The 520,276-nt window shown below is 31.7% G+C and overlaps 6 protein-coding genes across 11 annotated transcripts; 4 read left to right on the top strand and 2 right to left on the bottom strand.

Moving 5' to 3' along the window:
• Positions 1-7,020: 7,020 nt before the first annotated feature.
• Positions 7,021-52,321, top strand: LOC118190489 (CB1 cannabinoid receptor-interacting protein 1-like). The gene is made up of 4 exons (XM_035361205.2): positions 7,021-7,194; positions 32,578-32,675; positions 44,708-44,852; positions 51,460-52,321. Exons 1-4 carry the CDS (start codon positions 7,117-7,119, stop codon positions 51,622-51,624), a joined length of 486 nt encoding a protein of 161 aa, XP_035217096.1. The 5' UTR covers positions 7,021-7,116; the 3' UTR covers positions 51,625-52,321.
• A 17,631-nt stretch (positions 52,322-69,952) lies between these two features.
• LOC118185886 (uncharacterized) lies at positions 69,953-182,625 on the top strand. 2 transcript variants are annotated; one of them, XM_085811647.1, is made up of 19 exons: positions 69,953-70,108; positions 75,621-75,746; positions 80,016-80,107; positions 87,292-87,381; positions 93,643-93,767; positions 94,121-94,231; positions 105,803-105,887; positions 113,437-113,504; positions 115,074-115,130; positions 115,925-116,061; positions 120,002-120,128; positions 131,744-131,860; positions 131,945-132,043; positions 133,947-134,085; positions 136,558-136,649; positions 147,347-150,580; positions 168,029-168,090; positions 173,625-173,677; positions 182,464-182,625. In XM_085811647.1, the coding sequence occupies exons 2-19, from the start codon at positions 75,697-75,699 to the stop codon at positions 182,544-182,546; spliced, it is 4,821 nt and encodes a 1,606-aa protein (XP_085667773.1). In that variant the 5' UTR covers positions 69,953-70,108; positions 75,621-75,696; the 3' UTR covers positions 182,547-182,625. The 2 variants fall into 2 exon arrangements, with proteins under 2 accessions (XP_085667773.1, XP_085667772.1); XM_085811646.1 differs by having other exon boundaries at positions 133,938-134,085.
• Positions 182,626-190,790: 8,165 nt separating this feature from the next.
• On the bottom strand, positions 190,791-314,678 carry PolQ (DNA polymerase theta). Its single transcript, XM_085810254.1, has 26 exons — positions 314,579-314,678; positions 305,956-306,166; positions 305,472-305,523; positions 294,752-294,998; positions 285,887-286,164; positions 284,183-284,339; positions 278,430-278,526; positions 270,769-271,130; positions 263,298-263,453; positions 262,854-263,066; positions 258,981-259,123; positions 258,711-258,903; positions 252,462-252,613; positions 250,147-250,459; positions 248,171-248,414; positions 238,428-240,847; positions 225,604-225,729; positions 221,581-221,856; positions 220,908-221,060; positions 210,721-210,902; positions 208,894-209,109; positions 204,158-204,428; positions 203,254-203,438; positions 201,386-201,497; positions 201,043-201,303; positions 190,791-199,489 (listed from the first exon to the last, which is right to left on the bottom strand). The coding sequence occupies exons 2-26, from the start codon at positions 306,162-306,164 to the stop codon at positions 199,254-199,256; spliced, it is 7,254 nt and encodes a 2,417-aa protein (XP_085666380.1). The 5' UTR covers positions 306,165-306,166; positions 314,579-314,678; the 3' UTR covers positions 190,791-199,253.
• A 17,651-nt stretch (positions 314,679-332,329) lies between these two features.
• Csl4 (exosome component 1 Csl4) lies at positions 332,330-333,011 on the top strand. The gene has a single exon (XM_035355814.2). It carries the CDS (start codon positions 332,359-332,361, stop codon positions 332,983-332,985), a length of 627 nt encoding a protein of 208 aa, XP_035211705.1. The 5' UTR covers positions 332,330-332,358; the 3' UTR covers positions 332,986-333,011.
• A 16,469-nt stretch (positions 333,012-349,480) lies between these two features.
• Positions 349,481-498,954, bottom strand: LOC118185884 (NPC intracellular cholesterol transporter 1-like). 4 transcript variants are annotated; one of them, XM_085811643.1, is made up of 25 exons: positions 498,654-498,953; positions 488,169-488,221; positions 473,043-473,196; positions 468,601-468,764; positions 466,730-467,240; positions 453,157-453,439; positions 451,761-451,869; positions 450,387-450,592; positions 448,119-448,310; positions 441,675-441,735; positions 430,738-430,866; positions 430,371-430,553; positions 420,760-420,874; positions 404,482-404,609; positions 402,522-402,659; positions 396,731-396,820; positions 394,686-394,876; positions 391,088-391,206; positions 383,221-383,341; positions 376,453-376,505; positions 376,219-376,369; positions 372,928-373,159; positions 357,678-357,791; positions 356,610-356,772; positions 349,481-351,422 (listed from the first exon to the last, which is right to left on the bottom strand). In XM_085811643.1, the coding sequence occupies exons 2-25, from the start codon at positions 488,211-488,213 to the stop codon at positions 351,322-351,324; spliced, it is 3,753 nt and encodes a 1,250-aa protein (XP_085667769.1). In that variant the 5' UTR covers positions 488,214-488,221; positions 498,654-498,953; the 3' UTR covers positions 349,481-351,321. The 4 variants fall into 4 exon arrangements, with proteins under 4 accessions (XP_085667769.1, XP_035211697.2, XP_035211698.2 ...); XM_035355806.2 differs by having other exon boundaries at positions 488,169-488,218; XM_035355807.2 differs by lacking the exon at positions 498,654-498,953 and adding an exon at positions 488,812-488,857.
• Positions 498,955-499,109: 155 nt separating this feature from the next.
• Positions 499,110-517,519, top strand: LOC118185885 (TAF6-like RNA polymerase II p300/CBP-associated factor-associated factor 65 kDa subunit 6L). 2 transcript variants are annotated; one of them, XM_085811645.1, is made up of 2 exons: positions 499,110-499,381; positions 513,862-517,519. In XM_085811645.1, the coding sequence occupies exon 2, from the start codon at positions 513,863-513,865 to the stop codon at positions 515,777-515,779; it is 1,917 nt and encodes a 638-aa protein (XP_085667771.1). In that variant the 5' UTR covers positions 499,110-499,381; position 513,862; the 3' UTR covers positions 515,780-517,519. The 2 variants fall into 2 exon arrangements, with proteins under 2 accessions (XP_085667771.1, XP_035211702.1); XM_035355811.2 differs by lacking the exon at positions 499,110-499,381 and adding an exon at positions 499,538-500,680.
• Positions 517,520-520,276: the final 2,757 nt, after the last annotated feature.

Raw genomic sequence — 520,276 nt, 5'->3', positions numbered from 1 at the left:
TTCTAAGTGAAGTTACTAGCAAAACCCGAATACTCATTAAAAATCATGTAACTTGCCAATCGGGAGTAACATGAAAGATGCGGCGCCAATAATTGAATTGCTGCTACGGTACGCTGTTTTTAAACTTAGATGGTCGTTCCTTAATTAAATAGCCCACCAGCGGCCGAGCGGTAAAGACTGGTAATTCGGTCCGAGGTTCGAATCCCGCGAACGGGCTGGCTGCAGGGGCGTTTTCGTGGTTTTCCCCATGTGTAACGTGTATACGAGCCAGTTTCCCTTAGAAAGTCCTCCACGAAGGAATCCCTCCCTTTGGGTAGATAACCCTCGTGTGCTTTGCAATAATTAAATAATCCAATCCAATCCAATCCAATCCTTAATTAAATGTAATTGATTTCTAACTTCTACTAGAGCTGACGGTTAGAATTGAAGTGTAAATAAATAATATCATGTGCAATATTTGCAATTTATAAGAAGGATTTATTAATAACCGTAATAATTATTTATTATATTACTAATGATTAGGATTCAGTTCTTGACAATTACATTCTAAATTAGAATTTTAAGAATATAATGAAAATACGCTACGCACAAAGATACATTTTAAGATAAAAAAATGAGTTGATTTTTTTATGTTTTAAAACTTCTTGAATTCATTTAATAAACATCGTATCCTCGTTGTTAATTGAATCCAGAATGTTGGGTGTCGTTTATATAATTATTCTTACTTGTCCACAGAATCTGCTGACTTATCCAGCCATTAAGTAGCTGCAGATCATTTCTACGCAACCATCGAACTTACATTAATTCAGTCTCTAGAGGGTTGTATGTTTATATCATAATTTGACTTTTATAAAATCTTATGTTTCTATAAAAATATACTGTGCTTTAAAAATATGTATCAGCCGCTCTTTCAGCCACTTCAAAAGCAACAGTTTGTTTTTAGAAATAAATTATGCAGTTACTGTCATAAAATTCAAATAAACATCAAACAAAAATTCTCAATTTTAGACAATTCGATTTAAACGAAGTAAAGCAGCAGACGATAAAACGCCGAAGGTAAAAATTTACTCATACAAAAATTTACTCTTATTTTTTTTTTAAAGATATAGAGAAATTTAAAAAAATAGTTAAAAATTTGAATAATATCATCTATAATTTAAAAAAATAGCTTTAAATATAGTATTAATAAATATTTATTACGCATCATTGAGGGAAAAAAATGTCATATAATTAATTCTCCGTAAAATTTTACTTGAAATTTAAGGTTAAAAATAGCTGGGGCAATTCAGTGTAACAAAAATCCATAGACCACATTTGGCGTTATTATCGCTCAAAAAAAGATGCCAAATTTCAAAACTCGAAAATATGTAAATTCGTGTATATCTTAGAAAATTTTGAATAAAAAAGCCTAATTTTTTGCAGATATGCTTAAAAATACACCTACTTTAAGATGATGGTAAAAATTTTATAGGTTATAATTCAAAATTTTTTTCGAAAAATTTATAAAAATTATTTTAAAATAGAAATTTTAAAAATAAAACACAAAAAATGGGTAAATTTTATTTGGAATGAACCTAAATTTCGAAATGTGAGAGAAAAAATCAAAAAAGTTTAATAAAAAAAGAGATATTAATAAATATTTGCCAAATTCAATTAACATTGAGGAGCTAAAATTTTGAGAGCTAATATTTTAAAAACTACTCGTACGATTTTTACAAAACTTGGTATTCTGGCATAATTTGAGTCGTAGAATCGAAATATGGAAAAAAATTGGTATTTTATTTCAGAAAAAGTCCAATTTTGTGTCAAAATACCTATGTTAGAATAGTGCTATATATAAATCTAATATATATCCTAAGTCGCGCTTTCGAGACATGAAAAACGCAGGTTGAATTTTGTCAATCGGCGCAGTAGAACGGGAGATATAGCATTGTCCCATTTTTTTTTTTTTTTTTTTTTTTTTTTTTTTGAGCAGTGTACATATTCTTTGCTTAAGAGTAACCAAACTATACAGCAACAATGGTTTAGGTATAGCCAATCACGAAGCTAGGTTGGTGACGACACTGAGATTGTTAAGTGTAGTTTAGCTGGAGGTGTTTTGATGAAATTTTGTGAAAAAAATTCATCTTTTAATATTTTAATTAACAAACGAAACTGTTTTTAAAATCATTGCTGTTGTTACAAATGCTTTTGATTCTTTTTGTTTGATTAATTATAGTGTAGCAATGATATTCCTGGAGATATTAGATTTCCAATTAATTATTTTAACCGTTTTGAAGCTGAAAGGTCTTACTAGATTTTATTTAAATTCATTACTTAGCACATTTTAGGCTTAGCAACCGTATTTTGCTGGTAAAAAGTTCGAATATATTTTTTCACTTCAAAACTTTCCTTTCTGTAATGTTACAGATTTAAGGACTAATTCTTTTTATATTTTAGATCAAATTTTCATTTATTATTTTTTTCATATGTTGGATTGCTCCTGTTTACATGCATTTTAGACTCAGTTCAATTAAACGGAAAACTATTTTTATTAGATTTTTAAGCTTTAAACAAATTAGCTTTTTTCTGAATCGATAAAGCAATTCAGAAACAGGCTAATTTGTTTACTTCTTTCGTTGCCCCTACCCACTGAACAAGATGTAGCGAAAGATGTAAATATCTTATTTCATTTTTGGTTTGGCATGTTCTTTCCCTGCCCCTTTTTTCTTACAGTTTACCATTATCTTCTTTTCCCCCCCCACCTGTTTGTATTCTGAATTGAATATGGGATGAATTTTAAAGGTATTATTTACTTTAATTTATTTGACAGGATTTCCACTACATTTTGCTGATTTTAGCGCACAACTGGTTTTTAGCTGCATTTTACGTTGTATTTATTCATATACAGTCAAAAGTCGTTAATTCGGACACCCATAATCCGGAATGATCTATAATCCGAACCCCAAAGCTAAAAACTTTCTGCGCATGCGCCGCGTTGGCACATGCGCACAGGCGTTTAACGCGTGCGCGTAAGACCTTGACTATTGCGCATATGCGTGTGGGCAAGGGCAGAATACGTTTTCGCCTGCGCGTTTAATATACAGCGGACGGTGTAAGCTAAAATTATCTAATTATCTATTTCAATTAATGTTAATGATTGCGTTGTTCCTTAATCTTCGAATTGGATCCGGCTTATTATTTTTTGCAGACTGTAAGAGCAATTTTATAAAAGTAAACTTGAACTTTCGATTATGTCAAATAAAATTTCCGATGCTGGAACTTCCAAAGGATCTACAAAACGAAAGTATGTTTCGATGTCCAACAAACAAAAAGTGGAATTGCTGCAAAAAAATGGATAAAGACATGAAGAATGTGACAGAGAGGTTAGTGAAAACGAAAAAATTTCGATTGACAAGTTAGTCGGTATTCTCGGCACAGCAATTAACGGGACTTGAACAGCGGAACTTTGTAACTGAACAAGAAATTATGTCTGTTTATAGAATTAAAGAGAAAGTATTATCACATAAAATGAAGCAACTTAAACAACTTACATTGAAAGAAATGTTTAATAAAGTAAACAAATAAATATTAAGCTTTTTTTTGTAAATTTTGATACCCTTTAGATCATAATTGTTCTTTATTTCATAAATTACGGTTTCATATTTTTAATTTTAGAATTTCTGCATGCCATCTTACGAGATTTAAACTGATGATCTATAATCCGGAAAAATCGATAATCCGGAATCGCCGAAGTCCCGACGAGTCCGGATTAACGACTTTTGACTGTATATTGTTACGAAATGTACAGGCGCGGTAAGATAACTTCCCCACAAAACAGTTTTAAGGTTGCACCATTTGGCGAGAAATCGCCCATTTGGTGACAAAATTGGTGGTATATCATGGACGGTTGGAGAACCTTCTGAAACGAATTCTTACCGGTTTACCCCAGAATGTTCTCGAATACAAGCCGAAAGCTATATAAACCCTGCTGGCCCGCAGTCAGTTAGTGTGTGCCTCGAGAGCGCGAGTATCGAGTTGGTGTCTCGTCTAGCGAGTCAATCCCTGCGGCGTCGATCGAGTTGACAGCCGCGCAGCGAGTGCTGAGTGGGTCGTCGAGTGCACCGAAAGAGTCGTGCAGTGTATCGCGGTTAGTGCATTCTAGAGAGCGTGTTGGGCTCCGGGAACGACTGAACCGAAGAGTCAGGAGCTGTGCTCTTCGATTGCATCGCGAGTTTTAGCGTGGAGAGTCTCGAGAGTACGTGGAGTTCCGACAACGACCAAGCAGAATCGGAAGCTGTACTTTTGTGCTTTGCAGTGAAGCTGTTTCTACCGTGATAGCCTGATAACCGGAAGGCTGTGTCGCTGATCCTGTCAGTGTGTTTATAGTAGTTCATCGACGAATGTAAAACGTGTTTTGGAACTGTTCGGACAATACTGGAAAGTAAAGTGTGTTTCCAAACTTCATCAAGTGTCGTCGTTATTCACACAACTGGTGTCAGAAGTGGGATTTGAGGGTGAATGCCAATGACAAGACCAATGGAAGATCTATTAAGACAGCTCGTGACTGCCTTTACTGAATTCCAAGAAAAGATGGAAGTCGGATATGCTGAGATAAAATCCGGATATGAGGAAATAAAAGCTGGATATAAAGAGAAAAAAGCTGGATATAAAGAGATGACAGCTGAGATCAAAGCCGGACTAGAGGAGAAGAAAGACCGACGAGAAGAGATAAATGGCGGCCAAGAAAATGTGCGAGAGCAACTCCAACAGCTGAAAGTGGAGCTTACAGAAGAAACTGGAGGCATAAAAGACGGTGTAGAAAGGAGAGAAGTGGCATCTGAAGAATCAAAGAATGAGGAATTGAAGGAAGTAGCTAATGAACTATCCGAGAAAGATCAAGGAATGAAGGATGAAACAGCTAACGTGATTAAAGAAAAAGAACGAAAACATGAAGAAATAAAAGACGGGAAAGAAGATTTTGATTCTCAAGCGCCTGCAGTCGAAGAAAGTGAAAATGCGATTGTTAAGTTCGTCGAAACTGATAGTGAAGTTATGAAGTTGCAGTTCGCGAGTATTGAACCATCTGAAAATGCATGTGATGTAGAGATGACAGAAGTTGATGTGCAGCTTAAGCAGTGTGCTCCAGTATTGCAAGAAAATTCACCTACTTTGCAAACTATGTGTGCGTCTCACATTGCAGGTTTTACAGACAAGGACTTGAGCTTGATTTTAGACCAGGATACTTGCGTTTGTAAAGTATCGGGTTTCGTTCATGACTCTGATGCAGAATTTGGAGCTGGTTCTCAGGAAACGGAGGAAAATGTGCGTGTACCAGCTGCTGAAAATGCCGAGGTGAACTGTACACACGATGTGAACAAACTTCAGAGTGGTGAACAAATAGTTTCAGATCTTTCTGTGGATGAAAAGTCTCAAAGAACTGAATCTTCATACTGTGATATGCAAAACATAAATATATCTGAGAACTGCAGTGGAAAAAGTATTTGACCCGGGTATATTTTAATAGAAAGACAGAGACTGAAATTCATTCAGAACTTTAATTTGTATTATTTGAAATTGTGATGTGTTTAATTTGTGTATATAACTTGTACATAGTGTAAATATTTGCTTCTCATTTTTAGGGATACCCATAATTCTTGCGCATGAGTTTTCTTACCTAGTTTCTGTGTAAAGTTTGTATGTAATGTAAATGTTTGTTTTTTTAGTTATGTTATCTGTATGTTTTTAAAACGTTTGGATTGTATCGAATTTGGCTGCTGACCAGGGATTGTACTGCCCGGGACGTGCAGTCCTTGGGAGGGGACAGTGTTACGAAATGCACAGGCGTGGTAAATTGGCTTCCCCACAAAGTAGTTTTAGGGTTGCCATAAAATGGCAAGGAAAGGCAGGGTTGCCACATTTGGCGATATTTGGCTACAAAACTGGCGATATACCATGGATGGTTGGAGAACCTTCAGGAACAAATTCTTACCGGTTTAGCCCAGAATGTTCTCGAACACAAGCCGAAAGCTATAGTACAACCCTGCTGGCCCGCAGCTTCAGATATGTATTTAGAGTAAGACAAATAAGAAACGAATAAAGAAACTTAATTTTTAATTATGCACCTATTTATTTGAATTTTATTTAAACGAATGCATTTAAAAAATATTACATATAAAATTACACATTTAAAAAGTCCTTTCTTTCAACTTTGGAGTATTTGCGGCAAAAGTAAAGCATAGAATTGTTTATTTATTTGTATGAATACACGATTAAATCCTGATTTTCTAAAAGAAAAGAAAAAGAACATTTTCATTCAAGGTTTGTCGCTTATTGGTTGCACTGCATTATTACCGTATGTTATTCTGCATATTTCTATTCTGAAACTGGAAATTAAAAAAAAAAAAAAATCATGCAAGCATTAATACTAAGTGCATAATACTGCTTAAATATTTAATAATTTTTTTTTTAAACGTACAAAGTTTTTGTCTTAATGATAAGAACTCATTATTTTTCTATCAGTCATGTTTATAGTCCAAATATGCTCTGGGTGAAATATAGGCTATGATACATTATCTTCTTTTGATATTAAAGTAAAAAAAAATAAATACTTGAATAAAGAAGATAAATAAAAAAAGAAAATAAGAAGAAGAAAGTAAACAAATATTGATTAATTAGCAACAAGCTGAATTTTATATGATTTTAAAAAGAACAAAAAACCATCTGAATAATTAGAATTTTGTTGTAATTTGATATCTTGACAAGACTCTAGTCTGCAAATCTTCGTTTCTTCTTTCGCATAAAATAATTATTAACATACTTTTAGAATAAATTAATGGATCAAGTGAACCCACTAATATAAAATGAACTAGACTGTTTTCAACATGAAGTCCGTACCTGTGACACAGAGGAAAACAACTTCTAGTGTGACGTCATAAAGAATATCAATTCTGGATATGACAAAAGAATGATAATAGCTTCTGATAGTTCGATTTGTTAAGCAAATCTCCAAAGTCACGTGACTCTTTTATCATTTCCAGATCCTCCTCTTTGTCTAAATTAGGCTGATCCATCCTTAATATGTTTTACTGTAAATAAACTTAAAAAAAGTTTCAACTATTGCTTTACCCTAAAATTATGAGTCAAAAACAAAAGAAATTTTCTCTGACATTTGTGCTTAAAAGAGGAGATGGAAATGCCCTCATTTTTTACAAGGTATGTTAGTATTAATTTATAAATTCTGTTACCGATGTTACGCAGAAATTAAAATTCTGCATAAATCCCGCATTAAAATTATCACTATTCTATTATCATGATTAAAATCATCACTTATTCTTACCAACCGGGATAAAATTATGTTTGTTGTTAATTTATTTGTTTTAATTTTTTCGATGATTTAAAGTAGCACAAAAGATAATGCAGTATGTATTATTTTTAAAACTACTTATATTATCAGTTCTAGCATTATATCTGAATAAAAATAATTTGATTTTAATTGAGAAGAAATAAGTCATTAATTTTGTTTTATGCAAAAGTGCAAGTATTTTCTTTGCTTAATTATTTCTCTTGTTGCATATACTTAAAAAAAGGGGGGCTGCTCTTAAGTTTTAAAACCAACTTAATAAAAATTCATTCAAATTTAAGTTCCACTTAATCTTAGCCACGAAGTCCGAGATGTTTTATACTAGTTAAAATAAAAACCGGCTATAATGTTGAGGGTATTTAAATAAATTATTGTACTCTTTGAATTTCTGATTATGTCCCAGGACTCCAAGAAAAGTTACCATCTATTTTTCTTTTTAATTCAAAGGGGCAGTTTGCCCAGAGGTTTCGTTTATGTATTTTACGTGGATTCACTTTTTGAGTTGATTCACTTTTCAAAATGTTGCCAAAAAATATTAGAGCCTGTATCATATTCAATGAAATTAAATAATGAAGAATCTGCATAAATGTATGTATATTTCTCGCACTGCGATAAAACAACGGTAGTATGGACATCTGGAGGCCCTAATTTGGAATTTGTTTTATTGTCGATTTCATATTTTGTAACACTTTAACGAATTTTTGATTAACAAACTCAACGATTTCAAAGCGAACAATGCCAACACTGTACGAAAAAAAAAAAAAAAAAAAAAAATATCTCTAGCGCGCAAGATTGCGTATCGGAAATTCTAAAGATATGCTTATTTTAAAATTACTTTGCGATATTGCTGTTGAATTGAATTTTATGGTTTAAGTGAGAAGAACATATTTAATAAATAAAGGTAACATACAAATATATATATATATATATTTGTTTCAAAAGAATAAATTGAGTTTAATTTAAAAAATTAAATTTAAATACATATTTAATTAAATAAATTTAAATTCTAAACAAATACGTATAAAAGTAAAAAAGTAGAAAAGCAAATTTAAATTCTAAAAAAAGGAAAAAAGCCAAAATAATTAAAAATATGCAAACATGTAAAAGATTTAATTCTCGAACTAATCTACAATATCATTTAAATTCAGAAGCATAAGCAAATCAAGTGTAAAATCTACCCATGAAAATAAATCTACTAATTTAATAAATTAAAATTAAATTAAACAATCTAAAAAAATGCATATGTGAATGATCTAGAGCAGGCAGGAGACAGACTATAATACATTATCTTCTTTGCAAGGGGAAGTTGCCTCCAAACCTAACTCTCCAATCATTCAATTCGTGTTTCGTCATTCATGCAGGCAAGGGTAAAAGTCAAAACCAAAAGTAATTCCAATAAAGTGGTACCCTTAGAAATTAACATTTAAGAATTAAAGTTCAAAAAGGAAAATACTAATTAAGTCTTTTGAGAAACAAGCAAGTAAAGTCAAGAATTAAACTTTTTCTTAAAAAATTAAATTTTTTAAAAATTAATTTTTTATAAAATAATAAAAATTAGAAACCAATGTATTTTAGAAATCCTTGTCTACAGAAACTTCCCCTACACGAATATGCATATCAATAAAAAGAAACTATAAAAGAACTATACATAATCCATATAAACTAATAAGAAACAAAAAGTAATAAAAAGAACTAATTCACAATTTTTTAAATAAATATATATTTAAAAATATAATTTCATATTTAGAAAATACTTAGATACTAAATAAAAATTTTTTTTAAAAATACTTAAAGCAAGTAAATAATAAGTTTTAATTCTAACTTACCTGCTACTGACTAACTACCAAGGCTACTGACTTTATCATCATTAAATTCGTATATCACGTGACAGTCTACTTCCCTATGATTATTAAGATACAGATACTTTCGCCTCAGACGAGAACACAAAAATTTTAGGGACTAGTATATAGTATATATTATTTTCTATTTTTACTGTACGATACTGTGTCAAATCTACAACATATGCCATTGCGAAAATATGTGCCTAAGTTATGCCTGACGATATATAATTGCTATTATTGCTTATTCAACGAAAACTTCATTCGTGGCCGATTGGCGCCACCCCTGATCAACTTCTTCACTACTGAAGACTTTGCACTTTTACTACTGAAGACTTTGCACAGGATTTTTTCAATTGTATGGAATTTAACGAACTTTTACAGGTCCTTAGGGGCATAATAAACATGTAGTGGTAAAGGCCTTCGAGTGGAACACCACTTAACAAATGATGATCTCCGATGTAAGTAAAATTAAATAGGGCATTAAAGGTGCTTACAATTTACATTTTTTGTTTTACAAAATTACGAGTAAAAGCAAATACAAAACACCTCCTGTTCCACGAAATATTCCTCGAGGCCTATAGATGTAAATAACTCACAATACAAGGGGATACAATTCAACAATAAAAACATAATATCTAGGTCTGGAGAGAACAAAGGACTTCAAAATTGCATCAAAAACGTTAGATTTTATTTTAGATGCAGATAATAGAAATTTTGCTTTCCATGTATTGCAGAGTGTAAGAAATTTATGACATTCATAACTATGCGTTTTTTTTATGTAAGTAACTTCTTTGGTTAATTGCTGCTTTCGTTAAATATAGTAAAAGAAAAGGAGACTTTTTGAATTTTAAAACAAACTTAAATAAAAATTAATAACACTTGCTGCAAATATTGTAAAGAGTTTGTGGAACAAGGATTTTTTTTTAATGATTAGCGTATTCTCTATGGAGCAAACCATTTATAATTAATTAAGCATTTTTATACCTTAAGATAAATAAAAAATCTAATTCAACGTCAATTGGCAACAAAGTCATCGCGGACACGATTTTATCAAAACTGAAAATGACCTGCTGAACATTTTATTCAAAGAACAAAAAATGTTTCTATTGCTAATTTTGTCTGCATTTACAAAGTAATAAGAATTAGGTATTTTATACTGAGGTTAGGTCATGCGAATATGGCAAATCTCATGAGGCGAGGAATGCCTTCGTGGAGAGCTTTCTAAAAGGAACTCTCTAGCCTTCATGTTACATGTGATGAAAAAATTAATCGAACCCAGATCGAACTATCAGCACTCAGTGATCTCAACCACTGATGGGGGTTCATTTCATATTTAATTACACAAATGCATTATGCATGCAGTTCAGTACAAGGCTTAAGTTATCTCGATCTCTATTACTAAATAATGAAGAATCGGGTTTGTATGTATGTGTATGTAAATGTATGTTCCTCGCATTATGGAAAAACATCGGCATCTAGCCCCACCAAACTTGTTGTTATTACCAATCTCCCTTGCCTGATAAAGATCAGCACAACCCACAGCATTCATGGTGGCAAGGAGTCAAATGCGCCTGTCTTTGGCAAGGGCCTTGTACATCATATAGATGACAGCCCGGTTTCAGGTTGGTTCCGCTCACAATTTTGAGAGAGCGCACACCGGTGAGGACGGGTCCGCGCGTCTCCCGCTCCTCTCCTTCTAATACCAAGCTCTAGAGATGACTTTCGTCTTGTCGCATATTTAGAGCGCTCTTATTCAACATAGACACTGTACATTTACAAACATCTATGCCTTCTCTAGGAATTCGAGCCTAAGCCTTTCGGTACGGCAGTCAACATCGCTAATCACTATTCCGGTTGAGAGGTTCCACCAAATTTTGAACTTATATAAACTTCCACCCAAACATGTCTGCCCTCGAATTTTTTTCTATTGATATATTTCCGAAGCTTTTTGTGTCAGTAAAAGGTTTTTGTTTTTCCTGAGACTTGTTTAACAAAATTTGCAAGGAAATATTTGAAATCAAGTCACATTAGGGAAAATAACCCGCTGGCAGGCAATTAACGCATACCTCGCACACTACTTACAAACGCTAAGAAAATACGAAATCCTTTGCATTTGGAAAAAACATCTATTTTCTGAGCAAAGTATTTTACACTGTGACTTTCAACGAAACTCGATTTAAATACGATTCGAGAATTTCTGCTTGTCTGTAAATGCAGATTTCGTTGCTTTATATTTTATGCTATTTTTAATATGCGAACGAAGGGTTACAAAAATTGATGTACCACATCTGCGCTATTAATAACTCGAAAAATGGGAAGGCAGATTAAAATTGAAGACATGCAAGAAACTTCTCCAGTAATGACGAAACGGAATAGGTATGCGAGAGGTTTCTCAAGAACTCAGTAAGTCAGAATATTTCTTAGACCTTCTAAGAAAGCAGGTTCTCTTGTGCGTAGGTACAGAGAAATGGAAGCCTCCAGTGATTATAAGTCAGATTGCATTTTGTATCGTTTTATCACGAGATGTCAAACTAATATTTGTGAAGACTGTAAAAATGTGAAACAAAAACTTGTTGCGAGTTGCATTTCAACGAAAAGTTCACATGAAGTGAGATGTACTATCTCGAACAAGAATAAGCTTTTTTTTTTTTTTTCTTTTTTCTTTTTTTGTGGATCCCACTCGTTTGACAGTAACATCAGATCTAGTCTCTGATATCGAAGAGCAAGCCCATGAAATTCATCGTGGCAAGGAGTCAAGATAGCACCTGTCGTTGGCTAGAGCTTTGACTTTACTCAGTTCCGCCCCAGGTCCGAGAGTCTAATACTCTTCTTCCCCTGCCAGAGGACTTTCGGATAACCGCATGTGTCTCCCATGCCGCACAGACACTATACATTCACCAACATCCATGCTTTCTCCGGGATTCGAACGTGGCCCTCCGGCAGTCAGCGTCCCTAACCGCTATCCCGCCTGGGCTGCAGAATAAGTAAACTTTTATGTTTAATGAAAAGAGCATTTAACATGAGTCAAATATAATTTCTTTTGAGTAGAAATTGAATGATAAAAGGCGAATTGGTTTGATCAGTCGGTTTTCGTTGTATCAATCGTTTTCTTTCTCTAATATCGGAATGATTACTGCTCGACTGAAGTATTCACTTGAAGTTTTGCGAAAGAAGAAGTGAAATTTTCAGCTCTGTGTAAATATGAGAGTGTTTTGGTTCATCCGACATTGGTAATTTGCTTTCGTGCGATAAGTCTATCAGTGCACAGCGATACTAGAGAATTTATCAACTGCATTTACATTCTTGAGTTGCTCAACTTTTCACAGGAAGACTCATTCTTCCAGCAAGATATTCCCAATTTAAAAACTGCGTGACCTAACATTACTCTTTGGCTTCGCAGAAATGGAATTCAAATCCTGGAAGAAACAATGTTCACATCTTGGACTGAAAGTATTCGTTGACCTTATTGTACTTTATTCAAAATGCGTAAAGTGATTCTAATATTATAGCTATGGATAAATATGGAACAGCTCAAAATTAACCATCTCATCGTGCTCAGAGCTTTATTTTCTAATTCATTCATGTTGATAGAAACAGCAACTTACAAAACAAAAATTACACACACACACACACACACACACACACAAAAAAAAAAAAAAAGAGTTTCAGATAATTTTGCTTGAACCTGAAAATCAGCTGAATTGATAAACATTTAACGTTGTTGATAAGTTAGACAAATTTGATAACACATTTTTTAAAAAAAATGTGCGGGAAACTGGTGATAAAATGTTCTCAGAATAATTCTTAACTCATTAGTTATTACTCAGGCACATGATTCACGGCTAGAATGAAAACGCTGATATCGTTATCAGAATTTGGAAGTACTTTGAACAAAAAACGCTCCATATATTGATTACCAGTGCAAGCAGACGGAGTATATGCTTGTTTACCAGTAAACTAATTACCAGTTCGTAACCATTATATTTACGGTTGCCACCTCTCAGTGAGTGTAGCTTTAGGAGACAGTTAAATTAGTAATTAGAAAGTATGAAACTAAATCATATGTTTCTCAAAATTTGTTTTTTAGCTAAAACTGTTAATTATTATAATAAATTATTAATATATTTTCATTCAATATTAATATCACTAACATATATGATTATTATACGTCATCAAATAAATTAATTATTATATTTACATAGTTATGCAAATAATATAATAATGTATATAATGTTATGTGAATATAAAAGAATGAATTTACCTTTGGTTTTACTTGCTTGATATGTAAGCTATAGCATAGCTAATATCATCTATTGAATTATAGGTCATTATTAAAACTATTAGACATGTCAGAGCCTAGAGAAACGTTGCATTGGATTTTCTACATTGGAGCGTCGTAAATTGTATTGAATTGGGCCTTATCCTAGATTACAAACAAATTAAAGGCAATAACTTATAGGGTATTGCCTTGAATTTGTTTGTAATCTAGGATAAGGCCCAATTTAACAATTTTACACTTTGTAAATGCTACGTTACACTTGAACGTGAAGAATCTTAAGAACTAGTAAGCGAATAATCGCTCGAGTTCGTGCAACAAGAAACAACAAGATAGAAGGGTAAATAATCCTTTATTATTCAGATAAAATTTAACAGAACTCTGTCTTGGAGTGTACAACAAAAGCCGACACTTGGGCTTGAACTTAAGAGGCTAAGAAGTAAACTAAAATTAATCTAAAATAAAAGGATATAGCCGAAGCTATCAAGATTCTAACCGACTTAGCCCCTTAACGCTAATTGACTGCGAAGCTATCAAAGGGCCTGAGTACGGCCGAGCGTAATAACAGCTTTGCGGGAAAGTACTCAAAAAAAGCAGACGCGCGGTAATCAGAAACTCTACTTCTCTCTCACTCAGCAAGTAGAACTTCGGGGTTAAATAAAGCTCTTCCTCATTATGTATTCAGACGTCATTCTAAAACTACGTTCTGGCCGGAAGTAGTAAGTTGAAGTTAAAAATTTGACAGGAAAGGATTTTAACTCAAAATTTAACTGTTAATAAAATTAGCATAATCCTTACAAACTTTCCGTTCCAAATTTTATCTTTTTAGTTTAAGTCCTGTTGTTGTACTTATTATAAATGTATTTGAATCTCCTTTTAGGAACTAAAATAATTTTTGCATTATTTTTGCCCTGTATAATTTCAATTTTATTGAAAGTCTTCTTTATGATTATTGTATGTATTTCTGGCTTCTAGGTAAGTATGAAAAAGTTCAAAATATTTTTACATAAATTGCTGCCTTTTTACATAATATTGCAGTTGCTCAACGATTTCAAAGCGAGCAATGGCAATACTGTACGGAAGAAGACAACTTTATTTCCATCGCGAGAAATTGTGAAGCGGAAATTCTAAAGATATGCTGTTTTTAAATATTTTGTGATATTGCTGTTGAATTGAATTTTAGGTGGTTTAAGTGCTGAGAACATGATATTTAATAAATAAAGGTAACACACGAAACGTTTTAAAAACCCCCTTCTGGGAGTAACATAAAATCTGAAAGCATGCAGATTTTCTTTCTTTTTTATTTTTAAATTTCTTAAAACTTCTGAAGCACTCGGGGATATACCATGTTACTTGCCATTAGGACTTTATGAGTTTGGCCACTGGTATTTTATCCTAGGTTTGATTTATAAGAGAATGAACTGACGGTGTATGTTCATTTCCGGTTTTTATTTTAGGAAATTTAATCTTTAACCCTTGAACTCTAACTAATCTTTAACCCTTGAACTTTTACAAAAGTTCTTATTAAATAAGCCTCGAAGACTTACCAGCCCTAGTTTCCTCATTATAAGTTGTTTATCCATTGATAACATGCCCTATTAATGACATCGCTTTATTATTTTTTATTTTATTTAATTACTCATTATTTGTCATTTGAATTATTATTAGTCCAAAGGGGCAATTTGCCCAGAAGGACTATTAATTTTGTTTTTGCATTTTGCGTCGATTCACGATAAGCGTTATTTCACTTTTCAAATTGTTGCCACCAAATATTATCGCCCTGTATTGTATTTAAAGAAATTAAATAATGAAGAATTTGCCTGAATGTAGGTATGTTTATCGCATTATGATAAAACGACGATACCTAGAGCCATCAAAATTTGAATGACGTAATCCTCCTACGCATATGGGCATGTCGAAGCCCTAATTTGAATTTGAAACTTTTTTTATTATTGATTTCATATTTTGTAACACTTCAACGAATTTTTGATTAAAAAACTAAATGATTTCAAGCGAGCAACAGCAACATTGTACGGGGAAAAAAAAAAAAAAAAAATCTCCAGCGCGTGAGACTCTGTATCGGAAATTCTAAAGATATGCTCATTTTAAAACTATTTTGCGATATTGCTGTTGAACTGGATCTTATGGTTTAAGTGCGAAGAACGTGATATTTTATAAATAAAGGTAACACACAAAACGTTAAAAAAAAATGCCCCTTTGAACGTAGTTTTAAAATTTCAAGCCTTTCAGATTTAGTCTCTGAAGGACTATTGTTTTCATTTTGCGATTTTGCGTTGAAAACTTTAAAAGGCTGTATCACTTTTCAAATCGTTGCCACCAAATACTGTCGCCCTGTATTATATTTGAAGAAATTAAATAACAAAGAACCTGCATAAATATATATATATATATATATGTTTCTCGCATTGTGATAAAACTACGGTACGTAGAGCCATCCAGTTTTGAATCCTATTGCGAATATGGGTATCTGAAAGCCCAAAATCGAAATTTGTTTTATTTTCAATTTCCTATTTTGTAAAACTTTAACGAATTTTTGATTAACAAACTCAATGATTTCAAAGCGAGCAGTTCAAAGCGAGACACTCTACGAGGGGGGAATAATAAGAAGAAAGATGCAAGAAGTGCAAAGAACAAGATATTTAATAAATAAATATAACACAAAAAATGTTAAAAAAACGTCTTTATGGACGTAATTTAAAATCTGAAACCTTTCAGATTTTTTGTTTGTTTGTTAATATTTTTTTGTGTGTTTTGGATTATTCCAATATGTATTTGAACAGCGTACTCTTGGTACTAATTTCGGATATGATTTTTTCGCATTGAATTTTTGACACTCACGTTTTCGTCTCTCTCTTGGATTTTTTTTGGGGGTAATTTTCGGCTGGTTCCGTTTGTGCAACGTTCTTTCTTTCTTATTTCACTTCTTTTGTTTTACCTTTGTTCCAGACCGCCTCCTTTTTTTTAAAAAAATTTTTTTTTTATTCATCTTTAGTAATAGCCTAACATAGGACTCCGCTGCTTTTAATTTTGGGAATTAAACCCTGAGTGATGTTGATAAAACTTGAGTAAGGATAGTTAAGAGGAAGTTTAGGAGGAAACTAAGAATCTCCAAACCAAATGTAACAAATTGGAATTAAAAAAAAAGTAGGGAAAGGTATCCTTTGCCTTATTAAATTGTGGTTGTTAGAAATTTATTTATTTTTAGAATTCACTTCTTCTGATAATTATAATTTATACCTAAAAAGATTATTTTATTTGCGGCCTCAGTTTTTTAAAGCATCATTAAAATCATTTATGATTTTATTAGGCTTAACCCAATCCAGTCTAATACAATTTTGATGCAAAATAAGGAAATTTAAGAATAAAATTAAGATTTTATCTCGAGATAAGAAAAAACATCCTTTATTTTCCAGCGATCATAAAAATTCAGTAATAATTCTATTCCTTCTCTCAATTACAAAATTGTAAGTACTTTATATAAAGTTTTTGGGATTTCTTTATTTTTATTTACTCAGTTAATTTATGTTTAGTACTTTTTTTTTCTTGTCATTCTTCATTTCTGTTTTCCTGAAAGAATGTTAAGTTTTAGTTCCCTCGCATTCAATTGAGGTAGAAAGAGGTAGTATTTAAATATCCTCCTGCTTATGGCGTTCTTCGATAATTCTTCTGATAATTCACGCATTCAAGCATGATTTCAAGAGCAGTCATGATGAATCAGATCAGAGTAGTCGTGAAAAGGGAAAATGAAAGTTAAACAATAAACTCAGAAAAACTCAGTCAGTAATGAGCAAAATCCATACGGCCTACTGTTACTGCGTCTGGCAGTCCAAACTTGGTAAAACCAGTCATTCTGGGGTAACCTTGGTAATGTGGTTCAATATGTATTGGTTAAACGATACGAACCTTGGAATTTCGCAACAGAAAGGATTAAACTGAAGTATGAAAAAAAAATAATAATAAATAAATGGGAAAGCCCTTCATTACCTGCCATTGGTTGCCAATGGAAGATGAAATTGTAAGTACTTTATATAAAGTTTTTGGGATTTCTTTATTTTTATTTACTCAGTTAATTTATGTTTAGTACTTTTTTTTTTTCTTGTCATTCTTCCTTTCTGTTTTCCTGAAAGAATGTTAAGTTTTAGTTCCCTCGCATTCAATTGAGGTAGAAAGAGGTAGTATTTAAAGGAAGGTTTTAGATTGTTCAGATAGAGCGTGTTCCGCTTGCTGCTAATTAAATTTCTAAGGTAGCAGTCTTGTGCGGCTTTGTTTTATTCTTGCAAATAGCGCTTGTCACGCCGGTATTGGTTTGAGTTAACTTGCACGGCTAATCCTTCCCGTCTAGCATTTGGACTAATTTTAGATTTAGTAAATTTTAATTTGAATTCATTACTTTCGAGTTACACCATGAATGCTGGTTGGTGGTTTTGTGAGCACAAGAAGGACCTTCTGTTAAACTATTGAGTTCTTTTAACTATTGGTTTTTTTTAACACACTTCTTACGTTGTCTATTTTCTTCCTGAACATAGTGATTAGATCCATATAGAATCTCGACTTAGTCTATGCTTCCCAAGCATGTGAGACTCTACAAAGTTTAGTATTCTTGTAAATTTTTTCACTTGCTATACAATTATCAGCTGAGTCCTTAAAGACTCCATTTCAAATTTAACTTCTGGGGTAACCTTGGTAATGTGGTTCAATATGTATTGGTTAAACGATACGAACCTTGGAATTTCGCACCAGAAAGGATTAAACTGAAGCATGAAAAAATAAATAAATAAATAAATGCGAAAGTCCTTCATTACCTGCCATTGGTTGCCAATGGAAGATGACTGATAGTCAGCAGAAGAGTGTCATTGCTGATCAGTGAATGGTGAACAGCGAGTTCCCGCTCAGACGTCGCTTCAAATAGACGTTACTTCTCTCTTCTTGATTGATGGCTTGCCTACATGAGTGAAGTTTGCACTTTTTAACGCTCTGACTGGTTTTACCAAGTTTGGACTGCCAGACGCAGTAACAGTAGGCCGTATGAATTTTGCTCATTACTGACTGAGTTTTTTTTTTTTTTTTTTTTTTTTTTTTTTTTTTTTTTTTTGAGTTTATTGTTTAACTTTCATTTTTCATTTTCCCTTTTCACGACTACTCTGATCTAATTCATTATGACTGCTCTTGAAATCATGCTTGAATGCGTGAATTATCAGAAGAATTATTGAAAAACGCCGTAACCAGGAGGATATTTTAGACGAGCAAGACGATAACAACTTGCAGGATTTCCTGGCTATGAGGGAATTTTTCCTGCTCAGGAAAGCCTCTACAGTTCCTCTCCCGCGGAGTAATTCACCTGAGAATGTCGCTACAACAACTCCTGAGAGGGACAGGACTATCTCCATCTACGAAATCCCATCAGATTTAATTATCTGATAGCCAACTCGCTCCTCTTGCAAATTACGAAGAAGAATCTTCTCTTTTACCATATGACTCACCGTCGAAGTTGGAAAATCCAGGAAAAAAGGCAAAGTCTTCGCTCAAAAGACCGTCTGCTAAGAATCCCTCTTCCAGTGCGGCACGTGGTTTGGATAGCCACGCATATGAAGCTGATCCAGATCAAGTACTGTCCAATCAGTACTCATTCTAGGCAACCAAACAAGAAGTTCCTTCAAACTCGAGCGAGAACGACATGCAATAGCTGAGAAGTTCTAAGCTTCCACCCATCGTTATTAAGGACGCGGAGCTTACCTGGAAAAAATTAACTGATTTACTAGAAGACTCTAAACTTACGAACTTCCGTGCTAAACTTAAGCCTGATGCGGAATACGAAATTAAAGTTTTTAACGCCGATACTCATCGCAAAATTATGACTCTGCTTGAGGCTAAGAAAAAATACCATTTCACTCGTACCTCCTTCCTGACGAGAAAAATCCCAAAGTGGTTATTAGAAGTCTTCCTTCTTGCACAAAGATAGGAGATATTGCTGAAAAGCTTCTGGACCTAGGTTTCCGAGTCCTAAAAGTGGATCAATTTGCCAGACGATCCGTATCGGATGTCACCAAGCTTCCGCTCTTTCTTGTAACCCTCAGGTAAACAGAAAAGGCTCGTTCCATTCAAAACCTGGATTATCTAATGTAGATGAAAATCAGTGTTGAAACTTACAGAGGTCGGCGCGGTCCCACACAGTGCTTCCGTTGCCAGTCCTTCCCTCAGGCTCAAACTACATGCCGTCATCCGCCTCGCTGTGTTAAATGTGGTATGAATCATGAATCTCGAAACTGCGATAAGCCCCAGCATGAGCCTCCCAGGTGCGCCAACTGTCAGGGCCCACATACGGCCAGTTATCGTGGTTGTGAATTTTTCCTAAAACAGTCAGGAATCAACCGTCGTACTTCCCGGACTTATGCGCATCGTGTGGTCATTAATGCCAGCGCTGATCCATATCATAGACAGGAATCTGCTATTGTAAGAAAGATATCCGAAGCCAAGGAAGTTCTGGGAGCCCTCACCTCTCTCGTATCAATGCTCAAGGATTTGGGGATACAAAACTTAACGAAACATCTTAAATGTAATAATGAAAAATCTATCCCAACTGCCAACACAACCTGACATCATGGATAAACATCCTTCAAGGCTTTCTACGGGCACGATTCTCCTTTGGAACGCAAGTAACCTTACCACAAAATTTGCTGAATTTCACAACTTTGTGATCAATCACGATGTTGACTTAGCATTGGTTACTGAAACGCATGCCAAGCCACAACACAGCCTAAGAATGGCGAATTTCAATTCTTACAGGTGTGGCAGACTTCGTCATCGGGGAGGTGGCGTAGTTATATATATATAAGACGTTCTTTGAACTCCTGCCTAATAAGCACGGACAATTCAAAAGATTATGAGGAGTTAAAATATGTGTTACTCTCCCTAGGTATGGAAAAATTATTTTTTGTGCATTCTATAACCCACCTGATAATCGTTTAACGGACTCTGATTTAAACAATTTACTTTGCCACCAGCATCCTACTTTTATTGGTGGAGATTTCAATAGCAATCATGTGGAAGAGGGCTGTCGGATATTCTAAAGGCAACGGTAAAATCATTCATGATTACATTCTTAACAACCCCGTTTATCAGTATATTCTTGACAGCATCACTTACAGGTCGAACGTTCTAAATCGCAGGCACGACATCTTGGACATTTTCGCAAGTTCAGAGAAATGCAACATAAGCAGCTTGATGTGATCCAAGATCTATCATCGGATCACGTGCCCAGTGATCACCCAATTAGGAGTAAGCATCCCCAAGGACTCTCCTGTAAAGAAAACCACGAATTGGAACCTTTTCTGGAATCTCGCCTTTGCCTCTTCCTCCAACATCTCCCATCTCAGTACTAATGAAGACATCAATGAAGCAATTAATAGCCTTACTAGCAATCTTCACAAATTTCTTGAAAATTCTACTACCACATCTAACACGGATCGCTATCATGGTCAACTTTCCCTGCACATCAGGAATGTTATTAAGGAACGCAACAGGCTCAGAAAAAATTTTAATCGCACCTGGAATGCTAATGTGAAGACCAAAATCAATCAACTTAATCGCAAAATTAAACATCTCATTAGCGAACATAGATCAAATCTCTGGCAGAAGAAGATCGACCAACTCAATTTAGAATATGGTTCATTTTGGTGTTACGTTCTATGCTGAAAAAGAGCAGGCCCCACTCCCAACCGATCAACAGCGAGCATTCCACTGCCTAGACTGACGACGAGAAAGCTAAAGTTTCTGCTGATTTTCTCCAAGATCAATTTAGACCAAATAATTTCCCCACAAATTCTACATCTGATAAAAAAATTACGAAATTTGTCAACGAATGGATCTCCTCTCCCTCCCCCCAAAATATCATGAAATTTATTTCTCCTGCTGAAATTAAGTACATTATCAAGCACTCTCCTTCCCGTAAAGCTCCAGGTCTAGATGGCATCACCAATCAAATGCTTAAGCATCTTCCTCATAAGTACATCACTACATTATGCAACATTTTCAATGCCTGTATTTGGAACTGCTACTTTCTCATTCCATGGAAGCAAGCATCTATTTTCATGATTCTTAAACCTCTCAAGTTTCCGGATTCTCCTACTAGCTATCGTCCCATCAGTCTCCTTTCTACCTTGGCAAAACTTCTAGAAAGAATTATCTATCATAGACTTCAATAGTACTTGCATGCCAGCAGTGACGTCCAATACGGCTTCTGTAAGGGACTTTCAACTACGAAGTAGTTAACCAGAATTGATGAATTTTTGAATTGGGTGCCTCCTTGTACAACAAACTCAGAGTTGCGGTCCTCATACTTGATGTGGCCAAAGCATTTGACCGCGTCTGCCATGAGGGTCTCATCTACAAACTTATTAGAATGAACTACCTCGTGAGCTGATCCTGATGCTCAACTCCTTCCTGGATAACATGACTTAACGGCACGGCAACTCCTATTCTTCTCCCAAGGTTATCTCAGCGGGAATTTCACAAGGAAGTATTTTAGGAGCGATTTTGTATATTATCTACGCTAACGACATCCGTCTACAATATGCTTCTTGCTTGTTATGCCGATGATACGGCGATTCACGCGAAATCTAGGCTCCCTAATCATGCCATTTCACGGATTTAGAACAAGATCCCCACCATTGAAGACTGGTGTCGGAAGTGGAAGATTAGCGTAAATCCAGCCAAACCCGAAGTGCTTCTTATCAGGAAATTCAAAAAATTCAATACCATTACCTCCGGGATCACTCTCTTCAATACTGACATCCTGTTGGTGCGCACGGCCAAATATTTGGGTGTTACACTAAATTCTAACTTCACATGGTCAAACTATATCAGGAACATTAAAGGAAAAACACTACAAATCCTATTTTTTACTACGCTTCTCCCGCCTGGGCCCATGCCACAGCTAATGACATCAAACATCTTCAAGTTATTCAAAATAAATTTCTACGCGTCATTACTGGAGCCCCGTACTTTGCCAAAAACAATTTTCTGCACAGCGGCTTAAAATATGAATACGTTCAAAATTACCTTAACAAACTGAACGACGGATTTTTCAGCAAATCTGCAGCCTGCCGTATATCGAATTTTCCGGAGCACCTTAATTATGAGATTCTTATGGACGATCTTCTTATCAGGCCTTTTGCAACTCACCAGACCAGAAAATTTCAGCACCATTAGATGACGCCAGCTCTACCGTCTGCTTATCAGTACTTATCAGATGTTGCTTTCCACAGAGGATAATGTTGCCTTTTTTCTTCTATTTAAAGACCTTTTCTTCAAGAAAACTTCACTCAGGCTCTCCAATTTCGTCATGCCCTTCCCGGAAATATTTTAGGAGCTGAAAAGAGCTAACTTTTAGCTGAATGCCAGCCTAATTACCAGCATCCAAGTCCAAGATGAACAGCAGTGACGGATTGCTTATCATTACTCGTCAACACTGCACAAACACGGATACGCGATTTATCATTATCCTGGTCTTCTGCAGCTTTATTTATGAAAAAAGCGTCTTTATTGGCGATTTACACTTCCTGGGGGTGTTTTAGATCTATAAAAATCTCTCGGTTAATGATCCCAATTCCAATAATTTTTTAACATTTAGTTTTTTTAAAGGCTTGTTTCTTAGCTGCGTCATTTAGTTGAAGATATAGTCTTGTTTTCTAACATATGGCCTTTTTCTTTAGGCATATACTATATAGATTTCTTATCATTTTCGTTTTTGCATCTGAAGAAGAAGATTGTGTTTGACGTTCGAAACTGTAATACTGAAAGTTTATTCAAGCTGCTCCATCGGCTGCTGTAAATTATTGACTATTTTAGCCCTTTTTTTTATTTTTCAAAAGTGTTACGTGTGATATGGATAGTCTATTCTTTGGCTCCTTCACCCTTTGTTGCTGGAAGGGAATTGTTCTTCCCAAATACTGTTGCATAAGTTGAGGAGAAATCGTATAGGAGGATATTTCAATTTGTCCAATCTTGCAGAAGACGAATGGAGTTGACAAAACTACGAGCTAACTCCAATACTCTGAATAGGATGTTGTAAAAGCCTTTGAAGAATTATGAATGTCTAATTGGTTTACTTTGGCTTCATTTTCCCATGATTTTCTCATATGTAAAGTAAATATAAGCTATTTTTCCATAAAAATCCTCCATGAAAGCATCCTTTCTTTTCTACAAAGAGCTCTTATGTGGTCTGATGAAATTTAAACAGTCTAGCTTTAAACTACAAGGTAGGTGGGCATCTGTATATTCGAACTAGATATTCTTTCTTCTTTCCGTTGAATGATTATCTTTCTCTGTTTTGATATTTCATTGTTTTAAACTGTAAGATTTCTTATAATTTAGAAGATAACTTATGAAATGCTTGAATTTAGTGATTAGATATTTAAAAATTCCCAGGGAAAAAAATCCAAACTATTATTGAAGTCAAAATAAAGTTTTCTTGAGATATTAATAAGCTTAATAATATATTTTTCATTATGAACATCCTTGTCCTTAAGCTAAAATAGAAATCTGCAATAACATAAAAGTTTAAAAATTAAATGAAAATCCTTTTGGTATGTTTCATTCTAAACAGCAGCGAGATGGTACTGCTGCATATAATATAGACCACAATTATTTTACTATTTTGTAAATACTCGGTCCGTGCAATTGAAATATCTCATTGCAGGTTTCCGTACAAGTGTTTGTAATCTGAAAACACAGCTTACGAGCCAAAAGCACTGGTCTATTGAAGTCATGTTATCAGGTTCAATGTTCCGTCTTACCTTCTTCGGGAACATGCAAGGACCTGACTCGGAACAGAGAGCTTACTAAAGCTATGTTCAAAACTGTGGGAAGTAGACAGGATACGCAAGAAGGGTATACAAAACCCTTTATTTTTCTCTATTTACAATAACTTCCGTACTTCGGAATGCACAGACCCACTACTTGGGGTCTAAACGTAAAAATATAAAAGATAAAACTAAACTCTAATTTAACTTTAAAATGATAAACGTGGAAGATTGGCCTTATATTAACAGGAAGCCGTATGTAGTACAGAGAACTGTGAACACTAAAATACGTTTAAAAATTATCAAGAGGATTAAAAACCTCTGGCCTGGAAGGCAACCAGCAACTGAGTAAAACTTCTAAGGTAAGCGGCCTGCTTCGACTCACTGCTTCCTCTCTCTCGCTTGGCAAAAAGCCACAACTTAAATACTTGGCGTTCGCCAGACAAACTTTGATAAATACATTAACGCTTATAATTCTGGCCGGAAGTAGAAAATAAGAAGTGATAGTAAAGATTTAAAATAAAATAAACGTTAGTAAAACTTAAGATCCTTACATACTTCCCGCCAGAGTTAATTAGTTTGAAACTGAGGTCTAAAACGACCTTGTTGAAAACTTTTAGCTCTAGAATCTAACGCGAGGCCAATCTTTTACAAACATTTTTCGCTAGAAACTAGAAATTTAAAAGAAAGAAATTTGTTTTTACAATAGCAGCTCCCAGGACACACAATTTTTTTCATCTGTACTGCATTTAAACAGGAGCTTTTATTCAAATCTGGTTCCTTCCAGAGATCTGGAAGGAAAACTAGTTTAATGAAATGTTATACAATGAAATGGCAAGTAACATGTATAATTATATTTCTCTTAACATTCTTATTTCATTCATAACTATTTTAGTTATCTCTCCCCGTTCCCTCTGACATGTGTTGTAAAAGAACACCAAACACGAATGTGTTTATGTCTATGTGTTCAACACTTCCTCCTACAATCAAAACACTAACGTGTTAAAATTCAACATACCAAGACCTCGTAACACACCCTAATTTCAACTCTAAACCCTGAGGTACTATTCTGAAAGTGGCTAACTCTGAAGTGTAGCGTCAGAGAGCCTAACTACATCATTCAACCTTTAACACATATTCACCATGATTTAGTCTTTTTACAGTCACACGAATAAAAAAAAAAAAATTAACATTACTTTCACTTTTACCATATCACGGTATTTCTTAACATTTAAAATAACAGTTCACATTGTATATAAGAACATATTAACATGCCGTTAATTTTATACATTTGAAAACATACATTAGTAGTACATTGTTAACTTCTTTTCAAAGCAAGTGCCAATTCTTTCTACATTGAAATAATACATTTCAAAAAGTCTTTCAGACTAAAACTTCTTTCTTGCCAGAATGTTTTAAATAATATTTATACAATAACTTTTTACAATATTTAAGTCTTTACACAACGCTATTATACATCAACTTTAGTTTTACGCGCGAGTAATTGAAAAACATTATACCAAAATCGGTAACAACTCATTTCTCGCCCTTTTGGCGATAAAGGTAGACCTCGCATGAGGTAAAACTTCTTGAAATCTGCCACTTGCAGTAAGAATGAAAGATTAACTTAAGTTTGCAAAGTAACATAAAATTTTACTTATCTTTGTGATATTCGGACATTCTTTTCTGGGCCCAGTCCTCAAAGGTAGTGCAGATTGTTGTTTGATTTATCCTCCTTCTTGTACGGACTCGCCCTTCAGTGCCTTCCTCTAGATGCTTTCTTTTTTCTCCAGTTCGGTCACCCTTGAATACCTTCTTTTTCGCTTCTGCCTGTGGTCTTGATCGTTTGATGGCAGCTGGTCTTGGCGGAACCGGGAAACTTCTTTATTGTTCCTGCTTGGACCTCGTTGCTGGCCGTTCAAATTTTCCTTGTAACTTTTCCTCCGTCGCTGGTGGCCCTTCCGCAGTTCGGCGACATTTGCTGCGGAGAGTCCTGTCGGATGAGTAGATCTTCCGTTTTAGAGCCGGGTTATAGTTGCCGTCATTTCTCCTGGTTCTCTTTGCATACGTCGTCCTTTTCCCTTCTTCATTCTGGGGGTGATCGTGAGCTCTCTTTTCTGGACGGTGGAACGGCTTCTTTTTCTTGCTATCTTCAATTTTTCCGCGGGGAAACTTTCTTTTCACTTGCTCCTGCCTCTTAATGGCTTGCCCTTGTACTTGTTTGCCCTTGTTTTTCCACCTCTGGAGCTTGTGCCTGCGGTGTCTGCCGTGCCGGATCCTGCAAAAGATCTTTAAAAATTTTCATTTTATTACGATCATAGTAGGGTTTGATTTGATCAATGTTTGCGGAGCAGGTTTCACCATTTCTACCTTTTAACACTACTACAGCGTGAGTTATTTTTTCTATGACATATGGTCCTTCAAATCGTGGAAAAAATTTGGCAGTTTTATCTTCTGGTGCTGAAGAAAGTGAATGCTTAATTTTTAAAACTTCATCCCCTACTTTATAAGTTACTCCCCGTCGTTTCAAGTCATAATATAATTTTTGTTTTCTCTGTGCTACTTCAGTATTCTTCTTTGCTTCCTTAATTAGTTTTTCTATATCACCCATTTTAAATTCTGGGGCTCTTTGTTGCACATAAAATAATTTATCTAACGGCGTTATAATCTTTCTGCCTAAAAATAACTCAGCAGGAGTTTTGCCCGTTGTATCATGTTTTGCGGTCCTAAGGGCGAAAGCAAATTCATTGACATAGTTATCCCAGCTTTTATGAAAATTTTTAACATAACTACGGATAATTTTCTCTATATTTCTATTGACCCGTTCCGCTATATTTGATTGCGGCCGATACGGGACCATTTTTAAATGACGTATGCCCAGTTTTTGGCACATGTCTTCAAATACATTACTTACAAATTGAGGACCATTATCCGATATAACTTTTAGGGGCGCCCCGTATTTTAAAATATATCTATTTAAAATAGAATCAGTAACTAATTTCGCGGAGGCTCGTTTTAAGGGAACAATTTCGGTCCACTTACTAAAATGATCAACCATAACAAGGAGATAGCGACTTTTATTTAACTGACTTTTTGGGAAAGGGCCCAATAAATCGATGCCAATTATTTCATTTGGAAATTCGGATTTAATACTATTTAGAAACCCGGCCGGGCGGAAATTAATATAATTAACTGCTTGACATGTTGGGCAGGACTGGACATACGCCCTTGTTAACTTTTGCAGTTCAGGAAAATAGACTGCCTCGCGTACGCGTTGGATAGTTTTTCGAATACCAGCATGAGAAGCTAAAGGGCTGTCATGGAGCTCCTGCAGGATATTTAATCTAAGACTAGCTGGGATAACAGGTCGAAATTCGTTGTTGGAATTCGTAGTTTTTGTATAGAATAATAGACCATCTATTAGTTCGTAATGGGCCGCCCTATTTCTTATCGCCACAATATCTTGGTGGCTAAAATTTTCACGATCCTTTAAATACTCATAAATGCTTCCAAACTCAGGATCCTTACCCAGTTCGGTTATTACAGTTTCTCGGGAATTTATTGTACAGGCTGTGAGCATTGCCACCTTTACGGTATTACCTTCTTCATCTATTTTAATTCGTGATAGGGCATCTGCTACGATATTTTCCTTTCCGAGGGTATGCTTGATTACCAGATTATATTCTTGTAGCTTGAGTGCCCATCTTATTAACCTTGGGGATAAGTTTTTCCCTGAGTACAATCTAGTTACCGCCGCATGATCAGAGTACACTGTTATTGGCGCCTTTCCGAAATAGACTCGGAACTTTTGCTCTGCTAACAGAACTGCAAGAGCCTCTCTCTCGGTCGCGGAATAGTTTCTTTGTGTTTGATTTAAAGTTCGGCTAAAAAATGCCACGGGCTGCTGATTTTGCGAAAGTACCGCTCCTACCGCATAATCCGAAGCATCCGCTGAAATTTCTAAATTCTCATCCTTTTCAGGAAATTTCAACACAGGGGCTTGCGTTAATGCTTGTTTTAATTTTTCGAAAGCACTATTGGCTTCGGCCGTCCACGAGAATCTTGCCTTTTTCCTTTTTAATTTTAACAATGGTTCAGCAATAGCTGCAAAATTTTTTATAAAGGACCTATAATATGAACAAAGTCCTAGAAAAGAAGAGAGCTTCTTCGCCGTGTTTGGAGTCGGATACTTTTGTACAGCGATTATTTTTGATTCGTCTGTCTCTATTCCTTTCTGAGATATTTTGTAACCTAAATATTTTAATTCAGGGGCTGAAAATTTGCACTTTTCGACATTAACTTTTAGACCGGCCTCATTTAATAAAGAAAACACCTGTCTTAAATCCTGTACATGTTGGTCGAGATTATCACTAGTAATAATGATATCGTCTAAATAGATAAATGTGGACTTTCCAAGAACAGGTCTTAACACAATGTCCATACATCGCTGAAATGTTGCCGGCGCCCCTGAAAGGCCAAACGGCATACGCAAAAATGCATAAGTTCCAGACTTGGTTATAAAAGCAGTCTTAGGCACGTCCTCAGGCCTAACCCCTATTTGAAAATAACCAGTCGTCAAGTCTAAAGTCGTCATATATTTGGTGGATGTTATGTTCCTTAGAATCTCTTCAATAATAGGTAACGGATATACCGGATATTTAGTTATGGAGTTTAATTTACCGTAATCAATTGCGAATCTCCACCTTTTTGGATGTGTCAAAGGATAGTCATTATTTTTCTTACATAAAACCACCGGGCTAGCATAACTACTTGAGATGGGCGTTATGATCTTTTTATGTAGCATATCGGTGATATGCCATTCTATAATTTTTTCCTTATTCTTATCATACCGGTATGCTTTGTGGCGAACTGGCATTGAATCTCCGGTGTCAATACTATGGTTAGTAACCTGAGTAAATCCTGGAATATCACTAAATAACGAAGCAAATTCACTTACCACTTGTCGGATTCTTCCTTGCTCGTCATCAGGCAGGTGGTCAAGATTTAACATCGGCGGTTCAGCCTTTTCTGCACGAACTGGTTTCATTGTCAGCTTAAGGGACGCTTCATTAAAATCCAGCGTTGCTTGTGCCTCTGAAAGAAAATCTATTCCTAAGATTATATGTGCTTGCAGATTCTTTACTATAAAAAACATCACCTTTACTTGTTCGTCCTTGATACGCACATACAGCGGTACTTTACTTATACACTTACATTTTTCTCCTTGCGCCGCTAACACTGTCGTATGATCCGAATTATATATGCGGTATTTCCGAAAATACTTCCTAAAAAAATCTTCTGCCACACAAGAACACTGCGCGCCTGTATCCAGGATTGCGGTGGCTGGGATATTATTCACCAACACTTCAATCTTCGGAAGAGTCAAATTTTTCACCATTACTGTATTTAACTTGAAGGAAGAGGGGTTTTCGTGGCCTTCGGATTTCCGCACCCTCTCGTCAGCAGAAATCCGTTTTAGTTTAAATTATTTTTCATTTCCGTGCTTTCCTTTTTTTTCCACTGGCCTTGAGACTTTTTTCCTGGATTGCTATTGAACTGTCGACGTTCGCCGGCTGTTTTTGAATGCTCGGGTTTCCTTGCCCACTGATTCGCTTTGCTTCCGTAGCCGTGTGCTTGAGTTTGCTGTAGTCTTGGCGCACCAAATTGGTTTCGCTGTTGATATTGGCGTCTTCTTTCGACGTCCGCCGTTCTTCTACTTTCAAACTGGATTGCTAGCTCAAATAACTTTTCCAGTGTAGTCGGATTTCTTAATTCAATAAAGTCTTGCACTTGGGACAGTAACCTCGGCAAAATCACTTGAATTATCTCATGATCCGGACGGTTTCCATACAAGAGTTTGAAGACGTGAATTTTTCTTAAAATAAAGCTCGAGAGGTTTTCGATTCTTTGTTGATATATACTAAAAAGTTCCGTTTCTAATTTCGCACGATCCCTTACAACAGGGAAGGCTTTTACTAGGGCAGTCTTGAAATTCTCGTAAGTATAGGTGGGACTTCCTGCTTGACCCAAGAGACTTCTGCCTATACATTTGAACCAGTTAAGCGCTTGGCCCCTCAAAGCGCTGGTAGCTAAGGTAACTTTTTGTAAGTCGTGCACGGGGTAGAGCATGAAGTGGTCATCCAATTTTTCCAAAAAACTGGTTACCGGTGAGTTTCCATTAAATGTTGCTTCTGGTTTCATCGAAGCGCGCATGGTCTGGACGATGTAACCAAATCCTTCCAGGGCGGCAGCTGGCATTTCTGGATTCTGAGCCGCTTCTGCAGGCAGCACAGGTTCTTCTTGAAACTCGGCCATGGTTATTCTTCTACGTTGGGCGCCACTATCAGGTTCAATGTTCCGTCTTACCTTCCGTGCAATTGAAATATCTCATTGCAGGTTTCCGTACAAGTGTTTGTAATCTGAAAACACAGCTTACGAGCCAAAAGCACTGGTCTATTGAAGTCATGTTATCAGGTTCAATGTTCCGTCTTACCTTCTTCGGGAACATGCAAGGACCTGACTCGGAACAGAGAGCTTACTAAAGCTATGTTCAAAACTGTGGGAAGTAGACAGGATACGCAAGAAGGGTATACAAAACCCTTTATTTTTCTCTATTTACAATAACTTCCGTACTTCGGAATGCACAGACCCACTACTTGGGGTCTAAACGTAAAAATATAAAAGATAAAACTAAACTCTAATTTAACTTTAAAATGATAAACGTGGAAGATTGGCCTTATATTAACAGGAAGCCGTATGTAGTACAGAGAACTGTGAACACTAAAATACGTTTAAAAATTATCAAGAGGATTAAAAACCTCTGGCCTGGAAGGCAACCAGCAACTGAGTAAAACTTCTAAGGTAAGCGGCCTGCTTCGACTCACTGCTTCCTCTCTCTCGCTTGGCAAAAAGCCACAACTTAAATACTTGGCGTTCGCCAGACAAACTTTGCATAAATACATTAACGCTTATAATTCTGGCCGGAAGTAGAAAATAAGAAGTGATAGTAAAGATTTAAAATAAAATAAACGTTAGTAAAACTTAAGATCCTTACAATGTGTTCTAAGGCATAACGTTATTGTAAAGGATACCAAGGCCATCAGCAGGTTTAACGCTCTTCAAAAGAGGCTCGTTAAAGTGAACCATACACATTACACAAACACGAATGCACATTGTGAACTGAATTTTGGTTCACAATGTGTTCACAATTGAAACATTGTGAACACATTGTGAACACGAACACATTGTGAACTGAAATTTGGATGTTCCGTTGGGTTTTTAGCGCAAAAGATTAAGGTCACATTCTCAGCCACCGACCGACCGACATTAGATTTACATGAGCTTCTGAAGGATACTGTGGAAACAAATTCACAACAAAGCATTCATGTTGCTGCAGAGAAGCTTGATTATATACTAAAACACCGTTATTATTGGTGCCAGTTAGGAAAGCACATCATCTCGAAGCGTGTAGTTTACTTTGTCTAAGGAATAAACGGAACGGGAAGAAGTTTACGCTAGAATTTTACATACAGTGGAAGATAAATAAGCACAATAACCATTAACGATAAACAACCAGGTAAAATATGAAAAAGGAGCGCAGCATCAACCCGTACATTTCCTCCATTCACAGAATGTATTCCTGCTTTTATGATGTTTTGCTGCTGGAGTGATTCACCTGTTCTTCTCTCTTTGGTCTAAACTATCATGGCGGATTCTTATAACGTTACATTTGCATGACATGTAACATCAGTATGTTCTCAGAAGTCCAAATCTAGTTAACAGATATAATGCTCTTATGTTGCTTGATAGTATTCTGTTATACGTATATTGATATCGTATCGACTTTGCAAATTCTCAGTGAATTGCAGTAAAAATTCTTCATCTGCCATACTCTTATGACAATTATCCTGTCTTTCGTAGTCTGAACGCCTTTTCAACCCCCCAAAATTTCGTTTATAACATGGAGGTCTAGTCTGCAATTGATAATTCTTCGCATCACAGACACCTGATTTATTTAGACCTTTGATTGTATAGTTGACACAGAGGTGACAGAAGTGTACATACGTCGAGGAAGACTATTTTTATTAACCAAATATTGATGATTTCATTTACCTAGCATTTCAAATTGCGACATTAGGATGTCATGTTGACAAATGCCTTTCTGACACTTTTTTCGCACCAATCCAATATTAAGTATGGAATGTTAAGTACTGACATTTCCAACATAAAAATACTTTTCTTGTTACAAATTAAGAGAGTGATTAAAATAATGCTTATTCATTTGTTTTTCCGTTTCAGCAAGACGGACAAAGATTTGACTGCAGTTCTACAATTAAAATGAAAGTACAGACTCCTTACAAATTCGTATTAACATTTCGACCTCCTCTGAAGATTAAGTAAGTATACAGAGTTAAAAGTTTCATCCACTTTCTAAAATTCTCTGGCTGAGTTAAGTGCTGTGCTACCCTGATAATTTTAAATAAGCATTGTAGGAAATAATCCTTCAGTTTCTAATCCAAAATGAAAACATATATTGAGAGTAAAAAGTTGCATTCTAATTCCACTGAATAATCTTACGATCCAGAAACAAACGTAGTTATGTCCTGTCTTAACTTAAAAATCCCATGGTACAACTGATAAGAATAAACGTGTAAACGCAAGTAAAATATTTTCTAGCATCTCAGCTTGAAATTCCTAAAAATAACGGAGCTACCGCTACTTGCGGCTTCAGAATATAACAGGAATTCAATTAATCATGAGTCAACTATTAAAGACTAAGCTAATACGCTTCCTCATGAATAACAGATGAAGTTTTACTTATTAAAAATTAGTATAGCACTTCAATAGGTTAAATCTGCATTGCAGAACTCCGATTACCAAAGCTTTCTACTTGAGATTAGATTCTTACTCATTATTTAAAATCCCTTGATTTGCATTTTCTGGAGTAAATGAAACAGCAGAAGTACAGGAAAGGTTTAACATAAATAACATGTTAATTAAAATAAATCTTAAAAACCAACTTATGCTTAACATACTGAGAAGACGGCCTTTTATAAATTAAAATGAATGCTTTACGAGAGTCATACAGCATTTTTTTTTCTGGGCTATTTTCAGTTTTGTCTACTATGATTACAACCCTTCATTATTATAAATATTGCACACTCTTTCTTAGTCGCATTTCAAGATAACAGCAATGTTTAGTGCCGATTTCTGATAGTTGCATGTTATGTTCTTTGGTCTGCTTTCCTGGTTTCACGATTAGCTGTGCATTGCAGTTTCTTACTTAACTTCCAGTAGAGCTGTAGCGCTTCTATATTGAAAAAATTAAGCTTGTAACACAGATCATCATAATAACCCACAAAGCAAATTCTAAAGCAGTAATCACTTAACGAAAGGCTCTCCAGCAAAGCAGTCACAGATCTAAACTGATTGCAAGTTCTAAAGTAACCGATATTTATCCACAAATGTCCAAGGGAAAATGAAAGTACTTCTGGAAGCTTCGAGAAAAGTAGTTTTTCAAGACTTTGGAAACGCGTTTTCCAGAAACTTCCCAAACACCACCATGTTGACAACAAAATGCAATATATCGCCAAAAGGAGGACTTTTGTCCATACATCTAGCCCTGTTTAACAGTTTTCACAATTCAAGCGTCATCTATTTAGAATTAAAAGTTCAGCAACATAGTACATGAAAAACACTTGCAAATAATGAGCGCTCACAAATTCAGTTAAATAAAATTACGCAGGAGAATTATTGCCTAAAGTGTAATAAATAAGTTGTAAAGGCATAAAGTTATTTTGAAGCAGGAGACGTGAAAAGGAGCCGTGCCTTCGCCGGGACTCGAAGCCTGCACCTCTCGAATACGCATCGAGTGTGCTGCCAATTAATTACACCAAGAAGGCATGCGGAAAGGAGGGAGAATATAACTTATATACTCTTCCATTTAAAGGACGGCTCGGGATTATGGGAACCAATCGCCAAATCCTGTGGTGACAAAGTATGGTCCACTACCTTTTAGTTCTGGCCAAGAATTGAATTCTGAACCTCTCGATATGCGCCGAGTGTGCTACCGTTACACCACGAACGCATGCTGGAAGGAGGAAGAAAATTCTTTATATACTCCTCATTTTTAAAGGGTGACTAAGGATTAGAGGACCTAGTCGCCTAAGTCCTGCTAGTGAAGAATTATTGTCCTACACTTTTCAAATCGGACGCCAGTTTTAGAATCATTAAGTTATTTGAAGGAGACGTGAAAAATTAGTAATGCTCTAGTGGGGACTCGAACCCTGGAGCTCTTGAATACGCGTCAAGTATGCTTCTAATTACACCACGAAGGCATGCAGAAAGAGGGAACAAAATCCCTTATAAAGTAAATAAAAACAGTAAACAACACCGCAAAATATACAATCTAAATTACTAAGAAAAGCACATAAATATTTACGAAAATTCGTGTATCTAAATTTAATCAATCTGTTATTTTTTTTATTTTTTTTTTATTTTTTTTTTTTTTTTCAGCAGCATTCTGCAGTCAGTCTTTCTTTTGTTTTCATTTGATTTTCTAAGAACTTTGTAGGAATATTCTTTTGTGTCGCGTTCTCAAAAAGTGATGTACAAGCCGACCTTGAAATAATAACAATAATAATAGCCCAGCAAAAATGTACTTGGGGCCACATGCAAAGTTTAATATTTAACCTATATTACTTTTGCTTCTGGAAAATTTACAATCCAAAACTATTTATCAGTAAAGAAATACTGACATAACATTTTAATTGGGACACTGAACAAATTGCAATTATATCTACGGGCATGATAGCCATTCCGAAAAGTGTATTCATCTTAAATTTTTGTTCTTTTACTTTTCGAATGCTCGCTAGGAGAAATGTTGCTTGCAAGTTAAAAAAAGAGACATCTGCTTTCAGAAATAGATGTTATAAATAAAAAAATGTTCATGAAACTTCTCTTAGATAGATAGAACTTATTTAAATAAACACTTTTTTACTTAGCGTTCATAAGTACAGCTTTATACACTCCATTATCATTGCAGGTATGTTTAATGGCAAGTGAAAATAAAATCTATTAGTCTATATTCTGTATATATATAGTTCAGAAAATACACTGAAATTGAGTTGGCGCTTTTTGTTATGTTGAAACTTACCCCCAAAGAGATCTGACAAAATGGATAATGTGCCGCATAATTTTTACTATTTAATAACGTTGTTCAGACAGGATTCTATGTCTCCGCTTAGAGATTTGAATTTTGCTCGATTTCATCTCGGATGCTATCTTTGAATGTTGGATCTTTCAGTAATCCCATGAATTCCACAGCCTTACATCTTTTGCTTTAAGATCGTCCTTCATCCTTCTGTTTTGGTTTTATTTTCTAACAATATTGTTGTCCTTAAATATCCTAACAACTGCACCAGAAAAGAAAATTATTTTCCCCCTCCAAACCGTAATCTCGCTAGAATGTTCTTTCGGAGCTTACATTAGCTTTGCCTTACTCACTCTTCTTCTACCTTCCATCTGTTAAATTCATATTTCTTTCATTTTTTAATCTGTTAATTTAAGTATTAGAAACCATTGTGAAAGCACCTTTATATATCTATGCTTACATTTTTGGGTTCGTGCTTGAGATAGTTCATTATCCCTTTTCACTCAATTTTTAATTTAAGTACTGGTTCTCGCAACATTAAAAGCACATGTTAAATGAAACGCACAATAAAATTAAAAAATCGAATTTTAATCCCTGCCATTTCGTCTTCAGAATTTGATGTCACCAACTGCATTTTGTATTGATAAGAAATAATCCTCATTCATTTGCAAAGACATGCCATTCTATTTATTCAATATTCTTTGTGATTTTTATCTTGTTTATAAACTTTACCACTAATAAACCATTTTGAGACATTACGATTTAAAAAAATTCCAAACATAGATTATTTTTGAACTTTTAAGGAAATAAAATGTAAATATTTGACTTTTTACTTCCTTGTACGAAGTAAAAAGGAAGTATTGTAATCGCGAAAAGTTTCTGGCAACATATTTCAACGAAAATATCCATTTTGACCGCTTTCGAATGTAATTTAACGATGTATTTGCGTGATATCTGTACGTAAGGACAGAATAATAGACTCTTTTCCTCCAAAAAAATTATAAAACTGCTTAAAATGAATTCTGAAGATAATTTTTCGTGGTGTCTGTACGAATATATGTACGTATGTACGTACGTATCTCGCATAACTCAAAAACGAGTAGCCTCAAAACGATGAAATTTTGTATATAGGACTTCTATAACATGTAGATGTGTACCTAGCATTTTGGTTGCAATCGGCCGCGCCAAACGTATATAAATATATTTATATATATATATCCACTCTGTTACCCGGCTCAGTGATCTCAGTTTTACTCGTATATGTTTGTAAATTGTACATTTTTTGCTTTAAAAATGATTGAATTATGTTGTTTTTATCTTCCGGTTGAGGTTTTTATGCCCTTAGTAAATCTGTATTCAATATTTTTAGAATTATCAACAATTTTAAAATTGTTTAAGTGCCGCTAAGCCTAATAATTTTTCTGATGGCAGCCATTGCTTGTTTACATTTGAAACAGCATCGTAGTGGATTTGTTGCCAATCTAGAGAAACGTAGCTTCGCAACAACAAAGATAACGCCTTCATTTATTATTGCGAATTAAATCATGCTTAATCCTTTCTGGAATTTTTTCGAGGAAATAAGTGTTTAAGATTTATTTCGTAATTTTTAATACAGATATTTTGAGTTTTTATGCATTTTTGCCTTGTCGCGAAGTGAGAATTGAATTTATTGAATGAGAAATACTCAATCGTCCGTGAAAAACTGGTTCTTTTTTGTTTTGTTTGCTTAATTTCTTTTATACATCGTTCTAGCTTTATTATAGTATTAGAATAGAACATGTGGCAACGATTAGATAATTCTTTAAATGATGTAAATTTTGTGCATTCTGAGTTATAATATGAACGAAATATAATACTGTTAAGTGAACCTAGCGCCAGAGTGTCGCTATGATAAACAAATACTAGAGTAAATTTTAAAGAATGCATTTATTCTATTGTGGTTTATGATCTGTCGGCGAAGTAGGTTTAATTCAATCCAATAAGTTTAAACGAAATGCAAGAAAAAATTCGTATAATTTAATATTCCGTACAAGGAAATCATGAGGTGTACACATCAGATTTTTTATTTTCAGTTGTACTGCGATGAATCGACTTCCATTCCTCCCTTGCAATGGCTAGATACTTGATCCTTAAACATTCTTCGGCAATACCAAATAACTTCGATTATTTAGCCATTTCCCTAACCAAGAATGCTGTCCAGGATACAATTCGAAACAGGATCCAATGACGTGGAAATCGGGTTCCTCTAACTGCCATACCGAACAGGAAAGCTTGAACCAAATTTTCACATTCGACAATTTAAATTTTCGTTAGAGTTATCATATCATAAATAAATAAAGTCATATCAGAACTTGAATAAACGTACACATATTATAACATAAATAGAATGTTTCTTTTGCACGACTGAGTGAGTTCTCTCTCTGTGTATACACCCCCGTTTTATTATATATATGTAATAATTTTGATATGTAGTCGTGATAGCAGAGCAGCAAGAATGGACGAATATGTTGATACCAAACCAAGTTCAGCTAATTACCATCTTTATTTTCAAGTACATTAGAATAATTCTTCGTAGACAATATACTTTTTGAACATAAGCAATTACAATAATTTCTCATATACACAGATTAAACGGGCGATATCGTTTTAGATGGACAAGCAAAGCAGCGTGGATGTTGGCGTGGTGGAAGCTAAGGAAAGGGAAATGACGTAGTTTATTTGTGAGCGGTATTTATACTAAGTACATACAGAAAGTACTCTAAGCTATGATTGGTTAATTTTAGGTTGTTGTATAATCATGGAAGGATCTCGAATTAGGGAGGACAGATGTATTTAGGGGGAGAGCATCAAATCTAGAATCGTTAATTTTGAGGTAGCCAATTATTTTTAAAGCAGCATTCGTATTTTGTTATATCTTATATATATACAGAGAAGAAGCTGACTCATACACATGTATATATACTCATTATATATATACCCATTATATATATATATATATATATATATATATAATTTATTTCCTAAACCGTATTGATTAATTGATTATATTACTCTAAATCATTTAACTGATAGGGATATGATAATTTATTCCTAAACCTGAGAAGGCGGTATAAGTTGGATGACTGTCAGTTGAAAGATTTGTATATAGTGTAATTACTCAATTGTATATATTGTAAAAAGCTAATTGTCTTCAGACATATACTGTTACTAAAAAAATGGGCCTATTTCCTGCCTTTAGACTGTCTACTAGCTCTTGGATAGCGAAAATGCCTTTTTCCTTTCTTAAATTCTTAATCATTGCGACACGACAATTAGCCAGAAATTAATTAATTTCCATTCACTAGTATTTTTAAAAAAATCTTAACAGACGGTCTCTCTCAGATAAGAACTCCACAAAATACATCCCTCAAGAATTCCAAGTCCCACCCACTACCATAAATTTCTTCACCCAAGTCTTGCCGACTGATATAATTCAAAGCCCCTACTGCCGCTAAGAATTTTCGGACACCCTACACTTCTGAGTCAGACACGAAGAGAACACACTGCCAACTCCCCCACTAGAAAGAATGTAAGTTACTTAATACCTTTCTGGCCTTTATATCTTCATGTACATTCACTGATCTTATTTATATTATTTTCTATTTTATTTTTATATTATTTTTATATTATTTTTATGTTCTCTTTGATTTGTTTTTGCAAAGTTTGCATTATTTATCTTTTTTATAATCTTCTATGTTTATTTCAACTTTACTTTGATTTCGATTTCATAATGACAATTTCCAATGTTTAATTTCTACAAATAATATAGTACTCAAATACATAAAGATGATAGTGTCGGGGACGATTACTCGAGTTTTACAAGATTTCTCTACAGTAATTGATTTTTACTCCAAATTGAATTGACTAAAATGCTTCATGAGAATCAGTTCTTTGAGTAACAACTATTCGCGGAAATATTTGGCCTGACTAGAATTGCCGGTTTGGCTTTAATTTATAACTCGAGTAAAGACGAAACACTTTCATATTTACGTATTTCTATCAATTATTGATCATTGAACGGGAGTTGGTTTGTTCCCCTTGAAAAGTCAACTAATTTCCGATCAATAACAATAATTACATGTTTTAATTTTTACTTTTACAATTGTAATATTATTCTTCGTGATGATTTAACTCCAGTCCCCGTTAAAACATTATTAACATTTTGCTTTCAAATTACTTCAAAACATCTTTCAAAATATAACTTACCAGTATGGATGCACACTTTTAAAATAATTCTACTTTAATTAAACTTAGGAGATAATATAATCAATTAATCAATACGGTTTAGGAAATAAATTATTATTAACTAACTTTGCAGCAATTGCGCAAGTAATAATAACTTGTATTCGCACTAAATGGATTTAAGTTCATACAACATTTTATATATATATATATATATATATACTCATTATATATATATATATACACACACATATATATACACTACACATATATATATGTAATGTTTCCAAACAAATGTGTAGATGAAAACAGTGGAACTTTTAACAGCTTAGCTACTGCGTAGATGACAGAGAATACCGTAGTGGGTTGAAGGTGGCAGAGTGGAAAGCATGGTGACGCAATTTAGCACAACGTATCTTGAAAAATCACAATCTTTATTTTTTATGCATATCAAATCATCCTTTTTCAGGCAAGATGTTTCCTAATTATATTTGAATACAGTAAGTTGCATTTTGAAGAACGACGTCGTTTTACGCAAGTAAGCGGCAGCAGCATACATAAAAAGCATCTTGCCGGCAGGAGAGTTTATGCGGAAAAGGGTAGAGTTAGAGTACTTTCAGAGGAAGAAGGCTGGGAGTGGGAAAGTTTCAGTTCAGAGTTTTGGTTTACAATTAACTTGATTGGACAAGAGGCATCTGCATTAAAACGTTACGTAAGATAGAAAAAATCTGGAATCTGTGAGAAGAGATGAATTTAGGGGCAGATCACCAAATTTAGAATGTTAATTTTGAGATCGCCAATTATTTTTTGAAACAGCTATCATATTTTGTTATATCTTACATATATATACTGGACTATATATATATATATATATATATATATATATATATATATAATTTATTTCCTAAACAATATTGATTAATTGATTATATTATCTCCTAAGTTTAATTAAAGTAGAATTATTTTAAAAGAGTGAATCCATACTGGTAAGTTATGTTTTGAAAGATGTTTTGAAGTAATTTGAAAGCAAAATGTTAATAATGTTTTAACGGGGACTGGAGTTAATTCATCATGAAGAATAAAATTTCAATTGTAAAAGGAAAAATTAAAAACATGTAATCATTGTCATTGATCGGAAATTAGTTGACTTTTCAAGGGGAACAAACCAACTCCCGTTCAATGAACAATAATTGATAAAAATACGTAAATACGAAGGTTTTTCGTCTTTACTCGAGTTATAAGTTAAAGCCAAAGCGGCAATTCTAGTCAGGTCAATATTTCCGCGAATAGAAGGGATTATGAACCAACATATATATATATATTGGATGGTCATGAAAAACTTCCCCGATATATGAACCCCTAGCGGCATCCGAACCAATCGAAGTGAAGATTGAAGGAATACGCTCGAGATTATGATGATTTAAAAAAAAAAAAAAAAGGAGCTCTCACGGTCACTGTCACACTGGAAACATTCCGAAATTCTCGTATGGCAGCATGGCAGCACCAACTTTTTTCCTGCTCAAATTAATCAGCGCATTGAAAATCCTAAATAGCATTGAAACGATACACATATGATAAAAATTGTCAGCGTAAAACATTTGCATAGAAGAGCATTGTATAGGACCATTGACAACGCAAGGCAAGAGAGCGAAAGAACTTCAATAACTAGGGTTACAAGTTTCCAATATACTTACTTTTGCAGACGATAATGCATTGCATGCGGGAGGTTGTTGGCAAAAATGACGAATGTAACAAAGCAGGACAAATCTGTATAACTTATATGTGTATGTTAACTTGTATGTTTTACGGTATTTTTCAATTCTGACAAATCTCATGGATTTGATGCGCGCATCTTAGATTTCAGATAACCTGAAAACTGGAAATCCATTGGAGTGAGAGGCCACGAAATTGAAGGGTTACGGGAGATGACTCTACCTTGAAACACTGTACGCGTTTGAAAACTTGTAATTCCAATAACAGTTTTTTCCCCTCTCTTATGTTGTCGTTGTCTTTTACAATGCTTTCTCCAAATCTTTTACGCTAGCAATTGTCGTCAAACGTATATCATTCTAATGGCATTTAATGTTATTCAGCGCGTTGATAAATTTGCGCACGAAAAAAAGTAGGTGTTGCCATTCGAAAATTTCGAATTTTTTTCACTGTAACTGAAAACGTCAGAGTTCGATTGTTTTACATCATCACAATCTCAAGGGCAAACCGTCAAATAACAATATCTGAAATTTCATTTCGAGTGTTTAGGACGGATAGGCCTCTAAGAGTTCATATATCGGGAAGTTTTTTCATGACCACCGTGCATATATATGCATATATATATATTCTTTTGCTGATTTCGTTTCGGTTTTTACCAAGGAGGTTAGAATAGAAGGAGGGAGGGTTTGCAGTTTCCTCCTCTATCGGGGAATGAAACTCCACCGAACAAGCGGCGTCCATGTTTGTAACTTCAAAACATTGCATTACGGCAGTGAAACGTACGTGTTTTTAAGCTGTTCCGTGCATGCATTTTACAGTAAAAATATGTTAAATTTATAATGAAACGCTCCGCTATTAATAGTTTTTTTTTTTTTTTTTTTGTTTTGTTTTTGTTTTAAAGTTATTAAGATGATATCCGTAATTTACTACGTACAGAAAATCATTAAGAAATAGTTCAAAATCTAAATGCATGGGCATAACATTAAAGCCTTTAAAAATGATGTTTCTGCATATTTCAAGAATTTGTTTAGGTTTCATTAGTAACCTGTCGGGTGTACATTCCAATTTTTTCTTTAAGAAGTGATATTTCTCATTTATTTACAATATTATCCTAATTTATTAAAAAATTATTTTAACCTGAAATTAATAGCAAATAATTATCTAAAACATAGTCATAGGTTGCATTTTTTTTTTTTTTTTTAAATGAAAGTTTTAAATAGATTCTTTTCATGACCAACAACTTATAACAACAAGAAAATAAATATTAACAAAATAAAACAGATTTATGTGAATTCAATGATTTCAGTTTATGCGCGTGAATTGAGTAATAAAGAAAAGCATTGCTTTATTTAACACCTTTACAATTCCTAAAAATAGTAACAATTGATTTCTTACTTTTCATGAAAATTATAAAACGAATTGCCTAAAACGTTCAAATTATACAGTTTAAATCCTGGCATATACTATCATTGTATATTAGGGGACGAAGATACCAGCTATAAACAGAAACATTAAAATGTATTTAACATATTTTGATTATTCTTAAGTTTTTCACATCTGAAAAGAAAACAACATGACATTGTGATTTTTTTAACATATTTATCAAATTATATAAAAAAAGAAAATCAATACTTACGAGTGAAACGTAATCCCAGGAATCTTTTTCGAAAATGGATTTGTGCATCCATATGAAACACAAGCTGACATGCTTCAAAATGAAAAGAAAATATATATATATATATATATATATATATTGCAATTGCAGACTTCCTTGCACAAGTCACAGCGATAACAGTAACATGGCCGCCAAGTTTCACCGTTTGAGTTGAACCTTCCCTCCTTCTATTCTAACCTCCTTGGTTTTTACCTAATTCGAGAGAATAGATTATTGTTTCTGTTCACCTTTCTTTGGCGAGTGGCAATACTATTACTAAAAGTTTTATTCTGCTTAATAAAATAATGTATTTACTAAGTAATGTAGCTACCAAATTTTTTTTTTTTTTTTTTTTCATTACAATGTCTATTTGTAAATCTATTTGAATGTTTCTGATGCTGCTAACTATGCTATGCAATTCTTTAAAAGATTTTGAATTTACAAGCACAGCAAATAAGACTATCGAGACTTTGATTAACTAACTTGCGATTTTACTCGTGCAATAATACGGTATTGGGTTTCTTGGTAGACAACCCGAGAAGGTTATAATGCCCTAATTCATTATAGAAAAAAAAAATACGCAATTTAACCAGGAATAAAATGTTTCGCATATATACATAATAATGAAAAAAAATTAACATTTCTTGGTATACAACCCAAGAAGGTTATAATAATTCATGATGAAAAAAAAGTATTTAACCAGGAATAAAATGTTTCATATATGTACATAATAATGACAAAAAAAATTTGGCAGAAAATGGTAAAGAAAGGAATGGTTTGCAATAAAGGCAGCCGAATTTCAATTTATTTTCTTTCGTCTTTCTTTTACATTTTATGACATGGAAAAGAAAGTCGCTTAGAATAGAAAACGAAGACGATTAGTCCACACTTCCTATCTCTTTTAATGTGATTTTGCTCAATTCTGAGACCTTTAAGTAATTATTTTCACAAAATAAATTAAAACATTTTCTAATTAATAGATACGAGTTTTATTTAATAAATGATTTCAAGTAAAACATGTTAAAAAAATTTTTAAATGCATTGCGCTTCGTGCATGCATCCAGTTACGCCACAAAGGTATGCGGAAAGGAGGGTGAAAATGCCTTATATACTTCTTTTGAAGGGCGACTGGGAATGAGGGGACCCATTCGCCAAATCCTAGTGGTGACATATTATTTTCCACCACCTTTTAGTTCGGACGCCGCTTGTAGGGTTTTTTGGGATTTTTTTCGATGTCTGGAAACTGAATAAATCGGAAATGCCCTCGCCTGGATTCGAACTTCGGACTTCCCGATAAAGCTTCGAGCGTGTTACCAGTTACACCATGAACGCATGCAGAAAGAAGGGAGAAAATACTTTACAAATTATATTTAGATAGTTCAGTTTAATTAAAATTTAAAAGCATAAATTTTAAAATTGTAACTTGTGTAAATCATTACGTTCAATCACAAAATAAAAATATAAGGTGTAATTTCAAAAGAATTAATAAAGTTATAAATTTAGTATCCTGTTTAATTAAGACGTTTTGTGAATAATCATACTTTCAAAAAAAAAAAAAAAAAAAGGGGGGGGGTTGTTCTCATTCAGACTTTTTATTTGGTCACGTGGGAAATTTCTTAAGCTGGTTCTATTCTACTTCATTTAAAGCCTTCACTTCTAAAAAATTCTTTATTTAATGTTATTTATTCTAGAACTGCGATTTTAAGAGGCGAAGAACTGACGGTTGTTGAAGAAGAAGTGACTGCAGACTTTTCTAAATACAGTTTGAACTGGATCAGTGACAATATTCCAGTCACGAAAAAGAATAGTCGATCCAATTTCCCTTTAATTTTAGAGGTACGTACCTTGAAACGCATTAATTCTGTATCATAATTTCTTACTAATCACTCCTATTAATATGCCGGATTCATATGTCCACTCCTCTTTCTGTAATCATATGGTGATCTATTGCAGAAGTTCTTCTATAAGGGGGGCTAAAAAGTAGAACAAACTTTAAGAGGCTGTAGAAAACGTCGAAACAGAATTTGTTGCTTTTCATAAACTGCTTGATCGAGAATGAAATACAAAGGCGCTAAAGGGCGTTTGCTTGCTAGCTGGTTTAGTTCTGGAAGCATAGATGCAATGAAGCTTCAACTTCTGAGTAGGGAGAACACAATGCAAATACTGAAAGAAGCATACACTTACGAGCTCTAAAAGGACTGTAGAAATATTATCTTCAAGTCTTGTGATGGAAACAAAAGTCAGAAGAAGGGTGTATAAGACCCTTTTATTCAAACACAAAAGATCCTCACAGACGGCCTCACTTGAGCTTACATGAGTCAACACTTATGGCTTAATTTAAACAAGTAACTGTAATAACTAACCTAACCGCTCGCAAGATAATTTAATCGCGCAGGAAGGCTCTGGTTTGTCGAAAACCGGCGAGACAAGGTTAATGGTTAGAAGCACTCAATGCCAGAAAATCAAATCCATGTTTAGTCACATTAATAACGTGGCTTCAAGTAGGCAGAACACGCTCTGAAATCAGCTTGTGAAACCTTCTTTTAAACAGCACTACTTTTCCCTCAGTCTGAATAAACGCGCGTTATCTTATTCACATTCTGGTATGAAAAGCGTGAGTGAAAAAGAAAGGGACAGAAAAGTTATTTAACTCAAAATTAACTATTTGTCAAACATGGTTAATATTTATATTTTAATTAATTAATTTAAAATGATATTATATTTGAAAATAGAAGAATAGAACTGTATTTAATTCAGTTCTCATAAAAATAATGGTTAGAGATTTTTTTCCTATTGTACAATGTTTACATATTCCACATTAATTACAAGTTGCTGTGGATAAAAACATCCCCAGATACTATGACATCATCTGCTATCATTGCATTGTCCTACGCAGTTTTTAACCCAAAGGGCGTTAGCCCAAAAGATCTATGTTCGTTTTGGCATTTTGCGTTAAAAACTTTAAATGTCCGTTTCACTTTTCAAGTTCTTGCCACCAAATATTATCTCCCTGTGTTATATTTTAAAAAATTAAATAATGAAGAATCCGCATAAATGTATGTGTGTTCCTAGCATTGTGATAAAACAAATGTACTTAGAGCCATCAAATTTTGAATAACGTAATCCTCCACCGAATACGGGCATCAGGAAGCCGGAATTTGGATTTTGTTTTATTATCTATTTCATATTTTGCAACATTTTAACAAACTTTTAATTAACAGTCTCAACGATTTCAAAGCGAGCAATGACAACGCTGTACGGGGAAAAAAAAAAAAAAAAAAAAAAAAAAAAAATTATCTCCAGATTGCGAGACGGCGTATCGAAAATTCTAAAAATATACTCATTTTAAAATTATTTTGGATATTGCTGTAGAATTGAATTTTATGGTTTAAGTGATATCTAATAAATAAATGTAACATACAAAACGTTAAAAAAACTTTCAGTTTTTTCTTAAATATTATTATTATTATTATTATTATTTTGTTTCTACACTTCCCATAGACAGTTTGGTTCTACACTGACAGGCTGTGACTGATGAACTGAAATTCTTTTTATATTGAGTTTTAATTTTATTTCAAAGATTTAAGAAGTAATACATGCCTACAAAACTAGAAAGTATGGCATGTCATTCAGATTAAACTCACGTAATATATTCGGTTACAGTTTTTTATTTTTATCATACAATGTTTATACATCCCAGATTACGTTCAACTGAATTAAATACTGTTGTTGATAAAAAACTACTTCCAAATACTTTGACATCATTTGCGTTTGTCTTTTCCGTAAATTGTTTTTCCTAGGCTGGTATTTGTGGTCGCAATTTTTCTATCGTTTCACAATAAACTTACTTAACTTTTTTTAGATAAATGCCCAGTTAATTAGTTCCTCCGGTTAATCGGAAGTTGATTCTACATCCACCCAGCTGAGTATGTTAGGATAGTACAGTTAACGAAAGTGTTTTTCGGCAATCAAAGAGAATACAGTGGAAAAATGAGAGAAAAGAAATAAGCGTTTGTAATGCTAAACGAGCTGTTTAGTAATTATTTTATCTGAAAATCATGAAGATTGATTACAAAATTAAAAAGAAATAGGATCATCATGAAGAAATATGTAGAAAAATTAGCAACGTGAAAGGAAAAAGATTAATTTGTGCAGGTAAAACGCATTTAAACACTCCCGAGATTGCAAAGAGATTTTATAGAAGCAAAAATTATATTTATTTACGTAATTCAAAGAGAATTAACGAAGGAAAAGACGAAATACCAGAAAGCAAATTGTACTGTAACTGTGTTTAGAAGTTCGTTCATGATAAAGTTGTCATCGTTCATAACATTGGCAAACACATTCTAACGTTCTTTAACCTACATCTCTGCATTTCTCTCCTCTGAAGTGTAAGTACCTGACCTATTAGACCCTCGAGATACAGATGAACCGGTATACCTCGAAGACACTTTCGGACCTTTAAAAAAAATTGTTGAGGAAATGATAATATACACATCTGTATTAATATGTTATTTTGCGCTTTATATAATGAAAAATGGAACAATAAAAACTTTGTTTAATAATTCTAATTAATATGTTCTGCTCTTTTATTCAGCTTTGTTCGGCTTTCCGCAAACAGTATGTGTGAATGTGTGTGTGGACATAGCTTATAAATAAATTCTAGGGGTTAACATGCATATTACTCGTATACACGTAACGAATTTCGTTAGGATCGACATTTTGAACTAAACTGTATTTTACTAACTTACTTATTCAGTGTCATTATTATTTATTTCATTTATTTATTTTTTAAAAATTTTATTTGTTTGTTTATTTATTATTTTAGTTGTGTGTGAGCCATTTGTTTTCTAGGGTTAAACAAGGCCAACATCCAGAGATAATTAAGTCAAAAAATCAAGCTTGTAGGCGTTTTTGTGGTTAAAAATTTCTTTTAGGAATTTGTGTCCGAAACTAAGATGCGGATAGTAATACTTTTACTCAATCATACAAGTAATAACGTTCAATGACTAAGCAAACAATACTGCTATAACAATACTGCTATACAAATGACTGTATGAATAAATATCTCTGGAATAGTTTGCCACAAGTAGAAATCTTAAAGAAGTGTATGATAATTTTGGTCAGGTGCCTTCTTTCTAATAATACACGAAATTAAAATTTTTACGTGGGATTATATTTTAATAGAATAATTAATCACATTCTGCAAAGAATATTCAAGTTAATGAATTATTCCTCTATTTATTAAATATTTTGCAAGAAAGAAATAGGCTTGTACTGTTCAAAATTGCTTCTGAAACAATTATCAGAGTTGACTTAAAACACTTTCATTTCAAATAAAACCATCGCTTTTATTTATTGTATAAACACTGGCCTCAGGTATATAGGAACAGACGAGACACTTGCCCCAGGTCTCCAAATTCTTCTACAATATTTAAAATATGTCAGATTTACATTTTTCAATCTTAAATTTTACAAAATTAGAAACAGGGCAGAAAAATTAATCAATCTTAAGCTTCTGTCTCTGTTCCTCTAGTTCCAAATTCTTAGGAGATAGCTTTTATATGCTTAATCAGTTAACCTAATATAGATTTTCAGAGAAAATTATACGACTCTACCTTATTTCAAGTTGTCAAATCAGTAGAACTGTACAGTGAGCCTCACCACTTATCGTTCCATTTGATCTTTTAACTAAAGTTAACAAAATTTAAATTATAGGTTTAAAATAAAATATTTTTATTTGCACATCAGCCTAATGGTTACACTAAACTTATAAGTAAAGGTATAAAAATGAGGGAAATATAGAACAACCAAGTTAAAATGTGAAATACAAATTAACACTTTGTAAAGTAAGCTTTAGCTTAGGCCTAAGTATTTGCGAAGAAAATCCGGCTTGCTGAACCTAAAGCCGGTAATTCAATTCATACATAAAGGAGGCATGAAAATAGTAAGAGATCAGTTTGACTTCCAAAAGTCAAGTCCTGTCACAGTCTCCTGATATGTATAGTGGTTAGCGGTGCGTGCGGACTCTATATCATTTGGGCTCGTAGTATCCCGAAGTAAGTACGTAAGTATATAGTAACTAAGGAGCTCTTAGAATACTGACAAGCCGAAAGTCCTCGCTAGTAGTTTGGAGGTAGAGGAACATATACAATCAACGATTAAATTCTCATGTCCCATCCATTTCTTTCTGCCCAGCCACAAACTCCAGAACTCTGCGCTTATGTACATGAGCTAAGTTGCATTCTAATGCAAGTTGATGAAAGAAGTTACAGTACACCCAAAATAACAAAATAACTGGATCAATTTTCAGAAAATCTTATAAAATATGATCTTGTTAAAAATTTATGAGCTTATATTTTAGTCAGCACGTAATAAATTGAGACCATGAAATCAAAACGACCTTTTTCTGTTTGTTGTACATAAATAATTTTAAATAAGAAATATTGAACCGTTATGTTTTTCGTGAAATACTTTCTGTAACTGGGCATCAATGAATATTTGCTGTATTGTGTAAAGTACAGGAGGAGTGCTCTTTCTCAAAAGGCTTTGCCTCAGCCATTTTTAAAAATCTGTTGCTAGAAATTGAATTTCGAATTGTATCATTTAAATAACTGGGATTCGAAATTCATGTTTCTTGTATTATTCAAGTTTAATGCCATAAAAGTCATTTTTATATTAGTGTTCGAAATAATAATATATATAACATTCATTAGTAACTTTTGTGAACAGTCACCCAAAATTTTAATCTGATTAATTTTGATAGCATAAAAATGAATTTATTCATAAATGGAAGAAAAACGCCGATGTAATACGTAAAATTAAGTATAAAAAGTGTTTAGCCTGGCTTCTTAAACTACATAATATCCATACAAGTTTAAAGCTATATTTTTGGCAAATTTTATAAACATGTTTTTTGATGCGAGTAATTAGACTACTATTTTTTTAGATTTTTATGATAGCTAAGTCATTCATCCACACAAAACTTAAGTTCCGCGTATTTTTATGAAAGGTATCACATCACCAAAATTGTCGTACAGCGAATTCCCGATTTATTAGGGTAATGCCCATAGTAAACTTAAAATCAAACTTAGTCCGGGGGAAGAAAAAAAAAACACAAAAACCTCAGAAAGGAGGATAAAATGAATAACCCAAATTATAATTAACGGAAAGATACTATTAGCAATTTGCCTATATTTTCAAATACATTTAACTGAAGAATAAGTTCATTTAAATCAGTACTTAAAACAAAAAGAACACGCTGTAAATGACGGAAGAATAAACATCATAAAAAAGGAAGAAATAAAACTGACAACGACATTAAAGAACACTATCTGCCAACAGTTGGGCAATTTTTCCATCATTCCACAATAAATAAACTTAACTCTCCTTAGCCCGAAAGGGCTGATAATTTCGAAACACGATTTTTTATTGATTCACTTTAAATGCCGTCTAGCGTGAATGTGTTATTTCACTTTTCATTCGAATCTGCGAGCCCACCAGCGTCCGAGCGATAAAGTCCCTGAACATTAATAGTTCGGTCCGAGGTTCGAATTCCACGAACGGGCTGGCTGCATGGTCGTTTTCGTGGTTTTGCCCACGTGTAACGTGTATACGAGCCAGTTGCCCTTGGAAAGTTCTCCACGAAGGCATCTCTCCGCTCAGGCAGATAGCCCTTGACGCTTTGCCATAATCACACACACACATTCGAATCTGATGCCGTTCGTCAAAATATAAGATATTTTGCCTTTCAAGATTAATCTATCTATTATTACAAATTAAGTTATTTTAAAAGCATTTGATGCATTTTTAAGAATACTATGTTTTTATTTGTAACCTGATTGATTTTAATAAAAATGCTTTTCATTCATGACATATATAATTAAAAGCATTAAATATTTTTATGTAATGACGTTATGTATTTTTTGATTATTCAGATACGCAGAAGATATGTAATGTTCCCTTGTTAGTTTGAATTAATATTCATTTAATATCCTATAAAATATCGTGCTATACCGCCTGGATCACTTTTACTGATAATCTTTATTTATAAAGCATATTGAAATTATGATAATGCATACTAAATTTTTTGGGTGACCTTTTTTTTTTTTTTTTTTTTTTTTTTTTTTTTTTTTTTTTTTCCAATGAGGCTGGTTAATAGCAAGCAACTGAGTTAATTTAGCGCCCTGTAAATCGTGAGTTGACTGCAGTCTGAAAACCTGTCTTAATCGATTCATATCTTAGAAGGGAAGCTATAAGTTTACGTTCGATTTTTTCCAATAATATTTAGTCGGCGATTATTTTTGAAATATTTGTGCAACATAATTAATTATACTTGTTTAAAATGCTATGCAAAATTTTTTCCTAAAAATTCATTGCTAATGATTTATATCCGTGCGTTACAAAACCCATGATAACAAGAACACTCTTTATCCTCTTGTAGCTAGAAGACAATGGCATTTTGGAACTATCCCTGCAGTTCAAGTTTTACGGAGCTGAAGATACAAGCCACTCTGCATGGGGTAAATGTCTTCACCAGATAGAATATGACTGTTGCTATAAAGAAGAAAATTCTTTCGTTGAAATAATCAAAGAGAGTTACAGATGAAATTTACTTTAAAAGTAGACTTAATGTACAAATGAATACAAGATGAATTCAAGAAGTGAATATTTATATAGGTTGCTTGTTGCTTTCTCAAAGAAACCTCTTTTGAATTTTCTTATAAAATATCTCTTCAGGTTCATTTTCGCATTAATGGCGAATTTCGATACAAGGATAGAATCAGTTTATAAAAAACATGGTTTTTGCTTTCATTAAAAGAATAGCTGCAGTTCTTAGTGATATTTCAAAACTTACGGAAGTTACATAGAATATTTTATTGCAAAATAAATTCAGTTACTTCGGAAAATAAGAAAAAGACCTAAGATTACATTTGTAATAAAATAAGATAATTAAATTCCTTGGCTGAAATGAAAAAAGATATGGGTCTTTAATTATTCTATCTCAAATTCTTCAATCTTCCTAATGGAGTCAGCTTAGCTTACTTTACGGCGTTATCTTTTTAAAAACCTCAATAATTATTCAATGCATGGATTTGGTAAAAGAAAAGTGTAATACATGTTAGATATAAAGCATCTTTTTATGTATAAGACAACAAAAACCAAGCAATTTTCTTCAGAAATATACTACTATAAGTGTCAACGTTGCCTATGGACCATCATTAAATTTAAAATGTTGTTCTTGACACCTATAACAATTTTCTTATTCTTCAGGTAAATATTATCAATAAAACGTTTATTCAGTACGTCGTTCTTTTTCTTCCTTCTTTAGTGGAACCACTAAAGAAATATATTTCTTACGGTCAGAAAATTTTTGCTGCAATCTAAATAAGCTGATGATGAATATATATTTTAGCTGGAAATATCAAACTGGCGCATCAATCCTTCTACAGAAAACTGTTTAGGACGTGTTTTTGTAAGTAACAGAAAAAATACGTATTTAGTTATGATATCATGTGTCATCGAATTATTCGAGGGCAATAAAGAAGAAAAAAACTGCACTTCTCAAATTTGAACCAGCATAAGCACAGTCTATATAGTCTGGAAAATAAAAATAATATACCTAACAATAATGAAAATAAACTTTTGAAAAAGGGACAAAAGGTTAATCCATAATTAATTTCGTATTCTTATTATTAAATGAAAAGATTTTTATCAGCTGAAAAATAAAATTGTACACTGAGGGGGGGGGAAAGGACAGTTCCCCCGTTTACAAGGCCCAATTGTAGAAATTCAACTTGAGTTTTCCATGTCTGGAAAGTGCCAACGACTTCATATAACAGTATATATCTCGTTGGAAAGTGCGACTTAGGATATGTATTAGATTTGTATAAAGCATTGCTCTAATGTAGGTATTTTGACACAAAAATCGGACTTTTTCTGAAAAATCATGCCATTCTTTTTTTTCCATATTTCAATTCTACGACTCAAATTATGCCAAACTGCCAAGTTTTGTAAAAATTCCGCTAGTAGTTTTTTTAAAAAAAATTAGCTCTCAAAATTTTAGCTCCTCAATGTTAATTGAATTCGGTATATATTTATTAATCTGTCTTTCTTTTATTTAATTTATTTGATTCTTCCTTTCACATTTCGAAATTTAGGTTCATTCCAAATAAAATTCGCTCATTATTTACGATTTACTTTTTAAATTTGTATTTTTAAATAATTTTTATAAAATTTTCGAAAGAAATTGAATATTATAATCTATAAGATTTTTACCATCATCTTAAAGTAGATGTATTTCTAAGCATACCTGCAAAAAATTAGAGTTTTTTATTTAAAATTTCCGAAGATATATACGAGTTTATACATTGGCTGGTTTTGAAATTTGGCGTATTTGTTGAAAACAATAATAATATAAAAATGTATTTTCGGGACTTTGTTAAAATATTTGAAAGTAGGTGTGATGGGAATTTTTTTCGCTCATGCACAATGTAAAAAGGGTAAGAAAAATATGTTGCCATATATTAAGAAGTTCGCCAAGTGAATTATTCTTGGCACAAATCGAAAAGATGCTCCAAGATTAATTTTTTAATTTCTCCGTAAGTTTCGCAACAAATTTTACAAAATTTAATATTTAGGCATAATTTGAGTCTAGAATCCAAATATGAAAAAAATTATGGCATGTCATTTCAGGAAAAGTCCGATTTTGTGCCAAAATATTTATATTCGAATAATGCTATATATAAATCTATACATATCCTAAGTCGCCTTTCGAGACATGAAAAACGCAACTTGAAATTCATCGATCGTCTCAGTAAAACGAAAGATATAGAACTATTTTTTTTTTCGCAGTGTATGTCTAAAATAAGGTTACAAAAAATGGCACTGGAAAACAATGCACCTTATTTTGCATTTACTTTGTTTCGAAATGTGACCAACCTGCGAGAGGTAAAATTTCCTTATGACAACTATAATTCTTGTCTGTAGCGCTGACTGTGAAAGCTGAAGGTCTGTCTAGTTATAGAAGAGGATATGACAGAGGATCATCAAAACAGTTTTTCCTAAACCTGTATTAGCTTGGCTGTGGCTATGGGTACATTGGTTGCGGTGTTATTACAGATCATCTGACCATAGGTATGAAAGGAGTATTTAATTAAAAAGAACTGCTGTAATTGCAGTGTAGAGTCAATTTCCGTGGTAAGAATATTGTTTATTTTTACGTATTTAAGTCTGGCGTGATATTTTTATTTGATTTTTAGTGAAGGGAAAAAATATTTAATTTATTTGTACTGAACTCGGAATATAACAGAACTGCAAATTCTTCGTTCCCTTTGTAAATATTCAAAGGGTTATGTGAAAATAAATTTTTAAAATCTAGCTAAAATAGATTCTAATATCGTCACGTTATTCAGATGTTAAACTTTTAATATACAATGAATCTCCTTACCGAAGGTGCTTCCTTAAACAGACTACTTTTAAAATTTACCAGCATTTTTGATAGTATAAACAAACGCCTTTACTGCAAATCGCATCTCTAAGGTGACCACTTCTGCAGAAGATCAAATCATATTGAAGTTGGATAGTCATCCTACAGTTTAATATACACTACCCGACATTGAAAATACAACACCAAGAAGGAGTGACCAGAAAGTAATGAAACCCAGCAAAGAGAGAGAGATAGCAACGAACAATATGTGATCTTTATTTCGAAATGATATATGCATAATACAGAGCAAGAACAGAGTCGGCTCAGTGGGCTGTAGGACCACCTTGGACGGCAACACCTCTAGGTACAGAGTCAATGAGACTACGGATAGTGTTCGGAGGAATGACACTCTATTCTATGTCAGCCATTTGCCACAGTTTGTCTTCTGAACGCGGCAATGGCAGAGTCTACAAATGGCGTCCCAAAAATGTGCTATTGGTGAGAGATTAAAAGAGAGTGGTGGCCAGGGAACCATCCGTACACCTTGCAGAGCACGTTGCCTGATGCAAGCAGTATGTGGTCGGGCGTTATCCTGCTGATAAAGGGGACTGGGCACTCCTTGAATGCAGGGGAATATCACCGGGTACAGCATATCATCCACGTATCGTTGGGCCGTCATAGTGCCCTGAATACAAACTAGAGGTGACCTAAATTCGTACACAATTGCGCCCCAAACCATGATACCGTATTATCGTGCGGTTGGGCGTTCCATAGTTGCTGTCGGACTGGGCCTGTCTCCACATCGACCCCACACTCGTACGCGGCGACTGTCGTTGGAGAAACAGAAGTGTAACTCATCTGAGAACACGACCTTTTGGTATTCTGTCGTCCGCATCGCCAACGCCACCTAGAGTACAATACTCTAGGTGGCGTTGACATCGCTCGAGCCCAGCACCATTGCAGACGTTGGCGTCTGTGGTCTCAGGTCAATGGCAGTCTTCTTAGCGGACGCCACGAGTGCGGGCCACTAGCCACCAATCGACGGCACATGGCTCTGCTCGATACGAGAACGCCCAGGGTGTCTTGAACATGTTGCAGAATGGAGGTAGAAGTGGCTTGAGGGTGCATCATCGCTTGTCGGTGGATGCATCGATCCACGCGTGCTGATGTCACTCGCTGCACCGACACCCCTCGAACTTGCCACATTTCCTTTTTTCAACCATCGTCGCCATAGCCGGTGCACTGTGTATGCGTCCAGGTGTGTGACAGCTGAGATTTGCCTTAAGGACCAACTTTTCCTTTTCATTCCGATCAACGTGCCCCTCGTAAAATCATCTATCTGCTGGAACTTCCTCCTTTGACGATAGCATGGTATTCTCTGCAAGTACATGCGTCCCCGAGACAAGAATAAATTTTCTACGATGATTTCCCTAGCAAAAATAACGGCACTAAAATTCAATATTCTAAACGTTCTTTCCCTTATATCTTCTTCAACATGCGTTGGAGAGCTGCACACTCTACAACAGTGCACACTCTACAACTCGATGACGAGCGTCTACCCTGAAATTTACATAATTTTTGGGTCACTCCTTCTTGGTGTTGCATTTTCAATCTCGGGTACTGTATTTCACAGTATGAATCTTTCTCGTAATCGTTACGAGTATTCATTTCATAAAGATGTAAAGCTTAAGAAAACATATTAATTACGATTTTTGGGTAACGTAATGCTCATCATATAAAAAATACGGAACAGTTCTTTGTATTCAATAATTACAAAGGTTGGAAAAGGGAAATTAAATGAACTTAATAATTCATCATGGTTAGTCAATTTTCAGTTTAAAAGTTATCCTTCATACTTCCTTGTACGAAGCAAAGGAAGTATTGTAATCACGAAAAATTCCGGGTACCATATTTCAACAGAAATATCCATTTTGACCGCTATCGAATGCAATTTAACAATGCTTTTGCGTGACTTCTGTATTTAAGAACAAAATAAGGGACTCTTTTTTCCCCAAACGAATTATAAAACTGATTTGAAATGGATTCAGAAGAGATTTTTCAATGGATTTTGAAATGGATTCAGAAGAGATTCAGAAGAGAGATACGTACGCACGTACGTCTGTACGTACGTGCGTACGTATGTGCGTACGTATATATGTATGCATAACGCAAAAAACAAAAGCCTTAGAACGTTGAAATTTTGTATGTGGGACTGCTATAACATGTAGATATGCACATCTATTTTTGGTTGCAATTGGCCGCACCAAAGGTGTATAAATATGTGTATATAGATATGTAAGAAAAATAAAGAATCTTATTAAATTAGCAACGTAAATTTCAATTCTCTATTCTAAAAATAGTAACCCCTCTCTGCATTGCGTCATTTCGAGAAAAATCTATGTCATATGACTCTTACGTAATTCTGGTGATGTAAATTGAACTAAAACTCAAGCAGCCAATAATAATTTTACAGCAATATTAACTATCCAATCCAAATGCTTTGAGAACCAAAACTAACTCAGTCTGACTTGAGATTTTGGAACAGGCACATTTAATGTGATGACTTGTGTGTAGCCGTAACAATTTGCTGAAAATGAAACTGAAGATTTACTCTGTATTTGCCTCCAATTTCCTAGTCATTATGGATCAAAACTTCTACGACATCAAAATTCCTGCTCCTGAATATATTACAATGAGTCTGAGTTTGAATTTATTACATATATCCACTCTGTTACTCGGCTCAGTGAGCTTAGTTTCTTTATTCTTATATGTTTTTAAATTATGTATTTTTTGCTTTAAAAAGGATTGAATTATGTGTTTCTTATTTTCCGGTTAAGATTTTTATGCCTTTAGTTAGCCTGCATGTTACAGTTGTGAAATTATCAACAATTTAAAAGTTGTTTAAGTGCGGCTAAGCCTAATTTTTGGTTACAATAGCAGCCATATTTGTTTGCATTTGAAACTTAGCAGAGTAGTGGATTTATTGCCAATCTAGACAAAATAAGCTTCGCAACAACAAAGATATCGACTTGTTTTATTATTGCGAATTAAATTATGCTTAATTCATTCTGTAATTATCACTTAAGTTAAACTATTTCATATATTGACTCAGCATAGCATACAAATTAAGTCAGTTTCCACGCCTTTAGTGTCATTTTGCCGAGTGAAACCAAAAGTAAACTTTCAGTTTTGTGCACCGAAAGATCTGCCTTCTTGCCCGCTGATCGAATTGCTGGTTTTTATGTAAAAACTAATGTTAATTGTAAAAAATAAATAAATAAATAAATAAAATTGTTTTAACTATATTTGGTGTTTTATGTAGCATTAATAATGAGGTTGAAACATATAAACATAACAAAATGTATAGCCTAAATTTGATCAAATGAATTAGTGACTGAATAGTGATATTTCGCCTCATCTTTGGTTCAAGCAGGCTACACAAGGTGATTGTATAGAGTTCTCTGTCTACCACGAAGTTTAATGTAAAGAGGACCCCATGAAACCATCTTTCCGAAAGACGACAACCACTGAGTGCATTGCTGTAATAAATAATCTAATACTAATAATATTTTCTGCTGCCCCTCAATAGAAGGAGAGAAACTTATACTGAAAACATTCTGTAAAATAAGAGATTTTACTTATAAATAGGTACGCTATTGTATGAAAAGTGGAGATAGTATGCTAAGGACAAAAATATAGAAATATATGAGATAAAGTTCGAAGGTCTGGAACTTTAGAAGATCTTAACCTGCATAATATGCGTCTCGCAATGTGTTACTTAGCAGGAAAACTCAGCAGGGAAAAATTAGGCGACAGATGCCCATTGTCGGTATGCAGTTAAGAAATTGTCGATATGCAATTAAGAATTATACTTATTTTCCGAAATCCAGAACTCTCAACATTATTCCAAAACATGTATCCTGCAATTAATATGGTTACCTACTGATTATTATTTTTATATTCAGCAGCTAAAATAATATCCTGGCTTTTCAAAACACTCTGTATTTTATCATTCGGAATAGCAATTTGCGCGGCCGTAATTGTATCAGGAATTAATGCTTCGATTTCAATAAATTTATCTGAACTTGGATTTCAATAAGTTTATCCTTAATTTTCTTTTAACTACATCATATAATTTTTCGGTTACTTTTGGTGAAACAAAAGAATAAACTGATAATCTTTCGTTTCTTATAGGCTTCAATTTTGAGTATAGCTAAAAGTTTGGTACACCAAAAATGTTCAGATCCACTATTTAATAAAATACGCGCAATTTTTGAAATGTTTAACTGATTTATTGAATTGGCGATAATTGGCGAGCATTGTCAACAACAATATACTGATTTTTGATACTGTTGGAATTACACTGCATAATGACCGCATTGTTTTCTGACTCACTTACAATTGCATCAACTGGGCTTTGCTTTTCAGCTTTATTTGGATCATTTTCATTGCACAACAAATAATTATGTAATTTACTATTACAATACTTACATTCGAATTTTAATCTACACATACGACTTAAATGGATTCTAGAAAAGCATTTAAAGCACCTATTTCTAGCTTTCAATTTATTTTTCCTATCTTCTGCTGTTCTAAATTCACAAAACTCGTCATCTGGGCTACAAAGTACACAACTTTTTTAATAGTAGTAGCATAACTTCCGGTTGGCCTCACATGATCAACGTATTTTTTATTATAATTAGATTTTCTAAAATTATTTCTAGCTTCGTTATTAAAAGTCTCTGTTTTAATTTTAGGTGAATCACGTTTTGTTCGAACTAAATACGTTCTTTCCCTACACTGAATTTCACCCTTTAAAAACGTAAGTACGTCTTGGAAATTAAACTCACTCTGCCATGTTCTATTAAACTGCAAGACAAGCTCTTTCGGCCTTCTGTCGAAAATTATAGGCATTAACAAATTACCAAATTTATCAATTTTTATACCTAAACATTTTAAGTTTCTAATTTGTATTTCAATTTTATTGAAAAAATTTCTGAAACTAACTATGTCTTGCGAATTATGAACAGCAGGAATTTTCAATAAATTATTCATATGAGTTTGGATTAAGGTATTATAGTAGTATCAAACCTAATTGTGAGTATATTAAGCGCTACCTCGTAATTTCTTTCCGTAATCGCTAACCCAGCAATCGAACTCGCAGCTTGACCACCTATATAATTATAATTACTCGAGAACGTATCTTGGAAAATTGACTCTCCTCACTAAATTTCATCAATTCAGTCTTCGGTAACTTGAACTTCCTTTTTTCGTAAACTATTTTTCCAAATGATTTAATGAATCATCATGCCAAACAGTTGTCATTAGTCATGATTTCCGGTCAATATGAGCCAAGAATGTCAGTACAGATATTTTCAGGCATAGTTCAAGAAGTGATTATTTACAGCTTTTATTGTTATACGTCCCCGTCATTTAGCGCTGTGTTAAAGAACGTAGTCTCTTTGTAAAAAAATGAAGGTTGTGATCGCGTTTTACGATTGTATTTTATTCACGAGTTGAGAGAGCATCAAATTAATGGTGAATATACGAGTATATCAAGAGTCAATATATCCATTTTCACGTAAAGAACTCAAGAATGAAAAGTTGCAGTTGAAACACAGTAAAAGTTAATGAAGAAACTGTTTACAATATGTACATTATTCAAACACGAAATTCGCATGTAATATAAAATTCCCCATAGGGCCAAGATTAGTTTTATCAAAAGCAAATATTATAATTGTTTATTACTGCTATGCGGCCAAGAACAGATCATTTTCAAGCGTCACACTCAAACCAAACTAAAAGAGTTATTACATTCTTTTCTGCCGCTGGTCACGTGACATAGTTGGCGACAGACTATAAGTAATAAAAGAAAAATTGACTCCGTCGAACTGAAAAAGAAATAATTTCAACAAACTCCCCTCCCCCGATGAAAAACAGGTTCATCACAAATTTATCTAACCATTAACCATTACAATATTACTACAACAATAAGAAACAAATAAAATTACTTAAATATCCAGGTAACATTATATCAATAATTTCTTAATAACATGATAAAATTTTTCTGAAACTATAAAAAAAAAAAAAAAAAAAAAAACCATTTAAATGAACATTTCTCAAGATCAACGCAAATCATTAAACCAAGGAAAATAATAAAATGAAGAAATGAAAACATTACGAAAAAGAATACTTTTTTTAATCATCAGTTTATCAGTCATTCAGTCTATTTTTGATAAATTACTGATTATTACAATTATTGATATCATCAATTTCAAAATTGTAAAATAGATGCACTGGACGTTTGGTTACCGAATTACCAGTTTTCACTTCACACAATCTGATCATTCCATCTCTGCCAATAAAATTTTTGGTTATTCTTCTTAATTTCCACCAGCTTCTAGGTAAGTTTTCATCATGAACAAGCACTATATCATTTATTTTGAATACAGATGGTTTCTTCTGCCCGGGATAATGAGCAGGTCTCAAGCACGGGAGATATTTTTTTTTTTTTTTTTCGTCTGTTCCAAAAGTGATTTATTAGATTTTCTCTTGTACGGAAAAGTTTTAATATTGCTTCTTTAGACCTGGTAAATTTAAGTCATTCTTCCCTATAGCTGGCAAACTCGAGAGTCGTTTACCAATCAACAGGTGGGCTGGAGTAAGTGCGGAGAGCTCTTCAAGATCAGAAAAGACATATATTAAAGGGCGCGAGGTTTATCATCACTTCTATTTTAAGTAAAAGCGTTTCTAATTCACTTTTGTCAAAGATGATTTCCAATGTTCTTTCTTAAACTAGTTTTTACACTGCGAACTAAACGTTCATAAAAACTGCCCTACCAGGCAGTACGTTCCACAATGTATTTCCATGCGAAGCATAAAATTAACTTCAGGGTTGTTAATCACTTTCCACATTTGCTTTAATTCAAGTTCGGCTCTTTTAAATGTTCTAGCGTTGTCCGAGTACACAGTGGAACACAAACCTCTTCGGGATACGAACCTGCGAAACTCGAGTAAACGTTCTTGAGTGCTCATGCCTTTTACGAGCTCCAGGTGAATACCTCTTGTATTGGCGCAAGTAAACAATAAAATGTAGTATTTGTTGTCATTTTCTTTTGCATACAAGGGACTTGCGAAGGCCTCCAAATTGCAAAAGGTGGAGATTCATTAACTCTATCCGCTGGAAGAGATGCAGTGACTTGTTGTCCAGGACGTACATTATATTTTTTGTATATTATGCATTTACTCAGGATTGATTTGACATATTGTTTTCTTCTTAAGAGCCACAGTTTTTCAGGTATATGTACTAGAATATTAGATACCCTCGCATGATAAACCTGTTCATGAGCGTCTCGTACTACTAATTCACTTAATTTACGTTTGAAGGGATTATACTATTGGATGTTTGTTGTTAGATAGTAGGTTTGACTTTTGTAACCGACCTCGTACCAAAAGTATACCTTCATCTGATAATATGGGATTTAATTCGAACAATTTTGAATTTTTTAGAATATGTTTGTTTTCTCTTAGGGACTCTATAACTTCAGCGAAACTTTATTCTTGCTTTAACCAAAAGGTTTCAGATTTACTTATTTCTTCTGCTGAAATTTTCAAAAAATTTCTATTTTCCTTTTTTACTTTTAAATTTGACATAAATCTGAAAATCCGGGCAGTCACACGATAAAGATTTTTCAAGTAACTAAATTTTGTCAAATTCAAAAGTGGAACTTTATCAGTTTTGTCCGTTTTGATCACACAAGCTAGGATAGCTTCCGATTTTCGAGATTCTTCTGATACATCATATAATTTTGGTGCTAATAATTTAGGTTTTAGCCATTGACTTTCAGGTAACGAAAGAAATGCAGGGCCATGCCACCAGTTCGGAGAATTTATCAGTTCTTTTGCCGAACAACCTTTTGTTATTATGTCTGCGGGGTTTAGTTTTCCTTCGCAATGTCTCCATGAACAAGGATCTGAAATTTCGTGTATTTCTGAAATTCTATTAGCAATGAAAGGTTTCTATCTTTTAGCTGTACTTTTAATCCAATGTAGAACTATTTCCGAATCTGACCATAAAATGACATTTGAAATATGTAGAATATTTTTCAGGTAGTTGGCAACCCTAGCACCTACCAATGCTCCCATCAGTTCAAGGCGGGGAAGCGTTAACTTCTTTAATGGTGCAACACGTGATTTTGCCAAAACAAACGCAGTTTCAAATTTATCTTTATCAGTTCTATATCTCAAGTATCCAACTGAGCCATATGCATTCGGATTAGCATCACTAAGAATGTGTAATTGAACAGTATCCCTGACCAAATTTGGTACATGAAATTAATATCTGGGAATTTTCAACTTTCAATTTTACAACAATTTTCAATTTCTAGTTCCTTAATTTCGGAGAGCCATATTTTCCAGTTATTTTTTTGTTCTCCAGAAAAGACCTTATCCCAAGCTACCCCTTGAATCTATACCTGTTACAATAAAAATTTAATTCGAATTACAAAGGGAGCGATAAATCCAGACGGATATTTTAATACATTACGTTTGGTACAGTCAGTGTTTATAGAGGATAGTAAGGGTGTTAATTCTAGACCTAAGACATCTTCATCATTGTTCCATATTAAACCTAGTACCTTTAAGGATGTACTCGTATATGGAGTGTCACTTTTCCTCAAGCCATTTCTGCTTAAGCTCTAAGGAATTGTTTTCGAATTTTCTTAGATTTAGACCTCCTTCAGCAAGAATTTTAACAGATTCATTTGATAGATTAAGAGCTTCTTCAACAGTTGCCGCTCCGGAAAATAGGTCTATAAGGCATATCTCCCGCCTTCCTATCGTGCCTTCTTGGTGTAGTGGTCAGCCCACTGAGCTGGTATTTCAGAGGTCCGTGGTTCGATTCCCGGCGAAGGCACTTGCTAATTTTTCATCTCTCTTGTTCTAAAAATACCTAATGTCTCTACAGTGGCTCCCGGATTAAAAGTGTGTTGGGATGTTCCACACCCAGGATTTGGCGATACCCTAAAAACCCCTATCGCCCTTTAAAGAAAGGGGAGTATATAAGGTATTTCTCCCGCCATCTTAGCGTGCCTTTGTGGTGTAGTGGTTCTACACGCTGGGCCGGTATACCAGAGGTCCGTGGTTCGATCCTCGGCAAAGGCGATTGCTAATTTTTTATCTTGCCTGCTTCCAAAAAATCCTAATGTCTCTACAGGTCTTCCTACATAAAGATTTGCATTAAGCATTTCAAAAGTTTTAAAGTTAGAATTCTTGTACTTATCAATGTGATGTTTTATTGCACAGATAAGGATGAAAGGACTACAAGTTACACCAAAGGTTGCTCTTGTCATTTTGTAAAAAATTACACTGTCTTTACTATCGAGCTTTTTAAAATGAAGGAATCTGAAACAATCTATGTCTTCTTCTGCGATTGATATTTGAAGGAATGCCTTTTCGATATCTGCCGAAAAGGCGATCCTATTTTCGCGGAATTTCAAAATAAGATCCAAAAGATTTGGATTTAGATTTGGCCCTGGGTGAAGACAGTCATTAAGGGAAAGGGCATCATTTGATTTTGGAGAAACATCGTAAACGATGCGTACCTTTGTTGTTGTTTTGTCGTCTCTTATTAAAGGATAGTGAGGCATATAATAAGAACTAAGTGTGGAGCTGTTTTCAGGGCATACCTCTACAATGCCTAAATGTGCTTATTCCCTGAGAATATTATTGTATTCTTCAAATAACATGTCGTTACACTTAAATTTATTTTCTAAACCAGCGAATCTTCTTTTTGCCATTTCAAAATTGTTTTTTAATAAATCGAGAGTTTTGTTCCATAGTAATTTTGCCTCATAACGATCATTTTCGAATTTTAAATTATTTTGAAAGTCATTTATAATTTCTAAATCAGTAGAATTCTTTTCGTTATTATCAACAATACCGATGACTTCCAAATCCCTAAATTTCTTCAGTTCATTATTTTCACTCTTAACTAAATACAGTACAATAATTTATTTTTCTATTTTTTGATTCTGTCTGTCCCTGAATAGTATGTCCGAAAATAGTTTCTGCAATGTATAAATGTTTTCCAATTTTTCCTACAATACCTATTTGAATTTGCCATAAAAAGTCCGATCCTAGTAAAATAGTTATTTCTCGTTCTTGCCTTGTATCAGCAGGATTAAACCCTCTCATTTTCAAGCGTTGAATCAAACTTTTGTCTGAAATTTTGACTGTAGCGCCAGTTATTTTTTCAGCTACCAAGGCTTTAATATTTATGGAATTGCTTGATTGCGAAACATTTTTCAATTCAACAGAAACTACGTCAAATGAGGATTCTTGTGATGAAACTACGTCAAATGATGATTCGTTCCGCCAAACGAATATACTAATAAATTTTCTTTTCTAATGGGCTTTAATTTCAGTTTTCGTTCTAAAACTGAATTTAAAGTTTAGAATGTTCTAAAACTAATTTTTTTAACAAAGGTTTTTCTGAACTACTATCACACAAAACCCTTGTATGGATTCTGTTTTCACCACCAGAGACACATACAATACAAGTTTGGAGTAAATAGTTTTATTTTTCTGTTCGGAAACGCAAGATACTAAGGTTGTGAATTTATTCTGTGTTAATATTTTCAGGACATTCATGTTTTCTGATTTATTACAGAACAGTTCCTTTTGAAATTTATTACCACATTTCGAACATGGGTTTAATTTATTTTTACAGTTAGAAGACAGGTGTGATTTTAAGAAACGCTTGTAACAGCATCCTCCCTTCTTTAATTTAAAACTTTCTCCTGCTCTGTATACCTTTTACAGCTCAAGCTTGTATGATCTGAAGAGTCACAAAATACGCAAAATATTTTATACAAGTGTTCAAGGCAGCAGCCGAAGAAACACTTTTCTCAGAAGAAAAATTCTGATTATATTTTTGTTTGGAATTATAATTACTGAAAGTGTCATCTATTTTATTACTAAAAGAATTATTTACTAATAATGTGGCATCACGAGCACGAAAATCTTCTCTTATAAATTCCAATAGGTCATTGACTTTATACTTATTTTTTTTTGTATTCTTATAAAACTCTAGAACCATATTTTCTGGTAACAGTTTTAACAGTATGGGCAAAAGTAGACGCCCGTATGAACCTGATGTTACACCCATTCACATGAGATTTCTAATATGTATTTCACATTTATCATACAGATTTCTAAGCCCCCTTATATTATTTGATCATTTTACTGGCTCTAAATTCAAAATTTTATTTATATAACAATTTATGATTGTATCTGCACACAATAGTTGTAGAATTGTCAACATTTTAAAAATGCAGGAGGCTAAGCCTAATAGTTTTACCATAGCAACCATATTTGATTACATTTGAAACTTAGCAGACTAGGGAATGAAGTGAGTTTCTGCATCTTCAGTGTCTTTTTACCGAGTGGGACCAAAAATAAACTTTCAGTTTTGTGCACCGAAGAATCTGAATGAGAAATATATCTCTAACGAAATTCGAGGAGATGAGTTTAAACGAAATGCAGGAAAAATGCGTATAATATAATATTCTGTACAAGGATGTCATGGGATGTACACGTCAGATTTTTTAATATACCATCTGGGAGCTGCTTAATTCCATACCACGTCAAATCATCCATCGTGAACACAAATGAAGTAAAGCATTGGCGATCTGCGTATGGTTTGCACCTGTTTTTCTTATAGCTCAAGCATCAGCCTGATAACCATAGATAATTAATAATTTACCACATAGAAAGAAAAATAAGCGGTAAAGATAGTTTGTTTTTTAATAATAGAGTAAAAAATAGTTCAACATTTAAAAAATAAATTTCTGTAAAACCAATATTGAACAAATAGTACTTTATTTGATTAGCCCCGAGAAACGATTTTCTGAAGATTGGGAGAAAATAAATTTAGAAATTAGTAATTAATTAAATATGATACTCAAAACTAATTGTCCGAAGAACGCAGAAATGGAGAATCCCCTCCCATTTTTGTATCTGTCCTTAACAACAGTAGATATAAATTCATTCATCATTTTGCAAATCCTTACACAACCATCATAGACTGTGACGATAGGCGAGCTTTCAACTTAACAGCTGATTATTCCAAAGAACCAAGCGTTATGATGCATGATGAGGAAACGTTGGAAGAAGAAGCGAAAAGATAAGTTAATAGTAACTGGCAATCGATTGTTTCAAGTATCAAAGATGATAATTCAATATCTAAAATTAACAAAACGGTTTTTTATTCAGATATTTTTCTCTGAGAGATTTTCTCCAGCCGATAAAAACTTTCTCCCATTTGATTTTTTAAAGAATGACTAAACTATATAAACGTTCCAAATTTCGTTTCAAATCACTATGTGCTGTTGAAGAATACAGTACTACAACGTATTACTCCAATATGGATTATATCTTAACGATAATCTTCCCCGTGAAAAGTTTCAATTGTTACCCCTACCTCCTTTCACTTCAAATTACAAGATTTCCAGGAACTCTTCTAAAAACCAAAAGAAAATAATTTCGCAATGCTCTATCCAAGATTGGATAAAAGAAGTTATCAAAAAAGAAAAAAAAACTAGTCGGGTAAAGAAAAAAGCACATTGGAAAAGGTTATACACTTTTCCAATGTACCGTTTCTTTCACCGAACCCATTTTCTCCACCTCCTCCATAACAGATGGGACGTAAGATGAAAAGAGGAAGAAATAGGAGGAGGTATATTTCTTTCTGCTATGCCATCATTTGAATCACTCGTATAGATGTAGAGTGAAATCTCCAGGACACAAAAATTTGATATTCCCCCTTTTATACAGAGCGTGACGTCAGATTATCATTCTGGTAGATGATGAAAAAAAAAGAGAAAAATTCCAATATAAAAGACTTTATACAAGTATTATAAAGTTATTCAAGATTGGCTTGAAGAAGTTATAAAAAAAGGGTCTGGAAGGGAAAGAGTGCATACAGGGAAAAACAGAGATTTATCTTCCTTTTTCCTAAATGCACCCGTTTCCTGCCAGACCTCCTCACCCCCCTCTTATTAGAAAGCATAAGAGGATTGCTGTTAAAAAATTAAAAACTAATTAAAATTAAATTGAAAAATTAATGACGAATCGTCATGGATTCTTCTTCTTCCTCGTCTTCCGATAACTTTACCATTTTAGATCTAGAAGGGTTCCAGTCATATAAACAAAACAATGGCGAATACACTTATATTTTGAAAGAACTCGGCTATGCCACTAAAGACTTCTTCACTGTTAGATTCATGATTTTTGGGCCCCCCTCCTCAACCATTTCAGGAACTCAGTCCCAAAGAACAAAAGACCAATACGTGGCTGAAAAGAAATTGTCATGGTCTTCGATGGTATGAGGGCAGTATCCTATATAATCATTTAGTAGCTATTTTAAAATATTTAACAGACAATATCCCCACCATCTATGTCGTGGGATATGAAAAAGCTAAATATTTTGCTAAATTATTAGATGCGAAACGCGTGACGGAAATTTATGTGCAAAGCGGTATCATATGGAGGTATCGCGGGAAATGTGCCAAGCACCGACAGTTACGGAAAGGTTCGAAATTATAGATGGCACATTTTAGAATAAGATTTTTAACATTAAAAAAATCCACCAATACTCTTACATCACCACAGTGCGGTATAGTGATGAAGAGGAATAGAATGCCAGTCTTCGGATGATAATGAGGAAGAGCCTACCAAGAAGCTCAACAAGCTTTTGATAAGGCCTAGGACCAATTAGCTACAGATCCTCCCTTGGATCACTTCGACATGTATATAAAAGCAATGGACAATTTATCATCTTTCAAACCAGATTAATACTCGGATAAACATACACCAGAGCGATATGTTTTAAAGATTCCTCCAGTTCTAGTTCTTCTTGTTCCAACCAATCCATTGAATGTTGGGATGAGGAATGTCCGACTTCCATCGAATTCACTGAATGTTGGGATGAACCTTCAAAAGTGTCCATCGAAAACACTGAATGTTGGGATGAAAAGTGTCCGACTTCCATCCAACCCACTGAATGTTGGGATAAACCTTCAAAAAAGTTCTTCGAACCCACTGAATGTTGCGATGGTCCAACTTCCATTGAACCCACTGAATGTTGCGATGGTCCGACTACCATTGAACCCACTGAATGTTGTGATGACGAACGTTTAAAAGAGTGATGTGATGAACCTGCAAAAGAGTCCACTGTATGTTGTGATGACGAACTTTCATCAAAGGAGTGCTGAGACGAACCGGATAAACCTTCAAAGAAATTTATTTTCAAATCTTGGAAAGAAAATTTTCCTTACCCGACCAAATTTTTTCCCTTTCCCAACTCATGCTGGAGATAAATTCATAGAGCATTGCATGGACTCTTCTCAAACCCATCTGAATATCATTTAATGGGGCAAATGGATTGTTGCATGAACTCTTCAATACCATATCTAAACTCGATAGAGCCTCCTTTGCAAATGGGGCCCACCAGCGGCCGAGCGGTAAAGTCGCCGAACACTGGTAGTTCGGTCCGAGGTTCGAATCCCGCGAACGGGCTGGCTGCATGGGTGTTTCATGGTTTTCCCCATGTGTAACGTGTATACGAGCCAGTTTCCCTCAGAAAGTCCTCCACGAAGGCATCCCTCCCCTTAGACAGATAGCCCTCGTGTGCTTTGCCATAATTAAATACACCAACACCAACACCTTTGCAAATGGATCATAATATGGGACCTTATCAAACTTTCCATGTATGGGACAATTTTATGAACCTGGATCGTTTAACAGACGAAAATCTTAATATTGATGAAGATTTATGCGTGAAAAATTGTTTAGAAAAATTTACTACACATGAAAATGAATTGTTATGGGACTGTATTTCAGAACTAATATCAGAAGTGTCATAATTTTTTTTTATACTTTGTAAATTGTATAATAATAATAATTAAAGAAAGTTATGCATAACCAATCTTGAAAAATAATCTGGTTACGCTCAAAGATTTTTTTTTTTAATTGCTTTCCAAATTCCTTTTCCAACTTCACTTAATGTGTTTCCAGTTGAAAGAGAAGGTATTTATTTCTCTTTTTTCCCCCAAGATTCACGTAATGTTTTTCGCAATTAAAAGAGAGGTAATATAGAGAGTCCATTTCACTTTTGCAAAATTCATGTCAAAAGAGAAGGTGTTATAGAGAATTGATTTCGCTTTTCTAAGATTCGCGTATCAAATTAAAAGAGAAGGTATTATAGAAAATTTATTTCCCTTTTGCAAGCTTCGTTTAATGTAAGAGGTATTATAATTATGGTAAGAGGTTTTATAAAGAGTCCCTTTCGGTTTTCGAAGATTATTTTAACATTTTCCTAATTCAGAAAACCCTTGCGCAAACTTGGACTAATAGGGTTTTAATTAACTCAAAAGAAAAATGTCTTTGGCATAATTGGTTTCCGGTCAAAATGGCAAAAGAGTCAAGATTCCATTTAAAAGTTTTAACGTCACTGATAATTTCGATTGCTTTGCCCGATATGTACTTCAACTTTTCTCACCGCGAAAATTAAATGTTGTTTTGTTTTGATGGCTGCGTTTGTGGTTTGTAACGGATCGGAGATGTTAAATTCATGATGGTGTATTTTAAACTGAGTTTCTATCTGGTATGTCTGTCTTCTATGAAAACTCTTCTGCAGTACATTTAATGCAGAGTATAATGTTGTTTTAAATTTTTGTTATCTTCAAGAATTCACTTCGAAAGACAATATGCAAATTTTGTTTTGTTAGTTTACTAGTTTGAAGTCCTGTTACGAAAAAAATTCGTTGAATATCAGAACATATGTTTTATCGTTCAGCTATATATGTTATATTCATTTAACAGAGGACATTAATTATTGTGTATGTATGCAAATAATGTGTATTATTTTAAAAGAATTTCAGCTCTGTTCACAAATCAAAAGAGAAGTATTTTATGGAAAATAAGGTATTTTGTTTTTAAAAAAGAAGTCTGCAGCTGGTGGATATTGTTCAGTAAAATTATAGTTAAATGTAAAGCATGTAAATTTTCTTGTACTGAAACATGTGTATGCATACTGAGTTTACTATTATTATGTCAATTCATGCATGCACATATCATACAGAATTATGTCAACTCATGCATATGTTATTATTATTCAAAAATATGCCAAAAGTCACAGCAGTTCTACCAGATGTTGAGAGAGGGTGTGCAAATAATATTTAAAGGAACCCAAATACTTTCATATGTGCTTGCACTTAAGTGTTGAGTTCTTTGTATCAAAACAAAAAATGGAGCTAATCTTTGGAATATGGTAACAGGTAGTTTGGTGACATTTTGGTATGGCGATAAAGGTTACTAGCTAGGAGTTTAGCAATAATCTGAGAAGAACACAGTTCGAATCACAGATTATTTTGTCTCACAGAAATTAGAGATCATGAGACATATAATGTGACATTTTCCGGAAAATCCCAATCGGGATTTTAGCTAATAAGCACTTAGAAACAATTTCGCTGCTAAAGTGCAGAATCGCCCACTTATTTGTTTGGCGCTTTTTACAAGAGTAAGAAGAATTGGATTTTTGTCAATTTTCTTTGACGTTTAAAGTGAAAATAGTTCGAGTGTACATGAATAAAGTCAAGAGCATGCGCAGTGCCGTTTTTGTGCAATTCTGGGATTTTTTTCAAGTGAAAATAGGTCGATGTGTACATGGATACTGTGTATATGCAATTCTTAAAAACGCAGCAAGCAGTGGGCGATTCCACACCTTCTCCCAATTTCGCACCTAATCTTCATAATGATTAAGCACTTTTGTTCCATAAAAGTTCTAGCATAAGCGTAATTTCGCTAGCAGATTGTTGGAAAAAATGTTGAGTAAAAAAAAAAAAAAAAAAAGCCTCTACTTCTTGGAAACAAAATGGCGTAAAAAAAAAAAAAAAAAAAAAAAAAAAACTAGTAGGTTGCTGTAGCAGGGTTGGCCGCCAAAGTTTCTCCAAAAAATCACCAAGTTACCATAATTTGAAGATTCACCAAAAATGGTATTTGTTAATCTGGCCTTTCTCCAAGTTTTATTTTTAAAAAAAATTTAAGATACTTATATATTCGTGCAACCATCTTGGCACATTTTGGTAGTATATTTAACAAATGAAAAACAACGATGACTTATGACTGCAGACTTACTTATTGTATGCATGCAGATTATTACATAGATATTCTATGTTTTAATTAAGTACACATTCTGAAAATCAATCAATAAACATGTTTAAAGCATTCCTCCCCCTTCTGCTGTGGTGGACATTTTATGACAATCACTTTAAAAGCAAATTCAAATTGATTATTCAGTTTAGCAATTTTATGGCAAAGTACCATATTTTTGGACAAAAAAATGATTGCAGTTTTTTCCATTACAGGCAAATCCCACACATGCCTATTTTAAAATTTAACTGCAGACAAAAAAAAAATATTGCAATTTATTTATAAAAAAACCCATTAGAATTTGAAATATAATTTAGGGAATGCCAAAATGGCAATGTTATATATTAAAACTGAAGAATTATTCTAGGCATGGCTGCCACAATTTAGTACATTCTTAAAATTAGTGATTTCTACTAAAGGGGCTGTGCTAATATGTAAGTACCAATTTAAATAAATTATGATAAAAAATCTAAATAATTTTTGGTACTATTCCGTTTTGAGGACCGTAAAAAAATTGCAGTGAAAATTTATGTGCAAAAGCATCAAATCTGGCAAACCCGCTCATTTAACACAGCGCCAAATCTAATGTACATGCTGATTTCAGATTGTGTAAGTTTATATAGTTCTATATTTCTTAAGACGCCATTAAAATACTAGTGTAATTTTTAAATCCTTTTTTAATATTCTATGGATTTAACAATTTAGGAACTGCCCATGGTAAAAAGTCTGCAATAGAATTTTGGGTAAAGTGCAGAATTACTCACTGCTTGACGTGTTTTTAAGAATTGCACATACTCGGCGCGGCGTGGTGCGCAATGAATTAGAAGTTGATCTGTCAGCACTATCCTTATCTTCAGGGCAAATGTTTTTATTTTATTTGTCTTATAATTCCTTACTAAATGTAGTATTTCATCTCGATGTACTCTGATATGATTTAAATCAAATTCCTCGTCATTATAATTTGCTTCCGATAGTGAGGAAAGTGACACAGAGGATATTGAAAACGAAAAAATTTCGATTGACAAATTAGTCGGTATTCTCGACACAGCAATTACAGTGGAAGTTTGTAACTGAACAAGAAATTATGTCCTTTTATAGAATTAAAGAGAAAGTATTATCACATAAAACGAAGCAACTTAAACAACTTACATTGAAAGAAATGTTTAATAAAGTAAACAAATAAATATTAAGCCTTTTTTTTTTGTAAATTTTGATACCCTCTGCGATTTTTTTAAGTGAAAATAGGTTGATGGGTACATGGATACCGAGTTTCTGCAATTCTTTGTGTTGTTATTTTCGCTTTGTGTAGCAGCGACTTTTGGCCCAAAAATTGCCTCTACGCAAGCCAAAATAACAATTCAAAGAATTGCGCAAACTCGGCATCCATGTACCACCAAAAATTGCGAATTTTCGCCAATGGTTACCCATAAATATACTTTTACCAATATATTTTCTAAAAATAAAAATTTTACTAAGCAACTTTAAAATGTTGTTTATAGTAATCTCCTTAAATTAATGTTTTCACGGACTATGTTGCTGTTGAATGAAAAAGAAATATTACCAATATTAAGAAATGATTTTACTAACTTTCAAAACACTTTTTAAGTGGACCTTTCCTTTCTAATTCTACATCGAAATCTTTTATTTTCTGACTCACTTTACTTTTATGTAAAATTTTTCTAATGCAACCATATGATTAAAATTTGAATTTTATGATTTTAGCTATGTTTCAAAATTTGAGATTCATCAAAATAATTTTAATCCTTAAAATATGTCATAATTTCTGTCTTCCTTTGTACTATAATATTTTTGTGGTATAAAAATGTATTTGCAGGTGCCCTTTTTCAAAAATTGGTGATTCTTGGCTGTATATGGATACCAACTTTGTGCAATTCGTTGACCTTGTTATTTTGGCCTACTGTAGCAGCGATTTTTGTGGAAAAATCGCTGCTACAGTAGCGATATATATTTACTAATATGCTACAGTAGTTTTGTGCTGCACAAAGACAAAATAACAAGTCAAAGAATTGCACAAACTCTGTATCCATGTCCACATCGCCCTGTTTTCACTTAAAAAGTCAGAGAATTGCACAAACTTGGAATTGTGCACTCCCTTTATCCATACACATCGACCTATTTTCACTTAGAAAAACATCAGAGAATTGCACAAACTTGGCATTGCACACTCTCTTCACTTTATCCATGTACACATCGATCAATTTTCACTTAAAAAGTCAAAGGAGCACCCAATTCTACACTAGAGCCAAACAAAAAATAACATAATCTCAATAAACTACATTTTATATCAAACAATAAAATAACATAAAAAAGAAAATTCATCTTATGTATCTAAGCACTACACAAAACAAATATCCACTTACCTTATTTAGAAATTTCTGAGTCTTTCTGTTTGTGACTCATAAAATTCCTTAACAGCGTCCAAAAACTTCCTAAAATTATCTGAACTAAAGTCCGTATATCGGCATTGCAGCATAAATTCACAAAAATAAGAGTAAAACATATCCTCCATAGTGCAGGTATCCTCCGACGTTCAACCATATGCATTTTCTTCCTACAAACAGGACACTCGTATAATGGCTACTAAGTAAACCTTCATTTACACACCAGTCAATTAATGCACTTTTCCCCTTTCATTCCAAATTGTACCAAAACTTCAAATTAATCTTACCACATTCAGCCATTCTACTGTCTAAACCGCAAAACAAGCAATAAACTTTCTAACCAACACACGCCACAAGCCATTAAAAATCTTTTCCCTATCATTCAAAATTTATGAAAATCACGCAACCGATTACGTCATAATAGGGTTTCCATAACATTCAACTACTCAAGTTACCATAAATGAAACAACTTTGCGATAATATAAGGGCCACCCTCCAATCTACTCTAACATTTATGTGCCCTTACAAATATGCTAGCCAGCGAAACCAGCTGTCATTCCCAGGTTCAATTCCTGTAGAAAGCATGGTTTTTGTAAATGTACAGTACCTTAGTTGCATAGGGATACTTAATTCGAGGTGAAAGTTCCCATAAGAGTTTGATGGTATAGGAAGAAAGACATGAGACCATTAAATTCCATCTCCTAGGATGCACTTGATTGAATATGGAATGGAGCTAAGCAAAGTTGTATGTCATTAATTTGTTCAAGGCCTTGGCCAATGACAAATACTTTTTTCCTTTGTCGATGATTATTCATAAGCTTTTTCTGTATGCTTGGGCAGGAAGATTAGCAATAACAAAATATGCATAGCTAAATAGAATTCTAATTATTTTTTAGTGAAATATGTTAGAAATCTTATTAAATTTAATTTTTAATTATTCAAAATTTTGTTTCCTTAAATTTCAGCTTGCTCAGGTCGTAACTAGAAGTTTTTATATGCAGGTCATGAAATTCAAAGGTGAATTATTTTATTGAGCAAGATAGTCTCAATAATAATTACTAATAATTAAATATTACTACTCTCACTAATTTAGCTGTAACAATGCTTTTATCAAATTTTGGTACTATTTTATTGTGCTTTATCGTACTAGATATATATATGGCAAACTTTTAGCTTTTGTGTGCCAATAAAAATTTTGCTTCAGTCATCCTACCAAAAAAGAGAAAAACAAAATGCATAGGACCTTGAAATATTTTTAAGGTGGAAATGCTATACAAGGATAAATTTATAAATTTCTAATTTATTTTTAAAATTTGTAGATAGATAGGAAAAATAGATTTTTTTTTTTTTTTTTCCAGAAATGGTCGTAATTTTCAGAGTTTGTGGCCACAAAAAGTTTGACTCTACTTTTAATTTTATATTGCAGCCAAATATGTTTAATTTTAGAACAAAATTAATTAAAACACTTTTAAATATGAAGTAAGTATTCATTTTTGAAACTAAATTTTGAAGTAAATATTAATTTAAATTTTGAAAATAACTCTGTAATCTGTATTCTTTTAGAATTTTTTCCCTGAGAAACTACATATTTAATCTAGTCCTATATTCATGCTGATTGATATATCACCTTAAACTCAAAATGACTGATAGTATTCAAATTTCTATAAGGATGAGACCATTGATTTCCAGGTAATTATTAATATAATCTTTCATATCCTTATTTTGGTTTATGTACCAGACAATTTTGAATGTATTGTATTTAGTCTTTTTTTTTTAATGCATGTAATTTAAACATGAAAGCAGCTAAACAAAGTTTGAAACTAGTCCTGCACAATTTATGCAACTTACACCAATTCTTATTGCTCTAATAGGTTCAATATTTGTTCTTTGGCATGTTATTTTAGTTCTTGTTGATTTATTATTAATCAACATTTTAATCTTTATCAATAAATTTATCAGTTTAAAGGTAATATAGGTGAATGGTAAATTTAAAATAAATACAATTAGCCACTTTGAGTAATTTAATGTGATAAAAATGTTACTGCCAGAGTACGTTTCCTGAATGAAACTGGAATTTTCTAAGTTTTATATTAAACATTGATCTTTGAATTATTAAAATAATATTTTTAGGTGATTTATTTATACAGTCAAAAGTCATTAATCCGGACACCCATAATCCGGAATGATCTATAATCCGGACCTCAAAGCCACAAACTTTCTGCGCGATGCATGCGCAGAAAGTTTGTGGCTTTACGCATGCACGTAAGACCTTTACGGCTGCGAATATGCATGTGCGCATGCGCATAATACGTTTACGCATGTGCGTTTAATGTATAAGGGACGGTATAAGCTAAGGTAAAATTGTCTAATTCAGTTAATGTTGCAGATTGCGTTGTTTCTTAATCTTCGAATTGGATCTGGCTTATTATTTTTTGCAGACTGTTAGAGCAATTTTATAAAAGTAAGCTTGAACTTTCGATTATGTCAAATAGAATTTCCAATATATATTTACTAATATGTAAAGGATCTACAAAGTGAAAGTATGTTTAGAAGTCCATTAAACAAAAAGTGGAATTGCTGCAAGAAATGGATAAAGGCATATCCTTTGTTTCTCTAACCATTCTGAAATATGTTTATCAATTTCAAGTTTTTTTTTTTGGTAAATTTTGATACCCTTTAGATCATAATTGTTCTTTATTTCATAAATTACGGTTTCATATTTTTAATTTTATAATTTCTGCATGCCATCTTACCAGATTTAAACTGATGATCTATAATCCGGAAAAATCGATAATCTGGAATCGCCGAAGTCCCGGCGAGTCCAGATTAACGACTTTTGACTGTACAATACACTACAAAGTCCGTAATCCGGACTCCTCGAGACTTCCGGATTAAGGGTTTTTCCGGATTATAGATCATCAATTTAAATCTGGTAAGATGGCATGCAGAAATTATAGAATTAAAAATATGAAACCATAATTTATGAAATAAAGAGCAATTATGATTTAAAGGGTATCAAAATTTAAAAAAAAAAACTTAATATTTATTTGTTTACTTTATTAAACATTTCTTTCAATGTAAGTTGTGTAAGTTCTTCATTTTTTTGGTGCTAAACGTGCATTCGTAAACATTAAACGCACATGTGTAACATTAAATGTGCATGCATAAAGCATACAAAAACAACAACAACAACAAAAAAAAAAAGTTTGTGGCTTTGAGGTCCGGATAATGGATGTCTGGATTACAGACTTTGTACTGTACTACATTTAAGATGCAATTACATTTACAATTAACTGAATTCTGGAAAAAATTTTGAATGATTTAATCTTTAAAAGTTCACAAAATCTTATATAATTACAGTTATTGCAAATATCTTTATACATTTCATTCAAATATATGAAAGAGATGTCAAGCAACCATTTCCTAATTATTGGTGATTTTGTGGAAGGATACTAATTCTCTTTGAAAAGTCAGCCCTTTTCCATGAGATCAACAACAATTAAATTTTCTTTTAACTTTGTGGGGGGTTACTTTGTGCTTTTATTAATAATTCAAATAGAATTTAATACTTCTGCTAAATTTTATTTTCCAAAGAATAGTAATAAGTATCCTGTAATAATAGTTTCTAGTCTTCATTTCCTAGGTGATAATCAAAAGTAATAATAATTGATAAATGTATCGGCCTGAACCAACAAAGACTTAAATTAATCTCAGAAAATCAATCAAAGTAATCTATATCTTTATCAAGCTGACCCCTAGGGGTATTAGTAAATAGTGCAAACAATTGCAAAATTATAGCATCAAATATATCTAGATGATTGTTAAACACTTAAAAAATTAAAGAATATAATTGAGAAATTTGGCTTTATTGAAAATTCTTCAGCTGCTTGAAAAAGACCAAGTAATTTTTAAAAAGTTTTTATATATAAAAATATAATTTTTATCAGTTTTATTGAATTATTTTTATTTCAATTTTAAAATGTTATGTTCTGGTACGTGTATTTCCTGTAACAGGATTGCTCACCTTTCATGATCTAATTTTGATTTAATTATTATCTCTTGATTAATTAATTGAATTTGCAGCATACTGTATGACTTTAATAATATATATAATCTTAATCTGAATTTTCTCAATTCATATATATATATGTAATGATTTTGAATGTGCTGTCGAAACTCTTAATAGCTTTTAATATCAATTATGGTTGTGGTTAAGGCATAAAGATGAAGATAAGGGCTTGGATTTCTTTAAATTACTAATCTTTATTCTCACACATATCCACTTAATTTGGCAGACACTTATTCAATCATAATTAAATATGATAAATTTCTATATGCATTGATTTTTTAATCCTAAGACATATGCATTTGAGAAGCAAAGTGGCATGAGGGTGACTGAGCAGTTAGGGAAGGGAAGAATAATGACACAATTAACTCCCCAGCGGTATTTATACTAAATCTGAGGTATAAGTAGAACTAGTCTATGATTGTTTAATTCGACACTGTTTCATAACTTAGAAGATTCTCAAATTTGGGAAAACAGATGAATTTAGGCGGAGTTAATTTTCTAGAATCTAGAATGTTAATTTTGAAGTCGCCAATTATTTTTAAAGCAGCTGTCGTATTTTCTTATATCTTACAGATATATGTATATATGAATATATACAGTGGTACGTCAATGTAAGTCATTAATCTGTTCCAGATCTTTGGAGGTACACAAAACAATCTTTTTCAGTAAGAAATAAAAATAATTAATCCATTCTTATAAAAAGAGTCCTATCATTATTATTATAACCTTGTTTAATACCAAAATACAAATGCTGTGGGTGAAATATATACTATACTTAAATGAAGCATTGCACATGACCGAGAGGACCGTAATCCGGACTCGTCAGGACTTCGACGATTCCGGATTTAAGGGTTTTTCTGGATTATAGATCATCAATTTAAATCTGGTAAGATGGCATGCAGAAATTATAAAATTAAAAATATAAAACCATAATTTATGAAATAAAGAGCAATTATGATGTAAAGGGTATCAAAATTTACAAAAAAAAAAAAAAAAGCTTAATATTTATTTGTTTACCTTATTAAACATTTATTTCAATGTAAGTTGTTTAAATTGGTTCGTTTTCTGCGCTAAATGCACATGCGTAAACATTAAACGTGCATGCGTAACATTTGTGCATGCGTAAAGCATACAAAAGAAAAAACAAGTTTGTGGCTTTGAGATCCAGAGTATAGATCATTCCGGATAATGGATATTCGGATTACAGACTTTGTACCGTACTGTACATAAATGTTTTCCTACTATTCTGATCAAAAACAAGTTTTCAATGTGCTCTAAAATTTCTAAACTGTTTTTTAATTGCCCCCTTTGCAGTGTTAAATGATTTAATGCCATCTTTGTTTATCATAAACATCATCATACGTGGCATATAGTATGCTAAATCCTGGACATGCATACCATCTTCATACTTTTCAACAATTTCTTTTTTCTCCTCCATAGTGATTCCTAACAATTTTCTTCATTACTCGACTCTTCTCATTAACTTTCCTAAAACTCATTATTAGTGAATTTACAAAAAATAATGTGGGAAAACACAAAATCCAGTGAAAATTTATAGCCAGTTTGTTTACTGAATACTAGCAACTGTTGGACAGTCGTAGCATTGTCTCAAAGGAAGTAAACAAACATTGTGTGGGCAGTCATAATTCATCAAATTTGAATCATGTTCTGGACAAAAATGTTCATGTCCAAATTGGACATATAGCAAGTTGAATATATTCCAAAGTCGATGATTACTGCGGTACCACTATATATGCACATATATATATAATGCTACATGATTATTTAAAATGGCTATCAGTTGGACAGTTAGTTTATCTGCTGTCTGTGACAAGAGTATCTATTATTTGAATATGTTTAATGATATATAAATGAACGTTCCTTTTTAGGGAGCTGGAAAAGAAAGCTACAGTTCACTGGAGCTCTAAGAATTCTACAAGCATTTATCAAATAGCATGTCCTTCAGTAATATTTAATTATGGTAAGAAAAAATTTAAAACAGTAAACATTTCAGGTATAATTTTAAAATTGATTTTTATTCTATAATACATTACACAGAAAAGATCATTTAAATATCTTAATTTTCTGAGCAGCATGACAGTTGAGAGTCCCCCTCCCACTTGATATATATTACCTCATATTTTAGAATATTTTGCTTTCTTATTTATTTCATTATGTAGATATCATCCTAATTAATGAAAAGTTTGGGAATAAAGAGTCTACTTGTTAAAGCTATTTGTAACTCTACAAATCTACTTGTTAAAGCATGTTTAAATACAATTGTTCAAAAGTAGATCCGAAAAGCCATTCCACATAGTGCATTAAAAGACTATTTGAATAAATTTTTTTATGGAAATTTAAATATAGCTTGATTAAAATAGTGAGTTTCTGTTATTTTTTAATTTTATGTTTCATGAAAGTGTGGTTCCTTGACTTTCAATAACTTTTATGCAGTTATTTAGATTTTAATTGCATGCTAAAAAGTTTTTTTATTCTACTGAAACCTGCAAATATTATAAAACTCTATACTTAAAATTCACTTAGATTCTTAGTTTATTTTAATAATTGTGGGCAAATGGAAACCAACTAAGCAGAGAAAACCTTTTTAATTAACAACAGTAATTTTATTGAGCATTTACACATATCAACAGAACATCAACCTGTACGTTACATCAAGAGATGTATATGTAATGATTTTTAAAAATGCGTAGATGAAAACACTGGAACTTTTAACAGTTTACGATGTTGTGTAGATGACCGAGAGGACCGTAGTGGCTTGAAGGTGGCTGAGTGGAAAAGCATGATTACGCAATTTAGCACAACGTATCTTGAAAAATCACAATCTTTATTTTTTATGCATATCAAATCATCCTTTTTCAGACAAGATGTTTCCTAATTATATTTGAATACAGTAAGCTGCATTTTGAAGTACGACGTTTTAAGCAAGTAAGCAGCACCAGCATACATAAAAAGCATCTTGCTGGCAGGAGAGCTTATGCTTTCCTGCCGGCAGTTATAGTACCGTAATTTCCGGAAGAAACGCTGCGATGTTTACGTGTTTAAAACTTAAATTTTCAGCGGGTGCGGCATTTAGGTGCACTAAAAATAAAATATTTCCTACGATGGTCATTGTACATAGTTTGGATGGCCTTGTCATTGTACATAGACTGGTGCTATTCCCACACAAAAGACCACTCAGTTGCTTTTTGCGAACGTTATTTTGTTTACATTCTTTCCCTTGAACCGACCTACATGCCTTATTCACCCTAAACGAGATCTCAGAACAATAACATTCTTTCCCCTTTCAAATCAACATTCTCATCAGTTTGAATAGTCTCTCTTCTCTGCTATTCGATGAATCTTCCAGGGCCCATCCTATCCCCACCCCTGCCTTTTCTGCAATTTTTTTCAAAGGCGGACACGACTCCACCTGCCTCGCAATAACGAACTCTGACATATTTCCCCTTCAGCATGAATGGATTTTTCTTGGCATTCTGCCAAATACAGATCCCATCAGTTTAGGTACAAGTACTTGTTGGATAGTTTTTAAGTAAGAAGGGAGCGGAAAATTTTTGAAAATGTCTCTAAACGGCACAGAAGCTATACATTTCTTACCTTTAATTTATTTTTGAGTTATGGTTTTATTTCATGCATTTTTCTTAACTGGTATGTCATATATCAGGACTTAGGTTGAGTTTTTGCATCTATACGGCCCACGACGATGTCACGCGCAATTTAATCTATTGCGGCGTTTCTGTGTAATTTAAATTTTTTTCCTGCCATTTTTCTCGAGTGCGGCGTTTACGCTGATGCGGCCTTTCTTACGGAAATTACTTTCAGAGGAAGAAGGTTGGAAGTGGAAAAGTTTCAGTTCAGAGTTTTGGTTTACAATTAATTTGATTGGATAAGAGGCATTTGCATTAAAACGTTATGTAAGATAGAAAAATCTGGAACCCGTGAGAAGAGATGAATTTAGGGGCAGATCACCAAATTTAGAATGTTAATTTTGAGGTTGCCAATTATTTTTTTTAAAACAGCTATCATATTTTGTTATATCTTACATACATATCAACAAAACAAAGCTGTTGCTGCAAAAAATCTACATTATAATAAACATATTAAATTACATAGTATTTATTGAGTTCGTTCATGTTTCTGAATATCTTCCCACCTTGCAATTTTCTGAAATTGCAACATAGTCTCTTTTCACATCAGAGATTCAGTCGATAAGGAACTTTTACTTGTTTTCCGACTCTAGTAGTTATAAATCTACCTAGCACAGGGGATTCTGTAAGAGGCTCAACTTTCCTTGATGTATTAGTCTGACGATCCAGACTTGTTTGTAGTCGGAAGGATCTTCTAGGATTTGCATCTTGATATGGATTTGACGACACTTTCTGAGATAACTGAGGGACGAGCTACTTCTAAAGAATATAGGTTTTGAACGAGTCTTATTTTTCCACCGCAGAAATTGTAAGAAGTTTCTGTACCTGGCAGACAAGCTGATTTGTAGGATGGGTTTTTTAATATCGGCAGTAACACCAATTGCATGTTGCCGGAATTGCATCAAAAGTTTTGGAAGAAATTCTGTTAAATTCAGCCTCTTTCCAAGGCAAGCATTCAAGGAATTCCCTTTCTCATCTTTTAACGGTGCATCGAATACAGGTCCAACTTTTGTAGTCAGATTGGAATCCTTAATTCCTGCTTGATGATATAGATAGTGACCAGTTTTACTAATATTTGGAGATATTTTGATTATAACTTCCTCGTGCCAGCTATTAATAATACCATCATATTCTTCAAAATATCCCATCTTCTGAAGTCTTCATTTGCTGGCAAAAAGTCTCTTTTCCACTTTATTAATTCCAAGAATCCGATGACTATCTTTCCAAGGTAAACATACTTCATATCTATAGCTTTTGATTACTTTGAGGTTTTCTAAACAAAATTTGATGGTTTCAGAATCTAAATTCTCCTTGGTCTTCATTTCTGCTGGAACTTATATGCCAACTGTATCTAAATTCCATAGTTCTGTGAGATCTAAATAGCAAAGTCAGACAATATCAAGCAAGGTGTGTGATTTTGTACCGGGCCTTGTAGGGACAACCCAGTTTTTTTTCAATAGCAATAAGGTTTTTATCAATTGGAATGATATTACCCATTATCAACTGTCCAGAATAATTGGCTCCTATTAATTTGGAATATCTCTATCAGAATTATTGCTTTTATGTTTTTGAAGTGAGGAACATATATATTTGAATTTAACTCTAGGAATACAGTACAAAGTCTGTAATCCGGACGTCCATTATCCGGAATGATCTATAATCCGAACCTCAAAGCCACAAACTTTATGCATGCGTGTAGAGAATGTGCATACATTACACATGCGTGTACAGAATGAGCATGCATTACGTATGCGCGCGTTGAAATAAATGTTTAATAAAATAAACAAATAAATATTAAGCTTTTCTTTTGTAAAATTTGATACCCTTTAGATCATAATTGCTCTTTATTTCATAAATTATGGTTTCATATTTTAAATTGTATAATTTCTGCATGCCATCTTACCAGATTTAAATTGATGATCTATAATCCGGAAAAAACCCTAATCCGGAATCGCCAAAGTTCCGATGAGTCCGGATTACGGACTTTGTACTGTATATCCACAAATTTTGTCTTTATCTAAAACCCATAATTCATATTTGAATACATTTTCCATATTTTGTATCTCGATATAAAAAAAAAAACAAAAAAACATGGACCTGAAATTCAGTTTCAGCTCCTCCAAACAGATCGTGGCTCAAAGTATCTTGATCTAATGGGACTAAATCTGGCCTCTTTATTATGTCCTTTTGTAAGATCTTTGTGACCCACTATCAAACGGTATTTGTACAAGTTCCATTTTTCCATTATGAACAATCATCACCATTATTGTTTGTAAAAGAGTTGTTTGCATTTTTTGGTTAGACAATAAAGTTTCACATGTTTTGTTAGCTAATTTAGGTTGTTCTTTTTTGGATCTTCTAGAGCCTTTTAGTTCTCTGCTCATCCCCGTTACATGACATTTGTTACAAAGTAGATATTTCATAGATTTTTTGGCACCATGCCCAATTTTTAAGCAGTTTAAACAAGCCTTTTACTTCCTCAGTAAATTTTTCTTATCTTCCAATGAAAGATTGTGTAGCTTAATGCACTCATAGGAATTATGTGTTTCCTTATCACACCAGACACAAGAATGAAATTGTTTCTTCTGTGAATCTCCAGCATAAATACAAGGTGCTGTGGCTGGAACTGACTGAACTATCTGGAGTAGAAAAACTTGTATGCACCAATTGAAGATGCTCTTCACTTTCAACTTCAATCTGGAGAAAATGCAATACATTTTCCAAATTTTCAGTGTGTGTGTGACACTTTCTTTACGTTGACAAGATTGCTTCCATGCTCTCAGGATTTCTTCTGGTAATGAAGACTCTGCAAGGGGATATATAATTGTGTAAATCTCACTTTTTAACTCCCAACATTCCCAAAGCTCTTAGCTGCATCTATAACTTATCATATAAGCTGGATAAAGTTATACTTCCTTTTTTGCCAGCTTGAGCAAAAACCAACTTTAATAGTTCAAAACATAGATTTCTACCAGTAATTTGTTGCATGCAGATCTGGATTTTAGCTGTTTGATAGCTTATTTATAATTCACACCTGAGGGAAGATAACTATCTATGATCTCTTTTGCTGAAGATCCAACAACAGTAGTAATAAGATACTGAAATTTATCATCATCATCTGTATTTGTATGTTCATTGATCTTCTTAAACCGTCCACAAAATCCTAACCAATTTTGGTTCTTCCCATTGAATTTTTGAAGCTCCAACGTTGGTAATTTAAAATTCTTCCTTGTAGAATTTTCTAAAGCTCCAGGTGTAACTATAAGAATGCAATTTGCCATTTTATTTTCTACTTTTGTCTTTAAACTAATAGATTTATCACAACATGTTTCATTTGTGCCAAAAATCAGCCAAATGTTCGCTTTCGTTTTCCTCTTTCAACAAAAGTTCAAAAATTTCTGATTGAACTTCATCTAATCAGTTGAATTTACCTTCTAATTGCAAGCTTAATACTTGGAGTTGATCAATCTCCACATTAGCCTTTAGAAATTCCAATTCCACTTCTAAAGCATTGGTGGCAATCGTAAATGATTGCCTTGCACATTTATATTTCCGCAATAAGACTTCCATCATTTTTAAATAAATATGTTCAAGTACATAATCAAATAAACTATAAAAATTATTTCATAAATTCCAGTATGAAATCGATGTTTCGTTTTTAAAATAGCCATTCCTTCCTGTTACAGATGTCACTTAAAAATCATTTAGATTCTTAGTTTATTTTAATAACTGTGGACGAATGGAAACAAACTTCGCACCAAAAACCTTTTTAATTAACAGCAGTAACTATATTTAGCATTTACACATATCAACCAAGCATCAACCTAGACGTTACATCAAGAGACGTTACATCAAGACAAGTATGTATCAGCAAAACAAAGCTGTTGCCACAAAAAATCTACATTATAGTAAACATATTAAATTACATTGTATTCTTTGAGTTCTTTCACATTCCTGAACAGTATACTTCTTATATTCTTACTATTGCTTTTTATTTTAGGAAATAAAAGCAGAATCATTAAGCTGTACACACTACAAATGTTATGCAAAAGGGCAATTTTTATGAGTCTCCAGCCGTATTCTTTATGAATGTCACTCAGTATACCCAACAAATAGTCATCACTTTTGTTAGCGGATGACAAGGAAGCATTTGCAGTGTGGTACTCTACATATTGTGTATAATAGCTTCAAAAATAACCCAGAATGATTCAATTCTTTGAATGTTTGTACCACCTGCAGGCTTGACAGAGTTCTTTTTTGGGTACAGTTTGGAGATATAATTGCAAAACAATAGACTGCCTAATATATCAACGTCAATTATTTTACTTAACAGTAGCAGTATTTATATATATGTGTGTACATATATAATAATTATTTTTAATGATTTATCATCCCTTAATATTTTTAGGTGCTTTGTGATTATCTGTACTCCACTGAAAAATCACAAATTTATTGCTGACTTTCTAGAGGAAAAAGGTCTTTCTACATCATGGTACCCCTTGATGAGATAAAAATTTTTTCCCAAACTAATGTGCCAAAGGCAAGACCCATTTTCAGAATAGTGGCACACTAAGAATTCCTTAAAAGAGCAATTAATCAATAAAATTAAAAGAACAAGAAATGTTTGTAATAAAGCATTTATCTGTTTTAGAAATCTTGAAATCTTTCATTAATTTTTTTGAGCTCTTGTTCTCCTCATGTACATAGCAATCTGTTTTTCCTTAAAAAAAAAAAAAAAAAAAAAAAAAAAAAAAAAAGAGAGAGAGAGAGAGAGAGAATTACACAACCTTTGCAATGTGTACTAGCCAAAGCAACTGTGCGCTAAGCATTTCCACATAAATGCATTTTGGTGATATTATGAATTGTCACATAACCATTTTGGGCCCACTTTGCCTTATGAATACTTTTTTGTGATCATTTGGTGAGATTACAGATTATCAGGCAATATGCAATTTTTCAGTTCTTCAGCTTTCTGTATCAGTTTGAAACACCATGCTCTTAGAGTAATATTTATTATGAACAATGTACTGTTGGTATAAATTTCTGTTATAATGCAAACATTTTGCTTTTTCTCAGAGTTTAATATTTCTTTTTAAAAATACCATCCACTTTTTTAAGTGTGCTCCTTGCATACATATTTCTATCATTTTCTTCACATTTATGAATAAGAAAAATTAAATTTATGTAACGTTTTTAGTTATTCCATTTCGTTTTCTGTTTTAGATTTTTAATTGCTGTTTCATAAACAAAAAATATGTTTAATTTAAATATGAAAGTAGATCTGAAATTTATCTATTATTTGCAGCAAGAGTGTTTTACTCTTTTTTTAAAGTATTTTAGTATTATTAAGTAATTTGAAATAAAATATCAAAGCACAATGCGCTGTCTCAACAAATCCTAATGACCATTTTACACATAAAATAGTTTTGTTCTTTCCATCACTTCTTGTTTTTTCATACATGTTTAATACAGTTTTCATTATGTATTTTTATTTTTTTAGATCATGTATTTGATGGCAATGAAAATAATGAAACAGTTTATTCAGAATTTTGTTCTCCTATCGTCAGAAGCGTTCTTAATGGTATTAACGGTAAGTTATATTTTAAAATACAAAGCTTTAAAGTAGATTTTTCCTTTGTACTTTTATATTTCATCTTCTATTAAATTATTGCAGTTCATTAAAAGCTGGTTATTACAGTCATATTTTTGTACTACATATAATTTGCATTTCTAATTGCTGCAGTAAATCATGTAATGATATACAATTTTACACAATACCATTCTTTCTCCTCGATATTACTATCTCTAGTTTATACTCTGAAGATAACATTTAAGTCCATTTTTAAAATATAAATTAAAATGTATTTCATTTGTATCTAGAATTTATAATGTAAGATGCAGGCACACATTTTTAATTTACTGTCATAAATTTATGTAGTAATGCCTTTTGTTTTAGCTCTTTTCATTCTTCAATTAGTAACTTAATAACATCATAACATTTAAATATTTCGATGCCAATACCTTGTGTATCCCTGAAATCTTACATTTTTGTTTTATTTGATTCAATTTCTTTGCTGTCCACTTAATTAAGGAAAAATTTAATTCAAGATTTATTGTGGATTGAAGACAAATAGTACTATTAATATTTGCAAAAACTTTTTAGCTGATTTCAGTACATGAAATTTTTTTAACTATTTTGAAATTTAACAGTATTTTAAATTATTTCAAAATAGATATATTCAGGTGTATTTTTTTAATATTATGTAAGCTATCTTGCTAGAATAAGAACCAGAGCAATGAAAGTATAAGTGGTAGAATATTGAATAGTTTTGGCAGTTTAAACACTTGAGGTTTATGTTTTGAGCATCTGTCTATTTAGCTCTTCTTGAACCACTATAGTAATGCCAATGAAGGTTGAGTAATAGAACAAAATATATACTGTTTTCCAAAAAATAAGGAAAAATCACAAAAATAGCAATAACCCGTTAAAAAATAAGCCAATCTGTATAAAATCTGAATATGTTGTCAAATAAGAATTGCCAAGTAAAACTCAACCAATTTGTAACATTGACCTCCATGCATCATCAGCCCAAACAACTGCAGTGGATAGCTGTTAGGAGGCTAGAGGCAGGGCAAAGTCAGACAGAGGTGGTCAGATGGCTAAATGTGAGTTCTGTGGTTCATAGACCTATGGCAACAATTTCTAACCACAGATTTGGTATCCAGGAGGTTCAGTCAAGTACGGCCAACCGCTACGACAACTACTGATAACCAATATTTGTTGTTATGTGCACAAAGGAACTGAACCTCAACTCAGATCTTACCTTGCTGCAGCCACTGGAAGGTTTGTGTCAACATTAACTGTGTGTAGAAAGCTTCACGAAGGAGGTCTGTACATGAGGCGACCAGCCATTTGCATGCCACTCAAATCACATCATAGAAGGGAACATTTGAGGTGGGCACGTCAGCATGTCCACTGGACAGCTGATCAATGGAGGGCTGTTCTCTTAATAGATAAGTCCAGGTTTATCCTTCAAAGCGATAATAGGCATTGTTTGCTTTGGATAGAACCCATTATCATCTATCAAACATCTGGAAAAGAGATGCAGAGGAAGCAGTGGTATCTCTTTGGGTGGATGCACAAACCTCCATGTTTTTCCAAGTGGAACTGTGAATGCTCAGGCCTGTAGAGATGACATCCTTGATGCTTAAGTGCATCCTTCTGTTGGGCAATTGGTGATAATTTGAAGCTACAGGACGACAATGATAGACTGCACAGGGCTCATATAGTGGATAATAATCTTCAGCAGCAAACAATTCAGCGCATGGAGTGATCAGCTCAATTCCTGCACCTGAGTCCTATTGAAACTGTTTAAGATGCTCTAAGAAGACGTATAACTTGCACTCAATCCTCCTCTTCAGACCCCTGCTTTGCAAGAGCAATGGCTCTCACTTCCTACGGAACTGTTAGACTGCATAATTGACAGCATCATATATCACTCCATGTGTTGTATTGTTTCTAGGGAAGATCATACTTCATATTGAAGATAATTTTCCTGTACCAAACTAACAAATCTGATTTGTTCATTTTATACATATGCTAATTTCTATAACATTATAATTGTCTGGTAATTTCTTTTCATGTTATTTTATATCTTACTAGGCATTGTATACTGTGGGTCAGTTTCATTAAATTCTACATGTAACGTTTTGAGTAAATGTCATTATTGTGATTTTTCTTTAATTAATGATAACCAGTATATTTAGAATTCTTTATAATTTTTAATGACTGATCAATCATTTAAAATTTAAGCATTCTTTTTTGATATTTTCAAAATTTTATGTCAGAATAGGTTTATTTATGTGTTTGTTTTGTTACCTGAATTTTTTTTTAATGCTGTTTCTGTTGATGAAGTTTCATATTAGCTTCATTTTATAATGAATGCAAGTAGCATGAATAATTGTTCGACTAAGAAAAGGGGGGGACAGTTCAATATTTCTCATTCTACTTTGCCGTTTGACAAAATTCAACTTCTTTTTTTTTTAATGCTTCTAAAGTGCGACTTATGATACGTATTAGATTTACATATAGCCTTGTTTTAACATGCCCATTTTGACACAAAATTGGATTTTTCTTTAAAAATTACATGCCAATTTTTTCTCATTGATTCTAAGCCTCAAAATATGCCAAATTTTGTGAAAATTGCAGTAGTTTTTTTTTTTTTTTAAATTAGCAAGTCAAAATTTTAAACCGACAATGTTAACTGAATTTCACATATATTTAATAATACCAACATTTTAAGTTAAACTTACTTAATTTCTTCTTTCATAATTCAGAATTTAAGTTCAAATCAAATAAAATTCATGCATTTTTCTGATTTATTTTTAAAATTTGTATTTTAAAATAAATTTTATAATTTTTTTAAAAACAGTTTGAAATTATAACCTCTAAAATGTTTTTCATCATCTTAAGTAGATGTATTTCTAGGTATATCTGCAAAAAAATTTTTTTATTCAAAATTTCCAAAAATATATGTTAGTTTACATATTGGTGCATTTTGAAATTTAGTATATTTGTTATAAGCAACAGTAACATCAAAGGCGGTTTACTATTTTATTACAATCTTTTAATGAATGCAGAAATTACTTTGAACCCTAAATTTCTAAATAAATTGTTACTGATAATTATTCATATGGAATTTCTTTATTCTTATTTTTTATGTAACTAAATTTATACATCATAGAGTTATTGAATACTTCTGAATATGTTGAACAATATGCCAAAAGTATTATATATAAAACATGCTGCTTTCTCCAATAGAAATGCTTAACAGTGGCAAAATTTACTAGAATACAAGATTTTTATCTTCTTTTCTGTGTGTAGCAAAGGCAACAAGTAAAAATGATTCCAAAGATGTTTTATCTCCAAAGCTATTTCATGACATAAACTGCATAGTAAATTTCTTATACAAACTCTAATTTACATTTGAAAAGGCCACTAATATTATCATCAAAGACCTTTTGTTTCAAAGCAAACTATATTTTTATGTAAACATATAATTTAGAATAAAAACAAAGTCGAATTGTTATTTGTCAGGATCTGAATTCCAGTCATTAGTAATACAGTAAATGATGTTTATTATTACATTTGTTTTAACATTCTAATTATTTTTGTTACATTTTCTTTTACATTAGAATTTATTAAAATTATTGTAAAATAATTTTAAAAATTTGTCCTTTGTGGACATGGTGCTAATTTTATATCAGTCAAAGTTTTAACACCTGCAGTTCTACTCTTTCCATCAAAAAGTGCAAATTAAGTGAGTTAACTAATGAATAACAATTGAAGTTCAGAAAGAAAAAAATAAAATTAAACCATTTGCTTCCTCTCTGTCATATTCCTCCCAACTTGTTTACTTAGTTCAGAAATTATGCATAAATAAAGTTGATTGGTTATTTAAATATCACAAAGCACATGGAAGCTATCTGCCTAAGGGAAGGAATACTTTTGTGGCGACTTTTTCTAAGGAGAAGTAGCTTGTATTCACACTACTACATGGGAAAAATCATGAAATACATGCAACCAGTAGTTTGCCTGAGTTGAACTAAGTGGTTAACCACCGGACATAAGTGGTTAACCACCAGACTGAAGTCTTTAACCACCGGACCACTTAAATTAGGCCTCCCACCAAGCTCATCAGTTCTTTAACTTTTAGATTGAGTTGTGATTTGCATCTTTAAAATCAATTTCAGAAATGAAATAATGCTTTATTCAGTTTTAAGCCAAGTATATTAATACATTTTCTGAATGTTGTTCATCTTGCCAATAAAATATGGAGAAAGGTATCATGGTATAAAATTTTTTCTTGATGCCTGGCTTTGTTATTGGAGTTCAAAGAAAAGGATGGTATACCTTTAGAAAACTTCCAACATATATCATTGTGAATTTCTTTCAAGCTGAAGACTTCATGGATTCAGGTTGAGAAGTTATAATGAATGAAATCCCATCAGATGAAACTATTCTGAAGCCTGTAAAAGGCAGTTTCATCTTAGGAGAAAATAAGGATCTAGGTGACAAAGATAATAATGAAGAACATGTTCCAAAAGTAAAAGAGGCATTGAAGTGAGTTAGGACTTAAGTTCTTAGAATATGTAGAAAGTGTAGAAAAACATAGCTTCTGAAATTGGAAATAAAGAACATGTTTATTTAAAATGTTTGTAGAAATCAACAGCATGTAACAAACTATCTTAGTGTTAATTAATACTATGTAAAATTGATTTTCTTTACTAAATTGTTAATATACTTTGAGTATATATTATTTTTTTAGATATAAATCTTTGTCACTATCATACTGAATTCAGTATGATAGTGACAAAGAACACTTTGCCGCTTTGGTTATAATGTACCATCAGGCTCCTTTCAGATGGTGGTATGAATGTCATAAGTGGTTTAAACTGAGCTTCATATCTAGGTAACTAGACCTTACTACATCACAAAAAAGGGATATTGGCACAAAGTTTGAAGTTTGAAACTTTATGTCGACTTGGTATGTGAGTAAAAAATTAGGGTGAATGTGCAAAGCTTATTAAGCAGAAAAGCAATAGATGCATCCACACATGTGCAAATTTAGTTTCTCTAATTGGCTATGGCTTAGACTCTGTCTCACAGTGTGGATAGAAATCCTGCATTTTATGCTTAAAATTTTATGACTATGGGATATTTATTATGTCTCAAATTTATGACTGTGCCTCTGTGATATTTATACCACTGTATGTACGAAGCCTAAGTGTAGTGATAGAAATATGCAAGTTTGTGAAGATTTACTATAAGTGACTGCATTTTATTTGTTCGCTGCTGATATAAAGTTTGTCTAGATTGGGATTTCTTAAACTTTTTTCAGTCGCAACCCCTTTTTATCACAGATGTTTTCGTGACCCCCAGAACCCCATAATATTTACAAAAATTTTGTGGGGCCCCATAAGTATTGTGCAAATCCAACACACGCATGAGTAAAACTCTGGATTTTTTCACTTATACTGTAATATACTATTGCAGGTTTAGTTTTAACTTTAATTTCAAAATGTAGAACAATGTGAAAATTTTAAAAAAGTAACATACAAAATGACAGCGTCACGTGCAAAGCAAGGAAAATAAACATTTATATTGTAAAAAAAATGAGTCGAATTATTTTCGTTTTTTTGTTGTCTGTATTGTTTTATCTTTATCTATCTTCAGATATATTGTGTAGAAATATTTGGAAATTGTAAAATTATTATAAGAAGTTAAAGAAATACCAAAAGTGCTAAAATTTTTCGCGACCTACAGTTTAAGAAACCCTGGTCTAGATTGATAAACTCATACAAAATCCTTTCATATTAAATAATAAATTTAAATCTCAACACAGACTCTTTAGATATTCAATGGGTTATGCATAACATTTCATTATCTTTTTCTGTAGGATAATAATAGGAAGTTAATGAAATGTTTTTGAGTTGCATGATATGCACATACAGGGAAACTTCTTTGATTCTGCCTTAAAAAGTTTTATAAAGAAATACATATAGCATTCTTTTTATAATTTAAAATTATTGTTGTTTACAAATTATATATAAAAGAATGGTCTATTAAAATTAATTGAGTTAAGAGAACTAATAAAATTATTGACATCTCAACAAATATTTTAAAAAACTTATTTTTTATTCAGGCATAATGGGGGGGGGTACTATGATAGATTTAATGGTTTATTAAGCTTGAAAAATGATTAGGACATGTTTTGAAATTTGAATATTTACAACCATTAGTTAAAAGTAATTTGAAATAGAGTTATATGTGTATAAACTTTGCATTTAGGTACTATTTTTGCATATGGCCAGACAGCTTCTGGGAAAACATTTACTATGATGGGAAAAGATGATGGAGAAACACTTGGAATTGTACACTTTGCAATTTTTGATATTTTTAATGACATAAAGAAGGTAAATTTATATTTATTTTATGTTCTTAAGAATAAATTAGTTATATATTTTTAAATATTTTAACATTTAAGTAACATAAATAGTATTTAATTTTTATTCTTAAAAAATAAAAATATTTTGTTAATGCTTTACCCATTTAAATCATTTTAAAAGTTTTATTGTTGAGAATTAATGCATCATAACTTCAAAAACAATTTCCCCTAAAATTTTACTATATATATATATTTATTTATTTAATGTTTTTTTAAGCCATTTAAGATTTTTTAGTTTTTGTTATCAGAAAATGTTTAGTTATGATGTAGTTAGTTTACTGTGAATTTTTCAAAAAACTTTTTTTTACCAAAAATTTCTAGAATTTGGAGAGAGAATTCCTTTTGAGGATTTCATACATGGAAGTTTATAATGAAATAGTTTCAGATTTATTGTCTGAAAGCAGTGACAATTTAAAGCTTCAAGATAATGAAGTGAGTTTTTAAAAATGAATAGTTTTATTGCTTTTGCATTGTTCTCTTATTTTAAAAATTCCTTACCTAAGATATATGTATATTTAGAATTAAAAAAAAACTGTAGTATTTATGTAATGTAGATTTTTAGTTAGAAGGCTGAATGCATTTTAAGAGAGAGTGAGCAGTTATCCTTATTCAAAAACAAACTGTTCTGAATGGGTATAAAAGTTCATGCTCCTGAAAATGACAACTGTTTAGCTCTATTTATTTAGTAAAACAAGTAAAAAGGGGTAAAATACATATACAAGATAAGGAATTTAAACTCTGTCTGGAAACTGAGACTTCAAATGAAAATCCATACTTAAGGTTCATATATAAATACAATTTTTGTTTATTTTAAAATTTAGGGTTTATATCATAGGTTCTCAACCTTATTTTGCCCACCACCTGCTTTAAGAATAATTTTTTCCCTAAAGCCCCTAGTTTTATTACTTTTGAATCTGAAACAGCTATTGCCATGACTGAAATGTGTAATATTATATACTATAGTAGTAAGATAGGATATGAACCTATCCTTATCCTGAGTTTAAAGAAGACTGTTTCAATGAGAACAATTAACAATTTACTTAATTATACTAAAAAGTATTTTTATTAACATCCAAAAGACATTTATTAACATTCAAAAGAATTTATTACGTATCTAATGAAAAGGTTGAATTTGATGCATTTAAAGGTGTTTGTTAATAGCAGGTTATATTTTACTTAAAAACAACTGTAATTCGCTGCATTCAGTAACATGGAGCCAATTTCTCTTTTTAGTTACCAACATACATAAATCCACATTCAGCTAAATAGGAAGATCGGAATGCTATCAGAAATCATTGAATAGTCGTCCATAATACTGCATACAGTTGCAAAATCGGCTTCTGCAGCCAAAATTCTTGGTAGCCATTCTTGAATTTAATTTTTTATTATTCATTTTTCGTCAGTTAGTTCTATTAGTTCTTCTTCTAACTGGGATGATCCTGCATTGTTGGGATTTGAAAAAGGATCCAAAACCCAGTCTGGTACATCCATGTTCAGAATGTCCTGGAATCGTTCCTTGAAATCACTGTGGAGGTTTTCCAAGTATTGACAGTGAACAAGCAAGGGGTCGTGCTTGAATGATACCGCTGATACATTTCGGAAGTTATTGAATTCGCATCTGCCAATATTTCTTTTGTATAATAACAGTTTTGACATGACAGCATCAATGCTACTTTTTTTGTCTTAATCAAGTTGTTGCCTTGAAGTTGGAGATTGACATCATTAAACAATTTATGCAGGTCCTATCAAGTATGCAATATCATTGTTTGATGAGATGAAGTTGTCGTGCAGCTCTGTGTCTTTGTTTCCTAGGAACTCTATCACAGACCCAAACAGATTGTAAAATCGAGTCGAACAAGTACCTTTTGACAGCCAGCGCACCTCTTTGTGAAGCAGCAATTGGTTGAAATCTTCATCATTTGCAATGCAAAGCTGACTAAATAATCTGTCATTCAATGTGTTACTTCTGATTTTATTACCTGCTCTGATAACATATTGCAGTGATATATAGAGGCATTCACAAAGATTTTTCACAACCAAATGCTGACAATGAATTATGCAATGCACAGCAAGCAAGTCAAGAACTTTATTTTTTAAGCACACTATGAAGCCTTTGTGACGCCCTGTCATAGTTAGTACGCCATCCATAGCAACTGACAATATTATTAAAAGGAATTTCTTTTTCATCACAAAACTTTTCCAGTGTATTTAATATGGTTTCTCCTTTTGTATCTGTTTTCAAATTGTTAGCAAACAATAGTTCTTGATATATTTTTTCATCTTTGATAAACCTCACATATGACAATAACAATGCTTCATTGGTTGGTAAAGTGGACTCATCCAGCTGAATTGAAAATTGACATGTCTGCAGATGATTACACAATAATTCTTCAGTGTTTTCAGCCATCTCATCAATTCGTCTTTGCACAAAACTATAGCTCAAAGGGATTTTTCAGATAATACCTGTAGTTAGTTTATGGAGCACAGTAGTTATTACTTCTTTTACTGCTGGTAAAATTAAATCTTCTCAAATAGTATGTGGTTTGGCTGTTTTAGCTATCAACAATGAGATATTGTATGAAGCTTGAAGTCCGTTGTTGTCTTGCTTAGAAGCTGATGAAAAAAGTTTTGACATAGTTGGCTGAATTTCGCACTTCTTTTTCACATCTTGAAAATAGGTCAGGTCTTTGTATTTCTTATTCAGGTGTATTTTATTAAAATGATATTGAAGCCTAGAAGGCTTTATTGCTTCATTTAAAAATGCTTTTTGACAAATAAGGAACACTGGCGATGATGGATTCATCGGATTTTTGATAAATTCATATTTAATGTAATCTGCACTATACTGTCCTCTCTTCTTTTTTTTGCTTTCAACATAGCTTTTACTTTACCAAAAAAAAAAAAAAAAAAAAGAGGTTGAACTAAAACAATCACATACGCAAGGCAGCTAGAATACTGTCTGTTTTTCATTATTTTTGTTCTTGCATCTACAGGTTTTATATGTCACTTTCTTATTTATACTTATATATTGTGCAACTACTTAATATAAGTTTTGTGTTTAAATAAGAGGATGTGTATCCAATTAATTCACAGTAGTATTGAATGTTAGACATATCCAAGTTAAGAGTTATTTATAATAAAATATATATACTGTGAGAAGAAACATAACATTCAGAGTGTGTTGACAATTAACTGTCTCAAGCTGGTAAAACAAGTGCGTGCCAAAAGACGGTTGTTATCAATTAACTATTTCCATTACTCCAAAATACGTGACAAACAGCACAAGTTCTCAATTAACTATTTCCTTTTCTCATGGGAAAAAACAGTGTTAAGCACTGTGCGAGAGATCCGCTTAGGGAGACACAAAAGAAAGTCTTTGATTACGCTAAAAGATGCATGGAGAACTGTGATGAATGTGCTGTGAATAGAGCACAAAGATTGCATCTGCAGAAGCGAATGGTCTGCTTCAGTTTTATTCAATGCTCTAATGCTAATTTTAGCATAATTCATCTTTTGTGTAACCAAGAATTAGTTTGTTAAATTTTCATTAAAAATCAAAAAGACAACCTGTCTGTTTATTCTCCCATCTTGGGAAAACTTGGTGACGTTACAATACTAGAGAGGTATCTCTCAACAGTAAACAGATCAACTTTTAAAACCCCAATTATTCTTTTTTATTTTCATTAGCATTACTGCTGCCATCAATTGTGCGGGATAATGCTAATGAAAATAGAATGAACAATGATTGCCTTTATATAGGTTGGAGACGTATAATGAGCATCGACAGGAATAAGATAAACAAACTCGTTTATAACACTCGGCACACAAGTAAAGCACAGGGGCAAGGGCAATGCGGGAGCAGAGTGTCGTTTAGCACAGATAATACTGTCAATTCCTGCAGGATTGCAAAAATCACGTTATTTAACAGAAACTTGTTATAACTGAAGTGCTACAATCATATTTTTTTTTTCCTATTTTTTATTAACAGGCTTTTGTTAACTTTACCTATGTTTGAGTATAAAGGAACCCATCAAACACAATGTTAAACTAAGTATAATTCTTTATTGTTACAAAAAAGTAATTGTTTCTGCCCTTCTTTTGCTACAACCTTCACTAGCTACAAAAATGTTATCAAATTATTCCAAGTTTGCAAGCTCCTCCAACATGATTTCCATTTTTGGAGGATAACAAAAAGAAAAAAAAAATTGACCTTTAGTTCACTTTTCCTACTCTCTAGATTAAATTACATATGTTTTTTATATAATTTTTTTTGGGGGGGATAGGGTAGGAAAGTTGAACTAGTGTCCCAGCATTAAAGTTTAGTTAGTACATGATTAGCATGTTTTTGTCTTTTTAGACAATATTTTTTTTAATCTGCCCATGCCCCTCCATGCAATCTCCATGCCCCCTAATTTTCTCTGGGTCTTCTACTGCCCCTCTAGAAGTCTCAAACACCCACAGGGGGGCGCTATTACTTATGTTGAGAATCTAGTGTTTATATGGTACTTTTCTTTATCTGCTGGCAAATCTGACAACCATATCTCATTATGTTTTGGTGATCATTTTTATTCTCAAAATTCTCTTTTTGAGTTTCACATTGTTTAGTCTAACCATGTGGCTCTTTGAATTATCATTCACTTGAAAAGATTCGATAGAATATTTCCAGCAATGTGGAGCTCTCCCAAGTAATCAAAAATGGTAAAATCTCCATGATATGAATCTATAAAAAGGATTAGGTGCTAATGTAATAGCTGCCAAGAAAATGTCCACATTAGGAAAGGTAACTGGTTTGAGACATCTCATATCTCATTTGCATGCACACTCATTTAGAACTGACCTCAGTTCATTTAAACACAATACTGTAGTTGATTGGAACAACTATTTACTCAAAATTTTACAGATATGGTTGCCAGATATGCAAACAGATAAAGGAAAAGTACCATTTAAACTATCCAAAAGAGGGCAGACTGAATAATAGTTGAATAATCACTGAATAATAGTTGAATAATCAGGAATGTAGGATATTATGGAAATACTGGAGATCAGATATTAAAATTAAATATTGAACAAAAATCATTTACATACTTGGTACATTAGAAGACAGACATAGTCACTGTACATTGAAACCAGTATGTATTTTTTTAAAAATTATACCCATATTTGTAAAATTAATATATTGGAAAATATAAAGATTTGTTCATTATTATAATAAGTGTGGAATAGAGAAGCAATGTGATGGGATGGATAAGAAAGAAAGCAATAAAATGTACTCAGTAAAGTCAACAAGTTACTTTGCAAAAAACCAAGTTATTAATGCTATTTGTTTCATTGTTACTCGGTTATATTAGGTGACATTCACATTGAAGTAACAAGTCTTCACACTTGAGTGTCTTGGTTTATATTATTTACATTCGGGCTTAGTTGTTGATTATATCTTATTTCTCCAGATCTATCTCCAATGTCATTTCTTTAAACAGCATTATTTTTATTGTCATTTAGAAGTGTTACTATATCATTATCAGTCAGCTGATATTCTCCACTTTTATGCATTTTCTCAAGAAAGCAAACTGTCATTATATTTCTAAATCATATTAGTTAATTATTACTTCTGTTATTATTATTTAATTTGTACTTTAAGTTCAGAAAAAGTAACTTCCTTTTTGACATCATAATGATTTGTTCGATTTCATTCTCTGAGTCAAAAATCTAATAAATCACATACTTTTCAGAATTTATGTTCACTGACCCAAGTTCCTGCCTAATATGCTGTATATTACTTAGGCATTAGTATATCTTAAATAAAGCAAGAATATGGCAATAATAATAAGATTAATGTTAGTAACAGTCTAGAATTATAACTACTGATAAGAATTAGAATCTTTGTGGGAAGAAAATGAAATGCTATATACCGTATTTACGCGAATCTAATGCACATCATTTTTGGCCAAATGTAGTATTCAAAATTGGGGTGTGCATTAGATTCGATGGCGCATTAGATTCGAGTGCAAAGTTCGCCGATAAAGTCAACCAAATTTCTCGACTACATTTACCGTTACATTTATCGTTGACACATTATTGCATAGAGGATACAAACCGCAGAGTACATAGTCACGAAATGGAGGACAAACAGAGAAGAATGTCATATGACGCTACTTTCAAACATAAAGTAATTCTTTATGCTGGAAAAAATGGCAATAGAAAGGCAGGGAGAGAGTTCAACGTAGCTGAGAGCAATGTTCGCTTGTGGCGGCAACAGAAATTGGTACTGTTTGCAACTAAAGCTAGTAGAAAGAAATTCACTGGCCCTCGCAAAGGCAGACACCCTAAAATTGAAGAAAAAGTTTTGGAATTTGTACGTGAAAGGAGGAAGAATGGACAATCTGTGACTAGTGACACCATAAGAAATAAAGCAAAAGAGGAGGCTGAAGTTCTTGGAATACCGAAACAAGAGTTTGGATGGGTGGATCGGTTTATGAAGCGGATGGGTTTATCTCTAAGATGCCGTACAACAATATGCCAAAAGCTTCCTGCAGATTTTGAGGGAAAACTACTAACATTTCAGCGGTATGTCATCACACTTCGGAAGGAAAAGAATTTTTCAATGGAGCAAATTGGCAACGCTGACGAGACGGCAATTTGGTTTGATATGCCTCGTAACTACACATGGAGAAGGGGACTAAGGAAGTTATCATCAAAACTTCGGGATGTGAAAAACAACGTGTAACAGTGATGCTGGCAATAACAGCAGACAGGTGCAAACTTCCCCCTTTCTTAATCTTCAAACAGAAAACATGCCCTAAAACCCCTAAGAATGAAAAGCTGTTTCCAGATGATGTTCTGATTCGAAACCAAGAGAAGGGGTGGATGACGGAATCATTAATGCTTTATTGGCTCCGAAATGTATGGAAACGCCATCCCGGTGGGCTCTCTAATCCACCATCAATGCTTTGTCTAAGGAAGTTATCATCAAAACTTCGGGATGTGAAAAACAACGTGTAACAGTGATGCTGGCAATAACAGCAGACAGGTGCAAACTTCCCCCTTTCTTAATCTTCAAGCAGAAAACATGCCCTAAAACCCCTAAGAATGAAAAGCTGTTCCCAGATGATGTTCTGATTCGAAACCAAGAGAAGGGGTGGATGACGGAATCATTAATGCTTTATTGGCTCCGAAATGTATGGAAACGCCGTCCCGGTGGGCTCTCTAATCCACCATCAATGCTTTGTCTAAGGAAGTTATCATCAAAACTTCGGGATGTGAAAAACAACGTGTAACAGTGATGCTGGCAATAACAGCAGACAGGTGCAAACTTCCCCCTTTCTTAATCTTCAAACACAAAACAGGCCCTAAAACCCCTATGAAAAGCTGTTCCCAGATGATGTTCTGATTCGAAACCAAGAGAAGGGGTGGATGACGGAATCATTAATGCTTTATTGGCTCCGAAATGTATGGAAACGCTGTCCCGGTGGGCTCTCTAATCCACCATCAATTCTTTGTCTGGACACATTTCGTGGTCATCTCACCGACGACGTAAAAAAGAAGATGCACAGCCTAGGCAGTGATCTTGTTATCATTCCTGGAGGGATGACGTCTGTGTTACAACCCTTGGATGTTAGTATAAATGAACCTTTTAAGGGGTACGTTCAGGCGGAGTACGAAAAATGGTTTTGTGAGCCAAACTGTGTATTGACCCCGACAGGAAAAATTAAGCGTGCAGCACCGCACATTGTTCCACACTGGGTTTCTGCTGCCTGGAAAAGCATCGAAGTGCCAATGATTGTGAAATCTTTCAAGAAATGCTGCATTTCAAATTCATTGAAGGGCAGTGACGATGACGTGCTCTGGAACGCCGACGATGACGATGATGAGGAAAGAAGAAATGAATCTGCTTCTGACGAAGAGAGCTGCAAGGATTCCAGTGATGAAAACATTAGTGAATAAAGATGTTTACTATTAATCACTGATTGTAGAAACTGTTAGCTAGATAGAAATGTTACGATTTATTTCATGTTCATATTTTACGATAGGTACCGTATATACGGTAGTGCTAATTAACAATGATTGTTTCACATGACAATAGCCCACTAATAGGTTAATTCTATGTTCTGCTACTTTATGTATAAATCCATTGTTGTATAAAATATGGTATCTAAATTTAAGTAAAATTATCATACCATTAATTAATAGTTTATATAAAAATCCATTGTTGTATTAAATAAGATTCAATAAATTCCTCATATCATTGATGCACATTACATTTGCCGACAAACAATTTTTTTATTATTTAAAGTTTTAAAATGGGGATGCGCATTAGATTCGCATAAATACGGTAATTGAAAATTGGCTATTAGGCTCGAGAATCTTCAGAGAAATTTTATACAGTGTAAATGGTATTTTGATTTACCTCTGCTTGGATTGGAAATTGAAACCCAAATCAACTGACATATGTCCTAAATAAGCTCCGATACAATAAATCATAACATTAAAACTGTAACTGATGTTAATTCAAGATAACTTTATTAGATACATTCTGAGAAAGTTACTATACTATTTCTTATTGATAAAAATTTGAGATTGTGACCTTAAAAAAACCTATTCCAAATCTGAAGTTCTAAATGAAAATTTGCTGTGTCCCCTAGAGGTATGTTTTCTATGTATTTTTCAGTCTAGGATAGTTCTGAAATTGCACATTAAGAATCATCAAATTCACTTGTGAAAAACTGCAAGCTAGTATATAGTGTGGTCTTTTTTAATTAGTGTAAATTTTGGTGGCTTTGTAAGGTTTTTATTACTGTACATAGTGCCAATAAAGCATAAGATAACAACACAATCATAGTAAGTTCATTTCAGTTTAACACTCTGGAGTGGCATGTCTGCTTTATCTGGTCATGAGATTTTTTATCACTTGGTATATATTAGCTTATAATTTAAGATATTTTGCTTTCTTACTTTCTTTAATAATGTTAATGTCATCTTAATGAATGTAAGTTTATGAAAATAGAAACTAAAATAATTTTACAAATTTAGTTAATATATGCTGTTTAAATATAGGTCTTTATGACAGATTGAAAAACCCGGGCCATTCAGTGGTTTAATGTAACTTCTATTAAATCTTGAGACCCATTAGCAGCTGAGTGTTGACTAAGGCACTCAACATTAGTTCAGTCCAGTGTTTGACTCCTGGTGAACAGGCTGGCTGCGTGGAAATTTTCGTGGTTTTCTTCATGTGTTATGTGTATACAGATAGGCCCTTAGGCAGATAGCTCTAGAGTGTTTTGCAGTAATCAAATAAACCAAAAGTTTAAATTTTGAAAATGATGATATAAGTTCCAGTTTTTCCTTACATTTTGAAAAAATGATTAATATTTGGGACTGCATGATATGAAGTATTTTCAAAGTTACAGAACCCAGGCATTAAAAAAAAAAAAAAAAAAAAACCTGCAGTACAATGACTTTGAAAACAGATAAGCAATAGCTATGTAATGTGAAAAATTATGAAAAGTGATTTAAGTTCTTTATATGGTACATACATAAATGGTATGATCTAATGAAATAAAGAATGATCTGTTTGTTTAAACTTCTACCAGAATGATTGGCAGCAGCTCCGCCAACTTTTTATTTTTGGCAGGATTTTATAATAATCAAAATACATGAGCTTTGTCTGAAATGCATTCCCCCTCCCCGAAATCTTATATAATTTTAAATGTAGGCTTTTGATATTCAGATTGATAACAAATAATATAACTGTTTTTATAATTTTGGTGCAGAAATTTTCCCCATTCATTTAGCTTTTTTAATGTGAATTCCATTTTTTATATGCCAAACTATCTGATATATTACCATATCTGGAATTTGGCATTTCCCAAGCTTTCTGGTTAGTTGAGCTTTTACAGTACTAACCAGTTAAAACTTCAGTTTATTCATACAATTGTTCTTTCACATTTCACAAAATGGAAGACATTCCTTCAAAAATAATGTAATTAATTAACTAATAAAAGTGAGTTAAAGAAGAGCATAAAACATTGCTTTTATTGAAGCTGATTTAGTGCTTAATTTTAGAATTACTTTGAATTACAATCTGTCATTGATTTAACTTGAAGAGATGTTCTTTTATGTAAGGACATTTAAGTTTGAATTATTTACATTAAGGAAAATCTCTATAAGAAATTTGAGAGGGGAGTACTTCCCACCAGAGTTGGATTTTCGTCCTACTTAATTTGGTGTCTTTTTTTATATTCTGTACTTAGGGGATTCTCGAATTAGTCTCATTTCTGTCAGTCTATTTTGATGTAATAAATTTTAAGTCTGTAGTTTTACTTCTCTGTTTTCATTCAAACTTTGAATTTCGCATTTGTTTAAGAATCTAATAAGTCACTAACTCACTAATAGACATAATATAGGTGTGTCATATTCATTTGAAAAGCTAGATAGAAGATAAAATTTGTTAAAATATGAATCCGGTCTTTTCTTTAGTTTGCAGATTTATTTTGAGTTTTCAGGGGGAAAAAATGTATCTTATTTAAAATAATGTAAACCTAAATAACAAGCTAAAACAAAATAATATGTACTTTTTATATGCAGAAAAATTCCATGAAATTTATAAACTAACATTTGAACTTGTAAAAACGTGGGGAAAAGTCAATCATCAAAAAAAAAAAAAAAAAAAAAAAAAAATGGAAGACTGATCTAAGGTTGGGAGAGAGTTAAAACAACATAAAACATATTTGAAGCCACATCTTATGCACTGAAAATTTTTATACATGCAGATATAAATTTTTTGTAATGCTATACGTATTTTTTGTACATCTTGAAATATCCTGGGGCTTTAAAGATATATAAACTTTCATTTTTCACACACACACACTATATATATATATGTGTGTGTGTGATAGATTTTGTAGTAGAACACAGGTGGTTGTATCCACAATGAACAGCTAGAATTTTGATGTCATAGGATGCTGAAACGCGATCCACAATGAATAAAATATTTGGCTGTCAACGTATATTTAATCCAAATTTTATTTCAGAAACATGTTGTGGCCACAGACAAGTTGGCACATTTATTGTGCCTATTCCAAAAAGGTTACATTTTCGATAGATTTGCAGTAAAAAAGATGGAACAGACAGACAGCTATCCAGCTAAGCCAAAGAGGTGAAAGGGTGAAATCTTAATTCAGACTGAGTTAGTTTCGGTTTTCAATGCATTTTGATTAGATGGTTAATATTGCTGTAAAATTACTATTGGCTGTTTGAGTTTTTAGTTTCATTATCATCATCAGAATTATGTAAGAGTCATATGACATAGATTTTTCTCAAAATGACATAATGTAAATAGAAGTTACTATTTTTAGAATACAGAAGAGAATTAATTTTCTCTGCTAATTTAATTTTTTACATATTCTTTATTTTTCTTACACACACACACATATATAGTAATTAAATTATAATCTTCTAAAGTATTACAAAAGTGCAAAAAAAAGTTTGAAAACCAATAACAATAAATTTAGAATTTAAGCAAAATTGAAGAAATCAATGGCAAATGGCCAAATTGTTAGAACAGTCAGATTGAACTATTTTTGCCTTAATCAGATGGATGGAGAAAAATAATAAAATTCCCCATTTCACTTAATTAGCAGGGCAGATGAACATGTCTGATACTATGCAGTATTCAAACCATGAATGCAAATTTCAAACAATTGCATAGAACCATTTTCTACATCAATCTGAACATTCGGGGGGGGGGAAGGAAAGGAAAGTTTCTTCAAAATGTAGACATATTTCCCTCATCATTTAGTATTTTTCAAATACATGTATGGAGTTTATTGATACTCCACATTGTGAAGAATTGTTTTGGTTGTTCATTTTGATGTAGTATTTTGATTTTTTTTATTTACATACTTTGTTATTTTTGCATCATTTCGGAGGTTACTGATACTCCACATTTTAATATATTAAAAACATATCATTGTAGTTAATCTTTTTCTTGTGTATATATATTTCTAGTTTGGGAACCTTATTGTTTGTGGTTTGTCAGAACATATTGTTGAAAATGCTGATCAGATTCTGTCTTTGATGCAGAGAGGTGGAAGTAAGCCATAGATTAAGGATTATGTTGAGATTTTCTTTGTATATAAAATTTGTTATTATTTAGCTTTATGATGTGATTTTATTCCTTTTTCATTCTTTCTTGGTCACTGAATTAAAATTTTGCTTTCTTTTTATTATTTTGTACTTGTCTTTAATGAAATAAAGTAATTAAAATAGAGAAAGTTAGAAAAGCCCTACAAATGCCTAAAAATTACTTTAAAAAAATCTGATGTTCTTCCTGGGAAATGATTTTGTAGTTTATATAGCTATTTTACGTAACTAATAAGAATGCAGTTGCCATGAAAAAATATCAGTTTAAATTTTAATACAGTCAAAAGTCTTTAATCCGGATTCGTCAGGACTTCTGCGATTCCGAATTAGCGGTTTTCCTGGATTATAGATCATCAATTTAAATCTGGTAAGATGGCATGCAGAAATTATAAAATTAAAAATATGAAACCATAATTTATTAAATAAAGAGCAATTATGATCTAAAGGGTATCAAAATTTACAAAAAAAAGAAAAGCTTAATATTTATTTGTTTACTTTATTAAACATTTCTTTCAATGCGCGCATGCATAACGCATACATTACGCATAGTCAAAATTAGAAAATTGCAACCAGAAAACTATTTGCTGTGTATTCGTGATATTTATAATGATGAGGAATTTGATTTAAATCATATCAAAGACGGAGTACGTTGAAATGGAATACTACATTTAGTAAGGAATTATAAGCCGAATAAAATAAAAACATCTGCCCTGAAGATAAGGATAGTGCTGACAGATCAACTTGCAGTTCATTGCGCGCCGCGACTCCCCCCCCAGGGGTCGGCAACCTTTTGAGTCAAAAGAGTCAAAAATTACAATTTACAAAATTTCAAAGTTTTTAAAGAGCCACCGAAACAAATTAGACAATATAATGCCTCACGGTATTCATGGGGGGTTTCAGATCCCCATATGTGCATATTATGACGATTAACAATGCCAGAAAGATGAAAGGATGCTTCATCGGAGAACATTATGTGCTTTAGAAATTCAGCATAATCTTCTATCCTTCTTAGCATATCTGTTGCAAAGGCCATCCTCCTAGGCCAGGGGTCGGCAACCTTTTGAGTCGAAGAGTCAAAAATTACAATTTACAAAATTTCAATGTTTTTAAAGAGCCACCAAATTTTTTCTTGCCAACAATAAATAGTACTCGCATAAAAAAGTTTTTTGATAAACAAAAGCTAATCTATTTATTCATAAGAAAAAAATATCTATTTATTCATAAGAAAAATATCTATTTATTCATATATAAATAGTGTTTTTCACAACAAATTAGATAATATATATATGGCATTATTAGATATTTGCTTATTATTTAAGTAAAAAATTAAAACAATTAAACATTTACTTGCAGCACTAACTTGTACTTCAATAAAAAAAACAATTGAGCAAACAAATTCAATGGGAGCATTGGCTTTGCATGGTTTTAGAAAGTTTGGATAAATTTGGCTCATAACTGGTTGTTTTAAGTTTCAAACACGACTCTAAATTTTTATTTGTTAGTTGGCTTCTTACTGTACTTTTATTTATATTCATGCAAGAGAATGCTTGCTCGCACGAATATGCCGATCTGAAGATAGTCAGCACTCCAAATGCCAACTTCTTCACCTCACTGTAGGAATCTGGAAGACTATTTCATTCGTCGAATATAAGTGCCTCAACTCGCGGCATTTCTTTTAAAGCTGTCCACTTTTGTTGTATTACATACATTCATTTCTGGACCTCCAACTCTTCCAACTTGCTTTTCAACTCTGTAAATTTTCCACCCCACAAAGCTTTACATTTTAAATGGATCAGTTGCATTTCTAGAGATTCAGTATCAATTCCAAATGGCTCAGTGTGGATTTCATTACTCTTTATGTTCAGAGGGTTTACTATGAATGCTAGAGTGGTTTTGTTGGTTTTGAATTGCTCAAATCTGTCAGCAAATTCATCTTTAATTTTTTTGTAACTGTGCTAAAGTAATTCGTGTCAACAGTTGCAATGGTTTTTATCATGATATTGCTTTAGAAATTGAAAATGAAGTAACCGCTCTGAATATCTTCTGCAAAAAGAATTAATTTTTCTTCTAAACAAACCACTTCTTCTAAAATATAGGTTAGGCTTCCCTTTCCTTGCAGTTTTAGATTCAGCTCATTTAATATCGCTGTGACATACACCATAAAGTAAAATTTTTGCAACCATTTGTCATTCTCTAATTTAGGGTGATTAATGTCTTTTTCATTTAGGAATGTATTTATTTCATTCAAGCACAAAGCAGAATGTTTCAACACAACTGCACAAAGCAGAATGTTACAACATTTGGAAAGCCATCGCACTTTATTGTGAAGAAGGAGGTCAAAATACTGTCTCCATTTTGTTTAAGAATTCTTTAAATTGACGACGGTACAGGGCTTTTGAAAAGATGCTGATAACAATCTAGATTACCAAATTCATAACCTCAACTATTTTGGCCGGAAATGTTTGGGCACAAAGCACTTCTTGGTGTATTATGCAGTGAAACATAAGAATTTCGTTGTTTATTTTGCTCTGAAAAATCGTTGTTGCGTCTTTATTTTTTCCTGTCATACTTCTGGCTCCATCAGTTGCTATTGAAACGATTTTATTTAAATCGATCTTATTGTTTTCAAGGCATTTTTGCACGACATTCGCTATATTGTTATGTTGCTTTATTTTGTCTTGAGAGCGGTATCAATCCTATAAGTTCTTTTGGATATCATGAAGACACATACCTGACAAAAAGGGCAACTTGTGCCGTGTCTTTTATGTTGCAAGACTCATCTATAGCAAGTGATAAAGCAGAAGAAAGTTGAATATCTTCCACCTGCAAATATGTTACATTTGGAGATATTTTAGCTTTTCTATCTTGTACTGTTTTTAGCGGATAGTGGCAAATCTTTGATTTCTTTCAAGATTTCTGGTTTGTTTTTGAAATCACAAAACAGTTCTTCAGATTCATGTATGAAGCAATCTTTGAAATACTCACCATCTGTGAATGGCTTGCTTTTTTTTGCAATTTCTAATGATACCACGAAGCTTGCCAGATTAACATTACTTGTACATTGCGTCGTTACTTAACATGGAACTTGATTGCTGTTTTTATTTTGGGATCTCATCGACAGCTTTTTTTGTTCATCGCCAGCTGGATATTTACTAGCAAACTGAGTATGTTTTTTAGTGTAGTGTCTCTCTAAATTTGATTTCTTATTGTGTGTGAGTTTTTCGAAACCAATGAGATAAGTTGCAAGGCATATGAAATTGCATATGAAAGCGAACGACTGCGTCCATCCCGATTGAATTCTCAATGCGCTTCTTCAGTTCTTCTCTGTTTTTTTTTTTTGATAAAATAAATAATTGAGTATGGAAATAAAGAGCTGCAGCTTCACATCCAAAGAGCCGCATATGGCTCGCGAGCCGCAGGTTGCCGACCCCTGTTCTAGTCTATTGCTGTTTTGTTGGCAATAACTTTTCGCTGGCAAGGTGTTCTTTTATTCATTTAACAGACATTAATTATCTTGACATGCTGTAGATGAGCCAGAGTGAAGTGATAAATGTGATTCTACAGTACTCGAACTGATGTTTTTCCCAAAATGCAAGGAAAAAATAGAGCAATAACACAAAATTTACACTCTTGTTCATAAAAACAAAATGGGGCATATTGAGAATCAATCAAGGTTACATCAAGCAAAAGTACATATATTATATTATGAGTGCATTGTGATGGCACGCTTATCCGTAACTGGTGTAAATCATGCTGCTTGATGACAGTTTTACGGTTGATGTGCTAATACATAAGCAGGTCTGTGGAGTTGGTAGGGAAAAGGACTGACTCTGACTCCTGGAATTTTAGACTCCTACTCCGACTCCCTCACATATATGTAAACATATACACATGGGTTACAGCTTATTTCTTTAGTATAAAAGAAGTAATAGATGCTACAGGAAAAAAAATTGATGGCATAGCAAATTATTTATATTAATTAGCATTTATTATGAAATGGAAAAACTGACATTAATTATTTCTAAGAAACAGTATAGCTGCAGCAAGACCTTCTTTGTTGGAGTGCCATAGATCTGATTTGATAAACTTGAGTAGATAAGAGTCTGATATGATAAGATCTGATAAGAGTCTTTCCACACTAACTTGAGTAGGAGAAAGAGCTGTTACTGTTAGGGCTACTTCTTTTAACTTTTCAGGATAGAATTTTACAACTTTTAAAAGAGGTGTCTTGCACAATCATATTTCTCTATTTCTTCATATTAAGGCCATGTAAAATCTTGTTTGTATCTTTTCATTTTTATATATAAAGGGTCTTGGTTCTTCATTTTTATTCGCTTTGCCTTAGCCTTTTCAATATTATCCAAAAATATTTCTCAAAATCTAATTCATCTTTGGAAGAGGATTATAGAGACTCAATTGCAATGTCTGCAGTTTGACTGTCCTAATTCGAATTTTCCAATTGTTCTGAAAACAATTTCATTCTTAATGAAAGTTCATAGATGGCTTTTTTTGCCTTTTTAATTTGTTCGTCATCCAAGAAAATTTAGTGTTTTGTATCTACATGTATTGAGGCCAGCAAGATCTCATTGTCTTGCAAACTAGTTTCTCTTTTCTTCATTGAAGAAAGGATTCCTTCTGCAATAAACCCTCCATTTCAGAAAGAACAAACATTGCATTCTTCCATTCTCGCCTCCTGTCAATTCTTCAGATTGCAGCTTTTTTTGTGGCTATATATGATGTAGAAAGAAGAGTTTCCAATTCTGCAAGATCATTCCACAGTCTTTCTGTTGGTGAAATATTGAGGTTATCTATATCTTTTAAAAAAGTTGTTAATTCTAACATCCTCTTTATCATCAAATATGTACTTTCTTATCACATTGCTTTATCAATAATTGCTCCTTTTCCTGCTCGCTGCTTAAGAATGGCATCAGTTTTGGGAGTTCATGCTGCTATTGCTGCTTACCTAAATTTACCAGTGAGATTTGTAACTAAATGAAGTAACTAAATGAATCAGTTTAATCACTAATGACAAATATCACATCCATCCACCTCCCTTTTATTTATTTATTAATATATGAATAAAATAGAAAATAACTATTTATTAATGTATATAGTTCATAAATAAAAATAATAACTCAGCTTGTCATTAATTTTTTTCAATTCATTTTAATTTCATTTCAAATTCAAACTGTCCAACAAAAAACTGGAGGCGGAGTTGACCTGTTTTTTAGTGACTCCAGCTCTGACTCCTTTTACCCCAAAATCTGCTCGACTCTGACTCCACAGCCCTGTACATAAGTACTTTGCTATTTAACTATTATGTTTTCAAACTTTCACTGAGATATCTATCTTCTGGGCATTTTGTAATGAACTTCACTATGTTAATAGTGCACAATAAAGAGACTATTAATGCGGTGTCTGAAAATTATATGTGCAACACATTAAAATATTTGCTGTTTAAAGCCTACGACTATAGAGACTTAGCTTAGAATATTTCAGTTCTTCTGTAAATTCATAATGCTATGTTCATTCTGGTATTTTCATATTAAAGCAGCCAATGCATTGGCCTTTGGCAACATTTAAGAATCAGCATTTTTTTAAAATTAAGTTTACCAATTTAGGTAACTAGATGCAGTTGCCATTTTAATAAGGAAAAACTCCTACCCTTGTTTGATTTTTAATTTATGTTGTAAAATGGGCTTATTTTATAACTGTTTCTTTATTGTTTTGTATATACTACAGATGATGATGGGATTTCGTTACCTTTCTTCTAGTAACATACTCCTAAGGAAATTTTCAACTTAAGTTTAATATTAGTAATTCTTTAAAATTTTTAAATAGTTTCCTTTTGATTTGATCTTTAGTTCTGAAATAAGATTTTTTTTTTTAAATTGCAATTTGTTAAAAATATTTTATTGTGTATGCAATATATATATGATATACGAGGGTTGGGACAAAAGTCATGGCAACTATTTTTTTCTTGTAGATATGTGAACAGATCACAAAACGTATATGTTTTGTGTGGAAGTTCTGCAGGCATAGTGTGTATGCAGAACAACAGATGGCTCTGTGGTAGCGAGGGCTCTGAAATAAGTCAGTTGGTGAGTGCCGTGCGAAGTGGAAGTAACCCATGTTGAGCAGCACGCTTACGTCAAAATAGCCGTTCTCCGAGGAAGAAATGCGATGGAATGTCACAGTGAATTAGTACAAGCCCTTGGAAATAATGCCCTACCATATCATACAGTAGCACGGTGGGTAGGAAAGTTTCAGCAAGGACGTGTGTCAACCAGTGATGACCAACGTTCGGGAAGACCGGTGAGTGTGCGGACTGACTTGGCACGTGCTGTTATCAATCACCTCATGGATGAAGACAGATGATGGACATTACTGGAGTTAGAGAGGGCAAGTAGCATCAAGAAACGCACCGCCACAGGATATTGCGTAATGAGTTAGCGTCAGAATCCTTCCCCAGTCAAATTAATGGTGATCGTCGCGTATGACGTCAGGGGTGTCATTGTTTGCCACTTTGTTTCTCATGGCAGAACAGTGACCACACAGTACTACAGGGACTTACTGGTGTGACATGTACGACGTGGCATTCAGGATAAACATCCAGATCTTGTGGACAGTGCAATAATTCTGTACGACAATGCAAGACCACATAAAGCAGCTACTCCGACATTGGAGATGGGAAGAATTGGAGCACCCACCGTACTCTCCTGACCTTTTGCCCTGTGACTTTGATCTCATTCCCAAGATTAAGGAACCAATACGTGGTAGGCGGTTTGCAACACAAGAGGACATTGCTAATGCTATGCGCCAGCAGATGACCCGATTCACACATGGTGTGGCAAATGCTGAGGCTGATGGTATTCAGCGCCTCCCACATCATTGGCAGCGTGTGGTGACAGTAGCAGGGGACTACATTGAAGGTCTTTAGGGCCAGGTTTGTCATGTCAACTTTATGTGTATTGTGTTATTCTTTTGCACGGTGAAGGCTGTCTTGCCCTGTATACTAACGTAATAAATTCGTGTGTTATGATATTTCAGTGCTATTCATTGTCCACACATGTAGTTAAGACCTTGTCCTTTTGTCTGTATATGCCACATTTTCCAACCGGACTGGTATCTTCAAGAAAAAAAATAGTTGCTATGACTTTTGCCCCAACCTACGTATATATATATATAATCACTTTAGCTCATAGGCTATAGCTGAAAGAATTTACTTTTTAATTTTATTTCAAATTTTGCAACTCAATGCGCAAAATTCTTGACCTCACAGGTCCTTTTTAGTTTACTTAGTATGCCATTCTTATATTATATATATATATGTGTATGTATAAGTGTATTGCAAAATATATAATCTAGTGATGCACTGATTATTAACTTTTCTGCATGCATTATTTTTGTACCAATCTTTGTTATAAGTTTTTAGACTAATCTCTTGTTAAGCTTTATTACATTTTACTTTAGCAATTGCACATTTTATCACCCTTTAGAAAACAGAAGAACTGGTACAACATGTATGAATCAGAAAAGTTCTCGGTCGCATTCGATCTTTCGCATAGTAATATTTTTTTCTCTTAGCTGCACTTGAATTTCAGTTATATTATTTCACTTCATTCTGCTTCTGTTTATTTCATTTATGTTGCATTTCGTTATTTTATTTATTTATTATTTTTACTGTATTTATAGTATTTTTTTTTTCTTTTACGAAGATTCTTTGCATGTCTGAAATTTAGTTCCAATCCTCCCCTACAAATTCTTAAAATTAAGTAATATTGATTGAGATTTGTTTGAGAAAGAATGTTTTTTCTAATACATTATTTGGACATAATAAAATAATTATTAATAATAAGTAGTTTAAAAGGCTCACAATGTAGCCTCATATAAGAAATTAATTTGCATTTGCTTGCATAATTTCGATATTCAAAAATGCACTTTTTTATGTCAATTTTTATGTTTATTCCACAGTATATCTACTTAAATAAAGTGAAATATTATTCATAGAATGAAAAAAGTGAGGATCTTTCAGGAATATTAATAACAAAAATAATCATTTTTAAATACATACTTACTCATTTTCTAAATTACAGTATTTGTATTTTAATGGGAGTCATAGCTTGTATTGTAGGGGGTGAGTTTTATTTTTTATTTCAAATTTTATGATTTGAATGATATTTTTAATATTAATTTTCTTACATTTAAAAATCACATTATTGCTGTAAAACTTAAAACTGAGTCAGAGATAAGATATTGTTATTTAACATACTTTTTTGTATAAAAAATTGTAATGGTTCTATTTATTCATGAACTTAAGTAAGCTTTTTAAAACTTAAAAAAAATTCATGCATGTATCCATGAAAACTTATTTTATGAAATTCTTATGACCTGCAAAAATTGTAATCTGTAATCTACTTCAATCTCTAATAACTAAAAATTTCTGATAGCAATATTTTATATGTCAATGCTGTTTTACTTTATTTTAAATTTTTAATAAGAAAATTACTAAGCAAAATGGATAATTTTTTTGATATGGTAAGACATCTTGCATATGCAAAACATAATCTCAAAAGACAAGTAGCTATTACAAAGAGATTTGAGTTTCCAGTTATGAAGGCAAATGAAAAACAGATTTCAAAAAATAATTTCTATGTTAATAAAAAACTGTGAATTTCTGCATTTTATCCTGTATTTCTGAAGAGATGAATTAATTAGCAGTTGCAGTCAATGTATTTTTAACTCTTTGTGGATGACAATAAATTTAATTTCAAGAACTTGTCAGACCACAGTGGTTGGTCTTTCCAGAAATAACCTATATAATAAATATTAAAATAACATATCTGTTTTTGATTGAGTTATGCACAACATACAAGCAGAAAGAGTTAAATATTTACTCTTGCAGGTAAATTTATTTTTTTTCCTCTCATGACTAAATATTCTACTCATTACTAAATATTAAAATATTCTCATTTACTAAATATTTGGATTTTTCATGAATTTTGAATTGAAAATTTCTGCCTTGAATCATAAAGTTAAGAACAAATACTTTTGCTGGTAATTTATTGATTTATCATTATACTTTATTTATTTTTGTTACTGTTATAATATTGTACAAAATCTGATATTTTATTAGGTTATTGAGAGCAGACCAAGAAATATTAAAAATGCACCTGTGAATGTGTCACAATTAGTAAGTGCAATAACTAATATTTTATTTCCTTTTGGTTAATTACTACTTTTGAAGCAATGTATTTATTTAATATTATGAAATAAGTATGAATAATAGTAAATTCCATAGTGACGAATTAGGTATCAAGTATTACATGCATGTTTGTTTAAAATAGGAGTAGTTGATATTGGTGATATCCAATGAGCAAAAATTGTGTCTTTTAAAAAGCAAGCAAGTGAAAGTTTTTGTGCTTTTCGTTTTCTTGGAAAAAGTATTTTGTCCAGTTAATAAATGAGGTAATTTTATTACTACATAGCTTTGTTTACTATCTGTAATAGGATATTTTCACTCACATATTTCTAAAGAGGAAAACGAAAAACTGCTATGGTGAGCTATTTTTCATTTATCTTTCTAGATAATGTATTTAAAAAGAATGTCCTGCTATCTCTTTCCTTTTAGATTCTTTTAAAATTATTTTTATTTATTTATTTATTTTTTAATCTTTGTTCTCGAGTTTGCAGTATGGAAATGCATGTTTGTATATTGATAGAAATAAAATTTAACTGATATGAAACTTAATTCTTAAAAAAATAATTCAAGAAATGGGATTAGTTTAATTAAAATATTTTTATAATGCAAGCTATGTTACCCATTCAGATGAAAGTAATAGGAATCATCGTTTATATTTTTGTTCTCTTAGGAACCAAGTAAATTCTTTGTAAATTTGAAATTTTCTTTAGTTGAAAATAATATTAAGAATTACTTTCTTGTTCTTTTAAAAGCCAAATATATTCCTTATTTTATTAATTTTTCAGGATTTAGTAGATCTTGCTGGATCTGAAAGAGCATGTCATACTAAAGCTACCGGTAAAAGATTTAGAGAAAGTATAAATATCAATGTGTCTTTGTTGATGTTAAGTCATGTTATCAACCAATTAAATGAAAATGAAAGGTAAGCAGTATCTTTTAAACTTAATGAATGGGAAATTGAATATGATTTAATTTTACCTAACACATAATATTTAAAATTTTGAAAATTCTTTATTTTGAAGAGTGCATCTACAATTAATTTTGAATCATACTAGAGTTATTCTGAAAGAAAAAACATAGAAATTTAAGAAAATAATGCTACTTATGAATATTGTTTTAAAACTGTTCAGTAGACTTTGAAATGTAAATTACTATATGATGAGCTCTTTGCTGCTTGCTTATATTTGTAAGATGATCTAAGGTATTACTTTCTGTTTCTTATGCCCATGTTGTTGCCTTACGAAAGTTATATACTGAACAGTGAACAACTCTGTTTTCATTTTATGGCCAGTAAAATTTCCTGATGTTTAATATTTAATTAAGAAAACTAGTTAGGACTTTTTGTTTGATTTTAATCATATAATTAATTCAGAAACTAAACTGGTCTCATATTTTTTTAATCAAAAAATGTGATGTGTACACCACATGACTTCCGTGTACGGAATATTAAATTATATGCATTTCATTTAAACTTATTTGATTGAATTAAATCTACTTCGTCAAGAGCACATAAACCACAATAGAGTAAATACACTCTTTAAAATTCACTATATTTGTTTACCATAACGACACTCTGGCACTAGGTTCACTTAACATCATTATATTTCGTACATATTATAACTCAGAATGCAAAAAATTTATATCATTTGAAGAATTATCTAATCGTTGCCACATGTTCTATTCAAATACTATAATAAATCTAAAACGATGTATAAAAGAAATTAAGCAAACAAAACAAAAAAGAAACAGCTTTTCACAGATGATTCACTATTTCTCATTCAATTAATTCAGTTCTTATTCCCGCAAAGGCAAAAATACATAAAAATTCAAAATATCTATATTAAAAATTACGAAGTAAATCTTAAACATTTATTTTCTCGAATAAATTCCGGAATAGATTAAGCATGATTTAATTCACAGTAATAAAAGAAGGCATTATCTTTGTTGTTGTGAAACTTAGTTTCTCTAGATTGGCAACAAATCTACTATTCTGTTGTTTCAAATGTAAACAAATATGTCTGCCATGTTATTTAAAAATTAGGCTTAACTGCACTTAATACAGCTTTTAAATTGTTGATAATTGTACAAATATCGCTTGCAGATTTACTAAAGGCACAAAAACCTTAACCAGAAGATAAGAGCAACATATATCAATCATTTTTAAAGCAAAAAATGCACATTTTTCAAACATATAAGAGTAAAGAAACTGAGATCACTGAGCCGGGTAACAGAGTGGATATATGTACATTTGGTACTGCCGATTCCAACCAAAGTATGAGGTGCACATCTACATGTTATAGCAGTCCTATATACAAAATTTCAATGTTCTGAGGCTACTCGTTTTTGAGTTATGCAAGATACATACATACGTACAGACGCCATGAAAAATTCTCTTCGGAATTCATTTTGAAACAGTTTTATAATTTTTTTTTGGAGGAAAAGAGTCTTTTATTCTGTCCTTACGTACAGATGTCATCACGCAAAAACATCATTAAATTGCATTTGATAACGGTCAAAATGGATATTTTTGTTGAAATATAGTGCCTGAAAATTTTCGAGATTTTGATACATCCTTTTTACTTTGTATAATTAAGTAAAAATGGGTACTATTTAGGAAGTTTTTGTCAAAACTAAGCAATTCTTTGCGGACTAATTTTAGAAAGAAAGGAAAGTGCAAATATATTAGTTTTAAACCAACATTTGTATCAGAATGTAATGAATTAAGACAGAAATACTGTCAAATAAATGATCATGTTTTTAAGCTTTTTTTTTTTTTTTTTTTTCAGACCTTGAAGTTGCAAAATAGTTTTTCAATATATAAATAAGTAACAAAGTTTTGCAGTATTCGCATTACAGCAATAAGTATTGTATTTTTCATTTTTCAACATTGTCAGCATTGTCTTTGTCATTTTTCAACATTGTATGTTCCGATTAATAGAAACTTGAATCGGCATCACTAACTGAGATAACATTTCATTGCTTTTTTTAATGCTATTCTTCATGACTATTTATTTTTAGGAAAATAATGGTTATGTTATTTTAAAAGTCAGTGTTGTTCTTTTAAGGGTTATTACTATCAAAGTATAGTAGCAATGAAACTATGGTACTCTTCTTTTATCTGTTCAGGAACAGATTCAGAAATGTATGTGTATAAACATGTATTTATAAATGTAGGTGCTCATGTATGCATCCGTATATTCTGTACATATACAAGGTGCGGCAAAATGATAGGTACTATTTGGGATGTCAATAAAAACCAAAGTAAAGCAAATTTTTTTAAAAATTTCTTTTTTAAATCTACATTTCATGCCATTTAGGAACATTATTTTTTAAAAAGGATATCTTTTAAATGACGGCCATTATTGTCGAAGCACTCTTGTAGGTTCTCACAGAAGCGCGTTATTACCCGATGGCTCATTTCTTTGGGAACTGTGGCAATTTCTTGTCTTATGGCTGCCTTTAATTCTTCCAAAGTCCGCGGATGATGTGTAAAAACTCTCGATTTGAGGTAACCCCAAAGAAAAAAGTCGCAAGGCGACAAATCAGGCGAACGCAGCGGCCAGCCGAGATCACCCCGTAAAGACACCACTTTGTTTGGAAACATTTCTTGAAGAAGATATTAAGTGAACGACGCGTGGTTTGCGATGTAGCACCATCCTGCTGGAACCAAAGATGTTCTCTGTGATTATCGTTCAACTTGTTAACTTTTGGATGCAAGAAATTGTTAAGCATATCAAAATATCAATCTCCGTTGACTGTTACCGTTATTCCATCTTCTTCGAAAAAGTAAGGACCCCACACACCGAACTCAGATATTGCACATCAGACGGTAACCTTTGGACTGTGAAGTAGTCACTCATGAAGTTCCTGTAGTTTATTTGCCAACCAATAACTGAAATTTTGCTTATTTACGTACCCGATAGGTGAAAGTGAGCTTCATCGCTAGACATGTATACAGCGCCTCGGGGAACGTTTTGAAGAATATCCTGGCATGAATTTGTACGAGTTTCAAAATCTCTTTCACTTAGTTAAAATATAAAGCCAATAAGATAAAGTTCATTGGAGATATATTTCTGAATATCATGGTTTGGCCGAACGTCAGTAATTATCAGATAGCATTAGACAGCGGATGCTCTTAATAAATGGAAGACCTCAATATGCTTAGAAAGGTAATTTGTTTTAATCCTGAAATTCCCATAACCCTTTGGCCTACACCATGTCTTCGGTCGCGTGCCCTTTGCCATTCGACTGTTCAACCGTGTATCCGAACTGGCGCAAAATGTATACTTTTCATGACATATATATTTCAGTGTAATGAAAGGAATTATGAAATAGTAAGCAATGTTTAGGTACAAATAGTAATTTTAAGACTAAGGTGTAATCATAATCAATTGATCAGTTGACAAAAATAATTGCATTGTGGGTACGAGAGTTTGGCATGATGGGTATAAGAGTTTTTTAATTGTTTATACGAAATTATATTTGAACAATTGCATACTTTTGACTACCTAACGCGACCGCATGCACGGTGTTGCCGGTTTTACAAACCGAGCAACCACTATTTGAACTCCTGCCTAGCTTTTTGCCGCACCCTGTATATGTGTATGTATATACAAACATGCATGCATATACACGTGCTTACATATATACATTTCTGAATCCGATCCGGATAACAGAAGAGTACCGAAATTATTTATGATCTTCATTTGTAACTTAGCAAATAAATGTCATATTTATTAAAAAATATTGTGTCATTTGCTGCTTGTTTAGAAATAAAAAACAGAAAAACATATATTAAGCAATCTTAAGCCAATAAATTTGTGATATTTATATGTGATTTTTATATGCGTGTTATTTTTTAGCTATATAAGCTATCGGGATTCCAAGCTAACAAGAATATTGCAAAACTCATTAGGTGGAAATTCTAAAACTGCAATTATATGTACAGTTACTCCTGCTTCTCTGGAAGAAACACTTTCAACCTTAAAAGTATGTTATCTTATGAGCTGTAAGTTAAAACAATTATGAAAATCTCTTAGTAACGTTATGAGTTCACAGAATATGTTATAACAGATAATTGTAATAAAATAAATAATCCAGCTTTTGTCTCAAATATTTCTTCATAATGGGTTTATGCATAAAAAAGATATCTAAAAAATGAGCAGAAACTTTTACATATAATTAGCTATCTTGAACTACATGACAGAGATTTTACTTTTTACCATTTAAAAAAAAAATTGATATTTTGTGTTTTTTTGGTTTTGTTCTTAAGTTTTAAAAAGAAAATTTAGAAAAAAATAATATTTATAAACAAGATAGATGGTACTAATATAATGAAAAAGGTATTGAAATGAAATATTAAAACAAAAATGAAATTCATTTTATATATTAGAATTCATTTAGTTGTACACTAATATATATATAAAAAAATTTTGGACTATTAAAACTGAGCAAAAGTGCCCAATTTTAAAAACTGAGATTTTGCTAAATGAAAATAAAATTAAATTGAAATTATATTATAATTAAGCAAAATCCCTCCCCCCCCCAAATTCGAAATTTATTTAACTTTAGTATCATTTGAAGAATGTGTAAATATGTCTAATATTTTATTTTTATTTACTTAAGACAAATTTTAAAAGATTATTTTACAATCTATATTTTTATCATTTCTCCCTTTATTTCAAATTATAAGTAAAATTAAGTGCTGTAGAAACAGTCCTATTCTAAAAATATTTTCTGCATATTCATTGTTATTAACATGGTTTTCAAATTGTTTTATGATTTTTGAATACACATTAAAAACTGGAAAACTGAAAACACAATATATCTGATGTTTTTTCAGACTACTCTATGTATTTTCAGAATTGTATAAGTGAACTGGTATTTTTCAGAATTATACAGGTGCTTTAAATTTTCTTAACAACTTTAAGAATTATTTCAGTTTCTTTCCAAATTTAAATTAAAGATTAAGCAATGAATTTTACTAAAAAATTAAGCATTTATTTTATAAAGAAGTACTTTTATGATATATTGTAAGGGGTGATCAGAAAATTGCCCACAAGAAAAATGCTCACAGGAAAAAAGCCCACAGAGAAGTATGGCCTCATAGAAAAAAGCTCACATGGAAAAATGCTCACTTAGAAATATGCTCGCACATAAAAAAGCTCACATAGATATATGCTTACATGGAAATAAGCCCACTGATAAATAAAATATGTAGAAATATCCTTAGATTAATAATAAATCAGTAATTAATTGCTTTGGACATCGTACACCTACTTGAATTGTTCAAAGCAAAATTATTTAAATTATATGATATATATATGTAATTAAGACACAATAACACACTGAATAAATACTAATTCAGAAGTCAAACAACAAAAATCAGCATTATATTTTCACAGGACTAGTTTCGATGGTTTTACCGAACCACCATCCTCAGCTGCAAAACTGCAAATGAACAAGATAGGAAATAATGATTAGATAAGATAAGAAAGTCTGGACAGGAATAAGAAAGTGGCACCATCTGTTACATAATTTCTTTAAAGGCCGAAGGCAAAGATGGATTGGAATTAGGATCGTTAACTAGAACAGAAAGATTTTTTTAAATGTGAAATGCTTCTAGAAAATCCAATTCTCCAATGGAAGATGTTTTTTGAATAATTTTGGCAGCAGAAAAATTGAAAGTGTGATTTTCGGACCAACAATGTTAAGCAACAGAAGACTTCTGTGTTTCCTTTTTTCTAACATATGCTTCATGTTCCTTGATGTGAAATTTTAAGGCTCTCTTAGTTTGGCCAATGGAAAATGGGCCGATATAGAGTTTAAAATAGATTCAAAATAGTCTCTATTTTCTTTAACCTGATGCTGTCGCCATATGAACTCTTCTAAATAAGATTCTAAATGATGTCTCACTGTCCCCCTATGTGTTCCTATTGTTCCTCCATTTAGCACTGCTCCACATTCTCTCAAATGTTTGTGTATGAACTCCTGTATCAGGATCAATAAAATTGTATTTATGACTAACTTCAGCATGTAAGAATCCTTCTTTTTCTATTCCATTTGTTTGGTAACCTTTCCAACTGTCAGAATAAATTGTGCTACCATCTGCAATGTTTTCAATAATTTTATTAAAAAGGGTAGAACCAGTTCTATTAGGAACAGTGACAACAAATGAATCTTTTGTTTCTCTATATATACCACCAAACACCGACTGTTCGGGTAATACTCGACCACAATTATTTTTACGCTTAGTAAACAAACTTTCATCAATTTCCACAATGCAATCTTTTCCACCTACCTTCTTGTTTGGTTTATTCTCCATATCCAAGACACATAATTCACACATGTAATTGTTCCAATCTATAACAGTTTTATCCGATAAATCAAGTTGCTTTTCACAAAATTTAATCAGTTTCAACTCGCCACACCAGCAGCATATGAATCTCAAAGCTGAACAAAATAGAATTCTGCTTCCTTCAAATCAGTTGTCTTTTCTAAGTCCACTTGCTAATCACACTGTCTTAAATTACATTTCCAAAACGTACGTTTACCAAAATAAAGTTTCATATCATGCGAATTGGTACATTTTTTTTTTTTTTTCTTGTAAAATATTTCGCTCCTGAAAAAATAAAATTGCATCTTCTTCTATGTTCGGCAAATCCCAAAGACGCATTTTCCTAGCACTAAAAAATGGCGTCAAAAATCAGCAAACAACAAGGCAAAAAGGAATCCAAAAGATAACTGCGTGCAAACAACAAGGCAAAAAGGAATCCAAAAGATAACTGCGTGCAAACAACAGGATTGCTCTTTATTGGCACATCAGCGCAACTTCTGCTGCGGTGGCATTAATACGTAAGTGCGGTGGCCTTAATACATATTAAATAATTTTATGTTAATACATAAAATTATTTAAATTATATTATATATATATATATATGTTATATAATGATGTATATATATATATATACCAAAACCTCTATGATATATGTATCAAAAACTGTATAACTAATGTGTAGATTCAGTTGCTATGTAAGATTCACAAATGGATCGTTTTGAATTAGGAAAAGGAGAGAAAGATAGAAGAAAAATGAAACAAGAATATACAGTAAGAAATTATTACAGTTTTAATTGTTAAAAAATAAAATAATAGTAAATATAAGTTACACATTTTATAATATAAACATTTAGAAGAATAAGCAATCATAAATAATTATTTTATTTAAATTACATAAAATACCTTATTATATATAAATCATAAATATATATTTCAAAAAGTTATAAATACATAAATGTGCTGAATATTAGCTAATATATGTAAATATCTAATTTTATCATCAATTTCATCATAGTTTTTTTATATGATTCATGATTACCAATTGTTAAGTTTCCATATTTTTATTTATTTATTTTTTTAACTTCACTACGCCCTGCATTTACAATAGCTAATAATAAACGCTGACAGGCTAAATCTTTTTTCAGTCTGTGAAATAAAAACCACATACTGGGATGGCTACAATTAAATAATGAATTTAGCACATTATGAAAGCTTTCGTAACTATTTGTGGTTTTAGGATATTTTTCGAAAGCTGCTTCATAATGATTCCTCTCTTCGATTGGAAACTGTGGTCTTCTAGACCTTTTTTGGCTCCAAACTTAAATAACTTCATTCAAGCATCAGTTTCTATAGATACACATCAAAAGTATGCAAAAACAGAGTAAAAAAAACAAAAATTAGCTATTGGCAGTTACAGGAATAAAAATGTCGTACAGAGGCAGGGGTATAAGGTATTATAGTACATGCAAAATTTCACTATAGTTTTCATTCTTTTATATACTGCCTCTGAAAACTTTTATGTGAGCATTTGTCCCATAATTTTTTCAAATGATCAAATAATTTTTCTTTTACAAATTAACAGGGTTCCTACATCCTTAAGAGTCCTTAAAAGTCCTTAAGTTTTTTGGAATCGATTTTTGGTCCTTAAAAGTCCTTAATTTCAGCCAAAATCGGCAGAAGGTCCTTAATTTTTAATAATCTGAAATTTCTATTTGTTTTTACGACAATATATTCACTGACAAATATGGTTATTTTTTTAATGGATGAATGGTTTCATGAGTTATAATTTGTTCCTATTTGTAATATAACTGGTGGGATACTCGAGTTTCTAAGGAAGAAGTGAAACATAAGCATTTCGAAATTATTTCATTCTTTGTAATGAAGAGCTCTCGAACAACTTTCTGCTTTTGGGGATGTAAACTCTTTTATTAAATGGTTTTAAATTTGGCGACTTATCAACATTTTGGCGATTTTAAGATCGGTTTCTATGGAAAATGTTTAATTCCGAAATCTGGGAAACTTTTGGCGACTTTTTTAGAACATTCTAACACTGATAAATTTTATTAAAAATTAATGGTAATGTATTAGAATTATATTTAAGAAATAACATTAAAATAAAGCATTTTTATTTTTCACTGTCATATTATAAAGTTCAATTTTGGCCACATATCATACAATGTTTTGTATCTGAAAGCACAATTTACGAAACAGTTTTTAGCAAAAGCTGAATAGCTATGTAATTAATTAAAAACGTCTTTTTAATTTTTTCATGGTAAGAGTTTTTCCCATTTCTCAGAATGTTCAAAATTCTCAGAATATTCAGAATTCTCAGAATATGCATCAGTTTTCTCTTTCTCTACTTTTCACTGGACACAAGCATGGAAAATATCAAAAATGCTTCTAATCTTATCATATGGACAGGAAAAAAAAAGTATATAAAGGAATTTTTTTATTAGTAAAGAAATTGAAAACTAACAATTCAAAAGATTCATCTAATATGTCTTAATGCATCATACACAGAGCTGGCAATAGGCATTTTGCCACCTGATGCAGTCTCTATGGATCCTAAATTCTGCTGCCTGGTGCCTTACTAAATTTTGCTTCCAATGCCTGCTCTAAATTCTAAAAGTTTTGCCATCTCTAGATTTTGTTGTTCGGTGCGTCACTAAATTCTAAAAATTTTGCCACACCAGCTCTGTGATCGGACCTTACCATATGTTCATATTTCTTCTGAATGTTCGTTTTTACTAAAGAAATAAAATTAACAGCTTTTTCCATACATTCTAAATGCATTTTGTCTTTTAGAATAACAGAAATCTTTAAATAAATCCCAAAATACTAAAGTGAAAAGGAAACGTGTTGAAGAAACGAACTAAATATGTAAAGAGAGAGAAAACTATTCTTCAGAGATATGTAGTTATTATTATATAAATTACCCAGTTGTTAACAGTTTCAGCTTTTACTATAATTTCCCATTTCTATTTCCTCACCAGAATGCAAATCACTGAGGTTTTTGGAGTGTAAAGACAAGAGTGTGTTTCTGATCTCCACTTGTTCCCTGTATTAGTTCCTATCAGGTTTGATAATTTCCATTACCACTGCTGACATTTGAGTTTATTATGACGATAGAGTTATTGAACCAGATTAAATTGAAATTAAATTGGCCACTTGTCTTTACACGCTAGTCCATATTTTTAGTTTGAATTTGACTCTTCTTGTTTAATTACACCACGAGCTGTAATTGGTTTTGTTAGCATCAGAACCTGCCTTTATGTTCTAAGTTCTTTTTAAACAAGAAGCATATTTAAACCTTTTATTTATAGTTACTTTCAGACATAGCTATAATTTGTTTCACGTCTGTCGGGGGTGGACTATTTAGCTTTTACTAGATCAAGTAAACCCTCATAGGTATTACACTGTGGAGAGGTTGGCAGTTAGGAGATAGAACAGGCAGAAACTAATGAGAACATTTGTTTTGTGCATTGAGACAAATTTCTAATTGTTAGAAAAGATGCTTAAGGAGAAGAAAATCGATATAAATTAGCCCAAATTGTCTGGGCAGGCCTTAATTAAAAAGACACATAATTATTTTGTTTTGTTGCTACAAAACATAAATGTTTAATAAGTAATTATCCTAGTATTGTTTAAAAATCAATGTTGTAAATTGCATGTGACTAATTGCGTGTAAATTTTAAACTGTGAAATTTTATTAGATTGTGATATTAATAGGTTTTTTTAACAAATATGATTAAAAAACAAATTTAATTTGATAGTGTCCATATAAATCCATATGACAAGGTTATCTAATACCTAATTTAATTACTTATAGCTAAGTGCTTAACCCTTAAAAATTATCTCTGCATATTAAAGCAAGTTATTGCCTTTCATTAACCTTTACAGTGGTCACAAGGTAAAACACAAAAAATATAAAAATTCGTATAAAACTTATTCTTCGCATCTAGTGAAATTTAAAAATGATGCAAAACAACTTATCACCTCTAGTGCTTTAGTGGCTTAATAGAACCTTAAAATATATTAACTGAGTTACAACCCCTGGATTTCTACACGAAGCTACAACACTAACTGAGTCAGACAGAGCTCAGCTAACTTTCAAAACTTACTTAACTGTGCCTACATCAGGCCTTTCAGGTTTGTTCTGATCAGCAGGTCTCTCTCTAGGCAAGCAGGAGTTGTGACAACAGCCAGTCTTTTGTTATGAATCATGCTGATTATGATTTTAATGTTCATTTTAACCTATGCTGCTTGACATAAAATCTACTTGCTATTTACTAAACCTCTAGACTGAGCAAGCATGTGACAAAATGAGACATTAAAATTAAAAAAGCTAACTGTTAGTAAAACGTAACTAAAATGTCACTTATCTTCTTTCAAATATATCCAGTTATTATAAGTGTAAAATATTTAATGCTACTTTATAAATTTATTTTATCTCAAACGTATTAATAATTATGTTAAGCTATGTTTAATAATAATGTTTCCTACTTACAGATGAATTTATTCAGTTCCCATTTGCTGATAGGTCCTTAATGTTTTACATTAATGGTCCTTAAAAGTTCTTAATTTCTGTGTGCAGAAATGTGTACGAACCCTGAATTAAGTATGTGTACGATGTTTAAATTGATTAATTATTGATTGATTAATATAAGGATATTTCTACGTATTTTATTTATCAGTGGGCTTATTTCCATGTGAGTATATATATTCATGTGAGGTTTTTTCTGTGTGAGCATATTTTTAAGTGAGCATTTTTCAATGTGAGCTTTTTTTTATTTGGGCGTATTTCTGTGTGGGCTTTTTTCTGTGAGCATTTATACCTGTGAGAATTTTTCCTGTGGGCTTTTTTGCTGTAGGTTTTTTCCTAGAATCATTGTAAGGATGGATAACAGGTTGGTTACATGGATGTTTTGTCATTTGATTCAAGTCAAAGTTTGAATTTTGCATTATATGGTGAAAATATCTAAGAAACTATTGAAAGTGACATGTCAAAAGTATCCTAAATGTGCTACCCAGATGGTATAGTAGTTAGTGTTGCTGACTGCCATGCTGTAGGCCAGGGTTGAAATCCCGGAGAAGGCATGGATGTTTGTAAATGAATAGTGTCCAAGTGGCATGGTGCATGATGGCACTCTAAACATATAGTGATCCGAAAGTCCTCTCGAGAGTTGATGGTAGGGGAAGAGGGGTGGGAGATCCTCGGCCCTGCCCACCCGGGGTGCTCTTCATGAAAATTGGGGGCAGAACTGAACTAAGTTGCACTGTCACCTATAAGGTGCTCAAGGCGTAAACTTGTGCTTCATGCCATGATGAATTTCAGGGGCTTGGGCTGACTATAGATCATACAAGTGAGCATTAGTCAACAACAATCCTAAATGTTGATAATATGTATAATGATCTGGTAAAACTGCAGTGAATGATATTGACAGCTATGTACACTGTGCAAAGAGAAAATGGGACAGTTCTATATCTCCAGTTCTACTGGGCCAATTGACGAAATTCAAATTACGTTTCAATATCTTGAAAGCGCGACTTAGGATATATATTAGATTTATATATGTAACTATGTTCTAATATAGGTATTTTGACACAAAATCGGAGTTTTTCTGAAATGACATGCCAATTTTTTTTCTAATTTCTGAAATGGCATGCCAATTTTCGATTCTACGACACAAATTATGCTTATATATTAAATTTTTTAACTTTTTGTGAGAAATTTAAAAATTTATCTTGATGAATTTTTTTAGTTTGCGCCAAGAATAATTCACTTTGCAAACTTCTTAATTTATAACAACCTATTTTCCTTTATTTTTCTTCAGTGTCCACAAGTGGAAAAAAGTCATCGTTCATACTTTCAAATAATTGTTAGTGCGTAAACCGCATTTTCGTTATTATCGCTTATAATAAATACGCCAAATTTAAAAATGTGCCAAAATGTAAATCGACATATATATTAGGAAATTTTGAATAAAAAAACTCTAATTTTTTCAGGTATGCTTAGAAATACATCTACTTTAAGATGATGGAAAACGTTTATAGGTTATAGTTCAAAATGTCTTTTGAAACATTTATAAAATTTATTTAAAAATACAAATTTGAAAAATAAATCATAAAAAATTGGCGAATTTTATTTGGAATAAAACTAAATTTCAAAATGTTAAAGGAAGAATCGAATAAGTTTAATCAAAAAAGAGATATGAATAAATATATATCAAATTCAATTAACGTTGAGGAGCTAAAATTTTGAGAGCTAATTTTTTAAAAACTACTCATGTGATTTTTACAAAACTTGGCAGTTTGGCATAATTTGAGTCATAGAATCAAAATATGGAAAAATGTTGGCATGTCATTTGAGAAACAGTCCGATTTTGTGTCAAAATACCTAAATTAAAACAGTGCTATATGTAAATCTAATACATATGCTAAGTCGCTCTTTCAAACCAGGAAAAACACAAAATGAATTTCGTCAATTGGCCCAGTAGAATGGCGGGAGATACAGAACTGTCCCTTTTTGCCACACTGTACATGGTAGTTAAGCAACCAGGGTGTGTGTTTGCTAACAAAAGTAGAAGTTATAAAAGAAGTGGGTACGATGTATGTGTACGATGTTTAAATTGATTAATTATTGATTGATTAATATAAGGATATTTCTATGATTTATATTTTATACAATTACGGGATATTTTTCAACTATGCACCTGCCACGCTTTTTGGGGTCTGTGAAAGAGAAGCTAGACAGATACCGAGATCCATAGGGGAACTAGGTGTGTGTGTGTGCCTATGTGTGTAAACAAGAATAACTATAAAAACACATATGTTGAAACACATAGGTAGAAACTTTTTTTTAAGCAACTGTTTTTAATATGCAAATAGCTTAGCTTGAGGAATATGGAATTTTAGAACTTGGCTAACTTAATAGCAATTTTTAGAGGAATATCACCAAATGATTAATTTATAATTAGTTAATTTGAAACATTTAAGATATGAAAATTTGTTACAGAAAAGACATTTCTTGGTATATTGCATACTGATTAATAAAAATTTTAAACTAATGTATTTTCAAAATTTTTCAAGCAAAACATTTACATGTGCAATAAAGAATAGATTAATATAATTATTGTTTGTAATGTTTAGTTCCATGATTAACTTAGAGTGTAAGTGCCTTATTTAAACTAAATCTGAAATATGTATATTAAAGGCACAATATTTCTTTGATTCATTGAAATACATACTGTAAATAAAGAGTACACAAAAACAGTGCTTAACAATAGTCGAGTGGATAAGATCAACGTACACTGGTAAGTAGAACTGGGTCCGAGTCTCTTGATTGGCTGCATGAGTGGTAATTAAAATTATTAGTTTGTATTATATTTTTTTAAAGAATGAAGTAATTTTAATTTTTTGCATGATATATTTTGAAGTTAATATAAATGAGTTTTTTGTAAGAAGTTTTATTTAATCCTTTAATATGTTTATAACATCATGACTATTCTAGTGTCTTTAAGAGGACAGACTGTCCATTTTCTTGAAAACAAAAACAAGAAAAGACTAGGGTTCCTTTACTAACTTTCAAAAAGATTGCTGAATTTGGCATCTGAAAAAAATATTTTGTAAATTTTTCTGAAATGATAAAAGTCACAGCAGGAACGAAATACTTTGTTCTTGCACAAAGAAATACTGTAGATAAGAATTCCCCATGTGAAACAAATTTAACATTAGATTTATTGCAGATATTGAAAACAAGGGTGAATAAAACTTTATAAAATAAAAACTTGTTACTTTATGATTATATCCAGATCCCTACTGAAAAGCTAAAAGATGTATGGCAACCCAGATATGCGCATAGCATCCCCCCCCTCCAGATACCTTTACACTTCTCCAGACATTTTTACCAGTGTGACTGCATGTTAGGCTCCCTCCTGTGGGAATTTCAGTGTTTTAGCACAGCAGTGGTCCACATACTGCAGTTTTCATTGCTTTTGGCAAAATCTTGGACTTAGCTTTCTGTATACATAGACTATATTGTGGCCTGCTTAACCTCTTCATCGTACGTAACGCGTCTAGCGCATTCAAGTGAAACTTCCGGGGCGGCCGTAATGCGCCTCAAGCGTTCTTCTACATTTTAAACCTTTTAAACGTTTAAAATGCTTTCTAAATGTTTACTTGTTTGAGTTTTTATTTTTGTTTGTTTTAATACCTCCTAGAAAGTAGCACTAATCAGGCATTCTATTTCTAATTGAATTTGCCCCGGGTTTTATGAATATTCGTGCCATTTTACATAAGATACAAGACAGTGAGAGATGGCTTCGATGTCTTCTCAGCAGAAAAAGAGAAAAATGAGGTTGTGAGTTTGAAAGACGAGAAGGATATATGTTTGATGAGTACAGTCCATAATAACTTGATGATTGATGTTGGAACACCGAAAAGAACTGTAAAAAAACCAATAATTATAAAAGATTACAACAACAAAATGGGAGGAGGGGACCGCCTGGATCAGATGTTATCAAATTATCCTGCTGTTAGAAATAAGCAGAGATTTTATTATTTTTCCATTATGCTTTATTTCCTTATGGTTTTATTTAATATTGATTGAACTATTTCATCCACTATGAAAGTCATGTATGGAAAGTTATGATGTACAGAGAAAACGACAGTACACGCTACGAAAAACAGACGGCTTTTAGGGGGAATTTTTGCGGACAGGGGAGGACGGCGAAAGGATTAATGACACTATGTACCTCTTTTTTTCCTTCTCAGTTTGGGATTTTGATGCTAGTTTTGTGGGAGTCTCTCTCTCTCTCTCTCTCTCTCTCTCTTTTTTTTTTAATGAAGAAAATAGTAAAAAAGATTGCTTTGCATATGGGAAAAACAACAGAGCAAAAGGAAGTGTACTTTTCTTGCATGGTAAAAGAAGACAGTAAAAAATTGGCAATGCTGGATACATCATTCCAATAAATGTAAAGATATCCAGACATATATTTCTCCTAAAAGTCGCTAATGAATTCGTGAATGCTGTCCAAATTTACAAATGAGTTTCAAATTTTTTGGTGGGGATGTGGATAATCAGAAAGTACCAACAATTTTATGCAGAAAAGGTTTTTAATTAAAAGCTTTTTAACTGAGTTTGGTTGCAGTACTTTTAATATTATCTGTTGTTAGGATTTAGAACCCCATTTTTCCTCATTTGTTATTATTTAAACAAATTTTAAAATGTAATTTTTTTATTAAATTTGTTTATTTATTTAAATTTCAGTTTGCATCTCGTGCAAAATGTGTAAAAAATAACCCCAAGGTCAATGAAATTTTAAATGAACAAGCACTAATGAAAGCCTATGAAAATAAAATAAAAAAACTGACAGAAGAATTGGAGGTATGATGCATTTTAAAAAAGGTTGTAAAATTCATTTAAACTTCTGATAAACTGCCTAAACATTATGATTTCTTTTATTTATAGGCTATTAAAGAAGCGAATAAAACTGAAGCAGAAGAAACTTCTCATAGTCAAGATGTGAAAAATATTCCTTTTTCATTATTTGCTTCTAACATAGACAATGTAAGATTCAAAATAATGATATCTATTGAAATATATAATGCAAAATTAAATAAAAAATATTTTATAATTCAATCCATATTGCATTCTTACTTGCAATTGTTGCTGCTATAAGGGTGCAATTAGATTAGGTTTTTAACTAGTTTTTACTCTGTATTTATTTACATATACGAAGGCCCATGCACACACATAGTAAGGCAATTAATTAATAAGAATGAATTAAAAAAAAATTGCAGATTTACTTGAATTTCAGTCATCTTATATCAGTGCAAAAGTGCCATAATCAGGAAACTTTAAGGGGTTTATTTTTGGTATGAGGTGAAGACAGCATGTAATAGTCTCTGGATGTCATGTCTCTGGATTCCTTCACTTTTGGGAGGTTTTTCTCAGAGAGGAAATTAAGTTTAGAAAAGAGAAAATTAGTCACAAAGGGCCAAATCTGGAGAATAAGGGGTAGGATGGAGCAAATACATTTGTTTTTGAGCATAAAATTGCTGTGTATGCACTGACCAATATAAAGATGCATTGTCATCAAGTATACAATTTTTGAATGATTTTCCTCTGATTGATATTAAATGCAGCATTTAAAAAATTACTTCTCAGCTCAGTGGCAAATGCTGCGTTTTAAATGTTAGAAGTTATAACTGATACAAGTAAAAATTTTTGGATGTTTTATATTTCTAAATGTCGAATATTTCTAAAATATGCATAGAAGGAAACACACAAAAGATCAATATTAAAGAGCATTCACCATAAAACAAAATATTTTCAACTGATGACAAATCAAAGAAGCTCAATTAATCTCTTCTGAGTTAATAACATGAATGTTGCCAAATATTGAAAACTAAATTAATATTTTATAAAAAAATATTATCAAAAACATAAGAAAGTTTCCAAATTACTGTGTGCGTGAGCTAAGAAGCAGAGTTAAAAGCCATCCATAATAAGACAAGTTTGAAGTGTTTTCTGGATTTAGATTAACCTTTTTCTCAGTAGAATGAAAAGATAAACATTGCAAATTTTAAGTCATGTACCTTGTAAACTTCTCCATTTTACATCATTTTCTATCTGATAAAAAGTATCAATGAATTTGTAAGATGTCTGTATAAAATAAATCATGAAATGTCTCTATAATTTTGTAAAATGATGTTTCATATATTCAAGCAATTTGTTGTTTGATTTGTAATTGTGATTAAAAGCTTGATGTCTATATAATATAATTTCAATGTATAAAATTAAGATTATAAATTATTAAAAATCATGCGAAATTAATATGCAGTTTATAAGAATATTTTGCAGTATATTTATTAACATGCATAAGAATGTGCATTAAAATTGAAAAAAATTCAATAAAACAACAAAAATAATATAATAAAATAAGGTCTTAAAAATTTGTTATAATACAATTAAAAAATGCAATCAAATAAAGTATAAATTTAATTTTGTCTATTTAATAAATAATTTTTATCTATTTAATAAATCATCAGGATATAATCTTCTCCAACATGATCCAAAACAAAAATACTGTATAAAATTTAAACAACATAAAATAAAAAATTTTAAAATTAGAAACGAGATAAACAATTGGTCAAATTAGAAGCAAAAAGCTAAATAAATATTTGTTAAAGCTACTATAAAGCTGTTACAATTTAAAAGGAATTAAATTTTAAAAGTTGATTGACTTTGAAAAGTTTATATATATAATATAGATATAGATATAAAATAAAAATGTTAAAAAAATGTTATTCATGTTTTGTTATTCCTGTTCTATTTATGGTATTTGTTATAATAAGGATTAGTTTTTAAGACTGATATAGTTTTATATAGAAGTTATAGATCATTAATGCACAGAGAAATAAATTGCACATTCTTTGAATAACTCAAAAACCTATGCTAGTTATTTCAGAAAACTCAACGCCGAATGACTTGGGGTGGATCTTCAAACATAGACAGCTCAGAAACGGCATGTAAAATTTCTCATGATTGGTTAAAATATATAGAAATACTGGCAATGGAAGAAATAAAGAATAATTTACTCTCAAAAGGTATTTTTTCAATTATAACATTTCAAAATTTTATTTTAGTTATACAAGTGGTATTATTCATGAGTTACATCTTATTTTTACAGACACAAAAACAGTATTTAGTACAATAAATAGTTAATACAATATATTAACTATTTATTGCACTAAATTACTTTGTCAGTGTACCATATTTTGAAATTTTTGCAAGAAAATATGTGCATGTTATCTATAAATTTAAGACTCATTACAGTTGATGTGAAAAACATAAAATATGACCTTTAAAAGCATCTCATTACTTCCACATACAAATTTTCATTTTATTTCTCTTTTGATAGAAAATAATGCATTAGTTTATTCAAGAAAGGATTTTAGCACATTATTTTAAATCATAAATTAGCTCTCATATTAATCATTAATAATTTATAATTTCTTTAACACTGATATTCATACAATGAAAAATTAAAACTAAGAAAGTATAATGTGCATTTTCAAATTTTACAATTAAAAGCGAATCTCTGTTTTAATAATTTCTATTGTTTTAATTTAATATTTCACATTAATGATCATGTCTGTACAGTGTCAACAGTAAAAATCTAGTCATTGCTTGGTGATAAACCAAATTTTAATATAGTTAAGGAATATTTTGCTGATAGAGATATCAAAAACACCACTTTAGAAATACTAATTTTTAGATTCACTGAAATGAAATATTATCATATTTCTTTGATTTGAAGATTATTTGAATAACTGGCTGATTTATTAACAACAACATGTTTCCAATTTATGTTAGTAGTTTAGAAAAATCTATTCCTTTAGAATATTTAGTATTTCAAAAAAATTTGCAATTTTAAACCATATTTCATTTTTAAAGACACTCGTAACGTTGCACCATAAAATTGAAAAAATAAAGAATTAAAATTAAGAGTTGTGTCTAGAATTTGTAAGTGATTGCTGGAAGTCTTTAAAGCATTTTTTTATTGGGTTTTAATGAAAGTTTCCCACCACTGCAAATATCATCAATGTAAACAGTTCGTGTTGGTATGCTTAATCATATTTTGTTCAATGATTTGTGGCATTTGAAAGAAAGAAACCTGCTTTAGAATACTGTGTTGCGAAATTTGTAAAAATTAGTTATCATTAAGTACAAGGTGTCTGAAATTGAACTATCTCACTACCAGATTAGAACCATTGTTTACTTCCAGTTCTTTTGCAAAAACTCAGCTACAGAATGTCAGCAAATCATGTGTGTACAGCTTTAAGTACTAATGTTGTATCATATGACACTATGAAGGTTTGGTATCGAAAGTTTAAAAACAAGGACTATGACATTCAAGAATCAGATCGCTCTGGTCAGCCTACTGATGTTAATGAGACCCGCCCACAAGAACTTGTGGAAGATCAATATGCAACCACTTGAGAGCTTGTTAAGGAGTTGGACATTAGTGCCATGTCCATTAGTCATGCTATATATGGCATAAACTTGATGTGCAAGTTTAATTGCTAGGTGCCGCATAGCTGACTCAAGCAGATAAGGAGAGATGAGTTCTGTGCTAATCTGCTCGAATATCAGTGCAAGGCTAAAATTCTGGATCATTCCACCACCTGTGATGAAACGTGAAAACCCCTTTTTGGCTGTGTTATTGAAGTAAATACATACTTCAATAACACAGCCAAAAAGGGGGTTGGTCTGTGGCTGGTGAGCCTGCAGGCAGCTTCACAAAGTGCAATTTGACAATAAAAAAGATCATGCTTTGTATCCGATGGGATTGCCATGGTATTATCCACAAAGAGTATCTAGAAAAAGGTAAAACCCTTGACAACAACGTGTACAGCGAGATGCTAGTCCATGTTGACACTGCTTATAAAGGAAAAAACTTCGAACTGAGTTCCATTGCAAAAAGGTAATGTTCCATCATGGTAATGTAAGGCCACATGTATCTGCATTCACCAGCTGGACTCTGCACGGACTCGAATGGGATCTTTTGCTATAACTACCATACGCTCCTTCGGACTTCTACCTTTTTTCACATCTAAAGCTATATTTTGCTGGTGCTTCCATTCTGCACACGACATCCGAAATGAAGTTGATTTGTTTTTAGACGGCCACCAAATTTCTGGGCCGAAGACTTTGAAAAACTACCAAAATGTTGGCAGAAAATCATAGATTTGGGTGGTAATTACTACCTACACTAAAGGTACACCTTTCATGTTTTTATTTTCTAACTTTATTAAGAACGATTTTTGGTGGTAAACTTTCGTTACAAACAGATAAATTCGACTGAAGAAAGTTTTATGAGACATCTTCATTTGCTACAGTAAAAGGGGTTGGTCTGTGGCTGGTGAGCACGATTTTGTGATATGTATATATAAAATAAAATACATTTATAAAATTGTGTTTGCAAGATTATGATTATTACAGCTGATAAAATATTTAAATGAATTCTCTGCATGCATTTAAACTTATGTGAAAATTAAGATTATATCCTTTCATAGGTCAAGACACATTTTTCTGTATGAACCCTTTTCCTGATGTCAAGTCTTCTCTAGTTCCTAAAACACTGATACATGCCTCAACTCAAACAAATGTAAGCTTGAAACGTTCAGATATTTATTTTTAATATGTGCATATGTGTGTGTGTGTATGTATATATATAACAAATACTTGAATATGTTTTTTAAATATATAATTGAAGAATTATTGAAAGTTGTAACTTATGATAGGGTTGAGAAAGAAATAATACTGATTAGTGATCATTAATGTGTAAATGCTTTATAACAAAATGTATTGTTAAATTATTTTTGTACTGAAATAAGACATGGAAGATAGAAGCATTTCAAAAGGATCTACATATTGCTTATGTGAGATCTTTTTTATATTGTCATGAGCAAGTGTTATTCATCAAGGGCATTATTAATGTTACAGGCTTATGATTTTCATTTAATTTTTATTTCCTTGTATGAAGTACCGGAAGTATTGTAATCACGGAAAATTCTGGGTACCATATTTCAACGAAAATATCCATTTTAATCACAATGGATCGAATGCAGTTTAATGATGTTTTTGTGTGACATCTGTACATAAGCACAGAGTAAAGGATTCTTTTTCCCCAAACGAATTATAAAACTGATTTAAAATGGATTCAGAAGAGATTTTTTTCATGGTGTCTGTATATACCTACGTATGTATCTCGCATAAGTCAAAAATGAGTAGTGTCAGAATGTTGAAATTTTGTATATGGGACTGCTATAACATGTAGTAGTGCACTTTTTTTTTTTTTGATTGCAATCGGCCGCACCAAAAGTATATAAATATATATACCCACTCTGTTACTTGGCTCAGTGTTTTGATTCTTATATATTGGTAAATTATGCATTTTTTGCTTTAACCCTTTGATGCGCGCAATATTATTTTTATAATTTTTTTAAATAAAAACTCTAGAAATTGAATATTATGATCCTAGAGACAAATAATATATGAATTAAAAAAATCTACTCTTGCCCATTGTTCTGTGGGTGGTGGTCGCACTGTGAAACCACCGCGCTTCTAGGACTTTTAAACTTACTGATGTAGTAGGAAAAAAAAAACTTACCATTTTCCGCTCGTGTTACCAATAAATGACGAAATTTACGGATTTAAAAAAAAAATGTATGTAAGAATTGCATTATATATAATTTTTTTTTACATTATTTTACAAAGTAAATCGTCAGAAAAAAATTAAAAAATAAACATTTATGTAATTTTTCTATAGCAGTAAAAATATAAGTACCTACATAATAAGGACATTTGGATAAATGGATTAAAAAAACTCAATAAAATAAGGATAAAAAGAATTACTACATGTCATACTTTTTTTTTTTTTTTTCAAAGAACAAATATTTTTTGTGACACTGTTCAAAGCATGTTTTGTCTCTTTGGTACATGCATAGACCCACATTGCACGTTTTGCACATACATCTTATTCTATGAGGTTTCTTCCTTGTGCTATAAAATGTACACTGCCTGGATTTAAATTTCACTGGTATATGCCCAGCGTTATTTAGTTTCTTTTCATCTGGTTCATGAAATTTGTGTTTTTTTTTTTTTATGTTAATGGGGGGGGGGCTTGGTCTTTTTGGCTTTGTATGGATCGTTCGTTTCCCATTCATACTTATTTTATTCGTATTTCATCCCAAAATATTCAGAAAATATTTTTAATATAAATCAAACTTTTACACAATTTCTATTTTTAATTATATCAAAGTATATTTACATTAAATTTAAACCATAGGAAATGATTTATAAAATCACAATACTAGCTTGGGGAGCAAGTCTGTTGATGTCAGAGAAAAGTATTTGAAAAAGAAAGACCTTTTTACTGAGCAGGTGCATGTATTGTGTAGTAATAAAATAACTCTGTGGTTTCAAAGCCCTTTATCTATATCTGGGTAAAAATAAACATTCCTATTTGAAAAGCAAGTGAACGCCATTGAGAAGCAAACTCCAGTGGTTTCAAGGCGCGACCACCGAGCCTCTAGAGGATTGTGAGCATTGTGACACAATGCTCTAGTGGCGTAGTGGTCGCGCCCTGAAACCACATAGAAAATGCCATACATATAGAGGGTTTTTTTAATATATGCAGTTTAATTACTGCAATTTTTTATTGTTTATGATAGAAATCATGATGTGCGATGACTAACTTTTGAAAATTAAAGTTGCTTATATTAATAAAAGGAAGTTATTTTGTCTCATCGAAAACGAATTTTAAAAGGCATCTGATCTGAAGTATTAATACCTAAAACATATTTGATTCTACAGTCGTTTTGTGCTATTTAGATGTAAAATATCAATAATCAATTCATTTTCACTCAAAAATTTCGGAAAAAAGAGGAAAAAAAAATTCGGAAAATGGCGCAACCACCGCTCGTCAAAGGGTTAAAAATGATTGAATTATGTTGCTATTATCCACCGGTTAAGATTTTTATGCCTTTAGTTAATCTGCATGCAATATTTGTAGAATTGCTAACAATTCAAAAGTTTAAGTTTGGTTAAGCCTTTTTTTTTTACCATAGCAGCCATATTTATTTACATTTGAAACTTAGCAGAATAGTGAATTAATTCTTTCTGCACCTTCAGTGTCTTTTTGCTGAGTTGGACCAAAAGGAAACTTTTAGTTTTGTGCATTGAAAAATCTACCTTCTTCCCTGCTGGCTGAATTGTTTGTTTTTACATAACTGTAATTTTAACTGTAAAAATTGTTTTAACTGTATTTGGTGTTTTATGTTTTCGTATATCTTTAAATTTTTAATGAAAATATTTTGTGCCGTGAAGTGAGAGCTAAATTAATTGAATGAGAAATATATCTCTAATGAAATTCGAAGAAATAAGTATTTTGTATTAGCAGCAAATATTGTTGCCAATCTGTCTCAGACAGAGGAGAATGTTTACAAGTAGCACATGGGCATTAGATAAGTGGCGCTGAATCGTCTGTGAAAAACTCTTTCTTTTTTATTTGTTTAATTTCTTTTATACATCGTTTTAAATTTATTATAGTATTTGAATAAAACATGTGGCAATGATTAGATAATTCTTCAGATGATATAATTTTTGTGCATTCTGAGTTATAAAATGAGTCAGTTGTTACACTGTTAACTGAACCTAGCGCCAGAGTGTCTCTATGGTAAATAAATATAGTGAATTTTTTTCATTTATTCGATTTGGGTTTATGTGCTGTCAATGAAGTAGATGTAATTCAATTCAATAAGTTTAACTGAAATGCAGGAAAAAATGCATATAATTTAATATTCCATACAAGGGAGTCATGGGGTGTACACATCAGCTTTTTCTCTTTCTTTCTTCCAGTTTTTAGAGGTTGGATTTAAAATATCATGCAGTAATACTTTTCATTAACTCCTTATTATGCACATATAATTTCTAACTTCTATCAAAAGAAAGATCTTTATCTTTTTAATGCAAGATTGATTGAAAAATGTCTTAGAATAACAGTGATTGTTTAACTTACACATGAATCACATAAAGGAAAGTCAAATTAGAAGAATTTCAATGAGGTTTCAAAGTAACCTATCTGATGATGGGTTTTCGTATCATATTCCTTTCAGTTCATTTTCACTTACGACCAACACTATTCAGTGAAAGAGCAAATGCAGATAAAATAAATAAATAAATAAAATTTTATAATTTTCAATTTTTAAAAAACATTTGTTATGAATTTCTACCATGTAATTTTTCACAAATGCTTTTAAAATTTTAAATTAGTATTTTAGCGTAAATGCTTCAATATATGTGATAATTTGATATAAATGGGTTGTATGCTATTATATGAAAGCATTTCCACAAATTTTCATTCTTTTTACTATTGCATAAATAGAATAAGCTTTTTCTTACTAAATTTCACCTTTAGAACATGCAGTTTATTTTCTGATATTAGCTCTTATTTAAAAGTTGCAGCAGAATTCATGTTACAACCTCCAAATAATATTTTGCTTGTATTTTGAAGATTTGCCGTATTTAAAAAAAAAGTGAAATGTCATTTTTCTTTGCTAGATATCACCTCTTGAACACAAATATGCATTTTATTTTATAAAACTGAATCTTATTTAGAACTTACAACAAAATTTTAAAATCATCATTTCTCTTACTAAAGCAATTCTTTTATGCAAATAAACACAGTAGAGAATAACAAAATAGTATTGAATATTTAGACAAAACACTATGTTTAAAACTTTGAAAATGGTTGTGCTTTTTAGTTTGTCATTTGTAGCTAACTTGTGCCTCGTCATTCTTAATGCCAGGACAGAAATCAACTAACATTGTTGCACTTGTTTTTGTATCTTCCTTCCATTGTTGCAATATCTAATGAAAGTGCTTCTCGGTGACATTAAACAGTTGCCAGTAAAGAAATTCAAATTTGTTTTCAGTGGTGCCCAGAGGCAGAGGGTTGGGAACCCCTGCTTTAAGGTGTATGTTCTTTGCATCAGCTTGAACCAATTCAATAAAGCTAAAAAATATGAGACACCTGAAAATATGGTGAGAATTCAATGAAGTTATAAAGCTATCAAATTTAGTGAAACAGTTTGAGAATTGTAAAAAACCTGCAGCTTATGGGCTAAAATGCAAATCAGTTGTAGCAACAATTTGTTTTTATATAAATATATATAAAGTAATTTATCAGCAATCAGTAAGCTAAATAAAGCATAAATAATTAAATGATTTTACTTCAAAGTATAGCTTGAAATTTGGTGAAGCAGTGCTTACCTATTAGAGCAAAAACCTTGCCATGGTTTTGTGATTTTATAGAGAAGAAAGTTATTGTGCTATCATAGCAGGTATTTGCAATTAATGGCCCCCTCTCAACTGTTTTGCTAGCCAGTTTTCTTGTGCTGCAAGGGAAAGTATTCTGAAGCAATGGACTTCTTCCCTGCGGTGTTACCGTTACTCGTCAAAAAGCAGTAAAACCTAAAAGAGATTATTCTGAGATGCTGGAATGGCAGGATGCATTTTTGCAACTGAGAGACTTTTCTTCTGTAAAGCTATCTTCAGGGTTCGTACAGTCCTTAAGAGTCCTTAAATTTTTTGGAATCGATTTTTGGTCCTTAAAAGTCCTTAATTTTGACCAAAATTACTACAAGGTCCTTAATTTTAATCATCTGAAATTTCTGCCTGTTTTTACGACTGCCATTTTGAGTGTGAATTAGCATTTTGGAGGAATATTTTTGGCGATTCACTGACGTATATGGTTATCTTTTGAATGTGTTCATGGGTTATAATTTATTCTAATATAAATGATGAGACACTCGAATTTCTAAACAAGAAGTGAAACATAAGCACTTCGAAATTCATTTTTTGTAATAAAGAGCTCTTAAACAATTTTCGCTTTTGGGAATGTGAATTCTTTTGTTTAACGGTACTAAATTTGGTGACTTGTCAATATTTTGGCGATTTTAAGATCAGTTTCTATAGAAAATTTTTAATTCTGAAATCTGAGAATGTTTTGACGATTTTTTTAAAACATCGTATCATTGATAAATTTCATTAAAATAATAATATTGGAGTTATATTTAAAAAATAACATTAAAATAAAATGTTTTTATTTTTCGCTGTCGTATTATAAAGTTTCATTTTGGAAACTTATTATACAATATTTTGAATGTGAAAAATAAACAAGGTGTAATGCTATAAAGCACAATTTATAAAACAGCTCTTAGCAAAAGCAAAATTAGCTATGTAATTAATTAAAAAATATTTTCTTTTTAATTTTTTCATAGTAAGTGTTTTTCCATGTAATTGACTCAGAATATTCAAAATTCTCAGAATATGCATAAGTTTTCTCTATAAAATTATTTTTACACATTTTCCCTCCTTTTTTTTTCCAAAATATTTCTGGCTTTTCGCTGTTGCAGAATTGGTTGGGATAATTTTTCTTTAGTATTTTTGACATTGCAGCTTGGAAAATTTAGAAGGATTTGAAGGCAAGATTTATAGACCGACAATTCTAGAAGATTCGAGAAATATGTGACAAAATGAAAAATGTCTCCATGGTATCAATGCGTAATGGATGTATTTTATAGAAAGTTTGCGATGAATTTCTTACTTTTTGGAGAATGTCTGGAAGAACAATGAAGACATAATATTTGAATGTTTTACTCCTGATACTAGAATCTTTTTCTTAACATGTTTATCTTCCCTTTATATTTCTATTTTTCACTAGACACAAGCATGGAAAATATCAAAAATGCTTCTAATCTTATCACTTGGTCAGGCATTATAGGAAGGGATTTTTTTATTAATAAAGAAATTGAAAACTTAGTATTTAAAAGATCCATCTAATGTATCTTAATGCATCATACACAGAACTGGCACTAGGCGTTTTCCCATCTGATGCAATCTCTGTGGATCCTAAAATCGACTGCATAGTGTCTTTCTAAATTCTGCTTCCAATGCCTGTCTAAATTCTAAAAGTTTTGCCATTTCTAGATTTTGTTGTTTGGTGTGTTACTAAATTCTAAAAATTCTGCCACACCAGCTCTGTAACTGGCCTTTACCATATATATTTTATATTTCTTCTGAATTCCATATTACAAACGAAATTAAATTAGTCACTTTTTCTATACATTCTTAATGCGTTTAGTGGTTTTTAGAAAAACAGAAATCCTTAATTAAACCCAAAAATTCTAAAATGAAAAGGAAAGATGCTGAAGAAAGAAACTGAATATATAAAGAAAATTTTTCTTCAAAGATATCTGAAGTTATTATGATATTATTATGTAAATTACCCATTTGTTTATGATTTCAGCCTTTACTATAATTTTCTATTTCTGTTTCCTCATATGATACAGTTACAGTGTAGAGTCATTAGGTTAATTGGAAGCAGAAGAGATGAAAAATATGCAACCGCCTTCGCCGGGAATCGAACCACGGACCTCTGGAATACCAGTCCAGCGTGCTACCGTTAAACCATGAAGGCATGCTAGGGAAGTGGGAGAAAAACCTTATATACTCCCCTTTTTAAAGGGCGTCTAGGGTTTTAGGGGACCTAGTCGCCAAATCCTGGGTGCGGAGAATCATCATCCACAACCCTTTTAGTTTGGGCGTCACTTGTAGAGACATTAGGATTTTTTGGAAGCAAGACAGATGAAAAAATATGCAACCGCTTTCACCGGGAATTGAACCACAGACCTCTGGAATACCGGCCCAGCATGCTACCGTTACACCACGAAGGCACGCTAGGGAAGTCGGAGAAATACTTATAACAGAGGTAGATTAAATTAAAATTAAATTGTGGTATAATCTTTGACCACTAGTCCACATTTTTAGTTTGAATTTGACTGTTCTTGTTTAATTACGTCACCGTGAGATGTAATTGACTTTGTTAGCATCAGAACATGCCTTTATGTTTGTTCTAAGTTCTTTTTAAATAAGAGGCTTATTTAAACCTTTGTCTGATATTGCAATTACTTTCAGACATAGTGATAATTTGCTTCATGTCTATTGGGGGTTTTGGACTATTTAACTTTTACCAGATCAAGTAGACCCTCATAGGTGCGTTGTGGAGAGGTTGACAAGTTAGGAGATAAAGCACGCAGAAACTAGCAAGAGTATTGGTTTGCGTATTGAGACAAATCTCTAATTATTGTTAGAAAAGATGCTTAAAGGGAAGGACTTCGATATAAACTAGCCGAAATGTATGGGAAGGATTCAAATTAAAAATTAGGTCTCATTCTAGACAAGCAGCAATGGTGATCACATTCAGTCTTTTGGGGTTATGAATGAAGATGATTATGATCTTACTTCTCATTTTAACCTATGCCGTTTGACATAAAATCTACCTGCTATTAGACCTGCGGTTCTCAACCTTTTGACTAACGTGTACCATCTAAAGAAAAATTGAAAACCTTTAGTACTACCACTACAAAATACTACAGTCAAAAGTCTTTAATCCGGACTCGTTGGGCGATTCCGGATTATCGATTTTTCCGGATTATAGATCATCAGTTTAAATCTGGTAAGATGGCATGCAGAAATTATAAAATTAAAAATATGAAACTATAATTTATAAAATAATGAGCAATTATGATCTAAAGAGTATCAAAATTTACAAAAAAAGAAGCTTAATATTTATTTGTTTACTTTATTAAAACATTTCTTTCAACGTGCGCCTGCGTAAAGCATACATTACGCATAGCCGAAATTAGAAAATTGCAACCAGAAAACTATTTGATTTGTATTCGTGATATTTATAATGACGAGGAATTTGATTTAAATCAAAGACGGAGTACATCGAGATGAAATACTGCATTTAGTAAGGATTTATAAGCCGAATAAAATAAAAACATCTGCCCTGAAGATAACGATAGTGCTGACAGATCAACTTCCAGTTCATTGCGCGCTGCGATGCCCCCTCCCCCAGCGCAGAGCAGCGTGAAATTGATAAACAGATTTCGGAACGGTTAGATAAACAAAGGATATGCCTTTATCCATTTTTTGTAGCAATTCCACTTTTTGTTTGATGGACATCGAAACATACTTTCGTTTTGTAGATCCTTTGGGAGCTCCAGCATCAGAAATTCTATTTGACATAATCGAAAGTTCAAGCTTACTTTTATAACATTGTTCTAACAGTCTGCAAAAAATAATAAGCCGAATCCAATTCGAAGATTAAGGAACAATGCAATCTGCAACATTAACTGAATTAGATAATTTTAGCTTAGCTTATATCGTCCGTTATACATTAAACGCGCATGCATAAACATATTCTGGGCTTGCGCAGACGCATATGCGCAGTCGTAAAATCTTGCGCGCACACGTAAACGCCTATGCGCATGCATCAACGAGGTGCATGCGCACAAAGATTTTAGCTTTGAGTTCCAGATTATGGTTGTCCGAATTAATGACTTTTGACTGTACTACCACAACAACTCTTGAACAAAGCTCAGATCGCATAAATTTTCAAGTGTTAGAGAAAAAACTCAATCAGGATGTTGGGGTTTTAGTTTTTGAAACAAATAGTTAAAAATACTTTGCCTCTTTGTGTACCACCTATTTTTTCTTGTGTACCAGCACTTGAGAACCTCTGTTCTAGACTGACCAAGTATGTGACAAAATGAGACATAAAAAAAAAATCAACATAAAGCTAACTATTAGTAATACATAAATGTCACTTATCTTCTTTCAAATATGTCCAACCTATTATAAGTGTAAATTGTTTAATGCTACTTGATAAACTACATGAAGTTTATTTTATTCTCAAACTTATTAATAATCATGTTAATTAATTCATGTTTAGTAATAATGCATACTATTTAGGGATCTTTTTTATTTTTAGGATGGTATTACAAAAGTTAAATTCAAACATAAAATAATATTTTTAATTGAATTTATTCAGTTCCCATTTGCTCATAGGTTTTTAATATTCTTCATTAATGGTCCTTAAAAGTCCTTAAAAGTACTTAATTTCTGTGTGCAGAAATGTGTACAAACCCTGATCTTGTGACATTATCCTTTGGACATTAGTTCTGAGTTTTTTTTAACATGGAATTTAATTCGTTCTTTTAAAAAAAAAATCGGGAAAGACAACCTGTTTCGTCTTCCATCCCAGAAGTATGATTACATTGCAGCATGATGATGTATAACTGAATAAAAATGTTCACGTATATATCTTACATTTTAATTAGGTATTTATCCCAGAAAAATCCATCAATAAATACTCTTATAAGTGGGTTGTTTACCTTTTGTTCTGGTGGAAGTTTCTTGCTGATTACTTTTTTTTTTCTTTTAGAAAATTTGTGATAAACTGCTATATTCCTGCTATACTGCAATTTCATCCATTCCTGATAAATTTTGCAAACATTTTAAAATTGTTAAATCGTTAAAAAATACCATAATTTTGCAAAGCTTTTTTAAATCAAATTCAAAGATTTTTTTTGATAAAAATAAAATAAAATATAAATCTAAAAAAAAAAAAAAAAAAAAAAAAACTTTGAAAAATTAAAATTTGATCTGGAGACAAAAAATATCATCATTTGTCTATTTAGAGTACTGCAAAATCAACACACATGAAAGTAATGGCGTTGCTTATTAAAACTAAGGAACTGCTATGCGCATTGTTATCAAAGCTGGCATATTTTGAAAAATTTGACAATTTTCCCTTAGTTGTTGTGCTAATATGTAAATACTAATGAAGCACTGATGATATGGTTTTGATAAAACAGTGAAGTTATTTGCATCAATTAGAATATAATTTCAGTCAATAAACATGAACAATATACAAAAAATTGAGAACGGTTCTATTTATTTAGATGCACACAATGTTAAAATGTTAAAAAATTTAATGACAAAATCAGTCTAAATTGATTGCTGGAAACACATACATATTTCTATTTTTGCAACTCTCAGAAATTTGAAAATCAGCTAAATTCAGTCAGAGAAAGCTAAACTATGATGGTCAAACATTTCATATTTATAATTTTTCTACATTATCTATAAGAATTTAACAGCTTATTTTAACTGATACAGTTTTTTGTAATGTGCAGAATCAAATGTATTTTTTTAAAATCAGTCTGGAGTTAAGTTTGGTAGACCTTCCTTGTAAGCTTTCACTTAGTATGGATAAAAATTTATACCCTTTGCTTTCTTCAAAATATAGTTTAAATCATGTATTTTGCTGAGAAATGGCTGCCTATGCACACAGATTAAATTGCCAGATTTAAATTTTTTTCAAATCTCTATTTTTGTACATTTATTGTTGAAATATAATATAAAACAAATGTTTTTTCTACACTATTTTAGGTCTATGAAACAGATGTTCTTTTGGAAAATGTAGTTTTTCCAAATGCAGTATCATCCAATAGCACTGATGATAAAGTGATAAATATTGTTCCATTTTCTTCATGTCATGCTACTCTTGGTGCATATGATGACATTTCAAATGTTAGCCTATTATATGAAGATCAGGTGAAATCTAAATTTTATTTACAGAACCAAAAGAAAATGTTAACATTTATTGAGTCTAAGATAAAGCAAAATAAAACTTTAAAGATCATTCAATGTGAAAATATTATTAAATATGTGCAGAAAGTTTTGCAATTGTTTAGTACAAAGCAAAATTATGACAAAAATGCTATTTTAGAAACTGATTCATTCCATAAAGAGTTTTGGTTCTTTATTATATTTTTAAAAAGTTTGTTTCCTGAATTACTTAATAATTCTATATCATTCTTTCACGAATACATTCCTGAATTCTTAGAGAACAATATTCCAGAGCTACTATTAAACAATTTCAGTGTAAGTAGAATAGACATTTTGAAAGAATTAAAGTATTTAAATTCAAACTTTTATTTTAGAAAAATATTAGATAAGAAATTTGCAAAAGCAAATCAGTCTAAAATTCAGGACAAATTGGAAAGAATAATTAGCCATTCATGTGACGATGATCTCAAAATTAGTGATTCTTTCACCAATTTGAGTTTAATGTCATCCACAAATAATCAGGCAATTTCTACTGTAGTCAATTCTTTTGATTTAAATAAATGCTTAGGTATAGAAGATTTATTTGAGTGTCAGTCTTGCGTCACAAATGATGAGGTCATGAAAAAACTTCAAGAACAAATTCAGCTTCAACAGGATACTATATCACATTTGATGTACCAATGTGACATAAAAAATAAACAGATATCCATATTGAAAGAAAAAGAACAAATAAAAGATCAAATTATTTTATCTTTACAAAATGAAATTGCATTAAGAAATGATAAAAATAAAGAAATCTGTAAATTAAATTTGAATGAAACTGTTACAGATGAGCTTAAGGAAAATTTTTTTCACACTGATAAATTAAATATAAATGATGGTGCCATACTTCAACCAATAGTTAAAAAAGAATCATGTTCTCTTTTACATCAGTGCTGTAGATGTGAACATAATTATTTCGTGTGTAAAATGAAATGCTGTGTTGAAAACAATCATTCTAAAACAAAGTTTGATGCTGTAGAGTTAAAACTGGATAAAATGTATACAGTTAATAATGCTAGCCAAAATATTATTGTACCAAAAAGGGATTTTTCATCTGTCTGTGATCCAGTGTTAATAAGAACACCTGAAACTAATGATATTATTTTAAAAGACATTCAGAATGAAATATGTTCACCTTCCAAAAGATGCATTGCAAAGAAATTTGTTTCAGATGCAATAAGTTCCCAAGAAGAGAATTTGCCATTTCAGACTGCTGATTTTGACTTTCCTAAAATAAATAAACATTTTAGAAAGCTCATCATAGTAAATAATGATGATGATAGCAATGATGTTATTTCTTTAAGGAATGAAATGTCCCATTTAAGAAAAATGTTTTTCAGACTGATAGAAAAAAACACACAGAATGCAGTATTTATGAATAAGGAAAATTCAGGCTTAGGGCATGCAAAAAATATATCATTTTATAATGATAATATTAGTGACTTTACTGTGTTACAAGAAGTGTTTCTAAGAGTTGACTGTTTCCTTAAAAATCTTCAAAAATCTGCTTCTGTAAATAAAGGTTTAAAACAAGCAGCTGAAGAGGTTATATCGTTAAAAATTGAACTCTTAGACCTGCAGAAGAAACTACAAGAAAAAGATACTCTACTTTTCAGTGCCAATAAAAAGCTTCTGGATCTAAAAAGAAGTATAATACTCTTGAAGTATACTTGTCAGTCATCAAAATCTGGCAAATCAAAAATATTAAATCGTGGAAAATATGCAAAGGATATTTCCTTGAAGGCTAGACATTTGAATCCTGTACGAACTATTGATCGATTACATAAAATGGTTTCTGAACTATTTTCTTTTTTTGAAAAACAAGTTTTATCTTTGTCAATTATTTCTACAGAATTGGAAGAAACTGAGGCAAGACTTTTATGTTCATTAAAAGATCTAACATTAGATACTATATTAAATGAAGAAAGTTTCTCAGATTCAACAAGTTCCTCAATAAATGACAAGAAAGTACTTGAGGTGGATACTGTTGGTTTAGTCTCTTCTAAAGATTCTGAAACTGAAAAAAGGAATCTTGCAAGTATGATTTCAAATATAAAGTCAAATATAGTGAAAGTGAGCAAAGCATCTAGCCACATAGGAAAACTGTTTGAATGTATCAAGTCTTCTTACAGAAATAAAATTGAAAGTCTGGAATTAATGCATGAAGATGATAAACTCAAATGGAATACTAAAATTATGGAAAAAATAGAAGAACTAGAAGAAAAATATGAGCAAGAAATTACTGATCAAGAGAATGAATTATTTGGTATAATGAACACAAAACTCAATAATATGAAACAAAAATTTGCCCTTGCTGAAAAAGAGAAGGAGCAGCAATTTAAAGAGCAGATGGATAAGATACAAAAAGAGTACTCTGAGCAAATATTAGCACTTAAAGAAGAGCACTGCAAAAATATATCTGATTTAGAGAAGAAACTGTATAAAGAAGTGGAAGATAAAAAAGAGATGCAAGATAAATTACATAAAATTCAGAAAAGCGAAATAATGGTTTTAAAATTGTCCAACAAATTAAAAGATTTTAAAAAAGAGGAGGAAAACATAAAGAAATTAAATAATTATTTTAAACAAAAAATAAAATTGCAGTTGGTCGAGATTGAAAAGCTAAAAACACAACTCAATGAATGTCATAAAAAATATTTTAGCCATGATGCAAATTCTCTGTCATCATCAGAAAATGAAAACAACAGCAAGGGTCAGTTTAATAAGTTACAAACTTCTGAACCGGAGGGTATTCAGCCTGCTGTTTCTACAGGCAACTTATGTTTTGAAACAGATAATTTAACGAAAAAGCTCAAGTATGAATTAGATCAGAAAAGAGCTAAAATAATGTCTTTAGAAACTAATAATGCAAGTATGGTAAAAGAAATCATGATGTTAAAAAATAGAATGAAAAACATGCAGCAACATCAATGTGGTTGTTCTCAAAACCTCAAAGGATTGGAAATTCCAGTTCCACCCAAAGAAGGATATTACGCTGAGAAGGAAAAACATGTAAGTATTTAAAACATTCATTATTTTTTGTATAGGTCAAGTATTTTTATTTTTTAATTATTTACTATCGTTATTTATTCCGAAACTTTCTTTTATAACACACTGCAGTAATTATGTTTCTATGTAAACTGATCGACTGTTACTAGATGACACATTATGTGGTTTTAAGAATAATTTATATTCTGTAATTATACAGATGGAACAAATGACCATTTGTTACATATTATTCATATGTTTAATGATCATTGATGTTATAATAATAGTAATAGTTATGTTTGCTATAATTAAAGTTATATAAAAGTGAATCTGAAGTAACTTAAGTAAGTGTGAGCTATATCGAGTACACCTCTGTAGGGTAATAAGTTATAATATATGATCATTATACTGGAAGAGAAGGAATTCACTTAACTAATTAAATCATTTGTCATCTTCATGACATAACAACTTTTATATTTAACAAAATCAAATTTCAAGAATGCATGCATCCGCACATGAGCACCAGCGGAACCCATTCTAACTTATATACAGATACGTTTACATTTACATACATACAGTGCCTTTTCACTTTTAGATATATGAAATAATGCAGTCACAGAAACAGTTATGGAGTAAACAATTAAAATGTCCAGTTATGGTTAAACCACTTCAAGTGCAATAAATTTATATAAAAAGCTTACTCTTAAATAATATGAACTATTTTGTTTAAAAACTACTTTGCTGTTACAATTTTTTTCCTGTGTAGCTCTAAAATGGCAAAGATTTGATAATATAAGGATGCTTGATATGCTAGTTCAGTTTTGTTCACATATTTTGGCTTTAGACATGAAAAGATGCAAAATTAATTATGTAGGAATAGTTTATATAAATTGCTCCCCCTTTTTTTTGCTTGGAAATATTAGTTTTTCAACATAATTCTGACCAATATCAATGCATTTCTTCAAAAGATGGATTCACTGTTCAACAGTTACAGGTATTCATTAGAGTCTTGGAAATCAGCATCTAGTATAATATTAGCTGATAAGTTATTCATTAGTTCTTTTTTTCTGAAAATTAAGAGTTAAAAACTATAAGAAATAAGATACTGTAAGGAACAAACATTAAACGATAAGGAACAAAGATGTTTAAATTACTTTCTATTTCATTAATTCTTAGAAAATCCATAAACAAGGGTTTGACGTAAATGCTACAAAATAAAAAAAAAAAAAATATTGAAAGATAAAATTCAATTAAAACTCTTTTAATATTCTAATTGACATCATATTTATGCTTGTAAATGCAATTTGTGTTTAATGAAATAAGGTTATTTTGTTCTTGCATATATATCTGCTGTGAATTAAGTAATATGTACATAAAATATAATGTAAAATTGTAAAAATAGCTATTTAGTCATTAATGTATACGTAATATTTTTGTAAAAAGTAATATAAACTTCATAATATGCTATTACACTGACTTTCAAAAGTTAAGCATACAGTGTAAATTCGTAATTTTAAAAAGCATAGTTGAATTTGAGTGGTTGAACATCACTACAAATGCAGATGTGTAGTTGGTAATACACAAAAATTTCATGTATTACAGCCAATCACAATTAACTGCTTGAAGGTATGCTAATTAAATAGTCATCAAAGAGGACAGAATTCTGAAGGTTTTGAGGAGACTCATTTAAATGCTAATGTGAAGTGTTTACCATATATTCCAGCATACAATGTGCACTTTTAATACAAAAAATAAGATGAAAATTTACAGGTGCATATTATATGTGGGATATAAAAGTGATAAATAAAAAATAAAGGAAAAATCAGTGTACAAAATTTAGATTTTTACATGTACCTAAATAATAATAGCATATTATGAATATAATAATAGCATATTATGAATATAATAATAGCATATTATGAATATAATAATAGCATATTATGACAGCAGTGTAATAGCATATTATGAAGATGTTTATTTAAAAGAAATGACATACGTTATGAACTAAAATTTTCGCTATAACATGAAAAGTTCATTATGCTCATCTTCCGTTATATCTTCAGCACAACATTGAATTCTGTTTTATTTTCACCATCATTGTTATTCTGATCCATAAATAAATAATCATCATCCATTCCACTTTTACCAATGCGAACATTCTTGCTGTAGCACGATTTGAATTTTCTTAGCAATCTGAATGAATTTGCATTTGGAACCAATATTGCATTGTTTCGTTGGAAGGAGCCATATCTCTACATATAATAAAAGAAAGAGTCTGTCTGTGTGTGTGTCTTTTGTTCGCGCTGCGCGTAAGCTAATTGAACCACGGCTACGAAATTTGGTGCATAGGTGCATCTGGACAAGAGCCAGTGCACCTCGAAGCGATTTTTCCGAAATTCGAATTCGAATTTTTTTAATTATATGTTTTGTGACAAAATCGTGTTATTTTGAGACATAATGGGCTATAGAAAAGCGAGATTTTACTCTACACACTCCATTTTCACATCGTTGTGAAACGTAGGATCTTAGCTACTTTACGAACTTAAAATAAATTTTGTGTTTCAATAAATCAATTAAATACGAATTTATTTAACAAAGGGAGCTTAACACCTTTTCAAAGGGATATTTTCTAAAAAAGTTTATTTTTAAAAATGTACAGTTTATTTTTCTTTGATTTTTGGACACGTTAAACTTTCATCCTTGTGACTGCTTTTACAAAAAAAATTTTGGAAAAACGATATTTTGTATTTAAAAAAAAATTTTTGGAAAAATGATAATATTTTGTATTTAAAAAAAATAATTTAAATGAAGCTTCCGAGTACACTTCTCACATGTTTAAAAATGTGATTTTGGCAACAATTTTCCTGTCTTATTGTTGTTGATAGATTTTTGAGGAAATCGCATCATATTGAATAGTTTCATTCTTTTAGAAATATGGGTTTGGCAACAATTTTTCATCGTATTTCTTATGTCACTGTTTTTAAGAGATTGGCATATTTAATTGTCATCTATATATATAATACTTTTTTTTTTGAAAAAATTGTTCTGTAGAGTAAAATTCTGCGCTAAATTTTTTGTTTTTTTTTAGTTGCTTTCATGTTATTTTTTGCATATTTCACTGTTTGTAAGATATTGAAAAGTTTTGCATGATTTTTTTCCTTCAACAGAAAGTTGGTTAATTTTTTTTATTAGGATAATTAATATTTGTATTAAGGGATATAGCTTATTTCATTGTATTTTTTTTCTCTTGAAAATATAAGATAAAATATCATTAATTATACTTTGCTTTTCAGATTTTTTTTTTTTAATTCTTTTATGTTATTTATTGCTCATTTCACTGTTTTTAAGATATTGAAAAGTTTTGAGTGATTTTGTTTTAGGAAACAAAGTTCTTAACCTCCTTTATACCATTTGAGTTCTTAAGATTTTGCAAAGGGATGTTGGTTAATTTATTTATTAGGATAATTAATATTTGTATTAAAGGATATTGCTTATTTCATTGTAATTTTGTTATATGTAATAACTTTTTTTTTTATGAAATTGGTCTGCAGAGTAAAATTCTACGCAGTTTTTAAATTTATTGTTTGGTGTTCCCTTCAGACATTTTCCCAGTACATTTAAAAGCCAGACGAAGGCTGGCAGTGAAGCTGCTAGTTTACTACTAAAAGGAATGCTAGATCAATTGTATTTCAACTAAAGCAAATGCAATTTACTAAAGCCTTCAAAGTTCACTTCGAAATCATGGTTTCAAATGACTGCAGATAGAAAAAAATGTTATACCTTATTTCGCTAATTCATTCGCGTCAGAAGAGCATTCTTACCCTAAATTCTATCTCCCTTTTTTGAAACACTAGAATGGCATTCTTGTGCACGCCTGCATTGAATTGTACCCATCCTCTTTGCAGAAGTATTTACTACCTCAAGCATCCTCCCACGTACATATTTTCTCCCTAATCACTTATCAATTTAATATACTATTGTTCGAATGTGTGGCAATAATCTGAGTGAATGACTTCAGTAGATAAGAGCATTGCACATATATCTCTTAGGTTTCTTCGTAAAAAATACGGTATGCATTATAACGCAAATTAACTTGAAAATGAATAAATGTAGTTTAAAATTATGGTGCACGTTATATGTCAGAATATATGATATAAATTTGAATGTTAAAATTTGATGATATTCCTTTTTCTATGACAGAAAGAAGATTAATGTCAGATAATGAACACTCAAATCTGACACACTGAAACGTGACAGTCTATCTATATGTCTGTTTTCTTTAGCATTAATCTTTGAGCAATTTTTTGAATGTGGAAACAATTCTAAACAGGTTGAACAATTTTCCAGAGACATCAGATCTACCAAGGCTTACCTACCAACACTTTTAAAGATTGCAATGCTGCTATAATAGCCTAGCGGAATTAATGAGCAACCTCCACAACTATTACATGTGTAGTTGCAGCATAACTTGGTGAGACAATATTTGCTAGTACTACACACCAAAGGCTTCACGTGAAGGGACTGTACATCAGAGTACCATGTGTTTGTGTCTCACTAGCAATCCAATCCAGAGAAAAAAGTATTGTTATCAATATCCCAATTAGACTTCATCAGATCAAAACAATATCCTATTCACAGATATGTCCAGATCTGCCCTGGAATCAGATGGTAGCGTGTAAGGATCTGAAGAGAATAAGGCACACAAAATCAGGCCCAGAACATCATTAAACATTATGCATTTAGAGGTGGAAGCATCATGGTGTAGACTGGAATTTCAATGGAATATTGCACCCAGCTGCACGGTATCTGAATGAAGTCTTAATTCCTATTGTGAGACTCTATGGTACAGAAGTTGTCTTGATTTTCCCCTGTGGAGGATAATCAAGTCAGCATCATTAATTAGTACTGGAGAGTGAGGACATTTTTCATATATAGGGACTACCATTTTCCATCTACAGCAATTCCATTAAAACTTATGATACCCTTGGATAGGCTGACTATGCACATGTACCTCCTCCAGCCAGTGTCACAGGGTTGGAAATAGCCGTAATGGGCGAATGTGAGCATACCCACAGATAATTTCCAATTCATTTCTGACTTCATAATTTTTTTTAAAATGTTTGTTTGGCTCATACTTATTGTTCTATTCATAAATAATAATAAAAAGAAGCATTTTACAAGAAATTTAAAGGCGAAAAGAAAGTTTTGTGCCGATAATAACACATCTATAGCCATTGGATAGTGTTGAATGAAATGATAGTTAAGCGCGTAAATCCATCTGCATGCAAACCCATACATGATGCATGCTTGTATAGATTGGCAATTGTTGTGTGTAAATTTGAAAATATGCCATTAAAATTGCAGAAGTACTGAAAATTATTTAACACTTGTTGTACTTTAATAGAAAATATCCTCATCTAAAAACTTGTTAAAAATCTGTTTTTATTTGAAAATATTAATAATTTTTTTAAATATTAATATTTTTCAAAATAATATGAAAAAATTAAAAGAGAAAATTATACAGTCTGTGACAAGTGTATAGGTCAATTTCAGTTTTAGAACTACATGGCAAAGGGATAAAATATCTAAAAGACTGACTTTACACTTGGAAGGGCTAGTTACACTTGGAAGAGGCAATTCGTTAAATATGTATGGAAGATTCTTGATCTAAGTAATATGTACTTAATTCTGAATTTATGCTTGTTATAAATACTACTATCATTTCAAATTTAAGGTAAATTTAAGCTTAGCAGTTTATAAAACGCTGCTAATATTTTCTCAAGATTGCATAGCTTGCTTGCTTATTTATTTTCTTGGTGAATTTCATTTATGATTACAGAGGGTGTTAACTCATTTTTGTAACGATTTTGCAAAGATATATGTATAAACAAACCTTAGAATTTTATTTTCTAATTTGTCAATCTGATAGCCCTTTTGTTGAACTATCATATGACATCTTGATTTAAAGATAGATAAAGATAAAGATAAAAGTTTAAAAATAGAGATAAAAGTCCTTTAAGAAAAGGACTTTTAATATCAAGGTTGATTTTATTTCACTCCTCCTCCCCCCCAAGTCCTGCTATGCTGCCTCAACGTAGCGGAGGGGGGTGTCACTGGGCGAACGGGCGAAATACGCCGGGAGCATAGCTCCTCGTAGGGCCAGCCTAGGTGTGAAGGCCTTTCCAACATGCCCAGCTAAAGCATAGCAGGTGAATATCCTTTAGGGGATTACCGTCTCGGTGATCGGGTGTCACAATCATGGAGCCCCAGTGATCTCTCCTCCTTTCTGCCTCCTCTCCTCTTAACTGCAACTTTTCCCGTTTTTCCTTCTCCTATGTGGTTTCCTCTTCCGAGGTTTTGGCTCGTCATAAGAAACTGGAACAGCCTTGTCCCTTGTTCTTCGAATGACAAGAAAACTGCCCACATGTTTGCCGTGCGTGGAAACCAGTGTCACTGGAAAGGAGGGTCCTGGTAGTTGAGGGGCGAGGTACTGTCCCCAACACACTGCTTTGGCCTCTTCTTCAGTTAAACGGGAGGCACTTTGTCGTCCTCACGGGTGTCAATCGGCTGATCTATAGTCCTTGTGTCAGTGGCTTGGGGACAAGCTCTCGGGAGTACCTGCTTTTGGGAAAGCAGACTGTGGGACTTCAGATTGCGTATAGGTCCAGCTACCCCTGGCGTAGGAATCTGCGTCTCCTTGTTGGGCTCCATGGTGGGTGGGGTGGTCGGACCCGAATCTTTCTCCATTTAAATATGAATGCTATGATACCTTCCTGCTCCAACAATGTACCCGATACTCCGACTGTGACTAAAAGACTAAGAAGCGACATAGAAGGCACTGCATCAGATGTACTTTGTCCACGTTTCTAAATTATAACCAGCTCTGAAGAATTAAAAAAAAAATTCCACCCTTTCTAATAAACAAACATCTTTTGTCTTCTGTAGGAGAACTGAAAAATATTAAGAGACTTCGATCTAGAGACCTTTTGATAGAAACTGTGTCTGGAATGAAGTCTAATACTCTTTTGAAACTAACTAAATTAGGACAAGCAAACATTGTAGTTAAGCCACATAACACTCTAAATTCGTCCTGAGGAGTAATCTCTGAAATAGACTTACTGTCAGTAACTGAAAAGGAATTTGTTAAAGAGTTGGCAGATCAAAACGTGTGTGGTGCTCATAGGATCAAAATAAGGAAAGGAGGTCAACTCATTCCCACTAAACATGTCATACTTACTTTTAAGTCTCCTAACCTGCCTAAAAACATTAAAGCTGGATACCTAAACTGTTCAGTCAGGCCATATATACCGAATCCAATGCGTTGCTTTCAATGTCAGCACTTTGGACATGGAAAGACGTCTTGTCGCGGTAGCCTCACATGCGCTCAATGTTCCATTGTAGGCCATGCTAGTGAAGGCTGTTCTGCTGCCCCCTTGTGTATAAACTAAAGGCGAGCATCCAGCTTTTTCAAGATCATGCTCGAAATGGCAGACAGAAAAACAAATTCAAAACATTAAAGTTGCACAAAAGATATCATTTGCAGAATCCAAAAGACTTGTTCTCTCTAACCAGCCAAGACCTAATAAATCTTATGCATCCGCAACAAAATCATTCAGATCAATATCAACGCAAACCACAATAACCGCACAGAAAAAAGAACTAGCAACGACAGAAGATCCTAGAAACCAAAAATCAGGGAAAAAACCTGATGTTGAAAGTAGTACGCCGGTGACTGCACCCAAAGGAAAACAGGATGTCCAACAGAACAAACATAGAGATGGTATCAAAGAGAAAAATAAGCAAAAACCCAGGACCCCCAGTCAAAGTTCCATCGCAAGCATGAGTTCAGGACGCTTAGACGACTCAGACTAAATGGACGTTGAAGAAGGGTTATCCCTTCCGAAACACCTTTTGCGTCGAAAGTCAAAACACCAACACCGCCAAAACAAACATCCATAATGGGTACCTTTATTTCGTGGAATTGCCGGGGTTTTCATCAAAACTTGGATAACATCAAGGATTTAATAAACATGCATCAACCTGCCTGCCTTGCGCTTCAGGAGACCTTGTGAAAACCAAACAGACATGCCAAGATACGGAGATATGCAACAGTAAGAAAGGACAACCCATCTGGGGATCGTGCCTGTGGTGGTGTGGGCCTTATCACCTCCCACATTCACCCATACATTGCTCTCCCTTTGACGACTTCCCTTAAAGCTGTGGCAGTTCAGATTAATTTACACTTTTCAATCTGTATGCACCATTTACTTACCCCCACATGAGCATATTGATCAGCAAGAGTTGGACAGAATAATAGAGCAGCTCCCAGAACCTTTATTGCTTTTAGGTGACTTCAATGCCCATAGTACATTATAGGGAAGTAGGGACACTAATTCAAGGGGCCGGCAGATCGAACAATTCATCGGAAGATCACTCTATTCGTCTCCTTAATAATGGAGAATACACTTATTTTCATCAGTCGACTAGAGCATTTCATGCAATTGATCTGGTTTTTTGTTCTCCATCTCTACCACCTTTCTGCTCTTTCAGTGTAGGGGAGAATTTCTACAATAGTGACCACTTCCCAGCCATTGTAAATATTACAGGGAAATCAAAGATCTCAAGACAACCACGCTTACTTTACGATAAAGCTGATTGGGATCTTTTTGAATCGTGTGCTGTGCTGACTAAAGAAATGGTCAACGATGTGGACATTAATACAGCAGTAAAAATGATCTCTGATACTGTTGTACAAGCATCTGAACTCTGTATTACAAAGTTCCCTAAACCCTGGTGGAACAATGATTATCATAAAACTTCATGAGAGCAAAAGAAAGCTTGGTATATTTTTCGCCGATATCCAACACTGGAAAATCTTCTTGCCTTTAAAAAAGCTAAGGCAAATCCAAGAAAAGTGAGGCGGCAAAGGCAGAGAAAATCATAGGCAGCCTACGTGTCCACTATTACCTCCTCGATGTTTAGCAAACAGGTTTGGGAAAGAGTCCGCAAAGCCTCTGGACTTTATAATGATTATTACTTTTCTGTTCTAGAAAAAGATGGAAAGTTGATAAGCACTAGAGAAGAAGTAGCTGATGCTTTAGGTCACGGATGGGCAAACGTTTTCGATCGCGGGCCAAAAATCTAAAAAATAAAGTTTGGCGGGCCAAGATGAATTTTTCTAAAATTTTAAAAACAATATACAAGTATTACAATTTAATATATTAATGAGATGAATGAAATTGCGATTTCATTTTTAAAAGTTCTTTATATTGAGGTTCAAAGTGAGATGTACTGATTCTAAGGAACGAGGCTAAATGCTCATCTGTCAGTCTACTTCTGAAATAATTCTTTCTAAGGTTCATAGTTGAAAACACTTGTTCGCTTATATAAGATGAAGCAAACATAGCACTGATTTTCTGAGCATGAGATATTAAATTTGGGAAACTTACTTTTGATAATGATTTGTAAAACTCTAACTTTGGCATATTTAGAAACAATTGCTTGAGATGATTGTTAGATTGCAACTCAGTTAATTCAAGCTGCAAATCTGACCTCACTGCTTCACAATTTACGTTGAATGGCATGGTAAAAATATCCAATTCTGCTTGAATGGCACTGAAATCTTGAAATCTGCGTTCGAACTCAAAATGCAGTTTTTTCAAGCTATCTTCATAATTCTTAAGGTTCTCTTCATTTACTGAGGATATTGAATTTAACCTCGGGAAATGAGATAAGCCGTTCTTACCTAGCTGCTCAGCAAACATATTAAGTTTTAGTTTAAAAGCTTTGAGATGTGACCAAATATCGTCGATAAATTGATTTTTCCCTTGCATCTTGACATTCAAGTTGTTCATATGACAAAGAAGATCTGTGAAAAATGCAAAGTCTGAAAGCCATTTTGTATCTTCTAACATTTCGCACTTCGCAGAACACTGTTTCTCATGGAAGAACGACGCAATGTCGTCTTTCAGCTGCCAAACCCGCTCGAAAACACATCCTGCACTAAGCCACCTTACTTTGGTGTAATACAGTACATCAGAGTATTCAGATTGCACTGACTGAAGAAAATCTCGAAATTGCCTGTGAGTAAGCCCACGAGATCGAATAGTATTTACAAGCTTCACGACTGTATCAAGCACGGGTTTCATATTCAATGCAGATTTACACAGAGCATCTTGATGTATAACACAGTGTAGAAAAACAACATTGTTCCCGGATAGTTCTGATTAAAGAGTCCAAGAAATCCAGAATTTTTTCCTATCATATTTGGTGCTCCATCGGTCGTAATATTACATATACAGTCAAAAGTCGTTAATTCGGACACCCATAATCCGGAATGATCTATAACCCGGACCTCAAAGATAAAAACTTTCTGCGCATGCGCCGCGTTGACACATACGCATAGGCGTTTACGCGTGCGCGTAAGACCTCTTACGACTGCGCATTTGCGTGTGCGCAAGCGCAGAATACGTTTTCGCGTGCGCATTTTATGTATAACGGACGGTATAAGCTAAAATTATTTAATTATCTATTTCAGTTAATGTTGATGATTGCGTTGTTCCTTAATTTTCGAATTGGATCCGGCTTATTATTTTTTGCACAGTGTAAGAGCAATACTATAAAAGTAAACTTGAACTTTCGATTATGTCAAATAGAATTTCCGATTCTGGAGCTTCCAAAGGATCGTACAAAACGAAAGTATGTTTCGATGTCCATCAAACAAAAAGTGGAATTGCGGCAAAAAATGGATAAAGACATGAAGAATGTGACAGAGAGGTTAGTGAAAACGAAAAAATTTCGATTGACAAGTTAGTCGGTATTCTCGGCACAGCAATTAACGGGACTTGAACAGCGGAACTTTGTAACTGAGCAAAAAATTATGTCTGTTTATAGAATTAAAGAGAAAGTATTATCACATAAAACGAAGCAACTTAAACAACTTACATTGAAAGAAATGTTTAATAAAGTAAACAAATAAATATTAAGCTTTTTTTTGTAAATTTTGATACCCTTTAGATCATAATTGTTCTTTATCTCATAAATTACGGTTTCATATTTTTAATTTTAGAATTTCTGCATGCCATCTTACGCGATTTAAACTGATGATCTATAATCCGGAAAAATCGATAATCCGAAGTCCCGACGAGTCCGGATTAACGACTTTTGACTGTATTTGTTATAGGCACTTTCAAAATTTAAAGCCCTTCCTGAAATTCACGAAAAATATCATATCCCGTTGTAGTTCCCTTTAAAGAACGCATGCACGCCAGTTCCTCAATAATTTCAAAGTTCTCATCAACACCTCTTATAAATAATACTAATTGAGCAGTATCATTTATATCAGTGCTTTCATCCACAGCTATGGAACAAAATTTAAACTGGCCAATCTTTGACTCTAATTGTGATGCCAAATTTTTATCGATGGCTTCCATTCTAGAAGTCACCGTTTTTCGAGATAAGCTTACAGTCTCAAAATTATTTTTCTTGTCTGGACATAAAACATCACAAACTTGGAGCATGCATTGTTTAACGAACTCCCCATCACTGAGAGCTTTATTATTTTTAGCAATATTGTATGCTACAATGTAACTTGCATGTGTAGCTGCTTCTTGAATACTGTTTACCTTCTTGAATTTTTTTTTTTTTTTTTTTTCCATATTCGGACATTGATTCGTAATTGGAATTCTTATGCTTATGTGAAATGACGGGAAATGTTATATCCTTTGAAGACTGCTACAGCTTCATTGCAGATAAGACACACTGGTTTATCTTTTACAACTGAAAAAAAATATTTCCATGTCCATTCATCATTAAAAGCGCGGCACTCTGAATCAACTTTACGTTTTTTAGTAGCCATTTTGGGGTTGAAATATTTTACGAATAACCCAAACAAGCACTAGCTACGCTATACTTTTAATAATTTCACCACTATTCACAATGACGCTATATGTCCACAATCTTTCAACACGCAATCAATAATATTAGAACTCGCGCCAAAAGAAAAAGCCGCTAGATGGAGCTTAAAAAAAATGCGCAGTCTGCCACATGTGAGGTCTAATTCACCCATATTGAATTCCCATATGTCTGCTCCACAAGAAAAAGATAACGCTTGTTGGCGCCAATCTACAGCTATAACTAACAAATAACTTCCACTTTTAACACTTTACCGATTGAAAACTGCCTGTGTTTGCTATTTCCTTCGATTTATGTTTTGTAGAACAAAAATAGAGAATGTAAACAGATTACCTGCTCTCTGAAAAAAAGGAAGAAAAAATATAATATTTAAACAAAGTAGAAAAGGAGATGGATATATAATATATGAATATTTCTTTTAATTTGCCTCTGACCGGAAAATTAAAATTATATCTGCGGGCCGGAGTTTGCCCACCCCTACTTTAGGTGATACATTTGCTGTATCTGGCAGTAGCAATTACTCGAGTTTCTGCCCACAAAGATGCGCTTGGAAAGGATTCAAATCGACTTTTCCCATCCTAATGCAGAATCTTCTAATAAAGATCTCACCATGTTTGAATTAAGAAATGTAAAATCTCGCAGTGATAGGACTTGCGCTGGTCTGATGGCATAAGTTATTTGATGATAAAGCACCTGCCTATGAATCTCTAGAGGTCCTTCTTGCTCTTTATAATAAGATATGGAGGGAACAAATTTTTCCTACTGCCTGGTGCAGGGCCTTTGTTATTTCTATAGTAAAACCCGGCAAGGATCCGAAAAATCCTTTAAATTATCACCCCATCGCGTTCACTAGCTGCCTTTGCAAGATTATGGAAAAAATGGTAAATCACCGTCTCACCTACTATCTGGAGACTATGATCTTCACTTGATAATGCCCTGTTTTTAGAAACTGCAGTACGCAATGCATTTGTGAAAGCAAATCATGTGGTTTCAATCTTCTTTGACATGGAAAAGGCGTACGATAGAACTTGGCGGAATGGAACTCTTCATGACCTTTACAGCACTGGATTGCGAGGTAATCTACCCATCTTTATTCAAAACTTTTTGAAGGACCGCACTTTCTAAGTCAAGATTGGTTCGTTGCTTTCTCAAGTGTTTGTACAACAAGAGGGTGTACCACAAGGTTCAGTGCTCAGTGTCACTCTTTTCAGCCTGAAAATTAATTCAATTTTAAGAGAACTTCCTCCCACAGTGCATGGCTCCTTGTATGTTGATGATCTGATGATCTATTGTCAAGGTCAAGATATGAGATACATTGAGAGACAACTACAAATTGCTCTAAATAGAATCATAAAAAGGTCCAACAACAATGGTTTTAAATTTTCTAGCCAGAACACAGTCTGCGTGCACTTCTGTCGCAAAAGAAATCTACATCTTGATCCAGAGCTGCATCTTGACGGCTCTTTGATCCGCGTTGAGCCAGAAGCAAAATTCTTAGGAGTTATCTTTGACAGAAAGCTTACTTTCCTTCCGCATATCTTAAACCTAAAGAAAAAATGGGCTAAAGCTCTCAACATACTGAAAGTCCTGTCCAATACCTCATGGGGAGCAGAACGTTGTTCTATGCTCCGCATTTATAGAGCTTTAATCCATTCCAAACTTGACTATGGCTGTGTTATCTACAGATCAGCAAGACCTTTTATGCTCCTGAAATTGGATCCAGTCCACCTTCAAGCGCTACGGATTTGCTGTGGAGCCTTCAGAACATCTCCAGTCAAAAGTTTATATGTCATCTGTTTTGAACCATCTTTGGAATTCAAACACAAGCAGTTGTCCATTGATCTTCATTATAAAGTAATGTCACAGGCCTAACATCCTGTCCGACTCATGACATCTAATCAGTACTGGCGTCTTTATCATGCCCGTCCTTCACGTATCCCACCTTTTGATCTTCGCATTCACTCGCTGATTGAAGAATTCAACCTAAATGATCTGCATCCCCAAAGCTTTGACCTTTTCGGTATTGCTCCCTGGCGAGAAGTGAACATTCACCTAGTTAACATTTTTGGAGAACTAAAGAAGAGCAGTACCAATGATATCCAATACCAACAAATTTTCCTAGAGCATAGAAGCAGTTATTCTAATTACAAAGCAATTTTTACTGATGGTTCAAAGAATCATGATCACGTCGAGGCAGCTTTCTTTGTGATAAAGAAATAAAGAGTAGTAAACTTCATAAGGCTGCATCTGTCTTTACTGTGGAAACTTTTGCCATTTTGAATTCCTTAATCTTTATCTCTAGGCAGAATAGCAGAACGTTCATCATCTATTCTGACTCTCTGAGTGCTCTTGAATCATTGAATACAAATACCAGCCACCCTTTGGTCTTAGAAATTTTAAAGGTACACCTCCGTCTGAGAAATGCAGGTTATTATATTGCGTACTGCTGGGTGCCTGGACACGCTGGCATCAAAGGCAATGAACTCGCCTATATTCATCACATCATGGTATTTTATTATGTGTGCTGATATTACCTCAGAAAATGATGTCCCTTTTACAGACATACGGAATTACATTAGAACAAAGTTCTTGTTCAGGTGGCAAGAATTCTGGGAATGCCAAATTCTGAACAAATTAAGGCAGGTAAAACCGAATTTGGAGTACTGGAAGTCGAGAGGGAATCGGAAGGAGGATGTACTACTGACTCGTTTACGAATTGGTCATTGCAGACTGACACATCAGTACCTCTTGAAAGGAGATAATGAGCCTATTTGTGGCACTTGCAACGTTCCCGTTTCAGTCAATCACATTTTAACCTGCTGTCCTGCTTTTAGTCAGAAACGTGAATTTTATTTTAACTCTATGAATGTTAACTTAACACATCTCATTGGAAGAAACCCTCACATCAACCTCATAAGTTTTTTAAAAGACATCTGCTTTTACCATATGATTTGCTAGAGCATTTCTCAGTCATTTCTGCCTGGACATTTTAAAGTCATTTCTCCATGCCTTCATCAGCATTTCAGGCTCATTTCATCAATTCACTTAATACAGTGTGTTTATGCATCTTGAATTTTACTCACCATTTGTCTGGCGCATAATAACCCTCGAGGTTTTCTGCCATTTAAAAAACCAACCAACCAATCACTCCTCCTTCACAATCTTCCAGTCCATCCAATGTTTTGGAATCCCCCTTATAAAGAATTTATTTTAAAAGTCCAAAAGCGCAGTAATCCATAGGAGACACATCAGAAGACTTGGGAGAGAGGCATTTAAAGGGAATAAGTTCAATTTCGGTTTCATTTCTCATTTTTTCTAAAAATAGAGAAGTAGATTTAGAGGAATTGCTTGGAGCCTTATCCTGATGGAACTTAATACTGTAAAGATTGTTTGGATAAAGAGATGGAATTACTTTTTTTAAAAAATAAGTGTTAAAATATATTTCTGATAGTAATCCAAATTAATTTTGACATTTTTTTCTACTTTCCTTATTTTAAGTTTTCCATTATAAGATAATTCAGTCATAACCATAAAACCTTTAGGAAAAAACTTTCCTTGTTTCCTCTGAACCAACATATTAAGTCTTTTTCCTCTTTTTTGGTAATAAATTAATCTTTTTCTATTGCAATCAGAGAAGTATATCCAAGCCTCATCAATTGCAACTACAATCAAAAGTCGTTAATCCGGACTCGTCGGGACTTCGCCGATTCCGGATTATCGATTTTTCCGGATTATAGATCATCAGTTTAAATCTCGTAAGATGGCATGCAGAAATTCTAAAATTAAAAATATGAAACCGTAATTTATGAAATAAAAAACAATTATGATCTAAAGGGTATCAAAATTTTCAAAAAGAAAAAGCTTAATATTTATTTGTTTACTTTATTAAACATTTCTTTCAATGTAAGTTGTTTAAGTTTTGCTTCGTTTCATGTGATAATACTTTCTCTTTAATTCTATTAAACAGACATAATTTCTTGTTCAGTTACAAAGTTCCGCTGTTCAAGTCCTATAATTGCTGTGTCGAGAATACCGACTAATTTGTCAATCGAAATTTTTTCATTTTCAATAACCTCTGTCACTTTCTTCGCTATCGGAAGCGAATTATAATGATGAGGAACTTGTTTTAAATCATATCAAAGACGGAGCACATCCAGATGAAATACTACATTTGGTAAGGAATTATAAGCCAAATAAAATAAAAACATCTGCCCTGAAGATAAGGATAGTGCTGACAGATCAACTTCCAATTCATTACGCGCCCGCCGCGGCGTTCCCCCCGCTGAGCAGCGTGAAATTGATAAACAGATTTCGGATTTCAAAACATACTTTCGCTTTAGATCCTTTACATATTAACAAATATATATCGGAAATTCTATTTGATATAATCGAAAGTTTAAGCTTACTTTTATAAAATTGCTCTTACAGTCTGCAAAAAATAATAAGCCGGATCCAATTCGAAAATTAAGGAACAACGCAATCATCTACATTAACTGAAATAGATAATTAGATAATTTTAGCTTATACGTCCATTATACATAAAACGCGCACGCGAAAACGTATTCTGCACTTGCGCACACTCATATGCGCAGTCGTAAAAGGTCTTACGCGCACGCGTAAACGCCTATGCGCATGTGTCAACGCGGCGCATGCGCAGAAAGTTTTTAGTTTTGAGGTCCGGATTATAGATCATTCCGAATTATGGGTGTCCGAATTAACGACTTTTGACTGTATATATTTCCATTTTTCACCTGCCAAATAATTTTATACAGCAATCTGCACACAATCTTATGCTGAGAAACATGTTTCGGCATTAGGCGATGAACATCGTATTCTTTTGTTTTGATTAGCTTTAAATCAGATTTTATAATTTTGTTCACAGTTCCTACAGAGGTAGTTAAAGATTTTGCAATAGCTCTTTGGGGGTCTGGATTTTCCTTTAAAACATGAGATGCGACTTGAGACTTAATAAATAAGGGCTGTACGTACCTTTGTTAAGTATGCATTTTTTGCCTTTTTCTCAGTCAGATGTAAACATTTCTTTCCTTTCATATTAATTTTGTCACTTATTTTACGTGTAGAAATATAAAAACCATGCTTTTCACATCTTTCTTTAATAATTGAATAAGACTATTTCTCTTCAGATAACATAAAAATATAGCTTTCGATCCATTGTTTATTTTTCAGCAACATTTTAAAGAAAATAATATTTTTAATGTTGCAGACGATAAATAAATCTTATTTCAGTTTGATGCCTGCCATGTTTGTATTTTAAAATTAATATTTAAATTCACGGAGAAAATCGTTACAAAAATGTGTGAACACCCTCTGTATTGTATTATTCTGTGTGTTAATTAAGTCCATCAACTGAAAATACAGAATTAGTTTCATCTATTCAATTAATTGTTTATTAACTCTATTAACATTTGTTTTCCGTATTTCCTGTGCTATAACTTCACTTAGTTGGCAACATTATGAATTAAAAATATTTAGTGTTTTAAACAAATTTTAGTAATATATTAAGTTCCTTGTATTAATCAAAAATTTAATTTATTTCAGGGGACAGGAATGAATAAAAAGTTTGACAAGCAAAAGGAAGTCCCATTACCTGCTGAACTGCGGTAATCTTTTTATAGTACTTTCGTATCATTGAATTAGCCTGGCCATTCAATTGATTCAAGTTGTGTAATGTACTTAAAATTTTCTTCAACAAACTATTTGTGATTTGTCTGTTATACGTTTAAGAGAGACCAAATACACAAAATTCTGCTTCATTATGTACAACTGTATAATAGGAATATAATGCCATGTCATATATGCCACTGCATTTCCTGTTTATATAAATAAAATCTGAGAGTAGCAAAGACAGCACACATAATAAAATACCATGATGTGAGAATATTAATATCACACAGGGTACAAACAAAATTAGTTGATGGTAAGTTATGGCAAGTTTTTCAAATGTTAGAATGGTTTTCATGTGTGTCACTGAAATAGTCCTTAACACGGGAATGATTTTGCTTGTGGTCATATTATTGAGAAGTTTAAGGGGGGGAAAGGGGAGCAGCACTGTCAAATATGGCCAAGGAACTTAGTATCATTGTAATATCATATTATGTTCAGTTCACATACAGATATAAAGGTGTTAATTACCATTGGTAGTCATTTATTAAAAATTCAATCATGAATAAGTATAATTTTTTACTACTGTGGATCTATTAGAAGGCCATACTCAGACAGGCATGGTATGACTATAAAGGAGTATAGGTTGGATAGTTTCTCTGTTTCTTGCGAGCAAAGTGACTTTATAAAGGTGGCTTGTTTGCTTGATGACCAGTATAGTGTGCCCTAATAATACTTGCTGATTGATATTATTCATAATTATTCTAAGAACAATAAGCATTTGACAGCATAATAGAGAAGTTAGATATGTTTTATGATGGAAATAGATTTACTTGCACTTGGGATTTGGCATCATCTAATCAAGAGGCTAAAAAACATAGTATTTTACTAAACAGTGATAGTTTGACCTGTATTAGATTCTCGGCAGAGAGGCTATCTGCATGGGTGTGTTTATGGTTTGCTCAAAGAGTAAGTTGAGCTAGTTTCCATTCGAAAATTCTTCCCTTGAATATATAGCTCTTGCATAATCAAATCAATCATGCTTTGCCATAATCAAATGAACCAAACCAGAACCAAAAATTACTGAAAGGAATAATATGGAAGGTATTTTTTTTAAATCTATAGCTTCTATTGTCTTGGGTAAAAGGCCAAATACTTGAGGGAAGTGATGCAACAGGTGACTGGTACTATAATGTTGTTATTCTTACCCACAGCCATTTGTTACATTGGTTTTATTAATCCCAGGATCATGCTTATGAATGATACAGTTGCTTCTTATTGGTTAAAGCTGTCAATAGGCTCTTAGAAAGTGAAGAGTTAAGTGAATTTTTATTGCTTTAAATGTTCCCTTGATCTAAATTTCATAAGCAGATGAGGCACTTCTTCACAGCTTATCAAAAGCCAACTGACAAAGTTAGCATTGGTGGAGTAATGAGTAGCATCAGTTCCAGCATTTTTCAAGCAAAGTATAGACAGATGGTGTAGTTAAGTCATCAGCATTAACATTCTGTATTGAAAAAGCATATCAGGATAATGTCTTTAGAGAGTTATATGTTTATCATGATAGCTGGTCCTATGTAGTCATTCATATATATTGTTTCTTAAGTTTAGTATTTCACAAGACCAAGTTTTTCCATATTTAGCCCAGAGACGCAAGCAAGAAGTTTTTCCATATTTAGCTTGTATCTCTGAGCTGCTACCTGTGAAAATATAGCTAGTTCTTATATCTTGCTTGTATATTAATCATTTTTAATACTGAAACTTTCATTTTTTAACTGCTTACAAAATTTGATTATACAGTCAGGGTTCGTAGCGGTCCTTATAAGTCCTTATATTTAAAAATAAAATACAAAGGCCCTTATAGGTGCTTACTTTTTCATTAAAGTCCTTATTTTTTTGTTTTTAGTGCTTATTTTTTCCTTTTAGTGCTTTTTTTTTTTTTAATGAACGCGCTATTTTCCCCGTACCAAAGCCAAAACTAAAACAACTTTTCTTCCTAATATGGAATGTCAAATGGTGAGTCATACTCCCGGAAATAGCTTTTCCCCCTCTCTCTGCATTAACATAACCTTTGGTATGCACGAAGAGTACAGACAGGTGCCCGTCGTTCTGTTTGGTCAAAGAATTGGGAAAGCAGTAGAAAATTCCGCTACATTCGGCATTCTTTTCCTCCCACCCAAATAGTACACACGTTTGAATTTCTATCAAGATCTTAAAAATTTGCATTCTCGTTCTGCTTGGTCAGTTCATATTCGTGTTTATTATGATCGTTATGCTTATATTATGAGCATATGTATGAATGTTTATAATAACATAGTTGCAGTAACTGCTGAAGTATAGTAAAGTTCCAAAAATGGTTGTGTTTTAACACTGATTAGCTTTCTAAGGAATAATATTCGGAATGGCTTAAATAAAGGGAAAGTAATCGAATAGTCAAAATAATTTAATTTTTTTTTGGCCAATATATTATACAGCACGAAGGTTGGGAGGTCTCCCCTTTCTCCGCAAAATCTTGAATATTGAAACTGTTACAGTTCGCTGCAAAACAAGCAACTGACTTTTTTTTTTTTTTTTGTTACTTTCCAATCTGGATTGAATAGGACTAAAAGTTCTGTGGTCTACCAACCCAAGCGAAGAATGATTCTATTCCGGAAATTTAACGCCGTCTGTTGAAAATTAGAATGAAAAACACCCCAGTTATTTAGTTCTTTATTCTCCCAATACCGGCAGTTGTTGATTCCGATTGCGTAATATCACGTAGGGAAGAATTACGGCGCACGTATTGCGCAATAACGTTTGCGATATTTTGCAGAGATAATTAATTTTGATGTTCAGTCCGAGATTTGTTTATGAACACTTACTTACTAACTGAAAGAGTTTTACTGTGCTTGCTAAGCAGAAAATTTTTTAGTTCCGTTGGTTTATTTTTATATGACGCACATATTGAAATGTCAAAAGCATTTATTAGCGGGAAAATCTAAAGAGCGGCTACAGTCTACCCCCCCTCCGCTCCTTCAAGTTACGCTCGACTGTCCGAATATTCGCCAATTCCAAGTATGCGGGTTAGATAAGCTTTTACTGTTAAAGATGGCTGCATGAAACAAATTTCTGTCTTCTGATTTCAGAAATGTTCTTCTTTTTTACTTAAATTACATTGCTTGAAATTTCTGTTAAGAGAAAACTGATATACATTGAAAATTTAGAAAATGTTCAGAATTTAGATTTAAATTATTTAAATATCAATATGAGTGGATGTATTTATTATTAGGTTCCAAACAAATACAATAAATATGCCTTATTATTATTTATTTTCTCTATTTTGAACTGAAATTTCATCATTAAATCTTGTAATATAGTTTAGTTCTTCATAGTTTTTTTTTTTTTTTTTTTTTTTTTTTTTTTTCTCTCATTGTAAACTAGTTCTGTAAATTGAACTATTATTTAAAATTAAAAAAAAAAGTAATTATTTTCCATGGTTGAGGTAATGCTTATTCTCTCTTAATAAGTACTTCATTTCTCATATTTTAAATTACAATTCTAATTTTTAAGGTTATGCAGTTGTGTATGATGTAATTAGACAGGTGCTCATTTTTTTTCTTAAAATGTGCTTGAAAAGTGCTTATAGGTGCTTATTTTTTTAACTAAAATGTGGCCATGAACCCTGACAGTACAAAAGCCGAAATCCAGCATCGTTGGGACTTTGGCAGTTCCAGATTTCGTAAATTTTTGATTTTAGATCATCACTTTTGGAAATTTTCAGATTTTAGATCCTCAGTTTAAACCTAGTAAGATGATATGTAGACATGGCAACACTGAGTCTTCACTTCAGATAGTCTAATGCTAATCATCGAACAGGTCTGGTGCAGCTGCAACTTGCAGGAAAATTTACAACACATCTGCTTCCCTTTGTTTGTGTATTCTCCATTACTAGATTTTATAAGGGGGAGATTTTTTTTAGTCTAAAGGGGCAGTTGGCCCAGAAGAACTATTAATTTCATTTTGGCATTTTGATTTGATTCACTACAAGCATTGTTTCACTTTTCAAATTGTTACCACCAAATATTATCGCCCTGTATTATATTTAAAGAAATTAAGTAATGAAGAATGTGCATAAATGTGTGTATGTTTCTTGCATTGTGATAAAACAACGGTATCTAGAGCTATTAAATTTTAAATAACATAATCCTCCTGCAAATATGGACATCTGGAAGCTCAAATTTGAAATTTGTTTTATTATCAATTTCATATATACTTTAAAAAAAAACTTTAAAAAAATTTTTATTAACAAAGTCAAGGATTTCAAAGTGAGCAATGGCAACATTGTGCAGAAAAAAAACATTTTTATCACCAGCCCATGAGACTGTGTATCAGAAATTCTAAAGATATGCTCATTTTAAAATTATTTTGCTATATTGCTCTTGAACTGAATTTTATAGCTTAAGTGCAAAGAACATGATACAGTCAAAAGTCGTTAATCCGGACTCGTCGGGACTTCGGCTATTCCGGATTATAGATCATCAGTTTAAATCTCGTAAAATGGCATGCAGAAATTCTAAAATTAAAAATATGAAACCGTAATTTATGAAATAAAGAACAATTATGATTTAAAGGGTATCAAAATTTACAGAAAAAAAAGCTTAATATTTATTTGTTTACTTTATTAAACATTTCTTTCAATGTAAGTTGTTTCGTTTTATGTGATAATACTTTCTCTTTAATTCTATAAACTGTCATAATTTCTTGTTCAGTTACAAAGTTCCGCTGTTCAAGTCCCGTAATTGCAGTGCCGAGAATACCGACTAACTTGTCAATCGAAATTTTTTCGTTTTCACTAACCTCCCTGTCACCTTCTTCATATCCATTTTTTGCAGCAATTCCTCTTTTTGTTTGATGGACATCGGAACATACTTTCGTTTTGTAGATCCTTTGGGAGCTCCAGCAGCGGAAATTCTTTTTGACATAATCGAAAGTTCAAGTTTACTTTTATAAAATTGCTCTTACAGTCTGAAAAAAGTAATAAGCCGGATCCAGTTCGAAGATTTAAGGAGCAACGCAATCATCAACATTAACTGAAATAGATAATTAGATAATTTTAGCTTATACCGTCCGTTATACATCAAACGCGCAAGCGAAAACGTATTCTGCACTTGCGCACACGCATATGCGCAGTCGTAAAGGTCTTACGCGCACACGTAAACGCCTATGCGCATGTGTCAACGCGGCGCATGCGCAGAAAGTTTTTAGCTTTGAGGTCCGGATTATAGATCATTCCGGATTATGGGTGTCCGAATTAACGACTTTTGACTGTATTTAATAAACAAAGGTAACACAAAATGTTAAAAAAACGCCCCCTTGGATGTAATTTAAAATCTGAAACCTTTCAGATTTTTTATTTTTCATTTTATTTTATTTAATTATTTATTGATTGGTAGTACAGAGGTCCGGATGTTGGACATTTGGATTTCTTACTTTGTACTGCATTTTGTTTTTGAATATATATATATTTAATATGTTATCATTCCTTTTCCCATAGGCACTTTTCTTCAGGAGATAATAACCAATGTAAAAAGCAGAAAACTGAATGTGGTAAGCACAGGATGCATTTTTTAAGCATACAATGTTTTAAAAAATTTACTTTTTTAAAAAAATCTTCACCTATATACAGTTTTAATGATTTTAGTTAGAATCATTAGTAGTAAAGTTAATTCATTTCAAATTATTTTTAATAGACTGGGATTGATAATTTTAATTAATTTTATTATAAAATATGTGTTTTTATTTTTAAATACATTTTAAGAATATATAGATTTTAAATCAGTAAAAATTCTTTAAACTGCTTCAAAAACAATAAAAAAAAAAAAAAAAAAAAAAAAAAAGTGTAGATCCAGAAACTACATATGAGTGCCATTTGCTGTATGAAAATTCACTTCCTGCCACTGAACATGCATGTATTAGACTCATTTTTTGTTTTCTTAAGAAATTCTTTTTCTTTAATTATAGAATTTTCACTCTTTGTACTGATTGAAAGATATAAAATAAATAAATAAATAAAAATAGGTTTTATGAAAATAGTTTTCAGTAGCTGCTTTAATGCAAGATTTGTAGAAAAATATAACATAGATTAAACACATGTTTGCAGAATGTTTTGAATGCTTACATGTGGGAAAATGTCGATTCTGTAAGTGATCAAGCATATTCATACATTTTAAGTAAAAATATTTTCAACTATAATAGCAGATGACAAATCTCAGTTTTCAGCATCAAGGAAGGAATAGAATTTGCAGTGCCTGCTCTGATGGAAAAATCCTCAGCTTTCCATATTCTGTTTTCTTGTATGTATAATGTAAATATGAATCATTTTTCTTTAGAAAGTCCTTCATGAAGACATTCTTTCTTTTTTGACTTAATATAAATAATTAACAAATCAGTCTCCTGTGTCTTCCACTACACCAACAAGTTGGTGCATACTATCTTCATGCATTGCACTCCTGATTCTAGAAAATAAAAATTGATAGTAGGAACTTTATTTATGTTATATATTTATCATGATTTCTACTTTTGCAATATTTTCAGTTTTAAGTTTTGTCAGCTATGGTATGATAGGTTTAATTTAATTTTAATATGATAGGTTTAATATTTGGTTATAATTTTATTACTCAAAACATTTTTACCCTAGAAGTTAATATTAATTTTTGTTTGCTTTATGGCATTTTGGCTCATTAAAGATTTTACAGAGATGTAATTCCAAAATCCAGGGAAGCCTGTACCTGCAAATGTGTTTAATTAAAATGAAATAATTTAAGTATAAATATTTCTTTCATTCCATGTCAACACATGACACCTTGAATGCAGGAAATTTTACACAATTTTGTATTTTATTTGGAAAATTTTTTATATGTTTTTTCTTTGTATGTGTGTTATTGCTCATTTATTACTGGGCTAATTTCTTTTTTGTCATTTATTCCCGAACTTTATTATATACAGTCAAAAGTCGTTAATCCGGACTCCTCGGGACTTCGGCGATTCCGGATTATCGATTTTTCCGGATTATAGATCATCAGTTTAAATCTGGTAAGATGGCATGCAGAAATTACAAAATTAAAAATATGAAACCGTAATTTATGAAATAAAGAACAATTATGATCTAAAGGGTATCAAAATTTACAAAAAGAAAAAGCTTAATATTTATTTGTTTACTTTATTAAACATTTCCTTCAATGTAAGTTGCTTCATTTCATGTGATAATACTTTCTCTTTAATTCTATTAAACAGACATAATTTCTTGTTTAGTTGCAAAGTTCCGCTGTTCAAGTCCTATAATTGCTGTGTTGAGAATACCGACTAATTTGTCAATCGAAATGTTTTCGTTTTCAATAACCTCTGGGTCACTTACTTCACTATCGGAAGCGAATTATAATAAAGAGGAACTTGATTTAAATCATATCAAAGACGGAGTACATCGAGATGAAATACTACACTTAGTACGGAATTATAAACCAAATAAAATAAAAACATCTGCCCTGAAGATAAGGATAGTGCTGACAGATTAACTTCCAATCCGCCGCGTGAAATTGATAAACAGATTTCGGATTTCAAAACATACTTTCGCTTCGTAGATACAAATTACATATTAGTAAATATATATCGGAAATTCTATTTGACATAATCTTTCTAATCTATCATAATCTAATAATGACGTTTCTGCCCCCCCCCTCTGCCGCAGAGCAGCGTGAAATTGATAAACAGATTTCGGATTTCAAAACATACTTTCGCTTTGTAGTAAATATATATCGGAAATTCTATTTGACATAATCAAAAGTTCAAGCTTACTTTTATAAAATTGCTCTAACAGTCTGCAAAAAATAATAAGCCGGATCCAATTCGAAGATTAAGGAACAACGCAATCTGCAACATTAACTGAATTAGATAACTTTAGCTTAGCGTATAACTCCGTTACACATTAAACGCGCATGCGCACAAACATATTCGCAGCCGTAAGGTTCTTACGCGCTCTCGTAAACGCCTGTGCATGCGTGAACCCGACGCTTGCGCAGAAAGTTTGTAGCTTTGAGGTCCGGATTATGGGTGTCCGAATAAACGACTTTTGACTGTATATAATTCTGCATATATTTCTTGACTATTCTTGGCCAGATGAGTTCAATCTCAGACAATTAAAAACTTTTCATTCAGTTTTCTAATCTTAGAGAGTTTAAAGATTTTCAGTGATGCTAATTCACTTTTTACCATATTTATTAGCTAAACATGGTTAGAACATTGAGCAGATTAGGGACATTTCTTAGAAATAGGTACCTTTCTTGTGAAACCAAACAAAAATATTCAAGCTTCAGTAAAGAGAAGAATAGTTTTTTTATCTAAAGCGGACTACAGTGCAGAATTAGAAGGAAATAATTAACTTGTCAATAAGCCATACAAACAATCTTCATAAAAATTTTCATATAAAATTTTAAATTGCACACATTGTTTCACAAGAAATTGATTTTGAATAAAGTTTCCTATTTCATCACCCTAACAACAAGACTAATGAACCAATAAAAATACTGTGAGCTGATTGAAAAATACAGTGCTAAATTCACAAAAAATTTTCGTATTTCAGGGCATGGGAAGGTAAAATAAAGTTTTTTTTCACTTTATAATTTGTTATGAAAGCTATTTTTGCAGGGCATAGTTCATTTTATGAAAGATATGTTTCATCAGCTTCTTATCCAAATTTTTCAAAACATACCTTTTAATTCAATGCTTGTCTGCATATAAGGTAAGACACGGCTGTTCTTAAAGATGAAAATTATATAAATAAAATGATCGCTTCTGACAAATTATTTTATCAAAATTTTTTGTGTAGTTACATAAAGTGTACCAGAAAAACACTGTCAACTTCAATAAGCAAAAATTACACTAGACATTACACTAAATAAGCATTTTTATACCTTAACATTATACACCAATTTCCAGATAAAAATGATTTTATAATGCCTATTTTTATGATTTGTTACTACTTTTTATTGCAGAAAATAAGGGCATAAATTGATATGCAGATTTGTAATTTATAATTGTATGATCCATTCTAGTATTTTTACTGTTATTTTAATAGTTCATAGAATATGTTGCAGCTATTTATGGTGCACAAATTCCATGAAAAATACAGGATGTCCTTAAATAATTATCGTGATTATAAAATGTAATTCATGGTTTTGCACAAATAACAAATTATGAATTGAACATCAAATGCATGAACTCTAAAAATTTATAATTATATGAAAAGCCTATAATAAATTTCATATGTGTATCCCTGGTAGCACATGTAAAATATCACTCTACCTTGCCTTCCCTATAGTTAAAAATTTGGACTTCATGACTTAATTAACTTCACACTAGGTGATGCCTTTCTATAACATGCCTGTAACATTTGCTGTACAGTTACTGGTGATTTTGTTGCAAGCCACACAATACATTGTGTCTTTTTCTGCGGGGAAGCCATTTTGACAATGTAGCAGTCCTAGCAACAAAAAATACACAGCTGAAATATTCTATTCAATGGATTCTATTTGATACATATATATATGCAGTAGTACCTTTTGTAAGAGACACCTCTATTTAAAGGACAATTCTGTTGATCCCAGTCCCATTGAAGAGGGACCTTGATATATTTACCTCTTATTAAGAGACACTGAAAAAAAGTTTCAAAAATTAGACAGAGGTAGAGAAATAAATAAAAATTGAGATACTCTTTATTAATCTTTTGAGGTTTCAAAGGCAAGTTTGTCCTCAGTGTTATAAAGGAACAATAAAATCAATAGTTAATTCCTCTCTTTTTAAAAACTGCTTTTCAATAGGGAAAAGCGGAACAATACATTGAGAAAAAGCAAATTGTGGTGCAATCAAAAGGATATTTCACATTCACAAAATTCAAAATCCAGTTATTCTTGCTACAATTCTCAGCAAGAAAGAAAATAGTATTAGCAAGTTGTAAGGCAATTCGAGACAGAGACCAATGAAAAGATAAGGTAAGATGACTGGACCTGCTGCCAAGGCCCACGGGTCTTACAATGTGAATACAGTGAAAACTTCTATCATTCTTACTAGGACTGGGAAGCAAAAGAAGTGTAGTTTTGAACTTCTGCAATCCTTTGATATATGTTATCTAACATGGCTTCAAACAGGAAAATATTAACATTAAAACAAAAAACTGACTTAATTCATCTAGCAGAAACTAAAAAGCTTAGTTTAAGAGATTTCATGCAAAAATTTAGAATGAGTAAAAAACAAGTAAGTCATGTTCTAAAAGATAGAGAAGAAATAAAAATATTGCATTACTAATCCAAATTAACAATCCAAGACTATAAAATTAGAAAAACTGAAGCATGTGAAATTGATATTGTTCAATAAGTTTTCTTTGTAAAAGCAAACACTATTCCTGTAAATGGAGTATTATTGCAAGAAAAGACAAAAGAAGTTTTGGAAAGTCTAGACCTACAGAACTTCAAAGCATCAAATGGCTGATTAGCTGTCTAATCAACCATTTGAGTTAAGACAGCATTACTTTTAGTGATATTTGTGGTGAAGATTATATCCATAGATATGCAACATGTAACAGACTGAATAAAAAAGCTAAATAATATTTGTGAAAGCTATAAAGCTAAAAACATCTATGGTGCAGATGAAACTGTATTATTTTATTGAATTTTGCCTAAGGAAACTATGTTTTAAAGGGAAAAGTGCTCTGGCAGTAAAAGCTATAAGGAAATGTCTTATGTTGTTACTTTGTTGTAACATGAAAGGAGAGTTTGAGCACTCAGTTGTAATAGGAAAGGCCAAAAAAACAATGATTTAAACACATCAATCCAAAAGCTTTATTGATCCATTAGCATCACAATAAAAAGATTTGTATGATGTAAAGCATAATGTCAGAATGGTTGATTGCTCTTGATTAAATAATATCTAGAAAAAATAGGAAGACTGCTGTTTTTTGATAATTTGCCAACCCACCCACCGAATGTAAAACGAAAATCAGTGAAATTGGTGTTTTTACCATCTAACACAACATCGTTATGACAGCCTTTAGACCAAACTATAATTAGAAGCTTTAAGATTCATTACAGAATTTTTTTTTTATGGCATGTTTTTTGTCAAGCTGCTTATTGAGACATTGATCGTTTTGCAAAATGGGACAATATGCCATTCAGTGGATAACAAAGATATCACAAAGTTTTCAGTGCTTTTAAGAAAGCAGGCTTTGAACTTCCTAGTTTATAATGCTCTCAGTGAAAATACTACTGATGAAAATAAATTGTTTGAAATGATCAAAATGAGTAGCAGTGCCCAAATGCAAAAACATTTAGAAATCAAGGAAAACTTGTGTACTGAAGACATCAATGCTGACATAAAATCTTTTATTTCAACTATAGTTGATGATGTGAGCTTAAACAAAAGTAGCTTGAAAAGCAGTAAGGAAGACATAGAAAAGCCAGATGTTATGTGTGACATAAAAAAACTACACAGAAATCAGAAAACTCAGCAATATAAAACAAGTGTGTTGCCACTTGCAATACAGTTCTCTTTCAAATTTAATAAACAAAGTCAGCACTTTAAAAGAATTGTGTTGCCATTGGTGGAATAAAAGTATTTTTATTTTTTGTCATTCAGCAATGCATAAATATTTAACATTCCATTCAAATTTAAAATTATTTATTATAAAATCATTTCAATTATTATTAATATCTAGTTTGACTTGTAAAATTATACTGACTGGATTCATAAAAATCATCTATAGATATAAAGAAGAGTGTCTGTTTCTTTGTGTATGCATAACTGAAACAAATCTAGTTTTATCCTGTTCCGAATGAAATTTTGCGAATGGGACCTTCAAAACAAGAGGAAGATTGCTGGTGGCTAATTGCTACATAGTATTTCGAAAAATCACCTCATGGGGTCCACACTTAGAGCAGTTTACTTACAATACCCATTTTGTATACACACTGTTGTTGTGAGGTTCTGGCTATCAGTAGAAGTCATAAATGCTAAGAAAGGAATTTTTAATTGTTGTTTTTAGGAAAAAAAAAATAACTATTTCTATGCAGTTTCATTTTTTAAATCACAATGCCATTGTTTCTCACTAATACCATTAGATGACACTGTGTTTGCCTACTCTTTTAAACAGTGCAGAGCTTTCCAGAACAGTACAGAACGCTTAAAGCAAAATTTGCTCTCTATAAGGTTTTTGTGAATATTTTGAAAATGGTGAAAAAAAATCAGCCAAAGTAGATGGTGATCCCCCCCAAAAAAAAGACAAAGAAAGAAAGGGGGGAAAAGATATAACCAAAGCAAGTACTAGTTGTGTATTTTTTGCACAGTGCTAAAACCGTTGCCTAGTGCCATGTTAGTACGGCACTGTTTTACAGTTTTATTGAAGCTTGGTAAAATTTTGTATAATTCACCTTGAACCAAAACAAGAAGTGAAAAACTACTGCCACTAACTGAAAAACCACCACAACCCCATCCTCCTGAATAAATGTTTCTCATTCTGCATAAAGCTCGGCCAACACTGGGTACTTGAGCTATTATATTTATTATACTTTATACAGATATTGTAATACACAATGATTTGAAATGACATTAGTGGTTTATGACCTGGTTATTTTGGTATTTTTGAAAGGTGAGCTAAGCCACATGACACAGTCAAAGTGTGTTTCAAGGATGTTAGCTTAACTGAATAAGCCAAGAGCTATCTGCCTAGCAGGAGGGATGCCTTCATGAATGACTTTCTGAGGGAGAATGGTTCATATTCACGTTACACATAAAGAGAGCCATGAAAATAGCCCATTTGCCTGGGTTCAAACTCCCAGCATTCAGCAGACTTAACCACTTAGCTATTGGGGCTGTTTCAAGGAGATGACAAGTATTAGTAAGCTGAGACAGTATACACATATACTGTAATTTACAAAATACAGAATAGAAACTTTTGTGTAATATTTTGAGATTTCAAATAATATTGCTTGTAATTTTATAAGAATGTATGTACACTGTGTGTGTGTGGGGAAGACAGTTCTATTATCTCCTGATTGACGAAATTCAACTTTCATTTCTCATGTCTTGAAAGCACGACTTGGGATACATATTGGATTTATATATAGCATTGTTCTAAAATTTTTTCTGAAATGACATACCAATTTCTTTTTTCATATTTCGATTCTACAACTCATATTATGCCAAACTGCCAAGTTTTGTAAAAATAGCACAAGTAATTTTTAAGAAATTAGCTCTCAAAGTTTTAGATCACTGGTAATTGAATTTGGTATATATTTATTCATATCTCTTTTTTTATTAAACTTATTTGATTCTTCCTTTCCTATTTAAAATTTGCCCATTTTTGATTTATATTTAAAAATAATTTTTATAAATTTTTCGGGAAAAATTTTGTATTATAAACAAATTTTAACATCATCTTAACCTATAAAAATTTTAACACCATCTTAAAGTAAATGAATTTCTAGGCATACCTACAAAAAATTAGTTTTTTATTCAAATTTTCTAAGATATGCATGAATTTACCTTTTGGCATGATTTGAAATTTGGCATATTTGTTGTGAGCAATAATAACGCCAAATGTTAACACACTTTGTTAAAATTATTTGAAAGTATGAACGATGATTTTTTTCTTCTCGTCTACAAAAAAGGAAAGGAAAATAGATTGCTGTAAATTAAGGAGTTCACCATTTTTGGCACAAAGATAACTTTTTTATTTCTCCGTAAATTTCGTACTAAATTTTACAAAATTTAATATGTAGGCAAAATTTGAAATTAGAATCGAAATATGGAAAAAAATTGGCATGTCCAAAACTGATATTTCAGGAAAAGTTCGATTTTTGTGTCAAAATACCCATATTAGAAACAATGCTATATATAATTCCGATACATATCCTAAGTCGCGCTTTCGAGACATGAAAAATGCAGGTTGAATTTAGTCAATCGGCCCAGTAGAATGAGAGATATAGAACTGTCCCCCCTTTTTTTGCGCAGTGTATATATTTACTTACATATATAAGACATTAATACTGCATATTATATTTTATTAAGATAAACATTTAATTATTTATATGCTAAAGAAACATTTGATTAGCTATAAGAAAATTCTTAAAATAGCTATTTAGAAGAATTTTGCAAATGTATAAAGAATCAAATTTTTCCATGTTTATCAATATTGTGGAGTAATATTATAAAGATGGTTATCTTTACAACAAACTTAATTCACAATTTTTACATTTATTAGATTTTATTAAAACTCAGTACAACATGCATGTCTAACATTTAACACTTTGCAAAAGTAAACAAACCTTTTTCTTTTCTTATTGTTTCAGATGCCAAAACCAAGCAGTCTGTTGCAAAAGAAGCAGAAGTCGTTTTGGATGAAATGGGAGAATTACAGTGTAAACAACAGTAATTTCATTACACAGATTTTATGTAGAATATTCTATATTATCAAAAATAATAAAAATGCAATTATTTTATGTATTAAATTATTTTAGATTTCAGTGAAATGCTTCTGCACTAAAATTTTAAGGATGAAAAGCAGTTTAAGAATATTTAAACTTCAAATTAATTTTTATCATGGTGAGAAACATAAAAAGTAACTTTAAATCTCAAATAATTCATTTTTTAGTCAATCTCCCCTCACTACTATTTCACAATGCTTTTTGTATAGTCCTGTTATAGAAGGGGGGGGAAAGATATGAGAGATTCTGAAAGATAAATAATTTAGCAAAAAAAGTTATTTTCTTTTGAATGAATTCATGTAGAAAACCACTAATTTCAAGGACCAAAAAAAAGTTATATTCAATACCATTGTTTCTTTATATTCTAAGAAAAAGTCATTACTTTCTACAGGAGATTGCCATGAAAGGTTTCATTGTACTTGCTTTGGAGTGTGTCAATTACTTTATATTTCACAAAACATTTTATGTACAAAGTATTCTCAAAAAGTAAAAATACAATGTCTCATGCTTACTAAAAAAACTAATTGATGAAATGTCCATCACATGCCTTATGTTTTGCCATGATTGCTATTATTGTCTAAGCATTTGTTAAGTACTGGACAAACTTTTGTAGTCCATGGTCACAGAAGTTTACCACCTGCTGTCGAAACCACATTTTAACCCCAGTTTTGATCTCATCATCATGTTTGTCATCAAGTTTTTTCATGCAAGATGTTTTTCTTCAGGTAAAAGAATAAATGGAAGTTGCTGGGTATGAATTCTAGGCTGTATGGCAGACTTCCCACTTGAAACTTTTGAGTAGTGCTTTCGTTTAAAGCCTTATCTGAAGAATGAGCACTGTCATGAATCAAGCAGACTCCAATTGTCAGCATACTCCAATATGTTTATTTTGAACTGACAATTCAAGCCATCTCAATGTCCTACTCAGACAATAGAAGGCTTTTTCCCCTTGAAATTTAAAATTTTGAAGTTCTTGGCTTTCAGGAAATTTGTATGGTGCCATTGCATTGACTGTTGCTTGGATTCTGGTGCAAGGTTATAAACGAGTAAAAAACCAGTCTTGTCACCAGCAAAAAGAAAAACAACTAACAACATGATTGAGAAATTTTTCAGTTGCTTCTCCATAGTGTATGAGGAAGTTGAGTGGAAAGCTCATCCTTTTTGTAGTCTTCCGTTAACATACTCAGTACCCAGCGTACATATAATTTCCTTTACCCTAAAGTCACAGTCTCATAGAGAGTTGTCATAGACATTTTTGGTATAATTTTATGCAATGCTTTCAATAAAAGATGGCTGTTTGCTTGAACAGCTTCGTCTATTCTTTTAAGAAGAGCATAGATGGCCTTCCTGTTCTGTGTTTGTCATCAACATTGTCTGTACCTCTACAGAAAGCACAATGTACGAGGGCCATCCAGGAAGTAGATTACGTTTCCGTCTGTGTCCGCTAGGGGCGGGGCTAGCGCGGCCATCTTGGGGTCAGAGCGTTGCGCAGCTCAGTCTGCATCTAGCCGTGCTAGTGAGAGGTTCATGCTGTGCTCCGTTCAGATACTGTGATGGTTTGAAATGTCTGCGTTAATTGAAAATCCCGCGAGCTGCGAGGTGCGCTCAGTAATAAGGTTTCTGACTGCAAAAAACTGTAAACGGATAGAAATCTATCGGCAGCTTCGTGAAGTGTATGGGGACAACATTATCACTGAAGGTGGAGTGCGTCAGTGGGTCATAAGATTTCAAAATGGCCGAACCAATGTTCACGATGAAGATCGAAGTGGGAGACCCAGCATAGTGACCGCCGAACTTCTCGGAAAAGTCGATGCTAAAGTCCGTGAAAATCGAAATTTCACAATAACGGAACTTTCTTTGAGTTTTCCACAAATTTCGCGAAGTTTGTTGCACGAAATCATCAGCGAAAAGCTTGGTTACCACAAGTTTTGTGCAAGATGGATTCCAAAAATCTTGACAGAGGACCACAAAAATCAGCGAATGGCTGCAGCGTTGTACTTTTTGGACGCTTACCATAAGGATGGTGACTCTTTACTCGATCGCATCGTTACTGGTGACGAAACATGGGTGAAACATGTGAACTGTGAAACGAAATTGCAATCAATGCGTTTTGATGACGACGCACAGCTGCAAGAAGAGGTAACGAAGTGGTTGAAGGCGCAGGCGGCCGAATTTTTCGACGAAGGAATTTCCAAGCTCGTACATCGCTACGATAAATGCCTTAATTTGTATGGTGACTATGTAGAAAAGTAGTATTTGAGTGTGGCTTTCATCTGTATATAATAAAATTTGTTTCCTATACTTTGTTTATTTTTTTATTCCAAAACGTAATCTACTTTCTGGATAGCCCTCGTATTTGTTAATTCATAATGTTGCTATAGATGGAAATAATTTCTTTGAGAATCTCCTGGATGCTGAACTTTAGCATCAAAAAAAGATATGACAGAATGCACTCTGTTTTGGCAGGATTCTGAATTGATGCAGCCATTTTACACATATGCTATTCAAACAACACTCACATAGAAATAACAAATAAGTAAGAGGAAGAGCAAAAGGTTCAAGGTGTTACAGTCAGTGTCTCAAATGCACTCACCAGAACATTCCCTTTCCTGCTGTTTGTGACGTATCTTTATGAAAACACCTCGTATATTGCAGCTTAAACAGAAAATACGTAAGTTACTAAGACCAGTGATGTTATATTCAAAGATTTATCAACATATTTCTAAAATTCTGAAAAAGTTGTTAAACTAGACAGTTTCTTAATTAGAATTCAAGATTTCATAGTTTGTGGAGACTGTTGATAAATCATGAACAAACATTTTTGCCTTGGAATTCTTTGCTAAAGCAAGATGTCCAATATTCACAATATTGTTAGAACTGTTGATCTAAAATTAATTCTGATCCATATGGGTTTTAAAAATAAAATTTTGTTAAAAATAGCACAAATATATATAAAAATCTTTATTAATTATAAGCAATATATGGAAATAAAATTTTGTAGTTTTTAAGAAATAAATAAAAATACTGCATTTAAAAAGTATAATTTTATATTTAAATACATCATAGGGAAATTCATTATTCAGTTTTATGTTCACAGCAGTTTATTCATTCACAGCATTCAGTTTTATAATCACATTAAAAATACAGTCAAAAGTCGTTAATTTGGACCTCAAAGCTACAAAATTTCTGCGAATGCGTCGCGTTGACGCATGCGTGTAAGACCTTTACGGCTGCGAATATGCGTGTGCGCAAAATACGTTTACAAATGCGCGTTTAATGTATAACGGACAGTATAAGCTAAGCTAAAATTATCTAATTCAGTTAATATTGCAGATTGCGTTGTTCCTTAATCTTCGAATTGGATTCGGCTTATTATTTTTTGCAGACTGTTAGAGCAGTTTTATAAAAGTAAGCTTGAACTTTTGATTATGTCAAATAGAATTTCTGATATATATTTACTAATATGTAAAGGATCTACAAAGCGAAAGTATGTTTCGAAGTCCATTACACAAAAAGTGGAATTGCTGTAAAAAATGGATAAAGGCATATCCTTTGTTTATCTAAACTTTGTCGCGGTGCGCAATGAATTGGAAGTTGATCTGTCAGCACTATCCTTATCTTCAGGGCAGATGTTTTTATTTTATTTGGCTTATAATTCCTTACTAAATGTAATATTTCATCTCGATGTACTCCGTCTTTGATATGATTTAAATCAAATTTCTTGTCATTATAATTCGCTTCCGATAGCGAAGAAAGTCACAGAGGTTATTGAAAACGAAAAAATTTCGATTGACAAATTAGTCGGTATTCTCGACACAGCAATTATAAGACTTGAACAGCGGAACTTTGTAACTGAACAAGAAATTATGTCTGTTTATAGAATTAAAGAGAATGTATTATCACATAAAAAATGAAGCTACTTAAACAACTTACATTGAAAGAAATGTTTAATAAAGTAAACAAATAAATATTAAGCTGCTTTTTTTTTTTTTTTTTTTTTTTTTTTTTTTTTGGTAAATTTTGATACCCTTTAGATCATAATTGTTCTTTATTTCATAAATTACGGTTTCATATTTTTAATTTTATAATTTCTGCATGCCATCTTACCAGATTTAAAGTGATGATCTATAATCCGGAAAAATCGACAATCCGGTCTGACTTTTGACTGTAATAGATTTATATGAATGTTATAGGTACAATATTTTTTAACATATACATATGACATCTCTTTATACAAATTTAGTGCATGATAGTACATTAAGTAAAAGTTAAAGGAATTTTTCAATATTTTAAAAATATGTTAAAAGCTTCTTCCTACACAAAAGTACAGCTTACAGAATAATTCAAAACAAAAAATTGAATTATTGCTTATTTTTTAAAAAAATGTGTTTTTAATGAGAGAGAGGAACGTGTAAATAAATTGCTACAAATATAAAAAGCAAGAATAATCTGGAACTAAGTCAAATCAATTACTAACATTAGAAGGAAAAAGTGTAAAATGCTAAGTTTTACAAAACATAATAAGACAGAAACGATCACAAAATTCTTATAAATGAAATGCAAGTAAAGTAATGAAAATTATTCGGTATTCTATTTTAAATTATTAGCCATAGCTGTACTGTCTTAAAGGTTGTCTATATAAGTAATTCTGCTATTTTGTCAGAAAAACTGATTGCATCTTTACTTGTTTTTTGTAGACTTTGCCTCAGTTTAATTGCTTTTGCTTTATTTATATAACATAGCATCGCTTTAATTGATACCATCGCATATAATTTGATAACATAGCATAACTTTGATTTGTATGAATTGTTAATTTTTTCAATATATTCTTTTAAATTCTACATAGAAAACATCCAAAAATTATTTTGTGCACAAAATCTAAGTAAGATTGCTAACTGGTTATGAATATAGTTGTGGCGATTCAGGTACGAAACCTACACTATTATTTTATCAAAACATTAGTATGAAAGATGTATTATATGTAAATATACATAAAATACATATATGACTCCAAATACAAAATAATTTGAAATCTGAATAACAGTAATTTTAACAATGTCATTTTCTTTTACACTATACATCAAAATAGCTTTGATTTATTTAAATATGTGTCATAAAATTTTTTTAATTATTCTTTAAATGCATCCAATTCATCTTTGTAGAAGAAAATGACTATTTCTTTAGCAGATATATTTAATAAATTTAAAACACATTTATGTAAACTTCTGATACAGTAGAAAATAAATCAAATGTGATTGTTTAGCCATTTTGTGATAAGCATGCAAAATAGGCTGATAAAAATAATGATCTCACTTCACAAACTTATCATGTAACTCTTGATTGCCTAATCTCATGAATAGTATGCACATCAATGATTTTTTTTAATTACAGAATATTTTTAAAATGGTTTAATATATTTTTTGAGCTCCATCAATAGATGATTTAATGATTTTTTGCTCTACAAATATGGCTGATATGGTTCAAAAAACTGTCTTCATACAAAGAATGGTAAATTTACATTGCCTGATTTTTAACACGACATAGTGTTTTGCAGTTGTCAGTATGGTTAAAGAAAACTTAAGGTTTTAAACAGGGTTCATAGCCACATTTTAGTTAAAAAAATAAGCACCTATAAGCACTTTTCAAGCACATTTTAAGAAAAAAAATAAGCACCTGTCTAATTACATCATACACAACTGCATAACCTTAAAAATTAGACTTGTAATGTAAAATATGAGAAATGAAGTACTTATTAAGAGAGAATAAAAATTACCTCAACCATGGAAAATAATTACTTTTTTGTGTTTTTGTTTTTAATTTTAAATAATAGTTCAATTTACAGATCTAGTTTACAATGAGAGAGAAAAAAAACTATGAAGAACTAAACTATATTACAAGATTTAATGATGAAATTTCAGTTCAAAATAGAGAAAATAAATAATAAGGCATATTTATTGTATTTGTTTGGAACCTAATAATAAATAAAATTTATTTTTTCCACTCATATTGATATTTAAATAATTTAAATCTAAATTCTGAACATTTTCTAAATTTTCATTGTATATCAGTTTTCTCTTAACAGATATTGCAAGCAAAGTAATTTAAGTAAAAAAGAGGAACATTTCTGAAATCAGAAGACAGAAATTTGCTTCATGCAGTCATCTTTAACAGTAAAAGCTTAACTAACCCGCATACTTGGAAATTGGCGAATATTCGGACAGTCGAGCATAACTTGAAAGAGCAGGGGGTAGACTGTAGCCGCTCTTTAGATTTTTCCGCTAAATAAATGCTTTTGACATTTCAATGTGTGCATCATATAAAAATAAACCAACGGAACTAAAAAATATTCTGCTTAGCAGGCACAGTAAAACTCTTTTAAGTGTTCATAAACAAATCTCGGACTGAACAACAAATTAATTATCTCTGTAAAATATCGCAAACGTTATTGTGCAATACGTGCGCCGTAATTCTTCCCTACGTGATATTACCCAATCGGAATCAACAACTGCCAGTATTGGGAGAATAAAGAACTAAATAACTGGGGTGTTTTTCATTCTAATTTTCAACAGACGGCGTTAAATTTCCGGAATAGAATCATTCTTCGCTTGGGTTGGTAGACCACAGAACTTTTAGTCCTATTCAATCCAGATTGGAAAGTAACAAAAAAAAAAAAAGTCTGTTGCTTGTTTTGCAGCGAACTGTAACAGTTTCAATATTCAAGATTTTGCGGAGAAAGGGGAGACCTCCCAACCTTCGTGCTGTATAATATATTGGCCAAAAAAAAATTAAATTATTTTGACTATTCGATTACTTTCCCTTTATTTAAGCCATTCCGAATATTATTCCTTAGAAAGCTAATCAGTGTTAAAACACAACCATTTTTGGAACTTTACTATACTTCAGCAGTTACTGCAACTATGTTATTATAAACATTCATACATATGCTCATAATATAAGCATAACGATCATAATAAACACGAATATGAACTGACCAAGCAGAACGAGAATGCAAATTTTTAAGATCTTGATAGAAATTCAAATGTGCGTAGTATTTGGGTGGGAGGAAAAGAATGCCGAATGTAGCGGAATTTTCTACTGCTTTCGCAATTCTTTGACCAATAGAACGACGGGCACCTGTCTGTACTCTTCGTGCACACCAAAGGTTATGTTAATGCAGAGAAAGGGGGAAAAGCTATTTCCGGGAGTATGACCCTCACCACCGGTGGTGACGGTATGACTCACCATCTGACATTCCATATTAGGAAGAAAAGTTGTTTATTTAGTTTCGGGTTTGGTACGGGGGAAAAATAGCGCGTTTATTTAAAAAAAAAAGCACTAAAAGCAAAAAATAAGCACTAAAAACAAAAAAAGGGGGGGCTTTAAAGAAAAATTAAGCACCTATAAGGGCCTTTATATTTTATTTTCAAATATAAGGACTTATGAGGACTGCTACGAACCCTGTTAAAGGTTGAAGGTTATTTCCAAATATACTTAATCACTATTTTTCAAGAAATATGTAGCTGTGAAAAAATGGTAAAGAGAAAAATAATATTCTCAGTTGTTCTGAGAAAGTATAGAATATTTTATACTGTGATGTTTTACTCTGCTTACAAATTATATCTTCTTTATAAAAATCCAAGTTAAATCAGTTTGATTTTTTTAAGTGTAGCTATTCACTAAGTAAATTTAAATAAATAAATAAAAACTAAGCTATGCTAATTGTCAAGTATAATGCCAGAATAATAATAGTATTGTATAATGTACTTTTATGTGCAGAATAAAAACTAATCTTTTAGGATTACATATATCTATTCATTCTTCAGAAATCAAACAAATAACTGTATTCAATTGATATTTGCATACAATAGTTTACTTTGTAAGGGTATCCAAATATGTTAAACATCTTATTTGAAAATGAACTTTGTTACAAGATCAGTACAAATAATGACCTTTTGCATAGAATTAATAACATTTTTTACTTATAATGACTTTAAAAATTCTTTACTTTATAATAATTTCAAAAGCAGAAAATAAAATGTAACTGCATATTTTGCATAATAATAATAAAATAATTAAAATACACTTTTTTATAATTTTTAAATTGAGAAAATGAATTAATAAATGAGATAAAACATAGTTTTATAATCGATTATTACAAGAATTATATAAAAATAATTTAGACATTCCTCACATTCATGGACAACATATACAGTTTTAACAAAATTAAAATTTGTAATCTTATATTAATTAAGTATTCATAAATTATTTAAATTATGAACTAATTGTATTTAGATGTAGTATGCATAATGATACATAAAACATTTTAACATAGTTAGTTACATATGCTATGTTTAATGAAATATAGAAATTAAATTCATTCATTAAATCTGAATGTCTCTATATAAAAATAAATTGAAAAAATTTGAAAGTTATGCAACAGCGTCTATATGTAAGAGTTACTAAGTTTTGATGCAATATAGTTTGTTTGCAAGGTTATATAAGTTTAAATATATGTGCAGTGCAGCACTTTCTGTTTGCTTGTTTGAAACCAAGGTAAAATAAACACACAAAACCTAATGCATGATTACACTACAAACAACATAGTAGCAAAATACATAATAATTATAGAATTTTTTAATTAAATTTATTAATAATATACAATTAATATAAAATAACCATGTGATAGTTTAAAATAATAGATGGCAAACAATAGTTAAGAAGCTTTCGTATTAACAAATGTTACTTAAATATTTAATATGATTAATGCTCATTTAATAAATTATGATGTATAAAGATGACAAGTTACATTTATAGTTAATGATTTAAAAATTACAGAAAATATCAATATTTATGATTTGCACTATGTCTTGTTTTCTGTCTATGGAAATAATAGTTTTTTTGCTACTATACTAAATAAAACATACAACATTGCAGATACAGACAGAAGTGCATTAAATTAAACTTTTCATAGCCTTTATTAAAGTTATTATTAATTAATGATTATAATATTAAATTATTCACCCCTATCTGTCTTTTGATGATAGACATCATGGTATGATATCTGATTTCGATAGTGACAATATTCCACAATATAGTGATATTCTACAGTCATATAATAACATTCTATATAAGATTTGTTGCTATTTTCTAAAGTACAATATCTAAATGTCAAGTATTCTCAAAACTACATTAAAAAAAAAAAAAAAAAAAAAAACAGAAAGCTTTCAGATTTTACATTACACACAAAGGGACCTTTTTTTAACCTTTTGTGTGTTAACTTTATTTATTAAGTGTTCTTTGCTCTTAAACCATAAAATTCAATTCAACAGCAATATCACAAAATAATTTGAAAATGAGCATATCTTTAGAATTTCTGATACACAGTTTCACGCGTTGGAGACAAAAAAGTCCCCCCCCCCCCGTTTTGCCATTGCTCGCTTTGAAATCGTTGAGTTTGTTAATAAAAAATTCGTTAAAGTTTTAAAAATATGAAATCAGCAATAAAACAAATTCCAAATACCAAATTAGGGCTTCCAAATGCCTATATTCAGTGGAAGAATACATTATTCAAAATTTGATGACTCTAAGTACCCTTGTTTTATCACAATGTGAGAAACATACATACATTTATGCAGATTCTTCATTATTTAATTTCTTTAAATGTAACACAGGGCAATAAAATTTGGCGGCAACAATTTGAAAAATGAACCGACATTTAGAGTGTTCAATGCAAAATGCCAAAACGAAATTATAGCTTTTTGGGCTAATATATATGTAATGATTTCAAATGCGTAGATGAAAGCAGTGGAACTCTCAACAGCTTACGATACTGTATATATGACCGAGAAGACCGTAGTGGCTTAAAGGTGGCAGAGTGGAAAGCATGATGACGTAATTTAGCACAACATATCTTGAAAAATCACAATCTTTATTTTTTCTATGCATATCAAATAATCCTTTTTCAGACAAGATATTTCTTAATAATATTTGAATAGAATAACTCCCATTTTGAAGTACGACGTCATTTTAAGCAAGTAAGCGGCAGCAGCATTAATGAAAAGCGTCTTGCCAGCAGGATAGCTATGCGAAAAAAGGGCAAAGTATCATAGAACTTCAGAGGAAGAAGGGTGGGAGTCGGAAAAGTTTCAGTTCACAGTTCTGGTTTACAATTAATTTTATTGGACAATAGGCATCTGCATTAAAACGTTACATAAGATATAAAAGTCTGGAACATGTGAGAAGACATGAATTTAGGGGCAGATTACCAAATTTAGAATGTTAATTTTGAGATCATCAATTATTTTTTTGAAACAGCTATCATATTTTGTTATATCTTACACATATATATATATAAGAACAAAAGAATAAAATAAAATAAAAGAAATAAAAGACCTAACACACACAAAAGAATTTTATTAAAAAACATTTACCAATACCAAAACATCTCAAAAACAACATTATTATCAATTGATGCTAAATTTGAGAAGCTCAGTTAATTTTTTATAAATAAATAATATCTATGTTGTTAAATATTGAAAAACTACATTAGTCTTTTACAAACAAATACCATCACCCCCCTCCTTATTTTTGTCCAAAGACTTAATTTTTATCAGACAGTTATGTTAATATTTTAAGAAAGTACTTTTTCAATTTTACAGAAGATAGATATTTAGTTAAGGAGTGGTGTGAACCCGGCTCTTCGGCGGCGAAGTGAGTTCGTGTGCAAAAATCAGCCAAGAAAGTGTTAGCATCAGTTTTTTGGGATGTGAAAGGAATTTTGTTTATAGATTACCTTCAAACTGGGAAAACAATTAATTCGGATTATTATTGTAACCTTTTGAATCAATTAGACGAAAAAATTCGTGAAAGAAGACCCGGATTACAGAAGAAGAAAATCATTTTCCACCAAGATAATGCACCTGCGCACATAGCTCAAAAAACCATTGCTAAAATAACTGAATTGAAGTACGAATTGTTGCAACATCCAGCCTATTCGCCAGATTTAGCTCCCTCCGACTTCTGGCTCTTCCCACACCTAAAACAATATCTCCAAGGAAAACGATTTTCTTCAAAGAGGTAATAGCTGCTGTGGAGGGATATTTTGCAGAGCTGCCGAAAAACCACTACAGTCACGGGATCCATAAATTAGAAGACCATTGGAATAAGTGTATTGAAGTTGAGGGAAACTACGTTGAAAAATAAAGTCATTTTTACGAATAAAAATTGGTTTCTTCTTTTCCGTTCCGTGAACTTATTGAACAACCTGGTATACTTAACATAGATATTTTGTTTTCCACTGTTTCATATTTTATTTTTTCCCATAGTTACTTTGCATTTCTTTCATAGGCATACTTTATAGCTTCTGGAGCTGTCATAGATTAAGACATTAGATTTAGTGATGAGTCAGTACTACCGAACCGGGTATTTTGTAATGGGTACTGAAAATCGGTACATTCAAGTACCTGTTACTTCAATACCAAAATCGGTACTTTTCAGTATTTGTTACTCTGTAGCGAAATGGGTACTTTTCGGTATTCGTTACTTCTGTACCGAAACGGGTACTTTTTGGTATTCGTTACTTCTGTATCGAAACGGGCACTTTTCGGTATTCGTTACTTTTGTACCGAAACGGATACTTTTCGGTATTCGTTACTTCTGTACCGAAACGGGTGCTTTTCGGTATTCGTTACTTTGTAACGAAAATATGCGCCTCTTCTCGGTATTCGTTACTGGAGGATTGATGAGGGTTCAGCTCACTTCGGTTTTGGTACGAGGACAGTAGTATCTGGTTGTATTTGCGAAATGGTGATATGCGCTCCTTGTGTCCATGAATGGTCTGCTCCTCAGACACTTCCGTAGTTGACATGTTTTCTGACATTCAAAATCTTACTCCGTACAGATAAAATCAAACACGTGGTGACGGGGCAGAGTTCCTTCAGTGCGCAAAATCGTTAGCTGCGTATTTTGGTACTCCAAATCGTTACTAGGGCACTTCGGTACTCCAAATTGTTACTAGGGTACTTTGGTACTCCAAATCGTTACTAGGGTACTTCGGTACTCCAAATCGTTACTACAGTACAGCAAACCGTTACTAGGGTACTACGGTACAGCAAATCGTTACTAGGGTACTACGGTACAGCAAATCATTACTCCAGTATTTCGTTACTTGAAATCGGTTTTCAGTACTTTTCAAAGTAACGGTTGAGTAACGGGTATTTGGTACCGGGTACTTGTCTGTACCCGTTACTCTCATACCGCGTACAAGAATGTACCGAAGTTGCCCATCACTAATTACATTTCTTGCTATTGTTTTATTACCATTTCAGATCTTCAATTGCTCATCTACTTCTCTGACACTTCATATATTAAGAATCCTAAGGTCATTTTCAATTCATTTTGCCCATATACAGTAATTCTCATCAGCTTTTTCTCTCTCAGCGTTACGGCCAGAAAATTCCGTATAGAAAGCTGCCTTCTATATTCATTATAAATGAAAATTTCTCCTAGCTTTTAGTGTATCTGATTTCGGTTTGGATGTATATTGAAAGATAATGAATCAAGGTACAAAATGAGAGAGTCATTTTTTAATTAAAATCAAGACAATACCACTTATTCACGACATTTTGAGGAACTTTGAAATTTTAGGGCTAAACCTGTAATGCTCAGAGGGTTAAACTTATCACATAAACCATATTTTTCTCCTTTTGTTATTCATATTCGCAAATCATTGTATAAATAAGATTTATCTGTCAAAAATTTCACTTCATGTTTGACTTTTCCTTCAGACATGAAAACTTCTATTTTTATTCTACATTTTCAGAACTATGGATAAGCAGTCATTCCGAGCAAAGGTTTTTTTTTTACTACACTTAACCAAATATATGTTTTTAAAAAATTTTGACCAAAACTCTCCAACTGCACAATGACAATGTGCATTCCCCCCATAGGGGGGGTCAATGCATTTGGTTTCATTATCTTTTATATCTTCCTAATAAATCTGATGCCACATGGTTATCATAAATTTTATCACCTCAAACTATCATGTGTGCAGTATTTGTGATAGATGACTTGCTTGTGATACTTATATTAAAAATAAATGGTGCAGACTTGGATAAAATCCTTCTCCCGAAGAAGAAAAAAATTTAATGGAAAGGAACAACTTCAGTCTTCAGGGGATGTACAAAAATTTAATAAATACAACAGCAGCCTTAACAGCGTGGTTGATTTAATTTCAATGTAATATTACAGGTATTCTGAGCTTTATGAAAATAGAATGTTGATCTGGAACTTTTTTATCATTTAAAATGGCATAGAGCAAAAAAGCAATTATGATTAATTTACACGAAAAAAACTTGAAGTATTGAAAGATGTTCAAAAATTTTATCAAATCATACCAGATAACATTTAAAATCTGAAGAAAAATGGTATGATAACTATACAATCCCCATAAATAGAATTTAAAATGCTCTTTGAAGTTTTCCATTACAATATTAAAAAAAAAAAAAAAAAAAAAAAAAAAAAACAGTAAGCATACTGGAATATTTAGGGATGGTGATAATGGTGTTTTAATTTGAGTTGCTGAATTCAGTAGAAAGAAATGCAAGAACTAGGATTTAGGAAAGATGTAATACAGATCATCCATTAATATTTTTATAGCTATCAGATTACTTTGTCTAATTGCTATGCTTTCCCGCTTCTGTGTTGAAAATCAAGTTTTATTTCTACACTGGCTAATGTGAAAAATTTGAAATAAGCTAGTATGCTTGATTGTTTGTTTAATCTACCATATTACTTCTACTGTGCAGTTCTTAGGCACCATAGTATCCTGACAGCATGCTGTTTTACGTACAAAATCATATTTTTTGCAATTATTGCATAAAACAAATAAATACTCGACAAGATTTAATTTTTTTTAAAGTAAACATTTTTTTGGGGGGAGGGGGAACTTAAAAAATTAAAGAAAAGTTATCTTTCTTGTTAAATCACTAATAGCAATGAAACAACATAACTTTTTTATCTAATGAACTTTTAAAATTTCTGCATGTCCATTTAAGATTATGCAAATTTTCATGCCTGATATTAATAAATTAATAATTTATGATACAAAAATATATTAAATATTATCTATCGTAATATGCTATTATCTTTGCTGATTTTTCCATTAATGATATAATCGTAAAATTCACAATTGCTAAAGCTTAAACTTTTTTTTAATTCTTATGAAGCAGAAATAAGCTATTAACATGTTGACCACCATGGGGGTCACCAGGGTCGGCATTCGACTTGCATACAGTACCAGGGGGCCACGGTGACCAGTGATAAAAATACATAATTAAAGTAAATATCAATATTGATAAATTTTTCAATAATATTATTGTTACTATAATGTTTTGAAGAATAATAAATCACAAAAATGGTCTGCAGCGTCTCAAGTGTCATCACTGACCCCCCACCACGAAAAATGCATTAAACACAATTATATAACTCACCTTATCTTCTGTACATAATATTTCTATAATATACATCGCACAATAAACAATTCGTGTTGGTGCCATGGGCAAACCACGTGCCACGTGTTGGTGCCATGGGCAAATATACGTGGCTATCAAACATGTTAAAATAAATAATTTCATTTTATACTATAATAACTTATTAGACTCTTTTATGTCCTTTGTACTCCATACTATTTACGTCCTACAGCTACCAACATTGAAATATGTGAGTTTTCATCTGCATGGTGGCACCACTCAAAATTGATTTAAATTCGCTTTATAATGCATGATTTCGTTTATTCAACAATTTATATTATGATTCTGACATATAATATATTAATTTAATATTCTAACTTTTATGTTCTTTGGCTAATTTCCTTACATTTTTACACTGAGAAAATTCTGAGTAAGGAAGGAAAGCTTCAGTTTATCAAAGTCCTTTTAAACATGGCAAGGAAGGAAAGCTTCAGTTTATCAAAGTCCTTTTAAACATGGCAACAATAAAATTAATAATTAATGTACAAACTATTGTGTAGATAAACTTAGTAATGTACCATATATTTGTAAGATACTTTTGCCCTTTTTACCATGTGCCTTCATGGTGTAATTGGAAGCACAACCAACTAGTAATCAGAAGGTCCAGAGTTCAAATCCCAGCGAGTATGCATATTTTTTAATGTTTTAATTTTTTAAGCTTTTTAATGAGAGACCCACTGCATATTTTTTAAGTCTCCTGCCTCTAAAAAAAAAAATTTTTTTTTTTTTTTTTTAATCGCTCTGTAGTAGTGCAAACTAAAGTGTGTTGGATGCTAATTCATCACCACCAAGATTTAGTGAATAGGTTCAAAACTTCCTTGCCCTTGCATTTTTGTGGTGAAATCAGAAGGTCTACATTTTGAATTCCGATGAAGACACTGCATATTTTTCATTCATCATTTCAAAATTTAATAAAAAAAATTATCCTGAAGGTAATTAGGAATGGGGGAATGAAATTTGCACAATTTAAGCTTCACTAATTTAATAATGAAAATTAAAATGTGCAGATTTTATTTGCACAGTTTAATTTTACTGCTAAAAAACACTTTTATTAGTAAAGGCTAAAAATTAAAAACTGGGAGTATTATACCTATGATATCCTATATATCTTCATAGTCCATATATATACTGATTTATCAGTACTTACGTATTAATGCAACCAGGCCAAAATTCGCATAAATCGCCAAATTTGGTGACTCTACTTATGGCAACCCTACGTGTTATGGGGCGTGTACTACCACAGCAATGTGTTTTCAGTGGAATTAGCCGAGAAAAGAAAGAGACTTTTTTGGTTACTGTACCTAACAGAAGCGCCGTTACCCTCATGGAAAAAATATGCGAAAATATCAAGGAAGGAAGCATCATTTATTCGGATTGCTGGAAAGGATACAATACAAGTGAGTTCGAAAATGCTGGATTTCTGCATGGAACTGTTAATCACAAATATAACTTTGTGGATCCCAACACGGGCGTTCACACAAAACATGTAGAGCGCATGTGGGGCTCAGCCAAATGGCGCGACAAAAAAAAGAGAGGCATCATCTTCACAAGCCCATCATCATCTTCACTCATACCTTATCGAATTTATACGGTGCCAAGCTCAAGCTGTTAATGGTGAAGACGGTTTTCAATCAGTGCTAAAAGCAATATCCAAAAGATTTCCGCCGAAAAAATAATTCTGCAACTTATTCAAATTTGAAACCGGAAGGGTTTAATTGCTATTTTATATTTTAAAACAAAATAATATAAAAAACTGTATTAAAAATTATCTGTAATTAATAAATGTACATTTTCTTTCTATTCATACTTTTTTTACTCAAACTTACAAATCGTGCCAACCTGGTTGCGATAATACGTAAGTACCGATTTATCTTTTTACCATAAGATAGTCATGAATTAATAATCTATAAAAGGATGTATACATTTATATTTTAATCCAAAAATAATATTCCAAAAGTCAAATTTCTATGTGAATATTTATGAATGCAAGTATACACATATACATTTATATACACACAAAAAAATAAAGTAAAAAATTATTAAAAATTCATTAAATTATTCACTAAATTCATTAAAGTATGTACAGGTTTTTTATAAATATTAAAAGCTGAAATAAGAAGAAATTTGTCAGCTTAAAAATTCTGAATAATCTGAAATTTCTTTCATACAGCCCCAAGACAAACCAAGATGAATTTTTACAGGCAGTTTTACAGAAAGCTTTGTAGTTTCTTCCATGGCATTTTTAATTATTTGTACAACTTTTTCTACGTCTTTTTTATTAACTTCATATATTAGCTCATCATGTAACTGTAGAACTAAGCAAGCTCCTACAAATGGTTTCCTGTCTATATTGCAAACTGAATCTGAAACAAAAGGGAAGAAGGGAACAATTATATAAAACAATTTAGAAAACAGTGCACAGATATTAAGATCAAAATAAAAAATGAACATATGTTTAACATTCCAAATAATAAACCTAAAAAACATGTTTGAGCAAAACTTTCTTAAAGAAATAGTTAAATAAACTATCACTAAATAATAACATAAGATTAAAAACACTTGCTCCTGATAACCATATTTTATTGATCATTCTACCAACAGTTATTTCTATGCTTTGCTACCATTGTACTGCTTATGATACCTTTTTAAATATTACAAAATCATCCATTTAAATACATGATAATTGAAAGAAATTGCAAATGAATTCCATAGAAAGAAACCAAATATACTTAAAAAAGTTGGTTGTAGACCTAAGGTTCAGTTTTTAGAAAGGAATTAAATAAAGACAGCTTTCAGATTAAGGCTACATTAAGCATATAACACCTTTAAGTAAAAAAATAAGGCAATATCTTTATAACCCCTCTATATGTTTTAAACAGCAGAATAACATATTTGACTAGTGGACATAATTTTATTCTTATCCCTGAAAAATGTTTTCTTCGTTGTGTAGGTTGGCATGCAGCAAAGATTATGTGGATCATTTACAAAACTTTGTAGAATTTGCAACTAACACATTGCCTTTTATATGCGTATCAAGTTTTCAACTATCTTCTACATTTCATTTTTTTCCTTCATATTCATTAAGATTATTCAGATTCCTTTCATGGACGTAAGATTGGATTTTGTGCAGTGAACACTCTTTTCAATAAAAATTTCTGATCTTTAGTACAGCTTTAGAAAATTTATAGCTGTGACGCACATTTTCGAATAAAAAATTAAGATATTGTTTGGAGATTTTAATTTAATTGAAGATGATTTTCCTTTATATATATGCACATAAATTAACTGCAATACAAAGCTTTACTATCCTTGCTCTCTTGTACCAGTTTAAATTAATTTCAAAAGTATAAGCATGTTGTGTAAATGTAAAAAAAAAAAAAAAACTGATAGTAAAACTTCTTAAGGTAACTTTTCTGCTTTAGATTTATAATATTATCAAATGCAGAATAATTTAATTCAACTATGATGGGGAAACTCTCTTAAAATCTTTTACTCTCTTAAAAACTCTCTTTCAACTGAAGTTTGAACAAAAATTTGAATCACTAGTTACACAGAACATATACTGAACTGAAAACAGTTGATGGTCCATAATTTTTTTAACAAAATGAATGTGTGCATGTGCGTGTTGCATATAATTAGTAAAGGATGATATAAAACATACAAAAGGTCTAAAATCTCATCATCCAGAAGTGGCAATTTATCTAACACGAAAGCACAAATTAAAAGCAATATCGAATAAAAGCTTGGTATTTCAAGTATTTTGGAGTATAACAATGTGCACAAATAAAAAGATTTCATTATCCATATGTTAATTTGTGCATTAGTTAGCTCTGATGATAAAAATAACTATGAAGCAAACATTAAAAACACAGAAATGGTAAGAATAAAAATTAAAATATCAATGTCAGAAACTGACCTTTTGTGCTTAGTGAATAGGGAGTTGATGCTCTAGCAAATACATTATGTAGATCATTTTCAATCTGAACCATCGCTGCTTTTATAATGTCCGCAGCTGAACCTTGAATTGTTGTATTAATAGCTTGACGTTCAGCATGGGCCCTTTCATTCTTTATTTTACTTCTTATCAAAGGCAAATAACGACGTCGATGATTCAGAGTTGTCACATAACCATTTTTTTGGCATTTCTCCACTATTATTTTTAAATAATTGGTAAGGCCTAAAATTAAATGAATCAGATTTAATGTTCAGCAAAAATCTTAATCTAAAATAGAAAAAATTATCATAGTAAAATATTTTACCAGGATATGAATTCTTGAAAGATTCTAAGAATATAAAAGCATAATCTTCTCCAGTTTTTAGTTGATGAGACAAAGCTTTCACACTCATCCCATATACCATACCATAGCAAATCTACATAAATATATACAGGACTATTTAGATTATCTGTGATATGTGAATTAAAAAATATTTATTTCACAGTGCATAAAAAATTCAAATTTTTGAGAATTTGTAGATAACATACTTTCAAAAGAAAAAATTAATTCCCCAAAAACGAGCTGAACAGAATACTAATAATATTATTTAAACTGTAATAAAATAATTCTTCCAACTTCCACATTACTTAACTTAGAATTATGCATATGTGCAGACAAAAAAGAAAAACTGATTTAGAGTTTTCAGTTTGAGAAGAATTTAATTATACATTGTCTAAAATTATCAACAGAATGATACTGAAAAAACACCAGTTTCAAGAATAAAGAAGCAAAAAAGGCACCAAAATTGAGGCATATCTTGAACTGAAATTGAAAATTGAAGTACATGAGTACCATTTTTTCAATGATATTACACAGAATAATAAGTTTCATCTACAGAATGAATGGAATAATAATCCAGAGTAAAACTGATTGCCATTTATTTAAAATTATTAAACAGATCAGTTCTAACAGTTCCTTCTCAATATGGAATTTGAGAATTAAGTTCTAATGCTGAATTTTACATCTAAATTTCAACAATAAACAACATTAGATTGAAGAAAAGCATGCCAGATGAGCATTTAAATTTGGCAAATATCTAATTTAATTCAATACAGTCGAAAGTCGTTAATCCGGACTCATCGGGACTTCGGTGATTCCGGATTATCGATTTTTCTGGATTATAGATAATCAGTTTAAATCTGGTAAGATGGCATGCAGAAATTATAAAATTAAAAATATGAAACCATAATTTATGAAATAAAGAACAATTATGATCTAAAGAGTATCAAAATTTACAAGGGAAAAAAAAAAAAAAAACTTGATATTTATTTGTTTACTTTATTAAACATTTCTTTCAATGTAAGTTGCTTCGTTTTATGTGATAATACTTTCTCTTTAATTCTATAAACAGACATAATTTCTTGTTCAATTACAAAGTTCCGCTGTTCAAGTCCTATAATTGCTGTGTCGAGAATACTGACGAATTTGTCAATCGAAATTTTTTCGGGCTCTAGTGTAAAATTGGGTGCCTCTTCAATTAGCGATAAATTTTTTAACAAATTTTGGCAATGAAACCTCATTTCTGGTTACCATGATAGTTTTAACTTTGTTTTAGCTTTCTGACTTCTTTTAAATGAAAACAGATTGATGTATACATGGACAAATTTAAAGCTGTGAGCAATGCCTAGTTTGTACTATTCTGGGATGTTTTTTTAAGTGAAAACAGATCGATGTGTACATGGACACAGAGTTTGTGCAATTCTTTGACTTTTTATTATGGTTTTGTGTAGTGGCCATTTTGAAATTGTGCCCTCCTGGCGCCAATCTTGGCATCAAAAAAGAATCGCCAAAAACAAGGGGCACCCAATTGTAAACCCTTTTTTCATTTTTAATAACCTTTGTGTCACTTTCTTCGCTATCGGAAGCAAATTGTAATGACGAGGAATTTGATTTTAATCATATCAGAGACGGAGTACATCAAGATGAAAACTACATTTGGTAAGAAATTATAAGCCAAATAAAATAAAAACATCTGCCCTGAAGATAAGGATAGTGCTCACAGATCAACTTCCAGTTCATTGCGCGCCGCGGCGTTCACTGGTAGTAACTAGTCAAAATTACTTATCCAATTATCACCAAATGAATTATTTTTTTTCATAATTACAATTGTATTGGCAGTTAAGAATATTTACCTTTTTAGCTTGCTGTCGCAAGTCCTCAGTAACAGATTTAGAGGGTATTTTTTTCCATTTAGCTGCAATTTGTTTAAATACATCTTCTCCAGAATTTAAAGATTCCAATAAATTTGCATCATTGGATAAATGAGCCAACACTCTGAGCTCAAGCTGAGAATAATCAGCAGATAAAAAAATATTCCCTGTAGAGAAAATAATACAGAAAATAGATCGATTTATTCATAAGCATGTTAACTGAGGGCAAAGTATACTAAAAATAAGCAATAGGTAATCAAGCCTGCCAAACTTCAAAACTAAATCTATAACTATTAAACTAAATACATAAAAATTGCAGATACTGTAAATTTAACAGCTTTAGAAAACTAAATGTAAATTTTAATTTTATATTTTCAATGTTAAATATGAGAATTTTAGAAGTGAAAGAAATATAATATTATAGTTCGTTGTTTTAGAATGGGAACTTTACAATCCTTTTCCTCAGTAAGCAGTGGTAATAACAGCAGTGGCAGATGGCTGAATGCCTTAATTGTTTCTTTCTCCATTTCATTTAGCTTGTTTCCCTTCACGAAAAGGAGACAAAAGAAGACTAACTTGAACTATAATCTCAAATAAGGTGAAGAAAACAAGTCCTGTGTGGTAATACATTACAATCAAAAATGAGAGAAGGTGAAAAGACTTTGAAGTGCCTATTTTGAAGTAACAGAATGTAGAATAGAAATAATTCTATAATCCATGCTTTCTGAAGGTGGGTGTCAAAGACTGAGCATGAAACCGATGTGTGTGTGCAAATTTATATGTAACTTACTGAGTACATGAATTTTAAACTGTTTGAAGGTGGTTAATTAACACAAGTTAAAAATATTATTATTAGAATGAAATAATAATGAAAACTTGAACAGACCTTTACTAGGAATAAAGAGATTTCTCAAGCTGATACTGTATTGTGCTATATCTTCAAGAGTGAATTGACCTTCATCTTCACATGCATCATCATCTAAATAATTAACTTCAGGTACTGCATCATTAACGCTAAAATTTTTTGGCACAAACTGAAGATTTGGGCTATGCATCTGAATTCTTCCTGTTGCAGTATATATAAAACATTTACTGTATAAACGATACATATTGAAATACTGATCATATTTATTTTCCCTCAATAATGGCATCAAAACCTAAAGAAAAACACGAAAACAGATAATTAGGATTTGATATTAAAAAGTAATACAGTACAAAGTCCATGATCAGGACTCATTTGGACTTTGGCGATTCCAGATTTGATTTTTTCAGATATCAGATCATCAGTTTAAATTTAGTGAGATAACATGTATAAAATAAAAATATGAATTAATGAAGCATTTATGATCATTTATGACATGGAAAACAAAACAAAAAGTGGAGAAAGAAAGAGCTCAATATTTGTTGGCTCTTGCTGAACATTTTTTTCAATGTAAGCAAGGCCGGATTTATGTATAAGCTACACAAGCTATAGCTTAGGCCTCCCCCCAAAATTAAAATATAGCATAAATAGTGTCAAAATATATTATAAGACTTATATCTCAAATAGCTTAGGGCCTTATCAAGTCTAAATCTGGCTCTAAATGTAAGTTGTTCGATTTGCTTCATTTTTTGTACTAATACTTTCTCTTTATCAATAGACATAATTTCTTGTTCAATTACTAAGTTTCATTGCTCAAGTTCTTTAATTGCAACATTCAGAATTCCCTCTAAATTGTCAATTGAAATTTTTTCATTTTCTAGAATCTCTCTGTCTCTTTCCTCACTAATGGTAGCACAAATGGTAGTAATTTTCTGCAATTAGAATCATACTACAAATCTCGCCATCCATTAGTTTATTGACTATTGGGGCACTGTCATCACAATGAGAAACTTTTGTTACATTATATTTATTTATTACCACTTCTCCACATATCTTCATTAATTCTGGAATATTGGAAAATTTTGCCTTCTGTTTGCAATATCTAAAAAAAAAAAAAAAAAAAAAAAAAAAAAAAAAAAAAAAACACACACCTTCAAATTTGCGGCTATCATCATACAGTTTAGTTAGCATCTGCTACACACTACTGCAATGTATCATGAAATTGGCGACTAAAGACATGTTGTTCCGCTAAATTTTGTCTTCCTTCTCTCGCATACTGAAGTTAAGCTTGAATTGTATTAGTTTAATTATTTATTATACTTAAGACTATTTCCCTCATAAGCCTAAGGCTTATCTGAGTGCCGAATAAATAAATTCCCACATGTACTCAAAGCTTATCTGCCAGACATATTGCAGTCTGGTATAGAGTCTGCAGATCTGGTGTGGTTGCACCAGCTCTGGTACCGGTCCTGGGCTAAACTATTATCAGTCTTAACTAGCATATCAGCTATTCTAGATTCAAACAGCACTAAATGTAATCTACTAGTCTATAAGTGTCATCTGTAAAGTATTTTTTTTGGGGGGGGCATATGGAAAAAAAATCTATTAAATTTCTCCTTATCAACCCATTCAGTACTTTGCTACGGAGTTAGCCGACTCTGTAACCATTGCCAAAATTTCCAAACATAAAGTCAATGTAAAAGGTTACCATGCTCTTTCATATTCTAATCTTAATATTAAACATTAAAAAAATTTCAGATATTGCTACATGAGTCATTTCTCAAGCTGTAATATGCTGATAGTCTTGCGGGGATGAAAGCAAAAAATAATAAATAATGATACACCATTTCAGTTTGGCAACATCAGTGCCAAACGGAAATTAAGAACTGGGACTCTCCAGAGCACGTTTTACAATGAAAAAATATCAAATGTTCAAGTATAAAGCATTTTTTTAAATAAGAAGCTGCTGGAGGTCCAAAGGCTCTGGATACTGGATATCTAGATTTTGGGTTTTGTATTGCATTTTAATAAGATATGATACTAAAATAGTAAATTAAATAAACTGAAATATGGATAAAATTATTAAGTAAGAATATAATTAGAAAATTTATCAGGTTAGAACTAGGAAATTTGGCTCACTTTTATAAAACTTAGCGTTTTTAATAATATAAAAGAGAAAGAGAAGAAAATTGGGAAACTATATCTAACAACATCAAAAGTTCTTATATTGTGCATTACTGTTGTCCTGTTAAGTAAAAGCAGAAGATGTGGAATATTTTGTTTTGTAGTAATGAAACTCAATATTATGCATATTATCTTATATCTTTCATACATTGTATTATCATACTCCTAAGTGTTGTGTAATTATACTTATGTGCTTTGATGTAATGGTAAAATTCCTAAGGGAAGCATGGAAGATTTTATATGATGAAAAAGATTAAAGACTCAGAAAAATTTAAACCAGTTGCAGTTTTTATATTTAACAGTAAGTTTTATATTTAATACCATGAAATATATTCAAATAAATGAATAAATAAAATGTATAAAAATGACAAAACTAAACAGACATCTTTAAATTCATACATTTAATTATTTTGTATCAGACAATAATATGTTGGGTACAAATAAGAGTCTGAAAGACATTATGTAACTAACATAGATATAGCAATACTAATAGATAAAGCACATTAATCTCTCCAAGCATGTATTTTTAAACCTCTGAGTGCCATGACCGGCTTTATCCTGTCATGACATTTTTAGACATTTGTTATACATTAGCTTATAATTTAAGATATTTTGCTTTCTTACTTTTATTAATAATATAAATGCTATCTTGTATAGGTAAATATACATATTTAGATAGTAAAGGCTTTTAAATACAGGTCTCAATGACAGATGCAGAAACCCAGACCGCTCAGAGGGTTAATTGCAGTAAATGTATGTGGCATTAGCCATAGAGTAGTAAGAAGCACTCTGATATTTATTTAATCGGCAATTTATATTGCTTACAGGTATCATTATTTTGAATTACTGCACATGAAACAGTGAAACCTGGTTTTATTTTCTATTTTTGTTAGTTTTCTTCCTTTTGAGGTTTTGCATTGCTTACAATTGCACCTACTATTTTTAAAAATAAAACAGAATAACTTTTCATAAGTAATTATCACGAGCAAGAGTTTCATTAGTGATAATTTAATAATTTACAAAAATTACTAATAATATTTCACAGATTTTTTCCTCATTCTTATTTAAATAGCAAATGTCGTAAATATAATGCAAGATGTATTAAAAATTTCAAATAGATGTGCACATGGTACAAACTAGTAAATTGAAATAAATAGGTACTTTCTATCTGCTCTCTGGTTTTGACATTCGGTGAAACTGTTCTGTTTTTGATGTATTTTCAAGTGTGCACCATGCATATTAAGTTAGGAAGAAGTAATAGAGTTACTTTCTATCTTACCTCCATGGTACAGACAAGTTAACAGGGAACTCCACGTGCATGTACTGTACATGCCTCTTACTACTGATTGTTGATTTGCAGATTTTATATCACTTATATACTAAACAGGATCTACCACTATAAAAATATAAATATCTGACATACAGTTCTTTCTTTCCTTTTTTTTTTTTCCATAAAATTTCCTTTCTCTTCAAAAATGCTTTTTTTATTATTTACGAACACAATAAGCCTAACAACTATATTCCCAATTCATAAAATGCTAATAAAGATATTTTACAATAATAATAAATCATACATTGTGCAGCAATTATCTGAAATTTTTTTTAAAGCTGAAATTTTTCCTAAAATGATTTTATTTTTTAACTTACATATTTCACATTCAGTATTTGTTAAATTATTAAATTGCATATTATATCTTTTCCATGTTCTGGTAACTTCAACTATGTAGCATAGAAATAGGCCTTAAAAATTGTTTGTGCTGTCACTGATGTTCAGATTCAAAACAATACGTATTGTATAACAATTACTGTAACTGCCAGTGGATTTTTTGTTGCTCTCATGGTTGTTGCTAACTTTCTGGCTGGAATCAGAATTTACTGCACAATCTATTAATATTACTACATCTATGGCAACTAAGGTTCTCAATATATGATATCAAAAGTACTTTGATTTATTACACTAATAATATAAATGTTTATTAAAATAATGAAAGCTGCATTTCAAAATGAAATGTTTTCTTAATAACTTTTCACGATCAAAAGGTATTCAAATAGTATAATGAAGTATATGGCTTTAAATAAATCATATTGTCCAATTGACAAGCAATACTATAACAAACTGGAAGACATGTGAAAAATTTTACATTGCATTAAATATCAACAGTTCTGCAAGAAACTAACATTATCTGTCAGAAGAAATGCAGGATAGATGAAAAAACTAAAAGTAAATTATATCAAACTAACACATGCATCAATTTGACAAAAACTGAACAGCATACAAATATGCATAATAATTTTAAAAATTGTTACTGCCCATTATATACAGGTTATGTTCAAAGTCAATTAATAATGAATTAATGTTAAAAAAATACTGATTAAGAAACCAATTCTGAAATGTTTCCTCCGTATTTATTAATGCAATTCATAAGAATTTTAATATCATCAAAATGGAATTAAAAATTTTGGCATCAGTTACGTATCTTTCAGTTAAAGAGAGAATTTTAGTTATGCCAGTTATCAAAAACTAATCACGCATTACTTTATAATAAATCAAAAGATTTTAGTAATTATATACATACCTGTTGTAAAGAAAAAGAAAGTTTCCTAAAATCTAAAATTGCCTTAGGTAGTGGATGCAAATGCATGATTTTTTCTAGGCAAGCCTTATTGGTCTTCAGCTCTTGAGGTAAATTTTTACTGCTGCTGCGTGTTGTGATCCCAACAGATAAAAATTTCTGTGCAACAGGACTCTCTTGAATTTGATCTGAGTTAAGTTTCAGTTCTTTAAATAAGATCTACACATAAATAATAAATATTCTGATAACTGGTTTTTGAAATTTTATGCAGCTAAAATAATAATAATATAATACATAATTACATAAAAACACAGCAATTAATCAAAATTTACTCTAAGACAATCTAAAAGTAAATGAAATGCTACACAGGAGTTAACAGAGAACTTTGTTTTGACTTGAGTCTCATATTGTTCTCTTGTATAATTTAATGTGATACAGGAGAAGGAAGAAAATCCTTTTTTCACATGAATTTAATTCAAATTAGCATATATCAAATGATGGCTTTTAAAAAACTTTATGTTAAACAAAGGTACAGCCATTAATTTCCAGGACCCATCTAATAACTCTAGAAAATATTTTATGAAATACATCCATGTTTTGAAGTAACCCCTACCTTGCTTGTAACAGCTTGTTTGAAGTAACTGCTTCTGTGCTTGGCTATATATAGGCAGAATAAAATTCTTTTTTCCCAAATGGAATGTAAAATGGATTGAGAAGCAATATTTTGTGATGTACATATGTATTGAGTACACACATATCACTCCTTAACATACACTTTTTTCATCTGCATGTAAATAAGTTTCTGGTCACTAGCATTGAACTCTTAGTGACCCCCCCCCAAAAAAAAACTGTTTAGGGAAATCCTTTTTGGACTGTCCAATAAGTCTCAGTTCTTGCTGCATCATGTGGATAAATATGAATTTGGTTATATAATAACAGATGAATCTTTTGTAGAATTCTCTAGAATAACAATGCTACAAACTGGCCAAAAGTCACTAATGGTGGGGGAACAACCTTTTTCATCTGACACAAGGACATTTTTAGAGGAATAAATGCCCATACCAGAGAAATTAATTGAGTTGACTTTTAATGAGCAGAGGTTGCATGCTTCTATAGTAAAGTTTTTGAAAGACTAGAGAACGATTTTAGATGCTTTCCATTTAGCAACTAATTTAGCTATTGATTATAAAGGAAAGTTTAAATGGCTGGAACTGATCAAATGGCTGCTCAATATACATTAATTTAAATTAATATTTTATGCATTCAAGTATACTGAGATTCCCTTTTTATTTATTAACTGTAATAAAACAACAAAATATTTCATCATTCATAAAATGGCACACAAAACAGTTTTTAAATCAAACCTTAGAGAAAAGAATTTACGTGAATGTTAGTCAAGGTTGTATTCATAAACGATCAAATAATATTCATAATTCTTTTCGTAACTGTTTGTAAAAGTTGCCATTATTTTTAAGCACATAATTAAATAATGTCACTGAACATTACTTACAATAATTTTTTCTAATGCAGCCACACCCAACAAACCTATTTGAAAACATTAGTGGTTGTCTGAAGAAGGTTTTGCTACATTCGTCTTCACTAACTTAATAGTGCACAAGAGATAAAGAATTATGAAAATAATGTGGTGATTACAGTGTGATATTTTTTCAGTCTTTTAAGTCAATAAATAAATTGCAGAGAAAAGGAAATTTTAGAGTACCTAACTAGATTTAAAGTATCATATTATTAAAAAAAATCCACAAAAATAATCCATTCAGAATAAAGCTAAAAAACTTAGTATTATTTTAAAACATAGTGAATGAAATTTACCCTTGACACTTCAACTGAAGACATTATATTAAATTTTCTGCCAGCTGCTTGATAGGCACTTTGTAAAACTGCATTCTGTTTTTGCTTCAGTTCTTTTAAACACATTAAAGCAAGCTTTGAATCAAATCCTAAACCAATGTATTCCATTTTGGAAAGAGCAAATATAGCAGGCATTTCAACACCTACAAATGCAACATGCATCATAAATACAAAATAAGTATTTGAATACCTATTAACAAAAAAAGATTTGTACTTCTAAATGGCAAAGTAAAGTTAATATTATGTAACATCAGGAAAATAAATCATTTTTTGTATGAAAATACATTAATATGGAAAGGACATTTTTGAAAACAATACATAATAAGAAATTACTTTCTTTTTAAACAAAAATGATGACACAATGAATTTCAATTCTAATGCTAGCACTTCTAGTGTATTTTTTATTTTAAATAATACTGTGAAATAAACCCTGAGCAACTCTACTTGTCACTTTAACACATAAACTAAAAAACAATTTTAAAATTACAGATTATTTCAGAGATAAATTATGAACTGCATATAATACAAATTGATAAATGGAACAAATACATAGCCATAACTGAAATTCACTTGTATGCTATCACTTAACATAATATTATACAGTCAAAAGTTGTTAATCCGGACTCGCCGGGACTTCGGCGATTCCAGATTATCGATTTTTCCGGATTAGAGATCAGTTTAAATCTCGTAAGATGGCATGCAGAAATTCTAAAATTAAAAATATGAAACCGTAATTTACGAATTAAAGAACAATTATGATCTAAAGGGTATCAAAATTTACAAAAAAAAAAAAAAAAAAAAGAAAGCTTAATATTTATTTGTTTACTTTATTAAACATTTCTTTCAATGTAAGTTGTTTAAGTTGCTTCATTTTATATGATAATACTTTCTCTTTAATTCTATAAACAGACATAATTTCTTGTTCAGTTACAAACTTCCGCTGTTCAAGTCCCGTTAATTGCTGTGCCGAGAATACCGACTAACTTGTCAATTGAAATTTTTTCGTTTTCACTAACCTCTCTGTCACATTCTTCATGTCTTTTTATATTTTGCAGCAATTCCACTTTTTGTTTGTTGGACATCGAAACATACTTTCGTTTTGTAGATCCTTTGGAAGTTCCAGCATTTGAAATTCTATTTGACATAATCGAAAGTTCAAGTTTACTTTTATAAAATTGCTCTTACAGTCTGCAAAAAATAATCAGCGGGATCCAATTCGAAGATTAAGGAACAACGCAATCATTAACATTAACTGAAATAGATAATAAGATAATTTTAGCTTACACCGTCCGTTATACATTAAACGCGCAGGCGAAAACGTATTTTGCACTTGCGCACACGCAAATGCGCTGTAGCCAAGGTCTTACGCGCACGCGTAAAACGCCTGTGCGCATGTGCCAATATGGCGCATGCGCAGAAAGATTTTAGCTTTGAGGTCCGAATTAACGACTTTTGACTGAATATATAAATTGTTATATTATGTGATACTACATAGACTATCATTTAAGTGAATTTATATTTCCATTATTCTAATGTGAATTTTCTCTCTTTTATTTGACCAAACTGTAATCTAAATATTCTTTCATGCAACTATATTCATTAATGGATAAAACCAACAAACATTGGAGGTTTCATTTCAAAGACTGATCCTTCGCAGCTTAAGTTCATATCTGCATGAATGTTAATTAAGTGAGGCAGCCTAGTTGCATGAGGAATTTGGTACTTTTCTTTACTTTCCTTGCAATATAAATCTTAATCAATTTTCATTAGGAAGCCTTCCTTTAATAATGATTTTGTAGTCTCAATAAAAATATTATAATCAAATGTTTATAGTATATTTTTATCACTGCTGTTACTCATGAAACTCAAAGATTAACCACATGTGTTGGAAAGATGCATTAGATACGATGAGATGTTTTTTTGTTTCAAAATTTCCAATGATGTGCTGTACACGTCATAAAGCAGTTGTCACACAAATATAAAAAATCTGATGTGTACACCACTTTAATATTCCTTGTACGGAATATTAAATTATACGCATTTTTTCTTGCATTTCATTTAAACTTATTCGACTGAATTAAATCTACTTCACTGACAGTGCATACACCACAATAGAATAAATGCACTCTTTAAAATTTACTATATTTGTTTACCATAGCAACACTCTGGCGCTAGGTTCACTTAACTGCATTATATTTCATTCATATTATAACTCAGAATGCATAAAATTTATATTATTTGAAGAATTATCTAATCATTGCCACATGTTCTATTCAAATACTATAATAAATCTAGAACAATGTATAAAAGAAATTAAGCAAACAAAACAAAAAAAAAGAAAGTTTTCCACAGACGATTCAGTATTTCTCATTCAATTAATTCAGTTTTCATTTCACAAAAGCTAAAAACTTTCTGCGCATGCGCCGCGTTGACACATGCGCATAGGCGTTTAAGCGTGCGCGTTTTATGTATAACAGACGGTATAAGCTAAAATTATCTAATTATCTATTTCAGTTAATGTTGATGATTGCGTTGTTCCTTAATCTTCGAATTGGATCCGGCTTATTATTTTTTGCAGACTGTAAGAGCAATTTTATAAAAGTAAACTTGAACTTTCGATTATGTCAAATAGAATTTCAAATGCTGGAACTTCCAAAGGATCTACAAAACGAAAGTATGTTTCGATGTCCAACAAACAAAAAGTGGAATTGCTGCAAAATATAAAAAGACATGAAGAATGTGACAGAGAGGTTAGTGAAAACGAAAAAATTTCAATTGACAAGTTAGTCGGTATTCTCGGCACAGCAATTAACGGGACTTGAACAGCGGAAGTTTGTAACTGAACAAGAAATTATGTCTGTTTATAGAATTAAAAAGAAAGTATTATCACATAAAACGAAGCAACTTAAACAACTTACATTGAAAGAAATACCAATAAGTAAACAAATAAATATTCAGTTTTTTTTTTTTTTGTAAATTTTGATACTCTTTAGATCATAATTGTTCTTTATTTTATAAATTACGGTTTCATATTTTTAATTTTAGAATTTCTGCATGCCATCTTACGAGATTTAAACTGATGATCTATAATCCGGAAAAATCGACAATCCGGAATCGCAAAAGTCCCGACGAATCCGGATTAACGACTTTTGACTGTACATAAGAACAATGCTTTATATAGTTGCTAGCTGCATTTAAAGCAAAATTTATGTTCTCTGTACACCTGAAAAGTGTATAAAAACATTTCCATATGAATGAAGTCAATTCATTCTTTCCAAGCAACAACCGATTCATAAATAACTTTTTTGTTGCCAAACCAGGAAACAAACACTTTGGGCACTTCAGGTTAATATGTATACGCATGATGCCATAATTAAATTTTAATGTAATATAACAATTTTTACTCAATACCAATAAATAAATTCACGTGGCAATAATATACCATGTCAATTATCTTAATCTGAAACAAAAAAAAGTTGCCAAAAGCAGCTATTTATTTAAAATGGTGACATTAAGAAAAAATTTGCGACATACAATGATGTCACATGCATTTGTGTGCTTTCTTCAATGTAAGAACAAAAGCGAGCAATGGCAACACTTTTTGAAATAAGACAGATCTTTATCTCCAGCGTGAAGACTGTTGCCACTTGAAAAAATTAGGATGAAAATTAGAGTTTTTATTTAATATCTCGGCTGAATAAAGTCTTACAAAGATGCGAATGGTTAAAATGGCTTCCCACGAATTTTTGGAGATACAAGGTGTGACACAAAAATAACGAGACTGATCCAATAAATCATTATACTTACAGAATCAGTTCTCCATGACATTATCATTTTCAAAGTAGTTACCTTCAGCATTCACATACTTCTGCACAAGGAAATATTGCTGTTGCTGGTAACAGTTCTGGAACAAGGTTTTTGGAAGACCCTTCAGGAGATTCTCAGTTTCTGCCTGAACCTCTTCAGCTGAGATAAAATAGGTTCCCTTTAAGTAAGATTTAACTTTAAGAAATAAAAAAAAAGGTCGCATAGAGCCAAATCAGGTGACTAAAGAGTATGCCCCATCACCGCAATGTTTTTGCTGGTCAGAAACTGCTTCCAGATAGGGCCGTGTGAGCGGGTGCACTGTCCTGGTGCAACAGCCCATCAATCACTTCACAACTGTGGTGTTTTTTTCCCATTTTTTCATAAAGTCTTTTTAGTATTTCAATGTAGTAGTATTGATTAACAGTCTGACCACTGGGAACCCATTCAATAATCATGATGAACACCCAAGGAGGAACCCAGCACATTCATCATCTTCCACACTGTCCCTTTCCCCTGAAAACTGCTTATGCCATTCAAACACATGTGCATGAGACAAAGTTTTACCTCCATAAGCCTCGGTTAACATTTGAAATGTTTCCTTTGTGGCTGATTTCGTAAGTTTCACAAGAACATTTGATATTTTTGCAGCAGAATGCAGTTGCACGTGTTCACTCAATGATGCAGTGGTCGATTATGCCGAAACTGGCCGCATGCATAGCGGAGATGTGTGGTATGACGTCACCAAAACATTTGTTGTCTACTCCACTCTGTTTTCAAGCTACACAGTCTCGCTTTTTTTTTTTTTTTTTTGTCCGTGTGTGTGTGTCACACCTGGTATCTCTCTCGAAACTGAACTCCACCATGCCGGATGAAATAATGCCACAAACAGACAGACATGCGCAGATTTTAATAATATAGATTACAGCCTCTGAGAAGTTGTTGCTTTATTTTTTACTTCTAATCTTATGAAAAAGTATGTAAGTAAGAACCAATAAAGTATATCAATAAACAAAGTTTTAAAATAAAACAAACTTTTGATTGCTTTGTATTTTATAAGACCCACACTGACAAATGACTATTATACCCAGCTATACACAGTATCCTTTTATATTTAACTAGCTACTACATGGCCAGCCTTAGTCTGGCTTTTAAATGTACTGTAAAAATGCCTAAAGGGAACACCAAATATTAAATTAAAAACCAGTACAGAATTTTACTTTGAGGAACAACTTCATAAAAAACCAATAAAAATTTATCACATATTAAAAAAATTACAATGAAATAAGCAATATCCCTTAATACAAATATTAATTATCCTAATAAATAAATTAACCATCTTCCCGTTGCAAAATCTTAAGAATTCAAATAGTATGAAGGAAGTTAAGAACTTTGTTTCCTAAAAATTAAAATATAATATAAAAAATTGCAATGAAATAAGCAATAAATCTCATATTTTCAAGAAAAAAACAGTCAGCAGTCCAGCATCCAAAGCAATGAATGAAAAACTGTTGCTAAAACCCCATTTCTAAAAGAATGAAACTATCATCAGAAAGCAATAACCAATCAAATTTGTGCTTTGTGGATGACATAATTCAAAATATACAAACCTCTTTGCTATTAGCTATTAAAGAGAGAGGGGGGAAGGAAATTCTTTCTGTTGTGCCTCGCAAGACACATGCATGTCAGAATAAGAAGATTGCAATGTGTGTGTTGCGTGTCCAAAAATTAAAAGAAAATAAGCATTATGAAATAAGCAATATCCCTTAATACAAATATTAATTATACTAATACAAAAATTAACCAACTTCTTGTTGCAAAAAAAGTCATGCTAAACTTTGCAGTATCTTGAAAACAGTAAAATAAATAATAAATATTTTATCTCATATTTTCAACAGTCAGCAGTCTAGTATACAAGCATTGAATGAAAAACTGTTGCCAAAACCACATTTCTAAAAGAATGAAACTATTCAGAATGATGCAATTTCATCAAAAAAGATAAAATAAAATAAAATCTGATTCGAATTTTGAAAAAAAAAATCGCTTCAAGGTGCACTGGTTCTTGTGTAGATGCACCTAAGTACCAAATTTCGTAGCCCTGGGTCTATTAGCTTACGCACAGCAGAAATGAAAGACACACACACAGACAAACTCTTTCTTTTATCATATGTAGAGCTATAGGTGATGCTTCTATTTTTAAAACTGGAAGATTCCCCAGTATTTCTAGATTTGCGGAATTCCCCATCTATAGTGACCAACAAAGAAATGAGCTGGGGAATCATGAATACCAGGATTCCAGATGGTTTCCCCAGTGTAGCTGCAAAATACCAAAAACTGTCCCAATGACACTGTCACAACTCGCAATGTTGTACTACCACATTTGCATGCACTATCCAGGAATGAGGGGTGGGAGCGAGAATTAGTGTTTAATTTTTTTTAATTAACAGAAGTATTAATTTTTATTTTAAGTTACTTCCTTAAATGTTAGGAAAAAAGCATGTTCTTTAGAGGAGATAACTCGAATTCTGTAGATTTAACTCAAAGTAACTCCTGAGTTATCTCCATGGATACAGTTTAACAGGCACTAATCTAATGTATATCCTAAGTTGTGGTGGTGGTATCTCTGAATTAAGTTTTCTTTTGATTTTCTCTGAAATGAGCTTGTTTGTCATTTAAAAGCTCATAATGTAGCGGTCCTTGGATGTCCCACCATAGACACAGCATCTCTTATTCAGGCTCAAGCTTGGTTTAGAGTCAGATTGACTACGCTCACAGTATGCTCTTTTCCTAATGACATCTTTGTAGGTTTGTACTTTTGTTCTCCAGCTGTTATCTGGTGAAAGAAGGGTCTGTTTTCGTACTGAGCAAGCAGAGATCTGCATATGACAATTCGATCATGCAAGTATTTCTTACTTAACTCATGATGCACCTATTTGGAATAATTATAAACCAATCTTAATTTATGAATTTGCTCCAAAATGGTTGTTGCTTTGAAGTAAGCTTTTCTACTATCTCTAATGTTATCAAAAAAGGATTAAGGTATTTCTCCCACCTTCTTAGCATGCCTTCATAGTGTAGTGGTCAGCACACTCGGCACGTATTCGAGAGATCTGTGGTTCAGGTCCTGCCGAGGGCATTTCTCATTTTTCGTCTCTCCTGCTTTCAAAAATACCTAATGTCCCTACAGTGGTGCCCAAGCTAAAAAGTGGTGAACAATGATTCTTCACCACCTGGATTTGGCGACTAGGTCCCCTAATCCCCAGTCATCCTTTAAAAAGGAGAGTATATAAGGTATTTCTCCCGCCTTTGTAGTGTAGTGGTCAACATGCTCAGTGCATATTCGTGAGGTCCGTGGTTCGAGTCCCGGCGAGAGCATTACTCATTTTTCGTTCCTCCTGCTTTCAGAAATATCTAATGTCTCTACATATGGTCTTGACAATTTTGTCATTGATCAAAGACAGCAACCCAGAGGGTAGCTTTTCATTTAGTTCGAAAGCGTCTGCTTTAAATTTTTCGAAGTATCTCCTGCACTTTCTATCTAAAACTGCATCTGTACCAAAAACTTTCACTAAATTTTAACACAATCCTTTTTTGCCTTTCTTCTTTAGTGAAATCTAAACAAATAATTCATACGGTGTTATAAATGAATTTTATTGGCAACCATGTTTAACAATCAAGTCTCACTTAATAATGAAATGAGACACTTTTGTTTCAGTTAATTTAGAAAAGCACATGTGCATAAATGCACTGATAAAGAGAAACAATCATATGGGGTTGTCTCAAATGAATATGTACACATCTAAAATGAAGACATATCCCATAATAATTAGACAAAACTTTCCAATAGACCTCATATTTATAGATCATGAACTCTGATATTTTCTGAAGGTTGCCTACTGTATGGTTGACAACAAGAAATCTTGGTAGACTTTTAATAGGATATGCATTTACATTAGTTTCCCCTTTTTAGATAGAGAGGCATTTTCATTTTCAGCATTTATTGTAGCTTTAGAAGTCATATTTGAAATTAATAAAGAGTCAGAGACAATGGCTCCACCCACCACAGAGTCCAACAAGTAAACATAGATTCCTGTCCTGTGCCAGGGCCAATTAGGTTTATATGCAATCTGAAGCTCAGCAGATAGCTTTTTTGAAAGCAGGAACTCTCTAAAGCTTATCAGCAACTATTCTGACACTAGGGACTAATAATCAGCCAGTTGCCACTAAAGAGGACAGCTAGGTGTCTACTATTTGGTCTGAAGCAGAGCCCAAAGCAGTGTATTGGGAACAGAAACTCATTCCCCCAACTAATATCATCTTCTTTACCAACCATATGGATCGCCACGCACAACGTAAGTGGTTTTCTCTTCACAAAAAACTAGAAATGAAGGATGTAATAGCATCTGACTTTCAGCCCTAACCTCAAAGAAGGAAAACCACAAGGGAGTCCAAAATGGAAAAGGAACAGATAAGAAGAGTTGAAAAGAAAAGGAGAGATCGTGACCTTGTCTTACTCTGAAGGGCTAGAGTACCTTGGGATTGCCAAACCTGTATTCATCGAGTGAACCCATGAAAGGGAGAAATATAAAGAATGTCATTTTGTTTTCTGGGTTAATTTACTCCTCAACAAGCATCTCTCAGGTTGTATTCATATTATTAATTAAATAATACCAATAATTAGGCATCTTGAAAATGCAGAAATGAAACTTAGCAATATAAATGTAAAATTAGGAGGAGAAAAGTTAGATTACCTTAGATTGCCAAAGATTTTATATAAAACTCTATGGATTTTAAAGATGATTAATTGATTGATATGATATGATATAGGACCCTTTTAATCAGAGCGAGAGATGAAGGTAATAGCTTAAAAATTTTACACATGGACAATTTTTTCCCAGGTAAGGAGGGGAAGGCTTGAAAATGATTTATGGCAGACATTCTTAAAATCATATAAAATCAGTTCCAATCTATGACCTATTTATATAATCTATGGTAGCGGTTCTCAACCTTTTGACTAACGTGCCCCACCTAAACAAAAATTGAAAACCTTTAGTACCACCACTATAAAGTACTACTACCACCACCACTCTTGAAGACACCTCAGACTGCATAAATTTATGAGTATTAGAGAAAATCAGGATGTTGAGGTTTTTAATTTTTGAATTTAATAGTTAAAAATACTTTGCTTCTTTGCATACCACCTATTTTTCTCTTTGTACAACCGGTTGTGACCCCCTGATCTATGGGCATTTTTCTCTTTTTATTTATATCTTGCAAATGATCTACATATTTATAAATACGGCTTTAACCACAAGATATATAAAATAGTTCTTGACCTTGTGATTACAGATTTTTTGAGAATGATGTGGTTCAAAGTGCATTTTTATTTACTGACTATTTGTTATCTGTGTATCTGTAAGAATTAAAATGATTAAATATATTTAAGAACAAGCATTTTCTTCTGAAAAAGATATTTCTTTAGTAAGTTTAAAAACACATTTTGTTTTCAAATTTTACATTTCTTGTAATATTAAATAAAATTAGCATAAAATATGGCATACACTAAAAAAATTCAAATACTGATAAGCACAATCTCAAAGAGTAGTAGTAGTAACAGTAATAAAGCAAAATAATAGTTTCATATACATTTAAGTAAACTAAACTTAAATCAGTAAAATAACAGACAATTAGAAATTTCCACCAATTCTTCATTCAAAAAAGTGATCAATATAAAATCACACTTGCTATCTATTGAGGAAAAACTAATTTTAAAAGGTTGATTACATGACTAAGGCTTTAATGAATGAAAATTATACAATAATAATAATAGTAATAAAACATGATGTGCAAATAAAATAAATAAAGCAGTTAAAACCTAAGTGTATGGAAATTACTAGAACAAGCTAACATTGTTATGAGTGCAATACTTGTGGAAATCTTAATACAAGCAGCTATAACATTAACAAGCTTTTTATCAATTTGTTGTTTGACTTCTAAATTAATAAAAGCTTTTTATTAGAGTATATAAAGCAGAAAGCAAAACACTGTAGTCAGTTGTACAGATTATGCAAGAATGAAATCATTGTCTTAACAACAGACATATTTTAGCTCATATATTCTTTTGGTTGTTGGTAATTTTCTCTCTACAATTTGATTTCATATTAAAATTTTTGTATTTTTTGAGAATTACTGTTACACTGTACATAAAACATACATAATTTTCTATTTACCTGTCTAAATTTTTATCAAAATAATCTAATCACATAAAAAAGAAATGCACAGCACCATAACCTCCATAAATGTTTCTATGGCAATATTAAACTATGCTAGAATAAACCACATACCGATGAAAGCTTCATACAGATTTCCATCTTTTAAAACATCTTCAAGTTTATTCATAAGATGAAAAGAAAGATAAGCTTCAACTGAAGCTCTCTGTCTACCAGGTAAGGAATTCCAGTGTTGTAATCCAAGGTTGCCTTTGATTTCTCTAAAACCTGAAAGTTAATTTTTTCATTCAATAAGCATATTCTATTTGACTTCAAGCATACTAAAAAACTGAATTTACAAAGATTATAGATTCCAAAAAATGGCAAAAGATAATCTCAGAAGGGCCATTTGTGCATATGAAAAGATTTCTAACAAAAAAGAAGAGAAACAAAAGTCATGCACCAAATTATTTTTCATAATAGTTTGCAAATTACTACCTATATATCATCAATAATTAATTGATGTTTTATTGCAAATTTTAAGGTTTTTACTTCCTTGTATGAAGTAAAGGAAGTATTGTAATCACGAAAAATTCCAGGTATCATATTTCAATGAAAATGTCCATTTTGACCACTGTCGAATGCAATTTAATGGTATTTTTGCACGACATCTGCACATAAGAACAGAATAAAGGGCTGTTTTTTCCCAAAACAGATTATAAAATTTATTTAAAATGGATTCAGAAGAGATTTGTTATAAATATGCATTTCCCTGAGAAGTGTCATTAAAAACTTAAAAAATGCTTACCCTCTAATAAACACATAGCATCAGGTAAATAATTTTTAATCAAGTCATTTAAGGACTGCTTCCCTAGTCCAGGATCCAATAGCCATGCTGCAACTGAAGGGTCTAAAAATTTTGTATCTTGGTTTGCTTGCAAAGTCAAATTCCATTTTTGCAGTAACATCTTATACTGGGCTTTTATATCATATGCAATAACATATTTTTTAAACAGACTGCAAGAAAACAATTTTCTGAGTTCTTCGGCCTGCTTATTAGACTTACTAGAAAAACTGGCAGTGCCTAAGATAAAAAAAATATAATGAAATAAATAGACAATAATGGCATGACTTATACATTCTTGATTATAAATAACAAATATTCATACAACTTTCACATAAAATATTGGCTTCTATGTGATTTTTAACAAAACATTCTTAATTATAAAGTATGATATTTAAATATTCAGAGCTTTTGCTTGTGCATGCATTTGCATAGTCAGTCATTTTTTTAAATGAATTTAAAACTAAATTATTGCAACAATATGTGAAGTAAAAGAATATCTAAAACACATAATGCAATTTCTAATTATCAATTACAATCCAAGCATTTTCAAAACAGATATTCCACTTTCATTTTTAAAAGATTTGTTTTAAAAATTAAATATTTTCAATTAAAGTAGAAAAAAAAATATAAAGCAGTAAAAGTCCATTTTTTGGCCTTAGCCCAGATTTCCTTATGATACTCATGTATTTATAGGTATGATATAATGAAAACATTTACATATTTTTTAATCTTTAAGGCAAAGGAAATATTAATTGAAGTTAACATGCATGTGCATGCACAGACTGAGACATAGATACAGCTAATCAAGCTTTTAAGCTTTAAAGAAAATAAGACCAAATTATCAATATTACTGCCACAATACTTTAGAGCTTTCCAGTGAAGTATGCAAAGAAAATCTCAAGAACTTATACAGTATTGAATTAAAACAATAATTTTCAGTTGTGACTATCTAGATTGCATAAGCATGAAACTTCAGACAGGAGAGAGAGATATTTTATCATTCAGGTTTGTATCTTCCCTCTTCCTTAAGGAACCAAAGACATCATAGTTATGAATACTCAAAAATAATGATAGTCCATGTAATAGCCAATCAATGTAATATAATCCTGCAGGGAATGCATGAAAGACAAGCCTAATTAGCATCATCCAATCAAAAGTGATCAAACAGTTTTGAATATGCAAATCAAAGCATTACTTCATCTGATGGTGAATCAAGCCCTTTGCGCAAAGTGAGTAATTGAGTGAATTTTTGCAATACACATTTGATTTCAGTGTGTAAAGACTTAAAACAGTTTATGACTCTAAGTACCATTTGGAAGAATCAATGAAATGGAAAATCACTGAGTGTTTAGAAACAGAGCAAACAATGACAGAAGCAGTAAATTGTGTGAATATTTCACAGCAGACAGTCTCTATGCCATAGAAACAATTTCATAACTTTGGAACCATTGTAAGGAGGCCTGGAATAGGTCTACAACTTTTTCTCACAACTGATATCTGGCAATAACTGTCTATCATTACATGAAATCTATTGCTCAGACACTGAGTTCAGAGCTGGCAGCCCCCACTAGAACTCTTGTATCATAGCAAAGAGAAGGCTTTATGAAAAAGGTCTTTAAGCCAAAGGTATATGTTTCTTTATCTTCACAACCAAAGAAGGAACACTTTTATTAGTGCAAAAAACATCAGAACTGAAATGAACACCAATTCTCTACTGATAAGTCGAGGTTTAGTTTAACATCTGATTCTAAATGTGTTTATATCTGGAAGGAATCAGAAATGCGAAATTTTACTTCCAACATCATAAAACATAACCATTTCAGTAGAGCAAGTGTGATGGTATGGGGAACAATAATTGATTGATTGATCCCCATACATTTTCAACAGTGGATCTGTGACTGGGCAGAGATATTAAAATGGTTCTAGAATCTTATGTGACACTTTTCAGAGATGCAATTGGATTTGACTTTTTAATTTATGGATAATAATGCTTGTTCACATTCAGTAAGCTTTGTTGATGATTTCCTTAAGAGCGAAGATAGTGAGCAAATACTGTAGTCAGCAAAATCTCTGGATCTTAACCCTAAAGAGAACTTATAAGACTACCTTGGTAAAGCAGCTGATCAGAGACTTCCACTTGGAGATGTAAATGTTCTGAAACCTGCACTCTGGAGAAGTGAAACTTAATTCCCCAAATTATTGTTAACATTATTGAGAGACTGGAAACACATTGTGAAATGTGTGTACACGTCAGGTCAGATTGCATTCCAAACTGCATTCTTAAGCCTTAATTTTTTCTAAGATATTTTTTTCTTTCTTTCCTGAACACTCCTTGTAACATATTATTATAATTTTTCTAGTTTCAGGCTACAGTTTTACACCATATGCAGTGCTCTTGATTTTTTTCCCATTATATTTATGTGTTGTGATGGTATGTCATAAATTCATAAAATTACAATTTATAGTTTCTGAAAAATCTACAGTTTCATATATGAACCAATAAATTCATGCACGTAAAGATAATTTTGGACATGCATGCATTTTAGTGGTTGTGATCAAAACTATGCCAAAAAAAGAGAAACTTGATTTTTGTTTATGCATCTCCTTTTACAAGGTACTTACACATCAAGGAAGTTTAAAAAATTTTAAAACTTATTTCTGTTAATAATAGTTTTTTTTTAAGAAATTTAATCTCATTGATGACCTCTGGTTAGTTCTGAAAATACACAACTGTGTTTAAAAAAAAAAAAAAGAAGAAGAAGAAGAAGAAGAAGAGAGGAAAGAGAGAAAGAAAAAAGAAATATCAGTAAATTGGAAGATAATTATGGTGAACAGCTAGATAATGGCAAATTTAATTAAAAATATTTCAACTTTAAATAAATACAGTAGAAATTATGAGAACACTCTTTTGCTTTATTTAATTTAGAAATACAGTTCATACTCCATTGTTTCATTTCAGTGAGCTTAAAAGGTGAAAGCAAAAATAATATTTACTCTTATACTACATAATTACTATACTATATATAAATGATTCATCAGATTTCAAAACATTGTACTATTTTCACAGGTATTACATATACAATCATAATGGATACATAAAAGAACTGGAAACTTACCAAGTTTTCTACAAATATTGCAATTGTTTAGTGTGAGGGCCGGATTTTATAATTTTGAAGCTCTTTTCACAAATCAATTATTATTTTATATGTAATAATTTTACAAACAGACTGCTTTAAAATTTGGTGATTCATTTACATTAGCCTCACACTTTATGAGCCTACAAATATAAATAAATTATATAACTAAAATTGAAAGATTTTTGAATAATTTAAACTATCAAATATAAAATCTTATTTAATAAATATACAGCTATAAATTATATTCCACATATTACTCTCATGCTTTTATCAATTTTAGGCTTAAATTTGGTTCAAATTATGCTAATTTTCACTTACAATCATGCTTCCATAATGGACCCTCCCTACTAGCACACATTTCCTGAATCTTTGGAGATTTAAAGTAGAAGGCCAGTGCATTCTCATTTAGTGGATACTTCCTGATAAGGGACAATAGCCTCAGTTCTGTGTCTGCTGATGGCAGGTTGGGAGGTTAGACTGAATGTATCATTTTTGGTTGGTTCTTTGCATTGACACATAAGTGAGAGTTTACAATACTTAAAATTGAAAGAAATACATTATTTCAGAATTTTTTAAACCAGCATCAATAACTGAATAGCAATATGCAGAGTTCTAAAGGCATGTCTAAAAATATACCATTTTAGAACACTATGCTTCACACATACAAACTTCACAAAGAAAATTAAAATAAAGATACAAAAAGTTCTTTTGCTGTTCTTTATACCTGTTATTAAATTAAACAACAAATTTAAATTTAAAAATGCATTACATTTCACTGAAAATTTTTCAAAAATAATGTTTTAAAATATTGAATTTAATGAAAACAGTGTAAATTACATTTCCTTACTTAATTCTGTATTGTCAGAAATGGGTACATAAAATATTGTTTGGCCCCAACATACAGCAAATCCTATAACTTGAACATCAGGCTCTCTAACACAAAAACTGTCATCTGGTGTTACATGATCTTTATCTAAATAAACATAAAAAATTTATAAAACAATATGCATAATTTAATGCTATATCTATAAAAGAATTCAATTAAGGCAAATTCAAAATACTAGTGATTAATTTCTTGCACAAAAATCAAGATGGATAAGAAAAGGAATAAAAAAAGTTTCGTATGAATTAGTTATTGTATATACACATACACAAGGTGTTTCAAAAAAGAGGAATAAATTTTACTCGTCACAAAATTGCTATTTCTTGCGATATGAAAATATGTCATTTGATTAAGGAGAAAAGCATCATGGTCAGTTCTACTTCACAATGCTGAATATGTTGAAGCATTTGCTATATTCTTCTTTCTGAGATCTTCAGATCAGACTTCTTTGAATTTGAATAACACTTCAAAGCATACCAGTTTTTGAACATAAACATTCATACATAGGATCCCTGAAAAGCAAATTTCTTTTTTCATAACACAGGTTATGAAAAATAATATAAGAAATAATTTTGAAAATAAATAAATCTGCTGCTTTTTCCTGCACTCTATATATTAACTCTATAGTGGTATGATTGCTTTAATCTGCTCTTGAAGTCACTCTCTCACTTTTATATTACAAAGTTCTGTTGTTGCATTTTTTGAGGATTTGAAAATTATTATTATGGTAGATAATTATAAAAAATCATAAAACTCAGGTATCTCATTCCACATAATAAATTTCTGATAAAAATTATACTCTAGCCAAAAATTTTAGAAATGATCTTGAAAAACCTAATTTTTATAGCAATATTAAAATGCATATTCTTACAGCTAAGATATAATTTATACAGGGTATTTAAAAAGTCCAGGACTCATTTTGATGTTTAATAACTCATAAAATAATAAAGATAGATTAAAATTAATAACATAAATGGTTAGATAGATTCAAAAAGTTTCATAACCCTTGTCAATGAACTTTCCCGTTTGCCCCCTTCGTCGCACGGAGAATATCAATTCGATATTCAATTTCATGCCAGGTACCAGCAAGCATGTCGGCATCCACAGAGGCTATTGCGGTTGTAATTCTGGCTTTTAGGTCATCAATGTTCGACACACTCCTCCTGTAAACGTTGTCCTTTACAAATCCCCAAAGGAAAAAGTCCAGCAGTGTTATATCAGGTGATCTGGGTGGCCAAGGAATTGGACCTCCTCGCCCAATCCATCTTTCTGTAAAATGGTCATTCAAAGAACTACAAACGATGGTACCCCAATGAGGTGGTGCACCATCTTGTTGCAAAAAGACATGTGGCTGAAGCTCTTCTAGTTGTGAAAATACGAAGTTTTCCAACATGTCTAAGTATACGACTGATGAGACCATCTTTTCTGTAAAAAGGAAAGGCCCTTGCCTTTCCTTTTACACATGGTCGTGCATTAGTCCACACCACACATTAACCTTTGGGGAATCCCTTTGTGCCTCATGGTATTCATGGGGGTTTTCAGATCCCCATATGCGCACATTATGACGATTAACAATGCCAGAAAGATGAAAGGATGCTTCGTTGGAGAACTTTATGTGCTTCAGAAATTCAGCATAATCTTCTATCCTTCTTAGCATATCTGTTGCAAAGACCATCCTCCTACGCCAGGGGTCGGCAACCTTTTGAGTCGGAAGAGTCAAAAATTACAATTTACAAAATTTCAATGTTTTTAAAGAGCGACCAAATTTTTTCTTGCGTACAATAAATAGTACTCGCATAAATAAAGTTTTTTGATAAACAAAAGCTAATCTATTTATTCATAAGAAAAAAATTTCTATTTATTCATAAGAAAAAATATATATATTTATTCATAAGAAAAAAATTATCTATTTATTCATATATAAATAGTGTTTTTCACAACAAATTAGATAATATATATATGGCATTATTAGATAATTGCTTATTATTTAAGTAAAAAATTAAAACAATTAAACATTTACATACAACACTAACTTGTACTTCAATAAAAAACAATTGATCAAACAAATTCAATGGGAGCAATGGCTTTGCATACAATAACGTACATTTGAGCAAACAAATTCAATGGGAGCATTAGCTTTGCATGGTTTTAGAAAGTTTGGATAAATTTGGCTCATAACTGGTTGTTTTAAGTTTCAAACACGACTCTAAATTTTTATTTGTTAGTTGGCTTCTTACTGTACTTTTAATTATATTCATTCAAGAGAACGCTTGCTCGCACCACAAATATTTCGATCCGAAGATAGTCGGCACTCCAAATGCCAACTTCTTCACCTCACTGTAGCAATCTGGAAGACTATTCCATACATCAAATATAAGTGCCTCAACTCACGGCATTTCTTTTAAAGCTGTCCACTTTTGTTGTATTACGTACATTCACTTCTGGACCTCCAACTTTTCCAACTTGCTTTTCAACTCTGTAAATTTTCCACTCCACAAAGCTTTACTTTTAAAATCGATCAATTGCATTTTTAGAGATTCAGTATCAATTCCAAATGACTCAGTGTGGATTTCGTTACTATTTATGTTCAGAGGGTTTACTATGAATGTTAGAGTGGTTTTGTTGGTTTTGAATTACTCAAATCTGTCAGCAAATTCATCTTTAATTTTTTTGTAACTGTGCTGTAGTAATTCGTGTCAACAGTTACAATGGTTTTATCGCGATATTGCTTTAGAAATTGAAAATGAAGTAATTTACCGCTCTGAACTCTGAATATCTTCTGCAAAAAGAAATAATTTTTCTTCAAAACAAACCACTTCTTCTTCTAAAACATAGGCTGGGTTTCCCTTTCCTTGCAGTTTTAGATTCAGCTCATTTAATTTCGCTGTGGCATCCACCATAAAGTAAAATTTTTGCAACCATTTGTCGTTCTCCAATTCAGGGTGATTAATGCCTTTTTCATTTAGGAATGTATTTATTTCATTCAAGCACAAAGCAGAACGTTTCAACACTTTCATATGGAAAGCCATCGCACTTTATTGTGAAGAAGGAGGTCAAAATACTGAGTCTCCATTTCGTTTAAGACTGCTTTGCTCTTGACAAGATGCTGATAACAATCTTGATTACCAAATTCATAACCTCAACTATTTCGGCCGGAAATGTTTGGGCACAAAGCGCTTCTTGGTGTATTATGCAGTGAAACGTAAGAATTTCATAATCTATTTTGCTCTGAAAAATCGTTGTTGCCTCTTTATTTTTTCCTGTCATACTTCTGGCTCCATCAGTTGCTATTGAAACAATTTTTTTTAAATTGATCTTATTGTCTTCAAGGCATTTTTGCATGACATTCGCTATATCTTCCCTTCTATTTTGTCCAGCTCTCAGGACAAAATAGAGATCCGGGAAGACACATACCTGGCAAAAAGGGCAACTTGTGCCATGTCTTTTATGTAGCAAGACTCATCTATAGCAAGTGATAAAGAAGAAAGCTGAATATCTTCCACCTGCAAATATGTTACATTTGAAGACATTTTAGCTTTTCTATCTTGTTAGCGGATAGTGGCAAATCTTTGATTTTTTTAAAGATTTCTGGTTTGTTTTGAAATCACAAAACAGTTCTTCAGATGCACGTATGAAGCAATTTTTGATATACTCATCATCTGTGAATGGTTTGCCTTTTTTTGCAATTTCTAATGATACAGCAAAGCTTGCCAGATTAACATCACTTGTAGATTGCGTCCAGTTACTTAACATGGAACTTGATTGCTGTTTTTGTTTTTGGATCTTGTCGACAGCTTTTTTTTGTTCATTGCTGACTGGATATCTACTAGCAAACTGAGTTATCATCAGTTAAATCTAATAAGATGTGATGCATAAATTATAAAATAAAGAATATGAAGTAGTGTTCCTGAAATAATGAAGCATTTAAGACCTTTAGATAATCAAAATTTACAAAAAAGAAAAATTTGTTTGCTTTATTAAACATTCCTTTCAGTGGAAGTTGTTCTGTTTTTTTTATGTTAATACTTTCTCTTTAATTTTAAAGATAGACAAATTTTTTTATTCAGTTACATACTGCCATTCTTCAACTCCTGTAATACCCAAGTGGAGAATTCTCCATAATAATCAATCACAATTCTTTTGTTCTCAGCAACATTTCTGCTACATTCTTCACTACCGGTAGCGATATCTTTTGGATTTAGAACAGCCAATCCAGCATTGATGTAGATTATCGTTCAGGTACACGTGTATGATTTTATGCCAATGTGGTAGAGCCCCATCTTGCTGCAGAATGAAGCCAGGAACTGCTTCCTCCCATTGGGGGAACAGCCACTCCGATAGTATATGTTGGTAAATTGTCCCATGAATTTAGAATAATATTGCATAGAGATAATTTTGATGTCTTCTGAAATATTTAATTGTGCATTTAAAATACACAGTGAAAACTCATCTGCTTTATTTATAATCTGTGGTGCATGCATAGCATACGATTAAGACATATAGGTGTATTAGTAATGTCACAGAGCTTTTAATGGAATAAAAATCGATGATTAATAGCCTCATGACCTGAACAAATTTTCAGTCAACTTTCATGTATTAATTTTTCTAATATATAAATATTACCTTCTACATCAAAAGATAATAGATGCAACATTTCTGAAACATCTGTAAAGAACTTTTTTATATGCTGCAATTCAGTACATATATGAAGCCTGAAATCAAATAAATTCAGAAAAACTATTATACTGGTACTTGCTGCTTAAGCATTACCACCAAAAACATCACCTATGACTCTTATTATTACAAGCATTCAGTAATCCTAGAAACTGTTATGGATTCTTCTACAAAGATAAGAGTTTTATTTCATTTTCCTTGTTAACGTTCCTCTTCCTTTTATTTATATATATTATGCAGAGAGCTAAAAGCTCATCACTCTTCTTACTTATCAGAGTCCATGTAGAGACAAAGAAAGCTGCAAAGAACAATAATTTGCCTGATGCCAATTTGAACTTGACTGAGAATCAAAAACCCACCAAAAATTTTTAAAAAGCAGATTTCATTACATAAACGGACCAATGGACAGTTCACAGTGAACTGAAAGATATTGGATAACCAACAAGTACTTTGTTAGAAATAAAATAATAATTAAAAACCATAAAAAAATTAAAACAGATTTTGTTACCATAAACACCAATGACTTGTTTGTGTTATTTAAGTGTGTTGAACAGTAAACAAGTATTATACTTTTTAGCACATATAGATGAAATACGTGACCTATCTATTGAAGGGTAAAAATATTCTTATATTTTTCTGCTCTAAAAGCAAATGCATTTATTTATTTCTCAAAGCATAGCATGAAGTCACAAAGAGGATACCATTATTTGAAAATCAATAAATCTATATACTATTAAAAGTTTGAAACTGATGTAATCCTAAATGAGATTTAAAAATAAATAATAACTTACTTTCAGTTAAAAAAAAACTGACTGCCAATATCTGATTCATTCTTATATACAAATAATACAAATGATTTAGAGTAGTTAATTAAAAAATATTAAACTTAAAAAAAATCTGAAAGCTTTCAGATTTGATATTACGCTCAAAGGGGCGATTTTCATTTACACATACATACACGTTTCAAGAGCATTTGGGCTAAAAGTATTTAAAAACAGCATATCTTTAAGTTTCCGATACACAGCCGTGCATGCTGGAGATAAAGATATTTTATTCCTTGCAGTGTTGCCACTGGTTGCTTTGCAATCATTGAGCTTCTTAATCAAAAATTCATTTAATGAATTTTTAAAGTTTAAAAAATATGAAATAAATATTAAAAAAAATTCGAAATTCAAGATTCAGGCTTCCAGGTGCCCATAGTCAGATGGAGGACTATGTTATTCAAAATTTTATGGCTCTAGATATCATTGTTTTATCAAAATACAAAAAACATACATACATTCATGCAAATTCTTTATTATTTAGTTTCTTTAAATATTATACAAGGCAATAATATTTGGTGGCAACAATCTGAAATATGATACAGCCATTCATAGTGATTCAACGCAAAATGCCATTTCAAGACTAATAGCCCTCTGGGCTAATGATTATGAAAATAAAATTCTTATAATTGATTTTGTAAGGTATTTTAGGTTAATTAATCAAGTATTATGCTTTAAATCTTTAACTTCTACTTTCTGTGTTTTTCACCAGAAAGTACATTACCGTATTTTCCAACGTATAACGTGTACCGGTGTATATAATGCACATCTATAATTTCAAGATACATTTTTTTTAGTTTTTAGGTATATTCATCATATAACACATATCCAGTTCTTTATGAAGAAACCTAAAAGATACATATCTTATCTTTTGAGGTCACTTGTTCAAACATTTGTCCTAGCCTTTCGAACAATGGTAAACCGCTCTGACAAGAGATAAGGGGAACAATATGTGTTGGGTTAAATGCTTCAAGGAATAAATATTCTGGCAAAGAGAATAGATTATATTCAATGCAGATGTCCAAAAGAATGCTATTGTAGAGCACTTCCAACCTGAATGAATGCATAGTACTAGGAGTTATAAATTTTGTATTTCTGTAGTCATTTGAAGCCATGATTTTAAAGGGAAAATTAAAGGATTTAGTAAATTGCATTTGCTTTACTTGAAATACAGTTGACCTAGTGCTCCTTTAAGCAGTAAACATGACTCTAGCGAAAAGAAACAAACACAGTGCTGGTTTCAAATGCAAAGCTATTCATTTTGCGAAAGAAAATGGAAATCGTGCTGCAGCAAAGATATTTGGTGTTGGTGAAAGAATGACAGAAGAATGATTATTTATCTATGGATCAAAATAAAAATGATGGTGAAGATGAAACAAAATTCAATGATACACCTGAATATATAACAGAAGACGAACTTTTCATGTTATCTGATAATGAAAATCTTTCATTTCATAAGGTATGTCGTTTCTTTTAAATAAGCAGCATTTTTGTACATGTAAAAATCAAATTTTTTTAAAATTATTTTTAAGCTATCCTCTCCATACCCGGCGTATAACGTGCACCTGATTATTTCGGTCCTATTTTTTGTATTAAAATGCACATTATACACCAAAATATACAATAGGTTCTTGTGTATTTAAGCTGGGGTTTATGAATCTTTTGATTAGAGTTTCTGAGAACTATATCTTGCTGAGAGTATTCTTGACAGCTCAGTTACAATAAAAACCCTACAATTTTTTTAATATCCTAAATTGTATACATGCTCTTTAATCACTCATCATAAAAAGCGTCTTAAGTTTTGTAATAAAAAAATATTTGCCAGAAATACATAATTAAAATGAAAGATAAGCATACTTTTATGTAATTAAAATTAACTAGTATTTGAACATTGAATATGCATAAAAGTAACTTATTTTAAATGCAAAACTATTTGAGTTTAGAATTGAAAAATAGTAGTAACCTCAAAATTGAAGAAGAGAAATAACATTTAATTATTTTTAATTTCCTTAAGTTAAAAAAGATAGTAAACAGGAATAGTGCCTTAAAATTAACACATAGCTAGACAATTTAAAGACCTTTAGGAGATAAAATATAGAGTAAGACTGGGAATTAAATTAACAGATTTCTTTTATACTAAAAATGATTAAAGCAAAGAGAATCTCTTTACTGCGAGATATTTAACATCTTCCCTGAAAAAGAAATAAGAAACTCAGACTGAAATTAGTAACACAACAGCCTTCAGTTTGGCAAAGATTTATGTCAAGATCTCAATCAATTTCAAGGGTAAGCAGGTACAGGCTCCTCTTCATTAGGAGTAAAATAATCTGCATTATTCAGACATACAAACAAGAAAGACTATATTCCTAAAATCTGTGCAGTTGCTGGCTTTTGCCGATAGCATTGATATTGTGGAAATATGAAGGCAGCAATAGTTGAGGCCTTTTTGTGAGTTTGAGCCAGCAGCAAAAAAATATTGTTTTGACCAACAGTGAAGAAGAAACGGTACTATTCCGTTTTGAGGACCGTAAAAAAATTGCAGTGAAAATGTACACGCAAAAGCGCCAAATCTAGCAAATGCACCCATTTAACAGCGCACCAAATCTAGCGTACGCGCCGATTTCAGATTGCATAAGTTTATATAGTTCCATATTTCTTAAGACACTATTGAAATACTAGTTTAATTTTAAAATCCTTTTTGATTTTAAATTCTTTTTTGATATCCTATGGATTTAACAATTTGGGAATTGTCCACGATGAAAAGTCGGCAATAGAATTTTGGGTAAAGTGCAGAATCCCCCACTGCTTGACACGTTTTAAAGAATTGCACACTCAGTATCCATGTGCACATCAACCTATTTTCACTTAAAAAAACACCTTGAATTACACAAAAATGGCACTGCGCACACCTTTGACTTTATCTATGTACACATCGACCATTTTTCACTTAAAAAGTAAAAGAAAATTGACAAAAATCCAATTGTTTTTACCCTGGTAAAAAGCGGCAAACAAATAAGTGAGCGATTCTGCACTTTACCGAGAATATTTTCAAAGTAAAGGCATCATTCATTATGGAAAATTACCTTTGAACAACCAACGAGATGAAATTATGCTTTAGTGATAAGTCGGTAGCGAAATAACGATGCAGGCATCCATTCAGTTATGTCAATATTAAAATTCAGTAATGTTTATATTAAAATGTTTAGCAATGATCTGAAATAGTTATTTACTCTTATGCTTCCATTCAGTCATGTTTAGCCTTTTCCATATAAATTATAATAATAAAAAAGTATTATATGAAATTAACCTTTCATCTAAATTAAAATATCAATCTTAGATAGTTATTTACTATTATACTTCCTTTCTTGTCGCAATTATTTTTGGCAGCATTGGCATCAACAATAGTTTGGCGATTTTTTACGGCCCTTGAAACCGAATAGTACCGAAGAAACTAAGCTCATGAGAGTTACAAACAGAATATTGTCTCCTCAAAAACAAACTATGTTTTTAAAGGGGTCATAAGTTGAACAATTTAAATACTTGGGTACAAATGCAAATAATAATAATGATATAATGAAATCGAGAACCAAATTGACATGTCTAACAGATGCTATTATGGATTACGAAACCAGTTTAAATCAAAATACTTAAGCAGTAAAACTAAAATACAATTGTAAACAACCTTAGTTAGACTTACAGTGTTGTATGGAAGTGAGCGCTGGACAATGAATAAAACAGATGAGGACAAAGTAATGACATTTGAACAAAAGATTTTGAGAAGAATTTTTGGAGCAGTAAGAACAAATGGAAAATGAAGTAGGGAGAATAAGATATAATTTTGAACTATAGCAAAAATTTAGAGAACCAAATATAATAAAAGTTATTAAAGACTCTCAACTAAGATGGCCAGGTCATATACACTACCTACCAATAAGTATCTGAACACCTGTGATAGAAAAGAAATACAAAATTTATTCAAATTGAATAATCAGTAAAGCCTCCATGAATGGCAATTACAGCCTCAATTTTCTTGGGCATGCTTTCTAGAAATCCTTGTATGATGGCTATTGGAATTTTCTTCCACTTGGCTTGGAGAAGACATGCAAGTTCCTTCACCAATATTGGATGGTTGTTGTGCCTTTTAATTCAGCAATCCAACTCATCTTAAAGGTTCTTGATAGTGTTCAGGTCTATGCTTTGGGCAGGTCAGTCCATCCAATTAACACCATTGCCACTATACCAGTTCATGGTGAAACTTGCAACATGATAGCTGATGACGTCATTATGAAAGTAACATGGATCCAACACGTAAAAGCCCCACTGTAGGAAGCACACTGTCATCTAAAATAAAGCAGCAGGTGTCAGTGTTGAGTTTACCATGAATTTGGGCCAAGGGTTCAGTCCATATAAGAAGAAACACACCCAGATCATAATTTCACCTTTGCAGAACTTTAGTGTGGGCACAATGCATTCTGACAGGAGACATTCTCCAGGTAGACACCAGACCCAGACCCTGCCATCCAAACAGTAAAAGGTGAACCTTGAGTCATTGCTCCAGAAAACTCATTTCCATTGATCAATGGTCCATTGTCGGTATGCTTTCCACCCCATTAACCATGAAGCACAGTTGGACTTTGTGATCAAAGGTTTAGAGACAGCAGCATGATCATGGAAACCAAGCAGATGTGCTTTTTTATGGATATTAATCATTGAAACAACACTCGTGGTTGCCTGTTGAAAATCCTGGAGTATATGGGCCATTGGTTGGTGTGGTTCTTCCAAATTTCTCCAGACAATACCTATGAGTCCCCATCTTCCTGTTTCACGGGTCTGCCAACTCAAAGCAGAATCCAAAAATCACCACTTACTTCTGAATCATATAAGCCACTGTTAAATTTGGGTAATTTAGCTCACTAGATATGCTCCTTGAGGATCAGTCATTTTTGGAATATTCAACTACACCTTTTTCAAAATCAGATAACTCTGCATTTTGTGGCATCTTGCATGCCACTAAAGCCAATGTTGTTTCCTACACGATATCATACTTGCCAACCCTAACACTCAAAACTCAGGAGATTTTTTTAAAGAAATCTGGAGATTTTTCACAATGTTAAAAAGACATTTTAAATGAAAAAAAATATAGTTTTTAATAATGAATTAACTTTAAATAGTTACTAGTTCCTAAATGCAAGCAACACAAAAATACCTTACACATAAAAAACATTTTTATTACTTGCATTGTTTAATAAAACAAACAAAAAAAAAGACACTTTAATCAGTTTTCGTACAAATGTTATGATCAGTGGCACATTCGTGCTTAGATAAACTTACAGTAATCGGAAAATGTTTCGTGTGTTGAGAATTGTTTTTTTATTTTGAGAGAAATTTGTATCAGGTTTACACTTTTATTTTGCAGTATTATTTTGAGAACTGCCAGTTGAATTGCTGAATGGTGCCGAAATTACTCTATTTTTCTCAAACCTATTTTTAACAATGGAAGTTGTAACTACATCTCCACTTACTTTAGGTCTTTTATAACTTTCAATTGAGCCTTTTATCTTAAATCTCGAAGTATTTACTTCTTCTTTAAAAAATGCAAGAAGTGGGTTCCATTGATCGAGGATTCTAGATAAGCATTTCTTTAAAGACAGCCAGCCATGTCACATATGTTTCAAAATTTTTCTCATTTCAGTATTATGTAGCTGTTGGAACTGTTTCAATTTTTTCCTTCCTTTTTTAGAACTCCTTTCAAGATAATAATAAATATTAACAATGTGTTCATCCACATTTATTGGTAAAGAAGCTGCACCTTTTTCAGCTGCTAAATTTAAGAGGTGCACATCATAATCTGCAAATTTGAATTTTCCTTTCTTAAGATGCCTGCAACACCAGTCTTCAAGCCTACCATTACTGGTGCAATATCGGCACCAAGTGCTAAGCAATTATCCAGAGGGACTGCATTTTCTTTTAAAGTTTTAATAATTAGCTGTGCTATATTAAAGCTGTCGAATGTCCTTCTAAAGTGGGGACAGAAAGTAAACTGCACTCAATTTCTGAAGACTCTGGATTTATAAAAGAAACAACAATAGGATACAGTTTTGAATCGGTATTTATCGCTTCCATCTGTAGAGAGGCAGAACGAAGCTGTTTTAACTGAAGATATTTCTTTAACAATTGCACCTGTTTTGGTCCTTGCATTTGAGTATTTCTTAGTGATTTCACTATCAGCAAACATTTTTCTAAATAAAGCTGCAGCGTGATCCGATGTATTCAGTGGCAGGTTGTGCTCCAGTAAAGTGGCAAAGAACAGACATTCTGCATTAATAACTTTTTGGTCATTTGTTTCCAAAGAAAAAGTATAATTTTTTTTTTTTTTTTCAAAAGAATTCATGTTGTCCTTGTGTTTTTGTGTACGCACATGATTGAGGACATCCGCCCTTTCACCATGCGAAATCGAAAAATTGCAATGACAGACAGTACACATCGCAAATTTATTACATTTTCTTGAGGAAATAATGGAAGAAAACTAAAACTATTTCCCAAAGGCACATGTACTCACACAACTCAGGACAAGATGAACGAAATAACTAAAGAACATCCAAATAACAGCCTTGAGCTCATTGGCTAATATATGCCAGATGGCACGCTGTGGAGCTCGATGCCCATTGGAGAATGACGTTTCTGGATACGTATGCTCTCACTCACAAAGCAGAAGTTCTCATCTGATTCACAAGGTTTTGTTTTAGATATAATCTAGAGAAAATGCAATTGCTTTCAGAAGTCCAAAATCACCTTTTTTTTTTTTTTTTTTGTTTTTGTTCATATAGCAAAGTATTAAGCCTAGTTCCATAAAAATCATGACAAATTTTAAGAATAAGAAAAAGTCGGGAGAAATATATTGTAATTCGGGTTGGCGGGAGAGCGGTCGAAAATCGGGAGAGTTGGCAACTCTGCGATATTTATGGTGGAGGGCATAACACATATCAGGATAGCAGTTATTGGCATTTGCATAGGTATCCAAATACTTATTATTAGATACTGTATACAGATATGGAGATGAAAACTCTATGGAGAAACAAACATTTTTAATGCCAGAGGCAAAGGAAAAGTTGTTATGGAATGCTCATGTCAATAGGTGGAGGACTGTGGAGTTGGATAGGTCAAGATGGCAGAAGCTGACAGAGACAGCCCTAGCTGGAAACCGGCTGTAGAACATAAGAAGAAGAACAATTTAAAAGTAGACAGAATAATTATAGATATTTAAAAATCATAAAAACAGAGCAGAACTCTTACCTTTCATTTTAGGAGGTCCAATAGTAGATTTTCTATGGGATGTTTTTTCTAAAGCAAATGAAAATGAAAGCTTTTGTATTTTATTTGCCATTTTCTTAAATAAACTGATTTTGCTTTCAAAAATATCAAGTATTTTAATACTCGAAGAATTAATAGAGCTACTACTCTCAAAATTTTGTAAAACTTCAGATGCATTAAATTCGTCATTGTAACTTTTGTTGTTATCATTAATTAAAGCATCACTTATAGAATTTTCGGTTATGTCTTTCATGAAGTTTTGTATGTTCAAATGGGATAAATGCAATGATACAGGTGTTTTTAATTCATAATTTTCATCATTCTTTACCACAGATGTTTTTTGTGGAGGCGAAGGAGATAAGCATTCAGAAGAGAAACTTGAAGAGAAATTATCAGCATTATTAAATAACAAATTTTCATTTATTTCATCTTCATTCACATTATCAGCTTTTCTTTCAGTCAAATCATTTTCAGTAAGTTTAAAAGAATTCTTGCCTGGACTTGAAGATATATGTCTTCCTTTCCCAATATCAACCGGAGAATTTGGGGAATCAGTTCGAGATGATTCCCAGGACTTAAACAACTGTGAATTCACCACATAATTTTCCTCCATGTCAGAAAGCAAACCAGATGTTTCTTTAAATAAATTACTCTCAGTAATATTTTCCTTCCCCAAAAGCAATGCATTATGCTTTTTGATAAAATTAGATACTTTTTCAATACTTGAGTTAAATTCTGAAGTTGTGTCAGCAACTTTTATATTTAATGATTTAAAACTAACTAATGGTGGCGATTTTGCTCTAGAACCATTAATTTTAAGTGCATCATCTTTCTTAGCATCATTTACATAACATTTATCCCCTATTTCTTTATTAGGTGTCCCAGGAATGTTATTAAATAGAAGATCATCATCAAAGATATCACTGCTTCCATCTGCTACTTGTTCAATACATGATTCTGGAGCTTCTTTAAAACTGCAATCTGAAATACTCTTTTTACCCGTGTTAGGTTTTTGTAGATCAAAACTTTCTTCCGATTCAAAAATATCATCACTCATTTCAGCAAGACACCCTCCACTGAATTCTTTCTCACTATCAGAAACTGATTTGTTATAACAAGATTTTGTTTTGATTTCTTCTGTAAAAGAGTTCTCACTAGAATAATGTAGATCTTTTGAAGAAATTTTTGGAGAATTATTTAAAGAAGCTTTGTTATTTGAATTTAAATTAATATTTGTTTTTGAATGGTTTTGTGAATTTAAATAGGAACCATCAGATATGAAATTCATTTGCGATTCAGTTAAACTGGATTTTTTAATACTTTTCTCATTACAGATATCTAAAATACTGGGTGAAGTATCTGAATATTCCCATACAGAATTTTGCTGTTTATCTACATAAGCTGCATTTTCCTTGTCTTGCATAACTAAATTGCTGGATCTACTAGGGTTTATGTTTGAATCTTCATCAGGAAAAATTTCAGAAAGGTAAACAAAATCAGTTTCAGCAGTTTGAGATAAAAAAAGTTCAGAAAATGATGAATCATCTTCTACAGTAGGATCATTTAATGTATTCCCCTCATGAATAGGGAGCTGTGTTAAATCATTTTGTTGTGATAAATCTAATAATTTATCACAAACATTTTGCATCATGATAGAATCAAAATTATTCTTTGTTTCACAGAATGTTTTCAAATTACTAATTTCTGTTTTAGGATTGCAAAGAATATCAATATTTTCCAGATTTACCTTTTCATTTGCAGACACATTATGATTAGATTTGTTAAAATCATCAGTACTTTTGACAATGGAATTTTCTAAATCTTGAATACTAACAATACATCTCTCAATGATATTGACAGTATTCTTTCCAGGCTGAAAGATTTCATTTTTATCCCTGAAAGTAGCACTTAAATTAACAGACTCTTTTTCTGTTTTCTTTCCTTTGGTATTATCTTCAGAATTCACTATTGGTCGGCAGTGTAAAACTGATCTCATTATCTGCAGATTTTCATCACTGTTCTGAAAACTGTTTATTTCAGTATTATCAGATGCTGGAAGAATTACCTTAGAACTTTTGGGAAACTTTGTTTGAATCGGGGTGTTTTGCTGACATAGCTTTGCACTAGTCTTATCATCAGGAGGTATAGTATTTAATGATATATCAGGTTGGTTTGAAATCGAAAGAAGTTCAGAGGATTTTTTATTTAAATTCATGTTTTGTTGGCTTTCCCATGATATATTCTTCACTCCAAGTTCTTGCTTAATGAAATATTGAGCTTCCTCAATTATCATAACTGCAATTTCTTTCTCAGAAACACCATACTTTCCAGTTATTCTGATACGTTTTGCTTCATTGCGATGAACAGCATCTTCATCCAAGCACCCATTAAGTTGCTTTACACTAAAATAAATTTTAAAAAAAATAATTCTACCATTAAAAATCAGCAGTAGATGATAAAATATTTATTGGCATTAAAAAATAGCACAAGAAGATTAAATAGCTTGATGTTTTAGTTACATAAACAGTGTGTTAGATACAAAAATTCAGGGATATATATTCTAAACAACAACAACTAAACTGAAAAGTATACCTATTCTAGCCAGGGAATGGCAAGACTAAAAATGAGCAATTTGCTAAGCAAACCACTCAGAAAACTGCTAATTTTATTCTTATATCTGTTGTTGCTTTTCTTCCGGTTTCTGATGAAGTCCGACAAGGTCCAAAAGACCGTTGATTCTAAGAAAGTCAAGCACAAGGAGGGGACTGGAGTAAATATTCTCCCTTTTTTAGAGAGGCTCAAGCAGCTTGATATGTGCTTGGCAGATGCCTGATGTTCTCAGCACTTGGTGCATGTGGCAAATATTTTAATGCCCTCCTTGAAAGTGAGGCTCATAATATGACTGCTGGTAATACGTGAGAATGCAGTTTGGGAACACCTGCCACATTCAAGGGTTAGACTCAAACCAGACTTGCTGCCCAGGTACCAGAGATAGGTGGGGGCACCAAACACTCCACCATGATTTGTGATGTTTTCAAAGAATATAATTCCAGATAGGTGAGGGTGGAAGAGGAGGGAGTTAAAATGTCACAGCCCTCCTTGGCTAGTTTGCCTGCCATTCCGTTGCCATAAAGATCCACATGAAATGGGAATCCACTGAAAATACCGTATTTATGCGAATCTAATGCGCCATCGAATCTAATGCGCATCCCCATTTTAAAACTTTAAATAATAAAAAAATTGTTTGTCGGCGAATGTAATGCGCATCAACGGTATGAGGAATTTATTGAATCTTATTTTATACAAATATGGATTTGTATAAAAACTATCAATCAATGGTATGATAATTTTATTTAAATTTAGATACCATATTTTATACAACAATGGATTTATACATAAAGTAGCAGAGCATAGAATTAACCTATTAGTGGGCTATTGTTATGTGAAACAATCATTGTTAATTACCACTATCGCATATACGGTTGTAAAATATGAACATGAAATAAATCGTAACATTTCTATAGCTAACAGTTTCTACAAACAGTGATTAATAGTAATCATCTTTATTCACTAATGTTTTCATCACTGGAATCCTCGCAGCTCTCTTCGTCAGACGCAGATTCATTTCTTCTTTCCTCATCGTCATCATCGTTATCCTCGGCGTTCCAGAGCACGTCATCTTCACTGCCATTCAATGAATTTCAAATGCAGCATTTCTTGAAAGATTTCACAATCATTGGATCTTCGATGCTTTTCTAGGCAGCAGAAACCCAGTGTGCAACAATGTGCGGTGCAGTACGCTTAATTTTTCCTATCAGGGTCAATTCACGGTTTGGTTCACAAAACCACTTTTCGTACTCCGACTGAACGTACCCCTTAAAAGGTTTATTTATACTAACGTCCAGTGGTTGTAACACAGACGTCATCCCTCCAGGAATGATTACAAGATCACTGCCTAGGCTGTGCGTCTTCTTTTTTACGTCGTCGGTGAGATAACCACGAAATGGGTCCAGACAAAGCAATAATGGTGGATTGAAGAGCCCACCGGGACGGCGTTCCCATACTTTTCGGAGCCAATCAAGCATTAATGATTCCGTCATCCACTCCTTCTCTTGGTTTCGAATCAGGACATCATCTGGGAACAGATTTTCATTCTTAGGGGTTTTAGGGCTTTTTTTCCGTTTGAAGATTAAGAAAGGGGGAAGTTTGCCCCCGTCTGCTGTTATTGCCAGCATCACTGTTACACGTTTTTCACATCCCGAAATTTTAATGATAATTTCCTTAGTCCCCTTCTCCATAATGGTGTAGTTATGAGGCATATCAAACCAAATTGGCGTCTCGTCAGCGTTGCCAATTTGCCCCATTTAAAAATTCTTTTCCATCCGAAGTGTGATGACATACCGCTGAAATGTTAGTAGTTTTCCCTCAAAATCTGCAGGAAGCTTTTGGCATATTGTTGTATGGCGTCTTAGAGATAAGCCCATCCGCTTCATAAACCGATCCACCCATCCACGGCTAGCCTTAAACTCTTGTTTCGGTATTCCAAGAACTTCAGCCTCCTGTTTTGCTTTATTTCTTACGGTGTCACTAGTCACAGGTTGTTCCATTTTCTTCCTTTCACGTACAAATTCCAAAACTTTTTCTTCAATTTTAGGGTGTCTTCCTTTGCGAGGGCCAGTCAATTTCTTTCTACTAGCTTTAGTTGCAAACAGTGCCAATTTCTGTTGCCGCCACAAGCGAACATTGCTCTCAGCTACGTTGAACTCTTCCCTGCCTTTCTATTGCCATTTTTTTCAGCATAAAGAATTACTTTACGTTTGAAAGTAGCGTCATATGACATTCTCCTCTGTTTGCCCTCCCTTTCGTGACTACGTACTCTGCAGTTTGTATCCTCTATGCAATAATGTGTCAATGATAAATGTAACGGTAAATCTAGTCGAGAAATACAGTAATCCATTGTTACGATTTAAATTTGGTTGACGTCATCGGCGAACTTTGAACTCGAATCTAATGCGCCATCGAACCTAATGCGCACCCCAATTTTGAATATTACATTTGGCCAAAAACGATGCGCATTACATTCGCGTAAATACGGTAAATATCATGATGCTGAGAAATTAGGTGTAGTTTCCTGTAGGACAGATATACTAGTCTTTATCGCCTATGTATCCAATTACTAAGATGCTGAAATGAGCTTCGGCTATCAGATAAGATCCATAGATCTTCAAAATTATTCTCCATTACTATAGCTTTGAGCCCTAAATTGATTGCTGTCAGTTCACTTTTGAAAACTGAAAAGTGATCTGGATTTGTTGACGGAGTGGCATTTGTCCTCAGGGGGTCTCAATATAAATACCGCTACCTGTATATTCAGCAATTTTGCTGCCGTCTGTGAAGATCTTGGTAGCATTTTTGGCGATACTGTGTATTACCTCCAAAGCCAACTGTCTAAGGTGGTCAGTAAAATAATCTTATTTATAGGAGTGGAAAAATTACAGCGAAAGTGAACATTGGAGAGTCCCTGTGAAGGGTTTAAACAACATTGTGAATGAGGCTCAACATTGCAAAATAGTAGGCTCTTGGAATCAACTAGGTCAAAAGGGGTGTTTTTCTTTAGCCTTTGTCGGTTTTTCCATTTGTTTAGGAAATTTCTCTTCCAAGTTCTTATCCATGATTGCCACATTGTGGTAGGAGGGTGTTCCTGGGCAGAATGGGCAAAGTATGTTGGGAGTTCACTCCTGGTAGAGTCACCCTCGACATGAAGGCCATTCCAATTTCCCAGCTAAAATTAGAAGGTTAAGGAGCCAAGACAATCTTCTACCTTTTGGTGTTCCTAGTGTACGGACTAACAGAAGCTGCATATGCCCTCCTCCATATGACTTTGTTGACTCAGAAAGTTGATGCTGCATCGTATGTTGTGCAGATTAATCAGGGACATGCTTGAGGTTTAGGCAGAGAGCCTCATTTGGCAAATAAATTACAGTCTCCAGTCACCTTGAAAATTCTGCAAGGTAAAATTAATGGTTTAACGACTACGGCAACCAGAGTCATTCTTATATCTTCTTTTGCTCATCTTTATAGCCTAGCACTTGCCTACAGAGTGAGAATTAATTCTGAGGATCATGGTTTAATAATCAGACGAAGTAAATTTTTAAAAAGCAAGCTGAGTATATTGTTTCTCGTAAAACCAGTCAAAAGAAGCTAATACTCTTAGATACAGGAATGTAAAAAAAGGTCTTCTTTCATACTTTCAAATCATTTTAACAAAGTGCGTGAACCACATTTGGCATTATTATCACTTATAACAAATATGCAAAATTTCAAAATGTGCCAATATGTAAATTCACATATAGCTTAGGAAATTTTGAATAAAAACTCTAATTTTTTGCAGATATGCTTAGAAATACAACTACTTTAAGATGATGGTAAAAATTTTATAGGTTATAATTCAAAGTTTTTTGGTAAAACTTATATAAAGAATTATATAAAGATAGAATTATAAAAATAAATCATAAAAAATAGGCAAATTTTATTTGGAATGAACCTAAAATTAGAAACGTAAAAGGAAGAATAAAGTTTAATAATAATAATAAAAAAAAGAGATACAGTACAAAGTCCGAGATCAGGATATACAATAACCGTAATGATCTAAAATCCGGACCTCAAAACCATCAACAAGCTCTTTTTTCTTTTTCTTTTTTCTCCATACACTTTATGCATGCGCATTTGATTTTTTTCACCCACAATAAAACACGTGGAGAGTCCCGATTTTTAATTTCACTTTGGCACTAAATAAATATTTCTTTATTGAAGAAAAAATAATTTAGCATAAATATGTGTGATTGATAATTTGACTCCGTAGCTGCATATCTGATTGGCATACATCTTAAACTGAAACATTCTACATAGAAACATCATTGATTTTTACACCTACAAATATTTTATATACCTGACGCCAACCTGGCAAATGATTATTTATTATATTCTGCTTCCATCACTGCATGTTTATCAACACATGACAACTTGAGTAATGACTAATGCAGCGATGACCAAACACTTCTTTCTATATTAGTAATTTAATAGCAAAGCATATGGCAAAATTTTAGTGACAGAGAATGTATCTGTATTATTCTTTCCTCTAAATGGTACGCCCGCCATTCAGCCTATGGATATCAGAATAATACGTGCGCTGAAATGCAAATATAATTTTTAAAAGCCATGTTAAATATCTTGATTAATGGCAAGATTATTCAAGAATTTTGTAAATATTTTTGCATAAAATCTGCTTTGTGGTGCAACGCAAAGATCATGAGAAGATGTGTCTCCAGATGTTGGGCATAATTTATGGCCAGCTACCATATTTCATGGTGAGGATGATGAATATGATAGCTGCGAACGTGAAGGTTTTTGGTGAAGGTAAACGAAAGGTTTTTGGTGAAGGTAAACCAAAGGTGAAATTTTTCTCTTAATGAATTTGGTAAAGAAATGTCTAGAAGCGGTAATAAATTAAGATGATATAATAGATGATTTTCATTGCTATGACAATGCCCCAATCATCAATCAAATAATGGATGGCGAAATCTGTAGTATGTTTCTTAATCCAGAAAAGACCGCTACCAATAATGAAGAAAGTGACAGAGTAGTTACTGAAAATGAAAAAATTTCGATTGACAAGTTAGTCAAAATTCTCAACACAACAATTACAGGACTTGAACAATGGAGCTTTTTAACTGAATAAGAAATTATGTCTGCCTGCAGAATTAAAGAGAAAATATTACCACAAAAAAGAAACTTAAACAACTTACATTGAAAGAAATGTTTAATAAAGTAAACAAATAAATATTAAGCTTTTTGGGGAAAATTTTATTACCCTTTAGATCACAAATGCTTCATTATTTCATAAATTGCAATTTTATATTTTTAATTTTATAATTTCTACATGCCATCTTACTAGCTTTAAACTGATGATCTAATATCCGGAAAAATCCTAAATCCGTAATCGCTGAAGTCCTGAAATCTTGCGATTTTTACAAAACTTGGGAACTTTGGCATAATTTGATTTGTAGAATCACAATATGGAAAAAAAATTGTATGTTATTTCAGAAAAAGTCCAATTTTGTGTCAAAATACCTATGTTAGAACAATGCTATATATAAATCTAATATATATTTTAAGTTTCACTTTTGAGAAATGGAAAACGCAAGTTAAATTTCGACAACGGGTCCAGTAAAACAGGGTGATATAAAACTGTCCCCCCCCCTCCTTTTTTTTTTTTTTTTTTTTTGTGTGTGTGTGTGCAAGGTGTGCTTTAATACAGAGGGCAGTGTTATTTAGAAAAAAGCATGTTTTATATTAGAACTAAAAACTGGGTACTTGCCTTTAGTGGTCTAGGTCACAGAAAAGAACACTAGCATATTTTGGGCTTAAGATATAGTGATTTGTTGTCAAATGTTATAAACATTCATGAAAACAAAATTAATTACTGTTAATGATAAATCAGCCAATTTATTCAATATTGGAACAGCATAGGTTAATTAAAATATATATAATGAAAGAATTTCGTGCAAATTTTTACTTATTATAGCATTTAATGCAATTTATTTAAATAAAATACTTCAACAGAACTTAACATCTTTCAAATAACTATGTTAAGAATTTATTTGAAATAATAACATATATAAATATGCCAAACATTTTATTCATTCTTTAAACTGATGATTCAATTAATTCAATTATTTTTTTAATTAATACAATTTCTTTTATAAATTCACCCCCAAAAAATACATAAACATACCAGAAAATTCAGCCTTTATATACTCATTCTGGTGCCACAATTTAGCAGCTGCTGCTAATAATGCTTCAAATATCAACTGCAGTTTCTGTTGCTGTTGATGGAAGATTGAAAATAGGGTATTTATGTATTATCCCATCGACCGTGTAAGTAGCGCAATTTGGCACCAAATATGGATAATCATTGTCCTTTAGAATTTAGCAGTAACAACTGATGATTGGCGACCACTGCCAAAATGTTCGTCAAGAATCAGTGGGATAATATATAAGTACTGAAAATAGTAAGCATAATGAGTATTTTACAATGAAAAATCACCATACTGACATGATGCAATTATGAAAAGCCAGTTAGATCATTAACCGTTTGTTTCTCACACACGTGCAGATCAGTATTTGTTTCTCACAAAAGTGAACTGGCGATTATTTGTTTCTTGCCAATGAAGAAATGTGCTAAATATACTTTCTTGCCGAGGCCACTAAGGAAGACAACTACCAAACACTGTAAGACAAAATTTTGCCTTGAGTTAACAGTTGTAATTTATGAGGGAGGGGGAAACCATCTCGGAATGCACACGGTTGATTTATAAATGAAATATCACACATAATTATAAACCAAAAATAGTCAACTATCAAAATGCAGTGTTTTTTCTGAAATCTTCAAATATTTTTAGATATAAGGAAAAGATTTCATATTTTTAATGTATCCCATGTAAATTGCAAACTCTCTTCATGCCTACTAGAACTTACATATAACTTAAAGAACTGTTCACTGATATGAGCCTTAAATTTTATCCAAAACTTTAGCTTACCTAATGGTACTCAAAGAAGATGACACAAATAGTGCAAAATGACATTTTATCTGTGACTTAATAGTTTTTGAAGAAAATAAGAAAAATAACTTGAATAACAATAATAGAAGTATTTTATATTAATACCTTTCAAATGATCCAGCATTGCATAGTAATACTGCTATATTGTTTGGGTGAGCACTAGCAAGTAATGATATTGTTTCATAACCACCATTGTAGAGAATCCTTGCTGTTTGGGCATTGAGAGAGGATAACTGAACAAGATTGCAGAGTTCTTGCTGGATACCAAAATGCAGACGCCGTTGGAAATGGGAAAATATAAGTTCTAAAGTGAACCATCCTAGCCGATTGCAAAATACAGTCAGCATTCCTAGAGATGAAAAGTATTGATTAAAAAGTAAAACTAGTTAAAATATTAAATTTATCAAACTTGTTCAGTGTTTATCATTTTTTACATAATGTAATAATACTTTTTTTTTTCCTCTCTGCTTAAAAAATACACCAAATCCCAAATTATACAATATTTCTGTGATTCTTAGACACATTTCTCCTGCACAAACATCACCAAAAAATGGTGTGGAATCTTGCAATTTTCCCCTGCATTTTGTGCATCATACTCAATGGTTTTTTACTGCATTTTGCACATAGTACTTAACAGTTTACTTCAACACATTTCATTCTTTAAAAAAATGTTGCATCAACAGGGTGACTCAGAAGATAACATATTATGAAATAAGAGGATAAAGATGGTTCAGAAAAATCAAATTCTAAATGTGACATACACTTGGATATTGATTAAGATGTAGTTACTGATAGCTTAGAAGAATCAGATTCTGGCATTAAATGATAACTAACATACTGAATAATAAATAACAATTATCATTATTAAGTAACCAAATTCTATTATAAATAGAAGGCTCTGCATACTTATTAATAAATAACAACTAATGTCATTAAGTAAACAAATTCTGTTACATATAGAAGGCTCTGTTGGTATTTTCCCATTATGCAAATTTCACTCGCTTTTTGGCACCTGTGAAAAAAAAGCTAAAAACACACAGATACCCAACGATAGCAGCATCTAGGAGCTAGACCATTTGTCAGTTTGCCCACATACATGTAAATGCATAACAAGTACATAAAGAAAAAGTACACACACACATAAAAATGTATGACAGGTGTATGATATAAAAGTATCACTCTGTTTACAAGTATAATACATTCTATCAAATGCCTTACAACAAAGATGTACATAATTAAGATCTTATTGAACAACACACATTTATATGGTAATGATGATGACAGAAATGATGCTGATACTAATAATAACAAATAGAAGTAATCACAAATATATCTAAATACACACAGTAATAACAATAGTGAGATAGTGTGATAATAACAGTATTCTTACACTATAATAAGCTGCTGTAATAATAAATATTGTGTTCTTTCTTTTAATTAACAAAAGAAGCATAAAACAATCTCAAATAAAACCATTGTGATGCAAATCAAATAAATTAATTATAGATATTACATTTACTGCAGACTGACACTAAATTAAAGCTACCTCGATGTTTTACTTTCTGGAGGACATACTTTTGAACAAAGAATTTAAGCTAATGTTTATTGAAAGATGATAAAGATGGTACTAGAGAATCAGGATTTGATTCTAATATTGGAGAAGAAATTTGATTAGACCCTGGAACAACAGACTGTAATTTGATTTTGTTGTTTACCCATGCCACAGTGAGTAACTAGTATTCAAACTGATAATTATAAATTATTCTTATGAAGAAATTTAATCTTTGTTCATGAACACAGAATGCCATGAGTTGAGTTGTTAATTGGAAAATAATTTGCCAAACTATTTGTTGAATGTATTTAAGCATTTTATTTTACTTATTTGATTTTAGAACTAAAGTCCTCCTTCCAGATGATGGCACAGAAATTTAAAAAAAAAAAAGAAAAGTGTCATATGTTAATGTCATCTTATAATCAACGAAATATAGTACATTTAAAAGATGCATAAAAAAAAGAAAAGAAATTTTCAAGTCACACTTCATTAAAATAAAATTGAGACAGATAGAAGCATAAGAACTAACCAGCAAATGTAGATGTCGTCTGCTGGAGGGACTGCAAAATACCACGTGTGCAATCATATTTTGCTGAAACAACAGACAATGGCACTTCTTGAATGAGATCATTTAAAGCTAATGCTGCATAAAATCTTTGATGGATGGCAAGTAAACGTGCATCTCTGTTTATTTTCCCTTGAATTCCAAGGCCAATAAAATTTTCTTTAACTCCAACTAATTCACCCACTCGCTTGTATTCTTTAGGAAGTTGTTCCCACAAAGACAAAAAATGAAACCAGTTTATAGATCCTATTTGATCACTTAAATATGGAGGAGTGACCTACAACATAGATTGAATAATTTACATTTCTTTATCTGAATTAGTCATGAATAAGTCAGTAATTAGTCATGTCAGTTATCAATATATATATATAATACACTCTTAATAATAATAAAAAAAACCTGAAAGGTTTCTGATTTTAAATTGCATACAAAGGAGCAATTTTTTAACATTTTGTGTGTTACCTTTATTTATTAAATATGATGGTCTTCACACTTGAATCATAAAATTCAGTTCAATAGCAATATTGCAAAATAATTTTAAATTGAGCATATCTTTAGAATTTTCGATACACAGTCTCACACGCTGGAGATAAAATTGTTTTTTCTGTAAAATGTTGCCATTGCTCTCTTTGAAATCTTTCAGTTTGTTAATCAAAAATTCATTAAAGTTTTACAAAATATGAAATCGATAATAAAACAAATTTCAAATTTGGGCTTCCAGATGCCCATATTCACAGTAGGATTACGTCACTAAAAACTGGATGGCTCTAGGTACTGTTGTTTCATTACAGTGTGAGAAACATGCATACATTTGTGAAGTTTCTTCATTATCTAATTTCTTCAAATATAATACAGGGCAATAATATTTGGTGGCAACAGTTTGAAAAGTGAAACGGACATTCATAGTGATTCTATGCAAAATCGCAAAACGAAAACAATAGCCCCTCAGGGACAAAGCCTCTTTGGACTGATAATGTTTCTATTATAAATCATCATCTGCAATTTCAAAACTTAATAACATAATATTGATGTGACGCAGATTATGTGCAAAGAACATTTTTTAAGTAGTTTTCCGCGTTCTTTTTAATATTAATTGACAACAAAATTGCGTAAATAAACTGCAATAGTTTCAACAGCTAATAGTTTTTGTAGCACCTGAACAAAACCATTTACAATTATTGTTAATGCTGCTGAAACTAACAGAGGTTTTCCAGATAATAGATCACATTATAAAATTATGTAATTTGTCTAATACCACCATATAAAAAATGTCACATATGACAATACTGGCCAAATATTAAAAAGCCATTAAATATTTCAGAAAAATAGTAACTCAAATTTTCTTTTAGTATTTCCATGTAGATATATAAAATCCACATTTCATCAAAATATTTTCCTCTAATTAAAATGTTTTGTGTTAAGGTTGTAGAGACATTAGGATTTTTTTTTTTTTTTTTTTTTTAAGCTGGAGAATTGAAAAATATGCAACGCCTCTGCCGGGAATCGAACCGCGGATCTCTGGAATACGTGCAGACCACCACACCCCGAAGGCATGCCAAGAAGGCGGCGGAAGTACCTCATATGGTCACTTTAAAAAGTAAGTAATAACTGAGATATAAATGCTAAATGTGTTTTCATGAATGACTTAATTTAAAGTAAACCATATCCTTGATATATTTTACACATAATTTTCATCCCAAATAAGAGAAAAACTTTAAAAGCTCATAAGTGAAACCTCTTACAATTTTCAACATCTGTTATGTTTTTCACCTGTACAATATATATTTAATGAATTGCAATATTAACATTTCTTTCTTTTATCTTTTCCTCTTCTTTGGACAATTATGTTTAGTTACTGGTCAAGGAATTTTTTTTTTCCTTTCACTGAATGTTCCTGAACAGTGATACATCATATTGAACAGACACAAAATAGTGCCATATAAATAAATACAAATCCAGAACACGACATAATTAGATGATTAATTATTATTTCAAATGACTTAATTTTAAAGGAGTAAATATAAATTAATGCAAAGAAATAAATATAATTTTTTAATAAATTTATGATTAATAAGCACATAAATGATACTAAAAATTTTTCTTTGCTAATTTGAATTTTGCTAAGGAGTAGAAAATGGGGGGGGGGACACTGATTAATATACTTTGGTTCTGTAATTATTACAAAAAACATAAACAGAGAAAAGTTCAATCAAACAAAATGAAATAAATAAATAATAAAATAAAAATAATTATTTAAAAGTTAAGAAAATTGCACATACTTCATATAAGATATGAAGATCATTTTCTAGCACAAAACAACGGCGAGCTAATTGGAGTTCTCTCATGACTCTAAGTGCATCATCAGGAGAGAAGCCAGAAGCTAGAACAGCCAATCCAAGCTGGCTTGGTTTATAGCCTATTATATTTGTGTCTAAAATAATAATACATAAAACTGCAGTTTCAGCCATCAGATTTCAGTTTAACACACAAAAGAATCCATCAATTGAGCAGATTAAAAACATTCTTGTAATTAAACAGTAACTAAAAGTAAAATAGAATTAATATGCTAATTCTATTACACTGGCTGAATTTTTTAATAAAGCATAATTTCAGATTTTGCTCACAAAATTTTTGCCATCATTATCCTATAAAGAAAGCAAGCACAATACTATTATGCCTAAATTAAAAATCCAGACAAGAATAAACAGAGGCTTTTAAAATATTCACAATTTAAATAAATATTTTCATGTCATGGTGAATCCAAAATTTTTAATGAAGTATAATTTTGCTCATCAACAAAAATTTTGCCTCAGTTATCCTATTAAGAAGGCAAGCAGAATGCAGTTATTCTTAAATTAAAAATCAGGACAAGAATAAATAGGAGCTTTTAAGTTTACTATTAAAATATTTACAATTTATGTAAGCATTTTTCATGCTGTGGTGAATCCATAAATTTTATAATCATAATGAAATCAGCAACTATGGAATGCTATTAAAATTTGAACGTTCAAAGTATTGTTATAAAAAAGATTAATTTTTAATAATGTTTATAAAGTTTAATTTATAAATTCTAAGACTTTGTGAAAGGGAAAAAATTAAATTATACTGATGGTTATCATATTAGGCTACACTTTATTCTCTCTTGCCATAAAAAAAAAAAAAAAAAAATTATTGGGAGAATAAATTTAAAAAAATCTAAAATTTTCACATTTAATTAAAATTAAAAAAAATAAATACAGTTTTAAAACATTGAATGTTTCTGTACTTAATTTTTTTAATAAAAAAGATATAATAAACTAGAAAAAAATCAAATTATTAAAGCTATTATTATTTAAGCTACCATCAGCAGCTTTAGTAAAGTAAAAGAAAGGAACATATAGATGATTGCAACCTATATGTTGCTTTATTTAACATTAAGCTCTATTTCTGATGCAAATGATAATGCATAAATATCACAGGCTTAATAGAAATGAGTATATGAATGTAATACATGATGCTAAATGCATCAATATAAGAATTAATAAAACTTGTTACCATAATTTTGTCAAGAATTGAATATTTTTTTTTAAATGACTAGTTCTATTACTTTTATAAATATGCTCTACTATGCTTTGACAAGTAAATGGAAGAGTATCACCAACATTAATGGTATAAAGGTAATTAATTAAAGAAGTGACATTAAATAATCTCATTCATTTTTTGTTAATCATATGTTTTACATTTCCGTTCACTTTTCATGTTCCAAAAAATAAATGCAAGTAATTTAAGGTAAAAAGAAAAAAAAGGAGGAAATGAAGAAAAGAAAATACATAAAATTGGTAAGTTGAATTTATATTCATTAATATAATAGTTAATTTTAATAATATACAATTATTAATACAGTCAAAAGTCGTTAATCCGGACTCGTCGGGACTTCGGCGATTCCGGATTATAGATAATCAGTTTAAATCTGGTAAGATGGCATGCAGAAATTATAAAATTAAAAATATGAAACCGTAATTTATGAAACAAAGAACAATTATTTTCTAAAGGGTATCAAAATTTACAAAAAAAAAAAAAAAAAAAAAAAAAGCTTAATATTTATTTGTTTACTTTATTAAACATTTCTTTCAATGTAAGTTGTTTAAGTTGCTTTGTTTTTTATGTGATAATACATTCTCTTTAATTCTATAAACAGATATAATTTCTTGTTCAGTTAAAAGCTCCGCTGTTCAAGTCCTATAATTGCTGTGTCGAGAATACCGGCTAATTTGTCAATCGAAATTTTTCGTTTTCAATAACCTCTGTCACTTTCTTCGCTATCGGAAGCGAATTATAAAGATGAGGAATTTGATTTAAATCATATCAAAGATGGAGTACATCGAGATGAAATACTACATTTAGTAAGGAATTATAAGCCAAATAAAATAAAAACATCTGCCCTAAAGATAAGGATAGTGCTGACATATCAACTTCCAATTCATTGCGCGCCACGGCGTTAAAGATAAAGAAACGTTAAAGTTTAGATAAACAAAGGCCTTTATCCATTTTTTGCAGCAATTCCACTTTTTGTTTAATGGACTTCGAAACATACTCTCGCTTTGTAGATCCTTTACATATTCGTAAATATATATCACAGAAATTCTATTTGACATAATCGGAAGTTCAAGCTTACTTTTATAAAATTGCTCTAAGTCTGCAAAAAATAATAAGCCGGATCCAATTCGAAGATTAAGGAACAACGCAATCTGCAACATTAACTGAATTAGATAATTTTAGCTTAGCTTATACTGTCCGTTATACATTAAACGTGCATTCATAAACGTATTTTGTGCACACGCATATTCGCAGCCGTAAAGGTCTTACACGCATGCGTCAACGCGACGCATTCGCAGAAAGTTTGTAGCTTTGAGGTCCGAATTATAGATCATTCTGGATTATGGGTGTCTGAATTAACGACTTTTGACTGTATCTACAAACTCCACCTAATAATAGCCTAATTTGTGCTAAAAATATGTCTACCAGACAAAAAGAAAAAAAATCTGATGTGGCTTGCACATGACCTTCTGCTGTTCCATGTTTTAAGTAGCAACAAGCTATAAGTAAAGTATCACTCCTGGTTGATTGTTTGTAAACAAAATCTAATTTGTCATTCCAATAAATAGAAAAGTCTGTAAAACAAAATTTTAGATTCTATTTGATTAGGTATAACTGTCATGCATAAAAACTGATTAAAATTAATTTTATTAACCAGTTGAATAACACAGAATTTAATTGGTTTGTAATCAAAGAAAATTAAGTACTGATAATATTAATTCAGAAGTCAAACAACAAAAATCAGCGTTATATTTACAAAATTTTCACAGGACTAGTTTCGATGGTTTTACCGAACCACCATCTTCAGCTGCAAAACTGCAAATGACCTTTCATAAGTAAAGATGACTCAAGCTACTGAAATTCCCACCTGAAAAATTACTCACAAAAATTTCAAGATGCCCATATTAGAACTTTCATAGCACAAACCACACCTCACCCCTCAAGACTGCTTTGTTTGAATTCATTGCCCCAAAACAACGTAAATAGAAAACATGTACAACAGATGTTTTTTCCTAAGATGGATGTTCTGATGCGTAACAGCATGAGATCACTAAAGGTGCAGTGTTCCCGCTAATGGAACACCCCGTTTTATTAAATGATTCTGCGCATGCTTTTTGTATGAAAAATGTAAAAAAATATATAAAAAATAATATAGAGTACAACCATCAAAATTATATGAAATTTTTTTTTCAAACTTTTTTTTTTTTTTTTTTTTGCATCTCAAAAAAAAATATAGAAAATTACTAGAAAATAAGTGGATTTTAATAACACATCATAAATGAAAATTCTGGGTCTCCTTGTGATATGCTGCCATTGACGATTTAAAAAGAGAAGTCTGAAGTATATTATAAAGGCATTTTTATCCATTTAAGGTTGAATTTAACGGTTTTAGAAGCGATTCAATTTGGGTATTCCATGTAGTGGAACACTTAGCAACAAAGGGTTAAATTAATTCAAAAAAAGATAAATTGGTTTGAAACATCCGTTATATCTTTCTTTATTCCTGGAACCTACTAGAAAAAGTAAACGAAAACAGAGTACACAGAATAAAAAAATACATTTTACTCAAACAACACCAGCCAATACCACGCAGTCATTACTTTCATGGCAAACATCCCCCCTCTTTGAAATAGTATCCTCCTTTGCATACTTTGTCAAGGTGATTGTGGTGTTGCATTCAAAAGCTTTGCAAATAATTTTACGGGTAGCAGCACAAAGCAAATGATAATATTTTGGAAGGGCATATATATACGCCCATGGCAGTTAATGCATCGGCTGAGCAAGGGGTATAATAATGCCTGCGGCAGTTAAGGGGTTAGAACGAGTCTGATTTCCCATCTCCACATAAATTCTGTGAGATAACTTTCCAGATGATGATGTGCCATTTCTCTGTGTTTCTTATTTCCCCATTTGGTGCTACCCCACAGTCTTTCTATTTTTTTGTGGGTGTGTTCCAGTTTCCGAATCCACAAAATTGTATTTAAGGTTCACTTTGAAATTTTCGAAACTTTTCCAGTTTTTCAGTGCAATATGATTTCCATGAGTCGGAATATATTTTTAGTTCCTTTTTCTATATTTTCCTTTATTGCTGCTAATATAATACTCATGGATCGGTTTGGCACCTCCACAGGGAAACATTCATTTGTTTCATGATAAATTCCACCAAAGATCCACTGTTGCAGAAGAATTCGTCCCGCATCGTTTTCGCGCTTCGTGAACGTACATTCATCCACTTCAAACATAATACAAGGTACTCCTATTTTCCCTTGTTGATGTTTAAGCAAAGAATCCACACAAACCTCATGTAGTTATTCCAGTTCACAACAGTTCCATGACTGATTTCCAACTGCTTTTCCCACCATTTAACTAAAGTTAATTCTTCATTCCAATTATAAATAAACCTCACACACTTCAAGAAAATCTCGATGACTCAAACCATGTGCCTTTCCATATACTTCTTTTACTGCAATAAATTGAAAGGTTGCAGGGCTATTGAATTTCGTCTCTGAAATATAATTTATTTTCATGATTATTTTCACAAGTAGCAATTTTAGGTGAAACACCTTTTGCTTGAAAGAATCTGACAGATTCTTCCTATGTCTGGGCAAATCTCAAATTTTCATTGGTTTTTCATCCATTTTTGACATATTAGTTAAAAGACATTAATTTAAGAATTTACTATGCTTTCATGCTACTACATCCTGATTCGTCGGTTCACATCATTTGACTCCAAGTGAGCTCATCAGACGCAAACTACACTACAAAAATCTAATTCTCTCAGCAATTATCTGCATTAATTTCAAGTTAAATCTTAATATTGAATACAAGTTTATTGTATCCATATTAAGATTGCATCCTAATTGACTGAATTACCGTGAATGGCCTTAGGGCATAAAACTGAACTATCTGGTAAAAATTCTATGTAATTGTATGCCAGTATTGAAAGAAATGATCAATCTGATAAGAAATGGTTGTGACTTGTTTTGAAAATGTGGTATAAAAGGTTACCAGCGGGGATATTCTGTTTGGAGTCGGTTGTACCAATTTTGCCGACTTTATCGTCTGAGCCGTCAAAATGGAAAAGTACCAGATGATGATACTAAGAAGTTGGCTAGAAAATTCTGCTTTATGTTGCCTGTTGTTAACCCATTTTGGGACAAACATGTCACATGCACACTGGCCACCAAAATTATCTCACGGCTGGATGTGTCATATATGAATCACTATTTAAACTGACCCTTAAAACGGGTATACCACATATGTAATTTTAGATAGAACGTTTAATTAATATTTTTTGTTGCTGCTAGATGTAGCCCTTCGTCTGTCATGGGGGAATTTATTGAGATGGTCAATACATAACTTCATTCCATTGCAATATTTTTTATGTTTTATATATTGTTTCAGAATGTAAGTGGAGATAATTATTCAAATAAACAGAACTGGCTATTAACTGCATCAGCTGATATAAACATATGGCAGTGTTGTTGGTGATTCTGAATACTTTTCTTTAATTTTTGGTGATATGAGGAAATATGCTTTATTGTTTTAAAGATTTTATTCATTCATCTTTTGGCTAGCGTTGAGGTGAATATTTTGTGCATCATTTAGCAAAACTTCTTTTATACTTCAAATGGCAAGGAAAATATAATGATAAAGTTTTATATTTAATTCTAACAAATACCTGAGTGTTCCTCTCATAATGTGGCAAAAATTGAAACAATTGGATCACAAATTTAATTTACGCAATTTTTTCCCAAAGTTAGGCTTAGAACACAAATTGCCCATCCCTCCAAGACAGTGTATCCTGTCATCTCAAGAGAGCAATTGGATGACTGAGACGCCCATCACGAAAAGGTTAAGAAATGAAAAGTTTGGAAATTTTTAACTGATAACAAAATTAACATTAATGCTAAAAATAACTAGATTAAAATTTGAGAACTGTTTATACTTACCATCTGCCGTTTCTTCTTGCTTAAAAATAAATTCATTTTCTATGAGATCATTTAAGCATTTATTAACAGCATATTCAATATCATTCAGAGAAAATTCTGTAGCATGGTCTTCAACTAAACAAGCACTTAATAAAGTACATGAAGCATACTGTAAAACTTCTTCATATGTTCCAGCTATTCCACTAGCTATCACCTACAAACAGAAGAGAATAAAAAAGTAGCCAAAAAGTTAAACAAAAGTTTCTCAATGGATATAATCAAGAATTTTACCTCAATCAATGCACGTTTCATACTAGAACGGACAGAATTGCAGCCAGGCATCAAAAGACAAGACTTTACTGGTGGCAAATGTGACGTTACTATAGACATTGCCAAATTCTTTTCAGTATTTTTGCACAATAAAATACTTTCTCCTAATATAAAATATTTTGCATCAAACAAAACTACTATAAAATAGATACTAAATAATTAATCATTTCTGAGTGTACAAAGCATGACTCTTAACTCAAGTTTTAACATACATTTAAATGACAAAAATATATGTTTAAAACTATTTGCAAAAATTATCACTTATCACTCAGTGTGTTTTTAAAAAGTGCTCTAAAATATTATACATTTAACAGTCTTGCACAAAACAAGAGAATTTATTTACACATGTTTAGAAATATTAGTACAACATCTGAGAAGAAATTGCCAAATTTTCAGAAAGAACCAAACTCTGGAAACCATGTACATAAGAATTCTTCCTTTTTCAGAGCATCCCCCTTTTTCAGTAGCATCCCCCTTTTTCAGAGTTCTTTTTTTTTTTTTTTTTTTTTTTTAATTTTTTTTATTAAACTTCAAATTCTGGTGGTTTTAGGTGAACTGTGATTATTTCCTACTTTAAAATAATACATTTGTGAGATTTGCTTGCAATAGAGGAAAACTGTGGAAAATTTCAAACCAAAAATTTTTTAGGAAACAAATTTATTTAGAAGAAATTTAATAAAAGTAAAATCAATCAGAGTTTTAATAATAATTGATTACTTTTAATAATAAATATCAATTAATGCATTTACTATTATTTAATGCAAATAATTTTTTATAATAATTAATTATTATTAAAAATTCTGCATTAATTATAATTAAAAATTGGTGGAGGCAATTAATATTGACCCAAGCACATTTGGCATTTTGAAAAACAAATTTGAATTTTTTCAACTGAAAGTTCTTTTATAATCCAGAAATAAGTGATTGTGGTGCACAGACATATACATTTTTCTTCATCCTATTCACAGTATGAATGAGTAGGCACATGCTTTCGACTTAACATCTTCACATTTTTAACTGCTCCTAACACACAGAAATTAAAATATATGAAGAATCATGATATCAGAAGAACTATCTAATGTCTGGTAACTTTAATTCATAACATAATTTCATTGAATGAATGATTCTCATAAAATAATATTTTCCCACTTTAGTTTCTACATTAATCATGAAGATTGTTTTGTGACAATGATTTGGATATTATAAAATAAGTAATATTGTGATCCTAAACAAATATTCTAAATAAATATCAAAGAGAATTTAATAAAATTATTTCAAGCAATTTCCTTTGCACTAATTTAAAAATAATGCTTTAAATTTTCATATCATCAAAATCCCTGATAAAAAGTAAAAATTAATAAATGAGATAAATAATCAAAAACATACATAAAAAGCATTTAGTTCTTTAATTTTTCAGATTCAAATTATGAAAATGTTACAGTTAATCATTAAAATTATGATTACAGAAATAATAACATAAATTGTAATTGGATGTTGAAGCTTTGTATGAAATTTTACAATATGCTGCAATTAAAATAATCAACACATAAACAACCAAAACTTATTTGGGAGTCGAATGCATACCCTTAGTTTCCAGACAGCAATCAGCCACTACTAACCATCACGGTATTAAAATAAATAAATAAATAAATAAAAATAAAAACTTGTATAAAATGCTATATTTCATAGACATCCTGCTTAAATATCAAGTTAGCAAATAAAGTTTTTATTTATTTAGGTTTCTCATGATTTTGAATGATATTACTTATCAAAGAAATTTTTCCCTGTAGATGCATCTTGTATTTAAAGCAAATCATTTTTATAGAAGCTCCTACTTAAGAAGCTATTTGTAGAAAGATGAAAAAATACGAGGCACGTTCAGAAAGTAAGTTTCGTTTCAATTTATCTCCGCTGCAGCTCTGTGATTGCAGTTCTGCACATGCGCAGTAGACGCTCTGTATCAAGGAGAAGAAACGCGCGCCATTTCGAGATCGCTGTCAGTCACGTACGCTTTGTTGTGCTTGTTTACAATGTCGGTGTTGATTGAAAATCCTGCCGCTTGTGAAATCAGATCTGTGATTCATTTTCTGAATGCGAGGAAAGTGAAACCTAGTGAAATTTATCGGCAAATTTGCGATGTTTACGGACCAAAAGCAATGAGTGATTCAATGGTGAGAAGATGGGTCCGAAAGTTCAATGACAGACGTAGTGATGTGCACGATGAAGAACGAAGTGGGCGTCCATCTTTGGTTACAGAAGAACTGATTCACGTGATTGATGACAAGATCCATGAAAACCAAAGTTTTACAATTAGTGCTCTCGCTATGGAATTTCCCAAAATTTCACGATCACTAATGCATGAAATTGTTACCGAAAAACTGAAATTTCGTAAACTTTGCTCACGTTGGGTACTTAAGATTCTTACTGAGCAACACAAAACAAAACGGATGGGTAGTGCACTTCAGTTTTTGACCCGTTATGCTGAAAGCGGCGAAGAATTTCTGACACAGATAGTCACAGGAGATGAAACTTGGGTTTCTTACAACACCCCTGAAAGTAAGCGGCAATCAATGGAATGGAGGCACACTTCATCCCCAGCAAAGGTTAAGCCGAAGCAAATCTTGACACCTCGAAAAATTATGTGCACAGTGTTCTGGGACTGGAAAGGCATTTTACTCATTGATTCCTTACCGCGTGGTCAAACAATCAGAGCAGATGCTTATTGTGAGACACTTCGGAAATTGCGCTGCGCAATACAGAATAAGCGCCGAGGATTGCTGTCAAAAGGTGTTTTTTTCTTCACGACAACACAAAACCACACACTGCAAATGTGACAAAAAACTTCCTACAGGGATTTGGCTGGGCCGTGTTTGACCATCCTCCGTATAGCCCTGACCTCGCTCCTAGCGACTTTCATCTGTTCTTACATCTTAAGTCTTTCCTTGGCGGTCAACACTTCAACAATGATGACGAGCTGAAAGAAACTGTTTCCAACTGGTTGAAGACACAGGCGGCAAATTTCTATGAAGAAGGTATAGAAAAACTTGTGCCACGCTATGACAAATGCCTGCAATATTTCGGCAGTTATGTGGGAAAAGTAGTTTAAGAGTTGTTGAATTTTGTGCAATAAATAACTTTTCTGTAGCTGTATACAATTTACTTTTATTACCAAACGGAACTTACTTTTTGGACATACATTGTACATTAATGCTGCTTCACTGAATGATGTCTTGCAGAACTTTAAAAGTTCTCCAGTTGGATTGGAAAAAGTTTTAACAGTCCTTACATCATTACAATGATTGCATAATTATTCAGTAGCTGCAGTCAATTATGCCACTAGCATCATTGTTCAGCACATTGAAAGAATTGCAATAAATTACATAACTAGCATAGCTGCCATGGATTTCAAAATAATCAAATGCTTTAAATATGTATAAAATAAACTCCACTATTTATTGACTATGTCCTCTTCATTGTGTATATTGGTTGCTACTTCCAAAATATTCAAATGTAAAAGCAAGTGTTCCTATATGGCTCAAATATTATAAAATTTGTATGTTTCAACTTATTCATTCTAATCACCTCTTATATGGCATACAGCTAATATGTAAAATATCAGTGTGATATCAGAGACAGCACACAAGACAATTTAATTGCTGAAAATAAAGCCAGATGAAGTAATTATTGCTTTAAAATATCAAATAGAAAAGGATGAATTATTTGAAATAGTTTAATATGGAATATATGGAAAGTAAAACTGGAAATGAAATTTTAAGACACTATTTTAAATATTTCTTAATTATAATATTTAGCACAGAGTAGCCGAAAAATTACCTTTCTCATCAATTCCTTTTCTTCCAGCTCGGCCAACCATCTGTTTGTAACTAAGTGTATCTATAATTTTTCCACCAAAAAGTGGTGAGCGAATAATAACCCTTCTTGCAGGAAGATTTACTCCAGATGAAAGTGTGGTTGTAGCAACTAAAACTTTTAGTATACCTTGTCTAAATGCTCCTTCAATAATATCTCTTTCATCAAATGTTAATCCTGAAACAAATTGAATACAAACTGTTAAATAAAAATTATGAAAACTACCATGAAATATTAATAATTTTTATTACAGAGTTTTCTAAACTACTAATTTGCTATTTGAACATCAAAAGGAACATGTAATTCATATGTTATTTTGAGCTTAAGTTTAATAGAACAACATGTAAACTGTTCTATATAAAAAATATAATGCAAATGTTCTAATTTAATTAATAGAGAATAAATAACCTGCATGATGGAAGGCAACTCCAAAAGGCACTGTTAAACTTAAAACTTTATCCAATCCAGCTGGAGAACTTTTAAGTTGTTGTAAGACATCATTCAATGCTGCGCCATTAATGTGTTCTCTCAACTTTCCACAAATAGCTTTGTAAGCAGGAGTTTCTATAAAAATGAGTTATTTTTAATGCAAGATGTATCTAGACAAAAAAAAAAATTCTTTGACAAATAATATCATTCAAAATCAAAAAAAGAATTTATCGTACAAAAATAAAAAAATAAAAAATTTTATTACCTAACATGATATAAAAACAGGATGTATAAATTACAGCATTTTATACGCGAGTTTTTAGCCCAAATGGATATTCGCCCGGAAGGGCTATTAGTCTCAAAACGGCATCTTGCGTCAAATCACTTTAAATGCCCAAATCACTTTTCAAATTGTTGTCACCGAATATTATCTCCCTGTATTATATTTAAAGAAAATAAATAAGAAAGAATCTACATGAATGTATGTATGTTTCTTGCATTGTGAAAAAACAGCAGTACTTAAGCATCAAATTTTGAATTACATAGTCTCCCCACCCAAACATGGGCCCTAATTTTTAATTTGTTTTATTGTCTATTTCATATTTTGTAAAATTTTAACAAATTGTTCATTAAAAAATTCAGTAATTTCAAAGTGAGCCGTGGCAACACTGTAAGAAATAAAACTTTTTTAGCTCCAGGCTGTCGATTGGATTGAATTATTCAATTATGGCAAAGCACACGAGGGCTATCTGCCTGAAGGGAGTGATGCCTTCGTGGAAGACTTTCTGAGGGAAACTGGCTCGTATACACGTTACACATGGGGAAAACCACGAAAACGTCCATGCAGCCAGCCCGTTCACGGGATTCGAACGTCGGACCAAACTACCAGTGTTCAGCGTCTTTACCGCTCGGCCGCTGGTGGGCGCTCCAGGGTGTGAGACTGTCTAACAGAAATTCTAAAGATATGCTGTTTTTAAATATGTTTAGTCGAAATGCTCTTGAAGTGTGTATGTGTCTGTAAATGAAAAAAACACCTGTTTGGAAGAAATATAAAATCTGAAAGCTTACAGAATCCCCCCTTGAGTGAAAATGAATTTTATGTATAACTATGTCTCAAAACAAGCACTGTTCTAACGCAGTTATTATTTTTTTTTTTCTTAATTAATTTCAGCAATAAAATGTCATTTGAGGGATTTCTTTCTCTCAAATTATATTTTCATCAATAGAGAATTTCACCTACAGACTTTTAATTGAATAAATAAAAATGCAAAAACATTACAGTAAAAAATACTATTATTTACATATGAGCCCACAACTGATTAGCTGATTATAACAAAGCATTTTCAACAAATTATACCTTTAATTTTAACAAAGAAGAGATCTGAGGCTTTTCAAAAGTAATATTGGTTGCTCTTTAACAACTGAAAAATGTTTTTGCTAAAAATTCTAGATGTATCAATATAAGGTTGAATTCTGTTATTTATTAACAAATTTTCTATATTTATTACCATTAAAGTTTTTGTCTTTGGATGCATCTGTTTCAATAAATTTTATGTATGTGGATTTCAGTCATATCACACAAGAAGAAAAGTATGGAAAATCATGCAAGTCCAGCTGATTCTGAGAGTAATTAGCATGAAACATAAAAATGCTGGAATGCTGCTCATTGAAAAGATAAAGGAACATTTTGGAAGACATTCTGAGTTTACATAGAACTTAAGGTCAATGAAGCCAATTTATTAAAGAATTGTCATCCTCCTCTAAAACAATTTTTTTATTCAAAATAAAATTTCACAGATAAAAAAGCAGGACAAAAAATCCAGATATATCTCAATATAAGGATGGAACAAAAGGACAAAAGAAAATACATAAAATTATATGCATAATATCCTACTGTGCATGAACCTGCTGAAGTGACAAGTTCCTCATTTCTGTGGCTTTCCTCCCTTCAAACACAAACAGCTTCTTTTAACTGATGGACTAATCATCACAGCTTAATAAACAAGATGATGATTTGTACATCTGAATAATTCTATGAAGCAAAACAATCACATGCACTTAAAGACTTTCGGACATGACTCGACACTTAAGATGCCATAAGAATCATCACAGAAAATGAAATTTTCCAATAAACCTTGATTGTTTGTTGAAGAAAATTTGCTTATCTATTTTCATAAGCAAGATGAAAACAATGTATAAACTTCTTAAGTTACTCGTGAGATAGAAGTTATCATTCTTGTCAGGTACAATGATGAAGTCGGTAAGCTACTGAACTCCCTTAACAAAGAGCAGACAATTTATGAGCTTAGAGAATTTTAAGAGCAAAATGAAGAAGCTGGCAGCTCAAACCTGGTAAGCATATGACAATTGCACGCTTGCTAGAGATCTTAACTCAATTGAAAAAAGATTACAGATTTTGGAGAAACTAGATTCTAACAAGGAATGCACTCTAACTACAAAGCAAGCAATAAAAAATTATTAGTTTGCAATTAAGACATTTTGTGTGACAAAAAGAGTCACCAAGTTGACAGATCTATTTATTAAATTTTGTGAAGCCATTGACATCAAAATATCTTTATTTTATGTAGCATTTAAACTTTATACTATTTTGGATTGGTATTTATGAAAACTACATTCTTTATTATAATTCAAAACAAGTGTATTTTTAGCCTTTGGTCTTACTAACTAAAATTCACAGATATTTATACGTTAGATCCTGATTTCCACAAAATATATAGATCTTGATTTCCATAAATCTAACATCCAAATTACACATTATTTATTGGTTCCATGGATTGGATAATGTCAGGCTATTATTATACAATCAGTTTAAGATATCCTTATTCATAAATTCAGTTATCTGTATTTAGAGTAAAAATATTACAAAATTAGAAGACTACTTGAAGTGCATTGGGAATATTCAGTAAATATTGCTGTGCTAGCCCATCACATAAACTTTAATAACACATTTAATGTCGTAACATTTCAATCTAGATTGACAAATTTTCTTTTTTCCACCTTTGGAAGTATTACCCAGAAAAATAACTGAGTAAATTTAGGATGATTAATGTGAAAGAATGTGTAAAGATAGCCTTTAAACTAAAGCATACTAAAGATCAAACCAATTATACAAATTCTTGATTGATTTTAAACTTTCAAAATAATTTGTTTTACAAATGAATGCTACTTTATATCTAAAATAATTTTGACTGCATTAATTAGTTGGATAAATATTGGATGTCTATATTGTAGGGTGCCCGTTGGATTATCATGAAGTTGTTTCATTTATGGTAACCTGAGTCGTTAAATGTTATGGAAATCCTATTATGACATGATCGCAGTGAATTCGACTGATGGGTAACTATTTGTAAGGGCTTATTTTTGCGTTGGATGTCGGTTAGTAAGTATGTTGCATATTTTGTGCTTTACATTATAAAATGGCTGTCAGTGGTAAACTGTGGTAAAGTGGTTCGGTGGTACAGAATGAGAGAGCAAAAGGTTTTCTTATTTATTTATTTATTTATTTATTTTTTTTTTTAAGTGGTAGATGACAAAAGAAAAGAAACTTGTTCAGCATGGATGTAGTTCAGCAGAATATTTTACCTGGAACAATCATCATATCAAACTGCTAGAAGCTGTATGATTGTCTTTTTGATAATGGTTTCATTCACTTCTTAATGAAATCACGCAGTGACATTTAAGGATATGGAAACCGGAGCTCATATCAGCACTATCGAAGTTATGAGGAGTGTAATTAAAAGGGGTTTTTGGAAGAAATGATACCAACAGTCCGGCACTACGGAGGATATTTTTTACTCTTATTTTTGTGAATTTATGTGGTGATGGCAGTATGCATATAGTTCAGATAATTTTAGAAAGTTTTTGGATGCTGTGAAGGAATTATGTGTGCCACAGACTGAAGACACAGAAATTTCTAAATAAGGTAAGTCAATATTTACTTTTTGTAGTTGTATATGAGGTAAAATGTATTTCCTTTTTTATGTTATTTATTGTTTGATTTAAAATGCAGTTTATATTGAGATTATATATGTTTTGTTTTAATTATGTGAGTGAAAATAGATCAATATGTACAAAGTCAAGGCAGTGTGCAATGGCGAGTTTGTACAATTCTCTTATTTTTTTTTAAGTGAAAACAGATAGATGTGTACATGGATATCAAGTTTGTGCAATTTTTTGACTAGTTAGTTTGGTTGCGTGTAGTGGCCATCTTAAAATTGTGCCTTGCTGGTCCAAAAAAGAATCGGCAAATAAGCAAGGGGCACCCAACTGTAAACTTTTACCTTTTGTTTTATGTATATATTATTGCATTATGTTTTGCATGCCATTTTACTGGGGAGGGCATTGGATGTAAATAGGAATGGCACCAAAAAATTGCCAATTTTCGCCAAGGGACCTGAAATATATCTCCTTTGAGCCGGGTAGCGAAAATGCGCGCTTATCGCGGAGGCCGGCAGTGTCTTCCACGAGCGTCTCTCCAGGGCCGGGGGCTTTTTTGCTACTAAGCCTAAATCCATGAAATTTCCAAAGTATCAACGCATTGTTGAATAATGCTCTATAGAGTATTTAAACGGCTTATGCTTTATAGATATTTATATATATATACTTTAATTACCTTATTTCTTGTTTAAATGCATATTTTACACATTTTATTTTAATTATTCACCATTTTAATACTTTTAACATTATACATCTGAAAACTAAATATATTACTTAAAATTCTCTTTTCGTATGAAAAATTTCAAAACAGGGATCTACACACAGTCCTACATTACATTCCTTGAACTCATAATAACTCATTTGCCGTTTTGGAGGATTTTTCCGGGAAGGTGAACAAACGAAGCACCGTCGTCTCATTTTCTTATCAGTCTCTTCTGAACAAAGTTTTGGAAAATGTCTTTCAGTTAATCTTTCAGAATCAATATCAGAATATCAGAATTTCAGAATCAATATCTGAAATATTTTGCATCATTTCTGCTATTTCATGCTCTGTTAAACATTTTCGACGCTTCGACATTGAAACGGTAAAAACAGAAAGAATTCACGTCTAACAAGACCTAATTATTTTCTAAAAACTGAACTGTAAACCGAAATACTCAACGCTTTAGCGCATATAAAACTTCTACTTACAATAAACAACTACTACGTGCGAATAAAGTGCGATTTAAAGAGACGTCATAAATCACGCCATTCAGAAACATTTAGTTTTTCGTTTGTTTATATAATCAAAAACACATGTATGTGAGTCATGCTTCTCTCATTTCGAGTAGAAGGTCTAATGTACATGTATCTGAAACCATATGGGCATACAGTGCCATCTTGTGGCAGAAATTATAGTTTGAAAAACGTTCCAAGGTACTGGCACAAATACGTGACATTTGGTAGAAAACGCAACAATGCTCTGGCACGCCTGCGTGTCGGCCGGTAGATAAGTGTGTTCGTTGCTGGCACATATACGTGACAGTCGGTGCGAAGGGGATACGTTAACCAAATATTGAGGTTTCTAAATTTTAAATAAAGCAGACAAAAAAAAAAAAAAAAAAAAAAATCCATTTTATGTTGAGGCATCTCCATTTGTTTTTTTCAAATACATTACGTTGAAAATTGATTTATATAAGAGAGCTTGAAAGTATTTTCCATAAGGAAGAAAATTAATAAAATTTGCTGATTAAAAGATAGTAAAAGAAAGATAATCTTGTATTCGTTACTTCTATACCTTGAATATTTAATTATTGTTTGAGACACTGGCTTGCAAATTAACATTTACAGTATAACTAAGAAGTACACACATGAGTACTTTGCATTAACAGACAAATTTAATTAAGAATAATTCATGAAGTGGGAATACATAAAGTAATATAAAGTCGTTGATTTGAATTTCACTTCTGAGATGGCATTACCATAACAACAGAATACTACACACAATCATTTTATGTTGAAATGGAAATTTTTAACAACTTATTATTTTACTGAAAGTTAATTTTTATTTTCAAAAGATGCTTTAATTTCAAGATTTTGTAAAGCAGGTGTTGCAGCAGATTTTGTAAAATAAGCTAATGCAATACATGAGTGCAGATTGTATGATTTTCCAATGCAAATATATTAATGTAAATTAAACTTGAACAGAAGCACAACAATGTTTAAAAAGATAATACTGCATTACAGTAGAAAGTCTTTAATCCGGACTCGTCAGGACTTCGGCGATTCCGGATTAAGAGTTTTCCCGAATTATAAATCATCAATTTAAATCTGGTAAGATGGCATGCAGAAATTATAAAATTAAAAATATGAAACTGTAATTTATGAAATAAAGAGCAATTATGATCTAAAAAGTATCAAATTTTACAAAAAAAAAAAAAAAAAAAAAAAAAAAAAAGCTTAATATTTATTTATTTACTTTATTAAACATTTCTTTCAATGCAAGTTGTTTAAGTTGCTTCGTTTTATGTGATAATAGTTTCTCTTTAATTCTTTAAACAGACATAATTTCTTGTTCAGTTACAAAGTTTCACTGTTCAAGTCCTGTAATTGCTGTGCCGAGAATACCGATTAACTTGTCAATCGAAATTTTTTCGTTTTCACTAATCTGTCACTTTCTTCATGCCTTTATCCATTTTTTGCAGAAATTCCACTTTTTGTTTGATGGACATCGAAACATGCTTTTGCTTTGTAGATCCTTTGGCAGCTCCAAAAACAGAAACTCTTTTTGACATAATCGAAAGTTCAAGCTTACTTTTTATAAAATTGCTCTAACAGTCTGCAAAAAATAATAGGCCAGATCCAATTAGAATACGGATCAATAAAGAACAACGCAATCTGCAACATTAACTGAAATAGATAATTAGATAATTTTAGCCTAGCTTATACCGTCCGCTATACATTAAACACGCATGCGTAAAGGTATTATGCATATGCATAAACGCTACGCATGCACAGAAAGTTTGTAGCTTTGAGGTCCGGATTAAAGACTTTGCACTGTACTATTTACTTTGCTCTGCTTAATGCTTTCAACGACAAATATTTTTTACTCATCCTATTTTTTTTCAGAAATCTCTGCTGATGAAGAAAAGAGACCCATGCTCTGATTGCCTTAAAAACTGATGAATTTTATTAAAAATCTTTGCCAAACTAAAAGTGTTTTTTTTTTCCCCTATTTTTTAAATTTTAATATAAGCTTACAGAAAAAATTTTAAAAAATAGTTATAAAATATAAATATTAAAAATAAATTAGAAAGCATTTTCTGCATTTATAGTTTTTAAAAAAAAGTTAAGCATTTAAAAATATTTTAAGATTTATAAAATGCGTGTATGAAACATAATTGATCCTAAGGTTCCTTTTAATTATTTAAATGAAAAATTACAAATTAAGCACGATACTTTTAAGTTTCTTATTTTTAATATATACATATATATATATATAAAATATACTTACTGTGAGATTCATTATCATACTTTCCAATATTAAAGATTTCATGAGCAAGATTAGTAGCAAGTTTTTCACACCAGTTTTTAGTTGGGCAAAATACTAATACACCATGACCAGCTGCTATAGTTTCTACAGCCAAATAAATTGCATGATCAGAATCATTTTGAAAAGAAATAGCTGTATGTTTAAGATTTCGAATAGGCATGTTGGTCTTAGAATCATATAAAATATCCCCAATAGTATACATTTCATGCAGAGGGACAGGTCTGAAATCTGTGTGATATAATTCAGAATTTAGCCACTGAGCAAGCACATTCAAATTTGGGAGGGTGGCACTCATACCCACAATCTGTATGTCAATGCTATTCCTATAAAAAGAAAAAAATAAATTCAATAAATCAAAAAACTGAATTTTTCAAAGGATATATTTAGCAATATAACAGGGTGTAATCAGATATCAAAGAACAAATTTGAAACAAGTATTTACAAGGTAAGAATATTTTCTACACATTTAGATTAAGATTATTTATAAAATAATTTAATTGACTCTCATTAAAAATAATGATAAATAATTTTAGATTTGCTTTGTTAGAACTTTAGTCTTATAACATTACTAGACAGGCTGCCAGTTATCACTGGGCCTAAATTAGCATGACAAGACCTACAAAGGTTTTAAACAACCTTTCAATGAACTAAACATTTAACTAAAGAAGGCATGGCTTGTGTTATAGATAACCACTGTTTATGGCAATACAAATTAAATAAAATTGTCAAACAACTTAAACATTGCTCAGCAATCCAAGACTACACAGCTACAAGCTGGCTCAAATAATCTAACAATGCGTAAATTTAAATCAATCAGCTGCAAGGCAGCAGCTAAAAGATCTGCAAAGTTGGTATACTTACATTTAGCTAAAACTGGTAGAATTCTAACAATATTACTACCAAGAAATCTCTCTCTCTCAAGATCCAAAAACCTCATCTTAAATACACTATAAACTAATTTGTAGTCTGGTGAGGAATATGGAAAGAAGTTAAATATCAAAATCATAACTGGTTAGTTTTTAACATAAGAACCCTTACAACTCTTTTGCAAATATCTCCAACAAAATGAAACAGGAGAAGATATATTTAATTGGTATTAATAATTACATTCATAAAAACAAACTTGATTTGAAAACAACATTTGCACAGATGGTGCACAAGCAATGGTGAGCAAGATGAAGGGATTGTGGCGTGCATTTTGGAAGAAGCTATAAATACAGAATTGTAGGCAATGAAAAAGGTAGCCAAAATATTGCACACTAAAGGAAGGTGGCAGAAATCTAGAGGAAAAATGTTATCAAGACTGCTTGAAATGTGTAGCAAGTTATCACTTTTCTTTCATCAAATAATTTGGGTCAAAATTTCTTGAATTTTTAATAAATCTTATACGGTTAACGAGTATTGCTTATTTAGCAGATATATTTAGTAAGCATAATGAGATAATTTATCTTTACAATGAAGAAACATTTTGGTTTTTAATGTAACAGATAAAATAGCATCGTTCAAATAAAAATCAATATTCTGGATTTTTTCACTATTCCTTTTTGTATTTAAATAATTATTGCTAACAGCCAAATCATTCATACTACTATTTTTTTCATCTCTTTGCTAAACCCTTTATTCTTGTTCATTATATTACTTATGCAAACAGAAATTTATTCTCAAACATTAAGAATTTTATTTTGACACTAAATTAAAACTTTTAATAAAATGGATAGAAGAATTCTAATGCCTATAACAAATACCAATTGCATAAAACTCCTGATTTTCCTACTAGGTAATCAGTACTTAAGGCATGTCTTACTTTACCATTTAAAAAGAATCATTTTTGTTAAATTGTGTTCAACTGAAAGTACAATTTTTTTTTTCATTTAGATGCCATAATTACAAATAATACAATCAATAATGGGCACATTTTTGCAAAGGCCTTATTAATATTAAAATTGAAGCTGAAAATAAAATAAATACTGGAATACGAGGTACTAAATTGCATGATCAGAATCATTTTGAAAAGAAATAGCTGTATGTTTAAGATTTCGAGTAGTCATGTTGGTCTTAGAATCATATAAAATATCCCCAATCATAAAATTCTGGGATACGAGAGTCAGAGGTAGCATACAGCAGTTAAATACAGGAAGAGTGATAATAAAAAATCTCAGAGATCAGAAAAATAAATTAGCAAGTACTAAAAGGGGATCACATGATTTTACAGAATTTTGCTGATTATGCATGTACTTTATTATAAAATTTTTTCTAGAACCTTTTCTTGTACCTGTCCAAGTATACCTACAGAATATTCAATCATTTGGATGACAAATGTTCTCATAAATGAGGTTTACTTGTACTGCATTTTAGGTTAAAGTATCTTTCAATGAATGTCTCAAAGGAAAAAAAAAAAAAAAAAAAAGTAAACTCTGCTTGCATTACATAGCAGCAGCTCATGTAAATCAGAACATACAGCAGACAGTATTCAAGTACAGTAACACCTATTTAGTTGAATTTTACCTTATTTACTCACGTAATAGTTGCACTTTTTTTGCCAATTTTTCATTGTGAAAGTCTTGGTGCGGCTATTATGTGGGGAAATTTAGTACACAATATTGTACACTTTTATCGATTTCTTTTATTTCAAAACGGGTGCTATGAAACGCCTATAGAGGGCGCTGTACCCCTCCTGTTTCTTCAGTGTAGGATTGGAATTTGTACAAATGAGATGTACTTAACTATGAGTAAAAACTCTTGTAAGGGAGTTGCCGGCCCTAATAATTAGTGGCACAATTAATACTATGCTCTATTTCAGTAACCTTGTAAATAAATTATTTCTTGCTGTGTTCAAAATGAGCCTTTCATCGCCTGTTACATACAAACCTGAACCCCCAAAAAGAAACAAAATTGACAATGTTGATAGTTACAACTTTACTGGATTAGCATAATTTCAGAATGGGGCTGCCACTATTACGCTAGGGCAACTATTATGCGAGTAAACACAGTGCTTGACCAAAATGCCGCTTAACAGTACCCATGGATTAAATAATACGAAAATGTAATATTAAGTCTAACATTGGACTATCTCTGAACTAACACTAAACTGAAGTCATTAAATGACTGGTCTAAAACATAAGTCATTTCTGAACTTTTTTGCATTTCATTGTTTCATTCTTTACAGATAAACCAATTTTTAAAAATGAAAGACAATTCATATCATGCATTGAATGTAAAACTAGTGAACTGCAAAATTTCTATTCAGGAGAGATTTTTCTTGCATATTGCCCATTAAATGGATGAATGATATAGCTAAGTATAGCACAGAGAAAAATTACTCAAAAGAGCATTCATTATTTTAAATACATTCTATGACAGCAGAGCTTAAATTGCACCACAGCCCTTTATTTTATGTAAGTGAACCACAATTTTAGCAGATAAATTTTGTTTTAACTTCTTCTGAATGCAAACCTGTCTTTCCCTCGTACTCAAGCCTTAAAGAGGGGTTGAGACTTAAAAAAAAAAAAAAAAAAAATCCCCCAATCATTATCTTCAGCATGTGAAATGAATTTATGAAAAAGGGTAAATTTTTCATTCCTCAAAGTACTAAAATGTACCATGGCCGTGCACATTCCACGTTAGTGATTTCTTACTGCACAGCTCCTGTAGACTTTCTGAATGGTGCAACTAAACGAGGGGGGATCATTGTTGTCCTTGTACAGAGAAGTCTTACATTTATTCTCACGTTGTTACTGAATCGTATTCAGGAAAAATTTCTGCTTGCTGGCTAGAATTATATCAACAGGGCATCGCAATCAGAATGTCTTGAACTCTTCCCTCTTTATTTTAAAAGCTACACTTTTTTGTTAACTTTCCTTCCATATCCTCGTAGCGTTACCAGACTTCTCACTATTCTTCTTAATACAGCTTTTCCTTGGTGTACTGCAAAATATAGTGGTACCCACAATCCCTTGGAATAGTACATTGCACATATAACCAGGGCTTAAACTCAGAGGTAGATCGTCTGAGCTACTGCTTAGCTTCTAAGTGGAATTGTAATTCTAGTCAATGCTCCAAATAAGACAAGGTCCCATGTATTTTTTTTTTCTTTTTTTTTTCCCCCTATTTAACTTGTTGAAAATAGAAATTTGTATTTCTTCTGTTCGCGATTGCGCTGAGCAGAAATGGCGAACTATATAATTGTGCAGATGGTTCCTCCTGATGGAGACGGAGAAAGAGAGATGAACAGAGAGAGAAAGGATAGTCTGTTTTCCAAATTCTGATGGTGCTGAAGTCTGACCTCCGTGCTATGCCTATTTAATGATGTTTGCTGATGTGGCCAGCAGCTGTGATTTTCTCAAGCGTGGTGCAGAAACATGAGGCAAGGAGTACTAATAAGGAACAGCATAGTGGAGATAAGAATCTACATAAACATTCTGGATTATCTTTCTACATCGCCATATACTTGCCTAAATGAATGGACTGTTAAGCAAGATTAAGTCATATTGTACCAATCTAGTACATAGGCATGTGATCCATCATATAATTTCATTAATGTGTCATAGTCTGACACGTATGTTCATCTATGTTGTTAAATCTTAAAGATAGAAAGTCACTGATTAAATTTTGTTAATTTTTCAACTTAGTGCAGTTTATACTTCTGTTGCAGAGAACCTAGGTTTTACACCCACCACTCAGTGTTGCCAGAAATTTTTCAACCAAAGTAGCAAAAGAAGACTTAAAAAGTCGCAAAAAAATTGCAAACAATGTCAGAGATCACGTGATTTTTCGTGATGTCGATTTAGTTACGTATGCTCACATGACCTCTGACATCATCACAAATTTACTGTCTATTGGTAAGTTACAGACTGTATTCGATTCTTAATCTTTTTAATTACATTTCTTAGTTTTAACAAAAATTTTAAAACTATATTGCTCATTTTCAATTATTTAAATGCCCATTTCTCTTTTAATTAATTCTCATTTAAGTCTCTGTTTGTAAATTAATTTGTGTGTATTCATTCTTAAGAGATTCCTCGCGTTTAGACTGTTAGCATTTTTGTACAGTACAAAGTCTGTAATCCGGACGTCCAATATCAAGAATGATCTATAATTCGGACCTCAAAGCCACAAAGTTTATGCATGCGCGTAAAGAATGCGCATACATTACGCATGCGCGCATTGAAAGAAATGTTTAATAAAGTAAACAAATAAATATTAAGCTTTTTTTTTTTGGTAAAATTTGATACCCTTTAGATCATAATTGCTCTTTATTTCATAAATTACGGTTTCATATTTTTAATTGTATAATTTCTGCATGCCATCTTACCAGATTTAAATTGATGATCTATAATCTGGAAAAACCCCTAATCCGGAAACGCCGATGTCTCAACGAGAATGTCCTGACGAGTACGGATATGTCCCGACGAGTACGGATTAAAGACTTTGTACTGTACTAAATTATTTGAGCTGGCAGTTAATTTTTTTTAATTCAGTGAGTTCCCCTCCCTTATTTGTGAACCTTTGAATTGAGGAATGGTTTTCAGTGAGCTATTTGTTATGTGTGGTGGATCTGTTTCAGATTCTGATTACTTAAGAAAGTCTTGTTCTTTCACTGTTAAATTTATTTTTATTATTTAGAAAAATACAGTTGCTTTGATTAAGTCATTTCCATTGCTTAGTTTTTAGCAATATTATAATATTATAATCAGGAGTATGAGTTTCAGTAGTTCTCTGTTTGGCTACCCAATGTATGGCACACAAGCTGCAAGGTCTTTGGTTCGATTCATTATCACCATAGAACTGGAGAATGGGAAACTGACTTACAAACAAAAATTGCACGGGAAACTAGGGAGGGTGGTTAGAGGTCCCGAAGCATTTTTTTTTTTTCTTTCTTTCCACTTTTTTACTTCCCTTACCCCTTTCTTGTTATACCGGCATCAGGCAGCACAGCCTTATAATGGAAAGCCCACATGTAAATCAGGTTCCTAGATGCCAACTTCTATTTAAGCCTAAATAAACTGTTTTTTTTAAATATAAATCATTTTTAATTGATACTTTAGTTTAACATAAAGCATTTTACGATACGTTAAAAAAATCCTCGAAGCATAAGACAATGATGGATGTTGCAAAAATTTCACAAAATCGCAAATGATAAAATTTTAGTAGTACAAGTTTGTCAAATGTCGCAAATTTGCGAAAAATTACACGATCTGGCAACACTGTCACCATTACGCATAAGTCTCAAGGTTTATTAAAGAACCAAATCTTCAAATACAATATAACTATTTAAAATTAGTTTAATAATTTATTAGATTTCTCTTTATCTCTTTATATTTCTCTTAATTTAAGTTTAATTACTTATTTATTTTAATTTTTAGCTATCTTATTTATTTTTTCTTTTGTTTTTCAGTTTTCTATAGGGCTCTGGCACTTCTAATTTTATAAATTAAGCCCTATATGAGAATGATATATACATAAATATACATCTGATCAAAACTGCACAGATGAGTGACAAAATGAAAATATATACTTTTGCTGAAAAATACAGTTCAATTTTAAGTAAAAAAAATGCTTTTCATTTTTAAGTAAGGAAAATACATAATTCCTTTTTTTAAAAAAACCTTAAACCCCATAGCCAAATAGCACAACCAATACTGCAATACCTAATAAAACAAATTAGTTGAATGCTGCAGAAACAGGAGATCAACATCAGCAGGCCAAAAGTGAAACACTTGTTAAATAAGATCAGGATTGGGCAAAATGGATTTAAAAAAAAAAAAAAAAATGGAAAACTTTGAAGTTATTTATGAACATGTCTTTCTTGCTGAAGAATTCATATTCATTAACTAATCTTCATTTTTTCGAAATTCTCACTTGTTTAGTAAATTTTAGGTAACTTAAAAATTTTTTAACTTAGCTGAAGAAAAAATCCAAATTGAAACAAGTCAAATTTAAAGTCCCCAGCCTAGCTCTTGAAAAGACCAGAAACTACTGTAATATACTTAATGAAGTTTAAAGGAACAATGGTTTCTGAAACAGTATATATCTTCTAGATATGATTGTTCCAAATTATTTGGAAACACCATATCCATTTCCAGCTTATCTCTTATTGAATAAATATTCTTGTATGTTTAAATTAATCTTGTGCATTTAAATTAAAGTTATTAATTAATTAACAATTCCATTTTTTGTATGGAGGGGGGAAAATAATCTAAACAGAAAATAAAACATAAGAAAAGTCATTTTGTACCAAGGAAAAAATATTTAATACTGAAAAGTAATAAAACATTTTAAAAGACTTTTCATTTTTATTATTTGAGATACGTGTCCAAAATAGTAACAAATACAGCTTTTAGTTATCACAATATTTAAAAATAAAATCTCGTTATTGCCACAAGTAAAGGATTTAAAATTTTGAAAGAAATTTAAACAAACTGAATATAGTAATTTTTATAAATAACATTTTTACGGCATTAGTTCTATTCTTTCTTGAAGTTTTATTAGTGCCCCAGTGCATTTCTTATAATGGGGTCTTGTAATTTTATATTTAGTCACATACGATCAAGAATATTGCGATAGTTAAAAAAGACTCTTTTTCTTTTTACTTTCCAATGCACTTAAAATCTGCTTTAACTTACTTTTTGCAACTATAAAGCAATTTTGTAAGCAGCAGCTCTAATAAATAACCTCTGCTATGATCACCTAACATGTGGAGTTCATCAATCACTAACACACCTATAAGGAATGGGAAATAAATTAAATGTCTAAAAAGAGTATAATGATAAATATATTATTTAATTAGTCACATTGATTAGAGCAGTCATTTTTAAAGATTGAAAATAATTATTAAAATATTTTGGTTCTTTTAAATTAACATATATTTTCACTCACTAAAAGGAACAGTTATAGTGAAAACTGCATATTATTATTATATTCTGATCTTTTCACATTTATACTGTAATAAGATCTACAATTGAAAAATTCTTAATCTTGTGTTTTTTACTATTATTATTTCTGCTGAAGTGGCCTTTGTGGGCTTTCATTAATATTGAACAAATTCTAAGAAACTTTTAAAATAAAAATCTTTATACAGTACAAAGTCTGTAATCTGGACTCGTCGGGACTTCGGCAATTCCGGATTATAGATCATCAATTTAAACGAACTGGTAAGATGGCATGCAGAAATTATACAATTAAAAATATGAAACCATAATTTATGAAATAAAGAGCAATTATGATCTAGAGGGTATCAAAATTTAGAAAAAAAAAAAGCTTAATATTTATTTGTTTACCTTATTAAACATTTCTTTCAATGTAAGTTGTTTAAGTTGCTTCATTTTTTGTGCTAATACTTTCTCTTTAATTCTATAAATAGACATAATTTCTTATTCAGTTACAAAGTTCCATTGTTCAAGTCCTGTAATTGCTGTGTCGAGAATACTGACTAACTTGTCAATCGAATTTTTTTCACTTTCAATAACATCTGTCACTTTCTTCACTATCAGTTCTGGTATTTTCTGGATCTAGAACCATACTACAGATTTCACCGGCCGTTAATTGATTGATGATTGGGGCATTGTTGTTGCAATGAAAAACTTCTGTTATATCATCTTCATTTATTACCGCTTCTCCACATTTCTTTACAAAATCCAATAACTGGAAAATTTCACCTTTAGTTTGCGACGTCCGAAAACCTTCAAATTCGCGGCTATCATTTCCATTGTCCTCACCATGAAATATGGTAGCTGGCCATAAATTATGTCAAGCACTTTTTGAATGTACATGGAGACACATCCTCCCATGATCTTGCAATGCTCAACACAGCAGATTTTTTGCTAAAAATTTTCAAAAAGTCTTGAATAGTCTTGCCATTGTTCAAGAAAGTTAACATAGATTTTAAAAATGCTATTTTATATTTGCATTTCAGCACGTGCACTATTCCCATATCCATAGGCTGAATGATAGACGTACAATTGGAGGGAAGAATAATACGGATACATTATCTTTTACTAAAACTTTAAGTGAAGTATGCGCCAGACAGTTGTCAACAATCAGGACTATTTTTGAGTCATCAGGTAAGCCAACCGAATTCAAATGTCGCCGAGCCTCAGGTATAAAATGATTTTCAAACTAATCATTCATCAATGATTGTGTCATCCATGCTCTTTTATTTGCGCGATATATAACAGGGAAAATCATTATTTCTTTAAATGTTCGAGGTCGTGCATGATTTCTGATTACGAAAAGTTTGCACTTGCACACTTCTGCAGCATTTGAGTATGCTAAAATTGTTAGTCTCGCTTTGGAATCTTTGACACCAGTTAGATCTGTTTCTGTGACACCAGTTAGATCTGTTTCTGTGACACCAGTTAGATCTGTTTCTGTAGAGGTTGCCAAGGTATTTCGTGGTACATATAGCCAGAAAAGACCAGTTTCATCAGCATTGTAAATTTATTCTGGAGATAACTGTGCACTAGTAATGAGTTCAATGAATTCATCTACAAATTGTTCAGCAGCTTCAGTATCAGCTGAAGCTTTTTAACCTGAAATTTTTAATTGTCTTATACCATGGAGATTTTTAAATTTGGTTAACCAACCTCTTCAATATGTGCACTCAGTGTTTCATTTCTTCATGAAATATTTTGGCTTGAACCATTAGCATCGGACCCGTCAATGGCACGGCCTCGCTGCTACGCTGTCTGACCCATTCAATCATCACTTTGTCATGACCGTCACTTTTAGTATAACGAACCCTTTTTCTGTTATTCATTGCGATTGGGGTGTCAGAATCCACAAAAAATTCAAAAAGTTTCTTTTTCTTTTTGCTTATGTAATATACAGTTGACTTTCTAATGTCATACTCCTCGCATAATTTTCAGACGGATATGCCTTTATCCACTTTTTGCAGCAATTCCACTTTTTGTTTGATGGACGTGCTTTCACTTTGTAGATCCTTTGGCAGCTCCAGAATTGGAAACTCTTTTTGACATAATCAAAAGTTCAAGCTTAATTTTTATAAAATTGCTCTAACAGTCTGCAAAAAATAATAAACCGGATCCAATTAGAAGAACATGCATGCATAAATGCACTACGCACATGCATAAACACATTACACGCATGTGTAAAGCATACTGAAAGAAAATAAGTTTGTGGCTATGAGGTCCGGATTATAGATCATTCTGGATAATGGACGTTAGGATTACGGACTTTGTACTGTATTATGTTGTTCATTTACATTACATACAATAAGAATACTGGAGTGAAATATGTTTTAAACTATGCTGGTGGAAGTATGGTTGAAAATTCGAAGAGTTGGCTCTTCGCATACCCTTCTAGTTTCCTGTTTGGATTAAAGGCCTTTCTTACATTAGTCTGGATATTTTTATGCTTAAAGATGTTTGTATCATAATGTAAAAAATATCTAACTGCTAAGAGAAATAACACAAAATTTAACTAAGCCATGTGAAACAATTTACTGTTCTGAAACAAGCACTTAATGTTGTGTTAGTTATCCTTCCAATAAATACTGAGACTTTTCTATGTCACACATTATATACTATACAGTCAAAAGTCGTTGATCCAGACACCCATAATCCGGAATGATCTATAATCTGGACCTCAAAGCTACAAACTTTCTGCGCATGCGTCAACGCATAATGCATTCATGCATGCGCATAGGCGTGCATAAAACTTTTACGCATGCACATAATACATTTACGCATGTGCGTTTAATGTATAACGGACGGTATTAGCTAAGCTAAAATTATCTATTTCAGTTAATTTTGCAGATTACGTTGTTCCTTAATCTTCGAATTGGATCCGGCTTATTATTTTTTGCAGACTGTTAGAGCAATTTTATAAAGGTAAGCTTGAACTTTCGATTATGTCAAATAGAATTTCCTATGCTGGAGCTGCCAAAGGATCTGCAAAGCGAAAGCATGTTTCGATATCCATTAAACAAAAAGTGGAACTGCTGCAAAAAATGGATAAAGGCATGAAGAAAGTGACAGAGAGGTGATTTGTTTCTCTAACCATTCCGAAATCTGTTTATCAATTTCACGCTGCTCTGCGGAAGAGGGGGAAAACGTTGTGACGCGCAATGAACTGGAAGTTGATCTGTCAGCACTATCCTCATCTTCAGGGCAGATGTTTTTATTTTATTCAGCTTATAATTCCTCACTAAATGTAGTGTTTCATCTCAATGTACTACAATATAATTTAAATCAATTTCTTCATCATTATAAATATCACAAATACACATCGAATAGTTTTCTGGTTGCAATTTTCTAATTTTGATTATGCGTAATCCTTTACGCATGCGCGCGTTGAAAGAAATCTTTAATAAAATAAACAAATAAATATTAAGCTTTTTTTTTGTAAATTTTGATAAACTTTAGATCATAACTGCTCTTTATTTCATAAATTACGGTTTCATATTTTTAATTTTATAATTTCTGTATGCCATCTTACCAGATTTAAACTGATGATCTATAATCCGGAAAAACCGATAATCCGGAATCACCGAAGTCCCGACGAGTCCGGATTAAAGACTTTTGACTGTACATATATATATATTGGGCCATATAAAAAGTCTCACATGGTTTCTTTGGCACATTTTTTAACAAAAATTTTCTTTATTGAATATCAGTTTTAATCAAGTACATAGTGACCATTGTTTTCTATGACCTTTTACCACTTTTCAGATAGCTTCATAATTCCATCAGTGTAGGACTGTGGTTTATCATCGAAAAACTTGGCCAAGTGATTTTCAGCAGTGCTTCGTTCGGCCAATTTTTTACCATCAAAAGAGTTTTAAAGAGACCGAAACAAATGGTAATCAGGTGGTGCAAGGTCTGGGCTATGTGGTGGATGCATTAGAACCTACCAACCAAGTTCCGTTAATTTGTTCTGAATCATCAAAGATGTGGGTGGATGCACATAGTGATAATGGAACACAAGTCCCTTTCTGTTAGCCAATTCTGCTCGCTCATTCTGGATTGCTTTGTTCAAACAGTCAAGTTGTGCACAGTACAGGACCGAATTGATGGTTTGACTAGGTTGCAGCAGCTCATAATGGACAATTTCCTTCCAATCCCGCCAACACTCAGCATATACTTGTTTGGCGAAAATACAGGCTCTGAAGTCATTTATGGAGGGTCACCAGCCTTTGACCATGATCACTTGCGTTTGATATTCTCGTATTTCATCCATTTTTTATTGGTTGTAATGATTCCCTTCAGAAATGGTTCAATTTTGTTGCATTTCACTGATGGTAATTCGGTGAATCAAATTTCTTCACGTTAATTCATGTGACACTCAAACATCGAGCTTCTTTTTGTAGCCTGCTCTTTTCAAATGATTCCAAACTGTCATGTGTTAGATGTTTAGTGCCTCCACTATTTCCTGACAGCTCGTGACCCGGTTTTGTTCTAACAGTTGCAAAATTCCATCAACTTTTTGAGTGACTGGCCGACCAGAGTGAGGTGCATCTTTGACACCAAAATTTCCAGAACGGAATCAAGCAAACCACTCCTGGGTCCTTCGTTCCCTCACAGCATTCTCACTGTATACTTCACAAATTTTTTGGCATGTTTTTGCTGCATTTCTACCTTTATTATAGTAAAAAAGCATTACATAGAGTATTTCTTCAAATATTTTACTCATTTTCAAATCAATATAACTTTTTACACAAGCAACGAATTAAATAACTACCTTCACAAACAATGGAAGCTGAATGTCATCTCTTAAGCACATGTTTGTTTAAGACAGTCGGGTGAGTGTTGCTGGATGTATAGGCATCAACACCATCTGATACATTCTACTGAATTTATATTAGGAGATAATACAATCAATATTTCTTTAGTAAATAAATATATATTAGTATAGATAGATAGTACACAAATAAGGATATATATTAGTATAGATAGATAGATTAATAGTAGATAAACAAATAAATAAATTACAATAAGGTGCTGATGAGTAATTATGAGATAAAACCAGATGTATAAACAAAAAGTTACTGAAAAATCTTAAATTTTGTAAGTTAAAAAATGGTAATTAACACATGCAAGTGAGAACTGAGAATTTGACGAAAAGCATGCAAAATACATCTACAAAGAGTGACCAATACTGATTCTGATTCTAAGCTTTCAAACTTGAGGACAATGTTTTCTGAAACATTATCTCGTAGACCATCCTAATAAAATATGTGTTCTCTCTCTCTCTCTAAAATAAAAAGGATGTAAATAAAAGGAAGGAAATTCGGCCTATTTATCTAACCCTATTAATAATAGAAATTAAGGTAAAATAGTTTTCAATCAAAGTCAATAAAATTAGAAAAATTTCAATGTAGATATGTGGTTGAAAAAGCAGTCTTTAAGCAAATATTTACCTAATTCTTCCAACCTTTTATTTTCTATCAGTCTGTTCACAAGATTGTTTGCTTTCTCTATGGTACAAATAGCGATATCTACTGCTGTGAAACCACCAGGAGGATGATGGGCACCCATATAACCACCAGTTACCAGACCAGCATTTTGAAACATTTCCTACATAAGATTAAGAAACTATAAAAATAACTGCAGCATGAAAAAATAATAATAATAAATGTAGCTTAAAATAAATATTCACAAATGGAAATTGATATCACTCCACATAACCTACAGCCACATTACTGCAGATAACTATTAAATAATTGCATTAAATTTAATTCCTATTTGGCTTACATCTTAGAGACAAAAAACAATTTCACTACATAATAGTTTGTTTACATAATTATCTGGCTTTAATAGTCTTATACCTGAGTTCACCATTTACTAGGTTCATTGCACAATAGTTTGCCTACATCACTATCTGGTTCTAAAAGTCTTATAACTGAGTTCATCACATACCAATTTCACTACATAACAGCCTATAAAGGCACTTCTAGAATACAGAAAAATTTCAGAATGCATATTTTTCTATTCCAACTATAAGATTCAGAGTTATAAGGCATTTTTAAGTTAAAAAATTGTGAAATCTAACTTTTCATACAATTCCTGGGTTCCTACACTTATATTTTAGAAAACCGTATACACATTTGAAAAATAATATTCAAAAAAATATCACCTCAGTACAATAAAAATTGACTTTAATTTTAAAGTTTAATATTTAGGGGCCCTACACAAGAGTGAAATGTTTGCATTTGTAAGTAAATAAAAGTAAAATATCAATTAAAGGGAAAAATCAATATTCATTGATTGAGTAATGAGCATATTTAAGTAGATTTCTACGAAAAGTATTAAACAAAAACAGTCTCCCCGCAAGAAAAAGGTAGATTATTCCCAGAAGATTATAGAATTTATATTCTAGAAGATAACAGTAGGTTTCAACATTAACACATGGCCAATACATAACATTATTCAGATAAAGACAAAAAAAAAAAAAGTTTAATGAATTTTTTGTATTAAACTCATTTTTGTAAAAATGAATTAGACAAATTCCCAATCTATATTTCCACGCATATAAAATCATCTCAGTAGATACTTATCCAATCATAATGAAATCCGATACATTTCTATGATTCAATCAGAATGAAATATGGTAAATTTCTATGTGCATTGGTTTTTAACAAGAAATGACGTAGGCAGTTAAGCAAAGATATAGCAATGCAATGCTGACAGAGCAGCAGGTTAGGGAAGAAAGAATGGCGTAGTTAATTCACCAGCGGTATTTATACCAAGTCTGTTGTAATTGTAGAGACAAGCTATGATTGGTTAATTTGAGATTGTTACATAACAAAGAATGATCTCAAATTTGGGAGAACAGATGAACTTAGGGAAAGAGCACCAAATCTAGAATAATAATTTTGAGGTCGCTAATTATTTTTAAAGCAGCTATCATATTTTGTTATATCTTACATATATATATATACATTGTTCAGAATAAGGCAAAAAATGATCTGTCTCATCTTCATGCCATAAAAGTAAAATCAGGAACTGTTTCATAGTCTTTGTCCACTTTAATTTTAGAAAAAATTATAAGATAAAAAACATAAATTTATACTTAATTGAGTTGGGAAAATGTCACTTATGCAGAATATAAATTAATAACTAACCTGCAAGTGATAGACTTTTTCTCGAACCACAGAAACAAAAGGCAAAATCATTATGGCCTTCTTCTTAGTTTCAAGAACCTTTTTCAGCATCAATATTTCAGCAACCAATGTTTTTCCTGCACTGGTGGGAGCAGAGAAAACTAAGTTATTCCCATTTAACACACTATTCATAGACAGACATTCTGCTTGCCAAGGAAACATGTTTGTAATATTATTGGATAAGTAAGCTAAAACTACAGGCTCAGGAAGATTCCAGCTCGCCAGGTCACAAAAATTTTCTAAAAGAAAAGAATTACAGACTAGAAAATTATAACTTAAGCATTTCAGAAAAAAGAAAAAAAAGTTTTAAGCCTTTTAAAAAGATATTTTTTTTCAAACTTTCTTTCAATCTCAATAGGATTAGAGCAAATTTTCTCTTCTTTTGATTTATCAATCCAAAATTACACATAGGTTATTGCAAACTATGAGGGTTGGTTTATCTGATTATAACAAAGCACTTGAAGGCTATCTGCCTAAGAAAAGAAATGCCTTCACGAAGGACTTTCTAAGGGAAACTGTTTCATATGCATGTTATACGAAGAAAAAACTACAAAATTGCCCATGTAGCCAGCCCTTCACCAGGATTCGAGCCCCCGAACCAAACTACCAGTGTTTAGCAACTTCACTGCTTGGCCACTAGTGGGCTGTGGGAGAGGGAACCATTTTGTGAAACTGCATAAATGAATATTTAAATTCAATTTTGGAATTTATTTTATTTCCCATTTTTTCCTGAATAAATTTGTTTATTTGTGTTTTTTCTTTTATTATGAACTGAAATTCAATATCTAGTTAATCTATTCAAATTTACATTGAGGAAAAAAATTCCTGAATTGACGTTCATTCTTCCAACTATTTGCAACAATGTCTTTGCACATTTAGACACAAACAGTCATAGACACTCATAGACACAAACAGGCTACGACATTTGCATTTTCATGCACATTTAATGATTGGCAGCCCATTAATGGAAAAATATACTATCTTACTATTAATTGTAACTATCATATCACTAATTAATTTAAATACAAATATATACATATTAATTAATAATATTATAGTGCAATATATACATGAAATAATAGCAAGGAAAAGACGGAGCAATGTTGATACGTAATAGCTATAAGGATAGATCGTAGATCCATAGTGCAGAGGAAGAATTCTGATTGCGTAGTATGCTAATGTTTACTTTGTGATATATAAAAAACTTGGCAGTCAAAGCAGTTTTAATTCTATCTTTATTTTCCAGTTGACGTTTGTTGCCACAATTCACTTGGCACTCTAGTCATGCCTATTACATTTTTAATATAATTGCAATAGCAAGCAAGACAGCGAAATTACATTCTAGAAGGATAGAGAGTGAAGCTGAAGTGTGTAGTTATCAGGGCTGTGGAGTTGGTAGGGAAAATGACTGACTCCGACTACTGGAATTTTGAAGACTCCGATTCGACTCCCTCATATATATATACAGTCAAAAGTCGTTAATCCGGACTCGTCGGGACTTTGATTCCGGATTATAGATCATCAGTTTAAATCTGTTAAGATGACATGCAGAAATAATAAAATTAAAAATATGAAACCATAATTTATGAAATAAAGAACAATTATCATCTAAAGGGTATCAAAATTTACAAAAAAAGCTTAATATTTATTTGTTTACTTTATTAAACATTTCTTTCAATGTAAGTTGTTTAAGTTGCTTCGTTTTATATGATAATACTTTCTCTTTAATTCTATAAACAGATATAATTTCTTCTTCAGTTCCGCTGTTGAAGTCCTATAATTGCTGTGTCAAGAATACCGCCTAATTTGTCAATCGAAATTTTTCGTTTTCAATAACCTCTGTGTCACTTTCTTCACTATCGGAAGCGAATTATAATGACGAGGAACTTGATTTAAATCATATCTAAGACGAAGAACATCGAGATGGATTACTACATTTAGTAAGGAATTATAAGCTAAATAAAATAAAAACATCTGCCCTGAAGATAAGGATAGTGCCGACAGATCAACTTCCAATCCATTGCATGCTGCGTCGTTTCCCCCCTCCCCGCCCCCGCAGAGCAGCGTGAAATTGATAAACATATTTCGGAATGATCAGATAATCAAAGGATATGCCTTTATCCATTTTTTGCAGCAATTATACTTTCTGTTTAATGGACTTCAAAACATACTTTCGCTTTGTAGATCCTTTACACATTAGTAAATATATATCAGAAATTCTATTTGACATAATCGAAAGTTCAAGCTTACTTTTATAAAATTGCTCTAACAGTCTGCAAAAAATAATAAGGCATATCCAATTCGAAGATTAAGGAACAACGCAATCTGCAACATTAACTGAATTAGATAATTTTAGCTTAGCTTATACCGTCCATTATACATTAAACGCGCACGCGTAAACGTATTATGTGCATGCGCACACGCATATTCGCAGCTGTAAAGGTCTTACGCGCATGCATCAGCACGCGTGGAATGTTTGTAGCTTTGAGGTCCGGATTATAGATCATTCCGGATTCTGGGTGTCCGAATTAACGACTTTTAACTGTATATGTAAACATATAGATATGGGTTACAGCTAATTTTTTTAATATAAAAGATGTAATAGATGCTACAGAAAAAAAAAGAAAAAAAAAAAAAAGATGACATAGCAAATTATTTATATTAATTAGCATTTATTATGAAATGGAAAAACTGGCATTAGTTATTTCTAAGAAACAGTATAGCTTCGGCAAAACCTTTGTTGGAGAGCCATAGATCCGATTTGATAAACTTCAGAGCTGAGGGAGTCTTTCCACATTAACTTGAGTAGGAGGAAGAGCTATTACTGTTAGGGCTACTTCTTTTAACTTTTCAGGATAGATTTTTATAAGTTCTAAAAGAGGTGTCTTGCAAGCGCAATCATATTTCTCTATTTCTTCAAAAGCCATGTAGAAATCTTCTTTGTATTTTTTCATTTTTATATCTAAAGGCTCCTGGTTCTTTATTTTCATTCACTTTGCCTTAGCCTTTTCAATATTATCCAAAAATATTTCTCAAAATCTAATTCACCTTTGGAAGAGAATGATAGAGACTCAATTGCAATGTCTGAAGTTTGGCTGTCCTGATTTCAGTTTTTCTAATTGTTCTGAGAATAACTTCATTTTTAATGAAAGTTCATAGATGGTTTTCTTTGCCTTTTTAATTTGTTCCTCATCCAAGAAAATTCGGTGTTTCGGATCTACATATATTGAACACAGCAAGATCTCATTGTTTAACTAACAATTAGTTTCTCTTTTCTTCATTGAAGAAATGATTCCTTTTGCAATAAACCCTCCATTTCAAAAAGAACAAACATCATAGTCGGGTTTTTTTTTTTTTTTTTTTTTTTTTTTTTTTTGTGGCTATATACGGTGTAGAAAGAAGCTTTTCCAAATCTGCAAGATCATTCCACAGTCTTTCTGTTAGTGAAACATTAGGATTATCTACATCTTCTAAAAAAGTTCTTAATTCTAAAAACCTCTTTATCTTGATCAATAATTGCTCCTTTTCCTGCTCGCTTCCTAAGAATGGCATCAATTTTGGGAGTTCTTGCTGCTGTTGCTGCTTACTTAAATTTAACAGCGAGATTTGTAACTAAATGAATCAGTTCAATCACTAATGGCACATATCAATTCCAGCCTCCTCCCTTATATTTATTTATTAATACGTCAATAAAATAGAAAATAACTATTCATTAATGTATATAGATAAAAATAATAACTCAGCTTGTCATTAATTTTTTTCAATTCATTTTAATTTCATTTCAAATTCAAACTGTCCAACAAAAATTGGAGTCGGAGTCGACCTGTTTTTAGCGACTCCAGCTCCGACTCCTTTTACCCCAAAATTTGCCCGACTCCAATTCCACAGCCCTGGTAGTTATGCAATATAGAAGCACACGAAGAGAAAAGTTTTGGTTTGAGTTAAAAGATTCAGTTCCCAATTATTATGTCATCAACACTGTGCAGGACGTGCAAAATGGAATGATTTAGAAATTATGCAATCCAGAGAAGTTATTACGATTGAACAAAAAAGATGCTGAAATTTTTTTTAAATTATGTTTAATATCATTTAATTTGTATTACTCTTATAAAAACACACTAATACACATAAAAATGTCTAAACAGTAATCATATCATTATCATAGTTTCTAACAACAGAATTACAAAGAATATCCAATAATTATTTTGATGGAATTGCAAAAAAATAAACTTCTTGCCTTTTTTACTTCGAAAATACTGTCTGCGAATGGCTGAAAAGGTTAAATCAGCAATTCATCTTGATACAGTTTCTATGGCTGAATGGGCTGTGAATGGCTGACTGAAGAATTTGGCTCTTATGAATATGCAGGTACTTATGATTTTTCTCAGTTTCTTTCAGCAAGCTCATAAGAGTTTGGCAATTATACATAATTTAATTATATATATATTCATTAAATCATGTATCATCAAGCCATGATAAAATCTAATAATTTTATTATGATTAAAATTTTTAGCTTAATTTAAAATGGAAGGTAAATAATGAATTAATCTTTCAATATATTTATGTATACCTTGAAGGCACTTCTCTATAAGAAGCAGATATTCATAATTTTGACAAATTTGCTGTTTGCAGATTTTCTGACTCTAAACATAAGGTGACACTGATTTTCAAAAAATAAAGGCTTTCTCCCAAAAGACAGCTTAATAAAGGTACATTTGACTTGAATTATTCATATACTTAATTCATGCAGGATGCTAGCTGCATTGATTGCCTAAAATGAAAAAAATACTGTCAATTCACACTAAAGGAACAAGACTGAATTTGTCACTCTCAGATTTTACAGGTAAAGGTAGAAAGAAGTGGGCTGGCTACTAGAATTCAGGGTTCGTACACATTTCCTTACATGAAAATTAAGGACTTTTAAGGACCATCAAAGAAAAAATTAAGGACCTATCAGCAAACAAACAAACAAAAAAAAAAAAAAAGAATAGAATAAAGCACCTATCCATTTAAGAAACTAACAAAAGTGTGTATTATGCACTATTATTAAATTCAATTTAATACTTAACATAAAACAATTTTGAAAATTAAACTAACTCGCTACAAGTTATGAAGAAGATAACATTAAATTAAGAGCATAATTTCTTGAAAAACTTGTATAAGTGTATTTCACACTAATAACAGCCACAGATATTTTAGAGATTTACATGATTATTATTTAACTTATTTGATATTTATTTAAACACAGTCAACTACTATTATAATTGCAATGTAAGAATATTTTGCAGATTAAAATAACAGATTTGTAAACATACAATTTATTTCTTTGGTTTTTTGAAAGATACTAGAATAATAAACTATGCAATAAAAGATACAAAACATTTATGCTTTTTTAAAATCTGAAATTTTTTCAGATATTTTAACATCTAATTTATTTATGTCTATTTCATTTTCTTTAACTATTCTTCTAAGTTTATTTGCTTTGATAAACAAATCAATGTTCCTGCTCGTCTCAGCTTCATCTGCTAAAAGCGTCTATCGAAGCTGCTGCTGATCTCATTTCTTAATTAATTTCGATATTAAGAATACCTCCAGAAAATTTTATGTAATCAAATTCTGTGCATTGAGAAATGTATGATGAGTCACTTAAATTTTCAATTTCAACTGCTTTATTTACAGAGAAGCCCCTTTCCACAAAGGCCTGTCCATGTGACAAGATAAGAATCATTTTCACTATTTTCCATACTTTAGAATAGTGGAAATCATGAAAATAAGTGAGAAATGTGTCAAGAGAAAGACTTTGAGAATCAAAAGTAGAAAATTCATGTAGATTTCTCTTAACTACTTTGTCTAGAAACTCTCCAAACTGCAGCAGAATTTCATCACAATTATCTTGTAAAACACATTTTTTCCGCGTTAATATGGTTAGAACTATTTTCATTTTGTTCTGGGCTTTTTCTGGACTTTTAGCCATCAACTGTGGGTCTATACAAGATGCATTTCGAATAAGAGAATAATTTATTGGACATTTAGCCATTAAGTGTTGTACCATTGTTAAGACACATTGTTGACCTTCTTGTTTCAATGCAAAACTTGCAGCTTGTGAAATGTCCTTCTTGCGGCATTTATCATTCATTAACTGCTCAGCAATGAATCCCAAATAAACTTTACTTTTATCATTATAACAATTTGGATCATTAAAATTAAATTTATAAAGATTTTCTGCTTTAATTATTTTTGAATATTCTAGTTTCAAAATTTTAAAGTGCTAAAAGCAATCATTTACAAGTTTTAAGATATCTTCAGCAAAAAAGGTAATAAGTGGTTTATCGCTTTGATAATATTCAAGGAAAGGCAATAATATTTTCGAAAGAGAGAGAAAAAAATTTAATTTTATAAGAAATGTTTTATCCTTAGTAGCCTCCTAAATATTTGAGAAGGATTTCAATGAATTTTTTTTAAACTGCCCCATTTCAACTTTTTTAACGTATAGTAGCAAGTCATCTCATATTTCAATGGCTCTTTCAACTGCTGGGACATTTTGCAACCATCGGTAAAAGCAGAATTTCACAGCAGAAAATTTTATTCAAAACATTATTTCTTTATCTATCAGATGTTGGAGCAAAGATAAAAATTCTGCAATAATTGGTTTTATTGTTAAACAAAAATGTATGAATTTTTCTTAAGCATTATATTTTAACACTTAAAAAATGAACTATATAGATAAAAAATTTCTACATCGCGAAATATTCTAGGCAAGCATTTCTGCAGAGATTCCGTTACATCACTAAAATTGCCATAAGAATGCTATATTGGCAACACCATGAACACGTTTTCTCCGTGTAGCAACCATTTCGCTTTCATTGTCATTTTCATTGTCATGTGTATTATGTCATTTTCTTTTAATTTATTAATCTTCCGTTTCTTTTATTTTTTCCTTATCATTTCAGCACTTACTTTTTATTCAGGATTTAGCTTTCATTTTAATTTCTAGTTATAAATAGGTGAAATTAGCTTAATAACAAAAGATAATTTCAATCATTATCACAATGAAATTTTATATCGACCAACTATTTGGATAACTGATGTGATATTAAAATTCAATAACATTCTTCTGAAAGCAGTATTCCTTTTATAAAAATACTTAATAAAATTCTAGTATACGGTGCAGCCTTGGTGCAATTTTGAAAATTATCGCCAACACCAAAATGACCTGTTTAACTACTCATTGTATATGCCCCGTTTACTGCTCATCATAAAGTTGCCAAAAGTAGCCAAATCCCTTATGCAACGGATACCTTGTGCATAGGATTAAACCAAATACTTAATTGTCTATTGAAGCTTCAAAACGTATTTCTGAACTTCACTTTTTTTTTGGCTAGCGTTACCGAATTTGCCCTTGGCGACCTAAAATCGAAATGGAGCCAATAGATTTCCTGCGAAATCGATAGCAGACCCTCTGCAGAAATAAACTCATAATCCCAATATCCCATACATATATGTGCCTAATTTATGGCTTAATTCAAACAAACACAGAAATTAAGGTAAGCAAAACCGTGTAAAAACAAATTGAAATGATAAAACAAAACTTAGCTTTCATGTGAATTTTCAGCGCTGACTCTCCCATTCTAGAAATTTCAATTTGTTTCAGACAAAGACCACATTTAGCTTTATAAGGATTGTCATCCATCAATATCCAGTCTTTGTAGTCAGCTTGATGAAGCCACAGTTTATTGAAAATGCACTTTCCAGGCATCTCATTCCTATTGGCGTCGGAGGGGTTGTGGCCTTCCAAGTTGGAATTGTTCTAATTTTGGCAAATATTTTCAGAATTCCCCCCCTTTTTTTTCTTCGAGCACCTTCATCATCACTTTCGCCTCTTAAAGAACTTCCGGCTTCACGCTTTCATCACAATCTGCATAAATTTATGGATAACACCTGTTTGGAAAGATTGGGTGAATAGCCAATCAGACACCCGATACTTTCGTCCTAGGGTAGCTAATTGTTTTTTTATCGTTTGCAACGCAAATACGCCAACAGATTGGTTAAGATCCATGTAATTTTAATTCCATATTCATGAGAAATCGCACTTCACGCTTATAATGGCAATCATTAGAAATGATAAGAAATGTCAAATGAGCAAAATTAAGGACCGTTTATTCATTTTGACCAAAATTAAGGACTTTTAAGGACAAAAATCATTTTTGAAAAATTTAAGGACTTTTAAGGACCGTATGAACCTTGGAATTTCACCATTGGTCAAACAGGTATAATCCCATCATGCTAACTGTACAGCTTTATCTCAGTTTTGATGGAGAACACCTGAGATCCAAAGTCTCAGGCCTCTCTTGCTCTAAAACCAAACTACTCAAGAGAGCTTTTGTTTTGCAAACATCCATGCTTTCTCTCAGATTTAGACCTGGGCCCAATGATATGGCAGTCAGCATCGCTACCATACTGCTCAGGACAGCTCTCAGATGTTGCTACAAAAGAAGTTATATGGCTTTACAGACATTATTTTGAAGACATAAAAATCAAAATTAAGAGGAAAACAGCCGAAAACATAATGCTACAAATTAGCTAACTTCTTTGGTCCTTGCTATAAAAAACTCAGTTAATGTAATTAATAGATATTTAATTTCCCAAGTCTTAAAAATTTCAAATGTAATTTTCAGTAATAATTATTAGCCTAACTGCAATCTTTGGCTCAGAATTAATTAAAACTAATCAAAAGGTATTTGCGCCTTTGAAAATATTTAGTGAACATTGGCTATAAATGCATTAGTTAATTATTTAGGAAAATTAAAAAAATATCATTTTACTCACCATTATTTTGATTTTCCTTTGCTGTAGAAGTTTTCTTATCAATTAATGATGAATCTGTTACCTGACTATGTTTCTTACTAATGAAAGATGTATCTGTATCAAAATCTGGACTGCAATGAGAAAAGATGTTATATGTTTTAGCTCTCACAGTTTTTACCATTTTAGTTTCCTTGGACTTACTTCTAGACGATGCAAATTCTCTGTCAATTTCATCTTTGAATGATTTATTACGAGTGCAACAGGCATCCTTTAACAAAAAAGACATACTGAATATGAAGAAGTGCTTAAATTTTCAAAAGCTAATTAAAATAGAATATGAATGAAATGGATATTTTCAATGATACAGGTATTGCTAAAGCAAAATATTAGCAATTCTGCTTTATTTCTGATTTTATCTTCTAAGGAAAAAAAAAAAAAAAAATGCTTCTTAGTAAATATTATTGAAATGAAAAATGTATTTCAAAAGTGAAACTAAAAGAAAAAAAGAGGGAGGAAAAAAACAAGTTGTTGCAATTCTATTTCAAAATGACAGAACTGAAGCAATTTCATCCGATTTTTCTTCCTATATGAACTGCTTTTTTAACAGCTAATATCACAAATATATTTATATATTTAATTAAGGAATTTTTATTGAAGTTCAAATTGCATTTACACATCAACCATACAAATACTGCTTTAATTAACCCTTTAACACATTAATAATTCAGTCAGGGCATAGAGTTTATCAATAAGATTTAATACAATTAGACATATAAACAATATCATACTTTATAGTCATAGTAGTAGTCTATTTTTACTTAATTTTAGAATAACTATAATACTGTAACAATTCTTGGTTGCCTATTTCATTCGCACTTGAATTTATTTTATTTTATTTTATTTTTTTATTTTTAATCTTACATTATAAAATAAACTTGTAGAGACATTAGGTATTTTTCAGAAGCGGAAGAATTGAAAAATTATCAAACGTCTTTGCCGGGAATCGAACCGCGGACCTCTGGATACCGGCCCAGTGTGCAGAACCATTATACCACACGAAGGCAGGAGAAATACCTTGCATACTTCCCCTTTTAAAGGATGACTGTTTTTTTTTTCCCAGGGGACCCAATTGCCAAATCCTGAGTGTGGAGAGTCCTCATCCACAACTCTTTTAGTTCCGGCACCACTGTAGAGACATTAGGTTAATTGGAAAATCCAGAGATGAAAAAAGAGCAGACGGCTTCTCTGGGAATCGAACCACGGACCTCTGGAATACCGGCCCAGTGTGCAGAACCACTATACCACGAAGGCACGCTAGAAAGAAGGGAGAAATACCTTATAAACTTATAGTATTAAGATTTTGTATTAAGTTGACTATTTCTAGGTGAATTGTAATTAAAATTGTTTTATATCCCCGTGCAATGCAGCACAAATTTTAATAACATTTTAATAATTCTCTTATTTTAAGAGAAAGCCACACTGGAAAGGAAATACAGGAGCATGCACATTTAACATTTAATAAATAGATATCTTGTAATTTATGTTTAAATTGAATAAATGCAATTGTATATTAGCTGTAATTGTAATTCTAATCTTTTGCTTTCCAGAAACCGAGAAAATAAAAATTACCAGATTGTTCTAACAAATGATTAAAAAGCTTTAAAAAGCCAGAGAAAAACATCTCAGTTTAGCTGTTTACTAAGTTGTTTACTTAGCTGCTGTAATTTTGAGATCGAATTAGCTTTCTCTGCGCTTTGAATTGTGTTCTATTTAACGTTTTAGTAGTTTAAAATATAACTACTGCGTGATATTGTACAAATATCTGTGAAGAAAAATTTCAGCATTTTGTTTTATTTCTTGTGATAAGAATAAATTTTATTAACTTTTCATCAGACTTCTGCATTCAATCTATTACGAACCCGTACGTACGCGTGCAACAATATTATTATTATCGCAGAAAGAGTCAACATATTATTCATTGATATAACTACTTTGCATTCACTTCCACTAATTACAGAAATAAGAACCAATAATTGCATCATGCTTAAACTAGAAAAAGTCACAGGAAGAATGACCTGCGATGCATACAGAAACAAGATAGTTAAAAAAAATGCCTAAATAAGAAAAAATAGTGGCTTGAGAATGTACTTTTCAGTACATTACATATTTAAATGTACTGCATTTAAAATAATGTAAATTAGTAATAACTAAAGAGTGAAAAACAGTTTTAATGTTAAATGCTCTTTCCTCCCTTGATTACAAAATAAAAGTAATAGTTTTTATATAAAATTTCTTTAAAAAGCTGTTTTTTCATTTTAGGTGCTATAAATATAATATAGTCATGATAACTGTAATTTAATAGAGTATGTGCCCTTTTTTTTAGCTGTTTATCAGTTTTCATGCAATTAATACTATTATCTAACTGTTTTTATTTGCTTATTGTTTACTGTATTTCTTTTATACTAATATCATGTTTCATTACTATATATTTCATATAATTTTAATTTGTGAGCACTTAAAGTGATTTTATAGGTTAAAATGTTTTATTACTTCATAATACTTTTAATTTGGGGTGAATAGTTGTTGAAACTGTGAAAATAATTTAAGGATAATTAGAAATGAAGGTTTTTGAAGACTACAGAGTCTTTGCAACAAATTCTGACACCAAAGAGGTAATATTATATTATTGCTCTTTAAATTGGCTATATATTGGAAGTTGTCAAGAAACACATTTTCAAAAAAGCCAAAATTGACTTTTTAGAAAGTTCTGGTGGCATGTTCCCTTTCATCTCCTCTTTAGTTAAGAGTATAAGTATGTTGAAATAATACGCTGTAAATTGAGAGACCCAAGTTAACTGAAAATTAGTTTAGCTTCTTTACAGGTTGACATAGTACTTACTAAGTAATTGGCATTAAAAGTTCATTACTTTTGCTTTGTGCAAAAGAGCACAAAAGTGTAATCTCACATTTCTTCTTGAGCTTTTCTGCGATCTAGTTCAGTTTTCTCAGCCGCCAGTCTGCAAACACTATTTGCTGGTCCTTTCAATTGTTTAAGACTTACAGTTTTGTATATGTCAACATTATGTCAGTAGTCCAAATTACTAACCTCACTGGTCCGAGATAAAACAATGAAATATTTTACCAGTCCTACGAGTAAATTGCATTGAGAAACACTGATCTAGTTTGTTTATCAAAACTGTTATTTTTTTAAACTGCAATTAGATCTAAATCTTCTATTTATCTAGCTTATTTAATCAGATCATTGTGGACCATAAACATACAATAATATAAATACAAATATATATATGAGTAATGATTTAGAAGTTAATTTATACAGACAGTAGCAATCATTGAAGCTGGCTGAACATTTCTTTTATCATTAACAAACACAGCTACAAACAACTTAATACAAAAATCACATCTGTTCCTTAAGAAATACATCAGTATCATTTAGATTTTTGAAGAACATCTGAAGTAGCAGTGGACAGCAAGCAGATTGGAGGTTGATAGGATAGCAGCGAGAGACAGAATGCAACATATCTAAAATGAAATCCCCATGCAGAATAATTTAGTTTCAATTGAGATTTGTTCCCAATGGCTAATTTTTTCCCAAATTTGATGTCATTATAAGCCAAAACAGCACTTTTCCATTTTGCCGGCGCAAGTGATAAAGTCGCCAAAAATGGTACAACCAATGCCAAATGGAATATCCTCTCTGGTAACCTTTTATGCCTAATTTTCAAAACAAGTCGCATCCATTTCTTATTAGATTGATGGTTTCTCTTAATACTGGCATACAGTTACATAAGAATTTTTACCAGATAGTTCAATTTTATGCCCTAAGGCCATTCGCGGTAATTAAGTCAATTAGGATGCAATCACACAGCTCACCTGAAGGCTAAACTGTAGGAAAAGCAAAGGGTTAAATTCATCAATTCTAATGCGAATGCACTAGCAAAGTAAAGCACTGCAGTTTTACATAATTTCTGAGTAAGCTATTCGTACGAAATGAAATAATTCTTGCATTTAAACTTGTATTCTAAATTAAGATTTAACTTCAAATTATTGTAGATAATTACAGAGACAATTAGACTTTTGTAGCGTAGTTTACGTGAAATGAGATCACTTGGGGTCACGTGATATGAAACGGCGAATCAGGATGTTGTACCATGAAAGCATAATAAATTCTTAAATTAATGTCTTTTTACAAAATTTTAAATGATATTAAAATGTTTATGCCTTCAAAATAAAAATTTCTTAGAACTAACATTTGCTAATATTTTTTTATGTGTATACTGTGTGTTGTCGCCAATAAAGTCTGCTTGGCGAGATTTGTGCCGACGAAATGGAAAAGTACCGCCAAAACTTTAAGGAAGTACCTGTATCATTAGTGTCATGCAAGAATTATATGACATGGATTAATTTTGAAATGATGCAGTTTAGAGAAATTCATTACAATTAGTTACTGCTTTTAAAATGCAAGGGGGAGATAATAAAACTAAAATAGACATTTATGGTTTTTGTATGTTCATTTTCATGTCGGTTTTGCATGTCCGAGATCGAGTCATTGACACTTCAACAATTCCAGATTTGGAATTTTTCTGGATATTATGTCATCAGTTTAAATCTAGTAAGATGACATATAGAAATTATAAAATTGAAAATATGAAATAGTGATTTATGAAATAATGAAGCATTTATGACCTTAAAGAAATTGAAATTTAAAAGATAAAGAAATAAACAAAGCTCAGTATTTAATTGTTTGCTTTATTAAAAAGTGGTCACATCAGCTCTGGCCCTGATCCTTGGGTTTTACTGAATAAAAAATCAACTATTTTTATTTCAAACAGCACTTAATGTAATCTTCTGGTGTATGAGCATAATTTAATCAGAGCTGATGAAGACACAATAAAGGCATTCATTGATGCAAACCAGCGAATAACAACTCACGAGATTGCTGATAGATTAAATTTATGGAATTCGACCGTGCATGATAATTCGAAATGCCTAAATTTAACTTCAAAGCTCAACATATGGATTTCTCACATTCTTAAGCTCTTCTTTAGCTTCAACTGGCCTTTCAGAATGCGATGCATCTTCAAGTTCAAAATTTTGAAATTTTGCAAAAGAGTTTTGGCTCTGGTATCCTGTCAATACATCTTTTCTATACACATTAGATAACTTTTTTTTTTTTTTTTTTTCTTGCTTGAACAGTATTTTTACCTTTTTGATAGCAAAAAAATAAAAATTGCCAAAAATGCTGCTTTTCACTTTCCATATGTTAAACGGCACCAAACAAAAACTACTGTGTAGAATCAATGCAACTTTCTCACAAACAAGCCTTCCTATCTCAGCTGTCAAAATATATAATGATTATGCAGCTTCAGTATGAAATTGGCTATGAAAAATTACAATTAAACCTTCTGTTGAAAAAAACCAAATTACTTTCCAAGCAACCCAACATACACACACATATATATATATACGAGGGCCATCCAGGAAGTAGATTACGTTTCCGTCTGTGTTCGCTAGGGGCGGGGCTAGCGCGGCCATCTTGGGGTCAGAGCGTTGCGCAGCTCAGTCTGCATCTAGCCGTGCTAGTGAGAGGTTCGTGCTGTGCTCCGTTCAGATACTGTGACGGTTTGAAATGTCTGCGTTAATTGAAAATCCCGCGAGCTGCGCTCAGTAATAAGGTTTCTGACTGCAAAAAACTGTAAACCGATAGAAATCTATCGGCAGCTTCATGAAGTGTATGGGGACAACATTATCACTGAAGGTGGAGTGCATCAGTGGGTCATAAGATTTCAAAATGGCCGAACCAATGTTCACGACGAAGATCGAAGTGGGAGACCCAGCATAGTGACCGCCGAACTTCTCGAAAAAGTCGATGCTAAAGTCCGTGAAAATCGAAATTTCACAATAACGGAACTTTCTTTGAGTTTTCCACAAATTTCGCGAAGTTTGTTGCACGAAATCATCAGCGAAAAGCTTGGTTACCACAAGTTTTGTGCAAGATGGATTCCAAAAATCTTGACAGAGGACCACAAAAATCAGCGAATGGCTGCAGCGTTGAACTTTTTGGACGCTTACCATAAGGATGGTGACTCTTTACTCGATCGCATCGTTACTGGTGACGAAACATGGGTGAAACATGTGAACTGTGAAACGAAATTGCAATCAATGCAGTGGGGGCACACAAGTTCTCCCCAAAAACCCAAGAAATGCATGCAAACAATGTCGGCAAGGAAGATGATGGCGACTGTTTTTTGGGACAGAAAAGGTGTAATTTTGGTGGACTTCCTGGAAAGAGGCACTACAATAAACTCTCAAAGGTATTGCCAAACTCTCCAAAAACTCAGAAGAGCAATTCAAAACAAGCGCAGAGGAATGTTGAGCTCTAAGATCTTGTTGATTCACGACAACGCCCGGCCCCACACGGCAAATGTCACTCGTAAAGTTCTTGAATCTTTTAAGTGGGAGTTGTTTCCTCATCCGCCGTACAGTCCCGACCTGGCACCGAGCGACTTCCACCTATTCCCAGCAATGAAGAAGTGGCTGGCTATGCAGCGTTTTGATGACGACGCACAGCTGCAAGAAGAGGTAACGAAGTGGTTGAAGGCGCAGGCGGCCGAATTTTTCGACGAAGGAATTTCCAAGCTCGTACATCGCTACGATAAATGCCTTAATTTGTATGGTGACTATGTAGAAAAGTAGTATTTGAGTGTGGCTTTCATCTGTATATAATAAAATTTGTTTCCTATACTTTGTTTATTTTTTTATTCCAAAACGTAATCTACTTTCTGGATAGCCCTCGTATATAATTTCTCCACCTTCCTTCTGGTAGCTTTAAGAAGATATATACTGTACAATTTTCAACTTAGAGAATTTCTTAAAAACAAAAACACTTTTTGATTTTCAATAACATTTTTTTGTATTACATAAATAATTTAACTCTTTCTCACTGATACAGTCCAAAATATGTCCTCCCCAAATATTGTATACAAATTTCAGTTGGAACAGATTTCCTTCCCATCTGACAAGCAGAATACCACAACATTAACGATAAACTATAAGGTATTTTCTCTCTTCTTTCTGCATGCCTTCATGGTGCAATAGCATATTCAGTGCATATTTGAGAGGTACAAGTTTGAATCCCTGCAAGGGCATTGCTTATTTTTCATATTTCTTGCTTAAAAAAAAAAATCCGAATGTTTCTATAGTTGCACCCAAACTAAAAGGTAGTAGATGATCATTCTTCACCATCAGGATTTGGTGATTGAGTCCCCTAATCCCCAGTCACCCTTTAAAAAGAAGAGCATATAAGGTGTTTTCTTCCTACTTTCTGCATGCCTTCATGGTGTAATGGTAGTACACTCGGCGTGTATTCAAGATGTCCACAAGTAAAGGAGAGGGAAGGTGCATTCAAATAAGACAGCTACTACTTCAAAAGAATGATTGACATGTCATTTAAAAAATCCTGAAACCAATGAGCTATGTACTAACGTGATGGGAAAAAGTATCAGGTAGAAGATAGATACAGGCATTCGGGCGACCTGCTTTTGTGTGAATGCACAGGTGATATGGACGACTTCACTGCGAAAGGGTTAAGATATTAAAATATTTTATTTATTCATCAAACATTTATTCCACAGTATTTTATAAGTATTATTTAACAACATAGCTAGCCTTGTAAGATATTTATTTGCAATTTAAAAGAAAAATTGGTGCAATTCTGTTTTAGGGACAATAAAAAATTGCAGCAAAAATATATGTGCAAATGTGCCAAATCTAGCAAACATGCCCATTTAACCGTGCGCTGATCTCAAAGTGCGTAAACTTACACTTCTATATCTGTACGTCGCTAGTGAAATACTAGTTTTGCTACTGAAATACTTTTTTTAATTCTTTTTAGATAATGTTATGGATTTAACAATTTGGGAATTGCCCATTGTCCAAAAGTCTGCAATAGAATTTTTTCAAAGAAAAGACATCATTCATGGTAGAAAATTATGTTCAAACAACCACGAGATGAAATTATGCTTTACCGTTAGTGGCGAAATGACATCGTCGATGAAAATGTTGCAGAGAAAACAACACAAGGAGAAAACTCGTGGTACAAAATATTGGGAGAAAACATCGCAAAGAGAAAACCGCAGTTCTAAAATATCGTGGTAGAAAATAAAGCTGTTCAAAAACTTCACAGTTTAAAAACATCGTCATCAAAAATATTCTGGTAAAAAATAAAGTACCTACAAATCATTGCATGATAATAACATCTCATACCTGCATTTTTCAAATCACATACTGACATATTATGTAACCGACTTTCATCATAGCTAACAAATTGACATAAAAAAAAAAAAATTGACTGCATGCTGTACATAAAAATGTTAATAACACTTTGGAACAAAGGAATGGAAACAAAACAATATGTAATTTTCATTAAAACAATATCAGATTAACTAATATGAAAAAAAAATAATTTGATCATTAACTAGGCAATTTTTAAAGAGATAACTTCATGTAGTTATTTATCTTCCTTTTTCTAAGCATTTTTAGACTGTATTTTTCATGAAAAATTATCAGTTAAACTTTATAAAAAAGTTTCCTTTTTTAATGACCTTTGTTAATTAACTACATAAATTTAAAATTCTATTAAGCATTTTAAGTTGCATTAATTTTCTACTCATTTTCAATATTTAAATGCTTAAGTTTCCTTCTTATTTTTTCAGAAAAAATTTATTAGTTCGTTCAAATATATGAAAAATAGAAGTAAAAGAATCCCTCGTTCCTTATTGCGCTCTATGAACTTTATACGAACATGCATTTACAATTTTTAAAACTTGAAAACACATGTGTGCAATGGATGTTATCATCATGCGATGATCTGTAGGTACTTTATTTTTTACCACGATATTTTTGACGACAATTTTTCAACTGCTTTATTTTTTACCACAATAATTTGTACCACGATGTTTTAGAACCACAATATGAGGGCCATCCAGGAAGTAGATTACGTTTCCGTCTGTGTCCGCTAGGGGCGGGGCTAGCGCGGCCATCTTGGGGTCAGAGCGTTGCGCAGCTCAGTCTGCATCTAGCCGTGCTAGTGAGAGGTTCGTGCTGTGCTCCGTTCAGATACTGTGACGGTTTGAAATGTCTGCATTAATTGAAAATCCCGCGAGCTGCGCTCAGTAATAAGGTTTCTGACTGCAAAAAACTGTAAACCGATAGAAATCTATCGGCAGCTTCATGAAGTGTATGGGGACAACATTATCACTGAAGGTGGAGTGCGTCAGTGGGTCATAAGATTTCAAAATGGCCGAACCAATGTTCACGACGAAGATCGAAGTGGGAGACCCAGCATAGTGACCGCCGAACTTCTCGAAAAAGTCGATGCTAAAGTCCGTGAAAATCGAAATTTCACAATAACGGAACTTTCTTTGAGTTTTCCACAAATTTCGCGAAGTTTGTTGCACGAAATCATCAGCGAAAAGTTTTGATGACGACGCACAGCTGCAAGAAGAGGTAACGAAGTGGTTGAAGGCGCAGGCGGCCGAATTTTTCGACGAAGGAATTTCCAAGCTCGTACATCGCTACGATAAATGCCTTAATTTGTATGGTGACTATGTAGAAAAGTAGTATTTGAGTGTGGCTTTCATCTGTATATAATAAAATTTGTTTCCTATACTTTGTTTATTTTTTTATTCCAAAACGTAATCTACTTTCTGGATAGCCCTCGTATTTTGAACCATGACGTTTTCTTCGCAACATTTTCATCCACAATGTTTTTGCCGCAACATCTTTGGCAGACAGTGAATTTTTTTTAACTCCAACTGAAGACGAATCACAATACAGTCGTAGACTGGAACGGTTTCATGCATGAGGTGTGTGCCACAGCTTTAACTACTCAACCTAAGTTGAAAACTGGCAGATGTGGCAAACTTATTGAAGTAGACGAAAGCCCTTTTCAGTAAAAGAAAGAATAACATTGGACGTGTTCTTCCAAAACATTGGGTTTTCAGTGGAATATGTAGAGAATCAAATGAATGTTTCTTAGTCGCAGTTCCAGATCGATTGGTGAAAACCTTACTGAATGTTATAATGGAAAATATTGCAGAAAGAAGTATTAATTATACTGACTGCTGGAAATCATGAATTGCAAGATGCCAGTTTTGAACATTTTATTGTCAACCACAACTATAATTTTGACGACTCCGAAAGTAGGTGTCATATACAAACAGCAGAGTAGCTGCGGAGCAGTGTTAAACGGTGTAATAAATACCATCAGAGCAATGCTCAACATCGTTTCGATTCTTACTTTTCCAAGTTTATGTACAGATGTTTGCACAAAAAAATGAAATTTTGTCTGCTATGTAGGAAGACATAAAAAATTTTATACCTCCCGTTTAATTTCAGTTATTAATTTTAGCCTTTTTTTATAAAGTAATAAAAACATGTATCATATGAAATTAGGCGTTCATTTTATGTAAAATAATAATCTGAGATAGCCATTTACTAGTATGCTTCCACTAAAAAATATATTATATGAAATAAACTTTTCATCTAAATTAAAACAATAATCTAAGATAGTTATTTGATACTATGCTTCCTTTTCTACATTAGGGTTACCATAAATATTTTTAACAGCATTGGCATTAACAGTAGTTTGGCCATTTTTACGGGCCCTATAATGGAATTGTACTGAAAAATTTCATAAATAAATATGAAATATTTTACATACCTGATCAGACTTTTTGTCCTCAAATGATTTATTAGAATCTTTCAGTTGTAATCTAATAAAAATTTAAATGAAATTAATTTTAATAATAATTCAGTAAATAATTAAATGAATAGTTTTTATACAACATATAAAGCAATGGTTCTCAACCATGGGTGGATTCCAACTCGGGGGGGGGGATTTCATAGTATCAAGAGAAAATGCGATCAGCCTTTTATTTAGCTGTCAAGTATTTAATTTTAATTTATGAATATAAAAAAAAAAAACTACTTTTACTCAAGTTTTGATATTTATCAACATTTTCCACACATTTTGTTGTTTAATTTGTAAAACATGTTAAAAAATCATCTAAATCTAGACATTTATTTTTTGAGTTTTGGAAAGGAAAAGAGAATGATCTTCAACCAAAGGTGAAATGGGCACATGGGGTAAAAGAGTTTGAGAACCCCTGGTATAAAGTAATAATCAAAATTATAATCATGCTCACCTCTGTGAATGTCGAAGATGATTATCATTTCCACGTGGAACATTGGACTCCTGTCCTTTTCTTAACGACACTGTGTTTTTACAAACAACTGGTGAAATTAATGAAAGACCATTAGTTTCACATATGGGGCTTCCACTTATAAAATGCTTGGTTTTTGTACTTTGAGGATTGTGTTTCTTTATTTTCCATTCTTTTGTGAGCTTCTTCATATCTAAGCACATAAAAGCAAAAATGTTAGTAAAATGACATATTTTACTTTGTCATTTTTCTGATTAACATTGCTTTTTATATCAAGTAAATCTGCGGCTAATCTTTGGAATATGGTAACAGGTAGTTTGGCGACATTTTGGTAGGCGATAAAGGTTACTACCTAGGACTTTGGGAATAATGTGAGAAGTACTCAGTTCCGATTACGCATTATTTTGTGTGAGCGAAATGAGAGATCATGAGATATGTCATGTGACATTTATGAACGAATTACAGTTCTTTAATCGGAAAAGGGGGGAAATTTGGAAAAATATCTGCAGTAGTTTATAGCATTTTATATTTAGCTTCATTGCGTGTTGTGTGAAAGATTGTTGATTAATTTTTGGATCCCATGGCGCTATCTAAAGTGAATTCTAAATTTTTATTGCGTTTATCTGATAATCCAAAAGAATTGCTTGAATGGTATATGAGTGTAGGATTAATTGCGGATAAGTATGAATGTCCAACATGTGGGAATGAAATGAGATTGTGTGAAAGGAAGGATATTACAGATAAGTTTGAATGGTGGTGCAAGAAATCTGGTGAAAATGGACATTTTGTGAAACGGAGTACAGTCAAAAGTCGTTAATTCGGACACCCATAATTCGGAATGATCTATAATCCGGACATCAAAACTAAAAACTTCCTGCGCATGCGCCACGTTGACACATGCGCAGAGGCGTTCACGCGTGCGCGTAAGACCTTTTACGACTGCGCATATGAGTGTGCGCAAGTGCAGAATACGTTTTCGCGTGCGCATTTTATGTATAATGGACGTATAAGCTAAAATTATCTAATTATCTATTTCAGTTAATGTTGATGATTGCGTTGTTCCTTAATTTTCGAATTGCATCCGGCTTATTATTTTTTGCAGACTGTAAGAGCAATTTTATAAAAGTAAGCTTAAACTTTCGATTATATCAAATAGAATTTCCGATATATATTTGTTAATATGTAAAGAATCTAAAGCGAAAGTATGTTTTGAAATCCGAAATCTGTTTATCAATTTCACGCTGCTCGGCGGCGGGCGCCTAATGAATTGGAATTTGTTTGTCAGCACTATCCTTATCTTCAGCGCAGATGTTTTTTTTTTTTATTTGGCTTATAATTCCTTACCAAATGTAGTATTTCATCTCGATATGCTCCGTCTTTGATATGATTTAAAACAAGTTCCTCATCATTATAATTCGCTTCCGATAGCGAAGAAAAGTGACAGAGGTTATTGAAAACAAAAAAATTTCGATTGACAAATTAGTCGGTGTTCTTGACACAGCAATTATAGGACTTGAACGGCGGAACTTTGTAACTGAACAAGAAATTATGTCTGTTTAATAGAATTAAAGAGAAAGTATTATCACATGAAACGAAGCAAAACTTAAACAACTTACATTGAAAGAAATGTTTAATAAAGTAAACAAATAAATATTAAGCTTTTTCTTTTTGCAAATTTTGATACCCTTTAGATCATAATTGTTCTTTATTTCATAAATTACGGTTTCATATTTTTTATTTTAGAATTTCTGCATGCCATCTTACGAGATTTAAACTGATGATCTATAATCCGGAAAAATCGACAATCCGGAATCGCCGAAGTCCCGACGAGTCCGAATTAACGACTTTTGACTGTATAAGGAAGAGTACATGGTTTGCTGAAAGTCGTTTGAGTATGGGTGAAATTTTTTAAAATTTCTTATTACTGGGTGAATAGACTGCCAGTTGACTACTGGATTATCGAATCTATAAGAAAAGTTTATTCGCCATCAAGATTCTGAAGAAGATTAGGTAAGTTAGTATTTTTAATCATTTGAGGATATTATTTTTATGCATGTAAGGAATAAATAAATTAATATGGTATTATTGGAAAATTGTTATTAGCAATGAATTAGTTTAAAGTAATTAAGATTGTAAGCTAATTTTTATTAATTTAATGTATGTGCTTATTTATATTTTAAGTAGTGTTTTTTACTTTAATTATATTTTAATTTAATGATTGTGATTTTGTGAGTTATCTGTTTGTAGTATTTTGGAATACGTTTGAGTAGAAGTAAATGTGCATGGAAAGAACTTAAATATTTGACACTAAGTATTTGGAACCATTTTTAATGTTTGCGTTATAAATTTGCAGGTGATGTTTATAACAGATAATTTAGAGGGAAAAGTTTTTGGATATTTTATTTATTTTATACGTGCAAATGTTCATCCTTGGAAAGGGTATATACTTTTTCGCGATCAGGTAATTTCATATATGACCTTTTTACCGAATTTAAAAATTCACAAAATTTTCCTGCATTTTAGTGAAATTTTTCTAATTTATGAGAAAAAAGCAGTGCACATAGATATAGTGAAGAGTGTGAGCAATACCATTTTTGTGCAATTCTGGGATGTTTTTTTAAGTAAAAATAAGTCGACGTGTACATAGTTTAATTATATTTTAATTAAATGATAGTTATTTTGTGAATTATATGTTTGTAGCAATTTCGAATACGTTTCAGTAGAAGTAAACGTGCATGGAAATAATTTAAATATTTGACACTAAGTATTTGCAACCATTTTTAAATGTTTGCGTTATAAATTCGTTGGTGACGTTTATAATAGATAATTTAGAGGGAAAAGGTTTTGGATATTTTATTTACTTTATACGTGGAAATGTTCATAGTAGGAAAGGGTATATACTTTTTCGTGATCAGGTAATTTCATATATGTGATTTTTACCGAGTTTAAAGATTCACAAAATTTTCATGCAAATTTTTCTAATTTGTGAGAAAAAAGCAGTGTACATGGATAAAGTCAAGAGTGTGCGCAATGCCATTTTCGTGCAATTCTGGGATGTTTTTTTAGGTAAAAATAAGTCGATGTGTACATGGTTACTGTGTATGTGCGATTCTGAAAAACACGGCAAGGAGTTTGCAATTCTGCACTTTTTCCCAATTTTGCAGTTAATATTTGTCATGAGCTGTTTTGTTCCATAAAATTTCTAGCATAAGTGTAATTCGGCTAGCAGATTGTTGGAAAAAGTGTTGAGTAAATAAAAAGAAAAGAAACATGTCTTTACTTCGTGAAGACAAAATGGCGCCGAAAAAAAAAAGTAGAAGGTTGCTGTAGCAGAGTTGGTCGCCAAATTTTCGCCAAAAAATCGCCAAGTTACCATAATCCAAAGATTAACCGAATCTGCTTTTGTCATAACAAACTGTAATGGAACTGTGGAGTTCACCCTCTTTTATATTCATTCTGTTAAATTGTACATTGCAGTTTTAACTGTTCTTCATCAGTTGTGATCATGACAAATGTGCAGAGCTCAGGTTGTGCATGATGCTATGTTTGTGTAATTCTTTGGCCCTTTTTTTAGTGAAAAGAGATTGCTGTGTACATGGGGAAACACAGGGAGGAAAACACAAAACTGGGAAATACACGGAGAAAAAGAGTGCAAAAAAATTGCAGACGGGTTTCTTGAAAAAAGGTAAGTGTCTTATTTTTTTAATCAATGTAAAAATAAATAAATAAATGAATGGCACTAGATAGATTGTTAAAATAGATGTTAAGATACCCAAATAAACATTTCTTTCTGGAACTGGCTACAAGTTTGAAACTTTTCAGTAAGCAAGTGGACAGTTAGAAAATACCAAAATATCTGCTGAAATGCTAAATTTAATTAAATCCTTTAACAGTCTTTGATTTAAATGTTATTCAAAGCATTATGGAATTAAAATAAAAAAAGACAACAGAGATTATTCAGTATGTTCCATGGAATATAATTATTGTGCCAAATATTAAAATAATCACAGGCTGACAGCTCCTAAACATCCAGCACGGCATGATTAATGATATGGAATATTACAGCATCCTCCTATAATTTAGTTAAAAAATTAGAATTAACAGGATATTTCTAAATCACTTTTTTGCCTTAACACAATCAGACCTTACAAGGAGCTGTGGAAAAATTACCAACACCTTGGTATCATAGCATATAACTATATAACTTAATTAAGAGAAAACATCACCAGGAAAAAATTTAAAAGACCAAAATAAGGGGAAAAAAGAGAGAGTTAATTGTGCCTCACGAAGTTGGACACTTGGAGTTGCATTTTCTAAATGAAACATCCTTCCACTTCATGGCTTGAAACAGTAAAATTTATAAGGATTTTTCAGTTAAAAACAAACAATAAAAAATAACAGACTTTTTCAAATACGGAGCTTAGAAATCAAAATGTTTCTGAAGTTGAGAGAATTTAAGATGAAATCAAATTACTATTAAGGATCATTAAATATCTTTATGGAATAGTCCTTAATAGTAATATCAAAGAAAACAACAGCTAAAGTGCAGAATCGCCCACTTATTTGTTTGACGTTTTTTACAAGAGTGAGAAGAATTGGATTTTTGTCAATTTTCTTTGACTTTTTAAGTGACAATAGGTTGATGTGTACATGGATAAAGTCAAGAGTGAGCGCAATGCCATTTTTGTGCAATTCTGGGATATTTTTTAAGTGAAAATAGGTCGATGTGTACATGGATACCAAGTATGTGCAATTCTCAAAAACGCACCAAGCAGTGGGCGATTCTGCATTTTCCCCGAAATAACATATAATATTAACTTTTGACCAATTATTATGCTAATTAACCCCTATCTCGATTACAAAATAAAAGCAGTATCTAGTTTTTTTAAACATTTGGAGTCTCACTCTGCTTGGTGAACTAGTGCTTTGTCCAGTAGCGTAACTAGAACTCTTGGGCCCCTATGCAAAAAAATTTGGTTGATCTTTGGATTATGGTAACTTGGCGATTTTTTGGCGAAAATTTGGTGACCAACTCTGCTACAGCAACCCTCTTTTTTTTTTTTTTCCGCCGCCATTTTGTCTTCACGAAGTAAAGACATGTTTCTTTTCTTTTTATTTACTCAACACTTTTTCCAACAATCTACTAGCCGAATTACACTTATGCTAGAAATTTTATGGAACAAAACTGCTTAATCATGACAAATATTAACTGCAAAATTGGGAAAAAGTGCAGAATCGCAAACTCCTTGCCGCGTTTTTTAAAATCGCACATACACAGTAACCATGTACACGTCGACTTATTTTTACTTAAAAAAACATCCCAGAATTGCACAAAAATGGCATTGCGCACACTCTTGACTTTATCCATCTAAACTGCTATTTTCTCATAAATTACAAAAATTTTCACGAAAATGCAGGAAAATTTTGTGAATCTTTCACAACTCGGTAAAAAGCACATATATGAAATTACCTGATCGCGAAAAATTATATACCCTATCCAAGGACGAACATTTCCACGTATAATATAAATAAAATATCCAAAAACTTTTACCTCTAAATTATCTATTATAAACGTCACCAACGAATGCATAACAAAACATTAAAAATGGTTACAAATACTTAGTGTCAAATATTTAAATTATTTCCATGCACGTTTACTTCCACTCAAACGTATACCAAATTCCTACAAACATATAATTCACAAAATAACTATCATTTAATTAAAATATAATTAAACCATGTACGCATCGACTTATTTTTACTTAAAAAAACATCCCAGAATTGCACAAAAATGGCATTGCGCACGCTCTTCACTATATCCACGTACATTGCATTTTTCTCATAAATTAGAAAAATTTAACGAAAATGCATGAAAATTTTGTGAATCTTTAAATTCGGTAAAAAGGACATATGAAATTACCTGATCGCGAAAAAGTATATACCCTTTTCAAGGATGAACATTTGCACGTATAAAATAAATAAAATATCCAAAAACATTTCCCTCTAAATTATCTATTATAAACCTCACCTACCAATTTCTAACGCAAACATTAAAAATGGTTCCAAATACTTAGTGTCAAATACTTAAATTCTTTCCACGCACATTTACTTCTACTCAAACACATCAAACTCTATTTCAATTTTCTTCTATTCCAAAATACTACAAACATATAACTCTCAAAATCACGATCATTAAATTAAAATATAATTAAATTAAGAAACACTACTTAAAATATAAATAAGCACATACATTAAATTAATAAAAAATTAGCTTACAATCCTAATTACTTTAAACTAAATCATTGCTAATAACAATTTTCCATTAATACCAAATTAATTTATTTACTCCTTACATTTAGAACAAAGCATAAAAATAATATCCTCAAATAATTAAAAATACTAACTTACCCAATCTTCTACAGAATCTTGAGTGCATGGCGGATCACAAAATGTCCATTTTCACCAGATTTCTTGCACCGCCATTCAAACTATCTATAATATCCTTCCTTTCACACAATCTCATTTCATACCCACATGTTGGACATTCATACTTATCCGCAATTAAGCAATTCTTTTCAATTACACAGAAATGATTACTTAAGACTTTTTGTGTGTGTGCGAGAGACAGATTTTTCTCTCCTTTCACTGAGATGCATACTGATAATAAATGAATAAGTCTATATAAAAAAAAAAAAGGGAACATGTCGACATATAGCCTTAAGAAAAGGAAGAAAATATATCTACTGATTATTCAATTATAATGTGAATTATACAGAAACAAATTAATATATAAAATAAGTACTTTATAATAAATAGTTACAATTAATTTCCACTTCCTCCGCTTTTTGATTTGGGATTGCAAAAGGAGAAACCTTTCCTGTAGGGGGTCGCCTTTAATAATTTTCAGGTTTGAGACTAAGGAATACAAAGAAACTTTTCCTATTTTCCGCTCACTGCTATCTCTAAACTGGGGTAGGTCATGAAGTTATTATTTCATAGTCGAATGCTGGAATTTCAACTTTTGAAAACACTTGAATTTAGTTGTTTCAGGTGCTTCCAAGGGCCTCCTATCTGCGTCATACAGAGAATTGCATTACTTCACCATATAGGTAAGGGGAGCTTAAAAGCTTAAAAGAAAATGAATTCTATTATCTACATATACTTAAGGATTCTAAAGCTAAAAGTAAATTGGAATCAAATGAAGGCTATTCCTCAACTATATTAATATTAAAAATCGTGCAAAAGAGGTTTAACACAAAATCAAAACATATCAAAATTAAAATAAGAATTTATAGTAGTATAAATTCTAAAAATAAAAATGAAAAGCAAAAGGAAAAAAAAATACAAGGTATAAAATTAATTATTAATCTTCTTTTACTGAAATTCTAATTCCGAACTAATCAAGGTGGTGTGGTGTATTGAGAATACGGCAAAGCACACGAGGGCTATCTGCCTAAGGGAAGGGATGCCTTCGTGGAGGACTTTCTAAGGGAAACTGGCTCGTATACACGTTACACATGGGAAAAACCACAAAAATGCCCTTGCAGCCAGCCCGTTCGCGGGATTCGAACCTCGGACCGAGCTACCAGTATTCAGCGATTTTACCGCTCGGCCGTTAATCAAGGGAAAATGAATTAAAGTTTATATATATATATGTAATGGAATCTGCCTTTTAAGTTTAAACATGTAAATGTAGTTCAGCAGGACATTTAAGGGCCCCCTAAGCATTCGGGCCCCTATGCGACGGCATTTTTTGCATACCTTATTTACGCCATTGGCTTTGTCTTGCATAACAAAAATTTGCATTTTTTGTAAACTGAACAACTATGTTATATGAGAATTATCTTTATCTGTTGATCCAAACATTATTAAAGAAAATATTTGGCTTCCTTCATATAAATAGAGCATACTAAGAAAAGCAAACAGTACTAATAATAGCACAGGAAAATTCAGATTTGTCTCTCAAAATCTGCGAGTAATAAAAATGGCTAAAGTGCAGAATCGCCCACTTCTTTGATTGGAGCTTCTTACAAGAGTAAGAACAATTGGATTTCTGTCCATTTTCTTCGACTTTTTAAGTGAAAATAGGTAAATGTAAAAGGAAATGAAAATAGGCAATTTCATTTAAAATGTCTTTGATTTTTAAGTGAAAAAGGGTTAATGATAAAGACAAGGGAGTGTGCAATGTCATTTTTGTGTAATTCTGGGATGTTTTTTAAGTGAAAATAGGTCGATGTGTACATGGATACCGAGTATGTGCAGTTCTTAAAAACGCGCCAAGCAGTGGGCGATTCTGCACTTTCCCCATAAGAATTTTCAGTTTTTTAAAAAAAGTTACGGTAATTAATCAAAGAAATCAGAAAACTCAATTTACAGTACAATTTTTTATGCTTGTAGAACTTTCATGTCATAATAACACTGTTTGTTGAGCAAAATTAAATCTCTTTGTGCTGTCTAAAATTTGATAACCAGAACCCATTCTTGCTGAAAAATTGTTTCGTGATTTCTCAGATCTTTGAAATAAATGAGATTCTTCCGAAATCTTCCCCAATGGTTATTTCTCAAGGCAATTAGCTTTAATATAACTTTTCTAATAGTTACTTACCTAGATTAAATTAAAGGTACTTCCTTTACAAATGTTTCTCAAATAATGTTTTCAAAAATAGCAGAAATTATTTTAAATCCGTTGCCACTTTAAAGTAAAAATTATATACCACGCCAACACGCAGTAGCCTCCAAGCAAGTTGCCCTGAATGTCGCTGCTAATAAAAGGTGGGGAAAACATTTTCATAATTTGAAGATTTTTCTAATTTAATACTCTTTACTTCATAAGCAAACCGCAAAAGCACGAATATTTTTCCGAATACGTATCCCGATCTGCTACTACGGATAATCCCTTAGGAAGGGCAAAGTATAACGGCTGTCTTCTTAGAGGAAGTACGTCATCGAATGACAAGCATGGACCTTCCTTATAAGAAATAGAACGGGTTTTCTCACTTGTCTGAGGTCCTCTAATATAGGAGCCTTAGTATGAGGCGTTGCCGGCTGTCACCTTGTCACATCCGGAGGAGTAGGGACGACTTGCAGAAATTTAACATTGGTTGCCTATTGCAGCGTGTATAATTAACAAGAAAAAGCTGGTTTTAGCGTCTCATTTCACAAATTAGAATTTCTACATAGTTTTATTTTTGAAATTGAGATTGATTTTTAAAAATTTAGCATATTTATCAATCATAATTAATGTTCCAAATAATTATAAAGCTATTGCATGCTTTCAGGACTGGATATTTTTTTAGCTTTTCCTATGCTGTAAGGAAATTTCTAACTACTTCTTTTAGAAAATAATATTTTAAATCTGAACTAATAGAAAATTTCAAACAAGCAATTTTCTCTTGCAATTTTTATGCTTTTTATTGGTTTAATTAAGTAAAAAAAAAACTAAAATATTAAAAAACGGATTTTTGAAAGTTGTGTTTAAAATTCTAAATTGTGCTGCTTTTTTAAAATTATAGATGAGTATTATAGCACAATTTCTATAAAGGAATTTTATTTCAATCATATTTCATAATACATCATAGTGATAAACTCTTTTGACACCTTAAAAATGTTTATACATTTAATTCTAATATTAAAATTGTATTTAACCGTAATAATTAATATTGCTTGTATTTTATAGTGATTACTTTTTTTAATTTATTTTTAGTTCTGCATAAGATTTTTTTTTTATTTACTGTTAATTTAATTTATTAGCCTAAAGGGCCGGTAGCCTAGAAAGTCTGTTAGTTTCGTAGCGGCATTTTGCGCTCTTTTATTATAAATGTCCGTGTTTCCCTGCAAATTGTTGTTACCAAATATTATCGCCCCGTATTATATGTAAAGAAACTAAATCATGAAGAATCTGCATGAATATAATGTATGTTTCTCGCATTGTGACAAAAATGACAGTATCTAGAGCCATCAAATTTTGAATAATGTAATCCTCCACCCGAACATGGCCATCTGGACGGCCGAATTTCGAATTTGTTTTAATCTATTTCATATTTTGTAAAACTTTAACGAATTTTTAATTACAAACTCAACGAGTTCAGAGCAAGCACTGTACGGAAAATAACAGTTTTATCTCCAGTGCGGAAATTCTAAAGATATGCTGTTTTCAAATGTATGTGGTTTACGGGCGAAGAACATGATATTCACTAAATATAGGTAACACACAAAACTTTAAAAAAAGGTTCCTTTTGGGCGTAATATAAAATATGAGTGCTTCTAGATTTTATTTTATCTTTTTTTTTTTTCCTTCATTACGCTCAGAAAATTTTTCTCCGAATTTTATGAATTATTAAAATAACTAATCCACTTTACTGTTAATAATTTAATGATGATATAATCAAATAAATATGATCGTTTTGTAATGTTATTATAGTTTGGAAAATCACTTCTTGAAAATGTTCATTAAATTAAAAAAAAAAAAAAAATATCAGATCTTGTTTAATTTTACCTTATTTATTTCAAAGCATCACGCACTATCAATCTTATTTAATTTTACTTTATTGTTACACAAAATTAAGTTTATAAATTTTGTGTTTAGAGCTTTTACTATTTTACCAAAGTAAAGATGTTTGTACAAGAATTATGCGTGAAAAAAATGCGCGAAATGCAGTAAAAAGTGCTTTAATGAGATGTATTAAATCCTATTTGGAAAAAAGTGTGGCTTATATAATCTCATCACTATATAACGTATCACATTTAATAATTAAGAGTTATGTGATTCAGTGTTAAAGTAAACCAGATCGTCCCTACTCTTTCTTGCCGACATGTAGGTGACGCGCGCCCCGCCCACTGGGTTTGTCTATCTCTTATAAGGGCCATGATGACAAGTAAATGACCTGGTCTACCATAATTTAGCTGTTTGTCCCTATTTTGGCGTTAAGACTTTTCTCCAGAGAATATCTGTAAATCTTCACCGTCGACACATGGTTATGTGATGGGCGTCAACCAATTAGAATAAGCTACCGCCGTAGACTGTTTTTAGCGACCAATTTTTATGCCAGCAATTGAAGGGTTTGTTTTGGATTTTTTTTCCGCTCATATTCCTCTTTTCGTATCTTTTGATTACGTCTTTTTCGCATCAATTTATAATAGTTTTCTAACTTTTATTGCTATAAAAGACAATGTAGTGAATACGAAAAATTCGGTGGATTATCACGTGAAATGTGTAATAAAATTTCTAGCCTGTTCCCGCAAAAAAAGGTGTACGGTGTTGTATCGCAAAAGTTTTGTACATTTCACTTTATTTTGTGGCACTGAAAATTACAGAAAGAATTTATTTTTTGATCATCAAGAAAAAAATGCACATGAAAAAGGCTTATTAATTTGGCCTGTGCAGAAGATGTGTTGCTTTTTTCTTTCTTAATATAGATATATATATATAAGTATTTATTAGGTACTCAAATTTAGCCAACACTCAAATTTAGTCACATGCAGAACATATATATATATGTATTAGAAGATTCCTAAATAATAATAAATAATTTGATTGAACTTTTTCTAAAATGCGTTACGTTTTTGTGTGATATTTGATTTTTAAGAAATGTAGCATGTTGAATAAATTGATAGTAAAAACCTCAAATGTACTGTATTTTTGAAAAGGTTAATATGAAATTTTATTAAATTGTTTTGTTTATCTAATAAAATCTGGAATTCTTTCCCAATTTCAAAAGAAGGATGTGTGAAGGATTAATGCATGTAACAAATAGATTTTAAGAAAAATTGTCATTAGCATAACATGAGGAGTGTAAAATGGGAAGATCTTTATAATGTAATATAATGCAGTTGATAATCATCTGAAAAAGAGCCCATGAATGGTAAGACTGCTGAACACTGATAGTTAGGTTTATATCCTAACTATATATTTGGACACCTTTTGCTTAGCTTATCTGGTCTGACGATCTGTATAAAATGGTAAATGAAAAACAAAGTATTTGTACCCAATATTAAGTCTGATCTGCAAACAAGATTACTGTGGCTGCGGAAACCGACATGCCAGTGAGATATATGTGTCATGTAGATATTACACAAAATACATCAGCTAGAGTACTCTTATCAAGCAGTATGGGGACAGGTACCATATAACCAAATATGTACATATCAAACATTTGTAATTATGTATTTTAAAGTTATAGGCTTCCAATACAATTAGAATTTATATTTCTGTAATACTTATGAGTCTTCTCTGAAACATACTTATTTTGCTTAAATCTACTTCCAAAGTACTTTATTTTGATACAACCCATGGTTTAGAAAAATTAATGTTTCTGACATTCAAGAGCAGATAAAAGTCATACTTAACTGACAAAAACATATAAAATTAAAGTAAGGCAAAAATAGCAGCTTAACATAAAATCTTGTGTCAGTTTTAAGAAATAACTGACGTAGGTCCCCCTTCTTCAATAAAAATGAAAAAAGGTTTTTATTCCTGGCCTTTTGAAGAACAGATATCAGATAACACTCAAAATTAATAAGAATTATACAAATTCTGTATCATTCTAAGCCTTCTTGATTTATTTTAATCTTGAAATTCATGACCTGACAAATTTTGTGACAACTTTATATTTTTGAGAACCTGGGACCACAGGTGGATTTGTTCGAACAGCATTCCAAGTTCTTCGATTACATGCTCGAAATGACTCTGCATGAAAAATTTACAAATTAAATTAATCAGAAGCTTTAGAAAGTGAAATCTAATGCACTCAGTAAATTTGTTTTTTCTGTGTGAGGAAATCAGCTTTTTCATTACCATCAGTTCTACAATGGAAATGAGCCTGCTTGGCAATTAGTCTGAGTTGAAAGTGTCTTGAAATTTCTAAAGATGTCTGCAAATATAGCTTTGATATATATACAAGTGAAATCTATTTAGCCTATTCTTAGTATCAGTAATATTAGGTGTTTTCAACATTAAATGGGGTACAAAAAGTCCATTATGATATCTTTAGTGATGAGATGTACGAAGTTTGCACGCGTCCTTTGCTCAATTTGTCCTTTGTTCTTTTTGTTTGCTTATTACTTATTCCAGGGAAAAACGTCTTGCATGTTGTTACCGTACTTTAACATACGTTAAATTTTACATTAAAACATGAAATATAAATAAATTATTTTAGGATTTCCATCGAGATGGTTTTAACATGAAAACTGCATAATGGAATTCCTAATAGTGTAAAGGAAGGTATAGTTATTATAAAGACTATTAGTATTAATAGAGGTGAAGCTAAGCAGGCTTTAAGCTTAACGAAAAGTGTTTCCACAATAAGACCTTCTTTGACTCACATGAAGTTTTAGATTTAAAGACAATGCTAAATGGGGAAACCTTTAGCAAAATAGAAAATTTTTGAAAAATCTCTGCTGGTTCTTAAAACCTTACAAATGATCAATTGATGTGAGAAGAAAAGTGAGGGGCAACTTCTGGCACAAATTGTGCACATCATGAAATTTATTTGCTATTTTATGTAATTTCCATGATATTTCTTATTTAATTTTTTTTCATGCACAGTTACTATTTGTTTTCCGTTTAAAACATTTAAAAATTAAACATAATTTGGTATTTTGAATTTTATAAAATAAAGTGTGTGCTCTTTGTTAATATTTTAATAGCTCACCACTAGATATTTTAATCAAAATTTTATCTAGGTTGATAAATTACAATTTAATATATATTGCTCAAAATATCAGATTATGTAGCATAATATGAATATTTTTTAATAATTTTTAAACTCTGTAAATTTTCTTTTTTAATACTATATTTTAAAATATTTTTTGCGCATGGATCATATGGATAATCACAAAATATAACTTGAAGTTCAAAATTTCAAGTGTTTGTTTTCTATGTATAAGTAAGTTGTTTTTATCAATTTAACACTTAATCAGTCATTTCTTAACATATTAAATATAGCATTGGTCCCTAGGAACCAACCTTAAACCAAACAAAATAGAATTGTTATTTAACATGTTAGATATTAGGAAAACATAACATTAATGTAAACCATTGTAAAACAATAAATGATTATTACTAATGATTGTAACTAAATGCACACTTATACTCAGATACCACCCATTTGTCTTAAAGCCGTTTTTGACTCTTATACAACACTGGTATAATAAACTGAATGATGTTAATTTATTAAATCTGCTTGGAGAATAACAGTTATAAACAGAGTCCTTTGTGTGCAGTTATTCTGCTACTAAGAACAATTATTCCAGATGAAAAAAAAAAGTTCCCCAATCAGTTTCAATATAAAGAATAAATTATGATATATCATGTAATGATAACTTCATCCGAAGATTCTGGAGCAGTAGTAAGAAACTTTCTATAAAATGGTCACAAAATTTTCACACTGAGAAAAATTATTACTATCTTCCATAATTAGTATTCATCAGCAGTTGAGTGGATAAGACTAAGAAGCACTAATAGTTTGAACACTGGTGGACAGGCTAGCTGCATGGGATATTTCTCTTGTGCCGCATGAACAGAAGTCATATTCTTTTAAACATATACTTCATGAAAGTCTTCTACCCTTAAGAAGATACTGTTTTCCTGCTTTGCAATAATGAATTAAATAAATTACTACCATTGATACAGAACTTTTAAAAAAAAGAAAGAAAACACTTATACAATCTCTTACCAATTGAAATATTTTTATGCGTGCTCTAATATGCATAATACAGAATTGTGAAAATTCACCACAATTCCACAATCAGAAATGATAGCAAATTATAGGAACATAGGCAGCAGATGTGTAGACTACAATATACAATTTGTTGCTCTTTACAAAATAAAAATTAGAGGCATCCAATGGTGATAGCTGTTGTTGGAATATTTTATTTGTACAGAAAAAGAAAATGCTTTGGATTTCAAGAAAACTTATACAGAATTTCTGCTAGGGATTAATACATGACATCTGAAATCATAAACAAGTGGAATTAAAATTGCAGCTTAAAGACTGTGTGATTTCCTAAAATATAATTACAAACCCTGGAAACTAATGAAGGTGATAAATTACTGCATATTATTCAGAAAAGTCTTGGCAATGAAAGAAAATAATGTACATAGTAACACATACGGCGTAATATAAAGTGTAAAATACCCCACAGATTCATCATGAATAAAAATTACTTGATTGTGCTAATGTTCCAAGACTTTAAAAATTACATCTTTATTTTTACATAACACAATGAAATGAAACAGAATTATTTCGATGGAGAATAATGCATAACCAAGTTTCATGTTAATTTTTTCAATTATTTTTTTTCTTTTGGGAGTTACTGGGTTATTTTATGAGTTATCCCACATCAGCATTTTAATATACAGATTCTCTGAATAATCATTGTATTTTCTATATTTCAGTAGGAGCTTTTGTTAATGTGATTTTTGCCTACGGAAAAATATACAAAAGAGAAATTTCTAAAAGTTTTAAAAGTAGTTTAAATTAAAAAAAAAAAAAAAAAAAGACACATTCTTAAACTATTTTTCTTTATTGAATTTCACGATGTTTAGAGTACGTGAAATAATATGAACCTAGATATCAACAAGCATTTTCAAATACACAAAGAGCCCAGAAATTTCACAGTAAGCAATTTTTATCAATTATTATTTTCACCCTTTATTTAAAAGTAAAGAAAAGTTATTGGGTATCGAGTTAGCCAATTGAGTGGAATATAAAGTTGTATTTGTTTTCGAAATTGAGATTTACATACTTCACTTATCGCTTCTACAGTAAAATAAATATTAAATCATATCAGGGCAACACAAAATAACCAAAACAAAACAAATGAACTACTTCTACCCAAGAAATACGAACAAGTTACCATAACATTAACAACTGCTTTCTTGTATACCAGTTTTGCACAAAAATTGCGTTTGGCAATCGGAAAATGACGCCAAAAGTTCCTGGCGCAACGGTTGTCTCTGATTGGTCGAATTTCTCCAGTTCCCGGCGGGTTTTAGCCGCCCGTGGTTATGTGGGATTAGTAGCACATTGTTAATAAATTTGTTTCTTATTTAATTCTCCGATTCTTTCCTATACAAAGGAAATAATTTGAATATAATACTACCTGCGATTACATTCAAATTATTAACTCAAGCCACGTCGGGAAGTGCTCATCGAAAATAGGTAGATCTCCTGAGACTACAAGTTGGAAGACTGCATTTCTATGGAAGAACACATGCAATGAATGCAAAGTCTATAGAAGTACCGTATAGTAAATACGGTATTATTGAATGGAAGAGTGTTGCTAAAACCTATAGTAAAAAATTAGAAGTTTTTCATAATAAATTACTAAAAATGATTTTGAATGCCCTGTGGTATGTTCTGAACAAACAAATACTTAAGGAAATCAAGATAGATTCCATACATGACGAAATACTTCCTACTTGCCATAATTTTTTCCAGAAAATGCAAAATTCAGAATACCACCGTATAAGAGAACTTTGTAAACCATGACCCAACTATTGAACATACTGTCAAAATGCCAAGAACCATTCACCACAATCCAAAATTGTGAAATGAAAAAATAATTGTTTCTCTAGATTAAATCTTCAAATTGCCCCACAACAGCTCAAAAGACTTTTAGTCGCTTGTGGCGGCACTCGTCCATGGATTCGTCTTTTCGGCGGGATGAGAATTTATTATACTATTACGTATTGTGTTTTTTGTAGATGACGACAAACTATAGGGAGCGACTAAATTTCAACTCGGCAGGAAAATTTGATTGGTCAACGGTACACGTCACATGTGACGTCAAAAGCGGAGTGTTTTAGATTTACCCCACAGGATTACCTGCCATTTTCGGTTGCTTGTTTTCTGAGCTCTGCAGTGATATTTTTTGGCGAGCTAAAAGAATTTTTTGATAAAATATTTTAATTGGTAATTTAGATATTGTTTGCTTGTAATTAAACACGTGATTACAAATTATTGTAAAGTATTTATTTTTGAGACAAACTTTTTGTATTCTATTTATTTTTCATATATTGCCTTTTGAGAACAGATAAATTTAGCTGAAATTTCCTTTGTTGAACAAAGGAAAATGAAAAATGTTTCAGAATAGCAAACCGTGTTAGTTTCAGTCAAACATTAAATATTTTATACCATTTTTTGTGTCAAACATTAAATATTTTAATATCATATGCTACCATTTTTTTGTGTCAAACATTAAATATTTTAATATCATATGCTACCATTTTTTTTGTGTCAAACATTAAATATTTTAATATATGCTACAGTTTTTATTCATTTTTTTAATATTTCTGATGACAAAATAAGTTTTTTATTTTCTATTGTAGTACATAACTTTTTGTTATAACAATGGAATATGAAAAGATAGCAGTATTTGAATGTATGTACTGCTGCAAAAAGTACAAAAAGAAAAAGGTTTTATATGAACACATTCGGGAAGTACATAAAGTACCTGTTGTGGCTGAAGGAAATTTGAAATGTCCTATTAATGCCTGCAATTTTTCATGTAGAACGTTTGAAGAGTTAAGAAATCATGCAAGAGATCAACATGGATACACTCTTAACTCCGTTGAAATGACATTTAATACATATGAAGGTAAGATATTAGAAATTTGCATTTTCTGCGATAAACGTTTTTAATTTGAATTACCCCAAACTGAGTACAAATTACTATTTTTGCAAATTCATTCATCAAGTTGGGGAATAAAATACATCTATTTTTGTGAGTATAATTGATAACAGAATAATTTCCTTAGCATCTTGCTTTTTTCTGTTAGCCTGATAAACCTCCATTATTCTTCAGTAAAAATATTTCAAATAATAATTATTATTAATAATATTAAGATTAAGTAATATTTCTCTTCCTCAACTATTTGAAATATGAAGTAAACATTTTCTAAATAATAAAAACATATATAGAGATGTACTGCTACATAATTATTTATACATGTAATTCAGTGCTTCATTAAAAAAAAAAAGACTATCCTGTTATTACACAAACGGATCTCTTAATGCATATGTATGATGAAGATATCAAAAATAATGTGGACCTAATAAAAAAATTGTTAAAATCTTTATTAAAGTGGCAACCTTCAATCGTAAGTTTAGTATCATAATGATAGACACTTATTTTATTATATGTAAATGAGGCTTAAAATTTATTATATGTTATTTTAAAACTACTTAAAGAAATTTATTCAATGTCTTAAAATTTTAATAACCTATACACATTGTATCAGTTATCAAGAAACAGGCTACAATGTTTTTTTACTTTAGACATAGGCCAGATGAAACTCATGCTATGGAAAATGTCTGATGACAATTTGTCTCTTAAGAATAAATTTCTTGCATTATTATACAACTTTGGGGAATGTTTTAAGTCTAGTTTAGCTGGAACATGAGTACTAGTAACTGTCAAATAGGAAGAAAAATATGCCAATGTACAACTTAAAATAGAGTCGTAACTAGGGTTTTCAGCGCCCAGGGACAACTGAAGGTTTCGCACCCTCTACTGCTTGCCATGGATGGAAAACATTTAATTCTAAAATGTCGTAACATCAGTTTGGTGCCCCTTCGAATCTGCGCCCGGGGACAGATGCCCTCCTCTAGCTACGCCCCTGACTTAAAATTAGGCAACTTTATTTCAGTGTAGATTTTAAATAAAACTATCAGTTTTGAGAGCAATTAGACACAGGTCCCTCTTCTTGAAGAGAAAAAAAATTCTGCTAAAGTGACCAGTATCTATTTACAATCAGTGCCAAAATAAGATTTTGGTTAGTTTTAAATTAGTAATTTTCTTTTAAAGATTAACTAGTTCACAATTATAATGGGCTTTTATATTATATGTAGGCTAATGTTTACCCTTCAAATTTAGATTTCTTACAATGGAAAATTGAGGAAGAACGAAGGGAAAAAATTTCTTACTTTTTGAGAAGTACAATAACTCTTAAAGAAGGTGGGAAAAAGAGTTACTTCCTTTGTAATTGATCTGGATTTTATAATTCTAAAAGTAAAGGTGTAAGAGCTATAAAATCACAAGGTACCTGCAAAATAGAGGGGCACTGTCCATCTACTATTGAAGTTACCAGTAATGGCATTATTAAGATTTTATATTTCCAAACACACGTGGGACACACAGTAGATCTAGAACATTTGCCGTTAACAAAAGATTTGCGAGAAGTGATTGCAGGTAAGTTTCTTTATGAACTTGATTGTGAAATTCAATATAAAACAGACATTATTATACAACATTATCATATAAATGCAATATTTTCAGGTAAGTTAAAAGAAGGCATTCCACCACAGAAAATATTAGATTCCACAAGGAATAGTATTAAAGAAGACATTTACAGGGAGCATTTATTGACAAAAAAAGACATACATAACATTTCTAATTCTTACTGTATTGGTAATGATGAACAATATCATCCAACTGATGCAGTCAGTTTAAGGATCTGGATAGAAAAAAATGAAATGTTTAGATGATAATTCAGTTCTTTTTGTAAAATTCCAAGGAGAAGCAGCAGATCAGCACTTGGAAATTAGTGACTTCTGCATCATCATAATGACAAATGTTCAAAAGCATATGCTTTTAAAGTTTGGATCCGATAGCATATGCATCGATAGCACACATGGGACTAATGCTTACGATTTTCAATTATCGACAGTTTTAGTCATAGACGAGTTTAATTCAGGATTTCCTGCTGCTTTTTGCCTAAGCAATAGAGTAAATTTAGGTTCAATGCAAAAATTTTTTCAGTGTATTAGGGACAAAGTTGACTGCTGTCTGTAAACTGCTTTATGAGTGATGATGCACCAGTATATTATACTGCATGGACATCAGTAATGTGTGATGCCAAATTTAGGATTCTATGCACCTGGCACGTTAAAAAGGCATGGCTGCAAGCAGCAAATTCAATTATCCCCTCAAAGTGAAAGGAAGTTTTGAAATTTTTAAATGTAGTATCTGAATGTCATGATATAAAAGAATTTGAAGCACTGATATCTGATTTCCTCAGCAAACTCTTTGCTGATAGAGATACAGACAAGTTTGCTAATTATTTTGCTTCAAATTATGCAAACAGATGCGAGTTGTGGGCTAAATGTTATAGAAAAAGATGTAACATCACAACTAACAATCATCTTGAAGCACTGCATCAAGTTTTAAATTATTCTTATCTTGATGGATTGAAAAACAAGAGGGTTGATAGGTGCATTGCGAAGCTTATTAATATGGTGCAAGATAAACGGTTCCAGAGATTTATCAAAACAACAAAAGGGCCAAACACATCAAAGATCAACCAAACAAATTTACGACACAACAGAGCAATAAATTTTCCAGCTAATAATATCACAGAAATCAATGAGTTTTCTTGGCATGTGATTTCAGAAAGTGACCCTACTCTTGAATATACTGTTACTCAAATACATACACAATGCATTAATTGTAACATTGTTTGTAAATGGTGCAAAATTTGTAACGATGCATTTGTATGCACATGCACAGATGCCACGATTAAAGGAAGTGTCTGTAAACATATACATGCAATAATTTTAAAGACAAGATTACTTAATAGAGAACAGTCAGCTAAAACTAAAGAATCAAATGATGTAAAACTCTTTCTTGATCTATCAGCACAAAAATTAAAAAAATCAGGAACCAAGCACCATATTATAAATCAACTGAGTATCATATCAAAACTTGTAAAATCAACAACAGTAAATAATATAACTTTGGGAGATATTGAAAACACACTGAATAAAGTGATTACAAAATTAAAGAACGAAAAGCCGAAATTGAAAATGGTGAACTATGAACCTACAAATAAAAAAGCAGGGAAACAAAAGAATTTCTTTTTTACGAGAAAGAAAAGAAAAAGTCCATGCAGTACTGAAAATATTGCAACAACTTCATACAAGAAAGCTGCTATAGATGCCATTGGAAATAATGAAACTCTTATTATTCATGATTCTTTTGATCATATATATTGATATCTCATCATGTAAATATATTGTATGTAAAATAATCTCTAAATAGTTTATAAATTAAAATATGATGAATTAAAAACAGTATATAAATTTAAAATGCTCTTAATCTTGTCACTACTTCATCCTTGCTAGTTACACAAGTAATTTATTAATCAGTTTTTGATCTCATATTCTGTCGCAGTATTTCACTACTAAATTATTAGTGTAAAGTTCTCCAGTTGATGGTACACATACAGTACAGTTAGCAACATCATTTTACAAAACATCGACATATAATGTGTTTATTAGGACGTATCACAACAATATGTGCAAAAGAACTAAAAGTTTCAGCATGAAATATGCAGTTACAGATTCAGTCAAATATAGATAGTAACATCATATACAGATAGAGAACATAATAGGAATAACAATCGCACTTGATTATTACAAAGGAAAATCATAATTCAGTATCTGCTGACAAATCAGAGCATGCTGGTATTTCTTTAAATAAATGATTAAAAATGCCACAAAAATATAATAAGTGCTTTAAAATTCTTAAATTCATATAAGTGTAAATCTTAGTGTTTTTGAAAATGCTACTGTATTTTGTTATCGAGCATTTTTGAATCGCTAGTGATTACAATAACAATTTATGAATAGTGAAAACTTAAATTATTCCAAGAGAATTGATTAATAAATTTCATACAGTAAATAAATCATTGGGCTGCAAAAGTATGCAGATATATGACAACCAATAACAGAAATAAAAATAAAATCTTTAAAAATTTTATAAAGTGGCGAAGCATGCAAGAGCTATTTATTTATCTTGTAAACAATACATTTTCAGTAGAATCAGTACTTTAAAAAATTGATATACTTTGGAAACATGCTCTGCAATGTAGTTGTTTTGTGATGAAACTGTTGATAGTGATGCTTTGATAATGCTTTTGTTGATTTGCTCCACACAGTAAAACTAGAATTTATGTATACATAGCTCTTGCTTTTATGTATGGATGCAAATTATACAGCTTTTAATTTTTCATGAAACTTGCATACATATTAAAGTCAAGCGACTTTTCAGATTATTACAACATTATAAATCTCACACCTTGAGATTACTAAGGCTTATACACAGATTTCAAAGGAAAGAGTTTGTAAAGTTGTATAAGGGCCTTATTATTATTGATATAGACACAAGTATATAGTTTTCATTAATTAACACATTGTTATTGATGAAGATCTCTTTAATGATTCTTACATAAAGCTATTTGGATTTTTTTCCAGAGGAAAAACAAAGTTTCATTTAACCTGCGAGCACACGCACCGATCCGACGAACACTAGAACACGCGCCGGGTATGTCATACCTGAATAAAACGTTTGTAATTAAAAATTTGCCGAATAAAATTAATCGATTTTTAAAAGAAATTAAAATGTAAAACCAAGTTAATACTTCATTTTAGACAAAATATGAAAGAATAAGGAGAGGTAAAATTATTTACTTACAATATTTTGAACATTGTTTACAAAATGAGGTCATATGTTCCATACATATACTCGTACTTTTGCTACAATTTTCACAAATGTATCTAGTCTTTCTATCTTTTTTCTTGGGGCACTCTGTACACCTCTTGTAATTTTAGGTTTTTTGGGGGGTGGTTCATTGTTAACATGTTCATTGGTGGTCAGTGTTTGTCTAGAATCAGGAACTACAGATGCTCGTCGTCGTTCATTTTGAACATTTTCTATTAACTGCATCCCTAAGGCTTTGAGAAAAGTATGCCTGGTATGGTATTCCGTTGGTAGTTCCTTCTTTGATAGTAGAATTATTCTTGCATTAATGGCAGCCACGTTTAACACTGAAAAGAAAATCACCATAGGCCATCGACGTGCTACTCTTGCTGTAGAATACGCAGCTGCCATCTCATCTACAACATCGACTGCTCCTTTTGTCATGTTATATAATGTAATGATTTCAGGCTTTTTAGATTCCCCAGTAGATTCATCGATTTGATCGCCGGAATGCATTGTGGATAACAGGATCACACTCTTATTTTTTTTCGGCACATAAGATACAAGTGTTGCTTCTTTCTGAAAACCGAAAATTGAAGAATATACTTCTCTTTTCTCTGCCAGAAACTCAGGTGGGATTTCTCTCTCATTTTTACGCATTGTACCTACTATCGTAATTTTCTTCTTTAGGAGATCTTGAGATAATTCAAATCCCATATACCAATTATCAACTGTTAAATTTCGACCAGAGTTGTATAAGGGCCTTATTAAACGTTTGACAACTTCGCTTGTACCAAATTCAACTTGAAATGGCCCATCTGGTTGTTTACCAGCATAAATTTCCATACTCCAGGTATAAAATACCCTTGCGTCTACAAGAGCAAATATTTTTATGCCATACTTTGCTGGCTTGTTGGGCATATTTTGTTTGAAGGAACAACGACCTCTGAATGATTCCAACTTCTCATCAATGATCACATACTCTCCTAAAGTATAAGCCTTTTGGCAATTTGTGACAAAATTTCCAAAAAATTCTCTGATCGAAGCTAATTTATCAACGTCTCTTCTACTGGGACGATCTCTAATGTCATCAAAACGGAGGCATCGTAAAAGAAAGAGGAATCGGTTCATTGACATTTATTCTCGAACTATGTCCATTCCCGTTCTGCCTGTTGCCCACAAATCTCTTACGTTCACATGGGATGATTTATAAACTCCACATAAATACAGCAATCCAATTAAAGCTTTGATTTCCAACTCATTTGTTGCTTTCGCATCCCGTTCATGAGTGAAATTTCCACGTACAATCAATATAAATATTTGTATTGTCGACTACATGTTTTAACATATCTTCATCGATAAGCAGTGACCAGGAATCTAAAGGTGTTGAGACGTCTTTAGAATACTTCGTATTTCTAGGGAGTTTAGTTATAATATTTTTGGCTCCAATTCTAACATTAGTCCGGAATTTATTTTTGTTCCATTTTACTCCATTTTTTCCAACATAAAACTCATTGCTACATTGCAAAATTTCCTTTTCTGTTTCTGTATCTGAATCACTACTCTCTATGGATGAATCATGATGACTATTATATTCTTTGTCATCAACATCTTCATCGTCTTCACTAAATGAATCCTCATCAGAAGAAACTGTTTTAAGAATATTTCTCAATCTTTTCATCTCTTCATCGTAAGGAATATACGGCGTCATGCTTACAACTCAAGAAAAACCTATACTTGAAAAAAAAAGCTTGAAAACGAGAAGTGCGAAGTGACTCACTGAGAAACATGAGTACATGCGCGGGTATGAGATGCCCAAACAATGCTGTTCCTAAAAAACCGTTGCACCTGTCACCTTAGGAATTTCCCGCATTTAAGTATGTGGCCTTGAACTCAGCTACACCAAGTTTCGTCCTTTTATGAAAGAATAAGTGATAAATATACAAAAAGAAAAATGCCCATGGGTATGACATACCCATTGCGTGTGCTCGCGGGTTAAGAAAATAAACCATAGAATATTCTTAATTTTATTATAAACTTTCATTACATCACATGAATCTGTAAACACTGAACTACTCGTTTTCAATTTAAATCACAAATGTATTCTTCATATTGATTTATTGACAGTATGAATAATGACCAAAACTTAATATTATCTGTATATAATAAGAAATCATTGATACATAGGGTAAAAATAAGCATGAAGTTAGACTATATTAGCATGCTAATGGATCAACTAATGGCAAAAGACTTAAAAAACTTTACCTAATCATTTGTACAAGATTATTTAATGAACACAAAATGTATAGGAGTTACTCCAACCCTTTTTTGACCGCAGACACATTCTAACATATATTTTGAGATCTTGTACCCTTATGACTCAACATTCAAGCAGATTTCAGGCATGATAGACTTTTAAGTGCTTCTTTGTCATGAAATTATCTTATGATCATTTCATTCAACTACTACAAATCAAGGAAAGGAGAATTAATTACCAGTGTTTTATACTTTTAGCCACTTGATAACGTTACATAATATGGATTAACTCAAAGCAAATTCTACTGATTATAATCAGATAATTGCATATCTCTTCTGAGAATTTAGATTCTTCCGCATTCATTTCTTTGCAGATCTTGCTCTAAATGGATTTCAATACATATTTACCACTAATAATCGCAAATGATAATAAATAACAAATTAATTTTTATTCTAAACATGATTTGGGGTAGTTGCATAGGCGTTTTCGTGTTTTTCCTCATGTGTAATGTGTATATGAGCCCGTTTCCCTTAGAAAGTTCTCCAGGAAGCCATCCTTCCTTGTAGGCAGTTAGCTCTCGAGTGTTTTAATCAAATAAAAACATATTTTTAAACTACAATATCAAATTTTGTATTTTGTCCTTATTTATTTCACTAAATAATTAAAGTCCTCTTTAGTACATACACATATCAGGCGCTATTTTATCTTCATTTACAAAATAAAACAGTTGAAGCAGTTTTAGGACTTTTCTCTCATGGGGAAAAAATATCTGCATTTAATCCATTTGCTTTATGAAAACTGAAGTTTTCATACCAAACGAACTTCTTACAATATAACCTTCCTTACGAACTCTCTTATTTACCATATAAACCATTTCGGATCTTTGCTTTGGTAAATGGTCTAAGGCCTTTTACCAGTATATGGCTGTCATAATCCCTAAGGAAGCATATTAGAAAAACAAAACGGTCAGCTATACGCAGGGTTTAATTTCAAAAATTAGAAGTACCAGAGCCGTATAGAAGACCTTCAGGAAAGAGGAACAAGAATAAATAAGAGAATAAGATGACTAATCAAATCATTAACAATTAAAAAATTAAATAATTCATTATTAAAAAAATTAATGGTTAAAGTAATTAAATAATTAAAATTTAATAGTATGCAAAGTGATAAATTAGAATTTAATAAGCAATTTTTAATATAATTTTATTATTAAAAATAAAGTTTCCAAGACCAGATTTCTACTGAAATTATTGTTCAGTTACATAAAAGAAGTGCTAAAGCCTTCTTATTTAGGGCTCCGGCTAAAATTATGAATTTTTCCTAAAACTAAGAAGTATCGGAGCCAGCCTCCGGTGGGCTCCGACGCAATTTAAGCCCTGGCTATACGGATATCTTGGTAAAGCAAGAGAAGAACCCATCTTTGGTCATGACCAAACATGGCGCATGATGTGTTTTGATTGTAAACCACATGAGAGGCGGAGTTTAAATACGTCAAAATGACGTCACCAAAGCCAACCAATCAAAATTTCCTGCCAAGTTGAAATTTAGTCTCACCCCAAACTACTCGTATATCCCAGATAAGTTTATGGATTTCATTCTATGAAACAGTGTAAAAAATGGCAACACTTCTCACATGAATTGTAAACATCATGGCTAATGAAAGTGTTGCTGTTGTAACACCTGGAGATTGTATATGCATTGCGAATGAAAATTGTACATCGGGTGATGGTACTTATTGTATAGGCGAATATATATTTTCTAGTTTAACTGGATTTGTTGATTACAAAGATGATAAAAACAATAGAATAGTTGAAGTTGATAAGGGTTTTGAAAGAAGCCTCGTTCCTGTTGTAGGATCAGTAGTTACAGCTAAAGTAACTGCAATAAGGCGACGGTTTGCAAAATGTGCTATATATTGCATCGAAGATACGGTCTTAAAAGAACCTTTTCGAGGTGTACTTCGAAAAGAAGACGTGAGATTGAAAGACAAAGATAGAGTAGAAATGTATAAGTGTTATAGGCCTGGTGACGTTATATTGGCTAAAGTTGCATCGATGGGAACTATGCACTCATATAATCTTACAACGGCTGAAGATGAACTGGGAGTAGTTTTAGCAACTAGTGAAGCTGGAGCTGAAATGGTACCTACGAGTTGGTCGGAAATGATGTGTACAAAAACATTCTTGAAAGAACTTCGGAAAGTAGCCAAAGTTGTACCACAGAACTTCACATCAAAGAATTTTAATAAATTGCAAAAGGAATTTGAAATTTCTTAAGAAATAAATTTTATTATAAAATTAAATTGTCCTTTATTTTATATAAACTTTATATTTGATAAAAATCCAAGTGAATGAAATTAATAAAAAATGGTCTGATAAAGGTAAGAAGTTTTTTCCTTTATGTATATTTTCCTTAGAAAGTTCCTTTTTTTCTATATACACTGTTTTAAATTTAGAGATATTTTATGCAATGAAAAATTTTGGAGAATGAAAATTGTACTTTACTCAAAAAATATAGTGAATTCACAGAAATTAAAGATTTCCATATGACGGAAATGAAAAATATTAAATATGTATGGGTATTTATGCATGTGCTTCCAAAAAGCATGTATCTGCCTTTAACAAAATACGTAAATATTTATTATATTATTTATAAATGTATTTGAAATGAAGGATTTATTCATTCATAAAGAACTGTGAAAGTTACTGTGAAGAAATCTAATTATTAAACGTATCTAAATTTATAATGATTATAAATATTATCTAAATATAAAATAATCTTAACATTGAATTGTAAACATAAAATGACATCCTGTTGACAAATACGATATAAAACTATTTAAGCAAGAATTGTTCTGGAAAGCAACCTGTTAAAAGGTATTGTAAAGCAATTTCTATGAGATGTGTATTTAAGAAAGTAATAAAGAAGAGTTTTGTTTTGGAATATGTATTGTTGAAATTAAGGGTAAAAAATCTAATAAGTATAATTAAAAGAATTATTCCCCTTATATTTTATAATAAGTCAGTTACAAGTTTTAAATAATATTTAAAAAATAATCCTTACTTTTAGAAATATTCAGAGAAAGTTAAGTACTATTTAAAGTATTTCGCTATTAAATTAAAAGGTGCTCTAATTTGAAATGGACTGAATAGAGCATTAATTATAAACTGACTTATAGTTTTCGATTTAAAACATGCCTTAGAAGCTAAAAAATCACGTCATATTTGAGAAAGTATTTTAGGAAGAAGCTCTATAAATAGAAAAGAAATAATGCATAATTTTAATAATACAATAAACTTTGATCTTAATTTTTGTAATCCTCAACCGAATCAAATCAAATTACCTTAAATTTTTTTTTCTAATGTAATTAACGAAAACTTGTAAATTAAACCATTCTGAGCAAACTGTTCTGTGAAAAGTATAGCATTTAATTCCCTTTAGAATGAAATGTTGTTTAAAAATGTATTCTTTTCATTTACTTAGGACTCTGAAGTATTGTAGAAAAAGAAAATATATACAATTATATGTATATTTACGACGTAATTACAAAATATTTACATCTGATTGTGTCAAAATCTATTGAACTCAATGGTAAATTACCCAATGTTTTGGTCAACAAAGAAGGGATCGCCAGTGCTTCAAAGCAGGGTATGGGTAAACCGGTTTAGGGCTACTCCATCTAACTTCCTACCTCCATGACAAGAACGGAATGTGTGTCCTTGCGTTTCACTAAATATTAACATCTAATTACAAAGAATTGAAACCAATTTACTTCCGCTACCTTTTTTAACTTGATCAGGTACATAAACTTTTGATATATTATATTAAAGTGATCTCTTATATTATTTACATCTATTATATTAAAGTGATATCTTTCGAGTTGCTGATAATATTAACAATATGTGATATTGATTCCATTAAATAAAACTCATAAATATATATTTTCCATAAGTACAGTACAAAGTCCAATATCCAGAATGATCTAAAATCTGGGCCTCTAGACTACAGGTGATGTTTAAAAAAATTTTTTTTCGTATGATTTGCACATGTGGTTTTGATATTTTGTTTTTTATTGTGATGACAGTGCCCCGTTAAACTAATGAATGGCGATACAGTCAAATACCGAAAACCCGTCAATTCCTGAAATCCGCGTTGCCTCTCAAAATATAAAAATTTAGTTTATAGGTTCTGGAAACCGCTACATGGAGTACAAAATATTGAATAAAAATACTTATTGGATAATGATATAATACCGAATAATAATGAGTCATACTGGAAATACCAAATTATTGACGTCATGATAAGAGTTTTTTTTCTCTCCAATCTGCATCGAGGTAAAAAAGATGATTAACTCAACTCTTCTTTCAAGTTCGCGCCTCACACTGTTGTACTTTCTGAACTTTGTTATTTCACGAGAATTTTTAGTGATGTTGTCTTTTTTGATCCGGATATTTTGTGAATAAAATTAAATATGTTTTTAATTTCAGCGCTACTGCTTGCAATGTTGAAAAACATAAACACGTTACATTGACGGTAATGAAAAAAGTGGAAATTCAGCTAAAGATGGAGGCAGGTGCTACTGTAGCAGAATCGTATGGAATTGTCACATGGACTGTGTATGATATCCGGAACAATAAAGAAAAGCTGTTGAAATTTTACAGCAACAGTGATTCTAATACCAGAATCCGAAATTGGAAATCTTTACATGAGACGAAATTGGCAAACTTTGATGCTGTCATGTACGAGTGGTTCCAGCAGCGGCGGAGTGATGGGGTACCTATTTCAGAACTACGCCCGACAGAAAAGCGGAAGCAGATTCATACTGATTTTAAAATAGAGGCGCCTAATGTAAATGAACAATATAATACAGTACAAAGTCCGTAATCCTAACGTCCATTATCCGGAATGATCTATAATCCGGACTTCAAAGTCACAAACTTATTTTCTTTCGGTATGCTTTACACATGCACGTAATGTGTTTATGCATGTGCGTAGTGCATTTATGCATGCACGTTTAATGTATAACGGACTGTATAAGCTAGGCTAAAATTATCTTTTACTGATTCCAAGACATTTCAGTTAATGTTGCAGATTGCGCTGTTCCTTAGTCTTCTAATTGGATCCGGCTTATTATTTTTTGCAGATTGTTAGAGCAATTTTATAAAAATTAAGCTTGAACTTTCGATTATGTCAAAAAGAGTTTCCAATTCTGGAGCTGCCAAAGGATCTACAAAGCGAAACCATGTTTCGATGTCCATCAAACAAAAAGTGGAATTTCTGCAAAAAATGGATAAAGGCATAACCGTCTCAAAATTATGCAAGGAGTATGGCATTGGGTGACACAAGAAAAAAGAACTTTTTTAATTTTTTGTGGAAGCATCTTAAACAACTTACATTGAAAGAAATGTTTAATAAAATAAATAAATATTAAGCTTTTTTTTGTAAATTTTGATACCCTTTAGATCATAATTGCTCTTTATTTCATAAATTACTGTTTCATATTTTTAATTGTGTAATTTCTGCATGCCATCTTACCAGATTTAAATTGATGATCTATAATCCGGAATCGTTGAAGTCCCGACGAGTCCGGATTACGGACTTTGTAATGTATAATCAGTTTATATATGTTATGTAATAATAATTTAATACATATAATTGATTATTGTATTAATGTGTATAATAATTTAATTAAATGTATCTAATACGCCTTATTTATTTTGCACTTTTAGTCTGAATATTATCTTTTCTGTACTGAAATCGTAAAATCTGCACAACCTCTGGTCCCAAGCGTTGCAGATTTCTGGACTTTATTTGTAGTATAGTTTTAAATTCAGAAAGTACTGCTACCAGTAGTAAAGAATGATACAAGAGATGATACTGAGAAATTAAAAAATTTGATTGACAATTTAGTGCAAATTCTTGGCACAGCAATTATAGGACCTTGAACAATGGAGTTTTGTAACTAAACATGAAATTCTGCCTATCTGTAGAAATAAATTGAAAATATTAGCACAAAAAAATAAAGCAACTTAAAATTGCATTGAAAAATTAATAAAGCAAACAATATTGAGCTTTTTTTTGTAAATTTTGATTCCCTTAAGGGTATAAATGCTTTATTATTTCATAAACCACTGTTTCATATTTTTAGAATTCTACCTGTCAACTTAATAGATTTTACTTACAACATGATCTATTATGCAGAATCAAAGTCCTGACTTGCTATTTGGCAGCATGATGTTTAAGATGACAAGTACAGCATTCTGATTATTTTATATTATGTACCAGTTATCTATATTTCAATCAGTTTGTCTTCTAATAGCAGAAAACTACATTTGTGTACTCTAAGCAATTGATTTCAGAGAGCATATTGTTTTTGAATCAGTAGTTTTACCTTTATACTATACAATTTTTTAAGTAGAGGGAAGCACTACTGCAGAGAAAAAAATATACATGAAGAGAGGAGTGGTGCAGAACATGTAATTGAAGAGTTTTCAAGGTATTTTTTCCCAAACATCTTTTGACGTGAGTTGAGCAAGTTTGGCTCAGCATAGAACTGATATGGGAGATCATCCACCAATCAAGTAACACCCTAGATGTCTACCAACTGTTAAACAGGAAAGCATAGGAAAAATTCTAAGGTCATGCAACAAAATGATGTTATTGAGTTTTAAACAAATCCCTAGACATCTCTCATTGTCCTTGTCAGAAACAGAAATGGTTCAAATAGCTATTACGTTAACTATCGCCGGTTGAACAACGCCATGAAAACAGCTAGACTCTTCCTAGAATTGATGACATTCTGGACGCTCTTTCTGGAAACAAGTGATTTTCAACACTTAATTTAACCACGATGACCGAGAAAAGACAGCATTTACTACTGAACAAGGATGTTGGTAGTTCAAGGCGATGCCATTTGGATTATGCAATGTGCCGGCAACATTCCAACATCTCATGGAGACTGTGCTGAGAGGTCATTCTGTTATTCCAGTATATCAGAAGTTAGTCTGATATATCTGGTTTAGGATCATCATTGTCTTGAAAAGTTTCATAGAGCATTTAGAAAATATTAGGACATGTCATCTCTGAAGATATGTGTACAGATCCAGATAACATATCAGCAGTTAAAAATTGGAAACATCCCCAAAATGTCCATCAGCTGAGAAATTTCATGGGGATTTCCCACCTACTATAGAAGATTTGTGAAGGACTTATCTTCCATTGCACTGATAGAGAGCAAGCAAAAGTTCTTGAGACCAAAAGAATATGTGAAGGCATTTTACAAACACATCTGAAACAATCCTGATGTGTCCTCAGTTCGACAAAGCATTTATTCTTGACATGAATGATAGCAATGAGAGTGTCAGTGCTGTTTTGTCCCAAGAAGTAAAAGGTCAACCGGAAAGGAATTAATATATATACAGGAAACAGTTGCTTGCCATAATTAAAGGCATGGAACATTACCACCATTACACCTATCACAGCAAATTCCACGCCACATAGGTTATGCATCCTTGGCATGGCTCTTAAATTTTAAGAATCCTGAAGTCCAAATAGCCAGATGGATATCTAAATTGCAGGAATAAGCATTAAGATGTCATTATGCATCATTGAAAAGGAACGTCCCACGTAAACACCGATTCTTTGTTTAGAAGACCCTGTTCAGAAAGCTATTGTTATTGTTCCAAGACTGAAACGAAATATGAACCAGTTAGTTCAGTCATACATTAAGTTACAACTTCAATATCATTTGACCCAAACCTATGAAGTGATGAAGTCAGGAAAGACTAGTTGGGAGATAGTCACATTAAACATGTAATTGATTTAATGGAGTCTTCAAATAGGGAACCTACCTGCCAGGACATTTCGATCTATAATCCTTCAACAAATCAGTATTAGGCTCTATGGGACTCGTTCTATATTTGAAACAGCATCTTGTACTGGAAGCTCGAATGGGATGATGTTTTGGTTGGGATGTGTTGGTTGCTCTTCGGATGTCCCTTCATTGCCTGATGAATATATTCAGGATGTCCAGGCATGGTTTGCAGTGGTGCACAGTTTCACACTAGAGTGAGTCATCATTGCATTTTAAGCCTATTACTACAGGCTGGCCATATTACGTTGTTAAAACAATGACACATGTATATAATGTAAATAGTATACTTAGACCATGGTCCTATGTGTATATAAATTTGTAAATTCATGCATTTATTGATTAGTTTGTTATTTTATTAGTCGCACACTACGTATCGAGTTTATTTATCTTCCTTGTTGTACCTTGGGTTGTATATTTTTAAAATGCTGTTTTGTTATGGAATTATCATTTTAGTATTCAGTTATTGATTTTCCTCAGTTGTAAGTATGGCTTTCTCTCCTGAGATAATAACTTCTTGGGAATCGGGCAATGTTACAAATACATGTAAATAACTTTAGTGAAATTGGTAAAAATATATTTACAGGTGCCCCTTTGCGAATTTTGGCGGTACACGTATACCAAGTTAGTGCAGTTCTTTGACTTGTTATTTTGGCCTTGTGTTTCCAAAGTAACAAGTCGAAGAATTGCACAAATTTGTATCCATGTAAACATCGACATATTTTCACTTAAAAAACATCAGAGAATTGCACAAACTCTGCATTGAGCACTTAATTGACTTTGTCCATGTACACATTGATCTATTCACTTAAAAATAGAAGGAGCACCCAATTCTACACTAGAGCCAAACAAAAAATATATAATCTCAATAAAGTGCATTTTAAATCAAACAATGAAATTATCAGGACTTGTATTTCTCCTAATCTGCTTAGCGAACATGATGTGTCCTGACTAGACAGTGAGTTTGACTACAAACTATGTCCTATGGTGTGTAGAAGAGACAAGATGAGAAGGGTTTAATTACCCTTTATTTTCCACGATATTACAGGTGCTCCTGCACTTCGGGATACAAAGACCAACCACTTGTGGTCTGAACGTAAAAATATGTGAATTACTAACTAACTCAAAATAAGAGTTAATTTTGAAAACTGTACACAAATGAATAACACTAAGACTGGCCTTTTAAATTAGTACGCAAACTGCAGAATACTAAAATACGCAAACTGCAGAATATTAAAATACGTCTTTAGCTTTCAAGAGGACTAAAACCTCTGGCCTTAAAGGCGGAAAGCAATTGATTGTAAGCTTGTGTGAAGTATAGTGGCAAGAAGGCTCACTCTCTCCCCATCTAACTCTGCTCATGGCAAAAAGCCACAACTTAAATACTTAAGCATTAGAGAGTACAACTTGCATAAACATATTCACGTGTTTATTCTGGCCGGAAGTGGAAAATAAGAGATGATAGTGAAGTTTTAAAATGAAATAAACGTTAGTAAAACTTAAGATTCTTACAAAATAACACAAGAAAGCACTAGGCACTACTATCGCATATATGCACTACACAAAGGAAATATGAACTTACCTTATTTAGAAATTTCCGTGTCTTCAGTCTGTGGCACACAAAATTCCTTTAGAGCATACAAAAGCTTTCCTCAAATCATGTTCCATTTCTAATGCAACGCTTTCTTTATATGGTGACCATTTAAACCTTTCTTGCGACAAACCCATTCAAAGCCATCTGAATGATCTTTAGGTTCGACCATAGGCATTTCCTTTGTACAAACAGGACACTTATAAAGGCTACTAAGTAAACCTTCATTTACAGACCAGTCAATTAATGCTTTTTTGCCCTTTCATTCCAAATTGTACAGAAACTTCAAATTAATATTACCACATTCAGCAATTTTACAGTGTAAACCACAAAATAAGCAATGTACTTCCTAACCAAGGCACAAACAAGCCCTTACAAATCTTATCTTATCAGTCAGTCACCACAATCACGGAACCAATTGCGTCATAATAGGGTTTCCATAACATTCAACTACTCAAGTTACCATAAGTGAAACAACTTGGCGATAATCCAACGGGCACCCTTAAATATAGGCTAACCATGAAATTATATGTAAATTGTAGAATCTCTTGTATAGTGTAGTATGAAAGGCATCAGAATGAGAAGCATCACCAGAAAAAATAAGGGTAAATCCTACCCTTTATTTTCCACGATATTACAGGTGCTCCTGCACTTCGGGATACAAAGACCAACCACTTGTGGTCTGAACGTAAAAATATGTGAATTACTAACTAACTCAAAATAAGAGTTAATTTTGAAAACTGTACACAAATGAATAACACTAAGACTGGCCTTTTAAATTAGTACGCAAACTGCCTTTTAAATTAGTACGCATTGAGGTAAATGGTTATCTCGCCAAACTAGTGATGGTTTTAGTGACTAAATTTTGTGGCCAAATTTGGCAAGAAATCTCAAAATGTCCCCAAGATTGGTGATCATTTGGGTTGGATCCCTTACTGTGTCCAGCCCTATGTAACTCCAACTATGTAGGGCTTCCAGCAATTTCGAGAAATTGAAGCTACTGGTAATTTCTCTGTCGCATGGGGGAATCCTATAGTTCGAAATCAATAGAATAGTTATCATAAAAACATAAGTTTAATATATTTTACTAACTAATTTTTTTAACTTTTTCATTTGAAAACACATTTATTATATCATCATAGTTTAATATTTTTTGCAATACCTTTTTCAATTGCTGTTATAGATATATTGGTTCAACAGAAGAAAGTAGGTAGGAATTTACATTTTCTGTTTGCTAAATGAACGTTTGCAGGAAGCTGTTGCAACAGGCATTGTTTAGAAAACTATTAATGCAATGTCCAGCTTTTGGATACATACTGTGCAATGGGAGTTTGTAATTTTTTGCAATATTTAAAGAGCATTCACATGGCTTAAATTTTCAAATGCTTCCATCACTCGATGTTTGAAACTTTTTATTTTCACACATAAATTCAGAAGCATCTAAGTTGCTATTATATTTCAAAGCTAAGCCAGCTGCACATTATTTCAGGTGAACTAGTGGCAGAAATTTGGACATATGTTTATTTGAAATCATTTGCGACCTCTTGTAAAGCGCTAAATCTGTCACTCTATCACATGATCTAACATTTCACAAATATTGTTTTTTAGTAATAGTTTCATTAATTGAAAAATCATCAAAAGCCTTATTGTGCTATAATAAAATCATAATGATATTAATTCTATAGTATTTAAAATTTTCCCGCATTCCGAATTTTTTTGCGTGCTGCTCTCAAAGCATCAGCAATTTTTACTATATAGAATTTCATCTGAAGCAACTTCTAAAATATGCCTCCATTGTTCCTATTCTTTTAAAAGTGCTTTTTTTTTAATTGATCTTCTGTAAAATTAAATTTGTTAATTTTTGAGTCTTATGTTTTCCACTGAACGTATTGTTTTTATGATGCAATGAAGTTTCACATCGAGGTACGGCTGAATTAATATGCTGCCAATCTCAAAATCCCCCAGTAGTCCATACATTCTAATTCTGGCTTTTACCAAACAGAATGCATGGAAATAGAACAGTGTGTTATTTCGCTTGGAACATATCAACCAATTTCTTAAGTACCTGCTTTTCATAAAGCATTTGTTTTTATCAAAATGCCAATTTTCTGTATCAGTTTTAACCAATATATCATCTAATTCAGGTCCATGTTGAATAACTATTTCATTGTTACTATTTCTTATGCGCTATGTTGTGGGATAATTAAACTCCATTAATTCTGATGCATTATTCAAAGATTTAATTTATTCCCCACCGTATTATTATCATCACACTATATTTCACTTTCATTGGGTTTGAGTTTTTTTTTTTTTTTTTTTGTCTTCATTATCATTTTTAATTTCATATGAAATATTAGTTCTTGTAGGAGGCAAATTTAATTCAGCTGATATTAGCTTGGATGTTTGACTTCCTCAGATCTTAAAGGTTTAGATATATATATGCTTTTTGTACTGCCAATTGCAATAGAAAAAGGAGGTTCATAATTAGATGTTATAATACTTCCAAACACAAAATTTCAACGTTTCATGGCTAATGAGTTTTGAATTATGCGAGATATGCATGTCAGGATTCATACACATTTCTGCACACAGAAATTAAGTACTTTTAAGGCCCATTAATGAAAAAAATTAAGGACTTATGAGCAAATAGGAACTGAATAAATTCAATTAAAAATATTATCTGTGCCTGAATTTCACTTTTGAAATACCATCCTAAAAATGAAATAGATCCCTAAGTAGTATGCATTATTACTAAACATGAATTAGTTAACATAATTATTAATAAGTTTGAGAATAAAATTAACTTTATACAATTTATCAAGTAGCATTAAATATTTTACTCTTATAATAGTTGGACATATTTGAAAGAAGATAAGTGACATTTACGTTTTACTAACAGCTTTATGTTGATTTTTTTTTATGCCTCATTTTGTCACATACTTGGTCAGTCTACTTGGTTTCATAAATAGCAGGTAGATTTTGTCAAACACCATAAGTTAAAATAAGAAGTAAGATCATAATCAGCATGATTCATAACAAAAACTGAATGTTGTCACCACTGATGCTAATCTAGAGAGAGACCTGCTGATTCGAACAAACCTGAAAGGCCTGATGTATGCATGGTTGGCAAGTGTTGAAAGTCAGTCAGGCTCTTTTTGATGCAGTTAGTGTCGTAGCTTCGTGTAGAGTTTCAGGGGTTGTAACCCAGTTAATATACTTTAAGGTTCCAATAAGCCATTAAAGCACCAGAGGTGATAAGTTGTTTCGTATTATTTTAAGTCTCACTAGATGCAAAGAATATGTTTTACTTGAATTTTTACATTTTTGTGTTTTATCTCGTGACCACAGTGGATTGGATTTTTTTTGGCAAAGTACACGAGGGCTATCTGCCTAAAGGGAGGGATGCCTTCATGGAGGACTTTCTAAGGGAAACTTGCTTGTATACACATCACACATCATGAAAACGCCATGCAGCCAGCTCGTTTGTGGGATTCGAACCTCGGACTGAACTACTAGTGTTCAGCATCTTTACCGCTGGGGGCCTGACCATAGTGAGTATTAATGAAAGCCAATAACTCGCTTTAATATGTACAGAAAATTTTTAAGCATAAACAGTTAGTTATCAATAATTAAATTAGGTAGGTTAATAACCTTAGTCATTATGGATTTACATGGCCACTATTAAATTTTATTATTTTTTAACAATATTTGTTAAAAAAGCCCTATCAAAATCAAAATCTAACACAATTTCACAGTTTAAAATACGTGTAATTTATGACATTGATTCTTAAACGATATTAGGATAATAACACATTAAAAGCTACAAAACATTTATGTTTTGTAGTACTTATGTTGTTGTTATAAAACATAAATGTTGTAACAACTTATGTTGTTAGTTAATAAGTACTTATGTTGTTGTTACAAAACATAAATGTTTTGTAACAACACTCAACAAAATATTTATCCGTCATTTTAATTTGAAGCCTTCCCAGACATTTTGCTAGTTTATATCAATTTCCTTCTCTTTAAGCATCTTTTCTAACAATGAGAGATTTGTCTCAATATGCAAAAACTAATGCTCTTGCTAGTTTCTGCGTGCTTTATCTCCTAACTTGTCAACCTCTCCACAATGTACCTATGAGAGTTTATTTGATCTGCTAAAAGTTAAATAGTCCAAACCCCTCGACAAACGTGAAGCATATTATCGCTATGTCTGAAAGTAACTGCAATATCAGACAAAGGTTTAAATAAGTCTCTTATTTAAAAAGAACTTAAAACATAAAGGCATGTTCTGATGCTAATAAAATCCATTACAACTCACAGTGACGTAATTAAACAAGAACAGTCAAATTCAAACTAAAAATGTGGACTAGTCGTCAATGATTATACAATTTAGTTTTGATTTAACCCTCTAAATGGCAAGGAATTATATTATATCTAGAATATCTTATAATGTAGAATATTTGTGATATCTGTAAGAATATATATATATACGTGCATATTAAAATATGTCAAAGAAATTGAGGCAGTATGTCAAAAGTACACAAATCCAGGTATGCAACACCAGGAAAATTTTTGCATTAAAATCAAAAACATAATTTGTTCTCATAGTAGTTTTGGGAAATTTGTGCTTTCTTAGCGAAAACCCTGGCCGCTCAGAGGGTTAGTTCAGTAACTATCATATGAGGAAATAGAAATGGGAAATTATAGTCTGAAATCATAAATAATTGGGTAATTTATATAATAATAACTGCACATATCTTTGAAGAATAATTTTCTTTATGTATTTAGTTTCTTCAACACGTTTCCTTTTCATTTTAGAATTTTTTGATTTAATTAAGAATTTGTAATTCTAAAAACACTAAATGCATTTAGAATGTACAGAAAAAGCGGCTAATTTTATTTCTTTAGTAATATGAATATTCAGAAGAAATATGAAATATGGTAAGGGCCTATTACACAGCTAGTGTGGTAGAATTTTTAGAATTTAGTGACACACTGAGCAACAAAATCTAGAAATGGCAAAACTTTTAGAATTTAGGCACAGGAAGCAGAATTTAGGATCCTCAGAGTGGTGCATTAACACATCGACTGCCAGTCTCTAGAGATGGGATTGATAGTTATTGCCTTGACATCGAAGTAGATTGTACCCAGAAGCCAACATACTAATTATTGGAAATATGATTTAAAATTATTAATGAAATATGATTATTTTATATCTAAGTATTATTTAAGCATTTCCATATGGAATTTCTTAACTACGCGCCAGCGCGTGATTGGCACTGCACAACAAATTTTTTCCCAAATGCCACATTACGCGCTGGCGCGTGATTTGCAAAAAGTGAATCAAAATAAGTGACAGTATGCATTATTTTTATGTAAATCTCTATTACAAACATATATATTACAAATGAATTTATTACATGATAATTATAATGGTATTATTAATAAACTTACATTTTAGAGTGTTATTTGTGTGTAATCTTAGAACAATCTAGGCAGTATCCGGGAGATCCTTCGCAAACTTTGCACACATATATGGTATCTTTTAGTTTTCCTTCCGAATAACAGCTTTTACACTGCTTTCGCAGTATTTTTCCACCTTTTTTCTCTTCCCGCGTTTTTAGTACATGCTCCGATTCAGATGGATGACACACAGAAGCACGATGAACAGATGGCTGTTTCAATAAGCATCTTATCACGGATAGACGATAGTCATAAAGTGACATATTTCTATTGGAATACTTGTTGTAGATAAAGTGGGAATTGGACATCATTATTTGCAAAATATGCACAAAAATTTTCGTGGGCCACCTAATCGTTTTTCTTTCACAAGGATAATAAGCAAGCATCTGGTCTTGCTTATCAATACCTGCCATAAATTTATTATACTGAATTACAGGTAGTGGTTTTGTTTTAACTTCACCTCTTTTGTTTGTTTTTTCCACCATATCATTTTTATATTCATTGGAAATATAAGTGACGTCTCTCTTATCCTTCCACTTAGCAATCATCACACCATTAGTATATTTTGCTACAGTTTGCCCTTTCTTTAGTTTTTTTTCGTTTACCTCTTTCGGAAATGTCTTCCTGTTGTTTCTAATTGTCCCAGTACAATGAGTTTTTCTATCAGAAAGACATTTTGCCAGATCATAGCTGTTATAATAATTGTCCATAAATACGCTATGCCCTACATCCAACATTCCCTCAAGTAAATTCATTACGACTTTCTGTGCATGTCCTTTTCCACCAGAATCATCCAACATACCTGTATATACCATAAATTTGAGAACCATACCATCAGGGGTTGTGATCATGTACAGCTTGATAACATATTTGTGACGTTTATTTGGTATATACTGTCTAAATATAAGTCGTCCACGCCATAATACCATCGACTCATCTAATCTCTCGTCCTGGGTAATATATTTCAGATACTCGTGCGTTGAACAAATTTACCATACTTCTTATTTTATATAATCGATCCTTTGGAATTTCTGTATTCTGCTCTGGAATTTTTGCGAAGTGCAATGCCCTCAGTAATAATAAAAACCGATTCCTGCTCATGTTTTCAGAAAAAACATGTAAACCAAACAGTGAATCGGTTTTCCAATAATCTTGTATGTGGTTGATTCGTATAGTTCCCATATGTAAGATCAATCCCACAAATGTCAAAAGTTCCTCTTTTGTAGTGTCTTTCCAGGCATTGATTCGTGAATGTTTCTTTTTTTCACGGTGAAAAAGTACTTTATGAGCATAATCATTAGTTTTAGCAGCTACTTCCTCCAAGATACCGTCGGTGAAAAAATGCCGAAAGTAATCTGTAGCATTGTTACCTGAAACAGTTTGGAGCAAACACTCGGATTTTATGAAAGAAAACAGCTTCATGGATGTAGAATCGCTTTCCCAAGTTAAATTTTCCATTATAGCGGAATTATCGCGCTGACATGTTGCACCTTGAACGATTTGTTCATCATCTTCATCTTCAGAATCCGAAATATCATGGGCATCATTGGGAGGAATGAATTCTTCGTCACTGTCACTGTCGTAACTATAATCACTCGGGTACTCGTCCGATAGCTCAGCCAACAAATTTGCAATTTCATCATACGTTAAATTCTTATTATTTTGAACTTTTCTTTTTTGGGGGCGCGAAGGCCCTGCACAATTATCCTCTGTATAACTCATATCACAAGATTATTTTTTCAATCAAAAATTAAATATTAAATTCGAAACCACGGTTTTTTACAGATAGTTTCTAATCATAACTACATGCCAATAGCAGCAGAAATACCCTGAAAGCAATGCCAAATGAACTAGAGAATGAATAATCAGAAGTGGATGATCTTGTATGTGGATCCGCGCCAGCGCGTGCCTGGCTACTGAGACATCACCCCACATCACGCGCTGGTGCGTGATTGGCTTTTCGGCGATAGCACCACGCCACGCGCAAGCGCGTGATAAGCAGTCAATGTGTTAAGACATATTAAATTAATGTTCTAAATTGTAAGCTTTCTTTATTAATAAAAAAAATCCCTTTCGATAATGCCTGCCCATGTGATAAGATTAGAAGCATTTTTGATATTTTCCATGCTTGTGTCTAGTGAAAAGTAGAGAAAATAAAGGGAAGGTAAACATGTTAAGATTCTAGTATCAGAGGTAAAGTATTCAAATATTATGTTTTCATTGTTCTTCCAGACGTTCTCCAAAAAGTAAGAAATTCATTGCAAACTTTCTGTAAAATACATCAATTACATATTGATTGCTGATTTTGCCAAAATTAAGGACTTTTAAGGACCAAAAATCGATTCCAAAAAATCTCAGGACTCTTAAGGACCGTACGAACCCTGATGTACAGATGTCATGAAAAAAATCAATTTTACAATTTGCTTTGGAAAGAAGTCCTTTATTCTATCTGTACATACAGATGTCATGCAAAATACTGTACAAATGAATTTGGGAATGGTCAAAATGGATATTTCCATGGATCCACAACACCCAAAAATTTTCACAATTACAAAACTTCCCTTACTTCATACAAGGAAACATGGAATTTTTCTGCGCAAATATTTCTTTTTGAATTATTAATGATTTAACACCAACACTTATGTTTATATTATGAAAAGTTGTAAGTTTAGAAAGACAAGACCCATATTCAGGAACATATGATGAATTGTGTACTTGGACCAAATAGGTTTATCATCACAATTAAATTAGAAAGTTGCAAGTAATTTTAGACATGGAGATTAAATGGACTTATGGCCTTGTATCATCCATGGTAGTTCTTATGAATTTACTGTAACAGGAAACAGGTTTCGTTTGACTCTACAACTTTATAATTTCATTACAAAGAGAATTTTGATGTTTCCATCACCAGAAAAAGCTACAGTGTTTGCCAACATGCAGCTATAAGATATGATATTGCTATACCTAATAGATTAAGATACTATATCTTCTGTATCTAGTATCTGCTCACTTGTATTTTGAATAGTTTAAACTAAAGAGCCGTACCTTTCCTGTGGTATACCCACTACTGGCTAAATGAATTAGACTGCTGAATACTGGAAATTTTCAGTAAGGTTGGTTCCCACTGAATGGGATTTTCTCCATTCATAATATGAACAGAATCAGTTTTTCTTTGAGTTCTTTCATAAAAATATCATTTTCCTATGAGAGAGATACTACAGCATGCAATCTTTGTTTGTCATATAACAAACCACATAAAGCCAATAAACCTCATTTAACGCTGTTGATAAAAATTAAAAGTCATAATATAACAACTGTTGCTTATGATAAAAGATAATTTGTAGAAAAGTGATATTTAACACAATTACCATGCCTGCCAGTTAACAGGTGAGAATATATTACTCGTCTAAATTATTGTGTCAGAAGTTATGGGCTTTTAATTAAGCATGTACTCCTTTTCTCAGAGACATGAATTAAATTTATTACAGCTTCACATGTATTTCTTTATGGAAATTAGAGAAACAAAGATGAACAAGTGAATTTTAGATTTCAAATTAATTCCATCAGAATTACAAATTTCTAACCTAATTTGCTGTGCTTTTGACAAAAGATTTGAAATGCTGTGGTGAGATTATGCACACCTGCCTCTGGCATCATTTATCAACTAAGAATACATGAATTTTTAAAAAATGTATGTTTAATAATGTCTGTAAGCCATACAATGTCTTATGAATTTTTGCCTGCTCTTTTAAAATGTAGTATTTGCTTAAAAAAAATCTCTGAAAAGCAAAATCATTTGCTCATTGTAGTTTAATACCTTATTCAAAATTGAGACAGAAAGCAATTTAGTCAGTTATACTTTTAATGTTTTTATGCAATAGATGTGAACTATAAAAAGCATTTAGAAAATTATAGATTTAATAGACACTTTCTTTAAAAATGTTGACTAATAGAACATCCAATAAAAGACTTGTTAGACTTTATTAATATATACAGCTCTTATATACAGTGAATATTACAAATAAAATTAAAAATGAAAAGTATTCATATATGATCATAATCACATCAGAAAAATACAGAATTTAAACTTTTTTCTGTAATAGTAAAAAATGGAGCTAATAAATTTTCATAGTATTATTTACTTTACATATTATAGATATATTATATTTTAAACTGCTAAAAATGTATATTAATTCTAGATAAAACAAAAACACCAAAAAATGTAATAAAGGAATATAAATAAACATTTAAAGATCTCAAACATTATGATAAATATGAGAGTTCATAAATAACACAGATCATCTACTTTATATGAGCACTATATTAATCACAGATCTGAAATACATGAACTTGGCTTTGCTCATTTACTTTAACACCGTAAATCTTACAGTTTCAGTAAGGTTGGTTCCCACTGAATGGGATTTTCTCCATTCATAATATGAACAGAATCAGTTTTTCTTTGAGTTCTTTCATAAAAATATCATTTTCCTATGAGAGAGATACTACAGCATGCAATCTTTGTTTGTCATATAACAAACCACATAAAGCCAATAAACCTCATTTAACGCTGTTGATAAAAATTAAAAGTCATAATATAACAACTGTTGCTTATGATAAAAGATAATTTGTAGAAAAGTGATATTTAACACAATTACCATGCCTGCCAGTTAACAGGTGAGAATATATTACTCGTCTAAATTATTGTGTCAGAAGTTATGGGCTTTTAATTAAGCATGTACTCCTTTTCTCAGAGACATGAATTAAATTTATTACAGCTTCACATGTATTTCTTTATGGAAATTAGAGAAACAAAGATGAACAAGTGAATTTTAGATTTCAAATTAATTCCATCAGAATTACAAATTTCTAACCTAATTTGCTGTGCTTTTGACAAAAGGTTTGAAATGCTGTGGTGAGATTATGCACACCTACCTCTGGCATCATTTATCAACTAAGAATACATGAATTTTTAAGAAATGTATGTTTAATAATGTCTGTAAGCCATACAATGTCTTATGAATTTTTGCCTGCTCTTTTAAAATGTAGTATTTGCTTAAAAAAAATCTCTGAAAAGCAAAATCATTTGCTCATTGTAGTTTAATACCTTATTCAAAATTGAGACAGAAAGCAATTTAGTCAGTTATACTTTTAATGTTTTTATGCAATAGATGTGAACTATAAAAAGCATTTAGAAAATTATAGATTTAATAGACACTTTCTTTAAAAATGTTGACTAATAGAACATCCAATAAAAGACTTGTTAGACTTTATTAATATATACAGCTCTTATATACAGTGAATATTACAAATAAAATTAAAAATGAAAAGTATTCATATATGATCATAATCACATCAGAAAAATACAGAATTTAAACTTTTTTCTGTAATAGTAAAAAATGGAGCTAATAAATTTTCATAGTATTATTTACTTTACATATTATAGATATATTATATTTTAAACTGCTAAAAATGTATATTAATTCTAGATAAAACAAAAACACCAAAAAATGTAATAAAGGAATATAAATAAACATTTAAAGATCTCAAACATTATGATAAATATGAGAGTTCATAAATAACACAGATCATCTACTTTATATGAGCACTATATTAATCACAGATCTGAAATACATGAACTTGGCTTTGCTCATTTACTTTAACACCGTAAATCTTACAGTTTTAGTATTATGTTAAAATAGCGACGTCAGGATTTTCATCTTCATCTTTCTTTTTAGGATTATGCTTCTCTTTCAGGACTGTGCTCTTCTTATACTTTCTTGGTGGTCCTACAAAAAGATAAAAGGTTATGCAAAACATTTTAATTAAAATAAAAACTTATTTAAAAATATGGTTGTAGAATGTAAAAATGTAGATCATTATATAACAGTATGAAGCATACAGATTTTCTTGGAAGTTAAATACTTCAATTTAAAACAAAATTACATTTCATGTTTTAAAGTAATTAACACTATCATGCTAGACTAGAATTTCAACATCTATTCCTTGCATTAATTTACAACTTTATTTCAAATCTAATGATGAATTTCAAACATTCAACTCAAGATTGCAAGTATACAAAGTTTTTTGATCATTTTAAAATTCTAAATAAATTACAGATTGTAAACTATATCCATATTGAACAGTAACAATAAAATGCTTTACACATTTGAAAAAATGCATAATTACACATTTGAATCCATTCTGTTCATAAATAAATGCACTGGTGAGAATTTTTTGTAATTCTGTCCAACTATTGTTCAGTAATAAATGCTACTTAAAAACCAGACTTTCATTAACAATTTTAATGTTAATGAAGATGTTACATTAATTACATTACTAAGGAAGATATTACACTGAAATTTTAAACTACAGAACATTTAATGCTCCATTGTATTAAAGCACTAAAATTGTACAGGGAATTAACACATATGTTGAATGCCAGAGTTACGGCTGATATTACGTAGGAATAACTGAAAAATGCAGTCCATGATTTTATAGATATGTACACCAACATGAGTTTTTTTAATACCTATATTTGCTAATTAGGCAGTTTTAAACTGAATGTATTTGTGATATTTAAGAAATCAACATCATAAAATGTATAAACTAAGATAAAAAAAGCAAGGAATGCAAATGGAAGTAAAAATTTAGGACATTAGTCAATATGAAATTTAGTATATTAGCCCATATAAAAGAGTGCTAATTCTGAGAAGATTCACTACTTTTTCTTTCATAAGTTAATACTTTTTTGGGGGGGGGAGCTGGTCGGCCAACCTAGGCTTACCTCATTTTATGAGAAATGTCATGACATTATAAACAGGCTGGAGATGACCACCATTTATACTGAGGTAACATTCAACATGGCACAATACACTTTGAAACAACCTTGATGTTATATCCACTACTACTTCTTAAATACCTTGGTTGATATTCGTTTTCAAAGTGTTTCAAAATCTCTATCACTACATTCAGACAATGCTGAATCCACCAGATCATATTTTTGAATAACTTTGTCAGTACATAAACTGCCACTGCTTGAATTGCTTTTTTGATACTTGCTTTCAAGGCATTGACAGTTTATGGCTTGCTTATGTAAACTCTTTTTCAGATATCAGCATCAAAATAAGAAGATAGCATCAGACTTCAGAAGTATGACCACAGTCCTTTTGAAATAATATGGTTAATAAAAAATAGGTACTAAAAATTTTCATAAATGCAGCTGTTATGTAACTGTTATGTATGGAAGAAGACTAATTATGTACCACCAGAATATTTTCCACCAAATATTATTATTCTTGGGATGGAGGGATCTTTATACATTGTGCAGGGTTTATCACTTGCCCAACCAAATATAGTCCTGAAAGTGCTGATTATGCAGAACAGATGTCTAAAACAACTATTTAATATGCCAATTTTTTCCCTGCGCAGGCTTTTTTATTTTGTGTATCAAAGAGATAAAGCATGCATGAAGCTCTACTTTTTGCATTGCATGATGAGGATTGCTTCAAAACAACCTTAATTTCTGTGAAACCTGATGCTGTGACTTCTTGGGAGATGCAAGTCAGTCTTTCACATTCTAAATTGTTTCTTATGGTATTTTTGAATGAGATTGTCCAATAAAAACCCTTTGGTTTCCCGTTTTTTTCAGCAACACTGAAATGCTGGATGAAATGCAGATCTTTATTTCCATACTTTAAGAATAGCTGCTGATATTACTTTATTACCTGTTTACACAAACAAGTACACTGATGCTCATGAGAAATACATGTATTGCATAGACACCTTGAGCCGAATGATAGGAACAAAATGAAACCAGGAAAGTGAAGTTGGAGACAGTCATACTGATTAGCTGGCAGATTGCTATTCTGTATGATTATAACATATCATTTCTTAGATAACATGCACTTTTGTTCAAATTTCATAGAATATTTTAATTATTATTAAAATTATTTTATGAAATTTAGGGTTCACTAGCTAAGACACCCTATAATTCAATACCTGCTCGTTTTCCTCTTGAAATAAACACATATTTATTAAGGAAATGTTAAGACTTTTTAATTTACCACCCCTTTTAAATAAATTTCTGAAAGACAAGTTCAAACTCTATTTACATTTTTTGATGAGAGAAAATATGAACAGTACTTTTATTAAAAGATCCCTTTTTACCGAAGAAGTACGGATGCTCTCCACTTTACAAACTTTTGCAGATATAAGCAAATCTGTTCTCAAAGAACGAAATTTGTTCACAGGTGAAAAGTGTTTAGAGACTCACTTGTCAGAAAACCAAGACCTAAATTCTGAGAAGTTAGCTATAGTCTTGCAATATATGATGCCATACAGAGATATCATCTTGTAAAGTTTGTAAATTTCCAACCTCTAGACATGTTCAACCATCAATTTATGTACACCCTGCACTTCAAACCTGTTCTCATGTATTTCTGCGTATCGATTCTGTTAAACCGCCTCTAACTCCACCTTACACTGGTCCTCATCCCGTGGTTAAACGAATGGACAAAAATATTATTATTGAGGTAAATAACAAAAAGGATTACAGTTTCAATCGATCGTTTGAAACCAGCACATATGTTATCAGAATGTATTTTATCTGTAATTTCTCAGTTTCCACAGGAAGTCTGCAAAGACTAAAAAATTGTTCCAAAACAAATAGTTACCCACAGTTGATGTGTTCATTTTCCTGAAAAACTAATCACTGTAATATGATGAAAGTTTTCTCTTGTGGTTTGCTTGGATTTACATCTATGCTTAACCCTTTGTCGCACATGTCCACTCTAGTAGACAAAAGTTTATATTTGTTTATTCTTCTGTAATTGCCTTAACAGATTCCATTCCTGTGTTTATTCATTCTATATTATTAGAACTTTCAACTGTTGATCATAGATGGCTGTATAACATCACTAAGTAAAGCATTGCTATTTGGAAAATGGCTGCTACTTCTGTTTCCAAGTTAGTACAATTTCTCATTATGTATTTCTCATTATGTATATATTGTAGTAAACATTGTATAATATTGCTTACATTTTCTTATACTGCCATTTTTTATTCATAATTGATAATTTTAAACATTTGATTTTAAATGTCAGTTTGAGAAAATTGTGGAGTGGGTAGATAAAGATCCACTGAAAAGAGTGAATTGAAACCCAAATGTACTGCTTATCAAGCCAAAACACCACAGAAAATGCTTATGTTTGGTAAGGAATTTCTAGAACATTTAAAATTTTAATCCAATAGGTACAGGTTACAAAATCATAGCAAAGTGAATTCAATCACAATTGACGAAATGAAGATATTTTGGGGGATCTGTATGTACATGTCAGTTGTAGATTTACCATTTAGAAGATGGTAATGATCACTGCAAACAAGGCAGGAAATTATTTCAAATGCAATGAGCATAAATTGTTGGGAAGAGATTTGTATGCATGTACGTATATGCATGCTGTCCACTGTAGTGAGCAAACTGTAGCAATTATTTAAAACGAAATTTGAATAAAATTAATTTTTTTTATTATTACTAAGGTTATCTTAAGTAGAAAAAATACAAACATTTTTGTTTAACTTCTCTAGATTATTTGTAGGCAACAAAGGGTTAACAACCACTGTTCACTGATATTACTACTCAGCGGCTGGTAAACACAATACCTGTGCAGGAGTAGATTTTTGTGTTCAGCAGTATGTAATGACCATTAATAACTTATCCAGTGAAATTTTAATTAATCTTTGTACAGTTCACATTATTTTTATAATTATCCTTTAATTCTGAATATCAGTATGTATTCAGTATATTTTTTATTAGTCTGAAAGCATTTTAAACTAAACATTTAATCCTATTTGTAAAAGGATACAAATATTAACTATTAGTGTAATAGTATATCTATATCTATCATGTGCAATTAAAATTATTAATCCATTGCAAATTAAACAAATTTTGGAGCTACTTATATTTGTACTATAGATCTGCATTAGAAAGAAAGCATTATAATTAATGCATTAGAAAGAAAGCATTATCGTTGTTTATGATTATTTACTACATTAAATAAAGGTGCACTTTATCAATTTCAGACAGGATTAAACCTAGTGTGCAGAGAGCATATGTATATATTGTAATAGAGTAAACATTCTGATGATAATTGCTACCAGAATACTTGTAATATTTGCTTAAAATATAAACAAGCATCAACTTTAAACATCATGTGCCTGAGATAACCACATTACAGAAGATTAAAATCATTTGGAACTACTGGTGGTAATCTTGGAGAGAGTTCAAAGTTTATATCACTAATTAAAAAAAAAAAAAAATAAAATAAAACTTCTCTCATTATGAAGAAATACTTCTAATAAACAGCTGTGTTGCTTTCTAAAAATAGGAAGTTATTGAAAATGATCAATGACATATTAAACAGCTTTACTTACTTTTGAAATTTACAAAAACAAACAAACATGTAAGGGGGAAAAAGGAAAAGGATGTTCTATTCTTAAGAATTATATACTTCTTTTAGTTCCATAAAAAATGTTATGATGATGATCAAATTCTCATGTTACTTTTCCCCTTATTGCAACACAAAGAGTAGCAACAACCTGTTTCTGAAATATGCAGTTGAGCAGGCAAAGATAAAGCACACACAATTCTGAAACAAGTTACAGAATGTAACATTGAATACCAAAGTGGTTAATTGTGGAATACCAAATCATGTAGTATACTAAACCGATCCAAAGAGATAGCTGCAAAAGCACTCTATTTTAAAACATGACATTTTATATTAAAATTTAAATAATATTTTAAAATTTGGGTATTTGCTTTATAATATTTATCAAATTAACATTGTCAGTAAGTCATGCTTGTTTTAAATCAAGGCAATCATTTTGAATAATCCTTATATTATGCTTTTATTACTTTTGCCCCATATTATTTACTTCATTAATTATCAATATACATTAAAACAGCTATAAAAACTTACCAATAATGCTCAAGAAAACAGGTAAGAATATCAATCCATGAGCAGCACCTATTAAAACTATACCGAGGTACATACGGAAATAGAAAACTTGAAATATTTGTGACTTGGAAAATGCTAACACCACAATGCCTCCAAATTTTGTTAGTGTAATACCTGACAATACCTGAAATAAGAATATTATATTCACTATATTTTCTAAATTTTACATGTACAGAAGTATACACATAAAAGGAACATTCACAACTTATCAAATATTCACAATAATGTAAAATTAACAAGTATGTATGTTTACCAAATTTTTATTATGCTATATTTCAATTTAACAATGCAATGTACTATTATTCAGGAGTATTTTTTTTTTGTTATTTTTTATTTTTATTTATTTTTATTATTTTTTTTAATTTAATTTAATTTAATTTTTTTATTTTATTTTTGCTTTACTTCTCTTAAAATTTTAAGCTTTTATTAGCTGGAATAGTTAAAACTTTCTTAAACTTTGAAGCGATTTCTCATGTTTATGATTTCCCCCCCTGTACTGGAGGAGACTTTCCATCAACATATATTTTCATGTTCAGTAGCAGAAAAAGCAGACATTAAAGAAACATTGTTGAAGCCAAGAAATCTTATGTAGGATGACTACATTTTTAGCTTTCTAGGATGAATACTCCATCTTCCAAATAATTAGACCTGAGAGCTTGGATGTACTTCACATAGCCTTCACTCAAAAGTTTTCTGAATATTGGATCTTAATTTAAAAAAAATGCTCCCTTTTCTATTGAGGTTTTTATTTTAGGACTGCATCATTACAAGAGAAATAAATAAAATTTACAGGACTCTCTTTTCTATTTTACTATTCTGCAGGCTGAAGACTAATTTATAAGATTTACAACTTCATACAACATTTCATGCACCATACAATGAAGAAATGACCATACAATTAAATTTTATGATCAGTTTTAAATAAAAAGACATATTTCTCATTGAAAAACTATCAAAGTAGAAATACTATGTTGTGACAGAATAAAACATAAATGATAAAAAAGTACTTGTGAAAAGTGAAATACATACAGAGCTTCCTGTATGTGCAACAGCAGACTGAGCTCTTTCTACCTTGCTACCTTCACTGTTGAATGCAAAAGATCGAATGATATGAGAACAAAATTCCACTGATATTCCAGCAGCCTAAATAAAAATCAGAATAAATTTTGAGAAACATAAATTCTGACAACAAAAACAAAACAAAACAAAAAAAAGGGTCACTAAACCCTTAGATGCATACATTTGTTTACAAAATGTTATTGCATGAAGGATAGATATTCATTCCAAGTTAAATGTCGTAAAAACTGCACAATAACTTATCTACAAAACATTAAAAAACTCTTTATAGGTATCAAAGGTATTTGTTTTAGTATTTAGATTGAAAATGCCTAATAATTATTTATGAATTGGTGCATTTATATAAACTCTTAAGATTTTGCATTTTCCTGCAATTCTTACATTGACTTTTTCAGAGCACTCTTATTACTTATATTTACACATATATAAGCATAAACATATATTTTATTGCAGGCAGAATACTTTGAAAATTACTGTTGGTGTTTATTTTACACTAAAAGCAGGAATATGAATAATGGATGTTTCTCATTCATATATAATGAAACATCCATGTAAGAAAACAGATAAGAAAGTTATTTTCCTCTAACATAACAAAATTCTCTAATTCTCCCTGTGTAATGATGATAAAACATGCTACAACAATAAATGAAAGAAGGTTCACTATGGCTTTAAAGTATGTTATAAAGTTAGAGATTATAGCTACAAGCACAAGATAATACATTTTCACACTTATTCAAAATTTTCTCTGAGGTAATTTTTATTCAATGCATGCATTTACAGGCTACAATAAGAGTGTATTAAAGAAAATAACTTATATACAGTATTGTAAAAAATGAATATTCAGGGTTTGGATTTTATTTTAAATGAAACATTTGCAAGGTTATGGTCAGCAATGAAATTTTTACTGAAAATGCATTAAAGAAGTCTTAATAATTAAATGAATTCAAAATATTTGGAAAAACATGTTTTTTTTTGGGGGGGGGGGTGAATGGCGACTTATTTTGGACAACACAAAGTATTAACAATTTTTGCAATACATACATTTATATATATGTAAGTATGATGATATAAATATTACAGTAACAAGAGCTAATAACGTGAAATCTACATATTTTACTTACATTTTAAATAAAAGTTATTTACATAATTAAATAAGTGTAAATGAAAACTGAATACTAAAATCATAAAGAACAGCTAAGAATGGAAAATTAAGCTTTTGAAGCTATAAATAAAAACATAATGTGGAATATTACAACATATTTCATTTTTTTGTGCCAGCTATTTCTCTTTAATTGTACAAATAGCATAACTTCTTGTTCAGTTACAAAGTGCCATTGTTCAAGTCATGTAATTACCATGTCAAGAATTCCCACTAAACCATCAATCAAAATTTTTTTTCATTCTCAAAAACTTCTCAGTCACTTTCTTCACTATCAGAAGCAATATTTTCTGGATTATGAAGCATACTACTAATTTTGCCATCTGTTCATTGACTGATGATTAGGGCATTGTCACTGAAAATAAAAACTTATGTTACATCATTTTCATTCATTACCACTTCTCCACATTTCTGAACAAATTTAATTAATCGGAAAAATTCACCTTTTGTTTGCAGTATTCAAAAACCTTCAAATTCTTGGCTGTCATTATCATCATCACCATGAAATAAGGTAACTGGCCATAAATTATACCAAGAGTTTCTAACATTACTTGCAGGCACAACTTTTCATGACTTTGCAATGCTTCATACAGCAGATTTTATGCTAAACTTATATTTAAACAATTCTTGAATGGTCTTGCACTGTTCAGAAAATTTAGAATAGATTTTAAAAAGGGAACTTTACATATGCATTTTAGCATGTGCAGTATACCAATATCCATACAGACTAAATGATGGATGTAGAATTTAGAGGAAAGCATACAATGGAAACATTATCTTTTACTAAAATTTTGAGCCAATTGGTTGTCTATAACCAGAAAATGTTTTGCATCATCTAGTAAACCAACCAATTTCAAACATTGGCAAGTCTCTATGAAATGATTTTTAAAAGGGTTATGAGTCAAACTGGAGAATGAAATTCTTTGACATTTCCGGATGTGTTTTAAAAAAATTCCAATTTAGCTGTGTAGTGTGCTTTGGCTGTGATGAGGGTAAATTATAATGATACCATTTGAAAACACAAAAATTTGCCATTTTTTAATGGCCTTATAGTAAGGCAATTTCAAAATTTGGCCAAGCAACCTGTCAAACATGTGTACCCAGTTTTTAAGTCCATATCATCATAAAATATTTTGGATTGAACACTACACCCACCAACGGCATGCCAACATTGTCTCGCTCATTCAATTATCACTCTGTCATAATAAAAAATACTTTTTTTTTTTTTTTTTTTTTTTTAGTATAACAAATGATTTGTCTGTTCATTGCAAGTGAGGGAAATCCACAAAAAATTCAGAAAAAGTTCCTTTTTTTTAATGCATTATACTTTTGATTTTCAATATATACTACTTGCATAATTTGGAGATGGATATACCTTTATCCATTTTTAGCAGCAATTTCACTTTTTCCTTAATGGATATCGAAACATGTTTTTGTTTTGTAGATTCTGCTGCAACTTCAGAATTAGAAATTCTTTTCAACAAAATTGAAAATTCAAATTTTAATTATCATAACATTGCTGTAATAATATAAATAATATCAACAATAAGAAATAATAATATAAAAATAATAACCTGATGCAAACTAGAAAGCTGAACATCACAGTTTTGAAACAGAATTTAAATTCCTTGGAATTAGTAATGTCTTATTTTTGCCTAGCTTCATACTTGGCTAGCATCTGCTACACACTGTTGGTGATGTACCATGAGACTGGTGACTAAAGACATGTTGTTTCAAATTTTATCTTGCGTCTACTGCATGCTGAGGAAGTTGATTGAATTACATCAGTTTAGTTATTTATTATACTTAAGTCTATGCACTTACTTAAGGCTTACGAGAAAAAAGGGATTAATGCAGATGCCAGTAAAAATTAAACCATTAGATTGTGAATAGATACTTTTGCTTATGCGTATGCTGCACAGACCGAGAATGGCGAATAGATAATTTTGCTCCCCTGTATGTTACAGAGACCAAGAATATCTTAATGAGATAGGGAGTCACAGATGGCCCAGCCTGAGAAACAAATATGTGCTTGAAAGAAGCCTTTTTTGTTGTAGGAAGTAAATGATATGGCAGTTTAAAGAAAAAAAAGGCTTGACAGATGTGCAATTTATTGTATAAATGGTTCTTGGACTATGAAACAAATAGAAAAGTAGACAGATTATTTCCTGGAGAGACATTTTGTCAGGGTGCAAAAATTTTCAGCAACCTCCCCTAATGAATGAAATGAAAAACAAATATCCTACTCGTCTTTTTTGAGGGCATATAGAAAAATATGTGCTGCACTTAATGTTAATTGCTAGATGGTTATAATTGGTTCAAAAAAGGTTGTAGCAGACCATGTTTAATAATTTGAGTACAAGCGAGGCGTGTTGCACTAATAGATGGCTTTTAAATCAAAAGTTAAATATGAAAGATTGTGGTGAAAAAGGTTTTTATTTCCTTTTTAGCTTTCTGCTTTGCTTGGAGTTAAATCAGAGTTTAGCAGTAAGAAAAATCTGATGTGTACACCACATGACTTCCTTGTACGAAATATTAAATTATACACATTTTTTCTTGCATTTTATTTAAACTTATTAGATTGAATTAAACCTACTTCGCCGACAGCGCATAAACAACAATAGAATAAATGCATTCTTTAAAATTCACTTTGTTTACCATAGCGACACTCTGGCGCTAGGTTTACTTAACAGTATTATATTTCGTTCATATTATAACTCTGAATGCACAAAATTTATATCATTTAAAGAATTATCTAATTGTTGCCACATGTTCTATTCAAATACTATAATAAAGTTAGAACTATGTATAAAAGAAATTAAGCAAACAAAACAAAAAAGAAACAGTTTTTCACAGATGATTGAGTATTTCTCATTCAATTAATTCAGTTCTCACTTCGCGACAAGGCAAAAATACATAAAAATTCAAAATATCTGTATTAAAAATTATGAAGTAAATCTTAAATGCTTATTTCCTTGAAAAAATTAAAGAAAGGATTAAGCATGATTTAATTGGCAATAATAAATGAATGCGTTATCTTTGTTGTTGCGAAGCTAAGTTTCTCTAGATTGGCAACAAATCCACTAGTCTCCTGTTTCAAATGTAAACATCAATGGCCGCCATCAAATTAGGCTTAGCGGCACTTAAACAATTTTAAAATTATTGATAATTCTAAAAATATTGCATACAGATTTACTAAAGGCATAAAATCCTTAACCGGAAGATAAAAACAACATAATTCAATAATTTTTAAAGCAAAAAATGTACAATTTACAAACATATAAGAGTAAAGAAACTGAGATCACTGAACCGGGTAACAGAGTGGATATATTTATAAATATATTTATATATGTTTGGCGCAGCCGATTGAAACCAAAATACGAGGTGCACATCTACATGTTATAGCAGTCCCATATACAAAATTTCAACGTTCTGAGGCTACTCGTTTTTGAGTTATGCGAGATATGTACGTGCGTGCGCACGTTCGTACAGATGCCACGAAAAATTCTCTTTAGAATTCATTTTAAAGCAGTTTTTTAGTTTTTTTGGAGGAAAAAAAGTCTTTTATTCTGTCCTTACGTACAGATACCACGCAAAAACATCGTTAAATTGCATTCGAAAGCGGTCAAAGTGGATATTTTCATTGAAATATGCTGCCTGAAGCTTTTCGTGATTACAATACTTCCTTTTTACTTCGTACAAGGAAGTAAAAAAGGGGAGGAGGGAAAAACTGGCGGATGATAACTAGTAGAAAGGTGTGTAGTTTTAGAGATGGGGAAAGAGCATTTGTTAGAAATGACTGGAAAAGTTGGAACAATAAAGGTTCCTGCTCTACACTGATAAAGTGTTCCCAGTTTACAGATATTTAAGAAATGACTGAGTGATAAAGTTTTCTGCCATATGTTGATGAAGTGTTTCAGCTCATAGACATTTACATAATGACTGAACATTAATAGGTTTTGCCCTATACTGATGACGTGTTCCAATTTTATAGATGTTTAAGAAATGACTAAGCAATTAAGGTTCCTGATCTACATGAAGGAAGTGTTACAGATACTTAAAAAAAGCCCGAAAGATAAACGTCCCTGACAGAATTTAAGACATTTTTTATGTTTACAAAATATTATAAGAAGACTGTTCTGGACTAATAATTATCTGCGACTTAAGAATATTTTCGTCATTCTTAAGAGGCGCAAGGATCTGAGGGAGGTTCCTGTCTTGAAGAGTTCCACTGAAGTTCAGGTTCTGTGACTATGAGTGAAAAATTTTCAGACTATCTGGTATGTTAACGCAGAAGTGAAGTGATGCCAAGATCTAATGAGAGTATTGTTTAACTAGTGATTTGGTAACCATGAGTAAAAAAGAACAATGTGGAAAGCTAGTGGCCATGGATTAAGTGTGGGCTGGTAGCTCGGGTTGGTGAAATTTATGTTAAGGTGTAGATGGCAAGAGTGTTCATCCGAGGAGTTCTCATGTGTGTATATAATTCTGTTAAGAGAAGTGACATTAAACAGCCCATTGTAAATTTCATGAATATTTATGTGATTAATTTCTATTCTCGAAGATTAGTGGTCGGTCGAGCTGGAGGAAAAATTAGCGCATGTGGATAAAATGCTGCTTAAAAAGCTAAAATTTGAAGTGTTATTAAATTGATAAAAAGTGTGAAATGCTATGTGGAATTAATCATAACTAGTGTGATTGGAATTAAAATTTTGGTTTCATCTGGATTACCTCAAAGGGAGGTAAATGAATTTGTTCATATACATTCTATGTTATTAATTAACTTTAAATTATGGAAGCATTGTTAATTAAGAAACAAATTTTAAAAGCAAGTATAATGAAAGCTACTTCAGATTTCGAAAAGTATACTTGTGATTCAGTTCAGCTAGAGCCTTTTGAAAATAAATGTGCAAAATTTAACAATGAGTGTTCAGATATTTTTAATAAATTATTTGAAGCACTTGATGAAAAAGATTTTGATAAATATGTGACTGAACAGCAAGCTGTTCAAGAGAACGTTGATACTTTATGGGTTAACGACAACGGTAAAACGACAAATGTCAAAACTTAGTGTTAAAGATGCAAGTAATTTAAAGATTGAAAATACTAGTACACAAGGTATAAATTTACCTAAATTAAACTGGTCATCTTTTAATGGAAATATTCCAGATTGGTTAGGCTTTCGGGATCTTTTCATTTCAAGTATTAATAATAATACTTCATTATCAGATTCACAAAAGCTGTCGTATTTGAAGTTATTCCTTTATGGCGAAGCAGCTAGAATTATTCAGTCAATCACAATTTGTAATAGTAACTATAAAATTGCTTGGGATCTTTTTTAGAATAAAGATACTTCAATAAATGTGATTAGGTCTTTGCTCAAATAAAGCAATTCATGTCAATTTCTCCCATACAAAATGAAAGCCCATGTTCTATTTTAAAATTAGTAGACACATAGAATGAAAGTGTAAGGTCTCTGGAAATTTTAGACCAAAAATAATGTGATTCTCAAAAATGTTTCTTGCATATATTTTGCTACAAAAATTAAATGGTTCCACTCACCTTTGGTGGGAAAGAGATTCAAAAACAAATGAGCTACCTAAATTATCTAAGCTTATTACATTTCTAAAAAAATCATGCTAGAACTTTACAGTCATCTAATGTGTTTAATGCTAAAAAGGGTCAACCTATTCAAAAAGTACTGCTTTTGTGTCAAATGTTAAAAGTCAAGATTTTAAATGTATTTGTATCAGTAAAAATTTTCACAAGTTACATAAATGTAATTCTTTCTTGAAAATGACTGTAAGTGAACGTCTTGAATTTGTAAAGAAACATAAATTATGTTTTAACTGCTTGGATTTTTATTCAACCCATTCTGCAAAGAACTGTTGTTTGAAATTTAGAGGTTCAAAATGCATCATACTTTGTTGTATTTTCCCAATCAAGATATTTCGCAATCGTCTGCTGTCATAAGTGGCTACTGTGGGGAGGAAGGAAACATCTGTTAATAATTCTGCCCCCTCTTCAGTATACAATTCGAAGCTAAATGCTGACGCCAGATATTTTAAAATGTTATTTAATTGCAATCAAATAAACAATTTGGAATTTACTGATTCGTCTGTAACAGCTTCACAAGTGATTTTAAAGGAAGTATTATCTACTCTGATTATTTATGTTAAAGATTCTTGCGGGAAGTTTATTGCTTGCTGAGTTCTTCTTGACAGTAAAAGTCAGTGCTGTTCCTTTACCTCTGATTTCGCTAATAAACTTGGAATAAAAAGGAATAAAATGAACATATCAGTTTCATGTTTAAAAGGAATGGCTTTCTCAGTAAAATCCAAGCTTACTAATATGATATCAAACAGGCGTGATTACCACAGAACTCTTGAATTCTTTGTTGAAACTAAAATTAATGATTTAGTACTAGTGAATTACTTTAGATTTTCATTTTCACAGCTCAAATCATTAAACTAGCAGATCCTCATTTTAATAAACCCCAGAAAATGGATGGCTTGTTAGGTGAAGAATGTTTTTATGAACTATTGAGGGCTGATCAAATTCATCCACAAAATTCGAATTTAGCTTTTCAAAACATTGCTAGTGGTGTAAATTTTGGTTCTAATTCAGAAAATGCGTTTCATTCGGATTTATGAACGTCGAAGAAGACTTAAATTCACTAATCAAGTCCTTTTGGGAAATTGAGGCTGTTATAGAGTCTCTCAAAATAAAAAATAAAGAAGTAGAATGTGAAGATCATTTTGTGAAAACCCATCAGTGGGATATCGAGAATAGATATGTCGTGACTCTACCATTAAGGCAAGGTGTTCAACTGAGTGACTCTTCGCAACTGGTCACACAACAGTTAAATAAATTGTGGAAAAGACTAGACAAAACCCCTGATATGTCTAAGATGTACTATGAATTCATGAGTGAATATGAAGCATTAGGGTACAGGCAAAAAATGCAGAGCGTGTCGGAAACTCCTAAATAAGTGCCTCATCATGGTGTTTAAAAAGCAGAGAGCAGTACAACTAAATTACGAGTGTCCTTTGATGCTTCGGCTCCTTCATTTTCAGGTTTTTCATTAAACGACTGCTTGATCAACGTAGGTGTGGTGCAAGATGACCTATTCTCTATCCTACTATGATTTAGAAAAAAGCAAGGTTTCATTCCTGATATACGTAAAATGTATATCGGCAGATTCGTACAAACCCTGAGCAATGCAAACTTCAGTGCATCCTTTAGAAAAATGCATTAAATGATGCATCTGAACTTCATCAATTACTTACCATAACATATGGAACAAAATCAGCACCTTTTCTAGCAACAAGAGTTTTGAAGCAATTAGCCGTAGATGAAAAGAATAAGTATCCATTAGCTTCTGAAACGATACTCAACGATTTTTATGTTGATGACATTTTGTCTGATGCAGAGGATGTTACTTCTACTGTAGAATTGCAATGACAGTTAATAGCCATGCTACAATATGCAAAAACGAAAAAATTCTTTTAGAACAAGTTCCATTCGAAAAACAAGAGTATCATTTTGAAATATCTTCACAAAGCATCATAAAGACTCCAGGTTTGAGATGGAATCCAGAAGAAGACTCTTTTAGTTTTACTGTGTCTAGTTTATCTAATAGCTGTACTGAATGCTCTGCTTTGGCAGATATTGCTAAACTGTTTGATCCTTTAGGTTTCCTAGGACCTATAATCATGCATGCTTGCAAAATCTGTGCATCTAAAGTGGGATGATCCACTTCCTTTCAAAGAGTGACAAGAGTGGGAGACATTTCAAAAGGTCTTACCAGAGTTGAGACAAGTCAAAGCTGCTCGTTACACAATAGAATCAACTAAAGAAATTGAGCTCCACTGTTTTGCTGATGCTTCAAAGTTTGGATATGCTATATGAGTTATTTACTTCACTGTGTCTCTAAAACTGGCGAAGTGACTTTGCTTTACAGCAAATCTTGAGTATCACCTATCAAAGTAATAACCATTCTTTGTCTGGAGTTATATGCAGCACAGCTCCTTTCCAAACTTCTGTGTAAGGTAAAAACATCTTTGAGTTTACTAATTGACAACGTTATTCTGTACACAGATTCAACAATAGTATTAGCCTGGATTCCTACATCTCCTCATCTTCTAAAAGTATCCTGGTCAAATAGAGTAACTGGCATCAAAGAGCTAACTAAGGATTTCTCCTGGCGACATGTCAGAAACAAAGACAATCAGGCTGACCTAATTTCTCATGGTCTGAGCCTCGAAAATAATGTTGATAACTCTTTATGGTATCAAGGAGCAAATTTCTTGCATTAACAGGTTATTAATTATAACAGTGTTAATAACAACTTGGAAAAATCAACTTAGAACTATGTGCATGAACTGAAAATTATTTCTAATGTAAATTTGACAATAACTTTTAACAATTCTCATTTGGATTATGTTTTTAGTATTACTAATTCTTATGCTAAATTAATTAATGTTTTTGCTTATGTTCTAAGATTTATAAGAAATTGTAGATCCAAGGAAAAACAACTATGTTCTCTGACAGTAGAGGAGGTTTCGTCAAGTGAAAGGAAATTGCTTTCCTTAGTACAATCGCAAGGCTTGCTGAAGAATTTAAGAAATTAAGTAAGGAAAGGGAAGTAGGTAAAAATAGTCAGTTAAAATTTTTATGTCCTTTTTTAGATGACTCTTAAGTTATTAGAGTAGGTGGTAGACTGCAGGAAGCTAACTTGCCTTTTAACACAAGGCACCTTGCTGTCTTGCCAAAAAATCATAAATTGACTCATTTAATTATGTCAGACTACCATCCAACTTCCATACTGGGGCATAATCGCTCTTTCATAGTGTTAGATAGATTTTTGGCCGATAAGTAGACGTAATCTTGCTAGAAAGATCATAAGAAAATGTGTACAATGTGCCAAGGTAAAACCAGTATTGCTGGACCAAAAATGGGTAATTTAACCATTAGAGAGATGAAATCCATCCTTACCTTTTAACTACACTGGTGTTGACTCTTGTGACCCTTTTGGTATAAAATATACAACTCAAAGGAAGAGCATAGTGCACAAGATTTATGTTGAACTTTTTGTTTGCCTTTTAACTTGTGCAGTCCATCTAGAGATCGTTTCAAATTTGTCTACAGAATCATTTATGACAGCTTTAAAACGATTCATTTCTAGAAGAGGGAAATGTGCATCCATATTTAGCGAAACTGCTCGAAAGTTTGTTGGAGCTAGCAATGAACTGAAGCTACTTACAATTTGGTAAAATAGCCTGATGAATTCTTAACCAAATATCTGACATCTGAAAGGATTCACTGGAAGTTTATCCCTCCTAGAGCTCCTTACTTTGGAGGTAACTGGGAGGCAGGTGTTTAAATTTTACCTTAAACGTGCACTTGGGAGGTTTATTTTTACATTTGAGGAGTTTCTTACAATTTTGAACCAGACTGAAGGAATTTTAAATTCATGATGTCCGATATCCTTTCTGTCGAAAGACACCAATGATTTAAGAGCACTTACATCCACACACTTTTTAGTCGGGCGATCTTTAACATCTACAACGGAGCCTGATCTTACTGATTTTTCTGATAATCCTTTATCAGAAAACTGGTATTGGACTACTTAAGTGGCCAATATTTGTCGAAAAGCTGGCAGTCATTTACAGCAATATTTTAAATGGTATTTTTCTAAGGGTAATGTTAAAAATGGCACTATAATTTTAGTAAAGGAAGACAACATGCCCATCTCAACTTGGTTACTAGGGGGAAAAAAAAAAAAAAAAAAAAAAATCGAAGAACTAATTTATGATAAGGATAAAATGGTTAGAGTTTTATTGTAAAAACCAAGTCTGGTCTTTTAAAAAGACCAATAACTGAATTAGCTTACTATCAGTACATGTTACATAAGTTTAATGCATATTCAGCGAGTTAATTTTTTTAAAAAAAATTTATGCATTGTATTTGAATTTATATTTTGTGCATTTCAAGTTCTGTGTTTAATTATGTTTATTGCTTTTCATGTGCATCAATTAAAATTTTTGTGATATATAATTTGGACTATATGGGGATTTAAAACTGTTTAATTTTGGTCATTGTTAGCTCATAACAAATGCCCAACACGGGTGGTATGTTAATGCAGAAGTGAAGTGATGCCAAGATCTAATGAGAGTATTGTTTAACTAGTGATCTGGCAACCACGAGTAAAAAAGAACAATGTGGAAAGCTAGCAGCCATTGATTGAGTGTGGGCTGGTAGCTCGGGTTGGTGAAATGTACATTAAGGTGTGGATGGCAAGAGTGTTCATCTGAGTAGTTCTCATATGTGTGTATAATTCTGTTAAGAGAAGTAACATTAAAGATAACACAGTCCACTGTGAATTTCCTGAATATTTGTGTGATATAGAGATCATATAAGATATAGAGACTGTTTACTTAGTGTGGTGGAGAAGAAAAATTGTTATTACTGAAATACCAAAGCCTGCTCATGTAAGTACTCTTAACTCCCCCTGGCATACAGTGATGATTATGTAAAACTAAGTGTTAATGCATAAATATTTATTAAGCACTTTAGTTCTGAGATTATGATAAAGTTTAATGTGAATGGTTTAATGTTAATTTAATTTGTAAATGTAGTACTGAGAGACTTATGTAAAAGATTAATATTTATGCAGCTAGAATTATGTGTTTCTCTGTCTATGGCACTAGAGTTAAAGAATTTTAAACCATACTATCAATTGGTGCCTGGGTTGTAAATGCAGCTGTATTTAACAGTCAAAATGTTCATTTGGAAGAAAGATTAAATTTTTTTAGTACTTCATTATTGCACCACCTTTACATAATTTTCTTATACAACACACTAGTTTTGGTATCAGCCCTGATCTTATATGTATAACAAATCAGTTATCTTATTTCAAACAGCATTAAAATGTAATCCTATGAGCATAATTTACAAAATCTATCATTTTTGCATATGGAAAGAAATTTCTGTTAAATATCTCCTTGTCAATACACTCAACACTTAGCAGCCCAGACGACTGAAGTCTTTATTGACGCTAAATGTAATGCCAAATGGTTACCATTACCATGCTGTTAGGTATTCAAATACTAGTATGTAAAAAAAAAAAAAAAAAAAAAAGGAAATGTTTTAGACTTTACTGTGGAGCCATTTCTCAAGCTGCCATGAGTTGATAGTCACTCAGTGATGAAAGCAAAAATAATAATAATAATTTTAAAAAAAATGGTTCACCAGGTTTGTGCGAGGATATTTTCTTCAATAAATGTAAAATTAGCAATGAACTTTGTTAGAATGCTTCAGATTGAGATGTATACCAAGCGAAAAGGCAGTTATAAAGCAAATTATTGATCATACATACTTATGCTTATAAATGACTGTGCTTGTTCAACATGGAGGTATTTATTTACTGCAAAAGTGATATTAAGAATCTGGACCATTATGCTTTATTATGGAAAAATGCCTAATATACATGCATAAAGTATTGAGCACACAAAAAATTCTTTTAAAAAAAAGTTGCTAGTGGTCCAGATTTTAGACTTTGTGCTGTATGTATATAAAACTTTCAATGTATAAATTTAAATTCATGCATTTAAAAATAAATGATTGCATTGTATGTATGATACTTAAACACATTTTAACTACAGACTAATGATGCTGTTTAGTACACAGAAGTCACAGATAATCTAAAAATGATCTTATGTGCTATAAAAAATGAATTCTTTATAGGTTTTATAAAAACAGTTATTCAACACAACGTTTAACACAAATAATAAAAAATATACAAATTTTTTCACTTTACACTAGTGAGGGGAGGGGAAACTTATTTACAATCTGTGAGCCGTATTGATATATCTTTCAGAGACAATTTGATGAATGATATGCGAAGCTGTGAAGTCATTAAACACAAACTCTACTGATGTATGCTATCAATTTGTCAGCACACTTCAGAATCCCATAACCATCTCATCTTGTTGCTTTAAGAACCATTTTCCTTCCCAATCTCTTTTTCCCTTTATTTATGTCCAATACAATCCTATGTTTCTTTACTGGCAGAACAATCTTGATTTATGACATTAAGGATGAGTTTTTCCCCAGATTAAATTTATCAGCTTCATTCAAAGCTCAAAATTCAACTGGTATCAGAATTCTAAAAAAGAACGGGGACTTTTGAAAAAGCAGTTCTTACTTACAATGTACCATAGCACCTCATTAATTTCTGCGTTTCTAATGGAGACATTATTTTAAAATTCTTTCCATGTAATGTGACATCATAGATTCAAATTACAGGTTTTAAGGGGAATGAAGTATACAGTACAAAGTCTGAAAACCAGACATCCATTATCCGGAATGATCTAAAATCCGGACTGCAAAACCACCAACATAGTTTTTCTCGTAGGCTTTACACATGAGCATTTAATTCCCCCCCTCCACACATAATAAAACATCTGGAGAGTCCCGATTCTTAATTTCTCTTCGATACTAAATAAAATACCTTGTTATTGAAGAGCCAATCATTTTAGCATAAATTCGTACCATCAGTAATTTGGCTCCGTTGCTGCATATGTGCTTGGCACACATCCCAAACCAAAAAATTCCACATAGATACCTCGTTCATCTGACGCTAACCTGCGAATCATTATTGATTATACTTACCTTTCATCACCGCATGTTTATCAGAACATGACAACTTGAGTAATGACTCATGTAACGATGCCTAAATAATTTTTTTATGTTAGTAATTGAATAATAAAGGAGTATGGTAAACTTTTATGCTGATGATGAGCTTTTTATCGTTTGGCGATGATTACAGATTTAAGTTAAATGTACTAAAAAATGTTGACGAGGAAAAATTTACCAAACATTTCTTTACATATCCTAAAAATAGATTTTGTTGATGACACTCATAGACTCAAAGATTATAGTTAGGGCTATTTGAATTAAGAATAACTGATTTGTTATTCACATAAACCCAGAACCAGCGCCAAGGCTCATATGGACACAACGAGTCGCAGAGTTTAGGACCCATAAAGACTGCATCAGGCGATAAGATATCCACCCTCAATAAGGTTTAAGTATATGTGAGAATTTATTTATTCAGAAATCTGATAAGCCTTAAGCATGTTCAAGAAATAGACATAAGTATAATAAATAACTAAACTAATACAATTCAGGCTTAATTGTCTCAGTGCATGATAGAAGCAAGATAAAATTTAATGGAACAACTTGCCATTAATCACCAAGCTCATGATGCATAGCTAAATATGTATAGTGAAGGATAGCTAAATTTGACGATGATAGCCGCTAATTTTAAAGGTTTTTGAATATCGCAAAACAAAGGTGAAATTTTTCAATTAACGGATTTTGTAAAGAAATGTGGAGAAGCAGTAATTAATGAAGATGATATTAAAGACGTTTCTCATTGTGATGACAATGCTTCTCAATCATCATCAATTAATAAATGTTGAAATCTGTAGTATGGTTCTAGATCCAGAAAATAACGCTACCGATAGTGAAAAAAGTGACAGAGTAGTTACTGAAAACGAGAAAATTTCGATTGACAAGTTAGTCGGAATTCTCCAAACAGCAGTTACAGGACTTCAACAATGTAACTAAACAAGAGATTATGTCTGTCTACAGAATTAAAGAGAAAGTATTAGCACAAAAAAATGAAGCAACTTAAACAACTTACATTGAAAGATATGTTTAATAAGGTAAATGAATAAGTATTAAGCTTTTTTTTTTTTTTTTGTAAATTTTGATACCCTTTAGATCATAAGTACTTCATTATTTATAATTCTCGATTTTATAATTTTAATTTTATAATTTCTACATGCCATCTTACTAGATTTAAATTGATGATTTAATATCCGAAAAATTCCCAAATCTGGAATTGCCCGATGAGCCCAGATTCTGGACTTTGTACTGTATTTGCGTGGAAACATCTTGACTAGTGCTTGGAAAAGTGAAAAACAAAGTTTATTTTACTCCACTTCGTAAAATCTCAAATTAGATAAGACTTACCATCATAAGGTTGACAAGTGATACAGCATTCAGTGATATATCCCAGAAAAACATAAGACCCATCAAATTTTGAAGAATCATAAAGATGGTGAAGACTATTATCATAGCTGAATGGAAGTCTAATCCCATAAGGAGGAAGCTGACGATAAATATATCAACAAGGGAAATTATTATGTTTCTAACAGCATCATGTATGATGGTGATATATTGCTCATAAAAAACATAGAACACACTGCAAAGGAAAAAAAAAAATTAAGATAACTCATAATAAACAACAACAAGAGCAGTAAACACACACATACAAAGCATGTCTTTTAACAGAAGGATTCTTATTTTGGAAAAATGAAAAGCTATACATTTAAAAAAATAACATAGATAAGTCTGACATAATGGTAAAAACTTTTTAATAAAATGTCATGCATTCATTATATGTCGAACCAAATTAGAAATTTTAAAGATAATATAAAATCTTTATCTAAAGGAAATATACAATCAATCTAATAGCTAAAATCTTTGTCAAATAAAGTACAGAATACTCCATTTGAGAAAACCATAACAAACATACTAAATGCACCTCAGTTTCCTATCTTCCAAATAATTAATTGAGATACTGATTTTAAAACAACTGCATTAAAAAAAAATCAAACTAAGAGGAAGATTAACTGTAGATGCTACACTCTTCTTTGTCGGCACTTATACGCTCTAATTTTTTTTCACATGTCTGCAATATCAAATGTTATATGGAGATAAAAGTGTCAGTGCAGGCACACTGTATCATGTTTAACATGCTGAAATGGAATATTCAAGATTTTAAAAGGCAGTAGATAGTGTCAGACAATTGTGAAATTTATCTAAAGAAGTGTCTGTGATGTTAATATTCATATTATTATCCTTATATACAGTTCTAACAGTCAGGTATGAAAGAAATCACTAATATAAAGTAATATACATGCTGTGCATCAAGTCATCTAGATAACTATGATTGCCATTCGCTTGGAATCTCTGTTTCATCTTTTGGGTAGAAAAAGATAATTTTTAATTAAAAGATAATTAAGATTAAAAAGCATTTTGTTATCAGAGCAAAAGGTATGACTTATTTGACTGAAACTGAGGCTTGGGAAATACTGTTGGGGGGGGGAACTGAAAAAAATTAGAACAAATATAAAATAACTCCAATTTTTTTAGAACTCTGAAGAACCTAGTATAGAAGCAACAAATTTATAATGACAAACAAACACAAAAATTCTGAGAGCTTTCAGATTTTACATTATGCCCAAAGACGCGTTTTGTTAACATTTTGTGTGTTACCTTTATTTATTAAATATCATGTTCTCCCCCACTTAAATTATAAAATTCAGTTCAACAGCAGTATTGCAAAATACAGTACAAAGTCCGTAATCCGGACTCGTCGGGACTTCGGCGATTCCGGATTAGGGGTTTTTCCGAATTATAGATCATCAATTTAAATCTGGTAAGATGGCATGCAGAAATTATACAATTAAAAATATGAAACCGTAATTTATGAAATAAAGAGCAATTATGATCTAAAGGGTATCAAAATTTACACAAAAAAAAGCTTAACATTTATTTGTTTACTTTATTAAACATTTCTTTCAATGTAAGTTGTTTAAGTTGCTTCGTTTTTGTGCTAATACTTTCTCTTTAATTCTATAAACAGACACAATTTCTTGTTCAGTTACAAAGTTCAACTGTTCAAGTCCTGTAATTGCTGAGTCGAGAATACTGACTAACTTGTCAATCGAAATTTTTTCATTTTCAATAACCTCTCTGTCACTTTCTTCACTATCCAAAGTGGTATTTTCTGGATCTAAATTCATACTTCAGATTTTGCCATCCATTAATTGATTGATGATTGGGGCATTCTCGTCGCAACGAAAAACTTCTGTTATATCATCTTCATTTATTACCGCTTCTCCACATTTCTTTACAAAATCCAATAACTGGGAAAATTTCACCTTTAGTTTGCGATGTCCGAAAACCATCAAATTCGCGGCTATCATCTTCATCGCCCTAACCGTGAAATATGGTTGCTGGCCATAAATTATGCCAAGCATTTTTTTACCTATCTGGAGCTTAATTTTTATAAAATTGCTCTAACAGTCAGCAAAAAATAATAAGCCAGATCCAATTAGAAAATTAAGGAACAGCGCAATCTGCAACATTAACTGAAATGCCTTAGAATCAGTAAAGATAATATTAGCCTAGCTTATACCGTCCATTATACATTAAATGCGCATGCATAAAGCATTTAAAAAAAAAAAAAAAAAAAAAAAAAAAAAACCTTAAAGCTCAAAGTTTGTGGCTTTGAGGTCCGGATTATAGATCATTCCGGATAATGGACATCTGGATTTACAGACTTTGTACTGTAATTTTAATATGAGCATATCTTTAGAACTTCCGATACAGTCGCACGCACTGGAGGGAAAAAATGTTTTTTTTCGTACAGTGTTGCCATTGCTTGCTTGAGTTTTTTAATCAAAAGTTCATTAAGTTTCTACAAAATATGAAATAGATAATAAAACAAATTCCAAATTTAGTCTTTAAGATGTCCATATTAAGGTGAAAATGTACATTATTCAAAATTTGATGGCTTCAGGTACCACTGTTTTATCACAATGCAAGAAATATACACAATATGATAATTAAATCATCAATGCAAAATGCCAAAACAAAATTAATAGTCCTTCTGGGCAAATTTGCCCCTTTGGACTTTAAAAAAAAAAAAAAGAAGAAGAAGAAGAAGAGAGGAACTGACAAAGAAAATTCAATATATATTACAGCCCCATACACTTTTATGAAAAACTGTGACATGACATTGAAAGCTACTTTTTGAGCACATAACTGATGTGTAATGCCACATAACTATCCTTAGTGTATTAGTTAAAAGTGTTATTCACATAAAATAATAAAAAATTCTTTTGAATTTTCATGAAACTTTATTCATTAGGTAATGAAACATGGTTTGAGAAACAGAATCCAAAAAATAACATATGAATATTTCAAGAATGAGTCAATGCCATCAATATGCAAGTTTCAATTTTTAGCATCATATGCATTTCAGTATCATTTTTAGCATATGTTAATGTTAAAATTTCTCACATTTTAAATTTATTACAAAATTAAGAAAACATGCCAAGCAAAATCAAGCTCTGCCTTTTTTCTTTAAAACATATATTACTTTGTATACTTAATACAGAAAATAAAATAAAATATGATATTACTACATTTCTGAAACATTAGTACGAGAATATAAGAAGAAGAAATACCTACCTGTAAGGAAAAACTTCAGCTTCATGATCTGAGACATTAAACAAATGAAGTGTCTGCGTAATATTCTTTCCAATTTTGCGAGCCCATCTTAGAGCATTTGTAAAATCATCAGATGTTTTTAATATTGTATGATAAGTCATATAATGAGTAGCTGAAATGTAAAATTTATTTAAAAGTACTCTTTCATCTACAAAAATAGGAATGAAATTTTTATAAAAATACTGTTAAACTTACCTCCAACACTACCATTTTTAATTTCTAATGCATTTGCAAATCCTGCATGACCACTACAAAATGGAAAATAAAAATAAAAAAATAAATTATTCATATTTAATAGATATTATTATAAATTCAGTTCATTATCCACCCAAAATAATTCTTACACAGTTTAAGAACTTTCCTTATATCAAGCATTTTATACATTTTTGACAATCTTTACGCAGTTTAACAAGACTGCACGCACTGGGCCCAAAAGACCAAGCTCGTGTTTTTTGGAGAAAAAAATTGTAAATCTCCAAAAAAAAAAGGGTTGCATCTATGCCAATAATAAATTTTATCACACTTAAAAAGCATACACATTAAATTTTTTTATTTCTCCCAATATTTTAATGAACTAAAATTTCTCTAAGAAACAGAAAACCATATTATATATTAGCAGAGGAAAAAAAAAAAAAAAAACAGTATACATTTGCTCTGTATTAATTCTTTATTTTCTTTATTAGCACTGCAGACACAGAGAAAGAATGCAACAACAAATGTTTGCAGCATACTGAACAAAGTGTTGTCCTGTGTTCCAAATATAAATATTTTTCACATTTAGAGCAGCACATTTTCATTCTGTGCTTTTTCACTCAGCAAACACTGCATCTTTTTTTTCCTTTTGTTTCCAATAATTTTTTTCCAATAAAGCAATTTACGCCCTTTTCATTCCAGTCTTCAGAATCTATATCAGTTATTGAATCAGTATCATTTGAACTAAAAATTCATGATCACTTCTATCCTCATTTTCTTCTGTAGATTCTTTGACATTTGATACATCAAATAACTTTTGAAACATTTCTTCCTTGTATGATAAATTACATGATGTGCTTGCCGCTTTCTATAGCACCACAAATCAACTATGTAACAGTAATATGAACAGGTGTGCCCGATCTGATCAAAAACAAGACTCTGAATCCAAGCCCCAGTGAAAAAACTTCAGAAACATAAAGAGGGTGACCTCGGACATGACCACACTGGACCTCAGCAACTTGGGTGAAATAGGCATGCTTTGAGAAAGGTTTGTTTAATTGGGCAGATTCGCGGACCTAGCATGCTCGCTCGTGTGTTAATTAAACAACAAAATATCAATGCAGAATATTTCACAATTATAACTTTTCCTTTAAACTAACTATTTGATTTTTTAAAATGTTTTATAGACTTCTGCAAAATTTCAGTATGCTTTATAATATAAAAATATGACAATATAATTAAGTGTAAATGTAAAGGTAAAATTACATATTATGTCATGCTACTTCAATTTTTTTTTTTTTTTTTTCTTTTCTTTTCCATGTCCAGTAACTCCATAAGATTACTTCAGGTAACACTACTAAAAGGCTGTTTCTCATATTTGATTCCTAATGGCTGAATGGACAGTAACATTAAATTTTTATGGCTTTGGCTATGTAAAAATTAACAAGTCTCCTTTCAAATAATGTACTTTTAAATGAACCATTAACCTTTCAAAATTCCTCCATGAAAGTCTCTATCCTATAAAAGGGAACCTCATGTGTTTCCCAGGGAACAATTACTTACCTATAATTTTCCTTACAAATTCAATCTTTACAAATGTATTACATTTTATTTCACAGAAGTTGCTTTATATTAGGAATATTTCATCAAGGCTGAAATATTACAATCTTTGACATTCAACAGTACACATGCTTTCTAGAAAATCATACTCAAATTTTTTGGATACCTGAAGAACAAAATATTTTAATTCATTCAGAATTTTTTTGCTGAAATACTCATAACATAGCAGGTGAAGCATATTTACTTTACAGTCATCACTATCAAAACTCCTTTTTGAAATCTCAAATTAAAGTTTTAACTGAGTTTTAGTTTACTGAAATCCTTTGTTAAATAGGGTCAATTTAAAAATTTCAGTTTTCCAAATAATAATAATAATTTGATTAAATCTAACTTCTTTTAAAGAACAATATTACTGATTTGATGAATATAGTATGCAAGCTATAAATAACATGAATAACTAAAGGAAGCAAAAAATGCATGCAAAATGCATTAATTTTATAATTATTATTCTTCAAGCCAACCTTTCATATTACCAATTACATAAAATGTTACAATATTTATTCATATAAAATATGTTAATTATTAGCATATAACTCTCTATAATTTGCACTTTCATTAATGCAATAGCTTCGCAAGGTACATTTCTCACAAGTGAGGCCAAATTACCTTTCATATCTGAAATGCCTGGATGTTCACTGTTCGAAAAGATCATTTTAATACATGTTACTCATTAGATAATGCAGAGAAATTTTAAGAATGTCTAAAAGAAGATATTGCCTTTTCCAAGAAAAATAACAGTACATTTTGGCAAGTAAACTGATGAATTCTTTTTTGATTTTTCCTTTATTTTTTAATTGCAGAGTTAAAGATATGTTTCCCAAACTATTTCAAATTTTTGCATTTTTATAAGTTTTGATGACAAGAATAAATTTTCGATAAATCATCTACTACAGAAAGTAAATAATTTTATTGACAATGATAAAAAAGTAAGTAAAGAGTACTGCCAATGATAAATGAACTATCCAAAACTCTGCTTCAAAAGATAATCCTGCAGTTGAAACTATTAAAATATTTTGCAAATCTGCAGAATGATGTGGTGAAAAGATCAGTCTCGCAAAGAAAAATGTTTGCATATATTAATCAAAAACCATCATTCAATCAACTGGAAAACTTTCATTTTTTATAGAGCAATAATTGAAAATCAGTGATTTTTTCATGTGCGTGTAATTTTGCTATAAATGCTTCTTCAGTATTCATTCGCAATATTTTATTTTATTGATTTTACACTGATTGCTATCCATGTCTCTGTTGAACAGCCTGAGTTAATGACTGTAATACACTATATATATATATATATATATATATATATATATATATATAAAATCAACGCCCCAAGAAGGAATCCTCTGACTGCTTTGAAATTTCATATGCATAAATGTTTTGACCAAATATGCAAATGATTAAAATCTGGTGCCCAGTGAATGAATAATGCGATCTCCAGTGCATCCAGCAGATGTACATAAGGAGCTGTATTTGAACTGCTGTTAAAAATTTCTGTTGCATTGCAATTTAGAATACATTTCAAAGCTTGAAAAAATGCCTTACCGCTGGATTAGAAGATGCTATCAAGAATGGGTATCTAAAGAACAATGGCAGATTTTAGGGTCATGATGGGAGCGGTCGACCTAGGGCCACAATAGATTGGGAGGATAGAGTGATTGTCAAATCAGCTGTCACAATGCCTGATTCATCGCTAGCAACCATCAGACATACAACCCGCACACGAGTATCCACCATGACCATTCACAGGCGGCTGATAGAGCAAAATCTATGCTCGTACCAACAATTATGTCACTTGCCACTCACGCCTGCACACTGTCGAGCCAGGTTACAGTGGTGCTTGGTTCGATCAAGTTGGAATGATGCTGACTGGGGATGCACAGTCACAGTCAGCGTCATTCCAGCACATAACGACACAGTTGGAAGCAGCAAATCCCGCTTGCAACAGTGTCGTGATGATCATCGAAGACGTGTCTGGAGATGCCCAAAATAGCATACCAATCCTGCTTTCCCTATTGCACGCCACACAGGCCCTCAACCAGGAGTTATAGTCTGGGGTGCCAATTCTCTTGATAGCCGGATTCCTTTGGTCCTCATTAGAGGCACACTTACAGCACAGCGGTACCTCAACAACATTCTGGGACTTGCTTTGCTACTGTTCCTTTTGTAGTACCCTGGCCTTATTTTTCAACAAGATAATACCAGACCACATACGACATTTACATACATACAGTTTAGAAAATTTGCGAGAGATATTATGTAAACTGTGAATGAGAATAAGAAGAATATTGGTATTGAGATATAACAAAGCAGAAAATCATACTGAAAACAGAATTAATTGAAGTAACTTATAAATTTAAAATGAATTTTGATAATATAAAGAAGATTTGACTAATAATAACTAAATGAAAGTAAAACTTATAAAGATTTTAAACTTAGGAGAAAACACAGAAATGGAAACGACACATTTATATAATATTTCACCAAGAGTGTTTGGAATGTATGTATCTGCTTTACCTTTTTTTTTTGGTGTGTGTTATTCTTTGTGGCTTGGCCTGTGCCCTTATAGCAGGTTTCGCCTGCTAGGTAGGCTGGGGGCCAGTGCTTAGAACTAAATAACTAACTAACCACATACGGTACGTGTTGCTATGAACTGTCTTACAGCATGTGAAACACTTCTTTGGCTAGCCAGATCACCAGATATCTCTCCCATCGAGCATGTCTGGGATATGATAAGGCAACTGCATCTACCAGGGAATGTTGATGACCTAGCCCAACAATTGGAGCAAATTTGGCAAGAAATACTGCAGGGGACCATCTGGGAACATTATCAGTCTATGCCACACCATGTGGCAGCTTGTATCCAGGCTAGAGGTGGGTCAACACCTTATTGAGCTCATTATTTTGTAAATATGAAATAAATCATTCAGTTATTCTGAAATGTTAATCATTTTCTATTCTGTACATAATCTTCCTATCAGAAGTTAATAATCTCAATGATTTAACGCCCGAGATCGTAGTAGAGTCACAGATGCTCACTGATGTTTTTTCGGTCTCAAAAAATACTTGTAATCTAACTTCACTAGCCGGAAAACAAAGATTTTAATTTACAGAAGCTTAATCAGACCCATTCTTACATACTCTGCTGAGACCTGGGCAATGACAGAAAAAGATAAAAGTATCATTTCTGTCTTTGAGAGAAAAATTTTGAGAAGTATTTTTGGTGGCATAAAATCTAACAATATCTGGAAAAGAACTAACTCTTAATATTATAAATACTTTAAAGAAATAGATATAGTAAAATATATAGGATTCAGAGAATTAAATGGGCAGGACACCTGTGCAGAATGGATGAAAATTGAGTAACTAAAAGGATCTTCTCGGCCAGAATATTTGGCACCCAAAAAAAGAGGAAGACCTAAACTTAGGTGGCTTGACTGTTTGGAAACAGACTTAAGAATTTTAAAAATAACCAAGTAGATGTCCATGGCCAGGGATAGAAGAGCTTGGAATTAGATTCTGAGGAAGGCAAGGGCCCATCCTGGGCTGTCTGGCCATTGAAGAAGAAGAAGACAATCTTCCTATACACCACTTTTGTCTCCATCGGACAACTCCTTCTTGGTGTGTTGATTTTTTTGTTATAGAGTGTATATATGTTCTCCTTATTGTACAGACAAAATCTGATGATTGTCATTGTCTCCAATAACAAATTTTCATTGTAGAATGAAATAACTATTACCAATAAAATGCTACAAAAGACTTGTCCATCATACAGCTCTCAAGGCCCAGTTTAGGCAGCAAATGTTTTTAATGTTGAATGCATATTATAATTTGAAATTTAAAAAAACTTTTAGAAATAAGGAAAGAAAGTGGAATGTAGAATTCCACTTTTGCCAAATTATAGTACATAAATTATTGTCGAAAATTTTAATTTTCATCAGAATGTAACATCTAATTTCATGATTTTTTTATAGAAGTTTTTATTACCTTTAAGAACACTTTAATATGTTTCAGTGTTCTTTACATACAAGGTGTGGCTATTAATTTTCAGGACTGCTCTAATAACACTAGAACAGATGATGAGAAAAACTTAACCTCTTAATATGTTTCGAAGTAATCCCATCGGCCGTAACACACTTTTGTGCTCAGCTGCATAAGTTGTGGAAACAACTTGTAAAGTCCTCTTTCGGAAGGCTCTTCAATGTCGACGTCATGTTCTTCTTGATGTCTTCAACAACCATAAAGCATGTTCCTTTGATCACAGTTTTGAGTTTGGGAAACAAAAAGAAGTCTGCGGGGACCAAGTCAAGAGTATTCTCTTGATAGACCGAACATTCCCAAACTCAAAACTGCAATCAAAGGAACACGCTTTGTGCGAAAGAGGACTTTAAAAGTTGTTTCCACAACTTATACAGTCGAGCACAGAAGTGTATTATGGCAGATGGGGATTACTTCGAAACATATTAAAAGGTTACATTTTTGACATCATCTGTTCTGATGTTATTAGAGCATTCCTGGAAATTAATAGCCACACCTTGTAAAATAGCTGGAAAAGTTTATTATAATTTCCATATTAATATGGAAACACTAAATGGAGGGGAATTTTTTAAATCTAATATCTAGGAACAACATTCATATTATTACATCGGTCAAATAAGGAAATAAAGTTCATCAAAAGAGATGAAAAATAAGATTGAAAAACAGTAACTGATTGACTGTTCTCTAGAAAAAGTTTCTTCTCAGCATAATTAAACTTATAGTGCTAAATAAAGAATGGAAATTAAATAACTACTGTTGAAATTAAAAGTGGGAGTTTGAAAATTAATTTAAAATCATTTCACTAAGGCATTTTAGTTATTTTCAGCTACTAAACCAAATATTAAAATTTGCTTATGATTAAAAAAATATTATTTTAGCGTGCTATAATCTTAGATGGCTTATAATCAAGACTGTAGCAGTTACAGCTCATAAGAGAAAGCAGTTAACTCTAATTAAATACCATCTTTTTAATATAATCTTTTTATTATCTCAACATTCTAAAAAAGTATATTAAAACATGGTATTACAAAGATTTCTTTTACAATAAAATAAAAGCCTATACACATGAATGAAAATTAAATGTGCTACTATTTGCATACTGAAGATACTTACGCAACAGGACAATCTGCTGAAGGATTTTCATTCAAAAAGTCTAGTAGGAACTTGTTAAATGTTTTGGGATAAGGTCTGTAATTCGAATCATTTGTAGCTTTACATGGTACACAAAGAGGATCTAAAAATAAATCATTTTGAATACATACCTGAACTCAATCAAATTACTTTAGAATTATTACATATAAGCTAATGATAAGGAAAATTCAAATAAAATCTTCTATGGAGGTGGAAGACATACTATCAAATTAACATTTACTATATTAGCATACAGTGTAGTATTCATATTTTTTAGAATAAATTTTTATAAAAAAATTTACTTTATTATTAATAGAAAAGTAAATTTCTCGCACACTAAAACTAGAATAGATAGTTCACCAATAGAAATTCTTTTCCTTTTCAAAAGTTTTCATAGTTTAAAAATATATATATATATATCCTTCCAAAAATATCTTCGAGTAATATAAGACAAGACCAGTTTACAGAAATAAGGTTTCAGATATCAAAACATATGGTGGCAGGAGAGAAAAAAGTTATTTGAACATTAAGTAATTTTTTAGTCCTACGTAATGCTTTTATTTTATACTCAGCATCTGTAAACCTCCTCTAAGTTTTCAATTTGTTTGGCAACACTCAGAAAATTCCTAAATATTTTATTTACAATTAAACATATCAGAGGTATAACGGGTTAAAATATCTGTTCTTTCACCTGTTAAATCACTAAATTCTCTCAGTTAAATTTAAACTCCAGAGTGCAGAAAAAATATTTTATTTGAAATGAGACCCTGTGTCATACTTAAGTTTCTTGGAAGTACTTACAAGGAGGGCAACAAAATTGGCATTATTTGTTTTTATACTTGGTCTATTACAGTGCTGCAACATAATATTGTCTAAAAATTTGAACACTTTATTAATTTTCCTGAAACAAAGCATATATATGGAAAAGACATTTAAGAATATGAATACGGTAAAAAGTCTGAAATCGGGACTGGACAGGACTTCGGCGATCCATGATTTGGGATTTTTTCGGATAATAGATCATTCATTTAAATCTGGTAAGATGGCATGCAGAAATTATACAATTGAAAATATGAAATTGTAATTTATGAAATAAAGAACAATTATGATCTAAAGGGTATCAAAATTTACAAAAGAAAGCTTGATATTTAATTGTTTACTTTATTAAAAAATTTTTTCAATGAAAGTTGTTTAAGATGCTTAAAAAAAATTCACAAAGTACCTTTTCCTTTTTTCTTGTGTCATATACAAAGGACTTTCGAATGCCATACTCCTTGCATAATTTTGAGACGGATATGCCATTATCATTTTTTACAGCATTCCACTTTTTGTTTAATGGACATTGAAACATGGTTTCACTTTATAGATTCTTTGACAAATCCAGAATTGGAAACTCTTTTCGACATAATCGAAAGTTCAAGCTTAGTTTTTATAAAATTGCCGTAATAATAAAAATAATAAGCTGGATCAAATTAGAAGATCAGGGAACAGCACAGTCTGCTACATTAATTGAAATGCCTTAGAATCAGTAAAGATAATTTTAGCCTAGCTTAATACTGTCTGTTATACATTATTGGCTGCGTATCACAAGATTGGCGACGAAAGCAAAGTTGTTTCGCTAATTTTTGTATTGCTCCTATTGTGTACTGAATTAAGCCTGAATTGTACAAATTTAGTTATTTACTATACCTATGTTTATTTCTTGTACATGCTTCAAACTAATCCAAGTCCTGAATAAATAAACTCCCACATATACTTACAGCTTTATCTAGGGCTGGCGCTTCATACCGCCTGGTGCAATCTCTACGGGTTCAAAATTCTGCTACAAAGCGCTTTCCTAAGTTTTAAATTTTCACCGTGCCTAAACTTTGGATCCCAGTGCTTTCCTGAAATCATAAAAACTTCTCATCCCTTAATTTTGCCGCTCGGTACTTCCCCAAATTCCAAAAATTTCATCTTCCCTAAATTCTGCCTTCCGATGCCGACATATTCTGCCACCGCTTCTGGGTTTATGGTGAATAACATATCAGTTATTAATAGCACTAAATGTAATCTTTTGGCTTGTGAGTTTCATCAACAAAATCTATTTTTAGCATATGAAAAGAAATTTTTGTTGAATTTTTCCTCATCAACATTTCTTAGAGCATTTAAAAATCTATAATCATCGCCAAGCGTAATGTTAGCATAAAAGGTTGTCATGCTCTTGTTACTCAATTACTAATATAAAAAAGTTTAGACATCACAGCATGAGTTATTACTGAAAGTGTCATGTATTGATAAATATGCGGTGATGAAAGCAAAATATAATAAATAATGACTCCTCAGGTCGGCGTCAGGGATATAAAATAGGTGAATGTTTCGGTTTGAGATGTATGCCAAGTAGATGCTCAGCTACGGAGCCAAACTATTAATCTCACAAATTTATGCTTACATGATTGTTTCTTCAAAACGATGTATTTTATTTAGTGCCTAAGTGAAATTAAGAATTAGAATTTTTATGTGAAAATCTTCACATGTTTTATTATGGAAGGAAAATCAAATGCGCATGCGTAAAGCATTTATTAAAAAAAAAAAAAAAAAGTTTGTAGCTTTGAGGTCCAGATTTGGATCATTCCGGATAACGGACGTTTAGATTTTGGACTTTGTACTGTATCATACAAATTATAAAATAACTTAAGATATAAACTACTTTAGATATATTAAATAATCATCAACAAAATTAAAATTTCTCATAAAAATTAAAGACAATTTCTAAGAATTTGCTATTTATTTTAAAGAGTGTACATGTTTACATAGACACACAAATTTAAAAACAGTATTTTTTTTTTTTAAAGTTAAAATAGCAAATTACTAGTAGGGCAAGGGAATGGCACTTTTAGTCCAGCATTATTTTCATAATTTCAAAAGCTTTAGGTTATTTGAATGAACATGAACAGGCAGGCACACACCTGTGTGTGTAGATAAAAAAAAAAAAAAAAAAAAAAAAAAAAAAAAAAAAAAAAATGTAAGGTTTAAAAGGCTAGTCTTAATTTGCAATAGTCCTTCAACTCTCCATTTTAATTTGGCTATTTCTCCTTTTTGTTCTAAAAACAGTAGCTGTTTATTGTAACTTTCTCTAAACTGCATCATTTCTATTTTAATCCATGCTATATGATTCTTACGTAATGCTCATAGTGTAGGCTCTTACATTAAAGATTTTAGGCAAAAATAATTTTAAAAACTATAATAACCAATCAAAATAAAGCAAAACAAACTTAACTTATTCTAAACTCAAACTCATATCCCTTTGAACCCAACTCTCATCTTAGACACACCACATTCCTGCTCTTGCTTCCTATCCAATAAACACGTCACCACTTACCATCTCTCTTTCATTATACTGTAATATGATGAAGAGCAGACAAAAATGACATAAGATTGGTATGCACATTGCATCTGTTGTTGTTGTCTTGTCCATGTATTTCAGGACATAATGGTTGCCAGGGCCTCAAGGAGGTTGGATTTCTACTTCCACACCAATTTTGAAGCAGAGCACTCCGGGGGGGGGTGAATCCAAGTGTCTTCTAACCCTTTCCTCCCTACCACCAAACCACATGAGAGAACTTTCGGCTCGCCATGTATTTAGCAGACTAACCCCATGGTGCAAAGACACTTACATTTACAAACATCCATGCCTTCTCTGGGATTCTGCCCTTCGGTACTGCAGTAAACTCACATAACCACTATACCATCTGGGCGGTAATGTATCTATTATGTTATGTAATTCACATTAAGACTTTGCTTCTCAAAAATAAAATAAAATGAGCTTAACCAGCCACTACATCTACCATTTGACCGCAACAATGTATTCACACATCTAAATAACTATACCATCAACATCTACATCATAAGTAACACATACACACCCAAGTATGCTAATGATCTGCTGTTTAATTTAAGCAATAAAGCATAGTTGAACAAATATGGGTATTAAATTATTTGCAGCATTTTACTCAAATTTTTCAAAGCATTTCTATAATATATTTAATAAATAGGGCATCCATTAATGCACAGCTAACTTAAAAAGTATGAATAACTTGGAATGATACATGGTAGATGAATGTGTTTTGCTTTACTTTAATAATTCTGGTAATCAAAGAATAAAATTTCAGGAATATCTAGCATCCTGTACATCTAAGCTCAGAAGTTCCTATAAATATTGTAATACTGAATATACTTTCAGGTACTTTTGGACTGTTTGAGAAATCCTTTGGAAGACTTTATTTATACATACAAATCTGTATAAAAGAAAGTAACAGGAATTCAAATCATGTGAATATGGAGATGAACTTTTTGATCAGTGTCGGGATTTTCATAACTTATGCAATGATATTTATACCAAGCTGCTAGGCAAAACAGGTAGAAATAGCATTTGTAACATTGAACAAATCAAAACTGAGTTTTACATTCTAAAACTTTAAAATTAAGTTATAATAAACAAGATGGTATTTTCTAAAAATTAATGATTTGAGATTCATCATAAGAATATGTTTTAATTACCGCCCAGATGGTATAGCGGTTAGTGAAGCCGACTACGATATCGAAGGGCCCAGGTTGGAATCCTAGAGAAAGCATGGTTGTAACTCTCTGTCCCTTCATAGGAGGTAATGATGGCTGCCTATTAGATGCCTCCACAATAAAATGGTCACCACTTCTGGCCTTAGGAGTAGCCAATGCCGAAAAACACAATAAATAGTGCCCACCATATGTATACACTGAAGTGACAAAAGTCATGGGATAGCAATATGCAAATATACAGATGGCAGTAGTATCGCGTAGAAAATGTATAAATGCAAAGTGCTTTGGCAGGGCTTTCATTTGTGTTCAAGCTATTCATGTGAAGAGGCTTTGACGTGATTATGGCCGCACGACGAGAATTAACAGACTTTGAACGCGGAATGGTAGTTGGAGCTAGACGCATAGTGTGCCGAGGGTATCTAATTTCAGGCATAACATCCCACCATGGACAGCGCAGTGGCCGACCACCTGCACTTAACGACCGAGACCAGCAACGTCTGCGTAGAGTTGTCAATGTTCACAGACAAGCAACACTGCATCAAATAAACCACAGAAATTAAAGTGGGACGTACGAGGGACGTGTCCGATAAGACAGTGCTGCGAAATTTGTCTTCCTTGGGCTATGCCAGCAGAAGACTGACTCGAGTGCCTTTACTGACAGCATGACATCGCCTGCAGCGACTCTCGTGGGCTCGTGAGCATATCGTTTGGTCTCTAAATGAATGGAAAACTTTGGCTTGGTCAGATGAGTCACGATTTCAGTTGGTAAGAACTGATGGTAGGGTTCGATTGTGGCGAAGACCGCACGAAGCCATGGACCCAAGTTGTCAACAAGGCACTGTTCAAGCTGGTGGTGGTTCCATAATGGTCTGGGCTGTTTTTACATGGCATGGACTCGATCCTCTGGTGCAACTGAACCAATCATTGACTGGAAATGGATACCTTGGAGTACTTGGAGATCACTTACAGCCATTCATGGACTTGACGTACTCAAACAACGATGGGATTTTTATGGATGACAATGCACCATTTCACCGGGCCACAATTGTTCGCGATTGGTTAGAAGAACATTCTGGACAATTCCAGCGAATGATCTGGCCACCTAGATCGCCCGACATGAATCCCATCGAACATTTATGGGACATCATCGAGAGGTCAGTTCATGCCCAAAACCCTGCACCGTCAACACTTTCATAATTATGGACATCTATAGAGGCAGCATGGCTCAATATTCCTGCAGGGGACTTCCAATGACTTGTTGAGTCTATGCCACGTCGAGTTGCTGCACTTTGCCAGGCAAAAGGAGGACCGACAAAGTATTAGGAGGTATCCCATGACTTTTGTCACTTCAGTGTATATATAAAGGAGAGAGAGAGTACAGGGGAACCTCAAGATATGAGGAAAGCATGAGCAAAAGATTTGTTTCTAAATACGAGCACTGACTCAAGCAATGACACAGGTTGTTAGTATGTGTGGCACCATTTCCTGACCCGGCTTGACCCGAAGAATCCGCTCGTCAAATCACTAGGTGGTCTTTGATCTACGTGTTTGTGTGCTTGTGAGTGAATTGTTTATTACATTTAACTTGGAAATAATTATTTCACGATGCCTCCCAAGAAGATTGTTGCTTCAGATAGTGCTTCAAAGAAAAATAAGGAAGCTATAGCTGTTGGAATTAAGAAAGAAATCATAGATAAACAAGCAAGGTGTAAAAGTGACGGAATTGGCAAAGACTTACTTTTACACTACAACGACAAACAAGCGACATCGATGATTTGTACTATTCTGAAGAAGCAGGAAAGAATTAAGAAACTTGATGTAGCCAAAGGAGCTATCGTCACTTCGAAACACCATCCAAAAATAGAAGATGTTCAGAAGCTGTTGTTGGTGTGGATTAACAAGAGGCAGTTAAAAGGTTGGTGTCGGAAGCTATCATAAACTACAGTTATATTATTTACCAGTATTATTTATCAGAAAAATTAATTTTTATGTTGATATTTTTGGGGATGTGGAATGGACTAACTGGATTTCCATTATTTTCAATGGGGAAGTTTGTTTCTAGATACAAGAAATTCCCTATACGAGCTCAATGCTGGATCGAATTCAACTCATATCTCGAGATTCCACTGTATGTTTTAATTTAAAACATTTAATCAGCAGATAATGACTTAATTTTTGACATAAACAGAAAAAGGAAACTAGCAATTTTTATTATTTTTTCAGCTGCTGGACGCTGCAATTAAAAGTGCTACCTATCAAGTAGCTCTTGAGCTGATTCATATTCAAGGTTGATTATGGATTAATTTTATTAGAATATTCTAAATCAAATGCCTATTTTTTCATTAGCATTAGTTTGTCTCCCCCTGTAATCTGCCAGCTCATGAGGAAAATATAAAATAATGACCTAAGAAAATAACAAATGTAATGCTGGTAACTGGTTCAAAAGCACAATACCATCAGCAATTGGTGAATCTTGATATAATAGTATGCTCTTCATGGACACATTTTATTAAAAACATATAAATAATAAAAAAAAGTAACAGCAATATAAAAAAATTCCTTTGATAGCTAAAATTAAAAAAAAAAAAAATACAGTGTTTTTTTTTTTTTTTTTTTTTAATGTTCAGAACATTTTGAAATTTTTATATTTTAATGTGACTAAAAAAAAAGTTTCCTCCTTTCTTTTTTCTACTTTTCTTTTTTAAAGTTACAAGGAAAATTTTTGAAACTTTTAAGTATAAATTGCTTTACAAGTTTGGTAGAAAGCTTTACAGAACTAGAATACCAAGATAACAAGTCCAGCAAAGTACAGTCACGAAAATGTTATTTAAAGATAAATAAATTTTAATCTTATTTAAAGATCTGAAATAAAACAGTTTTAAAGGTTTAAAAGTCAGACATTAAACAGAAGAAAACCTTTAAAGAACATATGTAGCTCTTGATGCAATTGCATATGCTCAAAATAATTTTTCAAAGCATTAATTAGTCCTACATATAAAGTTTTAGAATTTTATTCTAAAACTCTTCTTTTGATGAAATCTCCAACTTTAGCAAAATAGTAACATATATGATCTATATAAACTTTTTATTTTTTGCATAAATACATTACAATTTATATTGCAGTAAAATATTAAGCATACTTTCCCTAAAAACGGAAAGTGTAACTATTAATGATAAAGATGCATGGTTATTTTGTTTTCTAGATTTCTTTTTCAACATTGATAAAAATTTAAAGAAATGCTCAGTGCTAATAAATAAGGTTAAATCATAATGACTGTGCCTGTAGACATACCTTTCTCAGATGAAGGGCAGAATGTTCCATTGGGATAAATTCTACAACAGCCAGTCTGATCATTAGCCCAACTAATGAAATTATCTAGCCAATCCAGAGGGGGATGAGCTATGTATGTTCTGGAAAGTAAATCATAATTGCCTCAATACAAAACTGAAAGATATCCAAATAAAAGTGCTCTTTATATATATATATATATATTATAACTTATATATTAAAGTTATATATATATATATAACTTTAATTCAAAGCATTTTCTCTCAGTTTTAATAAAAGATGTTCCAGATATTTAATTAAAATTTCATGTATTTATAAATAAAATATTTTTTATCACCTCAAACATAAATGCATGCCAATAAGAATATTGGCCAATGATAATCACATGCCCAGACATTAGATTCATCATTTTTCAACACAGACAGTTATTATTATTTTTCTTTTTTGGCAAGCCTTCAACTTGTTACTGACTTTCTCTGAAGAAACTGAGATGGATTTTACGATTTGACAATTAACTGCCAAGTAATGAAGTCTGCTATTCAAATTAAAAAAAAAAAAAGGGGGGGGGGATGGGAGTTATACATACTGAAAGATTCAGTTCAATTAACCAAAACATAAAAAATATAAAGCTACATTTTAATTATAACATAGGCACTGCAGCAATGCTCAATGGTAAGTGAAAAGAAGACTGTGAATTTAAAATTAGTTCAACAATAGTATTAATTTTCCAAAACTATCCAGTATCTTCCTTGAATATTCATATATGATCTTATTTAAGAGCACTGATGTGTCTTGAATATATTACTAGGGCTGTATTGTCTAATTTATTCTGATGTGTCTTGAATGTATTATTAGGGCTGTATCAGGCTACTATTTTACGTTAACATTTATATCTGGCAATTACTGCTACCCCATTAACTAAAAAGTACTCAGTCTGATGTGTCTGTTTTAGCAGATATGCTCCCGATGAAGACTACTTATTGAAATTCACATTTTCTTTTGAAATCATAATGAATATTATATTGAACTTTGTCCAATTTAAAGGAAAAAAAATTCATTCCTATAATTTTAGTTTTCAATCAGTACTTTAATTTAAAGAAAAAAAAAAAAAAAAAAAATTATTCCTATAATTTTAGTCTTCCATCAGTATTTTAAGAATTTCTGATGAATTTTGCTTTCATCACTCTCAGTCAGTATTTGCTTATTAAAATTGATGCTTGGATTTTTAACTGCAGATCTAAAATAACATAAAGAATATTAATTTTTAATTAACATTTGGAAACCTTATTTTAATTTTGAAATGATGCACTATTGATAATGCCACAAAATTATAAGCAGTAAATATTTTTAGGATGGAAAAGGGATATAACCACATTAAAATGGACAGCCAACTGATCATTGAAAATTAAAATTAGAATTTCAATTTACATGTTTTCAAATTATATACAGATTTTTCATTACAGGGCAACACATGCAAATTCATTTTCTATTTAAAAAAATTACACCATGGAACTAGTCATACTATATTACATTCTTATGAAAGCCATTGCTGGCTTATTAGCCACTCTTAAATGTATTATTCTTATCTCTTATAATATCTTCATGTTTTTGTTCCCAAAGTAAATATTGCAATAAAATGTTTTTAACATGCGCTATTCAGTTTTGTTTTTTAAATTAATAAAGAAACATATTCAACATTTTTAGAAAAAAATTTGCATGTTTTTAGAAAAAAATGATGCAGTGTTGATAATGCCACATTATATAAGCAGTAAATATTTTTAGGATGGAAAAGGGATATAACCATATTAAAATGGATAGCCAACTGATCATTGAAAATTAAAATTAGAATTTCAATTTACATGTTTTCAAATTATATACAGATTTTCTATTATAGGGCAACACATGCAAATTCATTTTCTATTTAAAAAAATTACACCATAGAACTAGTCATACTTTATTACATTCTTATGAAAACCATTGCTTGCTTATTAGCCACTCTTAAATGCATTATTCTTATCTCTTATAATCTCTTCATGTTTTTGTTCCCAAAGTAAATAGTGCAATAAAATGTTTTTAACATGCGCTATTCGGTTTTGTTTTTTTAATTAATAAAGAAACATATTCAACATTTTTAGAAAAAAAAAATTACCACCATATATTTCTACAACAGAAAAGACTCAATCAGTACATAAAGTAATTAATCAGAATAAATTCTGTGAGAAAAAATATTAGCGTATAAATCTGTTCACTAACATTTAATACATAAACAAAACATGGCATTTTCAACACAGTACTGATTATATCACTGAAGCTAAATACCATTCCTCACATTTCTTTAACTGCAAGTATTTAAAAAGGGGGATGGAATCAAAGATTTTACAATTATGATTACTATTTTAATTTACTCATATATGCTTTAGTTAATCAATCAATTTTGAGATTCGGACTCATCAGTAGAGAGACTGCACATTTTAAAATTTTCTGGATTTTAGAAAGTTTAAGTCTAGTAAGATGATATGTAGATGCTCTAAAATTAAAAATATGAAATACTGAAACCTTTATGAAATTACAAAAATCAAAATTCGTCCCCCCCCCAAAAAAAAAGCAACTCAATATTTATTTGCTTGCTTTATTAAAAATTTCTTTCAATGCAAATTGTTTAATTGTCTTTGTCTCTTGTGCTAATACTTTCTCTTTGATTTTAAAAATAGACATAATTTCTTGTTCAGTTACAATGTTCAAGTCCTGTAAATTGAAAGAATTCCCATTAAACTATCAATCAAAACTTTTTCGTTCTCAAAAACTTCTCTCACTTTCTTCTATCAATACCAATAATTTTTGGATTTAGAACCACATTACAAATTTTGCTGTCTGCTGGTTGACTATTGGGGAATTGCCATTGAATTGAAAAACTTTTACATCATTTTTATTTATTACTACTCCCCATTCTTTCACAAATTTCATTAACAGGAAAATTCTATTTTATGACATTTAAAAATAACACGTTTAAGAGGAAAGCATTTATATTCGATAAATGATCATTAAATTTCAAACACACATGATATATATAAAATTATAGCTCCTCTTTTTCTCTTTTCCACACTTTTACTGCAAAGGCTATAGAAAAGTATTTTTCAAAACTATAATGTTAAGCAGAACAATGGAATAAAAATTAAATTCAAAAAGACAATGTAAGTAATAAGGAAATTAAAATTATAGCATATAAGTTTCAATCTAATTTAAGATAAATCTGAAATTGTTACATTAGAAAAAGTTCAATTTTATAAACTATAAGGCTTTTACAAAAAAGCGATGACACAAATTAAAACAAATTATTTTAACAGTTAAGTTTTGTATTAATACATAAAATATGGTACAAGAAATATTTTATTAAATATGCTAATAATGTTAGTCAGAAGCACCTTTTTTTTTTTTTTTTTTTTTTTTTTTAAAGCACAGAATTTGTTACAATTATGTTATACTTAACGAAAACATTTGGTTGCATAATACAGCATAACAAAATGAAACAATGTAAAATTGGAAGAACTAAGTTACAGATGTTTATAATACATAAAATTATTAAAAGCAAACTATATAAAACCTGTTTGAAAACTTCGAAGCATCTGAAATTTGAGTCACCATAGAATCACGATAACAGTATGCTACACTGCACAAACTACTTTGGTCTTCCACATCTGAATAATTAAATCCTGATTTAACAACAAAATAAACAGGAGGTCCAACAGACAAATATTCCTCAAGAGAAGAAAAATATTTAAGAACATATGAATCCTGAAATTAAAGAAAAGAAATTAATTTAATACACTATTTTTTATCAGGTTATAAATGTATTTTGCTTAAAATTATTGTATGCAGTGAATAAACAGAACCGTCAAAAATAAAACAATGCATATCTTCCAAAGCTGACTAAGAAACAAATTTCAACTTTTAAACACCTCAGTTAAATAATACACATTAGAAGCACATAGAGCATTATTTTAGCAAAGTTTCAGAATAAAAAATGATGTTTTTCATGCAAAATAAAGTATATATAAAATATTATGTTAAAAGACCAAATTCTATAAAAAATTAACACAATTTCTTTCTCTTTCTTTTGAAGGATGATGCTCAAAAACTTAGTTTTACTATGCTTAATGAATTTATATACACTTTTATATTTTTTTAACTCATTGATTCCATTACATATTTTATTCCTGAAGGAAAAAAAATCTGTAAATATAAAATGTCACAATGAAATACTTCTGCACTTTAAAATAAGCTTTAAATCATACATGATAAAAGATTTAAGAAAAATTCTTTAAGCAGGTAATTACTCAGTTTCTTAGTATATTGCAATATCCTGATTTAAAAGAAATTGAAGTTATGCTGTTTCTTATTTTACACATTTATGCTTGCAATTAATTGTAATTAATTTGAGTAATTCAGAAAATGCTGTTAAAAAACAACACCAAAATACACTCTGCCTGCCTTTAAAAAAATTAAATGCATCAAAACATAATAATTTATCCTAAATCCTCTAAAATTCCATATCCAATAAATTACAATTGGGCTCACAGAAAATACATTTATTCTATGTCCTACAAAGTACAGTCAATGTTTCACTTGTTGGTGCAGAAAAAGCAAAAATAAGAGTTTTATATCTTTATTATTTTTTTCCCATCCCACTTTACAATTATGAAGTGAATTGTCAGAGAAGTTTGTTAAATTTTATGAAACCAGTGGCATCAAAATAATTTTATTATGCAGTACATTTATTTTCATACTATTTTGCTTTGGTATGTTCGGTCACTTTTGTCACTCCCACCTCTTGCATACCTTTGGAGTATTACAGTATTAAATTTATTAAATTTTAATTGTTTTAACTTTGTATTTTAAAGAAATTATTTTCCATGCTTCTCATTTCATTTTCTTTATTTCAAATAATTCTAATAATGCAGTAACTAGAACTCAACCATAGAATGTACTATAGACATTTCAAAACTACATCATACTTTAATTAATTCTTGAAGGTCTGAAATCACATATATTCCAAATAAAAATATTTCTACCTTTGATAAAACAGTGATTAAATTAGATCTTAACACACTGAACTACAAAACTTCTAAATAACCCCACAACTACAACTTAACCATAGAATATATTATAGACATCTCAAAACTATATCATATAATTAATTCTTGAGAGTCTGAAATCATATATATTCTAATTTAAAATATCTCGATCTTTGACATAAGTGCGATTAAATTAAATCTTAACATACTGAACTGCAAAATTACTTTTCTTAAGCATACATTTATTAATTAACAAATACCTTTTCCCTTTCCCATTATAATAGTATTTTTTTTTTTTTTTTTTTATTTTCATTTTTTCACATTGGATTTCACATAAATATATATAAAAAGAATATGCTCTAAACTCTTTATTCCTGCATATTCCTATTTCAAACTTCATTATTCAGAATATCTTTGTTAGAATACATTTTATAAGTAAACATGTTTTTTATCACAACTATAAAACATCATAGAACATACACACTTAATTAAAAATTTTGTGACATGTATGAACAATGAAATGTCATAGGACATAAAACATAATTTTAATAATTCTGTAATATATACAACTTACTTTAGGCATTGCTAGCTTTTGATCTAACCCAACATTTATTCCACCAAGTACACTAATTGATAGGCAAACCCAAGCAGAAAATACCAGAAGCTATAAGGTAATATCAGAATATCACATTTTCTGATTATGAATTTAGAAAAATATAAGTAATTTTTCTACAGTTTATAAGCCCATATTAATTACAGTAGTCCCCACAACAGAGTCCCACTGATATTCCACTTTTAATATCCCTGATTTTCCATGATGAATGCAAAACAATTTTCTAATCAAATATAATGAGTTAGTTATCAAATTAAGTCTACGCAAATGAATACGTTTATATGTTTGCTATTTTATATGCATCTAAATCATACTAAAATGTAGGTGGAGTTTTTAAAAATATCAAAATTAATAAATGCTAAAATTATTCTTCAAAAGATAATGAATACTTTCTGATTATCTGCACTCACACTGAAAAGCCACGGAAAAGTATTGATAAGGCAATGCCCCATGTTGCCAGAAAATATTTAAGTAGCAACCCAGGTGTGTACAGGGTTCGTACACATTTCTGCACATGGAAATTAAGCACTTTTAAGGACCATTAACCAAAAACAAATTAAGGACCTATGAGCAAATGGGAACTGAAAAAAATCAATTAAAAATATTATATAAGCCCGAACTTCATTTTTGTAACACTATCCTAAAAATAAACTAGATCCGTAAGTAGGATGCATTATTATTAAACATGAATTAATTAACATATTTTCTAATAAGTTTGATAATAAAATAAACTTTTTGAAATTTATCAAATAGAATTAAATTTTTTACACTTATATTTGTACATATTTGATAGAAGATAATTAACATTTTATTTAAGCTTTATTAACAGTCAGTTTTTTGTTGATTTTTCTTTTATGTCTCATTGTGCCACATACTTGCTCAGTCTAGAGGTTTAGTAAATAGCAGATAGATTTTATGTCAAGCAGCATAGGTTAAAATGAGAAGTAAGATCATAATCAGAATGACTCATAACAAAAGACTGGATGTTGTCACCGCTGCTGCTTGCCTAGAAAGAGACCTGCTGATTAGAACAAATCTGAAAGGCATGATGTAAGCATGGTTAAGAAAGTTTTGAAAGTTAGTTGGGCTCTGTCTGACACAGTTAGTGTCGTAGCTTTGTGTAGAGTTACAGGGGTTGTAAACCAGTTAACATACACTGAGATTCCCATAAGCCACTAAAGTACCAGAGGTGATAAGTTGTTTTGAATTATTTTAAGTCTCATTAGATGCAAAGAATAAGTTTTACGTGAATTTTTACATTTTTGTGCTTTATCATATGACCACGGTAAGAATTCATGAAAGGCAATAAGTTGCTTTAATACACAGAGATAATTTTTAAGGGTAAGAAGTTAGTTATAAATAATTAAATTAGTTACTTAGATAACCTTAGTCATTATGGATTTACATGGCCACTATTAAATTTTATTTTTTAACAATATTTGTTAAAAAAAGCCCTATCAAAATCAAAATCTAATAAAATTTCAGAGTTTAAAATGCATGTAATTTATGACATTGATTCTTAAACGTTATTAAGATAATTACACACAAAAATCCACAATATATTTGAGTTTTGTAGCAACAACACTCAACAAAATATTTATGCATCTTTTTAATTTGAAGCCTTGCTAGATATTTTGGCTAATTTATATTTATATCCTTCTCTTTAAACATCTTTTATAACAATTAGAAATTTGTCTCAATACACATACCAATGTTCTCACTAGTTCCTATGTGCTTTATCTCCTAACTTATCAACCTCTCCACAATGTAGCTATGAAGGTTTACTTGATATGATAAAAGTTAAATAGTTTATTATAGTTTATTTAAAGTTAATAGTTAAAAGCAAAAAGTTGTTTAAGAGCTCTTCGTTAGAAAAAATGAAATAATTTTGAAATGCTTATGTTTCGCTTCTTGATTAGAAACTAAAGTCTCCTATCATTTATATTAGAAATAGGAACAAATTATAACCCATGAAACCATTCCTCCATTGAAGAGATAACTATATATATCAGTGGATTGCAAAAATATTCCTCCAAAATGCTAATTCACACTCAAAATGGTAGTCGTAAAAACAGACAGAAATTTCAGATGATTAAATTTAAGGACCTTCTGCCGATTTTGGCTGAAATTAAGGACTTTAAATGACCAAAAATTGATAAAAAAGAAAAAAGAAAAAAAAAAAAAAAAAAACAAGGACTTCTAAGGACTCTTAAGGACCGTACGAAACCAGTATGCATGTAGCCAAGGACTTCTAAGGACTCTTAAGGACCGTGCGAAACCAGTATGCATGTAGCACACACAAATTTGCAATTTTGAAATTCGATGCCCATTTTTCTGATCAATATTTCTTTTGTTTTTCATTTGTTTTTATTGTAATGAACTGCAATCAAACTGGAGAATTTGCCTTCTTTTATTTCATTATACCAGAGTGTAAAGTTTAAATTTTCTTAGGCGATCATGATTGTAACTGCTATGCAATGCTGAAGTTATGCATGCTGCTAAGTTTGCATAATTCTTTGATTTCTTTTTAGAAAAGGTAAGTGACAGGAATGCGGGCACCACTCCTCTATCATTGTGGTTAATTAGTGTAGCGCCACGTCCACCTTTTCCTAGAGCAACCACCATGCTGGTAACTGTTGGGGCTACGGGAGGAAAAGGGGACCCCGACCCGAGCACTCAATTCATGCCGCATTTTCCTCGGAGAGTTTACTGACACATATGGAGTTGGCTACATGTTCATAAAAGGGATTTGAAGTTTCATTTTGAACAGCTGCAGTGAAGATTTACATACATTTACAGTAATATACACATTACCGTCTTACAATTACTGCAAGTTGAAAAAAACTATACAGTATCTTACAATTAAAACCTTAAGTCATTATGTAGATGGCAGCAGTAACAACAAACATGCAAGCACACACACAAACACACACACAAAAAGAGAATTTCATGAAGGAGGCTAAGTATTTAAAAATTTGCTTTAATGAATGTAAAAATGTAGGTGTCAGTGGATACATCATTGAAATAGATGTAAAGATGCACAAACAAAGTCAAGGAGTCTGCAACTTTTCAGTGAAGATGCAGATAATCAGAAAGTAGCAAACACTTTTAACAGCACATCATTCATAACAAATATTACTCATTTGGTGCCTTAAAATCAAATTGATGAACTTAACTGTATTAGACTAAACAAAAGGGTTTTGTTGATTATAAATTTGTGAAGAAAAGTTGATCAGTTTATTATCATTAGTAATGATACAGTGTAATAACTTCTTAAGTATGCTATTTAAGAAACTTCTTAAGTATGCTACTTGAAGAGCAATTGTACTACTAAAGAGAGAAGTAACAAAACATCTATACTTTTATATTAAAAAATAAAGAACAGCTTACTAATAGTCTGAGAAGAAAATTACAGGTTAATAAAAACCTGTGTTAGATACAAGGTGAATAAAATTCTTTCTGCACCAAAACAGAGATTATAATAGCTTTTCCTTTGCCTGTCTTTTAAGAGATTTATTATGTAATATTCAAAACATGAGTTTATTATTTGAGAAAAATGACTAACAATTTCACAGGTATTTTTCAAAATATATTTTTCCTGACTTTTTCTTAACAACTGTCATTGCTCTGACTTTCCGTAAATTATGAAATGTGCGAGAACCTTACAAGGAATTCACTTTCAACCAACATATTGGTCTTATTATTTCAATTTAATTAGTTTTATAATATTATACCCCATGCATCTATACACTGGTGTTCAAAATTAAAAGAATTTGCATATTTTGGAAATTTCCTCAAAAAGTTCTAAATGAAAAGCCTGAATTATGCTTTTAAACAAAAATTGCAAAGTTTCAGAACAGAAAACATAAGCAATTCAATTTCATTAGTTTTATAATATTATGCCACATGCATCTCTACACTGGTGTTCAAAATTACAAAAATTTGCATATTTTGGCAATTTTCTCGAAAAGTTCTAAATGAAAAGCATGAATTATGCTTTTAAACAAAAAGTGCAAAATTTTAGAACAGAAAACATAAGCAACACATGCCACGTGGGAGAGTATTTAGGAAAAGGGTCATTAAGAACACAAGTGGCATTTTCTGCACTTTGTTTGCTCACATTTCTTGTTGACTTTTGTTGTGTTTATGTATAACATTTGGTAAACTTCAAAAGCAGAAAGTTAAAATGATTAATCATCAATGCTTGGATGATGGAATGAGATGGAAAGACACTGTAGAAGACAAGCCTCAAGTGCAGATTACTAGAGATCTGAAAGTAATACCCAACATTTGATGCAACTTAAGGAAACAGTTTAAGAATGTTAGATATGTATAGGGAAAGCTTAACCAACAATCATGATGGCCACTGGAGATCAATATTCATCCATTTCAGCAAGGCATTACAAGAGTACAAAGAGCTTTTCTGCTCTTTCATAACCTACATACAACCACAGGAAGTCAAGTTTCAAAAGTTACTCTTTCCAACAGACTACATGACGGGAATCTTTTTGCAAAAAGACCTGCTGCTTGTGTCCCATTCTGTGCAAAAAGGGTATTTAGGATAGTGCAGAGAACAACAACTTTGGACCAAGCATCAGTGAGAGACTGTCCTCATCAGAGATGAGTTCTAATTCACTCAAATCATTGACTGTAGAAGTACCTTTATTTAGAGAGAATGAAGGAACCTGCTATTTGTTTTCCAATATTCGAGAAAGGGACATATATGGTAGAAGACTGATAGTCTGTACAGGCATCATGTCAGACAGGCACACAGACTTCATGTTTTTAACAGAGGCTCTATATGACTGCTGTGAGGTGCAGGGAAGAAATCTTAGATTTCTAAATTTTCTTCTTAAAAGATGCAGTTGGCCATCAATTCATTTTTAAACGACAACATTCATCCATAAAGAATTAACCCAGTGGATGACTTTCTGGAAAGTGAGGATAATAAATGGACGAATTTAGCCAGACCTCAAGCTAAGATCTATAGAAGAGGTCTTGGATGCTTTTGGTAAGCCATTTGCACTCACCTTCCTCATTCCCAAAACCTCTAGGACTTAAAAACACTGTTACTGAATAAGCGAGACTGGTTGCCATAGGGATCCGCAAATAGGTTTATTTCTAACATGAAGTCATACTGGGACAGTAATGTGACTTCTAAATGGGTACATACCACCTATTAGCTATCTTTTTTTTGGGGGGGGGTCTGATCTTGCAACATCTGTTTTAGACTTTTGTTTGCAAATGATGAGCCTTATGCATGACAACATGGATGTACCATGATTATAGTAAGGTACATCTTTTCCCTATTACATCAGTCTATGTTCATATCGAATTTCATTAAATTCCGTAGGGAGTTTGAGAGATTTTGAACCAAAATATAGAAATTTGCTTAATTTTGAACAGTATATTTGATTCTTTAGCTTATGATTGTGTGTTATGATGATCATATTAAAAAAATTAATTTGTTTAATTTTATGCAATAGTTTTTCAAGAAATTCACATTTCTGCACATGAAAAGATAATTTTGGACATCATTCTAAGTGCCTAAACATTTCTTGGTTTTCAATATGAGTGAATCAAGTATCATAATTTGAAATCCTCTCTTAAGTATAATTTAAAAAGTAAAAAGAAAGGCTGGATTTTAATCCAAATTTAAGAGCTGAAATCTTCTCAGAAATTTTTGGATAAGTTTGAATATTAATATTTTAAATCTCAAGAATACTTACTAGAAGAGAAAAAGATAACTCACCACAAGACACCTAACAGTATCCTTCATTAGAAAAGGTGCATAGTATTCATCAAAAAGTTTGTGCAAACAGCCTTTTCTTTCTGGTACAGTTTCTGGATGATCAATCTTAATACAACAGCATATATCTACACGATTTGTCTAACAAGGAAGGAAAAAAAAAAAAAAAAATCATACAAAAATTACTGTCTAACAACTTACATTACATTTCATAGCACATAGTATAGATACATAAAAGGACAAAATATCTGATGTGGACTACTTTGTACAGCCTAACAATTATACACACTTTTTGCTGCATTTCATTTTAACTCATTTCCTTGAATTTCATTAGATACATTTCTCCTTCAATAAATTCAGTTCTCACTTCACAGCAAGGCAAAAATACATAAAACATAACATCTTCAATTAAATATTGTAAAATATAAAAAACATATGTAAGATTTTTTGGGGCAAATAACCTTACAGATAAGGATGTAGCACCTTTGCTGCATTCTGTAATTCAGAAATAAACTCAACATAAAACACCAAATACAGTTAAAACAATTTTAAAAAATCTTTTACAATTAAAATTATAGTTTCTACGCAAAAACAAACAATTCGACCAGTGGGCAAGATAGCAGATTTTTTGTTGCACAAAACTGAAAGTGTACTTTTGGTCCCACTCAGTGAGAAGACATTGAAGGTGCAGAAACATACTTAATTCACTATATTACATATTACTAATTCAAAAGCTAGATGCTTTGTTAAATGTCACTATCTCTGAGTGAGAAAATAAAGAATTTTTTGAAAGGAAGACATGCAACCATCTTTGAAGAAAATTACTATTTTACACTGATTTTTAAGAAAATAATAAAAGTGTTAAATTATACTATCAAAATAATACTTTGTTGTTTGCCACCGTGTTTTCAGATGATATTAATCTATCACTATAATAAACTTCTAGAACTAAATTTTTAAAATGTAGCAAGACATGTTAGATAATTTACAAATCAATAAGAAATAACTAATTTACAAATCAATAAATCTTATTGATTAATATTATAATAATAAAAAAATTCATGAATATATATTTATTTATTTACTAAAGATACTTTTATTTGTGTTAAGACTTTTAAACATGGAACGGTACACAATGCAGCACTTTGCACTCTGAAATCTTGTTCTCCACTTGGAATCACCATCTAAATTTTTAAAACAAATATCTGTATCTGCATCCGAATCAGTTTCATTATCTGATTTCCATCTTCAGAATCAGATTCCTCATTTAAAAAAAAAAAAGTGCTTCAACTTTTTATGCTATATAATTCCATTTTTAGCTATAACATATATTCAAAATGTTGCGATAAAAATTTCTGGGAGGGGGGAACCCGCCGAATTCACCCTCATTGTGCAGGAAATTATCTAGTATTCTTCCTGCTATCTATATATACAAAGTTAAATCAACTAATTTACAATTTCAACTTGTTTGTATAGCTAAAATACTAGAAGATTATTTCAAAGAAAGATTCTACTTTGCCTGCATACACTGAAGCTAAAATTTAATTTGCAAGCAGGACTCGTTTGTTACCATTTAGGTAGAAATTTGCAGTGCAAGCTATGTTTGTTTGTGTATAATAACTGAAATGTGAGCTGAGCTCATTGATGACAATCAAAAGGTTAATACCAATTAAAAATTCAGTAATGCCTACCATTATTGTGCATTTTGATGCATAATTATGGTAAAATTTCATAACAATATCTCATCATCACAAAAAATAAAAATTAATTACAAATGCGAACATAAAATAAAAACAATATTTTTTATTAATATTTTCATGTGGTTCTTAAAATATTTCTGAGTAGGCATTTTCTAGAAAGAAATCAAGTTTATATTTATTTACAAGAAATCATAAAGTTAAACTATATGAAGCATTTCAGAAGAAAAATACGATTAATACAAAACCTTTAAATATGTACTCACTTCTTCTCTAGCAGCATCAAGTGACATCACTGCAACAAAACAGGATATCTGTAACAGGAAATCAATAACCAAAGCTAATCCTGAATAGAATGCAAAGACGTGCACAGCTGGCATGTGTGATAATGCACCTATAATTATATTCTATGTATAAGTACTTATTTATACCCATTACTTTAAAAAAAATACACATACAAATAATTTTGACTAGAAATACATGGAATTTAAATATTTTATAAATCATGAATGCTCAATTAAGAAACCATTAATGATGATGATAAAAAATAACACTGTAGATCTCTAAAACTTAAAAACAGTGCAACAAAGCATATAAAAATAATAATATCTCCTTGAAATAATATGCTAACACAAAACTGAGAACAGCTACTGAGTATTAGGATAGGATTTCCTAAACTTTTTTCCCATGGCCCAGTTGAAATACACTCTATAACATAAAAAATTTGATGTGTACAACACATGACTTCCTAGTACAGAATATTAAATTACACACATTTTTCCAGCATTTCATTCAAACTTATTTCCTCAAATTTCACTAGAGATATACTTCTAATTCAATTAATACAGTTCTCACTTTGCGAAAAGGCAAAAATACATAAAAACTTAAAATATCTATATTAAAAATTGAAAGATACAGAAAAACATGGACCACCAAATACAGTTAAAACAATTAAAAAACAATTTTTACAATTAAAATTACAGTTTCTAAGGAAAAACAAGCAAGTCGGCCAGCGGGCATGAAGGCAGATTTTTTGGTGTACAAAACTGAAAGTTTACTTTTAGTACTGAACTGAAAGTTACTTACTCAGCAAAAAAAAAACACTGAAAGCATAGAAACTGTCTTAATTTATTGTAGATGCTATGCTGAGTCAATATATGGGATAATTTAATAATTTAAATGATAATTCCAGAATGAATTAAGCATAATTTAGTTCGCAACAATGAAAGATGATGTTACTTTGTTGTTAAGAAGCTTAGTTTTTCTAGACTGGCAACAAATCCACTATTCTGCTAAGTTTCAAATGTAAACAAATATGGCTGCTACGGTAAAAAAAATTAGGCTGAGCCACACTTAAACAACTTTTAAATTGTCCATAATTCTACAACTATAACATGCAGGTTAACTAAAGACATAAAAACCTTAACTGGAAGATAAGAACAACACATTTCAATCATTTTTAAACAAAGAATGCACTTACATATAAAAATAAACAAAAACTGAGCTCACGGAGCCGAGTAACAAAGTGAGTATATATGATTATACATATATTTATATACTTCTGGTGCAGTCAATTGCCACCAAAAAAGGAGGTGCATAACTACATGCTATAACAGTCATATATACAAAATTTCAATGTTCTGAAGCTACTTGTTTTTGAGTTATGCCAGATGTGTACAAACATGACGAAAAAATCTCTTCTGAATCCATTTTAAATCAGTTTTGTAATTCTTTTAGGGGAAAAAGAGTCCTTTATTCTTTCCTTGCATACAGATGTCACGCAAAAACATCATTAAATTGCATTCAATAGTGGTCAAAATGGATATTTTTGCTGAAATATGGTACTCAGAATATTTTGTGATTACAATACTTCTTTTACATTGTACAAGGAAGTAAAATGAACACACCAAAAATGAGTTATCAGAGCAGGATGAAACTGGGTACACCCTTACCTCATGACAGAATATGCAAGTGATTAAATTTTGCTGGACAATGACTGATTAGCTAGAGTTCCAGTGCATTACAATGGAGCACCTGGATAGTGTATAAATCAGAGGATATTCTACAGCTAAGGCATTACTTCCATGCGAAAGTGGTTACACTGACCAATGTGGACCGCACCCAATGCCTTGCTGATGAATTCATGAACAGTATAAGCATATATCACCATTTGAGAGAAGACACACAATTGGACTAAAGGAAGCAAGATTGTCAAATTACAGGATCACTAAACATTTGGGTCTGAGCGATATTACCATCCGACGATTTTGGGAGGAATGGGTGAACAATGGCTGTACAAAGCATCTTCTTATCTATGACTAGAAGTGTAACACAACACTAGTGACTGCAAAGAACATTCAAAAGTGATTCAGAGAGCAGGAACTGAGGTCAAAGAAGTTATTGTGCCAAATGTTTTTCATCACTGCACATTTCCACACACGTTTGCAGAGGTGCTGTGTGCATTTAACCTAGGTTATCACGGACTACAGTGGAAGTGTTTTCAACCATGAGGTTTCACTTCAGATTTAGCATCAATGATCAGCAAAAAATGCACAATTTAAGATATAAGGTATTTTCTCCCTGCTTCCCACATGCCTTTGTGGTATATCTGAAGCACACTTGACATGTTTCTGGGAGGTCCATAGTTCGAATACCAGGAAGAAAGACAGTCTGAATATCTCATTTTTCATGCTCTAACAATGTTATAACCAAATGACTGACTAAACGTGTCTGAAGACATCCAGGACAGTGCTGGGATACTCAATTGTCTGTCCAGGAGTTATGGTTTGGAGTCCTACTTCATTTCAAAGCCCTTTGGTTGTCACCCGTGACACCGTAGTGTGCCCTTCCTTTTACATGGATAAAGAGGAAAAAAAGATCTTTTTAAGAACTTTTGAAAATTGTTAGAATTTTTAAACTTTTTAACATCTATTATTTTAAAATTTTACATCTGAAAATGTATTGATTACAAAGTTTTGAAATTTTCACAGATTATACGACAAATTCTTCAAGCGCAAGACATTAATTAGGCAATTTTTCACATTTAAAAAAAATATGCAATGAAGAAGAAAGGAAAGTATCTGTTCTTCTATGGCATCATTCGGAAATATTAGTTTTTACATTATAATCTCTTTAGATCACACTTCTTTTTCATGGTTCAGTACAGATTTCTCTAAAATTAATTTTATTTACTTATTTATTAAACTCAAACGATTATTAATTAAGCTTTAAGCTTGCTATAAAAATATTCTTTCATTTTATAAATGTTTTTTCCCCTCTTTTTATATGTAGATTTTACATTTTACAATTTATTTCATTTTACAGTACAAAGTCTGAAATCTGGACTGGTAGGGACTTCAGTGATTTGAGATTCGGGATATTTCCAAATAATAGATCATCAATTTAAATATGGTAAGATGGCATGCAGAAATTATACAACTAAAAATAAGAAATCCTAATTTATGAAATAAGAACAACTATGATGTAAAAGGTATCAAAATTTACAAAAAAAAAGCTTAATATTTATTTTACTTTATTAAACATTTCTTTCAATGTACGTAGTTTAAGATGCTTCAACAAAAAATTTAAAAAGTTCCTTTTTTTCTTTTTTCTTGTGTCATATACAGTGGACATTCCAATGCCATACTAATCGCATAATTTTGAGAAGGATATACCTTTATCTATTTATTGCCATTATCATTTTTTCATTAATGATATGCCATTATCATTTTTTACAGCATTCCACTTTTTGTTTAATGGACATTGAAACATGGTTTCACTTTATAGATCCTTTGCCAACTCCAGAAATGTATATCTCCCTATATCTTTTCGACATAATCGGAAGTTAAAGCTTAGTTTTTATAAAATTGCCGTAATAATAACAGCCTGCAAAAAATAATAAGCTGGATCAAATTAGATCAGGGAGCAGCACAGTTTGCTACATTAATTGAAATGCCTTAGAATCAGTAAAGGTAATTTTAGACTAGTTTAATAGTGTCTATTATACATTATTGGCTGTCAAGATTGGCGACGAAAGCCAAGTTGTTTCGCTAAATTTTGTTTTGCTCCTATTGTGCACTGAATTAAGTCTGAATTGTATTAGTTTAGTTATTTATTATACCTACGTTTATTACTTGCACATTCTTCAAAGTAACCCGAGTCCTGAATAAATAAACTCCCTATATATTTAAGGCTTTATCTAGGGCTGGCACTCGATACCGCCTGGTGCAGTCTCTACGGGTCCTAAATTCTGCTAAAAGCTCTTTCCTAAGTTCTAAATTTTCACCGTGCCTAAATTTTGGATCCCAGTGCTTTCCCTAAATCATAAAAACTTCTCATCCCTTAACATTGCCGCTCTTTACTTCTCCAAATTCCAAAAATTTTGTCTTCCCTAAATTCTGCCGACCGATGCCAACATATTCTGCCACCGCTTCTGGGTTTATGGTGAATAACATATCAGTTATTCTTAATTAAAATAGCACTAAATGTAATCTTTTGGCCTATGAGTTTCATTAACAAAAGCTATTTTTAGCATATGAAAAGAAATTTTTGTTGAATTTTTCCTCGTCAACATTTCTTAGAGCATTTAAAAATCTATAATCATCTGCAAGCGTAATGTTAGCATAAAAGTTTGCCATACTCTTGTTATTCAATTACTATAATAAAAAAAGTTTAGACATCGCAGCATGAGTTATTACTGAAGCTTCCATTGATAAACATGTGATGATGAAAGCAAAATGATGTGATGATGAAAGCATAATGGCTCGCCAGGTCGGCGTCAGGGATATAAAATAGGTGAATGCTTCAATTTGATACATACGCCAAGTAGATACTCAGCTACAGAACCAAATTATTAATCTCACAAATTTATGCTTACATGATGGTTTTTCCAAAATGAGGTATTTTATTTAGTGCTTAAGTGAAATTAAGAATCGAAATTTTTAAGTGAAAATTCTCCACATGTTTTATTATGGAAGGAAAATCAAATGCGCATGCGTAAAGCATTAATTTAAAAAAAAATGTTTGTGGCTTTGAGGTCCGGGTTTTAAATCATTTCGGATAATGGACGTCCGGATTTCGGACTTTGTACTGCATTAATCATCCCCTCCCCAAAATAAAATATTACTGTTTAAAATTATTTGCAATGAAGCTTATCACATCATTTTTAATTGCTTCCATAACTTTTATACATTTTCCTCAGCATTTCATTTCAAAGATTGATTTCCTAAATTTTTAGTGTGGAATGTAATATTTCATTTTTTTATTCTAACATCCAAAAATGTATCCATTATAAAGATTTAAAATTTTGTCAAAACAGGACTAATTAAAAAAAAAAAAAAAAAAAAAAAAAAAATCAGGCAGATTTCTACAGTTACTAGCAGAATTTTATAAACTTTTGCTTAACTGACTCATAGTGTCTGCCATTATGGTAGAACTTTGCTGTCAATTATTAGTTCACTTTAAGTTCACTGTGGATAAGAAGAATGAAGCAATTTTCCACACACATATCTTTGTTTAAGGAGCAAACTAAAATTCTCTGAATATTACTGTTTGCACTGTTAAAACAGAAACCTTCTAAATCAAATTTTCACAGAGAGAGAAAAACCTTCAAATTTTAGAGAAAAAACTTCTAAATCAAATTTTAACATAATTGCTGGACTTCTTTTGACCATTTGGTGTAAGAGAATTGTTGGAGAAATAAAGAGTGAATATTCATTGTTAGTATAGGATTTTTGAGTTAAATAATTTAATTGACATGTCATTCAGACAAAAAAAAAAAAAAAAAAAGGTGAAAGTAAAAAAAGAAAGAAAAGCTTTATTTAAAATCCAAGAAATAATTAATGAACTAAAAGGGAAAAAATTATTTATTATCTACTTTAATATAAATTTTAGTCTTCACAAAATTCATTTACAAGTTTATGTCATGAACAAAAAAAGCAAGAGCATGCAATAACGGAACCTAATAATCAAACAGCACTGACAAAAGTATAAGCTATTATCATTATAACCTTATTAACAGCGCCCATGTTTTCGATTTTCATGATATTAAATTGTACATGTATTTGTGTAAAACGAATCATTTATCTCTTGTTCCTATTAAATTACATAATAAATTATTTTTTTTTCCTTTTTACTTCATTAATATTTTAAGAGTTTTAAATATAAACTTACCTTAAAAACTTTTTAAAAAAGGCCCTCCCCCCAATTTAGTTTTGCAGCTATTTATTTAGTATACACATTTGTTTATTTAGTATGTACAATTTAATATGTGCTTTTTAGAGAAAAAATTGCTATTTCATTAGAGATGACGGATTCGCTAGCAGCTAAACTTGCATATATCTATTTATTTCGGTATCATGTATATAGTATCATCTAACTCTTTTTTGAACACTTCTGCATCCCAAGACTGCTTTCAATGTGATTGTTTTGCTGACATTCCAGTGAGTGTTCAAGTGCATGTCAGCCGTGTTATTTATTAGAATTAAGTGAATCAATGCATTATGGGAAATCTCCTCAATATCTTGCTGTGGAGAGGTAAAGCACATTTAACCTTGAATTCCACAAATAATGCTTTTTCACCATGTGAATGGAACACATTGGAAAGATAAGTTTTCTCAATGGTTTTTAGAAAAAGCAAGTGTTAAGAAGGCTGTTTTGCATTTGTAAGTTGGAACAAAAGGCATTAAAAATTTAACTGGCTTTTGTGCCAAAAAATGGTTATTCCGGGAGCCAATATAGCCTAAAATCAATTAATGGTATTTTGTTTAAACTGTCTTTTAAGCACTGTATAATTGAAACAGTTCAATTACAGATTCGACATTACCTACTGAAAAACTATAGTATAGTTTCATGTTAGCATAATATACAAGGTTAGTAATTCTGTTAAGTTTACCAATGAACCTGGCATATCAATCCAGCATTTGAAAAATGCTCTATTAGAGTATTAAATTTGGGTTAGATTACTGTAATTCTGCTTAACAGCTCAACATATTCCTTATCAAAGAATATGATAATCTTACAGCTGATTTCCTACTCTGAATGCAGAAGAATCATTATTTTGAGATTGCATATTACATTTCATACACTTTTCTTCTCTTTTTTGGGGTGGGGAGGGAAGGAGACTTGGTTCTTTTGTTCGATACAACATATATTTACATAAATGCAATTAGTGGGTCCAAAAAGACAAACTCGACAACATTAAGGATTGAAATGGTTTGTCACATCATCAAATAACAGAACAGCCAATTTATGCCTATGGCTATTATAAATAGTCAATAAATTACTGTGGACTGTATAGCAACAACTCTTGATACATATAGCTTGACACCATTTTCAAAAATCTGGAAATTTGACAAAGCATCCCACTGTTTTGGCTACTATTATCGGATTTTAATAAAAGTTTCCTGCCACTGCAAATACTGTTTGCACAAACAGTTCATATTGGGTCTGTTTAACCATATTTTGTCAAATAATTTTTGGCATTTGAAAGAAAGAGACTTGCTTAGAACATCGTGTTGTGAAATTTGTAAAAAAAATATCGTTATCATCAAGTACAAGGTGTCTGAAATGGAACTATTACACTACCAGATTAAAACAGTTACTTCCAGTTCTGTTGCAAAAAGTCAGCTATAGAATGTCACCAAATCATGTGTACAGCTTTAGGTACTATGTTGTATCATATGATACTGTGAAGGTTTGGTACCAAAAGTTCAAATATAAGGATTATGACATTCAAGAAGCACAGCGCTCTGGCCAGCCTACTGATGTTGTCGAGGCCCGCCAGTAAGAATTTGTGGAAGAAGATCAGCATGCAATGTCTTGAGAGCTTGCTAAGGAGTTAGATGTTAGTGTCATGTCCATTAGTCGCATTATTCATTGCATAAACTTGACGTACAAGTCCAATCACTGGAAGCCGCATGAGCTGACTTAAGCAGATAAAGACAGACATGAATATGAACAGACAGCCTGCACTAATCTGCTCGAATATCAAAGCAAGGACAAAATTCTGGTACAGATCGTCACTTGTGATGAAAAGTGGATTTCAAAAACACAGTCCGAAAAGAGAATTAGTCTGCACCCAGTGAGCCCGTCGGCGGTCTCGTTAAGTGCAATTTGACTAACAAAAACATCATGCTTTGTATCTGGTGGGATGGCCATGGTATTATCCCCAAAGAGTGTCTGGAAAAAGACAAAACCCTTGACAGTAAGGTGAACAGCAAGATGCTAGTCCATGTTGACGCTGCTATCAAGGAAAAATGTTGAACTGAGTTCTAATGCAAAAATGTAATGCCCCATCAAGATAATGCAAGACCTTGTGTGTCTGCATTCACCAGCTGGGCTCTGTACGGACTCGAATGGGATCTTTTGCCACACCCACCATAGAGCCCCGACATCGCTCATTTGGACTTCTACCTTTTTTCACACCTGCAGCTACATCTTGTTGGTACTATCTTTCATTCTGCACAGGGCATTTGAGATGAGGTTGATCTGTTTTTGGACTCGCGGCCACCAAGTTTCTGGGCTGAAGGCTTTGAAAAAATATCAAAACGTTGGCAGAAAATCACAGATTTGGGGGGCAATTACTACCCACACCAAAGGTACTGCTTTCATTTTTTCCCCCTAACTTTATTAAGCATTCATACAACTTTACATCTAGCATGAATTCCTGGGTATCTTACATAAGTACATTAGAGCCAATCCTGCAGATATTTGAATCTGCTGTTTCTTGCCTTTATGGTCAATTATGGTCATGGTCTATTGGAGCCAGTTACCAGCAAAATAGTGCACAATCATATGTGGAAGACAATGCCTGTTGTTAACAATTTTATATGTCTGATATCTAGTGCAGCATAACAACTGGCTCATCATAGATCACCTGCAAATACAGCAGATAAATTTTGGCTTAAGGTGTATATTATTTTTGTCTTACTACAAATAAGGTCTCACCACAAGGACAAATACTCTTGATGTCAAAAAAGACATTCAATATCTCTTCTTTCTGATGTTGAATTGTGCAGTAGCTGTTACTGTTACCCATGGTAGCAAAACAAGTTACTGATTTCTTTAGCATTTCACATAAAAAGGATTTATTTATCCTATCAAATTACTCTTATAAAGAGTGTTGTTAAGTTAGAATACAGCGCCACCTGTTGGATAGTAGAGAAACTCTCACTTGGCCATCTGGATTCGGGTAAGCAACATGCCAGAGCATGTATTAGATCTGAATAGTTAATTACTGTAAATAAATTAGTTAGTACTTTTGCTATACAGTCCACTTATTAGTTTAGAATCACAGTACATGGTCAGCAGAGCCGGAGAAGTGAACAAAATGCTGGCATTAGATAGAAACAAAACTTCGTTAAAAGCGAAACTAACTAGGTTAGAAAATGTAGTGAAGGAATATGATGATAGTTTGAATAAGAATGAAATTCAAATAAAGTATAGATCGCTACAAAGCATTCAAATGGATATTAGAAACTTGAGGATTAGATATTTCGAAAGCGTTGATGAAAAAGATGTCACAGCCATCGATGAAGAAATCGCCGAAATGGAAGAAAGAACTGAAGTTCTGGAGGTAAGAATTATGGAAATTCTATCATCTATAGCACATTCTGAAAATGAAAATGATTGTAGTAAATTTGATCCTAAAGTACAAATACGTTTCCCAGAATTACCAATTCCTAAGTTTTCTGGTAAATATACAGAATGGAATAATTTTAAGCTTCAATTCGAAAACATCATAGCGAATAACACGCAATTAACAGAAGTTCAGAAACTCTACTATTTAAAGGCTGCATTAACTGATGAAGCAAAAAATCTTGAAACTGTTGATGATACTTTTAATTCTCTATTTAAAGCTCTTCAGGATAGGTATGAAAATAAAAGAATATTAATTGAGACGCATATAAAGTCAATAATGGATTTACGTACTTTAACATTCGAATTGTCTAAAGGAATAAGATATGTAATAGATAATGTTACTAAAAACGTTAGGGCTTTGAATGTTTTAAAATATGCGAAAAATAATTTATCGGATATTCTGTTATTAAATATCGTACTTCAGAAACTAGATTTCGAAACGCGCAAACAATTTGAACTAAGCATTAATGCTACGGAAGTTCCTACGTTTGATGAATTAATTTCGTTTTTAGAGAAAAGATGTCAGTTATTGGATAACATTAACTGTAGTATTAATAAAATGAAATATCCGTTAGAAAAAAGTTCGAAATCAAAGGCTCTGATGGTTAAAACCGATAGTGTTTCGATTTGTGTTATATGTAAAAATAATAATCATCCACTGCATAAATGTGATTCATTTTTGAAATTAAATCCAAATCAAAGATATGAAATAGTTAAAACCCATAAATTGTGTATAAACTGTCTCAGTAACAATCGCAAAATGCAATTCTAAGTTCAGATGTTCGGAATGCCATAAAAAAACACCATTCATTAATACATCGCCTGCTCAGAAATGGCGCCATTCAACATAAGTTAGACAAAACAAAAACGGAAGCAAGGAGTGACGAAATTATAAACAAGAACGCAGATGTCTCTAATAAGAATCAATCAAGTTGTCTTTTGACACGCAGAAAAAAAGGCTTAGGCGACTGCAATAATATATATTTGCAATTCCAAAGGAAAAAGAATCCCAGTTCGCGCAATACTTGATAACGGCAGCATGAGTTGTTTCCTGTGTGAAGGAGTTGCTAATTTGTTAAATATAAAGAAAGAAAGAATTTATGCATCTGTATCTGGAATTAATGAGAACATTATAAATATTAATTATCAACTAGATGTACAGATTTCGAATAAGGATTTAACATATGTAAGATCAGTTAATTGCTTGGTTATTTCTAAAATAACCAATGTAACTCCATCGAGGTGTTTAGATGTGCAGTCATTAAATATTCCCATTGATATTGAATTGGCGGATCCGCAATTTGGAACACCTAACAAAATAGATATGTTACTAGGGGCCGAATTGTTCTTTGAGATTTTAAAAAAAGGAAAATTTCAATTAGAAAATCAACCGTTGATATTTCAAGAAACAGTTTTTGGATATATCGCATCTGGTGCATGCAAGAGTGACTCAGAAGTAAATTATTGTGGTTTAGTTCTAAATACAGTCAAAAGTCGTTAATCCGGACTCGTTGGGACTTCGGCGATTCCGGATTATCGATTTTTCCGGATTATAGATCATCAGTTTAAATCTGGTAAGATGGCATGCAAAAATTACAAAATTAAAAATATGAAACCGTAATTTATGAAATAAAGAACAATTATGATCTAAAGGGTATCAAAATTTACAAAAAGAAAAAACTTAATATTTATTTGTTTACTTTATTAAACATTTCCTTCAATGTAAGTTGCTTCGTTTCATGTGATAATACTTTCTCTTTAATTCTATTAAACAGACATAATTTCTTGTTTAGTTACAAAGTTCCGCTGTTCAAGTCCTATAATTGCTGTGTTGAGAATACGGACTAATTTGTCAATCGAAATGTTTTCGTTTTCAATAACCTCTGGGTCACTTTCTTCACTATCGGAAGCGAATTATAATGACGAGGAACTTGATTTAAATCATATCAAAGACAGAGTACATCGAGATGAAATACTAAACTTAGTACCGAATTATAATCCAAATAAAATAAAAACATCTGCTCTCAAGATAAGGATAGTGTTGACAGATCAACTTCCAATCCGTGGTGTGAAATTGATAAACAGATTTCGGATTTCAAAACATACTTTCGCTTTGTAGATACAAATTACATATTAGTAAATATATATTGGAAATTCTATTTGACATAATCTTTCTAATCTATCATAATCTAATAATGACGTTTCTGCCCCCCCCCATCTGCCGCAGAGCAGCGTGAAATTGATAAACAGATTTCGGATTTCAAAACATACTTTCGCTTTGTAGTAAATATATATCGGAAATTCTATTTGACATAATCGAAAGTTCAAGCTTACTTTTATAAAATTGCTCTAACAGTCTGCAAAAAATAATAAGTCGGATCCAATTCGAAGATTAAGGAACAACGCAATCTGCAACATTAACTGAATTAGATAACTTTAGCTTAGCGTATAACTCCGTTACACATTAAAAGCGCATGCGCACAAACATATTCGCAGCCGTAAGGGTCTTACGCGCTCTCGTAAACGCCTGTGCGCATGCGTGAACGCGACGCATGCGCAGAAAGTTCGCAGCTTTGAGGTCCGGATTATAGATCATTCCGGATTATGGGTGTCCGAATTAACGACTTTTGACTGTAGTGAAGAAAGAGTTGAAGAAATTTTGCAAAGATTTTGGGAAGTTGAATCCATTGAAAATATCGAGGATGCTTTGAGTGAAGAAGAAAAATACTGTGAAGAACATTTCAAGCGTACTCACTATAGACAAAATGATGGAAGATACGTAGTTCAGTTACCCATAAGGGAAGGTATAGAATTAGGAGAATCGAAAACGCTGGCTGAGAAAAGATTGCATCAAGTGTGGAATCGACTAGAAAGTGATTCGAATATGAAAACATTATATAAGAATTTTATTAAAGAATATAAGGATCTAAATCACATGGAAGAAGTTCAAGAAATTGAAACATCGACTTGCAATTATCTTAGTCATCATGGAGTTTATTGGCCAGAGAAAGCCTCTACCAAGCTTCGCGTTGTGTTTAATGCATCTGCGATTACTAGCAATGGAAAGTCACTGAACTCAATATTAATGAAAGGGCGAATACCTCAAGAAGATTTATTTTCTATTATTATTAGATTTCGAAAGTACAACTATGCATTAGGAGCTGATGTTCAGAAGATGTACAGACAAATACTTATTGAACCATCTCAACGAAACCTGCAGTTGATCTTGTGGAAGGAATCAGTTGGTAGTCCTGTGCAGACTTACGTCTAAGGACTGTAACATACGGAACAGCAAGTGCACCATTCCTTGCAACAAGGGTCCTGAAGCAGTTAGCAATGGATGAAGCGACAGACTTTCCTCATGCCTCAAGAGCCATACTGAAGGACTGTTACGTGGACGACATTATTACTGGAGCTAATACCATGCAAGAAACCAAGGAGTTGCAGACACAGTTAACCTGTCTTCTAGAACGTGGTGGAATGCAGTTACACAAATGGTGTTCAAACAATCCAGAATTATTGAAGAATAAAGAAAGTGCTACTCAGGATTACTCCTTTCAAGTTACGGATAAGCCTCAGATTACAAAGGCCTTAGGAATGTCATGGAATACGTCTACAGACTGTTTTTCTTACGATTTAAAGATACTTGACTTTGAAGAAACAGGCACGAAAAGAGATGTCTTATCAATGATAGGTCGCCTCTTTGATCCGTTAGGTTTAATTGGACCTGTTACGACAAAAGCTAAAATATTTCTACAAAACCTTTGGCTTTTAAAATTAAATTGGAATACACCTCTTCCTAAAAATTACTTTTTGAAGAATGGAAGGAATTTCTGCATAGTCTCAAATTAGTCAACGATTATCGCATCCCCAGATTTGTTCTAACCAATGGATTACAACAAATAGAAATTATAGGATTCTGTGATGCTAGTCAGAAAGCCTATGGTGCTGCAATTTATGTGAAATATTTGTCATCTTCAAATGAATGTTCATCAAGACTTCTGTGCAGCAAGTCTCATGTGTCACCTCTGAAGTCAATTACCATTCCTCGTTTGGAACTTTGTGGTGCAGTTCTGTTGGTAAAACTAATGAAAAGAATATTAGAGGCCATTCAGCTACCTATTGTCAAGGTGTATTACTTCATTGATTCGTCAATAGTATTAGCATGGATTAAGAAGGAACCTTATCAACTAAAGACATTTGTTGCTAATAGAGTATCTGTTATTCGAAGCATGACTGCGGTTCATGAGTGGTACCATGTTAGCACTCACAATAATCCAGCTGATTTGATAACGTGGAGCTGAAACTAAAGATCTTCTTCATAATGATTTATGGTGGTATGGACCAACTTTCTTGACTAAGGAGAGGTTTTTGACTAATCCTTGTGAATTAATTTCATCTGATATGGATAATGTGGAATACGTCAAAGAACTCAAACTTAAGGATAATGACTTAGTTAATCTAAATGTGAACTCTAATTCCCTTGTTTTAGATCATATTCTTAACATTAGTAATAACTATATTCGTATTATTCGTGTGTTAAGTTTTGTTTGTAGATTTATAGACAATTGTAAGGGGAAAAATTTAATAGGTTCTCTAACAGTTAAAGAACTGGATGACGCTGAGAAAATCATGATCAGGTATGTACAGTTCCAACATTTTAGCAAGGATATTCTATCTTTAAAGAATAAGAATTGTGTTTCTTCCAAAAGTAAGTTAAAATTTTTATGTCCATTTCTAGATAATGATTCTCTTCTGAGAGTAGGAGGCAGACTTGCCAATAGTAATCTTAATTACAACCAAAAGTTTCCTTATGTAATGCCAAAAGATCATGTAGTTACTAGATTAATTTTTCAGTATTACCATGTTAAATATTTACATCTTGGTGCTCAAGCACTATTGCATCAGGTTTGTAGTAAATTTTGGGTTATTAATGGTCGAGATATAGCTCGAAAGGTTGTACATGAATGTGTAACATGTTTTAAGGTTAAACCAATTGTATGTGAACAACTTATGGGAAATTTACCTAGTGAGAGAGTTAATCCAGGTTTTGTATTTAATACGTGTGGACTCGACTTTTCTGGTCCATTCCTCATCAAGTATAAAAATCAGAGAAAGGGTAATTATGCAAAGGTGTACGTTGCTATATTCATTTGTTTAGCTACTAAAGCAATACATTTAGAGGTAGTAACTGATTTAACCACAGATTCATTACTTGCTACTATTAAAAGATTTATTGCTAGACGTGGAAAATGTAATACCATAATGTCAGATAACGGTACTAATATGGTTGGTGCAAAATCAGAACTGAAAAAAGTGCATAGCTTAGTCCTTAAATCTAATTCTGATATAGCAGATTTCTTAACATCTGAAGGTATAAATTGGAAACTAATTCCACCTAGAGCACCAAATTTCGGTGGTTTATGGGAAGCTGGTATTAAGTCATTTAAATACCATCTTCAGCGTACAATTAGCAGTTATAAATTAACTTTAGAAGAATTTTGGACTATTGTCACACAGATTGAAGGTATTCTCAATTCTCGTCCAATTTTACCCTTATCAACAGATGCAAATGACTTTGAAGCCTTAACGCCAGGTCATTTTTTAATTGGACGTTCCATTACTTCATATCCTGAACCAGATTTGTCTCATCTTACAGATAATAGACTTTCTAAATGGCAAGTTATTACCAAATTCATTCAAGTTATTTGGAAACGTTGGCAAACTGATTATTTAAATCATCTACAACAACGCACCAAATGGTTTATTAATAAAGAAAATTTAAAGGCAGGTATGTTAGTTGTGTTAAAGGAAGATAATCTTCCCCCATTTAAATGGTCTTTAGCTAGAATTCTAGAAGTTTTACCTGGTAAAGATAATAAGGCCAGAGTTGTTAAAGTGAAAACATCAAATGGTGTGTATATTCGATGTATTAGTAAAATTTGTTTATTACCTATCCAGGATAATAATGCTTAGTTTACATTATTATGTTCTTATTGAAAATTGTGCTTTACATTAAAATGTAACTGTTTAAGAATAAGTTCGATTGTAGCATAGTGAATGTTTATGTTTTTAAAATGTTGCATCATTTTATATTATATTCATGATGAAATTATCTATCATCTTTCATATTGTAGTGTAGAATTAGTTTTTCTTGAATTGTTAAATTGTATGTTTGTTTGTAATTTACATGTTGAAATTTGTAATTTCAACGGGCGGCGGCATGTTAAGTTAGAATACAGCGCCACCTATTGGATAGTAGAGAAACTCTCACTTGGCCATTTGGATTCAGGTAAGCAACATGCCAGAGCATGTATTAGATCTGAATAGTTAATTACTGTAAATAAATTAGTTAGTACTTTTGCTATACAGTCCATTTATTAATTTAGAATCACAGTACAAGTGTCATTTAAAATATTCAGATAATTTCCATTTATCAAATTCCCACCATAATGGTTATGATTTAAAAATTAAGAAAATTCTTATTCCATAAAAATTTCATTCACATTACATTTCAAAAAAAAATTTCACATCAGTATGTTTGGTTAACATACATACATGCATAATCACAGGGCCATTCTTAGCAGGGATGCAGAGCGTAAAAATATACAGGCAGCCATACTCTTGCAATACCATGCCTAATATTTTAAATTTATTGTAATAATTCCCTTATCATAATTGACTCTTTATACAGTTTGTTATATGCAAGTACCTAGTGAGTATGAAATGAAAATTTTATTAATCATTGAGCATTTTTTTTTTTTTTTTTTTTTTTTTTTTTTTTTTTTAAATTTGGAGGTGGCAATTTTAGGAAAATACGTGAGCAGCCGATGGCCTAGGAATAGCCCTGCAAATCATTTAGTTAAAACTGTAAGAAAAAAACAGTATTACTGAATTATACACACCTAAGAAGAAACATGATGATTCTGCAAGACTGGCTACTAAAATTGATGGTGCTACTTGCCCTACAATTCGTCCAATATGTTGTTCTCGAGTTTCAAATGCTCTTCGCTTAGATCGCTTTAAAATAAAATTTCATACAATTTCAGCAATAAAATTGATAGAAATCAACATTGAATAATTTTAAAAATGTAAAGTTTAATATGTACACTATTTACAAATCATTGATTGTAGCCTTCAGTGGTTCAGCTTTATATTAATCAGACAAGATTGACAAAATTTAACAATCAAAGAATCAAATCTTTTAACAGGCACTTGATCGTTCTTAGTAGTCTAGTGTGTGAAGTCAAACATGTAGCTACCTACAGATCTGCTAGTGGTGAGTCTACAGAAAGTCAAAAGGCATGTCACATTTAACACAAAACACTGACACCATCTATTAATTAATCAAAACAATTTCCACAAAAATAGTAGATAAATATTTGAAAAATGTGGAAGTGTCAGAATAGAAATGCAATTCACAGCTAAATTATCATCCACTCCTTTAAGGCTTTCCGGAAAGCATTTTCCTTCAATAAATGTGAATAAAAAAGGAAAAAATGCAGAAGAAAGTGTTTGCTTACAGACCATATGAAATCAGTGGTTACTTTTGTGAACTCTGTAATGGGGACTTCGCATTTATCACTGTTTTAAAGACAACCACACACTGTCTGCTTTCTGTACCATTTATGCCTATAATTTTTACATATATTTTCTTATTTTTTAGATTTGCTAAAGTTTCGCACAATATTTAATCAAGATAAGTGAAATATTTTATTTGTTGCATGTAGATTCTAATGAAATTTTGTGCAGAATATCTTGATATTCTGTACTTACGATTACATTATTTTAAGTTAAACTGCAAAAAATAAATAAATAAATAAATAAAGCAACTGACCAAAAAATTTTTTTTAATAAATATTTTTGAAAAGTTAGGATCAGCAATGTGAAATACTTCATCATCTGAGAGACAACTTCCCACGAAGAGTTGTGCCGAGTAGCACGCCACCACATAGAATGGGTTTAGGACTGGTGCATACATAATACATCTGGCATAAAAGGGTTACAAAGAAGCATTATTTTATTTCTATAGCTGCCATGAAAGCCCATTTTTGCTAAGAAAATTTAATGCAGTGTATCGTCATTAATAGTGGATCGAAACTTTGCTCTTGTCTTAGTAATAACATTGAAAACCTTGTTGCACTTTACACTGCTTAACTTTAATTGTTAAGAATGACAGCATTATCTTCTTAGATAGCTTGTTCACTACGTTCCATCAATACCTTTTCTAATTAAAGAATTTTCTAATTAAATTACAACCTATATTAATCATTAAAAAAAATTCTCAAAAATATATAAAACTCACACTGCTTTGTAACAATAGAAATGCAAAGGCTAGGCCTTTCTTTGTGCTCATCGCCTGCTGTGCGCAAGATAACCTGCAGTTGCTCTTGACATTCATTAGAGAATTTAAACATGGTATTTTCAAATGCATATAATCTCTTATGTATAATGATAGCTTGCTGTTATAAAATGGCATTTTTTATTAATAGGCGATCTAGAGAAAGATTATGCAATTTCGAATGCTAGAAGTCCTTTTTCTGGGTGCAAAAATAAATATTACAATAATGTACATAAAAGTCCTGAGAATAACAGAAACTTGGAAGATATATGTTAAAAATCAAGTTGGGGAGAGTACCATAAAAATCAAGAATTTCTTATCAAAACTAAACTGGGAGAGCTGGCACATTTTCTAACAATTAGCAAAAGTCAGCCATTGCTGAATGTTCATTTTAAATTAATTTGCTTTTGAAATCAACTTTGTTAATTTCTGTTATTATGCATTTTAGAAAATAGATTAGGAAATACAATTTTTTTAGAATGATTGATTAGCATATAAAATAGCTTAACTGAGAAGATTTCCTAGTTATTTTCCATTTCATGAATACAGTAGAAATTTTTAATTTTCTGACTTGAAATTCCTCTCATTATCATAATAACCATAAGTAAATTTCATAATAACATTAATATGTACAAAAATTACACACAAATATCGAACTATGATAAAGCTAAAAGGAAATGTCAAAAGCATCAGAAAGCTGGGAGATGGGGAGAAAAAAAAAGCTTTTTTTCCTTAAGCTAATTCTTAGTGTACATTAAGAGAAAATTCTTGGGGAACCACAAAAAGTTTTGAAGTGCACTTCTGTTTATTTTTCAATTATATACACTTATCTACAATTATATGTTTATTTATAATTAGCAATTTAATGGTAATAATTACATGATTATTTATGATTTCTTCATTATTATATGATTTTCTTTTACGAATCTCTTTTTACTCTTCTTTCCTTCATAATAACTTTATATAAGAGGGTCACAGTAAATCTCAACTATATATGCATGCAAGTCAGTATGTTAAAAGTATAAGAAATACTGTTTGTTGGTTATTTATGCATTTTCTTTATTTTGTGTTATTATTCTTAATACTTTTTAATAATAAATTAACTTTAAATAGTAGCTAATTAATACCTGAAAGTTCAGTTGCTAATTCTTAAATGCAAAAATACCTACATATAAAAAACATTTTTATTATTTGTATATTTTAATAGAAAAATAATACATTAATCAGTTTTCCTACAAATACTAACAACGGTGGCAGATTTTGCTTTCATTAAGAAAGAAATTCTTTGGTGTTAGCCTGCTTTTGCTAATAAAAATTTTTCCAGTGTGGCATTATTAATATTAGTTCCTGTTTTAGTTGCAACACTGAAAGTACTCTCATACTCTGCATCGCCAATATTACTCTAGAGTTCACTGTAATTTAAAATTCCATCAGCACCTTTCAGTTTTCTTATTAAACTAACTCCACTAGAGTTTCAAGCCTTGCTACTTTTATAACTTTATCCAAATTTATCTAAGTAGGTTAACTTTAAATAGAGCATTTTATCTTAACATCAAAAGCAGCTACTTCTTCCTTAAAAAATATTAGAATTAGGTTTCATAGGTTTTAAATTGAAGTACTCTTCGAGAGGAACATTTTGGCTATCTCGGATTTTTAAAATTCGTGAAAGCATTTTCTGTATCGAATTTCCGTTAAATTTTTGGGCCATTTTTGATACCTTTGAAAATTTGCAAAAAAAAAAAAAAAAAAAAAAAAAAAAAAAACTATCGAAGCTAGGACCACCCAATTTGGAGGGATTGTAGGTCTTACTGGGGCGCCCGTTTACACCGAAATTTGGGACATTGAGCCGTTTCGGAGATATTTGCGAGTTTGGGTTTTACCATTGGGTTTCATAGCACAAGGACAATAAATATTTCTCTAAAGGTAACCAGTGTGTACATACTTGTGTCAATTTCTTTCTTATTTCAGTGTTATGCAATTGTTGGAATTATTTCAATTTTCCTTTTCTTTTAGAACTCTTTTTAAGCTAATAATAAATATCTACATTAAATGGCAAAGAAGTTGCCACCTTTTCAGCTGTTATTTAAGACACGACAAGTGCAGCTCATAATTTGAAAATCTGAGTTTCCTTTTATTAAGCTGCCTGTAACACCAATCTTCACGCCTACCATTACTGGTGCATTGTAGACACCAAGTGCTAGAGGAATTGTATTTAATTTTAAAGTTTTAATAATTAGGTGTGCTATATTCAAGCCTGTTAATCTGCTTCAAAAGTGTAGACAGAAAGTAAACTACACTCAATTTCTGAAGACTCTAGATTAAAGAAAGGAACAACAATTGGATACAGTTTTGCCTTGGTATTATTGCTTTCATCCATATAGGCAGAGTGGAGCTGTTTTAATGCAATCAATAACTGAAGACTTATATTTCCTACTCATTTCTTTAACAAACGCAGCCATTTTGTCCTTGCACTTGAGTATTAGCAATGTTGCTATCGAGAAGCATTTTTTTAAATACAGCTGTTGCATGATCAAATGCATTCCAGTGGTTGAGCTCCAGCAAAAAAGTAGAAAACAGCCATGCTGCATTAATAACTTTTAATCCTTTATTTCCATATAAAAATTTAATTCTTCATTTTCTTCAATGCAACTCACTTTGTCCTTGTATTCTTGTATACGCACATGTTCAAAAACATCAGCCTTTCTAATGAGCAAAACTGAAAAATTGCAGTGATAAATGTGACACACCGCATTACATTTCCTTGACAAAATAATTAAAAGTCATCTGTCTCTCATTACCGAGAAGTGTATTGTATGTGTGTGGAGGGGGATGGGACAGTTCTATATCTCCTATTCTACTGGGCTGATTAATAAAATTCAACTTGCATTTTTCATATCTTGAAAGCACAGCTTAACCTATGTATTACACTTATATACAGCATTGTTCTGCTGTAGGTATTTTGACAAAAAATCGGACTTTTTCTGAAATGACATGCAATTATTTTTTTTCCATATTTCTATTCTACAACTCAAATTATACCAAACTGCCAAGTTTTATAAAAGTTGCAGGAGTAGTTTTTTAAAAATTAGTTCTCAAAATTTTAACTTCTCAGTGTTAATTGAATTTGATATATATTTATTAATATCTCTTTTTTTATTAAACTTACTTGATTACTTGATTCTTCCTTTCATATTTCACAATTTAAGTTCATTCCAAATAAAATTCACGAATTTCTTATGATTTTTTTTATTTGTATTTTTTAAATAATTTTTATAAATTTTTCGAAAACAATTTTGAATCATAACCTATAAAACTTTTGACATTATCTTAAAGTAGATATATTTCTAAGCTCACCTGCACAAAATTAGAGTTTTTTGCTGTATTTATTATAGGCAATAATAAAGAAAATTAGGCATATGCATTTTGTAAAAATTATTTGAAAGTATGTATGATGACTTTTTCCCCAACTCGTACACAAAGAAAAAAGGCAAAAGAAAATAGGTTACTATAAACAGGGTTCGTACACATGTTTGCACACAGAAACTAAAGTACTTTTAAGGACTTTCAAGGGCCATTAACGAAATAAATTAAGGACCTATAGGCAAATGGAAGCTGAATTAAATTCAGTTAAAGATATTATCTATGCTTGAAATTCACTATTGTAATACCATCTTAAGAATAAAAATAGATCCTTAAGTGGGATGCATTATTATTACACATAATTATAAAGCAAAATTCAGAATAAAATCAACTTTCAATAAAATTTATCAAGTAGGATTGAATATTTTACATTTAAAATAGTTACACATATTTGAAAGAAGATTAGTGACATTTTATTACGTTTTACTAACGATTAGCTTCATACTGATTTTTTCTTTTTGTCTCATTTTATCACATTCCTCAGACTAGAGGTTTAGTAAATAGTAGGTAGATTTTATGTCAAATGGCATAGGTTAAAATGAGATGTAAAATCATAATCAGCATGATTAGTAACAGAAGATTGGTTATTGCCACCACTGCTTCTTCCCTAGAGAAAGACGTGCTAATCAGAACAAATCTGAAAGCCTGATGTAAATACGGTTTGCAGGGCTTGAAAGTTAGTTGTGCTCTCTTTGATGCAGATAGTGCTGCAGCTTCATGTCTTCTGGGGTTCTAAACCAGTTAATATAATTTAGAGTACCCATAAGCCACTAAAGCACCAGTGGTGACAAGTTATTTTGTATTATTTTAGTCTCACTAAATGCAAACAATAAGTTTTAGATAATTTTTTTTCCCCATTTTTGTGCTGTATCTTATAATCAGGGTAAAGGTTAATGAAAGGCAATAAATCGCTTTAATATGCAGAGGTAATTTTAAGGCTCAGCAGTTAGTTACAAATAATTAAATTAGGTAGTTAGATACTCTTAAGTTATTATACGATACTCTTAAGTTATTATACTTAAGAGTAAAAACTTTTAGTTGGCCACTAAAAGTTTTATTTATGTTTTTAAAATGTTTGTTAAAAAAGCACCATTAAAATCCCAATCTAATAATATTTCACTGTTTAAAATACAAGTAATTTATAGCATTGATTCTTAAACAATATTAGGATAATTACACATTAAAATCCATAAAATATTTCTGTTTTGTTACAACACACAAAATACTTATACATCTTTTTAATGTGAAGCCTTCCCAGACATTTTAGCTAAAAATTAGATATTGGTTTAGAACAATGAAATCAGAAATTAAAAACAATGTTCCCACTAGTTTCTGCATGCTTTATCGTCTGACTTGGTCTCTCAGCAATGTACCAATGAGGTTTTGCATGATCTGGTGTAAGTTAAATAGTCCAAAACACCTGACAGAAACGAAGCAAATTATCACTATGTCTGAAAGTAAGTCAGATAAAGGTTTAAATAAACCTCTTATTTGAAAAAAAAAAAAAAAAAAAAAAAAAACACATTCTTATGCTAACAACATAAACTACAGCTCGTGTTGATATAGTTAAACAGAAACAGTCAAATTCAGACTAAAATGTGGACTAGCAGTCAATTAAATTTTTAGCTCCATCATCATAACAAAATCCAACACAACGATAACGCAAAGGTGAATAATTGTGAATTATCAGAGCTGGCAGGAACTAATGCAGCGTGCACATCAAAGACAGAAACACACTCTGTTTTACAATCCAAAAACCTCAGTTTAGAAACTATGTAACTGATTTTTGCATTCTGACGAGGAAAAGGAAAGGAGATGTTAGAGTAAAGACTGAAATTATAAACAACTGTTTAATTTATAGTACAATAACTGTACATATCTTTGAAGAATATTTTTTTTCTCTTTATGTATTCAGTTTCATTCTTCAATACATGTTATCTTCAATTTAATTAAAGATTTCTTTTATTCTAAAAACTTAATGCACAGAAAAAGCTGCTAATTTTATTTCGTTAGTAATATGAACATTCAGAATAAATATGAAATGATGCATGGTAAGGCCCACTTATGGGGCCAACGTGGCCGAATTTTTAGAATTCAGTGACCCTCCGAGCAAAAAATCTAGAAATAGCAAAACTGTGAGAATTTAGGACAGGCAATAAGAGCAAAATATACGAAGGCACTAGATAGCAGAAGTAGCAGAACTTAGCATTCACATAGATTGCATCAGGTGGGAAAATGCCTAGCACCAGCCCTGTGTAGGGTGAATTGAGACATATAAGATGAATCTTTTAAATTGTCAGTTTTCAATTTCTTTATAAATAGAAAAATTACGTTCTATCAATGTCTGTCCATGTGATAAGATTACAAGCATTTTTGATATTTTTCACGCATTTGTCTGGTGAAAAGGAGAGAAAATAGAGGAAAGAAAAACATTTTAAAAAAAGACGTCTAGTGCCAGAAGTAAAACATTTAAATATTATGTTCAAATTGTTCTCCCAAAAATTCTCCAAAAATAGGAAATTCTCCACAAACTTTCTGTAAAATACACCCTTTACGTGTTAATACCAGGAAGACATTTTTCATTTTGTCACATTTTCTGGAATATTTTAGAATCTTAAGTCTATAAATCTTGCCTTCAAATCCTTATATACTTTCCAAGTTGCAATGCCTAAAACCCTAAAGAAAAATCAGCCCTACCAATACTATAACAGCGAAATGCCAGAAATATTTTGAGGAGGGAAAAAAAAAAAAAAAAAAAGAGGAAAAGTGTGTAAAATCATTTTATGCAGAAAAGTGATGCATATTCTGAGATAACAAAATTAAAAAGAAGACATTTTTAATTAATTACATAACTATTTTGCTTTTGCTAAGAATTATTTCGTAAATTGTGCTTAATTACCTTGTTTATTTTTCAGATTCAAAATATTGCATAATAAGTAGCCAAAACGGAAAGTAATATCATTTTATAGTATTTCAGCGAAAAATAAAAATCTTTCATTTTAATATTACTTCTTAAATATAATTTCAATATATTATCATTATTTTAATGATTTTCAATGTTAAAATGCTTAAAAGAACGTCGAAAAATTCCTAGATCTTCGAAAAAAAGTTTTCTATGAAAACTGATCTTAAAATCTCCAAAATGTTGATACTGCACCAAATTTAGAACCCTTTAATAAAAGATCACCAAAAGTGAAAAGTTTAAGAGCTCTTCATTAGAATTAAATAAGTTCAAAATGGTTATGTTTCACCTTTTGCCCAGAATTTCGAGTATCCCAATGTTTGTATTAGAAATAGGAAAAAATTATAACCCATTTTAAAAAGATAACCATATTTATTAGTGAATCGGCAAAAATATTCCTGCAAAATGCTAATTCACACTCAAAATGGCAGTTGCAAAAACACAGAAATTTCAGATGATTAAAATTAAGGACATTCTGCCGATTTCAGCCGAAATTAAGGACTTTTAAGGACCAAAATTCAATTCCAAAAAAATTAAGAACTTTTAAGGATCGTACGAACCCTTTATAAATAAATTAGAGTTCGCCAAGTGAATTATTCTTGGCACAAACTGAAAAAAATTTGCCAAGATAAATTTTTAAATTTCTCCATAAATGTCTCACCAAAAATTACAAAATTTAATATTTAGGCATAATTTGAGTTGTAGAATTGAAATATGGAAAAAACTGGTATGTTATTTCAGAAAAAGTCCGATTTTCTGTCATAATACCCATGTTAGAACAATGCTATATATAAATATAATACATAACTTAAGTCGCATTTTCGATACGCGGAAAACGCACTTTGAATTTCGTCAATCGGCCCAGTAGAATGGGAGATACAGAACTGTCCCTTTTTTTTTTTTTTTTTTTTTTTTTTTTGCATTATGCATGAGTCTTTTACGTTTTTTGCAAACTTAACTGAGACAAATGAGCCCAATTTCTTAAGAGTCTTTCTTAAGAGTCTAAGTACATGAAACTCAGCGGTGAGACTAACAAAATAACAACTTCGATCTTGCTTTGTGTTTATCGACTAATGTATGCCAAATGATCTGCAGTGGCATCCAATGCTGACTGGAGAACTAGAACATGATGTTTTCAGACACGTGTTCTTGAACAAAAAGCAGAAGTACGCCATAATGTTTTACTGATAAATGACTGGTTTTTCTTTTATATGCAATCTAAAGAAGAACTAAGTGCTTTCAGATGCCAAAAATCCCTTTTTTGAATGCCTATAATGAAGTACTAAGCTAGGGCTACATAAAAATCGTGAGACATTTTAAGAATAGGAGAAAGTTGGGAAAACTATGTTGTTAATCGTGTTGGCAGACATGCGGTCAGAAAATCGAGAGTCTCTTCCCTAAATTGGGAGAGTTAGTAACTCTGTTCTCAAAAAGGTCATGAAATATAAGAATTGGCAACATTATAGTTCAAAAATGATTTTATGAATTTTTTCTTTAAACTTTTTACTTCCAATATACTGCATTAATGATTTGGACATGTTTCAAGATGCATGTATGTACCCTTAAATAAAGTTATTACTAAAAATATAGTTGAACATAAATGTACAACTTGGCCATTTGAAGGATTAAACCAACTGCAAGATTTCAGATACTAATTAACATAACTTAGCTTTTAAATTGCATAACTTCTCTATTATCCTTTTTTTAAAACTACACAAGGAATTTTACATCATCAAATTACTGAAATAAAGTGAAAATATATTTTAAAACCTCCTGTAGTGCCAAATGTTTACCTGATATGCTTGCACCATTATAAATATATTATCAACTCCTACAGCCAAAACAAGGAAAGGAATAACTTCAATGATTATAAGTGTAGCTGGAACTCCAAAATAGCTGAATATGCCTAGTGATGATATCACTGAAGCTAGAACTATAAGAACACCAGTGAGGCCAAGCAACATCTTCGATTTAACCTGCATCATAGACAAAATCAGAAGTACTACTTTGATTAAACATAAAAAATAACAAAATAAGATTCTTATTTTGTATTAAAACAATTAAAATATAAATTTTAAAAATACAATGCAAAATAGACCATAAGAATGAAGTTTTAAAGTAATACAGGTATGTTTCAAATGGGGAAAAAAAAATACATACACAAATAAGACCAGGTGAGTGATACTGCCCCAATGTTATTGAAACATAGGCAAACATAACCATATAACTTATTAGAATAGTAGCTTCATCAGATTGACTTTCTCTGTCTAGCTCATCTTGAATTGATCTCTACAATGCATACAGTATGATATAAATAACTAAAAATTATTAGATTATATATGTAATAAAGAAATCTCTCTCTCTCTCTCTCTATATATATACATATAAATTTATGAAATATTTTTCTGAAAATTTAATACAAAAATTAACTTTTTTTTTTTTTTTTGTTAAATTAAAACAAATACACTCATTATTCAATTTAAAAATAATTCATAAAAAGTACCCTTATTTGAGCAGGATATATCATTTCAGATAGGATTTACAAAACAAATATGAAAATACTTTTTGTAACCACATACTTATCTCTGCTTGAATAAATTACACTACTGAACATTTTTACATAAACACTAAAATGGTACATTTCCCTTAGGTGGATTCAGTAGTATCACATTTGTTACAACACACATGTGAAAGCCAGTGGTACACTTTTTTTTGTTTGCTCCTCTTGTGCGCCGGAGATAAAAATGTTTTTATTCTCTATATTGTTGCCATTGCTCGCTATGAAATTGTTGAGTTTCTAATCAAAAATTCATTAAAGTTTCACAAAATATGAATCAGACAATAAAACAAATTCCAAATTTGGACTTCCAAGTGTCCATGTACAGGTGGAGGACTACATTATTCAAAATTTGATGGCTCCAAGTTTGTTGTTTTTTCACAATGCAAGAAACATACATACATTCATACAGATTCTTCATTATTTAATTTCTTTAAATCATCAAATCATCCACCAAGTATTACTGCCCTGTATTATATACAAAGCAGTAATATTTGATGGAAACAATTTGAAAAGTGATACAACGCTTTTAGTGATTCGATGCAAAATGTGTTTTGAGAAATAATATCCCTTCTGGTCTAAAAAAAGAAAGTAAGCAAGACTTATTTTAATGAGGAAATGAAAAATACCATAACAAAAACATTTAACTTAATAACTAATGGAAAAAAAAATTGAGCAGAAAGTTAGTTTTTTAAATCCTCTTGATATGATGACAAATGGTTGCAATGTCAATGATGGTAACTGAAATGTTTGGTGATTCATCGCATGCATCCGGCTAAAAGAAAAGTACCAGTAAAACTAATAAAACCACTTAAAAAAGAATTAGAAAGCAAAATTCTAAATGCAAAAAGCAATATTATTTTTCTAATAAATAGACTGCTCTGAGGATATATTATTTATTACTTCTATTATAAAAAAACCTTCAAGAATAGAAGAGTAAAAAAAATAATAAAAAATAATACTCCATGAGGATTAATTCAATTAATTCTCAATAATTGAAAACTTTTTAATTTTATAAAAGCACTTTTAAAAGTTTTAAACTTATCTTGAAATATAATAACTAACAGCTTATCGAGTAGTTAATCCTAAAATAAAAATTAAAAAATAACACAAAAATTAAAATAAGAAATTTTGAATTTTTTTTATTTTTTTTTTTTTAATTTTCAGCAAAAAAAGTTTTTTTAATTATTTCTTTGATGAAATTTTTTATTTTTCCTAAAAACTGTATTCTATCTGGGTTGGTTTTCATTGTTTATCAACAGTTTTTCAATTGCGCTCTCAATATCGTAAAACTGCTGATAGAGCCTTTCAAGTTCAAAAAGTTTTTCTTATAATTTGCAGTGCTTTTTCTAGATTTGACTGATATTACCATATCTTCAATATTAACTATAACACCATAGTTAAAATACTATCATCAATTGTCACATAACTTCCCACTCAGATGCTTGAAATGTTATCTATAGCTTCCAGTTCCACCAAGGCTCTTAATTATAAAAGCCATATTTTCCAAAATAGTTTTTAACTGTCTTTTAAGGGATAGATTCCATGTATTGATTATAGTATGCATGGCCTCTAGCAGAGATATTGACCTATTTATCTCCATCACAATGCTCAGATTTTTCACAAGTTTCAATTCTATTTATTATTTTCGGAACCCAGTTTCTATAATTTGGAATTCTGGATCTTCATTTGAAAGCTTTTAGGAATGTTAGAAACTATATTTGCAGGAAGCGACACAAATGTTTTTCAAGAAAGAAATCAGAGATAAGTGTGCTACATAGTTATCTATATATAAAAACTATTTTTCATTTTTCAGTTTGCTTTTTCATTTCAAAAGAAAATTAGTTAAAATACTATTATAATCTATAAGGTCTTACTGCTATGAAAAAGGTAGGGCAGGAGATTTGCCAATACAAGAACAGAGAGGAAGGATAACCAATCACACTTAATAGGTTTGTCCCCAAAGGAGGTTCAGAGTTCAACAGCTGAATAGATATCCAATGTGGGATGAATTCCTAGCTAAAGGAATGTCAGACTTCCAAAGAGAAAAAGATAAGTAAAAATTTTTCACCTCAACTTTAGAAAGTCAGTTTGATTTTATGTTATGTGCAGAAGTTTCTAAGTAATTTTAGTTTTATATCAAGCCAGGTCATCATTGTTAAGTTTTGTTTACAAGTAAGAACCTTTGAAATTTATTTTTATATTTTTAATTTATTGAAAAAGCTGATTTTGGCCTAAAGAGTCAGATTTTTGAGAATGAAAGTAAGAAATGTTGGTGAAATTTTGTACAGGATGTTAAAGCAACTATGTACAGTTGATGTAAAGTATAATTGAACATTTTAAAATTCTTAGTCTATTGTGTTGTAAATATGCACTAAATATTGTAATAATATTATGTTTCAAGATTGAAATTTTTATTTTTATAAAAATACAATGTTTGAAGTTAGCTGTTAAACCTTTGATGCGCGGTGTGGTCGCGCCCTGAAACCACCAATTTTTGAATTTTTTTCTCCTCTTCCTTCCGAAATTTTTGAGTGAAAATCAATTGATTACTGATCTTTTACCTCTAAATAACACAAAATGAATACAGAATCATACATGTTTTAGGTCTTAGTACTTCAAATCATATGCCTTTTAAAATTCATTTTCAATGAGACAAAATAACTTCCTTTTATTAATATAAACAACTTTAAATTTCAAAAGTTATTCATCGCACATCATGATTTCTATCATAAAATAGCAACAATTAAACTGCATATATAAAAAAAACCCTATGTATGGCATTTGCTTTGTGGTTTCAGGGCGCGACCACTGCACCACTACAGCATTGTGTCACAATGCTCTAGAGGCTCGGTGGTCGCGCCTTGAAACCACTGCTCTTCACAATGGCTTTTGCTTGCTTCTCAAATAGGAATGTTTATTTTTACCCAGATATAGATAAGGGGTTTTGAAATCACAGAGTTATTTTTATTACTAAACAATTTGTGCACCTGCCCAGTAAAAAGGTCTTTCTTTTCCAGAGACTTTTCTCTGACCTTAAGACACTTGCTCCCCAAGCTAGTATTGTGATTTTATAAATTATTTCCTGTGGTTTAAATTTAATGTAAATATACTTTGCTGTAATAAAAAATAGAAATCGTGTAAAGTTTTATTCAAATTAAAAATATTTTCTGAATATTTTGAGAAGAAATACGAATAAAATAAGTGTGAATGGGAAACGAATGATCCGTACCAAGGCCAAAAAGACCAAGCCTCCCCCCATTAACATAAAAAACCCACAAATTTCATGTGCCAGATGAACAGAACTAAATAATGCTGGACATATACCAGTGAAATTTAGATCCAATCAGTGTACATTTTGTAGCACAAGGAAGAAGCATCACAGAAGAAGATACATGTGCGAAACGTGCAATGTGGCTCTATGCATGTACCAAAAAGACAAAACATGCTTTGAACAGTGTCACAAAAAATATTAAAAAAAAAAAAAAAAAAAAAAAAAAAAAAAAAAAACAGAGTCTTTTTTTTTATCCTTATTTTACTGAGATTTTTAATCTATGTAGCCAAATGTCCTTATTATGTAGGTACTTATACTTTCACTGCTATAGAAAAATTACATAAATGTTTATTTTTTAATTTTTTCTGACAATTTAGTTTGTAAAATAATGAAAAAATATATATATTATGCAATTCTTAGATGCATTTTTTCTTAAAATTCGTAAATTTCGTCATTTATTGGAAAAGCGCACGGGAAAAGGTAAGTTTTTTTTTCCTACTACCTAGGTAAGTTTCAAAGTCCTAGACATGCGGTGGTTTCACAGTGCGACCACCACCCACAAAACAACGGGCAAGAGTAGATTTTTTTAAATTCATATACAGTCATTTGCGGTTTTGCAGCTGAAGATGATGGTTCGGTAAAACCATCGAAACTAGTCCTGTGAAAATTTTTTAAATATAACGCTGATTTTTGTTGTTTGACTTCTGAATTAGTCATATACAGTCGTTAATTCGGACACAAGTAATCCGAAATGATCTATAATCCGGACCTCAAAGCTACGAACTTTCTGCGCATACGTCTCATTTACACATGCGCATAGGCGTTTACGAGTGAGCGTAAGACTTTTACGGCTGCGAATATGCATGTGCGCATGCGTGTTTAATGTGTAACGGATGGTATAAGCTAAAGCTAAAATTATCTAATTCAGTTAATGTTGCAGATTGCATTGTTCCTTAATCTTCGAATTGGATCCGGCTTATTATTTTTTGCAGACTGTTAGAGCAATTTTATAAAAGTAAGCTTGAACTTTCGATTATGTCAAATAGAATTTCCGATATATATTTATTAATATGTAAAGGATCTACAAAGCGTAAGTATGTTTCGAAATCAGAAATCTGTTTATCAATTTCACGCCGCGGCGTGCAATGAATTGGAAGTTGATCTGTCAGCACTATCCTTATCTTCAGGGCAGATGTTTTTATTTTATTTGGATTATAATTCCTTACTAAATGTAGTATTTAATCTCGATGTACTCTGTCTTTGATATGATTTAAATCAAGTTCCTCGTCATTATAATTTGCTTCCGATAGTGAAGAAAGTGACCAAAGAAGATGTTTAGGCGATAGTATGTTTGAAGCACTACATTCCAGAAACACGCTCGAAAAAAGCAAGAGAACGCTTTTCTGGAGAGTGTTAGGGGAATTTAATCCTTGAATAAATGAAACTGAATGAAAGTGAAAATTAAATACTATGAGAAGTCAAATGACTTGTTTACGAAAAATGTGACATAATTAAGAATTGGAATCACAAAAAAATTCCTTTTTCTGGTTTCTTATGTCATATACAGTTGACTAACATATAATTATTATACACTTTATTCATTTTTTGCTGCAATTCCACTTTTTGTTTAATGGACATCGAAATATGCTTTCACTTTGTAAATCCTTTTGCAGCTTCAGATTAGAAACTCTTTTTAACATAATCAAAACTTCAGACTTTAATTTTCATAAAATTGCTGTAATAATAACAGCCTGCAAAAAATAATAAGCTGGTTCAAATCAGAAAGTTAAGGAACAGGGCATCTGCTATATTAAATGAAATTCCTTGCAATCAGTAAAGTATAATTTCAGCTTAATAACATCCGCTTTACATTTTTATTTTGAGTTGCTGCCAAAATTAATGGCATGAACCTGGAAGCATCAGGAGTGTCAACTGTAAATACTTTTCTTGAGTTCAATAAAAGTGTCTTTTCACACCTTCTACATGTTGTTACTGAGACAGTTAAAGTTAGTGAATAATCACTTCCCAGTTCAAATACAGATCAAGCCAACAACAACAACAAAAAAAAAAAAAAAAAAAAAAAAACTTTCATTTAGCTAGTATGTTACAAGACTTAAATCTTTTCTCATAGGCATCAATATGTTGAAAGTTAAGGACACAATATAAAAATATGCGTCTTTCAGGGATTTATTCAATTCCAAAACTGATTTTTTTAGCCAGTGGAAAGTTTGCTCTTTCTCTGTTAATCTGATCTGTCACTTCATGATTACAAACATGACCAATGTTTTCTTTGCTTCTTTCAGAAAACACTTATATTCCCTTTTCATTTAAACACTGTTAATATATGATAATGCTGTAGAGTCATTATTTGGCTATTTTGAAGTAGGAAACATGAAAAAATGCAATGCTCTGACCGGGACCTCCCTCTTAAATAAGTGCCGAGTGAGCTATCATTAAACCATGAAGGCATGCTGGAAAGAGGGGGAAATACTTTGCATACCCCCCTTTTATAGGGCGATTGGAGATTAGGGGAATCCAGCTGCCGAATCCTGGTGGTGACGAATTATTGTCCACCATTTTTTAGTTCAGATGCCAATGTAGAGTCATTATAATAAGACGCATCATTAGGCTATTTTGTAACATGAAACATGAAAAATATGCATCCTTGCCAGGACTTGAACAGGGAGGGACCTTCTGAATATACACCAAGTGCATGAACATATGCTGGAAAGAGGGGGAAAATACCTTATAATGTCAGGAGGTTTATTTTTGGAAACTCTCTGTGAACATATGTAGGCATCTCAAAGGGAAGATTTTAAACATGGAAACCTTAAGAAGATGGGATGCTGAAGTTACACTTGTACCTCTTTCGGCTAGTATTCAGGAATGAACACTTGTTCATTTACAACACTTCTAGAAAACTGCTCTTATTAACCTAAAGAAAATCTGCCTCTCTAAACTTCAGTCTGAACAAAAAGCTCTAAAATCAGCATCTCAAAGGCAAGGAATTAGATAAAAATTTTGGTCAACCCATTTTATTAAGCACTACATACCTGAATGATAAATAAGCATGGTCCATAATCAGTTAAACTGATTAACTGCAGGCAGCTTTGATAGCTACAACTTGAAGAATCTGGCACTTAAGAATTTGTCCCTGCCAATTTGAGTTTTATAAGTGGCAGATATGAGTTTAATAAATGGTGTTTAGTATAATTTTTTTAACTTTTGGAAATTTGAATATAATAAATGGCTGATTTTATTAGCCAGAGTTTAATAAGTGGCAGGTACTGTACCAATATATTTAAAGAATTAAAAGACTAAAAATGATGAATAATGGAACATTCACCATTTTCTTCTATTCTAAAATAAGATTCATGCTTTTTTAATGCATTTTCTTCACTTTTAATAAAGCAATTATTATAGTGAGATGTACTACAGCAAGGGATAATGTAAATTTCCTACAATATTCAGTTTGAAATATAGAAGTATTAATTGAATAAATAACTACCAGAAATTATATTGCTGCGCTATTTTCTGACACCAGTTAATGTTATTTTCTTCTTTCACGTTCGTATAGGGTTCGCGTGGATTTGAAGTGAATAACGACAAGAGCACTTGATGGAATATCGGAATGCACTTTATTGGCCGGTATTAATCAGGACAACTCCAAAGTCACATTTTATAGTCATCAAAGATTTACTATACACTTGCTGAAACAATCAGCGATACAGCCTTCAGGTTATCAGGCTGGTGGTGGAGACAGCTTCACTGAAAAGCACCACAGTACAGCTCCCGACTTTGCTCAGTCTTTCTCAGAACTCTACGTACTCTTGAGACTCTCCACGCTACAACTCGCGATGCACTTCACAACACACAGAGCACAGCTCCTGACTCTTCGGTTGAGTCGTTCCCAGAGCTTAACATACACTTTCGACTATGCACTAACCACGATAATAAGTACTAAGATCTAAGAGACTCTTCGATGCACTCGAGGAACCACTTGGCACTCGCTGCCTGGCTCTCAACTCGATCAACTCCGCATGGACAGACTAACTCGAGACTCACTATCTCGCACTCGACAAGGCACCCTCACTGATTGCGGACCAGCAGGGTTTATATATCTTTTGGCTTGTGTTTCAGAACATTCTGGGCTAAACCGGTAAGAATTCGTTCCAGAAGGTTCTCCGTCCATCCATGGCATATCGTCAATTTTGTAACCAAATGGGCAATTTCTCACCAAATGTGGCAACCCTACCTTTTATTGCCTTTTTATGGCAACCCCAAAACTGCTTTGCATGGTAAGCGGAAGCCATCTTACCGCGCCTATACATTTCGTAACAATATAGTATGCAGAATTTGTGCATTTTTACATTTAGTATAGGAAGGAAGAGGATAACAGTTAAGCAAACAATTATTCTAAACAAAAAATATTGCTATAAGAGTAGTAAAAAATTTTGTCATGTTCTAATTGTCTGCACCTTGACTGAAAAGTCATAAAAAAGCATTCATGATACAAAATTGTATGCTGCCAAAATAGGTCTGTGGCAACCCTAATGCATGTTGCTAATCTTTTTTGTCCAGTGTGCAATACCAAAGTTGTACAGTACAAAGTCCGTAATCCGGACGTCCATTATCTGGAATGATCTATAATCCGGACCTCAAAGCCACAAACTTTACGCATGCGCTTAGAGAATGCACATACATTATGCGAATATGCTTTATGCATGCACGTAAAGCATATGAGCGTAATGTAAAGAAATGTTTAATGAAGTAAACAAATAAATAGTAAGCTTTTTCTTTTTTTTTTGTAAAATTTGATACCCTTTAGATCATAATTGCTTTTTATTTTATAAATTACGGTTTCATATTTTTAATTGTATAATTTCTGCATGCCATCTGACCAGATTTAAATTGATGATCTATAATCCGGAATCACCGAAGTCCCAACGAGTCCAAATTACGGACTTTGTACTGTACAATACTGAATTTGTGAAGTTCTCTGACATGTTTTTAAATAAAATTAGATCATTTTGTGCATGGGGAGAACAACAGCACAAAAATGAAACTGAGGTATGCCCATAGCACTTATCTGTTTTGTCTGGTTCTCAAATCTTGTGTTGTACATCTTAAGTTTATACAATTCTCTATGTTTTATTAAGTGAAAAGAGATTGGTGTGTGCACAGGTATGCAAAAGCACATATCTATTTTGGCTGGTACAGTGCCAAGCTTATGCAATTCTCTGATTTTTTTTAAGTGATAAAAAGATTGCTGTTTATATAGGGAAAACAAAAGCACACAAAAAAAGAATAATTTCTGGGAAACTTACAAATATTTCCTTTCTTTTTAATTTTATTGGTTGAATACTTTTGCATGTGATTCTTAATGCACAACCATTTTGAAAGTATGCACTAGGATGCAAAATGAGTCACCAATTAAGTTTTCCAATGCGCTCTTCAAAGTCTCCAATGAGTTTGCCATTTTTTGGTAGAAGACGTGGATTAAAAAAAAGACTGAATTTTTTATAAACTATGTTAATCACAACAGAAAATAAATACTATGTCAAAAATGACTTAAAATAATTTAATTTCTCACTGTGACTATACTATAATGGAATGCCATGTGGAATAGAAAAGAGTAAAAAGATAACTTCCTTTCACCCTAGATATAACAAATGCAGCTAAACACAATTCGAAATCAACCTTTTTTTTATGAAGAATATGTAAATAGCCAATGCACAATTTTTTTTAGAACTACAGTCAAAAGTCGTTAATCCGGACTCGTCAGGACTTCGGCGATTCCGGATTATAGATCATCAGTTTAAATCTAGTAAGATGGCATGCAGAAATTCTAAAATTAACGATATGAAACCGTAATTTATGAAATACAGAACAATTATGATCTAAAGGGTATCAAAATTTGCAAAAAGAAAAAGCTTAATATTTATTTGTTTACTTTATTAAACATTTCTTTCAATGTAAGTTGTTTAAGTTTTGCCTCGTTTCATGTGATACTCTTTAATTCTATTAAACAGACATAATTTCTTGTTCAGTTACAAAGTTCCGCTGTTCAAGTCCTATAATTGCTATGTCCAGAACACCGACTAATTTGTCAATCGAAATTTTTTCGTTTTCAATAACCTCTGTCACTTTCTTCGCTATCGAAAGTGAATTATAATGACGAGGAACTTGTTTTAAATCATATCAAAGACGGAGCATATCGAGATGAAATACTACATTTGGTAAGGAATTATAAGCCAAATAAAATAAAAACATCTGCGCTGAAGATAAGGATAGTGCTGACAGATCAACTTCCAATTCATTACGCGCCCGCCGCGGCGATCCCCCCCGCTGAGCAGCGTGAAAGTGATAAACAGATTTCGGATTTCAAAACATACTTTCGCTTTAGATCCTTTACATATTAACAAATATATATCGGAAATTCTATTTGATATAATCGTAAGTTTAAGCTTACTTTTATAAAATTGCTCTTACAGTCTGCAAAAAATAATAAGCCGGATCCAATTCGAAAATTAAGGAACAACGCAATCATCAACATTAACTGAAATAGATAATTAGATAATTTTAGCTTATACGTCCATTATACATAAAACGCGCATGCGAAAACGTATTCTGCACTTGCGCACACTCATATGCGCAGTTGTAAAAGGTCTTACGCGCACGCGTAAACGCCTATGCACATGTGTCAACGCAGCGCATGCGCAGAAATTTTTTAGTTTCGAGGTCCGGATTATAGATCATTCCGAATTAACGACTTTTGACTGTATACACATAATTATACACATAAATTTTTATAGTTTGACTCTTTATTCAGTTAAGATTTATTTTTAATTTTTCTATTTAAAATTCATCATATATAATCTGTTTCGATATATATATATATAATAACTTGCATTATAATTTACTTATATTTTAATACATAAGCATTTTCAAAATTGAGGAAGACATAATTTACATTTTCACTCTCTCTAATTCATCCTTACAAGGTTTTAAAGAACTCATTTATATGAAATCATTTCTGGGTATAGAAAATATAATTTCTCATTTTAATAAAATTATTTCTGGGTATTGAAAAAAAAAATTTTAGGAAATGAGTATGCAATAAAAAGACTAATATCAAATTCATCATCATATTCTCAACTATAGGATTATCACTTATAAAATTTTTGAAGCATAAGGAAGTATGTGAAAATAAATTATTCACATAATTTATTATTTAAATCTATAAAAATATCAAAGTTAACATACTTCTGCTGAGAAGGTAAATTCCATATCCGGATTACTGAAGTTTTTGAGAAATTCAATGAACCTTAAAAAAAAAAAAAAAAAAAAAAAAAAAACAGCTGTTTTATACACACAGATAACTTTCTTTAGTACAACAGATTATTATCGATATTTTAATAGTAGCAGATGCACATGCATCTGAATTAAATCAACAGCAGTCCATTTTATGACATCATTTTTTTCCTGATGAAACATGGAGATTATTTTAGCAGTTAAAACTGAAATAAATTGGTATAATATTTCTCCATAGCAACACCTATAAATGGCTATGTCACATCACCATTTCATGCCTAATATCAAGAAAACCATCTGAACAGAGATTTCACTGTTTCTGCATAAAATACAGGGTGCCCCATCAAGACCACCTAATCTCTGCAGAGCCAGATTCTTCGCTTGGAATGCATAAAAAGTGCCTACAGAACTGTACCTGTGTGATCCATACTTCTTGAGATAAATGTGAAAGAAAAGTATGACATCATATCTGGTGTGGGGGGAAGCTTTATTGGAAATATGAACATTGGTATTTACATAAGTTCGCATAGGAAGATGTTCAGTTTGTCAACTGTGCATGTTAAGGTATGTATGGAAAATGCCTGGAATGGCTGACTGCACATGTTGCAGCAGCATGGTGTTCACCTAAGTACATATAGCATGAAGAAGTGCAACTGTAACTAGGTCTTGATAGACTAATTCTTTCACATCACTATAGGAAGAAATTCGAAGGTGTTGGATCTGATTATCGTGCAGACATAAAACAAAACCCCCCAGATCAAATCCAGCGACCTGGGTATTCCATAACCAACCAATGCTAAGGTTACTAGTAGCAAAGAAAGTTTATGAAAACATAAAATAATTAATTATGCAAATTTATCTAACAAATGTTGTTTAAATCCAATTCTTCCTATGCAGATTCAAAATGCTGCACCATTTAGAAAGTTCATGAATATGCGTGCAGCACTGGATACGAACTTTCATGGCAGCACAAGAAGTACTTACTTTATATTGAGTAGACAATTTTAATGGTCTGGTCATTTACTACATTTAATAAATAAATTATACATATTTTGCATAAAAGGCATTGTAAAGTTCCTAGATTCTGCTTATAAAAACATATCAAATAAATTCATACACAATATATATATTTTTTAATAAGTTACTTTTAGAATCTTAAATGTTTTGCCAATATTCCTAAAGCTGTTAGAAACAGCTATGCAACTAGACTAGATAGATGACTTGTTGCAGATAAGTAACTCTTTAACCCATTAACTGTCAAAACAACAAGGAATGATTTTTTTTCTTATACAAATAATATTAAGTATTAAATTAAGTATTTATAACATAAATTTACACTGAAATTTTTTATAAAAATGCACTTATGTGTGAAAAAATAATAGAGTGTTATGTTTTCACAATGTTATATTTGTGTTATTTATGCACAATGTCAGCAGAAGTAGAATGCGGAAGTTCAGTGAGTATGATTCTACTCATGTGAAGTTTTCTTTGAGTGGAGCACTGGATTACTTTTTAGCTATATAACATTTTATAAATCTACAAATCACCTTACTTGTAATTAATTTAATATTAAAATTTACATTGTACTTCTTTTAAAAATACAGATTATTTTCAAATGAAAGATTCAAGCATGAAAAGCTTCACTACAATCATGACCTAAAGCTACACTACATATTTTGCACCTACAAACAGTGTGGCAATGACATTCTTTACAAAGAAAGAAGTCTTTCATTATCCTCGGACATTACAATCAAATGCCTACCATCTCCATACATTTGCTTTTGAATGCTGAATTTTACTAGGTCTTCCTGTTGCTGACCTACCATAATTTCCGGAAGAAAGGCCGCATCAGCGTAAATGCCGCACTCAAGAAAAATGGCGGAAAAAAATTTAAATTACACAGAAACGCCCCAATAGATTAAATTGCGCGTGACATCGTCGTGGGCCGTACAGATGCAAAATCTCAACCTATGCCCTGATATATGACATATCAGTTAAGAAAAATGCATGAAATGAAACCATAACTCAAAAATAAATTAAAGGCAAGAAATGTTGAAAATATATTTATGTTCACGAATATACTTATATTTACCCACTAAAGAAGTCCATATTTGTAATACTCAGACTATATTATAAAAAATATTGCAACAACGAAATATTAAATTTGGATGACAAAAGGAAATTTTAAATTTTACTTACAAAAGGAATTACAGCAAACTATACATCATATGAAGCCATCAAAATCCGATTCTTCACTATCTGAATTAAAAAGATTTAGTAAATCCTGATCCAAGTCCAAGTCTTCCAGATCATCACATTCATCCTCTTGGTTTACAGTCTCCTTATCTGAGGATATAATTTCAGCTTCTTTGAACATTGCTATTATTGGTGATGTTTTCACTGATTTCCATGCACTTCCTACCCACTTTGTTACTTCTTCATAACATGCTATATGCATTTTGCCGCTTTTGGTATACGTATGCAATCCTTCACTTATCCAACACTGCCACCGCTTTCAGACTTCAGCTTTGAAGGATTAATTACCTGACAAATCTAATGCTTTTAAGATTTTTGTCAAACCACCAGGAATTATTCCTACGGTCGTAGACAGTTTTTGACATCTGATTTTCACTGACTCAAGTAAATGAGCATACACGGAATCCATTATCAATAACCCTTTTGGTTGAAAAAAAGATCCCTTACGACACTGCCAAACTTTTTGTAGCCACTCATGCATGATTGTTTTGCACATCCAGCCGTTCTCTTTTGCACAAATAATTACGTCATTAGGAAAATCTCCCTTTGGAATAGTTTTTCGTTTAAAAATGATCATCGGTCTTAGCTTGTCACCGTTTGTGGCACAAGCTAACACACATTTTTAAGTTCTTTTTCAGTTCTCCAACGTCGAATACATCTCTCGTCCACTTAAAACTCTCGAGCTGCTGCTCTACTTCTAATTTGTTCAGCACGTGAAATTACATTAAGCTTAAAACCAGCAGTATAGCTTCTGTGCCATTTTCAAAAATTTTCCGCTCCCTTCTTACTTAAAAACTATTCAACAAGTATTTGTACCCAAACTGATGGGATCTGTATCTGGCAGAATGCCAAGAAAATTCGTGCTGAAGGGGAAATACGTCAGGTCAGAGTTTGTTATTGTGAGGCAGGTGGAGTCGTGTACGCTTTTGAAAAAAATTGTAGAAAAGGCAGGGATGGGTCCTGGAAGATTCATCGAATGGCAGAGGAGAGAGACTATTATGAGAATGCTGATTTGAAAGGGGAGAGAATGTTATTGTTCTGAAATTCCGTTTAGGGTGAATAAGGCATGTAGGTCCATTCAAGGGAAAGAATGTAAACAAAATAACGTTCGCAAAAAGCAAATGAGTGGTCTTTTGTGGGGGAACAGCACCAGTCTATGTACAATGACAAGGCCATCCAAACTATGTACAATGACAAAGTTATTCAAACTATGTAAAATGACCATCATACAAAATATTTTATTTTTAGTGCACCTAAACACCGCATGGGTAGAAACGCCGCACCCGCTGAAAATTTAAGTTTTAAACACATAAACGCCGCGGCATTTCTTCCGAAAATTACAGTATTTCTGGCTAATTCTGTACTCTCAATATAGGTTTGCAAAAAGGAATAACATAATCTCGCATCTGAAATCTAAAAGAGATTTCTTTTATTTCTAGTAGTAGGAAGTTGTGATATTTTCCATGCATTTGTCAGGGATACCACCATTTTTTGCCATGAACACTTATTCTGTAATTGGCTACTAAATTGTCACAAAAATTGACTCCTCCCATTTTGGCATTGTATTGTTCTAACGGGAAAACACTTTTTATGCCTGAATTTTAACAAATGTTGAATCAATCACTGTCACTCCCTCGGACAAAAATTATTTTGTTTTTCTCTTCATACTGGAAATCATAATAAGCACTGTCTTTCATTGTTTCTAGTGAGCACATTTGCATGCGTTTTTCTTGAATTGTTCCTGAAGCAATAAAACCTTTACTTTTTAGATGACACAGAAGATGAAATGATGTAAAAAAGTTATCAAAGTAAATAGCATGATTGACGGGAGTTTCAACACCATTGAGCAAATTTATCACCACCACCAAGATCAAATTCTTCATATTCTAATAATATCAGAGCTGTCGATTTACCTGAATAAATATCAAAGCATAATATCAGTTTGATTCTGGCCATTATCATCATGTGTTTCTTCATCAAAAAATCTCTGAAGGGCTTATTTTAATGTAAGGTACATCATTCTAGGCATTTTTAAGGCATGGAATGAATATCAAGCAGAGCTAAGGTCATGAGTAACAAAGGGGAATACCCTTTCCTCACTGATGTAGTATAATAAACCTGCATCAAACCACGGTGACCCGTACAGGAACACAAAGCAACCAGTGTTTCATTTCCATTTACCATTTATTATATCGTTTATATACATATTTTCATGTGTCCCATTATTGGGTGGACAACCTTCACAGAAATTATACTGCCTAATGAACCGATACACGATTCTACCTTACATGTATTCAGTTCTGCTGCCAAGCAGCCCCCTCTACCTTCTCTCTTTTCAACATGTAGCACCAGTGCAATACCTGTTTTCCCTTCCATTCCGAAACAAACACAAACAGCTGATTGATGGAATGTTGTGATACGCAGTGATCTAGGCTAAAAATAAATCACCCATAAAGATGGCGATTCTTTCGTTAAATTTTCTGGCAAAAATAACTGGTAAAAAATTTTGCTTAAAATACGAGACTAATTACTATAAATAAAATTATTGTTGAAGACAATTTTTTAATAGAAATACTATTCATAATACTCCCTACACAAAATCATCTCCTAGTATATAATATCTTTGGTAGTTATATTTTTATACGCATTTATTTTGACCATTGCATCAACACAACACCAGTGCCTAATGGTTTAAACTACCACCCTTTTAAGTTATATTTCAGCTTAGGAAATGAGAAGAAGGCTACATATAAATTAACCCCTTCGCGCCGACTGTCACGTCTACGTGCCAGCAACGAATACACTCACTTCCCGGCCGACACGCAGGCGTGCTAGAGCATTTTCCCGTTCAGCCCCGACTATCACGTATTTGTGCCAGTGTCCTGGAACGTTTTAAAATATATAATTTCTGCCACAAAATGGCACTGTATGTCCATATGGTTTCAGATACATGTACATTAGACCTTCTACTCGAAATGAGAGAAGCATGACTCACATACATGTATTTTTGATTATATAAACTAAAGGGGAAATAAATGTTTCCGAATGGTGTGATTTATGACGTCTCTTTAAATTCGCACATGGTAGTTGTTTATTGTAAGTAGAGAAGTTTTATTTTCGCTAAAGCGTTGGGTATTTCGGTTTAAATCAGATCTTGTTAGACATGAATTCTTTCTGTTTTTATTAGAAACAGACCGAATAAATATTTTTTAATAGAAAATTTGTTAGACGTGAATTCTTTCTGTTTTAGAAAATAATTAGATCTTGTTAGACGTGAATTCTTTCTGTTTTTACCGTTGCAATCACACCAAGGTCAGCAGAATCATTAAATCCACTCAGATTAACTGAAAGACATTTTCCAAAACTTTGTTCGGAAGAGACTGATAAGAAAATGAGACGACGATGCTTCGTTTGTTCACATTGCCAGAAAAATCCTCCAAAACGGCAAATGAGTTATTACGAGTGCAAGGAATGTAACGTAGGACTGTGTGTAGATCCCTGTTTTCAAATTTTTCATACGAAAAGAGAATTTTAAGTAATATATTTAGTTTTCATATGTATAATGTTAAAAGTCATAAAACGGTGAGTAATGAAAATAAAATGTGTAAAATATGCATTTAAACAAGAAATAAGGTAATTAAAGTATACAGTATAAAAATATCTATAAAGCATAAGCCGTTTAAATACTCTATAGAGCATTATTAAACAATGCATTGATACTTTGGAAATTTCATGGATTTAGGCTTAATAGCAAAAAAGCCCGCAGCCCTGGACAGACGCTCGCATAAGACACTGCCGGTCTCCGCGATAAGCGCGTGTTTGCGCTACCCGGCGAGAAGGGATTAAAAGACTATATGCTCTAATGCTGTGACATATATATTTTTTTACATAATGTTTACTCATACAGCTTCATGACTGCACTTCAAATTCCAACAACATAAAATGCACATCATCTCCACCTCCCAAAAAACTTTGAAAAAATTACATAACATGTGTAATGTTACAGATACTTCCAAATTCTGATAGTACAATGTTTCAATTATTAATTTATGTACAATTCTATGAATCATTCTTAAAAATCTTATAAAACTAAACTGCATATCAATGAACAAGGACATTAACCAAAATAATGTTCAGTACCTCTTTTCCCATGCAATAGCATCAGCATTATCCTCAGCTTTTACATAGTTCTGTACCATAAATGATAAAATCAGTGCAGACGCATTATTATAATGTTTATCTGCCACTCCTCCAAGTGCAACATATGGAAAGACAGGTCCTCCATATTCACCTAAGCACGACAGACCTTTCTTCTGAATAAAAAATGGGTTTCTGAAATAAATATGAATTAAGATTTTAAAAACTTCAGATATCCAGCATTTTATTCATATGCAACAATGAAATGTATGCAAAAGAAAATTTATGTTACTATAAAATAACAAAATAGATAAATACATTTGTCAAATTCTATTAAATATATGTTTCATAACTGTTTAATCATATGTCAAATTTCATGCAAATTACAATATGTACCTTGCTTAACTGGTAACCTGTAAATTTTCAACTTTCAGTTCATTATGATATTTTTTGAATTTTAGTACAAGATATATTGATTTTTAACTTAAATGTAAAAAAAAAAAAAAAAAAAAAAAAAAAAAAAAAAAAATTGTTACTTCAAAACTTGTACATAATATTAAATTAATTAAAATATGAATATTTTCACATGAAAACTCTAACATCTTTATGAAGCAAAAATATGAATTACATAATTTACTTCATATTTTTTTGCATTTTTGTTTCATGAGGATGTTAAAAAGTTTTCACATATTAAAAAAATTAATATATACATAATTAAATTTAAAATGCAACTCTTGCTTTAAATACTATTTCATAGGTCACCTTAACCTTGGGAAGTTTACTGATAAACTGAGCAAATAAAAACTCTTCTAATAATGGACAGAAGTATAATTCACATTCATCACACATAACTGAAAAATATATATTTTATGTAAAAGAATGTGATAAACTTCATTAATAGATAAATCTAATTAATAAGACAATCACAAATTCAATATTATAAATAAATGCTAACACAGTAAAGATAGAAAATTTGAAAGAAAATTTTTACTATGTTTATTTGCATATTCTCTCCCCCCCCCTTTTTTTACTATTTTTAATGAACAAAAATTGAGAAGCAAAAATTATGCAAACAATTTAATTTCTTAAGGATCTGGTTACAGTAAGAGCTCAACAAATGAAAAATATTCATGGATAAACTACCAGTTACTATCATAATATTATTTATTTAAAAGAAGCCTAAATTCCTAAGAATACATAGTAATATTAATATTACAACAGCTAATAAGATATTTTCATTTCTACTTTCTTGTATACTGAATCTTGTCTGCTCTTATTGTTGTTCATGACTCACACAGCCTCAACTCATTTAATGCTGCTAGAAATGCTATCTGTATCATATACTACACTTAAGTGGCAGAAATTATCTTTGTTGTCATCGTCTTTGTTAACACTCATTGTGTCTTCTCAAATGCAATGATCTTTAGAAACACCAAGAGCATAAGATATCCACATTTTCTTGAAACTCTTCACTATTATTTCATTAATCAGAGCCTATGCACCCAAAATTCCCAAGTAAAGCAATTAGTAAGGTAAAAACAACCATTATGTATGTGGGTGAATCCATTTTAAAATTTAGGGCAGTTCACTTTTGAACATCTTGAAGAAGAAAAAACTACTTGAATATTAAAAAAAATTTCAGGGCGTTGTTCTTATAAAACTAAAGAGGAAAACATGTGTGAATGAAAAATATATGAATCAGTAAATGTGATAGTTAAAGCAGTTAAAAAATTCTTTTAACTGCAGTTATATATTTCAAGCTTCATTTGCCAGCCTTGCTTTGCTGTTTTTACAACAAACTTCTTCAAATTAACTGTATTATGCAATGCTCATTATAATGACTGCTCATTACAGAGGTACAAAAAGTTCTCAAATGATCAGAATATATGAAATCCATTTTTATTATGATGGACACTAGATATAAGGTCTTGCTTCTTTAAGATGCAAAAGGATCATTCATTACAACCAGTACTGACTGTAGTTACATTAGAGAGAGAAAATTTTAATTTGATGACTAAAATGAACAACACAAATAATTCATGCATTTCACTAATTAATTGAAAGTTATCAATAATAAATATGCAGATTGATACAAATAAAATTAAGAATTTTTTTAAATGAAATATATAATTTCTTCTTTCATAAATTTTTAATTGGTTATTCTTTGTTTATTATTAATGGAAGTTAATGTAAAAAATGTTTTAAAAATAATAAAACATACTTAACTTCAAACAAGCTAAACATTTAATACAAAGAAGAAATTAAACTTACGAAGTGCAGTTGTTTAAAAATTCTAGGTAATCTTTGGTGCTTTTATAGTAATCTAGGTGAGCAGGGTCATTCTGAAACCAGTTTACTGCACTCTGAATCATGCATTTGTGTTTAGTCACTGGTGCAAAGCATATATCCTCAAAATGAATAGTTCTATTATTTCGTACAGCAGTTAAACTTGTAATGCTGTTCTGAAGCTCCAAAATCTTAAAAGGGGGAAAAAAGAATAATTAAGCCCAAAACATTAATCAAGGACAGAACATATTAAAAGTATCTCTCAAATAAAAGTGTAATTAACAAATAAAAATTTTCACACAGAAAATCACAGCTATATTAGATACAGTATTGAATTTGCGGACTATATATACACTCAGAGAAGTCTAAGAAATTTGCTACTGCAAGTAAACAGTTCTCTTCCCCCCCCCTAAATCCTGTAATGTTTTACTAATCAACAAAATTATGACTTTTAAAAGAGCTAAAAATTCAAAAATTAATTTTTTAAGATTAACTGTCAAATAGCAAAATACTTTTAAAATTAAATTTTAGGCATTACTTTTTTGATTGCATGATGCTTTTATTGAAAGAAGGATGAAATATTCAATAATTTTCTGCTTCTTTAATATTCAGATCAGGTATATGCATATATATATCCCGTTTCGTGGCATATGGTTCTAAGTTTATAACCCCAGATTAAAAAAAAAAAAAAAAATCAAGAAACCTATTCTATAAGGATGATAAATTAATATAGATAAAATAACTGAACAGGAAATCAACTGAAGATGAAAAACAGTGGCTGATTTTAAGTTATTCTCATTCTACTGACAATTAATACAGAGTATTCAGTCAATTGTAGATAAAATTGACAAGCATTTGTATAATGTAATCATTGCAAAAAAAATTTTGTTAACATTGGAAAATATAAAATTATTACATCTATATTATAGAGACAAAAAGCTGGATATCTGGTTTAGAATTAGACATTAAAAAGATGACTACATTATAATCAAAACTTAAAAACATAATGCAGTCTATAATTATACAAAAAAGGAAATCATTAAAAAATAGTAAAGAATTAAGACCTTTTACAAAGTTGTATTAAAGATGCAAAACGTTCCAGAATATGATTGAAAAATTCTGCAGATGTGATATCTGCGTTTATATTAAGAGTAAAAATAGACACAGAAAAATCAAATTTACACATCTTATAAAATTATATGTCCCCCTATATACATATTAATTTTGCATATTCTATATCTCCTAAAAAAGGAAGTCTTAATTATGCATGTTTCAGAATTTCAGACATGCACTTTTCAAACAATTTGTCATAAAAATTATGTTGCGCCCATTTAAAATTTACAAATAATTATAATTTACCTGATGAAGAAATCTTCTGTCAAAAACAGAGCTGAAGGTTAAATTATCTGCAATAACAGGTGTGTTTGTTTTCCGGGTAATAATTACTTGCTCAGTTCGGTAGAAGGGACTAGAAAATATATGTTAATAACATTACTTAACAGAAACATTAATCAATCATGAAATATAAGAACTACAGTAAACTGAAACTGTATAGGAAATAATTTTTACCTCTCATATTTAAATAAAAAAAAAATTAAACATAATTTCCGTTGCTTCCCCCATTTTAATAAAAGATGCAATAACTAATAATATAGAATTTAACCCATTAAAACAACACCAATTGCAAAACAATTTTGAATAAAAGAGTAAATATTCTAATTTAATGTATCTGACTGTCTGTGTGACTTTCATTTATCAAATAGTGTAAATGAAAATATTTTTATTTGTATTCTGGATTTTTCACTGTAAAGTATAATAAAGTGAAATGTGATAAATCTGATACAAATGTACAACTTATACAAAATTACCAACCATTTTCAATGTAAAGACAAACTCTATTCATCACAAACTAAAAATTTGTTTTATAACCAAGTCAAACATTTAGAATATGCAAATATATGCTAATATTAACTAATATTATAATTAAGATATTTTTTTTCTACTTTGAGATGAATGCTGTCTCATTTTTCAAATTTATCAATTAGTTCATTACAAGAAATAACCTTATAATTAAGACATAAAATAACCTTATATATATATGATAACCTTACATATACATGATGTAATATAAGGTTATAAATAACCTTATATATACATGATGATAAAAAAATTCCTCCATAAAAAGAAATGTATGTTATGGTATAATATATATAAGGTTATTTTAAAAAAATTCCTCCACAAAAAGAAATGTGTGTTACGGTATAATATTCATAATGTGTAATATGTTACAAAAAATAAAATTTATTTGTTAATAGATAACGATTTATCATTGGAATGATTTTGTTTAATAACCTTGTTTTACAGAACTTGTTAAGGAAGTGTAAAGGCATTTTAACCATTCCTTCCATAACTCACACATCTTTATAATACTCATACACCTTTAATACTTAACATTTTAACTCTCTCAGAGAAATCAAAGGAAAAATGAAATCCATACATTATTTAATGGAAAAATGCTAAAAACATTGAATAATTATTATTATATCATACAAATGGGCATATGAATACACTAAGGAGGACTGTATCATAAATAAATACCAGACTAAATATTTCCTAGCTTTAGCTCTTTTTATTCTAATAATCTTAAAGGAATACAAGTTACTTGATAGACTTAGAACATTTTAGTAGGCATAAATATGACAAAAATAATTTTTTTTTTTTTTAGATTAATCTTACAAAAAACAACATATCTTACCCAAAATGATTATCAAAATAGTCTTTTTCTTCACGTGCTTGACTGTTTGGTGCTGACCACAATTCAACTGGGTTGGTGCGAACAGTAAAGAACACAAGGCCAGATGCAAACATTACAAAAACTGCTAAGCCAGTTAAAAGAATTAGGACTGGGTTTGTTGCACAAAATACTCCCCACTGGGTGAAAACATCTTTCAACCATGTGTCCATTTTTGCTCCCCACGACTCACAAAATGTTTCACTCTTTTTTAAAACTTCCTCATCACATATGAGCCTTTCATCATCTAAAAGAAAAGATATAGATTATTAAAAAGGCTTATTTAAAAAAATATTTAAAGAATGCAGATTATTTTTTTATATTTTTTTGGTAAATGAGTTACTAAATATTCAAAGCAAAACTGTTTCAAAATTATATGGGAAAATGTAGTTAAAACTGTCTAAGATTTGTAAGAGCTAAAAACTGATAACTTTTTTTTTAGCTTCATTAATTATTTCTCATTTTCATAACCAACCAATTCAAAACTACTAAACAAAATTGGTTGTTTAAGTTATCTAACAACAAAGTTTTCAAAGCTGTAGTATTTTTTTGCACACAATAAAGCAGTAATGATTAAAAAACAAAAAGCAAGTAACAATGCATTATTCCAAACTAATAAAATTATTTAATTCACTTGCTCCACTTTATAAAGATGTCCAATTATTCAGTTACAGAACATTAATTTTAAGAAATACATAATCTCTAAAAATTAGACTATACTGTTTGAAACTGCTATATAGTCTAAAAATAATTTTAGACTATATAGCGGTTTCAAACAGTAATTTTAGACTATATAGCGGTTTCAAACAGTAATTTTAGACTATATAGCGGTTTCAAACAGTTCCATGGAATACAAGCTTGACCTCTTTTTATTTTTTTTTAGTAAATCAATTCAAAATGAACAACTGATTTATTAATAGTATAATATATGAACAATACTTATTCTTCATCAATTATTATCTTTTCCAACACTATCATTTATTATTCATCAAGTTATCCCCCAGCTTGGTGAGGATCAGATTCAACAGTTGATAACATTTAATTTATGGTTTTTAGTAGTCTCCGATGAGCTGTCAATATTCTTTTAAAAGAACCCTAAGTTTTTCTAGCCTAAAAACAAAAAGTACAAATTTTATTATTCTTAACCTTATACATACAAAACACACTCTGTAATTTTTGCCAATATTTTACACTGAAGTAAAGTATAAAAATTAAATTACTTATAATTTTCATTATATTTCTACTAGAAAGCGCGGCGGTCATGTGAAATGACCGCTGTTCTAGATATTATAAATTGTAATTAAAATTATTTGTGCAAAGGTGTCTGCTAATTCAAACTGAATTACCCAGGGCAGGCGGCGAGGATGTCCCTTTGCTTACTACCCCACGGGGTTTCCCTTTTCTACTTGCTTAAAGTGAAGGAAACCACTGGCGGTACATTTCTTAAGAGCCACTGCTAGCTCAATAAATGAAGGTGATTTGAATAATAAAATGTTAATTCACATGTCAAAGATCTCTTCGTACACAACATTTCTTGTGTAGATCTTTACATCATTTTTAGGCTCGCCTTGCAGAGAACCATCAACTATTTTTAATTTTACATCCGTGCTTTCACAAAATCTAGGACAGGCAACATAAAGTTGACCGTGCCCAAATGCAGGCCCACGTAAAAAATGCCAACACGCTTAAGCGCTTGGCTCTGAGACTTATTGATGGCCATAGCAAAGGCAAGTTTTACTGGAAATTGCCTACGTCTCAATTGAAACGGCAACCCTGTGCCGTGGCAACTTCACCCCATTGGCTAATACAGTTACGCAACCAATAAACTATCGGCGACAAACAGACACTTAAGCCACATATATATATATATGGGGTAAAGTAACACCTCCTCCAAAATGGATGGTTCCCGGGCTTAGCGAAGCACACCGTTGGATTCCGCAGGTCCGTAGCACGCCATTTTGACCATATGCGTCTTCGTGGGACTTTAATTAGCCAAGATTTTAATTAAAAACTAATTTTCCCCTATGTTTTCCCTACATTTTCCAGTTTCTTTCTCGGGTTTTCCCTATTAGAGGGATTTGTCTACGTGGCAAATTCTTTTTTCTTGAATATGTACGGAACGGCGCCGAGTTGAAATTCGAGATGCGTATCTTCAGATTCCAAAAAATTCTTCGAATCCATCGATACCATTCTCATCGTCGTACAACTTTAATCGGCCAAGATATTAATTAAAAAGTGTGGAAACGTTAATTTCCGCACCCATTTTTCCAAGTGGCAACAATAAACTATCGCTGACAAACACTTAAGCCACTTATATTGTAGAGTCATTATGTTTTTTAGGAAGCAGAAAAAATGAAAAATATGCAACCGCCTTTGCCAGGAATCGAGCCACAGACCTCTGGAATACCAGCCCAGCGTGCAGAACCACTACACCACAAAGGCACGCTAAGGAAGTGGGAGAAATGCCTTATATACTCCCCTTTTTAAAGGGTGACTAGGATTTTAGGGGGCCTAATCACCAAATCCTGGGTGCGGAGAATCATCATCCACAACCTTTTTAGTTCGGGCGTCACTTGTACAGTCATTAGGTTTTTTTTTTTTGGAAGCACAAAAGATGAAAAATATGTAACCGCCTTTGCCGGGAATCGAAACACAGACCTCTGGAATACCGGCCCAGCGTGCAGAACCACTACACCACGAAGGCACGCTAGTGAAGTGGGAGAAATACCTTATAATATATATAAAGACTAAAAAGCCCGGCGGTCACATGAAACGACCACTGTTCTAGATATTATAAATTGTAATTAAAATTTCATTGTTAAAAACCCCTTTATGCTCTAAAATTTCCATCAAAAAGCAACACAGTAGCAACATTGTAGAGTCATTAGGTTTATCAAAACAGAAGATATCAAAAATGAGCAATGGCGCTGCAAAGATTCAAACTTCCGATTACTAGCCGGATCATGAAGACACATGGCAAGGATAGAAAAAAACATTACAGAGTCAGGAACTTAATCACCAAATCCTGGTGGCGATAAATTATCATTTATCACATTTTATTTTGGGTACCACTTGTAATAATTAGGTAACAGATCAAGAGACATGAAAAATGAGCAGTTTCTTCACTGGAATTTGAAAATAGCTTACAATATACATAAAAAGATAAAAGTAACTGACTGCAGTTATTGTGTGCAACATAAGATAAAAATTTCTTTTATGGAAATGCATTAGTATAAACAGTTCAGTCACATTAATAGGATCATCTGTAAAAAGCCAGAATAATCACCTTTCACAGTACAGTCCACTGCAAGACATGGAGGAAGGGAATCAGTGAGATTCTGGAAGGTACTCACAGGTATGCATAGTCATGCTGATTCCAGTGTCGTGGCCAGCTGCACTAGGTTGCACAGCTGAGGATCCATGACACTAAGAAACCAACTGAGGTATTTTAAATGGATTTAAGTCCAGTGAGTTTGGTGGCTACAGGAGTACAATAAACTCATCCTGGTGCCGTTCGAAACATACACATAAAACTGCAAGCTGTATGACATACCACACTGTCTTCCTGATAGATGCCATCTTGCTTGTTGGTAGCCTCATGTGCAATCTGCATTGTAGGGATGGACATGGTCCACAAGGACAGGTGCACACTTCTGTTTATCCACTGTGACTTCCATAATGATGAGTGCACTCAGGGAATACTATGAAAACATTCTCTAGACCATAATACTCCCTCCTCCAGCTTGGACGATTCTTGCAAATGTTGCAGGTTTTCAAACATTTCACACCATATATGGCAATTTGCAGCTGTCCAAAATACTGTGATATTGGAAAAAGCCATATTTTGGCGCTCAGTAATATCCAATTGTGGTACTGCTGTGCAAATTTTAGCCTTTTGTCACCAATAAGCAACAGTCAGCATAGGTGAATTAACTAGGCATCTGCTGCTGAAGCCCATGCAGAGCAACAGTCATTGAACTATTGCAGAGAACGTACTGTTGGTACCCTCTTGTTTCACCTGGGTGGTCAGTTGCTCAGTGGTTACAAGTCTATTTGCCTAAATGCATCTCTGCAGCTATTGTTCACATTTGTCATCTATGGCCTGTGCTGCACCATATTGCTCATTTTGGATAATACCTTTTTGCCATGCATGGTTCATTTACCACAGCAGCATGTGAACCACAGCACATGCCACAGCAGCATGTGAACAGTTTACAAAATTAGCCATTTCAGAAATGCTTCCACTCTTTGCCCAGAAGCAAAATCACTCCATTTCTGCATTACACCTACTTTACATACACTTTACTGCTAGTTGTGAATGGTTATTTAGGTTGATGCCAAAAGTAGGCAGTGGTCACATTAATGTCATTGAACTGTGTAACACTATCATATTTACTTAATATATTTTTAGTAAAAAAGGTACTTCTTATGGAAAAGCAAAGGCACTTCTTATGCATAAACAATGACTTGAATATAAAGAACAGCAGTAGCAATGTTTACATGCAGAACATAACTGCTTTTCATTACACTATAATTAAAATCACAGATTTATTTACATGCCATATACACTGAAGAGCAATTACATTATGACCACCCTCCATCTATAACAATGGGCTCACCCAAGAACAAAACCACTGCACATACGCTGCTGATGCTAGAGTATATAAAGTAGCGTTTCCAAACATAGCGCGATTAGCGACATAATGGGAAAAGCAGCTGATTTATCAGACTTTGATAAAGGTCAAATCATCACGGCTTGACGACTGGGAACATCAATACCAGAAACTGCGCATTTACTGGGCTATTTACTGTTGTGAGCACATATCGAACATGGTGTACGGAAGGTGAAATGACAAGTCGGCCAACATTGTGTCGTCAATGGCACATTGATTCCAAAGGAAAGCAGAGATTGCTATGCACTGTTCATCGTGACTGAAGAGTTACAATAACCGAAATAACCACCAGCTACAATAGTGGTGAAATACTGTCTGGGTCTACATTGACGACACATTATCGCCAACTGCATCTGAAATGGGCCAAGATACATTTCATCTCCATTCCAAGTAAACCCAAATGATAAATAACTTTCATTATATTTTCTATAAACAATTTTTCTTTTCTTTTCAATATTCTTAGTGCTAGCAGATTGTTCTGGTTCCATTATCTGCGAATCATCCATTTTGCATTTAGTAAATCCTAGCCATTTTTTCCATTTTGAAAATCTAGGTTTGTTTTATTATTTTTTTACAAATATTTAAATGCACAATACATTACAAGTTCTTGAAAATCAAACGATATTCTCAAATTCCATAGAAAAGTAAGGAATACAAAGCAACAAGAAAACACAATATCTGCTACTAGAGACAGTACATTGACGTTAAAAAAAAAATTACTCTAATTGAAAATAGAGGAATATGAGACCAGAAAGGGTGGCGACATAAAGTGTAGACAGGCTAATAAATCAATCAACTCTAAAAGAATTAATGAAATTCTATTATCATTTTATAGAAACTTATTTTTATTTCTTATTAGACACAGCATCCATTTCTATAACTTCATAAAAACATCATTTATGACAAATTTTATTATGTCTATAGCTAAAAGAATATTTGTGAAAATAAAAATGGATTATTTTGCTAAAGTCTCTGAGTGGCTATTGACCCTGAACAAAGCTCAGATCACATAAATTTACACATGTTAGAGAAAAACTTAAACAGGATGTTGGGGTATTTAATTTTTGAATTTAATAGTTAAAATTATTTGCTTCTTTACATACACCTATTTTTCTCTTGCGTACTGCCAGCGGTATGCACACCACTGGTTAAAAAATGCTGTAATAGAGCATTTGTGATCCCACCAAGAAAAAAAAATTCATGATGAAACACTAGCCCCCTCACAATTTGCGGGAATTGCAGGACCATTTGGTGAGCGCTTGATACCAGATACCTCAGACTACCAACCAGCACCTTGTGGAGTCAATGCCACGCTGCGTGCTGGCAGTTTTGAGGGCTATACAGGTGGTCCCACAACATTATTAACCCCTTCGCGCCGGGTAGCGCAAACGCGCGCTTATCGCGGAGGCCGGCAGTGTCTTACGCAAGCGTCTGTCCAGGGCCGGGGGCTTTTTTGCTATTAAGCCTAAATCCATGAAATTTCCGAAGTATCAACGCATTGTTTAATAATGCTCTATAGAGTATTTAAACGGCTTATGCCTTATAGATATTTTTATATATACTTTAATTACCTTATTTCTCGTTTAAATGCATATTTTACACATTTTATTTTCATTACTCACCATTTTATGTCCTCATCCTCATTAGATTCGCCAGATTCTTTATGATCAGAATATATCATAGTATCACTATCACTACTATCAGAATCAATATCTGAAATATTTTGCATCATTTCTGCTATTTCATACTTTGTTAAACATTTTCGACGCTTCGACATTTCAACTGTAAAAACAGAAAGAATTCACATTTAGACGTGAATTCTTTCTGTTTTTACAGTTGAAATTATTTTCTAAAAACTGAACTGCAAACCGAAATACCCAACGCTTTAGCGAGAATAAAACTTCTCTACTTAAATAAACAACTACCATGTGCGAATTTAAAAAGACGTCATAAATCCCGCTATTCGGAAACATTTCCCCATTTGTTTATATAATCTAAAACACGTGTATGTGAGTCATACATCTCTCATTTTGAGTAGAAGGTCTAATGTACATGTATCTGAAACCATATGGACATACAGTGCCATCTTGTGGCAGAAATTATAGTTTTTAAAATGTTCCAGGACGCTGGCACAAATACGTGACAGTCGGGGCTAAACGGGAAAATGCTCTGGCACGCCTGCATGTCGGCCGGGAAGTGTGTTCGTTGCTGGCATGTAGACGTGACAGTCGAAACGAAGGGGTTAACAGGGTGGTCATAATGAAATAACTCTTCGGTGTATATTGATCTAAATGTATTTAACATTTTAAAAATCAATTAACTTTATTAATATTAAAATAAACAAAAAAAATTATCCATGAAATAAAAATAAATTAACAATCAGCTTACTTTTATTTGGTTTAAATAGATAATCTAGATAACTACTATTACTAATCACATTATGATACCAAAAATTATCAATTATGTTGATGTGAATCAACCCTTTTTTATTGTATAACCTCTGCATTAATATAAAATAATGACCTACTCTTAACTAAATATTAATAGCCAGCAAAATTGACTATTTTTCAATATTTTCATTTGACACTTGTTTTAGTGAAAGAGAAATACTTTTACATGAAACTTAAACCTAACACAACTACTTAATCCATTAATTAATAAACATTGAGTAGAACTGTATTATATTCAAGTAATAAATAGTAAAAATAAATTCATTAGTTAATGTTAATTTGTAGAAATTAAAACATTTAAAATTAAGCCATATTAGAAGATAAAATCATGGATTTGAACAATGCTCAAATTTTTATTAAGCAATTCATAATCACTTTATTGTGGCAGACTTCCAAACCACTATAAGCATTAAACAAAATTTCCTTAGCATACTCAGTGTAACTGAAATTTGGCTCAAGCTCTTCAGTATCTTAGTTTTTAGTTTGAAACTAGAATACAAAATTTAAACAAAAACACGATTTAAATTTAAACAAAAATAGTCTGTTTCTCTTTGTTATTCTAACAACAAAGAGATCCCAAATTTCTTAATACACGAATGCTTTGTTTTCAACAGAATTACTGCCCAAACAGTATTTTATCATTTATTGAAATCACATGTGAATTTAGCAAATCTTACTATTCAAAACCAGTACTGAAAAATCATAATCATGTATCATGACTACAGATTTCTGCAAGATTTTTTCGAAGGAAAAGCTACTTTGTTTCTTATTCATTCAAACAACGTTGTTGAATTAAAAAAATTACTGATGAAACTTTTATTTTGCATGGTAATGACTGCAAAGACTCCATTGACTAATTTTAATTAAAACTAATTAATAATCTGTAATTTGGGTTATTAAACTGACTATATGATTTTGACATAGAATATATTAAATTAATATGCAATTCTTTTTTTAGTTTTTAATTTAATTTTAAGCTATTTTTTTTTTGGCTGACTGCACTAATTTCATGATTTTTTTAAAAAATTTTATATTGATTAAAACTGCAGATGAATTACAGAACTTTAATTTAAGTGCTTTAATCAAGTAGGTAAATTTAATAATGCTTTATTTATAGATTTAAAGCAAAATTAAATATAAATATGTACTCAAACATTACTTAAGTCTTCCTAAATTGCTTTATAAAGCTTTGTGAAAAATACAGTTCAGATAAAAATAGAGCAGAAAAATACCGAAAATTACTCCAGGGAAAAACCCCTAAGTATTTGCAATTTGAGTTTCATTTAGAAATGATAATATCAATTAATTAGCTTTTTTAAGAATCTTTTTCTTTAACCCTTTATAGGGTCATTTTTAACTTGGTTTTTTTATTTACGTATATATATGCATGTAAAATATAAAAAATACAATGGCTTTGCTCTATGTGAACAGACAACCTCTAAGTAACTTTCTGCAATTTCTGGATCTTACCCCTAGAGCAGTACTTTCGAGAACACTCGGGCATGTTACGCAACTGGTGCTATAAATGAGGAGCTAGCGCCATTTTTCGTCAGATTGTTTTTCTCCGCCTGCCGCTGTAACACCTTTTTGCTGCCGCTCTGTCTGTCTTTGTTTGAATAGTATGACGAAATAATCGTATTCAGTCTAAATTAATATCACAGCTTGAATGATCTGCCATTTGCATTGAATAAAAATATGGAGCTAAAAATTTAAATTCTTCTGTGACCTTCAATTCTGAGGTTTTCCACTCCACCATGACCAAACACGGACTCTGTTGTGACCAGATTGCTAAGCTTGATCATTTCCTGTGCCTATCTACTCATAATATTACATATATATATGGCGATTGAGATCAGCAAAGTGATCGACACCTTCCATAATCTTATTATATGCAGCAATAGCAACTGAATACAGCAATGGACTACTGGTTTCATCATTTTTTCTCTGAGACTGCTATTGTGAATTTTGGGATATATACTGTTTAAGAATGGTTACTGGTTTGTTAGCCATCCAATTGATGGCTCCAATATCCTCTTTGCATTTGAGTTCAAATTCTCTTCTCTTCAACAATTTCTCCTTTCGTCAGTGCAAGAATTCCTTTTTGGTTGGTCCTTACAGTTCTCAGAACATAAATGTCTCGATGTAACATTTTCATTGGTTTAACTATAATATAAAAGCAACAAATAAAATGACAACTTCTATGCCTTTTCAAACATCCTGTTAAAATCTACTTATTTTCCCACTGTATCAGTTGTAATCTGATCTTTAGCTTTACCAGAACAAATCTGAAACTTTTGTATGTATCCAGTTTTTGAATAAGCTAAACACAACATTGTAACCTCTTGTCATTTTCTTACTGTGATGTGCATTAAGAGGCCTAATCTCATGTAATTTTTCTTACATGTTATTTTGTCTGAAATGCTAGCATGTCATAAATTGTGAAATAATTTGTTGATCTAACACATGATCATAACTCCAACAGTTTTTGAGACTAGGCAACACAATAATCCCATTAGTTATGTTCTTTCTAATCCAAGCTTGTAATTCTTCAGCATGCATGCCCTCCCAGGTTTTTGTTGTTTCATTTAGAGAGTGACCTGTTTGTACTTATGTTTTGACTTGAGAAACATAAATTTATTTTATTGACAATAAGTTCTCTAAAATTTCCTCATTTAATATTTGGGAAAAAGTACTTTAATATATTGCCTTGCGTTAGACTAAGATTAATAATTCCTTCTCTATCCATAGAAATAACACAGGTGCAAAAATGCCGTACATCATTAGACTGACTCTTCTCTTGTTCATCATCTACACTACACTCTTCAGTATCATTAGAATAATTTTGATCTGCTATAATTCTAGACATTGAATCAATTCTTTGGCTCACATCCACTTGATTGCATTGATTATTTGCATCTCTCCTAGGGCTATGCTATGGATCAGATAAATCAGAATTTCTGTTTTTCCAAACTGAAAATTTTTAACCTGTTCCCATATCTGGAACTTTGAATCTTCAGGGTCACTCAGAAGGGCAAAAAATAATTCAACAGTTTCCTCTGCTGTATATTTTTTGCATTTTCTACACATTTTACATAATAAGTGTAAAAAATAATTGAACTAAAAACTAATTAGGGATTTTCAATGCAGGTAAAATATCCAAAACCATAAAAAGATTTTATTTACTGTAAAGAAATAGTTAAACACTTGAATGTATGTGCTTATCAATTCTGTGTTTATAATCACCAATAAAACTGATGAGAAATGATCAAATGAATGATGGGTTATGCACTGGAAAAAAGTGGCTTCCTAGTGTTGTCCTCTCTGCTTTATCCCAGGCTAACCTTTACTGTTAAAACCATATGATGTAGTCAGTGCATTCACTGACACTGTTATTGCATTTCCTGAAGTTATTACTAGACTGGAACACTGATTAGATATGGTAAAATAGCTTAGCATGGACATTTGAAATTTGTAGAAATTGGTTCAAGTATACTTCCAACTGTCTTATAAAGGGTTTTAAGATACTGAATATATTATTATTAGTAAGGTTGTAAGAACAAACGAAAAAAGATCAATTTATGTCAAAATTGGCGTGCTTACTAAAATTTATCTTCTAATTATATATATATATAGTTCAGTATATATCCTCCTCCTACAACATTATATCAGAGTTAATTTGAGTCTTTCATCTTCTTTGTTTTTTACTTTATTTTTGGTTTTTCTTGTGATGGTTTATTTCAATTTTTTTAACATTTATAGAATTCTTATTCTACATTTAAATGATTTATTGAAATTAACTGGTGTCCAATTTTTGATCTTGGTGAAAGATTACTACTAAATTTCTTTATGTATTTACTGATCAATTTTCAGATGCATAATGCATGAAAATACTTAAAATGATTATATATTTATATATACAATTTTTTTGTGTTTCTGTAATACATATATTTGTAATAAAAACTGGGAGAGACTGCTGCATAATTAGAAAGATAACACTCGGAGGAGAGATCTTGTAGACAGACATGGCTGAATTGAGCACATAATCTTTATTGCTAGATACGAACTTATTATCAAGTCCATATATTTTCATTACACATGATCATGGGCACGATACACACCGATTTTATATAGAGTATCACATTTTAAATAACGATATAGTTAGCAGTACGATAAAGCACAAGCCTGCGTAATTAGAAAGATGACACTCAAAGGAGACATTTGAAGAAAGACGTAGCCGAATTGAGCATAATCTTTATTGCTGGACACAAACTAATTATCGAAACCTTATTTTTTTATTACACACAGTCATGGGTGCAATATGCACACCACAATTTTATATAGAGTATCACATTTTATATAACAACATAGTTAGCAGTAAGACAAAGCACAAGCGAAATGAAATAGCTTCCGAGCAGCAACAGAACTGTAAGCTAACTGCGCATTTATACAATATGGCAGTTTGTTATGAGAAAGGTTTTGGTTTAAGTTCTCAGAGTTATGCCATCAGCGTTATGCAGGAGATGGAAGATGGACTGGTCTAGAAATGACACAATCCAGAGAAGTTATTATGATCTTAAAGTAGAAAGGAAGAATTAAAGAGTTGTTGTTAATTTAAATTATAATTTTGATTCACATATTTTTTATCTTATATACATAAACTATTCTCCTATAAAATCTAATGTAAAATTATTCTAGATTCTACATTTAAAAGAGATTATTGAAATTCAGATAATTATGAAAGAGAAAATTTTAAAATTCACTGAAAGACTGGAAAATATTTGAAAAAAAAAAAAAAAAGTCTTGCAGTTTTATTGGGAGAACTTGCAGCTCTGTTAATTTATGTAAGCTATTAAGTGCTCATGTTAAACGTATCATTCCCTTCAATCATGCTATCTGGCTATCATGCATATTAAATTTTCAATTATCAGAATTTTCCTACATATTAAAACAGTAAACATAAATCACAAAAACCCATTTTCCGAAACAAACGATAATACAAACCCTCCTTTCTTTAGGTTTAGCCCTAGCATGAACGCAAACAATCTGCCAATCTGCATTATAATTTTAAATTTGGGTCAAACGTATGTTTCAAAACAAACTACAAAGTTATAAATAACATTTTAAATTAACTTAAATGATTCAAATGTAATTTTGATTCAGATTTGACTGAAATTCAAACACTAATTCTTTATTATTTGCAACGATATTTTGGGATATTAATTTATACTATACAGAAAATTTTATAGCCTTCAGCTGCTGTAAATCCGAAATTAAGACTGACAGTTCCAATCCTATCATTCAGAAATTAATACATAATCATTAACCAAAAAATTATATTTTCAAAAAGATAAGGCAAACTTATGTCAGCTTGTACTCTAAACAGTTATGTACTTTAAATAATTCATCTGTTAAATACAGTAAAAAAGTGTGAAATCCAGAATTGTCAGAACCTTGGTCATTCCAGATCTCACATATTTACGGAATTTAGATCATCAGTCTAAATTGAATGAAATGACACGTATTGCCATTGCAGCACTGGGGCTTCCTTTTTTGTTTAAGGTCAGATAGAAAAACGCTAACCCTCCAACAAAAATTTACAAAAAAAAAAAAAAAAATCTAGAATTTAAAGGAGACCTGAGCGATAAAAATTAAGGATGCAAAATGTTTAGAATTTAGGAAAGTCAATGGGCAGGTATAAGAATAAATAGGCAAGACACAGGAATTTTACCCTTTGTTGCGCAGGTATAGTTCCGCCTCATTAACTGTGCAGCTCTAACCCCAAGTTTGATGGAGAAAAACCCAGGAGAGGATGACAGGTAATGGGCAGAAAAATTTTTAGAATTTGGCGAGTTACCAAGATCCAGAATTTTGGACCAGCAGGGATTGCATCAGGTAGTGCTGACCTTGTCTCTCCCCCTACAACCACTCAAAGGCCAAAAGTGTGATCTTATCAATACAACGTCAGTCAATGTATTGTTATTGGTTATGATTTGACACCCTAGCCAGCAGGATGTTTCAAAGTGATATGCAGGAATCTCAGTTAGTCTGGAGGAAAATCACATTCATGGTATCCCTGCTTTCTGTTGAGTATTATGTTCCCCATTTCTAGATTTTACCGGGAATACTTTTTATATTATTTTGTTTTATATTTATTTACATTTTGGTGACTCTAGGCATTGGTCATCCAGATTTCAGACTAAAAAGAAATGTGGTGTGAATATGAAATAAAAAAGTAACAAACTAATCTAAAAGGGGGGGAACCACCCTCTTCAGATGGAATGCCAATAGTAGTTGGCACACAAACATTCTGTATGAAAATCTGCATACACTGCACCCATCGTTTAGCCTGACTAAAACTACTTAAATAAAATGGCACGCTTAAAAATTATAATAATAATTACATTGTAAACTTACCATGTTTCTTTTGAGAACAACTGCTCCAAAGAAATCCACCAATGATTATAAGTGCAACAATGAGATATATTATAATCATGACAGCTGTTAACAAAGGCAATCCAAAAAGTTCTCTGTGATCATGGTTGGGTTCAGGTGGAGGTTCAGGATTGCACGGGCAATCTACACATGAACATGCACTGCCACCTGGACCAACAGCTTGAGAACATGGGATGATAGTTTTGTTCATAGGGTGGAAAACAGTTCCATTTACAGTTATATTATCTGTTTTTTCAAGACGGAAATTTATTTGATAAGGAGAAGGATCATGACCACCCATATATTCCAACCAGTAATGAGCATTACAGTCAGTCAGGTGACCTCCACACATTATTCCTACAGCTGGATTGGATGTGAAAGACATTTGTACATTCTTGCATGAATTGAAGAGGCCTTGAGCAAAGCTTTCTGTCAGGTAGTAATCCATTTCAGTCACAGACTGTTTGGTCTTGAAGCTTGAACTATTAGTGACCTAATAAGTTTGATTTTTGAAATAAATTAGTTATACAATTAATAGAAAAGTATCTCATATACATTTTAACTACTAAAAATACACATACCGATGTTCAAATCAAACAAAATTAACAAACTTTAAATGAAGAAAGTAAATAAAAGATTATCTACATATTGTACTTATTTCTTATAATGCAAGTAATGATGCCAAAATCAAACTTATGTTATAAGGCATCAATGATAGAATGATAGAGAATATCAAATGTTATTATTCCTACAGGATGTGAAAGACATTTGTACATTCTTGCATGAATATACTAAATAGATGATTGCTTGCCTGAATATACTAACTATTTACACAGAATGCTACTATATACTCATGTATTACCACATTTCTTCACAAATTTTTCCCTTTTTGTAATTAATTTTATTATTGTCCAAAATCGAAATGGGAAAATTATGCAAGTAATTTAATTTCCAAAGAATACGGTTACATTACAAATATAACAAATGAAAAGTGCCCATGGATAAACTACTTGTAACAATCATAATAATATTTCTTTAATAGAAACTTATCCCAATAAGAATGTATAGTAATATGAATATTATATTATCTGGCAAATAGTGAGCCTATATATGACAGTAACTGAGCCGGACTCATTGTGACTGGGTTCAATTACATAGTAAAACCCTCGGTGCATCTCACAAGAATGAGTCTTAACTGCAGTTCATCAAAGAGATATTAGAGGAATCAAGGAGAAGAGGGAAAATAAAAGACCTGTATTTCAAAAGATCGAATACATCAATAGTAGTTAAGGCTATAATGAGTTACAATGTAAATATCAGATGTAAGGTAAAATCATCTGTTTGGAAAGTTTCTTAAATATATGAACACTTGTCACATGCAGGTAGCTTAACAAGAGAACAGCACAAAATATGTTTCAAATAATAAATGCAGGAAAAAATAAAATTAATGAAATGCTAGTACAAAAATGCAAATACAAACTGATTACACTGAAAAAAAAATAATTAAGGGACTACAATTTACCAATAAACTAGCTCTCAGAGGGAAAACCTACATACAATAGAGGAAGCAGGAAAATATTGGAGCAAATACAGCATTTAAAATTAAAAGTGAGAAACAAATACAATTTAAAGCTACAAGATTAATAATAATAAATGACTGTTTTATGAAAGCAATGAAAATTTAACAATTAGCATGAGGGAAAAAAAAAAGCTATCATTAATTATATATTTCTATATCCCTTTTAAATAGGCATAGAATTTAAAATTTCAGTTTATCACATAATATGCTGTTATCAAAGCAACAGCATTAAGAAAATTTTCCTAAAATTGCAGTAATTTTTTCCCTCACTTACTTTAAGAAATTCACTCTGTGATGGTGAACAAACCAACTGACAGAAAATATTTGCTATGTTATGGTAACATGATGGACAACGTTTAAATAAAGCAGCTAAAGTGTTAAGTTGTGTTTGGAAGGTATTAACTTGACTGGTACTACAACAGACTGCAAAATCAGGACCTGAAAATAAATAAAAGACTGGTTAATTATTAAATTATACATTTAGGTTATCTGAGATTTCTATGACTTTTCTATGCACAATACAAATGAAGCGGTAAAACACTTAATTCCAATGAATCACATAAGTAACATTTCATTATATGATTTCTGCCATCTCGCCAGCAGCTAGAAAATTGCGTTTTTTTAAAAAGACAACAGGTTTATTCTTAAAGAAGTTCTCAAAGTGCAATTTGAGTCTTTAAAGAAGCATTTAAGAGAATTTTTAAATTTGCTGAGGAGACTGAAATACGGATGCTAGGACTAGTGAATATGACATCAAACATCTCAACCATACTCAATAAGTTGTCTGACATTTATCAAAATGTGGGGCTGACCATGATCAAAGACAACATTTCAAAGACTGGTCAATTCTAGTTTTTTTTTTTTTTTTTTTTTTTTTTTTTTCCCCCCCAATTTCTCTTTTTAAAATTGCTATTTACAAGCAATATATTTCTGGATATATTATTTGATTTGATCAAAACCATTTCATAGTATAAAATTCCTTTGTAGTCCCGAGTATACATAAAGCATTAGTTTTTTGGGATATGCTAATTTGATATTCTTTTGGCTTCATGATCTTTTTCTTATAATGTTATTGTATAGTATCCACTTTTCATATCCAGTAATAAGCATTTCAAAAAAAGGAACTTCTTTATTTCTTTTCAGCAAAGAATCACTGCCAAAACTTGAACAAGCATATTCTACTCTGTTAAAGTTACAGGGTACTTATACATAGTAGTTGCTCACATACCCAATTTTATTTAAATGATCATCTACTGTTCTTTTTGGAATTTAGTCTGTTTGATAATTCCTGAACTACAAAAAGTGGAATTTCAGTGCTTGTTTCTTTTTAGAGGTCCTTGTTTACAGGGGATGGTAATTCAGAGCGGGCATCATCTTTGAGGCCGAAATTTCAGCATTTAAGCTTCTTAACCCTTTGCGGCACTGGGTACCCAGCCTGGACACACCTAACAGTTTCCCTCTATACACACAGAAAAACTGAATGAAAAAGGATTTATATGTTACTATAGGTTTCTCCAAACCTTCTTTATTTATACTAGATGGCAGCACAACAAAAACCAGTCCATATATCTTAGCCATCTTTAGTTTTTAAAGCCCCACATTTTTCAAAGAAATTTTGCAGATTTTTTTAGTATATAAAAGGAATTGTTTGAAAAGAAATTTCTATGTTATTTTCTTGGCCATATGCTAATTATTCTATATTATTTTCTATCCTTATTCTATATTAGTTTTCAATTTTTACCTTGAAATCTTGCCTAAAATCGAACAGGTGAATAGAGACACTAGGACCAGACCAACAGCTGTATTTTTGTTTCACTTCAGCTCTCTGGTGAGCTCAATCACAATAGAAAGATAGGTCTACACCTGTGTTTCATTTCCTGTTTTTTTTTTCCCTCCCCTCCGAGGGGAGGTTTGGTTACCAACTAAGAAACTGTTGGGGTGATTTTTTTTTTTAAGGTTAGGGGTAACTTTATCAGATAGCTGCACTGTTTTTCACTAGAGCAGTTCTCTGTTTCTCTTTGGCTTTCGTTCAAAGAAGTTTTGTTAGCGCTTGATAGTTTTGAGTTGCAGATGTTTATTTAATTTTACTTTACAGTTTAAATTTTCTAATTGTAGATATATTATTAATTCATTTTTTTCTGATTCTTAATTATTTTGCAAATGGATGAGAGAGAGGACTGACCATTTCTGAAGCACTGAAAGTGCTACACGAATTGCCTTGAGATAATGAATCTGATACGGATCCCGGTACATATGCAAAATATGAAATGTTGTGTTGTGCTTTTTCAAAGGTGGTGTCATTTTCTTTGAAAAGTACCACCACCACCACACACACACACACACACAAAAAAAAAAAAAAAAAAAAAAAAAAAAAAAAAATTAAATATGAAATGTAAATAATGTAAATATCATATACAGTTACTTTTTTTCACTTATATGCATGTAATCATCATATTACCAAGAAGAGCTTTTGGGGGGGGGTAGAGAAGCAAGCGTTCCCGTGGCATACCCTGGGTAATGCTAAATCTGCTACGATATTCAGAATCTAGTGCTTTTTAATTGTTGGCAAAACTGGTTATTCTATTACCTGCTTCCTAGCAATGCTCGCTTCAACACTCTTTTCGAAGCTCTACTCATTCAGTGAGCCCGCTCAGGGCATGCCCACAGAATTAAGAAAGTGCTATCTTTACAAAAATTTAACTTGCATACTCCTCTAGGCCTGATTAGACTGCCTAACTTTAACTTTTAACTGGGGGTGCGGGGGTCAAAATTCCATCTTTCAAAGGTAGCGTGCTGGAAAGGGTTAAACCACCTCCAAACTGTTGTTACTAGAAACAGAACTTGTCCTAAAAAGGCCTAAATTTTACAAGCAGTTTGACCAACATGTCTTTTTTTAAAATAAAACAGCATAATATGATGAAAATGGATTTTTGAGTTCTTTGTTCTTAGCAGTGCACTGCTAAGAACAAAAATTATACCACAACACAAGCTAGAATTATGCAACATAAGCAGAAATATATCCATTTCAATTAAAATCACACCTTATCCACAGTGATAAAATAATTAGAAGAAAATGTGCTTCAATTTGAAAAACTGCAGAACATTCTGAATGAACAATACAAGTCTCAACTTAGACTTCTTGTCTAAGTTGTGAAATAACATTGTGGAGGACGTTTCAAAGGAAATTTCCTTACACTCATTTTAAATATGAGGAAAATACAAGCACCTATTCTATACTTAACTACACATTCTTAGGATGTATTTATATGTTATCAAATGAAAAAATTCAAAAACTAAAAACTGGGAGAGGGTGATATAACAAAAATCTGATGTTAGTATGTATATGGATTCACAGAAAACAAATCTCAATTAAACTAAGACAAAATGGGTACTTGTGCATTATTACAATCACTTTGGTGCAAATTGGCAAATTTTACGAAGAAAAAGAAAAATTTTTCTTATTGTAAAAAATTATACATTACATGTATACTTAACATTTCAACTATATACTTATTCCAAAAGATAATTAGTAAGCCTAGTTACAGATAGGTTTTTATTGCGACGGAAATTTTGTTACCATCATTTTGAGGAGGAATTCATATTCGTTCCTATAGAGATTTTACGGCAAAATAATGAATTTCGGCAGAAATTTCATCTCTCTTTCTTCTACTCACAAATTTTAAAATTGATTTTAAGATACAACAACAAAAACAATGCATGTGAAAATGATGTTGGAAATAGAATGCCATGTGTATGACATTCTGTTTCATGAATGTCTGAATCACTGTTGTATGCATGGTTACCAGAGTTTGGTACATTCAGAAGCTTCGGCAATTTTTCCTCGTTGGTTGCGATAATACACAAGTACCACTAAATATTTGTGGCCCAATCTTAAAAAAGATCACTATATCTTCTGGTGATGTTAACTCAGAAATCTTTACGAGAGAGTTCACTATTCAATATGGTTAAAACCTTGCTCGATGATCTTGTAACAGTCATATAGTCCAGGGGACTTAACACAAGACCAGAGCCGTAGCTAGGATTTTCAGTGACCGGGGACAACTGAAGATTTTATGCCCCTTTCCTGTGTGCCAAGAATGGAAAACATTTCATTCTGCAATTTATTCACATCAATTTGGTGCCCCTTTGAATGCTGCACCCGGGGACATATGTCCCCCCTTGCTACGCCACTGTACAAGACCAAGCAATGCACTAATCCCACAGCGGGGCTCAACAGCCAATATGCTAAAACTCTAGTTTACTGGCCACTCCATCATTTATGCTAAAGTATGGTTATGAGAATTGTATTCATAGCAAGAGATATATCTTATAAAAATATAATATGAAGCTAGAAAATTTTTTAAAAAAATCTTGAGTAAATGTAGTTTACATGGATGTCTATTATAATGGCACTATATCAGCTCTGGAATTAGATATCAAACATTTATAATTTTATTTTTATAAATTTATTACAAGTACAATTTTAAATATAAAGATTTGTATTTAAAATCATATGTAAAATTTACACATTAAGACAAGTTTCATTCAGCGTATTTATACAAAAAGATATTTCAGCTTAGCAGTGGAAGCATAATCTTTATTTTATATTTAATTGATATATCATGTCATTTAATAAGTTATTTCTCTGCCTTTTAAGTAAATTACCCATGACAAAAATGATAGTAAGTGAAAATTTCCTGCATGTATGATTATTACCTGTATCAAGATCTGGGCAGGTAGCTTTTAAATAGTCTATTGCACCTGTATCATGGAGTGGGACTGCATTTCCATCATACACGCATGGTTGTGTAAGCCCAGTGTCATCATCAACTGCACAATCTCCAAGCATTACACAATGTCCTTTACCATCCTTTTCAAATATTTGAAAGAAATAGCATTAAAAACATTAGTACTAATAAAAATCAGGATAAATAACAACTGCCATTTAAATTCTTTAACACGTACAATTGTTAATATAAACAAAAATCAATACTTTAATTATATGCACTCACAGTTTAAATAGTCAGTAATAACAGCTGTGTGAATATATAGATGACGACAGCCAATTCATGCATGCATATACCATGCCAAGTGATTGAATACACATGGATTTACATACTTTAAATTTAACTTTCCTCCCCCAAAGAAATGTTTTTTTTTCTTTTCCTACCCCCTCTCCACTTAGTTCGAAAGAAATTGTAAAGGGACTCTGAAGTTTTTATCAAATGGGGAAAAAAGGCCTTTCATTTCTTAATAAATATGATATTTTGGCCAACAGTATAAGACTGTGAAATAGAAATTGGTATGAAACTGTGTCACATAAAATGTTTCCTTTTAATTTACGAACAAAAGAGTACGCATGAGCTGTAAAGATAACCAAACATAGAATTAAAATGCAAAATGGAAATTGGTTTGAAACTGCTTCTTATAAAATGTTTCCTTTTGTATTTATTATTTATGAAGCAAAAAAGTATTTGCAAGCTTTAAAAATGACCAAACAAATGTTTTTTGCCAATTCACAAAGTCATGAATGGGTTGGTGATCTTTTGTAAGTATGTAGATAATCAGAAATTACTCCAAAATTAAATACTTAGTATAGATAACATATTAACACTCAAGATTTTCCCAAGGGAAAGATAAGGACTTAGTCTCAATATTTTTTATTGACATTCTGCATAATTAAACTTACACCGAACATATATATGAAGTGAATGCTAACATCTCTGAAAATTAAGCAATAAAGTCAGGGCTAAAATTCTAAATAACATTTATAATTCCTTTCCTCCCCAGCAAGTACTGATGATTATGTGATTAATATAATCAAACATTTCATACTTAAATTAAAAAAATACATTTATAATTAATATTGTACATTGAAAAACAGACAACTGTGAAAACTGGAACTCTGAACTTCAATTAACACAGACGAAATTTATTTCTAATTTTTATGTAAGGAGAATGCTGACAAGAAAAAAGGAGGAAAAAGATACAGCATGATACTTTAATTCATTATAGTGTGAAATATTTTACTGAATAAATATGATTATGAAGATGACTGATTGGATTAAAAGGCTCTCTGTCTCAATTTCACTTTACTACAATGCAAAATTAAGATAATGTTACCTCTGCCAAATATAAGGTTTACATGGATAAAATCATACACAATACAAAGTTTGAGATCCAGATGTCCAATAACCGGAATGATCTAAAATCCAGATCTCAAAGCCACTAACAAAATTTTTTTGTATGCTTGACGCATGCACATTTGATCCCCCCCCCTTCACATAACAAAACACGTGGAAAGTCCTGATTCTTATTCACTTTGGTGCTAAATAAAATATCTCGTTATGGAAGAAACAATTATTTAATAATTGTTTCTTCCATAACGAGATATTTTATTTAGCAACGAGATATTTTATTTAGCATAAATTTTGTATATAATCAATAATTTGGTTCCGTTGCTGTGTATCTGCTTGGCATAATACATCTCAAACAGAAATATTCTACATTCATAACATCATTGATTTTGCACCTACTAATATTTTATATTCCTGATGCCAACCTGGCAAATCATTATTTATTATATTTTGCTTTCATCACCACGTTTATCAACACATAACAACTTGAGTAATGACTCATGTCTAAACAATTTTTTATATTAGTAATTGAATAATAAAGAGTATGATAACCTTTTATGTTGACATTACACTTGGCGATGATTACAGATTTAAGATAAATGCACTAAGAAATGTTGACCAGGAAAAATTTATCAAAAATTTCTTTTCATATGCTAAAAATAGATTTTCTGAATGATACTTATGGGCCAAAAGATTACAGTTAGTGCTATTTGAATTAAGAATAAATGATTTGTTATTTGCATAAATCTAGAACCAGCGCCAAGGCTCGTATGGCCACACCAAGCGGCAGAATTTAAGACCCAAAGAAACTGCATCAGGTAGTAAGATATCTAGGGTGAGCCCTCAATAAGCTTTACTTGTGGGAATTTATTTATTCAGGACTCAGATAAGCCTTAAAGCATGTGCAAGAAATAGACATAAGTATAATAAATAACTAATACAGTTCAGCCTTAATTGCCTCAATGCGCAATAGAAGCAACATAAAATTTAGCAGAACAACTTTGCCTTTAGTTGCCAATTTCCTAATATAGAGCTGAATATGTATAGTGAAAATGATAACTAAATTTTATGATGATAACTGCGATATTTAAAGATTTTTGGATATTGCAAACCAAAGGTGAAATTTTCCAGTAAACAGATTTTGTAAAGAAATATGGAGAAGCGTTAATAAATGAAGATGATATAAAAAAAGTTTTTCATTGTGATGACAATGCTCCTCAATCATCAGTCATTTAATGCCAATTTCCATTATCATAGCCAATTTCCTAATATAGAGCTGAATATGTATAGTGAAAATGATAACTAAATTTTATGATGATAACCGCGATATTTAAAGATTTTTGGATATTGCAAACCAAAGGTGAAATTTTCCAGTAAACAGATTTTGTAAAGAAATATGGAGAAGCGTTAATAAATGAAGATGATATAAAAAAAGTTTTTCATTGTGATGACAATGCTCCTCAATCATCAGTCATTTAATGGATGGCAAAATCTGTAGTATGGTTCTAGATCCAGAAAATACCGCTGTCCGTAGTGAAGAAAGTGACAAAGAGGTTACTGAAAACAAAAAACTTTCGATTCATAAGTTAGTCAGAATTATCCACACAGCAGTTTCAGGACTTCAATTATGTAACTAAACAAGAAATTATGTCTTGTTGTTATGTAATGTTGTCTACAGAATTAAAGAGAAAGTATTAGTACAAAAAATTGAAGCAACTTGAATAACTTGCATTGAAAGAAATCTATGATAAAGTAAACAAATAAATATTAAGCTTTTTTTTTTTTTTTTTTTTTTTTTGTGTGTGTGTGTGTGTGTGTGTGTGTAAATTTTGATACCCTTTAGATCATAAATGTTCATTATTTCATAAATCATGGTTTCATATTTTTAATTTTATAATTTCTGCATGCCATATTACTAGATTAACCCCTTAACTGCCGCGGGCGTATATTTACACCTTGCTCAGCCGATGCGTTAACTGCCCCAGATGCGCAGCCGATGCGTTAACTTTGCGAATAATTTTAGGTGTAGCAGCGCAAAGCAAATGATAGCAGTTTGGAAGGACGTATATATACGCCTGGGGCAGTTAACGCATCGGCTGAGCAAGGCATATATATACGCCCGCGGCAGTTAAGGGGTTAAAACTGATGATCTAATATCCAGAAAAATCCCCAATCCAGAATCGACAAAGTCCCGACGAGTCTGGATCTCGGACTTTGTACTGTAATAGTAATAATACTAATGTTATAACTAGGCTAATTTAAGGTAAAAATGGATTTAATTAACACTAAGCTATACAAACAAATAACAGAAATTTTTTGCAAAATCTTTACAACAATGAACATGAAGTAAAGAAATTAAAAGCCCTAAAAGGATTCAAATTCAATCTTTATGTGACATATTTATCTTAAAAAAGTATCAGAAAGTTTTAAGAAATGCAAAAATAGAAAATGTCGTAGAAAAGTTTCAGGTCTGACAACTGAATTTTAAAATAACATTGGTTGATCTTTACATTATGGTAACTTGGCGATTTTTTGGTGAAAATTTGGCGACCAACTCTCCTACAGCAACCCTCTATTTTTTTTTTCCCGCCGCCATTTTGTCTTCACGAAGTAAAGACATGTTTCTTTTCTTTTTATCTACTGAACACTTCTTCCAACAATCTACTAGCCAAATTACACTCAGGCTAGAAATTTTATCTAACAAAACTGCTTAATCATGACAAATATTCACTGCAAAATTGGGAAAAAGTGCACAATAGCAAACTCCTTGCACGTTTTTCAAAATAACACATACACGTAAACCATGTACACGTCGACTTATTTTCACTTAAAAAAACATCCCAGAATTGCACAAAAATGGCATTGCGCACACTCTTCACTATATCCATGTACACCGCTTTTTTCTCATAAATTAAAAAAATTTCACGAAAATGCATGACAATTTTCTAAATCTTTAAACCCGGTAAAAAGAACATATATGAAATTACCTGATCGCGAAAAAGTATATACCCTTTCCAAATATGAACATTTCCACATATAAAATAAATAAAATATCCAAAAACTTTTACCTCTCAATTATCTATTATATTATAAACGTCACCAACGAATTCATACCGCAAACATTACAAATACTTAGTGTCAAATATTTAAATTATTTCCATGCACGTTTTACTTCAACTTAAACGTATACCAAATTCCTACAAACATAAAATTCACAAAATAACTATCATTTAATTAAAATATCACTAAACCATGTACACGCCGACTTATTTTTACTTAAAAAAAAAATCCCAGAATTGCACAAAAACGGCATTGTGCACACTCTTCACTATATCCATGTACACTGCTTTTTTCTCATAAATTAGAAAAATTTTCACGAATATACATGACAATTTTCTAAATCTTTAAACCCGGTAAAAAGAACATATATGAAATTACCTGATCGCGAGAAAGTATTTACCCTTTCCAAATATGAACATTTCCACATATAAAATAAATAAAATATCCAAAAACTTTTACCTCTAAATCATCTATTACATTATATACATCACCAACGAATTCATACCGCAACCATTACAAATACTTAGTGTCAGATATTTAAATTATTTCCATGCACGTTTACTTCAACTAAAATGTATACCAAATTCCTACAAACATAAAATTCACAAAATAACTATCATTTAATTAAAATATAATTAAATTCAAAAACACTACTTAAAATATAAATGAGCACATACATTAAATTAATACATACATAAATACCCATTTCGAATTCACTTTAGTTACGGCCATGGGATCCAAAAATTCACGAACACTATTTCACACAACACAGAATAAAGCTAAATACAAAATTTCCCGATTTCCCCCCTTTTCCGATTAAAGAACCGTAATTCGTCCATTAATATCACATGACATATCCCATGATCTCTCATTTCCCTCACACAAAATAATGCGTAATCGGAACTGAGTACTGCTCACATTATTACCAAAGTCCCAGGTAGTAACCTTTATCGCCTCCAAAATGTCGCCAAACTACCAGTTACCATATTCTAAAGATCAGCCATAAAATTTCTGAAGATTTAAGTTTAAAATTTCTCTGCTTTAAAACAGCATTAGTGATTGTCAGAAACATTCATGAAACCTTTCATACTTGCCTTTAAATACTGATCTTAATTTTGTTACCCTCATTTTAAATTTGTTACATAGAACAAAGTTTGGTACTCTTCTGTTATCGGATCAGTATACAGAAATATATGTATAAACGCAGCTGCGTATGTACGTATATAAGTGTGTATACACACATACAAATTACACACACAATACAGATATATTGTTACAAATTTTGTATATATGTAAATAATTTTAGTAAAATTATTTGTAAAATTGTATTATTGTTTGTACATTGTAACATGAAAATCTCAGAAGTGAAGATTTGCCGGAAAAATAAGAATACAGGTACAAGTCTATTTAACATTGAGTGAATGGCTATCTCGTAAAATTGGTGAGATATTACCAAGCTGGTGGAAGTTTTGGTGACTAATTTTTGTTGTCAAGTTTGATGAGAAATCGCCAAAAGTCACCAAACTTTGGCAACCATTTGGCAACATTTGGGTTTGATACCTGTGTAACTGTAATTGTTCCCGATATGTAACTGTCACCATATTCGGCTCTTGCATGTAATTTTAACGGCATACACCTTAAAGCAATTTCTAGAAATGGAAGGTACTAGAGATTTTTCGGTGGTTGGGAGCAAAACTATATAAGACTGGAGAAAGCATCTATTCTGAGTTTTCAGTTCAGATTTAGATCTCTGCGCAAGCTTCGCTCTTAACATGTTTAACATCAGTGACAATCCTTAATGTACCCTCAGCTGGACAGAACACTTGTTCTTGACACAGATGCGAGCAATGAGAATATCAGTGTTGTTTTGTCCCAAGAAATAAACGGCCAAGAACGTGCCATAGCATACTGAAACTAGAGTCTATCTAAATCACAGAGGAATTACTGTGTCACCAGAAAAGAGTTGCTCAAAATGGGTAAAGTTACAGAATATTTCCATCATTATCTCTAAGGCAGAAAATTTTTTGTCTATACAGATCATGTATAACTGACTTGTCTTTTAAATTTCAAGAGTTTCGAAGGTCAAGTAGCACAATGGATAGAGACTCCAGGAAAATGACACCACTATCCATCATTAGAAGGGATCATCACATAGAAAGACCCTGCCCAGAAAGCTGTCAATATTTCTCCAGGGTCCAAGCAAAACACAAGCTGCTTAATCCAATTGCAAGCCAAGTTACAACTCCAACATCGACTGACCCAGAACCATGCAGTGACAAAGAAGTCAGTAAAGACCAATCGAAAGATGGCGACATTAAATCTATAACTCAATTACTGGAATCTTCTAATAGGAAATCTACCTGGCAAGAAATTTCGATCTATAGTCCTATGTCAAAACAATATTGGGCTCTCTGAAATCCCTCCATACTCAAAAGAGCATTTTGTACTGGAAGTTCCAATTTGATGATGAAAAGTCTTTCCAATGGTAGCTGAAACTACCAAGATTCCTGATTCTGAGAACATCTTTAAAGAACTATATAGCAGTCCAATTGGAGGCCACTTCAGAATAATGAAGACTTTGCATAGCTTTTGAGAGCTCTTTTACTGGAATAATGCAAGGGCTGATGTGTAAAAGTGGTGCTAATCTTGCTGTGCTTGTGTGGGTCAGAGAGGATTGAAGAAATGCAGCTGCGGGAAGCTGCAACATTACAATGCAGTACCGCCCTTTGAATGCATGGCTTTTGACATTCTGGGTCTCTGCCACAAACTGCTCACGGTAAACCAATACATCCTCATTGTCACTAATTGCTTCATAAAGTGGTCTAAAGCACATCCTATTCCTGATCAAGAGGCTGTCATGGTAGTAAAAGTAATGATATACCATTGGATTTCCAGATTTGGAGTGACTCTTAAGTTACATTTCAACGAGGAAGAAATTTTATCTCTACTGTAATTAAAGAACTGTGTCAAAAACTCACCACAGACAAAGATGCCTTTACATCCGTTATCAGACGGCCTATAGAGCTGTCTAATCAAATCATCATTAACAACCATTCACTGATGCTTTCCAAAAACTAATAAGACTGGAACAAGAAGTTAAATCTGTTTATACTGGCTTATCACAGTACTGTCCAAGCGATTACCAGCTGTTCTCAACTCCAGATGCTCTTCGGTCGTCATCTGCCTTGTGATCTCTTATGTGCCTTATTCGCCTGAGGAGTACATCCAGGATCTCCAGGCATGGTTTGAAGTGATGCAGTTTTGCACAAGCATGAGTCAACTTGGTGTCAGAGAAGATAAAGACTCAATATGGCATGAAGAGCTATAATGACGAAGTGTGGTTATGAAATCCGATTTGACAGAAAGGACTCTTTCCTAAACTGCAGTTACCCTGGGATGGTCCTCACACAGTCCTAAACAGGCTGAATGATGTAATTCAGATGTCATCAAATTCTAAGCCTAAAGTTATTCATTACGATAGGCTAGTGCCTATGAACATGGTACATAGTATATATAATGTAAACAGTATACTAAGGTCATGCTCATATTTCTACACAAACTCATAAATTTATGCATTTAATTTATTGATTTAATATTCAAGTTGTTTTATATTATTCACTGAAATTATTGTTTTAGTATTGCATTGACTTTCCTTAGTTGTAAGTCCAGGGATTGTACTGTCTGGGGCGTGCAGTTCTTGGGAAGGACGAAATGTTATGTACTTTGTATATACGTAAATAATTTTTCTGAAATTATAAGTAAAACTGTAGTATTTTTTGTATAATGTAACATGAAAATCTGAAGAGTGGAACCTTTGCCAGAAAAATAAGGATACAAGGGCAAGTCCATTTAACACTGAGTAAATGGCTACCTTGCTAAATAGGCGAGATATTGCGAAGCTGGCGATGGTTTTGGCGACTAATTTTTGTCACCAAAAGTTGCCAAACTTGGCAACATTTTGGTCCAGTCCATGTATAACTGTAATTGCTATTGTGACTGAATAAATATCATTAATCTATATACAAAACTGTAACCATAACCAGCTTGCCTTCCAGTAATTTTGAGAAGTGGAAAGTACTACAGATTTCTTGCTGGTGGCAGAAACTATATAAGACCAGAGACAGCATCAGTTTCTGAGTTGTTGGTTAAAAGTTGAATTCGGAGTACTGAGGTATCCATGAGAACTTCGCCTTTTGAATGTGCTTTGCTCTGCATTGTGTTTAACCTTCTTAGTAGTTTGAAGTGTAACTACTGATTGTGCTCTGCGATAATGAGAAGAGCTGTATAAGTATTTCTGTTGAAAGTTCCAGATCTGTTAAATGTTTCTTTTGATAAAATAAATTTTATCAAGCTATCATTGGTTCTGTGTGCATTTAATCTATTTTGAACTGCTTTGTATTCAACAATATGTGCATGCTTCTATGAACACATCCATCCATCTATTTCCGAATCCATTACCGATAACAGAAGAATACCCATATATTTCCATGTTAAAAATAAGAAAATAAATAACAGGATATTAAAAAAATAGGCAAATGATAGATACATAAGACAAATTTCACATGCAAAAACTGCAGAATTTATAATATTGTGATAATTATATAACATTTGTTAAGTGTAAAATTAATATCAATAGAGCATGACAGAAGGATTGTTCAAATGATTTTAAATAGACTTTACATTTGGTGAGAATACTCATGGTTCATACTCACTCAATTCGATTAGATAAAATTATAATGTGGCAAAATTATGGCTACAAAGGTGTTCACTGCATAATATTGAATATATAATAAAAGCAGTATTACATTAACATTGGAAAGTAATCAATTTGGATAGAATATTTCACTATAAAACTATATAAGGACTATATAACATTGAAAAAATGATGAAATTACATAGTAAGTGTGAACAAATATTGATGACAAAAAATAATATCAAGCACCATCTCTAAAGGCATAATGATTTCTGCTTTAATTTACAGAATTTGACAATAAGAGGTGTATATCATGTAGTTCATCTACTGAATAAAACATGAAAAATCTTTTCAATCTCATATTAATCTTTGAAAATCTTCTTTGGATATAAGTGAAAAATAATATAATGAACACTTAAAAAAAAAAAAAAAAAAAAAAAAAAAAATTGAGAGCGCTGGGAGTATCAAATACAGTTTACTGAAATGGGCATTACACTGGCTGGAACACAAGGGTTTTTCACTCTGAATAATGTCACATTTATAGGGTAGAGTTCTCTCTTTTCTCTAAAATTTCCATTCACATTTTGTTGATAATACTAGGCCCAAAAATAAATGATATAAAAATACATAAATGGGATACATTGTAATGTTAATTAAATGAAAAATAAATGAGAGCAGTATCTTATATTGCCATAATTTAATAAATAAAGTGTAAACATTTATTATTCATGGATCACTGCTACCACACTAGAATGGGATTTGAGGGCAAGAGTTTATTCTATGAATTTCAAGAAAAGCTTTAAAAAATGAGTATCATCTATAATTACAATAAATGAAGTGTATCCCCAATAGTAGAGATTAGCATAAAAAAATCCAGTGTAACAACTACCTGTGTACATGCTCATAATATTTTTTCAGCTGTGTTTGCTAATAAAACCAAAAGGAGAAATAAAATTAACTTATAGAGAGAAATGTTGAAGCACACTGGAAACTTACTTTACACTGAAAACTTATTTTAATTCTTAATTTTCATGATTTATGTTATTATATCAAGACAAAATTTATTACAGCATCTAATATGCTTTTACATACATTTAAATTTAGGTATAGTATATGTAGAAGTGATGTAAAAATTTGCAAATAATATATAGATTTTATTTTTTATTTCATAACTTTCTTACAAATAGTTTATTATCCAAAACATATAGAAAAATGGGTCTAAAAGTAACAATTTCTTTTTCAACATATGTAAAGCAAAATAATTTTTTAAATTAGCTTTGTTACTCATAATCAAATAGCAAAAAAAAATTAAAGGCTGTTATAAAAAAATTATCTTCAACTTATTTCTAAAAGAGAAAAATAATATGAAATATAAAGTCATAAATACATTTTTCATAGACAAATCATAGCTGAAGTATTTCTTTAACCCTCCAAGTGACCGAGGAATGGCCTCCAAACCCTAAACTCCCTAAAGAGTTATGACTAAATTATATTTTCTTGAATATTATTCCAGAATGTACCTCCCATTTTTTACTTTAATTCCTTTCCTTCCAATACATATACAATGGAATTGCCAAGAGGTATGCCTACATACTTAAACAAAACATGAGAAATATTTTTAACATATATATAGCTTGCTGCTTTGAGAGTTATACTTTTACTCTTCCCAAAATATATGCCAGCAATATATTCAGTTTCTTTTATTAGAAACACTGATACAAAGCATTTTTTCAATGTGCCAGCACAAAGTCAAGTACCACAAAAATAGAACAAAAAAAAAGTTATTTAATCAAAGGTTTATGGATATTTCTAATTACAATAAAAGGGGAGGGGATTGTGGTGATGGCGATAAGGAGCGCGCCTTGCGCCCTCCGATAAGTGTGGCAACCCTAGAGGAGAAATTTCTTACGAGTAGCGAGCAGAGCGAAACAGGCAGGCTGTCGGGGAGTATGCGCGATGTTCCTAAATAAAGCTTAATTTTTATTGTGCACTATGTCTTGTTAATATTTATATTAATGCAGTAAGAAAATAATCTGTGATATGGAATTCGAGGATTGGTGGTAAAACATAACCGGAAATCTCCATAATGGTAACCCGGACTGTGTTAAATCGTATGAACAGTTCTCAAGCACTTTCGGTTTTGACTACAAGCCATCACTCAAGATCTCCAAACCAGAAGTAATGGATTACATCGGTTTTCATCCTCCGAATCACAGATGAGTAGTAATTATAGATCATTTTATAATTCTGTTTTCTACTTATCATTTAATTTCATTTTCTTTAGTAAAATTTTTGCTTTTATTTTGGCTTAAAAACCTTGCACAATGTCTGATGTTCATGCCGTCCAAATTCCGGTTTATAACCGATCAGACCCATCTTTATGGTTTATTATGTGTGAAAGTACTTTTGCTCTTGCCACCCCCAAACCTATCACAGAATCCATTACTAAATATAATTATGTAGTTTCTCATCTTCCTCCAGATATCGAATCACTAGTACGGGATTTACTTATGAAACCAGACCCTATTGATCCATATGCAAAGCTTAAAACTGAGTTAATAAATCGTTCAGGAGAATCTTCTCAGCAAGAAATTCGCCAATTATTATCTGGAGAAGAATTAGGTTCTCGAAAACCTTCCAATTTGCTTAGAAATATGAAACGTCGAGCAGAATCTTTAAATGTTCCTGATAACTTAATGTTAGAATTATTCCTTCAACGTTTGCCTTCGACTGTTCAGTCTATTTTGGCAGCGGTTTCCAATTTAACTGTAGATAAAGCTGCAGAAATTGCCGACAGAATTTTAGAAGTAAATCCAACCCCAGGGACTTGTGCCGTTTCTCGCACAGTCGATCAGTCTCTTGAGGATAAATTATTTAAACAAATAGAAAAATTAAACAAACGTATTGATCGCATTTCTCTTTCTCGTGGTCGCTCGCCAAATCGCGGAGATCGCAATAAGGAAAGAAGCAATTCCAAAAGGAGAGATTATTCTGTTTGCTGGTATCATAGACGTTTTGGGAAAAAGTGTAGGGATGACAAATGTACAAAACCTTGTTTATGGCAGGGAAACGAAACCAGCAAAGAATAGAGGCGACTTATTCTTTGCCTCAAGTTTCACGTCGCCTGTTCGTTCGTGACCGTAGAACAAACCTTTCATTCTTGGTCGATACCGGCTCTGACGTGTCCTTACTTCCAGCAAATAATTCTCAAAAACGGAATTCGTCCCAACAAACACTTTTCGCTGCTAATTCTTCTACTATTCATGTTTATGGTAAAAAAACACTTTCTTTGGATTTCAAATTAAGACGACAGTTTACATGGACTTTTCTTATAGCAAATGTTAGTACACCCATTCTTGGAGCAGATTTTCTCCATTTCTTTGAATTGGTCCCTGATCTCAGAAACAAATGTCTCAAAGATTTAAAAACGCATTTTAAAACCGTCGGTTGCGTGAAAAATGCAAGCATTTATTCAGTAAAAACTGTATTTAGTGATACACCATATCACAAAATTTTAAAAGAATTTCCTTCAGTTACTAGATTACCAGATCCTAACCAACCTGTTAAACATAACACCGTTCTTATATCATAACTAAAGGTCCACCTGTGGTTGCAAAACCTCGTCGGTTAGCTCCAGATCGCTTAAAAATAGCAAAACAAGAATTTCAAACTATGATGCAATTGGGGCATTTGAGACCTTCGAGCAGCAATTATGCATCCCCACTTCACATGGTTCCAAAAAAGGGAAGTCTGGAATGGAGACCTGTAGGAGATTATCGAGCATTGAACGCTCAAACGATAAAAGACAAATACCCTATTCCATGCTTAGCCGATTTTACTGCTGCATTGCACGGTACTAAAATTTTTAGTCATGTCGACCTGATTAAGGCATACCATCAAATACCAATTAACCCAGCCGACATCCACAAAACCGCCATATGCACACCATTCGGTTTATTCGAAAGTACCCGTATGCAATTCGGCTTATGCAATGCATCCGCGACTTTTCAACGTTTTATAGATGAAGTCACGCGGGATTTAGAAGGTGTTTACGCTTTCGTCGATGACTTGCTCATAGCCTCTAAAGATTCTGAGGAACATTGCAGGCATTTGAAAGCTTTATTTTCCAAACTTCAGGAATATGGACTTTGCATAAATGTTTCAAAATGCACCTTTGGTCAAACGTCTATTGATTTCTTAGGTTTTCACCTTAGTGAAAACGGAATTGAACCTCTTCCTGACAAAGTCAAATGTATTTTAGATTTTCCTCAACCTACCACTCTCACTCAGCTTCGCCGATTTTTAGGCATGTTTAACTTTTACAGATGTTTCATACCTAAAGCAGCACATATTCTTTCTCCTTTAATAAAATTGTCAGAAGGCTATATTAATAAAAAGAAACCTCGTTCTCGTGTTCAAGATTCATCCCCACAATTAAATTGGAACGAGAATGCTGAACAAGCCTTTATTGCTGCCAAAAATGCCATTGCTCAGGCTACCCTTTTGAGACACCCTATTCCCGGAGCCCAGCTAAGCATCTGGGTAGATGCCTCAGACGTCGCAATAGGCGGCACACTTATGCAGTTGTCTCAACAAACATGGGAACCTATAGCATTTTTCTCTATGAAACTCAATAAAAGTCAACAGAAATGGTCCGCGTACGATAGGGAATTATTTTCTATTTATTCTGCAATTAAGAAATTCCGATGGCTGCCCATCGATCATAACAACAGACCAAGGTTCTCAAATGAGATCCGCACTTTTTGCAGAATTCACGCGCATTTTGGGTACGAACAGAATCACAACAACAGCCTATCATCCAATGTCAAACGGCATTGTTGAACGATTTCATTGACATTTAAAATCTTCTCTCAAGGCTCACGAGACCAATAACTGGACTGAAACACTACCAGTTGTTATGCTTGGTATTCGGACAGCCGTAAAGGAAGATCTACAGTCATCTTGTGCTGAACTGGTGTACGGCACAACTCTCAAGCTGCCTAGTGATATGATAACGTCATCTAAGATATCTCCGTATGACACACAATTTATCACGAATCTTAGGCATAGAATGCAACAATTGAATCCAATAGCAACATCTGCACATTGCCAAGAAAAATGTTACGTAAGTGCTACCTTAAAGTCGTGTACGCATGTATACTTACGTGTCGATCGAGTAAAGCCACCTCTGTGCCAACCATACACAGGTCCGCATAAAGTCCTTTCTAGAACAGACAAAACTTTCACAATTGATGTTAACGGTCTGAAATCTACTGTGTCTATAGACCGTGTGAAACCAGCCTATTTGCTTTCGGACTCTAATTTGCCTGAACTGAAAACAAATAAAGACTTAAAGACAGTTCAGCAGAATAAATCTGCAAACGAACTCTCTAAGACACAAACTGTCACCAGATCGGGAAGACATGTTCACTTCCCTAAGAAACTTGCTTCTTACATAACAATTTAAAACATTTTTTTTAAATTCATATCTTAACATATTTCTTGTTATTTCATGTTTATTATATGTGTCAATACCTTGTTATATATTGAATTGCATTTTGATCTTTTCTAATTTTATATTCTAATTTTGTAATCATGTAAAAAATACCCGACAGTACGGATCCTCTAAGATAATTTCATAACCTATGTCGTTCCTTTGAATAGTCATTAAAGGAACTGGGGGGAAACTCTGTGGTGATGGCGATAAGGAGCGCGCCTTGCACCCTCCGATATCTGTGGCAACCCTAGAGGAGAAATTTCTTACGAGTAGCGAGCAGAGCGAAACAGGCAGGCTGTCGGGGAGTATGCGCGATGTTCCTAAATAAAGCTTAATTTTTATTGTGCACTATGTCTTGTTAATATTTATATTAATGCAGTAAGAACATAATCTGTGATATGGAATTCGAGGATTGGTGGTAAAACATAACAGGAAATTACCATAGGATTACTTACTGCAAAAGTTAGAGCTGTCAGCAGAAGTCCTATCAACAAAATCATGATGTCTGCTGAAAAAAATCCAAAATTAATTACATTTTAAGGCACATAATGCAAAATTCATAACACAGAATTGCAATTAATTATAGAAATATAAACAGAATTATTTCTCAAAAGTTTCAATATCTGATTTTCAAGCTTTTTTAATTAAAATAAATTTTTCATTAGTATTTATGTAGTTATTTCTATATTAACTTATTTGGAACATTTTATAAATCATTTAAAAATACTCCATGTGTTCATCCTAAATTATATAAAATGCAGGGAACATTATAGAATATAATTTTCCAAAAATATCTGAGGTATAAGAATTTTGAAAGATCATTTTAGACATACTGATTTTTCAGATGTGGTTAGTATTTTGCTAAGCTGAGCTAAAACTAGAATAGACTAACTACACAACAATTTTCTAATATGAATTTAAGAATTCCAGTCAAAGTACAAATTTTAAATTAAAGAGCTACTTGAATGGAATTAACTACCTAACTATTAAGTCAAAACAATATTTCTGATGCTGAAAGAAAATCTGCAAGAATACAATACTTTACCCAATACAATTTTTAATAAAGTATTTCAATAACATATAAAAATTTTTCAATACCTTTTACTATAAGACAGAAATCAGTGACTCTTGACTCAATAACAGATACTCAGAAAAGAATACTTTGCTGGCATAACACATATCTAAACAGATACAGCACAATTTTGCAACCTTTATCTCTGACGTACAATCTGTTGTTATGTGGCAAAGATAAGGGTTGCCCAATTTATTAAATTATAACTTTTGAGATAGGTAGATTAGTAAAATATTCTTTCTATCAAAACCACTTCCTATCAAATAAAACATCGATTTGGCAACATTTGCCATGTTCCTTTTGAATCCACAAACATTTAAAATTGTAATGCAATAGTAATGTATTATTAACTAGTATCAAACTATAAAAGTGCTAACTGAAATTATACACAAAAGAATTATTAAACATAAAAATATGTTTTATTTAATCTGCATAAGGCTACTGTAGATAAAAAAATAGTAATCAAATAGTAAGAAACATGTTAAGGATAGCAGGTTTTAAAAGTAGTAAATTCATCGACCCACTTTCATGTACAGTAAAAAAAATCAACATGATCACACCATACAGATAAATTTTAAATAGGAAGAACTAAAAGGTAATAACAGAAAAAATACAAAGTGTTCTAAAAATAATAATTGATTTATAACTAACCGGAGTAAAAGCAATATTTGATAAATAAATCTGATATTATAACAGAGCCCAGAAAAAACATTAGTGAGCCAAACAAGAAACAGAAAATGAAATTCAACATATGTCATTGTAAAGAGATAACTATATGCTTCATTTTCATTAGCATTGTCTCCGAATTTTCCCTAGTACAGAATATTTAGTTTTAAAAAAAATATTTTAACACTTTGCACTCCAAACAGTTTTTTTATACGCCCTTTCAGCAAATTTGAGACATTTTGACTATGAGCTACCAGCTACTACAAGGTTATTCACAAATGTCCCACTGGGAAAAATTGAAGACCAGGCCTTGTCATAAAAAAAAAAAAAAAAGCTTTATTAATATAATTACAATATAAAAAAGTATAACAATTCTAAAAATTAAAATTATTTTTCGAATTTTCTCATTTTATGGTATATTGAAAAATAATCTTAAAGGTACATTCTTGGCCTAGAAGGATAAGTATTCACTGGTTTCATAGCTTTTACCTAGCTTCTGTCTGTTGGAGCAAACAACACAATAATTTTTTTTTTCCCCTTTTGTATCTTTCATGAAGTTTTCTGTTTAATTTGATCTCAGAAAATGAAGCTGTAGATCTTTTTTATTGAAAATTTTAGTCAGTTAGTCAACTAGGAGTTTAACATATTTCAAATGCTTTAATACTGTCATGATTTGACTTTTCTTCACAATTTTATTGTATGTGATATATAAATTAATTACATACAATTTCATTAAATTCACTTCCGTTTTTTCATAATCCGCTATTTCCTTCCATTTTAGGGTACAGAATATGTTGACAATGGCATGATGAGAAGAAACAACCAGCTCTGACACCAGACGGATTGCAATAAACATATGCCAAAATATCTTCCTTACATGTAAAAAATGTTATTTTTAGAGGCTGATCCAAATCATTACAGTAGCAACAACAGAATTATCTGCTTTTATTACAATGTCACCACTGAAGCATCAGCAAAGAGTTAAAATTTAAAACTCTTCAGTTACCCGATACACCTAAATTATTCAACTAAAACAAATTAAAACTGAATTTTATAATATTATTTAGGATTAAAAAGAGGAGAAAAAAAGGGCACAGTTATTGATGTACAGTCAATTACCTGAGGTAACTAGGAGAATAGCTACCTCAGATAATTGAAAACTCTGTTAATATAGACTAAGTTTTAAATCACTGTAATTCTACTTTTGACACGATTTTCTGAAATTGTTTATTTGAAAATTCTAAAACTAAGTTCATATATTATAATAGATACATGAAATCAGTTTTAAATGCATGCATTACTATTAACATTTTAACAAACTGTTTTATTAGCAAACTAAATTTTCTGCATTCTATTAAATAAATAATCCATACAAAATTCTATTTTATCTTGAAAATTCTCAAGAAAAATTGGAATAAAAAAAATTCCATCAAAATTTAAGTAAATTGTGAAATTCTGTTAAGCTTCTCAGATTCATTTTTATAAGATATTATTACCATTATTTTGGGAAAAAAATCCATTATTCTTATTAAAGATTTTTCTTAAACTTTCAGCAAGGCTAATTTTCCCCTGTTCATTTCATTGTCATCCTCAGTATCACTTTCATTGTTCTCTAGATCAAAAGGCACAAATGATATTTTCATCACCAAAAACAAGAAAATTTGATTCATTTCTACATTTATCCATTTTGAACCATTACTGCAAGCAATGTCTTCACATCATTTTATCCTCTAAAACATGCCTATAAATTCGTTGTCAGTCAGATGCTTTCGTTTTTAATCCATGTAATCATGTCTTTCATGACAATGCATGATAAGAAGGTCTTTAAATGACCCAATACTAATAAGAGCGGCCAATTACTGATAACAGAATTTGTTATTGATTTTTTATGTACCCTTTACAATGTTACTGCATTTTCCCAATGAACAGAAACCCAATTAATAGAGGTTCTACTGTATTTAAAACCACTGAACGAGAAATATCTGTCAATATTTTTAATATAAGCAAATTTTTCCTCATTTTTATGCAGAAAAATTCAACAAATTGTACTGCAGAATATTAAAATTTTGTATTACAGAAAAAAATCTTCAAAATACACCAGCACTTTAAAAAAACAGCATGTAATAAACAACTGGCAAAATATATTTATTGCTATTTTGTATTTCTTTTAAAAATTTTAACATTGATTTTAAAAACTTTTAAAATGAAGCTTAACAAACTGACATAGTCTGCAGTATGAAACTTCCACTCAGTATCTTATTTTAAAGCTAATTCAATGGTTTAAAAAAGATTATTTTAGTTTTTATCACAAACTGAATACTTCCCCCCCCCCTTCATTTTTTTTTATTTAATTGATAGAGCATTTTATACATATTTAATCGGTATACAATATATTTTTATTTACAGGTGCCCCTTGGCAAAAAATGGTGATTTTTGGTGGTACATGGATACTGAGTTTGTGCAGTTCTTTGACTTGTTATTTTGGCTTTGTGTAGCAGCAATTTTTGGCATAAAAATTGCCGCTACATGAAGACAAAATAACAAGTCAAAGAATTGCATAAACTTGGTATCCATGTACACATCGACCTATTTTCACTTAAAAAATTATCAGAGAATTGCACAAAACTTGACATTGCACACTCTCTTGGCTTTTTCCATGTACACATTGATCTATTTTTACTCAAGTCAAAGGAGTACCTAATTTTACAGTAGAGTCGAAAAACTACAAAATCTCAATAAACTACATTTTAAACCAAATAATAAAATAACATAAAAAACGAAATTCATTTTATGCATCTAAGCGCTACACAAAGCAAATATCCGCTTATTTTATTTAGAAATTTCTGAGTTCTTCAAACTGGAACACACAAAATTCCTTAACAACATCCAAAAGCTTCCTAAAATTATCTGAACTAGAATCCGCATATAGGCATCACCACATAAATTCACAAAAATAAGAGTAAAAAATATCCTCCGTAGGGTCAATATCCTTTGGCGTTCTACCATACGCATTTCCCTCAAACAAACAGGACATTTATAATGGCTACTAAGTAAACCTTCATTTACACACCAGTCAGTTAATGCACTTTTCCCCTTTCATTCCAAATCATACAGAAATTCAAATTAATCTTACAAAATTCAGCCATTCTAACATCTAAAGCTCAAAACAAGCAATGTACAGTACAAAGTCCGAAATCCGAACTCATCGGGACTTCGGCGATTCCAGATTTGGGATTTTTCCAGATATTAGATCATCAGTTTAGATCTAGTAAGATAGCATGCAGAAATTATAAAATTAAAAATATGAAATCATGATTTATGAAATAATGAAAAGTATTTATGATCTAAAAGGGCATCAAAATTTACAAAAAAAAAAAAAAAAAGTTTAATATTTATTTGTTTGTCTTATTAAACATTTCGGCTGATCTTTCGAATATGAGATCATGAGATATGTCATGTGACATTAATGGACGAATTACAGTTCTTTAATCGGAAAAGGGGGGGAATTTGGAAAACTGTAGTACAGTGAAAAGTCGTTAATCCGGACTCGTCGGGACTTCGGCGATTCCGGATTATAGATCATCACTTTAAATCTGGTAAGATGGCATGCAGAAATTACAAAATTAAAAATATGAAACCGTAATTTATGAAATAAAGAACAATCATGATCTAAAGGATATCAAAATTTACAAAAAGAAAAAGCTTAATATTTATTTGTTTACTTTATTAAACATTTTTTTCAATGTAAGTTGCTTCGTTTCATGTGATAATACTTTCTCTTTAATTCTATTAAACAGACATAATTTACAGAGTTTAGTTACAAAGTTCTGCTGTTCAAGTCCTATAATTGCTGTGTTGAGAATACCGACTAATTTGTCAATCGAAATGTTTTCGTTTTCAATAACCTGTGGGTCACTTTCTTCACTATCGGAAGCGAATTATAATGACGAGGAACTTGATTTAAATCACATCAAAGACGGAGTACATCGAGATGAAATACTACACTTAATAAGGAATTATAAGCCAAATAAAATAAAAACATCTGCCCTGAAGATAAGGATAGTGCTGACAGATCAACTTCCAATCCGTGGCATGAAATTGATAAACAGATTTCGGATTTCAAAACATACTTTCGCTTTGTAGATACAAATTACATATTAGTAAATATATATCGGAAATTCTATTTGACATAATCGAAAGTTCAAGCTTACTTTTATGAAACTGCTCTAACAGTCCGCAAAAAATAAAAAGCCGGATCCAATTCGAACATTAAGGAACAACGCAATCTGCAACATTAACTGAATTAAATAATTTTTGCTTAGATTATACCGTCCGTTACACATTAAACGCGCATGCGCAAAAACATATTCGCAGCCATAAAGGTCTTACGCGCACTCGTAAACGCCTGCGTGAATGCGACGCATGCGCAGAAAGTTTGTAGCTTTGAGGTCCGGATTATAGATCATTCCGGATTATGGGTGTCCGAATTAACGACTTTTGATTGTACTATATTATTTTATATTAAGCTTCATTGTGTGTTGTGTGAAATAGTGGAAGTGTGCGTGCCACGTAATGAAGATTCTGAAGATTAGGTAAGTTAGTATTTTTAATCATTTGAGGATATTATTTTTATGCATTGTTCTAAATGTAAGGAGTAAATAAATTAATATGGTATTATTGGAAAATTGTTATTAGCAATGATTTAGTTTAAAGTAATTAGGATTGTAATCTAATTTTTATTAATTTAATGTATGTGCTTATTTATATCTTAAGTAGTGTTTTTTAATTATATTTTAATTTAATGATCGCGTTTTTGCGAGTTATATGTTTGTAGTATTTTGGAATACGTTTGAGTAGAATACGTTGAGTATTTTCATGCATTTTCGTGAAATTTTTCTAATTTATGAGAAAAAAGCAGTGTACATGGATATAGTGAAAAGTGTGCGCAATGCCATTTTTTGCAATTCTGGGATTTTTTGTAAGTAAAAATAAGTCAACGTGTACATGGTTTAGTGATATTTTAATTAAATGATAGTTATTTTGTGAATTTTATGTTTGTAGGAATTTGGTATACGTTTCAGTTGAAGTAAACGTGCATGGAAGCAATTTAAATATTTGACACTAAGTATTTGTAACCATTTGTAATGTTTGCGGTATGAATTCGTTGGTGACGTTTATAATATAATGAATAATTTAGAGGTAAAAGTTTTTGGATATTTTATTTATTTTATATGTGGAAATGTTCATCTTTGGAAAGAGTATATACTTTTTGTGATCAAGTAATTTCATATATGTTCTTTTTACTGGATTTATAGATTCACAAAAGTTTCATGCATATTCGTGAAATTTTTTTAATTTATGACAAAAAAGCAGTGTACATGGATATAGTGAAGAGTGTGCGCAATGTCATTTTTGTGCAATTCTGGGATTTTTTTTAAGTAAAAATAAGTCGACGTGTACATGGTTTAGTGATATTTTAATTAAATGATAGTTATTTTGTGAGTTTTATGTTTGTAGGAATTTGGTATACGTTTTAGTTGAAGTAAACGTGTATGGAAATAATTTAAATATTTGACACTAACTATTTTTAATGTTTGCGTATAAATTCGTTGGTGACGTTTATAATACAATAGATAATTAAGAGGTAAAAGCCTTCGGATACTTTATTTATTTTATACGTGGAAATGTTCATTCTTGAAAGGGTATATACTTTTTCGCGATCAGGTAATTTCATATATGTGCTTTTTACCGAGTTTAAAGATTAAGAAAATTTTCCTGCAAATTTTTGTAATTTATGAGAAAATATCAGTGTAGATGGATAAAGTGAAGAGTGTGTGCAATGCCATTTTTGTGCAATTCTGGGATTTTTTTTTAAGTAAAAATAAGTCGATGTGTAAATGGTTTATGTGTATGTGCTATTCTAAAAACGTGCAAGGAGTTTGCGATTGTGCACTTTTCCCCAATTTTGCAGTTAATATTTGTCATGATTAAGCAGTTTTGTTACATAAAATTTCTAACATGAGTGTAATTCGGCTATTAGATTGTTGGAAAAAGTGTACAGTAAATAAAAAGAAAAGAAACATGTCTTTTATAATGTAATAGATTTTATAATATAATAGATGATTTAGAGGTAAAAGTTTTTGGATATTTTATTTATTTTATATGTGGAAATGTTCCAAACTAATAGCACCAACGAATTCATACCGCAAGCATTACAAATACTTAGTATCAAATATTTAAATTATTTCCATGCATGTTTACTTCAACTTAAACGTATACCAAATTCCTACAAACATAAAATTCACAAAATAACTATCATTTAATTAAAATATCACTAAACTATGTACACGCCGACTTATTTTTACTTAAAAAAACATCCCAGAATTGCACAAAAATGGCATTGCGCACACCCTTCACTATATCCATGTACACTGCTTTTTTCTCATAAATTAGAAAAATTTCACGAAAATACGTGACAATTTTCTCAATCTTTAAACCCGGTAAAAAGAACATATATGAAATTACCTGATCGTGAAAAAGTAATGAACATTTCCACATATAAAATAAATAAAATATCCAAAACCTTTTACCTCTAAATCATCTATTACATTATACACGTCACCAACGAATTCATACCGCAACCATTACAAATACTTATTGTCAGATATTTAAATTATTTCCATGCACGTTTACTTCAACTAAAACGTATACCAAATTCCTACAAACATAAAATTCACAAAATAACTATCATTTAATTAAAATATAATTAAATTCAAAAACACTACTTAAAATATAAATGAGCACATACATTAAATTAATACATATATAAATACCCATTTCGAATTCACTTTAGTTACGGCCATGGGATCCAAAAATTCACGAACACTGTTTCACACAACACAGAATAAAGCCAAATACAAAATTTCCCGATTTCCCCCCTTTTCGGATTAAAGAACCGTAATTCGTCCATTAATATCACATGACATATCCCATGATCTCTCATTTCCCTCACACAAAATAATGCGTAATCGGAACTGAGTACCGCTCACATTATTACCAAAGTGCCAAGTAGTAATCTTTATCGCCTCCAAAATGTCGCCAAACTACCAGTTACCATATTGTAAAGATCAACCAAAATCGCCAAGTTACGATAATTCAAAGATCAACCAACATTTCTTTCAATGTAAGTTGCTTCATTTTTGGTGCTAATACTGTCTCTTGTAGACAGTCATAATCTCTTGTTCAGTTGCATTGTTGAAGTCCTGTAACTGCTATTTCGAGAATTCCGACTAACTTGTCAATCGAAATTTTCTCGTTTTCAGTAACTTCTTTGTCACTTTCTTCACTATTGGTAGCGGTATTTTCTGCATCTAATACCATACTACAGATTTTGCCATTCATTAACTGATTGGAGTTAACTGAGGATTTCATTAACTGAAGGGGGGAATCAAATGTGCATGCATAAAGCCTATGAGAAAACATTGATTGTTTTGAGGTCCAGATTTTAGATCATTCCGGATAATGGATGTCTGGATTTCGAACTTTATACTGTACTTCATAACCAACACACACCACAAGCCCTTACAAATCTTTTTCCGGTTAATCTTTGGATTATGGTAACTTGGCGATTTTTTGGCCACCAACCCTGCTACAGAAACCTGCTGGTTTTTGTCTGAACGCCATTTTGTTTTCACGAAGTAAAGGCATGTTTCTTTTTTTTTTTTTTTTTTTAACTCAACATTTTTTTTCCAACAATCTGCTAGCCGAATTACGCTTATGCTTGAACTTTTATGGAACAAAAGTGCTTAATCATGACGAAGATTAGGTGTGAAATTGAGAGAAAGTGCAGAATCGCAAACTGCTTGTCGCCTTTTTAAGAATTGCACATACACGGTATCCATGTACACGCCGATCTATTTTCACTTAAAAAAACATCCCAGAATTGCACAAAAATGGCATTGCGCACACTCTTGACTTTATTCATGTACACTGCTAAAGTCCTAGCTGGTAACCTTTATCGCCTTACCAAAATGTCGCCAAACTACCTGTTACCATATTCCAAAGATTAGCCCTTTTTCCTGCCATTCAAAATTTACTGCAGCGATTATATCATAATAGGATTTCCATAACATTCAACTATTCAAGTTACCATAAATGAAACAACAACTTGGCGAAAATGAAACAACTTGGCGATAAATAAAACAACTTCATGATAATACAAGAGAGACCCTTCAATCTACTCTCACCATTTAATGATACTTCAAAATTTCAATATTTTATTAAAGAGATATTACTAATTTAATAAACAAATTAAAAATAACAATTTTATGTTTATTATTAACAATATATGCAATTTTTTTCAAAACATGTCATTAACAATAAATAAATATCTTCTCACTTAAAAAAAATTAAAAGTTAATTGAAAAACGACATTCTGTTGGCCATTTGGCTATTATACTATAAAATTCCCACCTATGTTACAACTACAAATAATGAATGGACAAAAAAAGGAAGAATTAAAGTAACGAAAGCTTCAAAACTGAGAAAACTTCATTTGTAGTCTGACATTTATCAGTTCTTTAAATGCTGAAGACATTCATAAACACATGTATAGCCTTTCTTTTAACCATCATATTAATGTGATATAGTTATTAACATCATCTAGGTTCAAAATATGAAAGTGAATTTTGCGATGAAATTATAAAAAATTCAGCGATCTACCCCACTAAATCTATTCAGCATTAATCATAAATCACTATTTATATTACATGATTTAATTTCGATCAAATACTAGTTGTATATAAATATATATATATATATATATTTTTAGAATAACTGTTAAATTCTGATTTTAAATAAATATCTAACAAACAAATAATTTAATGATGACTGATTATAACAAACTTTAGGTAATTCCACACTTAAATTGCAAATTACTATTTAAATCATGCAGAGATTCACTGAAAGACAGAAGTAATACGCAGAAAAATGGAATATTTAAGGTTGATGATAAACGCACTATAAACTCAAACCGATCCCTTACGTTTCATAACGCAAAAAGTAGAACGAATGCTGCAACGATATAGGTAATAAAAGCCTGTTTTAGTAACAATATTATTAAATGCTTCAAGAACTATTTATAAATGATGCACCAAATTTTATCCGTTTAATTATTTTAGAATTAAACTAAAAATTATCTTACCAGAAAACTAATAGCTGATTTTCTCTCAATTCTAAAACAAATTGTTATTAAAATAGTTTCTTAATATGAAAGGAAAGATAAAACTTTGGTATTCTTATTCTGACGTATACGTCAACAGCGGTTCTAAAACAGTCATTTCCACTAATGTTTACTCATTTATCGCATATATTTGCTTTTGAGGATATGTACATATCATTTACATCACTCGCTGTCAGATGACTAAATCTGCTAGAAATTTTTAATTTGTACTGAAGTCTTTTAGCTGAATACACGGTTATTAGAATCATGTGATGGAGGAATATCCAGAAACTGTAGGAAAGGAAAGGAATAACTGAGGCTTCTGTGACAATGATAAGTACTTCACTTTCCTAATTAAATTAGATAGAATGATGCAAATACGTAATAATTACAAAAAAAATATGCTTAAGAAAGAGATCCCTATATTTTGAGTAATAAAAATATCATCTTTAATCTTTTGGACACTAGTGTAATACTGGAATATACGTTATAATTTAAGTTTCTTCGTTAAAGTGGATAGTTTAAAATTTTTAATTTTCTGTCTTATGAAACCGAGTGAAAGTTGACAATCGAACTGTTGATACTAGAAATGGTTTTCTGACCATAACAAATAAAAATTACTAGTTTTTATCTTTCTTGAAACCTTCGTGAAGAAAGGTGATGGATGAAGTGCAACGAAAATAATTGAATTTTTTTCTTAATAAATATCCGTAAGTTTTAAAAATATTTGAAATGTTATTGATAAATATTACAGGATTTATGCCCCTCTTCTTCACTGTGTGACTTTTGCATTCGAAACTACATGAATTACATCATACCTTGTTTTCGAATGATCCTATAATGTTTTCATCTCATTACAACACATTTTCAATATTTAATTATCTTCCAATTAATGTACATAACTATTGAATAGATTTTGAATATTTTTATCATCTTTCAACATCAATAGAACTTAAAATTTACTGCATTTTGAAATCGATCTTTAAAGCACTGCAAACCGACATAAATATGATTTCTCTCAATATTATTTGATTCAGTGTGATCTTAAACATTTCAAAATAAGAATCATATTACGTAAACAGATTAGTTTTGGTAATTGATTTTTACAGCATTTCCCAACATGTGCAGTGATATCATCTTTCCAAGTTAAACATAACAAGTAACATCCTGCACAAATAATCTGTAACAGATATTTATCATTAATTCAAAAGCTCATCATTTAAATATCACAGATTAATAATTTATGTTGCATTTTTATTCAAATTAAAATTTTATTGGTGAAAAGCTAAAAGCTTATTATTTGCTTAAAATTAATCAAAAGCTAGCCATTTCTTCATTAAACCTGTATATCACAGCTACTAAAAATTAAAATCTCATCATGGCTAGACTGGAGATTATGGTACAGTCGCCAAATGTAGCGAAATCGCGCCAAATCTGGTAACCTCTTGGCATCATAAAAATAAATAGGGTTTAAGGTTACAGTTTTATCGGTGTCGTATTTAAGCGAGCTTTTTGAATTTTCGTGATTTAGTACCTTTGATTATGTCATTCTGAACAAGGACTGTGGTGATATCTTATTGTATATTTGTATATAGCTGTACATATGTTTATTTAGCATTTTAGATTTCTGTTTGTATACCTAAATTAATTGTTTTCTGCATCATGTTTCTTTTCCCTTGTGATTTCAAAATTTTTATGACACTACTCCACACGCCTTGCTGTTCATGATCGGATTATTTCTGACCAAGCGATGTATCGATTCCCTTTCTTTCCTACCTGCCTAGCTCCCTTCGGGGATACTACGACCAGACTGTACCACATGATACGCCCTTGCGACATTATTTTATAGAGCCGGACACACTGCACTCTATGCGGTATTCCGGAAATACAGGAACAGTCAGTCAGTCAGTTTCGTCATTTCACTGTGCTTCTTGTGGATTGTGTGAGCAAAATGGCTGGTGTTAAAAGAGTTGAACGTGTGGATTTTACTTATTTGATTCGGTTGCAAGGTAAGGACGAAAGCGTGTGATAGAAGGATGCATGAATTATGGTTTGATTGTGAATATGTACAAATGTCCTAAGTGTAAAAATAGTATGAAATTAGTTTTTAATTTATTGGTTTCATTATTTAGAAAGCAAATTGTTTATTTTTTAATTTCTCCTTTAAGAGCATAAAATATGTAGCTAGCTGTCTTAGAACAAGGTTTATTGTTATTACTTTTTATTTTTATAATGCATGCATGTGATTCAATTATTTGGCTACTAGAAATGAATTTATAGTTTGCTGCAAATAAAATTCATTGCTGTTTTCATTAATCTTAAGTTATAGGCTTAACCAAAATTGGTGCTACTTTGGTAGACAGTTGCACGGATTTTGGTGATTTTTCTTTTGGCGAGTAATACAACTTATGGTAAACCCATTGCTGGATAAGTTATTTATGGTAACCAATACTTTGTTGTCATTGTATTAAAAAAATAGCATTTTATTATGCATAATTTCTGTGTTTTAAATATTATTTATGCCTTCTAAATATTAAAAATCAATTTAATTTTACATTCTTATTTGAAATAAAAATTTTGTTGTTTATAATATTTTATATAATTTTATGTTGTGGGTGATGTAATCAATGGCGTCACCTTACTTAAAAAGTAATTGGTTTTATTAATATCTATAAATTTAATCTAATGTTTTAAACATTATTTATGGCTGTTAAATATTAAAATACAATTAAATTTTGCATTTGTTTTAAAAATTATTTTATTATGAATGATTATTTAAATAATTTTAATTCTATGTGTGATGACCCTGATTGGTTACTGAATATTTGTGCATTACCGCGCCATTTTAAAATTTTATTATTCATCTCTTCGAATTCGTCAGATTTCAAATGGAATGGATATCTCCGTTTCGAAGATGAATGTTGTTATTGGTAATTACCAAGAATTATTCGTATTGGAATAAAAAAATTGCCCTTTGAGACCTTATTTAGCCAACCTCTCTTTCCTAATCAAAGATTTATTTATAAATTGTTAATAGCATCAGAGGAAATTTATTTAAAATTTTTGGAGGAAACCTCGCTAATTGCTTCTTCACTAAAGTGCGAGATATGTGGATAACAGATGAAGATGGTTAAAAGAGCGATTCAATTATGATTTCGATTTTTTTTTTTTGTGGTACTGATCAATAAACAAGAGGTTAAATTACTCAAAAAATGTAAGTACATATTTTTCTTTTATTTTATAATTGTATACTTCAATTTTTGTTAAAAAAATTAATACACTATTTTAAAAAATTGCTGAGATAATTATTGTCACATATATTTTAATGTTAATTATATTTTATATAACGTATTTTAAAGTATTTGAATTTAATAATATTCTAATTCTTTTAAATGTTAGGAGGATGGTTTTTAATTCGATATTCAATTTCAGTAATATTTTAATCTAATTAAACATTGGCACAATGTTTTTATAGCTGTGTTTTTATTCTCTTTTTTGCTATATGAAAGTAATAATAGCCTTACTTTAGTATTTTATACTCATAGTAAATGTATTTATTTACACTTGCCTGCCATCTTAAAAAACGACGTTTTCAACAAAAAATTAATCCATTACTTTTAACGATATTTATTTTTATTTTTTTTTTTTTAAGTTTCGAATACTTTACTATGTGTAAAAACAGCGTTTTTCAAGATGGCTGACGATTGTAAAAATCGCGCCAACGTAAATCGCCAAAAATCCGTGCAACCGTCTACCAAAGTAGCACCCCAAAATTAATCTTCAGTTATGGTAAGATATTGACTTGTATTGGTAAATGTCACTAATCTTTGGATATTATTGACCACAGTTAGTTGTTAGTTTTGAAACAAGTTAGTATATCTGGAATGTATTGCTCCTTTTTGCACTTCATATATATCTTGCCATCATATTTATTACCTATAAATGAATGCTGTTATGATTTTATTAACTTTCAGATATTAACATATTATCAATCATCATTATTGAGTATATTTTATTTATTATGAATACAAAGTCCTCAAATAAGTATCCATAATTCACCAAAGGCCATGTTGTTTTTGATCTCAAATAAAGATTAACCATAGCATCATTTATTATAAACTTTTTATTAAGCAAGAAACATGCTTTATATGTTTTCTGTTCTTAACACTATTGTTTATTTCCATATATCAGTTAACTTCGTTTAGTTGGTATTTATATTAGGATATTTTTTGTTTCAGTGCTATGCTGAACCTAAGTTTTTGATGCATTAATCTTTGTTTGGATGCTCAGTAAAGTCTAGATACCAGCAAAAGGTTCTACAGTATTGCTGTCATTATTATTTGCAGTATCATTAAGATCAGAACAAATATAATGTAGCCCACTAGTCATGTCAGGCAAGCCACATAATGATATATTGGTGAGGCAGCCAGACTTATAGAGATTGTTTTTTAAAAAGTCATACCCAGTTCAGAGATGAAAATTTGCCAAGTTCACAGGTCTGGTTACATTATGAGAAACTGGAGTCCTCAATAAATACTCTGGACTTTTCCTTATCTATTTTTCTAATGAAATTTTGCTGATATACATTGATGTTAGACTTAATAAGTATCCTAGCAGTAGGAAAATCAATGAAAGAATATGATTGGAACAACTTCGGCCAACCAGGTTGTTTTTAATAATGCCACAATGGCTGTTATAAAATAATGCATCGTACATTTTCCAAAAGAAAGTCAAAAATGGCCTGATAGTCATAAATAGAATTTTTAGCTCTCAGAAGAAAGTGCTCTAGTAGTAGCCTGAAAGTTAATAAAGATAGCATTTGGGTTTCATTCTCTTGCTAATTTTGTAAAAAACGCCTAATCTGTACTTTGTAAAAATCACCAAAGAGAATAATGCTTTGAATGTACTCTTAATTGATTCAAAATCATTTGCAACCAATTAAAAATTTGTGCTGATCATCACAAAATTCCTACCAAAATAAAAGTAAAATCTCCTTGCAAGTAACTTTATCAATTAATTTTTGGCATAAATACTTAAACTATATATTTATATAATAAATATTTTTGGTAATTTCTGATTATCTGCACAACTCTGAAAGAAATTCTCCAAGCAACTCAAGATAGCCAAATAGGCAACATTGACAAAATGCATTTACCTGGCAATGCAGGTTTAGTTCAACTGTCTCAAGAGCAACCCTAGTTGGCATTCTGCCAAAACACATAGACTCGTCCAAAAGGGGCGGTATTACTTGCTGGGACGTGAAAGGTCTTCTCTTCTCCGGAGAGAGCTATGCTGGAGGGAAAGAAAGTCCCCACCCTTCCACCCTATTTTGAGAATAATTGGTCCGAATGGCGCATGCGTGTTTGCGCTCATGGTTGTGGATGAGGCGGTCGAACTATATGCATGTGTGTACGGTTTCTACCTTCAGCAAATAAGTGGCATTTTGGATCTTCACATTTTATTGCCATTACTGTTTGTTTTTCGTGCTTTGAGACTGCATTTTTTTTTTTTTTTTTTTTTTCTCTTGTGAGCAATTGTAATAAGAAATTGTAATTGTAGAGTTTGCTTGTAGAGGAAAAAGAAAGTGATGCATTTCTTCAGAAAGGTAGTGCTTGCCCAACCATTAGAAAATGCAAGAATCCACATTCCATGAAGTTTTATGTCATGGATTAAAATTTGTGCAATTCTGTATACACAGAGAGATCTAACTATAGTAGGCACAGTGCTAAATTGTCTGTGATGCTGAGTGCCTGCATTTCGTGTCCAGAGAACCATGGAAAAGAAAAAGAAGTATTTTATCATGGATGTTTCTTGTGTTTTCAGTTTTGTTAATTGTCTGCTGTTAAACAACTCCAAAGCATTGACAATAACAATTTCCGCAGGAATTTAGTTCAGCATAGTTTTAAAAAATTTTGCGTTACTGTTCCAACAATCTGTCAAAAGACAAAAGTTACAGTGTGATAGCTTTTTGCAATTTACTGGTGGACACTTTCTAGACTTAGTACCAACAACATCTTTGAAGAAAAGTGCTGCGAGTAAATGCACAATTTGCTCCAAGAAAAAAAATTTGCTGTGAATGCTGCTATCAATGTGCTGAATGTGATGTTGGATTATGTGTTCAATCATATTTCAGAATATATCATACAAGTACTAACCATTATTTTTTTATTATGCTTTGCATTTTAATTTTGAATATTTGACTGTAAATGGGCCTCTGCTTTTACCTAAATGCATCGCATCATTATGCAGTTAAGTGAAAAGTGGTGGCACTGGCGAGCAAATCGCAGATTTCCTTAGCAGTTAAGGGATTAAGGGTGGGAATAATGAGGAGTATCTTAATTTTTTGCAATTGTAATTTATCACTCTTTTCCATCTGTAAAAAACCAGCAAATTATGCAAAGGCAGTTGAGCTCATATTTTAGTATCACTTTTTCTTTTATATTGCTTTAATTGCTTAAAGATATAGAGAGGAGAAGAAAAATGAAGCTGTCTTCAATAAAGCTTGCAGTGTATTTTATAATTAATACATTGCTATAAGTTGGTAATGACACAGTAAAATGCATATTCAAACAAAATAATTTTTAGAGAAAATCAAGGGATTTCCTCCTTGATTCATTGTTTTTTGCCCAAAAAAATACTTTTATGCATTTAAACTTCAAAGAAAAATATTAAGCTGCAAAGAACAAATTAAATTTATTTTTGATAAATTTTCAACAAGTGCTGTTGTGGAATCCACTGAAAGAATATTAACTGAACAATGTATTAGACATAGTTGAATATATGAGTATATATGCTGTGAAATGTTTCCAAAGGTGCAACCTGAAAATGCTTTTAGTGATTATTTGTTTCAACAATACTATAGTGTTGTTTTTTAGCATAGCTTATGAAGTAAAAGCATAACAGCAATATATCAAAATACTTTACATTCCATTAATCTTCAAATTTATGAATAATACAGTAAAAAGTCCGAAATCGGGACTTGGCAGGACTTCGGTGATTCCAGATTTAGGATTTTTCCGGATATTGGATCATCAGTTTAAATCTAGTGAGATGGAATATAGAAATTATAAAATTAAAGATTTGAAATCATGATTTATGAAATAATGATGTATTTATAATCTAAATGGTATCAAAATTTACAAAAAAAAAAGCTTAATATTTATTTGTTTACCTTATTAAACATTTATTTCAATGTAAGTTTCTTCGTTTTTTGTGTTAATACTTTCTCTTTAATTTTATAGACACATATAATCTCTCATTTAGTTACAGTGTTGAAGTCCTGTAACTGCTGTGTTGAGAATTCCGGCTAGCTTGTCAATCAAAATTTTTTCTTTTTCAGTAACTTCTCTGTTACTTTCTTCACCATCGGTAGCGATATTTTCTAGATCTAGAGCCATACTACAGATTTCGCCATTCATTCATTGACTGATGATTGATAGGCGCTGTTATCAGAATAAAATTTTTTTTTTATATCTTCTTCATTTATTACCATTTCTCCACATTTCTTTACAAAATTCGTTATTTGGAAAATTTCACCTTTGTTTTGCGATATTCAAAAACCTTTTAAATTCACGGCTATCATCTTTAAATTTAGCTATCGTTCACTGTACATATTTGCTATGCATCATGAGCTTGGCTATACTATACTATGACAAATTGTTCCATTAAATTTTATCTTGCTTCTGTCTATATTATGACAAGTTGTTCCATTAAATTTTATCTTGCTTCTATTGCACACTGAGACAAATAAGCCCAAATTGTATTAGTTTAGTTATTTATTATACTTATGTCTTTTTCTTGCACATGCTTAAGGCTTATCAGAGTTCTAAAGGAATAAATAAAGTCCCACATATACTTAAGCCTTATTGAGGGCAGATGCTAGATATCTTACCACCTGATGCAGTCTCTGTGGGTCCTAAATTCTCGACCTGGTGCAGCCATACGAGCCCTGGCACTGGTTCCTGGTTTATGTGAATAACAAATCAGTTATTCTAAATTTAAATAGCCCTAAATGTAATCTTTGGGTCTATGAGTATCATCAAGAAAATCTATTTTTAGCATATGGAAAGAAATTTTTGTTAAATTTTTCTTCGTTTACATTTTTTAGCGCATTTAACTTAAATCTGTATGCAAAGTGTAATGTCAACGTAAAAGGTTACCATACTCCTTTATTATTCAATTGCTAACATTAAAAAAAAAAAAAAAAAAAAAAAATGTTTAGGCACTGCTACATGACTCATTACTCAAGTTGTCATGTGTTGATAAACATGCAGTGATGAAGGGAAAGTATAATAAATAATGATTTGCCAAGTTGGTGTCAGATCAACGATGTATCCATGTGGAATGTTTCGTTTTGAGATGAGCTAGATTATTGATCGTACAAATTTATTCAATAATGATTGTTTCTTCAACAAGCTATTTCATTTAGTGTCGAAATGAAATTAAGAATCGGGACTGTCCAGATGTTTTATTATGTGCAGATTGGGGGATCAAATGCGCATGCGTAAAGCCTAAGCGAAAAACGTTGGTGGTGGTTTTGAGGTCCGGATTTTAGATCATTCCGGATATTGGGCATCTGGATTTCAGACTTTGTACTGTATAATTTTTAAGATCTCATTTAAAAGATCATTTAAGAAAATGTACAATTTTTTCCAAGCAAGTTATAAAGAACTGAAATCTAATTTATTGGGTCATCCAGAAAATTATGTTGCTTTTTTTATGATAAATACAAATGAAGCAATATAAAAATATAAGAAAATTTCATTGAATAGCATAAGCACCATTTTATTCTGTAACTTTTTGCCATATCTCCAGCAGCTGGAAAATTCCTTTTTTAAAAATTCATTAGATTTATTCATAAAGAAGTTTTTGATGTGCTGTTGACAGTCTCCAAAGAAGTGAAATGCATATCATTCAGAGAATTCTGAAATGACCTAATTATGTGAAAATTGGAGAGGACCAGGTCTAGTAAATAAAGACTGTGAACAAAGCTTCTCAACCTTCTGAAATGACCTAATTATGTGAAAACTGGAGAGAACCATGTCTAGTAAATAAAGACTGTGAACAAAGCATTTCAACCGTGGGACTGACCATTGACATGATTGAAGACAATATTTCAAAGATTGGCGAGTTCTGGGTGCTTTTCTTCAACTTCTGCATTTAAAATTCCCATTTAGGGGCAATATATTTTCAAATTATTCATAGTATATAATTCTTCATAGTCCCAAAGAATTACTTTGTTGGGATATAGCCCTCTTTCATTGTTAGTATGGCTGTCCCCATGATTTATTTCTTGTAACATTATTGTATCCATTTCCAGTAACGAGTCATTTCAAAAAAGACAGTCTTTAGTTATTTTAACCCCAGCAGTGAATTACATGGCCAAGCTTGAGCAAGCATATTCTGCTCTTAAAATGTGGGATAGTCATATATCATAAAGCTTTAGTTTTCTTTTGCCGACACTTAATAAACTGATACAGATGATACATCATGAAAAGAACTAAGCATATTTACAATTTTCTTATCATTCTATAACCAAAGAAGCAACAGCGAATCGTGTTCGGTTGTGAAGTACTCCCTTACTATGATATAAACTTGTAGCGCCAGCTAGGCACAAAACAAACTTGAAATATGAATATTACAATATTCTCAGCATACACAGAGAAAAAGCAGTATCTATATTGAAGCTAAGAGAAATAAACTTATGCATGCTATTTTCACACGACTCGTATTATGAGACGGATTTTGTATCCTGTGGAAATCGCTGTGACCGTCCATACACAGAGGGTTAAAAGAAATACTTAACAGTTCTTGTACAAATAAAAAAAAATAATCTCCCAAATTCAAAAATAGAATTTTATTTTGATATATCTACTGGCATAGCAAGACCTTATATTCCCAAGGCATAACAAAAATTGTTTTAATTGCATATGTAATTTAGCTGATCTAGCTATTCGAACAACGTCAAAATTAGTTTGTAGTGTGTGGCCAAATATCAACAAAGATGTCGCGAACTGGCCAACTGTGTATTTCGTGTCAGAAACCTAAAATACACAAACACACTTCAGTCCTTTCACAATCATTTAATGAAACTTCTGTGCAATTTCAACATATTCATATATATCTTATTGGCCCATTTCCACCTTCCAGTAGATTCACATATTGTCTAACTGCTATCGATAGGTTTACAGATGGACAGAAACTATCCCCATCATCAATATTCAAGCTACAACAGTAGCAGAGGCCTTCTATGCAAACTGGATCACCTGGCTTTGGTGTGCCAGCTATTATTTCAATGGATGAAGGACGCCAATTCGAGTCTTGTTTATGTAAGGCTCTAACTAAACTTCTAGCCATACAGTGAATATGCACAACTGCTTATGATCCTCAAAGCAATGGCTTGATTGAGTAATTTCACCATCCTTCAGAATCTTCATTAATGTGTCACGGCACCCTAAAATAGACAGAAGTTCTGTGCTATTTGGGTTGAGAACAGCTCTCATAGAAACCATTGGTTGCACTCCCACTGAACTTGAGTATGAAACTACAACTAAACTCATGGGCGATTTTTTTTTTTTGACACATCAACTATCGAAATTGATCCTGTTGAATACATCAAACAACTTTAAAGTTGCATGCTGCAGCTTAAACCAAAACCAACTGGATCACAATACAGCAAAAGCAGTGTTTATTCACAAAGATTTAAAAACGTGTTCGCATGTATTTGTATGACGTGATGAAGTACAATAGCCACTACAGCCAACATATGATGGCCCTTTAAAAGATCTCAAATGTTGTGGAAAAGTCGTTCAAATTATACATTTATGGAAAAAAATTTTCGGAAACCAGCATTTCTGTTGAGTACCAACATGGATACTTGCTCTCCTGATACTTTGAAACCTATATCAACCCATCACACCAAACCCAGTATTTGTCAAACTCATTTGGGCAGACATGTGCATTTCCCTGATTTTTCTGTAGCATTACAATAATAGTGGAGGGAGAATAGGCAACGAACCACACAGAGATGAGAAAATCGTGTGTGCTGTCCCCACAGGTCACTGTTCTCAAGCTGTTATGATGTGTCAAATGACGTGATCTGACATCGCAGATATAATAATTCATTCCAATTGACTGTACAAGAGACATGACTTCATGACCAGTGTCAAGAAATTTTAGCATTCTGCACTGTGTCTGTCATCAAAGGCCTCATGATTTCAGGAAGACTGACGAACCAATGATCTTGTGTTTCCTCTGATATCATTCTAGATATAATGAATCAGAGAATGTAAAATACAACTGAAAAATTAAGGAAAAGATCTGTCTGCAGATGTATTCCACCACAGTGTTCCGGTGGAAACACCACAGATTGTTTCCACCGGAACAACACTATAGAAAACACTGGAGCTTTCGACTAGAGAGACTCTCCATTAGCAAGATCCTCACATAATGAGGACAGTAATCTTACCTGCATTAATTGTGCTAAGTTTCCCATGCTGTCAGATGTTGTAATAGAGCTTCTCATAATTTATAATAAGTATGTACTGAGTTAAAAAAAATGTAGTAAGTTTTATGCAGCCTCAACAAATGTACTAATAACTTACATGCAGACATCAACACAACCTGTTGCCGGTTACCATATATATATGCAATATACATAGTGTAGTAAGAGGTCAAAATGTAAATTTAGTTCCAAACTATATAACTGAATATTTAGTCGGTTTAATATTTCCTGAACAGTACATCATGAATTTTCAGTGATACTTCTTTTAATAAACCTTCATTTACAGAGGATGGGCATCTTGAATGGAAATCAGCTTCAGGACTGAAATATTTATGCTTCAACTTCTCAGAATCACCTTTGAACTGTTTCATCAGAAACAGCACTTTTTCCACACATAGTACACATTTTACAAGCAGTTTGACTAGTATTTTTTCCTTTTTAAAAATAAAAATGCATAATGTGAGGAAAATGAACTTTTAGGTTCTGCATTTGTAACGGTCTTGAAGCAAAAATTATGCAGTACATGCTAGAATTATGCAACATGAGCAGAAAAGACCATACATCTGCTTCAATCAAGGTCATTCCTTAACAGCAGTAATAAAATAGTTAGAAGAAAATGCTTTTTGATTTGAAAAACCCCAGAACCTTTCAGATGACCCTATAGAAACTGAAGGAAGTAATTTAATGGATACAATTTTATGTATGAGGTGTGACACAAAAAGAAAAACGAGACTGTTCAATAAATCATTGTACTCACAGAATCAGTTCTTGGTGACATTATCACCTTCAAAGTAGTCCCCTTCAGCATTCACACACTTCTTCATTAGGTGCTGCCATTGCTGGTAACAGTTCTGGAACGAGGTTTTTGGAAGGCCTTTCAGGAGATTCTGTGTTTTTGCCTGAACCTCTTCCACTAAGGTAAAATGGTTTTCCTTTAAGCAAGATTTAACTTTAGGAAATAAAAAAAAGTGCCAAATCAGGTTAATAAGGGGGATGCCCCATCACAGTAATGTTTTTGCTGGTAATAAACTGTTTGACAGATACGGCTGTGTGAGCAGGTGCATTGTCCTGGTGCAACAGCCATCCATCACTCCACAACTGGGGCCTTTTTACCTAATTTTTTCACGAAATCTTTTTAGTACTTCAATTTAGTAGTGTTGATTAACAGTCTGACCACTGGGAACCCACTCAATCATTACAATTCCATTAATGTCGAAGAAGACAATTAACATTGCCTTGAATTTTGATTTTGAAATATGTGCTTTGTCTCTTGCCCCTGAAAACCGCTTATTTGATTCAAATACTCATGCACAAGAGAAGGTTTCATCTCCATAAGCCTAAGTTAACATTTGAAATGTTTCCGTGACTGATTTCATAAGTTTCACAAGAAACTTGATGTTGATTCGCTGTTCGGTTTTTTACACAAGACATTTTTTCCATCAGAATGCAGTTGCACATGTTCACTCAAAGATGCAGTACTCCCAACTGGTGCATTCAGTTAAGTCAAAACTGGCCCCATGGATAGAGGAGGTGTGGGGAATGATGTCACCAAAAAAGCTATTGCCAATGCCCCTTCTTTTCACTTAGTTGCGTTTTTTTGTGTCACACCTTGTATATACTGAAGTTTAATCTAATGTCAGAATTTCTGTTTTCATATCAAACAATTTATTTACAGCCATATGAGTCTGGACAGAATTAAGTCTTTTAATGTTAAATATCACAAAATTTCAATGCAGAAAATTCTGTTATTACTGGAATTATCCATAAATAATGCCAAAAAGCTAAAAATTATCATTACATAATGTGTAGATCTTATTCACACAAGCTGGGATCAGTGATGTAGGTAGAGCTTTTACCATCTGGGGCAGTCCTTGAATTTGCCACAACTCTTGTTATACAAACAAATAACTAAAAAATGTGAAAATGACATGCAGGGCAATAACTTAAAGCTCTATTTATTTTTGAAGAAAAACTTTAATTTCAGCATTATAAAATTATATTATCATTTTGTTTGTTTTTGTTAGCAAGATCATCGATGGCATTGTATAGGTCTATGTGATTACTCCAGTTGGCTGTTATGCAGCTGTAGAGAAAGGTATCTTAAATATAGACTAAACATTTGTAGTTCTTAAATACATCTCAAATGATTTTTATTTCAAAAACTGTTCTTAGAGTTAACAGTATTTACAGCAGTTGTGAGAAAAGTTCGCTGTGGGACAGGATGATTATGAAATAATTTTCCCTGTTTGAAGGCACTTACAGCTAAAACTAATGAGCGAAAGGAAACTAAATTTCATATTCAGACTGTAGAGGGCATGAGGAGATAAATAAATTAAAAAAAAAAAAAAATCACCAAACATTACCATTACTATTAAAATTTTTTAAAAAAATTCTTTGCAGAATTCATCTCCCAATGCCTTCCAGGATGTGTACATGAAATTTGATTTCATTCCATTACTTAGTTTTGGCTGAAGATGCCTTCAAACAGAGAAAGTTATTTTATAACCACTCTGTATTAAAATATTTGAAACTTTGTTTTGGAGATTGTATTTTAGAATAAACTGCAAAAATTTAAAAGCACCACCCTTCTACATTTCTATTTCGTTTTCCTTATTTAGTGTCACCATGATCATAATTTAGATGATATTCGTAATTTTCATTGAAAAGTTTCAGCAGAATAAAATTATTAAAAGAGTATGCAGTTGTGGAAGGTTTAGTGATAATTTCTTTAAATGCATTACTTGGAGTAAAAAGTATCTTTCTTTTCAATTTATTTCGATGTGGCAGTTCAGAAAATCATTGTTCTTGTGTATGTTGATTAGCTAAGTAAAGGATGGTCTGTATTTTTGAACTTCTGAGGAAATGATTGGTGCATATTTGACAACAAGGAAGCTAATTTTCATGGTTGATGGGGTTTAATAATCAAACATGATTTTTTACTTCCATATAGTTAAAGCTTATGAAATGTGCTGTCTTTTATGTCTGAAATACTGTTTTATTCTTTTAATCTTGCTTAATTTTAATGTAGGCATTTGATGTTCAAGTTGACAAAAAAAATTATTTTATTATTATTAATTTTACACCAGAAGTTTATTTCATTCATTTGGTTTTTCTACCATGAATTGCATTTTTTATATGCTCATCTATCTGGAATTTTTCCAGATTGTCAAGCTTTATGTATGTCAAGCTTTAGTTTAGTTATTTTAGTAATCTAAGAACTAAAATAAAATGACACACTTTATGAAATTTCTGTTAAAAATATTTTGAAAAAAATTCTATAACATAAAAAAATCCAAAAATTGCTGAAAGTTATTTTGAAAAATCTAGAAGATAAAAATACATAAGAGAAAAGAAAGTTTGAGTAAATACAGTATATTTAATTTTACTGCCATACAAACTGTTAAAATTTAAAAATAAGGAACATATTACTATGGTTTTTCTCATTTATGTATTAAATATTGAGGCCTTTTAATGTAGTGAGTAAATTTTTAGGTTTTCAGTTTATTAATGTTTGTATTTAATTTATATCAATTTAGTTACTTTTATTTTTGTGTATTTGCTGACATTATTTTTATGGGTGATACATTTGTAATTTGAAAGCATTTACAATGTGTAGTATTTTTTTTATTATCTATATTAATTTATATTATACTTTCATTTCATTTTATTGAATTTGTTCTCTTTCAGAATGGAAACTACTGAGGTGGTAAATGCTTCTATAGAAGAAACAGATAAAGAAGCTGTAATAGAAGAAATAGAGAAGGAATCTATAATAAAAGAAAGAGATAAGGAAGCTGTAATAGAAGAAACAGATAAGGAACTTGTAATAGAAGAAATAGATAAGAAAGCTAAATTAGAAGAAGCAGATAAGGAAGTTAAAATAGAAGAAACAGATAAGAAGGCTATAATAGCATATGTTCAGCTGCCAGAGAAAATCATTAACTCATGTGCAGCAAAATTAGAAGATGATGAGTTACATAGTGGTGTTGCTGAAGTTTTGTTGGAAGATACAAATTATGCATTACGAGATGTAGCTACGTCAGCAATCCAGTTTATGAGACATGGTCGTAGACATAAACTTCTTGCTTCAGATTTTAAAAAAGCTTTCTCTATTACGAGCCCAGATTTGATATATAGTGACGGTTTTTATGACTTTGCAAGCAATATTATAGATCTGAAAATATTTGCAGAAGAGATTGAGGAATTTAAAGAAAAGGAACCACCAGTATACTATCATGGTAAATGGTTAAACATGTGTGGTTCTAAAGAAACTACAATTTCTTTGGATCTTAGAAATTATTTTGACTTGATTGTGAAGGCTATTTTAGATAATGATGATGAAATAAGTTCTTTTGCAATAAGTGACTTAAAAAATAATCCCAATATATTGCCACTAGTTCCATATTTTATGCATTTTCTGACCACAGGAATTAGAAAAATGGGTGATGATATTTTACTATTGCCGAAATTTATGAAAGTTACAAATTCCCTTCTGAAAAATCCTGCCTTATACCTTTTTCATGAATCATTTTTAGACAACCTTCTTACCTCTGTACTTAGTTGCATTACTAGGCCTCTAGCTACATCTCTTGGCTTCAATAATCACTTTGTAATTCAAGATATGACTGCTTGTTTTCTGTCCAATATACTGAAGCAAGATATTGGTAAGTCTAAGAACAAACTCTACTTTAAGGTAATTTCAAAATTAGAAAGCATATTAAGGGATATTAATGAACCTTTTTACTCTCACTATGGTGCTATTGTGGCTCTTATTTCTTTGGGTATTTATTCAATAGCAAAAACTTTACCCGCATATTTTTTATCATACTGCAAACATTTAAGCAATGGATTAGCATCGTCTGAAAAGCACGTAAGGCATGATGCTTATATGGTGCATGGACAGTTACTTTTAGCATGTAAATTATTAATCAGACATTGCCTAGCAAATGATTATAAGTTACCTGCCTGTGTAACTGAAGTTAGTGATCCATTAGCTAAAACTGTATACATAAAAGAAAGTGTTGAACTAAAGGAAGGTGGTGATATTGTTTTACCATATTCTTTGTTTATGGCTTTTATTGAGTATTTTGGTGATTCTTTAGCTGCTTGTCTAACAGTTATACAAGTTAAAAACACTTCAAAATCTTCTTTGAGATTATTTAATAATAATATTTTTCTGGTAAATGAAATGGAACATGTAAAGCAGATTCAAGAACATACTTTTGAAAAAGAAAAAATTAATAATAATGCTAAAACATCTTATGCTACAAAATCGCAGATTTCAACAGACACTGATCCTCAAGAAAGCCTTGGTGTGGTTCAAGTTTCTGCTACAAAAGTAAAAATAATTAAAAAAAAGAGAAGTGACAAAGTTTCGTCTTTCAGAGGAAACCCTGTTGTTAGGCGTAAACCATACATAGTATTAAATTATGGAACTGCAAGACCTCCTGAGTGTTTGAAGCAGAAACAACTTTCAACAGTACCAGTTTTAAAAACATATTTCAACAAAAAATTTCAAATCATTGGTAAAAAGAGAAACTGTGCATCTACAAACAGAAAAACTGCATATTTAGAACACTTTGGAAATTTACAAATTATTTTATAGTTTAATGAAAAAAATTATGCCATTGCTCATCATTTAAATTATTATACTGGTACTTTTCCATTAGTTATATCCCTGATAAAGGAGCAAAAATATTATTCCTGATTTTTTTTTATTTATTTTGTTTTGTTTTTCATTGCTATACATATTATTGCTGCTGGGTAATGTTAAGATTTATTTGTTTACATGCATGGAAAAAATAATATAAAAATATTTGTTTATTTTACTATAGTCTGTACATTATTAATTATGTCATATTTATGTATTAGTGCATATTTCATATTTTAAATTTAACTTTACCTGTTTCAGATTAAATTAAATTTATTTATTAAAAATTTAACTATCTTTATAGTATTATGTTTGCTAAGTAAATTATCAGATTTAATCAATTTAACTGAGCTTCGTTTGATAACTTGAGTTATTACATCTGAAAAAGGGAGTCATTTGACAGGTTTCTTTTCAACTTGCAAATATTAATAGCAAAAATTTTTCAGGATGTATAACTAATGGGAAATTTGCCATTATGTTTTTATATAGACAAAAAGTGTTAATTTCTGTAATTTTTATTCCTAATTATTTTTTCAACTATAATATTTTATCCTTTTTAGCATATTTTAATGTAAATTTAAACTTATGTTGAAAATGGTTAAAATGCTTAAGTAGGTATTTCATTCTTTTCTTAAAAGTTTTTTATGTTTACAATATTAACTTAATATGTAAATTAAACCGAAATTTTACCTGAGTTTTGAAGTTTAAAATATCCTTAGTAGAATTTTTCTTAATTTTTTCGAGTATTTCATTATGTTACATTACATTGCCATGCATTTGTCATCCATTTGCTCTGGCAGGTTCTGCCAGCCTACAAAACATTGAACTACTGTGCACCAATGACTGTCATCCAATAGGTTATCATTGATCACAGTCTTCAATGTCTTTTGGTTTAATTTTGTTTTAATGATCTACCTAAATTTACTGAACTGCCACAAACTGGGGAATTATAGATCGTCCTGCCCCCAACACAGTGATCAGCATTCTCTAGGTTATCAATGTGCAAATTTTCTTGAGGGACAAAGTGTGGTTAATTTTGTTTTAAAAATCTATCAAAATTTACAGCATCATCAAAATTTACAACTTCACTCTGATGACAAGTTGGACACTAATGACAATCAACCCATATGTCATTGTGACCAACTACTTTGATGAGCAGTGCTGTCTCTACTTTAATGTTATTTTAACAATCCATCTAAACTTATTCCACTGCTGCCTAACGGTAATCTGTGAGTTAACTGCCACTGGCCACCAACTTTGTAGGTCATTCAGTATAATTTCATTTTAATGATATGTCTAAATTTACTGCATTATTTCACAATGATGACCCTTTGATAATTAACCCTTTAACTGTCAAGTTATTTTGATGATTTGGGTACACAAATTGTCAAATTTTTTTATTGGAAAAACCAAATGTAGCCGAAATAAACATCTCCCGATATATATTCGGGTATGACAATACGAAGCACTTAAAAAAAAAAAATTACCCCGAGAAATACTCGGGCGTGACATTTTCGAACACATCTCGGGCATGACAGTTAAAAGGTTAATAAAGATCAATGGTTTTGTTTGTCCTTTTTATTTTAATGACCTATTTAGTAGGTATTGTTTCAGATATATTGAATTTATAATGTGTCCAAAGTACTTGCAATGTGATTTTAATTAATAAAACATATTTTAATGTAATGATTTATATATCTGGTAAAACGTTGTTAATTCCTTATTAGAATAAGGTTTTTTACATAAGTTTACTTTTGATTATATCTAGATCCATTGTCGCGTAGATGAAGTGATCGTAGAAATGAAGAGGCTAGTACGTAACTCTTTATTGTTCGAACTGAATGAGTAACCACTTATACACTCCTAATAAACGAGCTGGAACATTTTAACAGTAAAAGTTTAGAAAATGGAGAAAATTCTCTAATATATGAAACATGAAGGAAACAAATTAACCAGTTTTTTAGTGTGTCTTTGATGTGTCTCGAATTCGGCAACTTCAGTTTCCGAATCCATCTTATCCATTGAGCCACGATGTGCTCGGTCGAAAGGAACAATTTTTCCTATATTTCTTCCTTCTTAGGTAGAATCAGCGTCCCGCTGCGATCTGGTCTGGACTTGTAACAGGTTTCCTAGATGTATTGGTCTTTTTTTTTTTTTTCATTGGCCCACCAGCGGCCGAGCGGTAAAGTCGCTGAACACTGGTAGCTCGGTCCGAGGTTCGAATCCCGCGAACGGGCTGGCTGCATGGGCGTTTTCGTGGTTTTCCCCATGTGTAACGTGTATACGAGCCAGTTTCCCTTAGAAAGTCCTCCACGAAAGGCATCCCTCCCCTTAGGCAGATAGCCCTCGTGTGCTTTGCCATAATTAAATTAAATACACACCAACTTTTTTTTTCATTGTCATCAAAATAGGGCTTCAATCGTAATTCATAAACGATGTCTTTTAAACTCCGTCGTCACGTCAGATAGCTGTCGTGATATTCGTCACGGTCCTAAGTAAAGTCTTAGGAGTTTTTTTGGGTAATCAAACATTTCATATGGTAGTTAAGACCCAGACTAAGTCTCCGGCTTTGTAGCTGACAGGTCATTTCCTCTGTTCGTATCGGCGCTTGTCTGTGGCTTGCGCTTTAAGCATATGCAGTTTCGCAAGCTGTCTACCTTCTTCAGTTCTCGTAATCAGATGCTGCACATAACTATCGTCGGGATCTTCGGTATTGGATGGGAAAATTACGTCGAAAGTAATCTGGATATCTATAAATCAGAAAGAATAGGGTGAATCTCGTTAAGCCTTGTTTTGCTGAATTATAGGCAAAAGTCACAAATGTTAGGATAGTATCCTAATTTCTGAGTTCGTCTACTTACATCGTCAACATGTCTGCCAGTGTCTTGTTGAATCTTTCCGTTAAATCGTTGGTCTGTGGGTGGCAGTCAGTCGTCAGATGATGGGATGTCTAGCATAATTGAAAGATTTCTTTAACAACAGTGGATAAGAAGTTGCGTCTTCGATTACTTATCATCTCTTTGGGGGGCACCGTGTTTCAGTACAATTTCTTCAAATATAAATTTGGTAATTTCGGAGCCCTCTTTTTGTGACTGTAAATCTGGTAGAGTAATCTGTACAAGCTATAATCCACCGGTTCCCATTTCTAGTAACGGGAAAGCGTCCAAGTATATCTATTCCAATTTTGTAAACGGTATGTCGGGGTTTTATCGGATGAAACTGTCCTGTATCGGGGTGATTTCCATCTTTGACATTCCCGTCGATGTGATAAATACAGTCGTGTGCTCCCATTATAACCCTAATACCAATAGTACTTTCTCCTTATTCGGTCGCATATTTTGGCAAGTCCGAAATGACCGGCGGTTGGAGCATCATGAACACTTCTTAAAACATCGCTACGAAGTAGTCTAGGTACTACCAAGAGCCATTGCTGTCCCATAGGATCATAGTTTCTTTTGTACAGTATACCATTTCTTATTTTATAATTTTGGTATGCGTCACCACTTTGAGAGTTGTAATGATAGACTTCAATTGTCTATCCTCAGCTGCTCTTTTCCGTAATCTGGGATTGCTGCGAGGAAAGGGATGTCGTCATTGCTCTCAATTATTGGTTCGACAAGGGCTTATCGGAATGTTCGCGACCTCTCTTGTAGACGATATTTATGTTGTACTCCTACAACCTGATAGCCCACCGTGCAAATTTTCTAGATCAATCCTTAACATTGGACAGGCAACATAAAGAGTGGTGATCCGTGACTATCGTGAAGTGTTTTCCATAGAGATACGGCTTGAATTTATTGATTGCCAAAATGACGGCAAGGCATTCCTTTTCGGTTGTAGAATAGTTCTTTGCAGCTGTAGTAAGTGACCTGCATGCATAGGCTATTGGTCTTTCTTTGCCATCCTGGATCTGAACCAGTACAGTATCGATGCCCCTAGCGTCAGAATTCATCACCGTTTCTACGTCTGGAATAAAATGTTCCAAAACAGCGTCACTGGTCAATAACTTTTGAGTGTTGCGAAAGATTCCCTCTGCATCATGTTCCAAGAAAATTTTGCATCTTTCTTCAACGAGTGAAGCAAAGCTTTGCGATATCCTCGAAATTTTTGATAACTCGTCTGTAGTAGGATTACAAGCCCAGAAAACTTCGGACATCTGCGATATTTTCTGGAACAGGAAGCTCTGTTACAGCCTCTACCTTTTGTAGGTCGCATTAAATCCCATGCTGATCTACTAGGTTTCTCAGCATAGTCAGTTTCTTTTTGCCGAATGAACAATTCTTGGAATTTAGCGTCAGTTCTGCTATTTGAATACATTTAAGAATTTCTTTCAAGCGTTTTTTTAGTGTTCTTTGAAGCGTACACGATTATGTTATCGAGATAACAAAGGCAAATATTCCATTTGAGGCCTCTTAGCACCGTGTCCATCATCCCTTCGAATGTGGCTGGAGC

The sequence above is a fragment of the Stegodyphus dumicola genome, chromosome 2 (assembly GCF_044657685.1).
Source record: "Stegodyphus dumicola isolate Sdum_Otavi_A_Nest chromosome 2, ASM4465768v1".
Classification (NCBI taxonomy): Eukaryota; Metazoa; Arthropoda; class Arachnida; order Araneae; family Eresidae; genus Stegodyphus; species Stegodyphus dumicola.
This window is presented reverse-complemented; position numbering and strand designations above follow the sequence as displayed.

Excerpts from the sequence above, each read along its gene's own strand:
- Csl4 (XM_035355814.2), top strand. The coding sequence starts at position 332,359 with ATGGCTAATGAAAGTGTTGCTGTTGTAACACCTGGAGATTGTATATGC.
- LOC118190489 (XM_035361205.2), top strand. The coding sequence starts at position 7,117 with ATGAGTCAAAAACAAAAGAAATTTTCTCTGACATTTGTGCTTAAAAGA. Across the intron at positions 7,195-32,577 it reads ATGCCCTCATTTTTTACAAG|CAAGACGGACAAAGATTTGA; the intron begins GTATGTTAGTAT and ends TTTCCGTTTCAG. Across the intron at positions 44,853-51,459 it reads ATTTCCCTTTAATTTTAGAG|CTAGAAGACAATGGCATTTT; the intron begins GTACGTACCTTG and ends ATCCTCTTGTAG.
- LOC118185885 (XM_085811645.1), top strand. The coding sequence starts at position 513,863 with ATGGAAACTACTGAGGTGGTAAATGCTTCTATAGAAGAAACAGATAAA.
- LOC118185886 (XM_085811646.1), top strand. The coding sequence starts at position 75,697 with ATGACTGATAGTATTCAAATTTCTATAAGGATGAGACCATTGATTTCC. Across the intron at positions 116,062-120,001 it reads CAATTAAATGAAAATGAAAG|CTATATAAGCTATCGGGATT; the intron begins GTAAGCAGTATC and ends GTTATTTTTTAG. Across the intron at positions 173,678-182,463 it reads AAAGCAGAAAACTGAATGTG|ATGCCAAAACCAAGCAGTCT; the intron begins GTAAGCACAGGA and ends TTATTGTTTCAG.
- PolQ (XM_085810254.1), bottom strand. The coding sequence starts at position 306,164 with ATGAAGAAGCTCACAAAAGAATGGAAAATAAAGAAACACAATCCTCAA. Across the intron at positions 278,527-284,182 it reads TAAAAGGTTGGAAGAATTAG|GTGTGTTAGTGATTGATGAA; the intron begins GTAAATATTTGC and ends CATTCCTTATAG. Across the intron at positions 201,498-203,253 it reads TGCGACAGCAAGCTAAAAAG|ATTTGCTATGGTATGGTATA; the intron begins GTAAATATTCTT and ends ATATTTATGTAG.
- LOC118185884 (XM_085811643.1), bottom strand. The coding sequence starts at position 488,213 with ATGATTTTGTTGATAGGACTTCTGCTGACAGCTCTAACTTTTGCA. Across the intron at positions 451,870-453,156 it reads TATTTTGATAATCATTTTGG|TCCCTTCTACCGAACTGAGC; the intron begins GTAAGATATGTT and ends TATATTTTCTAG. Across the intron at positions 394,877-396,730 it reads AAAAGCTAGCAATGCCTAAA|GATTCATATGTTCTTAAATA; the intron begins GTAAGTTGTATA and ends CTTTAATTTCAG.